Source organism: Triticum aestivum, chromosome 3B (genome assembly GCF_018294505.1).
Source record: "Triticum aestivum cultivar Chinese Spring chromosome 3B, IWGSC CS RefSeq v2.1, whole genome shotgun sequence".
Classification (NCBI taxonomy): Eukaryota; Viridiplantae; Streptophyta; class Magnoliopsida; order Poales; family Poaceae; genus Triticum; species Triticum aestivum.
Genome location: NC_057801.1, coordinates 145,277,055 through 145,853,770, shown reverse-complemented (window position 1 = coordinate 145,853,770; position 576,716 = coordinate 145,277,055). Strand labels below are relative to the sequence as shown.

The following is a 576,716-nucleotide window of genomic DNA, read 5'->3' as shown; positions in this document are numbered from 1 at the left end:
GGGAGGCAACGGAACGCGTGGGAGCCAACCTGCTTGGACGGAACAACCGATGGAAACAAGGCATGGCATACCGCACAATGGAGGAAACGTCCTTGTGTTCGACCAGCCACGTTCGAAATGGTATCATGTTCATCGGGAGGGGTCTGGCGTACCGCAAAACGGAGGAAACGGACTTGTGTTGGACCTCCTACGGTCGAAACGGGGTCCTGTTGATCGGGAGGGGTGTGGCGTAATGCAAAACGGAGGAAACGGACTTGTGTTGGAGCGCTATGGTCGAAACAGGGTTCCTGTTCACCGGGAGGGGTGTGGCGTACCACAAAACAGGACTCCACGGGATACTGTTCATCTCCATCATCGACCTTCTCCAGCCTCCACGGGCTACTGTTCATCCAACGTCGACCTCCTCCAGCCTCCACCTGCGACTATTCATCCACATGCTCATGTTCATCCACCCTCCACCGCGCGCTACTCCACCCGGTACTGTTCAACCAGCCCTCTCCACGGGCTCCTATTCAACCACCCCCCCAGGGGCTACTGTTCATTCACCCCTCCACCGTCAATTGTTCATCCAACCCTCCACGGGGTTGTCCTATTCATCCAGCCCTCCACGGGGTCATGTTCATCCAGCCCCAACCGGCCCGATCGATCGGGGTCCTGTTCATCCAGAGGCAACACCACGGGGTCCTGTTCATCCACCCCCACTAGGAACTGTTCATCCAAACCCACCCTGCAACGCTCATTGTTCATCAAGAGGCAGCATCAATCAGCTTCAGTTAGCAGCAGTAGCGAAGGAATCGCTTGATCGGGTTCAGTTAACTGCCATCAATCAATCGCTCGGGTTCAGTAACACGTAGCCTGCAGTGCAATCGCTTGGGTTCAGTAGGAGAACGCCTCGCTCGGGTTCAGTTAGAGCCCAATGCCTCGCACCCACCCGCGTGTGTGTATGACAGAAATGCACAAACCTTCGTGCATCGCTCGGCCCTGACCACCCACCATAACCGGGAACACCCCGATATTTTCCTCGCCCTCGCTTCTACCACGGTTTTTTTCGTCTTGGATGGCCCAAAGAATGTCATGCGGCTGCATCTCTGGCCCGCCCAGGACGAAAAGCCCATTTTCTGTCATGATTTTTTGTCACAGAAGTAGGAGCCCACCACATCTATGATGATATCGGGTTTTGTTACATTTATCATCATAGAAGTGTCATAAGTATGACAGAAAAAATTTCGTTCGGCCCAAAATGCCACGGATGTGTCTTTTTTTTGTAGTGTTGACGTACCCTCGAAAAAAAATATTACAAAAAATATACCAATATAAACTTCAGGTGTTCTATTTTCAAACGTTATAATTTGTGTGTTATATAGTTTATATTAGTGTGATAAAATTGGCTACCTAGGTATACGCGTAGGACTTGTAAACTGAAACGGAGGGAGTATATGTTTTTTTGACATTCTTGGCGCCATAGCAAAGCGCATGCATGCTAGTGCGTGTACTAGAGTGTAGTGTTGTTGGTGTTGGAGTTGCTGCTGGTACTACTGCACCAAGCCATCAAGTGTGGCGTATCTGATGACTGTTGTGGGCCTATGGGTACCGGCACTCTCAACACTCAGCCAAAAATGCACCCTATGGCATGCCTAGTGGATGACGCTCCTTCCAAGGTCAGTGAGTTCATAGATCATACTCCAGCTACATGGAACCGTGAGAAACTTCTCCAGAGTTTCTTGCCGATGGATGTCGAGACAATCCTAAATATCCCACTATCAACCCCTGTTCAAGAATTCATCCAATTAACCAGTTAACTTGCCGATTAATCCCTACTCATCGGGTTACCGAGTAGCCTATAAACTGATAAATCATCCGATTGATTGATTAAATGGCCGATTAACTTGCCGATTAGCCGATTAATCCCCTACTCACCAGCCAACCGAGCAGCTACCAGTTAACGATTTCCTCAACAATGCTATCAACTAGGATTCAGCATGATGAGTGTGCATGGCATTATGACAACAAAGGTCTGTTCACAGTTTGGTCAGCATACAAAATGTTGGTGCACACAAAAACTGCTAGAGAAGCTTGGCTGGAAGCTTTAACCTCTTCTTCAGACACAAAGAAGGAAGGAAAACAATGGACTTCCTGTGGCGAATCCAAGTTCCCTCGAAAATAAAAACGTTCCACTAGAAGCTACCAAAGAATTCTCTGTCGATGAATGATATGCGCAAGGACTGGCACATGGCGGATGCTGACAAGTGTGCTATATGTGGAGAAACTGACTCATGGAAGCATTCGTTGATCGAGTGTACGATGGCGAAGTGTGTTTGGGCCTTGGCATTGGAAAACTCTGCAGAACAAGTTGCTTTAACGCAGCAGGTAAATGCAAGAGATTGGATTTTTGAGAGAAAAATTTCCCTCACATGAAATGACAGAAATTTTTGTTACCCTATGAGCAATATGGCACGCGCGGCGAAAGGCTATTCATGAAAATTTGTTTCAAAGCCCCTTATCTACTCATTGTTTTTTCACAAACTTCCTTGAAGAACTTGGAGTGGTCCACCATATGAAGAAATATGTGGGAACGACAAGACAAGTCAAGGCTAACGTGAACGAGTGGATTCCATCTCCTGCGGGATGGGTTAAAATCAATGTGGACGGAGCCATGGGTAAACTGGACGACAAATCGTCTGTAGCGATTGTTTCCAAGAGAAGTAATGTTGAGTTCTTGGGAGCATCTTTAGTGTTTTTTTAGGATTGGTGGATTCTGAAATTGTTGAGGCACTAGCGATAAGGGAGGCCATCTCTCTGGCGAACGACCTGCTAACTCAAAAGGTTAAGGTCGCTTCGGACTGCCTGCAGGTGATTAACGCGCTGAATGAGGATTCAAAGCCGAGCTACTACCATATTATACATGAGATCAAGGGAAGGGGTGATCAGTTTGATGGCATTGAGTTTAGCCATGAGAAACGTAGCTCAAACATCAAAGTGTTAAACAATGTCACGACAAGTCTACACCGCAGCCCTGGACCTCAAGTTGTTGGAGTAGTTAGGAAGATCTTCTTATATTTATCTCTTGATGTAATCTTCTCTTATCCCTCCATGTATCTCTCAACCACATATGTATGCCTCTGCGAGATCAGTCCACGCTACTATCAATATATACATTGCGGGCTCCTGTGTATAGGAGTTGAGACACTTCGATACATCATCTCACATGGTATATAGAGCTACCATCTTCCCCTTTGTCTAGCTATCCCTCCCATCCTTCCCTTCCATCTCCAAACTCGACCATGTCGACATCCACCTCGGTAGTCTCCACTAGCCTCAACAACAATGTCTCTGAACCCCTCACGTGATCCAACTATGTTCTCTAGCGTGCTCAAGCTCGTTCCCAGATCATGGGGGCGACCTCTTTGGGTACATCGACAAAACCCTAGAACCACCACCCAAAACAATCACCAGCAAGAATGCCGAGGGAAAAGGTCAGGTGGCTCTGAACCCTGCTCATGCGCCTTGGCTCATCCAAGATCAACAGATAGTTCCCTATCTTATTCGCAATCTCTCCAAAGAAGTCCTAGTTCAAGTAGCATCTCTTGAAACCTCCCATGCCATCTGGTCCGCCCTCGCCAACATGTTCTCTGCCCAATCCCGCTCTCGCTGCAATCACATCCGCATCGCCCTCACCACTGCCCAGAAGGGAACCCAGTGGGCTGCTGCATTCTTCGGCTATATGCGGGGTCTTGCCGATGAGATCGGAGCGGCAGGGAAACCCATAGATGAGGAAGATCTCCTTTCCCACATCACATCCAGGCTCCACATGGAGTACCAGCCCATCATCAGCGCCTTGGACGTGCGTCCTAAGCTGACCACGGCCGACGAGCTCTTCGGCATGCTATCGACCTTCGACCAAAGAGTCGAGATGTTCCAGGGCACATGCGGCCAAGCCTTCAAATCTTCGGCCAATGCCACTTCCCACGGTCGGGGTGGCCCCTCCAAAGGCTACCGTGGCGGTGGCGGTGGCTCTCGTCATGGAGGACATGATGGCAGTGGTGGTGGTGGCCACTACGGCGGTGGTGGTGGCGGCCACTACTCCAAAACTCATGGTGGTGGCGGCAGCCGCCACTACGGTGATGGTGGTGGCAACCATGGTGGTGGCTATGGCGGCCAGTACTCCAACTCCAGCGGCAGAGGAGGACACAACTACAACAACAACGGCGGTCGCCCCTTCTATAACAACAACAGGGGAGCCAGAACAACTACAACAACAATTTTAGAGGGTATGATGAATACGAAGGAAAATGTTAGATTTGCAATAAAACTAATCATATTGCAAAGAATGCAAGTGGCGCTATGCAGATGATAACTCCTAGAAGAAAAAAGTTGCCACAACAGCCAACAAGTCATATGGTGTAGATACCAACTGGTATGTGGACTCTGGTGCAACCGACCACATCACCCATGAGTTGGAAAAAGTCACCATGCATGAAAGATATCACGGACATGATCAAGTCCACAATGAGGATGGTACGGGTATGGAGATACGCAAAAATGGCCATTCAATTATTCATTCCCCACATAGAGTTATTCATCTAAACAATATTCATCACTGTCCTATTTCATCCAAAAATATCCTTTCTGTTCATCACATTGCTCTTGATAATCATGTTTTTCTAGAACTTCACCCATTCTTCTTTTGATCAAGGATCAGGTCACGAGGTGGGTTCTCTACCGAGCTAGATGTGTGGACGAACTTTACCCGTTGATTCCCCAAGTTAGCAGATTCAATAAACAAGTGTGTAGTGCCATTAGACTCTCACTTGAGCGATGGCATGCTCGTTTAGGCCACCCTTCCTTTTCTATTGTTAAGAAAGTACTTAGCAAAAATAAACTCTCATTTGTTGGAGAGCACAATCCTGAAACAGTGTGTGATTCTTGTCAAAGAGCAAAAATTCATCAGTTGCCATACCCTATATCAACTAGTGTTTCTACCAAACCACTACAACTTATATTTTCTGATGTATGGGGTCTTGCCCCTCTTTCTGTTGGTAGACATGATTATTATGTTAGCTTCATTGATGATTTTCGCAAATACACATGAATATATCTCCTTAAGAAACGGTCTGATGTCTTTCAAGTCTTTCTCAATTATAAAGCTCTTGTTGAAAGACAGTTTGATAGTAAAATCCTCGTTGTTCAATCCGACTGGGGTGAATATGAAAAGATAAATTCTTTCTTTCAGAAATTGGGAATATCTCATCATGTTTATTGCCCACATGCACACCAGCAAAACGGTTCTGCCGAGCGTAAATATAGACATATAGTTGAGGTACACCTTGCTCTGCTTGCTGTTGCATCTATGCCACTAAAATTCTTGGACGAAGCATTCCATACCGTTGTGCATCTCATAAACATCTTGCCAAGTCATTTCCTCAAACATGACACTCCCACTGAATGACTTCTGCATACTAAACCGAATATGCTCCACTTCGTGTGTTTGGTTGTACATGTTGTCCTAATCTTCATCCCTACAACAATCGAAAACTTCTGTTTCATTCCAAGCAATGTGTATTTCTTGGCTATAGTGCGCAACACAAAGGAGTTAAGTGTCTAGATATTCCCACTGGACGCGTCTACATCTCTCGTGACGTTGTCTTTGATGAAACACAATTCCCTTTCGCCAAACTCCACCCCTACGCCGGTGCACTCCTCCGAAAAGAAATCCTTCTATTGCCTCTACATCTTTCTGGTATTGATAGTGTAGCGACCAGACCACAAATAGTCTGAACTCTGTGCATCAGTGTCATCCCTGGATCGGTAATGCTGACATGCACAATACTCGAGGATTTATAACAGAGTAGCAATCACACACTTATTACATCGAATGTCTCAAAAGAGAACTTATTACAATAATATGGCTTAAGGCCATCTAAAAACGATAACAGCGGAAGGCTTGGAAGATAAAGTGAGCCCATCAACTCCAACGGCATCACTCAGTGCAAGATAACGACCTTTGGCACCTTACTCGTCGTCTCAGAAGTCTGCAACATGAACGTTGCAGCCTGAAACGAGTCAGCACATGGAACATGCTGGCAATGTAACACATAGAGTAATGAATAGAATAAATGCTATCACTACATGCATAATTGGCTGGTGGAAAGCTCTACGGTTAAAGTTTTGCATAAAGCCATTTTTTTCCTACAACAAAGGAATAAATTTTATTTAACTATCATGGTGGTTGTTAAACATTGAGAAGGTTCCTCCAACTCAATCCCAATTAAGCATCATCATTAAACCCAATCAAATTATACTTAGAGTGATGAGATCAACATGATAATCCAAGAACTAGATACTCAAAACGTCCATAACCGGGGACATGGCTAACCATGATTAGTTTGTACACTCTGCGGAGGTTTGCGCACTTTTCCCCATAAGACTCAAATACATCCATGGTCGGAGAAATGAGATACAGTATTTCTCAAACAATAACTCTTTACTCTGGGTGGACAGTTACACCTACTTTCCCCTACATCTGCTAGCCCACCATTGAAAGAGGTCTTCCAACTTACTCAACTATGCTAGAGCCCATAATAGCTTGTGGCTGCACACGGAAGTTTCTAGCATGAATAATCTTATGATCCCTTTGAGCTTGGGTGGCGGACCGTAGGATGATCACACGGGTACTCTGGGATATCCTTGGACAACACTGGATTCTCCAGGTGCCATGACAACCACTGGGTACTCCAGGGTGCCTCAAGCAATCCACCTAGTTGTGTATTAAAGTAGCCACCTTAAGTTATCCATTAATAATAACTCTCACATCTGTCATGAATCACTCAATCCAAACCACGTCTACGAGCATAGCATAGTAATATAAGCAACGTAGAAGTAACTCCCAAAGCATTGATAATAAACAGGGCAATAGGTTCTACCTCATCATCTACTTCCCAAAACCCACATGTTAAACAGATCCTAATCATGCAATTGTTTGAGGATTGATCCAATGCAATAAAACTGGGTAGTAAAGAGGTATGATCAAAGTGTTACTTGCCTTGCTAATGATCCGTGAAACCTACAGACTCGTAGTAGCACACTTCGCACTCCGGGTACTCTATCGAAAACAAACAAACATACAATAAGCACTCAACTAGAAGCACGGGTAAAACTCAAATAAAAGATATAACCAGAAAGTTCAACTTAAGAACTCCAGTTTACAAAAACAATCAAATCAAACGAAGCAACGAAACTCAAACTGCGAAAGAAACAAGATCAGTTTACTAATCTGCACTTAAGTCAAATTTTACAGTACCAAAATCTTGTTCAAGTTGATTAGACAGAAAGAGGGCTTCGAGACGAAGATCTGGGCGCTTGAATCACCTGATTCTGATAAACGAGCGAAAAGATAAACTAAAACGAAAATCAGGGCAGAAATCGCGATCGAGAATAATCGCGGAAAAACGCTGGAAATGAAAAACTGACGAAAAGGTGAACGAACAAGCGTTCGCTATCTGCGACTAATGGGTGAACACCGTTCATTAAAACGAACGTACGGACGAACGTCCGCTATTTAGCTAAATTGGAAAAAATAATAAAACCAATCTGATAAATACGAAACTAGGGCTTCCTAAAAAACGAACGGTTTTTCTCGCGAAAACCGGCGGCTACCTCGGGACGGGCGGCGGCGGCGGGAACTCCAGCGGGGTCGGCGTACTCCGGCGGCTGGGCGACAGCGTCCGGCGACGGCGGCGGGTTGCGGCGGGGCTAGCGGCGGCGGCGGGTGGCGTGGGGCTGCGGCGGCGACGGCGAGACGGTGCGGCGGCGGCGAGTCCGGTGGCGGCGGCGACGAGTCCGGTGGCGGCGGCGACGAGTCCGGCGGCGGGGTCGGGCGGCTAGGGTTTCGGGGCAGGGCTGGCAGCTCAGGCCTTCGCCTCTTAAAGGGCCGGCCAGGCTGGAGTCCTAGTCGGGCATGGCCCAGCTAGTTCGGTGGGATTTTTTTAAAATAATTCTGCGCAGGAAAATGAAGAAAAGAAATACTAAACGGACTCGAAAAATCCTGAAATAAATTTTCCTCGGCCTCTAAAAATATAGCGGACAAAGTGAACATTTATTTGGGCCTCTAATGCAATTTTGAAAAACGCATTTTTTCCTAATTCAAATAAAATAGCGATAAAAGTCCGAATAAAATTCCTATTTAATTTTAATATTTAACCTCCAATATTTCTTTATTTTGGGGAAGTCATTTTATCCCCTCTATTTTATTTTCATAAGATAAATATTCAAATAGATAAATAATTAAAATCAAACTATCCTCTTTTCAGAATTTGAGAATACTCAAATATGAAAATAACGAAATCCCCAACTCTCTTCGTGGGTCCTTGAGTTGCGTAGAATTTCTAGGATCAAGCCAAAATGCAGTAAAATATGATATGCAATGATGATCTAATGCATAACATTCCAAATTGAAAATTTGGGATGTTACAAACCTACCCCCCCTTAAGATGAATCTCGCCCTCGAGATTCGGGTTAGCTAGAAAATAGGTGAGGGTGGTCCTTCCGTAGGTCTTCCTCTCGTTCCCAGGTGGCTTCATCCTCAGTATGGTGGCTCCATTGAACTTTGCAGAACTTGATAACCTTGTTGCGTGTGAGTCGGCTGGCAAACTCGAGAATCTTCACTGGTTTCTCCTCGTAAGTCAAATCGTTATCCAACTGAATCGCTTCCAGTGGCACTGTACCTCTCAGAGGGATATCGGCCATCTCTGCGTGGCACTTCTTTAACTAGGAAACGTGGAACACATCTGAACTCCTGACAATCCTTCAGGCAATTCCAACTTGTAAGCAACTTCTCCCATACATTCCGAAACTTTGTACGGTCCCACAAAACGTGGTGCTAACTTTCCATTAACTCCAAAATGTTTAACTCCTCGAAGTGGGGACACACGAAGATAAACAATGTCTCCAACTTCGTAAACTGTCTCCTTGCGTTTAGAATCTACATAACTCTTTTGTCTGGACTGAGCTACCTTGAGTCTATCGCGAATCAGCTTAACCTTCTCTTCATACTCTTTAATCAAATCTGGTCCAAACAACTGACGGTCTCCAACTTCATCCCATAACAGCGGTGTCCTGCATCTCCTTCCGTACAAGGCTTCAAAAGGGGGCATCTTCAAACTGGCTTGATAACTGTTGTTGTAAGAGAATTCTGCATATGGAAAATTATCGTCCCAACTAGATCCATAATCTAGCGCACAAGCTCTTAACATGTCCTCCAAAATCTGATTGACTCTCTCGGTCTATCCATCTGTCTGTGGATGAAAGGTTGTACTGAACTCTAGCCTGATACCCAAAGTCTCATGCAACTGATTCCAGAACTTTGAGGTAAACTAGGTTCCTCTATCTGATACAATGGTCCTCGGAACTCCATGCAGACATACGATCCTGGTCATGTATATCTTTGCCAATTTAGCACTGGTGTAAGTGGTCTTCACTGGGATGAAATGAGCTACCTTCATCAAACGATCGACTACAACCCATATCGAGTCATAGCCTGAACGAGTCCTGGGCAATCCCGTGATAAAATACATGCCTAGCTTATCCCACTTCCATTCGGGTATCGGCAATGGCTGTAGCAATCCTGCTGGTTTCTGATGCTCTGCCTTTACTCTCTGACATACATCACAAACTGCTACATACTCCGCAATATCCTTCTTCATTCCGGTCCACCAGAAACTGTCCTTCAAATCTAGATACATCTTGGTATTTCCTGGGTGAATCAAATACAGTGAATCATGGGCCTACTGTAGAATCAACTTCCTGATCTCCGGGACATTAGGCACATATACGCGATCCTCAAACCATAAGGTATCGTGCTCATCCTCATGAAATCCTTTAGCCTTTCCCTTGCTCATCCTTTCCTTTATCTCGGCGATGTCCTTGTCCGTCTTCTGATCTTCTCTAATCTTATCCATCAAAGTAGATTAAATCTCCAATGCTGCTACATAGCCTCTCAGAACTATTTCCAAACATAGCTCGCGAAGATCCTCTGCTAACTCCTTGGGTAATTCTCCAGTCATGAGTGTATTGACATGACTCTTGCGTCTTAACGCATCGGCTACTACATTAGCCTTTCCGGGATGATAATGCAACCTCATATCATAATCCTTGGTGAGTTCCAACCATCTCCTCTACCTAAGGTTCAACTCCTTCTGCATGAAGATATACTTCAAACTCTTGTGATCCGTGTACACCTCACAATGGTTTCCGATGAGAAAATGTCTCCATGTCTTAAATGCATGCACTACGGCTGCTAACTCCAAATCGTGCATAGCATAATTCAACTCATGGGGTTTAAGCTGTCGTGAGGCATAAGAAACAACTCTTCCCTCCTGAATAAGCATTTCTCCAAGTTCTCGACGAGAAGCGTCGCAATACACTTGATAATCCTTGCGTTTATCTAGAAGAATCAACACTGGGGCTGTAACCAAACATTTCTTCAACTCTTAAAAATTGGCCTCACATTCCTCAGTCCATTTGAACTTGGTGTCCTTCTTCAACAACTCCGTCATGGGCTTTGCAATCTTTGAGAAATTCTCAATGAACCTCCTGTAGTATCCTGGGAGTCCAATAAAACTCCGGATTTCTCCAACTGACGTGGGTGCTTCCCAATTTGTCACAGTAACAACCTTGGTGGGGTCTACTGCTATCCCTTCTCCAGATATAACATGTCCGAGGAATCCAACTTCCTTCAACCAAAACTCACACTTGCTGAACTTGGCATATAACTGATGTTCTCTGAGCTTCCCAAGTACCAAACGCAAATGCTCCTTATGCTCTTCTTCATTCTTTGAGTAGACCAATATGTCATCAATGAACACCACGATGAACTTGTCCAAAAACTCCATAAACACCTTGTTCATCATGTTCATGAAATAGGCAGGTGCATTAGTCAGACCAAATGACATAACGGTATACTCATATAGCCCGTACCTGGTGGTAAAAGTTGTCTTGGGTATATCCTGCTCTCGAATCTTCAGCTGGTGGTATCCTGATCGTAGATCGATCTTGGAAAATACTTTAGCTCCTTGCAACTGGTCAAATAAATCATTGATCATCGACAGTGGGTACTTGTTCTTTATCATTACTTCATTCAACCCTCGATAATCAACAACCATCATCAATGATCCATCCTTCTTCTCCACTATAAGCACTGGTGATCCCCAAGGTGACGAACTTGGGCGAATATACCCTTTATCCAGTAACTCCTTAATCTGCTTCTTAATTTCCTCCAAATCCTTTGCGGGCATCCGATACGGTCTCTTAGATATTGGCCCTATGTCTGGCAAAAGCTCAATCAAAAACCCAATGTCTCTATCCGGTGGCATGCCTGGCAACTCTTTTGGAAATACATCAGGGAAATCCTTCACCACTGGTACTTCCACCCGTACAACTCATGATAAGGAATTTACTTGAGTCCTCGTTGGCACATGTAGGGATACATACTTAATCCTCCTTCCTTCTGGGGTGGTGAGCATAATCGACTTACTGGCGCAATCAATGTTCCCTCCATACATCGAGAGCCAATCCATACCCAAAATCACATCCAATCCTTGCGACTCCAGAATTATCAGGTCTGAGGGGAAGACATGCCTACCTATGGTCAATGGCATCTGAAAACATCCTTGGCTTGCCATATATTCTGCTCCTGGCAAGCTTACTAACATAGGTGTTCTAAGAACTTTGGTGGGCAACTTATACTTATCAACAAATCCCCTTGATATGTATGAATGCGATGCACCAGTTTCAAAAAGAACGATTGTAGTAAATGACTTAACCAAAAACATACCTATTACTGCATCTGGTTGTGCTTCAACCTCCTCCACGTTAACGTGGTTCACTTGTCCCCTGTTGAAAGGGTTGGGCTTCTTCCCAAAACTTCCATTGCCATTTCCATTCTTTGCTTCAGAAAACTCCATGGCGTAGTGTCCATTCTTCCCGCACTTGAAACAAGTAATGTGACTTAGATCCTTCTTGGCGGGCGTTGCTGGGTTGGAACGGTTCTGGTCGTTGCTTCCTCCATTCCCATTCCCATTCTTGGGGCCACTATGATTGTGAGAACTCCCTCCATTGGAATTGTGATCTCCATGGTTATGGTGAATGTGTCCTCTCGAGTTCGGGGTGAAATGGGGCCTCTGCTGAGCTCCTGAATTGTACTTCCCTTGTCCATACTTCCTCTTGAGGTTGTCAATCTGCTGCTGCTTCCCTTCAATCATGAGAGCTCTACCTACCAACTCTTGGTAGTTTTTGAAGGTTGCCGCCATCAACTGCATGCTCAGCTCATCATTTAGTCCTTCCAGAAACTTCTCCTACTTAGCTGCATCTGTAGCAACGTCATCCGGGGCATAACATGCTAACTTGCTAAAGTCATCCACATACTGGCCCATTGTGCGTCCTCCTTGGCGCAAGTTGCGAAACTCGCGCTTCTTCATGACCATTGCTCATGCTGAAACATGGGATGTGCGAAAAGCCTGCTGAAACTGGTCCCATGTGACCATGTCGATGGGGTAAGTAGCTGTGAAATTCTCCCACCATGATGTTGCGGGTCCATTAAGCGGATCTGCAGCAAAACGCACTCTCTCTATATCTGTGCATCCTGTAGTGGTCAACTCCCTTCCAATCTAGCAGAGCCAATCATCTTCAACTATCGGCTCGGTATTACTGGAGAACACCGACGGATTTAGCCTTAGATAAAGGACTAAGTGATCAACAGGTGGTGGTGGTGGTGAGTTGTTATTGTTGTTGTTGTTGTTGTTCCCCTGATTCTGATTCTGGACTAGTTGAAAGGATCGATATGGTTGACTAGAGGGGGGTGAATAGGCAACTAACACTTTTTAGACTTTTCTTTAACAATTTAAAACTTGCAATGAAATAGGTTGTCTAGATGTGCAACTACGTGGACAACCTATATGATGCAAAGACAATAAGCACACAAGCAAGCAATGGATATAGCACAAGTAAGCTTGCAAAAGTAAAGGGACAAGATAACCAAGAGTGGAGCCGGTGGAGACGAGGATGTGTTACCGAAGTTCCTTCCTTTTAAGGGGAAGTACGTCTCCGTTAGAGCGTTGTGGAGGCACAATGCTCCCCAAGAAGCCACTAGGGCCACCGTAATCTCCTCACGCCCTCACACAATGCGAGATGCCGTGATTCCACTATTGGAGCCCTTGAAGGCGGCAACCGGACCTTTACAAACAAGATTGGGGCAATCTCCACAACACTTGGAGGCTCCCAACAATACCGCGAAGCTTCACCACAATGGAGTATGGCTTCGAGGTGACCTCAACCGTCTAGGGTGCTCAACACCCAAGAGTAACAAGATCTGCTAGGGATAAGTGGGGGAATCAAATATCCTGTGGTGGAAGTGTAGATCGGGCACTTGTCACCCAATCCCGAGCAAATCAACAAGTTTGATTGGCTAGGGAGAGAGATCGAGTGAAAATGGAGCTTGGAGCAACAATGGAGCTTAGAGGTGGAAGAGGTAGTCAACTAGAGGTAGAAGACACCCCTTATATAGTCGTGGAAAGAATCCAACCGTTATCCACATGTTCAGCCCGCGACACACGATACTACCGCTCCAGGGGCGCGGTACTACCGCGAAGCTGCATGGTACTACTGTGGCTGACCACAGTACTACCGCGACAGCAGCACAGGCCGGAACTAGCCTGACAAGGGGGCAGTACTACCGTTGGCGCAGTACTACCGCACCCACTTGCGGTACTACCGCTAGGCAGCAAAGTCACGGCCTGGGAAGGGCGCCGATGAAATAAATTACATCCGTGCCTACTTCCGCTGAAACAGAGGTGGTACAAAAATCTGACGCGGTACTACCGCTCGCGAGGCGCGGTACTACCATGCGGGAGCGGATGTAAAAAATTACATCCGCGCCTACTACCGCGACACAGCGGTACTAGGTAGGAGGGCCACGGTACTACGACTCCTAGGGAGCGGTACTACCGTGGGCCCCCGCGGTACTACCGCGCTGGACGAGCGGTACTACCGTGGAGGGCGCGGATGTAAAAAATTACATCCGCCCCTACTACCGCACCGGAGCGGCACAAGGCCTGGGAGCCGCGGTACTACTGCTCCAGATGAGCGGTACTACCGTGACACACAGCGGTACTACCGCGTGTACTTGCGGTACTACCGCAAGTACAGCAGTAGTCGTCAGATTTCCGCACAACCAAGATAACAAAGGGAAGCTCCAAAATGCAGGGGAAGGAGGAACAAGTGTACGTGTTGATTCCACCCAAACCTTTCCGACGCGGACCCCCTCTTAATAGTACGGCTCTCCTACGACTCAAATCCACCGAAGAGAAACGTAGAACAACGCCGACTTCAATAGTCTCCGAGGGGCACCGAATCGTCTCATGCCTAGAGATGAAGTATCTGAGAAACTCAAGGCACACGATTAGTCCGCAAATGCATTGTCATCAATCACCAAAACACCTGAGGGATAAATATGCCCTTACAATCTCCCCCTTTTCGGTGGATTGATGACAACACGGGATTTGCATATAGATAAGATAATATAGAGCAGGGGCAAACCCCACCGCTCTAAAATACAGACGGGCTCCCCCTAGATGTGTGCACGTTAGATGAATGCTTTGGACTGCATAGCACACCGACTAGGATCAACACTCCCCCTATATTTTAGAGACCAAGGCATGATAATAAGCATAGCATAGCATAAAGATAACACAATATAACACAAGCTCGCTAGGGTAGATAGAGTGCATATGTCTTACACCATACGAAGTAAAGCTACCGAGGTTCAAACGAGAAAGCAGCAAATAGTTCAAATGAGAAAGCAGCAAACACACGACACACTCGCAAATCCCTACACTCTCTCCCCCTTTGGCATCGAGACACCAAAAAGGCAGAGAGGACACCTATACACAAGAGGTGGCTCAAGCAGAGAACTCGTCCCAAGCCTCTCCGTCGGTCTCCTCGGCAGCAGGGATGGTCTCCTCGACATCCTCCTCAGACTCAGTCCACCTGTAGCCCTGCTTCTCCATCCACTCGGCCTCTGGAGTGATGTGCTCCTCAGACCCGCCAGACACTGCCTCACCATAGAGCTGCAAGATCTTGTTGTCCCGGCGACGACTCTCCTTGGACGCCACATGAGTCCTGTACTGCCCCTTGGCTTGCATGCAGAAAAGAGTCTTCATCTTGTCCTTCAGCTTCTTGGCCCATGATGGCATAGTGGCACTCTGGGAAGGCCTAGCAGCACGGCCCTCAGCAACATCCTCGGCGCCAGCATCCTCCTCATCAACAGCAGCCCTAGAAGCAGTCGCCTCGGCACGAGTAGTGGTGTTGGCCCAGTTGGATTTGATACGCAGGCAGATGGGCTCATGGTGAACCCAGTATGGAGCAAGAAACTCCTCATCAGGGAACATCTTCTCCCAAGTCTTCGAAATCAGTAGAAACAGATAGGGCCCATAGATAGGCACCTTGCGGTTGAACACTGCAAACCGGAGCTCACACCACATGATGTGTGAGACATCAAGTGGCTGAGACTGAGACGAACGAGCCTCCTCGCAGATGAGCATCATGTCCACCATATAGGCATGAACCTTGTCTTTGTCACCGATGCGAGGGAACAAGGAGTTGCGGAAGATGCGATACATGATATCCAGAAAAGGGTTGAGCACCAGAGTTGTCTTGCCATTGGCGAGCGCCTTCTCAACCATGAATGGTGCAAGCCTGTCCTTGTTGGCAAAGTCAGCATTGGCATGGGGGCGAACACCCACTGGAGAGTTGAGCCCATCATCAGGAACCTGGAGAAGATCCATGAACTCCTTCCAGGTAGCAGACAGCTTACGGCCATTGGTCATCCTCCGTTCCTCATCGGAGTGAAAGTAGACTGAGGCAAAGAACTGACAGATAAGCTCAGGGTCATAGTCGAGGTGGAAGGTTAACACATGCTCAATGCCAAACTGCTCCACCAAGTCCAGAGCCTCTCCAAAGTAGTCACGGAACTTGTCCTTCCTCATGTGATGCATATCAATCCACTTCACCTCCACATAGGTATTCTGCTTGTTCTTGATGACATCCAGATAGATGTTGGTCTGTTGCTTGTTCCAGAACAGCTCACAGCCTCTGACAGTGGAACGCGGGTGCACATACGGGTGAAGCTGCCTGAGACGGACATAATCAGCTTGGGCTATCTCATCCATGCCCTTAGCGGGCTCCTTGTGCTTGCTAGCTGAGTGCTTGACATTGCGCTTGGAGGCAGACGAGCCCTCTGGTACATCACCTGGGTTGCACAGACGTTTGGAACCAGTGTCACGACTGGGGTTGGACCGGCGAGAGCCACCACCTAAGACACACACGCAAAACACCAAAGACGCGAAAGGATCAATGCAAAGGCCACAAAGAAGCACAAGAAACACATAGAAGGCATACGAGAAAGTTGGCATGCGATAGATGTGAGCCACGGTAGAACTGCCACTGCCTGCGGTACTAAAATATTAGTACTGCTCCAAACGCGGTAGTACCGTGCGAGGTCACGGTAGTACCGTGGTTGGAGCGGAAGCAAAATTTTAGTACCGCACAGAGCGCGGTAGTACCGCTCCCGAGGGGCGGTAGTACCGTGCAAGCGGTAGTACCATGCAAGCGGTAGTACCGCACCAGACGGGCGGTAGTACCGCGTCGCGTCAGATCCAACCGGCGGTTTGAATCTGAAAAGAACCGCGAAACAATGGCGGTGCTACGGTGATCCGATCTAGCGCGAGACAACAATACAAGTATAAATCCTATGCAATACCACGCTCCTTCATCCTACTCTTGCAGAGATTAAGCCTAAGAATCTCAAGAACACACAAGCCTCCCCCGAAACCTAGAAACACTAAACACAATCAACACGGAGAGGGAATTGGGGAAAAACCTTGGTCCATAGCAAGAGGACGTGGTGGGGAACGATCCCACTGGTCGGAATCACAGGAGGGCAGCCGGTGGAGGAGATCCGGCGACGAACGCCGGCTCCGTTCTTAAGCGAGGGAGAGAAGGAGGCGACGTGGACAGAGAGGACAATGAATGGGTATGGGGAGTTAAAACTCCCCCTGCCCATCCTTATCCCCACACGCTCGAACCGGCGCGGTAGTACCACGTATCATCGCGGTAGTACCGCTCAGGCGGAAGTACCGCGCCGATGTGGTAGTATCGCTCAACCAGGCGGCAGTAAAAAATTACTGCCGCGTGGTGACGGTAGTACCGTGGCTGGCTGCGGTAGAACCATAGCTGGCCGCGGTAGTACCTTGAGCTCAAGTCACCACAAGTTTCAACACGAGAAGAAAAAAAGCCTTTGCACGGAAACTTTTCACACACAAGAAACCACAAGAACACGCACAAACTAGAGGCAAAAAGACAACAAGAAACCACCAAGCGACAAAGCCTCTCGAGGAGAGAGGGCGGTGGCTGAAGCCACCTATGTCTGAGTTGGATGGTATGGCACCGCGAAGAATTATCCTTGGGCCCATGACCGAAACTCGTCTTTGAAGCACAAGTACCACTAAAAATGGCTAATGTGAAAGAGGTGGTGTTTTGGTGATTGATTTATGCATAATGGGGGGAGGGAGAGTTCATTGAGAGAACAGCACTCCCCCTATGTCCATGCCTACACCTAAACTAGACAACACATTGAGCGTGGTGGGGGGTGTACGGGTTCAAGTCACATTGCTCAAATCAATGATATTTAGCTCATGCCTTAACTCGCGAAATCTTGCTTCATCCAAGGGCTTCGTGAAAATATCTGCAAGGTTATCATGAGTGCTGACATACTTGAGCTCGATCTCCCCTCACCTAATGTGATCCCGGATGAAGTGATACCGAATCTCAATGTGCTTCGTCTTGAAGTGTTGTACCGGGTTGAGAGAAATCTTGATGGCACTTTCATTATCACACCAAAGAGGCACTTTGTCACAAATGACACCGTACTCCTTTAAAGTTTGCCTCATCCATAGAAGTTGAGCACAACAACTACCGGCCGCCACATACTCCACTTCGATGGACGAGAGAGACACACAACTTTGCTTCTTGGAAGACCAACTTACCAAAGAGCAACCAAGAAATTGGCACCCTCCGGAAGTGGACTTCCTATCCACTTTGTCCCCCGCCCAATGGGAATCCGTGAAACCTTCAAGCTTGAAATTTGCTCCTCTTGGGTACCATAAGCCAAAGTTTGGGGTATGAGCCAAATATCGAAAGATTCTCTTGACCGCCACATAGTGACTTTCCTTTGGTGCGGCTTGAAATCGTGCGCACATCCCCACACTCAACATGATATCCGATCTAGATGCACAAAGGTAAAGCAAGGAGCCAATCATGGAGCGATATACCTTTTGATCCACCGCTTTACCATTGGGATCGATGTCAAGTTGGCACTTGGTAGGCATTGGTGTAGAAGCCGGCTTGACATCACTTAGCTTGAATCTTTTAAGCATGTCTTGAGTGTATTTGGCTTGATTGATGAAGGTTCCTTCTCTTCTTTGTTTGATGTCAAAGCCAAGGAAGAACTTCAACTCTCCCATCGAAGACATCTTGAACTTGGAGGACATGAGAGCGGCAAATTCCTCATTGAAAGCTTTGTTAGGAGAACCAAAGATAATATCATCAACATATAGTTGGCATACAAACAACTCCCCTTTAACCTTATTAGTAAAAAGAGTGGGATCGATTTGTCCTACTTCAAATCCACGATCTTGTAACAACTCGGTAAGGTGGTCATACCACGCACGTGGGGCTTGTTTAAGGCCATAGAGTGCCTTATCAAGTTGATACACATGATCCGGGAAGTAGGGGTCCTCGAACCCGGGGGGTTGCTTGACATAAACCAACTCATTAATGGGACCATTAAGAAAAGCACTTTTCACATCCATTTGTTGCAACTTAAAGTTGTGATGGGAAGCGTAAGCAATCAACAAACGAATGGATTCAAGATGAGCAACGGGAGCAAAGGTTTCACCGTAGTCGATACCCTCGACTTGGGAGTAGCCTTGTGCTACCAATCTTGCCTTGTTGCGAATGACGTTCCCATGAGCATCTTGCTTGTTCTTGAAGATCCACTTTGTTCCAATGACGTTGTGGTTCCCCGAAGGTCTTGGCACCAATCTCCACACCTTGTTGTATTCGAAGTTGTTGAGTTCTTCATGCATGGCATTGAGCCAATCCGAGTCTTCGAGCGCCTCATAGACCTTTTGGGGTTCAACACAAGAGACAAACGCATGATGTTCACAATAGTTAGCTAATTGTCTACGAGTGCTTACCCCCTTTCTTAGGCTTCCAACCACGTTTTCCATGAGATGGCCTTGTGTGGTGAGTTTGGAAGCAATCTTCACGGCACGACGCTCTAATTCCTCCTCGGGTGTGGAAGGAGGAAGGTTAACTTGATCATCTTGAGCGTTGTCTTGAGCTTGCTCATGATCTTGAACTTGCTCGAGGGGGAGAACTTGACCTTGGGCATCATTTAGAGGTTCACCACCATCTTGAGGTTGATCTTGCCCTTGGTCTTGTTCAAGAGGGTGAGGGCCTTCACTTTGTTCTTCGGAAGCGTGTGGGTCCTGGGGAGGTGATGGCTCCACTTGAGTGGAGCATTGTCCTTCTCCTTCGGCCACAAGGGGTTCCTCACTGGGTAGGATATGACCAATACCCATTCTTCTTATGGCTTGGGGAGGAATTTCATCACCTACATCACAAGTACCACTTTGCTCCACTTGGGAGCCATTATTTTCATCAAACTCTACATTACACGTCTCCTCAATGAGTCCGTTGGACTTGTTGAGAACACGGTAAGCATGAGAGTTTGTAGCATAACCAACAAATATGCCCTCATGAGCTCTAGCTTCGAATTTAGACAAACGAACACCTTTCTTGAGAATGAAACACTTACACCCGAACACCCGGAAGTACCTGAGATTGGGCTTGTTCCCGGTGAGTATCTCATACGGAGTCTTGTTCAAGCCTTTGCGGAGATAGAGCCGATTGGATGCATGACAAGTTGTGTTGATGCTTCAGCCCAGAAGTTGTATGGAGACTTGAACTCCACCATCATGGTCCTTGCCGCATCCATCAACGTCTGGTTCTTCCTCTCCACAACACCATTTTGTTGAGGGGTATATGGTGCAGAATATTGATGCTTGATCCCTTCATCACTAAGAAACTCATCCAAGGTGTAGTTCTTGAACTCGGTGCCGTTGTCACTTCTTATTGTCAAGATCTTTGCATTGTGTTGACGTTGAGCTTCATTTGCAAAGTCGATGATGGTTTGTTGAGTCTCACTCTTCCTCTTGAAGAAGTATACCCAAGTGTATCTTGAATAATCATCCACTATCACCAAGCAATACTTTCTACCCCCAAGACTATCAAAGGATGGGGACCCAAAGAGGTCCATGTGGAGGAGCTCCAAGGGTCTCTTCGAGTAGATGATAGTCGTGGGAGGGTGAGCCGTCTCATGAAGCTTTCCTTCGATACAAGCACTGCAAACACGATCTTTGGCAAAACTAACATTCGTTAGTCCATGAACATGGTCCCCCTTGAGAAGACTTTGCAAAGATCTCATATTGACGTGGGCTAAACGGCGATGCCAAAGCCATCCCACATCAACTTTAGCCATTAGGCATGTCGCGGTCTTAGTGGGTTGCTCCGAGAAGTTAACCACATAGAGACCATTCTCGACATGCCCAACAAAGGCTACTTTAAGAGTGTTGCTCCACAAGAGGGCCACAGTATCAATATCAAAGAAGGTGGCAAAACCCATGAGTGTGAGTTGATGAACGGAGAGTAAATTGAACGCAAGGGACTCAACAAGCATGACTTTCTCGATCGTTAGATCATGAGAAATGACAACCTTGCCAAGACCCAATACCTTAGAATGTGAGGCATCACCCCATTCGACATTGGTGGGCATAGATGGGATATTGTGGACGTCCACCACCAAGTCCTTGCTCCCGGTCATATGATTTGTTGCTCCACTATCGAGCAACCATGATCCTCCACCGGAAGCAAACACCTACAAGAGATCAATGCTTGGTTTTAGGTACCCATTGAGTAATGGGTCCTTTGATGTTAGTAACAAGGGTCTTAGGAACCCAAATAGACCATTCAATGTACTCATAAGGAGAACCAACAAATTTAGCATAAACATGTCCATCACTAGCACGGCACAACACATAAGAGGGGTTAAAGTCGCCGGCTTTGTTGGGAGAGATGGCGTTGCGCTCTTTGGCTTCACCACTCTTCCCATTGTTCTTCTTCTCCTTAGGAGCACCTTCTCCCTCCTTCACAAAGGTTTGCGTGAGCGGAGGAGGTCGATTGGTCTTGCTCTTCTTATCCTTGTTCTTCTTCTTGTTCTTGGACTTGGGTGCGAACCCAACTCCCTCCTTGCCCACAACTTCCTTTTGATTGCTCAAAAGGTCATTTAGGTTCTTCTCGCCTTGTATGCATGACACAAGACCTTTCTCGAGTTGTTCCTTCAACTTGGCATTTTCCTCCACAAGATGCACATGCTCACAACATGGGTTAGTAGCATTTGCATTATCAATTAAGACCATGCGAGGAAATGTGGCCTTTTCCTTGGTTAGCTTAACTTGGAGTTGAGCATGAGACTCCTTGAGGGTGGCATGCGCACCTTTCAAGATCTTGTGGGCCTTGTCAAGTACATCAAACTCCTCCGTGAGTCTAACATGATTAACCCCAAGTTTAGCCTTCTCGGAAGCTAGAACATGAGACACAACAAGAGCATGATCAAGATCTTTCTTTAGTTTAGCATGACCATCGTTGTGTGACTCCTCAAGAGCCAAACGATGCCCACGCTCTTCCTCAAGAGCATTAGAGAGATCCGATATCTCATCGGCATAGTCACGACTATGACTTTCCATCTTAGTGATGGTTTCTTCATGAGCCTCGATCATGTCATTGGCTTCACCAAGTTGTTCCAATAGAGAAACGAAATGCTTCTTGGATTTGCCCTTGAGCTTACTCATGAAGGACTCAAATTCATTGATCTCCTCATTAGACCCCTTACCATTATCAAAGTCATCCGTTGAAGGAGGGTTAGGAATAATGGTGGTTTTGATGTTGGGGGTTACCTTGTTGGTGGCCTTAGCCATGAGGCACTTGGCGGTGATGTTCTCGTTAGGTGCATCGAAGAGAGACACCCCAGGAGTTGAGACAATGGCAACGGATGCCATGGCCATTGTTTCACCATCTTCATCATCATCGTCATCCTCACGGTATTCTTCTTGAACCACCAACCCGGGAGAAGGAGTATTCTTGGTGAAGTTGTTCTTGTTGGGGAAGGACTTGGCTTTGTCTTTTCGAATGAACTTGCCACCATTGTCTTCCCGCTTCTCGTATGGACAATCCGCAACGAAATGGCTAACATTGCCACAGTTGAAACAAGTTCTAACTCGTTGCTTCCCCTTGAGGCCACTTGAGTTGTTCTTGTTGAAGTTGGGTCTTGTAGTCTTCTTACTCCAAAACTGTCTTGAGGCAAGAGCCATGTGCTCATGATAATCATACTTCGTGTCCTCGAGGTTGCTCTCCTCATCTTCCTCTTCTTCTTCTTCTTCCACACTAACCTTGGCCTTCAAGGCAAGATTGGGCTTCTTTGCCCTTTGGGAACGGAGCACCGCATTGTCGGCGGTCTTGTCCAAGATGCTCATTGCAACAAACTCATCCAACACTTCACTAGAGGTCATGGAGTGGAAGTCCAGTCTTTGGCGAATGACGGAGGACATGGCCTTATTGTAGGGCATCATGGCCTTGAGGAACTTGCGCTTGATCCAGTTGTCATCCGTGTCCTTGCTTCCATGATCTCGGAGTGCGACCGCGAGTTTGGTCACTCTTCGAAAGAGCTCACGAGGTTCTTCATCCTCTTTCATTGCAAACTCATCGGCCTCATCTTGCACCACTTCATAGTTGGAGCATTGAATGCTAGCACTTTCTCAATAGAGACGCTCGACACATTTCCATGCTTCTTTGGCCATGGCATGAGGTTGAAGATGAGGGAGATCTTCGGGGAGGATTGCATCTTGGATGATGAAGAGAGCACGTTCATTGAATTGATTGTCCACTTCTTCTCGAGGAGTGAAGTTGCTTGGATCATGAGGATAGAAACCTTCTTCAATAATTCTCCAAAGGTTAGTGTTCACATGTTTTAAATGATGCTTGAAGCGATAGAGCCAAGCATCAAAATCTTCATTTTTCACATATTTAGGAGGAGGACCGGCATGATTCAAATAAGTAGAGGGGATCGGTCCTCTATACACCGGGGGTTCCACATTGGCAAAGATGCCGGTGCCATTTCTACCACTAGTAGATGGACTCTTTTCACTATTAGCTTCCCCCTTGTCAGGGCTAGCATCCGTCACCTTGTTGATGGGATCACCCACTTTCATTGGCGAGGTAGATAGTTTGAGTCCCTCTAGGAATTCAGAAAACATGCTTTTAACCTCGGCCGTCATGGAGGTTTTCAATGTGTCTAAAGCCACATTGAATTCCTCACGAGAGACCGAGGTTCCCCCTTCGGCCGAAGACGAGACGGGATTCACACCGGAGTGCTCCTCCGCACCGTCGTTGTTGTCAACATACTCTTCAGACGGCAAAGTCCTTAATAAAGAGACGAGGCTCTGATACCAATTGAAAGGATCGATATGGTTGACTAGAGGGGGGGGGTGAATAGGCAACTAACACTTTTTAGACTTTTCTTTAACAATTTAAAACTTGCAATGAAATAGGTTGTCTAGATGTGCAACTACATGGACAACCTATATGATGCAAAGACAATAAGCACACAAGCAAGCAATGGATATAGCACAAGTACGCTTGCAAAAGTAAAGAGACAAGATAACCAAGAGTGGAGCCGGTGGAGACGAGGATGTGTTATCGAAGTTCCTTCCTTTTAAGCGGAAGTACGTCTCCGTTAGAGTGGTGTGGAGGCACAATGCTCCCCAAGAAGCCACTAGGGCCACCGTAATCTCCTCACGCCCTCACACAATTCGAGATGCCGTGATTCCACTATTGGAGCCCTTGAAGGCGGCAATCGGACCTTTACAAACAAGATTGGGGCAATCTCCACAACACTTGGAGGCTCCCAACAATACCGTGAAGCTTCACCACAATGGAGTATGGCTTCGAGGTGACCTCAACCGTCTAGGGTGCTCAACACCCAAGAGTAACAAGATCCGCTAGGGATAAGTGGGGGGAATCAAATATCCTGTGGTGGAAGTGTAGATCGGGCACTTGTCACCCAATCCCGAGAAAATCAACAAGTTTGATTGGCTAGGGAGAGAGATCGAGTGAAAATGGAGCTTGGAGCAACAATGGAGCTTAGAGGTGGAAGAGGTAGTCAACTAGAGGTAGAAGACACCCCTTATATAGTCGTGGAAAGAATCCAACCGTTATCCACATGTTCAGCCCGCGACACACGATACTACCGCTCCAGGGGCACGGTACTACCGCGAAGCTGCGCGGTACTACCGTGGCTGACCATAGTACTACCGCGACAGTAGCACAGGCCGGAACTAGCCTGACAAGGGGGCAGTACTACCGCTGGCGCGGTACTACCGCACCCACTTGCGGTACTACCGCTAGGCAGGAAATTCACGGCCTAGGAAGGGCGCGGATGAAATAAATTACATCCGTGCCTACTTCCACTGAAACAGAGGTGGTACAAAAATCCGACGCGGTACTACCGCTCGCGAGGCGCGGTACTACCGTGCGGGCGCGGATGTAAAAAATTACATCCGCGCCTACTACCGTGACACAGCGGTACTAGGTAGGAGGGCCACGGTACTACGACTCCTAGAGAGCGGTACTACCATGGGCCCCCGCGGTACTACCGCGCTGGACGAGCGGTACTACCGTGGAGAGCGCGGATGTAAAATAATACATCCGCCCCTACTACCACACCGGAGTGGCACAAGGCCTGGGAGCCGCGGTACTACCGCTCCAGATGAGCGGTACTGCCGTGACACGCAGTGGTACTACCGCGTGTACTTGCGGTACTACCGCAAGTACAGCAGTAGTCGTCAGATTTCCGCACAACCAAGATAACAAAGGGAAGCTCCAAAATGCAGGGAAAGGAGGAACAAGTGTACGTGTTGATTCCACCCAAACCTTTCCGACGCGGACCCCCTCTTAATAGTACGACTCTCCTACGACTCAAATCCACCAAAGAGAAACGTAGAACAACGCCGACTTCAATAGTCTCCGAGGGGCACCAAATCGTCTCATGCCTAGAGATGAAGTATCTAAGAAACTCAAGGCACACGATTAGTTCGCAAATGCATTGTCATCAATCACCAAAACACCTGAGGGATAAATATGCCCTTACACTAGTATCTGCATCAAAGCATTCTGCTGCTGGATCAACTGAGTGAGCTCTAGCAGGCAAGCAAATCCATTGTTGCGTCCCGGAGGCATCTGATGGGTTTAGAAAAGATGAGAAAATAGAATAGAATGAGATCTAGAGGGAAAACACTACCCATATGCACATGAGACAAACACAAACATATCACTTCAATCAATTCAAACAAGGGCATACAATTGGTCTAACTATCGTTACAAAAGTGCTCGGACTATACTATTTACATGGGGGAATACTACTACTGATATGGTGGTCGACTAGAAAGCTTGACCAATAGAAGACTCCATGATATCTGCTCAGCTTCATCAACATAGTCATCACCGCTATCGTCGGGGTCTGAGTCAGTGTCGTCGATCATGATGTAGTTCTCCGGACAAGTGGAATCGTCGTCTTCTCCTCCTGGCACGGGGTCTCCCATGAATACTCCTAGCTTCCTCGTCAAATCTTCATTCTTCTCAATGAGTATCGTCATTTCCTCCTCATATCCATCGCATGTAGACTTGAGTTCTTCCTCCAGCTCAGTGATCCTGGTCATTGCCTTCTTCAGATCTATCATGCCTGCGCACATCTGGTTCTCCTGGCGACGAATGTGTTGGTTTAACTCCTGGATGAAAGCTGCCATGGACATGTCCTTCCTGGTGCTGATCATCTCCCATCGCTCATCTTGGCACCCACAAATCTGGTAGATAGTATCCTTGAGATCCTTGTGGTAAACTTCTCCAATGCATCCCATGGTGATGTGGGCTGCCATGCACTTTCCTAGACTCCAGGTTGGTGCATCAAAGGAAAACTCTATGGGCTCAGTGACTGGCATGAACGTCCTTCTTGGAACTTGAAATCGAATCATCCAACACCCCTCTTCTGGTAAAGTGGCAATGTAGGTTCCGGTGAAGCTTGGTATTCCGATGTTCAGGTACCTAGTAACTTCCTTCAAGTGTCATCCAAAAGGTGTATCTTCATCCGGTTGAGTGAACTTGTTCCTTGCATCCGCCATCCTATAGAGTAGAAAAGGGAGAGGAGTCAAAATGAGAAGAGAGTAGTGATCTAGGGCTTTTAGCTTAGTGGTTGTATCCTAAATTCAGCGTGTGCTCTGATACCATCTTGTAGCGACCAGACCTCAAATAGTCTGATCTCTGTGCATCAGTGTCATCCCTGGATCGGTAATGCTGACATGCACAGTACTCGAGGATTTATAACAGAGTAGCAATCACACATTTATTACATCGAATGTCTCGAAAGAGAACTTATTACAATAATATGGCTTAAGGCCATCTAAAAACGATAACAACGGAAGGCTTGGAAGATAAAGTGAGTCCATCAACTCCAACGGCATCACTGAGTGCAAGATAACGACCTATGGCACCTTACTCCTCGTCTGAAAAGTCTGCAACATGAACGTTGCAGCCCGAAACGGGTAAGCACATGGAATATGCTGGCAATGTAACACATAGAGTAATGAACAGAATAAATGATATCACTACATGCATAATTGGCTGGTGGAAAGCTCTACGGTTACAGTTTTGCATAAAGTCAATTTTTCCCTACAACAAAGGAATACATTTTCTTTAACTATCATGGTGGTTGTTAAACATTGAGAAGGTTTCTCCAACTCAATCCCAATTAAGCATCATCATTAAACCCAATCAAATTATACTTAGAGTGATGAGATCAACATGATAATCCAAGAACTAGATACTCAAAACGTCCATAACCGGGGACATGGCTAACCATGATTAGTTTGTACACTCTGCGGAGGTTTGCGCACTTTTCCCCATAAGACTCAAATACATCCATGGTCGGAGAAATGAGATACAGTCTTTCTCAAACAATAACTCTTTACTCTGGGTGGACAGTTACACCTACTTTCCCCTACATCTGCTAGCCCACCATTGAAAGAGGTCTTCCAACTTACTCAACTATGCTAGAGCCCATAATAGCTTGTGGCTGCACACGGAAGTTTCTAGCATGAATAATCTTATGATCCCTTTGAGCCTGGGTGGCGGACCGTAGGATGATCACACGGGTACTCCGGGATATCCTTGGACAACACTGGATTCTCCAGGTTCCCTAACAACCATTGGGTACTCCAGGGTGCCTCAAGCAATCCACCCAGATGTGTATTAAAGTAACCACCTTAAGTTATCCATTAATAATAACTCCCACATCTGTCATGAATCACTCAATCCAAACCACGTCTACGAGCATAACATAGTAATATAAGCAACGTAGAAGTAACTCCCAAAGGTTTGATAATAAACAGGGCAATAGGTTCTACCTCATCATCTACTTCCCAAAACCCACATGTTAAACAGATCCTAACCATGCAATTGTTTGAGGATTGATCTAATGCAATAAAACTGGGTAGTAAAGAGGTATGATCAAAGTGTTACTTGCCTTGCTGATGATCCGTGAAACCTAGAGACTCGTCGTAGCACGCTTCGCACTCCGGGTACTCTATTGCAAACAAACAAACATACAATAAGCACTCAACTAGAATCATAGGTAAAACTCAAATAAGAGATCTAACCAGAAATTTCAAATTAAGAACTCCGGTTTGCAAAAAGAATCAAATAAAATGAAGCAACGGAACTCAAACTGCGAAAGAAACAAGATCCGTTTACTAATCTGGACTTAGGTCAAATTTTATAGTGCCAAAATCTTGTTCAAGTTGATTAAATAGAAAGAGGGCTTCAAGATTAAGATCTGGGCGCTTGAATCGCCTGATTCTGATAAACGAGCGAAAAGATAAAATAAAGCGAAAATCAGGGCAGAAATCACGATCGAGAATAATCGCGGAAAAACCCGGGAAAAAGAAAAATTGACGAACAGGCTAATGAACGAACGTTCGCTGTCTGCGGCTGACGGGTGAACACTGTTCGTTAAAATGAACGTACGGACGAACGTTCGCTATTAAGCTAAACTAAAAAAACGATTTATTAAAAATGAAATTAGGGTTTCCTAAAAAAACGAATGGTTTTTCTCGCGAAAACCGGCGGCTACCTCGGGACGGGCAGCGGCGGCGGGAACTCTGGCAGGGTGGCGTACTCCGGCGGCGGGGCGATGGCGTCCGGCAATGGCAGTGGGTGGCGGCGGGGCTAGCGGCGGTGGCGGGCGGCGCGGGGCTGGGGCGGCGACGACAAGACGGCGGCGGCGGCGGCGACGAGTCCGGTAAGGCGGTACGGATCCGGCGGCGGCGACGAGTCCGGTAAGGCGGTATGGATCCGGCGGCGGGGTTGGGCGGCTAGGGTTTTAGGGCGGGGCTGGCGCTCGGTCCTTTGCCTCTTAAAGGGCCGACCGGGATGGAGTCCTAGTCGGGCACGGCCCAGCTAGGTCGGTGGGATTTTTTTTTAAATAATTCTGCGCAGAAAAACGAAGAAAAGAAATACTAAACGGACTCCAAAAATCCTGAAATAAATTTTCCCCCTCCTCTAAAAATATAGAAGACAATGTGAACATTTATTTTGGCCTCTAATGCAATGTTAGAAAATGCATTTTTCCCAATTCAAATAAAATAGCGATAAAAATCCGAATAAAATTCTTAGTTGATTTTAATATTTAACCTCCAATATTTCTTTATTTTGGGGAAGTCATTTTATCCCCGCTCTTTTATTTTCATAAAATAAATATTCGAAGAGAAAAATAATTAAAATCAAACGATCCTCTTTTCAGAAATTGAGAAAACTCAAATATGAAAATTACGAAATCCCCAACTCTCTCCGTGGGTCCTTGAGTTGCGTAGAATTTCTAGGATCAAGCCAAAATGCAGTAAAATATGATATGCAATAATGATCTAACGCATAACATTCCAAATTGAAAATTTGGGATGTTACAGATAGTGGGGAAGAAAATAATTGTTTTGGTCCATTATTGCCTAACACTCCTAATGGTTTGCCTAAGTGTACTATTTCAGAAATACCAGCTGCAGAAAATGGTGCAAACGCTGCTGAAAACAGGTTGGAAAATAATGCTACAGTGCAAGATTTCATGTGCACACAGTTCCCAGCTGCATCCACCTCGGGATCGTCATCGCCAGAACCTCGAGGGGCCTCGGGATACACCCAGATCCGCCCGTCAGAAGCGCTCGCAACTGCAGCGCTCAACGTCGCTAGATCTGTGCCTGTCCCCGGCCCATCCTCGCATGCGTCGCCCCTCGACCAGACGGGTGGGCCCGCATGTCGCTCACCGAACCCCGCGCCCTCCACTCGCGCAGAGATCACCAATCACCACCCCGCCCCAGCCGACCGGGCGGGCCCTTGCGACCACGCCGCTTCCCCGGCCCACGTTGCATCCTCGGGCTCGGAGCCTGTGGCAGAGCCTAATTCGCCAGCCTCATCTGACGCGCCAGTTGACATGCCCTCGGGCTCGGGATCCGCGACGGCTGCTGATTCTTCTGCAGCACCTGGTCAGGCGCCAGGATCTTCTGAGGCTGCGCCTTCACCTCCACGTACACGTCTACAAAGGGGAGTCACAAACCGCATAAACTATAAAAAATATTTCCATGTATGGCCTCACTTGTTTGACAGGAGAAGCTAGTGAACCCAAGACCCTGGCTGATGCACTTGGGGACGCACGCTGGAAACATGCCATGGAAGAAGAAGTCTCTGCATTGCACCATAACAAAACATGGCACCTTGTTCCTCATCGTGCAGGTACAAATTTAATTGGCTGCAAATGGGTTTATAGGGTCAAAAGAAAATCTGATGGTACTATTGATCGTTCCAAAGCACATTTGGTTGCCAAAGGTTTTAAGCAACGCTATGGTATTGACTATGAGGATACTTTCAGCCCTGTTGTCAAGGCCACAACTATTCGTCTTGTGTTATCCATTGTTGTTTCCAGGGGATGGAGTCTTTGACAGCTAGACGTACAGAACACGTTTCTTCATGGTGTTCTGGAAGAGGAGGTGTACATGAAACAACCTCCTGGGTTTGAGGATAAAGATGCACCCTTTCATGTTTGCAAGCTTGACAAGGCCATCTATGGGCTGAAACAGGCTCCCAGAGCATGGTACTCTCGGTTAAATCTGAAACTGCAAGCACTTGGCTTTATTCCCTCAAAGTCTGACACTTCTTTATTCATTTTCAACAAGTTTCACACCACTATCTTTGTTCCCATATATGTTGATGACATTATTGTCACCACTTCATCCAGTTCAGCAGTCACAACATTGTTAAATGATCTTAGGTCAGATTTTTCTCTTAAATATTTGGGTGATTTGCACTATTTCTTCGGCATTAAAGTAATGAAAACTGAATATGGCATTCACTTATCACAAGGCAAGTATGTGACTGACCTATTGCGCAGAATTGGTATGCAAGACTGCAAACCTTGCCCAACTCCTCTGTCTAGTTCTGAACCACTTTGTTTAACAAAAGGAGAACCCCTGAATCAGGAGGATAGTACAAGTTACAGGAGCATTGTTGGCGCACTTCAGTACTTAAATCTGACCAGACCTGACATCTCCATTGCAGTTAACAAAGTATGTCGGTTCTTGCATGCACCCACCACGGCTCACTGGACTGCAGCAAAACGTATTTTGAGGTGTGTCAAAAATACAATGGGTTTTGGTCTAGCAATCAACAAATTCTCTTCCACTCGTGTCAGTGCTTTTTCTAATGCAGACTGGGCTGGTTGCTTGGAGGACAGAAGGTCCACGGGGGGATTTGCCATTTTTTGTGGACCTAATCTGATTTCTTGGTGTGCACAGAAGCAACCTACTGTTTCTAGGTCCAGCACTAAAGTAGAATATAAGGCATTGGCCAATGCCACAGCTGAAGTTATTCGGGTTCAGGCCATATTAAAAGAACTTGGAGTAATGCAAACTCAAACTCCTCTTCTTTGGTGTGATGATCTTGGTGCAACTTACTTGTCTGCTAACCCAGTCTTTCATGCTAGAACCAAACACATTGAAATAGACTTTTATTTTGTTAGAGAAATAGTTGCAACCAAAGAACTAGAAATCAGGTTTATTCCTTCTAAAGATCAGCTTGCAGATGGGTTTACCAAGGAATTACCTACCAGAAGCTTAGAAGTGTTTCGACGTAATCTCAACTTAATCTAGTTGTGATTATGGGGTCATGTTAAACATTGTCACGTTACAAGTCTACACCACAGCCTTGGACCTCAAGTTGTTGGAGTAGTTAGGAAGATCTTCTTATCTTTATATCTTGATGTAATCTTCTCTTATCCCTCCATGTATTTCTCAACCACATATGTATGCCTCCGCGAGATCAGGCCTTATCAATATATACATCGCGGGCTCCTATGTATAGGAGTTGAGATGCTTTGATACATCATCTCACACGAAGCTCACATGCTAGCTCATTCTTCTGTTAGAAGTAATGTTGGCCGTTATGTTTGGCTCTTAGATCCGCCTAAGGGCTTAGGTATCCCCAGAACAATTGTAATCTGATTTGTATCGGGGTACCGCTCCACTAAAAAAACTGTTACGGCGCTACCGTACTGGTGCACATAGGCATGCATGGTGGAATCAAGCACGACGCATGCTCTATCACACTCTACTAGTAGTAAAATGGATGCAGATAAAGTAGCTCACGTGAACAGTCTGGGCTAGGCGGCTTGGGAATCTTGAAATGGCGTCATTGCCAGATTAAGCAGCGTTCGCAGTTCCTGTAGCAGAGCGCGGCTCACATGCACATCTCATGTGGTGTGTATGTTGCTCGGTCTTCGACGAATCTGACTGACAAATGGACCGCGCGCGTAGCACAGCCAAGAACCCAAGTCCAACCTCGTACCTTGCGCGCATTTCCACCGTCGTCCGTCTGTTCGACCGCGCTGGACGTTCCCGAGGGGAGGGGCGTTTGGTTGGAGCGGACGAGACGTGACGGGCGATGATGGGTGGCGTTCTGAGGCAAAATTTCGTGTTTTGACCCTCTTCACATTACATTTCAGGATCTGACCCCGGTTTGAATTTTTTTTGGGATTTGACCCTTTCACTACCGCTAGGGGAGCTGGTGGTAGGGTGCGACAGAGGGGGACGGTGGCCGTCTCTGCATGCTGACATGGATTAGCACCCTACCGCCAAGGGCTCTGGTGGTAGGCTCTCTAACCCTACCGCCAGCCCCCCTGGCGGTAAGGTATGCCAGGGTTTTTGCATCAAAAACCTTCTGTAATGAAATATTCGAGTGCCCTGGCGGTAGGGTCAACCTACCGCCCGAGTGGCTGGCGGTAGGTTGTCTGACCCTACCGCCAGGGTTCTTGGCGGTAGGATCTTGCCTCTATCCAAGTTCACTTTCTTTTTCTTTTCAAAAACAATTTCACATCAATGATATAGAGTCAAAATAACAGATCTCAAACAATTAAACTTGGGCATCACATATACATGTCATACGGAGTTCCACATAAACTTGTGCATAATAAGCAAATGGAGTTCCACATAAACTTGTGCATAATAACCAAATGAAGTTCAACTACTTAGTTCCACATAGCAAACGGAGTTCCACGTAGTTTCACAAATAGCAAACACATAGTTTCACAACCACTAGACTTTTCAACTACAAGAGCCAAGTACCGAAGAACAGAATTTAATTTATCCTTCCCCTCTTGCTCTTGAAGGCACGGTCCTCATTCCTCTTTGAATGAGTCTCTTCAGTGTTCTTCTTGGACCGTCGAGGAACCGGTCTCTGGAAAGGGTCCGCACTCAGCAAATCCTTCTTCTTCGGATTCCTCTTCGAGAGCTGAGATGGTTGAGATGATTGAGTTGGTGGAGGTCCGTAATCTTCATCGTACTCCTCCTTCCCATCACTCTCATTCTCCTCTTCCTCATGATAGGCCTCCTCCTCCTCTTCTTCATTTGTGGCCTCCTCATCATCATCATCCTCCTCCTCCTCCTCAACCAACCTAGACGACGAGGGAACATGGCTCGATGAGGCGATGTGACCCTGTGTGGCTGCAGGATGATAAGCTTCAACCGACCCAGCTCCAGCACACCCAAACAGGCCTACCAGCTTGCGACAATGCTTCACCAAATTCTACACTCACAATGAAACAAGGGCATAATAAGTATCAAATTTATGATTACAAGTGAACAAGATGCATCTATTCCGAGGAGGCTGAAATTGTACCTTCATCGTCCCCCTCAATTTGTTCTCATATTGTATGCTCCCGAGGATATCACCTAGTGCACCAGAGGCTTCGAAGATGCATCTGTTCAGCTCACCGGACTGTAGACGCATAAGTCAGTCACGATGACGAATAAAATAATTTAAATACAACCGTCGGTTCAAACATACCACTCTGTTGATGAAGGGTGCAAACTCCCTATTATGCATGTCTCTGATGCCGGTCTGGTAGGCCTCTTCCTCGGGGTCATCCCTCTCCAGCTCCGCGATGTCTTCCGCCGTCCACCGAGGCCTGAGATGAATATGGTGCTTACGGCCATCATCGTACCACCTCATGTGTTGGTCCTCGTAAGCATTCCAGTCAATCACTCTCCTCTCCACATCTTTACGGGAGTTCCATCGGTTCCACTCCGTCACATGAGTTTTATTCTCCTCTCCCCAGTCTGTGATCGACCGATTCTTCTGCCGGCTCATCCTGCAAGGCATTAGCAACAAGAAACATCATAATAAAGTCGAACGCAATGAAATCATGGGCACAAAGAACAAGCGCAAGCACTCACAAGTGGAGCACGTGGCCGCCGGTATTGGTCGGTGGGCCCGGTGGGGTATGCTGATACATCCCAAACTGCGCGGCCACGCGGTGTGGCAAGTGCGGCTCTACGGCGTACACACATATCATGGGCATGATGCACCGAAGAGCACGGTCCGCATCGCACATCACGTTCAGATCGAAGTCCCACTCTCGATCATGATACGGCCACCAGTTTACCTATTACATATACATTGGTAAGTCCCCACTCTCGATCAAAAGTGGAATCAAAGAGAAAGGTGGTGAGAGAGTTCATATACCTGCGTAATCGTCAAAGCGTCGATCTTGTAGGTGTAGGTCTTGTATGAATTCTTGTTCAGGCACGTGTAGAGTTTGACAACGTCCCACTCATAAGCTACGGTGGGGTGTCGAGTATCGTCGCCATCCTCTCTATAGGCACCCCATGGGTGTCTTGGCAGCTTCTCCGGATATGCCCCATCAGCAGCCGCTCCCACATCCAAATGGAGAGGCCCTAGACAAAGCCACCCATATTGGACTTGTCTCTCGTCCTCTAGGTTGCGTCATCAAGCTGCAAAACATCAAATGAGGATTAGATATAACAAAATGTCATGGACATACTTTCATACGTAGGCAATGAGATACTCTCTTACCGAACGGTATAGGTAGGCGAGAGATGCGGTCCCCCAACTATACCCTGCATCCCAGTCGGCTAGGAAGAATAGATACGACTAGTTGGCAGAGTTCTTGGAGCTATTTGGAAACACGACCTCCGCGAGAAGATACCACAAGTAGGCCCTCGCGTACCACTCCACAGTTGCCTCATCGGCGTCCCTCGGGGCATGTCTTCTGGTGCTCCGAGAGCCAGGGCAATGGTACACCGGATGTACGGTTACCCTTAGCATCAGGGCAGTCGCCGATGAGGGTGGTAACCCTCTGCTGCGAGTTGGTCCTCTCCACTGGCCTGGTGAGTGCTTGACCATTGATCGGCATGGCAGTAATCATCGCCCAATCCTCGAGGGTCACCGTCATCTCCCCGCATGGGAGATGGAAATAATTGGTCTCCGGTCGCCACCGGTCAATCAAAGTTGTCAGAGCTGCGTGGACAAGTGTCGGTGGCTGACTCTTGAACTGCAACACGAAACCCAACAGTCGGGCTCTCTTGAAGTATGGCGTGTAGCGCTCATCATAGTCCATATTCCCGGCAACCCCGTGACCCCTCATGCGCAGTGGCGGGAGCATCTGTCAAAAAGTGGACGGCAAGAGTTACGAACTTATTTTCGTCAATCCGAAAACTTTGATCAATATTTCCTCCATATTGCTTACCACTCCATTCTCTATGAAAAGGGCACGATGACCCTTGTCGAGTGCGTAGTCAAGCATGGAGTACCGTGGGCCGACGTTATCCGCAAGAGGTGTCCGCCTTAATAAAATTTCATAAACAAAAGCATACATAAACAAAAAATAAAATTTCTTGGTTAAATGAACTAGGGTTCATCTTAAGCATATTCCTCCAACAACATCTACTACACATGATGGATCACATCATATCAACATGCATCATATCAAAATAAAATCCTCCAACATGCATCATATCATCAATTTTTTAACAATTTTTTTTGAAATAGAGTTCATCTTCAATGTATTTTCTCCAAACAAAATCTTCATATCATCATATCAACATGCATCATAAAACAAGACAAGTCCTCCCACATGCATTAGATCATACTTTTTTTAACAAAAAAATTATGAACTAGGGTTCATCTTCACACTAACATATGAACTATTGATTAGAGTTCATATTCAATACCACTAGTTACTAAAGAACTAAGAACTAGAACTACAATCAAGCTAAAACAATGCTAGGTGAAAAAAAATTCAATCTAAGTTCAAAATTATGAGGGATTTCAAGCAAATAATGCGCCGAATCGGAAGCAAGATTGCAAAAACTACTTGGAGGGATTGGAGGAGCTTACGTTTCTTTTTTCGGGGCCATCTTGATCCATAAAAATGATGAAGAAACGGTAAAGATCCGAGGGGAAGAGTGGAGGAGATGAGAGAGGGAGAGAGGGGCGATGGGGAGAAGAGGAACTGTCGATGGGGGAGGAGGAGGGGTGGGAAGAATAGGCAGGGGCGGGGGGTCGGGCGAAATAACTGCTCGCACCCTACCGCCAGGGGTGCTGGCGGTAGGGTTATACAGCCTACCGCCAGGGTACCTGGCGGTAAGGTGCGACGGAGGGGGATGGCGGCCGTCTCCACGTGCTGACGTGGATTAGTATCCTACCGCTAGGGACCCTGGCGGTAGGCTGTCTAACCCTACCGCCAGCTCCCTGGCGGTAAACCTGGGAATAGTTTGGATTGGAACCTTGGTTTCAGTTCGGTTTTCCTACAAAACTGCTTTTGGATTGGATTGAATGGGCTGAGCCCCTAACGTAATTTGGTGCGGTCTGGGTTTTGCATATTACTGGATTAGTTTGGTTCGGTCTGGACACAAACAAATTGGTTTCAGACTGTTTCAGCCCATGGTCAAAAACCAAATCCAGGGACCAAACTGTACGAGACCAGCTCTTCCACTCACGGCGGACATCCACACGACCACAGTGCTCGATGGCGCATCGTCACAAGCTCTCTTGAGAAGAAGTCTACACAGGCAAAGAGAGAGTTCTCCATGGTGATCTACACACTCAATACCGTGACAAAATGATGGCAGCCGATCAGCCACAACCCCATCCACGGCAAGAAGCCAAGAATGCGTACAGGTAATCAATTAGGAGAATATTCGCAAAAAAAAAAGGTAATCAATTAAGAGAAGAAAAACAGAGCCGTGACTCTAGACATGCGGCAATGGCATGCTATGGTTGCTCGATCACGGAGAAAAGAGGAGCATAAGAAATCACACTCGGCGAGGAGGTGCTCCGGGAGCGACAGGAACAATCCTCCTTCCCGACCCTGCACGTGTGACCATTAGACAACACCGAAGGTGGAGTGACCGCAGCCGGCGGCGCGGTCACCCAATCACGCGGAGGCACAACACTAGGCACAGTGCGAGGAGGTGGCTGCGACGACGCAGGCGCGCTTGCGCACGACGAAGGCGTAGCGCATGCTGCCAGTTCACTTTCGTCCCAGTGTTCGCATCTGGCAGAGGCGGAGTCTGCCGCGAGCGCGTCCCCGGTGGTCGAAGCCCTCAGTGTCTCGGCGTAGCTCGGAGTGCGACGACAGCTGCGTCTGGATCTCCAGGGAGATGAGGTCCTGATGGCACTGCATGACCCAACATGCATTGCAACGATGGGACGTCGACAGCGCAGATGTGCAACTGCAGCGAGACAAGCAATTGCGCGAGGTCGGCTAGGCGATGCTTGACGTCACTAGCGGAGTGATGGCGCGTGAAATCGACTGGTTCTACTTCTACCTCCCCGGTGTTGCGCTCGCTGACTCTAGTAGAGGATTCTTACTAAAGTACATCTGTTAGATACACATGTGCATATGGATTTGTCTATGGTTTGAATATGTGGATTCAATCCAAAATGGGAGACGGTTTGGATTGGTTTGGGTGAAAAACTCATAGAGTTTGGTTTGGTCGGGACTATAGCCGACAAAGTTTGGTTTGGTTTGGATTGGGTGATGGACGTGCAGGCCTATAGTTTGGGTTGGATTTAGTTTGGATGTCAAACTATTCCCTAGTTTACCTGGCGGTAAGAGAAAGGGTCAAATCTCGAAAAATATTCGAAACGGGTTAGATCCTGATTTTGTATACGGGAAGGGTCAAAACCTGAAATTTTGGCGCGTTCCGAATCTCTGACGCCGTGCGATCCGCAGGATCCCAACTGATGTCGAAGAGGGCAGAGACGGCTCATGTGTGCGTACGCTCGCAGGATCGCAGCTCGCCGACCCACCACAAACGTAGCTCTTGCCTTGCTCTTCTCCGTACCTGCCTGCATCGGAATCGTGCGGATTTTGGTGATCGTTCTCGTGCTCCGTACTGGAAGTCGAAGATCAACATGCGCAAGCGCAATGAACGTGACCGACCTGGCGTTTTGTTCATGCAAATGAGGCGCCGGATCTCACGAGATTTCCCGCGCCGTGTCCGTGCGTTCCGGTCGCGGCAAGGGCTGGAAAAAACAGCGTCGTCCGCCGCGTGTTCCCGCCGTCCACAGACGAGAGTGCCGCCGTGCCCTGACGACGACGTGCGGCCTCCGTTCCCGCTACGAGACACTCCGGCATTGTCTTCTCCTCGTCCTTCGGAGAAAGCCAAGAAGACGACCCCTGTGGATCAGACACGGGCTGTATACCCTACCACAGTAGGCTCCTGTATACCCACAGCTACGGTCGTTTGGTCGTAGTCGTTGGCTGGTTCACCAGGTCGACCGTGTCCAGCGGCGGCTGCACATGGACGGATCCATCGTCCCGGATGACCGTATCCTCTTGGCAGCAAATTATTTGAGGCTGACCGGGCGATCGACCGCTCCGTCGGGTCTGTTCAGCCCGGCGATTGACTCCTCGACCGGACGCCGGTACTGTTACTCATGTCGTTGCCATGGCCGACTCCTATACTGTCGTGCGATAGACAGGCCCGATAAGCTTTCTCGGTCGTACTATAGTGACGTGTACAGTTACAGATACTCTGGTTGGAGCATCTCGGGGTTAATTGCTGCTACCAACGACGTGACTTCGCGGCACCCGAACTCACTTATTGTTCGTTTTTTCTTTTTTTAAGATTCAGATGCCAATTGTCTTTTATTGTTCGGTGTCTAACCGGGAACGGCCGATCAGCCGAGCTGCCGCCACTGACATGACCCGTCCCGTGCTGGGCCGTCCGTATACGCACGACGGCACGGTGTCTAACCTACAAGAGCTAGCTACTAAACCTGACAACTTCTTAAACTAACACGAACGAGCATACCCGTCGCGGAAGAAAAACGGCTTTCATTACATACAGACAGAGCAGTTGCCGGCCACTAGGCTGCAGAGCGGTTGGTCACTGCACTGCACATGCATATGCTGATATGCCCCAGCCGATTAATCTAAACGGGACAGGTCGCATCACGTGGAGTTAGAGTCGTCGGGGTCCTGCCGTCTTTGTATCGTAGATTTGCATGGGATTATTCTCTAGCATAATTTGATGAGAGGGTCAACATTACCAAATTTCTCTCTTCTATGGCACGTCAGTTTTGTAGAAAATTTGAACATGCACTCCATATTTTTTAACTTATCCATGTGAGACTTTTCAAAACAAAAAAAACTTATCCATGTGGGATAATGATGCCCTTCTTTTTAATTTTATTTTGAACCGAGTTAACCCACTTTCCATTATAACAATGGAAATACAACAATTCCAAGATAGGCAGGAGCCGGGAAAGAGAGGGAAGCGAACGCCCTGCCGAGAAAAAACATTGTATCCACCCAAGATCGAAATGGAAACTATAAAGCAAAACCTAGACAACACCAAATTCTAAACTAGCCCTATTACAGACCAAAAGCAGAACAAAGTACCAGCCAATAGCCCGTCCATAACGAAAACAACACAAAAGGTAGCATCCAGTGAAGACACAAAGGCCATGAATTACTACCAGCACTACCGGAAAACGGTCCTACCCCGGCGGCCAAATCAATGCCGACGGCTGCTGTCGGCCTACTTGGCTCTATGCCGACAGCCACGTCCCGGACGTCGGCTTATTCTGGCCGTCCGGCTATGCCGATCTAAGGCGACGGTAGCCATCAGCACAGGAAGGCCGTCGGCATAGCTGCGAACACGCTGACAGCAGCCGTCGGCATACCAGTGGGCCTGGCGACCCCACCCGTGACCAGCGGCTAACGCCGTCAAACCTATGCCGACGGTCGGGACGGGTGGCCGTCGACATATCTTCGCATGACACGTCACTGATCCGCGGCGTAGATATGCCGATGGTGGCCATCGGCATAGGCGCCACGTCACCGATCCGCGGCACGACACTCACCTAAACCCTGACGTCTCTATGCCGACGGCAAGCCGTCGGCATAGTTATTTTTTTCATATGTTTTTTTACATATGTTTTTATGCTTTTTTACATATGTTTTTATGCTTTTTTTACAAATATTTTTATGCTTTTTTACATATGTTTTTATGTTTTTTTATGCATTATATGAATATATATGTAGTTTGTAAAAATTTTCCATAGATTATGAATATATATATGGTAGTTACCACCACTTGCGTTTTGTATGCTGTATGTAGTATCCGTTAAAATAGAGAGTATGTACGTGTAGTATGTAGTATATAACAATGATTAAGTAGTATATATACTAATTTTTAGGTAGTACGTACCATGTTTTGAGTATGCTTTTTTTTACGTACAAATATATACGTATTTCACAAATATAAAAAAAACTATGGGCTCATATGCAATTTTTTCATGTAACTTGCTTTAAAATATCTTAGATATAGTATATGAATATATTTAAAATGATAAAGTAGTATATATAATACCATATGATAGTATATGAGACAAGGGTAACTACCACTGGGTGGTAGGATGGATTTTTCCTATATATATATATATATATATATATATATATATATATATATATATATATATAGTTTTTATTTTTTCTGAGCACGTTAATAATGTGCCGTCATGTTCTTTTGAATTTAGGCCCTTATATTTTATTAAAATGAAAAACAGCTATGCCACAGAAGTTTTGTGGCGGTTGCAAACGCCCGGCACCCGTATCCGGAGTGTGACCCCCTCACGTTCGCGGTGTGGCCCCCTCACGGACGGCGCCGCCGCCGGCATCTGGAGGGCGGAAACAGTCGCGTCGGGTCTATACGGAGGGGACATTGCTCCCAAATATTTATATGGGATGACCTACCACAACCGGGTGGTGTTGTGGCATGTCCGAAGAGGCTACACACATCTCCGGGGCGTGGCCCCCCTAACGGACGGCGCCGCCGCCCAGATGTTGCTCTCAGGTGTCCCTCCGTGTTGACCTGACACAACCGGGTGGAGAGGTCCACTGGTCAAAGCCCGTCCGTGGGAAGTCAAAGGGCTAGATCTCATGGTCAACCGCTCCAGGGTTAGGCGGGACGGGGCCCTGGGGGTAGCAATGCCACCAGAGCGTCGCACCGGCCCCTCATACATGCGGGGTGGTGTTGTGGCATGTCCGAAGAGGCGACACGCATCTCCGGGGTGTGGCCCCCCTCACGGATGGCGGCACCGCCGGCACCTGGAGGGAGGAAACGGACGCGTCGGGTCTACACGGAGGGGATGTAGCTGTGGGTTTGGCCCGGATGTTGCTCCCAGGTGTCCCTCTGTGCTGGCCTAACACAACCAGGTGGAGAGGTCCACTGGTCAAAGCCCGTCTGTGGGAAATCACAGGGCTAGATCTCCTGGTCAACCGCTCCAGGGTTAGGTGGGACGGGGGCCCTGGGGGGGGGGGTTAGCAATGCCACTTGAGCGTCGTATCGGCCCCTCATACATGCGAGTTGGTGTTGTGGCATGTCCGAAGAGGCGACACGCGTCTCCAGGGTGTGGCCCCCCTCACGGACGGTGCCGCCGCCGGCACCTGGAGGAGGGAAACAGACGTGTCGGGTCTACACGGAGGGGATGTAGCTGTGGGTTTGGCCCGGATGTTGCTCTCAGGTGTCCCTCTGTGCTGACCTAACACAACCGGGTGGAGAGGTCCACTGGTCAAAGCCCATCCGTTGGAAGTCAAAGGGCTAGATCTCCTGGTCAACCGCTCCAGGGTTAGGCGGGACGGGGGCCCTGGGGCGGGGGGGAAGCAATGCCACCGGAGTGTCGCACCGTCCCCTCATACATGCGGGGTGGTGTTGTGGCATGTCTGAAGAGGCGGCACGCGTCTCAGGGGCATGGCCCCCTTCACGGACGGCGCCGCCGCCAGCACCTGGAGGAAGGAAACGGACGCGTCGGGTCTACACGGAGGGTATGTAGCTGTGGGTTTGGTCCGGATGTTGCTCCCAGGTGTCCCTCTGTGCTGACCTGACACAACCGGGTGGAGAGGTCCACTAGTCAAAGCCCCTCCGTGGGAAGTCAAAGGGCTAGATCTCCTGGTCAACCGCTCCAAGGTTAGGCGAGACGGGGGCCCTGGGGGGTAGCAATGCCACCGGAGCGTCGCACCGGCCCCTCATACATGCGGGGTGGTGTTGTGGCATGTTCGAAGAGGCAGCACGTGTCTCCGGGGTGTGGCCCCCCTCACGGACGGCGAAGACACAATAGTAGATGTTCTGCGGTAACGATGCGGCATGAATATTATTAAATGCTCGGATCGCGATAAAATCATGAGTTTTTTACACGATGTGGGCACATGTGCTATAGTAACGATGGCAATTTTTCATAATTTTTGGTGATGGAGAAGTATCCGAACACTTCCCTCTATGCGGATTGCCCTTCGCATGTCTACGACTGTGGCCGGCGGCCTCCGTGGGCTAGCATGCCGCCAATCTTACGTACGCGGCTTCTCACAAGTCTGAAAGTGTTGTGGCGATTGCAAACGCCCGGCACGCGTCTCTGGGGCGTGGCCCCCCTCACGAACGGCGCCACCGGCGGCACCTGGAGGGGGGAAACGGACGCGTCGGGTCTACACAGAGGGGATATAGATATGGGTTTGGCCCGGATGTTGCTCCCAGGTGTCCCTTTGTGCTTACCTGACACAACCGGGTGGAGAGGTCCACTGGTCAAAGCCCGTCCGTGGGAAGTAAAGGGCTAGATCTCCTGGTCAACCGCTCTAGGGTTAGGCGGGAAGGGGGCCCTGGGGGGTAGCAATGCCACCGGAGCGTCGCACCAGCCCTTCATACATGCGGGGTGGTGTTGTGGCATGTCTGAATAGGCGGCATGCGTCTCCGGGGTGTGGCCCTCCTCATAGACGGCGCCGCCGCCGGCACCTGGAGGGGGGAAATGGAGGCGTCGAGTCTACACGGAGGGAATGTAGATGTCGGTTTGGCCCGGATGTTGCTCCCAGGTGTCCCCGCACGAACCATCTCCCTCCGACGGACTTGGATCCGCGCCGCCCCACCCCCACCCCCACCGTTGATGACCCCCTCCCCCTTCACTCAGCTGACCTACTAAGCTCCAGATCGAGCACATGAGGCGGCGGCCATGCGCTCCCAAAGCCGCGACCAGGCCACGGCCTCGGCGGACGAAGCTATTCGAGTTCGGCGCCTTCCCTCGCCTACCCTCTGTGTGGTTCCGGGAGAGGAGAGGGCCGAGCGGTTAAAAAAACATTAAAAATCTATATGAAATAATAATAGATAAAAACATAAAAAAGGAAAAATATAACTATGAAAAACATTAAAAATTCTATATGAAATTAAAAAACATAAAGAAGGAAAATATAAACTATTAAAAACATTAAAAATGAAAAATATAACTATGCCGACGGCCAAGCCGTCGGCATAGCTGCGGCCATAGGGGACGTGTCACGCAGATCGGTGACGTGGAAACATAGATTTTTTAGAAAAAGAACAGTGTTGATGCAAGAAAAAAGAAATATACCTATGCATATGGCTTAGCCGTCGGCATATATGCCACGTGGCTTGATTTATATATGCCTACGGCTAAGCCGTCAGCATAGGTCGCCTTATCCACTCGCGGCCACCCCTCCTCCACTCGTTCTCTCCCACACCCGCAGCCTCCTCCATCCCCGCCTCGACCCGCATCGTCCACCGACCGCCGCCCGCTGCCGCTCCACTCCCGCCGCTCCCCACCGCCCGCTCCACCTGCACCGCTCCCCTTCCCTCGCCCCTCCCCGCCTCCAGCCCGCCGCCCGCTCCACCCGCGCCCCTCCCCTTCCCTCGCCCCTCCCCGCCTCCACCCGTGCCCCTCCCCTTCCATCGCCCCTCCCCGCCTCCACCCCGACCCTCCCCGCTCCCTCCTCGCGTCACCGTCGTCCACCCGCCCCGCGCCAACCCCGCCCTGGACTCCCAACCCCACACCGCCGTCGTCCACCCGCCCCGCGCCGACCCCGCCTCGCGCCGCCGCCGGCCGCACGGCTCCCTGCCCCTGGCTCGGCCTCCCGGAGCCCGCAGGCCGGCCCGACGAGCACGTGTGGCTGCGGCTTCGGCCGGCCATGCTCGTCCATCGCCATTCCCACCCGCCATAGTGAGCACCCCCCTCCACCGCGGGACGTCACCGTGCCCCCCAGCCCTAGTGAGCACCCCCTCCCACAAACCCTTGTTGCCGCTGCTAGATAGATGGATGGATGCTAGATGAATAGATAGATGGATGCTAGATAGATGAATAAAATGTATTTTTTTTGTTTTGTGTAGTTTTATTAGGTATTTAGATACATACTAGATAGTTTTTACTAAGTTTATGAATATAGATGAATAGACGTTGGGCAAGTTTGTGATAGATGGATGGATATTGGTCAAGTTAGTGTTTTGGTCATGTTGATTCATATATAAGAAGCAAATCGAGGCACTTGGTTTCTAAAATACTTAATAAAGATTTTTTTGCAATTTAACATGTTGTTTCATGTCGATTCATAATGTTGTGCCAAATGGTTAATGTGAGGTGATGACCTAATTTTTTTTCACTTGGTGGAATTAACAGGATTTGTGGTGTTCCATCTTCTTGGAGTGACCGTCGACGTTGGAGGTGTTGGTCCATGATCGTCCCTCCTTTGATTGACTACATCCTTTCCATCCGAGGGTGAGCAACAATTCCATGACCTTGTCCACTTTTTTTCCATGTCACTAGATTAAATTTTCACATCAAGTCGCGTAACCTAGGTCCCCCATCCGAAAGGGTGGCATCGATAAATATGCATTCAATATGCATTAAATTTTCACATCAAGTCGCGTAAACCGAACGGCCTTATCACTATCCTATTGAAGGAGTTTTGGCCTGGCCTATTCTGCCCGCGGCCAGACAGGGACCCGCAGCTGCGTGTTTTGGCCACGAGCTGGGCCCACTACGAGGCTTGCAGCAATGCAGAGTACGGGACGGGCGCTAAGGCCGTGATCACAAAATTTTGGGTAAGTTCTCTTCTGAATCACTTGTCTTCAGTTTCGTTCATAGTTTATCATTGAATCACTCAACTCATGCCTTGTTTGCTTCTTGTTTATGCATGATTGCAGCAACTCTATAGAGTTCTTGACGAGCACAAGGCCAGAGCCGACGTGGTCTTACTTGCGGCTGCAAAGAAGAAAGCTCGCCAGTTGCAGTACGAGGTGTGCTGGGTTGCCGTCTCGCAGTACTACCACATCTACCTGCAACAAAAGATGACCAAAACTCAAGCGCAGAGGCAACAACTTACCTTGAATAGGGAGCAGTTCATGATGGTAACCATTACTGACTTTTCATTGTTTCAAGCAGTCAACTATATGTTTTGTGCTCACATGTCATGCTTCCAAAATTTGCATAGGTTGTTCATCGTTAGTGCTATGGAAGGCATGAGGGATGGGCGAGTTTGGTGGATAGGTGTCTCGGCGATGATGCAGAGTTTGCTGCCAAGAGCATCAAGGCCCGGGCTAACCGTGGAAAAGATGGGACACACGGCCAGGGAAACATGAACCATTGGGGCTTCAAGGCCATGAAGGTATATCTATATGCATGATGCATTTTGTTCTTCTTTACCGTCATGTTCTTATGTATGGCTAACTTCTGTTTGACGTTGCAGGAGGACAAGTTGAAGAGTCCGCTCTCAGACATGGAGTCATGGAAGATGGCCCACGAGCAGAGTGATCGCAAGGACGGCGAGAGCCAGTACTATGGCAACACCGAGCAGCACCTAGAGTCTTACACTCAGAACTATCAGAAGTTGCATCCGGATATTCCTGTTCCTGAGGTCGCCAATCTCAGATCGATGACACGGCGGTGGTGGCCATCCAGGGGAAGTCCCATGGCCGGTATCCATGTTTCGATGGCTTGATCACTCCATCGATCTCGTACACATAGCTTCAGGCTACCAACCCGAGCCTGTTAGAGAGTACGGGGCGTTCGCAGCCTCCCTTAGTCCGCCAACATGATGTAAGTATTTCCCCTCATCTTCTTTGTCTCTATCTTTCTTAGTTTATTTTCAGCAGTGCCCACTTAGAAACAACCTCAATTTTGTAGGCATATCAGGCCTTTCTCGAGCACAGGCATATTGAGGTGTCGGAGTACATGCAACGAGTGAAGGCAAATGATGATTACAACCGTCAAGTAATGGCGGTTAGTTTTGCCCTCTTAAAACCAAGCTAAAATTTGCACTTTCATTCCTTCTGACCTTCTAGTTTGCTTGTTTAACTAACATCCATGCTATGTTGGCGTCTTGGACTAACCGCACGAAGCCCCACACATTCCCATGTTCGAGGAATGGGTGGCACTAGGCGGTGATAGTCCGGTCAGTACATTTTCCTAACTACTGACAAACTAGTTCTCGTTCATTCAACACTATCGTATCATATTTACCGATAGAATCTTGTCTCAAACATGTAGGGGACCGATGGCTCGACTCCTGCTCCGTCGACCCCAGTCACTCCGATCTGGTAGACTGATGGTGGTCGGGGTGGCGGTTTTGGCGGAGGTGGTCTTGGCGGTGGTGGTTTTGGCGGAGGTGGTATTAGCGATGGTGGCTTTGGCGGAGGTGGTCTTGGCGGTGGTGGATTTGCGAAGGTGGTCTTGGTGGCGGCGGTCTTGCATGATGTCGATGATGATACCCGTGCATGTGGCCATCGTGCCATACCTTTCATGTTCCATGTCTTGCACTATTTATGTTCATGAACTTTCACCGGTGATGATCTTTAGATGATGAACTTGAGTGTGTTTAAATAATAATGATGAACTTGAGTATGTTTAAATTATGAACTGTCATATTTCTGCATAATCCCATATTATTCTGCTTTGAAATGTTGTCAAATGAATTGAAATAAGAGAAAACAGGGGCAAAAAACTATGCCTGCGGCAAAGCTGTCGGCATAGAAGAGCCCAGGGCTACCCAGGGCGCGCCATGTGGCAGGCTATGCCGACGGCTTTGCCGTAGGCATAGCCCTGCCGCCAGGAGACACCAGGGGACGACACGTGGCAGAGATATGCCGACAGCTTTGCCGTCGGTATAGATTTCCATCTATGCCGACGGCAAAGCCGTCGACATACCTCTGCCATGTGTCGTTCCTTGAATCATCAGCGCTTTTGACGGCGCCGTCCGTTGCCGTCAGGCCAAAAACACCGCCGACGGCTAAACTATGCCGACGGCTGGCGCTCGGCCGTCGGCATAGGCACATATGCCGATGTCTATACTATGCCGACGGTCTGACAAAACTACGCTGATGTGATCTATGCCGACGGGGATATGCTGACGGCAGCCGTAGGCATAGATCTATGCCGACGGGAAACGGCCTATGCCGACAGCCCGGGGCCGTCGGCATAGGCCGCGAGTCCGTTAGTGCAGGCATAACAGTGAAACGCGAAAACAACTCCCAGGCAACACTCAGCATCCACCGATCGAGCTCTGGACATCGCGCACATGCCCATCAGCTTCATCTTGTTGGCGCGAAGTAGATCAGCTCCTCTCTCAGTAGCTTCACGTCGCCCTCCTTTTGAAGACCTACCCAACACATGAGAAGAGAACAAGCGGAAAAGACAATTTCAAAACGAGTCTTAGTTAGTATGTGCTCAAAAGTCGCTCGATTACGAGCAAGCCAAGTGGCCCACATGATGGCAGCCAAACCGACAATATAGAATCATTCTCCCCTAGGGAGGAACTTATAGCACCAAGGGAAAGAAAAAATGTCATTAGTTGTTGGGGCAGAGGTTCGTCCCAAGCATTAACCACACTGATGTCCAAATCACACGCACAACAGAGCATGTAAAGAAAAGATATTGAGAGGATTCGATCTCTCTACAAAATGAACAACAAGGATTATCAGGCCACTTTCTTTGTTGCATCACTTGTCTAGTAAGCACAACATTTTGAAATTCTTGCCACAAGAAAATTTGGATTTCAAAGCAAATTTAGCATCCTAGATCCACTTAAAGCTACAACCACTAAGTGATTTTTCCAGCCATCCGTACATACATTTAGCGGAGTACTTGGCATTCTTCTTCAGACCCTAGTACACTATGTCATCAATATCAGAAAGATGCAATCTCTCTTTCTCTTCCTCCCTCCTCTCTCTCTCTCTCTCTCTCTCTCTCTCTTGTGTGTGTGCGCGCGCATGTGTGTGTATGTGTTTACATTCATCGAAGAAGATTGCTCATTTGACGTTAACCAAGTGACTATGCAAAGAATGAAAAGATGGTAAATGAAAGAAAAACAACGAAATTCTGGACATGCACAAAAAACAAAGATGAACGCAACCTAGGCTATAAAATGTGTAGCACACTTGTATGTTTCAAAATTCAAAGGGTGAATTCATCTTTTCGCCCATAATTGTGCATTTGTGATAGCTATTCACCCACTTAGCAAGAATTTACTTAGCTTACCCAACTTAGAAGAAAACTCTCGGCATTTCATCCCATTTAAGTTTTGTGCACATTCTTTTGGCTTGGGACCACATGTGAAGTACACATGGCATACCCATCGCGGAAGAAAATGAATTTCATACAAGGCATGTTGCCTGTCACTAAGCTACACAGTACTTGACCTCTTCATATGCACATGTGCCCTGAACAATTAAACTACACGAAACGATCACATCACATCGTGTCGTACTGGTCTGCCCATCTTTGTATATTTTCATATAATTCGGTTCTTTAGAGTCTAATTTGATCAAACGAGGATTGTTACAGTGATACTGCAATTTCATGCTATATGACACACTGGATTAATTCATAAAAATTGCATTGTCAAGTCGACATTTTCTTAACTTGTCTGATACAATTGATACGTCTTTTTTGGCTGAACAACTATTGTCTAATATTGTCATGGTTTGCAATCTCTTTTATTTCATTTTACATGTCCCTTTGAGGAAATTACATATTTTGTGTTAGCCGAGGCCCAAATAAGATTGGGTATCTGGTGTTAACCTAGGGGATAATGTTAGCTATTTAATGTTGCTTGATGTATGTACAAAGAAGAAAATATAAAACAATGAACTATTGGACTTGTACGCATGATGAATTCCATCACTAGTAGAAAACAGGGCTACCGCTCGGTCCTGGCCAGCCCATTAGTCCTGGTTCTTCAAGAACTGGGACCAATGGGGGGTATTAGACCCGGTTCATGAGCCCAGGGGGCCGGCCGGGGCCTCGTGGGCATTGGTCCCGGTTCGTGTGGAACCATTTGTCCCGGTTCGAGCCACAAACCGGGACCAATGGTCCTCGCTGCTGGCCCACAACCATTGGTACCGGTTCGTGGCTTGAACCGGGACAGAAGGGGTGGCTTTAGTCCCGGTTCATGCCACGAACCGGGACCAATAACTTGCCTATATATACCCCATCGCCGTGGCAGAGCACTCCACAGTGCTCTGTTTTGTCAAGCCGGCGAGGGGAGGGCATTTGGGTGCTCTAGTTCACCTCCTATGCACATGAGGTGTTCGATGAAATGCCCGAGCCACACTAGTTAAGCTTTCTCCTCTCAAAACTCGACTTCCGAGCTCCATTTTCAACGAGATTTGTCTAGATTTAGTGGTCCGTCACGCCCCGTCCCGGCCCCGTCTTCACCGCCGTCGACCGCCCGCGCCGATCTCGTCGCCGACACCACCGTGGTGAGCCTCTTGTTCTTATCTTCTTTCTGAAAGAAAAAAATTCTGACTTCAGATAGATACTTGTCTAATTTTCTTACTTTTATTATTCCTTGTTATTATATTGTGCGATGGTTTTGGTATCCGCCCCCGCCGGCCCTCGTCCTGTCTATGATTTAGATGTGGTATATATTATCTTTTCATAACTATTTGGTTCATTTATTGTTTATGGCAATTATGCCGACCAATGTGACATAGATTTTATTTATCTAGGACGTTGTTGAACCGGAAATTCCAAACGACCCTATTGTCGAGAGGTTAAATTTAGTTGAAGAAGAAAACAATTACTTGAAGGAAAAAATAAGAAAAATTGAGGAGGAGAAGATGATATTGGAGTTGCATGTTGCGGATGTCGTCGATGATCACAAGATCAAGATGGATGCAATGCGGTTGAAGATTAAAAAGATTAGAAAATATGCCATTCATACCGAGGCTTGGTATCATTATGCAGTTGGATCAGTTGTTACCTTGGTTGTGGTTATGATCGCATTTGTTTTTGCATTGAAATGTTTTACATAATTTCAATGTATGGTTTAATTAGATGCTCTGGAGAGCTATATGTTGTTCAATGAGAACTATGCATGTACTTTGGTTTTAATGCTCTGGAGAACTATGTATGTACTTTGGTTTCAGAGTTCATTTCAAATGCTTTTCAACTTCATGGTCTTATAGCTCAAAATAATCAGTAAATGCATGAAAAATAACAAATGAAGTCAGAAAGGGTTGTAAATTGATGATGTGGCTTTGAATGGTGCATTTTAAACACAGAAAAATAAGGGGGTTCAAATAAGTTCAAAAAAATGAAATCCTTTTGTAACAGACGAGTTTCCGTATGAAACCCTGATACTTCGAAGGAGATTGTCTGCTTTGTACACGAAGTGCATCCAGTTTTTGCTGTAAGCCTCTCTACTTTCTTGCACATGCTATGTGGGTGAAATGATGATACCATGCCAACTTGGAATCTTTTCAGAGTTCATTTCAAATGCTTTTCAATTTCATGGTCTTATAGCTCAAAATAATCAGTAAATGCATGAAAAATAACAAATGAAGTCACAAACAAAATAAAATAAAATAAATAAGTAATTTGAAACAAAATGATATAAACTTTAATAACATAGCTAAGTAGAAACAAAAAAAACTTCAATAACATAAATAAAATTTATGAAACTAAAATTATCAAAGTATTTTTTGTTCAAAACATTATAAGCAACTTCTAGTATTATTAAAACTAAAATTATATAAAATTGATGCAACTAAAATTATCAAAGTATTTTCTATTCAAAATCATTAAAAGCAAAAAGAATATTCATAAAGAACTTTTTTGTTAGAAATTTTAATAGCAAAAAGAATTATCATAAAATAAAATAAATAAGTAATTATAAACAAAATAAAATAAAATAAATAAGTAATTTGATATAAGTAAAAAAACTTTAATAACATAAATAAAATTTATGAAACTAAAATTATTAAAGTATTTTCTGTTCAAAAGATTATAAGCAAATTCTAGTATTATTGAAACTAAAATTATATAAAATTGATGCAACTAAAATTATCAAAGTATTTTCTGTTCAAAATCATTAAAAGCAAAACGAATATTCATAAAGAACTTTTTTTGTTAGAAACTTTAATAGCAAAAAGAATTATCATAAAATAAAATAAATAAGTAATTATAAACAAAATAAAATAAAATAAATAAGTATTTTGTTGTAAGTAGAAACGAAACAAAATAAATAAAGCAAAAAAGAAAACAAAAAAAACTGGGAAAAATAAAAAATTTGCCACCAACTAGGCCACCACGGCCTAAATACGACTAGAAACCCATCCATGGGCCAGGATTCAAGCCCGCAGTACGCCCAGAAGGCACATCAGGCAAAGTAGTAGCAAGTAGGCCCGTAAGCCTGCAGTGGAGAGGAGCTCGAGAGGGGTGCGGCAGTGAGGCTTATAAACCACTGCGCGCCCCTCTCAACTAGCGAGGTGGGACTAAACTTTGGCCGCGACGCGGGCAGCACAGGGGCCTTTGGTCCCGGTTGGTGGCACCAACCGGGACTAAAGGGGGTGCATTGGTACCGGTTGCCACGAACCAGTAACAATGCACACCCTTTAGTCCCGATTGGTGCCACCAACCGGGACCAAAGGCCGCCGCTTCCCGCCCTTTGGGCTGCTGAAAAGACGCCTTTGGTCTCGGTTGGTGGCACCAACTGGGACTAAAGGGAGGCATTGGTACCGATTGGTTCCACGAACCGGTACCAATGCCGTGGGTATATAAGAGACACTTAGCAGTTTCTGCAAAAATCACTTCTTCTCTGCCCCGATGCCCCCACGCTGCTCCTCGTCGCTGTCGCCGCCGAGCCCTGCCCCGACGCCGTCGCCCGCGCCCTTGCCCGACGCCATCGCCGCCGAGACCTGCCCCGACGCCGTCGCCCGCGCCCTCGCCCGACACCGTCGCCGCTCGCCGCCCTGCCCCGACACCGTCACCCGCGCCCTCGCCCGACGCCATCGCTGCTCGCTGCCTTGCCCCGACGCCGTCAACGTCGCCGCTCACCGCCCTGCCCCGACGCGCGCCGCCCCGGCCCTCCCCCGACGCCGTCAACATTGCCGCTCGCCGCCCTGCCCCAACGCGCGCCGCCCCGGCCCTCCCCCGACGCCGTCGCCGTCGCCGCTCGCCGCCCTGCCCCGACCCCGCGCCCCTGCCCCGACTCACCTTGGTCAGGCGGCGCCCTCCCCTGTTTTTCTTAATATATGTGATAATTGTTTTTGTTCATATATATGATGATTTTTTTATAGAATATGATGTTTTTTTCAGATTATATGTATATGATTTTTATACAATATGATGTTTTTGCTTTTTTATAAAAATGTATATATGTTTGTATGTTCTTTGTGTATATATGTTCATATATGCAAAAGTTAGATTTAGTACATTTTAGGTTAGTTTAATTTTTAGAAATTTTTTAAATATCTAGCTAGGAATTAGGAAGAAGAAGAAAAAGAATGAGAGGAGAAAAAGGAAAATAAGAAGAGGAAGAAAGGAGAAGAAGAGGAGAGGAAGAAGAGGAGAAATAAATAAGAAGAGGAAAAAAAAGAGGAGAAGAAGAAAGGAATAGAGGAGAAAGAAGAAAAAAAATTCTATTTTCTTCTTCTTTCTTTTTTCTTCTTCTTTCTCCTCTATTCCTTTCTTCTTCTCCTTTTTTTCTTCTTTTTTTTCTTTGATTGCTTCTATTCTATTCCTTTCTTCTTCTCCTCTTTTAATTTCTTCTTTTGTCTTCTTATTTTCTATCGGGTATGTCGTTGTCGATATACCCCCTCCCGAGAACTTCAACACAAGGGGGGGGGGGTACCGATATACCCCCTCCCCGATAACATTATTTTCCCATGTATATGTATGTCGCGTCATTATCGATATAACCCCCTCCCGGATAACTTCGACATGAGGGGCGGTCGATATATATATCCACTCTCGACCGTGATAACTTATACCACGGGAGCACCCCCCTCGGCCCTCTCGCTCGACCAAAACTCTCGAGGACACCCAAACCCTAGAGAAAAAACGATGTTGGTCTCCTACCCCCTCCCTCCGCGCCCCTACCCGACAAACTCTCTCGAGGCCACCCAAATTTACCAAGTTAAAAGAGCGTTGTCGTCGAGGCCACCCCAAACCCTTGAAGCGTTGTCTAGGCCACCCCAAACCCTAGAGAAGCAGCATCGAGGCCACTAACATGATTCCTTATTGTGATTAGCTAGCTAGTTCTACGTTTGCCACTAATATATATCCATCTGTACCATGTTTGAATAATAATTGACATGTTGTCAATATTTGCAGAAACTATGGAGCACTCCCAAGATGAAGCAACAAAAGAGATGTCGGGGGAGATAATCGCACAAGGAAGTGATGTCGTTGCATCGTTTCTCAACGACACCGATGGTCAGGAAGAACCGGGTGAAGAAGAGGGCTATGTTCATGATGGCTCCGGTGACCCATTAATGTCGGTACAAGAAGAGGGCTATGTTCATGATGGCTCGGGTGACCCAATGGAGGTACAAGAAGGAGACCGTGCTGACTACTTCGGTGACCGAACCGAGTCCGGCCAGGTATATATATATATATATATATATATATATATATATATATATATATATATATATATATATATATATATTAGTTAAGCCCGTGCTGACTAGTTAATTGATGCATTCATTGTTTTTATATGTACACATATTAATTAATCGTCTTTCTTCTTTTTCTCTAGCCCTCCGGATCGAGCTCAACTTCGGTAAAGAAATGAGGCCCGAAGAAAAAGTTGCGCTCGATGAAAGGTTTGAGATCACAGCAATCGCGCGCGATGGCAAGCCGATTGAACCCATCCTGACAAGGGATGCATTTCGTGCTCAGTGCGGGGTTCTTGTTAGGGACAAGATCCCGATCAGTATCCAGCAATGGTTAAAGCCAAAGAAGGAAGACCCTGAGGTGCCGACGTCTTATGTCTCCGATATGCAGAAAGAAGATCTTTGGACAACGCTTAAGGAAAATTTCACTCTACCGCTAGAGGAGGATCCAGAGAAGCCAGTTAAAGAGGAATTGATCAAGTCTCATGCTCTTAAGAAGATGGCAGAACTATTCAGGAGGTGGAAGAATGAGCTGAAAACGTTTGTCAACAAAGAAGAGGCACCATAATTCATCGGAAAGTATGAGAAGATTAGAGATCAATGGCCCGCATTTGTGGCCCACAAGACATCGAAAAAGAGTAAGAAGATGTCAGCGACAAACAAGATTAATGCTGCGAAGAAGAAGCATCACCATCGCACGGGGTCAGGTGGTTACCTCAAAGCCCGACCTTTGTGGGACAAGGCTGAGAATGACCTGATTGCTAAAGGGGTCGAACCAGAGACATTGAGATGGCCAGACCGTTGCCGGACTTGGTTCTTCGGGGTTGGCGGAACCTTGGACCCTGTATCAGGGAAGTGCGTTTGGACGGAAGAGCAACTGCGAATACCCGTCAGGAAGCTTCGGCACTATATCGCCGAAGCACAGGAAGGGACGTTCGTTCCAGACAGAGAGAAGGACGAGCTCACAATGGCCCTCGGGAATCCTGAGCACCCTGGACGAAGACGAGGCACGCCAGGCTCCCTTTCGTGGAAGGTTGGGTTTCCGGACGCAGGGGGTTACAAAACCCAGGAGAGGAGGATGAAAGTGGAGCATAGCCAACTGCAGGCGCTGCACGAAAGGGTACAAGGGCTAGAGGAACGAGAAGCAGATCGCAGCAAACGACCTGCCGAAGCTTCCCCTGAAGCTACCCCGCCATCTCAGCGGAGAAGCAGCGTGGCTTCCACCGAGCAGACTCAGCAGCTGGAGCCTGTCTTCACGGGCTACCCCGTGGATGCTATCACAGAGTCTCAACATTGCCACCTTATGACGCGATGGATGACATTGAAAGTCAAGGCGGCTGTTGGCTCTGTTATACCTAATGAACCTGGCTCAACCTACCACGGCCAGCCGATTCCAGAAGGATATGCTAGGGTGATGGTGGATCAAATAACGGACGGATTTGAGGACCTTGAGCTTGACCACCCTACGGGTGAAGGGGAGATTCGGCTGGGTTCTTCTCTGAAGACTCCATGCCTATGGCGGAAGGAGCTCATCAACCTTCCGAACTGGACGCCTCCGCCTCCTCCTCCTCCTCCGGCGAGTCAGGGCACTCCGCCTCCTCCTCCGCCTCCTCCGGGAGTGATCAGGGCACTCAGCCTCCTTCTCTGGCGCGTGGCGGCACTCCGCCTCCTTCTCAGCCTGCATCGCGCGCCCGAGCAGCCAGCTGCCTCCTTCTCCGCCTCGCCAGCAAGGGCAGAAGAGACCCGCCGCCGCCCCGGCTGCTCCGGCGCGTCGTAGTCCTTCTCCTCCGCCTCGTAAGCAAGCACGAAAGAAGACAGCCGCAGCCGCTCCGTCTGCTCCGGCGTCTAGCAGTACAGCCAGAGGCGGGAGGCAATACAGATACGGTCCATCTCTCAAGCCTCTAGAGAAGTTACCGTACGAGAGGACCGAGGAGGAAAACGCGAAGATCGTGCAGACCGAAGTGAAGGACTTCTTTGAAGGGTTGAAAGCAAAGAGACATCCACCTCCGGAGGAGAAGGTAGATCCGGTGAAAGCAAAGCGCACTATCGATGCCCTGAGGAAACCACCAAAGTCTCCGCCGAGAACCAATTATGAGCGCATTACTGAACAGGCATATCTCCAAGCGGAGCGGTCGGGAAGTACTGTCAGTGATCAAAGGTTAAAAGAACGAGCAGCTGGGAAAAAATTGCCCAGCTCGGCGAACAAGCAAAGCAATCGTGCCCCCCGCTCAATGTGTCTAGCGACATCGTCGCTAATGCTCCGGGGACGGTGCCCGGTTATAACAATCTTAGAGATTACCTGCCTGATGATGTACATTTTGATTTCTTGGAGGTGAACGAACACAGATACGAGTACGGGAAGCCTCTCGTCAAAGATGAAAAATCTCTAACAACGATGATGCGAAGATTCCATAATTGGTGCATGAAAACCTGCAGAGAGTCTGGGGGGACGAATACTTTGTATCTGAGAATTAAAGAGGAGCACGACCTCGTTGGAACTGATGTGTTGCTTGTTCCATTTAAGGAGTTCTTCGAGTTATTCAATCAAATGGCCCTCGATAAATTAACGATCTTTTGCTACTGTCTATAAGTACTATTTCTGTCATTAACTCTCTCTATATAGCTCGGCTCTTTCATTGCATATATCTATAATTAATTATCCTCACTATATTATGCAGATTGAAGATCGTCGAGTGCAAAAAACAAGAAATGTATGATATTGGGTTCATTAAAACAAATATCATAGATGAATTTCAGGTTAAAAAAAGGCCGAAGAGGCCGAGCATAACTTGCTACAATCGTTGATAAAAAATAACAACAAAGATTTAATACTCTTTCCTTACAACTTCGAGTGAGTGTTACTGTCGTGTGCATATTCGGTTTCCCTTATTACTCGAGCGAGCTTATAGTAATGTAATTGATGAGTTATGCATGCATGCGCAGCTTTCACTATGTTCTTCTGGAGATTAAGTTTGAGCGGGGACTAGTAACCGTCTTAGACTCGAGACGAAAAGATCCAGAAACCTATACGGACATGACTAAAATGCTCAACAAGTAAGTTCAATCGATCATTATCGCACCATATCGGCAACTTTTTGTTCATTTCCTGTTGTCTCAAGTAATAATAATTATTTTCTTTGTCTTGCAGGGTTTGGAAACAGTTCACCGCAGAAGCTCCGGGACTGCCGAAGGAGCTGCGATATACATACCCGAAAGTAAGTACTACTAGCTAGCTAGTTGCGCGCATCTCCCATTGATTCTATAGCTATACTTTCATCAATGCCATTTATAATGCTTCATTATCAGTTTGATTGACCTCTATTTCTCGTAAAGTGCTTGTGGCAGGAACCGGGAATGATTTCTGTGGATACTACGTGTGCGAGTTCATCTACAACGCGACTTTGAAAAATAAGCGGGGCTACTCTAAAAGACAATATGAAGTGCGTAAGCAATAATATTCACAATTTCATTTTATTACACCATCATTTCTGTTGAGTTTCATTCATATATGTATTAACCCCCTTCTTCAAATTAGACGTGGCAGATGCGGAATGAACTCCTACCACAAGATCGCATGAAAGCAATTCAAGAGGAATTGGCGGGATTCTTTCTTGACCACGTCATCAATAAAGCCGGAGAATACCATGTGGAAGTTGATTTCAAATGCTAGGGGATTGTAAGAGATCTTACATATTGTATATGTATGTAGCCAGTAGCGTCGGATAGATAATACGAAAACTTGTTGTTCGACCAATCTCTCGGAGAAGGAGAGGTCGATCGATCACTTCTCTCGGTATGCATGACGAACTTCTGTACTTAATGGTTTCCTTCATTTTCTTACTAGCTAGCATGTCGAGGGCCTCTCTATGTACAGTACATAGCGTCGATCAAGCACGGACATAAGATAGGACACTTCTCTCTATTAATTAGCTAGCTAACACAATATATGAAACACCTAAATTAACCCCCCAAACCCCACCCCCCCCCTTAAAAAAACAAAAACCCCAGCCCTGAAATGCTGACGCGTGGATGCCTTTTGGTCTCGGTTGGTGCCACCAACCGGGACCAAAGGCCCTCCTGCCTGGGCTCGGCGCACCGGCCACGTGGAGGCCCATCTGTCCCATTTTATGCAAGAACCGGGACTAAAGGTTTAGGGCATTAGTACCGACACTTTAGTCCCGGTTCAAAAACCGGGACAAATGACCCTCACAAACCGGGACTATAGGTCCTTTTTCTACTAGTGCATGTAAGTATAGACTCAAAGTTGAACAAAATTATTGCATTTCTCTAAACCTGAAGTTGCATTGGCTGGACATAGTGTGATTATGTTGAAAACAAAAGGAAATGTTGTAAGGAAATAGGTTTCTACACGCGAACATGCAAGCAATGATTTTAGTAATTCCATTATCAAGCACTTGATTCAAATTTAAGAGATTATCAAGTGAGCTACAACAAAAACTATTTACCGGCACATAGTTTTGATGGTTTCAATATGTGATTTACCCTGTTAAGATAGAATTTAAACAACATATTATTTAAATTCACGGTTAACTAAACACAAAATTGATTTTTGCTAGATTTGTATTCAAAATTACTTCGCGTGGTTATGGCTTTTCTACCACATAGATCCTATATTAGAAAGTGAAAGTTGAACGACATTATCTTGTAACAAAGAAACAAAGTGAGTAAAGCATGCACTTGCACCCATTCTTTGTGCTATGCAAAGAAAACATATGTAATTGAGAACCTATGTTGGGTGGCTACGATAATGGTTGTACACACATCCACCAAGGATCAAACATGTAGTTTGATGCACATGTGTCTCGTTTTTTATTGTGATTTGTAGTTGTATTACTCAACTAAGGCCATTTAAAGCCAAAATTACAAAAATTAAGAGATCATCTAGTCTAGAATCTATCCAACACAATTTCTCTTGGTCTGGTTCGATCATATCTGGCGATGAAATCACTAGCAACATTCAGACTACGTTGGGCATGAGTAATATGAACTACACGAAGACCTAGCATAACTAAGTGATCATATGTAGTTTTGGTATTAGTTCCTTTTGTGTTGTTAATCTAAATATTCATGTTCCAAACAATCAAATATCATCAAAATAAGATGGCAACCAAATCTCGCATCAACATGTGGACTATCATATAGTACAAACTACGCGAGGACCTGGCATTAGAGCTTTGATCTCTTTTACTATAAAAGCATAACGTGGTCACACCGAAAGCTTCAGGGCTATGTGTTTCCAGCAGAATTGGGAGCTAACACCACTCCAAAACAAGAGGAGCAATTCCTCCCATTACCGTGTGTCTCGTTGATGCATATTATAGGTAGGTACTCCCAGCTTGAATCGAAACCACGACACTTATATGAAATGGAGAGAATACCTGACATTTGTGTTTACCCCTAAGAAACCGTGTGGATACACTTTGTATTTGGTGTTTTGCCAGGGCATCTCTAACACCGGCCCGCAAAACGCATGCATACGTCCGGACCGCGGAAGCCATCCAACGAGGGCCTGTATCGGTCTGCAGCGTGGTCCGGATGTATTTTCTTCCGTAAAACGGAGACAAACGTGAGGGAACTTTGCAGAAGTCTGAGCATCTGCATGACCAATAAAAAGCCACCACGTATCGTCTCTATTCCGTGTCTGCCCATGATGGCTAGTATTTAGCCGAATGCATTGTGCTAAATTCAGCGGATAGCTAGCATTTTGACGGAAAACAGTACTGAATAGTATATTTCATTTGGCGAAAGGTGCTAGTTAATATTTTTCTATTAAGCAAATTAGCTAGTCATTTGACGAAAGGTGTTCATATCATTTGACAGAAGGTTCACTTCCGCCATTGCATGGCAATGCTTAGATTTGGAGAAAGGTTGGCTTTCGTCATGGTTGTGTGCTTAGTAGCCTTGTTTAGTGCTTGCTTGGTGACTTTAGTAGGTTCATCTAACCAAATGTTTTGAACATATGCGGCTACGGTCGGATGACCGTCTCCCATATCTGTGTCCGCGGAACGAAAATGTTTTGAACATATGCGGCTAAGGTTGGATGATCGTCTCCCGTATCTGTGTCCGTGGAACGGTGCGAGAGGAAATTTGCGGGTCGTTGTTAGAGATGGCCTTAGGCTAGTCATAGTGGGCAGTAACTTAGACTAGTAACATATGCATATTACTAGTCTATGTTACTACCATCATAGTGGGTAGTAACATAAGTGTAGTGTCATGCAAGCCTTCATTTATTATGTTGTAGACTCATTTTGCATTGCGTTATGTTACGGTAACATATTATGTTAGTACAAACACCTCTCTCCTCATTAACTCCATGCCACATAAACATATATGTCTTGGGGTGCGTTATATTACTACCTACCTGAGTTAGTCCCACTATGGCTAGCCGAGAATGTACATCGTTTGGAGGCGTGTGTAGGTGCCAACTGGCCAGATTCACTCTCGTTTTTTAATCCCGCGAACATTCCAGCGACCAAATCTTCGCCATATACAATAATCAATTCTCGTTCTCCACACGACACGCACGCATCATATCGGTTTGGTCGCCCCGTCCGCCGTCGCGACGCGCCGCGCGTATCCCTGCTTCCCGTCTGCTAGATGCACGCGGCGGGGAGGCCATCTGGACGCTGGCACGCCACCATTTGCCGACGCGACGCCGGCTCCCGTAGACTATCCGGAGGTTTCGTTGCGTGCCGCCTCCGGTCACGAGCCGGGAGATTCGATCGACGGCGACCGGGGTTCCGCGCGGCTAATTTGGTGGACTTTCTGTGGATGCTGCGGGAGTAGAAAACAAAGTGTGACGTTTGCGTCTTTGGCGGATGGGAACGGGACAGAACCGGTACCACGTGACATTGACTCGTGGGGGCATTGTAGTTGTATATGCTCTTTCTAGCATTCTTTGCGCCATAGGAAGATGCATGGCGTGAGTGTAGGCTCTAGTGTGGTTGCTCCCGCGACGTCGTAGGCCAAGTGAAACTTATCTCTTCCTCTTCTCTCTTAAAAAAAAAAAACCTTATCTCTTCTACTCCCTTCGTTCGGAATTACTTGTCTTGAAAATGGATGTATCTAGAACTAAAATACATCTAGATATATCCATTTTTGCGACAACTAATTCCGAACGAAGGGAGTATTTTCGAGGAACCAAGTGATCACTGTTGTGGACTTGTGGTGACTGGCACCCTGAACACTCAACCAACCATGCAGATCGATAGCTCACGTGAACAGTAACAGCTAGCGAATCTTAAAATGGCATCATGGCTTAGATCATGCACCGTTTTGTGCCTACCTATATTGTTTAAAAACTCGATCCTGAGAAAATTCTTACTAGCGTCTTTGTAAAAGAAATTCACATTGTGTGTTTTGTCCGTTAATTTTTTTTGCGGGGACGTTTTGTCCGTTATAAGAACAATCTAGAGTTTGTTTGCTCTTGTACGTACGCATACACAGGAGTCCATGGTCACTTAACATATCAGAAACGCAAAATTCTCTAGTCACACAGCTCGAGTGTAGATTTATTAATCGCGCTATAGCTAGCTGCCCTCCCGGAGCAACATGCGCGGTAGCCAGTGGGATGCATGGAAAGCAACAGTCCTCGTCCATGTGTTGGCTGCTCGGTCATCACGGATCCAAGGTGGTACTACCAGGAATTCACTGCTCGCACCGCCGTTTATTCGGCCGTACGTGTGTGGCCGGCATTGCGCTCGTTCTCGTTCACCCCGCGCTCAAGCGCCTCTCGCTCTCGCCGCTGGCGAGGGGCGTTTGGTTGGAGCGAGCGAACGAGAGGTCACGGGTGATGGGCGCGTTCTGACGCCGTGCGATCCGCGGGATCCTCACTGACGTCGAAAAGGGCAGAGGCGACTGCGGCATGGCATGCGGATGGCGCTGCTGCGTTCACAGGACCGCAGCTCGCCGACCGGCCACACGAAGGAGGGAGAGAAGATAGGGTGGAAGTACGGAGGGAGAAGGGAAAGTCTCCACGTGTATCGTGCGTGTTGTCCATCTCTCGCCTCGCTGTTCTCTGTACCTGCATCGTGCAGATTTTGACGATCATTCTCGTCCCTCCGTACTTGTACTCCAAGATCAACATGCGAAATGATCATTCCTTTTGTGTGTGTGTGCGCGCGCGCGCTTGTGCTGGGCTGAGTAGTTTGTTCATGCGTGACCAGGCATTAATTTGTTCATGAGTGTGGCTGGATCACGAAGGTTCACAACGCACCGTGTCCGTGCGTGCATAGGATATTCGTTGGGAGAAAAAAGAGCCTCACGGTCACGGGGAATGTAGCCACGAGCTAGCGGACGGGTCGGCCAGGCTCAGTCTGGCCTCCCGGTCCCACGGGACAGAAGTGCCGCGACACATTCCGGTCGAACCGGCAACGGCCACTCGGCCAGGATCCGGCACAGTCGGTACGAGCACGGCGCCCACCACGCGGGCGAATCTCGAGGACAACTCCAATGCGCGATCCCAAAGGTAAACGGACAGAATAAGTTGCCCAACGCGCGGGAACAAACGACCCGTTATTCGTTTCTTGTCCGCTTTCGACTCATTCGTAACCCAAAGGTCCGACGTGTTTGCGGCCGAACGGACGGTGTGCGGACAGGTGGGACGCGCGCCCTTGTCCTCCCTTGGCCCGCCTGTTGGGGACACGACCGCCCACACTTTCCCTCCATTTTGCCCAAAACTCTCCTGCGCCCTCTCCCGCCTCTCCCTATTCACCATGGCCGGCGACCCAGCCGCGGTCGCGCGTCCCACGGTGAAGGAGGGTACCAAGAAGCCCCGGTCGGAGCTCACGGCGTTGGAGGTCGCCAAGCTCGACGCCAAATCGGTCAAGAGGAGGAACCGACGGGCAAAGGCTAAGGAGAGGAAGGTCGCTGCGAGCTACGCCGCGGCAGGCAGACGTCGGCGATAAAGAGTCCATCGTTGCCATTTGCCAAGGCGCACACCCACCTCATGTTAGGGTTGTGCCGACCCCCGTCGGCTGCTCGTCCTCCGCAGCACCGTTCCCCGAGCTCGTCCGTCACGGCGAGAGGCATCGTGCGCCGCCCCTGCACGGGCATGGGCAGACACGGTTCTCCACGTCGCCGAACTACAGCATGGTCGCTCCGGCCACTCCCGCAGGCGTCATCGACCTCAACGTCACACCGGGGTACAACAGCGTTGGCCAGCCGTCCGACGGGACGCAAAGGACGCAGCCCCGGTCGTTCCTTTCGGCAAACATGGTCAGCGCCCGCGGGCTGTTAGACGAAATGCCAATGCCGACACCCACAGTCGACGACCCTGAGTACTCGGCGTTCATGGAGAACGTCATCTTTGAGGGCCGTGGTGAGGCCTTCCACGTCGACGGCCATGCCCAAGCTTTTGATCCCGGCGCCACCCAAAGCCAGGATAGCCACGGGCACTATGAAGACACTCAATTCACTGACCATGATGAAGATGAGGACGACTATGGCAACTCTTGGCATGAATATGATGACTTGTTCAGATGAGGAAGAAGAGCTCGACATTTTGGCTGAACCATTGGTGTTTATCGATGAGCTTACCCAAAGGGCCGAGGCACAAAAGAGGAGGCAAAGCATTCGCACGGGATCATACACCCAAGATTAAGACACTTTGATTGGTGAGAGTTGGATGGAGATAGGCCAAGATCCCATGAATGGTGCCGAGCAAAAAGGATTCGTCTTTTGGACAAGAGTTCGCAAGAACTTTCATGAGCGAAGGAAGTTTACCCCCTACCAATTTAAGAGCACAAGCAACATCAACTCAATCGAAAAGAGATGGAGGTTCATCCAACAAGAGTGAAACAAGCATTATGCCGCGCTTGAGAGCTTTCATGCTGATACGTCTCCATCGTATCTATAATTTTTGATTGTTTCATGCCAATATTATACAACTTTCACATATTTTGGCAACTTTTTATATGATTTATTGGACTAACCTATTGATCCAGTGTCAGTTCCTGTTTTTTGCATGTTTTTTGTATCACAGGAAATGCATATCAAACGAAGTCCAAACGCGATAAAAATTTACGGAGAATTATTTTGGAACTTATGTGATTTTTAGGAGGTGGAATCAATGCAAACGGGGGCCCACAGTGCCCACAACCCACCAGGCGCGCCCTGGTGTCTTGTGCCCTCGTTGAATGTTGGTTGGAGCCCTTCTTCTGGCGCAAGAAAGATAATTTATGCAAAAAAATCGTGAAAAATTTCAGCGCAATCGGAGTCACGGATCTCCGGGAATTTAAGAAACTATGAATTCGAAGGGCGAGATCTGGAGAATGCGAAAACAAAAGAGAACAGAGAGGGAGATCCAATCTCGGAGGGGATCCCGCCCCTCCGCTGCCATGGAGGCCATGGACCAGAAGGGGAACTCTCCTCCCATCTAGGGGGGGCAAGGAAGAAGAAGAAGAAGAAGGAGGAGGAGGAGGGGGTCTCTCTCCCCCTCTCTCCCGGTGGCGCCGGAGTGCCGTCGGGGCAAGAATCGGGACGACGATCTACATCAACAACCTTGCTACCGTCAATATCAACTTTATCCCCCTCTATGCAGCGGTGTAACACCCCTTCTCCCTGCTTTAATCTCTACTTAAACATGGTGCTCAACTCCATATATTATTTCCCAATGATATTTGGCTATCCTATGATGTTTGAGTAGATCCATTTTGTCATGTGGGTTAATCGTGATCTTTGTTGGTATGCTTGTATATTTTATTTATGGTGCTGTCCTATGGTGCCCTCCATCTCGCGCAAACGTGAGGGCCCCCCGCTGTAGTGTGTTGCAATACCTTCATGATTCGCTTATGGTGGGTTGCGAGAGTGACAGAAGCTTAAACCCGAGTAGGTGGGTTGTTGCGTATGGGATAAAGAGGACTTGATACTTAATGCTATGGTTGGGTTTCACGACCTTAATGATCTTTAGTAGTTGCGGATGCTTGCTAGAGTTCCAATCAGAAGTGCATATGATCCAAGTAGAGAAAGCATGTTAGCTCATGCCTCTCCCACATATCGAATTACAAGAATGATTACCAGTACTTGTTATCGATTGCCTAGGGACAAATGACTTTCTCGTTGACAAAAGCTATCCACTTTTATTACCTTGCAATTTATTCGTAGTTTTATTCTAGCAAAGTAGTCATAGTTTTATTCTTGCAAAATAGTCTCATACTTGTTTTAGGTAAAGCAAACATCAAGTGTGCGTAGAGTTGTATCGGTGGTCTATAGAACTTGAGGGAATATTTGTTCTAACTTTAGCTCCTCGTTGGGCTCGACACTCTTATTTATCGAAGAAGGCTACAAATAATCCCATATACTTGTGGGTTATCTAGCCCTTTTTGTGGCGCCGTTGCCGGGGAGCAATAGCGTGGGGTGAATATTCTCGTGCGTGCTTGTTTGCTATCTCACTAAGTAGTTTTTATTTTCAGTTTTTAGTCGTTCTCTATATTTAGCTATGGATATGGAACACGAAACACCAAAAAAAATTAGTTGTACCTGCTACTCATGGAGATGGGGAACCTCCTAAAACCCTCGATGATCGTTATGTGAAAGATATTATGCGCTACTTTGATAATCCTGAGAAAACCCCATTCAACTATATAATGGGAGTAACGTTGGGTCAACCTGAATACTTTAGGGATTATCGCTTGACTCAAAAAGGGAAACTTTTATGGGATCAAATTTATATGTTGCATTGGGATGCTCGGGATTTATGCTTGAGATATGATTTTACTTTTTGCTCTAGGATAAATGCTCCACACCTTCCCTTTTCATGCAAATTTAATGATAATGAAACCTTGGCTTCTTATGGCAATGGTAGATATGATTATTATGATGTGGAATGAATAGAAGAATTTGTTGCTTTTAAGGGTGCTTATGAAATTGAATCTTTGTTTTTAAAGTATGAAGCTTTTGATGATGATGTTTATAGACCTGAAAATTTTGCCATCCTTAAATATTGCTATGATAATTATAAATTTAATTACGATATTGAAGTATTTATTGAGAAAGTCTCTGTTGTCCAAGAAGAGACTAATATTTTGCAGGAGTCTATGGAAGAAGAAATTGATGAAACTGTGAGCTCATTGGATGAAAAAGATGATGAGGAGAGCAAAGAACAAAAGGAGGAAGAGAAGATTGATCACTCGTGCCCACATTCTAATGAGATTAACTCTTCAACTCATACATTGTTTAACGTCCCTTCGTTCTTACCAAGGATGAATGCTATGATAATTACTATGACCCCGTTGATTCTTTTGAAATATCCCTTTTTGATGATGCTTGCTATGCTTGTGGCCATGATGCCAATATGAATTATGCTTATGGAGATGAACTTGCTATAGTTCCTTATGTCAAGAATGAAATTATTGCTATTTCACCCACACATGATAGTCCTATTATATTTTTGAATTCTCCAAACTACACTATATCGAAGAAGTTTGCACTTATTAAGGATTATATTGATGGGTTGCCTTTTACCTTTGCACATGATGATTTTGATGAATGTAATATGCATGTGCCTGCTGCCCCTACTTGCAATTATTATGAGAGAGGAACTATATCTCCACCTCTCTATGTTTCCAACACAATAAAATTGCAAGAAACTACTTATGATATGTATTGGCCTTTACTTGATGTGCATGAATTGTTCTTGTATGACATGTTGATGCATATGAAGAGAGTTAGACTTAGTCATTGCATGATATATGTTGCTTTGTGCTCACTACTAAATGCCAAATCGTTGCTAATTAAAGTTGGCTTTGATGTACCTTGGGATCCGGGTGGATTCATTACTTGAGCACTTTATGCCTAGCTTAATGGCTTTAAAGAAAGCGCTGCCAGGGAGACAACCCGAAAGTTTTAGAGAGTCATTTTTATCCTGTTGAGTGCTTTTATAATGTTTAAAAAAATATAGAGGGGAACTTAAAACTTTTCGACAAAAGAGAACCGATTGGAAGTTTTGCATTGGAGAAGTGAGGGTCGACCTTGAACACTTGTGTTCATGCTCATGGAAACAATGTAGAATTTTTCATGAAGATTCTCACAAAAATAATTATCCCCTTGTACAAATCCATTGTATTAAAAAAACAATGTGCCAAGATTTTCCTTTAGGATCATTAGATTGCTTGTTGGTATGTGCGGTGTAGAAACAGAAACTTTGGCTGTAGCGCGTGAATTTTCATTTTTTACTGGAACGTCAAACGTTTCTGAAACTTTTTGCACAGTCTTGATATACAAATTGTTTATTTTGTCCTAATTTTTCAGAATTTTTGGAGTACCGAAGTATGGTAGATGTTCAGATTGCTACAAACTGTCATGTTTAAGACATATTCTGTTTTTGATGCATTGTTTGGATGAAACTATCGATTTTTATCGGTGGTATGAGCCATGGAGAAGTTATATTAGAGTAGCTACAATGCAAAAACAAAATATGAATTGGTTTGCAACAGTACTTAGAGTAGTGATTTGCTTGATTATACTAACGGATCTTACCGAGTTTTTTTGTTGAGTTTTGTGTGAATGAAGTGATCAAAGAGCGAGCAGGTCTCGATATGAGAAGGAGGAGAAGCAAGAGCTCAAGCTTTGGGATGCCCAAGGCACCCCAAGTAAATATTCAAGGATACTCAAGCGTCTAAGCTTGGGGATGCCCCGGAAGGCATCCCATGTTTCTTCAACAAGTGTCGGTATGTTTTCATCTTCATTTCGTTCATGTGATATGTGCAAATCTTGGAGCGTCTTTCATTTTTAGCTTTCATTTTTTTTCTTTTATGCACCATGCTAATATGAGATAGTCCATGATTGATTTATAGAATGCTCATTGCACTTCACTTATATCTTTTGAGTATGGCTTTATAGAATGCTTCATGTGCTTCACTTATTTCATTTGAAGTTTGGATTGTCGGTTTTCTTCACATAGAAAACCGTTATTTGTAGAATACTCTTTTGCTTCACTTATACTTATTAGAGCATGGTCTTTTATAGAAAGAATTGAACTCTCATGCTTCACTTATATCTATTTAGAGAGTCAATAGGAATTGGTCATTTGCATGGTTAGTCATAAAATCCTACATAAAACTTATGGATCACTGAATATGATATGTTTGATTCTTGTAATAGTTTTGTGATGTAGAGATGATAATATGTGGGAGGTACTAGTAACGGTTGTGGTTAGTAAGAATATTGGTGTTAAGGTTTGTGATTCCCTAAGCATGCACGTATAGTCTCTCGTTATGGCGGGAAGTTGAAGCACAATTTATCTTTGATTGTCTATCTTTGTGTGAAGGTCGGGGGTGCGCTATGGTTAACTCCTACCAACCTCCCCCCCTAGGAGCATGCATAGTATTACTTTGCTTCGAGGGCTAATAAACTTTTGCAATAAGTATATGAGTTCTTTATGACTAATGTGAGTCCATGGATTATACGCACTCTTACCTTTCCGCAATTTGCTAGCCTCTACGGTACCGTTGAGGGAGTCCTGGATTAAAGGGTCCTCGGACAGCAAAACTATATGCATATGTCGGACTGTTGGGCCATGAAGATACAAGATAGAAGACTTCGTCCCGTGTCTGGATGGGACTCTCCTTTGCGTGGAAGGCAAGCTTGGCGATTCGGATATGAATATTCCTTTTCTGTAACCGACTCTATGTAACCCTAGCTCCCTCCGGTGTCTATATAAACCGGAGGGTTTAGTCCGTAGGACAACAATAATCATAATCATAGGCTAGCTTCTAGGGTTTAGCCTCTATGATCTCGTGGTAGATCAACTCTTGTAATACTCATATCATCAATATCAATCAAGCAGGAAGTAGGGTATTACCTCCATCGAGAGGGCCCGAACCTGGGTAAACATTGTGTCCCCCGCCTCCTGTTACCATTAGCCTTAGACACACAGTTCGGGACCCCCTAGCCGAGATCCGCCGGTTTTGACACCAACATTGGTGCTTTCATTGAGAGTTCCACTATGTCGTCACCATAAGGCTTGATGGCTCCTTCAATCATCCACCACAACGCAGTCCAGGGTGAGGTTTTTCTCCCAAACAGATTTTCGTATTCAGCGGCTTCTCACTGCGGGCCAACTCGTTTGGCCATCTGGAGCAAATCGACAGCTATGCCCCTGGCCAACAGGTCAGGTTTGGAAGCTTGAACTACACCGCCGATATCCGCGGAGACTTGATCTTTGACGGATTCGAGCCCATGATAGCTGCACCCTGCCGCCATGACGAACATGACCTAGATCTATCATCGGACCGTGCCCAGGGGATAGCACCTGTAACCGCTCTGGCCCTAGACCTGGAGCAGAGCGCGCCATCCAAGGACGAGAAGCTCAACCTCGCCACAGGCGCCACAGACTCAGCGGCGCTAGAGCCGAACGCAGATCTGGCCTCCAACGAGGCCTGCGTCATCGGAGCCTCGGACTCGTCTCCGGCCATAGGCTCCGAACCGCGTGTATCTGCACCCATCAAATCTGGCTGGGCGCCGATCCTGGAGTTCAGCTTCGCGGACATCTTCCAACACTCACCCTTGGGCGATGTGTTAAACTCATTAGAGTCCCTCTCCTTGTTAGGAGATTCTTGGCTGAACTATGTCCGACTTGAGTGGGAAGCGAACGATGAAGAGCTTCGTTGCCCACCCACCACCCACTTGATAGCCACTATCGACGATTTGACTGACATGCTTGATTTTGACTCCGAGGACATCGACGGTATGAACGACGATGCCGGAGAAGAACAGGAACCACCGCCCACAGGGCGCTGGACAGCCACCTCCTCATACGATATATACATGGTGGATACACCCAAGGAAGACATTGGCGATGAAAAAAAGGATCCAGTTGAGGATAAGCCTCCTGAGAAGCAGCCAAAGCACCGACGTCAGCGGTGCCGCTCTAAATCATGCCATGGTAAAAATAGCGATACCGGCACAAGAGAAAACATCACTCTGGACGATGCCGAAGACAACGAAGACCCCGCCAAGCCAAGCTTCGAACAGGCTAAACGGGAAGACTGGTGAGCCAACTCTGATGAACAGGCCATAAACAACGACTCGGAGGACAACAATTACATGCCTCCCTCCGAGGACGAGGTGAGCCTCAGCGACGAAGAATTTATCGTGCCAGAGGATCCTGTCGAGCAGCAGTGTTTCAAGCCCCGGCTAATAGCCACTGCAAAGAGCCTAAAGAAGAAGCAGCAATAGCTTCAAGCTAACCAAGATTTGCTCACTGATAGATGGACTGAGGTCCTGGCAGCCGAGGAATATGGACTCGAACGCCCAGCCAAAAGTTACCCGGAGCGCAAATTGCTACCTCAATTTGATGACGAGGTGCGGGAGCCTATACTAACAGCACAGGATGCGGATGACCGACCTCCGCGTGGCCGAGACAAAGCGGTAACTCAGCCCGAACATCAGCCTGCAATGCCTCGCCGAACAACCAGAAACACAATAGCTCGGGGACACACGCATGACCTGCGGTACCACTTGGAGAACAGAGCAGGACAAACCAGATCGATCTATGGATCGCGGGGGTGCGCCCCAATGCGCAATGACGGCCACCACATCGGATATGACAAATACACACCTTTCCGGGCCGACTACTGCAGGCCGGCTCTATCCGAGCTACGTCCCGATATAGCCCGCCATAGAGGCGCCACACACCCCCTATGCTTCATTGATGAAGTAATGGAACATGAATTCCCAGAAGGGTTTAAACCCGTAAACATTGAATCATATGATGGGACAACAGATCCCGTGGTATGGATCGAGGATTTCTTTCTCCATATACATATGGCCCACGGTGATGATCTCCATGCCATCAAGTATCTCCCGCTAAAACTCAAGGGACCAGCTCGGCACTGGTTGAATAGTCTGCCCAAAAACTCCATTGGCAGTTGGGAGAACCTGGAAGATGCATTCCTTGACAACTTCCAAGGCACTTATGTCCGACCTCCGGATGCCGATGAGCTAAGTCATATAATCCAACAGCCCGGAGAGTCAGTCAGGAAATTCTGGACTCGGTTCTTAACTAAAAAGAAATAGATCGTCGAATGTCCAGATGCCGAAGCCCTAGCGGCCTTTAAGCATAACATCCGTGATGAGTGGCTTGCCCGACACCTAAGAGAAGCTGAAGTCCATGGCAGCCCTCACGACGCTCATGACCCGCTTTTGTGCGGGCGAGGATAGTTGGCTAGCTCGTAGCAACAGCACCTCAACTAAACCTGGCACTTCCGAAGCCAGAGATAGTAACGGCAAGCCCCGATGCAACAGACACAAGCGTCGGAATAATGGCGATAACGCCGAAGACACAACCGTCAATGCCGGATTCAGTGGCTCCAAGTACGGTCAGCAGAAAAAAGCCATTTAAGAGAAACAATCCAGGCCCGTCCAGTCTGGACCGCATACTCGATCGTCTATGTCAAATCCACGGCACCCCTGATAAACCAGCCAATCATACCAACAGAGAATGTTGGGTCTTCAAACAGGCCAGCAAGTTAAATGCCGAAAAAAGGAAAAGGGATCGCAAAGCAATGACAACAAGGAACCTCGGCCACCGAACACAGGGGGACAAAAGAAGTTTCCTCCCCTAGTGAAAATGGTGAACATGATATATGCCACCCATATCCCCAAAAGGGAGCGGAAGTGCGCACTAAGGGCCGTCTATGCGATGGAGCCAGTCGCCCCAAAGTTCAACCCATGGTCCTCCTGTCTGATCACCTTCGATCGCAGGGACCATCCAACCAGTATCCGTCATGGCGGTTCAGCCGCACTAGTCCTTGACCCCATTATCGATGGATTCCACCTCACACGAGTCCTCATGGACGGTGGCAGCAGCCTGAACCTGCCATATCAGGATACAATGTGCAAAATGGGTATCGATCCCTCAAGGATCAAGCCCACCAAAACCACCTTTAAAGGTGTCATACCAGGTGTAGAGGCCTGTTGTACGGGCTGAATCACACTGGAAGTGGTCTTCGGATCCCCGGATAATTTCCGAAGTGAAGAGTTAATCGTCGACATCGTCCCCTTCCGTAGTGGTTATCATGCACTGCTCGGACGAACCGCATTTGCTCGATTCAATGCGGTGCTGCACTACGCCTACCTCAAGCTCAAAATGCCCGAACCTCGCAGTGTTATAACAGTCAATGGAAATACGGAGCGCTCCCTCTGTACTGAGGAGCACACCGCGACCCTAGCAGCAGAAGTACAGAGCAGCCTTCTCAGGCAGAACCTCAATTCGGCACTAAAGCCCCCAGACATCGTCAAGCGAGTCCAAACTACTCTGCAGCAGGACCGTCCCGCTTGTCCAGAGCTCAACTAGCAATTCTGCCTCCATCCTAGTCCCAATCAAGCGTTGAAACTCATGCCGCGCGTACATAATTACGCACTCAAAATACCATGGGCATAGACGGAGACATAGTTAGACCGCGGTCCACAACGCGGCTCAACCACCCTTGGACCCGCATACCTTCACTTTTTCTTTTCCTTTCAGGTTTTTCTTTCTCTCTTCTTGAGGCTTTTCTGATAACCTGATCATCGGACCCATCGCGGAAGGATACACCAAGAAAGGCAAGGGGCTTTGATGTACAAGGGAATTCCCAGGTGGTCTCTGCTAACGATCGTTATTCCCGTTTTACATACCCGCATGCAACCCGCTCTTGGTCACGGCATGTCAAATAGCCTTATTCGCTTATCGCACTACTTGTACACATACGCCTTGACGTATTACAATGGAAAATAATTTGCAGCTTCCGCTTATTACTTAAATTTTTCCGTGTCTTTGTATTTATTGCATTCGTACGTTCTGGTATGCCTAATTCGCCAGGGGCTTTAGTGTACCCCATAACACGGCAAGAAAGTCCGAACACTTTTACAGTACAGTTCGGCACCCAAAACTTATAGCATTATATGCATCGGCTCTGAATCATGTCTTGGGTCAATAGTTGGGTTGCCCGGTGATGAGGTTATGTACCTAGGGTAGGGTCATGGACCTATCTAGGATACCATACCCAAGGACATCATCATACGAAGCTACCTTCCAGTCGACCAAGAGAAGCTCCACTCGACCAAGGGAGACTCCACTCGACTGGCTAGAAGACACTCGACCATGAAGACTGCATCCGAGTGCGATAGCAGTGATCCAGCAGCGGAGGTCCTGATGGTCAACGGCCCCCGTAGTCCTCCCGGTTTCCCCCGCGGCGACGAGATGGACGACGAGGACGACCCTGCTCAAGCCCATGAAGAGTACCAACCCGAGCCGCTCACTTCCCAGCAGAGGGAAGAACTTCGCCGCCGGAACATGGATGCCCTGCATACTCCCATTGCAGGAGAAACTCCTGAGGCTCGTGCCCTGGAAGAGGTGCGTTTAGCCAACCTGGCTGAACGCACACGACTGGAGAACCTTCAGCGAGCACTCGACGAGCGTGCGCGTCAACGAGCGACTAACTCCAATCGACATCAGCTCTTTCCGCAACCAACTCAGGTATATCGAACCCCAATTTAGAATTTGGCAGCTGCAGCCCGCATAGCGGAGTCAATTCGGCCCTCTCAGTCAGAGGCTGGAAGAGGCTTGATGCAGATCAGAGATTTGCTCCGAGCAGCAGGAGATCAGAATTCAGCTGTGTCACAGTCACGTAACAGGATTCATAGTCGATCTGTCGCTGTGAATACTGTTCAGTCGGCTCACAGTCCAAGGTCGCCTCCGAGGCGCATGGGATGTGAAGGCCGGCGGGACCACTATGATGATTGATTTGATCGTGATGACAGGCGTCGAGTGCCCACTCCTCCTCCGAGAAGTGGGTCTAACGCCCATCGGCAGCAAGATGACAGACGCCAGCTCAGTGTTGGGCGGAGAGCTCCAGTCGACCCCAGAGAGCCAGGTTTTGATGCGAGATCCATCATCGTGCAAGGTTTGGTCGACCGAAACAGAGCTCATAGAGGTGGTCATGACAGAGATGTGCCCACAAGCATCTGAGTCCACGTTTCAGGTCTAGAATGTTTTAGCAGAGCGATCAGAGCCGCAGTGATACCCCCCAACTTCAGGTTGGCGACTGGGGTGAGTAAGTTCACCGGAGAGTCTAAGCCTGAAACTTGGCTCGAAGACTACCGAGTGGCTGTTCAGATTGGTGGCGGTAATGATGAGGTGGCCATGAAACATTTGCCACTTATGCTAGAGGGTTCAGCCAGGGCATGGTTGAATCAGTTAGCTCCCAGCAGCATTTACACCTGGGAAGATCTTTCTCGAGTGTTCGTCAGGACATTTGAGGGAACTTGCAAGCGACCTGCTGGATTGACTGAGCTACAAGTTTGTGTACAAAAGTCGAGTGAAACACTGAGAGATTACATCCAGAGGTGGATTACTTTGCATCACACTGTAGAGAACGTGTCGGACCATCAAGCGGTTTGCGCCTTCCAAGATGGCGTCAAGAACAGAGAGTTGAGCCTGAAGTTTGGTCGAACTGGAGACATGACCCTGAGTCGGATGATGGAAATAGCCACTAAGTACGCCAACGACGAAGAAGAGGACCGACTCCGAAGCGGCAAGTACAAGTCGAGTCAGTCGGATAAAGGAAACTCCAGTCGAAAGCAAAAGCGGAAGGCCGAGCCAGCAGCCCCTGGAGAGGCTCTAGCCGTGACACAGGGCAAATTTAAAGGGAAGCCCAAAGGATCTTGGAACCCCAAGAAGGTAAAAGATAAGGAGGGTAATGATGTGATGGACCTGCCGTGTCATATCCACACGAAGAAAGATGAAGAGGGTAACTTCATCTACCCAAAGCATACCACTCGCCAGTGCCGACTCTTAATCCAGCAGTTCCAAGGGAAACAGCCGAAGGACAAAGAAAAGGAGTCGGACAAGGCTGAGGACAAGCAGGACAGTGATGGAGAGTACCCTCATGTCAACTCCACTTTGATGATTTTTGCTGATGTAGAGAGCAAAAGTCGACTGAAAGTGATCAACCGAGAAGTCAATATGGTCGCACCGGCGACACCAAACTATCTGAGATGGTCGCAAACTCCCATTACTTTCGACTAGTCGGACCATCCTACTCATATTGCCACCCCTGGGAGGCAAGCACTGGTGGTCGACCCGGTCGTCGAAGGCACTCGACTGACGAAGGTATTGATGGATGGCGGCAGCGGGTTGAACATACTGTATGCAGAGACGCTCAAGGGAATGGGCATTCCGATGTCCAGGCTCAGTTCCAGCAACATGAGTTTTCACGGAGTCATCCCAGGAAAGAAGGCTGAGTCACTCGGCCAAATAGCTCTGGATGTGGTGTTCGGCGACTCGAAGCATTTCCGCAAAGAGAAGTTGACATTTGAAATCGTGGATTTCCAGAGTGCCTACCACGCTATCTTGGGAAGACCAGCCTATGCCCGCTTCATGGCTCGACCATGTTACGTGTACCTCAAGTTAAAGATGCCTGGCCCCAAAGGCGTGATCACCGTCACTGGTAACCGGAAGAAAGCAGAAGAGTGTTTCCAGAAAGGCTCAAAGATTGCGGATGACCAGATAACAGTGATAGAGCTAGAGGGATACAAGAAGAACGCAGATCCGAGTGATTTACTGCGGGCCAAGAAGCCCGCCACAGAGTCAGCATTTTAGTCGTCCGGTGAGACGAAGCCAGTTCACATCCACCCGACTGACCCCAATGCAGCTCCGACCCATATTTCCACTACACTCGACTCTAAATAGGAAGAAGCGCTCATCCAGTTCCTCCATGAGAACTGGGACATCTTCGCATGGAAGCCAGCTGACATGCCAGGTGTTCCCAGGGGACTGGCTGAGCATCGCCTTAGAGTCGATTCAAAGGCAAAACCTGTTAAAGAACATCTTCGACGGTCCGCCGTTCAGAAGAAAAAGGCCATTGGCGAAGAGGTGGCTCGACTCCTTGCAGCAGAGTTCATCCGAGAGATATACCACTCCGAGTGGCTTGCCAATGTCGTTATGGTTCCCAAAAAGGACAATTCCCTTCGTATGTGCATTGATTTCAAACATATCAATCGGGCCTGCCCGAAAGATCATTTTCCTCTCCCTCGCATCGACCAAATTGTCGACTCGACCGCAGGGTGCGAGAGATTGTCTTTTCTAGACGCTTATTCCGGGTATCATCAGATCCGTCTGTATGGGCCCGACGAAATCAAAACAGCTTTCATCACCCCATTCGGGTGCTTCTGCTATATCACCATGCCATTCGGCCTCAAGAATGCCGGAGCCACGTTCATGAGAATGATTCAAAAGTGTTTACTCACTCAAATCAGTCGGAATGTGGAAGCATACATGGATGATATCGTGGTCAAGTCGCGAAAGGGTTCCGACCTGTTGACTGACTTAGCTGAAACATTTGCCAATCTCAGGAGGTATGATATCAAGCTCAATCCTTCAAAGTGCACATTCGGAGTACCTGGCGGGAAGTTACTCGGTTTTCTCGTTTCCGAACGAGGAATCGATGCTAACCCAGAAAAAGTTGGCACCATACTCCGAATGAAACGCCCTGTGCGTGTGCACGATGTCCAGAAGCTTACTGGATGCTTGGCCGCGTTAAGTCGATTCATCTCTCGCCTCGGTGAAAAGGCGTTGCCCCTTTACCGACTGATGAAGAAGGCAGACAAGTTCGAGTGGACTCCAGAAGCTGATGCAGCGTTTGCCGAGTTAAAAACTCTGCTCTCCACCCAGCCGGTGCTTGCTGCTCCAATCAGCAAAGAGCCTCTGTTGCTTTATATTGCAGCCACAGGACAAGTCGTCAGTACAGTACTTACGGTCGAGCGGGAAGAAGAAGGGAAAACCTTCAAAGTTCAGCGCCCAGTGTATTATCTCTCTGAAGTTTTGACCCCATCGAAGCAAAGATATCCTCATTATCAGAAGCTCGTATATGGGATCTACATGACCATGAAGAAGGTTGCCCATTATTTCTCTGATCATGACATTACAGTCGTCAGCGACGCACCATTGTCAGAGATTCTGCACAACAGAGATGCAACTGGTCGAGTGGCTAAATGGGCGATTGAACTCCTTCCCCTTGATATCAAATTCGAGGCAAAGAAAGCCATTAAGTCCCAGGCTATAGCAGATTTCCTTGCCGAGTGGATTGAACAGCAGCAGCCGACTCAAGTTCACTCGGAGCATTGGACCATGTTCTTTGATGGCTCTAAGATGTTAAATGGTTCTGGTGCTGGGGTAGTTTTGGTTTCTCCCCGAGGAGATAAGCTCAGATATGTGCTCCAGATCCACTTTGATTCCTCCAACAATGAAGCAGAATATGAAGCACTGTTGTATGGGTTGCGCATGGCCATTTCACTCGGCGTCCGTCGCCTTATGGTTTACGGCGACTCAGATTTGGTGGTCAATCAGGTGATGAAGGAGTGGGACGTTAGAAGCCCAGCCATGACTGGATACTGCAATGCAGTGAGGAAGCTTGAAAAGAAATTCGAAGGGTTAGAACTCCATCACGTTCCCCGACTGAAAAATCAAGCAGCCGATGACTTGGCGAAGATAGGTTCCAAGAGGGAAGCCATTCCGAGTGGCGTGTTTTTGGAACATGTCTACACACCATCGGTTCAAGAGGATCCTTTCACTGAAGAAGCCCCGCAGCCTAAAAGCGCCACAGATCCGACTGAAGTCGAGGTCCCAGCGGTGGTCGACTTAATCATGGAAGTTTTGGTCATCACTCCCGATTGGACAGTGCCCTATATCGCCTATATTTTGAGGAAGGAACTCCCCGAGAATGAAGAAGAAGCTCGAGAGATCGTCCGCCGGTCCAAAGCCTTCACCGTCATGAGAGGTCAGTTATACAGAGAAAGTGCGACTGGAGTCAGCCAGAAATGTATAACACCGGAGGAAGGTCGAATGATTCTCAACGACATCCACTCGGGGACCTGTGGCCATCATGCGTCTTCTCGGACCATCGTGGCCAAAGCATACCGAGCTGGTTTTTATTGGCCCAGAGCGAATGAAATGGCGAAGGAGATAGTCGACAAGTGTGAGGGATGTCAATTTTACTCCAATATGTCACACAAGCCCGCCTCAGCCTTAAAGACCATACCACTTGTCTGGCCCTTTGCTGTATGGGGTTTGGATATGGTTGGCCCGTTTAGAACAGGAAGGAGCGGTTTCACACATGTACTGGTAGCAGTCGACAAGTTTACCAAGTGGATTGAGGCCAAACCCATCAAGAACCTCGATGCTGGCACCGCTGTCAGCTTCATCCGAGAACTGATATTCAGATATGGAGTCCCGCACAGCATCATCACTGATAACGGGTCAAACTTCGATTCTGAAGAATTCAGAGCTTTCTGCACATCTCAAGGCACACGAGTCGACTATGCTTCAGTCGCCCATCCACAGTCGAATGGACAGGCAGAACGAGCCAACGGTTTGATTCTCAAAGGGTTGAAGCCCCGTTTGATGCGTGATCTCAAGCATGCGGCGGGTGCATGGGTTGACGAACTTCCCTCGGTGCTTTGGGGGTTAAGGACCACACCCAACCGGTCGACTGGAAGAACTCCATTCTTCTTGGTCTACGGAGCTGAAGCAGTCTTGCCGAGTGATCTTCTCCACAACGCTCCCCGAGTCGAGCTCTACACCGAAGCTGAAGCAGAACAAGCGCGGCAGGACGCAGTCGACCTTTTAGAGGAAGAAAGAGAGATGGCTCTGATCAGATCGACCATTTATCAACAAGACTTGCGTCGCTTCCACGCCAAAAACGTGAAGAGTCGAGCCTTCCAGGAAGGAGATTTAGTTCTCCGAGTGGACCAGCAGAAACCACACAAGCTTGCTCCTTCTTGGGAAGGTCCCTTCATCGTCACCAAGGTTCTCCACAATGGAGCATACCGTCTTTACAATGTCGAGCATCAGATCGACGAGCCCCGAGCTTGGAACGCGGAGCTTCTCCGCCCCTTTTACACTTAAGTATTCACTCGGATGAGTTGTAATAAAAGTACTCCTGTAGTTTATTTATCAAAGACAAGAGCTTTATAGTTTTCCCAGTGATTGTTATTACTTTTTTCCATATAAAACAATCCCCCAGTGGGTGGCTTAGCTGCGAATTCGATTCGCCTAAGTCTGTAAAAAAAATCCTAACCGAGTGGTGAGCCAGTCTCCCACACGAAGGCTTAGCTGCGAAATCCGTTTTGCCTAAGATAAACAAAATCCTACTGAGTGGTAAGCCAGCCTTCCACTCGGGGGCTTAGCTGCAGTCCAAGTACTCGCCTAAGTTTGAAAAATCCCACCGAGTAGAGAGCAAACCTCCCACTCGGGGGCTTAGCTGCAGCCCTGTGCTCGCCTAAGTTTCTGAAAATCCTACCGAGTGGAGAGCGAACCTCCCACCCGGGGGCTTAGCTGCAGCCCAGTACTTGCCTAAGTTTCTAAAAATCCTACCGAGTGGAGAGCAAACCACCCACTCGGAGGCTTAGCTGCAGTCCAAGTACTCGCCTAAGTTGAATAAAATCCTACCGAGTGGAGAGCGAACCTCCCACTCGGGGCTTAGCTGCAGCTCAGTGCTCGCCTAAGTTTCTGAAAATCCCACCGAGTAGAGAGCAAACCTCCCACTCGGGGGCTTAGCTGCAGCCCAGTGCTCGCCTAAGTTTCTAAAAATCCTACTGAGTGGAGAGAAAACGTCCCACTCGGAGGCTTAGCTGCAGTCCAAGTACTCGCCTAAGTTGAATAAAATCCTACCGAGTGGAGAGCGAACCTCCCACTCGGGGGCTTAGCTGCAGCCCAGTGCTCGCCTAAGTTTCTAAAAATCCTACCGAGTGGAGAGCGAACCTCCCACTCGGGGGCTTAGCTGCGGCCCAGTGCTCGCCTAAGTTTCTAAAAATCCTACCGAGTGGAGAGCAAACCTCCCACTCGGGGGCTTAGCTGCAGTCCAAGCACTCGCCTAAGTTGAGTAAAATCCTGCCGAGTGGAGAGCGAACCTCCCACTCGGGAACTTAGCTGCAGCTCAGTGCTCGCCTAAGTTTATAGGAGAACTGCAAAAAACATCCCAAACGAAACCCAAGTTCGAATAATACCTAACAGAACCGAAAGTGCTCAGGCGCTAAGCCTGTTAAGGTTTATCGGTTACAAAACCCACTCGGCATACCGAGGCAAATTTAAAGTATCAAGCTCTGAAGTATTTTACCCCTCCTGTGGAGGGCTGGAAGGTGCCACAAACTCGTTCAGATCAATTCCATCTGTAATCCGAGTGGCAGCAGCAATGAAAGTCTCCATGAAAGATCTGAAATCGTGCTTCTTGGTGTTGGCCACCCTAAGAGCCACCAGCTTGTCCTCTCGTGCATCCTTGCAATGAACGCGGACCAGAGACAGAGCCACATTCGCGCCGCACCTGGCTGAAGACTTCTTCCACTCCTGCACTCGACTTGGGACCTCGTTCAGTCGAGTCATCAGAGACTCGAGGTCGTTCTGGAGTGTCTCTCTTGGCCAGAGTGTTGTGTCGATGTGGGAAGTTGCGACCTTCAGCCTTGCAAGATAATCGATGATGGCAGCAACACGAGATTCAAGTTGGAGCACATTCATGTCGATTTCATCTTTCACAGGAGAGTTGATGGGGTCCAGGTTTACTTCCAGCCGACCAGTCTCCTCTTCAAAGTTCTGACAAAATTCTGCAAGCACAACCACCGAGTCAAGACAAACAGTCGGAGGTCACAAGTAAAATATTTGTTTGATACAAAGGATTACCCTCAAGCATGAGGAACAACTTCTTGGCGAGTCCACCCAGATAAGCCTCTAGATCATTCTTCTTTCTCTTCAACTCACTGGCCTTGTCATTCAGGGTGGTCTTGTCGCTTTTCAGTCGAGTGACCTCCTGGTTGGCAGCATCAAGAGCAGCTTTCAGATTGGTGTTTTCTTCTTCAAGCTTAGTCACTGAAGCCAGCTTCTCATCCGCTAGCCTGGTCTTCTCTAAAGCAGTTTTTTGCATCTCAGCCAAGTCAAGCTCTTGTTTCTTCAGGGCGTCCCTCACTTTGCCTACAAATTTACAGTGAGATTAGATTTGGAAACAAGTGAGAGGCAAAGGCAGTCGTCAAAGGCCTCACCAAGCATACCTTTAGCTTCCTCCTTCGCCTTCGTCAAGTTCTCTTGGGCCAGTTTCAGATCGAGCTCGAGCTGAATGTGTTTGTTCTCCAACTCAGTATAACGAGCCGCAAGGTCACAGGATTTCTACGAAGAATCAATCGACAGACGTCAAAGACAATTCACTTCCGAGTGAGTAAGGAAAAATCATAGCGTTTCTAAGACTACGGCCGAATGCAAACATTCGACCATAGTCTCGGGGACTACACCCAGTGGGTGCACTCAGCGTGCCCCCACTAGTTTCCTCAAGAGTCGACCAGTCGACCAACAAAAAAAAGGAAAAAAAAGAAAAAAAGAGGCAATGTTCTTTAGACTATAGTCGACTGCCAGTAGTCGACCACAGTCTCGGGGACTACACCCAGTGGGTGCACTCAGCGTGCCCCCACCGGTCTATGAATCTATTCGACCTTGTCGAGTAAAGAAAAACTCAAAAGCATAAAGACTATGGTCGACTGCTAGTAGTCCACCATAGCCTTGGGGACTACACCCAGTGGGTGCACTCAGCGTGCCCCCACTAATCCGGAATTTCAATCGACACACACCCACTGGGTGTAGGACAGACTCTAGGAATTTCAGAAAGAAGGATAGGCAGTGACCGACTAACCTGAACATTACTCTGGAGTGCCGAACTGGCGTCATAGGCTGCCTGGCTGGCTTCTCGAATTGCCTTCACTTGCTCCATCATGACCCCCGCCTGGCGTATTGCTTCTTTAGCAGCACTGGCTTGGTCTTCTGGAACGGGGTAGGTGGAGAAAAGTGAGGGTTGAGCAGCACTCGACGACGAAGGGTGAGCACTCGTCAACGGCACCGCGAAGGTTACGGTGGGTCGAGTGACATTGTCTCCCTCCACGACCAACGTCTCGGGTGCCGGCACATCCTGAGTCGCCTTGCCAGCAGACGTTTTCTTGTTTTCCTCGGCCGTGGTGGTTCTTCGTCGTCGTCGTCAGGAAGGTCAATAACAATGTTAGATGAAACTGCAGAAAGAATCAAAATTAGAGACAATGAGTCAGTCGACTGAAAACGGCAACGCAGGAGTCATACCAGGGTTCGAGGTTGCAGCATCCTCCATCTCGTGGTCTTCGGCTCTCGCCAAAGTGTCGGAAGTAGCAGCGCTGCAGTTCCAAAAGTCAGTCGATTGGCCCATGAGTCGACCAAGAACAAGTTCATGAAACAGGGAAAGCTCAAAACTACCATTACCCTGAGATAGTGGGGATCACCATCTTCATCTTCGGCAAGACCTTTGCAGGCTTCGACGGTGCCACTCGAGATTGCTTCGGAGCCTTCTCAGTCGACGCTGGAGAAGTGGTCCGAGGGCGCTTGGTCGACTGGGAAGCGGTTGCGACCCCCTTACCTCGCTCAGTCGCTGGATCATGGGCAAGCTTCGAGCATCTTTCCGAGCGGGGAGGTGCAGCTTCCTCCTCCTCCTCCTCTTCTTCCTCCTCACCCGAGTCATCACCCTCGTCGTCGTCATCAGCATCCGAATCCCACTCCTCCAGGCTTTCGCCCCCGCTTCCTTCCTCCTCCTCAGTCGGCGTCTGTGCCCCATTGGGCATCGAGTACAATTCAGTGGTGGCCTGTCAGACAACAAAGCAAAACAAAGATCAATCGACCAATTCGCGGCAAAGCAGAATGGATAAAACAAAATTACACTCGGAGATAAGCGGCCATACCTTGTCCGGCGTATAGGTACAATCGAGTGGCGGGATCCTCCTCGCTCCTCGAGGGTTGCCCTTGTTCCCTGTGATGGCGGTCACCCACCTCTCCAGCGTGGCGTCGTCGACTGCCTTTGGATGGACCCGAGTGGTGTCTTCGGTACCGCAGTACAGCCACATCGGGTGGCCTCGGTACTGGAGCGGTTGGATGCGCCGCCTAAGGAAGACTTCCAGAAGATCCATGCCTGTCACTCCGTCCCGAACGAGTTGGACCATGCGCTCCACCAACATTTTTACCTCGGCTTTCTCCTCAGGAAGCACCTTTAGAGAAGACGGTTTGTCCACTCGGTCCATGGAGAACGGAGGAAGACCAGTCGACTGCCCCGGCGTCGACTCGTCTTGGCAGTAGAACCAAGTCGACTGCCACCCTCTGACCGACTCAGGAAGGGTCATGGTCGAGAAATTGCTCTTATTCCTCAACTGAATCCCAAGACCCCCGCACATCTGAATAACCTTGGTCCTCTCATCACCCGGACTCGCCTTTTTTACTATCTGCGACCGACAGGTGAATATGTGCTTGAAGAGACCCCAGTGCAGTCGACAACCCAGGAAGTTCTCGCACATGGACACAAAGGCAGCAAGATAGGCGATAGAATTGGGATTTAAATGGTGGAGTTGCGCCCCAAAGAAATTCAGAAACCCACGAAAGAACACACTCGACGGCAGAGAAAAACCACGATCTACGTGAGTGGCTAAGAGAACGCACTCACCCTCCTGCGGCTGCGGTTGACACTCGGACCCCGGGAGCCTCGCTGACCCGTGGGGGATTAGTCCCTCATTGGCCAGGTCGTCGAGGTCCTTCTCAGTGATGGTCGAGCGGATCCAATCCCCTTGGACCCAACCCTTCGGCAGGCGGGACCTCGACGAAGATGCGCCCCGACTGGACAGTCTCCCCTTCGCTTGCCCCGTCGCCGTCGCCTTCTTCGCGCGCTCTAGAGCCGCCGTCTTCTCCTTCACCATTATCGCCGGCAAAGCGCTCGAGAGGTGGATAAGGCGGAGGTAGGAGCAGGCGCCGTGGGCGGAGGCAGAGAGGGAAGAGAGGAGAATGGGGAGGCACTGTTCAAAAAACTCTTCCCCAACGCTTTATATAAGGGCGCTTCCGAGTGGCTGATGAGTGGGTCCGAGCAGATCTGTCACATCCTGAAACAGTCGCACACGTACGATACGTGGTGAAAAAGGCGGCACGGAAATCGAGGCGTCCATGCCTTATCCCACCCGATTGCCGCGGATCGCCCCGCTTCGCGCGCTTCCCAAATTTCAGATCCTGCAAAATCCGCTAACAGCAGATCAATCTGTCAGACGATATCCTTCCCGCGATCCGTCGCTCGGAAGTTCACCAGAGTTCAAAAGTTCACTCGACAAAAGATAAGAATGGATCAAGGCGACTGAAGCAAAAGTCGACGCCAACGCCGAAAGAAGAATCGCTGATCCAAGATACGACATAATCAAAGTACAGTAAATAAGTCGGAGAAAATCGTCAACTCCTTCCTCACTCGAACCTCGATCCATTCGGGGGCTAATGATGAGGTTATGTACCTAGGGTAGGGTCATGGACCTATCTAGGATACCATACCCAAGGACATCATCATACGAAGCTACCTTCCAGTCGACCAAGAGAAGCTCCACTCGACCAAGGGAGACTCCACTCGACCGGCTAGAAGACACTCGACCATGAAGACGCACTCGACCATCAGAAGTTTAGGATTTATGCTGTATCCAAACGGTCTGTAATTAAGTAGTCTTAATGGTCATGATGACACTTTATGTAGGGTGTTACCAGTAACGCCTGGCCTTAATGTACTTTAACCCTCCTCTACGTGGGCTGGCTGGGGTCCTGGCGTCCTCTATATAAGCCACCCCCTCCACTTGTAGAAGGGTTTGCACCCCTGTAACTCATATACACAGAGATTAGTCGACCGCCTCCGGGCTTCGAGACGTAGGGTTGTTACTTCCTCCGAGAAGGGCCTGAACTCGCTAAACACCCGTGTGTACAACTACTCCATAGCTAGGACCTTGCCTTTCCATACTTACCCCCCATTCTACTGTCAGACTTAGAACCACGACACCCAGCTCCTGTGGTTGCTACCTTACGTTCCGCTATATCAGCTAGGGTAGTAAAGGGAGAACTACTACGATTGTGTCCCAGTTCTTCCGGACGAGCACCTCAGTAGAGAAAGCCGAAAATTGACTATCATGATGCGGCGGGAGCTGGTCGCTGTTCGAGAGGTTTCAAATCGCTAGAGATTTTTTCTGCTTTATGCGAGGAATTAGTTTTTGTCCGATTAGGCGTGTATAGCGCCCCAACTTCAGCCTTCCGAATACCAGGGGCTACGCCAAAATTTAAAATTATAGAACTCCTATGGCTAAGTGAGGGTTATAAAGTTGTATAGTCCGATTGCCTTGTTCGTTGCGCTAAACACCTCCTTAAAGGACCAAAAACTTGGATAAAGAGTGTTTAGATTTATACTGAACACCCCTGTACTAGCTACGTGGGGGCAGAAGCCGACAACTGGCCAACTCTCAGATTTTATAAACGGCCGCACAGGAGGTAAATTTTTAAATAAACAAGCATTATATTGCATAACAAACTCGTTTCATCTTACAGGACGGGATAAAATGAATGCATTCATTCAAAGATTACATCCTTTGCACATTGCTCCGGCACAAGGCAGGATCCCTCCAGGACGCCGTCATAGTATAGTTCGGGTCGGCGGTGCTCTTTGCCCTCAGGCGGCCCCTCGGTCATCAGCTTCTTGGCGTCCATCTTCGCCCAATGCATCTTAGCGCGGGCAAAGGCCATCCATGCACCATCAATGCAAACCGACCGGTTTATGACTTCAAGCCACGGGCCAGCGCTAACAAGCCGCTTCACGAGTCTGAAGTAGCTACTGGGCATGGGCTCAGTAGGCCATAGCTGGACTATGAGGTCCTTCATGGACAATTCGGCCGCCTTGTGCAGCTCGACCAGCTGTTTCAGCTGGTCGCTAAAGGGCACCAGATGTTCTGGTCTGAGGTATTGGGACCAGAACAACTTCTCCATAGAGCTCCCTTCTTTGGCTCGGTAGAACTCTGCGGCATCGGATATGCTGCGCGGCAGATCCGCAAATGCTCCTGGAGAACTCCAAATTTGGCTACGTAAAAAGAATGTCTCCTTCACATGATTGCTTTGCATATTAAAAGCCTTACCCGCCGCAATCTTCTTGGCTGCCTGGATCTCTTGGAGGGCCCTTTGGGCTTCGGATCTGGCGTCTTGCATGCTTTGGAGGGCCTTGGCAAGCTCGGACTCTTGAGTCTTAGAGTCACGCTCTAAGGACTCGTACTTCTTGGCGGCGTCCTGGAGCTCTTGCTAGACCTCACTGACCCAAGCCTCCTTCTTCTCGCGCGCGGTGTCGGTGTCAAAACCAGCGGATCTCGGGTAGGGGGTCCCGAACTGTGCGTCTAAGGCTAATTGTAACAGGAGACTGGGGACACGATGTTTACCCAGGTTCGGGCCCTCTTGTTGGAGGTAATACCCTACTTCCTGCTTGATTGATCTTGAAGATATGAGTATCACAAGAGTTGATGTACCACGAGATCAGAGAGGCTAAACCCTAGAAGCTAGCCTATGGTACGATTGTTGTTGTTGTTGTTGTGTCCTACGGACTAAACCATCCAGTTTATATAGACACCGGAGGGGGCTAGGGTTACACGGAGTCGGTTACAGAAAAGGAGATCTACATCTAAATCGCCAAGCTTGCCTTCCACGCCAAGGAGAGTCCCATCCGGACACGGGACGAAGTCTTCAATCTTGTATCTTCATAGTCCAACAGTCCAGCCAAAGTACATAGTCTGGCTGTCCGGATACCCCCTTATCCAGGACTCCCTCAGTAGCCCCCGAACGAGGATTCAATGACAATGAGTCCGACGCGCGGATTGTCCTCGACATTGCAAGGCGGGTTCTTCTACCAATCCGGCGTACCCGTCGTAGCAAACAGTGTCCGGCCTCCCAGTAATGTTGTACTCCTCGGCTTCTGTGTTTCAATAATGGCCATCTCCACGTGTCTAGCAAAGACGAGGGGCCGGGGCATTTTTACATTTGTCACCCTAATCCCGCAGGCGAGCCATCTATTTGAAGAGACGGGGATCTTCAGATCCAAATCACACCACCTTCCCCTGAGCAAGCATTCCATAGAGCATGTCCGAAAGAGGCCATCCCATCATGACCAGTCGCCGCAGCTCTGCATGTCGCTCCCCTAGCTTGAAACCAGGGGATTGGGAAAAGTGTTTCGTCCCTCACAGCCGCCTAATAGAGCTGCAGACCCAAGGGTTCCTTCCGCCTGCATACATGGTCCCCGCCCGATCTGGACTAGCCACCTATAATGGCGGGGAGCAAGCGGAGAGATCCCCTAACCCATCTCGAGGGGAGCGGGTATGCCTTGTCCCATATCTGCTAAGAGGAGTCGGGTTTCCAATCCACCCATTCCTCTGCGGGCTCCTGGAGTTCTATGGTCTCCAGTTGCATAATCTTACCCCTGCCTCCATACTGCATATCGCGGGTTATGGTGCCCTCTGCGAGCTGTTCCTGGGTTGTGAAGCTCATTTCGAGCTATGGAAGAGGCTATTTTGCCTCGTCCCCCGCAACCAGGAGGGATCTATATATCAAGTGGGCGGAGCCAAAATATGGCGCGTCGCCCAGACCAGATACCTGGCTGGTACTCCAAAGAGGCGCCCGAAGACTGGCCCTCGGAGTGGTTTTATGTTGATGACGTTCCCCTGCCGGACCCAGTCCGGACTAGCCTCCCTGAGTTTACCAATACCCCGCTGAAGAAATGCCAAAGCCGACACCCTCGGAGCCCCCAGGAGGAAGACAACAGAGAAGTCCTTTATCTGATGAGCAGGAGAAAAACCCTGGCCAAGTCGGGACTGACTATAATAGAAGTTATGTCAATATGCATAATACGGGGAGTGCAGCCACTTCAATATAGGGGGAAACCCATGTGACACTTCAATGGGGAAGACGATGCCTCCCGCTGCGGTCGCAAAGGTCCGGACTCCGCCACGTCTTTGGTGAGGATACTGTCCGATTTGTACAAAGAAGAGGAAGAGGAGTTCCTCCGCATTAAACCGCGGGGTGGATTTTCCATGTATAACCCCCGAAGCTGGGTAAGCTGTCATCCTTTACTCGACTCTGTCCATTCTTACCTTCTTTGTCACAATTATTTACCTTGCTATTTCAAAGCAGGAACTAAGGAAGGCCGTGAAAGATTCAACAACCCCTCTCCACAGTCGGAGGATCCCGGCCGGGCTCGCGACCCCGGACTTGAAGAAGATCCGAACATATCCATGGAATTTGTCAACGGGACTTTCTATCTGGCAAGGAGCGGCGGCTCTTTAGTGGCCATCATCGCGGATTACCCCGGACTGCTTCCTGTGTCGCATGTAAGTAATGTCGGGGTCCCAACTTTCCGAAAGGATTTCTTTGTTATGCCGTACCTTATGCACATATGTCACTTTTTTACAGAGACGGCCATCAGGACGCCGCGTGGAACCTGTGGGGGCTTCTCAGCAAGAGGCGCCTAGGCAAGGCAGGCTTAAAAGGAAGGCAGTCAGGACCGAGACGCAGGCGCAGATGTATTCATTAAACTTGCCCCGTGGTTATTTGGTATCGTGTCGAGGCGTGACAACTTTAATTATGTCCTGGTAGAAAACGCCGGACTATATCTGGGGACCCTACCGGCCATGCCTCCAGCAGCCGGATTCCAGAACCGGATTCACGGGCGGAGGTTGACGTGGGGACAACGTCGAACTGTCCTCCTGCGGAGGATATAGATAGGCTTTCCACCACAAATTTTGAAGTGGAGAGCGCCATGAATCACCGGCGCTGACGAGCCATACTTCGCGGTGGTATTTTTTTTGAAGAGGCGTTTAATGACTTCAATTCCAGACACGCGTATATCCGCGCTGCTCAAGATGGACTTGCCAGAGCAACGGACCAGTATGTGAAGGATATAGGGGTAAGAAAATATAATAAGTATGCATAGTAGTAGCCCCTGAGACTTGAAATACTTGGCACAGCTGATTTAAGGATCATTGAATGCATAGGTGCTTGTAGAGAAGAATGCCCAGTTGTCTCAAGAGCTAGAGGAATGTAAGGCTCAAATGAAGGCCAATGTTGCCGAACAAGAGGATCCCAAAAAGGCCTCTTCTGGTAATATTTGCCTTCTACCAGTTGTTTGTTCGGCATGGTTTATAAATCTAACGAAAGATTCGGCAAACAATCCCAGAGAAAATCTGAAGACTGCGGAAGATAATGAGCCACATCTGCGAAGTCAGCTGAAGGCGGACGAGCGTGTGCTAACGAAGGCTATTCGAGAGAGAAATGATCTCCAAGACGCCAATGTCTGACCGAGTTTCGAATTAAAAGATGTTCGTGCTCATCTTGCTAACTCCATGAGGGAGAACAGGAGGCTTCGACGCGACATGTATAGTAAGTGCTTGAACAAACTGTAGTATAGTTCGGCGAGGAAGCGTATTAACAGAGTTATGTCTGCAGGTACGCTGACGGGCCGTCCTGAAGAGGAGATGCCCAGATCCGCAGGTGATATGTTGCAAGATCTTTCACAACTGCATGAACGAGCGTAGCAGGTGATGCATGGTATTGCCCAGGCCTTATGGCCATCCGCTTCCCTGCTAGGAGGCATGAACGAGCTTGTGGAAATGCTCAAAGGAGCACGGCGGCGCTTCCGGTTATGGAAGATATCAGCTTGCCGACAAGGTGCGAGGGAAGCGTGGGCCATGGTGAAGACGCGATACGCCAAGGCTGACCCAAACCATATGGCCGAAGTCGGACCGGTGGGGTCAGATGGGCAAGAAATACCCGTTAGTTTGGTGTATGACCAAGTAGCGTTAGCTACAAAGTATTCCCAACAGGATTGTAAGCTAGACAGCCTGTTGGATGGTATAGAGGAAGAGTACAGCCAGTCTAAATGACTATGTAATTTGAATGGACTTATGTACTCCCTAGCCGGATTGAAAATCATTTGTCATGGCGGACCTTTTCGCTTCAGCCCCCGGACCCAACAGTTTGGGGTGTATTCGAATACCCGCGCAGTTATGGAAAACCAGGTTATGCGTGGAAACTAGGCGTAGGGGTCATAAGTTCTTGAACAGAAAAGTACCCAACAAGTTATGTTATATTACATGGATAGTAAGAAACATCTTCCAGAGAGAATAGTTCCGTTAAGGGTTCCTTTCTTTGGGTGCGCATGCATTGATGTGCATGTCCGAACTGTGAACAAAACCGCAGGAAACTAAACATCTGGGTATTTACATTGTTATGAATGAGAACATCTTTTGTTCACCGACCGAATATTCCCTTAAGAACGCTAGCTTTCGGCTTCACCCAGTCTGAGGTACACATCCGGCTCAACCGGCAGTAACAATCGCAGAGGTGCTCCCCTTATGCCCTAGCCGAATTAATGGGAATGTAGGGCATAAATACAAGAGCCAGGCAACCCAGCATGGCCAAAACTTAAGACATATCGATGCATATAATGGTGAAGAAAAGGAACATATGGAAATAAAAATGCATATGTGGCTGGCAAGAAGCCATTAAAGTAGTTATATTTATCTTCCGAATAGGAAGCCCCCAGGTATAGTGTGCACGCATAGTGCGGCCGGAGTGATCAGGGCATCCGTATAGTTTTAAGGATGTATATTTAAAAGGGAAAGAGAGGGCGAGAAAGGAAGAAAGAGAACATAATTGAAGAAGCGGAGGTAAGGAGACGAACACTAAGTTCGGCACTAGGCGTAGAATCTTTGGAGTCTGGCCGCGTTCCATGGGTTCGGCTCGAGTCTGTTATCAGATGCACTGCGTAGACGGTACGCTCCACCGGTGAGAACTTTATCGATGATGAAGGGACCCTCCCACTTGGGTTTGAGATTGTCCTTCTTCTTCTCGGGGAGGCGTAGAACTAGTTTGCCAATGTTGTAAGTTTTGGCCCGTATTTCTCTGCTTTGATACCTTCGAGCATGTTGCTGATATAATGCGGAACGGGCTTTTCTGACGTCATGCTCCTCCTCCAAAGCATCTAAGTTGTCCTGCTGATCTAGCTCGTCTTCCTTCTCTTCATACATGCACACACGAGGTGAGTCATGGATTATGTCGCAGGGTAGCACTGCCTCTGCGCCATACACCATAAAAAATGGTGTGTATCCGGTAGTACGATTCGGCGTGGTCCGCAGCCCCCAGAGTACGGAGTCGAGTTCCTTGACCCAATATGTGTCTAATTCCTTGAAAGATCGCACTAGTCTGGGTTTGATGCCGCTCATGATAAGGCCGTTCGCGCGTTCGACTTGATCGTTTGTTTGGGGGTGATAGCAGAGGCGTAGTCGAGCTTGATGCCCATTTTGCCACACCAAGTTTTCACCTCATCGACCATAAAATTTGAGCCATTGTCTGTGATGATGCTGTGGGGGACACCGTAGCGGTGTACAACCCCTGATATGAAGTCTATCACTGGTCCGGATTCGGCTGTTTTAACTGGTTTGGCTTCTATCCATTTGGTGAATTTGTCCACCATGACCAATAGGTATTTTTTCTTATGGCTTCCCCCTTTAAGGGGTCCCACCATATCCAGCCCCCAGACCGCGAAGGGCCAAGTTATGGGGATTGTTTCGAGAGTGGTAGGGGGCATATGACTCTGATTGGCAAATAGTTGGTGTCGGTGTCAAAACCGGCGGATCTCGGATAGGGGGTCCCGAACTATGCGTCTAGGCGGATGGTAACAGGAGACAAGGGGCACGATGTTTTTACCCAGGTTCGGGCCCTCTCGATGGAGGTAAAACCCTACTCCTGCTTGATTAATATTGATGATATGGGTAGTACAAGAGTAGATCTACCACGAGACCAGAGAGGCTAAACCCTAGAAGCTAGCCTATGGTATGATTGTTGCTTGTCCTACGGACTAAAACCCTCCGGTTTATATAGACACCGGAGAGGGCTAGGGTTACACAGAGTCGGTTACAATGGGAGGAGATCTACACATCCGTATCGCCAAGCTTGCCTTCCACGCCAAGGAAAGTCCCATCCGGACACGGGACAAAGTCTTCAATCTTGTATCTTCATAGTCCAGGAGTCCGGCCAACGGTTATAGTCCAGTCATCCGAACACCCCCTAATCCAGGACTCCCTCAGTAGCCCCTGAACCAGGTTTCAACGACGACGAGTCCGGCGTGCAAATTGTCTTCGGCATTGCAAGGCGGGTTCCTCCAGATTTTGAACACAAGGATAGTGTCCGGCTCTGCAAAATAAGCTCCACATACCATCGTAGAGAGAATAATATTTGTACAAATGTAATCTGCTGACGTATTCCGTAGTATGACATCATGCCACGCTGAAGCCTTTATTCGAATCGTTTTTACTGTCCCACCCCAGCGTGTTTACCGAGGTGGTTTCCTTGGCACGTCTTATCGAAGCAGAGATCGTGTCCCCTTATTCCGGGATTCTCATCAATACGGGCGTGGGTAACCCAACCGTGCCATTAATCATGATGCTTGGGAGATAAGCAAGTTTTACCAGGCTGGTGGGGGTACATAGTTTTGTCCGCCCATATAAGGGGAGAAGGATCCACCTTTTCCATCTACGCCTTCTTCCTCCTTTGCTTATCCATCTCCGTGCACTCCAGCTCCAGTGCCCAAGTCCGCACTTCCCACCTCAACCTTCTCCAGCCATGTCCAGAGCGGCAGGCAGGTGGATGGCCTCCTCCGTCACGGAGGGGCACATCAAAAAGTTGAGGAAAGTCGGATACTTGTCCAACGACATTGCGCACCGGCTCCCAGATGAGGGCAGCTCATTACCACCCCGAGGCCCCATGAGAGGGTGGTGTTCCTCCCCCATTTCCTCCATGGACTGGGCTTCCCACTCCACCCATTTGTCCGGGGGCTCATGTTCTACTATGGCCTGGATTTCCACAATCTGGCCCCAAACTTCATCCTCAACATCTCGGCGTTTATCGTCGTGTGCGAGGTCTTCCTCCGCATCACGCCCCACTTCGGCTTATGGCTGAAGACCTTCAATGTCAAGCCGAAGGTAGTGGGCGGTCGGCAAGCGGAGTGCGGAGGCGCCATGGTGGGCAAGATGCCCAACGTCACATGGCTCGAGGGCTCCTTTGTGGAAACCATCAAAGGGTGGCAATCTGGATGGTTCTACATCACCGAGCCGCGTGACCCTAAATGGGCAGCGACCCCCAAATTCCAATCTGGCATCCCCACACGGCTCACCTCTTGGAAAGAGACGGGCCTGTCGTGGGGTAATTCGGAAGAGGTGACCGGACTCCAAACCTGCGTCCAAAACCTGGTGGACAAGAAGGTTAAACTTGTCAACGTAGTCCAGGTCATGCTCTTCCGCCGGATCCTCCCGTGCCAACGACGGGCTTTTAACTTGTGGGAGTTCGACCCGACCCAGCACCAAACTTTGTCCAGGATCTTTGACACGACGCACGAAGACGCCTGGAAGGTGCTATTCAAGGGCTCCGAGGTTCCCCCTCCCATTACTGAGGATTGCGGATTCTGCACGAAGCGCCAAGCCACAATAGTAAGCTTGTTTTCCCTTTTACAGGATACTTGTTTTTCATAGTTTGACTCTATGCGGGATCTAAGATCTCGCTCCTTTGACAGGACTGGAAGAAGACGTCCGGACAGATTGACTGTCCGGCTCTTTTGCCCGAAGGCCCAGCAGATGCATGCTTGGCGAAGCTGCTGGTCCCGGCACCTCACGTGGTGCCGGAGAAGAAGGCCAAGAAGAAGGCCACGGGAACTCGAAAGAGTTCCCGGCGCCTGGTTGTGTCGGATTCATCGCCCGACGACCCCGAAGCGCACTCCTCCCCCGAAGACGAGGAGGAGGAAGAAGAAGCCTCTCCCCCTCCAACGGGGGGAGGAAAGAAAAGGAAGGCCACCCCAACTGGGGAGGCCGGTGGGTCCAAGAAGGGAAAGACCCTTCTTCCGGACTACTCCACCAGCGTCGATAACGGCGGAGAGGAGTGGCCATCCAGGGCCAAGCCCCTGGCAAAATCGTAAGTATCCGGATACCAGAATAAATCATGGCGTTCCTTTATTGCACAGTATCTTCTAACGCCGAATATAATCATGCAGTTCGCCCAAGGCCCGGCTCGACGCTTCGTCGAGCGGCTCCCTGGATTCGTCAGTTGTGAATAGTCTTTCACTCCCGACTGCTACATCCCCTCGCCCTGCGGATGATGCCGAGGTGGAATCCCGAAAGGGGCTAAGCCAAGAGGAGGTGGTCCTGGAGGCGCCGCAAGGCAACCTCCCGGACTCTAGGCGCAAAGGGGATGAAACCCCAGAGGGATATAAGGCCGGCCCTGAGCCGGACACCGCACCGGAACCTTCAGTGGTTCCGGAATCCGGCAGGCGCCCCCCTAGTAAGAAGGGCAAGCCTACGACGCCGGTGACCTCCGTCCAACCAGAGGCACCGGATAATTTGCTGGAGGTGCTTAACGGCGCCTCCATCAACGAGGAGCACCACACTATTATGAGTGCGGTGATCCGGAAGGTTCAGTCCGCCAAGAGCGGGCTGACGGAAGCCTGTGCCAGCCTTCTGACAGGCTTTGAGGCATGCATTTAAAACATGTAAAAATATTACTGCATAGATAGTAGCCCCTGATGCTCAGTTTGGTGTTTGGAAAGAAAAGCCGGATTGAGGATCTAAAAAGATATACGTAGGAGTCTAACATAAATATGTCAATATGGGAATGCAGGCTGCGCTGCTGACCACTGCCGCACTTACTGCGGAGGTCAATGCATTGAAGAAGAGCCTCGAGCGGTCCGAGAACGAGCTCGGCCTTGCCAAGAAGCAGCTCGAGGACAAGGAAGGTAAGCAATACCTTATGCAAGTATATAAAAATACCTGCTTGCAAATAGTGACAGGACCAACGTGAGTGTTACATGGGCCACAACCGAGGTGGTGACCCTGAAGGAAGTGATGTCCAAGGCCGAAGACAATGCAGCCATGGAGCGCACCGAGCGAGAAAAGTAGGAGGCGCGGGAGGAGGAGGTGCGGCAAGAGCTCCATGCTCTTGTGAATAAACACGAGAGTTTGGAGCTTGACTCAAAGACTCGAGAGTCTGAGCTTGCCTCAGCCCTTGAGAGTGCCAAATCTGCCAAGGCCGAAGCCCAAAAAGCCCTCTAGGAAATTGAGGCGATGAAGAATAGCGGCGGGTAAGGCATTCTTTATACAAAGCAAGCACGTGAAAGTGAATTACTTGTTACTTACCCGAGTCCGGAGCTCTCCAGGAGCATTCGCAGATCTGCCCTGCAGTGTGTCCGACGCTGCCGTATTCTACCGAGCCGAGGAAGGGAGCTCGATGGAGAAGGTGCTCTGGTCCCAATATTGTGAGGCCGGACACCCGGTGCCCTTGAGCGACCAGCTGAAGCAGCTGGTCGAGCTCCATAAGGTAGTCGAACAGGCCATGAAGGGCCTTATAGGCCGACTATGGCCTGGGGGAGGTCCTGCCTGGGAGCTACTTTGGGCTGGTGAGGCGGCTGGTGGATGCCTGTCCATGACTTGAAGTCATCAAGCGCTCCGTATGCATCGAAGGCGCCCGTAGGGCCCTTGCCCGTGTCAAAGTACACTGGGGCAAGATGGATGCTGAGAAGCTGGTGACAGATGGGCCACCGGAGGGGAAGGAGCATCGCAAGCCTGAGTTGTATTGTGAGGGCGTCCTGAAGGGTGCCTGCCTTGTGGCGAATGAGTGTTACAAGGATGTAATTTTTGAGTAAAATCGCTCGTGTTATCCTGTGCGCTAAAAACTTGTTCATATGCGCTAAGCAACGCTTTTTTGAATTTAAAATATTACCTTCTGTATGGCCGTTTATTAAATCTGAGAGATGCGAGTCGTCGGCTTCTACCCCCATGCCACGAGTGCTGGGGTGTTCGGGATAAACCTAAGCGCTCTTGTTCCCATTCTTGGGTCCTTTGGGGGAGGCTCTCAGCACAACAAACAAGGCAATCAGACTATAATACTTTATCACTCTCACTTAGCCATAGAATTCTATAATTTTAAATTTTGGCGAAGCTCCTAGTATTCGGAAGAGCGAGTTCGGGGCGCTATCCACGCCTAGGCCGGACAAAGCCAACTCCTTGCTCTAAGCGGCATAAGTCTTTAGGGACTCGAAAACCTCTCGAACAGCGACCGGCTCTCGCCCTATCATGACAGTTAGTTTTAGCTTTCTCTACCGAGGTGCTTAACCCAGCTCAACTGGGGCACAATCGCAGTAGTTCTCCCAGCACTACCTTAGCCGATACAATGGAACGTAAGGTTCCAAAACATGGGAGCCGGGCAAACCCAACTATTGACCCAAGACATGATTCGGAGCCGATGCATATAATGCTATAAGTTTGGGGTGCCGCACTCGTGAGAGTGTTCGGACTTCTCACACCATATTCTGGGGTACTTAAGCCCCTGGTGTATTGGCCGTACCAAAGTGTACGGTTGCATAATGTCCTAACTGAACATATTTACACAAAAATGAATGCAATAATAGACAAGAGCTATGTATTGTTTATTAAAAGGTTGTTGTGAAAGCAGAACGATACAAATAGTGCGGTAAGCAAGAGATGGGATTATTTGACATGTCCCCCACCAGGGGCAAGCTGTGAGACTTTATGTAAGACAGGTATTTAGCTCGTTATAGAGACCACCTGGACATTCGACGTAGGTTGCTGCCTCCCTGGCTGTTGCATCGTGTGTTTGGTGATTGTACTGCCGGACAGTCCTTCCAGAGAGTGGAGTCCTGAAAGTAAGAAAAAATAAATGACAAAACTTGGAGCCCCTAGTGCGGTTGAGCCGCATGTTGGGCGTGCCGTGATTGTGCCCCTCCCCTTATGCCCATGGTATTTCCAGGGCGTAGTTATGTACGCGTAGTACTGGTTTCGCAATTTCGCGAGGGCTGGGGTTGGGGCCACACTGCTACGCTTGCTCGGAACGTGCCAGGCGGTCTTTTTGTAGGTTACTCCGGGCGCGCTTGACGGTGTCCGGACGTTTAATAGCCGGACTGGAGAATTGCCTTGAGAGGCTACTTTGTACTTCCGCCGCGAGGGCCGCCGTATGCTCCTCCGTTCGGAGAGAGCGTTCGGTGTTTCCATTGACCATAATGACTCCTTGAGGGCCTGGCATCTTGAGCTTGAGGTATGCGTAGTGCGGCACCACATTGAACTTTGCAAATGTGGTTCGTCCGAGCAGAGCGTGATAGCCACTGCGGAACGGGACCATGTCGAAGATTAACTCCTCGCTTCGGAAATTACCCGGGGATCCAAAGACCACTTCAAGTGTAACTGAGCCTGTACAGATGACCTCTACACCCGGTATGACGCCTTTAAAGGTCGTCTTTGTGGGTTTAATCCTTGAGGGATCTATGCCCACTTTTCGCACTGTATCCTGGTAAAGCAGGTTCAGGATGCTACCGCGGTCCATGAGGACTCTAGTGAGGTGAAATCCGTCAATGATTGGGTCTAGAACCAATGCGGCGAATCCGCCATGGCGGATGCTAGTGGGGTGGTCCCTTCGATCAAAAGTGATCGGGTAGGAGGACCACGAGTTGAACTTTGGGGCGACTGGCTCCAACGCATATACATCCCTGAGTGCACGCTTTCGCTCCCTTTTGGGGATGTGGGTTGCGTATATCATGTTCACCGTCCACACTTGTGGGGGAAAGCCCTTCTGTCCCCTATTGTTCGGCGGCCGGGGCTCCTCCTCGTCATCGCTATGCAGCCCCTTGTCTCTGTTTTCGGCACTTAACTTGCCTGCCTGCTTGAACACCCAACAATCCCTGTTGGTGTGATTGGCTGGTGTTTCGAGGGTGCTATGTATCTGGCATGAGCGATCGAGTATTCGGTCCAAACTAGACGGGCCTGGAGTATTTCTTTTGAAAGGCTTTTTCCGTTGACCGGGTTTAGAGCCTCTGAATCCGGCATTAACTGCCGTATCCTCAGTATTGTCACCGTTAATGCGGCGCTTGTGCTTGTTGCGACGCGACCTGCCATTGTTGTCCTTGGTATCCAAATTACCAGGGCTCTTGGTCATGTTATTACTACGAGCTAGCCAGCTGTCTTCTCCCGCGCAAAAGCAGGTCATGAGTGTTGTGAGGGCTGCCATGGATTTCGGCTTTTCCTGTCCTAGGTGCCGGGCAAGCCATTCGTCTCGGATGTTATGTTTGAAGGCTGCAAGGGCCTCTGCATCCGGACAGTCGACTATTTGATTTTTCTTGGTTAGGAACCGTGTCCAGAATTGTCTGGCCGATCCTCTGGCTGCTGAATTATGTGGTTTAGGTCATCGGCGTCTGGTGGTCGCACATAAGTGCCCTGGAAATTGTCAAGGAATGCGGCTTCCAGGTCCTCCCAGTAACCAATTAACTCTGTTGGCAAGCTGTTAAGCCAATGCTGAGCTGGTCCTTTAAGCTTGAGTGGGAGGTATTTTATATCGTGTAGATCATCACCGCGGGCCATGTGGATATGAAGGAGATAATCCTCGATCCATACCGCAGGATCAGTTGTGCCATCGTATGATTCGATGTTTACGTGTTTAAAACCCTCGGGGATTTGATGATCCATTACTTCATCTGTGAAGCATAGTGGGTGTGCGGCGCCTCTGTACTGGGCTATATCACGACCTATCCCAGATGAGCTTTGTCTAATGTGTTCGGCCTGGCCGTATTAGCCATATCCGGCGTGACGGTTATCATCACGTGTCGTGGGGCGCCCACGCGATCCGTAGATCGATGTTGTTTGCCTTGCCTTGTCCTCCAATATGTCTCGCAGGTCTGGCCCATTTCCCTGTGCCTTGGTATTTTTTGAGCGGCGCCGGGGTGCGGCTTGAATTGATGGCCGAGAGGCCTCTCTGTCACGGCCACGAGGTGGCCGGTCGGCCGCATCATGCGCTGGTGATGTAGGTTTAGTTGCTTCCTCCTCTAATCCGGGTAGCAGCCTGCGCTTTGGGTAGCTCTTGGAGGGGCGTTCGAGTTCGTACTCTTCGGCCGCAAGGACTTCAGTCCATCTGTCGGCTAGCAAGTCTTGGTCAGCTCTAAGATGCTACTGTTTTTTCTTGAGGCTGCTCGCCGTGGCCATAAGCCTGCGTTTGAAACGCTCTTGTTCGACGGGATCCTCAGGCACGACAAATTCGTCGTCGTCGAGGCTTGCCTCGTCTTTGGAGGGAGGCATGTAATTATCGTCCTCTACCTCTATGTCTGCCGCTCTCTCATTAGGGCTGGCTTCTCCATCCTCCTATGCTGAATCCTGCTGGAGGGGGTTGCCTTCGGCACTGTCCGGGGTGTTATTATCTCCCGTGCCGGAATCGCCGTTTTTGCTTTGGCGGGATTTAGAGTGGCGCCGCTTACGCCAGCGCTTAGGCTGCTTCTTGGAGGGGTCATCCTCCGTTGTTCCGTCGCCATTCCCTTCTTTTGGGGTGTCCACCATGTATATGTCATATGACGAGGTGGCCTTCCAGTGCCGTATAGGCGCCGGTTCTTGGTCGTCTCCTGCATCGGCTTCCATACCGTTGATGTCTTCGGAGTCGAAATCGAGCATGTCGGTTAAATCATCGACAGTGGCTACGAAGTGGGTGGTGGGTGGGCTTTCAATTTCTTCGTCGTCCGCATCCCAACCTTGCTGACCATACTCCGGCCAGGGCTCTCCTGATAAAGAGAGAGACTTTAGTGAATTCAGAATGTCACCGAAGGGCGAATGCTGAAAGATGTCCGCGGCGGTGAACTCCATGATCGGCGCCCAATCGGGTTTGATCGGCGGGGGCGCGGAAGGTTCGGAGTCCGGAAAGGAGTCCGACACCTTGGAGTCACGAGCTTCGCAAAGAACAAGGCTGGTGTTCGGCTCGATCATCGTAGAGATTGCAGCCCCCGAGTCGGTGTCCAGCATCCTGTCCTTGATTGGCGCAGTCGGCTCCAAGCTAAGGGTCGGAGCGGATACTGGGGCGGCCTCCTGGGCACTGTTAGGCGGCAGAGCTAGATCATGCCCATCGTGACAGTGCGACGCGCTCAGCTGCGGCTCGAATCCATCGAAGATCAAGTCTCCGCGGATGTCAGCCGTGTAGTTCAAACTTCCAAACCTGACCTGATGGCCAGGGGCGTAGCTTTCGATCAGCTCCAGATGGCCAAGCGAATTGGCCCGCAGTGCAAAGCCGCCGAATATGAAGATTTGTCCGGGGAGAAAAGTCTCATCCTGGACCGCATCGTTGTTGATGATCGAAGGAGCCATCAGGCCTAAAGGTGACGACACAGAGGAACTCTCAATGAAAGCACCAATGTCGGTGTCAAAACCGGCGGATCTCGGTTAGGGGGTCCCGAACTGTGCGTCTAGGCGGATGGTAACAGGAGACAAGGGACACGATGTTTTTACCCAGGTTCAGGCCCTGTCGATGGAGGTAAAACCCTACTCCTTCTTGATTAATATTGATGATATGGGTAGTACAAGAGTAGATCTACCACGAGATCAGAGAGGCGAAACCCTAGAAGCTAGCCTATGGTATGATTGTTGTTCGTCCTACGGACTAAAACCCTCCGGTTTATATAGACACCGGAGATGGCTAGGGTTACATAGAGTTGGTTACAATGGGAGGAGATCTACACATCCGTATCGCCAAGCTTGCCTTCCACACCAAGGAAAGTCCCATCCGGACACGGGATGAAGTCTTCAATCTTGTATCTTCATAGTCCAGGAGTCCGGCCAACGGTTATAGTCCAGTCATCCGGACACCCCCTAATCCAGGACTCCCTCAGTTGGCAACCAACGCAATGCTGGACAAGGTCATGTGCGTCTGCCCGGGCCATCGGCTAGTAAAAACCTGTCCGAAAGGCCTTGCTTACGAGCGCTCGGGTTGCCGCGTGGTGCCCGCCTAGTCCAGAACGGATTTTGGCTAAGAGCTGCCGCCCTTCCTCTTCGGAGATGCATTGTTGGAGCACTCCAGTGGTGCTCTTCTTGTAGAGCTCTCCTTCATGGACTTTGTAGGCCTTAGAGCGTCGCACAATGCAATGTGCCTCATTTTGGTCCTCAGGGAGCTCTTGCCTATTTAGGTAGGCCAAGAAGGGCTCGGTCCACGTTGCGATGACAACCATTATTTCGTGGGCCGAAGGTGTTATTTCGGTGGCAGAGCCTTCGATTACGTCATATAGTTCATAATCTGGGGTTGTGTTCGGAACCGGACTAATAGTTCTGGACTCCCCCTTTCATACCACTGGTGGCTTGAACAACCTTTCCAAGAAGATATTAGGTGGGACGGGGTCGCGTTTAGCACCGATGCAGGCGAGGATATCGGCCGCTTGATTATTTTCTCTGACCACATGGTGGAATTCGAGCCCCTCGAACCGAGCTGACATTTTGAGGACGACATTGCGATAAGCCGCCATTTTCGGGTCCTTGGCATCAAAGTCTCCATTTATCTGAGATATTGCGAGGTTTGAGTCCCTGCGCACTTTGAGGCATTGGATGCCCATGGAGACTGCCATCCGAAGACCATGCAACAGAGCCTCGTATTCGGCTATATTGTTGGAGTCTGTGTATAATATTTGGAGTATGTATTGAACCGTGTCTCCGGTCGGGGATGTCAGGATGACACCCACTCCCAATTCGGCAAGCATTTTAGAGCCCTCGAAATGCATGATCCAATTTGAGTACGCGCCGTACTCTTTAGGGAGTTCGGCTTCTGTCCATTCGGCGACGAAGTTAGCCAGTACTTGCGACTTAATGGCCCGTCGTGGTTTGTATGTTATGTCGAACGGAAGGAGCTCAATAGCCCATTTAGCAATTCGGCCTGTTACGTCGTGGTTATTTATTATGTCATTGAGTGGTACTTCGGAGGCCACCGTTATCAAACACTCTTGAAAGTAGTGTCGTAGTTTCCGGGATGCCATGAAGACCGCGTACGCTATCTTTTGATAGTGTGGGTACCTAGATTTGCATGGAGTGAGGATAGTGGATACGTAATATACCGGATTTTGGAGCGGGAACTTGTGTCCGTCTGCTTTTCGTTCGACGACAAGCACTGTGCTCACAACTTGGTTTGTTGCGGCTATGTATAATAGCATGGGTTCGCCGATGTTTGGCGCTGTCAGGATTGGGTTTGTGGCCAAGAGTGCCTTTATTTCTTCTAGCCCAGCCGTGGCCGCATTCGTCCACTCGAAGTGTTCGGTGCATCGAAGAAGGCGATAAAGAGGTAGTGCCTTTTCTCCTAAGCAGGAGATAAAGCGGCTTAAAGCAGCCATGCATCCAGTTAGTTTCTAGATCTGCTTGAGGTCTGTGGGAATAGCCAACTGTAACAGAGCTCGGATTTTTGCCGGATTTGCTTCAATTCCTCTATTGGAAACGATGAAGCCGAGCAATTTCCCAGAGGGTACCCCGAAGACACATTTCTCCGGGTTGAGCCTGATGTCGTATGTTCGGAGATTGTCGAACGTAAGCGTCAAGTCATCTATTAAAGTTTCAATGTGTCTTGTTTTGATGACCACGTCATCTACATAGGCCTCTACTGTCTTGCCGATTTGTTTTTCCAGGCATGTCTGAATCATGCGTTGATAGGTTGCGCCGGCGTTTTTGAGCCCGAAAGGCATGGTGTTAAAACAGAAGGGGTCGTACGGTGTAATGAAGGCCGTTGTGGCCTGGTCGGACTCTGCCATCTTGATCTGATGGTATCCGGAGTATGCGTCGAGGAAACACAATGAGTCGTATCCTGCAGTGGCGTCGATGATTTGATCAATGCGGGGGAGGGGGAAGGGATCCTTAGGGCAAGCTTTATCGAGGTCCTTGAAATCGACACATAAGCACCAGGATTTGTCCTTTTTTGGTACCATTACCAAGTTTGCTAGCCAATCCGGATGTTTGATGTCTCTGATGAATCCGGCCTTGAGTAGCTTGGCTAGCTCTTCTCCCATGGTTTGCCACTTAGGCTCTGAGAAGCGCCTAAGAGTCTGCTTGATTGGCTTGTATCCTTTCAGTATATTGAGGGTGTGTTCGGCCAGCCTGCGTGGGATGCCCGGCATGTCTGAAGGGTGCCAGGCGAAGATATCCCAATTCTCACGCACAAAATCTCGCAGTGCGACGTCTATTGTTGGGTTCAACTATGTCCCAATGGAAGCTGTCTTTGTAGGGTCCGTTGGGTGGACCTGGAATTTGACTATCTCGTCCGCGAGTTTGAAGGAGGTGGATTTAGGTCGCTTGTCGAGTATCACGTCGTCTCTGTCCACTGTTGCTCGCAGCGTTGTCAGTTCTTCAGCCGCGAGGGCTTCTAATAATGCCTCCAGGGCGAGGGCGGCGGTTTTATTTTCGGCGTGGAGTGCAACGTCCGGATCACTAGCTAGAGTGATGATTCCATTGGGCCAGGGCATTTTGAGCTTCATGTACTCGTAATGGGGTATAGCCTGAAAACTCGTGAATGTGTCCCACCCCAAGAGGGTGTGGTATCCGCTGCTGAACGGGGCCACTTGGAATGTAATTTCTTCGGACCTGTAATTCTCCGGCGTGCCGAATACCACATCCAGTGTGATTTTTCCCGCGCCTCCCGACTAGGGATGATTCCCCTGAAGGTCGTGCTGCTTCGCTCAATGCGGCTCTTGTCAATTTACATCTTGTTAAGGGTTTCCTCATAGATGATGATTAGTCCGCTTCCACCGTCCATGAGCACTTTAGTGAGCCTGAAGCCGTCCATGATTGGACTAAGGACCAAAGCGGCTGGTGCTCGGACTGTTTGGAATTGAGGTTCGTCACTGGCATTGTAAGTTATAGCCGTGTCGTTCCATGGATTTATTGTTGCCACGTGGCAAACTTCAGCGAGGCTGCGCTGAGCTGGCTTGCGCCTATTGTTTGAGGCGAAAGTCTTGAAGACTGTAAATATCGTATTGTTGTTTCTGGCGGGATGTTGTTCTGCTGTATTATTTAAGAGGAGATCCTCACCGCTCTTTGCTACCTGCCGGAGTATCCAACATGCTCTAAGGCTATGAGTTGGTGTAGTATCCGGTGTGCTGTGAATTTTGCATGGTCCACTAAGCCATTCTTCCAATACGGTTCCGTGCCTTGTATCAGGCTTTGATTTTTTGGTAATTTGATCGGGCAACTTACGAGAGCTTTCCCTTTTAGATCGGACGAAGGGTTTAGTGAGAGCCGGATTGTCCCAAAAGTTCGTTTGGGTTTTCCAGGTGCTTTCCATCGCACAGTATTTCTGCACTATGGCCGCTAAGTCAGCAAAGTGTACTATGTCACGGCAACTTATAGCGTTGAGGATCCCTATGTCCATGCAATTGTTGCAGAAGAGGGAGATTGCGTCTTCCTCGTGACAGTCCTTAACCTTGTTTAACACAAGGAGGAATCTGGCCCAGTAATGATGTACTATCTCTTGTGGCTCTTGTCTGATATGCAGAATATTGAATAAATGTGGGTGGGTGGGTTGCTTTGATTCTGAATCCTGACCCAATCCAAAACCCAGGGGCCAAGATGCTTCCGAGCTTAACGGCGCGGGCTCCGAGATGTCGCCCAATTTCTTCGGCCCGCCGCCCAACTCTGAATTCAGGGTTTGGGCTATGTCCTCCCGCGAGCGGGTGTCCGGCTCAGGGAGCTCGGAAATCCATACATAGTTCATCCACAAAACAGAGGGAAAATTAGGATGATGCTCTTCCACTACCGCTATCTCATGGGTGACCGGTGGAGAGTAAATCTCCCTTTGGTCGGGTTTAAGCCCGGTCCGGTCATAGTCCGTAGCGACGCCCAGGGCGGCAATGCGATCCAAGAGCTCATTGAGGGAAGAGAGCTCCATTGGGTCCATATGTTTCGCGAATTCCGAATCAACGCGGAGGATGTTTTTGATGACCTCAGAAGTCATTGTCGGAGCGACAGCCGATCGGGTGGTCATGACGAAGCCGCCCAGCCGGAGAGTTTGGCCTAGAGCCAAGGCTCCCCCGGAGGTGATGTTGTCCTTGACAACGAGACGAGACATCAAGCCTTATCGCGACGACACAGTGGAACTCTCAATGAAAGCACCAATGTCAGTGTCAAAACCGGTGGATCTCGGGTAGGGGGTCCCGAACTATGCGTCTAAGGCTAATGGTAACAGGAGACTAGGGACACGATGTTTACCCAGGTTTGGGCACTCTCGATGGAGGTAATACCCTACTTCCTGCTTGATTGATCTTGATGATATGAGTATTACAAGAGTTGACCTACCACGAGATCAGAGAGGCTAAACCCTAGAAGCTAGCCTATGGTATGATTGTTGTTGTTGTTGTGTCCTACGGACTAAACCCTCCGGTTTATATAAACACCGGAGGGGGCTAGGGTTACACAGAGTCGGTTACAGAAAAGGTGATCTACATCTGAATCGCCAAGCTTGCCTTCCACGCCAAGGAGAGTCCCATCCGGACACGGGACGAAGTCTTCAATCTTGTATCTTCATAGTCCAATAGTCTGGCCAAAGTACATAGTCCGGCTGTCCAGATACCCCCTTATCCAGGACTCCCTCATGCGGCGCGTTCCTTGGCCACTTTGTCCTCGGCTTCGGCTAACACCTTCTTGAGGGCCACCACCTCGATCGTGGCCCTAACAACGTTTATGACACTTTAATCACCACGAACCATTCATCCTTCATAAATATACACGCAGGTTACTACATACCTTTACTTTCTTCGAGCTGCTTCTTCACGAGGCCGAGGTCTCCCTCGGCCCGCTCCAGGTCCTGCTTCAGTCCAGAGACCTCCGCAGTGTGGGTGGCAGCAGCGAGCAGCGACGCCTGCTTATTCACATAGACATTTTATGTTGGACTCCTGTGAATATTATTTGATCCTCTGTTTGGCTTTTCTTTCCGAACACCAAACGAAACATCAGGGGCTACTGTCTACACTGTGATATTCTTTCACAATTTTATTACTTACCTCAAAGCCTGTTAGAAGGCTAGTGCAGGCTTCGGCCAGTCCGCTCTTGGCGGACTGGATCTTCTCGATCACCATACTCATAAGAGTACGGTGTTCTTCAACAATGGAAGCGCTTTGAAGCGCTTCCAGCAATCTGTCCGGTGCCTCTGGATGGACAGAGGTCACCGGTGGAGGCAGCTCACCCTCCTCGTTCGGAGAGGCGGCCTGCCTGAATCCGGAGCCACTTGGGTCTCCGGAGCTGTACGGATGGGGGCCAAATTGGATGCGGCACCCATCGTCAGTGTCCATGGGGGGTCTTTCCCCCCATGTGTTCGGCAGCTGGGGTTTTATCCTCTGGCATCACCGGAATGGTCCCTCTTGGCCTGGTGTCCTTCAAGACAACACCACGGTGTTGTCCGCGACCTTGGGGGAGGAGGCCCTTGGAAGGGACCCGCTGTCCATCGCCGACGGGTCTAGCGATCCATCCGAAGAGGAGGATAGCTCGATGTTGGACTTGGCCGGACTGCAGGTGTGTGTCTAGCACATTAAAAAACGATAAAGTGAAAAGTCCGGAAATACTATCATGTCCGGATACTTACGATTTGGCCAGGGGCTTGACCCTGGGCTCCCACTCCTCGCCGCTGTTGGTGGCCGCGGTGGAGTAGTCCGGAAGGGAGGTTTTTCCCTTCTTGGATGCCTCGGCCTCCCTGTATATGGAGGCCTTCCTCTTCTTTCTCCCCCCAGTGGGGGAGGAGTGCGGATTTCCTCCTCCTCCTCCTCGTCTTCGGTAGAGGAGTGTGTCTCGGTGTCTTCGGACGTAAATCCGAAGCACCATGCATCGGAGACCATCTCTGGTCCCCTTGGTCGTATTCTTGGCCTTCTTCTACGGCACCTCATAGGGCGCCAGAAACAACATCTTCGTCAGAAGAGGCGTTTCTGGATCTTCGGGTAGCGGAGCTGGACAGTTAATCTGCTTTGCTATCGTTACCCAGGCCTGAAAGATTGGCATGGAGGCTTAGGTTCCTCCCGCAGATATGCAAGTAAAAGGTATACCTTGGAAACATAAAAACTTACCGGATTAGCCCGGCATTTTGCGCTGAGCCCACGATCTTCGGTCGTGGGCGGTGGTACCTCGCTGGCCTTAAAAAGCACCTTCCAGATGTCTTCGTGCGTCATGCCGAAGAGCTCTAGTAGCGTCTGGTGCTTGGCCGGGTTGAACTCCCACAAATTACAAATCCAGCTCTGGCACGGAAGAATCCGGCGCAGGAGCATAACCTGGACCATGTTGACAAGCTTGATCTTCTTGCTTATCATGTTCTGGACACATGTTTGGAGGCCGGTCAGTTCTTCCTCTGAGCCCCAGGCTAAGCCCTTCTCTTGCCAGGAGGTGAGCCGCATGGTGATGCCGGATTGGAATTCGGGCGTTGCTGCCCAGTTGGAGTCGCGCGGCTCGGTGATATAGAACCACCCCGATCGCCACCCCTTTGCGGTCTCCACAAAGGAGCCTTCGGGCCAGGTGACATTGGGCATATTGCCCACCATGGCGACTCCGCACTCTGCTTGTTGGCCACTCACCACCTTTGGCTTCACATTGAAGGTCTTCAGCCATAGGCCGAAGTGAGGTGTGATGCGAAGAAAGGCCTCGCACATGACAATGAATGCCGAGATGTTGAGGATGGAGTTGGGAGCTAAATCATGGAAGTCTAGCCCATAGTAGAACATCAGTCCGCGGACAAATAGGTGGAGGGGGAATCCCAGCCCGCGCACGAAGTGGGAGAGGAACACTACCCTTTCCCAGGGCTCCGTGGTGGGGATGATCTGCCCCTGGGTCGGAAGCCGATGAGCGATGTCTTTGGCCAGGTACCCGGCCTCCCGGAGCTTCTTGATGTCCTCCTTCTTGACGGAGGAAGCCATCCACTTGCCTCCCGCTCCAGATTCGGACATGTTCGGGATGCTTTTTTGGCGGAGAAGGAAAAAGCTTGGGCGTTGGAGCTCAAGAATGAATGAACAGAGGAAGAAGAAGGCGTGGGTGAAAGAGGGGAATCCTTGTCCCTTTATAAAGGCAGTAAAATCATGTGCCTCCCCACTTGCCCCAAAACTCACTTATTCCCCAAACGTCATGCAGATGGCGCAGTTGGGTTACCCATGCCCGTATTGATGAGCATCCCATGATAAGGGGACACGATCTCTGCTTCGCCAAGACGTGCCAATGAAACCGCACCTCGAAATACAGAGCAACAGGCAAAGAAACGGTTCAAATAATGACCGGGCAGTGGCGTGATGTCACGCTATGAAAGATTGTCAGCAGATTGGACTCATGGGATATTATACTCTCTACGGTGGTATATGGAATTTATTTTGCAGAGTCGAACACGATTCTTATGTTCAAGATCTACTTTGGAGTATTCGGAGAAGGAACCCTCCTTGCAATGCCAAAGACAATATGCGCGCCGGACTCATCGTCATTGAAGCCTGGTTCATGGGCTACGAAGGGAGTCCTGGATTAAGGGGTCCTCAGACAGCCGGACTATATGCATATGCCAAACTGTTGGGCCATGAAGATACAAGATAGAAGACTTCGTCCTGTGTCCGGATGGGACTCTCCTTTGCGTGGAAGGCAAGCTTGGCGATTCGGATATTCCATTCTCTGTAACCGACTCTGTGTAACCCTAGCCCCCTCCAGTGTCTATCTAAACCGGAGGGTTTAATCTGTAGGATAACAATAATCATAATCATAGGCTAGCTTCTAGGTTTAGCCTCTACGATCTCGTGGTAGATCAACTCTTGTAATACTCATATCATCAAGATCAATCAAGCAGGAAGTAGGGTATTACCTCCATCGAGAGGGCCCGAACCTAGGTAAACATTGTGTCCCCCGCCTCCTGTTACCATTAGCCTTAGACGCACAGTTCGGGACCCCCTACTCGATATCCGCCGGTTTTGACACCGACAACCGTGCATTGCCCTTTCTCACCTCGAGGCATGGTGCAAACTTCGCAAGTGCATCCAAACCCCATGATATGATACGCTCTATCACACATAAGGCTTATTATATCTTCCTTAAAACAACCACCATACCTACCTGTTATGGCCTTTTCACAGCCATTTCAAGATATATTGACATGCAACTTCCACCACTTCCATTTTGATGAGTTAAGCATTCACTGTCATATTGCTTTGCATGATCATATAGCTGACATAGTGTTTGTGGCTCAGCCACCATTCATCATTTTTTATACATGTTATGCTAGATCATTGCACATCCTGGTACACTGCCAGAGGCATTCATATAGAGTCATATTTTGTTACGGGTATCAAGTTGTAATTTTTATTTCTTTTGAGTTATAAGTAAATAGAAGTGTGATGATCATCAACTTTCATTATTAGAGCATTGCCCCAGTGAGGAAAGGATGATGGATACTATGGTTCCCCACAAGTTGGGATGAGACTCCGGACAATGAGAGAGTATACACACACACACACACACACACACACACACATACATATATGTATATATATACATATATATATAATAAAAAAATAAAAAGAAAAAGAAAGAAAAGAAAAAAAAGAGAGAGAAGGGGCATGCTAGTTCCACACTTGTGCTTCAAAGTAGCACAATGTTTTTCATATGGAGAGTCTCCTATGTTGTCACTTTCATATACTAGTGGGGATTTTTCATTATAGGGTTAGATGCACACCCACTTAGTTTTCATATGGAGCTTTCATACACTTGTAGCTCTTAGTGCATTCGTTGCATGGCAATCCCTACTCCTTGCATTGATATAAATTGATGGGCATCTCCATATCCAGTTGGTTAGACGCATCGATGTGAGACTTTCTTACTTTTTTGTCTTCTCTATATTTACCCCTATCATCATACTCTATTCCACCCATAGTGCTATATCCATGGCTCGCGCTCATGTATTGTGTGAGGGTTGAAAAGGTTGAAGTGCGTTAAAAAGTATGAACCAATTGCTTAGCTGACACCGGGCTAGTACATGATTTATACTTTGTGTTAAGAAGACAGAGCATGACAAAGCTATATGATTTTGTAGGGATAACGTTCATTAGCATTGATATTTTGAAAGACATGATTACTTATTGGCATGCCTGAGTATTGATGTCTTCATGTCAAATTATAGACTATTGCTTTGAATCACTTATGTCTTAATATTCATGCCATGATTAGATATATGTTCAAGTTTATGCTAGGTAGCATTCCACACCAAAAATTATCTTTTTTTATCATTTACCTACTAGAGGACGGGCAGGAATTAAGCTTGGGGATGCTGATACGTCTCCGTCGTATCTATAATTTTTGATTGTTCCATGCCAATATTATACAACTTTCACGTATTTTTGGCAACTTTTTATATGATTTATTGGACTAACCTATTGATCCAGTGCCTAGTGACAGTTCCTGTTTTTTTGCAAGTTTTTTGTATCACAGAAAATCCATATCAAACAAAGTCCAAACGTGATAAAAATTTACGGAGAACTATTTTGGAATTTATTTGATTTTTACGAGGTGGAATCAACGCAAACGGGGGCCCACAGTGCCCACAACCCACCAGGCTCACCCTGGTGTCTTGTGCCCTCCTCGAACGTCGGTTGGAGACGTTCTTATGGCGAAATAATGATAATTTATGAAAAAAAATCATGTAAAAATTCAGCGCAATCGGAGTTACGGATCTCCGGGAATTTAAGAAATCGTGAAGGGCCAGATCTGGGGAACCCGAAAGAGAAGAGAACAGAGAGGGAGATCCAATCTCGTAGGGGCTCCCGCCCCTCCGCCACCATGGAGGATAAGGACCAGAGGGGGAACTCTCCTCCCATATAGGTGGTGGGCAAGCAAGAAGAAGAAGGAGGGGGCTCTCTCCCCCTCTCTCTCGGTGGCGCTGGAGTGCCGCCAGGGCAAGAATCAGGACGACGATCTACATCAACAACCTAGCTACCGTCAACATCAAATTTCTCCCCCCTCTATGCAGCGGTGTAACACCCCTTCTCCCTGCTGTAATCTCTACTTAAACATGGTTCTCAACTCCATATATTATTTTCCAATGATATTTGGCTATCCTATGATGTTTGAGTAGATCTGTTTTGTCCTATGGGTTAATCATGATCTTGGTTGGTATGATTATATATTTTATTTATGGTGCTGTCCTACGGTGCCCTCTGTCTCACGCAAACATGAGGGCCCCCTGTTGTAGGGTGTTGCAATACGTTCATGATTCGCTTATGGTGGGTTGCGAGAGTGACAAAAGCTTAAACCCGAGTAGGTGGGTTGTTGTGCATGGGATAAAGAGGACTTGATACTTAATGCTATGGTTGGATTTCATGACCTTAATGATCTTTAGTAGTTGCGGATGCTTGCTAGATTTCCAATCATAAGTGCATACGATCCAAGTAGAGAAAGTATGTTAGCTCATGCCTCTCCCACATATATAATTACAAGAATGATTACCGGTACTTGTTATTGATTGCCTAGGGACAAATGACTTTCTTGTTGACAAAAGCTATCCACTTTTATTACCTTCTAACTTATTCGTAGTATTATTCTGGCAAAGTACTAATAGTTTTATTCTTGCGAAATAGTTTCATACTTGTTTTAGGTAAAGCAAACGTCAAGTGTGCGTAGAGTTGTATCGGTGGTCGATAGAACTCGAGGGAATATTGGTTCTACCTTTAGCTCCTCGTTGGGTTAGACACTCTTATTTATCGAAGAAGGCTACAAACGATCCCATATACTTGTAGGTTATCACATGCCCATCCCGTTAGTGGCCTAGGGCTTGGTGACTTGGTATGCCATTTATGTCCTTTCATGTTGGCATGCCATTTATGTTTGATGCATTTTGTGCCGTTTCATGTTACAATTGTAGCTGCATCTTTGATTGTGTAGGCATTCCAATCTTTGGAGGCCTTCAAGGCCTGACACAAAAACAAGCAATTTACTCTCACACATTGTTGGGTGCTCATCAAAGATTTCCCCAAGTTCAAAGACCAATATGCCGCTCGTAAGAAGAAAGGAGGGAAGGAGGCCCTGGCTCATGAGGGAGAATTACTCAACAGGCCGAGGGGCAAGACAAGCTCGAAGGCCGACGAGAAGCGTGATGCTTCTTCTATAGCCTTGGAAAGAACTTTGGAGAATATAATGAGCCAAAAGGAAGTGCGAGAAGAGAGGAGGAGCAAAGGGAAGGAGGAGCAAATGAAGATATACCTAGATCTCAAACGAAGAAGCTTGACATGGAGGAGACCATGAAGAGGAGGAAGCTTGACATTGAGGAGGCTGAGGGAGTCCTGGAATAGGGGGTCCTCGGGCGTCCGTGCTATGTGACATGGGCCGGACTGATGGGCCATGAAGATACAAGATAGAGGAACCTTCCCTGTGTCCGACTGGGACTCTCCTTGGCGTGGAAGGCAAGCTTGGCATTCAGATCACGTACTTTATTTCCTCTGTAACCAACTCTGTACAACCCTAGATCCCTCCGATGTCTATATAAACTGGAGGGTTTAGTCCATAGGGCAAGATCACAATCATACAGGCTAGACATCTAGGGTTTAGCCATTAAGATCTTGAGGTATATCAACTCTTGTGACCCCTATATTTATCATAGTCAATCAAGCAGGAAGTAGGGTATTACCTCCATTAAGAGGGCCTGAACCTGGGTAAACCCCGTGTCCCCTGCCTCCTTGTTACCTTCGATCCTTAGACGCACAGTTTGGGACCCCCTACCAGAGATCTGGCGGTTTTGACTGTTGGGGAACGCAGTAATTTCAAAAACATCCTACTATCATGCAAGATCTATCTAGGTGATGCATAGCAACAAGGGGGAGAGTGTGTCCACGAACCCTCCTAGACCAAAAGCGGAAGCGTTATGTAATGCGGTTGATGTAGTTGAACGTCTTCGCGATTCAACTTATCAAGTACCAAACGCTTGCCACCTTTGTAATTTGCACAAGTTTAGCTCGGTGACATGCCTCGAACTCTAGATCCAGCTGAGGCCGAGGGAGAGTTCCGTCATCACGATGGCGTGGTGACGGTAATGATGAAATTACCGGCGCAGGGCTTCGCCTAAGCACTACGACGATATGACCAAGGTGGAAAACTATGGAGGGGGGCACCGCACACGGCTAAAGATCAACTTGTTCTACTTGTGTGTCTATGGGGTGCCCCCTACCCCGTATATAAAGGAGGAGAGGGGAGGCCGGCCAACCCTCCTTGGTGCGCCCCCAAAGGGGGAATCCTACTAGGACTCCAAGTCCTAGTAGGTTTCCACCAAGAAGGAGAGAGGGAGAAGGAAAGTGGGGGCACCGCCCCCCTTCCCTTGTCCTATTCAGACTCAAGGGGGGCATCCCTCCTGTGGCCCTCCTCTCTCTCCACTAAGGCCCATCGATGCCCACTAGTTCCCCCGGGGGGTTCTGGTAACCCTCCAGCACTATGGTTTTATCCGAAACTTCTCTGGAACACTTCCGGAGTCCGAATATAGTCGTCCAATATATCAATCTTTATGTCTCGACCATTTTGATACTCCTCGTCATGTCCGTGATCACATCCAGGACTCCGAACAACCTTCAGTACATCGAATCACATAAACTCATAATACCAATCGTCATCAAACGTTAAGCATGCGGACCCTACGGGTTCGAGAACTATGTAGACATGACCGAGACACGTCTTCGGTCAATAACCAATAGCGGAACCTGGATGCTCATATTGGTTCCTACATATGCTACGAAGATCTTTATCGGTCAAACCACATAACAACATACGTTGTTCCCTTTGTCATCGGTATGTTACTTGCCCGAGATTCGATCGTCGGTATCATCATACCTAGTTCAATCTCATTACTGGCAAGTCTCTTTAATCGTTCTGTAATACTTCATCCTGCAACTAACTCATTAGTTACAATGCTTGCAAGGCTTATAGTGATGAGCATTACCAAGAGGGCCCAGGGATACCTCTTCGAAACATGGAGTGACAAATCCTAATCTTGATCTATGCCAACCCAACAAACACCTTCGGAGACACCTGTAGAGAACCTTTATAATCACCCTTTTATGTTGTGACATTTGGTAGCACACAAAGTGTTCCTTCGGTATTGGGGAGTTGCATAATCGCATAGTCTGAGGAACATGTATAAGTCATGAAGAAAGCAGTAGCAATGCAACTATAACGATCACGATGCTAAGCTAACGATGGGTCTTGTCCATCACATAATTCTCCTAATGATGTGATCCCGTTCATCAAATGACAACACATGTCTATGGTTAGGAAACATAACCATCTTTGGTTAATGAGCTAGTCAAGTAGAGGCATACTAGGGACACTATGTTTTGTCTATGTATTCACACATGTACTAAGTTTCCGGTTAATACAATTCTAGCATGAATAATAAACATTTATCATGAAATAAGGAAATAAATAATAACTTTATTATTGCCTCTAGGGCATATTTCCTTCACTCTCCCACTTGCACTAGAGTCAATATTCTAGTTCACATCGCCATGTGATTTAACACCAATAGTTCACATCTGTATGTGATTAACACCCATAGTTCACATCGCCATGTGACCAACACCCAAAGGCTTTACTAGAGTCAATAATCCAGTTCACATCGCTATGTGATTAGCACCCAAAGAGTACTAAGGTGTGATCATTGATACGTCTCCAACGTATCTATAATTTTTGATTGTTCCATGCTATTTTATTATCTGCTTTGAATGATTATGGGCTTTATTATACACTTTTATATCACTTTTGGGACTAACCTATTAACCGGAGGCCCAACCCATATCGCTCTTTTATTGCCTGTTTCAGTATTTCGAAGAAAAGGAATATCAAACGGAGTCCAAACGGAATGAAACCTTTGGCAGCGTGATTTTTGGAAAGATTATGATCCAGGAGACTTGGAGTGCAAGCCGGGGGGTCATCGAGGAACTTCTTTTTGGCCGCTCGAGGCTCCCCCGACCAACTTCTTTCACCTATATAAGCCTACGTACCCTAAAAACATCGAATATAAAGATAGATTGGGAGTTCCGCGGCCGCAAGCCTCTATAGCCACCAAAAACCTCTTGGGAGCCCGTTCCAGCACCCTGCCAGAGGGGGTTCCTTCACCGGTGGCCATTTTCATCATCCCGGCGCTCTCCATGACAAGGAGGGAGTAGTTCACCCTCGGGGCCGAGGGCATGTACCAGTAGCTATGTGTTTGATCTCTCTCTCTCTCTCTCTCTCTCTCGTGTTCTCTCTCATGTTCCCTCTATGGCACGATCTTGATGTATCGCGAGCTTTGCTATTATAGTTGGATCTTATGATGTTTCTCCCCCCTCTACTCTCTTGTGATGAATTGAGTTTTCCCTTTGAAGTTATCTTATCGGATTGAGTCTTTAATGATTTGAGAACACTTGATGTATGTCTTGCCGTGCTTATCTGTGGTGACAATGGGATATCATGTGCCACTTGATGTATGTTTTGGTAACCAACTTGCGGGTTCCGCCCATGAACCTATGCATAGGGGTTGGCACACGTTCTTGCCTTGACTCTCCGGTAGAAACTTTGGGGCACTCTTTGAAGTACTTTGTGTTGGTTGAATAGATGAATCTGAGATTGTGTGATGCATATCGTATAATCATGCCCATGGATACTTGAGGTGACAATGGAGTATCTAGGTGACATTAGGGTTTTGGTTGATTTGTGTCTTAAGGTGTTATTCTAGTATGAACTCTATGATAGATTGAGCGGAAAGAATAGCTTCATGTTATTTTACTACGAACTCTTGAATAGATCGATCCGAAAGAATAACTTTGAGGTGGTTTCGTACCCTACCATAATCTCTTGATTTGTTCTCCTCTATTAGTGGCTTTGGAGTGACTCTTTGTTGCATGTTGAGGGCTTGTTATATGATCTATCTATGTTATTATTGTTGAGAGAACTTGCACTAGTGAAAGTATGAACCCTAGGCCTTGTTTCCTGTCATTGCAATACCGTTTACGCTCACTTTTATCATTAGTTACCTTGCTGTTTTTATAATTTCATATTACAAATACCTATATCTACCATCCATATTGCACTTGTATCACCATCTCTTCGTCGAACTAGTGCACCTATACAATCTACCATTGTATTGGGTGTGTTGGGGACACAAGAGACTCTTTGTTATTTGGTTGCAGGGTTGCTTGAGAGAGACCATCTTCATCCTACGCCTCCCACAGATTGATAAACCTTAGGTCATCCACTTGAGGGAAATTTGCTACTGTCCTATAAACCTGTGCACTTGCAGGCCCAACAACGTCTACAAGAAGAAGGTTGTGTAGTAGACATCAAGCTCTTTTTTGGCGCCGTTGCCAGGGAGGTGAGTGCTTGAAGGTATATCTTTAGATCTTGCAATCGAATCTTTTTGTTTCTTATTTTATCACTAGTTTAGTCTATAAAAGAAAACTACAAATAAATGGAATTTAGTTTGTCTCATACGCTTCGTCTTTTTAATATCTTTCGTGAGAATGATGGTAAGGAAAATTGTGCTCAAGTGCTAGAAGAAGAAATCTATAAAAAAATTGCACTAAATCTTTGATTGATGATCATGATTGCAATGTTGTTAGGATGAACTCTTTAAATATCCATAGTACTAATGATGATTGCACTAGTCATGATGAAAATGTCTCTTATGAGCATGTCAACTTTTGTGGAATGCATGTTTGCATGAGCACACCGAATAGAGAAGATATATATTGCAAGAGGCATAAGCATGTAAAAACTAAATTGTTGCAAGAAAAGTTAAATAGGGGTGCTGAAATTTACATTTCCTTTGCCGTACTTGTGAACTATGCAATGAACGTGGTCATCTACATCACCTATGCAGATTATTTCATGATCGAATCTTGTCAACAAATTGTGATGATTTGATTTCCCTTGCACACTATAATAAACTTAGTTTTCTTTAAGGTTATGAAGAATGGAAACGTTTAACTAAGGATCTTCCAGGTTTTGCCCTTAAGAAAGTTCTTGATTTTGATCTAAAGAAGATTTATTTGTATTGTGCGGTGAATTGCATTGAAAATCCTTATATTGCCAATTACATAAAGAAAAGAAAGCAAATAGAAGATGATGATAATACTAATCAAAGCTAAGAGACTTCCCAATCTCCTCCTATTATTTCTTATGATGAATCAGGTAACGAGGAGGAGCTTTCTATTCAACCAATCCCATCAATAAAGAAAGTTGAACCCACACATAATGTGAAGAAGAAAAGGAAGAGAAGGGGCAGCAAAGGTAAAAATGTATCCCTCTCAAGTGATGTTGCTCCTACTACTCATTGTGATGATGATAATTGCTATACTATTGGTGTTATCCATACTATCAATGATGAGAATGATTATGATATGAAAAGGCCCAAGCTTGGGGAAGCTATGTTTGATGAGGATGAAATATTTGAGAATATATTTGCTGGAATTAATGCTCGTACCAAGCTTGGGGATGCTACTTTTAATGAAGATGATATTTTTAGCATCCCATGTTTTGATATCCAAAGTTGTTATGATGATAGCATTCCTCTTTTTTATGATTATATTGACGAAAGTGGGTTTGGAAGAGTGTCAACTTTAGGAAGTAGTGATCCCACTATTTTGGACGATGTTGAATCTTATTGTGATGAATATGAAAGTGGATTTGGAAGAGTGTCAAATTTATTTAGTGATTCCACTATCTTGGGAGAGGTTTCAATCGATTGTGATGAGAACGAACTTGCTACTTATGATGATTATTGTGATGAAACTTATGCTATAAAAAGTAGTGATGATTATATTTATAAAACTGGCCATGATTATGATTACCCTTTTTCTGAACATTACTCTTTTAATGTGGAAACAATTTTTAGTGTTCAACTCTCTTATGATACTCCCACCATTCCGAATGAGAAGAATTTTGCTTATGTGGAGAGTAATAAATGTTCTATGCTTGTAGATCATGAAAAGAATGCTTTAGGTGCTGGTTATATTGTTGAGTTCATTCATGATGCTACTGAAAATTATTATGAGAGAGGTTCATATGCTTCTACATATTGCAATAATATCAAGTTTCCTCTCTATGTGCTTAAAATCTTGAAGTTATGCTTGTTTTGCCTTCCTATGCTAACTGATTATTGTTCCCAAAGGTTGTTTGCTCACAAAATACCTATGCATAGGAAGTGGGTTAGACTTAAATGTGCTAGTCATATTATTCATGATTCTCTCTTTACGTCTCAATTCTTATCTTTTATGTGAGCATCATTGCCATCATCATGCCTAGCTAGAAAGACATTAAAGAAAAGCGCTTGTTGGGAGACAACCCAATATTTACCCTTAATGTTTTTGGGTGTCCACATGATTATTCTACTTTAGTAATCATGTTTTATAGCTTTTGTTTCAATAAAGTGCCAAGTAGAGCCTTTGTGAAGACTTGGGTGAAGTCTTTATGATCTTGCTGTAAAAAACAGAAACTTTGCGCTCACGAGATTAGCTTTCGTTATTTACTGGAGTGTCGTTTTAGGTTGATTCTTTTTGCAGATGATTAATAGAAAAATTCCTCAAGTACACCAATTTATTTCATAATTTTTGGGGTTCCATAAGTATACGTTTGATACAGATTACTATAGACTGTTCTGTTTTTGACAGATTCTGTTTTCTATGTGTTGTTTGCTTATTTTGATGAATATATGGCTAGTATGTAAGGGTATGAACCATAGAGAAGTTGGAATACAGTAGGTTTAACACCAATATGAATTTAGAATGAGTTCATTACAGTACCTAAGTGGTGATTTATTTTCTTATACTAACGAAGCTTACGAGTTTTGTTTTGAGTTTTGTGTGGTTGAAGTTTTCAAGTTTTTAGTAAAGATTCGATGGACTATGGAATAAGGAGTGGCAAGAGCCTAATCTTGGGGATTCCCAAGGAACCCCAAGGTAATATTCAAGGACAACCAAGCAACTAAGCTTGGGGATGCCCCGGAAGGCATCCCCTCTTTCGTCTTCGTTCATCGGTAATTTTACTTGGAGCTATATTTTTATTCGCCACATGATATGTGTTTTGCTTGGAGCATCATTTTGTTTTGTTAGTATTTTCTTTCTGTTATTTATATTAATGTTTTCATCTTTATTTTCAATAAAAATATCAAGGATAGCCGTTACCATGGTTATTTTGCTAGTATACATGTTGCTGTTTGAAAACAGAAAGTTTACCGCTGTTGCAAAAATTCCCTAGAAAAGTCAGAGAGTGATATAATGTTGAATCTTTTTGGACAATGGGATCTGATAAATATTTTACATCTTAGTATTTTTGTTATAATTTTTGGAGTTAGGTAAGTATGATGAATCTTGCATTCTTTACAGACTATACTGTTTTGGCAGATTGCTGTTATGTTTGCATTGTTTGCATATGTTTGCTTGTTTAATGATTCTATTTGATGATAGGAGTGTTAAATATGCAGAGACATTTAGTATTAAATGTTGAATAATAGTCTTAGTAATTTGTTACAGTAGAAAATGATAATGTGTTGCATTGGTTTATACTAACCTATCTCATGAGTTCTTGTTGAGTTTGGTGTGGATGAAGCTTTTGATAAAAAGAGAAACCGTGATATGGAAGGAATTAAGGAGACCCAAAAGCTCAAGATTGGGCATGACCAAGGCACCACAAGATAATATTCCAAGAAGTCTCAAGCATCTAAGCTTGGGGATGCCCTGGTAGGCATCCCACCTTTCTTCTTCAACAACTATCGGTTAGTATCGGTTGAACCTAAGTTTTTTGCTTCTTCACATGAGTTGTGCTATCCTTGCAATGTCATTTTGTTTTGCTTTGCTTGATGTTTGAATAAAATAACCAGATCTGAAATTCTTAAATGAGAGAGAGAGTCTTCGCATAGTTGCATAATTATTTATCTACTCATTGATCTTCACTTATATCTTGTTGGAGTAGTTTGTCGTTTGCTCTAGTGCTTCACTTATATCTTTTTAGAGCACGGCTGTGGTTCTATTTTGTAGAAATTAATGAACTCTCATAATTCACTTATATTATTTTGAGAGTCTTAAATAGCATAGTATTTTGAATGAAAATTATCATAGGAAGTGAATTGGATGCTATGATCAACTTGATACTTGATAATTGTTTTGAGATATGGAGGTAGTGATATTAAAGTCATGCTAGTTGGGTGATTATGAATTTAAAGAATGCTTGTGTTGAAGTTAGCAAGTCCCGTAGAATGCACGTATGGTTAAAGTTGTGTAACAAATTTGAAGCATGAAGTGTACCTGGCTTGTGCATCCTTATGAGTGGCGGTCGGGGACGAGCGATGGTCTTTTCCTACCTATCTATCCCCCTAGGAGCATGCGCGTAGTGCTTGGTTTTTGATGACTTCTAAATTTTTGCAATAAGTATATGAGTTCTTTTGACTAATGTTGAGTCCATGGATTATACGCACTTTTACATTTCCATCATTGCTAGCCTCTTCGGTACCGTGCATTGCCCTTTCTCACCTTGAGAGTTGGTTCAAACTTCGCCAGTGCATCCAAACCCCGTGATATGATACGCTCTATCACACATAAACCTCCTTATATCTTCCTCAAAACAGCCACCATACCTACCTATTTATGGCATTTCCATAACCATTCCGAGATATATTGCCATGCAACTTTCCACCATTCCGTTCATCATTTATCATGACATACATTACTTTAGTCATATTGCCATTGCATGATAGTGTAGTTGACATCGTATTTGTGGCAAAGCCACCATGCATAATTTTTCATACATGTCACTCTTGATTCATTGCACCATCCCGGTACACCGCCGGAGGCATTCATATAGAGTCATATCTTGTTCTAGTTTTGAGTTGTAATTCATGTGTTGTAATCAATAAAAGTGTGATGATCATCATTATTAGAGCATTGCCCAAAAAAAAGGCCTAAAGATAAAAAAGAAAGGCCAAAAAAAATAAGAAAAAAAGAGAGAAAATAAATAAAAAGGGTCAATGTTACTATCTCTTTTTCCACACTTGTGCTTCAAAGTAGCACCTTGTTCTTCATGTAGTGAGTCTCATATATTGTGCTTCAAAGTAGCACCATGTTTTTCATGTAGAGAGTCTCATAGGTTGTCACTTTCATATACTAGTGGGAATTTTTCATTATAGAACTTGGCATGTATATTCCTACGATGGGCTTCCTCAAATGCCCTAGGTCTTCGTGAGCAAGCAATTTGGATGCACACCCACTAGTTTTCCTTTGTTGAGCTTTCATTCATTTATAGCTCTAGTGCATTCGTTGCATGGCAATCCCTACTCCTCATGTTGACATCAATTGATGGGCATCTCCATAGACCGTTGATTATCCTCGTCAATGTGAGACTTTCTCCTTTTTGTCTTCTCCACACAATCCCCAATCATTATTATATTCCACCCATAGTGCTATATCCATCGCTCACGCTCATGTATTGCGTGAAGGTTGAAAAAGTTTGAGATTATTTAAGTACGAAACGATTGCTTGGCTTGCCATTGGGGGTATAGAAGTTGGGAACATCTTTGTGTGACAAAAATGAAGCATAGCCTAACTATATGATTTTATAGAGATGAACTTTCTTTAGGCATGTTATTTTGAGAAGACATGATTGCTTTTATTAGTATGCTTGAAGTATTACTATTTCTTTTATCAATATGAACTTTTATTTTGAATCATTTGGATCTGAACATTCATGCCACAATAAAGAGAAATACATTAAGAATTATGCTAGGTAGCATTCCACATCAAAAATTCTGTTTTTATCATTTACCTACTCGAGGACGGGCAGGAATTAAGCTTGGGGATGCTTGATACGTCTCCAATGTATCTATAATTTTTGATTGTTCCATGCTATTATATTATCTATTTTTAATGATTATGGGCTTTATTATACACTTTTATATCACTTTTGGGACTAACCTATTAACTGGAGGCCCAACCCATATTGTTGTTTTATTGCCTGTTTCAGTATTTCGAAGAAAAGGAATATCAAACGGAGTCCAAACGGAATGAAACCTTCGGCAGCGTGATTTTTGGAAAGATTATGATCCAGGAGACTTGGAGTGCAAGCCGGGGGGTCATCAAGGAAGCCACGAGACAGGGGGGCGCCCACCCCCTGGGTGTGCCCTACCCTCTCGTGGGCCCCTCGAGGCTCCCCCGACCGACTTCTTTCGCCTATATAAGCCTATGTACCCTAAAAACATCGAATATAAAGATAGATCGGGAGTTCCACCGCCGCAAGCCTCTATAGCCACCAAAAACCTCTCGGGAGCCCGTTCCGGCACCCTGCCGGAGGGGGATCCTTCACCGGTGGCCATCTTCATCATCCCGGCGCTCTCCATGACAAGGAGGGAGTAGTTCACCCTCGGGGCTGAGGGCATGTACCAGTAGCTATGTGTTTGATCTCTCTCTCTCTCTCGTGTTCTCTCTCGTGTTCCCTCTATGGCACGATCTTGATGTATCGCGAGCTTTGCTATTATAGTTGGATCTTATGATGTTTCTCCCCCCTCTACTCTCTTGTGATGAATTGAGTTTTCCCTTTGAAGTTATCTTATCGGATTGAGTCTTTAATGATTTGAGAACACTTGATGTATGTCTTGCCATGCTTATCTGTGGTGACAATGGGATATCATGTGCCACTTGATGTATGTTTTGGTGACCAACTTGCGGGTTCCGCCCATGAACCTATGCATAGGGGTTGGCACACGTTCTTGCCTTGACTCTCCGGTAGAAACTTTGGGGCACTCTTTGAAGTACTTTGTGTTGGTTGAATAGATGAATCTGAGATTGTGTGATGCATATCGTATAATCATGCCCACGGATACTTGAGGTGACAATGGAGTATCCAGGTGACATTAGGGTTTTGGTTGATTTGTGTCTTAAGGTGTTATTCTAGTATGAACTCTATGATAGATTGAGCAGAAAGAATAGCTTCATGTTATTTTACTACGAACTCTTGAATAGATCGATCCGAAAGAATAACTTTGAGGTGGTTTCGTACCCTACCATAATCTCTTGATTTGTTCTCCTCTATTAGTGGCTTTGGAGTGACTCTTTGTTGCATGTTGAGGGATTGTTATATGATCTATCTATGTTATTATTGTTGAGAGAACTTGCACTAGTGAAAGTATGAACCCTAGGCCTTGTTTCCTATCATTGCAATACCGTTTACGCTCACTTTTATCATTAGTTACCTTGCTGTTTTTATAATTTCAGATTACAAATACCTATATCTACCATCCATATTGCACTTGTATCACCATCTCTTCGCCGAACTAGTGCACCTATACAATCTACCATTGTATTGGGTGTGTTGGGGACACAAGATACTCTTTGTTATTTGGTTGAAGGGTTGCTTGAGAGAGACCATCTTCATCCTACGCCTCCCATGGATTGATAAACCTTAGGCCATCCACTTGAGGGAAATTTGCTACTGTCCTACAAACCTGTGCACTTGCAGGCCCAACAACGTCTACAAGAAGAAGGTTGTATAGTAGACATCAATCATGTTTTGTTCGTGAGAGAAGTTTAGTTAACGGGTCTGTCACAATTAGAGCCGTATGTATTTTGCAAATATTCTATGTCTACAATGCTCTGCATAGAGCTACTCTAGCTAATTTCTCCCACTTCCAATATGTATCCAGATTGAGACTTAGGGTCATCTGGATCGGTGTAAAAGTTTGTATCAACGGAACTCTTTACGACGAACTCTTTATCACCCCCATCACCGAGAAACATTTCCTTAGTACTCACTAAGGATAATTTTGACCACTATCCAGTGATCTACTCTTAGATCACTATTGTACCCCTTTGCCAAACTCATGGCAAGGTACACAATAGGTCTAGTACACAGTACATCATACTTTATAGAACTTATGACTCTAGCATAGGGAATGACTTTCATTCTATTTCTATCTTCTGCCATGGTCGGGCTTTGAGTCTTTACTCAAATTTACACCTTGTAATACAGACAAGAACTCCTTCTTTGAATGATCCATTCTGAACACTTTCTAAAACTTGTCAAGGTATTTAGTCATTGAAAAATCTTATCAAGCGTCTTGATCTATCTCTATAGATCTTGATGCCCAATATGTAAGCAGCTTCACCAAGGTCTTTCATTGAAAAACTCTTATTTCAAGTATCCCTTTATGCTATCCAGAAATTTTATATCATTTCCAATCAAAAATATGACATCCACATACAATATTAGAAATTCTACAGAGCTCCCACTCACTTTCTTGTAAATACAGGCTTCTCCAAAAGTCTGTATAAAACCATATGCTTTGATCACACTGTCAAAGCGTTTATCCCAACTCCGAGAAGCTTGCACCAGTCCATAAAGGGATCGCTGGAGATTGCACACTTTGTTAGCACCCTTTGGATTGAAAAAACCTTCTGGTTGCATCATATACAACTCTTCTTCAAGAAATCCATTCAGGAATACAATTTTGACATCCATCTGCCAAATCTCATAATCATAAAATGCGGCGATTGCTAACATGATTGAGACAGACTTAAGTATCGCTACGGGTGAGAAAGTCTCATCGTAGTTAACTCCTTGAACTTTTTGAAAACCTTTTGCGACAAGTCGAGCTTTGTAGATAGTAACACAACTATCAGTGTTCATCTTCCACTTGAAGATCCATTTATATTCTATGGCTTGCCGATCATCGGGCAAATCCACCAAAGTCCACACTTTGTTCTCATACATGGATCCCATCTCAGATTTCATGGCCTCAAGCCATTTCGCGGAATCTAGGCTCATCATCGCTTCCTCATAGTTCGTAGGTTCATCATGCTCTAGTAACATGACTTCCAGAATAGGATTACCATACCATTCTGGTGTGGACCATACTCTAGAAGACCTACGATGTTCTGTACTAACTTGATCTGAAGTTTCATGATCATCATCATTAGCTTCCTGACTAATTGTTGTAGGAATCACTAGAACTAATTTCTGCGATGAACTACTTTCCAATTTGGGAGAAGGTACAATTACCTCATCAAGTTCTACTTTCCTCCCACTCACTTCTTTCGAGAGAAACTCCTTCTCTAGAAAGGATCCATTTTTAGCAACGATCTTGCCTTCGGATCTGTGATAGAAGGTGTACCCAACAGTTTCCTTTGGGTATCCTTTGAAGACACATTTCTCTGATTTGGGTTCGAGCTTATCAGGTTGAAGCTTTTTCACATAAGCATCGCAGCCGCAAACTTTAAGAAACGACAACTTTGGTTTCTTGCCAAACTACAGTTCATAAGGCGTCATCTCAACGGATTTTGATGGTGCCCTATTTAAAGTGAATGCAGCTGTCTCTAATGCACAACCCCAAAAATATAGAGGTAACCCGGTAAGAGACATCATAGATCGCACCATATCCAATAAAGTGCGGTTTTGATGTTCGGACACACCATTACGCTGTGGTGTTCTATGTGCCGTGAGCTGTGAAACTATTCCACATTGTTTTAAATGAAGGCCAAACTCGTAACTCAAATATTCTCCTCTGTGATCAGATCATAGAAACTTTATTTTCTTGTTACGAAGATTCTCCACTTCACTCTTAAATTCTTTGAACTTTTCAAATGTTTCAGACTTGTGTTTCATTAAGTAGATATACCCATATTTTCTCAAATCATTTGTGAAGGTCAAAAAATAATGATACCCGCCACAAGCATCAACACTCACTGGATCACATACATCGGTATGTATTATTTCCAATAAGTCACTAGCTCGTTCCATTATTCCGGAGAAAAGAGTTTTAGTCATCTTTCCCATAAGGCACGGTTCGCAAGCATCAAATGATTCATAATCAAGTGATTCCAAAAGTCCATCTTTATGGAGTTTCTTCATGCGCTTTACACAGATATGACCCAAACGGTAGTGCCACAAATATGTTGGACTATCATTATCAACTTTGCATCTTTTGGCATCACTATTATGAATATGTGTATCACTACGATCAAGATTCAATAAACCATAAGCATTGGGTGTATGACCATCGAAGTTTTTATTCATGTAAATAGAATAACAATTTATTCTCTGTCTTAGATGAATAATCATATCGCAATAAACATGATCTAATCATATTTATGCTCAATGCAAACACCAAATAACATTTATTTAGGTTGAACACTAATCTTGAAAGTATAGGGAGTGTGCAATGATGATCATATCAATCTTGGAACCACTTCCAACACACATCGTCACTTCACCCTCAACTAGTCTTGTTTATTCTGTAACTCCTGTTTCGAGTTACTAATCTTAGCAACCGAACAAGTATCAAATACAAAGGGGCTACTATAAACACTAGTAAGGTACACATCAATGACATGTATATCAAATATACCCTTGTTTACTTTGCCATCCTTCTTATCCACCAAGTATTTGGGGTAGTTTCGCTTCCAGTGACCATTTCCTTTGCAGCAAAATCACTTAGTTTCAGGATTAGATCCAGCTTTGGGCTTCTTCACGGGACTGGCAACTTGCTTTCCATTCTTCTTGAAGTTCCCTTTCTTTCCCTTTGCCCTTTTTCTTGAAACTAGTGGTCTTGTCAATCAACACTTGATACTTTTCTTGATTTCTACCTTCGTCGATTTCAGCATCATGAAGAGCTCGGGAATAGTTTTCGTCATCCCTTGCATACTATAGTTCATCATGAAGTTCCAGTAACTTGGTGGTGGCGACTAGAGAACTCTGTCAATCACTATCTTATCTGGAAGATTAACTCCTGTTTGATTCAAGTGATTGTAGTACCCAGACATTCTGAGCACGTGCTCACTAGTTGAGAAATTCTCCTCCATCTTTTAGGCAAAGTACTTGTCAGAGGTCTCATGCCTCTTGACACGAGCATAAGTCTGAAATACCAATTTCAGCTCTTGGAACATCTCATATGCCCCGTGATGTTTCAAAAACGTTTTTGAAGTCCCGGTTCTAAGTTGTAAAGCATGGTGCACTAAACTATCAAGTAGTCATCATATTGAGCTAGCCAAACATTCATAACGTCTGCATCTGCTCCTGCAATAGGTCTGTCACCTAGCGATGCATCAAGGACATAATTTTTCTGTGCAGCAATGAGGATAAACCTCAGATTACGGACCCAGTCCGCATCATTGCTACTATCATCTTTCAACTTAGTTTTCTCTAGGAACATATAAAAACATAGGGAAGCTACAGCGTGAGCTATTGATCTACAACATAATTTGAAAAATACTATCAGGACTAAGTTCATGATTAATTAAAGTTCAATTAATCATATTACTTAAGAACTCCCACTTAGATAGACATCCCTCTAGTCATCTAAATGATCACATGATCCAAATGAACTAAACCATGTCCGATCATCACGTGAGATGGAGTAGTTTTCAATGGTGAACATCACTATGTTGATCATATCTACTATATGATTCACGCTCGACCTTTCGGTCTCCAGTGTTCCAAGGCCATATCTGCATATGCTAGGCTCGTCAAGTTTAACCCGAGTATTCTACGTGTGCAAATCTGGCTTGCACTCGTTGTATGTGAATGTAGATCCTATCACACCTGATCATCACGTGGTGTCGCAGCATGAATAATTGTCGCAATGGTGCATACACAGGGAGAACACTTATACCTTGAAATTTAGTAAGGGATCATCTTATAAAGCTACCGCCGTACTAAGCAAAATAAGATGCATAAAATATAAACATCACATGCAACCAAAATATGTGACATGATATTAACATCATCATCTTGTGATCATGATCTCCATCACCAAAGCATCATCATGATCTCCATGGTCACCGGCGCAACACCTTGATCTCCATCATAGCATCGTTGTCGTCTCGCCAACTATTGTTACTACGACTATCGCTACCGCTTAGTGATAAAGTAAAATAGTTACATGGCGACTGCATTGCATACAATAAAGCGATAACCATATGGCTCCTGCCAGTTGCCGATAACTTTGTTACAAAACATGATCATCTCATACAACAATTTATATCACATCTTGCCTTGACCATACCACATCACAGCAAGCTCTGCAAAAACAAGTTAGACATCCACTACTTTGTTGTTGCAAGTTTTACGTGACTGCTATGGGCTTCTAGCAAGAACCGTTCTTACCTACGCATCAAAACCACAACGATTTTTCGTCAAGTGTGTTGTTTTAACCTTCAACAAAGACCGGGCGTAACCACACTCGATTAAACTAAAGTTGGAGAAAAAGACATCCGCCAGCCACCTATGTGCATAAGCACGTCGATAGAACCAGTCTCATGAACGTGGTCATGTAATGTCGGTCTGGGCCGCTTCATCCAGCAATACCGCCAAATCAAAGTATGATATGCAGGTAAGCAGTATGACTATTATCGCCCACAAATCTTTGTGTTCTACTCGTGCATATAACATCTACGCATAGACCTGGCTCGGATGCCACTGTTGGGGAACGCAGTAATTTCAAAAACTTCCTACGATCATGCAAGATCTAACGAGGTGATGCATAGCAACGAGGGGGAGAGTGTGTCCATGTACCCTCGTAGACCGAAAGCGGAAGCGTTATCTAACACGGTTGATGTAGTCGAACGTCTTCGCGATTCAACCGATCAAGTACCGAATGCTTGCCACCTCCGTGATCTGCACACGTTCAACTCGGTGATGTCCCTCGAACTCTAGATCCATTTGAGGCCGAGGGAGAGTTCCGTCAGCATGACGGCATGGTGACAGTGATGATGAAGTTACTGGCGCAGGGCTTCGCCTAAGCACTACGATGATATGACCAAGGTGGAAAACTATGGAGGGGGGCACCGCACAGGGCTAAAGATCAACTTGTTCTACTTGTGTGTCTATGGGGTGCCCCCTCCCCCGTATATAAAGGAGGAGAGGGGAGGCCGGCCAACCCTCCTTGGTGCACCCCCAAAGGGGGAATCCTACTAGGACTCCATGTCCTAGTAGGTTTCCACCAAGAAGGAGAGAGGGGGAAGGAAGGAGAGGGAGAGAGGGAGAAGGAAAGGGGGGGGGGGTGCCGCATCCTTCCCTTTTCCTATTCGGGCTCAAGGGGGGCGTGCGGCAAGCCCTCCTCTCTCTCCACTAAGGCCAATCGAGGCCTACTAGTTCCCCCCGGGGGTTCCGGTAACCCTCCGGCACTCCTGTTTTATCTGAAACTTTTCTGGAACACTTCTGGAGTCCGAATATAATCGTCCAATATATCAATCTTTATGTCTCGACCATTTCGAGACTCCTCGTCATGTCCGTGATCACATCCAGGACTCCGAATGACCTTTGGTACATCAAATCACATAAACTCATAATACCAATCATCATCAAATGTTAAGCATGCGGACCCTACGGGTTCGAGAACTATGTAGACATGACCGAGCCACGTCTCCGGTCAATAACCAATAGCGGAACCCGGATGCTCGTATTGGTTCCTATATATTCTATGAAGATCATTATCGGTCAAACCGCATAACAACATACGTTGTTCCCATTGTCATCGCTATGTTACTTGCCCGAGATTCGATCGTCGGTATCATCATTCCTAGTTCAATCTCGTTACCGGCAAGTCTCTTTACTTGTTCCGTAATACTTCATCCCGCAACTAACTCATTAATCACATTGCTTGCAAGGCTTATAGTGATGAGTATCGAGAGGGCCCAGAGATACCTCTTCGAAACATGGAGTGACAAATCCTAATCTTGATCTATGCCAACCCAACAAACACCTTCTGAGACACCTGTAGAGCACCTTTATAATCACCTTTCTATGTTGTGACATTTGGTAGCACACAAAGTGTTCCTCCGGTATTCGGGAGTTGCATAATCGCATAGTCCGAGGAACATTTATAAGCCATGAAGAAAGCAGTAGCAATGAAACTGTAACGATCATGATGCTAAGCTATTGGATATGTCTTGTCCATCACATCATTCTCCTAATGATGTGATCCCGTTCATCAAATGAAAACACATGTCTATGGTTAGGAAACATAACCATGTTTGATTAATGAGCTAGTCAAGTAGAGGCATACTAGGGACACTATGTTTTGTCTATGTATTCACACATGTACTAAGTTTCCGGTTAATACAATTAGAGCATGAATAATAAACATTTACAATGAAATAAGGAAATAAATAATAACTTTATTATTGCCTTTAGGGCATATTTCCCTCATTGACACCGACATTGGTGCTTTCATTGAGAGTTCCACTATGCCGTCACCAGAAGGCTCGATGGCTCCATCAACCATCCACATCAACACTACCCTGAGGGAGACTTTTCTCCCCGGCCAAATCTTTGTATTCGGAGGCTTCGCACTGCGTGCCAATTTGATTGGACATCTGGAGCAGATCGATAGCTACGCCCCTGGTCATCAGATAAGTTTCGGAAACCTAAACTACGTCGCTGATGTCCAAGGAGACTTGATCTTCCAAGGGCTCGCAGCCTCAACTGATGTTCCGGCCTCAGATCCCGAACTCCTCACCGAGTCCGAAGACGGGAGTTTAGAACCCGCCGGGCTCTTCACAACCATAGAGCTCAACACTAGAAATATGGAGGGAATCGCCTCATTGACCGGCCCAGAATCACTCCCAGCTCCCTTTATCCTCACCGAGCCGGACTCACCTCCGTGCACCAGCTCCGAACTCTCGAGATCTGTGTTGCATGAGCTCGACCAGGGAAATCTTGTACCGCCCCACTCCACGGATTCTCGCTTCCTTGTCCATACCTCACCCTTACACGAGGCTCTGGACCTAATGCGATCTCTCGCCATTATGGAAGAATCGCTGCTGAACTATGCCCAACCTGCACTAGAGGCTGAGAGAAGGGAATTTTACGTCCCACCCACCACCCACTTCATAGCCACTGTCGAGGACTTAACCGGCATGCTTGATTATGCTTCCGAGGACATCGACGACATGGACGACGATGCCAGAGAAGAATAAGGCCAGAACCCGCCGCTTACCGGACGCTGGACGGCTACCTCCACATATGGCGTGTATATGGTGGATACACCCAAAGAGGATGACGACGAAGGTGGGAAAGACCCAGTCGAGAATAAGTCTCCTAAGGCACCACCAAAGCATCGTCATCAGTGGCGCCGCTCTAAACCGCGCCAAGAAAAAGACAGCAATACCGGCACCGAAGACAACAATACTCCGGATAATGCCAAATACCAAGAAGCCCCAGTCGAACCAACATCCAAACATGATGATTGGGAGGAGGGGCAAGTCAACCCCGACAATCCAAGCGGAAACAAGGGTTCGGAGGATGATGATTACATACCAATCTCCGAAGAAGACGAGAGCCTCGGCAACAAAGAATTCATCGTGCCAGAGGAACCCTTCGAACAAGAGCGCTTTAAGCGACGACTAATAGCCACTGCAAGAAGCTTGAAGAAGAAGCAGTAGCAGCTTCAAGATGATCAGGATCTGCTCAATGACAGATGGATTGATGTCCTGGCAGCCGAGGAATATGGCCTCGGACGCCCAACCAAGAGTTACCCAAAGCGCAAACTGCTACCTCAATTCAACGATGAGGCCCCAGAACCTATACCGCCCAAGCGTAATGCTATTGACGGACTTGACCGACCACCACGTGGCCGAGACAGAGCGGCAACTCAAGCCGAACACCCGCCTGCACCACCCCGCCATAAAGGTAAAGAGACAGCGGCTGCAGGATACACTTATGACCTACGACACTACCTGGATAATAGAGCTAGTTAGACCGGATCAATATACGGATCAAGGGGCCCAGCCCCAACGTGAGAAGACGGCCGTCAATCCTGGCGCGACAAGCGTAACTTCACCCGAGATGAAAACCACATACAGACTCGATTCAAACTACGCCGTGACGTGGCCCGATATAGAGGCGCCGCGCACCCCCTATGCTTCACTGATGAGGTGATGGAACACTAGTTCCTAGAAGGGTTTAAACCCGTGAACATCGAATCATACAATGGTACAACGGATCCTGCAGTTTGGATCAAAGATTTCCTTCTCCACATTCACATGGCTCGCGGTGATGATCTACATGCCATCAAATACCTCTCTATCAAGCTTAAGGGACCAGCTCAGCATTGGTTAAACAACCTCCCAGAAATTCTATTGGGAGTTGGGAATACCTGGAGGGTGCCTTTAGAGACAACTTCCAGGGCACCTATATCCGGCCCCTGGACGCTGATGACCTTAGTCACATAGTCCAGCAGCCCGGAGAGTCAGCCAGAAAATTCTGGACCCAGTTCCTAGTCAAAAAGAACCAAATTGTTGACTGTCCGGACGCCGAGGCTCTAGCAGCCTTCAAACACAGCATCCGTGACGAATGGTTTGCCCGACACCTCGGCCAAGAAAAGCCGAAGTCTATGGCAGCCCTCACATCGCTCATGACCCGATTTTGCATGGGCGAAGATAGCTGGTTGGCGCGCAGCAGCAACAGTACCAGCGATCCTGGCACTTCCGAAGCAAAGAACAGAAACGGCATGCCCCGATGCAACAAAAACAAGCGTCGAAGCAACACCGACAATACCGAAGACACGGTGGTCAACGCCGGATTCAGTGGCTCCAAGCCCGATCAACAGAAGAGGTCATTCAAAAGAAACAAGGACGACTCATCTAGCTTGGACCGAATACTTGATCGACCTTCCCAGATTCACGACACCCCTGACAAGCCTGCTAACTATACCAACAGAAGTTGTTGGGTCTTCAAACAGGCCGGCAAGTTAAACACCGAACACACGGGGAAAGGGTCGCCCAGCAAGGATAACGATGAGGATCCTTGCCCACCGAACATAGGGGGACAAAAGAAATCCCCCCCCAAGTCAAGACGGTGAACATGATATACACTACCCACATCCCCAAAAGGGAGCGCAAACGCGTGCTAAGCGACGTCTATGCGATAGAGCCAGTCGCCCCAAAATTCAACCCGTGGTCAGCATGCCCGATCACCTTCGATCGCAGGGATCATCTGACCAGTATCCGTCATGGAGGTTCAACCGCATTAGTCCTCAATCCAATTATCGATGGATGCCACCTCACGAGAGTCCTCATGGACGGCGGCAGCAGTCTTAATCTGCTCTATCAGGACACAGTCCGGAAAATTGGTATTGACTCGTCAAGAATCAAACCCACTAAAACTACCTTTAAAGGAGTAATACCTAGTGTAGAGGCCCGCTGCATGGGCTCAATCACCTTGGAGGTTGTATTCAGTTCACCGGACAACTTCCGAAGCGAAGACTTGATCTTCGACATCGTCCCTTTCCGTAGTGGCTATCACGCACTGCTCAGACGAACCGCATTTGCCCGCTTCAATGTGGTTCCGCACTATGCTTATCTAAAACTCAAAATGTTGGGCCCACGCGGTGTTATAACAGTTCATGGAAACATGGATCGTTCCCTCTATACCGAGGAACACACCGCGGCCCTCGCAGCGGAAGTATAGGTCAGCCTTATCAAGCCGAATTCCACATTGGCATCCAAGCCACCGGACCCTGTCAAATGAGTCCGAACTACCCACAGAATGATAGTCCAGCCCACCAGGAGCTCGACTAGCAATCCGGCCTATGTCTTCGCCCCAACCAAACAGCGGCGTATGTACCGCGTGCTCACAATTACGCACTCAAAATACCATGGGCGACGATAAAGGCATTTTGAGGATGAGGTCCACAATACGGCTCAACCGCGTCCGGACCCCCATCTATCTTTTTCTTAATTTTGTTTTCCTTTTTAGGATCGTTACAACCTACATCACCCTTTTTATGGTGTCAAAGGGCCCCTTTTTCGGCCCCTTATGAAAACTTATTTCATTACTCCTCTCAAAGGATCACACACCAAGGCGAAAAGAAGCACAGATGTACGGTGGAGTACCTAAAAGATCTTTCAAGATCACCTCCCCCAATGTTCTTAAATAGTTGTACACCTCTTTCTCTTGCACTCGGCATGTAAAATAGCCTCGGTGCTTATAGCATTATCTGTACAAATATGTTTGACGTATTAATAAGAATATAATGGAAACAGTTTTTCGCCCAAATTACTTGGTACTGGCTTATTCCTTCTTCAGTATTCTTTTTTATCATCTAAATGCCATGTTCACTTCGGCCTGACCTAAATCGCCAGGGGCTCCATTCAGCCGCGTACATCTATTAGATTTATTATAAGTCCGAACAATTTCACAAGTGCAATTTGACGTCCTGAATCTAGCATTATATGCATCAGCTCTGAATCATATCTTGGGTCAATAGTTGGGTTGCCCGGCTCCTATGGTTACTACCTTACGTTTCGATTGTTCTGCTAAGGAAGTAAAGGGAGAACTACTGCGTTTGTGTTTCTGGTTGGCCGGACAAAACCTCAGTAGAGAAAGCCGAAAACTAACTGTCATGATGTGGCGAGAGCTGGTCAGTTATTCGGTGACTCATTATAAATATCTTCTGATTTTTTCGTGTCACACGAAGGACTAGTTTAACCTGGTCAGGTGTTTACAGCGCCCGATTTCAGATCGCCAATCAATACCAGGGGTTGCGCCTATAATTCTATTGTCAAACTCCTATGGCTAAGTGAGAGTGGTAAAGACGCATAGTCTGATTGCCTGGTTCGCCGCACTAGCACCTCCTTCATGGACCAAATCGTAGGGTTAAGTGTGTTTCTGTGTTGTACCGAACACCCCCAATAATATCTATGTGAGGGGTTGAAGCCGACGACTGGCCAACTGTCAGATTTAATAAACGTCCGCAATGGAGGATTAATAAATTAAGGTGAAACAAGACTAACTTTATACGAATGTTTGTTTTCATCACATAGCCTGGGCATTGCGGATACAATCATTCAAACATCACGTCCTTTGAGCACAGGCCCTCTATAATGCGGGATCCTTCAAGGACGTCGTTGAAGTACTTCTCCGGTGTACGATGCTCCTTGCCTGCGAGCGGTCCTTCAGTTGCAAGACTAGTGGCATTCATCTTTGCCCATTGTACCTTGACACGGGCGAAGGCCATCCTGGCACCTTTGATGCAGACCGACCGCTTAATAGCATCTAGCCTTGGGAAGGCATCGACTAGCCGCTTCACAAGCCCGAAGTAGCTACTAGGTATTGGTTTGGCTGGCCAAAAACGGATTATGACATCCTTCATGGCCAGCTCGACCATCCTATGCAGCTCGGTCAACTATTTCAGCTGATTGTTGAGGGGTAAGGGCTGCTCCGGCTCATGGTATTGTGACCAGAACAGTTTCTCTGTTGAGCTCTCCTCCTCGGCTCGGAAGAAATCAGTAGCATCTGCAACACTTCAGGGCAAATCCTCAAATGCTCCAGGAGAACTCCAAATGCGTGTCAAGAAGGTATACTTTCTCCTTACATATTTTCTCTGCATATTAAAATTCTTACCAGCCGTGATCTTCTTGGCCTCGCGGATCTCCTGATAGGCACCTTGGGCTTCAACCCAGGCCTCCTTTGCACTTTGGAGCACCGCAGTAAGATCGGATTCTTGATCTGTCACCTTGCATTCCAAAGACTCACATATCTTTATGGTGTCTGAGAGCTCTTGTTGGACTTCATCCAACCTCGCGTGATGCTTTTGGCGAGCGGTGCGTTCCTCGTCCGCCTTGTTCTTGGCTGCGGCTAGTGCACTCTTGAGGGCTTCGACCTCAGACGAGTCAGGTATGAGCATAAATATAAAGCTCAGTTAGATAACAAATTGGAACTCATATCAGTTCAGGTATGCTTCGGTATAACATACCTTGTTTTGCCTCCAGCCTCCGCTTTAGTTCGTAAACTTCAAATGCATGCGAGGCTGCCGCCAACTTCGCAACCTGCTCACCAACATAGACATATATGTTAGCTCTTGTGATATATTATTCGATCCGCTGCTCGTCCCTTCTTTGGGAAACGCCGAATAGAGTCTCAGGGGCTACTATCTATATACAGTTGTTCCTTCTAGACATAACTAAAAATATACTACTTCACCTCAAAGCCTGATAGAAGGCTGTTATAGGCTTGGTTCAATCTGCTTTTAATGGACCGAACCTTTTCAACCGTACCCATAAGGGTACAGTGCTCCTCCACATTGGAAGCACCTTGAAGCACTTCCACCAGAGTGTCTGACACCTATGGATTGACATAGGGTGCCGGTGGAGACGGCATACTCCCTTCCCTTGAAGAAGACTGCTGGCCCGATCACGGAGCCGTATGGGTCTCCGGGATAATATTCGGTCGGGGGCCAATTTGAGCGTTGCCCCCATTGCCGGTCTCCATGGACGTTGATTGTCAGGACCCCGACTCAATGCCACATCGATCTAGCATGTAACACCTCATATCACTTTGCGGCCTCACGCACGGTATCCCCACGGGTGTCACCTTACCTATGCCCGGGACCGTTTGCGCCTTTTGGCAGACGTATATGACAGTGTCGCTAGCATCCATATGATAAGGATCCCGGGCTGACATGGATAGTCGTAAACCCAAAGTGGCACAAACTTACAGGGACAGGCATCCATGACCCAGCATCGAACGTGTCGGTCATCAGCGAGTGAATCCAGGCTGTAGCACTGGGCTTGCAGGACTCCGGTGAACCGGGCTGTAGCGGACTAACAGGACTCCAGTATTCATCGCGTGACATTTCCCCGAAGGGACAGACACAGGAACGAACAAGGACACATGCCGGCCAGCCTAAGTGTTCCGGAGCAGTAGCAAGCTACCATGGCTCAGTGGAAGCACTAGGAGACATTTCCCGGTAAGAGAGGCTACTAAGGATAAACAACTAGATAGCCAGATCCCACACATACCAAGCATTTCAATAACATACACACAATATGCTCGATATGTGGAAATACAACATGGCATCACAACATGACTCTACAACTCAAGTATTTTATTCAATAGGCTCCGAGGAGCGAGATATTACAAACATGGGTCTCATGACCCAACATTCAGAGCATACAAATCAAGCACAAGCGGAAGCTTAACATGTCTGAGTACAGACATCTACAAATGAAAAAGGCTGAGATGCCTGTCTATCTACCAGATCATGCCGAGGGCACAAGATCATAGCTGAGGAAACAAGCTAAACGTCGAAGTCCACGTGGAACTACTAGCGAGACTGAAGTCTCTCTGCAAAAACATAAATTAAGCAACGTGAGTACAAATGTACCCAGCAAGACTTACATCAGAACTATCTACATATGCATCATTATCAACAAAGGGATGGTGGGGTTTAACTGCAGCAAACCAGCTTTGACTCGGTGGCTATCCTGAACTACGACTCCAAGTAACTCTTTTGAGGTGGCGCACACGAGTCCGCATATTCACCATGTCAATACACCACTATGGATCCGCTCCCGTCTCCCTACGAGAACGCCATCCATAGCACTCACGCTTATCTTGCGTATTTTAGAGTATCCACTTTCACTTGTCTATGAACTGTATAGGAAACTCAGAAGTCCTTTACCGCGGACACGGCTATTCGAATAGATCATATTAACCCTGCAGGGGTGTACTTCTTCACACACGCTCCCACCACTTACCGTCGTTTACACGACATGTACTCGGCAACCTTCAAGCGGAAGCCCAGCGAGGGTGTCGGCCACGACCTGACTAACCACACAAGTCTCTTGTCCAGGTTTATCGCCTATTCGGGTTCCATCCGCAAGGAGATCTGGCCGGGGTGTCGCTCACGGCCCCAAACGATGTGAGCAGGGTTCCCAAGCCCACCATCCGGGTGCCACTTGGTACACCGTGCCACCGTGCCTAGTCTGTCCCAAGCCCACCTGTACCGGGTGCCACTTGGTAGACTACTAACACTCCCTACAAACACCAGAAACTAGTTGCAACTCCTGGACAGAGATCAGGTTGATTAATAAGTCGAGAGAGCTTGGAGCGCCCGGAGCCCAATGTGTGGTAGTAACTGTTCATGGATCACAAACACAGAACTCAGTTAATGAGGACGGCTGTAATGAGACAACCCACCATGTACTCCTACATGGCCCCTCACCGCTACCTTTACCAAATCGTGTTCACACATTTAGCTCACACACAGTAGGACATGTTCACACACCTCTGATTCATCCCCGATGAATCAGACCTGACTCAACTCTAAGCAGTAGCAGGCATGACAAAGAAGCATGAATGAGTAGGCACATTAGGGCTCAAACAACTCCTACTCATGCTAGTGGGTTTCATCTATTTACTATGGCAATGACAGGTCATGCAGAGGAAAGGGGTTCAGCTACCGCAGCATGTAACAGATGAATCGTTGTTGTCCTAATGCAGTAAAAGAGAGCAGGAGCAAGAGAGTGGGATTTTATCGGAATGAACAAGGGGGTTTTGCTTGCCTGGCACTTCTGAAGATAATATAGCTCTTCATCGGTGTCATCGATCTCATCGTCGGAACCACGTCTACTGAGAGGGAACAATTACCGGCAACAGAGAAGAAACGCAATCAATGCAATGCACATTATGATGCATCATCATGACATGGCAACATGCTGGTGTTTTGAGCTAATGCAGCTAGCAACAAAGTTAAATGAAGTTGGTTTGAACCCTAAGTTCAAATCCAAACTCCATATGTGAAATTCAAATGCCATTTATATGATTTGTCCTAAACAGCAGCCATAAGTTGTTCTAACATGCATGAAAATGATACAGATGGATAGATTGGATTTTTCTGATCATTTTTCATATATAATTTATTTCATTTGGAGTTACGGTTGATTTTATATGATTTTTAGAAGTTTAGGCCTTTTTCTGGATTTTCTGATTTATTTTAAAACCAGAAAATCAACTACTGCGTCAGCACTGCGTAAGCATGACGTCAGCAAGTCAACCGAGGCTGACCAGGGTCAAACCTGACCAGTGGGGTCCACTGGTTAGTGACCCAGAGTCAGTTAGTGCCACAGACAGGTGGGGTCGGGTCAACGGACACGGTCAAAGTGACGTGTGGGGCCACAATGGTTAATTAAAACTAAACAGGAAATAAACAGTGGTTAGTTAGGCAGTTGGGCCCAGCTGTCAGTGTCACTAGTATTAATTAGCGTGGCTCTTAGCGGCTAATGATGTTCCCACATCAGCACGCCGGAGTTGAACACCGACGAGCACACCAACGCGGCGGCGTCCCTCGGGAACGCGCTACAGGCGGCAGGTTTAGGCGCTGAGGGCACCAGGGCATAGCCCTTGCTCTGCCGCTTCAAGGAGCAGTGGAGTTGGACGCGGGGGTCGCCGGAATCGACGCCGGCGACGAGGTTTGCGGCTGCCGTGGTTCGGTTGGCGGCGGTTTCGTTGCTACAGCGTGCAGATCGACTAGCTAACGGCATACGCATGACGTACGCATGCTCACGAATCCGTTGGACACGATGGTGTGACCAAAAGGTCGCCGAAATAGCACCGGCGAGGAGCTCGGGCGGAGGCGAGCTTCGGCCATGGTTGGGGATGAGGTTAGCGGGCGCAAACGAGAGAGGGAGAAGAGGGGTCCGGAGTAGAATCTCACAGCAGGGTCGAGGAGCAGGTCAGCAGCTCGGGGGAGGCATCGGAGCAAGCGGGGCGACGAGAGCAATCTTCGGCGGCAGAGGATGCAGAAGACGAGGTAGCCGGTGATGCGGGGTGTCCTAGCGCTCGGGGCTTGCTCGAGGCGGCGTAACGGGCGGTGGCGGAGCTTGCAGACTACACGGGGAGGCAAGAGGAGCATGGTGGGCATGGTGGCAGCGAACGATGACGGCGGCTCTTTGTTCGGGCGAAGAACGAAGAGGGAGAGGGGAAAATAGCCAGGGAAGAAGGGGAGGTCGACACGGCCTCGTCCACGTCTCCTGGCGCGGGGTTGGGGAGAAGGAGGCGTCGACACGACGAAGCAGGAGGTGGAAGGGGTGCGCCTGCGTGCGTCGGCCACGCGCGCCTGTCCCTCTGGCAAGAGGAAGACAACAGGAGGAGGTGGGCTGGGCCAGGTGGCTGGGATGGCCGACTGGGCCGGCCAGGTGGGCTGCGGTAAGTCAGGTGAGCTTTCCTTTCTTTTCTAATTTTCTTCTGTTTTCTATTCTGCTAATTTGTTTCTGGATTTAGAAAAATACTAAATCACTTCATAAAATCCTGAAATAAATTTAGAGGCACTGTTTAATTATTTCCAACAGCCCCCAAGTACTTCCAGGATTATTTGGACACTTAAAAATATTTATAGGATTTAAATGTCCAAATTCAAATACTTATGAATTAACTCAAAAATCCATAAATGACCTAAAAATATGTGCATCATTTTTGGCAGAGGTTTTCACCTTTACCAGAAATCATGAACATTTTCAGAGGGCATTTTGGGTTCATTGAGAATATTTGTATTTGAACCTAGTTGATTTGATCTGGTGCTAGGGTTTGAGAAATCCCCATTTCAACTTAAATAAAATTTAAACATGATGCACACATGAAGGGGTAGCCTAGTGCATACGAGAACTAGGGATGTGACAATTCACCCCCACCAAACAAGAATCTTGTCCCGAGATTCAAGCATAGGGTAAGATGAAGGGGGAGCGCAAACTAGTATAATCTTCACGATCCAGGTTGTACTTCATAAGAACGTTGATTCGACCACCATCTTGTATCATCGTCTTGCTCTGAGAACTCCAGCCAACATGACAATGAGAGGGGAAGGAGACCCTAGAAGGATCGATCTTTTCGAAGGTTGAACAACTCAGGATTAACTCACGGAATGAGACATAGCAACATCTCTTGAGCTGAGACACGAAACATACGCCCAAAGGGATGGAGTGAAACAGATGACGAGGGTTCACTAGGTAGACAACAATTCCACACTTAAGAAGGTGGTAAACGATTGTTAACGTATCGAGGAGTTGAGTTGCCATGGTACCATAACAAGACACCTTAGGGATGGTGACTCGTAGATATATCCCCTTAAGTGGCAAAAAGAATTACCTTTGATTTAGAGATCATTGAAACTCTTTATACCAGCTTAAGGCAAATCACAATCGATCATTTGGAGGAGTTCGGTAGAATAACATACTCTGACTAGAATGGATGATGTGGATTACCTTGTTGAAAACAACACAAGGGATGATTTTAGTAACTTGGGAGAAGCTCAACAGTAGATAGTGAGTCCACTTGTTTGAAAAGTTATAGCATAACCGAGGAAACTGAGAGCAAGCCCGGTTAGTGCCGATGATAACACCTAGCGCTTGCGCGTGCTCTCAAGAACTTGAGCATTTCCATATTCATCAAGGTTTTACCAATATCCGGGTCAAGGATCCTGGCAACACAACGTACTACCATGATGAATACCGGTGGAAGAGATGCAGATGCAAAGGAAGATAACACCGTGTCATATTTCACCTTGGCGGGGCCAAGGAAACAAAATCTGGATGATCGACCGAGAGACATTTAGCACTCCGCTTCTAATGTTCTCCTTGATGTGCTAGCATACCCATTTATTGAAATGGTTTGGTATCCGGAACATCAAGTAACAGGTCGGACTTCAGAAGCTCAAGAATCCATAAGAAATAACTACGGAAGTAAATCCTGCAAAATCCTTATGTGAAGGTGGCCAACTTCTTCAATCAATATACTACAATTATAGGTCTTCTGGCTGGGTGTGTTGGCCACGACATCCACTTACCGGGTTACAGAGAGACCAATATTATAGCTCTTGGGAAACGTTCCAACCATCATATCTGCCTGAGATTCAGATCTGGTTGGTGTCAGGATATTCCAGACTCATCCAGTCTAGAAAGAAAAATGAAAGTTTGCAACACAATCGACGAGACGACGTTGCGAGATTCTCGGGAAATGGACTACGATAGCAAGCTCCAAAACATGAGCTGGTTCTGCTACAAACATGTGAACACGTTATCTGAGACAAGCATGACCACATAGTAGTCTTATAATAAAACACTACCAAGTTCTGGTAGGGAACCATCATCGAGGATAACGAAGTCCTAACATAAGTCATGATTCTTAAGAAGGAGCTTCTTCTCCCTGAACAAATCAATCAGTGGCTTGGTGTGCTAGGGATACATAAGGAATGAAGATGATCAATCTATCAGACCATAGAATACTTTGCACATGCATGACTGACTTGGGATGATTCCGGAGGAAGCAAAACTAAATTTCTCGAATTCACGGCGACAACTTGCACCAATTGCACATGAATTAGAGGAATTCACTTCTTTCATCCAAGCATATCCTTCATGAACGGAACACAAAGATAATGCTTACACAAGTTTCCAACACTAGCCTGATGTTCATCATGAATTATGGAGGAGATAAAATGTTGTTGATGGGCTCAACAACAATTCATCTAGGTTTCCATATAAGTGGAATACCACAATTATGTGAACAGGTAATAGCATTGGTTAGACTCAAAGATATAATGGTGTATGCTCGAGGAAACAACCACGAGTAAGACAACATTACGAATATTGTTGGTTCTGATTTGATTTGGGGATAGCCCACACTCAAATCAAAGTTTTGACAAGATAATAGGTCCAACAACGGATCACAGGGACCAATCGATGAAGACATCATCTTTCTTCAACATACATACAAGATATCCCTTAATATGAACTAACTCGGAGAAGCCTTTATCTTCCAACTCTCCAAGTTGTTGTTTAGCTTAACCAACTAGCTCAGGGGTATCCAACACGGATTCTTGGAGAAAGGGTGGTTTACAAGAATAAACCAACTTGATCACGAGCTCAACATAAAGGTCAGGGGACAACCTGGTAATACTTCCGAGAAGATATTCGGAAAATCACGAACCACCGATATGTTACTAAGCTCGAGAACAATCTTGCTTTTCAGGGCAAGACGATATGATCAAAAGAGTGAGGGATTAGCACAATCCTAACTCATTGATCGAAGAGTGCACCTTGGAAGATGGACTAGGTAGCACGATAAACCCTATGATGATGATTCAATAATCAACACGGTAAGGATAATTATTGTCCATTAACTACCAAGCAATGGGGTTGCTAGGAGTATTGAGTTCACACATCATGATTCACTTGTCGGCACTCCGGCTGCAACAACACGGAACCGAGGAATGAAAAAGGATGGCGAGAAGTATCACTACGTCAAGAATTCACAAGAGGTGGTGCAATTCTCATTAAAATCCTGACATAAAGAAGGTAATACTTCAAGGTAGAACAGACCAGAAGCTGGATTGCTTTTGATCTATGGGATACAACTGCTTTGACCCAATCCTGGATATGGATGAGGTACTGGAGTTTGTTTCTCCTAGTCATTTCGGAATAGAATGGTTTGACGGACCACAAGAGTGATAGGCATCGATGAACAAATGCATGCATACTCTTGACTATCAACTGATAGACGAGGGTCAGAATACAACTAAAGAGGGACAACTCAAAGGAACATATGACTTTCTGAGTTGTGGATGCATAGGTTAGTATGTCGAGTCAAATTCAACATATTTCTTCCGGATAAACCATGCAGAAAGGTAGAACTGGCGGAGTCACGATATAGAATGGAGAACTCATCAAGAGCACTCTGGTTATGATCTTTCGGTTCAACGAGGAATTTCTGCCATAAATAGTTCATGGTGTTGGAAGAAGGAAATACCACGGACCTCGAGGACTATCGCAAAGGTTACTAATATCTTAAAGGAACTAGCAAGTACTAACAACACGAGGTAAGTAGGGTGAATATCGGGTTCAAAACCCAGGAGTAGAATACCTACTAACTAAATTGCATCACGGGATGCTTTCGATAATGGTGACCAGAATCATCACACTGGAACACGGAACATGGCTAGATTACTAGGTGATCCCCTAAGACACCTAGGGTCATAATAATAATTCCAACATATATGTCGAGGCAATAGAATACCTCAACTCAACAATTAGTGTGGTTAATCTGACCCAACGGGACATCGGGAACAGGAGGAAGGGATTTGCAAATGCATCAGACTATTTAGAAACCTGGGGTGACTCGGACAGCATAACGGTTGTAGATGCTCGAAAAGATTTGAGACATGCTACAAAAATGGTGGCATAACCACTTGGAAGCACAATATCAAGGTTCCGGGATCGACAATTAACATACGGAAGTAGTAGGAACTGAACCGAGGCTTAAGTCCAACAATTCTATAAGTCTACGGATTAGTAACACGTGATCCTGATAGAAAAAGGAGAGAGCCTAGTTCCTTAACCCCATAGGAAGGATAAGATGACTCAGATCAGAAGGGCATAAGGTATGAGGAGTAAAAAGAGCCTTACGTTCCCAACCACAATCAATTCCCTTATATAACTAAAGAATTTCTAGACTCAACTTCGACCAGTTTGGCTTGGTAATCCTACAGGCAGTCAAGCTCTGATACCAAAGCTGTCAGGACCCCGACTCAATGCCACATCGATCTAGCATGTAACACCTCATATCACTTTGCGGCCTCACGCACGGTATCCCCACGGGTGTCACCTTACCTATGCCCGGGACCGTTTGCGCCTTTTGGCACACGTATATGACAGTGTCGCTAACATCCATATGATAAGGAGCCCGGGCTGACATGGATAGTCGTAAACCCAAAGTGGCACAAACTTACAGGGACATGCATCCATGACCCAGCATCGAACGCGTCGGTCATCAGCGAGTGAATCCAGGCTGTAGCACTGGGCTAGCAGGACTCCGGTGAACCAGGCTGTAGCGGGCTAACAGGACTCCGGTATTCATCGCGTGACATTTCCCCGAAGGGACAGACATAGAAACGAAGAAGGACACATGCCGGCCAGCCTAAGTGTTCCGGAGCAGTAGCAAGCTACCATGGCTCAGTGGAAGCACTAGGAGACATTTCCCGGTAAGAGAGGCTACTAAGGATAAACAACTAGATAGCCAGATCCCACACATACCAAGCATTTCAATAACATACACACAATATGATCGATATGTGCAAATACAACATGGCATCACAACATGACTCTACAACTCAAGTATTTTATTCAATAGGCTCCGAGGAGCGAGATATTACAAACATGGGTCTCATGACCCAACATTCAGAGCATACAAATCAAGCACAAGCGGAAGCTTAACATGTCTGAGTACAGACATCTACAAACGAAAAAGGCTGAGATGCCTGTCTATCTACCAGATCCTGCCGAGGGCACAAGATCGTAGCTGAGGAAACAAGCTAAACATCGAAGTGAAGGAAATATGCCCTAGAGGCAATAATAAAGTTATTATTTATTTCCTTATTTCATGATAAATGTTTATTATTCATGCTAGAATTGTATTAACCGGAAACATAATACATGTGTGAATACATAGACAAACATAGTGTCACTAGTATGCCTCTACTTGACTAGCTCGTTAATCAAAGATGGTTAAGTTTCCTAACCATAGACATGAGTTGTCATTTGATTAATGGGATCACATCATTAGGAGAATGATGTGATTGACTAGACCCATTCCGTTAGCTTAGCACTTGATCGTTTAGTATATTTTTATTGCTTTCTTCATGACTTATACATGTTCCTGTAACTATGAGAAATATGCAACTCCCGTTTACCGGAGGAACACTTTGGGTAATACCAAACATCACAACGTAACTGGGTGATTATAAAGGAGTACTACAGGTGTCTCCGAAGGTACATGTTGAGTTGGCGTATTTCGAGATTAGGTTTTGTCACTCCGATTGTCGGAGAGGTATCTCTGGGCCCTCTCGGTAATGCACATCTTTATAAGCCTTGCAAGCAATGTGACCAAATGAGTTGGTTACGGAATGATGCATTACGGAACGAGTAAAGAGTCTTGCCGGTAACGAGATTGAACTAGGTATTGGATACCGACGATCAAATCTCGGGCAAGTAACATACCGATGACAAAGGGAACAACGTATGTTGTTATGTGGTTTGACCGATAAAGATCTTCATAGAATATGTAGGAACCAATCTGGGCATCCAGGTTCCGCTATTGGCTATTGACCGAGAATAGTTCTAGGTCATGTCTACATAGTTCTCAAACCCGTAGGGTCCGCACGCTTAACATTACGATGATAGTTTTATTATGAGTTTATAAGTTTTGATGTACCGAAGTTTGTTCGGAGTCCCGGATGTGATCACGGACATAACGAGGAGTCTCGAAATGGTCGAGACATAAAGATCGATATATTGGAAGCCTATATTTAGACATCGGAATCGTTCCGAGTGAAATCAGCATTTTACCGGAGTACCGGGAGGTTACCGGAACCCCTCGGGGGGTTATTGGGCCTACATGGGCCTCGAGGGAGAAGAGGGAAGGAGGCAGGAGGGGGCCGTGTGCCCCTCCCCTTCCTAGTCCGAATAGGACAAGGGAAGGGGGGCGGCGCCCCCCCCCCTTTCCTGCCCCTCTTCCTCCTCTTTCCCCCCTTCTCCTATTCCAACTAGGAAAGAAGGGAGTCCTACTCCCGGTGGGAGTAGGACTCCCCCCTTGGCGCGCCCTCCTTGGCCGGCCGCCTCCTCCCCCTTGGCTCCTTTATATACGGGGGCGGGGGGCACCCCATAGTCACACAAGTTGATCTACGGATTGTTCCTTAGACGTGTGCGGTGCCCCCCTCCACCATATTCCACCTCGGTCATATCGTCACGGAGTTTAGGCGAAGCCTTGCGCCGGTAGAGCATCATCATCGTCACCACGCCGTCGTGCTGACGGAACTCATCCCCGACACTTTGCTGGATCGGAGTCCGGGGATCGTCATCGAGCTGAACGTGTGCTGAACTCGGAGGTGCCGTACATTCGGTACTTGGATCGGTCGGATCGTGAAGACGTACGACTACATCAACCACGTTGTCATAACGCTTCCGCTTACGGTCTACGAGGGTACGTGGACTACACTCTCCCCTCTCGTTGCTATGCCATCACCATGATCTTGCATGTACGTAGGAATTTTTTTGAAATTACTACGTTCCCTAACATGAAGTCCACGTGGAACTACTAGCGAGACTGAAGTCTCTCTGCAAAAACATAAATTAAGCAACGTGAGTACAAATGTACCCAGCAAGACTTACATCAGAACTATCTACATATGCATCATTATCAACAAAGGGACGGTGGGGTTTAACTGCAGCAAGCCAGCTATGACTCGGTGGCTATCCTGAACTACGACTGCAAGTAACTCTTTTGAGGTGGCGCACACGAGTCCACATATTCACCATGTCAATACGCCACTATGGATCCGCTCCCGTCTCCCTACGAGAACGCCATCCATAGCACTCATGCTTATCTTGCGTATTTTAGAGTATCCACTTTCACTTGTCTATTGTCAGGACCCCGACTCAATGCCACATCGATCTAGCATGTAACACCTCATATCACTTTGCGGCCTCACGCACGGTATTCCCACGGGTGTCTCCTTACCTTTGCCCGGGACCGTTTGCGCCTTTTGGCACACGTATATGACAGTGTCGCTAGCATCCATATGATAAGGAGCCCGGGCTGACATGGCTAGTCGTAAACCCAAAGTGGCACTAACTTACAGGGACAGGCATCCATGACCCAGCATCGAACGTGTCAGTCATCAGCGAGTGAATCCAGGCTGTAGCACTGGGCTAGAAGGACTCCGGTGAACCGGGCTATAGCGGGCTAACAGGACTCCGGTATTCATCGCGTGACATTTCCCCGAAGGGACAGACACAGGAACGAAGAAGGACACATGCCGGCCAGCCTAAGTGTTCCGGAGCAGTAGCAAGCTACCATGGCTCAGTGGAAACACTAGGAGACATTTCCCGGTAAGAGAGGCTACTAAGGATAAACAACTAGATAGCCAGATCCCACACATACCAAGCATTTCAATAACATACACACAATATGCTCGATATGTGCAAATACAACATGGCATCACAACATGACTCTACGACTCAAGTATTTATTCAATAGGCTCCGAGGAGCGAGATATTACAAACAGGGGTCTCATGACCCAACATTCAGAGCATACAAGTCAAAGCACATGCGGAAGCTTAACATGTCTGAGTACAGACAACTATAAAATGAAAAAGGCTGAGAAGCCTGACTATCTACCAGATCCTGCCGAGGGCAGAAGATCGTAGCTGAGGTAACAAGCTAAATGTCGAAGTCCACGCGGTACTACTAGCGAGACCGAAGTCTCTCTGCAAAAACATAAAATAGGCAAACGTGAGTACAAATGTACCCAGCAAGACTTACATCAGAACTAACTACATATGCATCATTATCAACAAAGGGATGGTGGGGGTTTAACTGCAGCAAGCCAGCTTTGACTCGGTGGCTATCCTGAACTACGACTGCAAGTAACTCTTTTGAGGTGGCGCACACGAGTCCACATATTCACCATATCAATACGCCACTATGGATCCGCTCCCGTCTCCCTACGAGAACGCCATCCATAGCACTCATGCTTATCTTGCGTATTTTAGAGTATCCACTTTCACTTGTCTATTGTCAGGACCCCGACTCAATGCCACATCGATCTAGCATGTAACACCTCATATCACTTTGCGGCCTCACGCACGGTATTCCCACGGGTGTCGCCTTACCTTTGCCCGGGACCGTTTGCGCCTTTTGGCACACGTATATGACAGTGTCGCTAGCATCCATATGATAAGGAGCCCGGGCTGACATGGCTAGTCGTAAACCCAAAGTGGCACTAACTTACAGGGACAGGCATCCATGACCCAGCATCGAACGTGTCGGTCATCAGCGAGTGAATCCAGGCTGTAGCACTGGGCTAGAAGGACTCCGGTGAACCGGGCTGTAGCGAGCTAACAGGACTCCGGTATTCATCGCGTGACATTTCCCCGAAGGGACAGACACAGGAACGGAGAAGGACACATGCCGGCCAGCCTAAGTGTTCCGGAGCAGTAGCAAGCTACCATGGCTCAGTGGAAACACTAGGAGACATTTCCCGGTAAGAGAGGCTACTAAGGATAAACAACTAGATAGCCAGATCCCACACATACCAAGCATTTCAATAACATACACACAATATGCTCGATATGTGCAAATACAACATGGCATCACAACATGACTCTACGACTCAAGTATTTATTCAATAGGCTCCGAGGAGCGAGATATTACAAACAGGGGTCTCATGACCCAACATTCAGAGCATACAAGTCAAAGCACATGCGGAAGCTTAACATGTCTGAGTACAGACAACTATAAATGAAAAAGGCTGAGAAGCCTGACTATCTACCAGATCCTGCCGAGGGCAGAAGATCGTAGCTGAGGTAACAAGCTAAATGTCGAAGTCCACGCGGTACTACTAGCGAGACCGAAGTCTCTCTGCAAAAACATAAAATAGGCAAACGTGAGTACAAATGTACCCAGCAAGACTTACATCAGAACTAACTACATATGCATCATTATCAACAAAGGGATGGTGGGGGTTTAACTGCAGCAAGCCAGCTTTGACTCGGTGGCTATCCTGAACTACGACTGCAAGTAACTCTTTTGAGGTGGCGCACACGAGTCCACATATTCACCATATCAATACACCACTATGGATCCGCTCCCGTCTCCCTACGAGAACGCCATCCATAGCACTCACGCTTATCTTGCGTATTTTAGAGTATCCACTTTCACTTGTCTATGAACTGATATAAGCAACCCAGAAGTCCTTTACCGCGGACACGGCTATTCGAATAGATGATGTTAACCCTGCAGGGGTGTACTTCTTCACACACGCTCTCACCACTTACCGCCGTTTACACGACATGTACTCGGCAACCTTCAAGCGGAAGCCCAACGTGGGTGTCGGCCACGGCCTGCCTAAACACTCAAGTCTCTAGTCCAGGTTTATCGCCTATTCGGGTTCCATCCATGAGGAGATCCGGCCGGAGTTTCGCTCACAGCCCCAAACGATGTGAATAGGGTTCCCGAGACACCAAACGGGCGCCCGGTACACTGTGCCACGTGCCTACCGCATCACAGCCCACCCCTCCGGTCAGCGCTGCCCACGGCCTCCAGCATACTACAAACACCAGAAACTACTTGCAACTCCTGGACAGAGGACAAGGGTGATTAAGAAGCCGAGAGGGTCCATTGGTTTTGGGCCCAATGCGTGGTAGTAGCTGAATCATGGATCACAAACACAGAACTCAGTTCCTGAGGACGGCTTCAATGAGACAACCCACCATGTACTCCTACATGGCCTCTCACCGCTACCTTTACCAAATCGTGTTCACACACTTAGCTCACACACAGTAGGACATGTTCACACACCTCTGATTCATTCCCGATGAATCAGACCTGACACAACTCTAAGAAGTAGCAGGCATGACAAACAAGCAAGAATGAGTAGGCACAACAGGGCTCAAACAACTCCTACTCATGCTAGTGGGTTTCATCTATTTACTGTGGAATGACAGGTCATGCAGAGGATAAAGGGGTTCAGCTACCGCAGCAAGTAACAGATGAATCGTTGTTGTCCTAATGCAGTAAAAGAGAGCAGGAGCGAGAGAGTGGGATTATATCGGAATGAACAAGGGTGTTTTGCTTGCCTGGCACTTCTGAAGATAACATTGAGTCTTCATCAGTGTCAACGATCACATCATCGGTATCACGTCTATCGAGAGGGGACAAATACCGGCAACACAGAAGGAAACACAATCAATACAATGCACAATATGATGCATGATCATGACATGGCAAAATGAATGTGTTTTGGGCTAATGCATCTAGCAACAAGTTAGATGGGGTTGGTTTGAATACAAGATTCAAATTCCAACTCCATATATGGTTATTTAAATGCCCTTTATTTGTTTTGTCCAAAATAGAGGACAAGCATTGTTCAAACATGCATGAAAATGGTACAGATGGATTCCTTGAATTTTTCTGATAATTTTTCATATATAACTTATTTAATTTCGAGTTACGGTTGAATTTCTATGATTTTTAGAAGTTTATACAATTTTCTGGAATTTTCTGAATAAAAATAAATCCAGAAAACATTACTGCGTCAGCATGACGTTGGCATGATGTCAGCAGGTCAACAGGGGCTGGTCCGGGTCAAACCTGACCAGTGGGGTCCACTGGTCAGTGACTGGAGCTGGTTAGTGCCGCTGACGTGTGGGCCCGGTCAACGGCCACGTCAGCTTGGTCAAAACTGACGCGTGGGGCCGCTCTGGTTTAGTTAATCCTAAACAGATATTAAACTGGGGTTAATTAGGGCGTGGGGCCTAGGTGTCAGTGACACGGTGCAGTATTTAGTGGCTAATTAAGCCACCCACCTCAGCAAGTGATGCCGGCGACCACGGCGACGGCGAGACCTCGCCGGAGTTGCTCGGGACGGCGCTACAGCCCGCGGCTGGTCGCGCTGAGGGCACCGAGAGGAAGCCCGTGCTCCCGCGCATCTAGGGGCGCACACAGCTGGGCACAGGGAGGCCGGGGTCGACGGCGGCGACCACTTAGGCGGCGGCCAGAGCTACGGCAACGACGGGTTAGGCGATGCAGGGCGCCAGGGGAGGCGTTGGTGAGTGCTATGTGCTCCTGGGACTGTGGTGAGCACGACGGTGGGCTCGAGAACGAGCTGTGGTGGCTGTGGCCATGGCCACGCCATGGCCGGCGGCGAGAAGCTCTCGGCCGCGGTGGGAGATGGGGCTAGGGGGCGAGAACGGAGGGGGCGAGCACAGGAGAAGCAGCGGAGGCTCACAGCGGATCCATTCGAGGCGGAGACGAGGCCGGGGACGGTCCGGAGCCGACGAATCGGGCGACGGCGACCGGCGGGTCCGAGGAGGGGAAAAACGTCAGGGCGGCGCTTCGGGGGCTTCTGGAGGGGCGTGGCTCGGTGAGGTGGGTCGAGGACGGAGTGGCGGAGCTTGTGGGCTAGTCGGGGAAGCGAGGGAGGCCCGGTGGCCGTGGTGGCAGGAGACGGCGGTGACGAGCTCCGCTCGGTGGCTGCGTGCGAGAAACAGAGGAGGGGGGAGGAGCGAGGAGAGTGAGAGAGGGAGCCAAGGGCTGCGTGGCGATGCTAGAAGGGCCGTGGCGTCGCGGTGGAAGCAGGAGGTGGCCGGGGAAGCAGGAGGTGGCCAGAGCAGGGTGGAGGTGGCGCGCGCGGCGGCGTCGCGGTTTCCCTCCTCTACCTACTAGCACGAGGAGGAAGGCGACAGGGGGAGGCGCCTGGTGGGCTGGGCCGCACCGGTGGGCTGCCAGCACAGGAGCTGGGCCGGTTGCTGGCGCCAGGTGGGGCGCTAGGTGGGCTGCAGGTAGGTGGCCCAGGTACGCTTCTGCTCTTTTTTTATATTTCTGTTCTGTTTTCTTTTATTTAATCTTTTGCCACTGTTTTGAATTTAAAATAATCCAAACAATGCCAAAAACTCCTCTGAATATTTTTATTTTGCTAGATGGACTTTTCCAAAAGCTCATAAAATATTTCAGGGGTATTTGAAATTATATTCTAATTATATGAATATAATTCAAATTCAAATAGCTAATGATTTAAATTCAAAGTCCCAAAAATAAATCCTTAAAAATGTTCAATATTTTGGCTGGGACCAGAACCCTTGCCAAAAATTATCAAACATTTAAGAAGAGCATTTTGGAACAATGAATGAGATTTAGGGTTTTTGCCCTTCTTTTATTTAGGGTTTTGAGGCTTCCAAATTTCCTCAGTTCAAGTTTTCAGAAATTTAAACATGATGCAAACACTAGGCAGCACCAGAAGCTAGGGATGTGACATCTATGAACTGTATAGGCAACCCAGAAGTCCTTTACCGCGGACACGACTATTCGAATAGATCATATTAACCCTGCAGGGGTGTACTTCTTCACACACGCTCTCACCACTTACCGCCATTTACACGACATGTACTCGGCAACCTTCAAGCGGAAGCCCAACGAGGGTGTCGGCCACGACCTGACTAACCACACAAGTCTCTCGTCCAGGTTTATCGCCTATTCGGGTTCCATCCGCAAGGAGATCACTGGAAGCGGAATTGCCCTAAACATTTGGTGGATAAGAAGGATGGCAAAGTGAACAAAGGTATATTTGATATACAGGTTCTTGATATGTGCCTTACTAGTGTTTATAGTAGCCCCTGAGTATTTGATACTTGTTCGGTTGCTAAGATTAGTAACTCAAAACAGGAGTTATAGAATAAACAGAGACTAGTTGAAGGGGAAGTGACGATGAGTGTTGGAAGTAGTTCCAAGATTGATATGATCATCATCACACACTCCCTAAACTTTCGGGATAAGTGTTAAACCTAAATAAATGTTATTTAGCGTTTGCGTTGAGCATGAATATGATTTGATCATGTTTATTGCAATACGGTTATTCATTTAAAGTCAGAGAATAATTGTTGTTCTGTTTACATGAATAAAACCTTCAATGGTCATACACCCAATGAAAATAGTTTATTGGATCTCGATCGTAGTGATACACATATTCATAATATTGATGCCAAAAGATGCGAAGTTAATAATGATAGTGCAACTTATTTGTGGCACTGCCGTTTGGGTCATATCGGTGTAAAACGCATGAAGAAACTTGGTTATGAATTTTCGGAATCACTTGGTTATGAATCATTTGATGCTTGCGAACCGTGCCTTTTGGGCAAGATGACTAAAACTCCGTTCTTCGGAACAATGGAACGAGCAACAAACTTGTTGGAAATAATAAATACTGATGTATGCAGACCAATGAGTATTGATGCTCGTGGCAAGTATCGTTATTTTCTGACCTTCACAAGATGATTTGAGCAGATATGGGTATATCTACTTGATGAAACATAAGTCTGAAATAGTTGAAAGGTTCAAAGAATTTCAGAGTGAAGTGGAAAAATTATCGTAACAACAAAATAAAGTTTCTGCGATCTGATCGCGGAGACGAATATTTGAGTTACGAGTTTGGTCTTCAAATTAAAACAATGTGAGATAGTTTCACAGCTCACGCCACCTGGAACACCACAACGTTATGGTGTGTCCGAACGTCGTAACCGCACTTTATTGGATATGGTGCGATCTATGATGTCTCTTATTGATTTACCATTATTGTTTTGGGGTTATGCATTAGAGACAGCTGCATTCACGTTTAATAGGGCACCATCTAAATCCGTTGAGACGACACCAAATGAACTATGGTTTAGCAAGAAACCCAAGTTGTCGTTTCTTAAAGTTTGGGGCTGCGATGCTTATGTGAAAAGTTTCATCCTGATAAGCTCAAACCCAAATCGGAGAAATGCGTCTTCATAGAATACCCAAAGGAAACTATTGGGTACACCTTCTATCACAGATTCGAAGGCAAGATATTCGTTGCTAAAAATGGATCCTTTCTAGAGAAGGACTTTCTCTCGAAAGAAGTGAGTGGGAGGAAAGTAGAGCTTGATAAGGTAATTTGTACCTTCTCCCGAATTGGAAAGTAGTTCATCACAGAAATCAGTTCCAGTGATTCCTACACCAATTAGTGAGGAAGCTAATGATGATGATCATGAAACTTCAGATCAAGTTACTACAGAACCTCGTAGGTCTTCCAGAGTACGGTCCGCACCAGAGTGGTACGGTAATCCTGTTCTGAAAGTCATGTGACTAGACCATGATAAACCTTCGAACTATGAGGAAGCGATGATGAGCCCAGATTCCGCGAACTGGCTGGAGGCCATGAAATCTGAGATAGGATCCATGTATGGGAACAAAGTGTGGACTTTGGTGGACTTGCCCGATGATCGGCAAGCCATAGAAAATAAATGGATCTTCAAGAGGAAGATGGACGTTGATAGTAGTGTTACTATCTACAAAGCTCGACTTGTCACAAAAAGGTTTTTCGACAAGTTCAAGATGTTGAATAAAATGAGATTTTCTCACTTGTATCGATGCTTAAGTCTGTCCGAATCATGTTAGCAATTGCCACATTTTATGAAATCTGGCAAATGGATGTCAAAACTGCATTCCTTAATGGATTTATTAAAGAAGAGTTGTATATGATGCAACCAGAAGGTTTTGTCAATCCTAAAGATGCTAACAAAGTGTGCAAGCTCCAGCAATCCGTCAATGGACTGGTGCAAGCATCTCGGAGTTGGAATATACGCTTTGATGAGTTGATCAAAGCATATGGTTTTATACAGACTATTGGAAAGGCCTATATTTACAAGAAAGTGAGTGGGAGCACTACAACATTTCTGATAAGTATATGTGAATGACATATTGTTGACCAGAAATAATGTAGAATTATTCTGCAAAGCATAAAGGAGTGTTCGACAGGAGTTTTTCAAAGAAACACCTCGGTGAAGCTGCTTACACATTGAGCATCAAGATCTATATAGATGGATCAAGACGCTTGATAAGATTTTTTCAATAAGTACATACCTTGATAAATTTTTGAAATAGTTCAAAATAGAACAGTCAAAGAAGGAGTTCTTGCATGTGATGCAAAGGTGTGAAGTTGAGTAAGACTCAAGACCCGACCATGGCAGAAAATAGAAAAGAGAATGAAAAGTCATTCCCTATGCCTCAGTCATAGGTTCTATAAAGTATGTTATGCTGTGTACCAGACCTATTGTATACCTTGCTCTGAGTTTGGCAAAGGAATACAATTTTGATCTAATAGTAGATCATTGGACAGCGGTCAAGAATATCCTTAGTGAGGACTAAGGAAATATTTCTCGATTATGGAGGTGATAAAAGAGCCCGTCGTAAAGAGTTACATCGGTGCAAGCTTTCACACCGATCCAGATGACTCTAAGTCTCAATCTGGATACATATTGAAAGTGGAAGCAATTAGCTAGAGTAGCTCTGCGCAGAGCATTGTAGACATAGAATATTTGCAAAGTACATACGGCTCTGAATGTGACAGACCCGTTGACTAAGCTTCTCTCATGAGCAAAACATGATCACACCTTAGTACTCTTTGGGTGTTAATCACATAGCGATGTGAACTAGATTATTGACTCTAGTAAACGCTTTGGGTGTTGGTCACATGATGATGTGAACTATGGGTGTTAATCATATACAGATATGAATATTGGTGTTAAATCACATGGCGATGTGAACTAGATTATTGACTCTAGTGCAAGTGGGAGACTGAAGGAAATATGCCCTAGAGGCAATACTAAAGTTATTATTTATTTCCTTATTTCATGATAAATGTTTATTAGTCATGCTAGAATTGTATTAACCGGAAACATAATACATGTGTGAATACATAGACAAACATAGTGTCACTAGTATGCCTCTACTTGACTAGCTCGTTAATCAAAGATGGTTAAGTTTCCTAACCATAGACATGAGTTGTCATTTGATTAATGGGATCACATCATTAGGAGAATGATGTGATTGACTAGACCCATTCCGTTAGCTTAGCACTTGATCGTTTAGTATATTGCTATTGCTTTCTTCATGACTTATACATGTTCCTGTAACTATGAGAAATATGCAACTCCCGTTTACCGGAGGAACACTTTGGGTACTACCAAACGTCACAACGTAACTGGGTGATTATAAAGGAGTACTACAGGTGTCTCCGAAGGTACATGTTGAGTTGGCGTATTTGGAGATTAGGTTTTGTCACTCCGATTGTCGGAGAGGTATCTCTGGGCCCTCTCGGTTATGCACATCTTTATAAGCCTTGCAAGCAATGTGACCAAATGAGTTGGTTACGGAATGATGCATTACAGAACGAGTAAAGAGACTTGCCAGTAACGAGATTGAACTAGGTATTGGATACCGACGATCAAATCTCGGGCAAGTAACATACCGATGACAAAGGGAACAACGTATGTTGTTATGCGGTTTGACTGATAAAGATCTTCGTAGAATATGTAGGAACCAATATGGGCATCCAGGTTCCGCTATTGGTTATTGACCGAGAATAGTTCTAGGTCATGTCTACATAGTTCTCGAACCCGTAGGGTCCGCATGCTTAACGTTACGATGACAGTTTTATTATGAGTTTATAAGTTTTGATGTACCGAAGTTTGTTCGGAGTCCCGTATGTGATCACGGACATAACGAGGAGTCTCGAAATGGTCGAGACATAAAGATCGATATATTGGAAGCCTATATTTGGACATCGGAATCGTTCCGGGTGAAATTGGCATTTTACCGGAGTACCGGGAGGTTACCGGAACCCCCCGGGGGGTTATTGGGCCTACATGGGCCTTGAGGGAGAAGAGGGAAGGAGGCAGGAGGGGGCCGCGTGCCCCTCCCCTTCCTAGTCCGAATAGGACAAGGGAAGGGGGGCGGCGCCCCCCCCCCTTTCCTTCCCCTCTTCCTCCTCTTTCCCCCTTCTCCTATTCCAACTAGGTAAGAAGGGAGTCCTACTCCCGGTGGGAGTAGGACTCCCCCTTGGCGCGCCCTCCTTGGCCGGCCGCCTCCTCCCCCTTGGCTCCTTTATATACGGGGGCAGGGGGCACCCCATAGACACACAAGTTGATCTACGGATTGTTCCTTAGCCATGTGCGGTGCCCCCCTCCGCCATATTCCACCTCGGTCATATCGTCGCGGAGTTTAGGCGAAGCCCTGCGCCGGTAGAGCATCATCATCGTCACCACGCCGTCGTGCTGACGGAACTCATCCCCGACACTTTGCTGGATCGGAGTCCGGGGATCGTCATCGAGCTGAACGTGTGCTGAACTCGGAGGTGCCGTACGTTCGGTACTTGGATCGGTCGGATCGTGAAGACGTACGACTACATCAACCGCGTTGTCATAACGCTTCCGCTTACGGTCTACGAGGGTACATGGACTACACTCTCCCCTCTCATTGCTATGCCATCACCATGATCTTGCGTGTACGTAGGAAATTTTTTGAAAGTACTGCGTTCCCCAACACGAAGTCCACGTGGAACTACTAGCGAGACTGAAGTCTCTCTGCAAAAACATAAATTAAGCAATGTGACTACAAATGTACCCAGCAAGACTTACATCAGAACTATCTACATATGCATCATTATCAACAAAGGGATGGTGGGGTTTAACTGCAGCAAGCCAGCTTTGACTCGGTGGCTATCCTGAACTACGACTGCAAGTAACTCTTTTGAGGTGGCGCACACGAGTCCACATATTCACCATGTCAATACACCACTATGGATCCGCTCCCGTCTCCCTATGAGAACGCCATCCATAGCACTCACGCTTATCTTGCGTATTTTAGAGTATCCAGTTTCACTTGTCTATGAACTGTATAGGCAACCCAGAAGTCCTTTATGGCGGACACGGCTATTCCAATATATCATATTAACCCTGCAGGGGTGTACTTCTTCACACACGCTCTCACCACTTACCACCATTTACACGACATGTACTCAGCAACCTTCAAGCGGAAGCCCAGCGAGGGTGTCGGCCACGACCTGACTAACCACACAAGTCTCTTGTCCAGGTTTATCGCCTATTCGGGTTCCATCCGCAAGGAGATCCGGCCGGGGTGTTGCTCACGGCCCCAAACGATGTGAGCAGGGTTCCCAAGCCCACCATCCGGGTGCCACTTGGTACACCGTGCCACTGTGCCTAGTCTGTCCCAAGCCCACCTGTACCGGGTGCCATTTGGTAGACTACTAACACTACCTACAAACACCAGAAACTAGTTGCAACTCCTGGACAGAGATCAGGTTGATTAATAAGTCGAGAGAGCTTGGAGCGCCCGGAGCCCAATGTGTGGTAGTAACTGTTCATGGATCGCAAACACATAACTTAGTTCCTGAGGACGGCTGCAATGAGACAACCCACCATGTACTCCTACATGGCCTCTCACCGCTACCTTTACCAAATCGTGTTCACACATTTAGCTCACACACAGTAGGACATGTTCACACACCTCTGATTCATCCCCGATGAATCAGACCTGACTCAACTCTAAGCAGTAGCAGGCATGACAAACAAGCATGAATGAGTAGGCACATCAGGGCTCAAACAACTCCTACTCATGCTAGTGGGTTGCATCTATTTACTGTGGCAATGACAGGTCATGCAGAGGAAAGGGGTTCAGCTACCGCAGCAAGTAATAGATGAATCGTTGTTGTCCTAATGCAGTAAAAGAGAGCAGGAGTGAGAGAGTGGGAGTTTATCGGAATGAACAAGGGGTTTTTGCTTGCCTGGCACTTCTGAACATCATATAGCTCTTCGTCGGTGTCATTGATCTCATCGTCGGAACCACGCCTACTGAGAGGGAACAATTACCGGCAACAGAGAAGAAACACAATCAATGCAATGCACATTATGATGCATGATCATGACATGGCAACATGCTGGTGTTTTGAGCTAATGCAGCTAGCAACAAAGTTAAATGAAGTTGGTTTGAACCCTAAGTTCAAATCCAAACTCCATATGTGAAATTCAAATGCCATTTATATGATTTGTCCTAAACAGCAGCCATAAGTTGTTTTAACATGCATCAAAATGATACAGATGGATAGATTGGATTTTTCTGATCATTTTTAATATATAATTTATTTCATTTGGAGTTACAGTTGATTTTATATGATTTTAGAAGTTTAGGCCTTTTTCTGGATTTTTTGATTTATTTTAAAACCAGAAAATCAACTACTGCGTAAGCATGACGTCAGCAAGTCAACCAAGGCTGACCAGGGTCAAACCTGACCAGTGGGGTCCACTGGTCAGTGACCCAGAGTCAGTTAGTGCCACAGACAGGTGGGGTCGGGTCAACGGACACGGTCAAAGTGACGTGTGGGGCCACAATGGTTAACTAAAACTAAACAGGAAATAAACAGTGGTTAGTTAGGCAGTTGGGCCCAGCTGTCAGTGTCACTAGTATTAATTAGCGGGGCTCTTAGCGGCTAATGACGTTCCCACGTCAGCACGCCGGAGTTGAACGCCGGCAAGCACACCAACGCGGCGGCGTCCCTCGGGAACACGCTACAGGCGGCAGGTTTAGGCGCTGAGGGCACCAGGGCATAGCCCTTGCTCCGCCACTTCAAGGAGCAGTGGAGTTGGACGCGGGGGTCGCCGGAATCAACACCGACGACGAGGTTTGCGGCTGCCGTGGTTCGGTTGGCGGCGGTTTCGTTGCTACAGTGTGCAGATCGACTAGCTAACGGCATACGCATGACGTACGCGTGCTCACGAATCCGTTGGACACGATGGTGTGACCAAAAGGTCGTCGGAATAGCGCCGGCGACGAGCTCGGGTGAAGGCGAGCTTCGGCCATGGTTGGGGATGAGGCTAGCGGGCGCAAACGAGAGAGGGAGAAGAGGGGTCCGGAGCAGAATCTCACAGCGGGGTTGAGGAGCAGGTCAGCAGCTCGGGGGAGGCATCGGAGCGAGCGGGGCGACGAGAGCAATCTCCGGCGGCAAAGGATGCAGAAGACGAAGTAGCCGGTGATGCGGGGCGTCCGAGCACTCGGGGCTTGCTCGAGGCGGCGTAATGGGCGGTGGCGGAGCTTGCAGACTACACGGGGAGGCGAGAGGAGCATGGTGGGCGTGGTGGCAGCGAACGACGGCGGCGGCTCTCTGTTCGGGCGAAGAACGAAGAGGGAGAGGGGAAAATAGCCAGGGAAGAAGGGGAGGTCGGCACGGCCTTGTCCACGTCGCCTGGCGCGGGGTCGGGGAGAAGGAGGCGTCGACACGATGAAGCAGGAGGTGGCAGGGGCGCGCCTGCGTTCGTCGGCCATGCGCGCCCGTCCCTCTGGCAAGAGGAAGACGACAGGAGGAGGTGGGCTGGGCCAGGTGGCTGGGCTGGCCGACTGGGCCGGCCAGGTGGGCTGCGGTAAGTCAGGTGAGGTTTCCTTTCTTTTCTAATTTTCTTCTGTTTTCTATTCTGCTAATTTGTTTCTGGATTTAGAAAAATACTAAATCACTTCATAAAATCCTGAAATAAATTTATAGGCATTGTTTAATTATTTCCAACAGCCCCCAAGTACTTCCAGGATTATTTGGACACTTAAAATATTTATAGGATTTAAATGTCCAAATTCAAATACTTATGAATTAACTCAAAAATCCATAAATGACCTAAAAATATGTGCATCATTTTTGGCAGAGGTTTTCACCTTTACCAGAAATCATGAACATTTTTAGAGGGCATTTTGGGTTCATTGAGAATATTTTTATTTGAACCTAGTTGATTTGATCTGGTGCTAGGGTTTGAGCAATCCCCATTTCAACTTAAATAAAATTTAAACATGATGCACACATGAAGGGCTAGCCTAGCGCATACCAGAACTAGGGATGTGACATTGATTTCCCCCTCTCTTCGGCAACAGAGGTATTACCCTCCGCCGCCACCTTCACGGCCTCCCGAGACAACACTTCGGTGTTATCGTGGGCAGTGGGTAGAGAGATCTGCGGAGGCGACTCACTCTCCATCGCATTTGTCCCTAGCGAGTTCCTAGATGATGATGATCGTTGGGGGAGATCGCGGGCCGGGATGTAAATGCGCACTTCAGTATGGTAAAATAATAAGGCATGAAAATAGGATACGATGTCTTCATATACTTATGATTTAGTAGAGGGTTTTGACCTGGGGCGCCGCTTTGGGGTGGCATCGGCGTCCGCTTCGGAATCGTCCAAAAATTAGGGTTTTCCCTTCTTGGCCGCCTCCGCCTCCAGATCGTTGGGAGCCCCCCTTTTCTTCCCCCCCCCCCCTTGGGGGGAGAGTTACTCTTTTCCTCCTCTACAGCTTCGTCATGGGAGGAGGAGTCTTCGGAGTCTTCGGACATAGCGTCCAAAGAACCCTTACGACGGAGACCACCTCTGGTCTCCTTACCCTTCTTCTTGGCCTTCTTCTCCGGCGCCTGATAGGGCACCGGAACCAGCATCTTGGCCAGCAAGGGAGTGGCCTGGTCCTCGGGCAGCGGAGCCGGACAGTTGATCTGCTCCGCCTTCTTTGTCCAGCCCTGTGGAAGTAAGATACCTGAATCACGCTGGGGAGGCTGGTTTTCTTGTTTTTCATGCCCTTAATGCGGCTCTTCAGTTCGTCAGGCGACTCCCAATCTAGGCCCTTATTAAGCCAGGAGGTAAGTCGCATTGGAGGCCCAGATTTGAACTCAGGTGCGGCGGCCCATGTGGTGTTGCGTGGTTCCGTGGTGTAGAATCACCCCTGCTACCATCCTTTGATGCTCTCCACAAAGGTCCATGTTGGCTAGTTGACGTTGGGGAGCTTGCTCACCATGGCACCTCCGCACTCCGCGTGTTGGCCCTCGACCATCAGTAGTTTTATTTCTCTATTGCTAAGTTCAACTTGACCACTAGACTCAGGATGATAAGGTGATGCAATTCTATGGTTAACATCATACTTAGCAAGCATTTTACCGAAAGCACCATGAATAAAGTGTGAACCACCATGAGTCATTAAATATCTAGGGACTCCAAACCTTGGGAAAATAACTTCCTTAAGCATTTTAATAGAGGTGTTGTGATCATCACTACTGGTTGGAATAGCTTCTACCCACTTAGTAACATAATCAACAGCAACCAAAATATGTGTATACCCATTAGAGGAAGGAAAAGGTCCCATGAAATCAAATCTTAAAACATCAAATGGTTCAACAGCAAGTGAATAATTCATAGGCATTTCTTGACACTTACTGATATTACCTATTCTTTGACATTCATCACAAGACGAGACAAACTTACGGGCATCCTTGAAGAGAGTAGGCCAATAAAAACCATATTGCAATACCTTATGACGGTTCTGTCTCTCGCGTGATGTCCTCCATAAGCTTCAGAGTGACATTTCCATAGGATTTGTTCTTGTTCATGGTCAGGTACACAACGTCTAATAATACCATCTACTCCTTCTTTATAAAGATGTGGGTCATCCCAAAAGTAATGTCTTAAATCATAGAAGAATTTTTTCTTTTGATTTTTAAATTATATTAGCTAAACCTAGACTCATTAGATGGGTTCTGTTGCTACAAGAATTTTATTTGTATATTACTAATTGGAAAGGAGCAGAGAAACCCGTAGCCGATAACTTGTCTAGGCTTGAAAATATTCTTGATGACCCACAACCTATTAATGATAGCTTTCCTGATGAACAATTAGCTACAATAAATGTTTCTAATAGTACACCTTGGTATGCTGACTATGCTAATTATATTGTTGCTAAATACATACCACCTAGTTTTACATATCAACAAAAGAAAAAAGTTCTTCTATGATTTAAGACATTACTTTTGGGATGACCCACATGTTTATAAAGAACGAGTAGATGGTATTATTAGACATTGTGTACCTGACCATGAATAGGAACAAATCCTATGGAAATGTCACTCTGAAGCTTATGGAGGACATCATGCGGGAGACAGAACCGCTCATAAGGTATTGCAATATGGTTTTTATTGGCCTACTCTCTTCAAGGATGCCCATAGGTTTGTCTCGTCTTGTGATGAATGTCAAAGAATAGGTAATATCAGTAAGTGTCAAGAAATGCCTATGAATTATTCACTTGTTGTTGAACCATTTGATGTTTGGGGATTTGATTTCATGGGACCTTTTCCTTCCTCTAATGGGTATACACATATTTTGGTTGTTGTTGATTATGTTACTAAGTGGGTAGAAGCTATTCCAACCAGTAGTGCTGATCACAACACCTCTATTAAACTGCTTAAGGAAGTTATTTTCCCAAGGTTTGGAGTCCCTAGATATTTAATGACTGATGGTTGTTCACACTTTATTCATGGTGCTTTCCGTAAAATGCTTGCTAATTATGATGTTAATCATAGAATTGCATCACCTTATCATCCTCAGTCTAGTGGTCAAGTTGAACTTAGCAATAGAGAAATAAGACCTTGAGCCATAGAATGAAGTGGGGAGGGATGCGGAGGAATGCCACACACATAATGATAAACGCCGAGAGATTGAGGAAGGAATTTGGGGCTAGATCATTAAAATCCAGCCCATAGTAGAACATGAGACCGCAGACAAAAGGATGAAGGGTAAACCCTAGTCTGCAAAGAAAATGGGGGATGAACACTACCCTTTTGTTGGGCTCCGGAGTGGGAACAATCTGCTTTTTGGCAGGAAGCCGATGGACTATGTCCGCAGCTAGGTATCCAGGTTCTACCTTTGTGATAGAAGAGGCCATCCACTTGCCATGCGCTCCAGATCCGGACATGGCTAGGATTGCTTGGCGGAGAAGGGAAGGATTTAGACTTGGGTGTTGGAGCTCGAGACGACGGATGGGCAGAGGAGGAAGAAGGCGTGGGATAAAAAGACGGATCCTTATCCTCTTATAAAGGCAGCGAATGTCAAGCGCCCCCTTAGCCTTAAATCTTGCCTATTCCGAAGGGAACGTGTGAACGGCATGGTTGGATAACCCAAACCCTTGTTATGAAAATCCCGTGATAAGGGGACACAATCTCTGCTTTGACAAGACGTGTCAACGGCCGTGCCTCAAAATACGAAGCGAGGTTGTGAAACGGTTCAGAATTCTAACCCGACCAGGACATAACGCCTTGCAGGAAAAATTTCCCATGAACGTGATTTATTTTCAATTATTGTTACTTTTTACAGCTTAGGGTTGTACATGTTAAGCGAGGCCGGACAGAGCTCTTGTATGTGGAAAACTGCGTTGTAGTATTCTCAAAAGAGAACCCGCCTTGCAATGCCGAAGACAATCTGCGCGCCGGATACATCATCATTGAAGCTTGGTTCAGAGGCTACTGAGGGAGTCCTGAACTAGGGGGTCCTCGGGCATCTGTGCTATGTGACATGGGTCGGACTGATGGGCCATAAAGATATAAGATAGAGGAATCTTCCCCGTGTCTGGGTGGGACTCTCCTTGGTGTGGATGGCAATCTTGGCGTTCGGATCACGTACTTTGTTTCCTCTGTAACCGACTCTGTAGAACCCTAGATCCCTCCGATGTCTATATAAACCTGAGGGTTTAGTCCGTAGGGCAAAGATCACAATCATACAGGCTAGACATCTAGGGTTTAGCCATTACGATCTCGAGGTAGATCAACTCTTGTAACCCCTATATTTATCATAGTCAATGAAGCAGGAAGTAGGGTATTACCTCCATTAAGAGGGCCTGAACCTGGGTAAACCCCGTGTCCCCTGCCTCCTTATTACCTTTGATCCTTAGACGCACAGTTCGGGACCCCCTACCTGAGATCTGCCAGTTTTGACACCGACAGAGGCCTCTCAACTCAAGAAGCTCGAGATCAAGGCCACCAATGTTGAGACCAAAGCCAAAGAGGTGACACTCACGTTCATGAGGGTGGACAAGAACAACATGTCACCGGAGAGGAAGGCGTGGTTCATGAACCAACAGAAGATGTTCGCTCGCGATAGTGATACGTCTCCAATGTATCTATAATTTATGAAGTAGTCATGCCATGTTTATAATATTTTACATGATTTTGGTATGAGTTTGATTAGAATTAACCTGGACTGATGATGTTTTCAGCAGATCTACCGTGGTGTTGTTTTTGTGCAGAAATAAGAGTTCTCGGAATGTGTTGAAAATCAACAGAGAATATTTTTGGAAAATATAAAAAACACTGGGAACGAAAAGCTACCGGAGGGGAGTGTCCAGGCCACCACGAGGGTGGAGGGCGCCCCCTAGGGCGCGCCCCTACCTCGTGGACTCCTTGTGGGCCCCCTTGATGTGAAACTGACGCCAACCCCTCGTATAAATCCTAAAAAACAGAACAGAGCAGAGATCGGAAGTTCCGCCGCCGCAAGCCTCTAGAACCACGAGAAATCAATCTAGGCCATCTCCGGCACCCTGTCGGAGGGGGCCATCATCATTGGAAGCCATGGGGGAGGATCTCGGAGGGGCCATCATCACCATGAAGGCCAGGGACCAGAGGGAGAACCTCTCCCCATCCAGGGGGAGGCCATGGAGGAGGAAGAACAAGGGGGAGAACCTCTCCTCATATCTCTCGGTGGCGTCGACGTGCCATCGGGAGGGAAATCATCGCCGCGGTGATCATCTTCATCAACATCACCATCATCATCACCATCCTCATCTCTTTTACGCAGTCCACTCTCTTGCACCCCGCTGTAGTCACCTACCTTAACATGGTGCTTTATGCCACATATTATGATCCAATGATGTGTTGCCATCCTATGATGTTTTGAGTAGATTTCCTTTGTATCTGGGTTGATTGATGATCTAGATTAGTTTGAGTTGCATGTTTTATTATTGGTGCTGTCCTATGGTGCCCTCCGGGTCTCGCAAGCGTGAGGGATCCCCGCTGTAGGGTTTGCAATATGTTCATGGTTTGCCTATAATCTATGTTGCGTGAGTGACTGAAACACAAACACGGATAAGTGGGTCATGGCGTATGGGAATAAAGGGGACTTGATACTTTAATGCTATGGTTGGGTTTTACCTTAATGATCTTTAGTAGTTGCAGATGCTTGCTAGAGTTCCAATCATAAGTGCATATGATCCAAGAAGACAAAGTATGTTAGCTTATGCCTCTCCCTCATATGAAATTGCAATATTGATTTTCGATCTTGTTAACAATTGCTTAGGACAATTCCGCACACCGACCCATCATTATTCCACACTCGCTATTTATAATACTTTTATGATAACTATGTCTACTTTTATATTTTAGCTCTCCGATATCAAGCAAAGTTATCCTCTTCATACCCACCACATAGTTTTATTTCTCGTTTCTAGTTGGAAGCAAATGTTCGGTGTACGTAGAGTCGTATCAGTGGCAGATAGGACTTCAGAGAATACTGATCTTACCTTTAGGTCCTTGTGGGTTCGACACTCCATGCTTATCACTTCCACCTCTGGAAATTGCTATGATGATTCCCTGCATTTGGGGATTATCAAGCTCTTTTCTAGCGCCGTCGCCGGGGAGCAATAGCATGGGGTTGATATTCTTGTGTGTGCTTGTTTGCTTTCTTCACTAAGTAGTTTTTGTTTTTCTTAGTGTGGGTGAAACATACAAAAAAATTAAAAAATTAAAATACAAAAAAAATTACTTGCCTCTTATGCCTAAAAAGTTTTTTCGAAAAGAGAAGTGATTGGAAAGTTATGCATTGGAGAAGTGAGGGTCAACCTTGAACACTTGTGTTCATGCTCATGGAAACAATGTAGAATTTTTCATGGAAATTTCTCACAAATAATTATCCCCTTGTATATATATCCATTGGGTTATAAAAATAATGTGCCAAGCTTTGGTTGTAGGATCATTAGATTGCTTGTTTACTTCTTGCACAGTACTCCTATACAATTTGTTTATATTGTCCTAATTTTTTAGAATTTTTGGAGTTACAAAAGTATACGAAGTTTCCAGATTACTACAGACTGTCCTATTTTTGACAGATTCTATTTTCTATGTGTTGTTCGCTTATTTTGATGAATCTATGGGTAGTATTGGGGGGTATGAACCATCGTGAAGTTGGAATACAGTAGATATAATGCTAATATGAAATTGGAATGAGTTTACAACAGTACCTAAAGGTAGTGATTTGCTTTATTATAGTAACGGATCTCACAAAGTTTTTGTTAAGTTTTGTGTGGACGAAGTGATCAAAGAACAAGGAGTTGCCGATGTGAGAAGAATTAAGAGAGGCAAAAGTTCAAGCTTGGGGATGCCCAAGGCACCCCAAGTAAAGATTTCAAGGATACTGAAGCATCTAAGCTTGGGGATGCCCCGGTTGGCATCCCATCTTTCTTCTTCATCAATTATCGGTATATCTCGATTTTTGTTTTGTTCACATCATTTCTGTCTTTTGTGTTTTTCTTTTTCTTTATGAACCATGCTAGTGTGAGATAGACCTTCATTGATTTATAGAATTCTCTTTGTGCTTCACTTAAATCTTTTGAGTATGGTTTTAAAGAATGCTTCGTGTGCTTCACTTATATATTTTGAGCTTGGATATTGGTTAATCTATATTAATTGTAGAATGCTCCATGAACTTCACTTATATCTTTTGGAGTATGAATAAGACTATCATTGAAAGTGGGTTTGGAAGAGTGTCAACTTTAGGAAGTAATGATCCCACTATTTTGGAGGGTGTTGAATCTTAGTGTGATATTTATGAAAGTGGATTTAGAGAGGTCTTGACTTTATTTAGTAATGATTCGACTATTTCGGAAGAGGTTCGAATTGATTATGAGAACAAAGTTGCTATCTATGATGATTATTGTGATGACATGTATGATATAAAGAATATTGTTAACCATGAAACTTGCCATCATGATTTCAATTTTCAATTGGATTATGCCTCACATGATAGTTATTTTGTTGAGTTTGCTCCCAAAATTCCGAATGAGAAGAATTCCGGAGAGTATTAAAATTTCTATGCTTGTAGATCATGAAAAGAATGCTTGATATGTCTCCAACGTATCTACTTTTCCAAACACTTTTGCCCTTGTTTTGGACTCTAACTTGCATTATTTGAATGAAACTAACCCGGACTGACGCTGTTTTCACCAGAACTACCATGATGTTGTTTTATGTGTAGAAGACAAAAGTTCTTGGAATGACCTGAAAATCCTTGGAGATAAGTTTCAGAAAATATAAAAAATGCTCGCAAAAGATGAAGACCAGGGGGCCCACACCCTATCCACGAGGGTGGGGGCATGCCCTCTGTCTGGTGGGCCCCCTGCAGCTCCGCCAAACTCAACTCCAACTCCATATATTCCGTCTCGCGGAGAAAAAACTCAGAGAGGAAGTTTCATCGCGTTTTACGATACGGAGCCGCCGCCAAGCCCTAAAACCTCTTGGGAGGGCTGATCTGGAGTCCGTTCGGGGCTCCGGAGAGGGGGATTCATCGCCACCGTCATCATCAACCATCCTCCATCACCAATTTCATGCTGCTCACCGCCGTGCGTGAGTAATTCCATTGTAGGCTTGCTGGATGGTGATGGGTTGGATGAGATATATCATGTAATCAAGTTAGTTTTGTTAGGGTTTGATCCCTAGTATCCACTATGTTCTGAGATTGATGTTGCGATGACTTTGCTATGCTTAATGCTTGTCACTAGGGCCCGAGTGCCATGATTTCAGATCTGAACCTATTATGTTTTCATCAATATATGTGTGTTCTTGATCCTATCTTGCAAGTCTATAGTCACCTATTATATGTTATGATCCAACAACCCCGAAGTGACAATAATCGGGATACTTCTCGGTGATAACCATAGTTTGAGGAGTTCATGTATTCACTATGTGTTAATGTTTTGGTCCGGTTATCTATTAAAAGGAGGCCTTAATATCCCTTAGTTTCCGCTAGGACCCCGCTGCCACGGGAGGGTAGGACAAAAGATGTCATGCAAGTTCTTTTCCGTAAGCACGTATGACTATATTCGGAATACATGCCTACATTACATTGATGAATTGGATCTAGTTCTGTGTCACCCTATGTTATAGCTATTACATGAGGAATCACATCCAACATAATTATCCATCACTGATCCATTGCCTACGAGCTTTTCAATCTTGTGCTTCGCTTATTTACTTTACCGTTGCTACTATTACAATCACTACAAAACCCAAAAATGTTACTTTTGCTATCATTACTATGTTTACCTTTTACCACTGTACTATCATACTACTTTTATACTAAATACTTTGTTGCAGATACTAAGTTATCCAGGTGTGGTTGAATTGACAACTCAACTTCTAATACTTAAGAATATTCTTTGGCTCCCCTTGTGTCGAATCAATAAATTTGGGTTGAATACTCTACCCTCGAAAGCTGTTGTGATCCCCTACACTTGTGGGTTATCAAGACTAATTTCTGGTGCCGTTGCCAGGGAGCATAGCTCTATTCTCTGAGTCACTTGGGATTTATATCTACTGATCACTATGAAGAACTTGAAAGATCAAAGAACTAAAATTTATCCCTCAACTACGAGGGGAGGTAAGGAACTGTCATCTAGCTCTGCACTAGATTCTCCTTCTATTATGAATAAGCTTGCGACACCTAAACTTGTTACTGCTATGAATTCTGATATGTCGCATGTTATTGATGATGCCACTTCTGCTATGCATGATACTTGTGATGAAACTACTTCTATGCTTGATACTATTGTGCCATTAGGTGAATTTCCTGATGAACAACTTACTAGGGCTAGGGAGAATGAAATTATTGAAAATGAAATTATTGATAAAAGTGATGATGAACGTTCTCCCCCTAATTATGAATTGCCTGTTGTTCCTGAGGGCTATGTTATGGATGAAGAAGCTGCTAGAGCTATTTTTGCTTGCAAAGATAGATATGATCTTAAAAAGTTATTAACTAAATGGAAGAAACAATCCCTTAATGCTAGAATGAAACCTGACCCTGCTTTTGCTACTTCACCTATCTGTGTTACTGATAAGGATTATGAATTCTCTGTTGATCCTGAGATTATTACTTTAATTGAATCCGATCCTTTCTATGGCACTGAATCTGAAACTGTTGTGGCACATCTCACCAAGTTAAATGATATAGCTACCCTATTTACTAACGATGAGACATCTCGCTATTATTACATCCTTGATATATTTCCGTTCTCATTAAAGGGTGATGCTAAGACTTGGTTTAATTCTCTTGATCCTGGTTGTGTGCGTAGTCCCCAGGATATGATTTATTACTTCTCTGCTAAATATTTCCCTCCTTATAAGAAACAAGCTGCCTTGCGGAAATATATAATTTTGTGCAAATCAAAGAAGAGAGTCTCCCACAAGCTTGGGGGAGGCTTCTCCGATTACTTAATGCTTTTCCTGATCATCCTCTTAAGAAAAATGTAATACTTGATATCTTTTATAATGGACTAACTGATGCTTCCAAGGACCACTTGGATAGTTGTGATGCTTGTGTTTTCAGGGAAAGAACAGTCGACCAAGCTGAATTATTATTGAACAATATGTTGAAAAATGAAAATAATTGGACTCTTCCTGAGCCAATTCCTGAGGCAACTCCTGAACCAATTGAGCCAACTCTTCAGACTATTTCTAAACCCACTCTGAAGAAGAGAGGTGTTCTATTTCTCAGTCCTAATGATATGCAAGAGGCAAAGAAATCAATGAAAGAAAAAGGTATTAAAGCTGAAGACGTTAAGAATTTACCTCCTATTGAGTAAATACATGGTCTTAATATACCGCCTGTTGAAGAAACACATTGTCTTGATAACCCGACATAGGTAGTAAAGGTAAATTCTCTCTATAGATATGATAAAGTTGAAATTCCCTCTACTAAATTTCATAGCCCATGCTTAGATGAATTTGATGACTTTATGGATAAACAAGCAAATTTCAATGATTATGTTAGTAGACAATTGAAAAATAATGCTTATATGATGGGACGCTTGAGTGATTATATGTCTAGAGTTAAAGGTGAACTTAAGCTTACTAGTAAACATGTTTCTATGGTCACCACTCAAGCTGAACAAGTACTTAAGGCTCAGAACGAATTGCTAGAGGAACTAAATAATAAACATAACTTTGTTGTTAGAGTGGCTACTAGAACTAGTAGAGTGACTCAGGAACCTTTGTATCCTGAAGGCCACCCTAAGAGAATTGAACAAGATTCTCAGAATAATAATTTAGATGCTCCTAGTTCTTATAAGAAGAAGAAAAAGAAAAATGATAGGACTTTGCATGCTTCTAGTGAACCTAATGTAGAAACACCTGAGAATCCTAATAATACTTCTACCTCTGATGCTGAAACACAATCCGGAGATGAGCATGAACCTGATGATAATGCTAATAATGATGTTCATGTAGATGCTCAACCTAGTAATAACAATGATATAGAAATTGAACCTACTGTTAGTCTTGATAACCCACAATCAAGAAACCAACGTTATGATAAGAGAGATTTTGTTGCTAGGAAGCATGGTAGAGAAAGAGAACCATGGGTTCAGAAACCCATGCCCTTTCCTCCTAAACCATCCAAGACAAAGGATGATGAGGACTTTGAGCGTTTTGCTGAAATGATTAGACCTATTTTCTTATGCATGCGCTTAACTGATATGCTTAAAACAAACCCTTATTCTAAATATATGAAAGATATCATCACTAATAAGAGGAAAATACCTGCAGCTGAGATTTACACCATGCTTGCCAACTATACCTTTAAGGGTGGAATACCTAAGAAACTTGGTGATCCCGGAGTACCCACTATACCTTGATCCATAAAAAGAAATTATGTTAAAACTGCTTTATGTGATTTAGGAGCCGGTGTTAGTGTTATGCCACTTTCCTTGTACCGTAGACTTGAATTAAGTAAGCTAACACCCACTGAGATATCCTTGCAAATGGCTGATAAATCAACTGTTATACATGTCGGCATTTGTGAGGACGTGCCTGTTGTTATTGCGAATGTTACTATCTTAACAGACTTTTTCATTCTTGATATTCCTAAGGACGACAGTATGTCGATTATCCTCGGTAGACCCTTTTTAAATAATGCAGGTGCTGTCATTGATTGCAACAAAGGCAATGTCACCTTTCATGTTAATGGAAATGAGCACACGGTACATTTTCCGAGGAAACAGCCTCAAGTTCATAGCATAAACTCTATTGAGAAAATTCCATCAATCACTATTGGAGGTTTTGAATTTCCTCTCCCTACTGTCAAGAAAAGGTATGATATTCTTATTATTGGGGATGTTCATATCCCAGTTGAGGTAACCTAGTGTCACTTTGAAATTTGTCTGGTTCCGTGTTATTTGGAATGAATTTGTTAACAAGGCTTGATCAACCTTGTTAGTGGATCCATTTTGATGATCATGAGATGGATGAAACTAGAAGGCACAACCTTCTGTACCCTCTTTTTACTTTCTGTTATTTAAAATAAATAAATCAAAAATAGTATTATCTATCTGTTTTCTGAATTATCCGTGCAATAAAAAATATCCCGAAAAGAAAAGTGCTCCAAATGCCCTGCAAATTTAGTATGATTTTTTATGGAATATTTGAAGATTTTAGGCACTGAAAACACTACAGGGGGTTTGCCACCTGGCCACGAGAGTGGAGGGCGCGCCCCCTGTCTCGTGGGCCCCTAGTGGACCCCCTCCACTTATGCCAGCACCCACACACTCCATCTTCTTCCCAAAAAAATCCCCATCCAGCTCAAGCACGAGTTCTAGCTCATTTTGCTATGATTTTCGATCTCCTTGCTCAAAGCTCCATTCACAAAACTGCTTTGGGAGATTGTTGCTTGGTATGTGACTCTTCCATTGATCCAATTAGTTTTTGTTCTAGTGCTTTATTCATTGCAAATCCTTGCTGCCTTGGTGACCCTGTTCTTGAGCTTGCATGTTAAATTTATGAGGTCCCAAGTAATTCTAATGCATGATATAGGCTCTAGGAACTTGTAGGAGTAGTTGCTATCAATCTTGTTTAGTTTTATTCACTTTTATTTTGAAGTCACTAAAATTTTCAGAAATATTGCAGAAAAAGAAATATGCTCAGGAAAATGTACCAAGGTGGTTCTTCAAGGAAGAAAGGACCCCGGCTCGCAATACGTGAGCTCGATGACAAACTACCAAGGGAAGCTTATGTACAGCCTTGTGAATGGCCATCGGATCCATTTATGGTTGCAGCGAGTATCGAGGATGAATTTGATGCATATATGTGTAATGCCGACCTTGAGGCGTTCATGCAAGATAAGTGCCCGCAGTACCAGTACTTAACTGATTCATTTGTGAGAAGGTTTACATTTACATCTTCACGCAACTCTCATAGTGTCCTATTTGATATTTATGACAAATCATATACCATGGACCTAGAAGATTTTACTACTGCTTGCAAACTCCCGCAATGGGGAAGTGTTAATGATCCCCACAAATCTGAATTTAGAGATTTCCTTGCTAGTATTACTGTGGGAGAATCTAGGGATATTGCACAAGCTACCATAGGGAGCAATCATTTTCCTGCTATACATTATTTTGCTCTCTTCATTGGTAGATGCATTAACGGTAAAGATGAAGCATGTCATATGTGTGTGTCTGATCTTTGTGTCCACAAGAGTGCTGTGTTAGGTTATAAAGATTATAGCTTGGGGGCAATAGTTGCACGTAGGTTGTATAATAATAGTAGAGATGGAAATTTATTTGGAAGAATTTATGAAACCCATGTGGAAAATTATCTTGGCATAGCCCCACGAGAGGGGGATATAATGTTACCTCCTGCTTATTTAGATTATGATGCTATGGTCCAACATCATTTTCTTAGGGGGAATGAACAATTCCTTTAGTATCGACTAATCCTTGACAGACATAGCGTTGTCCATGTTACTGTTCCTACTCCTTCCCTTTTTGATTACCAGGCAAAAGGAAGATATGTTGTTACCAGGGAGGAAGCAGCTGAACACGAGGGAGAGCAAAGGCGGCTCGTCAACATGCCGCAGCCCAGGAGGCATTTGCTGCTGCATCTCAGTACGACCCCAGTTACAACTACGGATATCAGCTAGGCTATCCTTGGCCATAGACCAACTTAGGCCAAAAGCCTAAGCTTGGGGGAGCATGTATTTCTCACCGACTTTACATTCATGTTCACACACTATTCTAGTCGTTGGTGCTCATACTCTTTCATTGTATTATCTATGCTAGTTAATTTTCTTTTTCTAGTTTTCTTCTTGTGAGTTTGACAAACCTTAAAGAAAAACCAAAAAAATTAGTTAGTTTAATTTCCATGCTTGTAGTAGAATTAAAATGAAAACCCAAAAAGATTTCTCGTTCTTCTTATTACTTGTTGGGAGCTTTCCCGTGTAAATAGCTTTATTTTCTTTTCTTTCCTTTGGGGGTTGAGAGTAGAAGACCATATTGAAAATGTTTAGTGGCTCACATATGCATGATTGTTTATTTAACTTAGAGCCTATATTATTTTGTCTTCTCTCTTGAGTTGAATGCTTGCAGATTCCAGCTTAGTCCAATGCATGTACACTCTTATTATTATTCACATTGTTCGGTCGTGCAAGTGAAAGGCAATAATGACGATATATGATGGACTGATTGAGATGAGAGAAGCTGGTATGAACTCGACCTCTCTTGTTTTTGTAAATATGACGAGTTCATCATTCCTGATTCAGCTTATTATGAAGTAAACATATTTGCAATGACATGTAGAGATTATAGTTGCTTGTGCCATGCTTGATTAGCTATGAGTTACAATGGTTTACCTTGCGTGCCAACATGCTATTAGAATGATTATGATGTGGTATGATGGGATGGTATCCTCCTTTGAATGAATTGAGTGACTCGACTTGGCACATGTTCACGCATGTAGTTGAAACAAATCGACATAGCTTTCATGATATTTATGTTCATGGTGGATTATATCCTACTCATGCTTGTACTTGGTGTGAATTAATTTTAATGCATGTTCATGACTGTTGTCGCTCTCTCAATTGGCCGCTTCCCAGTCTTTTGCTAGCCTTCACCTGTACTAAGCAGGAATACTACTTGTGCATCCAAACTCCTTAAACCCCAAAGTTGTTCCATATGAGTCCACCATACCTTCCTATATGTGGTATCTACCTGTCGTTCCAAGTAATTTGTATGTGCCAAACTCCAAACCTTCGAATGAAATTTTGTTTTGTATGCTCGAGGGCTCATGTTTCAGCTTACCTATATCTTCCATGCTAGGTGGGTTATTCTCAAGAGGAGTGGACTCCGCTCCTCATTCACGAGAAAGGGCCGGTAACCGGGATGCCCAGTCCCATGATCCAAAAAGATCAAAGCACATCAATATAATTAAACAAAACTCCCCCAGGGCTGTTGTTAGTTGGAGGCACTAGTTGTTTCGATCAAGCCATGGATTGATGCTTGTTGGTGGTGGGGAGTATAAAATTTTACTATTCTGCGCGGGAACTACCTATAATGCATGTAGTATGGAAGATATCGCCATCTCATAGTTGTTGCATTGACAGTGAAAGTATGCTGCTCAAAATGTTATTCAATCTCTATTTTAAAATCGAGCTCTGGCACCTCTACAAATCCCTGCTTCCCTCTGCGAAGGGCCTATCTATTTACTTTTATGTTGAGTCATCACCTTCTTATTAAAAAGCACCCGCTGGAGAGCACACTGTTATTTGAATGTATTACTATTTGTTTATATTAGGTATGAGTTGACTGGATCTCTTTTACCATGAATTACAATGTTTAGTCAGTCCTTGATCTCTAAAGGTGCTCTACATTTATGTTTTGCGGTCTCAGAAAGGGCTAGCGAGATAACATTTTGTTATATCATGTTATGATTGTTTTGAGAAAGTGTTGTCATCTGAGTTTTATTATTATGGCTCGCTAGCTGATTATGCCATTGATATGAGTAATTGTGAGACCGAGGTGTTATTGTGAGTAGGATCAGTTTATAATATTTGCTGAAACCTGAATGCTGGCTTTACATGTTTACAACAACAAGAGCAAACAGAGTTTGTAAAAGTTTTTCTTTATCACTTTCAGTTTATCAACTGAATTGCTTGAGGACAAGCAAAGGTTTAAGCTTGGGGGAGTTGATACGTCTCCAACATATCTACTTTTCCAAACACTTTTGCCCTTGTTTTGGACTCTAAATTGCATGATTTGAATGAAACTAACCCGGACTGACGCTGTTTTCAGCAGAACTACCATGATGTTGTTTTATGTGTAGAAAACAAAAGTTCTCGGAATGACCTGAAAATCCTTGGAGACAAGTTTCAGAAAATATAAAAAATGCTCGCAAAAGATGAAGAACAGGTGGCCCACACCCTGTCCACGAGGGTGGGGGGCACGCCCCCTGTCTCGTGGGCCCCCTGCAGCTCCGCCAACCACAACTCCAACTCCATATATTCCGTCTCGTGGAGAAAAAAATCAGAGAGGAAGTTTCATCGCGTTTTATGATACGGAGCCCCCGCCAAGCCCTAAAACCTCTCGGGAGGGCTGATCTGGAGTCCGTTCGGGGCTCTGGAGAGGGGGATTCGTCGCCATCGTCATCATCAACCATCCTCCATCACCAATTTCATGATGCTCACCGCCGTGCGTGAGTAATTCCATCGTAGGCTTGCTGGACGGTGATGGGTTCGATCATATTTATCATGTAATCAAGTTAGTTTTGTTAGGGTTTGATCCCTAGTATCCACTATGTTCTGAGATTGATGTTGCTATGACTTTGCTATGCTTAATGCTTGTCCCTAGGGCCCGAGTGCCATGATTTCAGATCTGAACCTATTATGTTTTCATCAGTATATGTGTGTTCTTGATCCTATCTTGCAAGTCTATAGTCACCTATTATGTGTTATGATCCGACAACCCCGAAGTGACAATAATCGGGATACTTCTCGGTGATGACCGTAGTTTGAGGAGTTCATGTATTCACTATGTGTTAATGCTTTGGTCTGGTTCTCTATTAAAAGAAGGCCTTAATATCCCTTAATTTCTGCTAGGACCCCGCTGCCACGGGAGGGTAGGACAAAAGATGTCATGCAAGTTCTTTTCCATAAGCATGTATGACTATATTCGGAATACATGCCTACATTACATTGATGAATTGGAGCTAGTTCTGTGTCACCCTATGTTATAGCTATTACATGAGGAATCGCATCCGACATAATTATCCATCACTGATCCATTGCCTACGAGCTTTTCACATCTTGTGCTTCGCTTATTTACTTTACCGTTGCTACTGTTACAATCACTACAAAACCCAAAAATATTACTTTTGCTATCATTACTATCTTTACCTTTACCACTGTTACCATTACTATCATACTACTTTGCTACTAAATACTTTGCTGCAGATACTAAGTTATCCAGGTGTGGTTGAATTGACAACTCAACTGCTAATACTTAAGAATATTCTTTGGCTCCCCTTGTGTCGAATCAATAAATTTGTGTTGAATACTCTACCCTCGAAAGCTGTTGCGATCCCCTACTCTTGTGGGTTATCAATGCTATATGTGACAGTTATATCGTTGATTTCATTAATGATGCTACTAAAAATTATTATGAGGGAGGAATATATGCTTGTTGGAATTGCAATAATATCAAGTTCCCTCTCTATGTGCTTAAAGTTATGAAATTATGCTTGTTTTGCCTTCCTATGCTAGTTGATCCTTTTTCCCATAAATTGTTTGCTCATAAAATCCCCATGCATAGGAAGTGAGTTAGACTTAAATTTGCTAGTCATATGCATCATGATGCTCCCGTTATGTTTTCATTCTTATCTTTCATGTGAGCATCATTGACATCATCATGCTTAGCTAGAAAAGCATTACAGAAAAGCTCTTGTTGGGAGGCAAACCAATATTTACCCTTACTGTTTTTGTGCATTCACATGATTAAGCTACTGTCGTAATAATGTTTTATAGCTTTTGTTTCAATAAAGTGCCAAGTAAGACCTTTGGGGTGGCTTACGGTGATAGTTGATTTGATCTTGCTGAAAAACAGAAACTTTTACACTCATTGCCAAAATTTTAAAAAATCACAGAAGTGTGCTTTTGATCTGAAATTTTTACACAATATGGAAAACTGCCTAGGTTGTCCAATTTTTTTAGAATTTTTGGAGTAGCAGAAGTGTGGTTTCTGTTCAGATCATTACAGATTATTCTATTTCTAGCAGATTATGTTTTCAATGCATAGTTTTCTTGTTTTCTAGTTTCTATGGCTTATATTGCTCAATATAAATTGTAGAAATGTTATGGTACAGTAGGAATTGTGTGAGAACAATTATGAATCTTGTCTTTGACAGTACCAAAGTGAATGATTTACACTTTATCATACTGACCCATCTGACGAAGTTCCGTTAAGTTTTGTGTGATTGAAGTTTTCAAGTTTTGGGTGAGATATCGATATGAGGAGAATAAGGAGAGGAAATACCCTAAGCTTGGAGATGCCCAAGGCACCCCAAGGTAATAATCAAGGAAGACTTAAGCGCTTAAGCTTGGGGATGCCCCAGAAGGCATCCCCTCTTTAGTCTTCAAAACTATCGGTATACCTTACTCGGAGCTATATTTTTATTCGTCACATGATATGTATTTTGCTTGGAGCGTATTTTCAATTTTACTTGCTGTTTGAATAAAGCCATTGGATATGAAATCTTGACTGAGAGAGAATCTTCCCATGGCTAATTAATTATTTGACTACTCATTGTCCTTTACTTATATCTTTTTGGAGTAGTTTGACATTTACTCACGTGTGTCACATATATCCTATGATTAAATGGTTGAATGAATTGAACATCATAAATCTGAATTTATATATGTTTCATATGCTTATACCATGGGGAGTAATGACTTCACACATAATAAGTATAGGTGGTAAATTTATTGAAAGTTAGCAAACGCAGTATTGGTCACTTGAACAATTCATGAAAGAATGTTGAAGGAAGAGAGATTTTACATATAAATATACTATCTTGGACATGTTTTGTAATTGTGAGCACTCATTAAAATATGACATGCTAAAAAGTTGATGTTGGACAAGGAATACAACTTAATGGGTTATGTTTTCTTATATCCGAATAGAATTTATATTGTCTTGGATCATCCAACATGTTGAGCTTGCCCTTCCCTCTCATGCTAGCCAAATTCTTTGCACCAAGTAGAAATACTACTTGTGATTCCAAACATCCCTTAAACCAGTTTTACCATGAGAGTCCACCATACCTACCTATGGATTGAGTAAGATCCTTCAAGTTGTCATCTATGAAAGCAATAAAAATTGCTCTCTAAATATGTATGATCTATTAGTGTGAAGAAAATAAGCTTTATACGAACTTGTGATATGGAAGAAATAAAAGCGACAGACTGCATAATAAATGCCTTTATCACAAGCGGCAATATAAAGTGACGTTCTTTTGCATTAAGATTTTGTGCATCCAACCATAAAAGCGCATGACAACCACTGCTTCCCTCTACGAAGGGCCTATCTTTTACTTTTGTCTTCTAACCTTATACAAGAGTCTTGGTGATCATCACCTTTCCTTTTTACACTTTTTTCCTTTGGCAAGCACTTTGTGTTGGAGCGATCCGGATATATATATCCACTTGGATGTAGGTTTTTGTAAAGTATTATTGTTGACATTACCCTTGAGGTAAAAGGTTGGGAGGTGAAACTATAAGCCCCTATCCTTCTCTGTGTCCGATTAAAACATTGAACCCATAAATATCACGTGAGTGTTAGCAATTGCAAAAGATTAAATGATAGTTGAGTATGTGGAATTTGCTAAATCAAAGCTCTTACATAGACCCTTCCTAAAAATAAGATGAATTGCAATTGTTTGATGACTAAGAACATAGTTTGTTAGCTTTCAAGAAAGTTTATGATCTATACTTTAACATGTGAATAGCTTGTTACTTGATCATGAAAAGTTTTATAAGTTGAGCTACCGTTATGATATATAATGAAGCTAGAAAAGGTGACTGAAATTATCATTGATCAAACATGTGCACTTGCTAGCATTCACACTTCATAAATTATTTCTTTTATCATTTACCTACTCGAGGACAAGCAGGAATTAAGCTTGGGGATGCTGATACGTCTCCAACTTGTCTATAATTTATGAAGTATTCATGCCATGTTTATAATATTTTTACATGATTTTGGTATGATTTGATTAGAACTAACCTGGACTGGTGCTATTTTCAGCATAACTACCGTGGTGTTGTTTTTGTGCAGAAATAAAAGTTCTCGGAATGCGCTCAAAATCAACAGAGAATATTTTTGGAAAATATAAAAATACTAGAACGAAAAGCTACCGGTGGGGAGTCCCGAGGCCACCATGAGGGTGGAGGGCGCGCCCCCTCCTAGGGTGCGCCCCCTACCTCATGGACTCCCCATGGGCCCCCTTGACGTGAAACCGACGCCAGCCCCTCCTATAAATCCTAAAAACCCTAGAACAGAGGAGAGATCGGAAGTTCCACCACCGCAAGCCTCCAGAACCACGAGAAATCAATCTAGGCCCTCTTCGGCACGCTGCCGGAGGGGGCCATATCACCGGAGGCCATGGGGGAGGATCTCGGAGGGACCATCATCGCCATGAAGGCCAGGGACCAGAGGGAGAAACTCTCCCCATCGGGAGGAGGGCATATAGGAGGAAGCACAAGTGGGAGAACCACTCCTTCTCTCTCTCAGTGGCACCGGAGTGCCATCGGGAGGGGAATCATCGCCGCGGTGATCGTCTTCATGAACATCACCATCATCATCACCATCCTCATCTCTTTTACGCGGTCCACTCTCCCGCACCCTGCTGTAATCACCTACTTGAACATGGTGCTTTATGCCACATATTATGATCCAATGATGTGTTGCCATCCTATGATGTTTTGAGTAGATTTCCTTTGTCTTTGGGTTGATTGATGATCTAGATTAGTTTGAGTTACATGTTTTATTATTGGTGATGTCCTATGGTGTCCTCCGTGTCGCGCAAGCGTGACGGATCCCCGATGTAGGGTTTGCAATATGTTCATTGTTTGCTTATTGTCTGTGTTGCGTGAGCGAATAAAACACAAACACGGATAAGTGGGTCATGGCGTATGGGAATAAAGGGGACTTGATACTTTAATGCTATGGGTGGGTTTTACCTTAATGATCTTTAGTAGTTGCTGATGCTTGCTAGAGTTTCAATCATAAGTGCATATGATCTAAGAAGAGAAAGTATGTTAGCTTATGCCTCTCCCTCATATGAAATCGCAATAATGATTACCGATCTTGTTAACAATTGCTTAGGACAATTCCGCACACCGACCCATCGTTATTCCACACTCGCTATTTATAATACTTAAGTAATATATTCTAACTTTATGATAACAGCACCTACTTTTATATTTTAGCTCTTCGATATCAAGCAAAGGTATCCTCTTCATACCCACAACATAGATTTATTTCTCGTTTCTAGTTGGAAGCAAACATTCAGTGTACGTAGAGTCAGATCAGTGGCAGATAGCACTTGAGAGAATATTGATCTTACAGTTAGCTCCTTGTGGGTTCGACACTCCATGTTTATCACTTCCACCTTTCGAAATTGCTATGATGATTCCTTGCACTTGGGGATTATCAGATAGCATGAACTAGGCGAGACCACGACCATGATGGTTGTCCATTTCGAAGGTTGGCTGCTGTGTCGGCCGCTGGCTTTGGTTCCAGCACCAAAAACTTGTCATTTTGAAGGCTGGCTTGTGTGCCGGCCGTTGGGTTTGTTGCCAGCCACAAAAACTTGTCCATTCTGAAGGTTGGCTCATGTGCCGGCCGTTGGCTTTGTTGCCGGCGTGAATCTTGGGTGACCATTCTATAGGTTGCTGGTTTTGTTGCCAGCCGGCATGAACTGGGAGAACGCGGCCACGGCGTGAACTATGGCAATTTAGCTACACCATTTGTTCTTTTCATATTTCGCATGCACAACGGACGAGATGCGGTCGAGATGCGTCTACATGTTGGGTGCACGACCCGCGCATCCACAAATCAGGACGAACACGGCCCCATTGCCACCCCAAACGGATGAAAGGCAGACGAAATGGACGTCCGTTAGGGGTCATGTGTTGGAGTTGGCCTGACTGGTCCCCACCAACCCGGCGTTAGTCTCACCTCTCCCGTACCCACTTGCCAGGGAGACAAGGGGCAAGAAGAAGAAAAAGAGAACACACCCCCGAACATGAGTGAAGACTGATACGTCTCCAACGTATATATAATTTTTGATTGTTCCATGCTATTATATTATCTACTCCCCCCATCCCAAAATTCTTGTCTTAGATTTGTCTAAATACGGATGTATCTAGTTACATTTTAGTGTTAGATACATCCATATCTAGACAAATCTAAGACAAGAATTTTGAGACGGAGGGAGTATTTTGGATGTTTTATATGCATATATGCTATTTTATATTATTTTTGCGACTAACCTATTAACCTAGAGCCCAGTGCCAGTTTCTAAATTTTTTCCTTGTTTTTGAGTATCGCAGAAAAGGAATATCAAACGGACTCCAATTGACCTGAAAATTTATGGAGATTATTTTTGGACCAGAAGAAGCCCACGGAGCATCAGAGATGGACCAGAAGAGTCCCGATGCCTCCACGAGCATGGAGGGCGCTCCCTACCCCCCTGGGCGCGCCCCCCTACCTCGTGGCTGACTCGGAGACCCCTCTTGACTTGTTCCCGACGCCAACACCTCTTATATATCCCCAAACTTCCAGAACAGAACCTAGATCGGGAGTTCCGCCGCCGCAAGCCTCTATAGCCACCAAAAACCAATCGGGGCCCTATTCCGGCACCCCGCCGGAGGGGGAAACCATCACCTGTGGCCATCTCCATCATTTCGGTGCTCTCCATGACGAGGAGGGAGTAATTCACCCTCAGGGCTGAGGGTATGTACCAGTAGCTATGTGTTTGATCTCTCTCTCTCTCTCTCTCTCTCTCTCTCGTCTTCTTGATTTGGCATGATCTTGATGTACCGCGAGCTTTGCTATTATAGTTGGATCTAATGGTGTTTCTTCCCCTCTACCTTCTTGTAATGGATTGAGTTTTCCCTTTGAAGTTATTTTATCGGATTGAGTTCTTAAGGGTTTGAGAACACTTGATGTATGTCTTGCATGTGCTTGTCTGTGGTGAAAATGGGATATTCACGTGGTCCACTTGATGTATGTTTTGGTGATCAACTTGCGGGTTTTGTGACCTTGTGACCTTATGCATAGGGGTTGGCACACGTTTTCGTCTTGACTCTCCGGTAGAAACTTTGGGGCACTCTTTGAAGTTCTTTGTGTTGGTTTGAATAGATGAATCCGAGATTGTATGATACATATCTTATAATCAATCCCGCGAATACTTGTGATGACATTGGAGTATCTAGGTGACATTAGGGTTTTGGTTGATGTGTGTCTTAAGGTGTTATTTTAGTACGAACTCTAGGGCTGTTTGTGACACTTACAGGAATCACCCAATAGATTGATCGGAAAGAATAACTTTGAGGTGGTTTTGTACCCTACAATAATCTCTTCATTTGTTTTCCGCTATTAGTGACTCTGGAGTGACTCTTTGTTGCATGTTGAGGGATTTTTATATGATCCAATTATGTTATCATTGTTGAGAGAACTTGCACTAGTGAAAGTATGAACACTAGGCCTTGTTTTGAAGCATTGCAATACCTTTTTTTTCTCACTTTTGTTACTAGTTACCTTGCTATTTTTATATTTTCAGATTACAAAAACCTATATCTACCATCCATATTGCACTTGTATCACCATCTCTTCGCCAAACTAGTGCACCTATAAATCTACCATTGTATTGGGTGTGCTGGGGACACAAGAGACTCTTTGTTATTTGGTTGCAGGGTTGTTTGACAGAGACCATCTTCATCCTATGCCTCCCACGGATTGATAAATCTTAGGTCATCCACTTGAGGGAAATTTGCTACTGTCCTACAAACCTCTGCACTTGGAGGCCCAACAACGTCTACAAGAAGAAGGTTGCGTAGTAGACATCAAGCTCTTTTCTGGCGACATTGCTAGGGAGATTAGTGTTTGAAGGTATATCTTTAGATCTTGCAATTAAATCTTTAGGTTTCTTGTTTTATCACTAGTTTAGTCTATAAAAGAAAACTACAAAAAATGGAATTGAGGTTGCCTCATATGCTTCGTCTTAATCATGTCTTTCGTGAAAATGATGGAAAGGAAAAATTGTGCTCAATTATTAGAAGAAGAAGTCTATAAAATGTTTGGCACTAAATATTTGAATGATGAGCGTGATTGCAATGTTGTTAATGTGAATTCTTTGAATATCCATGATGCTAACGATATGCAAAGCTACAAGCTTGGGGATGCTATGTTTGATGAATATGATATTTTTAATCCCCCAAGTTTTGATGTGAATATTTATTATGATGAAAGCATGCCTCCTATTTATGATGATTATATTGATGTATGTGGGTTTCGTAGAGTGTCAACTTTCGGAAGTAGTGATCCCACTATTTTGAAGGATGTTGAATCTTATTGTGATAATTATGAAAGTGGATTTGGAGAGGTCATGACTTTATTTAGTGATGAATCCACTATTTCGGAAGAGGTTCCAATTGATTATGTCGGTGTTCTGGGAACGGGGGTCCCCAGACTTGCTTGCCTGCGGCCTGCGGCGTGGCTCAAGGGGCGGCCCAGCACGGCCCATCTTCGTCAGCACGAGCTCAAGACCCTCGCGAGGGGCCAAGCCTCGCGGGGTGGGCGACAGGGCACGGCCTCGTCAGGCTGGCTCGCGAGGAGGCGGAGAGATCAAGGCGGGGCACCTCGCGAGGTGCCCATGATGCAAGCCATGACGACCAAAGCCAGGCGGGCGCCAGGCGGGCGCCGGCCTGCGCAGAGTCCTTGTTTCCTCTTTGGTGCAAAGGGAGCAAGCGCAGGCAAGAGCATCAAGCAAAGGCATCCATTTCAGTGCAACAAGACCAAGACCGTCGCAACGGCAGGGAGGAAGTCATCGTGGAGCCCAGGAAGGCGTCACCGCCAGAGTCTTTGGCAGGCGAGGACCAACTTTAGTCAGGATAAGTGTACTAGATGTTCCCTTTCAAAATGGCCAATTGTTGGCGCCCTTCCCGCTCAATATTTGGGAAGAGGCCCAAGGCCTTTGCCTATAAATAGGACTAGCCACCCCCAGGGTAGAGGCATCTGGGAGAGCGACTGAACTCCCCCTAGCCGTTCATCGCTCCAGCCAAGAACAGACCCTCGCGAGGCTGTTCTTCCTTGTATTGTTCATCACCAGCCCAAGAGGCAATCCACCACACCACACACTGGAGTAGGGTATTACACCACAATGGTGGCCTGAACCAGTATAAACTCCATGTCTCTTGTGTGGTTCCTTTCGTAGCTTAGATCATAGCAAGGCGGTGAGGTGCAGGTAGGTAGTGGGCAAAATCTCCGCGCGCACCCCAGTGTTCGAATCTAGAAGGTCTGCCGGAACCCAAAATCCGACATTTGGCGCGCCAGGTAGGGGTGCGCCGGAGCTTTTCCTTCCGCCGACCCGCTCTCCGCCGACACCGCGACTCACCCTGCGATGAGTGGCGCGCCGCCTGCTCCGATCGTTAGCACTAGCGCAGGGGCCAGGGGGCTCCGAGCCTTGGCCCCAGCCTTGCGACAGGTGCGGTGGTCGGACAAGTTACCGGTGGCTTTCGTGGCCCCTTGGGAAGAGCTGCGCAACCTCTTCCTCGCCCAACATGCTGCACCGGCGCTCCCGGTCATCGCGGCCCTCCTGGGCGGCTCGCAGGCGCCACCTTTGGGCCGCCACGTCAAGCCATTCGTCCGCCAGGTCGGCGCTGCCTCCACGCGGCAGGGGGCTCCCTCAGGTCGGTCGGCGCCCAAGGCTGATCTGGCCTTCAGCTCGGAGGACCACCCCTCAAACTCAGCCTGCTCGGGCGCGCTCCCGATGCTGTGCACCCCCACCATCTGCCAGGTGGCCGTCACCAGGACTCTCATCGACGGTGGCTCGGGCCTCAGCGTGCTCTCGATCGAAGCCTTCGGCCTCCTCCACATATCACCGGAGCGGCTTCGGCCCAGCCGGCCATTCTTGGGCATCGGGGGCGGGTCCTCTAGCTCCCTGGGGCAGATCCGTCTCCCGGTAACCTTCGGCACCTACGACAACTTCCGCACGGAGCTAATCGACTTCGACATCGCCCCCATCAGCCTCCCATACAACGCCATCCTCGGCTACCCAGCGCTGGCCCGATTCATGGCCGCGACTCACCCGGCGTACAACCTCATGAAAATGCCCGAGAGCAGCAGCGTCCTCACCGTGTGCGGAGACACCGGGCATGCGTTGCAAGTGCTCAAGCTCGCCTTCAAGGCGGCGGCGGCGGCACAGCCTGCCGACTCGGACGCCCCTGAGCCCAAGGGGGCTGCGCCGGCCAAGAAGAAGAAGTTGTTCACCAAAGACAAGGCAGAAACCAAGTAGATGCTGGTTGACGAGGACGGATCCACTGACGCCACCTTCACCATAGGCGCCAACCTCGAGCCCGAGCAGGAGGAGGCCCTGGTCAAGTTCCTGCGCACGAACAAGAAGGTATTCGCATGGGAGCCCGATCAGCTGGCGGGGATCCCTAGAGGCGTAATCGAGCACCACCTCAACGTGTGCCCAAATGTCCGTCCCGTGAAGCAGAAAGCAAGGCGATAGTCCATGGAAAAGCAGGCTTTCATCGTCCAAGAGAACCGAAAGTTGGAATTTGTAGGGGTCATTCGCAAGGTCCGATACCCAGATTGGTTGGCCAACCCAGTCGTCGTGCCAAAGAAAGGGGGGAAGGAACATATGTGTGTCGACTTCACCAGCCTCAACAAAGCCTGCCCGCAAGATCCGTTTCTGCTTCCCTGCATCGACCAGATCGTCGACTCCACCGCAGAGTGCGACCTTTTATGTTTCTTGGATGCCTTCTCTAGGTATCACCAGATCAAAATGGCGGTAGAAGATGTGGAAAAACGGCTTTTCTAACCCCGTGTGAGGTGTACTGCTACACATGCATGCCATTCGGGCTCTGCAATGCAGGGGTGACCTTTCAGCGGCTGATGCACATCACCTTGGGCCCGCAGGTCGGGAAGAATGTTGAGGCTTACATCAATGATATTGTGGTGAAGTCTCGCGAGGCCAAGACCCTGATACAAGACCTGGAGGAAACCTTCGCAAGCCTCAACGCTGTGAGCCTGCGGCTCAACCCGGAGAAGTGTGTGTTTGGGGTCCCCTCAGGCAAGCTCTTGGGCTTCCTGGTGTCCCACCGAGGCATCGAAGCTAACCCAGAAAAGGTCAAGGCGGTTGAGGACATGAGCCCGCCAAAGACCCTCAGAGAAATGCAGAAGCTCACTGGGCATGTGACAGCACTAGGAAGCTTCATCTCCAAGTTGGCGGAGCGAGCACTGCCTTTCTTCCAGCTGATGAAGAAAAAGGGACCCTTTGAATGGACTGAAGAGGCCGACAAGGCGTTCCAAGATCTCAAGAGGTACCTAACCAGCCCTCCGGTAATGGTGGCCCCGCGCCCTCAGGAACCCCTGGTGCTCTACCTTGCAGCCACTCCCTACTCCGCCAGCGCAACCCTGGTGGCGGTTAGGGAGGAGCGTCGGACCAAAGCCACGACATCTGCCCGGGTCGAGGTGAAGCGTGAACAAGGAAGACCCACAGAGACCACTACCACAGCCAAGAAGGATCAATCGCCGCAGGGGAGCGCACTCGGGACAGCGGAGACCCCTCCCCCTAGCGACCAGCCGCTGGAGGCTCCCCTATCTCAGGAGGCGCCACGGTCTCCGGAGGGCGCCATTGACACCAGCATTCCCAACCTCGTTGAACATCCTGTGTACTTCGTCAGCACAGTGTTGCGGGACGCAAGGGCGCGGTATCCCATGCCTCAAAATCTCCTCCTCGCGCTATTGGTGGCCTCGCGCAAGCTGCAGCTTTATTTTCAGGGCCACCCGATCAAGGTTGTCTCAGCATACCCTTTGGAAAGGGTGCTCAGGAGCCCTAACTCAGCTGGAAGAGTCGCTGAGTGGAACATTGAACTGCAAGTGTTTCAGCTCGAATTCAGCACAACCAGAGTCATCAAGGGGGCCGCCCTGGCAGATTTCGTGGCAGAGTGGACGGAGGCGCCGGGCCTCAAGGCTGATGAGGATAGATCCCTCTCCCCGGGAAGTGAAGCGCCGGATGGTTGGGTCATGTACTTCGATGGGGCGTTCTCCAGGCACGGCGCGGGGGCTGGAGCGGTGCTTATGTCTCCTACTCAAGACAAGCTCTACTACGTCATGCAGCTCTATTTCCAGCATGGAGAAAAGGTCTCCAATAACATAGCAGAATATGAAGGCCTAATAGCAGGCCAGAAGGCCGCGGCCGCCCTAGGAGTGAAGCGCCTTACCATCAAGGGCGATTCACAACTCCTCGTCAACTTCTCCAACAAAGTATACGAGCCGAGGGATGAGCACATGGAAGCCTACCTTGCGGAGGTCCGCAGGATGGAGAAGCAGTTCTGGGGGCTAGAGTTGCAGCATGTGCCCCGTGGCACCAATCAGGAGGCCGACGACATCGCCAAACGAGCATCCAGGCGGCTACCTCAGGAGCCTGGCGTCTTCGAGGAGCGGCTCTTCAAGCCCTCGGCCACGCCATCGCTGTCAAGCGCGGTGCAGCCTCGGGAGGAGCTCCCCCAGCCGCCAGCCTCGGGAGCCCCGGTCTGCGGCCCGGCCTCAGGGGCGCGTCTGCTCCTGACGATGGAGCCTCAGGAGGGGTGCTGGATCACGGAGCTCCGGAGCTATTTGACGCAAGGGACCTTGCCAGAGAAGGAGGAGGAAGCAGAGCGCATGGCGCGGCAGGCCACAGCATACTGCATCAGGGATGGAGAGCTCTACCGGAGGCGACCGAATGATGTGTCCCTGCGCTGCATCTCCAGGGAGCAAGGGAAGGAACTGCTGGCGGATATACACGGTGGAGACTGTGGGCATCATTCATCGTCGCGGACCCTCGTTGGCAAGGCGTTCCGTAGCAGATTCTATAGGCCCACTGCGCTCAATGATGCCGTCAAACTGGTGAAGGCTTGTGAGGCCTGCCAATTCCATGCCAAGCAGATCCATCAGCCGGCGGGAGGTCTGCAAACTATACCCCTCTCATGGCCATTCGCGGTCTGGGGGCTGGCTATCCTGGGCCCATTTCCTCGGGCGCCAAGGGGCTATCGCTACCTCTACGTCACCGTGGAAAAGTTCACTAAGTGGGCTGAAGTGGAAGCCGTCCGCACCATCCCCGCGGGTTCTGCGGTCAAGTTCATCAAGGGCATCGTGAGCCGGTTCGGGGTGTCGAACCGCATCATCACCGACAATGGTTCGCAGTTCACCAGTAACCTCTTCAAAACATATTGTGCTAACCTTGGAACGGATATATGATACACTTCAGTGGCGCACCCCCAGAGCAACTGTCAGGCCGAGCGGGCCGACGCGGAGGTCCTGAGAGGCCTCAAGACCAGGACATTCAAGAAGAAGTTGGAGGCCTGCAGCCGAGGTTGGTACGACGAGCTTCAGTCCGTGTTGTGGTCCATCCGCATGACCGTGACCAAGCCAACTGGCGAGACCCCATTCTTCCTGGTCTATGGAGCTGAAGCGGTCCTCCCTCACGAGGTCAGACGTCGTTCCGCACGGGTCCTGGCATTCGACGAGGCGCAGCAGGACGCCATGCGGGGGACGGACCTCGCTCTGGGGGAGGACGTCGTCGGGAAGCTGCGCTCCGAGCGGCAAGATACCAACAAGCGCTGCGGCGATACCACTGCACAACATCCGCCCCAGGACTCTCGAGGTAGGAGACCTCGTGCTCAGGCGGGTTCTCTCCAGGGAGGGACTGCATAAGCTCTCTCCCATGTGGGAGGGCCCGTTCAAGGTTGTTCATGTTTCCAGGCCGAGCTCCGCGCGCTTGGAGACTCAGGAGGGGGTACCCGTCTAGAACGCGTGGAACATCCAACACCTCCGGAGGTTTTACCCTTGAAAAGGCCCAGAGCCTATGAAGAGGGTGAACGTCTGTGAAGCTGTTGCGTTTTGGAAAAGGCCCAGAGCCTGTGAAGAGGGTGAACACCTGTGAAGCTGTTGCGTTTTGGAAAAGGCCCAGAGCCTGTGAAGAGGGCGAACGCCTGTGAAGCTGTTGCGTTTTGGAAAAGGCCCAGAGCCTGTGAAGAGGGAGAACGCCTGTGAAGCTGTTGCGTTTGGGAAAAGGCCCAGAGCCTGTGAAGAAGGCGAACGCTTGTGAAGCTGTTGCGTTTTGGAAAAGGCCCAGAGCCTGTGAAGAGGGCGAACGCCTGTGAAGTTGTTGCGTTTTGGAAAAGGTCCGGTGCCTATGAAGAAGGCAAACGCCTATGAAGTTTATCTTCCTGAGAAAGGCCCGGAGCCTGCAAAGAAGGCCAATGCCTGTGAAGCTCGCCGCCCGTGACACTCTCATGTAATAATGAGTTGGGGCTGTACACGCCCCAGAGTCTCAGGAGCGCCGGCCTCAGGCCCTGGGGCTCCCTCCCATACCCAGTGGCAGCACTTAGCTCTGCGCTGGTGAGAAGACGTCGAAGACTAGATTAGGTGCCGGGCGCGGCTTTTCTCATTTGCTTTCTGCAGTTGGCTTGTTCATCCCCATTCGAGGTTTTATTGAAGTTGTTGTCGTCTTTGGCTTGTGACTCTTCGCCTTTTTCACTCTCCTGCCCCGATTTCTCTCGCGCAAGTCTTGCGAGGGAGCAACGCGGGCACCCTCGCGAGTGTTTTCCGCCCTTATCATTCGAGGCTTCCCTACCCGGGTCCACTACAGGAGCACCCCTCCAGTCCGTGCCCCACGGGCACCGCGACAAAAACACAGGACCTGGGTCGGTCGCCTCCACAACTGAGGCCGGGAGCTACCTCTTCAGACTAACCCTCGCAGGACTCGAAGCGTTCGACGGGGCCTCGACCTCGGGAAGCAAAGGTCACGACAGGCCCCCCCGAGCTAAGTAATTTTACGTGCAGGCGTGCGGCACGAAAGCGCAATACCGAAATAGCGGAAGTAGTACGATAATTAACAGCAATAGTCCAAGCACGCCTCGCGGGGCCCTACACTACTGTCTCTTTGCGCAGGAAAAGGGAAAAAGAACGAAACAGGCGCGGCTCGCCCGACACCAACTCGCGGGGAAGACTCGAACTGCCTCCGGAGTTCATGAGGACTCCATGTCGCGCTTCACCGAGGAGCGACGGCGGGCAGACCCGCTACCTCCCTCCAGGCGGGCGCGGCAGCGTGGAGGCTGATCGTGGCCACCGCTGGAGGAGCCGCTGCCCGAAGAAGAGTCGTCGAAGCTCGTTGAACCCCGAGCACCGCCGGCCACGCGCGCGCTGTTGTCTTCATCGTCGTTGGGACTGGACCCTCGGCCGCGGTCGTCATTCTCAGGGCAGCACCCAGCGCAGCGGCCATCTTCCCCGAACACCCTCACGTAGAAAGTGGCATCGCCGTCGAACTTGAAGTGCAGGGTGCACCGCCGGCTCAAACCATGCGCGCGGGCAAACGTTTGCCAGCCGCGGGTCAGGGCCAGGCTCCCGGCTGCAGAGACCTCCAGCGAAGCCCAGGAGGCTCGGCTGCAGCAACCGTCCGCCTGAAGCCAGAGGCCGCTCGGGGCGCCAGCCGGAAGCTCGCCTAGGAGGGAGCAAGGAAGTTGGAGCCGGGTGCTGGCCGGTTCCGCCGACCACACAACAAACTCCGGCAGAACCTCTGCCGAGTGGGAGCGTGGCCTAGGGGGTCGCGCAGCCATAGCGCGCCCCCCAACGGCGGCTTGCCGTCCGTCACCACACGGGAGATCACCTCCATGGCCGCGGGGAGCCACCGTGGGAGTCGAGGGTGTTTGCGGGGACGGCCTCGACCGCGCTTGGGCAGGGGAGGGTCAGGCCCCACCTGGCGGGCCTTTCCTTTCTCCGCGGCCGAGAACCTCTTTGGCGGAGCCATGAAGAAGAAGGATAAGCAAGAGGGGATGGACCGGAAGGGCAGGCGCCCCCCCGTACTTATAGCCAGAGGAGCACAACCGCCGGCCTCCATGATCACAGGTAATCATGACCCGCTTTGCATGCAGGGACTTGTCAGTTCGTGCAGTCACCGAGGCGTCGTGGGGGAGCGGAGCCGCCCACATCCAATCAACCACCACGCGGTGCCCGAGGCCGCAGGCTGTTAGGGCCCGTGGCGCTTCGCACTTGCCCCTTCGCTTCTCTGCTCAGCCAAGACCGGGCATGCCTTGTGCCCGGGGGCTACTGTTGGCGTTCTGGGAATGGGGGTCCCCACACTTGCCTGCATGCGGCCTGTGGCGTGGCTCAAGGGGTGGCCTAGCACGGCCCATCTTCTTCAGCACTAGCTCAAGACCCTCGCGAGTTGCCAAGCCTCACGGGGTGGGCGACAGGGAGCTTCCTCAGGTACGGCCTCGTTAGGCTAGCTCACGAGGAGGCAAAGAGATCAAGGCGGGGCACCTCACGAGGTGCCCTTGACACAAGCCATGACGACCAAAGCCAGGTGGGCGCCAGGCGGGCGCCGGCCTGTGTAGAGTCCTTGTTTCCTCTTTGGTGCAAAGGGAGCAAGCGCAGGCGAGAGCATCAAGCAAAGGCATCCATTTCGGTGCAACAAGACCAAGACCATCACAACGGCAGGGAGGAAGTCATCGTGGAGCCCAGGAAGGCGTCACCGCCAGAGTCTTTGGCAGGCGAGGACCAACTTTAGTCAGGATAAGTGTACTAGATGTTCCCCTTCAAAATGGCCAATTGTTGGCGCCCTTCCCGCTCAATATTTGGGAAGAGGCCCAGGGCCTTTGCCTATAAATAGGACTAGCCACCCCCAGGGTAGAGGCATCTGGGAGAGCAACTGAACTCCCCCTAGCAGTTCATCGCTCCAGCCAAGAACAGACCCTAGCGAGGCTGTTCTTCCTTGTACTGTTCATCACCAGCCCAAGAGGCAATCCACCACACCACACACTTGAGTAGGGTATTACACCACAATGGTCGCCTGAACCAGTATAAACTCCGTGTCTCTTGTGTGGTTCCTTTCGTAGATTAGATCATAGCGAGGCGGTGAGGTGCAGGTAGGTAGTGGGCGAAATCTCCGCGCGCACCCCAGTGTTCGAATCTAGAGGGTCTGCCGGAACCCGAAATCCGACAGATTATGAGAACAAAGTTGCTATCTATGATGATTATTGTGATCACATGTATGTTATAAAGAATAATTGTAACCATGAACCTTGTCATCTTGATTTTAATTTTCAATTGGATTATGCCTCACATGATAGTTATTTTGTTGAGTTTGCTCCCACTACTATTCATGAGAAGAAATTTTCTTATGTGGAGAGTAATACAATTTATATGCATGTGCATCATGAAAATAATGCTTTATGTGATGGTTATATTGTTGAATTCATTCATGATGCTACTAAAAGTTATTATGAGGGAGGAATATATGCTTGTAGGAATTGCAATAATATCAAGTTTCCTCTCTATGTCTTGAAAGTTTGGAAGTTATGTTTGTTTTGTCTTCCTATGCTAGTTGATTCTTGCTCCCATAAATTTTTTGCATACAAAATCCGTGTGCATGGGAAGTGGGTTAGACTTAAATGTGCTAGTCATACTCTTCATGATGTTCTCTTTGTGTTTCAATACCTATCTTTTATGTGAGCATCATTGAAATCATCATGCCTAGCTAAAAAAGCATTAAAGAAAAGCGCTTGTTGGGAGACAACCCAATATTTACCCCTACTATTTTTGTGTTTTCACAAGATCATTCTACTATAGTAATCATGTTTTATAGCTTTTGTTTCAATAAAGTGCCAAGTAAAGCCTTTGGGATAGTGTGGATGATAGTTGGCTTGATTTTGTGCAAAAACAGAAACTTGCGCTCAGTCCAGGAATTTTCAAAATTCACTGGAACATGCTTTTGATCTGAAGTTTTTACACCAGATTGATATACAAATTTCCTATATTTTCCTAATTTGAATTTTTGGAGTTACAGAAGTATGGAAAGTTTCCGTATTACTACAAACTGTTTTGTATTTGACAGATTCTGTTTTCTATGTGATGAATCTATGAGTAGTATCGGAGGGTATGAACCATGGAGAAGTTGGAATACAGTATATATAACACCAATATGAATTTAGAATGAGTTCACAACAGTACCTAAGTGGTGATTTTATTTTCTTATACTAGCGGAGCTTATGAGTTTCTGTTAAGTTTTGTGTTGTGAAGTTTTCAAGTTTTGGGTAAAGATTCGATGGACTATGGAATAAGGAGTGGAATGAGCCTAATCTTGGGGATTTCCAAGGCACCCCAAGGTAATATTCAAGGACAACCAAGAGCCTAAGCTTGGGGATGCCCCGGATGGCATCCCCTCTTTTGTCTTCGTTCATCGTTAACTTTACTTGGAGCTATATTTTTATTCACCACATGATATGTGTTTTGCTTGGAGCGTCATTTTCTTTTGTTTTTATTTGCTTGATTATATTTAGATACATGTTGTATATCTTTTAGTTCAATAAAATATTCAAATATAGCCTTTACCATGCTTATTTTACAAGTCTATATGTTGTTGTTTTGAATCAGAAAGTTTTCTATTATGTTTTGAATATTGGTGAATAGTAAGAACATGATAAAATCTTTAAATTTTGAGACAATGAGTAACAACAAATTTTCTACAGTGTGGTACTTTTTCAGAATTTTTGGAGTTAGGGAGGTATGGTTCCTCTTGCATTCTTTACAGAGTGTCCTGTTTAGACAGATTGTTGTTATGTTTGCATTGTTTGTTGGAAATATGCCCTAGAGGCAATAATAAAGGATTATTATTATATTTCCTTATTCGTGATAATTGTCTTTTATACATACTATAATTGTATTATCCAGAAATCATAATACACGTGTGAATACATAGAACACAATACGTCCCTAGTAAGCCCCTAGTTGACTAGCTCGTTGGTCAACAGATAGTCATGGTTTCCTGACTATGGACATTAGATGTTGTTGACAACGGGATCACATCATTAGGAGAATGATGTGATGGACAAGACCCATTCCTAAGCATAGCACAAGATCGTGTAGTTCGTTTTGCTAGAGCTTTTCCAATGTCAAGTATCTCTTCCTTAGACCATGAGATCGTGTAACTCCCGAATACCGTAGGAGTGCTTTGGGTGTACCAAACGTCACAACGTAACTGGGTGACTATAAAGGTGCACTACAGGTATCTCCAAAAGTGTCTGTTGGGTTGACACAGATCGAGACTGGGATTTGTCACTCCGTGTTACGGAGAGGTATCACTGGGCCCACTCGGTAGTGCATCATCATAATGAGCTCAAAGTGACCAAGTGTCTGGTCATGGGATCATGCATTACGGTACGAGTAAAGTGACTTCCCAGTAACGAGACTGAACGAGGTATTGGGATACCGACGATCGAGTCTCGGGCAAGTAACATACCGTCTGACAAAGGGAATAGTATACGGGGTTGCTTGAACCCTCGACATCATGGTTCATCCGATGAGATCATCGAGGAGTATGTGGGAGCCAACATGGGTATCCAGATCCCGCTGTTGGTTATTGACCGGAGAGCCGTCTCGGTCATGTCTGCATGTCTCCCGAACCCGTAGGGTCTACACACTTAAGGTTCGGTGACGCTAGGGTTGTATGAATATGAGTATCCAGCAAACCGAATGTTGTTCGGAGTCCCGGATGAGATCCCGGACGTCACGAGGAGTTCCGGAATGGTCCAGAGGTAAATAAAACTATATAGGAAGTGTTGTTTCGGCCATCGGGAAAGTTTCGGGGTCACCCGGTATTGTACCGGGACCACCGGAAGGGTCCCGGGGGTCCACCGGGTGGGGCCACCTATCCCGGAGGGCCCCGTGGGCTGAAGTGGGAGGGGAACCAGCCCCTAGTGGGCTGGTGCGCCCCCCTTGGCCCCCCCTGCACCTAGGGTTGGAAACCCTAGGTGGGGGGCGCACCACTTGCCTTGGGGGGCACTCCACCCCCCTGGCCGCCGCCCCCTTGGGAGATTGCATCTCCCAGGGCCGGCGCCCCCCCCCCTGGGGGCCTATATAAAGGAGGGCAGGGGGGAGGGCAGCCGCACCTAAGTCTTGGCGCCTCCCTCCCCCTGCTACACCTCGTCCTCCTCCCGCAGCAGCTTGGCGAAGCCCTGCCGGAGTTCTGCTGCATCCACCACCACGCCGTCGTGCTGCTGGATCATCATCAACCTCTCCTTCCCCCTTGCTAGATCAAGACGGAGGAGACGTCACGCTGACCATACGTGTGTTGAACGCGGAGGTGCCGTCCGTTCGGTGCTAGGATCTCCGGTGATAGGATCACGACGAGAACGACTACCTCAACCCCGTTTTTTTGAACGCTTCCGCTTGCGATCTACAAAGTGGTATGTAGATGCATCTCTCCTTTCACTCGTTGCTTAGATGAACTCATAGATGGATCTTGGTGAAACCATAGGAAAAATTTTATTTTCTGCAACGTTCCACAACAGTGGCATCATGAGTTAGGTCTATGCGTAGTTCTCTATTGCACGAGTAGAACACAATTTTGTTGTGGGCGTAGATCTTGTCAACTTGCTTGCCGCTACTAGTCTTTTCTTGCTTCAGCGGTATTGTGGGATGAAGCGGCCCGGACCGACCTTACACGTACGCTTATGTGAGACAGGTTCCACCGACTGACATGCACTAGTTGCATAAGGTGGCTAGCGGGTGTCTGTCTCTCCTACTTTAGTCAGAGCGGATTAGATGAAAAGGGTCCTTATGAAGGGTAAATAGAAGTTGACAAAATCACGTTGTGGTTATTCGTAGGTAAGAAAACGTTCTTGCTAGAACCCAATTGCAGCCACGTAAAAGATGCAACAACAATTAGAGGACGTCTAACTTGTTTTTGCAGCAATTGTCATGTGATGTGATATGGCCAGAAGTTGTGATGAATGATGAATGATATATTGTGATGTATGAGATCATGTTCTTGTAATAGGAATCACGACTTGCATGTCGATGAGTATGACAACCGGCAGGAGCCATAGGAGTTGTCTTTATTTTTTGTATGACCTGCGTGTCATTGAAGAACGCCATGTAAATTACTTTACTTTATTGCTAAACGCGTTAGCCATAGAAGTAGAAGTAGTTGTTGGCGTGACAACTTCATGAAGACACGATGATGGAGATCATGGTGTCATGCCGGTGACGAAGATGATCATGGAGCCCCGAAGATGGAGATCGAAGGAGCTATATGATATTGGCCATATCATGTCACTACTATATAATTGCATGTGATGTTTATTATGTTTTATGCATCTTGTTTACTTAGAACGGCGGTAGTAAATAAGATGATCCCTTATAATAATTTCAAGAAAGTGTTCCCCCTAACTGTGCACCGTTGCTAAAGTTCGTCGTTTCGAAGCACCACGTGATGATCGGGTGTGATAGATCCTTACGTTCACATACAATGGGTGTAAGACAGATTTACACATGCAGAACACTTAGGGTTAACTTGACGAGCCTAGCATGTACAGACATGGCCTCGGAACACAGAGACCGAAAGGTCGAACATGAGTCGTATGGAAGATATGATCAACATGGAGATGTTCACCGATGATGAGTAGTCCGTCTCACGTGATGATCGGACATGGCCTAGTCGACTCGGATCGTGTAACACTTAGATGACTAGAGGGATGTCTAATCTGAATGGGAGTTCATTAAATAATTTGATTAGATGAACTTAATTATCATGAACTTAGTCTAAAACTTTTGCAAAATATGTCTTGTAGATCAAATGGCCAACGCTCATGTCAACATGAACTTCAACGCGTTCCTAGAGAAAACCAAGCTGAAAGATGATGGCAGCAACTATTCGGACTGGGTCCAGAACCTGAGGATCATCCTCATAGCAGCCAAGAAAGATTATGTCCTAGATGCACCACTAGGTGAAGCACCCATCCCAGAGAACCAAGACGTTATGAACACTTGGCAATCACATGCTGATGATTACTCCCTCGTTCAGTGAGGCATGCTTTATAGCTTAGAACCGGGGCTCCAAAAGCGTTTTGAGAAACACGAAGCCTATGAGATGTTCGAGGAGCTGAAAATGGTTTTCCAAGCCCATTCCTGGGTTGAGAGATATGAAGTCTCCGACAAGTTCTATAGTTGTAAGATGGAGGAAAACAGTTCTGTCAGTGAGCACATACTCAAAATATCTAGGTTGCACAACCGCCTGTCCCAGCTGGAGATCAACCTCCCGGACGAGGCGGTCATTGACAGAATCCTTCAGTCACTCCCACCGAGCTACAAGAGCTTTGTGTTGAACTACAATATACAGGGGATGGTGAAGACCATTCCTGAAGTATTTTCAATGTTGAAGTCAGCAGAGGTTGAAATCAAGAAAGAACATCAAGTGTTGATGGTCAATAAGACCACTAAGTTCAAGAAGGGCAAGGGTATGAAGAACTTCAAGAAGGACGGCAAAGATGTTGCCGCGCCCGGTAAGCCAGTTGCCGGGAAGAAGTCAAAGAATGAACCCAAGCCTGAGACTGAGTGCTTTTATTGCAAAGGGAAGGGTCACTGAAAGCGGAACTGCCCCAAATACTTAGCGGACAAGAAGGCCGGCAACACTAAAGGTATATTTGATATACATGTAATTGATGTGTACCTTACTAGTACTCGTAGTAACTCCTGGGTATTTGATACCGGTGCCGTTGCTCACATTTGTAACTCACAGCAGGAGCTGTGGAATAAGCGGAGACTGGCGAAGGACGAGGTGACGATGCGCGTCGGGAATCGTTCCAAGGTCGATGTGATCACCGTCGGCACGCTACCTCTACATTTACCTACGGGATTAGTTTTAAACCTCAATAATTGTTATTTAGTGCCAAGTTTGAGCATGAACATTGTATCTGGATCTCGTTTGATACGAGATGGCTACTCATTTAAATCCGAGAATAATGGTTGTTCTATTTATATGAGAGATATGTTTTATGGTCATGCCCCGATGGTCAATGGTTTATTCTTAATGAATCTCGAACGTAATGTTACACATATTCATAGTGTGAATACCAAAAGATGTAAAGTTGATAATGATAGTCCCACATACTTGTGGCACTGCCGCCTTGGTCACGTTGGTGTCAAGCGCATGAAGAAGCTCCATGCTGATGGACTTTTAGAGTCTCTAGATTATGAATCATTTGACACATGCGAACCATGCCTCATGGGCAAAATGACCAAGACCCCGTTCTCCGGAACAATGGAGCGAGCAACCAACTTATTGGAAATCATACATACTGATGTGTGTGGTCCAATGAGCGTTGAGGCTCGCGGAGGATATCGTTATGTTCTCACTCTCACTGATGACTTGAGTAGATATGGGTATGTCTACTTGATGAAACACAAGTCTGAGACGTTTGAAAAGTTCAAGGAATTTCAGAATGAAGTAGAGAATCAACGTGACCGAAAGATAACATTCTTACGATCGGATTGTGGAGGAGAATATTTAAGTCACGAATTTGGTACGCACTTAAGGAAATGTGGAATCGTTTCACAACTCACGCCGCCTGGAACACCTCAGCGTAACGGTGTGTCCGAACGTCGTAATCGCACTCTATTGGATATGGTGCGATCTATGATGTCTCTTACCGATTTACCGCTATCATTTTGGGGATACGCTCTAGAGACAGCTACATTCACTTTAAATAGGGCACCGTCTAAATCCGTTGAGACGACACCGTATGAATTATGGTTTGGGAAGAAACCTAAGCTGTCGTTTCTAAAAGTTTGGGGATGTGATGCTTATGTCAAGAAACTTCAACCTGAAAAGCTCGAACCCAAGTCGGAAAAATGCATCTTCATAGGATACCCTAAGGAAACCATTGGGTATACCTTCTACTTAAGATCCGAGGGCAAGATCTTTGTTGCCAAGAACAGATCTTTTCTGTAAAAAGAGTTTCTCTCGAAAGGAGTAAGTGGGAGGAAAGTAGAACTCGATGAAGTACTACCTCTTGAACCGGAAAGTAGTGCAGCTCAGGAAAACGTTCCTGTGGTGCCTACACCGACTGGAGAGGAAATTAATGATGATGATCAAGGTAATTCTGATCAAGTTGCTACTGAACTTCGTAGGTCCACAAGGACACGTTCCACACCAGAGTGGTATGGCAACCCTGTCCTGGAAATCACGTTGTTAGACAACGGTGAACCTTTGAACTATGAAGAAGCGATGGCGGGCCCAGATTCCAACAAATGGCTAGAAGCCATGCAATCTGAGATAGAATCCATGTATGAAAACAAAGTATGGACTTTGACTGACTTGCCCGATGATCGGCGAGCAATAGAAAACAAATGGATCTTTAAGAAGAAGACGGACGCGGATGGTAATGTCACCATCTATAAAGCTCGACTTGTTGCTAAGGGTTATCGGCAAGTTCAAGGGATTGACTACGATGAGACTTTCTCTCCCGTAGCGAAGCTTAAGTCCGTCCGAATCATGTTAGCAATTGCTGCATACTATGATTATGAGATATGGCAGATGGACGTCAAAATGGCATTCCTTAACGGTTATCTTAAGGAAGAGCTGTATATGATGCAGCCGGAAGGTTTTGTCGATCCTAAGAATGCTAACAAAGTGTGCAAGCTCCAGCGATCCATTTATGGGCTGGTGCAAGCATCTCGGAGTTGGAACATTCGCTTTGATGAGATGATCAAAGCGTTTGGGTTTATGCAGACTTATGGAGAAGCCTACGTTTACAAGAAAGTGAGTGGGAGCTCTGTAGAATTTCTCATATTATATGTAGATGACATACTTTTGATGGGAAATGATATAGAATTCTTGGACAGCATTAAGGCCTACTTGAATAAGTGTTTTTCAATGAAGGACCTTGGAGAAGCTGCTTACATATTAGGCATCAATATCTATAGGGATAGATCGAGATGCCTCATAGGTCTTTCACAAAGCACATACCTTGATAAGATTTTGAAGAAGTTCAAAATGGATCAGTCCAAGAAAGGGTTCTTGCCTGTACTGCAAGGTGTGAGATTGAGCTCGGCTCAATGCCCGACCATGGCAAAAGATAAAGAAGAGATGAGTGTCATCCCCTATGCCTCGACCATAGGATCTATTATGTATGCCATGTTGTGTACCAGACCTGATGTAAACCGGTAAGTTTGGTAGGAAGGTACCAAAGTAATCCCGGCAAGGAACACTGGACAGCGGTCAAGAATATCCTGAAGTACCTGAAAAGGACAAAGGACATGTTTCTCGTTTATGGAGGTGACGAAGAGCTCGTCATAAAGGGTTACGTCGACGCCAGCTTCGACATAGATCTGGATGACTCTAAGTCACAAACCGGATACGTGTATATGTTGAATGGTGGAGCAGTAAGCTGGTGCAGCTGCAAGCAGAGCGTCGTGGCGGGATCTACATGTGAAGCGGAGTACATGGCAGCCTCGGAGGCAGCGCATGAAGCAATTTGGGTGAAGGAGTTCATCACCGACCTAGGAGTCATACCCAATGCATCGGGGCCGATCAAACTCTTCTGTGACAACACTGGAGCTATTGCCCTTGCCAAGGAGCCCAGGTTTCACAAGAAGACGAGGCACATCAAGCGTCGCTTCAACTCCATCCGTGAAAATGTTCAAGATGGAGACATAGATATTTGCAAAGTACATATGGATCTGAATGTCGCAGATCCGTTGACTAAACCTCTCTCGCGAGCAAAACATGATCAACACCAGAACTCTATGGGTGTTCGATTCATCACAATGTAACTAGATTATTGACTCTAGTGCAAGTGGGAGACTGTTGGAAATATGCCCTAGAGGCAATAATAAAAGGATTATTATTATATTTCCTTGTTCATGATAATTGTCTTTTATTCATGCTATAATTGTATTATCCGGAAATCGTAATACACGTGTGAATACATAGACCACAACACGTCCCTAGTAAGCCTCTAGTTGACTAGCTCGTTGGTCAACAGATAGTCATGGTTTCCTGACTATGGACATTAGATGTCGTTGACAACGGGATCACATCATTAGGAGAATGATGTGATGGACAAGACCCATTCCTAAGCATAGCACAAGATTGTGTAGTTCGTTTTGCTAGAGCTTTTCCAATGTCAAGTATCTCTTCCTTAGACCATGAGATCGTGTAACTCCCGGATACCGTAGGAGTGCTTTGGGTGTACCAAACGTCACAACGTAACTGGGTGACTATAAAGGTGCACTACAGGTATCTCCGAAAGTGTCTGTTGGGTTGACACGGATCGAGACTGGGATTTGTCACTCCGTGTTATGGAGAGGTATCACTGGGACCACTCGGTAGTGCATCATCATAATGAGCTCAAAGTGACCAAGTGTCTGGTCATGGGATCATACATTACGGTACGAGTAAAGTGACTTGCCGGTAACGAGACTGAATGAGGTATTGGGATACCGACGATCGAGTCTCGGGCAAGTAACATACCCTCTGACAAAGGGAATAGTATACGGGGTTGCTTGAACCCTCGACATCGTGGTTCATCCGATGAGATCATCGAGGAGTATGTGGGAGCCAACATGGGTATCCAGATCCCGCTGTTGGTTATTGACCGGAGAGCCGTCTCGGTCATGTCTGCATGTCCCCCGAACCCGTAGGGTCTAGACACTTAAGGTTCGGTGACGCTAGGGTTGTATGAATATGAGTATGCAGCAAACCGAATGTTGTTCGGAGTCCCGGATGAGATCCCGGATGTCACTAGGAGTTCCGGAATGGTCCGGAGGTAAAGAAAACTATATAGGAAGTGTTGTTTCGGCCATCGGGAAAGTTTCGGTGTCACCCGGTATTGTACCGGGACCACCGGAAGGGTCCCGGGGGTCCACCGGGTGGGGTCACCTATCTCGGAGGGCCCTGTGAGCTGAAGTGGGAGGGGAACCAGCCCCTAGTGGGCTGGTGCGCCCCCCCTTGCCCCCCTGCGCCTAGGGTTGGAAACCCTAGGTGGGGGGGCGCACCACTTGCCTTGGGGGGCACTCCACCCCCCCTGGCCGCCGCCCCCTTGGGAGATTGCATCTCCCAGGGCCGCCCCCCTGGGGGCCTATATAAAGGAGGGCAGGGGGAGGGCAGCAGCACCTAAGTCTTGGCGCCTCCCTCCCCCTGCTACACCTCGTCCTCCTCCCGCAGCAGCTTGGCGAAGCCCTGCCGGAGTTCTGCTGCATCCACCACCACGCCGTCGTGCTGCTGGATCATCATCAACCTCTCCTTCCCCCTTGCTGGATCAAGATGGAGGAGACGTCATGCTGACCATACGTATGTTGAACGCGGAGGTGCCGTCCGTTTGGCGCTAGGATCTCCGGTGATAGGATCACGACGAGAACGACTACCTCAACCCCGTTTTTTGAACACTTCCACTTGTGATCTACAAAGTGGTATGTAGATGCATCTCTCCTTTCACTCGTTGCTTAGATGAACTCATAGATGGATCTTGGTGAAACCGTAGGAAATTTTTTATTTTCTGCAACGTTCCACAAGATTGTTTGCATATGTTTGCTTTTTTAAGGATTCTATTTGAGGATAGGAGTGTTAAATATGTAGAGGCATTTAGTAGGCAATATCAAATAATAATTTTAGTGATTTTCTATAGTAGAGAATGATAAGGTTATTGCATTGATTTATACTAACTTATCTCATGAGTTCTTGTTGAGTTTTGTGTGGATGAAGTTTTTAAGGTTTAGGGAAACCGTGATATAAAAGGAATTAAGGAGACACAAAAGCTCAAGCTTGGGGATGCCGAAGGCATCCCTAACTAGTATTTCAAGAATTATCAAGCATCTAAGCTTGGGGATGCCCCGGTTGGCATCCCACCTTTCTTATTCAACAACTATCGGTCAGTTTTGGTTGAGCCTAAGTTTTTGCTTTCTCACATGATATGTGTGAAGGAAATATGCCCTAGAGGCAATAATAAAGTTTTTATTTATATTTCCTTATATCATGATAAATGTTTATTATTCATGCTAGAATTGTACTAACCGGAAACTTAGTACATGTGTGAATACATAGACAAAACATAGTGTCCCTAGTATGCCTCTACTTGACTAGCTCGTTAATCAAAGATGGTTATGTTTCCTACCATAGAAATGTGTTGTCATTTGATGAATGGGATCACATCATTAGGATAATGATGTGATGGAGAAGACCGATCCGTTAGCTTAGCATTATGATCGTTACAGTTTCATTGCTACTGCTTTCTTCTTGACTTATACATGTTCCTCAGACTATAAGATTATGCAACTCCCGAATACCGGAGGAACACCTTGCGTGCTATCAAACGTCACAACATAACTGAGTGATTATAAATATGATCTACAGGTGTCACCGAACGTGTTTGTTGGGTTGGCATAGATCGAGATTAGGATTTGTCACTCCGTGTATCGGCGAGGTATCTTTGGGCCCTCTCGGTAATGCTCATCACTATAAGCCTTGCAAGCAATGTGATTAATGAGTTAGTTGCGGGAAGAAGCATTATGGAACGAGTAAAGAGACTTGCCGATAACGAGATTGAACTAGGTATGATGATACCGATGATCGAATCTCGGGCAAGTAACATACCAATGACAAAGGGAACAATGTATGTTATTTTGCGGTTTGACAGATTAAGATCTTCGTAGAATATGTAGGAGCCAATATGATCGTCCAAGTTCCGCTATTGGTTATTGATCGAGTATGTGTCTTCGTCATGTCTACATAGTTCTCGAACCTGTAGGGTCCGCACGCTTAACGTTCGATGACGATTTATATTATGAGTTATGTTTTTTGATGACCGAAGTTTGTTCGGAGTCCCGGATGAGATCACGGACGTGACGAGGAGTCTCGAAATGGTCGAGACATAAATATTAATATATTGGAAGGCTATATTCGGACATCGGAATGGTGGAGAAGTTCGGGTATTTTCCAGAATATCGGGAGGTTACCGGAACCCCGCGGGGAGTTATTGGGCCTTAATGGATTTAGGCGAAAGGAGAGAAGGGCCTCAAGGGTGGCCGCACCCCCATGGGCTGGTCCGAATTGGACTAGGAGGGGCGCGTCCCTCTCCTTCCTTCTCCCCTCTTCCCCCTTCCATCCTTCTCCTAGTTGGAATAGGAAAGGGGGCCGAATCCTACTTGGGCCAGGAGTCCAAGTAGGACTCTCCCTGGGTGCGCCCCCTCTAGGGCCGGCCTCCTCCTCCTCCCTCCTTTATATACAGGGGCAGGGGGCACCCTAGGACACACCAAGTTTTGCCTTAGCAATGTGCGGTGCCCCCTCCACAGTTACACACCTTGATCATATCGCCATAGTGCTTAGGCGAAGCCCTACGCCGATAACATCATCATCACCGTCGCCACGCCGTCGTGCTGACGGAACTCACCCTCGTCCTCAACTAGATCAAGAGCACGAGGGACGTCATCGAGCTGAACGTGTGCTGAACACGGAGGTGTCGTACGTTCGGTACTTTAATCGGTTGGATCACGAAGACGTTCGACTACATCAACTGCGTTACTAAACGCTTCCGCTTTCGGTCTATGAGGGTACATGGACACACTCTCCCCTCTCGTTGCTATGCATGTCCTAGATAGATCTTGCGTGATCGTAGGAAAAATTTGAAATTACTACGTTCCCCATCAATGTGTTATCCTTGCAATGTCATTTTATTTTATTTTGTTTTGCTTGTTGTTTGAATAATATCCCAAGATCTGAAATTCTTAAATGTTAGAGTGTCTTCACATATTTACATAATTATCGACTACTCATTGATCTTCACTTATATCTTTTGGTGTAGTTTGTCATTTTCTCTAGTGCTTCACTAATATCTTTTTAGAGCACGGCAGTGGTTTTATTTTGAAGAAATAGATGAAATCTCATGCTTCACTTATATTATTTTGAGAGTCTTAAACAGTATGGTAATTTGCTTAGGTTATGAGTTCAGTCCTAATATGATTGGCATCCAAGAGGGATATAATAAAAACTTTCATATAAAGTGCATTAAATACTATGAGACGTTTGATTCCTTATGATTGTTTTGAGATACGAGGATGGTGATATTAGAGTCATGCTAATGAGTAATTGGGGATTGTAGAAATACTTGTGTTGAGGTTTGTGATTCCCGTAGTATGCACGTATGGTGAACCTTTATGTGATGAAGTCGGAGCATGATTTATTTATTGATGGTCTTCCTTATGAGTGGCGGTCGGGGACGAGCGATGGTCTTTTCCTACCAATCTATCCCCCTAGGAGCAAGCACGTAGTACTTTGTTTCGATGACTAATAGATTTTTGCAATAATAATATGAGTTCTTTACGACTAATGTTGAGTCCATGGATTATACGCACTCTGACCCTTCCACCATTGCTAGCCTCTCTAGTACCGCGCAACTTTCACCGGTACCATACACCCACCATATACCTTCCTCAAAACAGCCACCATACCTACCTATTATGGCATTTCCATAGCCATTCCAAGATATATTGCCATGCAACTTTCCACTATTCCGTTTATTATGACATGCTTCATCATTGTCATATTGCTTTGCATGATCATGTAGTTGACATCATATTTGTGGCAAAGCCACCATTCATAATTCTTCCATCCATGTCACTCTTGATTCATTGCACATCCCGGTACATCGCCGGAGGCATTCGTACAGAGTCATATTTTGTTCTAAGTATCGAGTTGTAAATAAATAAAAGTGTGACGATCTTCATTATTAGAGCATTGTCCCAGTGAGGGAAGGATGATGGAGACTATGATTCCCCCACAAGTTGGGATGAGATTCCGGACGAAAAATAAAAAAATAAAAAAAGTGGCCAAAAAAAAGAGAAAGCCCAAAAAACAAATAAACAAAAAAAAACAAAAACAAAATGAGAGAAAAAGAGAGAAGGGGCAATGTTACTATCCTTTTACCACATTTGTGCTTCAAAGTAGCACCATGATCTTCATGATAGAGAATCTCCTATGTTGTCACTTCCATATACTAGTGGGAATTTTTCATTATAGAACTTGGCTTGTATATTCCAGTGATGGGCTTCCTCAAATTGCCCTAGGTCTTTGTGAGCAAGCGAGTTGGATGCACACCCACTTAGTTTGTTTTTGAGCTTTCATACACTTATAGCTCTAGTGCATCTATTGCATGGCAATCCCTACTCACTCACATTGATATCTATTGATGGGCATCTCCATAGCCCGTTGATACACCTAGTTTATGTGAGACTATCTCCTTCTTTTTGTCTTCTCCACAACCACCATATTCTATTCCACCTATAGTGCTATGTCCATGGCTCACGCTCCTGTATTGCGTGAATGTTGAAAAAGTTTGAGAACATCAAAAGTATGAAACAATTGCTTGGCTTATCATCAGGGTTGTGCATGATTTGAATATTTTGTGTGATGAAGATGGAGCATAGCCAGACTATATAATTCTGTAGGGATAAGCTTTCTTTGGCCATGTTATTTTGAAAAGACATAATTGCCTTGGTAGTATGCTTGAAGCATTATCGTTTTTATGTCAATATTAAACTTTTGTTTTCAATCTTATGGATCTGAATGTTAATGCCACAATAGAGAACCTTACATGGATAAATATGTTAGGTAGCATCCCACATCAAAAATTCTGTTTTTATCATTTACCTACTCGAGGACAAGCAGGAATAAAGCTTGGGGATGCTTGATACGTCTCCAACGTATCTATAATTTTTGATTGTTCCATGCTATTATATTATCTACTTTATATGTTTTATATGCATTTATATGCTATTTTATATGATTTTTGGGACTAACCTATTAACCTAGAACCAAGTGTCAGTTTCTATTTTTTACTTGTTTTTGAGTACCGCAGAAAAGGAATATCAAACGGAGTCCAATTCACCTGAAAAATTACGGAGATTATTTTTGGACCAGAAGAAGCCCATGGAGCATCAGAGATGGACCAAAAGAGTCCCGAGGCCACCACGAGGGTGGAGGGCGCACCCTACCCCCTAGGTGCGCCCCCTGCCTCGTGGCTGACTCGGAGACCCCCCCTAACTTGTTCCCAATGCCAACACCTCTTATACATCCCCAAACTTCCAGAACAGAACCTAGATTAGGAGTTCCGCCACCGCAAGCCTCTATAGCCACCAAAAACCAATCAGGACCCTGTTCCAGCACCCTGCCGAAGGGGAAAACCATCATCGGGGGACATCTCTATTATCCCGGCGCTCTCCATGACGAGGAGGGAGTAGTTCACCCTCGGGGGCTGAGGGTATGCACCAATAGCTATGTGTTTGATCTCTATCTTTCTCTCTCTCTCTCTCTCTCTCTCTCTCTCTCTCTTGTGTTCTTGATTTGGCACGATCTTGATGTACAACAAGGTTTGCTATTATAGTTGGATCTTATGATGTTTCTCCCCCTCTACCATCTTGTAATGGATTGAGTTTTCCCTTTGAAGTTATCTTATCGGATTGAGTTTTTAAGGATTTGATAACACTTGATGTATGTCTTGCATGTGCTTATCTGTGGTGATAATGAGAACACTTGAGTTTTTAAGGATTTGAGATCCACTTGATGTATGTTTTGGTGATCAACTTGCGGGTTTTGTGACCTTGTGAACTTATGCATAGGGGTTGGCACATGTTTTCGTCTTGACTCTCTGGTAGAAACTTTGGGGCACTCTTTGAAGTTCTTTGTGTTGGTTTGAATAGATGAATCTGAGATTGTGTGATGCATATCGTATAATCAAACCCGCAGATACTTGTGGTGACATTGGAGTATCTAGGTGACATTAGGGTTTTGGTTGATGTGTGTCTTAAGGTGTTATTTTAGTACAAACTCTAGGGCCATTTGTGACACTTACAGAAATAGCCCAATAGATCGATCAAAAAGAATAACTTTGAGGTGGTTTCGTACCCTACAATGATCTCTTCGTTTGTTCTCCGCTATTAGTCACCTTGGAGTGACTCTTTTTTGCACATTGAGGGATTGTTATATGATCCAACTATGTTATCATTGTTGAGAGAACTTGCACTAGTGAAAGTATGAACCCTACTCCTTGTTTTGAAGCATTGCAATACCGTTTTTGCTCACTTTTGTTACTAGTTACCTTGCTGTTTTTATATTTTCAGATTACAAAAACCTATATCTACCATCCATATCGCACTTGTATCACCATCTCTTCGCCGAACTAGTGCACCTATACAATTTACCATTGTATTGGGTGTATTGGGGACACAAGAGACTCTTTGTTATTTGGTTGCAGGGTTGTTTAAGAGAGACCATCTTCATCCTACGCCTCCCACGGATTGATAAACCTTAGGTCATCCACTTGAGGGAAATTTGCTACCGTTCTACAAACATCTGCACTTGGAGGCCTAACAACGTCTACAAGAAGAAGGTTGCATAGTAGAAATCAAAGACGGAGAAAAATCGATCAATCAAAACACTCTTCGTGGATGCTACCTCTTGAGCTTGCGTTGGTTTTTCCCTTGAAGAGAAAAGGGTGATGCAGCAAATTAGATATAAGTATTTCCCTCAGTGTGAGAACAAAGGTATCAATCCAGTAGGAGAAGAACGCACGAATCACCAGTACCTGCACAAACAATCAAATAACTTGCACCCAACACGATAAAGGGGTTGTCAATACCTTCACGGTTACTTGCAAAAGTGAGATCTGATACAGATAGATAAACAAAAGATAAAATATTTTCGGGGTTTTGGTTTATAGATCTGAAAGTAAAAGATTGCAAAATAGTAGATCAAAAACTAATATGATGGAAAATAGTAGATCGGAAACTAATATAATGGAAAATAGACCCGGGAGCCATATGTTTCACTAGAGGCTTCTCTCATGAAGGCAAATAATATGGTGGGCGAACAAATTACTATCGAGCAATTGATAAAAAAGCGCAAAGTTATGACGATGTCCAAGGCAATGATTATGTGTAGGACCTTGAAGTATGTCTAGAGGGGGGGTGATTAGACTACTTGACCAATTAAAAACTTAACCTTTTCCCAATTTTAGTCTTTGGCAGATTTTAGCAAACTTAGCACAAGTCAAGCAATCTTCACACAATTCAAGCAAGCATGCAAAGAGTATATGAGCAGCGGAAATTAAAGCATGCAACTTGCAAGAATGTAAAGGGAAGGGTTTGGAGATTTCAAACGAAATTTGGAGACACAGTGATTTTTGAGCCGTGGTTCCGATAGGTGGTGCTATCGTACATCCACGTTGATGGATACTTCAACCCACGAAGGGTAACGGTTGCGCGAGTCCACCGAGGGCTCCACCCAAGAAGGGTCCACGAAGAAGCAACCTTGTCTATCCCACCATGGCCGTCGCCCATGAAGGACTTGCCTCACTAGCGGTAGATCTTCACGAAGTAGGCGATCTCCTTGCCCTTACAAACTCCTTGGTTCAACTCCACAATCTTGTCGGAGGCTCCCAAGTGACACCTAGCCAATCAAGGAGACACCACTCTCCAAGAAGTAACAAATGGTGTGTTGATGATGAACTCCTTGCTCTTGTGCTTCAAATGATTGTCTACCCAACACTCAACTCTCTCTCTTAGGATTTGGATCTGGTGGAAAGAAGATTTGAGTGGAAAGCAACTTGGGGAAGGCTAGAGATCAAGATTCATATGGTAGGAATGGAATATCTTGGCCTCAACACATGAGCAGGTAGTTCTCTCTTAGAAATGGTAAGTTGGAAGTGTAGGTTTGTTCTGATAGCTATCTCCACGAATGAAGAGGAGGTGGAGGGGTATATATAGCCTCCACACAAAATCTAACCGTTACACACAATTTACCAATCTCGGTGGGACCGAATCAACAAACTCGGTCGGACCGATTCAGTAAACCTAGTGACTGTTAGTGATTTCGGTGGGACCGACATGCAACTCGGTGGGATCGATATGGTTAGGGTTAGGGCATAACGTAATCTTGGTGAGACCGATTACACAAACTCGGTGAGACCGATTTTGGTAATTAGCTAACCAGAGAGTTGGTCAGGTAAACTCGGTGGGACCGATTCGCTCTTTTCGATGAGACCAAAATGTTACGAAAGGGAAACAGAGAGTTTACATTGCAATCTCGGTGGTACCTATCGCTCACTTCGGTTAGACCGAAAGGTTATGAAGGGAAACAGAGAGATTACAATCCCATCTCGGTGAGACCGAGATCCCTATCGGTGAGACCGATTTGCCTAGGGTTTGTGGCAGTGGCTATGACATCTGAACTCGGTGGCGCCGGATAGAAAGAATCGGTGGGGCCGAGTTTGACTTTAGGTTTAGGTCATATGTGGATATGAGGAAGTAGTTGAGGGTTTTTGGAGCATATCACTAAGCACTTGAAGCAAGAAACTCGTTAAGCAACACCTCATCCCTCCTTGATAGTATTGGCTTTTCCTATAGACTCAATGTGATCTTGGATCACTAAAATATAAAATGTAGAGTCTTGAGCTTTTGAGCTTGATCCAATCCTTTTATCCTTAATATTTTGAGGGATCCACTTTCATCATCCATGCCATGCCATTCATTTAGATTTCCTGAAATATTTGTCTTGGAATAGTATTAGCTCAATGAGCTATATGTTGTTATGAATTACCAAAACCACCTAGGGATAGTTGCACTTTCAATATCCCCCTTTTTGGTAATTGATGACAACATATAGATCAAAGCTTCGACAAATGATAATAAGATTAAAAAAACATCGTTAATTTGAGAAGTATGTGATAAGCAAGAGCTCCCCCTAAGTTTGTGCATAGTTTAAGTTTCGCTTTGGACTGCAAATGCACAAGGAATTAGGCTCATGGGTTACTCTTCCATGTCACATACATCTTGGTGGAGCGCTCAAAATAATAAAGATTGAATACATGCACTCATACCAAGCAAAGTGAATGATCATATAGAGATAAATAAGATAATATCATCTAACAAGCTTAAGTTTAGCTTATGATCAAACACATGATCATCAATGTTTCACAGATAATAGCATAGTATCTCAAGCAAGCAAAAGCAAATAAAGTTCAATCACGAAGACAAGAAAGAACAAAAACAAACTCTCTCTCTCTCTCTCTCTCTCTCAAAGCCTATGATCTATACATTTTTCTCCCCCTTTGGCAACAAGTTACCAAAAAGTTCATAGAAAATGCATAGTACTATATCGTCTCTCAGGCTTGGTCTTGATGTGGTGGTGTAGATATGACTCCAAGAACGAAGGCTTCAGTTGATGTGGATGGAGCTGAAGGAGTTGGTGCTGGAGCTGGTGCAGATGAAGTGGCTCTGGTGTCTGTCACTGGCTCTGCAGCTGATCTCTGAGCTCGAGGCACTCTAGCAAATGCATCAGTAGTTGTTCTGGCCTTCCTCTCATGCATGTCATCTTGTAGCTGCTCCACAACTGACTGAATCTCAGTTACTTTCACATCAAGGTCATAGAATTTGTGTTCCATGATTCTTTCCAGGCTCTCCTGGTTTTGAGTTAGGGTGGCCAACCCCTTCTCAATCCTTAGAGTTGATGCTATCAAGTAACCAAGCTGGTCCTGCTTGCTCTTTAGGAAGTACTCAGATGCCTCCTCTAGTGTTGGCATCTTGGCAGCCTTCTCCTTCTTTGCTTTCTCCTTCTTCTCTTGAGCTTGCACTAAGGATGGTTCATTCTCATTCATGACAACTTGATTGTCCTCAAAGTCTGGATAGAGAACAAAGTGTTCCTTATCCAACAGATATTTGCATGTGCCCATCTTTGAGTTGATCAGCTCCTGGATTTGTGGGGCATACCCACAACTTCTCTTTGGTCTACTACTGTCCTCTTGATAGTCTCAACTATGAGGCTCATGACCTTGAATCTCTGTGGCACATTAAAAATGTGAAGCAAATTAATTGCATGCCCTCTGATCATGTTGTGGTCACCTGACTTGGGCAAAAGAGTGTGCCTAAGGATCCAGTTGATTGTTGGCAGCCCTGATAGAAGAAAGTGGACAGATCCAAACTTGAAAGTCTCAAGTGCCCTGTCTGGGATCTCCTTGTACATATGGGACATGGAATTGTGATCCTTCTTCTTCTTGGAGTAGACATCCAAGTCATCTTATTTCTCCTTTGGGGTATTGATCAAATTTGCCCATTCCTCAATAGTTGATTGGTACCTTGTACCTTCAGACATCCAGACAATTTGGCCATCAGGATAAAAATGAGCTGTGGAGTAGAATTGCATAACTAGCTCATCATTCCAGTTTGTGAACTTTTGTCCAACAAACTCATTAACTCCACAAGCCTTAAAGCTGTCATATACTCCTGGGTAGTGATCCTCATTTTCCTTCATGTATTTCCAGTCAACCCACCTCATGTCACAAACTATGGGCTTCTTATCCAACAGCACAGTCTCATAGAAGTCCTGTTGTTCCTTAGTGTGAAACCTATAATCAACAACAGTTCTTCTCCTGATTGCATATGGATCTGACAATCTCCACTGCCTGAGCCCTGCATCTTTCCTCAGCTTCATATTCACATCCACTGGATGAGCATCGTTGTGCTCTGGAATCTTGGGTTTGAGCTTCCTCAGGACTTGTGCTTCATCATCTTCCTCAGCAGCAACTTCAGTCTCTGGGGCCTTGTTCTTCTCAGCAGCTGGTATGCTCCTGGTATTCCTCTTAGGTGCAGACTTGGCCTTAGAGGCAGCTTTGGGTGCTTCTTTGGGCTTTGATGATGCAGCCCCTGACCTTATAGCATCACCCATCAGCTTTTGTGCCTTGGGTGCTGGTGCAGCAACCTCTTCTTCCTCCTCCTCTTCCATCATGGAAGGTTGTCCAACAACTCTGGCCATGGTCTTTCTGACCCTTTCCTTTCTCTTCTTTCCTTCTGCAGCTGGCTCTTTGGGATCAGGTTTCTCTAGTTCTTGTGTTGATCCTCTGACCTTCAGCATAGGTGTCCTCTTGGCAGGGACCTTCCTATTTAGTCCAGGATTTCTGGTCTTAGCTGAGCCATACTCCTTTTTGAGCACTACCTTCTTGGAAGTAGACTCATCTTCAGCTGCCACATAGTCCTCATCCTCAGAGTCTGAGGTTCTCTTCCTTCTGGCTCTTGTGGCTGCTTTGGGCAAATTGCTAGGAGTGCTTCTGCTGTCTTCATCTGAGGAACTGGAGGGACTAGTGCCCTCACTCATATGAATCTGCTCTTCTTCCCTGTTCTGGCTGTCACTTTGGTCTGACATGCTGAAAACACTGACTGCTGACCCTGTGAATAGTTATAGATGAGATAGAATGGATGAGCATCACAAAATGCAGAGATTTTTCCAAAAAAGAATGATTCAAAAACTTAGTTTTAGTTTTCCACAGAAATCATTTCGGATCAACCGATTTTCAAACTCGGTGATACCGAAGCAGCTTTGGAACCTAAACTAGTGATCTCGGTCAGACCGAGTCACAGTTCGGTGGCACCGAGACTGCAAGGGTTTCACTGAGTTCTAAAATCGGTCACACCGATTAGCAATTCTCGGTCAGACCGAGAGTCACTTGTGCAATGGCGTTAGCCGAATCGGTGGAACCGAGTTTTTCAACTCGGTGGGTCCGAGATGGTTTCGGCGGAAACCTAACCCTAAATTTTCAAATCGCATCTATTCTAAGGATTGTTTTGACTGGATAGGTGCGTTTCAATCGTGGCAAGATTCATAATGAACACAATGTGCTGGGAATCAGACGAGGATAGCACTGTGATCGAGTTCATAACCTGATTTGGTGATGAACTCGCTACGGCTGCAACGGCGGGGATGAATTCCGTTGACGGCGGCGGAGACCAGCGACTGGAGGCGGCTGGCAACGAAGTCGACGATCCGAAGACCTAGGAGGAAGAGAGAGCTATGCGCGGGCGAGAGGTCTGGAGAAAGTTTTCCAAAGTTTTGCCCGTGTGTATATATAGCCCGACCCTGTCGGTGTGACCGAGTGGAACAACTCGGTGGCACCGAGATGCATAACTATTAACAGTTATAGCAACTCGGTGAGACCGAAAAGTTCAAATTGGTTGCACCGAGATTGAAAACCTAGATCCACTTAGTGATCTCGGTATGACCGAAATGGAAGAATCGGTCAGACCGAAACACACAAAGAAGTTTTGGAAGTTTAAGTCCATGACGAATCAGTGACTCCGAGTGCTCCTCACACAGAGTGGTTCGAATCTGACTTGATCAAATTTTGTGATGTAGCATGAATAGAGTTTGAGACAAGAAAAGCATAGATAGCTAGAGAAGGTTCTTAGGCATTCTTGTTCATCCACTTGGCAAAAGGAAAAAGAAACCAATCAATCAAAGCAACAAGTGGATGTCCTCGAATGAGTTAAATATTCAACCAACATGCTCACACAATAAAATCACAAATGAAATATGTGGCAAAGCATGCGCAATCAATTCTAGCATCTATCAAACAATTGGGGATGACTAGGTCATCTATATATGAGTATATTGACTTAGGAGTCAAATGAGAACATTTGATCATAGGTCATACTCATCATTTAAGCTCAAGTGGGGTTACCACTTTTACATAATGCATTGATGTGTTCACATTATTAGAGTTGCTTTGACTCAATTCTTAGAGTTAAGCTCCCCCTAGATGTGAGATCCCCCCTTAGAGGGATGAACTAACCTTGGGTTTTGTCGATGATGACTTCATGTAGGTGTTGAAGATGTGGATGCTCAATGTTGATGTAGATCATTTGGAGCAATCCTTTGGAGTGAGTTGCACTTTCAATACCTACACGGGTTAGTCCCACAAGGAACAACCAAGTATATCCATAGACATAGAGTGATGCACACACAAGATGATTTCCATGAAAGCATTAGGTTACCTTGTCCCTTGTCTTACCAACATGAGGGTTTGTGACTCCTTGAACTAGTGCAAGATGTGGAAGTTGATTGCACTTGTCCTTGCCAAAATGATATGAGTGAAGAATGTTGGCAGATTCACCCTCAAGAACTCTCTAGTTCTTCTTCTTCGGGATCCACATCATCTTGATGGGAATCCTTGGAGTTGTAGTTGTGCTTGATGAAGTAGAACTTGACGTAGTCTTGGGAACCCACTTAACCAAGGCCTTAGGAGCTTCTTCAAATGCATCAATCTCCTCTTGAAGCTTGTCCTTGACTTTGTGCTTGTGGTCTTGTGGTGGAAGATCATCCTGAGCTTGTGTTCCCTTGAAGGAAGTGGGATCATACTTCTCTTGTTGAGGAACAAACTTCGTCTTGGGGTATTGATCTTCTTCCCACTCAACTCCATTGGCATTGAACTTTCGTTCAAAACCAACACCTTGATTCTTCCGGTGCCTTCCTTGCTTGCATACAATTTCCTCGAATTTCTTACTCCCAGCAAGGCTCTTGTATACACCTTTCTCTATAATTCCCTTCAATAAGCTATTTTCTTGCTCAAGTGTAACTTGGCTAAGAGAATCATTAGTGGAATCAAGAGAACTACTAGAAGCAACAATATTGGATTTAGCATGATTATTGTTACTACTAGAGAAAGAATCCTTCTTGTTCTTGTTACTAGACTTGACTTGAGGCATATAAGTAGATAAGAGTAAATGCTTGGCAATGTAAGAAGAACTTTTCTTGCGAAGATTATCATTGATTGCCTTTAAGAACTCATGCTCTTGCTCAAGATTGAGCTTTTCAAAGCGTAACTTCTCATGAGTCCTCAAAAGTTCTCGATGATCTCCTAAGATAGTTTCATGAGCTAACTTAAGAGTGTTTAGTTCTTTAGTTAGAAGCTCAATCTTCTCCTTATCATTGTCATTCGTTTTATCTTGTTTAGCACGATTAATTGACGTTTCATCATAGTATTCATCACTAGAGTTGTCAATAAGTAAATCATCATCTCCTAAAAAGTCATCTTCATCACTATTGAAATCAACATGCTTGGGGTGAGTAACCTTGGGGCCTTTAGCCATGAAGAAACTTCCAATTCCTTCATTTGGTGAATCAAATATGTCGTAGGAGTTGGTTGTCACAAGTGCTAGTCCGGCAACTCCTTCATCTTGAGTATGTTCGGAGTCGGAGTGATAGCTTCTCTCAGAGTGATGTTCAGAGTCGGAACCGGATACCCATTCACCAACATGAGCTTGATGTCTTTGTTTTGTGTAGCTCTTTGATGATTTGTCCTTCCTTTCTGAATCCTTGCTTCTCCGGGATGTTCTTCGTTCATAACGATCATCTCTACTCCTTCTCTCTCTTGGCGGTGATTCTTCTCTTCTTTTGTAGGGTGTCGTACACTCATTGGAATAGTGTCCAGGTCTCCCACAATTGTAGCAATTGCGCTCTCGACTGGAAGATCTTTTGTCATTGTAAGACCTTGACTTGGAGCTTCTTTCTTTGCTTCTACTCTTGTAGAATTTGTTGAAATTCTTCACCATTAAGCTCAATTCTTCATTGAAGATTTGTTTATCACTTGATGATGTAGGGGCTTCACATGAGGCTTTGTAAGCACCACTTGACTTGTTGTGAAGTTCCTCTTTATCCTTGAGTGACATCTCATGAGAAATGATTCTACCAATGACTCCTGTTGGCTTGAGATTCTTGTAATTTGGCATCATTTGGATCAATGTGCACACGGTATCATATTTTCCATCCAATGCTCTTAGGATCTTCTTGATGATGAATCTGTCGGTCACCTCTTCACTTCCTAAGCCCGCAATCTCATTTGTGATAAGAGCAAGTACATTTCAGCGACACCTTCACCATCCTTCATTTTGAACCTGTCAAGCTGACTTTGGAGCACATCCAACTTGGATTCCTTGACGGAGTCGGTACCTTCATGCATATCAATCAAAGTATCCCAAATTTCCTTTGCATTCTCAAGACGGCTGATTTTGTTGAATTCTTCAGGGCGCAATCCGTTGAAGAGGATATCACAAGCTTGAGCGTTGTATTGCAACTTCTTCAATTCATCCACACTAGCTTCACGGTTTGGTTCCCTCCCATCAAAGAATTCACCTTGCAAGCCAATACACACAATAGCCCAAACGGTGGGGTTATGTCCGAGAATATGCATTTTCATCTTATGCTTCCAACTAGCAAAATTAGTACCATCAAAGTAAGGACCTCTATGCTGATAATTTCCCTCGCTAGACGCCATACTCTCCTAGGTTGTGAAACCAAGGTTATGACCACCAAAAGCTATGGAAATCAAAGCAAATGGAGACCAGAGCTCTGATACCACTTGTAGGACCTTGAAGTATGTCTAGAGGGGGAGTGATTAGACTACTTGACCAATTAAAAACTTAACCTTTTCCCAATTTTAGTCTTTGGCAGATTTTAGCAAACTTAGCACAAGTCAAGCAATCTTCACACAATTCAAGCAAGCATGCAAAGAGTATATGAGCAGCGGAAATTAAAGCATGCAACTTGCAAGAATGTAAAGGGAAGGGTTTGGATATTTCAAATGCAATATGGAGACACGATGATTTTTGAGCCGTGGTTCCGATAGGTGGTGCTATCGTACATCCACGTTGATGGAGACTTCAACCCACGAAGGGTAACGGTTGCGCGAGTCCACGGAGGGCTCCACCAAAGAAGGGTCCACGAAGAAGCAACCTTGTCTATCCCACCATGGCCTTCACCCACGAAGGACTTGCCTCACTAGCGGTAGATCTTCACGAAGTAGGTGATCTCCTTGCCCTTACAAACTCCTTGGTTCAACTCCACAATCTTGTCGGAGGCTCCCAGGTGACACCTAGCCAATCTAGGAGACACCACTCTCCAAGAAGTAACAAATGGTGTGTTGATGATGAACTCCTTGATCTTGTGCTTCAAATGATAGTCTCCCCAACACCAAAACCACCTAGGGATAGTTGCACTTTCATTATGCAATATAGGCATCATGTCCATATCAAGTAGACCGACTCCTGCTTGCATCTACTACTATTACTTCACACATCGACCGACTCCTACCTGCATCTAGAGTATTAAGTTCATAAAGAACAGATAACACATTAAGTAAGATGACATGATGTAGAGGAATAAACTCAGCAATATGATGTAAACCCCATCTTTTTATCCTCGATGGCAACAATACAATACGTGCCTTGCTACCCCCTACTTTGTCACTGGGTGAGGACAACGCAAGATTGAACCCAAAGCTAAGCACCTCTCCCATTGCAAGAAAAATCAATCTAGTTGGCCAAACAAAACCGATAATTTGAAGAGAAATACAAAGATACCAGATCATGCATATAGGAATTCAAAGAAGATTTAAATAATATTCATAGATAAGCTGATCATAAATCTACAATTCATCGAATCTCGACGAACACACCGCAAAAAAGTATTACATCGGATAGATCTCCAAGAACATCGAGGAGAACATGGTATTGAGAATCAAAGAGAGAGAAGAAGCCATCTAGCTACTAGCTATGGACCCGTAGGTCTGTGGTGGACTACTCCATGATCGAATCCCCCTCGGATAGGATGCCGCAAAAGGCCCCTAGATGGGATCTCATGGGAACAGAAGGTTGTGGTGGTGGAAAAGTGTTTTCTTGTATGCTTCTGGTGGTTTGGGAATATTTGAAAATATCTATGAGGAAGATCTAGGTCAAGGGGTCACCGAGGGGCCCACAAGGTAGGGGGCACCCAAACCCCCCCCCCCCCCCGGGCGCGCCCTCCACCCTTGTCGCCGCCTCGTGGCTCTTCTGACTTGCACTACAAGTCTCCTGGGTGTCTTCTGGTCCAAGAAAAATCATCGTGAAGTTTTATTCCGTTTGGACTCCGATAAGTATTCCTTTTCTGCGAAGCTCAAAAACAAGGAAAAAACGGAAACTGGCACTAGGCTCTAGGTTAATAGGTTAGTCCAAAAAACAATATAAAATAACATATTAATGCATATAAAAAATCCAAAATAGATAATATAATAGCATGGAACAATAAAAAATTATACTCCCTCCGTTTCTTTTTAGTTTGCATATATGATTTGGTCAAAGTCAAACTTTGTTAAGTTTGACTAGGTTTGTAGGAAAATATATCAACATTCACACTATGGAATCAATACTATTAGATGTATGATGAAATTAATTTTCATAACATATAACTTTAGTATTGTAGATGTTAACATTTTTTTTGTACAAAGGTAGTCAAACTTTACAAAGCTTGAATTTGACCAAATCTTATATGCAGCCTAAAAATAAACGGAGGGAGTAGATACATTGGAGACGTATCAGTGGGCCCCTTTAGGGATAGGATAGCGCCTCTCCTTTTCACCTCGTCGTTGTGTGTCCTCCTCAATGGTGTTGTCGCCCCACCCCGCAACCCCTTTTCTTCAATGCATGCTGATGATGCGGGGATCTTTATCTCTCCGACATGGGCAGATATCCGCAACCTTGCTGCCATTCTTAAATCATTTGCAGAGGTACGAGACTTTGCACCGAATTCCAGGAGAACTATGACGTACCAATCCATTGCGGGCATATTGATCCTGACCACATCCGTCGGTGTCAAAACCGGCGGATCTCAGGTAGGGGGTCCCGAACTGTGCGTCTAGGCGAATGGTAACAGGAGACAAGGGACACGATGTTTTTACCCAGGTTCGGGCCCTCTCGATGGAGGTAAAACCCTACTCCTGCTTGATTAATATTGATGATATGGGTAGTACAAGAGTTGATCTACCACGAGATCAGAGAGGCTAAACCCTAGAAGCTAGCCTATGGTATGATTGTTGTTCGTCCTACGGACTAAAACTCTCCGGTTTATATAGACACCGGAGAGGGCTAGGGTTACACAGAATTGGTTACAATGGGAGGAGATCTTCATATCGAATCGCCAAGCTTGCCTTCCATGCCAAGGAAAGTCCTATCCGGACACGGGACGAAGTCTTCAATCTTGTATCTTCATAGTCCGGGAGTCCGGCCAAAGGTCATAGTCCGGCCATCCGGACACCCCCTAATCCAGGACTCCCTCAGTATCCCCTGAACCAGGCTTCAACGACGATGAGTCCGGCGCGCAAATTGTCTTCGGCATTGCAAGGCAGGCTCCTCCTCCGAATATTTCATAGAAGATGTTGAACACAAGGATAGTGTCCGGCTCTGCAAAATAAGTTCCACATACCATCGTAGAGAGAATAATATCTGAACAAATCTAATCTGCTGACGTATTCCGCAATGTGACATCACACCACAGCCAAGCCTTTATTCGAATCATTTTACTGTTCACCTCAGCGCGTTTAGCGAGGCGGTTTCCTTGGCACGTCTTGTCAAAGCAGAGATCGTGTCCCCTTATTCCGGGATTCTCATCAATACGGGCGTGGGTAACCCAACCGCTCCATTAACCGCGGCGCTTGGGAGATAAGCGAGTTTTATTAGGCTGGTGGGGGCTTATAGTTTCGGCCGCCCATATAAGGGGATAAGGATCCACCCTTTCCATTTACGCCTTCTTCCTCCTTTGCTTATCCATTCGTGCGCACTCGAGCTCCAGCGCCCAAGTCGACACTTCCCACCTCAACCTTTCTCCAATCATGTCCGGAGCGGGAGGTAGATGGATGGCCTCCTCCGTCATGGAGGGGCAAATCAAAAAGGTGAGGAAGGCCGGATACTTGTCTGATGACATCGCGCACCGGCTTCCAGATGAGGGGCAACTCATCCCCACCCCTGGGCCCCATGAGAGGGTCGTGTTTCTCCCCCATTTCCTCCGCGGACTGGGCTTTCCTCTTCACCCGTTCGTCCGGGGGCTCATGTTCTACTACGCCTGGACTTCCATGATCTGGCCCCGAATTTCATCCTCAACATCTTGGCGTTTATCGTCGTGTGTGAGGCCTTCCTCCGCATCCAGCCTCACTTTGGCCTATGGCTGAAGATCTTCAGCGTCAAGCCGAAGGTCGTGGGCGGCCGTCAAGTGGAGTGCGGAGGTGCCATGGTGGGCAAGATAGCCAACGTTACATGGCTTGAGGGCGCCTTCGTAGAGACCATCAAAGGGTGGCAGTCGGGGTGGTTCTATATCACCGAGCCGCGTGACCCTGAATGGGCAGCAGCCCGCGAATTCCGATCTGGCATCCCCACTCGGCTCACATCTTGGAAGGAGACGGGCCTGTTGTGGGGTAGTCCAGAAGAGCTGACCGGACTCCAAACCTGCGTCCGAGACCTGGTGAACAAGAAGGTTAAGCTTGTATACTTAGTCTAGGTCATGCTCTTCCGCCGGATCCTTCCGTGTCAACGACAGGCCTTCAACTTGTGGGAGTTCGACCCGGCCCAGCACCAGTCTCTGTCCCGGCTCTTCAACACAAAGCACGAGGACGCCTGGAAGGTGCTATTCAAGAGCTCCGAGGTCTCCCCTCCCGTCACCGAGGATCACGGATTCTGCGCCAAGCGCCAAGCCACCGAAGTAAGCTTGCTTTTAGTTCTCCATGGGACACTTGATTTTCATAGTTTGACTCCATGTAGGATCTAAACTCCTGCCCCTTTGACAGGACTGGAAGAGGACATCCGGACAGTTTGACTGTCCGGCTCCTTTGCCCGAAGGCCCAGCAGACGCATGCTTGACGAAGCTACTGGTTCCGGCACCTCACGTGGTGCCGGAGAAGAAGGCCAAGAAGAAGGCCACGGGGACCCGAAAGAGTTCCCGGCGCTTGGTGGTGTCGGATTCATCACCTGACAACCCCGAAGCACCCTCCTCCTCTGAGGACGAGGAGGAGGAAGAAGAAGAAGCCTCTCCCCCTTGAGCGGGGGGAGGAAAGAAAAGGAAGGCCACCCCAACTGGGGAGGCCAGAGGGTCCAAGAAGGGGAGGACCCTTCTACCGGACTACGCCTCCGATGCCGAAGACGGCGGGGAGGAATGGCCATCCAGGATCAAGCCCCTGGCAAAATCGTAAGTATCTGGATACCAGAATAACTTATGGCGCTCCTCTAATGTATGGTACCTTCTGACGCCGAATTCAATCATGCAGTCCGCCCAAGGCTCAGCTCGGCAATTTTTCGAGCGTCTCCCTGGATTCGTCGAATGTGAATAGTGCTTCACTTCTGACGGCCTCCTCCCCTCTCCCTACGGACGACGCCGATGTGGAGTCCCAAAAGGGACTAAACCAGGAGGAGGTGGTCCTGGAGGCGCCGCAAGGCGACCTCCCGGACTCCAGGCCCAAAGGGGGTAAAGCCCCAGAGGGATCTATGTCCGGCCCTGGGCCGGACACCGCTCCGGAACCAACAACGGTTCTAGAGTCCGGTAAGCGGTGCCTTCGCAAGAAAGGCACGCCTACGACGCCAGCGGCCTCCGTCCAACCGGAGACGCCGGACAATTTGCTGGAGGTGCTTAACGGCGCCTCCATCGATGAGGAGCACCGCACTATTATGAGTGCGGTGATTCAGAAGGTTCAGTCCGCCAAGAGTGGGCTGGCAGAAGCCTGTACCAGCCTGCTAACAGGCTTCGAGGTATGTATTCAAAACATATAAAAATGTTTCCGCATAGACAGTAGCCCCTGATGCTCAGTTCGGTGTTCGAAAGAAAAGCTGGACTGAGGATCTAAAAAGATATACGCAGGAGTCTAACATAAATATGTCGATATGGGAATGCAGGCTGCGCTGCTGACCTCTGCCGCACTGACTGCAGAGGTCGACACATTGAAGCAGAACCTCGAGCGGTCCGAGAACGAGCTCGGCCGTGCCGAGAAGTAGCTCGAGGACAAGGAGGGTTTGTAATACCGTATGTAAATGTATATAGAAATACCTGGTTGCAAATAATGACAGGACCAACGTGAATGTTGCAGGGGCCACAACTTAGGTGGCAACCCTGAAGGAAGCGCTGTCCAAGGCTGCAGATAATGCGGCCATGGAGTGCTCAGAGCGAGAGAAGCAAGAGGCGCAGGTGGCGGAGGTGCGGCAAGAGCTCGATGCTCTTGTGAAAAAACATGAGAGGTTAGAGCTTGACTCAAAGACTCGAGAGTCCGAGCTTGCCTCGGCACTTGAAAGAGCCAAATCTACCAAGGCCGAAGCCCAAAAAGCCCTCCACGAGATTGAGGCGATGCAAAAGATTGCGGCAGGTAAGGCATTTTTTATGCAAAGCAAGCATGTGAAAGTAAATTACCTGTTACTTACCCGAATCCGGAGCTCTCCAGGAGCATTCGCAGATCTGCCCCACAGTGTATCCGATGCAGTCGCATTCTACCGGGCCGAGGAAGGAAGCTCGACGGAGAAAGTGTTCTGGTCCCAGTATGCTGAGGCCGGAAACCCGGTGCCCTTGAGCGACCAGCTGAAGCAGCTGGTCGAGCTTCATAAGGCAGTCGAACAAGCCATGAAGGGCCTGATAGGCCGGCTATGGCCTGGTGAGGTCTTGCCTTTCAGCTACTTTGGGCTGGTGCGACGGCTGGTGGATGCCTGTCCACGACTTGAAGTCATCAAGCGTTTCGTGTGTATCGAGGGCGCCCGTAGGGCTTTTGCCCGTGCTAAAGTGCACTGGGGCAAGCTAGATGCTGAGAAGCTGGTGAAGGATGGGCCACCGGAGGGGAAGGAGCATCGCAAGCCCGAGATGTATTATGAGGGCGTCTTGAAGGGTGCCCGTCTTGTAGCGAATGAATGTACCAAGGATGTAATTTTTTAGTAAACTCGCTCGTGTTTGTCCTGTGCGCTGAAAACTTGTTCATATGCGCTAAGCAACGCTTTTTGAACTTAAAATATTACCTTCTGTGCGGCCGTTTATGAAACTGAGAGATGCAAGTCGTCGGCTTCTACCCCCATGCCCCGTGTGCTGGGGTGTTCGGGATAAACCTGAGCGCTCTTGTTCCCATTCTTGGGTCCATCTAGGGAGGCGCTCAGCAGAACGAACCAGGCCATCGGACTTATAATGCTTTATCACTCTCACTTAGCCATAGAATTCTATAATTTTAAATTTCGGCGAAGCCCCTAGTATTCGGAAGACCGAGTTCGGGGCGCTATCCACGCCTAGGCCGGATAAATCCGGATCCTCGCTCTAAGCGGCATAAGTCTTTAGGGACTTGAAAAAACCTCTCGAACAGCGACCGGTCTCTCGCACTATCATGACGGTCAGTTTTAGCTTTCTCTACTGAGGTGTTAACCCAGCTCAACTGGGGCACAATCACAGTAGTTTTCCCAGTGCTACCTTAGCCGACATTGCGGAATGTAAGGTACCAAAACATGAGAGCCGGGCAAACCCAACTATTGACCCAAGACATGATTCGGAGCCGATGCATATAATGCTATAAGTTCAGGGTGTCGCACTCATGAGAGTGTTCGGTCTTCTCACACCGTGTTATGGGGTACTTAAGCCCCTGGTGTACTAGCCGTACCAAAGTGTACGGTTGCAGAATGTCATGACTGAACATATTTGTATAAAATAAATGAATACAATAATAGATAAGAGCTATGTATTGTTTATTAAAAAGGGCTGATGTGAAAGCAGAACGGTACAAATAGTGCAAAAAGCAAGAGATGGGATTATTTGACATGTCCCCCTCTAGGGGCAAGCTGCGAGACTTTAAGTAAAACAGGTATTTAGCTTGTTATAGAGACCACCTGGACATTTGATGTGGCTTGTTGTCTCCCTGGCTGTTGCATCGTGCGTCGGCGAGTGTATTGCCGGACATGCCTTCCGAATAGCTGGGTCCTGAAAGTATATATATAAAAAAGGAAACGGCATAATAGGAAGCCCCTAGTGCGGTTGAGCCGCATTCTGGGCGCGCCGTGGTTGTGCCCCTCCCCTTATGCCCATGGTTTTTCCAGAGCGTAATTATGTACGCGTGGTACCACTATCGCCATTTGGCGAGGGTTGGGGTTGGGGCCGCACTGCTATGCTTGCTCGGAACGTGCCAGCCGGTTTTGTTGTAGGTTACTTCGAGCGCGCTTGACGTTGTCCGGACGTTTAACACCCGGATTGGAGAATTGCCTTGAGAGGCTACTTTGTACTTCCGCCGCCAGGGCCGCCGTGCGCTCCTCCATTCGGAAAGAGCGTTCGGTGTTTCCATTGACCGTAATGACTCCGCGAGGGCCTGGCATCTTGAGCTTGAGATATGCGTAGTGCGGCACCGCATTGAATTTTGCGAATGCGGTTCGTCCGAGCAGGGCGTGATAGCCGCTGCGGAATGGGACTATGTCGAAGATTAACTCTTCGCTTCGGAAATTATCTAGGGATCCAAAGATCACTTCGAGTGTAACCGAGCCTGTACAGCTGGCCTCTACACCTGGTATGACGCCTTTAAAGGTTGTCTTTGTGGTTTTAATCCTTGAGGGATCTATACCCATTTTTCGCACTGTATCCCGATAAAGCAGGTTCAGGCTGCTGCCACCGTCCATGAGGACTCTAGTGAGGTGAAATCCGTCAATGATTGGGTCTAGGACCAATGCGGCGAATCCGCCGTGACGAATGCTAGTGGGGTCGTCCCTTCGATCAAAAGTGATCGGGCAGGAGGACCATGGGTTGAACTTTGGGGCGACTGGCTCCAACGCATAGACGTCCTTGAGAGCACGCTTCCTCTCCCTTTTGGGGATATGGGTTGCGTATATCATGTTCACCGTTCGCACTTGCGGGGGGAAGCCCTTCTGTCCTCTGTTGTTCGGCGGTCGGGGCTCCTCCTCGTCATCGCTATGCAGCCCCTTGTTTCTGGTTTCGGCACTTAACTTGCCTGCCTGCTTGAACACCCAACAATCCATGTTGGTGTGGTTGGCTGGTTGTTCGAGGGTGCCGTGTATCTGGCACGAGCGATCGAGTATCCGGTCTAAACTGGATGGGCCCGGAGGGTTTCTTTTGAATGGCTTCTTCCGCTGACCGGGTTTAGAGCCTCTGAATCCGGCATTAACTGCCGTATCCTCATTATTGTCACCGTTAATGCGGCATTGTGCTTGTTGCGACGTGACCTGCCATTATTGTCCTTGGTATCCGAATTGCCAGGGCTCTTGGTTATGTTATTGCTACGAGCTAGCCAACTGTCTTCTCCCATGCAAAAGCGGGTCATGAGTGTCGTGAGGGCTGTCATAGATTTCGACTTTTCCTATCCTAGGTGCCGGGCAAGCCATTCGTCTCGGATGTTGTGCCTGAAGGCTGCAAGGGGCTCTGCATCCGGACAGTCGACTATTTGATTTTTCTTGGTTAGGAACCGTGTCCAGAATTGTCTGGACGATTCCTCTGGCTGCTAGATTATGTGGCTTAGGTCATCGTCGTCTGGTGGTCGCACATAAGTGCCCTGGAAGTTGTCAAGGAATGCGGATTCCAGGTCCTCCCAGCAACTAATTGACTCTGCTGGCAGGCTGTTAAGCCAATGCCGGGCTGGTCCTTTAAGCTTGAGCGGAGGTATTTGATGGCGTGTAGATCATCACCACGGGCCATGTGGATATGAAGGAGATAATCCTCGATCCATACCACGGGATCTGTTGTGTCATCGTATGATTCGATGTTTACGGGTTTAAAACCCTTGGGGATTTGATGATCCATTACTTCGTCTGTGAAGCATAGTGGGTGTGCGGTGCCCCTGTACTGGGCTATATCGCGACGTAGCTCGGATGAGCTTTGTCTGTTGTGTTCGGCCTGGCCGTATTTATTGTATGCGGCGTGACGGTTATCGTCACGTGACGTGGGGCGCCCACGCGATCCGTAGATCGATCTTGTTTGCCTTGCCTTATCCTCCAATATGTCTCGCAGATCTGTTGCGTTTCCCCGTGCTCTGGTATTTTTGGAGCGGCGCCGGGGTGTGGCTTGAGTTGAGGGCCGAAAGGCCTCTCTGTCGCGGCCACGGGGTGGCCGATCGGGCGCATCATACGCTGGTGATGTAGGTTTAGTTGCTTCCTCCTCTAGTTGGGGTAGCAGCCTGCGCTTTGGGTAGCTCTTGGAGGGGCGTTCGAGTTTATAATCTTCGGCCGCCAGGACTTCAGTCCATCTGTCGGCTAGCAAGTCTTGGTCAGCTCTAAGCTGCTGTTGTTTTTTCTTGAGGCTGCTTGCCGTGGCCATGAGCCTGCGTTTGAAATGCTCTTGTTCGATGGGATCCTCTGGCACGACAAATTCGTCGTCGTCGAGGCTTGCCTCGTCTTCGGAGGGAGGCATATAATTGTCGTCCTCGACCTCCCTGTCTGCCTCTCTCTCATGAGGGCTGGCTTCTCCGTCCTCCTATGCTGGATCCTGCTGGAGGGGGTTGTCTTCGGCACTATCCGGGGTGTTGTTGTCTCCAGTGCTAGACTTGCCGTTTTTGCTTTGGCGGGATTTAGAGCGGCACCGCTGACGTTGGCGCTTGGGTTGCTTCTTGGAGGGGTCATCCTCTGTTTTTTCATCGCCATCCCCCGATTTAGGCGTGTCCACCATGTGTATGTCATATGACGAGGTGGCTTTCCAGTGCCCTATAGGTGCTGGTTCTTGGTTGTCTCCTTCATCGGCGTCCATACCGTCGATGTCTTTGGAGTCGAAGTCGAGCATGTTGGTTAGATCGTCGACAGTGGCTACAAAGTGGGTGGTGGGTGGGTTTCGAATTTCTTCATCGTCCGCATCCCAACCTTGCTGACCATAGTCCGGCCAGGGCTCTTCTGACAAAGAGAGAGACTTTAGTGAATTCAGGATGTCGCCAAAGGGCGAGTACTGAAAGACGTCCGCGGCAGTGAACTCCATGATCGGAGCCCAATTGGTTTCGATCGGAAGGGGTGCGGAAGATTCGGAGTCCGGCACCTTGGAGTCACAGGCCTCACAAAGGACTAGGCCGGTATCCGGCTCGATCACCGTAGAAATTGCGGCTCCTGGGGCGGCGTCCAACCGTCCGTCCCCGACTGGCGTGGTCGGCTCCGAGCTAGGGGTCGGAGCGGACACCTGAGCGGCGCTCTGGGCGCTGTCCGGCGGCAGAGCTAGATCGTGCCCATCGTGATAGTGCGGCGCGCTCGACCGTGGCTCGAATCCGTCGAAGATCAAGTCCCCGCGGATGTCGGTCGTGTAGTTTAAGCTTCCAAATCTGACCTGATGGCCAGGGGCGTAGCTTTCGATCTGCTCCAGATGGCCAAGCGAATTGGCCCGCAGTGCGAAGCCGCCGAATACGAAGATCTGTCCGGGGAAAAAAGTCTCACCCTGGACCGCGTCGTGGTTGATGATCGAAGAAGCCATCGTGCCTAAAGGTGACGACACAGAGGAACTCTCAATGAAAGCACCAATGTCGGTGTCAAAATCGGCGGATCTTGGGTAGGGGGTCCCAAACTGTGTGTCTAGGTGGATGGTAACAGGAGACAAGGGACACAATGTTTTTACCCAGGTTCGGGCCCTCTCGATGGAGGTAAAACCCTACTCCTGCTTGATTAATATTGATGATATGGGTAGTACAAGAGTTGATCTACCACGAGATCAGAGAGGCTAAACCCTAGAAGCTAGCCTATGGTATGATTGTTGTTCGTCCTACGGACTAAACTCTCCGGTTTATATAGACACCGGAGAGGGCTAGGGTTACACAGAGTCGGTTACAATGGGAGGAGATCTTCATATCGAATCGCCAAGCTTGCCTTCCACGCCAAGGAAAGTCCTATCCGGACACGGGACGAAGTCTTCAATCTTGTATCTTCATAGTCCGGGAGTCCGGCCAAAGGTCATAGTCCGGTCATCCGGACACCCCCTAATCCAGGACCCCCTCAACATCCTTCACAATCTCCCTTCCATGCAGATGACCATCTCGTTGAAGTACCTTGGTCTTCCTCTCTCCATCTGGTAGTTGAAGAGGGTATAATTTCATCATCTCGAGGACAATGTTGTAGCAAAGCTGCCACCCTGGGAAGGTAGGAACATTACCACGGTCAGTCGGTCTACCTCGGAGAAGTCGGTCCTTACTTCTCAGGTCGTGTAACACATCACCCCCATCGTGGAACCCCCTCGTGTGTTACAAAACGTCAATAAGATTTAGCGTGCTTTCCGTTGGTCGGCTAAGGAGAAAACAACCAAGTCAAAGTGAAAAGTCAACTAGGAGACTGTCTGCCGCTCCTACCAACTTGGAGAGCTTAGGATTCTTCACTCGGAAAGTTTGCGAGAGCTCTCAGGCTGAGATAGCCCAAGGTTGAGTGAAAGGACCCAAATAAGTTGTAGGTGGGGTTGAGAATCCAGTGCACCAGCGCAGATATGGACGTTTTCTATGCTTCTACTTTCATAACTCTGGGTAATGGTGGGAACACACCGTTCTAGGGAGCGCCATGATTGCAAGAAAAAAAGCCAAAGGACATCACTCCCACCCCCACCCCTCATCTTCGCGATCTCCAAACACAAGAATTGGACGGTGCAAGAGACATCGCGGGAGCACAAGATCAACAATTCCATCAACATCATTGTTGACCACATCATTGAGTTTGTGAACCTTTGGCTTTGCCTCGAGCAGATCCAACTACTTGTGGACGTTGATGATGACATCTCTTGCAAATTTGAGGCGAATGGGCAGTACTCGACGACTTCAGCTTACAAGGTTCAATTATTGGGTTCCACTTCAACCAACATGAACAGACCATCTGGAAAGTTTGGGCACCCCCAAGGTCAAGTTCTTCTCCTGCGATAGGTTGGAGAAGAGGGATTGTGATAGTTGTGACCTTTGCACCCTTTGCAAAACGGGCTAACAAGACATCATGTCCCTCTTCTTTAAATGCTGGTTCACACTATGTGTTTCGTGAATGGTCAAGAAACGGTTGCGTTTGGGCCTGATGTCTACTACACAACCTTCTTCTTGTATACGTTGTTGGGCCTGCAAGTGCATAGGTTTGTAGGACAGTAGCAAATTTCCCTTAAGTGGATGACCTAAGGTTTATCAATCCGTAGAGGCATAGGATGAAGATGGTTCTCTCAAACAACCCTGCAACCAAATAACAAAGAGTCTCTTGTGTCCCCAACACACCCAATACAATGGTAATTTGTATAGGTGCACTAGTTCGGCGAAGAGATGGTGATACAAGTGCAATATGGATGGTAGATAAAGGTATTTGTAATCTGAAATTGTAAAAACAGCAAGGTAACTAATGATAAAAGTGAGCGTAAACGGTATTGCAATGATAGGAAACAAGGCCTAAGGTTCATACTTTCACTAGTGCAAGTTCTCTCAACAATACTAACATAGATAGATCATATAACAATCCCTCAACATGCAACAAAGAGTCACTCCAAAGACACTAATAGCGGAGAACAAACGAAGAGATTATGGTAGGGTACGAAACCACCTCAAAGTTATTCTTTCGGATCAATCTATTCAAGAGTTCGTACTAGAATAACACCTTAAGACACAAATCAACCAAAACCCTAATGTCACCTAGATACTCCATTGTCACCTCAAGTATCCGTGGGCATGATTATATGATATGCATCACACAATCTTAGATTCATCTATTCAACCAACACAAAGTACTTCAAAAAGTGCCCCAAAGTTTCTACCGGAGAGTCAAGAACGTTTGCCAACCCCTATGCATAGGTTCATGGGCAGAACCCGCAAGTTGGTCACCAAAACATACATCAAGTGGCACATGATATCCCATTGTCACCACAGATAAGCATGGCAAGACATACATCAAGTGTTCTCATAAAAGACTCAATCCGATAAGATAACTTCAAAGGGAAAACTCAATTCATCACAAGAGAGTAGAGGGGGAGAAACATCATAAGATCCAACTACAATAGCAAAGCTCGGGATACATCAAGATCGTGCCATAGAGGGAACACGAGAGAGAGAGAGAGAGAGAGATCAAACACATAGGTACTGGTACATACCCTCAGCCTCGAGGGTGAACTACTCCCTCCTCGTCATGGAGAGCATCGGGATGATGAAGATGGCCATCGGTGAAGGATCCCCCCTCTAGCAGGGTGCCGGGAAGGGCTCCCGAGAGGTTTCTGGTGGTTACAGAGGCTTGCGACGGCGGAACTCCCAATCTATCTTTTTTATTCAATGGTTTTAGGGTACGTAGGCTTATATAGGCGAAAGAAGTCGATCGGGAGGTGCTTGAGGGGTCCACAAGACAGGGGGCGCGCCCAGTAGGGGGGGCGCCCCCTATCTCCTGGGCTCCTCGAGTATCTTCTGACGTGAACTCCAAGTCTCCAGGATGATATTCTTCCAAAAAATCACGTTGCCGAAGGTTTCATTCCGTTTGGACTTCGTTTGATATTCCTTTTCTTCTAAATACTGAAACAGGCAATAAAACAGCAATATGGGTTGGGCCTCCGGTTAATAGGTTAGTCCCAAAAGTAATATAAAAGTGTATAATAAAGCCCGTAATCATTCAAAATAGATAATAAAATAGCATGAATGCTTCATAAATTATAGATACGTTGGAGACGTATCAGGGCCCATGGAGATTCAGCAATGGACCACAGAGCGCAACGTCATGAGTTGATGGACTAAGGGCATCTCCAACGGTAACCCGCAAATTTCCTCCCACATCCATCCGCGGACAGGGGGGGGACCAGTCCACGGACATGGATGCGGGAGGACACCATACAACGGTAGCCTCATGCATCTGGACTTCCTCATTTTTCTCCAAGTTCGCACGCTCAAATAGCCTCATGGAAAGGGTACAAACGTTCAAATAGTCGGATGCAACACTAGTTTGATTTATTTTTAAAAAATAACATATTACATCCAAGCATTGTTGTCCCCTTTTACCGCCCGCTGATGCTTAATCAGATCTTCCTTCAGCTGCTCATGAGTTGGTCGATGCCGAATTTGTTGATGCATTTGAAAAAAACACTTCAAATGTGGCCAGATTCTGGTTCGGAAATTGGATAGGACCACGCATGTTCTCAAATTCCGGAGTTGTCACAGCATCGTCACCCTCATCCTCGACGATCATGTTGCGCATGGTCACACCACATGTCATCAACTCCCACAAGGTCTATGGATCCCATTGTTTTGCATGTCCACGAACAACTACAAAACGGGCCTGCAGAAAGCGTGCCAAATCCAAAGATCATGTGATGCAACTAGTTCAAGAATGATGGTGGGCTTCTTAACATGACCCTGATATTCCCCTCATAAAGCTTTCACACAGTTCTTCCATTTTCAATGCATGCAGTCAAGAGATCCAAGCAAACCTAGCCACCCTCTTGCTTCTAGGATTGCCAAGAGCCTCTCAGTGTCTGCCACAGTTGGTTCTCTCAGGTACTGAGGTCCGAACTCCTCGACCACGGCAGTTGCAAATCTTACCATGGCATCTCCGCATGTGGTCTCAGACATCCGTAGGTACGAATCAGCGGTCGTGCCATATGCAAGCATCCGGAGTGTGGGCGTGCACTTATGGTAACCAGAGAAGCCAATCATTCCCACGGCGTCCTTCTTCAGGATGAAGTAGCCATCGTAGGACCGGACGCTATGGTACAAATGATCAAAGACAGTCTTGCGCATCCGGAAACGTAGGCAAAAAATGTTAGTGAATAGTGCATTGAGGGTAAAGTAGTCGACCATCAGTGTCAAATGCCCGCGCCCCCTGTTGCGGTTGAGCACTCGATGATCCTTGATCGAGCCCTTGAAATTGAGAACACGCTCCTCCGCACACTCCACGTCTTTGAGGACCACCTGCATCATCGCCGTCTTATTGGAGTACTCCTCCTCATCCGATGAGCCATCAGACGACTCAACATACTGCTCATATATGTACTCCAAATCGGAATCCATTGCTAGAAAGAAGAAGGGACAATTGTTTTCAGCTCCGGTGATTAGTCAAACAGTTGCTGGGCATGGTGGAGGTTGATACATGGCAGGGCGGTCGGAGGACATGGGTTGAACGGAGACGGAGGAGAAGCAGCGGGGAGCCCCGCTGGAGCGCCGGAGGTGACGGAGACGCAGAGTTTTGGCAGGGTGGTGAAGCGGCAGCGAAGGCAAGAGAGAAAGAAGGAAGGAGAGAAAATGAGGAGGATGGAGTCGCGGGGTCGGGAAGGGTTTTGGGTGGGCCGGGGGTGTCAGATTCGTACGTTTCGCGTGTCCGGACTCCCGCAAGCATCCTTCACTTTTGTCTCTGATTTGCGGGAAAGATCGCGTCCGGACTACCCCGCGGACCGATACAGGCCCGCGCTGGTTGGCTCTCGTGGTCCAGACAACAAGGTCCAAACGAGATGCGGGAGGTTTGCAGGTTCGCCTTGGACATGCCCTAACATGTTTAATTCCAATACTGCAAACCAAGAGGTCATGACTTCACTCACCATACGAGTCTGTTGGGTCATTTGAAACGAGAAAAATGCTAGAGTTTTACGAAGAAATCGATGTTGATGTTCTACCTTGTCGAGCTTATTCAGGATGAGGCCAAACTATGGATCACCACGGGGTTAGGCACTTGAGCATCACCATGGCGCGAGAGTAATCCACTTTGTTGTTTGTTTGTTTTCTCCACTAATGAGCTATGTTGTGGAGCCATTGTTATGTAGCATAACATAATATTTTCCTCTCTTAATTATTGAACGAGACAAGTATATTGCCTGGTTAAAAAAAAGCATCTACAACAGTTCTCGTATTTGTAAAATCCTACTCAAACGTCCGTGGACTTGCTCGGTCATTCATTATTATCGGCACTTTAGATCAATTCAAGAGTTCAATGACTACTTCCGTGGCTCCAGGGCGCTGGTACTTAGGGGCACGTACATGAAGACTTTTCGGTTGTAAGCGACAAGGTTAGGTCGGCTCCGGTATGGAAGCGGCGACAGTGTCGCGTCGGTGGGTCGTTCCGGTGGCGGTAGTAGTCGTTCGGTGGTCTAGGATTCTCGATGTAATTTTTATTATGTTTGGGATACTTTATAGTTTCATTGATTTTTTTTATACGAATCTATGCCTTTTGGCAAAGAAAATGGTAGAACAATTGTTCTAGTTTCATCCAGCGTTTTCGTAAGGGAACATGAAGGTTTGGACTTTGGAGGCGTGCGTTACGTGCCAATGGACCTGATTCATTTTGTTAATCCCCCGAACTTCCCAGTAGCCAAATCTTGGCCTTACAATAATCAATTCTTCTTCACGCGACCAGCACGCATCCTATCCGTTTGTTCCGTCCGCCGTCGCGACGCGCCGGGCGTATCCCTGCTTCCGTCTGCTAGATGCGCCGCGGCCGGGGAGGCCACCTGAGCGCCGGCGGACGCCACCATTTTGTCGACGCGACGCCGGTGTCCATAGATTATTGGGAGGTTTCGTCCCGTGGCGCACGCCTCGGGTCAGGAATCGAGAGATTTGGTGGACTTTGCGCAGACACTGCGGGAGTAGAAACAAAGTGTGACGTTTTTTTGGTGGATGGGAACGGGACAGAACAGGTACTACCTCCGTCCGGATTTATTGGTCCCCATTATACTTCGTGCCAAATTTTAACTATAGATTGAACTAAGAAAATATTTACGCATGTCATCAAATATTATATTTTTTTAAACTATGTTTAAATACGAGTCTAATGAGATAATTTTTCTTGACATGCATCAACATTTTATTAGTTAAATTTTTAATCAAATTGTGGCACAAACTATAAAGGGGACGTATAAACCAGGACGGAGGTAGTACTCGACATTGACTCGTGGGAATTGTATAAGCTTTTTCCGGCATCCTTTCCGGCGTTGCGCCACAGGAAGATGCATGGCGTGCGTTTAGGCCCCGTTTGACAATAAAGGTATTGCAAAAACTGCAGTATTGAAAAACTACAGTATTTCAAACCATAGGTACTACAGTTTTCACATATCAACGAATTTTAAAGTATTGAGAATACTGTGACGTGTTTGGTTGGTGCTCGTTTACAACGACGTAAATTAGCTGCATAGAGCCGTTTCATAGCAGTTGCAACATGCACGTTATTAGCTGGCCTTGCAAAATGAATGGCCATGATCGCACAAACAGAGCAGGTGGCATGCCTGGGCATCAGCGACGGCGGGAGAGCAACAACGTGACACAGAATATTGGCAGACGCTATGGCTTGGCTGCCGCTTGGCCAACAGAGGCGCATAGTGGCGAGCCGGCTAGGGTAGTGAGCAGACGCACTGGCGCGGTCGGGAGCAGTGCATGCGTGGCCAACAGCGGCGAGCAAGGGCGCAACATGACAGCGCGGCACATCTACGACGTGGTATTGACCGCACGCAGCTAGGCATGCACATGCTCGGCCAGCAGTGCCTTGTGGACTCACGTTGCAGCCATCAAGACGACCATGGCTGGCCAGCGTACTGACCAGATGCACGGGGCGTAGGAGGATAGAAGGAGGAGCGCAAGCGGAAGTACGAAGGTCATTATTTTTTTTCATTGCTTTCTCTTGGCTTGTGAATGGCCGACGATGTAAAACAGACGGCGGCAGCGGAATCGGCGGCTTGCAGCGAGGAAGGTGATAACGAAGAAATTCGTTTCTTCGCCACCTCTGTTTTTTCAAACGAGGTTGGTTTTTTTTAATACAGAGGAAAAACTGCGTTTTTGGTAATACTGCAGTTATAAATATCATAGAATTTGGGGTTGCCAAACAGGTCACAGTACTTAAAACCATAGTAATTTAGAAAACTGTAGTATTTTCGTAATACTTAGGAAAAACTGAGCTACCAAATGGGGCCTTAGAGTGTGTAGTGTTGCTGCTGCTCTGGTACGTCGTAGGCCAAGAGAAACCAACCTTTTTTCTTTTCTTCTCGTTCTTCTCGGGCAACCAAGTGAGACTTATCTCATGACTGTGGTGGATTTGTGGTTACCTGTACTGTGAACATCCAACCAAACACATGCTTTACCGGTGCACATAGCCATGCATGCCGGAGCTAAGCGCGGCGATCGATTTATAACCGGATGCAGATCGACCAGATCACGCGAATGATAACGAACATGTGCGCTTGCTAGCTTAGGTAGGTAGCCAGTGGATGTATGTATGGAGAGCAACATGATCGTCCATGTGTAGTACAGTACAGTACTACTCCATACGTTGCTGGGTCTCAACGACGGGCCAGACTGACAAATGGACGGCGTGCGCAGGCCATGGAGTAGACTCGCGTAGTAGTCCAAGTCCAACCTCGTACTACACCCGTTCATTAACAAGCCGTATGTACTAGGAGCATGTTACCTTGCGCGCATACGCACCGCCGTCCGATCCGTGTGCCAGTACGTGCGTGGCCGGCATGAGCGGGCTGGCTCTATCTCTCTCTCTCTTTCGCGCCGCTCCGAGGGTAGTTTGGTTGGAGCCGGCGAGACGTGACGCCGTGACGGGCGACGGAGGCATTCCGAACCTCTACCTCTGACGCCGGTGCGATCCGCGGGATCCTGACTGACGTCGAAAAGGGCAGAGGCGACTGCGGCATGCGGATGGCGCTGCGGTCATGACCGACCACACGAAGGAGGGAGAGAAGATAGGGTGGCAGTACGGAGGGAGGAGAAGCCAAAGTCTCTACTCCTCGACGGCATGGACGGCCGGACTGGGGCACGTGCTGTCCAGCTCTCGCCTCGCTGTTCTCTGTACTCGCATCGTGCGGATTTTTTTTTTTGAAACAAGGCATCGTGCGGATTTTGACGATCGTTCTCCTTCCTCCGTACCAGTACTTCCAAGATCAATATGCGACGAAATGATCATTCCTTTTGTGTGTATGTGTGGGTGTGTGCTGGGTTGGGTAGTTTGTTCACGCGTGACCAGGCATTTATTTGTTCATTCATGTGAGCACGAGACGAGAGGTTCACAACGCGCCGTGTCCGTGCGTTCGGATCGCGGCGGAGGCAGCCATAGGATGCTTGGCTGTTGGCTGTTGTTGCGAGAGAAAGGAAAGAGCCTCACGGTCACGGGAAACGTAGCAACGAGCGAGCTAGCGGACGGGCCAGTCAGCCTCAGGCTCAGGCTCGTCACCCGGTCGCACGGGGCAGAGGAGTACACAGACCCAGCGCCTGCACGCGGGCCCGTCGGATCTCAACTCGGCCCCACCCGCCCTTCCTTCCCACTCGTCAGAGAGATACGAGGAGCAGGAAGAAGACCAGTGCCCGCACACAGGAGACGAGATCGATCGAAACGCTCTTCCTTATGCCCACCGCCGGTGGCCCCACCTCCCCTTTCTTACTGCTCTCCCCTCCCCTCCACCCGGCCTCCATTTGTTTCGCCCCGCCCGCCCGCTATAAAACTAGCCGCCTATCGCGGCGCTCCCTCCAGAAGCCAAAACCGCGCCGCGTAACCCCGCAGTCCCCACCGGCGCCGCCCACGCCGCCGCCTCCGGGGCCCGTCCCCGCCCCCCGCGCCGACGAGGGTCCGGCATTGCCGATCGGACCCGCGCGCCGCGTCCTCCTACCCCTCGCGCCCGCCGCCGACGCCGCCTGCTCACCGGTACGGCTCCCGACTCTCCGATCCCTCCCCTCTACCCGCATCTCGGTTTACTTCCTAGCAGATCCGTGAGCGCGCGAGATGCATGCTTCTCCCGTGCCGTTCGGCCGCCATCAGACGCTCGATGTAGAGTTCACGCGGCGGGTTTTTCAGTGGTTTTTTGGGGTGGTTCCCCGTTCCATTTGACCTTTTATTGTCGGCGAGTTCGTTGGTATCGTGGAGGACTAATTTCGGTAAAAAAAAAAAACAACTATCGTATCAGCCGTCGCGCGCCTGCGGCGTGTGGCCGATTCTCGACGAGTGGATTTTTTCCTGGGTTTTAGTTGCCGATTTTGATCCGTTCAGAGTTAGAATCTTCGAGTTGTTCTTAGCTATGCGGACAAACGAATGTTTCAGGCTCCGGTCCATGTGCATGTGGACGCGGAGAGGGTTCAATTTGGATCTGCATGTCGATTTTTTCCAACTGCAGTTTCCCTCCCGGAAATACTCCTATATAGTATTTTATTGCCTGCGTCAGTTGTAGTGTAGCACAGTGCTCCTGTTTCCATATCCCTGACGCGGCCGATTTGCCGTGCGTGTGTTTTTATGGCAAAGTTTGGTCCATATGCTAACATAGCAGCTTGAGTTGACGTGTTTTCTGACTTGTAAGGTGAGCTGCTGAGCTGTTTGTTCTTCGCCAAGTCGTGTATGCAATAATTTACCCCGTCCCGTCCTTTCTCTTGTGCAGTATCCGTGCAATCAGTATAGTATACTAGTAGTAGTAGCGCCAACTCCGGGTCAAAGTAAATGCAATCTTTTGGACAGATTTTCCTTACGACTGTTCACGGTTTGATTCATCTCATCTCTATTTTCCATGGAAATTCTTCGGCACGCTTACTGATTCTCTCAAGGTTCTGTGATCAGCTAGCTGATGGATCTACTAGGGAACCCTTTCAAGGGGGTCGTCGCCGATGTCCAAGGGAGAGCGTCTTGGTACAAGGACGACTGGGTTGCAGGGCTCCGAACTGGCTTCAGGTTAGTTTGTTTCAACAGACCGAACCAGATCATCTGCAGCCCAGTCGTTGGTTTTTTTGCATCGCTCGATTTGCTTATGTTCTTTCCAATGTTTGCCAGGATATTGGCACCTACCATGTATATATTCTTTGCCTCTGCCCTCCCTGTCATCTCCTTCGGAGAGCAGCTGAGCAACGAAACAGGTTAATGCTTGCCCTCTTAATTACCACAGTACAATACAGTACATAAGTTGGAATGCCACGCAATCTCTAACAAGAACAAGGTGATCTATTTCAGATGGTATCCTGAGCACAGTTGAAACTTTGGCATCTACGGCGATATGTGGGATAATACACTCTATTCTTGGAGGGCAGCCACTGTTGATCGTTGGAGTTGCCGAACCTACTATTATTATGTATACCTATCTCTACAAGTTTGCCAGGAAGCAGCCAGATCTGGGAGAACAGCTATATTTGGCTTGGGCTGGATGGTAGGTCCTAGCATAGAGTACACCCAATCCTGTGATAGCTTCGGTACCGTATACATAAATGCCCTCTGTGTTTGGTTGCTGTTGACAGGGTCTGCATTTGGACTTCCATCATGCTCTTTCTGTTGGCCATGTTCAATGCTTCCAATGTTATAAGCAGATTCACGAGGGTTGCAGGAGAGCTTTTCGGTATGCTTATCACCGTCCTCTTCCTGCAACAAGCTATTAAGGTATGCCACGTGCGAAAAGTGCAAGCAGCACCCAAGCTCTTTATTTTTCTTTCAATGAAAATACTTTTTCAGATCTCAAAAAAATCTGAAAAAAAGTATACACATAGACATATGTTTGTAGTATACTTGTACAAAATTTTATAAACATATGTGTTCATACGTGGTGTACACAAAAAAGACAAATACATGGAGTAAAATAGGCCATTTCCTTTTTGTTTTTGGGACTGGTATTTGTCTTTTTTGTGTAGAATGAAAATAATCAAATTAGTTGATGAAACTTTATACATAGTTGAAGAACATGCATGCGTATTTGCAAAATTTGTTTTGACATTTTTTGAAACTTTTAAGTATATTTTGATTTTTTTTTTGAAAAACGGGCTCCATGGAGCCCGTCCTTTGCAACGCTGCTCTCATGCCACGTGCAGCAAATCGTAGCTCTTTATTTCTGCCCTGCTGAAAATGCCAATACGGGACCCTATCTATTGCAGGGAATTGTAAGCGAGTTCAGTATGCCCAAAGATGATGAGATTTCTGACCCCAGCTCACCCATATACCAGTTCCAGTGGATTTATGTCAATGGCCTACTTGGTGTTATATTTTCCATTGGCTTGCTGTACACTGCACTGAAGACTAGGCGTGCAAGGTCATGGCTGTATGGCATAGGTTGGTCACACGTTTCCTGTTGCTTCCCTTACCTTGTTTTATCTTTAGTGCAAACCGAACTCCCGTGTTACACCACACATCTTCAAATCAACGACATCCTTTCAACTAGCGATGTGATAGAGAGGGAACATTTTTTTTTATCCTGGACAGCACTTAGGATTGGGCCTGGTTCAGGCCCACTCTTGACCTTAGACTAGGCCAACCATGGGCTCATTTGGGGTTGGATTAGGTAGGATCAACAGTGGGCAATATTAATCTGGGCTTCGGTTGACCTATTTTCTTTGGAACACTTGGTAGTAGTCCAAATAGGGGCAGTTTTAAATAAAGTTGCAAATCAATAAAGTTGGTGAGATTTCTCAAATATAAAACAAAAATAGGGGCAGTTTTAAAATTCTGTTCCTTCAGCGGTTGAATATCTTTCTCTGTAGTCTGAATCAGCTTATAGCTGTTTCCAGAATATAATATATCACCAGGGGAAATCATATATAATGCTCTAGTTCTATATTATTATCCATGCATTCACCCACTGATCACCGCGCCTTTGAGTTGCCATTTGCAGGATGGCTTAGAAGCTTCATTGCCGATTATGGTGTACCACTGATGGTGATTGTGTGGACAGCATTTTCATTTGCACTACCAAGCAAAGTCCCTTCAGGAGTGCCTAGGAGGCTCTTCAGTCCACTTCCCTGGGAGTCAATCTCACTGCGACATTGGACCGTAGCAAAGGTATAAGTCAAATTACTTATGATTCTAGATGTGTAAATATTAATTATGGTCTCCAAGCTTATATAGCATGCCATAATTCTGATATTTTCCTGGTGTTCACTTTCAGGATTTGTTTTCTGTCCCTCCTACATATATATTCGCAGCCATCGTGCCTGCTTTGATGGTCGCAGGACTTTATTTCTTTGATCACAGTGTAGCTTCACAGTTGGCTCAGCAAAAGGAGTTTAATTTGAAGAAGCCTTCGGCCTACCATTATGACATTTTGGTACTTGGATTTATGGTACGTGCATCTAAGTCATTCTGTCAGATAATGCGTTGGGGGGGGTTCCTTTTCTCATGGGATGTTAACGGTGCAGGTCCTACTATGTGGTTTGCTTGGCATTCCTCCATCAAATGGAGTACTTCCTCAGTCCCCAATGCATACAAGAAGCCTTGCTGTCCTCAAGGGGCAGGTTAGTGAAATGCAGACTGATCTGCGTCATATGCTACGGCCTATGGTAGTCAGATTTGCTTACCCATCTTCTCTTTTTTTGCCACTTTAGTTGCTACGCAAAAAGATGCTTCAAACTGCCAAAGAGGGTATGTCAAACCGTGCGAGCAGTTTGGAAATCTATGGCAAGATGCAGGAAGTGTTCATCCAAATGGACAGCAACATGAATGTGAGTCTTTCATTCTGTTATCGTACTATCTGATTTCCCCTTCTTGTTGTCCACAGCACCTTAGTTTTTTGTAGCGAATGTTACTGCACCAGGGGGGGCACCGCCTCTCTTGTTTTGCAATTTTGTGAACAATATTTTTTTTTTGGAGAGAGCATAAACTAGAGGAAAAACCAAAATGACTTCTAGGCTAAAGTATGTAGTTGCTTCTGCATCCTTGATGTTTCCATGCATTAGTTTCTTTTGAGTAAATATTTGAATGTTAATATTTTCTATTAACTTTGTAAGGAAATATCTTAAAGTGCATATTCGTGTCGCTGAAAAAAATGGCTTGCAGGCTAATTCTGTTGACAAGGACTTGAAGAGCTTGAAGGATGCTGTGCTGCGGGAAGGTGATGAAGAAGGGAAGTTGGCTGGAGAATTTGATCCTAGCAAATATATCGAAGCACATTTGCCTGTTCGCGTGAACGAACAGAGACTAAGCAACCTGCTGCAATCCTTACTTGTTGGTGGTTGTGTTGGAGCTATGCCGGTTCTCAAGATGATACCAACTTCGGTCCTCTGGGGTTACTTTGCCTACATGGCCATTGATAGCCTACCTGGGAACCAGTTTTGGGAAAGGTTGCAGCTTCTGTGCATTGGAGCAAGCCGACGCTACAAGTAATGTCTATTCTGCATCTGTTCATCTCATCTGAACAAATGAACTTGCTGTGTGCTTCCTTTTGGATTACACCATTTTCGTTAAGATACAGGGACTATGATTGCACTAACACGCAGTGTTGTAACCTTTGCAGGGTCTTGGAAGGCCCCCATGCATCTTTCGTGGAGTCAGTGCCTTCAAGAACAATATCTGCCTTTACGGTCTTCCAGTTTGTGTATCTCTTGATATGCTTCGGCATAACATGGATACCAGTAGCAGGGATCCTCTTCCCGCTGCCTTTCTTCATTATGATTCTCATCAGGCAACACCTGCTCCCGAAGTTCTTTGAGCCCAATGACTTGCGGGAACTGGATGCAGCTGAGTACGAAGAACTTGAAGGTGTCCCACATGAACAAATACTGGTACGAGTTCAGCTTGAGTTCTTGGATAAACTTTCTGTATGTCCAGATTTTGTTTCATTCTCTGCAACGCCTCAAGGTGTATTGTCATCTTTTGTTACTCTGAAACTCTTGTATCGTTATGCAGGAGGAAGATGGCTCAGATTCAGGAAGCTGTGACAGCAGAGACGACTCTGAAATATTGGATGAGCTCACAACAAACCGTGGAGAGCTGAAGCACAGAACCGTAAACCATCCTGAAGAAAGGCACCTTCAGGTAAACAATGGCATGCATATATAGCATTGCAGTACCAACAAGTGCACGCCGAACCGTAGGTGCTATTATAGTGTGATGGCTCACAGTCTGACCTCTCTGCTGGCTTCACATAGGTCCAGCCAACCGATTGAACTTTTGAGCTGTTTTTTCTTTTTTTACGGAAGAACAAGTACTGCGCATATCAGTAGATGGTTCTTTTGTGCCTGTCATGGGCAGATTTCACGGCGCAAATTCATAAATGTTCCCGTCGTGAGTTCATCCTATTCTACACCTTCTTTTTTCTTCTGGGAAAGAGAGGGGTTTTGCATTTTGATGCCATCTATCTGAACTTGACAGTTCCAACTACTCCGTGCAGGTTCATTCAAATGCAGTTCAGCCGAGCGTGTGAAGATGGAAAAAACGTCCCGAGGTCCAAGGCTTTGATGGTGATTCTGTCAGAAGTGTAGATTATGGTGAAGGCATTGTTCATTTCCGAATACGCCATTGTCCAGTAATGTGCATGGTACTGTAGCTAGCGCTTATCCGGTAAGCTGTGATCGTGTACGCTAGGAAGTAAAGCTCAGGTGATTAGCAGTGAGAGCAGACTGAAGAAAGTGTATTGGATATGGAAGGGGGAACTTGCCAGAATAGTACTACTAGTAATGGTTACAAGTAGGCAGATTAGCCCTTTAGGTATTGCCAAGACTGTTTGTTGCTCCGTGACCTGTTGCCTGTGTAAAAATCGCTTGCTCTGTCTGAGTGTAAAGGGTTAAAACTTTGCTTGAGAAGCAGTAAATCTTGCGCGTGTCCTGGCTGCATTATGGCCCCTTTGTTCTTTTGCGTACTCACAATTTGCTTCTACTCGAACGAAAATTGGGTCGGGTAATTCTTGAAACCAGAGCACACAATCGAACAGGGTAGTGATCAGCAGCACCTAAGGTTCGGCGCGGCAGCCTAGTGTAGCGCTAGATCTGGTCCCTTCATTCAGCACCCAAGGGCTGCGATATGCTCGAGGAGCTCAGGGGAGCAGCGGCTACGGTTCGGCGCGGCAGCCTTTTGGCGCACACGCGTCGCCTGCCGATTGGCCCTCTACATCCACCTGAGCATGGAGGCCTGGGTGCACCTGGTCTTCGTACGCCGACGGCGGGTGCACCAGCCAGGCAGCCACCTACACTATAGCGCGGCAGCAACACCAAGCCCATCCACTTCGCCACTTTCTCGACCAAAGCAAGCGAGGAAGAGGCAGCAGGCTGACACAGAGAGAGAAGACGGGCCCCAACCCCCCACGCCGCACCGCAGGGTTCTCCGTCGTCGCCGCCGGCAAGCTTCCGACCGACCGGCGGGCGAGATCGTCGGCCATGGACTCTCCACCTCCGTTCATCTACTGCCCCCCAGCCGGCGACGCCGACGACGCCGGTACGCACGGTTTTCCGCGCGCCCCTTGGCGCCTGATTGCTCGCTCCCGCCCTCCGTTGTTTGCCCCCTCTCCCTCTGGCCTCTGGCTGCGTTTCTAACGGTGGCCGTGCGCGTGTGTCTGCAGGCGAGAAGGCCCTCATCAAGGCGGCCATCGACGGCAACCTCGGCCGCCTCAAAGGTAGCCCCTTCCTCTTCTCCTGTGCCTTTTCCACTCCTGCTTAGTTGCGTGCGTGCGTGCGCTGTGTTCGCGGGGTCCGAGATTGTTCTTCAGACATGCTGCATTGCTCTGTTTTGATGCGTCGCTCAGTTATCTTGCGTAGTAGTACTAGTTACAGTGTCCACCGCCTTCCAGAACAGTTTTCTTCATATAACCTGTTATAGTTCTGTACTGCCGTCGGATGTTTTACTCGCAACACTTTGCTATCCTTCTAGCTCTGTAGAATGTAAAGTTTCGCTAGCATCGACTGATCTCAACAGGCAGATATGCAGATTCAGTTAAAAAGTGACGGTATAAATGTGAAAACTTTGGATGAAACCATCTGATTGTCCATTACATCGAAATTTACCGTCTAGTCAATTGCTCCCTCTGTAAACTAATATAAGACCGTTTAGATCACTACTTTAATCTACAGAGGCTCTAAAAGGACGTGTTTTCAAGTATTTTCACTGAGTGACTGTCCAGAATTAATGTGTCAGATTGGGTCCCTTCAACCTCATGATGTTCTTGCCCATTTCACTGTTCGCTTCTTCTTTTGGTTTTCAATCTTGTTAATTTGTCTACTGGCTTCTATAATGCGATCATGTGTACTTTTGGGGAAGGTATTGTAGAGCGGCTCACCAAAGGAAATGGCGACCGGTCGGCGATTTTTTCTTTCAACAACGATGGACTCTCTGTGTTGCATATCGCGGCAAGCTTTGGCCATCTGGATATTTGCAAGTATTTGGTGGAGGAGCTCAAGGGAGATGTAAATGCTCCTGGACATGGAGTAGCTCTAGGTCTTTTTCTATCCTTTTCTCCATTTTTTAAATTGGTGTTTGCCAATTGCTATGTCAATGGTAGTAAGTATGAGATCAACGGTTGTGTTGAGGATGTGCTTTTTGTTACAGGTGCGACTCCATTTATGGTGTCTGCTCAGTCTGGTGATGTTGCTGCCGTCAAGTATTTTCTTGATCGTGGCGGTGATGTAATGAAAGCAGATGACAAAGGACAAACAGTTCTCCACCATGCTGTGGCTGCAGGTTCTCCCCCCTGACTCACACACACACACACATGATTTCTCCAAGCTGGTACTTCCTATGTTCCTAAATATAAGTCTTTCTAGATATTTCAAATGGACTACAACATACGGATGTATGTAGACATATTTTAGAGTGTAGATTCACTCATTTTGCTCCGTATATAGTCCCTTGTTGAAATCTCTAAAAAGACTTATATTTGGGAACGGAGGGAGTAGTTCTACTACTACTAGTTAATAAACGTTATGGTTAAACATGACTGATGGAATCATTTCGTTTACCACAGGATGCTGCAAGGTAACAGAGTTCCTCCTTTCAAAAGGAGTGCCGGTCGACATAGACTACGGCCGTGGAACACCAGCCTTTCTGGCTGCTGTAAATGAGCAGGATAAGACATTGAAGATTTTGTTGGACCACCATGCAAACGTACATGGCCTCCACTTTTCTTATTTTTCTTGATTCAGCGATCAGCATTAATTTGCACAAATAGTTTTTAGGTCAGGATTAGGATTTGGATGGTCCACTTACTATCTGATCCCCTGAAACACCAAATACATCAGTATATATGACTGCAACCTTTTAAATTAGGATACCCTTTTCATCTCAAAATAAAATCTTGAATTATCATGCCACCTGTGTTTCTTAATACACTATACCTTCTTTCAGCCTAATGTCATTGTCAACGGTATGGGAAATCCTCTGTGTATGGCTCTTGTTTACCGTTCATTGAAGTGCATGAAGCTACTCATTAAGGTGAGAACTCTTTGGATTGTTTTTTCATTGCTATGTTGTAATTTTGCTCACGCCATGTTCCCTGTCATGCTTATAAGTTGATGTACATGGACATTTTATTGCACAATCCTTTCCACAGGCTGGTGCGGATGTTAATTGCAAGGGTTGTGCTATGACTCCTTTGGTGTTTGCTACGGGACGAGGAGGTTATACGAACTACATTCAGTTCCTATTGAAGGCTGGAGCAGATCCTAATATTCCAGATGATGTATGTCTTTTATTTTAATTTTTTTTTCTGAGAGCTATGCAGTATATCACCATTTTCTATTAAATCTTCTGCTGATAATATTATACAGCTCTTCTTATTATGTCGGAGAGCTATTTGGGCATGAGTTTAGGTTGCTTTATGTTGTTGGCACTTGTGCCTAAGTTGTCTCGACCTTCCATCCAAATAGTCCATATCATTTAATAAGTAGACCTATCAGGGCTCCTCCCATAATGAAATATTAATTAGCCTCAGGGCACATCCATCATTAGGAAACAGCCAAATTTGCAATGGTCTATATCTTTATACTTGTCATTTTCTGTTGATTATCAATTATTGAGTTCCTATTGAAGAACTATGCCTATTCTGTTCCAGCATATATACATATACCCTTCTACAAATGTTGCTATTTGCTTGTACCGAACAAGTTCGCAACATATATCGATGCATACCTAACAGTTTTTCAGATGCTGAGATCTCACCATTCTGGGTAGCAGCATTTCTCAAATGTACTCATGAATAGACAATAAATGAATTTACTTTTTGTTTAGTTTATTTTATGTTCTTCATCCCAGCTGTTGGTATTCTGTTTTCATTCTTTTACTCCAAGTACCTGTTTATATTGATGCCACTATCAGTTGAAGAACCTGCTAAAACACCACATGTAAAGCTACTTCTCCTCGTGTTTTATCTATTTATTTAATGGAGACTCAAGTGGGACACCACAAAATAATTTTGCCTCAAATTCCTGTCCTTGAAACCTTGTGTTGGCAGTCTGAATTGCTGGGTAAATTCCCTGTTGATACATTTGATTAAAAATATTACTTAGATCCTGCTTCTTTCTAAAAAGTACTATTACATTACATAATGTTCATGTTCTTTTTCTATATTCCAAATGTTTCCCTTCTTGAATGATGTTGTTAAATTTTAAAATAAATGACAGTTACTTTTTCTTATGTTTCCCAGTTAGGTAGGTTGCCAATAGAGTTTGCTGCGGTGCGTGATTGCAAGGAAGAGGTTGAAATGTTGTTTCCTTTGACTAACCCAATTCCAAATGTCCGAAACTGGAGTATTGAGGGAGTAATTTCTTATGCAAAAATTCAAGATAAAAAGCCGATGGTATGCTATTTTCTGTTCTTATGCTGTTTTCGTACTGAATATTGTTTGAAACCTTTAATTAGTTCTTCAGCCCTAAATTTGTTCATTAAATGTTATTATTAATTGTGGTTACTATATCCATGGCACCATATGTACATTGAGAGAATGATTACTTATTTATGGGGGTAATCTCAGGTGTCCCAACTTGGGATAATCATAAAAAATAGTTTTTTAACTGCTGACTAGCGAGAACAAACTAAAAACTGTCATTTAGAAGGGCAATATGATCGTGTTGAGACATCTGGCCCTGGTCTAACAGTAGACATCACGAATCTATGTGTGGAATGCACTATCAATTTGGTAACAGAACACAATAATATAAACAAACCCTCTACTGTAATGAATAGAACATGCTAACCAAACTCAGGTTTTCGGGCTGAATAATTGGTAAAGATCATTGAGTAGAAGAGTCCTCTATTAATGAGCATTAGGAGTCTATTGACTTAATTACTTCGCATGGCTATGCAATCAAGTATGTCACCCCTGTGGATGGGATGTATTGCTTCACACCAATTAACTGGAACATGATAAAGATCCCACATCAATATTTTGACTGTATATCAATTGTCAGACTGTTACCCCTTTTTTTTCCAGAGAAAATTGTGACTATTTGTTATGGAAGGACTTGCATCTATTAGATGCCAAAATACGCCACCGGTTGCTTATTAGCATTATTTCTGCGAGGCCAAAACTAATCTCTATCAATAAACGACTCATATTTAAACCTTACCTTACTTCTGGTGAGGTAAGGTGGAGCATCTTAAAGAGTTCATTCTAGTAACTGCCATAAGCTTATGTTGTATAGAGAATAGTGAGATGCTTGAGTATGGTTCATAGTTATGGTATCATTGATACTATACCATGGTTGGAAAATACACCAGCATCATGTAAAGGGTGTGCTTCGTTAGCATCTAGTCTAGTAATATGTCACATGAACAATATACTTCTAGTTCAGCACAAAATTATCTTGCACTCTTTTCTTGTGACTATTTTGATGCCTGGGCAAATGCTATCTGTCATGTATATTTCTGAGTCCTTTTTTTTATCGCATTATGTACCTAACAGGCGAGCACATATGTGATGTATTCTCCTTGGTTGTTTCCGTGAAAGAAGCAACACCTTGTTCTGTGGCCCCACCTGGTGTTTTGTAGATTCTAACATTGTTCTAACTTTGCTGACAACATTCAATGGTAAAGAGAAGGACGGTTGTACAGCAGCATACTTGTTTGAAGTAGAGAGCCTACTGTTCCTCATTTTTGGGATACTTTATATACCTATAACTGCAAAGGAGTCCCTTTAAGACCTTGACGTTTTGGTTTGATTCAAATAAAACCTGGCACAGCTAATCTCTGAACCAGTGAAATATTTGCCCCTTATGCCGGTTTGGAAGCTTAAATTTGGACTGCAGCTGAACTTTGAGCTTCAGAACCAGTAAAGGATTTCTTCACTCCAAGGAGCATGTGCAGTACGCATTGCAGCATAATCAGTCAAAGAGATAGCCTCCTAGACACCAAACTATTAAGAATGTTGAACAAAATGTTATTGCATTTCTCTGGATACAAATTATCATAGTAACTGATGATTATTTCCAAATTCTACTCATTCAATTCATGTTTCATTATGTGTTATCTAGGAGCAAAAGCACGTTGAAAAAAGAAAGGCTTTCTTAAAGTTACAGGCTAATACGGCATTCAAGCAGAAGGAGTATAAGTTGGCATCACAGTTGTATGGTTTGGTAAACCTCTTTCACTTAACCTGTGATGGTTTAGATAGTAAGTTTTCTCTATTAATGGGAACCAATTTAAGAGCATTTTGTTTTTTTACTACTAACTAGGTTTTCTTACTATACTCTATTTACACTGTTAACCATTTAGGATATTTAACTATTTTTAATGTAAATATGAGCTTTGAATGGCCCCAAAGCTGAAAAGATACAAGGTAATGGATAAATGAACAGTGATTTGTCACTGATTTGAATTCGATCTTAACTGACATAGATCATGCATAGTAAGCAAATTTGACATCAGTTGAGAAGCCAATTTGACATTATTTGCACATGTCAAACTTCGCTGATGTCTTACATCTCCAGAATCCCTGAAGTTATTTTTTCTTCTTGGCTAATATGAATATTTGATGTGACTTCAACATGGTATCAGAGCTAAGGTCTTGAGTTCAAGTCCTGGCTTTCGCAATTTATTAAAAAAAATACTGGTAGCCCCCCTTTGTGTCCACGTAGAGGCCTCTTGAGTCATACGTGAGTTTCGCGCGCCGTCGCTCTCTTCCGGTTGCACGCGTTGACTTGTCTGGGTGTTACACTATATGTGGATTGCACTAGCCCTTTCCATCAGTTCGGACTTTTGGTTGCGTTGGCTTGTGCATGAAGCTTAACAGTTGTCTACTGTTTCTGTTAATGTGTCCGATGTAATATCTACTTAGGATTGTTGACTACATTCTGCAGTAAATTGAACCAGCCAATCAGTCTAGTAAGAGAACGTGTTCAGTTACTCCATTCTGCAGTATTACTGAGTAGTAAATTACTAAAGTTTTTAGATAGTTTTCTACCATTCCATGAATAAGCGTTAGAATAAAAGAAACTGTATGCCATCATTTTAAGTTGAGAATAATGTTTGCATGACCAACTTTTGAGTGTAGGCAATAGATCATGCAGAGAGTGCAGCACTGTATGCAAACAGGAGTGTTTGTAAACTGCTCATGGGTGATGGTGAAGGTGCTTTGTCGGATGCTCTCAGGTGCAGAATGCTGCGACCTGATTGGGCCAAAGCTTGCTACCGTCAAGCTACAGCTCACATGCTACTCAAGGTGCCTCTAGCTTGCCAGTGTCTTCACTTGTGACTTATTTCATATTGATCTTCCAGTCTGGTCACATTCTTTGATCTCCTCTGCACCAGGAGTATAAACAAGCCTGTAATGCTCTCTTGGATGCACAAAAGCTGGATCCTGGGAATGCTGAAATTGAGCGTGAACTACGGTAACCTACTCTCCTACGCTTATCTCTTCTGAATATCTTCCCGATACCAGTATGGTCTTAGGTTGGCTCGGTACGGGTGTGTTGTCACACTAACTGGTGCTGCATGCGCTGATGGTTGTTGCTTCCGTGCCCTCATGCTGTACACTTGTACTCCTAATTTGCACTTGTCTAGGTATGGCTAGGTCCTTACCGGTTTGGCGTTCCTTCGGTCGTGTGTTCTTTGAGCATTGTATGGATCATGCCATCTTTGGTGTGTAATCTTCTATATTAATCAATACATGCAGCTGTTTTGTATGGTTAAAAATTGATTTTAGGTTGGCAAAGTGCTTTTATAGTGATGGGACTAGGCTATCACGGCAAAAGCCACTAGTGCAAATCCTTAGACGCCTCTGAAGAGCTTCTTTTGTTTGTTATGTGCCACTTCTGTCTCAGTCGCGTATAGTGCAATTCCTTATTGAGCTGCATATTGAAGGACTTTTGCAGTTCATTCCTTATGGTTTCGAATTCATGCAGGAAGGCTAGGGAACTCATGAAGAATCCTCCTGCTGAAGGCGAGCAGTGAGGGGCGTGCACGTTGAACTGCAGGCAGCAACATGTGCCAGTTCTTACTAAAAGTGGAGTTAGCATCAACTTCTAATCCTTGTGTTTTATTAGAACCGAAAGGCTGAAATGTGTGGCGAATCTTGCGTCTTCAGATTTCTAAGATGATTTTTTATGAGATTTTCTTGTCTGTCCCTTGGATCATAGTAGCCATTTCCTTTACTTTTGGATGAGTATGCTTGCAATTCCAATTATTCAGTATCTGTGCAAGGCTTTCATGATCACTCGGTCTCTCGGGTATACAAGTAGGGTGGATTATTGTATCTGGTTCTTGTACATTTCCCACAAATAAGAGCATATTTTTGTGGTACAATTGTGTCGACTCATAGTACCACAACCTGTACCACCCGCTTGCTAGTGTCAGGCTGGCAATTGTACCACCCGCTTGTTGGAGTCGCACCACCCGTTGCGGTCATTGTTGCATCATGATGTCGTTGCAGAGCCGGCGATGCTCCATCGCAGCATCGGCAACCGCACACTATGCTCTATCACAATGCCGACGGCCACGAGTAGAAGCTCCACCCGTGGCACTTGATGATGCTTCCATTAGATGCTCCATCACGATGTCGGTGATGCTCCATCAGTGTAGGGATTGGCAGATGCGCATGCGTGGTCGGTGTCAGAACCCTCTCTTGATTTGTGGTAGTAGGGATGGTGGTCGACGTAGGGAGCTCGTCCCCATAGTCGGCATGACGAGGCCCACATGACGAAAGAGAAATGGGAAGAAGAGAACATGCGGAGGAGAAAGACCGTAGATAGAATAAGGTTGGGAGGGGGGCAGGCCCCACAAGGAGCATGTGTCGAGCGGAGGAGGTGGTTGAAGGGAGGAAGGAATTAGTCGGTGGAATTAAGTAGTTTTCGATAAATCAAAGAGAGGTTACTCTTAGTTTTTTTTATGGGAGACAAAGGTCACTCTTAGTCTAAGCGGCCAAGTCTGCAGAAAGGGTAGTCACAGAAGGACTCAGACTGCAGCGAAGCAGAAGCAGTACCAGCAGAGTTCTATGAGGGTGCCCTGCTCCCCCCTAAGGTATGCGTGCTTGCATGGAGTGTTGTCACAAGTTCACTTGCTACTTGGGCCAACAAAGCTTCACGACACCTCGAGGTTACTGACATCTGCCCCCTATGTGGTGTTGAACGCGGGGACGGATTCCACGCGCTTTGTAGGTGCCCACTAGCAAGGGAGCTCTGGAGAGTCATGGCAAAGGAGTGGAATATACCCAAGGTGGAGACCATCCAGGACACGGGGCCAGAGTGGCTATTCTCCCTGTTGGAATCCTTGGATGAGATGGCGAGGCTGGTGGTCCTCATGATCATGTGGAGAGTATGACATGTTCGCAATGAGATTACCCATGACAAACCGCACCTCCTACTGAGGCCTCTCGTCGTTTCTTACATGGCTACGTTACTTCACTATTATGCATCTAGCAACATCCACAGGCCAATATGGAGAAGCGGAAGATGGTGGTTTGCGATGCCCCGCCGCGCGTGCAACCCAGCAGGATAGCAACGACGCGGCCGAGATGCCCCCCCTCCCCCAGCATGGGCTGGGACAAACTTAACACGGACGGCGGCTTTGTTGCAGCCACAAGAGCAGCGGGCGAAGGCATGATCCTTAGAGATGATAGAGGGAATATCATCTATAGCGCATGCAGAGAAATCCACACATGTGAGAGTGCGCTAGAGTCAGAGCTCTAAGCTTATAGAGAAGGCATAGACCTTGCCTTACACAGGATTACGATGCCTATCATTGTTGAGATGGATAGTGCAGAGGCAGTGGCGATGCTCAAAGCACCCAGACAGATAGATCACAACACCGGTCTCTCGTTGAAGAGATAAGCAGCCTAGCAGCCCTTCAGGCTAGAGAGCTTGTATTCGCGCAGTGTAGCCGTTGGCAGAACAACGCTAGTCACATGATGGCCGCATATGGCTGTAGTACCCCCCCCCCCTACGACAGTCTGGTTCGCAGGAGGACCGGACTTTCTCGTAAACTTGCTTAAGGCTGAGAGGCCTCCTTGAGTAATGACCCCCCCCCCCCCCCCCGCGCGCGCAAAAGAAAAAGAGTTCTATTCAAAGTTTGCTGCAGCACTGGATCTGGTTGGCCTCCAGCTCCTTCTGTCCCTCAATCCAATGTGTGATATTTTTAATGGGCTTCAGTCTCAACGCTATCGTCAGGGTCACCAGCCTATTGTACCCATTATTCTGACTTAGCCTTGCTTAAACAGAAGAGGCTTGGTTAGCATCCTTTCTATCAGGTGTTGTTCTTTGCTACCAACAATTCTTTAAGCACGCGGTGAAGTAAATAATAGTGCAATTGCTGACAGTAGAACCCCCAAGAAATCTCACAGTATAGGCCGATATCTTTGTGCAGTGTCATTTACAAGCTATGCTCCAAAGTCTTGGCAAATAGGCTGAGAGAAGTACTGGATGAGATCATTTCCGAGGACTTATTAAATAGGGGTGCTTTTTCTACGAATATAATCAATTCCATAATGCTATCCGCTTTGACGAAGCAAATCAGATGACGAGCGATCTACGCCTCAAAAAGGAGAAGAAGTGGTTCTCGAGCAAAAAGTCACTTTCGATGTAGAAAGTAGGAAACCAAGGAAGCAGGCATTGACAAAGAGTGAATCTTTATCCGATCCTATAATGGCTCAATCCGATCCAACAACGGTACTTCCAAAGGCTCCTCGGCTAAGAAAGATAATAGTTGTATTGGCAAGGCATGAAAGGGATTTTCTAATGCTATCCGAAGACGAATCGGAATACGGAACCGGAAGCCGTAGCCCAGAACCTTTAGCTTGAGCGAAAGGGGAGGAAACCGGCTATTCAAACTGGCGGGTGGGTGGATACCCTAGTGCTTATTGCTTTGTTGGAGCAGGGGCGGAGAGGCATTCATTAGTTTGACAACACAAGGGTGTCATGTGGAGAAAGAGAATTGAACTATTCTCCGGGTACTGATACCGCTTAAGCCCAAGCAAGTGAAGAAATCCTGCAAGATGGACTTGATTTACTTTCCTTTCCAAGACCTGTAACATATAGTTTGGGTATACCACTATCACCTATCGAAATGAAACACTAACCTGCCCACGACCCCCTATACCGGATACCTTTGCTTTGAAACCAATGACTAGTAGAGGATTTCGAGGAACAACAGCAAAGGGAAGTAGGGATTGGCTTTCCTGGGATTAGTATTCGGATTTCGCTGGTCTTGCCAATGGTTGTTATTCAAAAGAAGGGTTCGCACCGGCAAAGAAGAATATATTTTCTAGTTGTAGCTTTCGAGGAGAAAAAGGATTGAATCAAAGGGACAAGCAAAGACAAAGCAATGGCATGTTTGGAATTCCATAGAGGAATCCCCAAGCAAAGGCCCGGACGCTAACGCTATTGATATTCCTAGCGCTTGTTTTCGTAGGATGCCGAGGACTCTTACTTGAATACAACTAGAGAATTATCAAAAGAATACGACTAGCTCTTTACCGCGGGATGCGTTGAGAGGAATCAATTGTTTAACCTGGTGAGCCCTCCGTTCAAAATCCAAGGGGTATGATTTGCCCGAGGAGTCGTGGATACACCTGGTCTTCGTAACCGTTGGCGGGCGCACGAGCCACATGCGGAGTAGGGATTCGTGTCCACCAACACCGGGCCCAGGCGATGTGCCGCGTCCCCGCCTTCCTTGCCCGCCAATATAAAGTGCGTGGACTCAACACCCGAGTAGAGGGAAACCCCAACTCCGAACCACAGCGCAGCGCAGGGTTCTCCTCCCGTTCCGCGTCGCCGCCGTCGACGAAGCCGCCGATCGACCGTGATCGCAAGCCTTGGCCATGTCTCAGTTCAACTACTGCCCATCTGCCGACGACATCCACGAGGCCGGTAACAAGGCTCCCATGAACGATTCCCTCGAAGATAGCATCCACGAGGACGCCGGCAACAACGCTCCCATGAACGATTCCCTCGACGGTAGCCCCTGATTGCTTGCTTGCTTGCTCCCGCGTTCGTTCCCCTCCTTCTTTCTGAGCCCTGATTACGTTTCTAATGCTGACTGTGCGCGCGCGTGTGCAGACACGAAGGCTCTCATGAAGGCGGCCGTCGCCGGAGACCTCGATTCCCTCAAAGGTATCAGACTGCTCCCTCAACTTCATGAAATTGCTGTATAGTAATTTCACATATGCTCGCTTCTTTTCTTTTGGTCTTCTGTCTTTGCTAATTGGTCTATTATTTGTGATGGTTTTTTACTTTGGGAAAGATATTGTACAGAGCCTTACCAAAGGAAGTGGTGACCCATCGGCGATTTTTTCTTTCAACATCGACGGAGTTTCTGTGTTGCACGCCGCGGCAATGTTTGCCCAACTGGAGGTTAGCAAGTATTTGGTGGAGGAGCTGAAGGGAGATGTGAATGCTCCGGGATATGGAGCTGGTGCTGATGGTCTTTATCTATCGCTTTCTTCATGCTTAAAACCGGTGGCTTCCATGTCAATGTTTGCCAGCATATAATATCTTGGATTGTGTTGACCATGTGCTTGTTATGTTATCACAGGTATGACTCCATTTATAGTGTCTGCTCGGTCCGGTGATGTTGCTACTGTTAAGTATTTTCTTGATCGTGGTGGCGATTTAATGAAAGCAGATGACAAAGGACGCACCGTTCTTCACCATGCTGCCGCTAAAGGTTCTTCTCCCTAACACGCACATGCACACACACACGCGCGCGTGCGCAGACACACACATGATTTCTTGAAGTTGGTCGTTTTACTAGCTATGCTTTGCTAGTACACTCCCTTCGTTTAAATGTTTTGTTAGGACGTGACTTATGGGATCATTTTTGTTTATCACAGGACACTGCATGGTAACAAAGTTTCTCCTCTCAGAAGGAGTTCCAGTCGACATCAACTATGGTCGTGGAACACCACTCTTTGTGGCTGCTGAAAGTGGGGAGGATAAGACATTGGAGATTTTGTTGGACCACGGCGCAGATGTATATGTCCTTCACTTTTCTTATTTTCGTATCTCAAAAATAAAATCTTGGGTCACCTGCATTTATTAATACAAAATATCCGTCTTTCAGCCTAATACCAATGCCCATTGTTTGGGAAGTCCCTTCTTTATGGCTCTTACTAAGCATTCATTCAAATGCATGGAGACACTCGTTAAGGTTAGAATTATCTGGATTATTCCTCCATATATATGTTGTAATTTTGCTTACACTACCATCTCTATACTCTGATGTACATGGAGATATCATTGCTAATACTCATTTGCACAATCCTTTTCACAGGCTGGTGCCGATGTTAATTGGAAGACTTTCGGTCTCACTCCTTTGGGGTTTGCTACGGCGCGAGGAGGTTATACCAACTTCATTCGGTTCCTCTTGGATGTTGGAGCAGATGCTAATATTTCTGATGATGTATGTTTTGTATTTTTCTCTATATTTTGCTGGTCTCTATGCAACATATCGCCGCATTCTCATAAAGCTTTCAGTGGTACTTTTATACAACTTTTCTCATTATGATGGGGAGTTATTTGGGAATGCTTTTAGGTTGCTTTGCGCCGTTGATTATACTAACAGGAAATTGTACCTTGTGCCTAGTTAAGTTGCCTTACCTTGCATCAAAACAATCCATATCATTTAGCAAATAGTTTCTATGAGGGCTCCTCCCATAATGTGGTATTAATTTGCCACAGGCAATTGAACCCCGGTGAGCGCGGCGACACGATTGCAAGTCTAGCACTGGGATGCATCCCAATTCTCAATTGTTTATATCTATTTGTCATTTTCCGTTGATTGTCAGTTATTGAGTTCCTATTGAAGTACCAAAGCTATTTTATTCTACAAATGTTGCTATTTACTTGTACTTAGATACTGTTGACTTTGCGATAATATTACATTTATTGCATTGATTAAACAGCGTAATGTTCATTTTCTTTTCTATATCCCAACTGGTTCCCTTTTGAATGACAATTTTAAATTTGAAAATGAATGACAGTTATTTTTCCTTCTATTGGCCAGTTGGGTTGGTTGCCAGTACAGCTTGCTGCGGCACGTGATTGCAATGAAGAGGTTGAAATGTTGTTTCCTTTGACTTCCCCAATTCCAAATGTCCCAAACTGGACTATTGAGGGTGTAATTTCTCATGCAAAGATTGAAGCCAAAAAGCCACTGGTATGTTTCTGTTCGTGTGTTGTTTTGTACTACTGAATATTGCCTAAAAGCTTAAGTTTAATTTTGGTATTCTATTCTGAATTTGTCCATTAAGTGCTATTATAAGCTATAAGGTTACTATATGCATGACACCGTATGTACATTGAGATAACCATGACTTATTTATTGGGGTAATCTTAGGTGTCCCAACCTGTGATAATCATAAAGATATTTTTTAACTCCTGACTAGCCTATAACAAATTAACTGTAATTTAGAAGGGTAATGTGATCATGCTGAGGTAGCATCTAGTCCTGGTCTAACAAGAGGGCTGCCTAACAATAGACATAATGAACCCATGTGTGGTATGCACTATCAATCCGTTAATGCAACACAAAATAAACAAACCCCGGTTTGTAATGAATTAAAAATACTAACCAAACTCGGTAAAAATCGTTGAGTAAAAGAGTTCTTCTACTTCCAAGCTTGGAAAGTACAAACACCATAAGATCGGCTCTAGACAATGAGTACAAACCCAGTCCCGGATTGGCGAGATCCACACAAACCATCACGTCCAAAGGTTACAAGAAAAATAACTCCGCCTAGCTAGGGTGGTGTTGGACAACCAATCCATAGACTAAGTTGACACCCATGCGAAGCGGCATGAGTAGTAGCATAAGTAAGCATGTCAAAGAGCTAGCCACCTAGACACCAAACTAGAGTGTTGAACACAATCTTGTTGAATTTCTTCATGATACAAATTATTATAGTAAATGATCATTATTAGCAAAATTTGAACATCTAGTTCATTGTTTCCTTATGTATTTTTCAGGACCAAAAGGCTTGCCAAAGAAGAAAAAGTTTCTTAAAGTTAGAAGCTGATATAGCATTCAAGCAGAAGGACTATAAGCTGGCATCAGAGTTGTATGACATGGTAAACCTCTTTTACATAACCTCTTATAGTTTAGGTGGTAAGATTTTGCTTGTTAATCAGGAACCAATTAACCAATCTATGTGCATTTTCTATTTTTACTAACTAGGTTTCTTACTGTATACTCTAATTAGATCAACTAAAGTTATGACTGGATCTGAGCAATGCCCATCTAAAATGAATATAATTTGAAGAAAGTATACATTAAGAATGAATTTAAAGTCATGCATCTTACTATTTGAGTAGAGTGAAAGAAGATGTTCTCATGGAGCCCGTTTAGGGGGCGACAAGGAATGAGTAAAAGCTATGTTTGCCTGGTTCTTGATGCATACTATTAGGGATGTGGAACAACAAATAGGTCAGATGTAGATGGAGTTAGTTCTCATACTTCTCTAGATATATCAATTGTTAATTTGCCATGTATGTAGTTGACATGATTTCATGTAATTTGTCACTGATTTAGACTAGTCTTAATTAATTCACGTAGGTCACGCATAGTAAGTAAATTTTGAATTCAGTTGAGAAACATATATAAATTATTTGTACATGTCAAACTTTCGTTGACTTCTTACATCTCCCGAATCCATATGAAATTGAAGTTATTTTTTCTTCTCGGCTAATATAAATATTTATATGGCTGTCCACTTTTTCTGTTTACATGTATGATTTGATGTCTACTTAGGTTTTTTGACAACATATCCAAATTGACTGTACATGTAAATTGAACAAGCCAACCGTTCTAGTAAGAGAATATGCTCCATATCCCCATTCTGCAGTATATTAATCCCTCCATAAAGAAATATTACTTACCTAGTAGTAAAGCTTTTAGACAGTTTTCTACGTGTCCATGAATAAGCGTTAGAAAAAACTTTTGTACGCCACCATTTTAAGTTTAGAATAATATTTCCATGTCCTCTTTCTATTGAGTGTAGGCAATAAGTCATGGAGAAAGTGCAGCACTGTACGCGAACAGGAGTCTTACTAAACTGCTAATGGGTGATGGTGAAGGTGCTTTGTCAGATGCTCTCTGGTGTAGAGTGTTGCGACCTCATTGGGCAAAAGCTTTCTATCGTGAAGGTGCAGCTCTCATGCTACTCGAGGTGAGTCTTGCTTGACATTGCCAGTGTCGTCCTAATTTGTTTCATATTGATCTTACAGTCTGGCCACTTTCTTTGTTTTTCTCTACACCCAGGAGTATGAACAAGCCTATGATGCTCTGTTGGATGCACAAAACTTGGATCCTGAGAGTGCTGAGATTGAACGTGAACTACGGTAACTACTCTCTTATGCTCGTCTCTTTTGAGTGTCCTCCAAATGCTGCTATGATTGTAGGCTGGCAAAGTACTTTATGGTGTCCTTTCTTATCTGCCACTTGTATACCTAACGATATCAACCCAAGAATGAATACTAGGTATTGAGTTGCATATCGACGGATTTCGGTAAAGCTGACGTTTCTATTCCATTTTCTCACAGGAAAGCTAGGGAACTCATGAAGAATATTCCTGGAGAACGTGAGCATGTGTGAGCATTGAGGCGTGCGCATCGGACGTAGGCCACAACATGTGCCCGTTTTTACCAAATTGGAGTTAGCAGGAACTTATGTTTTATTAGAAAAGAAACTTTTAAATGTATCGTGAATCATGCATCTTCGGACTGCTAAGTTGATTTTGTATGAGATTTTCTTGTTTGACCCATGGATATTAGTGGCCACGGCCATATCCAGTCCTTACCTTTTGAATGAGTACTTGTGAAATTCTCAATATGTAGTTTCCTTGTGCAAGACTTATTTTAACTTCAATGCACCGTAAAATGTACATAAAACGCATTTTTTCTAGTCTTATGATCTATATTTTTTACTTATGCCAAATTTTACGCAGTGAATCAATATGAATGTAACTATTTGTATTTCCAATGTAATTTATTTATGAAATTATCGTAAGATTACCTCAGGTGAAAAATAACTTATTATGCATTCTGAGTGATGAATAGACTTGAAAAGTTTGAATTTTGAAGTTTCCAAATTAAGGCCTCCATGGAGCTCAGTCTCCGTTTGACATTTTCGCCTTCTGGCTAACTTTAGCATGAATTACCCTAATTGGGAAGCCACCCACAGTGGCATATATAGTTTACATGGAAAACACAATGGCCAATGGCATTTCCCTTGGCCCACCTGCTCGCCCCTTTCCCCAACAAAATAGCCATGGAGTAAACCCTCCGAAGAGGTGTTTCTCCCCGAAGAGGTGTAGTTAACTTCTCAACATGCAGCGATGGTGAGTCTAAGCGCCACAAGTATCGAAGGGGTATGACAAAGCAAGGGCGGAAAGGGGGTATGACAAAGCAAGGATGACGATGAGACATGGTTCCTGGGGTTGAGCGTTGACAATGCTTCAGGTGGAGGAGAGTGTGAATGAAGCGAAAGCGGGCACTAAATTTAACACCTTGTTATTGGCCGGGTGCAACTATATATGCAAGTACAACTGAATTCAACATCGCGCGGTAAAAAAAATTAGTCTCTTGCCCCCTCACATGCTCACATGTTATCCCCCAACCCTTGCGATCTACTCCCTCCGTCCCATAATATAAGAGCGTCTTTTTATACTAATGTAGTGTGAAAATGCTCTTATATTATGAGATAGAGAAAATACCTCCTACACTAGTATGCTAGAAGGGGATATATGCATGCTTTGCTGCGCCGTATTTGTCCTTATCATCTTTTAGCTCATACCTTCGATACTGGGCACCTCCGCCTTGTATGCTTGTGACTCCAGCATGGTGTATGAAATGTTTACACATACATCTATTACGTTTTGACTTCTCCACCAGTTCAGCAAGCGATGTATTATTACCTTCGCGAGGAACACCCACCACAAAAAAGAGGAGCCGCCATTGAGCTTAGGATGTAGCGATAGGGATCATTAGAAGCTAGATGATGCAGAGAATAAAAATATGTCAAATTAAAGCTTTTTTTCCTAAAAATTAGAAGAGAGCTGCTAAATTTCCATTGATAGAAGAGGAAGTCAATGGCTGATATAAAAACCCAAAGAAAAGGAAACAAACAAAACCAACAAGGAGAGAGAGGTTGCCAGGGTAGATCAGCCTCAAACTGAGTCGTGAGCTTTGTCACCATCTCAAATTATCAACGAGGCTGCCTTAGCATGTCAAAATTCTTGGTATCGAAGATTCCCGGTTCCTCTCACACCAGATCTCCCATCACACAAGCGCGAGAAGGCACTTGATCCCTTTACCTGTTTTTTTTAGAAAAGGAGTATGACCCCCGGCCTCTGCATCTGGGCGATGCATGCGGCCACTTTATTAATTATTCTCATAAGACCTTACAAAGTCATACAACAACAAGACTAAAGCCACCGTCTAATCAACAACTGTCGCTACACCTATCCAATTGATGAAGGGGCGCTGATAGCCTGGGCCTAATACCAACCAGACATCGCAGCCAAACCTAAACATCTAAGACCTGAGGTCCCAACCAGGACGCCTGCCTGGTATGGGGCACCTACCAGTCCGGCGCACTCCTCAACCAGGATGCCTGCCGGGTGTGAGGCCGTGATGACCCACAAGTATAGGGGATCTATCGTAGTTCTTTCGATAAGTAAGAGTGTCGAACCCAACAAGGAGCAGAAGAAAATGATAAGCGGTTTTCAGTAAGATTTTCTCTGCAAGCACTGAAATAATAGGTGATAGATAATTTTGTGATAAGATAAATAGTAACGAGCAAAAGTAAATAAAGTAAATAAGGTGCAGCAAGGTGGCCCAATCCTTTATGTAGCAAAGGATAAGTCTAGACAAATTCTAATAATAATAAAGGAGCTCCCGAGGACACATTGGGAATTATCGTCAAGCTAGTTTCATCACGCTCATAAGATTCGCGTTCGGTACTTTGATAATTTGATATGTGGGTGGACCGACACTTGGGTACTGCCCTATCTTGGACAAGCATCCCACTTATGATTAACCCCTGTTGCAAGCATCCGCAACTACAAAAAGAAGTATTAAGGTAAACCTAACCACAGCATTAAACATAGGGGTCCATATCAGCCCCTAACGAAGCAATGCATAAACTAGGGTTTAAGCTTCTGTCACTCTAGCAACCCATCATTTACTTATTACTTCTCTATGCCTTCCTCTAGGCCCAAATAATAGTGAAGTGTCATGTAGTCGACGTTCAGATAACACCACTAGAGGAGAGACAACATACATCTCATCAAAATATCGAACGAATACCAAATTCACATGACTAATAATAGCAAGACTTCACCCATGTCCTCAGGAACTAAAGTAACTACTCACAAAGCATAATCATGTTCATAATCAGAGGTGTAATAATATGCATTAAGGATCTGAACATATAATCTTCCACCAAGTAAACCAATAAGTATCAACTACAAGGAGTAATCAACACTACTAGCAACCCACAGGTACCAATTTGTGGTTTTGGATACAAGATTGGATACAAGAGATGAACTAGGCTTTGAGAGGAGATGGTGCTGGTGAAGATGTTGATGGAGATTGACCCCCTCCCGATGAGAGGATCGTTAGTGATGATTTCCCCCTCCCGGAGGGAAGTGTCATCGGCAGAATAGCTCCGCCGGAGCCCTAGATTGATTCCACCAAGGTTCCGCCTCGTGGCGACGGATTTTCGTCCCGTAAACTTGCCCACGAATTTTTCCAGGACAAAACCCTTCATATAGCAGAAGATGGTCGCCGGAAGCCCACCGGGGGGCCTAGGAGATAGGGGGCGCGCCCTATAGGGGGGGCGCGCCCCCCTGTCTCCTAGACAGGGTGTGGCCCCCCTGGTCTATTTCTTTTGCTCATAATTCTTTAATAAATCCAAAAAGTGGTTTCGTGGAGTTTCAGGACTTTTGGAGTTGTGCAGGATAGGTTTCCAACGCTTGCTCCTTTTCCAGCCAGAATTCCGGCTGCCGGCATTTCCCCTCTTCATGGTAAACCTTGTAAAATAAGAGAGAATATCCATAAGTATTGAGATATAATGTGTAATAATAGTCCATAATGCCATAAATATTGATATAAAAGCATGATACAAAATGGACGTATCAACTCCCCCAAGCTTAGACCTCGCTTTTCCTCAAGCGAAAACCGAGATCGATAAATATGTCCACATGTTTAGAGATAGAGGTGTCGATAAAAATAAAATACGGACATGAGGGCATCATGATCATTCTAATAACAGCAACATATATATAGATTTTGTCATATGATTTCCTACGTTCAAGTAATAAGCAATTCACAATGTCAAGTATGGTTCATAAACTTCATTGGGAACTAACAAACTATAATCTCAGTCATTGAAGCAATTGCAATTTATCATAACATCAGAAAGAGTCAATAATAGAGCTCTTCAGCAAGATCACATACTCAACTATCTCGTAGTCTCCCATAATTTTTAACACTCACGCAATACTTGTGGTTATAGAGTTTCAGCCGGACACTGAGAAAGATATGGGCTTATTGTATTGCCTCCCAACGCACTCACCCTTAGGTGATGTCAACAATAATAGCCTATGCCAACTTACATTCAATTTGATATATGTATCATGACCTTTCAAACACGAGGAGCTTGCCAAAGGATAAAATAAAAAAGTGGAAAGGTGAGGATCACCTTGACTCAAGCATAAAGTAAAAACATAAAGTAAAAGATAGGCTCTTCGCAGAGGGAAGCAGAGGTTGTCATGCGCTTTTTAGGGTTGGATACACAAAATCTTAATGCAAAAGAATGTCACTTTTTATTGCCCCTTGTATGTGGAACTTTATTATGCACTCCGTCGCTTTTATTACTTCCACAACAAGTCCGTACAAAGCTTATTTTCTCTGCACTAATAAGTCATGCATATTTAGAGAGCAATTTTTATTGCTTGCACCGATGACAACTTACTTGAAGGATCTTACTCAATCCATAGGTAGATATGGTGGACTCTCATGGCAAAACTAGGTTTAAGGAAGTTTGGAAGCACAAGTAGTATCTCTACTTGGTGCAAGGAGTTTTGGCTAGCATGAGGGGGAAAGGCAAGCTCAACATGTTCAGAAGGTCACTGACAATATACTTTAACTGAGATGTCGGAAAACATAAACCATTACGTTGTCTTCCTTGTCCAACATCAACTCTTTTAGCATGTCGTACTTAATGAGTGCTTCACAATCATAAAAGATGTCCAAGATAATATATCTATATGTGAACCCCTCTTTCCTTATCACTTCCTATTAATTGCAACGATGACCAAGGCTACGTTCATCAACTCTCAACAATTTTTATGCCTCATGCTTTCTATATGTTAAGTTATCACTATCCATAAGATCAATATGAACTCTTTTGTTCTTTCTACTTTCTCAAGATCATAGCAACAAAGCAAAGCCCTTGACTCAACACTAATCTTTATTATAGATAGCACACGGACTCGCTTACAAAAAGAGATCACAATGAAAACTCAAAACTACTTGAAATCAAAACTTCGAACTAATAGATCAAGATACTACTAAAAAGATCGAACTAAATAAAGCGGTAAAGATAGGAGTGTGATGGTGATACGATACCGGGGCACCTCCCCCAAGCTTGGCGGTTGCCGAGGAGAGTGCCCATACCCATGTGATTATTTCTCCTTCTTCGCGGTTGGTGTTGTGATCTTCTTGGCGATGATGCCCTTCAGGATACGGTTCTCCTCCTCGAGCTTATTGTTTTGTCGTTTGAGGTCCAAAATTTCTTTACGGAGCTTGCCCGTAACCGCCAAGGCTCCTTTTACCCAAGGATGCTGCATAGCTTCTGGAGAACACATGAAACTCTTTTTCATATTTTCATAAGAAAAAAATCTAGAGTTGGAAGGGATGATCGAAGCAGGGACAGCCAGGCTAGGGAGTTCCCCCATAGTGAAATCAGCTTGGAAACGAGAGGTAACTTCTTGATCTTCCTCCATGGCATCTATCCTTTTCAAAGCAGCCTCCATCTCATCCTCCATTGATGGTCCAAAGTGATAGGCATCTCCGTTTGCTCCTGGACCTGGCATTGGGTGAGACACCCAGCTCTTCCCAACTGATTCTTGAGAAGACATCTTGCTTAATTCTGCAACAGGAACAGCTCGAAACAAAAACAGAGGATATTTGCGTGATACGGTGGCCAAAACCTTCGGGAGTATATATATAATGATTTTTTGCCAACCAAAATACGTGACATACAAGAAAACGGAGTCCGGGGGGCACACGAGGTGCCCACGAGACAGGGGGGCGCGCCCTACAGGGGGGCGGCGCCCTCCTCTCTCGTGGGAGCCTTGTGTCCCTTTCGAACTACTTCTTTCTTCCTAAATTTTTTAAATAATCCAAAACCGATGAAAATTGCCATTAGAGTTGTTTTGGAGTCGGTATACTTACCGTACCAGGTACCTATGCCTTTTCGAAGTCTGGAACGTTCTGGAAAGTGTCTCTTATGTATTCCTCTAGGGTTATGGTTTCAATAATATTAGTTTCAACATTGATAGGATTACCTGAAATATAATGCTTGATTCTTTGACCATTAACCACCCTAGGATTTGTGCCTTTAAAGTTGTTAATTTTTATAGCACCGGAATGGTAGACCTCCTCGATAACGTAGGGACCTTCCCATTTTGAGAGAAGTTTTCCTGCAAAAAATCTTAAACGAGAGTTGAATAATAACACATAATCTCCTACGTTAAACTCACGCTTTTGTATCCTTTTATCATGCCAGCGTTTGACTTTTTCTTTGAAGAGCTTGGCATTATCATAAGCTTGGGCTCTCCATTCATCAAGTGAGCTAATATCAAACAACCTCTTCTCACCGGCAAGTTTGAAGTCATAATTGAGCTCTTTAATAGCCCAATATGCTTTATGTTCAAGTTCAAGAGGTAAATGACATGCTTTTCCATAAACCATCTTATACGGAGACATACCCATAGGATTTTTGTATGCAGTTCTATAGGCTCATAATGCATCATCAAGTTTTTTGGACGAATTCTTTCTAGATCTATTCACAGTCTTTTGCAAAATTAATTTGAGCTCTCTATTGCTCAACTCTACTTGACCACTAGACTGCGGGTGATAAGGAGATGCAATTCTATGATTGACATCGTATTTAGCAAGCATCTTACGGAAAGCACCATGAATAAAGTGTGAACCACCATCAGTCATAAGATATCTAGGGACTCCAAACCTCGGAAAAATAACTTCTTTAAGCATTTTAATAGAAGTGTTATGATCAGCACTACTAGTTGGAATAGCTTCTACCCACTTAGTAACGTAATCAACAGCAACTAAGATATGTGTATAACCATTGGAGGCAGGAAAAGGTCCCATATAATCAAAGCCCCAAACATCAAACGGTTCAATAACAAGAGAATAATTCATAGGCATTTCTTGACGTCTACTAATGTTACCTATTCTTTGGCATTCATCACAGGATACGACAAACTTACGAGCATCTTTGAAAAGAGTAGGCCAATAAAAACCGGATTGTAGTACCTTGTGTGCAGTTCTATCTCCAGCGTGGTGTCCTCCATAGGATTCAGAGTGACATTTGTGTAGGATTTGTTCCTGTTCATGCTCAGGCACACAACGTCTAATAATACCATCTACTCCTTCTTTATAAAGGTGTGGATCATCCCAGAAGTAATGTCTTAAATCATAGAAGAACTTTTTCTTTTGCTGGTATGTGAAACTAGGCGGTATATATTTAGCAACAATGTAATTAGCATAGTCAGCATACCAAGGTGCAGTACGAGAAGCATTGACAACCGCTAATTGTTCATCAAGAAAGCTATCATTAATAGGCAGTGGGGTCATCAAGAAAATTCTCTAACCTAGACAAGTTGTCTGCAACGGGGTTCTCAGCTCCCTTTCTATCAATAATATGCAAGTCAAATTCTTGGAGCAAGAGAACCCACCTAATGAGTCTAGGCTTAGCATCTTTCTTTTCCATAAGATATTTAATAGCAGCATGATCAGTGTGAATAGTAACTTTGGAATCAACAATATAAGGTCTAAACTTATCACATGCAAACACAACTGCTAAGAATTATTTTTCAGTGGTAGCATAATTTCTCTGGGAAGTATCAAGAGTCTTACTAGCATAATGGATAACATTCAATTTCTTATCGACTCTTTGCCCTAAAACAGCACCTACAGCATAATCACTAGCATCACACATAATTTCAAAAGGTAAATTCCAATCAGGTGGCTGAACAATAAGTGTTGTGATCAAAGCTTTCTTAAGTGTTTCAAATGTGTCTACACAATCATCATCAAAGAAAAAAGGAACATCTTTTTGCAATAAATTAGTCAGAGGCCTAGAGATTTTAGAAAAGTCCTTAATGAACCTCCTATAAAAACCGACATGACCAAGGAAACTTCTTATACCTTTTTATGTCCTTGGGACATGGCATCTTTTCAATAGCATCAACTTTGGCTTTATCAACTTCAATACCTCTCTCGGAGATCTTGTGCCCCAATACAATGCCTTCATTAACCATAAAGTGACACTTTTCCCAATTTAGGACGAGACTAGTGTCTTCGCATCTCTGCAAAACTCGATCAAGGTTGCTCAAACAATCATCAAAAGAGGATCCATAGACAGAGAAGTCATCCATGAATACCTCACAAATCTTTTCATAAAAATCGAAAAATATAGCCATCATGCATCTTTGAAAGGTAGCAGGTGCATTACATAAACCAAAAGGCATACGTCTATAAGCAAAAGTACCAAAAGGGCAAGTAAAAGTAGTTTTAGATTGATCCCCCGCTGACACAGGTATTTGAGAGAAACCAGAATAACCATCTAGAAAGCAAAAATGTGTGTCTTTGGATAGCCTTTCTAGCATTTGATCAATAAAAGTTAAAGGGTAATGATCTTTCTTAGTGGCTTTGTTTAACTTACGGAAATCAATTACCATCCTATAGCCTGTAATAATTATTTGCGGGATCAATTCATCTTTATCATTAGGAACAACGGTAATACCTCCCTTTTTAGGGACACAATGGACAGGGCTTCTCCATTCACTGTCAGCAATGGGATAAATAATACCTGCCTCAAGGAGTTTTAGAATCTCCTTTCTTACCACTTCCTTCATTTTGAGGTTTAATCGTCTTTGAGGATCTCTAACAGGTTTGGCATCTTTCTCCACTGAAATTTTGTGTTGACATAATGTGGGACTAATGCCCTTGAGATCATCTAGGGTATATCCAATAGAAGCTCGGTGCTTCTTCAGAGTTTTCAATAATCTTTCTTCTTCTTTCTCTGAAAGGTTAGCACTAATAATAACAGGATATATTTCTTTTTCATCAAGATAAGCATACTTGGGATTATCAGGTAAGGTTTGAGTTCAAACACAGGATCACCCTTGGGTGGAGGGGGATCCCCAAGAATTTCAACGGGAAGATTATGTTTTAGCATAGGTTTTTGTTTGAGGAACAATTCATCTATTTCTTCCCTTTCCTTCATAAACATATCGTTTTCATGGTCTAGCAAATATTGTTCTAACAGATCAGTTGGAGGAACAGCAATAGAAGCAAGACCAATAATCTCATCCTTACTAGATGATTCCTTTTCACGAGGTTGTCTACTAAACTTAGCGAAATTAAACTCATGAGACATACCATCTATACCAACAGTGACAATATTCTTTTCACAATCAATCTTAGCACTAGCAGTATGCAAGAAAGGTCTACCAAAAATAATGGGACAAAAATTATCTTGTGGGGAAGCAAGAACAAGAAAATCAACAGGGTATTTAATCTTTCCACACAAGACTTCAACATCTCTAACAATCCCAATAGTTTTAATGGTGTCCCTATTAGCAAGCTTAATAGTAACATCAATGTCTTCTAATTCAACAAGTGCAATGTCGTGCATAATTTCTTTATAAAGATTGTAAGGTATAGCATTAGCACTAGCACCCATATCACATAAGCCATGATAACAATGATCTTAACAGAAATAACAGGCGTGCCTACAATAGGTCTACGTGTCTTAGTATCGGGTCTAGCAATATTAGCAGTTTCACCCACGAAAGAAATAACATGCCCATCTAAGTCTTCATCCAGGAGATCTTTAATCATAGCAATACTAGGTTCAACATTAATTTGCTCAGGAGGTGTATAAGTCCTAGTATTACTCTTGTGAACAACAGTCGAAGCTTTAACATGATCTTTTATCCTAACAGGAAAAGGAGGTTTTTCAACATAAGTAGTAGGAATAATAGGATCACTATATGTAATAGTCTTTTCTTCGACTGTAATAGGTGCAACTACTTTCACTTCAACATGAGGATTATATTTAAACCACTTCTCTTTAGGGAGATCAATGTGAACAGCAAAAGTTTCACAAAAAGTAGCTACTATCTCAGAGTCAAGTCCATACTTAGAGCTAAATCCACGGAAAGCGTCGGTATCCATAAAAGATTTAACACAATCAAACTTAGGTGTCATACCTGACTCCTTACCATCGTCAGAACCCCAATCTTCAGAGTTGCGTTTAATTCTTTCCAATAAGTCCCATTTGAAATCAATAGTCTTCAGCATATAGGAACCAGCACAGGAAGTATCGAGCAAGTTGTGATTATCAAGAGAAAGCCAAACATAAAAATTCTGAATAATCATTTCCCGAGAGAGCTCATGATTGGGGCATGAATATAACATTGACTTAAGCCTCCCCCAAGCTTGAGCGATGCTTTCTTCTTCGCGAGGCCAGAAATTATATATGTAATGATGATCACGATGAACAAGATGCATAGGATAGAACTTATGGTGAAATTCCAATTTCAATCACTTATAATTCTAAGATCTTGTGTCATCACATAGCCTATACCATGTCATTGCATCTCCCTTCAAAGATAAAGGAAAGACCTTCCTTTTGACAACATCATCGGGAATACCTGCAAGCTTAAATAATCCACAAACTTCATCCACAAAGATAAGGTGTAAATCGGGATGCAAAGTTCCGTCTCCTGCAAAAGGATTAGCTAGCAGTTTTTCTATCATACCCGAAGGAATCTCAAACTAAATATTTTCATAAAGTTCAGTAGGTTGAGGAGCATCTCTTTGCTCCTCTAGTTGGGGTGAAGATACCCCAAACAAGCAACTCAAAGGATTAGTTTCCATAGTGACAAGTAACAGAAAATTTCAGCACACTATATAATTGTTTCCTTACCAAGTTCCGCTCACCAAGAGCGCTACGCTCCCCGGCAACGGCGCCAGAAAAGAGTCTTGATGACCCACAAGTATAGGGGATCTACTGTAGTCCTTTCGATAAGTAAGAGTGTCGAACCCAACGAGGAGCAGAAGGAAATGATAAGCGGTTTTCAGTAAGGTTTTCTCTGCAAGCACTGAAATAATAGGTGATAGATAATTTTGTGATAAGATAAATAGTAACGAGCAAAAGTAAATAAAGTAAATAAGGTGCAGCAAGGTGGCCCAATCCTTTATGTAGCAAAGGATAAGCCTGGACAAATTCTAATAATAATGAAGGAGCTCCCGAGGACACATTGGGAATTATCGTCAAGCTAGTTTCATCACGCTCATAAGTTTCGCGTTCGGTACTTTGATAATTTGATATGTGGGTGGACCGACACTTGGGTACTGTCCTTTCTTGGACAAGCATCCCACTTATGATTAACCCCTATTGCAAGCATCCGCAACTACAAAAAGGAGTATTAAGGTAAACCTAACCACAGCATGAAACATAGGGGTCCATATCAGCCCCTAAGAAGCAACGCATAAACTAGGGTTTAAGCTTCTGTCACTCTAGCAACCCATCATCTACTTATTACTTCCCTATGCCTTCCTCTAGGCCCAAATAATGGTGAAGTGTCATGTAGTCGACGCTCACATAACACCACTAGAGAAGAGACAGCATACATCTCATCAAAATATCGAACGAATACTAAATTCACATGACTACTAATAGCAAGATTTCACCCATGTCCTCAGGAACTAAAGTAACTACTCACAAAGCATAATCATGTTCATAATCAGATGTGTAATAATATGCATTAAGGATCTGAACATATAATCTTCCACCAAGTAAACCAATAAGTATCAACTACAAGGAGTAATCAACACTACTAGCAACCCACAGGTACCAATTTGTGGTTTTGGATACAAGATTGGATACAAGAGATGAACTAGGGTTTGAGAGGAGATGGTGCTGGTGAAGATGTTGATGGAGATTGACCCCCTCCCGATGAGAGGATCGTTGGTGATGACGTTGGTGATGATTTCCCCCTCCGGGAGGGAAGTGTCCTCAGCAGAACAGCTCCGCCGGAGCCCTAGATTGATTCCGCTAAGGTTCCGCCTCGTGGCGGCGGAGTTTCGTCCCGTAAGCTTGCCCACGAATTTTTCCAAGACAAAATCCTTCATATAGCAGAAGATGGTCACCGGAATCCCACCAGGGGGCCCAAGAGATAGGGGGGCGCGCCCTATGGGGGGCATCCCCCTGTCTCCTGGACAGGGTGTGGGCCCCCTGGTCTATTTCTTTTGCTCATAATTCCTTAATAAATCCAAAAGGTGGTTTCGTGGAGTTTCAGGACTTTTGGAGTTGTGCAGAATATGTTTCCAACGTTTGCTCCTTTTCCAGACAGAATTCTAGCTGCTGGCATTCCCCCTCTTCATGGTAAACCTTGTAAAATAAGAGAGAATAGACATAAGTATTGAGATATAATGTGTAATAACAGTCCATAATGCCATAAATATTGATATAAAAGCATGATGCAAAATGGACGTATCAGGCCGCCGCATCCACCTGCCATGAGTCCATCTTCAGAGCTATACTATTGCATACCGTGTCAGGTCTCTCTGCCATCGACGCCACCACGACGCTAGACATCGTCGTCCTCCTGCGCGAGTCCATCCTCCCACATCAAACTCCGAATCTGCACTGCACCACGCCGTCAAGATCCGTCGCCATCAATGTATGGATGAAGCACCACTCCACCAAAGAAGCCGTCCGCTGGTCCCGCGAAGCCGAGTGCACCTCCAAGAATGCCGCCCCAAGGGGGTTACGACACATGATTGCCGCCAACATCTGATCAGCTGATCTAGGGTTTCCCCCGGAGGTATTGGGTGGAGTTGGGAGCTTCACCTCGGTGATGCCTTCATGAAGGAAACGATGATAAGATCATCGTCATCACCGGCTCCGTCCATCGACCGAAGACCAGGTTTTCACCCGGATCCGTCCCAAGAAATCCACCCAACAACCTATGCACTGTCTCGACCGCCTTCAAAGCCCCAGATCCAGCCGCCTAGATCTGGCGACCAAGCGCAGCAACAGTGCCATCGTGGGATCCCTGGCGCACCGGCCCTGCCTGAGTGTGCCACCACTGGAGCTTAGGAGGAGGGCTCCCACCCCGCCTCGCCAAACCGTGAAAGCCGCCGAGATAGATCCCGCGTGCTCGTCACCGCCTCTGATCCGAACCAATCCGCAAACAGATCGCCATCACAGATCCGCCTTGGACAGGGACTGCACCACGCCATGCTGTCGCGGGAAGCCCGAGCTTCACCCGCCACCACGTCCAGGGCCGCCGCCCCGGGATCCAGACAGAACATCGCCGCTGCCACCGGCCTTGTTCCGTCGCCGCCGACCGGCCACTGCGACCTCCGCCGCCATGCCGCCGACGGATCTGGGCGAGGATAGCCATCATCCCCGAGGACACACGCCGCAGCCTCTTCTCCGCGTACTCGCACGGGAAGCCACCATGGCCGCGTCCCCACCCCTCGCCGGATGCCGTGCATGTGCCGCCCCGCCGCCGGCGAAGGCCGACGCCACGAGGAGACCCGCACACAGCCTCCACACAGCTAGGCGTCGACCCATCTGCAGCCGCGCCATGGGCCCGCCGGCGTCAAGATCTTCGCTGCCGCGCCGCCAGGATCCGCCAAGATCCATGTACTGTTGATGGAGGGGCTCTCTCGTGCATGAAGGAAAACATTGCAGGGGATCCAAGTTGGCCAGCCAGGATACATGATGGAATTGCATCATCTTGGTAATATCAGCGATGGTTGCCCATACCTTGTGGGTCCACGTGCACTTCGAAAGGATGTGTGATGACATCTCGAGGTTGCGCGTGCAGAGGGGCCAAAAGTAAATTCTCCCATCCCCAGTTCATGAGAACATCAATGGTCAAAATCTTGCGTTGAACCGTCATCCAGAGGAACAAAAGTTAATACCTTTCATGGCCATAACACATCGACAATGAGTTGAGGTGCATGCACATATATAGCAGGAAAAAAGAGGCAACAACATTAGCATATTGAAAAATATCTACAATAGATAATCTTCTATGAACATGCATGGTTGCTTTAGAAGTAGGATAGAACTCGTTATTAAAAATATTACATGATACAAGTTGGCATAATCAACCTCACAAAGAACTGCATTTGAGTGGATAACAATTAACATTAGAGTAAATAATTATGGAACATATCACGTCGTATAAGGCTATAATTATTAAACATGGAGAGAAGATCTGCAGCACACCAGTATCTATTGTTTGTCCTTTCAGAATGAGTCCACTCATATCCCTAATGCTCGAAATGAGAGTCTGAATCTTTAAACAAAATCACAATGCTAGTATATGAATGCCGCTGAAATAAACAGGTGTTCTTTTTTCTACACCCTATCTTCTATTTCTGCATTTCTCTTGGTCCATGTGTGTGGGGAAGACTGGGTAGCTCTGAAACAAACCCTACCATTTTGCACCAACAAATAGAGAAAAAATAATATATTATGGGGATGGTATCTTAAACACTTAGGCATAACAAAAGAGACTGATAACTGAATTATAAAAGCTCCAGGATAAAACCTTGCTTCTGCATACCCAGTAAAGTTGTGTTAATTATTTGTAGAAACTGGTTACGCTTTGAATGTCCATACAAAACAGAACTACGCTTGCATAGTAATCTTGAATCCCCTCATATGTGTTCCGGTCCTACATACTATTGTCCCTATTCTTCTTCTCTACATTCACTATACTTTAATTTCATGTATGCTATGGATCATAATAATGTTGTATATATGTGCAACTGCCATGAAACATCAGTGGAAGTTATATTTAATATATGACCATTCAATTACGCCCACATAAGTGTAAATCAGTCGGGTGTGTGCTCATTTTGATTCTATTCGCTTGATGCTTCATTTGACTTTTTGAGTAATAAAATCCACCCTTTGTCCAAAAAAGTGTAAATCCCCCTTTGTTTACCTCATGATATTTCCGAGAAACTTGCTGAGCAGGCAAAAGTGCTTCACATTTCAACATAACACTACAGTCTATATAAATGGTCTGATCCTATTCACCATACCTCCAGAAGAAAAGGGATTGATTTCCATAGGACAAACACCGGCCCAATCATGAAGATATTAATTTATCAAGAAACAATAATGTCAGCAAAGTAGCACCATTCCTTTTCCTAAACCATGAATTCATCAAAAGAACCTAGAACACAGGAAGCAGAGCATGAGGAGAAACTGAAGAAAAAAAGGGGGATCACAATTCATTCACAGTCTGGGTGATGATGCTGGGTATATCAAAGAGATGATATACCTGACGGGGTGGATGCGGCGAGGTCTCCGGCGTCGAAACCTTGCTCGACAGTGTCATCCTCCTCGCTCCGTTCGGCGCCAGGCGCCGCGTGTGCCGTGGAAGCGGAGCGGCTCTACTGCCGGTCGGGCGACGGCTACCTCTGCGTAGGCCACAACGCGTGCGTGTCTGACTCTACGAGGTCTGCAAGCACGCGCCCGACGCGGTCACCTGCCGCGCCGACGCGTGAAGCCATGAGCGGCTCGCCGATGCTCTCCAGCTCGTCCCCTCCCCGTCCTCCACCGTCGACGCCAACGTCGCTGACAACGACCTCGTGGCTTCCATGGACGGAATAGGTCCTTCCCGAGCCCTAGGACAACACCGACTCGGACGCATACCAGTCCATGGACGGAATCAAGGCCATCGGGTGCCCGCAACACCAAGCTCGATCTCGCCGGCGGCACACTCTACCCCGCACGCTTTACCTTTACGTTGACAGTAGCACTATTTCGATTGAGTACAGCAATTCAGTTGAGGCCAGTATTTATGCATGAGGTTATATGGGATGCCCACTAAGTGCATCTCTACAGTCCTCCTCCTCCGTCCGCGGTTAGAGGATCAGTCCATGGACACGGATGTGAGATCTAGTCATTCAACGCTGTCCGCATACATTTGGTCTCACTAAATTCTTTTTAAAGTGTGCAAGTTCAAATGGCCGTATACATAGATTTATATTAGAGTATGTAATGGGTCTAAAGGGCCCGTTAGTTTTAGGGTTAATTAGAGATAAGGATCGCTTGCTTAGAGGTCAAGTAAGCCTTGCTTGGAAGTCAAGTAAACTTCTTTATTATATAAAGAGAGTAGATGTATCAATCTAATTAAGTAAGAATTAAAAAGGAAATCCCTTCCCTCTTGCCCGGCCGTGGGTAAAAAGGCCCCCGACCGGCCCTCTCGCGCCCTCCTTCTAGCAGCGTCATAACAATTTGGTATCAACTGGCTTCGGTTCGATCATGTCTTCACCGCCGCCAGGCCCGTCTCTTCCGCTGGCGGTCACCTCGTCGCCTCCGGCGACCACCACGACCGTCGCCCCGCTCCTGCCCGTGCCAGGATCCTCCGTCACGCCCGCTCCCGCCGTCCTCACCTTGGAGGAGGTGCTCGGGGTGCTGCGGGACCTAACCCAGGCGGTCCAGGAGATCCACATGTTATTGGTTGGGTCCTACAGGCCGCACCCGGCTGCGCCACCCATCGCCGCCCCCGCGCCACCGTGGCTGCCATGCCAGCCGCCGCACCAGGCGGCGTTTGCCGCGCTCGCCGGGTCACTGCAGCTGCCATCCATCGCCACCATCGCCCAGCCCTGACTGCAGTGGCAGCCGCCGCTCCTGGCGGCCTCCGCCGTGCCTGGCGCTCCGTCGCAGCAGCCGCTATTGCTGCCCGGCACGACACCGCAGCAGCCGCTACAGCTGCAATAGCCACTGCCAGTCAACTCCGCCACCCAGTATGGGATGCCCTATGACGGGACTGCGACGACCTCGTTCCCATCAGCGTCGCCGCCATCCCAGGGCGTCCACATCCAGCAGATCAAGTCCCCGCCGTCGCCGTCACAGCTTCTGTCTTGGAACGCTGGCCGCCCCGTGTCGGCGGTGGTGAGGGTGCAGGCTGCTGCGCGCGGCCTCCTAGCGCGTCGGCGTGTGCGGGAGATGCGTGGTCTGCAGTTGCCGCTCCTCCAAGTTACCCTTCGCTGCGCAAAGGACCTCACTCTCGTCCGCTGCATCGGGGATCACTCCTTTTGTCCAGGTGGTGTCCATGGAATCCAGGTGGCTGTACACGTGCATGTCCGACGTGCGGATGTTGTCCACTTTTTATTAAGTGGTCCAAAATAAAGCGCCCTAGTCCATTTCAGATTGAGAATAATAAAACAAGCCGAGATATAAAAGGCTTGTTTTTAGGTGTTAGGTTTGTGTTGCGTCGAGTCATGGTTATAAGTTGGTTAGGCTACAGCCCGAGGACAAGTTGCATGTCCAGGTGGGGTGTAGTGTTAGAGTACGTAATGGGCCTAATGGGCACGTTATCTTAGGGTTAATTAGAGATAAGGGTCGCTTGCTTAGGGATTAAGTAAGCCTTGCTTGGAAGTCAAGTAAACCTCTCTATATAAAGAGAGTAGATGTATCAATCTAATTAAGTAGGAATTAAAAAGGAAATCCCTTCCCTCTTGCTACACGTTCAAATAGTCGCATGCAACAGTATTTCAAATTTAAAAAAGTTAAAATATTACAATCTAACATTGTTGTCCCCTTTAACCGCTCACAGATGCTCAATCAGATATTCCTTCATCTGCTTGTGAGTTTCTTGATGTCGAATTTGTTGATGCATATGAATAAACTCTTCAAATGTGGCCGGATTCTGGTCTAGAATTTTGATAGGATCACCCATGTTCTTAAATTCTAAAAATGCGGCAGCATCCTCACCCTCATCATCCACGAACATGTTATGCATGATCACACAACATGTCATCACCTCCCACAAGGTCTTCGGATCCCATTGTTTAGCAGGTTCGTAACCGACTGCAAAACGGGCTTGCAGAACTCCAAATGCCCTCTCGACATCCTTTCTAGTTGCTTCTTGTTTTTGGGCAAGGTGAGACTTCTTCTGTCCAACTGAGTTAGAGATAGTGTTGACAAAGGTAGCCCATAGAGAATAGATACCATCAGTCAGGTAGTAGTTCATGTTGTACTCATATCCAATGATGGTATAGTGGCAAGGAGGATTTTTTCTTCAATCAGTCCTCGCAAACAATGGTAATCGCTGCAGCACATTGATGTCATTGTGAGACCCGGACATGCCAAAGAAAACGTGCCAAATCCAAAGATCATGTAATGCAACTGCTTCAAGAATGATGGTGGTCTTCTTAACATGATCCTGATATCGCCCTTGTAAAGCTTTTGGGCAACTAATTCTTGCATTTCTAATGCATGCAGTCAAGAGATCCAAGCAAACATGGCCGCCCTCTTACTTCTGAGATTGCCAAGAGCCTCTTGGTGTCTGCCACAGTCGGTTCTCTCAGGTACTAAGGCCCAAACACCTCGACCACGGCAGCTGCAAACCTGACCATGGTACTCCGCATGTGCTCCCAGACATCCGTAGGTACTCTTCCCACGAATCAGCGGTCGTGCCATATGCAAGTATCCGCAGTACAACCGTGCACTTTTGGTAACCAGAGAACCCAATCCTTCCCACGGAGTCCTTCAAGATGAAGTAGTCATCATATGACCGGACGCCATGGTACAAACGATCGAAGATAGTCTTGCGCATCCGAAAACACCGGCAAAAATGGTCAGGGAAGAGTGCAACGGGGCAAGAGTAGTCGTCCATCAGTATCAAATGGTCTCGCGCCCTGTTGCGGTTGAGCACTCGATGACCCTTGGTGGAACCCTTGAAACTGAGAACATGCTCCTCTGCACGCTCCACGTCTTCAAGGGCCGCTTGCATCATTGTTGTCTCCTCCGTGTAATCCTCGTCGTCGGACGGGCCATCGAACAACTCAACATAGTGCTCATATATGTACTCTAAATCCGAATTCATTGCTCAAAAGAAGAAGGTTTTTTAGCTCCGGCAATTCACCGAACAATTGCCGTATGGTACCTGGCGGGGTGGTTCAAAAAGAGCGGTGAAACGATGACGGAGGAGAAACAGGGTGGAGCCCGGGTGGAACGCTTGAGGTGACGAAGACGTAGAGTTCTGGCAGGGGGTGGTGTGGCGGCCGGGCCGGTTGAGCGGCGGCGAAGGCAAGAGAGTACAAAGAAAGGAGAGAAAATGGGGAGGATGGACGCGCGGGGTCCGAGAAGGGTTTTCGATGGACCGGGTGTGTCGGAGGCCTATGTGGTTGTTGTCCGGAGTCCCGCAAAGCCCCTCGTTTGTCTAGGGTTTGCCCAAAAAATACGCCAGACCGACGAACAGATACAGACCCGCATTGGATAGTAAATCGCGTCTGGACCGCATGGTCCCGACGTGGCAGAAGTGGATTGGGTGTGGGCCTCTCACGTAACGTCCCACTTACAGCCTGAGCGGATGGGGCGTAGTCGATTTGATCTTCTCGGCACGGTGATATGCTTCGCGCAATTCTGTTGTTCGATCCCGTGCATGAACCTTGGACCGTACGATTAATGTACCAAGGGTTACGCTCTATCCATAAATTCAGGTCGACGTTCATTGCCGTGGGAGAAAATATCCGATGCTTGCAGCATGCGAGTGCTCCAACGGTTCAACGTCTAAAAGGTCGACTACAGGCACTAAAAAAACTTAGTATATATTGAGGGTGCTGGATATTCCCTCATGGTTGCCTATCATTGGCGCATCTTCCTACAAGATAAGATAGAGTCGCACAAGGTCAGAAACGGTGCTTTCGAAATAATACACAGAGGCTCCACTAAATCTATTGGAAATCAAAGAAAGGCATGAAAAATGCAGCTATGAAAGTATTATATTCTTTCATACTCCCTCCGTCCGAAAATACTTGTACATCTCTTTTTATCTAATGACAATTATTTTCGAACGGATGGAGTAGATACTAGATGCCTCGTTGCGCCAAATGACGCATGGTCCCATCTCACACCAAGAGTTATTTGAAATGGTTTTGCTTTCTGCCTTTTCCTGGTAAAATAACATAGCCGATAGATTGCAATTAAGATATCTCATAATAAGACATGATTAAAGGTTTGGTTCTTAGGGGTTTGGTAAACTTCAATACACAAAAACATAAACTAAACAAAATAGTTCTTCGGCGGGAATTGAAAACCGTGGTGGTCTTCTTTAGTGGTTTTGCAAGATTTTCTTTGCAAACGTAGTTGCCGATTCACAACTTATCTCGCCATTGTCATGGTTGTTGTCGTGTGATGTGCTAAGCAATGCCCTCCTTGTAGCTCTTTGTACTAGATACTATAAATGATGTTCCAACAGTTAAATGAAGAAGCAAGTAATGGCGTGGAAGTAGAGGTTTTATCCTATAAGCTTTTTACCTAGTAATGTCCTTTTGGATAAGCTCATTTGTAAATGGCGCAAGTGTAAGCGCATCGAGTGCCCCTTAGTAATTTTGGTGTATTGAAGACTTATAGGTTAAGAGACTAATATGATTGTGAGTGTACACAGGTTCTATAAGTCGATGAGGAGTTTAATATTTACAGTGAAAGTCAACCCCTAAAAATGAATGTCTTCAGCTGGAGACTTTGGTTTTCCTGAAGACTTTGAAAGTGAAAAAATTGATATGACCATGAAGACTTGGATATTCATGCGAGGACTATGAAGCGTGAAGACTTTTGTTTTCGTAGTTTCATTTTCTTCTTCTTGAGTCATAGGAAACACGGTACTGTTAAAGAGGGTCGAGGTAATACTAAGGAAACTAATTTTCAAGTGATGCTCATCTCAAAATCCTACATCTACCCAATCCTTTCGAGTGAAGTCATTGGAAATCTCATATCAGTTCAGTCAATTTCTTCAGTGAGAGACGAAGATCTTCTGGTCTCTGAGAAATTCGTTCCGACTGAGGAGTTAGGAATTCGCCAGTGTGGATTGCCTACACAGTGAGGAACATGATAGCCCTGAAGAATTCGAACCTCAAATCCGACCGTTGTTGCGCCACACGCCAGCTGTCCAAAATATCCTACCACCTAACGGTCATTATCATTGAAGGGCATTTATGCCTTATCATGTCGGGCTTCTCCCTAGGCTATAAATAGCCGCCCCCTACAACCACTAGCTGGTTGGCTGCTCCGAGAGAAACTGACACTTGTCATTTGAGAGCATCCCATCCTTCGAGGACTTTGAGCGAAAATCATGAAGTGAGGAAAACCCAAATCCCAAACCCAAACCTACAAACCCAAAGTGATTGAGCATCACTGAAGAGATTGTTCCTGTGTGGAAACGACGCTTGTTACCTTTGAGGACTGTGTATCCTCCGGGCGGTTAGGCATCATGGTCTGAGCATCCAAGAGGAATTGTGGATCGCCGAGTGACCTAGTCTATGAAGGTTTGGAAGTCACCTGTGAAGACTCACTTACCACTACTGTTGGGCGAGGTCTATGTGATCTTAATTAGCTCAAGGAGAATATGGTAAGGACTGTGTGTCCTCGAGTTTAAATACTCAGCCGCTCCAATCAAACGTACAACTGTCACAGTAGTTGGAACTGGTCTACCAAATCACTGTGTTCACCACGCCTACTGGTTCTATTTCCTCAACCCTTTCATTTTCTCAGTTATGTATTGATGAACCTGATCATTATTGTTTGAAGACTTTGACTGGAGACTTTCTTTAATTCCTCAATCTTATTTCTTCAGTCGGTTTGTCTTCGTCCTGCTTATCCTATGTTTACACTTTCTGCACTCTGTGTTTTGTCTTTAATTTCATCATGATGACTATGTTGTTGCTCTGTTATGCTTACACCTGAGTACTTATTTCGGTGCAAGTAGTTCTTCGCTTAGGAATTTCCTCACCCTGAAATTCCTCACTGAAGAATTCATAAAATTTTCCTATTCACCCCCCTCTAGTCGACCACTTTGAGCAAGGTCCCAAACTGAGTATTTAACCAAAAACTACCACATTTCATGAAAACGTGTCCAGAAACTACCACTTTACGAATTTGTGCCGAAAACTACCACTTTTTTGCTAATCTGTGACTAAAAACTACCATGTCGGGAAAGTGCCCGATTCGCCTCTTCTAAACGCCTTTCTAACAAGATGGGCCCACAAGTCAGGTTGACTGTTAACTTTGACCGTTATTACAAATGAGACCCACACGTTAACCCTCTTCTTCCTCCTCTTTCCTTTTCTTTGGCATTTCCACAAACACCCCGTGTGTGTGGCGGCCCTCAACGCCGGCCGCGGTCGTCCTCGACCTCTCAGTCCCGGTCGTCACGTCGCCGTGCAGCGCCGACCACGGCCAGACCACGCGCGTGACGCTGTCTGCCCGCTGTTCCCAGTCTCCTTCTCTGTCGCTGCCTCCTGCGGCGCTGTCGGCGTCGCAGGGCTCGCACGCTCCGCCCGCTCGTTCCTGGCGCAGGTCGCGAGCGCGCAGAGGGTCGCCAGCTCGTTCGCGTTGTGCCTCCCAGGCGATGGCGACCGCGCGGGCGCGGCAATCTTCAGTGGCGGCCCTTTCTTCCTCGCTCCCCGGGCTGACCGGCCGGCAGTCACGACGCTCCTGTCCGAGGGGGTCCCGCTGCGCCGCCCGTTCGCCGGAGACCCCGGCTACTACGTCTCGGCCAGCAATGGCATCGCCATGGACGGAGCGTGTGTGGCATTCGCGAGCGCCGGTGCGCCCATCGTCGGCTTCTCCACGGTCCACTACACGGAGCTTCGCCACGACGTGTACCGCCCCTTGATCGCGGCCTTCGACCGCGCCATGGGCAGGAGCGCGAGGAGGGTCACGCCGGCGGTGGCACCGTTCGAGCTCTGCTACGACTCCACGAAGCTGCTATCGGCTATCGTCGCAGACGGGGCACTCAGTGCCAGAGGTGGACGTGATGCTGGAGGGCGGGCAGAACTGGACGGCTTTTAGCGGCAACTCCATGGCGCACGCTAGCTTCGACCGAGGCCGAGGACGTCGTCTGGGCCGACGCCGAGGACGACCTTGGCCCTCCCCCGCCAGCGCCCTGGTCGGAGACCTGCTCGAGGAGTAGGCCGGGGACGGCAGCAGCATCCAGAGCCACGCGCTCGGCTCGCTCGAGAAGGGCGCGTCGGTCAGGATCTCGGGCAAACTGCAGGTGCACACAAGGTGTTTGTAGAAATGCCAAAGAGAGGGAGAGAGGAGGAAGAAGAGGGTTAACGTGTGGGTCCCATTTGTAATAACGGTCAAAGTTAACGGTCAACCCGACTTGTGGGCTCATCCTGTCAGAAAGGCGTTTAGAAGAGGCGAATCGGGCACTTCCCCGACATGGTAGTTTTTAGTCATAGATTAACAAAAAAGTGGTAGTTTTCGGCACAAATTCGTAAAGTGGTAGTTTCTGGACACGTTTCCATGAAATGTGGTAGTTTTTGGTTAAATACTCTCCCAAACTAGACCTGTGGTTATTTGAAAATGGGGCATAGCATTGTAGAGAATACTTTTAAAATAATTGTGGATGATTAATGCTAGGCACATAGATTATATTTTGAAACACTAGATTTGAACAACTGTAAACACGTATAATGAATTGGACTTAAGATAGCATGTGATAAGATAGGTTGAAGGTTCGTTCTACCTTAGGGGTGCGGTAAACTTTAGTACATAGAGACATGGGCTGAACAAAAGAGTTACCAAGTCAGAAGAAAAGATGGCAGCAAAACTTCTTTGATGATTCTCTAAGATGTTTTTTCATTGTAGCTTCACTGGTCAATCGTGTGGCTGTTATCGCATGGCTTTTCAAGCAATGATCTCGTTGTACCACTTTGTCAAGAGATCCTATACATACATGTGTTGTTAGTTAGACTAAGAACAAAAGATTAGTGTGGAAGTAAATTTGACCTATGTCTTTGGTTGTGCATATATTATGTGAGGTGTGTACCTGCATTGTCTTTTTGGATCAGCTTTGACTTAACTATTCGTGATATTTGGCTCTAACCCGTTGCGCCAAGTAGCACGAGTTCCCCTTTTTAACCAAGTGTTGTTTGCATAGCAGCCCTTTTCTTCATAGTTATAAGTCAATGATCTAAGGTAGGTACATGGCTATCCCATAATTTCCAGACGGCTGCTAGGCGTAATCCGGTTGATGCAAACCAAAGATAAATCGCCTCTCCACCGTTGGATGAGATGGGTCAGACCGTCCGCTTGTCTCCAAATCCCTCGCAGCACACACCGCAACTCAATCGCAGCCCCCGCAACCGACGCTTAGTAGCCCCCACAGCCAGTGCTTCGTAGTAGACGCTCCCCTTAGCATCACCATACATACCATCGCCATGCAGCTCCGGCGAGCAACACCAGTGACACACTGACACCTCACAGTATGCGCTTGCAAAACTAACACGGATGGTGCCCTGCATCCACCAGCGTGTTGCAAAAGCTACCATCGTCGCGTGTTGCAACGACCACCGTCTCACGCTGCCGTTGAAGCAAATACCATGATGCAACGCGTTGTCGCCATTGTTGCAACGCTATCGTCGACGTCATTTCCTCTGCTCCAAGCTGCATCTCCCGTCGTTTGAAGCATAGCCCTTATTGCAGCGCGTCCCAACGAGCCACTGCCTTTGCATCATCTCTGTGCACCTCGAAATCATGACTCTACAACATCGACCCTGCCCTCTATTAGCAACAGTGTTCCCCTCGTGTAGCTCACCTCTAACCTGCGGCTGCTGCAATGGGATGGTTGCAGCAATGTTGTTGTTGTTGTTGTTGTTGTTATTGTCGGCTCGCTTTCGTTTGCAGCATGGTGACCATGGTGACAGGTGCAAAACCCACCGACGGCGGAACCTTGTGGCAGCAGTGGTTGGCGTCACCGGCTCGCCGCAATGTGGCTGTTGCAATGAGGGGATGCAACAGTGGGGACGACTTTGCCCCTCCCGGCTAGCAAGAACGAAGGCTTCTATGATGAGGGATGACATAGTGACAGGGACGATGCCCTCGCCTTGCAACAAGACGCCTACTGCAGTGAGGGATTGCAGCAACACAACTATTGCGCTAGGAATGATGCATCCGCACAGTGATCGTCGACATAGCCCTCCCGTATGGCATCATGGTTGTTTGCGGCAACCTACCTAGTCGCGAGCGCGGCCTGCATCTAGTACTGCAACGAGAGAGAGAGAGAGAGAGAGAGATAGGGCGTGTTTGGTTGCCCGTATAGAGGCCAACCAGGCCCGCGTGGGAAGTAAGAGGCCTATTTGGTAGCCCGCATACACTATTGGGCCTGCAGCGCACGCTTCTTAAAGCACCTCTGGGCCTAGCTGGTTGAAAACGCAAGAATCGGCAGTTTCTTTGGAGCCAGGCCGAGCGGAAGGGCAACGAGCGGGCCCCTGCACGAGGAGAAACGAGAGGGATGCGAGGTGTTATCTCCTCTCTTCCATGCCCCTCTAATCTACACAGCCATGCTTCAATTCGTGGTAAGCTCTACACGAAAAAGATGCACATCGATGCTACGGTTCCATTCAGGCGATCAGTTCGTAGTTTAGTCGGCCGTAAGTTCTTAATCTCGTGTTCCCGTTTGGAGCTATTCTAGACGAACTTTGTTAGATTCATCGTGCACGATGGATCATTTGAAATTTCCTTTGACCAACAACCTAATCTCGCAGTTCCTCACAACATTCGTGTGTTAAGTTTTTGGTTTCGACGATCATAGCTTCATCTCTTTTTGAGCAGCAGTCTACTGCACTGGCGCCGCCATGTCAAGCTCCTCTATCCTCTGCTCAGAGCCCTCCTATTCGTCTCTCTCGACGCCGAAGACCTTCCCCTTGATCTCCTTGCCCGCGTGCTACTACACTAGAGTCGTTTCTGGCGTCGCTCATCTCGGCCTACTCTCTGTCGTCCTCCTACTACACTGACGCTTCAATGACGCGCACACTGCTTTCTTGTGTCCTCTGCCTCCGTGCACACTGCAGTTCGCCGCGCCACTGACAGGGTCAATCATCTTAGCCTCCTCTCTCGTTCATTGCACTGACGATAGTATGGCGCGAGCACTGCATTCTCCTCCTTTGCCCACTGTCTTTGCGCGAGCACCGCAACTAGTTCGCCAACGGTGTCGCTCACCGTGCCGCCGACGGGGTCGCTCGTCCACGGTTCCATGCTTGCCTTGTCGGACACGGCGCCACAGCCACTATCCACCGTAGTCGCCATTGTCCGACGCACACTGCACTTCTTCTCCCCTTCCCTTTGCTAACTCTTAATCATACCTCATGCGTGCAACCAAACACTGAGTTCATGTGCCGCTTGGGCCAATGCAGGCAACTAAACAAAGCGCATTTGCGTACTACCTAATGCAGGAACCCTAGATGCAGGCAACCAAACAACTCACAGATGTCGCATATGAGGCTCTTTTTTCAAAACCAGACTGGGTTGAGATGTGTATGCAATGCAATTACTATTCACTACGGCAACCAAATACACCCATAGAGAAGAAAGGAGGACGTGAAAAGATAAAGCAATGGTTGAATATTCGCAAGGGTGGGAAGCGGCGTACCAGGCCGACGAAGGACATGTGCTCTCAACGCTGTTTAACGCTACGGTATGATTTCTCGGGTGGTCTAGAACGTTAAAATTGTAAATACATATGGCTGAAACATAATTTTATAACATAGCACCAGTCAGTATCAAAGTAACTTTGGTGACATGGAGTCTTAGCACAAAGAAAAAATATCACATATAGATTTTCACTTTGATTATACCAACACTGTAGAAAATCCTGTTATGTAAACCTTCCATTTCAAAATACAAGTCTTTCTACAGATTTTAATACAAACTACATACAAATGTACATGGACATATTTTATAGTGTAGATTCACTCATTTTGCTCCGTATGTAGTCCCTTATTGAAATCTCTGAAAAGACTTATATTTAGGAACAGAGGGAGTAGAACATAGGCGTTAACTTGGATCAACCTCTTGGTAATCAAGCAGGAGAACCCCCATATGAATATGCAAAAAGATGATATAACCCTCAGCAATTTTCACTTTAAGTAATTTCAGGTATATAAATAAGGCCCTGAAATGGGCCGGCTCAAAGGTTCACACGTCGTCAGAACGGAAAAACACAAAGCCACCAGTGCTTTCTTGTACTTTCTACAGCGACTACTGTTCAGGTTTAAGCCTCATTTGGCAGAAACTCGTGTCAAATGACTAATTTACACGTACAACCCAACTCTCTTACTATTGTTATGGATCCGTCATGTCAATCAACCAATGAAAGCCACCAAATCCATATATAAACATGATAGGCAATAAACTGTCCACGAGAAATAGACAAATAGCAGCTTGCATGTTGAATTGCAATGGCCCCCAGTAACTAGTTACAAAAGCCCAGTAACTAGTTACAAGTTGCTTCAAGCTGTAATAGGAAAGAATGGGCAAGTGAAACCACTGTCATTATCTCACCATCATCGCTCATCAGGCAAACTTCCATCTAGTTCAGTCCAGACCAGTTGCTGTAGCAACCAAACAGCAGTATAGCTGGTTGTCAAATTCATTCAAGTACCCACCTGTTACAGCTAGGTTATCAGTTCCTCCCTAGTTCTATTTCTATATCAAAGATACCAAAACATTATGACAACCAGGACAGCATGCAATATTCTTTCTACAGATAACCAAGTACAGACCTAAGGTGAAAGCCGTAAAGTAAAAATATAGGTTGAATTATCTGAACTCAACAAAGAATACTAACTTAACCAATATTAGCACAAAACAACACCCAGACTATATAGTCATAAAAAAAAATCCTCTTTTCAGAAAGCCCTAGGTGATATTTTTGCTCCAGGTGTCCTCATCATGTTCAAATCCTCCATCTGTCATCGAGTCAGTTATCTTAAAATGTATGCTTTGGGATGAACGAAAAGAAACTTGAGTTAAGATCATGATTTAAAGTTTTGATTATGTTATGTCTGGCTATTGTAGAGTCACCGGACTCAGGTAGCTGACTTGGCCATGGCACCCGCAAGTCATACTGGTGTCGGCTACACAGGACTAGTCAATGTCTCCTATATCAGGTTAATCTCTACTCCGTAGGCCAATCGGGAGCAACGCTTTCTCCTTTAAAACAAAAGGTTGCGGCCAGGTAGGGCTCATGTTCAAAGCTTTGGGGCGACAAGAAGAAACTAGAGTTGAGGCTGCTGTGAAGTCACCGGACTCTGGCAACTGACTCAGGTGGCAACTGACTCAGGTAGCCTACTCAGGCCTGGTGCTACCCGCAAGTCATTCTGGATTCGGCTATCCACATGACTAGTCAATGTCCTATATCCGGTTAGTACTACTCCGAAGGCCAAGGGGGAATAACACTTTCTCCTTTGAAACAAAAAGCTGTGGCCAGGTTAGGGGTTTATCTTTCTTTTAAACACCAACAATAGCACTTGGTTAGCTGATAAAACTGAGCTGGATACTGGCCAGACTTTGCAGGGTCTGTCTCTTCGTTGTAAGATCAGCTAATGGGCCTGCTCACATCTGTGCTAAACATGCTTGCACGATTGAGAGGACCGATAGTTGGCTCGATAACACTCCCGGATTCCTGGTCAGTGCCCTGTCGGCGGACTGCCCAGCGAATACCTTTAATTAATAAAGCTCTCTATTAGCCTGCAAAAAAAAAGGGTCAGTGCCAATCTTCTTAGGTCAACAAGCTTCATCATCCTGAGCAACTTCCTGAAAGAGAATCCAAAGCACTGGAATTAGCTTATGGAACAACACTTATATTTATTGAGAGCTACTTACATGCAAGAACAATGACCGATGCTTTGCCATATACACAGCACAGGTCAGTAATGCATAGAGCTATAGAGTTTTGGATATTAAAGCTAATGTTGTGTCATAAGGATGAATAGACCACTTTAAGGCCATCACACTGATAACACTGCCAATGGCGTATGATGTAGTCAAGAAATCACTTCAACAGGAAAAAAAAATATGAAGGCGTGAGATACCATGTCAAACAAAGTACAAATTTGAACAAAATGGACATAAACAACCTACCACAAGATGGCTGGGTTTGACATTGGAGGAATAACATTCTGATGAAGTGTAGCAAGGACCTGCAGATTACAAACTGTCACTCGAGATACGCAACTAACATCGGTAATTAAAGCTTTTTTATAATAACTGGAAAATAAAACCAATTCTTCTTAATAACAACAGTAAACAAAAAATTATTTCATCATAAGTGGCTACACAGTTCTTGTAGTATAATAAATTCCCCTTGCATAGTTTCTTTAAGGAAATCGGGAGGGGAGACCCCTTACCAACAGATTTTTATAAAGAACCCATAAGCAAAATGCTTACTGGGGCAATAGTTCTTACAAAACCAGGGTACAAAACAGGAGCGAAGGGAGGGAGGGGAGGAAACAAATAGAGAGGTAGAGAATAGAAGAACAGAAGGAAAAAAAGGAAAAGGTGACTAGCTTGGCCAGCCTGCAATCCATTTATCAATGGACCGAAGTCCCCTTGCATAGTAGACAGTGCATGTAAACATGATCATAGTTTTATAAGAAAAAAAGGAGTCAGGAAATCACCAACAGCAATTTCTAAATTAAGGTGCAACGCATATAACCATTCATAGACAGTTCAAGAAGAAGCAATTGAGAAATTATTACTTACCGGATGCTGAAAATAACGAAAGATAGCTTTACCTCCTTGTAGACATCAAGTGGAAGTGGTAGCTTGAGAAAGGCCAGCTTGGTGAACTTCCATTTTAGCTTTTTTTGCTTATACACGTAGCAGAGGAGCCCTGCAAATCGAAAGCTTAATCACTAGAAACTTGCCAGTATATTTTACTTCATGAAGCGTATGGAAGTACCTCAGAGGTGTCCTTCTCTCCTTTTGAAGAAAGGCCTTCACAAACACAAAAAGTCAGAACAAAAACACACACCAACAAAAATGAATGTAAATACATAAGGGCAACTCCAAGGCCCTTATGTAGGCGCTTAAGAAGGAAAAAATAAATATCCTAAAAAGAAAGTCAACGAAGCGCCTTGTAACACAATGCTGAGCACTAATGATAGACACTATCTAATCGTGAAAACGGCCAGAAATTGATCGTTGGACCCACCGTTCCTACTCATGCGGCAAAGGACAAACAGCTAAGCAGCCCGCCTCCACCTTTTGCGTTCATCCCCAGTTAGATGCCAGTGTTTGTTAGCCTAACTACTGATCGGAAAGGATATTAATCCTAGAGTCTACACCTAGCGCCCCGCGTTGTAGGTGCCCTAAGTGGCAAGTGAACTAACAAACTCTTTAAGGAAAAAGGAAAATCTACAATGGGGGAGGGGGGGGGGGTACAAAAAGTTGAAAAAAATAACACAAATGCTATTGAAGACTAGAGGAAGATCATTCCTACAGGATTAGCCAGAAAATACATACCAACAGTATTCCACATATCGAACTTTGATTCCATCTTAAAATTCAATGCGGGAATATTATGCACCAAAATATCGTATACATTATGTACACAGATAGCACTCCTCTTAAAGCAAGAAAAACAAGAACATAAGAAACAGAACAATCGCTTGAAAGCCTTGTATGGATGAGCCTACAAACTATTATGACCTAAATAATTCACACCATATATAATCCAACTGCAACTCTGCAAATGACTTTGCAGGGATAAAGGTAGAACATGGTACACACGCAACATTACATGCTAAATCATATGATCAAGGTGTTGGAACTGGAGTATGGAACATCGTAAGGTACAACTATAAAGCTTGACTTTCCAGGTTATATCCTTGTTCTTTACAAGAAAACATGGTCGGTATTGGGTGAGCACGCAACTTCAACATGTCGGCAGATATGGTGCAGAATAGCATGTGTTTAGAACTTAAGGTAGAAAAAAAAGTGTGCCTACGGAAAGGTCCAACAATATAATCGTAGTTGGTTCACGAGTTGCATTAACACGCTTATATCGATGTTCAGGACTTAAAATATGCATGCATAAAAACCTGAAGTATACCTGTCTTCAGCCCTGTCATCCCCATTCTGCAAGCCATTTTTTCCAGAGCCTGGTTAAAAAAAGGCCAACTTAACCACATTGTAGGAAGTTACATGTGGCAAATCAAACTAAGCATAGCAAGAAGTATTACCAGTGGTTTGACTGCCCAGACTGTTGGCGATCTTATCTAAGCTAGTATAAGTAAAATAACTGCAGGAGCAATTGGAGAAAAATAAATGCATTGCAAGATCATATTTATAAAAATATCGTGCGTATTCCACCAAGTTGGCAATATAATAATCATCTATTGAATAAATGAAATTACGCAACAAGGACAACTATGAAAACAATGATAAGACAAGGTAATAAGAAACACAACTCTTTTTTGTGTGTGGAAACAAGAGAACGATCAGACAATCAAACCAATAGGGAAATAATCTCAATCATCAGCTCATCTCTAGGCCATTTAAACCCAAAACCAAATATTTTTTAAAAGAGAAGTACCAAGAGAACGCAAATAAGACATAAGTGAGGGTGATGCATCAGATCTCCAAGGTGAAAGAGTGACATCACAGAAATGTCTCAGACACAAATTTCACATAAACTTGTGTCTCCTCATTAGCATCGACGACAATCCTTTTGAACCATAAACTACTTGCAGTGATATACTGAACCATAAGCTACTTGTAATGACATACTGGACGATAAACAACATACAGACCTGAAGCTCTGCTTCTACGCCAATAAATTTAAAATTGTCATTAGCATAAACCATTGATGAAAAGGAAGATAGAATGACCAAGGATGGATTCCAATTTAATAAGAATGAATTGCACATAGCTTTGACTGTACGAAAGAGATAAAACTTCCCACAGACTAACGACCGTGCACAATAGCTGCAAGTTGCATCTACTATTAAAGTAACTTTAGCATATCTCAAATAAATAGTCATGAGGTAACCGGTTCTAGATCGCTAGAAGAGTAGGAAGATGTATCTTATACTCTAGAGTTCAGATATATCAAAAGATTCATGGCATCTGATTTTGTGGGTATGCGAACCTGAAGCATTTATAAGGTATATTTTTTCTTTCCTTGTGATGCACAGCCGATACAAAGCATTCTTGCTCATGGCTTTTGATATACTGATTGAGAAGTGTGAATATCACTATATTAATTCATAGTTTGGATAGGCTTGCTATGAACACCTGAAGTATCTTGCTGGGCAATGAATATGACAATGCAGTATACTGTATAACCACAGTGGAACACCTGTCAGCAATTAGCTCCTTTGCCACTCCGAAGGTTTTACCTGGAGCATTAATAGTTTGTACGTGGAGACGATTGGGTAATCAAAATGTATACAGGGAAATATGACAAACCAGTTCCATAGAGCGATGACCTTGCACTTCTGCTCCTTAATGTAGTATAGAGCAGTCCCATTGAAAAGATGACTCCAAGTAGACTGTTAATACATGCCCATTGGAATTGTATATATCAGTAAGCTCTGGTCTTTACCTTCAGGCACGATGAATTCACTCAACATTCCCTGCGAAACACAGGCCATGTCATCAGTAAACATCTACCAAATTACTCCTTTCGTTCCAGAATATATGGCGCTTTGAACAAGGCACAATCTCTGGTAGAAAAACTTCAACAATCTATTTTCATGATTAGATGGCTAAGCAGATGATTGAGCATAAAGAAAGACGCATCTCCAAGCCAGATCAGCTGGTGAATAAATACACTAAAAAAGACTTTAACCTTTAAATCTTACACCAATCAGGAGGCCTCTCATCAATATCCTGATTAAAGTGTGTCAGGCAGATGAAGGCAGATTAGTGGATCTTGGTTCTACATCTGTGGAGGTTACGCTATCACATCATACTTTCACTCTTCAGTTAAAGCTCATTAAAAGCAGCCATATCTTTATATTTCATAAAAGAACCTGGTATTTATTTTCAACTCTCTGTTCTCTAAAGGATACTCCCTCTTAACAAAATAAATGCAACAAAATGTGCACACAAGAAACACCTTGTAACTATAGAATCAGTTTGAGCCCAGCTCTCAGATTTTCTTACCACACTGCAGCAAACCTTAGCATAAGTGAAAATTGAACCTACGGCTCTCTGTTATCCCATTTCAATTAAACTATAACTCTGTACCTAGCAGCGAAGAGGTTATCAGTAGAAAGAGTTTAGCCTACTGGCCATAAAGGCACAGGCACAGACCGGAGAAACTAACTGAAAATATTTCTTGCAGGCATGGCACAACACACAATTGTTCGTTACTTCATAAGAAAAATAAGCTGACATTTGTTTACTTGTGATACTCCCTCTCAAAGGATACAGAGGAAAAGGTGCACATAAGTAATATAACAGGGAGGAGAAAAGATTCGACCTGCATAGACTCTGAAGGAGAAACAGCTAAGAGAAGAGAATGGACCATAAATTCTTATGCAGCAGATCGGGTGACCCCGATCACGAAATCCAGAAAATAAAGTCAATCTGTTCCACCCCAACAGTGGCAGATACAACTCCCACCTGCAACACACACGCATTGGAACCACGAAGCTTAGAAACCGAGGGGTAAGAATAAGAAAGATGACATGATCGATAAGGATATCTCAACTTCAGCCTACATCCGCAAAATAGCACACATCCACCAGGCCCTCTCTCCCAAAGAAATCTGAAACAGAGTAGGGGATTATATCAGACCAGCAAAATAAATCATATTCATGAAGTAATTAACCATTTCAGTGATCCAAATAATCATGGAACAACTACCGTATTTCATCGACTAAACAAAAATGACATGGAAAGAGAATATACAACAATTTGGTCCTAAGATTTTTCTAGGAACGGCGTAGCTAACAAATAAGCAGAATTAAATCACCACCTCCTGCTCCCATTGCCATCATTACACAAACAATAGTTCTTGCCGTGCCACCAGAACAGCAACCAAACAATCCCGCCGCCGAACACAAGAGGGGCACCACCAAAACGGACCCCAAATCGTCGACCAAGCATTCGTCCCTCCGCCCCTCCCCCCACACAAAACCCCAATCGCAATCCCCCACAGCCATACCCCATAACAGAATCAACCAAAACAATTAGGAGATTAGGACGTAAAAACAAAGAGACACGAAATCAACCTTTACGGAGCGCAGAAAGGTGAGCAGCCTGACGGAGTCCAGCAACCAGCCCCGAACCCCTCCACCAACCGAGCAGACGGGCCGGAGGACGGAGACCACGGCGGCGCAGCTCTCCCTCCAGGAGAAAACTGCGGCGGCAAACCTAGCGCCGAGAACACCGCCGCTACCTTAGGGTTAGGGCCAAGGAAGATGACAACTGGACGGAAGAGGAAAGAGGCGGGGCGAGAGCTGGGTCCCACTCGCGTGCCCCCACCCCCAAGGCCCCAAACGCCCCGGAGGCCCATCGCTCTTCAGCCCATTTCAGATTTTAGTCCACAGAAAAACAGATCTCGTTTCACTCACTCCACGACGCCTCCCTTCCCATTTACTCTCCTCTCTCTCTTCACACCGCAGACCGCAGGTCGTAGTCGGAGCCCTAGGCCACCGTAGCCATGTCAGGGCCGTGGGAGAAAATCCTCCGCAATATTATTGCGCACATTGAGAAACACTACGCTGGCGACATCGCGCAGCAGATCGAGAGAATCCTGAGGGAGCAGTACGGGGAAGAGTATGATCGCTACCTCCGTGACGCGCTGAGGCTGGTCACTCCCGAGCCGGCAGCGGGAGGGGAGTCGGCAGCCGCGGGCGTCGGGTCGGCAGCCGCCGGGGCCGCCTTCATGGCAGGCCGGCGAGGCGGGCCGGCTCTGCGCGCCCTGCACAAGGGGAGCACGAGCGGGGGGGCGAAGAAGGTGGTGGACATCGGGGCGGCAGGGCAGGGCGCCTCCATCGTCGCCGATCAGCTCGGCCTGCCGCGCCCGTCCGTCGTGGTGGACGTCGGGCGGAGGGACAACCTGGCGCTGCGCCTGCGCGCCCTCGAAGCAGGCAAGGCGAGCACCACCGACACCGCCCGGGCGCCAGGCATCGGGGCCTCCTTGGCCGCCGACTTCTACGGCCTGCCGCGCTCCTCTCTCGAGTTCGACTTCCTGCAGCGAGCGGGTCGGCTGCGCTCCCTCGACCGCGCCACTACGACCCCCTCCTCCTCCTCCGGCCAAGTGGCGGAGTCCTCCGACGCGATGGTTGCGCTCGTGGGCGACGCGAAGGCCACTCCAGCGGACGTCAGCGACTCCTCCTCCTCCTACGGCCAAGTGGCGGAGTCCTCCGACGCGATGGTTGCGCTCGTGGGCGACGCGAAGGCCACTCCAGCGGACGTGAACGACTCCTCCTCCTCCTCCGGCCAAGTGGCGGAGTGTCAGGTATATGAAGTGCAAGACTCTTTCAGTTATCGGACGGCTAGGAGCGGAGACAAGTGGATTCAACGGCTCGCGTGCTCGCCGTAGTTTTAGGGGTACTGTAGTAATTCATTGACTGTAACCAGGGCTATATAACAGCCACTCCCAGCTCCTGCGTGGGCATGTCATTTTTGTCTGGTGATCTAAATCACTTTACTCCTATACTTTACAGCTACCACACTCTGTAATATATACAATTCCTCTTGGCTTGGCCAAATTCGATCCCCAATCAGACCTCAAAACCTAGTTCGTCAAGCTTACTAGGTCCAGGTCCTATCAGGGCATGACAAATGGTATCATGAGCCAGGCGATCTCTCGGCGTCGGGAGCGCGCGATGGTGCGCTAGTTCGTTCCCACCCTCTTTTTCCCACCCTTTTTTTCCGGCGGCGTTGGAGGCGGGGTGCCGGCGGCGCGTGGCGGCGGTGCGAAATTCGGCGGCAACTTGCAGGGCGGGATTGGTTGCTGAGACTTCCTGTCTCGGTGGTAAAATTCCAGATCCACGCGCGAGTGGTGCTGCTTGGTGGCGTTCGTCGCAGGCGGCGGCAGGATCTGTCTGTGGTTCGGGTTGCCGACGCATCGGTGGTAAAATTCCTCTCCACAGCGCAGTATCATGGGGCGATCGAAGCCGGTCATGGAAGAGTTGGATCCGGCGGAATTAATCCATCTCAAGGAGGAGGTGCTGGCAAATCGTGAGGAGACCACGGGCTTGCGTGAGGAAGTGGATCTGTTACGGAAAGAGGTTCAATCCACCAACTCCAAACAGGATTCGATGTGCAAGGTAATTACTGACGTCCAAACTGCAATATCAGCATTAAGTGGTCAGTTATCTGCAATTACGGATGTGCTCAAATCTCTGAACACGAATGGAGCTTCCACATCTGCTAATCAGCGTCCTCTTCCAAATACCCAAGAGCAGCAACGGGAGAAATCCCCTGAGGTTGAAATTGCCAAGGAATCTGCAGAGGAAAATAGACCTTTTACAGAAGAATTACGCAAGCGCTTTGCTCTTGAACAGGAGAAAACCCGGCAGTATGCAGAGTTACTAAATTCTGATATTCCTCCTATTAACACTGGTCGTCGTCCAACTCCACCAGGATTAACGACTGTTGGTAATCATGGGTTACAGTCAGGTCAGGTCTCTCCCGGCCAAGTGGCTCGAACTGCTCGAACTCCTGCTTTCACTCAGATGCAGCAGCAATCTAATCGCCTCCAGTGGGATGATTACCCAAAAGCATATGAGAAAGATATGAGAGCTCAATTTCTTAAATCCATGACCAAGGGACCAAAGATGGAATTCCCACGGTTTGATGGTACAAATCCTGGGGGTTGGATTCGGCAAGCGGAGAAGTATTTTCAAATGGCTGGGGCACCATCAGAATACAAGGTTTCTTTGGCTCAGATGTATTTTGTGGGCAGGGCAGATGTGTGGCTCAGAAGGGCAGGAATTCTCAAGAAACAGTATAATTGGGCACAGTTCTGTGAAGAGATTTTGCACAGATTCTCTGCCTCCAGCACATATGATTTAGTGGACAGATTTAATGCTTTCAAGCAAAATAATTTGTCCATTGCCGAGTATACTGACCAGTTTGAGGAATTAATGGCGGAAGTTCAAGAAGACAACCCAAATCTGACTGAGATGTGGTTTGTAAAGTGTTATGTTAACGGGATGAGGGCTACTATTAAGTTCCAGCTCCGGCCACTTAGGCCACAAACACTGACAGATGCTTATTGGCTTGCAGTGGATATTGAGCAAGCAACCCCTGCAAGAAAGCCTTATCCTGCTCTCACTGCAGACAAAAGCAAGTTCTCATTTCAGAATTACAAGTCTCCGGGCATGACTGTCGACAAGAACACTGATGGTAAGGGTCCTCCTGTGAATCAGAGAGCAAGAGAACCAGGAAAGTGTTGGAGGTGTGGGGATGTCTGGTTCCATGGGCACAAGTGCAAACAAGCACCCGTTATTAATTTGCTTACGGGTGAGGAACCAACTGACTCTTCTACCGAACAAGAGGAAATAACCGAAACTGAACAAGCAGAGCAGCAGCCTGTAGATGAGAATTGCATGCACATTTCTTTGCAAGCCATGAGTACTAGTAGAGTAAGTACATTATCGGTGCTGGTGAACATTGGGGGTAAGCAGGCAGTGGCTTTAGTGGATTCAGGCAGTAATTCCACTTTCATGAACCTCAAGTTTGCTTTAACAACAAGCTGTTCTATAGTCAGGGATACGTCCAGAGCAGTAGCTGTTGCGGGTGGTGGTGTACTGTGGTCAGGGGCTTACATTCCTGCAACCAAATTTCAAATGGGCAAGGAACAATTTGAGCATCCTTTTAGAGTGTTGGATCTTCCTGGATATGATATAGTAATTGGCTGTGATCTTCTAGCTCAGCATAGCCCAGTATCTTTTGACTATGAGAACAAGCAGGTCATATTGACAAAGGACAAGCTTCAGCAAGTCACTATCCCAGCCTGCAATTCATTCGCTGCAGCAACTGAAATTCCCAGTACAGAGTTAGCTTCTATGTTGGGAGCTGGTACTAGTGGTTATGCACTTTTTCTAATCAGAGATGTTTCAATGAAAAAGCCTCCTCAGCATGTAACACCTCCTGAAGTGGAGCAGGTTTTGCAGCAATATCTTGAAGTCTTTGCAGAACCACAGGGACTACCACCTGAAAGGAGTTGTGATCATAAAATCCCACTGAAACCTGGGTCTGCCCCACCTAATATTAGGCAATATAGAATTCCTCATAAGCACAGGGATGAAGTGGAAAAGCAAGTACAACAATTGTTGAAATCTAAGGTTATTAGACCTAGTCAGAGTCCCTATGCTTCTCCAGTGATAGTAGTTCCTAAGAAAGATGCCACATGGAGGTTATGCACTGATTTCAGGGACTTAAATTCTATCACTGTCAAGGACAAGTTTCCTATTCCTGTAATTGAAGACCTGCTTGATGAGCTGCATGGAGCAAAGTTTTTCACTAAATTTGATTTGCGGTCAGGATATCATCAGATCAGGATGAATAAGGAGGATATACCAAAGACTGCATTCAGAACTCATTTTGGTCATTTTGAATATCTAGTGATGCCCTTTGGTCTCTCTAATGCTCCCAGCACCTTTCAAGCTTTAATGAATGCAATATTTGGCAAGTACTTGAGAAAATTCATATTGGTGTTCTTTGATGATATATTGATCTTTAGTCATACTCTGGAGGAACACTTGGAACATTTGAAAGTGGTGCTTGATCTTCTTAAAGAACATCAATTGAGAGTAAATTTGTCCAAGTGCTTATTTGCTGTTCAGCAAGTGGATTATCTGGGGCACATCATTAATGAACATGGGGTGTCTACAGATCCGGAAAAAGTTAGTGCGGTTAAGGATTGGCCCACTCCTACCACAGCAACTCAACTAAGAGGATTTCTAGGTTTATGCGGGTACTACAGAAGATTTGTTCAACACTTTGGATTAATTGCAAGGCCTCTGCATGATATGTTGAAGCAAGCTAATTTCCATTGGACTACATCACAAGATGTAGCTTTCCAACAATTAAAGCAAGCCATGACTTCGGCTCCTGTTCTGGCTTTGCCCAATTTCAATGCTCCTTTTGTGTTAGAAACAGATGCTTCAGGGCAAGGGATTGGAGCTGTGTTAATGCAGCAGGGAAAACCTATAGCTTATTACAGCTCAGTGCTTTGTCCCAAGAATTGCTTGTTATCCACTTATGAGAAGGAAGCATTGGCTATGATTGAAGCTTTAAAAAAATGGAGGCATTATTTAGTGGGGCATCAGCTGATCATTAAAACTGATCACCAAAGTCTGAAATTCATGACAGATCAAAAAGTAACTGGGAAAATACAACAGAAGCTGATGTTAAAATTATTGGAGTTTGATTTCCAAATTCAGTATAAAAAAGGGAAGGAGAATGTGGCAGCAGATGCATTATCTCGGAAATGTCAGCTTATGGCTATATCTCTTGTCACTCCTAAATGGACAGATGATATAGAACATTCCTATGAAAACGATCCTGCTTGCAAGAAAATATTGGAAGAATTGCTGGTTTTGCCCGGTCATGAGCTTAATAATAATTCTCTGCAAGGGGGCATCATCAGACACAAAGGCAGAATTTATGTGGGCAATGATAAGGCATTAAAACAGAGATTATTAACTGCCTTGCACTCTTCTGCTTTAGGGGGTCACAGTGGAATGAAAGCAACATATCAGAGGGTTAAAAACATATTTTATTGGCCTGGAATGAAAAAAGAAATAGAAGATTTCGTGGCAATTTGCCCTGTGTGTCAGAAAAACAAAGGGGAACACTGTCACTACCCTGGGTTGTTGGATCCCTTGCACATACCTGACATGGCATGGACACATTTGAGTATGGATTTTGTGGAGGGACTCCCTAAATCCAATGGCAAAGAAATTATTTTTGTCATAGTTGATAGGCTGACTAAATTTGCTCATTTCATTGCCATGTCTCACCCTTACACAGTCCAGTCGGTGGCTACTGCATTTATAGATAATGTGATCAGATTGCATGGACCTCCTATAGCCATTGTGTCAGACAGAGATAAAATTTTTACAAGTCACTTGTGGAAGGAAATCTTTGCTGCAATGAAAATAGAACTCAGATACAGTTCTGCTTATCATCCTCAGTCTGATGGACAGACAGAACGTGTAAATCAATGCATTGAAAATTATTTAAGATGCATGGCATCGGCAGAGCCAAAAAAGTGGGTATATCATCTTCCAATGGCTGAGTACTGGTACAATACTTCCTTCCATTCTTCTCTGCAGAAAACTCCTTTTCAAGCATTATATGGGTATGATCCTCCCAATATCAGTGAGTTCTCTTTACCTGGATCTCTAGAAGTTGGCCCTGCTGGCCCTACAGTGGATAGGCAAGCTCTCATGGGACAGCTCAGACAGAATTTGCAAGCAGCTCAGGCTCGAATGGTCAAGTTTGCAGATAAGAAGAGAACTGAACGAGTACTAGCTCCTGGAGATATGGTTTATCTGAAACTGCAACCCTACAGGCTCAATGCTTTCGGTATCCGACACCATATCAAGCTGCAAAGCAAGTATTATGGACCCTTTCGAGTGTTGAGCAAAGTTGGTAATGTGGCTTATAAGCTGTTCTTGCCAGCAGATTCCCAAATCCATCCGGTATTCCACATTAGTCAACTTAAAAAGCATATTGGCCCAACAGCAGTTCCTTGCACGGATCTACCCTTAATTGGACCAAATGGACAGATAAGGACTGAACCAGTACTTGTCTTGGAAATTCGTCAAATACCACGGAACAATGTTGCTGTGGTGCAGTGGCTCGTTCAGTGGGAGAACTTACCACCTGAAGATGCTTCCTGGGAAGATGCTGATTTTATCAAACACACATTTCCGGGATTCTTCAAGCAAACGGTGGAGAGCTGGCGGAAGCACGGCCCACCTTGAGGACAAGGTGGTTTTCAACGAGGAGGCAGTGTCAGGTATCTGAAGTGCAAGACTCTTTCAGTTATCGGACGGCTAGGAGCGGAGACAAGTGGATTCAACGGCTCGCGTGCTCGCCGTAGTTTTAGGGGTACTGTAGTAATTCATTGACTGTAACCAGGGCTATATAACAGCCACTCCCAGCTCCTGCGTGGGCATGTCATTTTTGTCTGGTGATCTAAATCACTTTACTCCTATACTTTACAGCTACCACACTCTGTAATATATACAATTCCTCTTGGCTTGGCCAAATTCGATCCCCAATCAGACCTCAAAACCTAGTTCGTCAAGCTTACTAGGTCCAGATCCTATCAGGGCATGACACGGAGTCCTCCAACGCGATGGTTGCGCTCGTGGGCGACGCGGAGGCCACTCCAGCCGACGTGAACGAGTCCTCCTCCAGGTCTGCGATCGCGAGCGTCAACAAGCCCACCGACGGGGTTCCGGCCTCCGCCGGGGTTGAGATCCTGGGCGCCAAGGGAAGTGCGGCGGACGTGAACAACTCCTGCGGCGGGGCTGCGAAGTGAGTTACTCTCATGGTTCTTGTATATTGCGGGCTCCCAATCCTTACTTAGAAATTTGGGTACGGTGAAGGCCAAATTATGGCGCTTGGCGAACTGATTTCATGGCAAGAACTTAATGCTCGCATTTGATCTCTGTGCAACTTCTGATCAGGGTAGAATCGATCATAGTAAGCATGCGGCGTCTAGTTATTTTTCATTCCCAGTTCGTTATGGACGGCGTTACCTGGTTAGCATTTTGTTGGAATATTGAACTTGGCACTTGGGGAATTTTTCTTCAGGTCATTTTGGAATTTTGATGAACCTTTGTTGGATTTTGTTTGAGCGGAATTCGCGGATTGCTTGTTCAGAGCAGGCAGAGGTTATTCTAGTGCAGCTAGCGGTGTTGGATTTTGGAAATTTGATGAATGTTTGTTGGATTTTGATTTGAGGCGGTATACGCATGTCTGTCTTGTTCTGAGTTGGCAGTCCAATCATAGTCGGTGTTTGCGCGTTGTTAACATTTGAGAAAGCATAGACTTTGGTACACCATCTTATCTAGTCATCCATTTTTGCATTGCGGTTCGTGCAAGCACTTTTATATTTTTTGTTTCTTTCAACATATCAACTTCAAATTTTAAAAGACAACAAAACATTTTAACTTACGAAAAAAATCTGAAAGTTTTGTTTTGTTGTAAAAATGTTTTGTTGTCCTAGAAAGTTTAAAGTTTATATTTGTTTTGTTTTGAAGAAACAAAAAAGAGAAAATTTCATGTAGTAAGTTAGTTGTGTATCACAGATCTCAAAGCAACATTGAACGGTAAGGATAAGAGGTGTTCGAAAACCTGAGCTTTATAAATCCACATCCGTTGGCGCGTAACATAAGGGCATCTCTAACGCGTATCCTTGCTCTCATTTAAAGTGCTTAAAGCATCCGACATGGGCCACCAACACGGACCCATGTCAAAATATCTGAAATGCCTTAGCGCGGCGCCGAATCAAGGAGCAAAGTAGGGGGGTCCAGGTCCATCACATTGGCCCATACCGTCTTTTAACAAGTTATTTATCCAAAACAACCATGATTAAGGTTAAGATAACGACTTGATACCACATTTGTGTTAGGGCACAAACAACCATCAACTTTGTGCCTAAGGACTAATTAGAGCATTGATTGGCCTATTTGCTCGCGAAAACAATGGATCTGACCGACTGGGCCCACTTGTCAGGCCGATGTGGCGTGCCTACTTGGATAATTTGCTATGTGGCCGAAGGCCCTACCTGTCGGCCTCTATCTTATTCCCCCCTCTCTCTCTCTCCCACCAAGCCACCTTCTACCCCACCAACCCTGACCACACGCAGCCATATCCCGCACCACCATCGAAGCATTACCTCGGTGAGCCACCTCACCACCGGAGAGCCCCCCCCCCCCCGCCCGAGCCACCTACCATTTGTCGCCACAATCCACTGCCCCGCGTGCATGGGATCCAATCTCAACCGCACCTCCAACCCTTGTCCCGCTCGGATCCAGCGAGAGGATATATATGCCCCGGCGCGTAGCGTGTCGGACTCCCAACGCAAGCGGACGACCACGACGGCTCGGCTAGAATGCTTCGGCGCCCTTCCGCCAGCGTGGGATGGCAGGCTTGTCCGGCTCGTCGAACGTGATGGTGTGCATGACCAGAGCCGGCGGCGACGCTGCAAACGACGGATGTGATGGCTTGCAAGTGCACATGGTTTAGTTGTAACTTTTTCAAAGTAAGAGTACCGATCCCACAGGGAGCACAGGAATCCAACTTTTGTCTCTTGTGGTGAATTACTTATTTTTGTGCCTGCAGATAATTGTAGATTTAAAGCAAAGTGAGGGTGGTAATAATTTGTGATGGAGTAGTGAACAAACTTTGAAGAAAATAACCATAAAGTAAATAAAGAGAAATGAGTAAAGTGATTGATGAAACAATGGAGGAGTAAAGCGTTCTCAGGGAGTCCGGAATCCTCATTGGTATCTTTCTAGCGCACCTATGCACAGACATAGCATAGGATGGATACTTGAGGCAATGTTGACGATTATGTTGGGCGGAGCCGGGTATAGTACACGTTTACTCAAAGTAGACTTCGTGCCACGCACGCCCATCATAGTCTCCCCCATAGGGTTACAACTCATGATAATTAAGGGTTTACCCTGTGGATGCAACCTCTCTAAGGGTTCTCCGTAATTCCCCTATCAATTGCATAGGTTAGGAGCAATAGGCTTTTACTGTCGCCTCGAATTACCTTCACATCCTAGCCCTTCACAACGACAGTGATATACTTCGTGTCCATAAGGCACAAATGCTGAGTGGGGCCCCTTCACAACATTCACGAAGTTATTAAACTAAGCATTCAACAGGGAATCTTGTATCCAAAAAAATGTTTTAGATTCTACACATACCAACGTTCATCCATATCCCCGAGAAGTAGGGTTCTACCCACACATGGAGACAACAAACATCATGGCAAGAGCAACGACATACATGGATGAATGCTTCATATAACACACAAGATGATCCCTTAGGTTTCTTGATGTTACGAATGATAAGGATGTGGATGATGATGATGATGATGATAGTGTGGATGACGATGATGATGACAGTGGTGATGATGTTGTAGCTTCCCACTACTAGGGAAAACCCTAGCAGTAGCGCGGGTTTTGTGCTCACTAGTAGCGCGGGAGGGCGCGCTACTAATAAGGCGCTACAGCTATTGCTTAGCAGCAGCGCGTGCCTGCCCGCGCTACTGCTAGGACAAATAGCTGCAGCGTTTGTTCGGTACCACGTTGCTGCTAAGGTAACTACTTGCAGCGTGTTTTCTGTCCATCGTTACTAATACTTTTTTTTTCTTTTTTATTTTTAGTGTATTTATGCGCCATTGTACAAATATTGATACAATACCAGTTATGAGGTTTACATCATTATGTCCATAACAGTGTGTCAAATGAAGGTGGATTAGGTTCAAGTGGAGGCAATATGTGGTGCATGTCAAAAGTATACTACTAATCCAAACTTGATCTAGTTTGGACTAGTAGTACTTTCGATGTGCACCACATGTTGCCTCCACTTGAATCTAATCCGCCAGCACAAACTATTTAATCATCCTCATAGTCATTACCACCAACAGTATTTATTTCTGTCTAAAAAAAGTATTTATTTAATCACCACTAACACTCGCTAATAATAATCATCATAGTCATTACCACCAACACTAGCTATTTTATCATCATAGTAATATAGTGTAGCACATCATCATCCTGAAACTCATTTCTAGCTAGCTAATCACTCATGCTGCTCTCTCTTAGGTAAAATAACATAAAACATGTATAGCTCTCCTCCTTGATCAAGCTGGAGCATGCAGATGAACATGTCTCCTAATCGTAGGTAGCACATCTGTTTGCTGCCCCCTAGTACTTCTCTGCGCTCCCCCATCACATATTTGGCCCAGTCTTGCACTATTAAGCATCCGTCGCTAATCTTGAATGCACTAAAGTAATCTGTAGGATATCTTGGCCGTAAGCTAATAATACTCATGGTACCTTTAGTCTCGATCCCATAAGGCACAACATTCATCGGGAGTCCCTGTTGAAGAACATCGTATGTTAACATACTTAGCAATGAAGTTTAGTTTCAAAAATAATGTATGGAAAAGATGCACTGATGACAAATAGTAAAAATCTTACCATCCTTCCTAAATAGATGTGACCGTAGTTCATTACGAACACTATTGGTCGCACATTTTCAGTACTAACATTTCTAAATGCAGGAAGAAAATTTGTCTTGACAGTATCAAGATCCTCAAGCCATGAAACATAATGACTGAGCTCCTCGCAGTTGAGTTCAGCCCCAGGACAGTATACGGTCCTGCTACCAAGCGCTGAACATGTTTGCTTGCACCGAAATAAGCTGACAATACAAATTAGTTGTCAACTATTTTTGAATAAACAATATCGATCAAAGACATAAATATGGTTAAGAAACTTACATAATGGTATAACTGGAGGCGTCTGCACATCGACCCAGATGTCAGTATTACCTTCAATATCATCTTCCGGACGAATATCAAAGGTGATAACCATATCAGGCTCAAATGCATAAGTCTTGCATAGTGCTCGCCATGTTTTGCATCCAAAATAGGTGTAGTTGTCTGAATTGTACAATTTTGCAGGGAAAATATAACCATGCTCGGTCTTCAAGTAAACTTTCTTTTCCTCCATACTATGACTGAAATCTATCTTATCCAATACAAAAACTCTTGCATGGCAGGGGATACGCTAGTAGAATAGTAATAAAAAATATAAGTGGAAGCAAATGAAGCAGATGTCATGGTTAATTACGAAAAAAGACTTGTCGCTGTGACTTACTTTATCTACTTCGAAGTTCTCGTCCAGCTTGATGCTGAAGCGCCTATCATCATCTAGGAAGATTCCGTCGCACAGGCCGCGCTCGTCTTCGCAGTATTTGCAAATATCGAAATCCTTTTCGTCGTGAGACATTTCCTATGTTCATAGTTAAAACATTAATTGAAAATCGATCGAAGACAACTACCAAGATACTCAACACACAAATCCGGGGCACTCGATATTTCCTACATATTCTGGCACAAGTCATGCCAAAATTCATGGAAAAATCCGGCATGACCTTTGCTAAAATAGGACATATCGAGCGCCTGAAATTTGCCGGAACAGAAATGAATCAACACTTCGTCAAAACATAGGCCACTCGGAGGTGTAACCTGCAAACATGACGGGCCACTTGGATATTGAGCAACACAAGATATACATTTCAAAATATCTTATAGGACTCAAATTAGCATGCATTCAATAAGCAAAAGTAAATCATCTCATACGTCTGTACATCGTCGAATATTATCACTAATACATCACGAATAGTGTCATACATATAACATCACTAATACAACTAAAACCCTAGCACACGATGGGTATCGGCGCGGGCGGTGGACACCCACAGAGAAGGAACCATCACGGGATCATAGCTCCAGTGAGATCCCCGGAGAACCTGCCAGGTATTGGAGAACGACATGTGCTCCAACGCAAACAAGTAGCGACGAACGTGCGTGTCCTCCTCACTGACACGGTGACGCACCACCTCCGCGGAGTCCTCGAGCCTCTCGATTGTCACTGGCCCACGCGACCGCCACCAAAGAAGGTTCGGGTCAATGACAGGCTGGCTCCTCACCAACCTGCGCCCCCCGGTAGGTAGCGCCTCCCAGTACCACCCCGGCGGAGCCCAGTCCCGGACATGGCCGATCTGGTCAAGCAGGTGTCGTCCTCCGCCGACTCGACGACGAGGATGCGGGATAGGCATCGTCCACGTCGAGGCGGGAAAAATTGCTTTAACTAAAAAATAGAAACAAGTTCTTACTAACTAGTTCTTACTAAAAATAAACTTAATAAAAATAAAAACATTCTACTACCTAATTAGTACCTAGTTCTTAATATGCAACTAAAATAAACTTACTATAAATAAAAATAAACTTAATATGCAACTAAAATATAAAGAAACCCTAGGCAAAGGTAGGGGAGAGGGAGGAGCGGGCGTGCTCACCTCGGGTGACTGCGATGAGGGAGGGGCAGGGCGGCGTCCGGGGCAGCGTTGAGGTCGGGGGCGGGGGCTGCGTTGAGGTCGGGGGTCGGGGCGGCGTAGAGGGCGCGGAGAGCGCGCGGCGGCCGACGGGCGACGGCGGCGGCGAGAGTGGAGAGAGTTGGATTTGGGGGAAAGTGGCGTGGGGAAGGACGAACCCCGTGGTTAAGTCAGAAGTAGCAGTAGCGCGTTCAGGGAAAAGCGTTGCTGCTATCTTAGCTACAGCGCGTTCTCTGATACACGCTACTGCTACTCCTTTCTCTTTTTTCCCTTTTCCATTTAGTTTTCTTCACATTTTATTTGTTTCCTTTCACCTTATTCTATTTCTTTCATTTTCAATTACCTTTCCATTCTCTTTCCATTTAATTTTATAACCTTTAGCAGCAACGAGTTTATATTAAAACGCGCTGCTACAAACAACGTAGCGGTAGCGCGGTTCGTCATAGATCGCTACTACTATGTGTAGCCTATGGGCTAAGTCGTGGGAATTTTAGTAGTAACGTGTGTACAGCAAGACGCGCTGCTGCTAGATCTTTATCTGCAGCGCGGTTACCACAGGCGCGCTACTGCTAATTAGCACCAGCATGCTTTTCTGACCCACGATACTGCTAAAGTTCTGTGTATAGGGTTTTTCCTAGTAGTGTCCTTGTGCGTGGTGAGGAAGATATCCCTCTTCTCCTTGCCATTCCCTCCTCCAAATGAACTCCGGAGGCAAGGGTGTTGACGTCTAGACGAGTTTCTGGTCTCTCTGGGCATCTGATCCATGATTCGATTTCACGGGGTGGAAATAGTTGATCTGGTGGCGGTGGCACTCCATACGACCACCAATACGAGCAGGCGTGGTCGTATGGAATGTTGTCTTTTACACTAGAGGTGCAAGGACGATTTCTTATGTGGCCTTGATGTCTACTATGCAACTTTATTCTTCTAGACTCGTGTTGGGCCTCCAGGCGTAGAGTTTTGTAGGACAGTAGCAATTTTTCCTCAAGTGGATGACCTAAGGTTTATCAATCCGTGGGAGGTGTAGGATGAAGATGGTCTCTCTCGAACAACCCTTCAACCAAATACAAGAAATCCCTTGTGTCCCCAACACACCCAATACAATGGCAAATTGTATAGGTGCACTAGTTCGGCGAAGAGATGGTGATAAAAGTGTAATATTGAAGGTAGAAATAAAATAGCAAGGTGGCAAATATTAAACGGGCACAAAAACGGTATTGCAATGCTTGAAAATGAGGCTTAGGGTCCGTAATTTCGCTAGTGCACTCTCTCAACGATGCTAATATAAGGATCATATAACCACCCCTCAAAGTGCAACGAAGAATTACTCCAAAGTTCCTATCTAGCGGAGAACATAAGAATACACTACTAGGGAAAAGCTTATAGGCAGACGCTTACTAGTAGCGTGGGTTTATACCCCTCGCTACTGCTACTTACTAGTAGCGCGGGTTTTTAACCCTCGCTACTACTAAGTTGATAGTAGTAGCACGGGTTTTTACCCCTCGCTACTACTAAGTGATGTCCACCGTGCCTCCCGGGACCAGCCGTAGTAGTAGCGCGGGTTATCAACACACGCTACTACTAAGTTGATAGTAGTAGCGCGGGTTATAAACCCCACTCTACTACTAAGTGGTCTCCACCGTGCACCCTGGGACATGCCATAGTAGTAGCGTGGGTATAAACCCAACACTACTACTATCAACCCACCGACACATGTATAAACATAGCGCACGGAGGCCCAATCCTAGACCCACACCCTCTCTCGATTTCACTTCTCCCTCCCACCCGCGACGCCCTTCCTCGCGCACCACAATTGCCGGCCTCGCACCTCGACGTCTCCCTCAAATCCGGCGACCTCCTCTTCCACCGGAGCCCCTCCTTCCTCCTCCTCCTCCTCCTCCTCCTCCTCCTCCTCCTCCTCCTCTGCTGCCCCTCCTTCCTCCTCCTCCTCTTCTTCCTCCTCCTCTGCTGCCCCTCCTTCCTCCTCCTACTCCTCCGTTGCTGGAAGGAGAGGAAGATCCAACAGAGCGTCGCACAAGACGATGGCTAGATCTCTGATGAACGCAACCCATGGCATCATCTAGGGTTTCGGCATCTACTCCTCTATATCTCTTTCTTCCTCTTCTAATCCTTATCTCTTTTTTTGTAGCAGCAACAAAGGAGAGGTGTGGAGAAGAGTTGGATGGGGAAGCACCATCACCATGGACGACTTCATCCCCTCCAGGATCAGCATCGACCATGGATGAAGAGGACGATGACGCCTAGCTAGCAGCAGCAGCCATGGCTGGAATTTATTTTTTTAATTCATAATTAGTTAGCAGCAGCGCAGGTGGTATCCACGCTACTACTAACTGACGTAGTAGTAGTGCGGGTGGCACCCGCGCTACTACTACCAGTTAGCTGTAGCGTCATATCAGTAGCGCGGGCACCCGCGCTACTGATATACCTAAAACCCGTGCTACTACTAGGCTTTTCCCTAGTAGTTATAAATAGTTTGTAGGGTACGAAACCACCTCAAAGCTATTCTTTCCGTTCGATCTATTCAAGAGTTCATACTAAAATAACAGAAAGCTATTCTTTCCGTTCGATATATCCTCGAGTTCGTACTAAAATAAAACCAAAGCAAATTCATGTTCATAATACTCAATCCAACACAAAGAACTTCAAAGAGTGCTCCAAGATTTCTACCGGAGAAACAAAGACAAGAACGTGCATCAACCCCTATGCATAGATTACCCCAATGTCACCTCGGGAAACTGCGAGTTGAGTTCCAAAACATATATCAAGTGAATCAATATGATACCTCGCTATCACCATGAGTATTCAATTGCAAGACATATATCAAGTGTTCTCAAATCCATAAAAGTATTCAATCCGATAACAACGAAATATCAAAGGGAAAAACTCAATTCATCACAACAAGATAGAGAGGGGAAAACTAAAGGAAATATGCCCTAGAGGCAAAAATAAAGTTGTTATTTATATTTCCTTATATCATAATAAATGTTTATTCATGCTAGAATTGTATTAACCGGAAACTTAGTACTTGTGTGAATACATAGACAAACAGAGTGTCCCTAGTATGCCTCTACTTGACTAGCTCGTTAATCAAAGATGGTTAAGTTTCCTAGCCATAGACATATGTTGTCATTTGATGAACGGGATCACATCATTAGAGAATGATGTGATGGACAAGACCCATCTGTTAGCTTAGCACTATGATCGTTTAGTTTATTGCTATTGCTTTCTTCATGACTTATACATGTTCCTATGACTATGAGATTATGCAACTCCCGAATAACGGAGGAACACTTACGGTGCTATCAAACGTCACAACATAACTGGGTGATTATAAAGATGCTCTACAGGTGTCTCAGATGGTGTTTGTTGGGTTGGTATAGATAGAGATTAGGATTTTTCACTCCGTGTTTCGGAGAGGCATCTCTGGGCCCTCTCGGTAATGTGCTACCTCTTGAGCATGCGTTGGTTTTTCCCTTGAAGAGGAAAGGGTGATGCAGCAAAGTAGCGTATATTTCCCTTGGTTTTGAGAACCAAGGTATCAATCCAGTAGGAGGCTCCTCAAAAGTCCCACACACCTACACAAACAAACAAGAACCTCGCAACCAACGCGATAAAGGGGTTGTCAATCCCTTCACGGTAACTTGCAAAAGTGAGATCTGATAGAGATAATATGATAAGATAAATATTTTTGGTATTTTTATGATATAGATTGGAAAGTAAAAGATGCAAATAAAAGATAGATGAAAACTTATATGATAAAAGATAGACCAGGGGGCCATAGGTTTCACTAGTGGCTTCTCTCAAGATAGCATAAGTATTACGGTGGGTGAACAAATTACTATCGAGCAATTGATAGAAAAGTGCACAGTTATGAGAATATCTAGGCATGATCATGTATATAGGCATCACGTCCATGACAAGTAGATCAAAACGATTCTGCATCTACTACTATTACTCTACACATCGACCGACTCCTGCCTGCATCTAGAGTATTAAGTTCATGAAGAACAGAGTAACACATTAAGAAAGATGACATGATGTAGAGGGATAAACTCATGCAATATGATATAAACCCCATCTTTTTATCTTCGATGGCAACAATACAATACGTGTCTTGCTGCCCCTGCTGTCACTGGGAAAGGACACCGCAAGATTGAACCCAAAGCTAAGCACTTCTCCCATGGCAAGAAAGATAAATCTAGTAGGCCAAACCAAATTGATAATTCGAAGAGACTTGCAAAGATAACCAATCATACATAAAAGAATTCAGAGGAGATTCAAATATTTCTCATAGATAAACTTGATCATAAACCCACAATTCATCGGATCTCGACAAACACACCGCAAAAAGAGTTACATCGAATAGATCTCCAAGAAGAGGAAGGAGAACTTTGTATTGAGATTCAAAGAGAGAGAGAAGAAGACATCTAGCTAATAATTATGGACCCGAAGGTCTGTGGTAAACTACTCACAACTCATCAGAGAGGCCTTGGTGGTAATGGAGAGGCCCTCCATGGTCGATTCCCCCTCTGGTGGAGCACCGGCGAAGGCTCCAAGATGGGATCTCGCGGATACAGAAGGTTGCGGCGGTGGAAATAATTTCTCGTGGTTCTCCTGTATGTTTTCGGGGTACGTAGATATATATAGGCGAAGGAAGTCGGTCAAGGGAGCCACGAGGGGCCCACGAGGCAGGGGCGCGCCCACCCTCGTGGCCGCCTCGGCTGCTTCTTGACGTCCACTCCAAGTCTCCTGGATTGCGTTTGTTCCAGAAAGATCGCTCCCGAAGGTTTCATTCCGATTGGACTTTGTTTGATATTCCTTTCCTTCGATATACTGAAATAGGCAAAAAAATAGCAATTCGGGCTGGGCCTCCGGTTAGTAGGTTAGTCCGAAAAATGATATAAAAGTGTAAAGTAAAGCCCATAAACATCTCAAACAAGTAATATAATAGCATGGGACAATCAAAAATTATAGATACGTTGGAGACGTATCAAGCATCTCCAAGCTTAATTCCTATTCGTCCTCGAGTAGGTAAATGATAAAAACAAAATTTTTGATGTGGAATGCTGCCTAGCATAATTCTCAATGTAATTCTCTTTATTGTGGCATGATTGTTCATATCCAAATGATTCAAGATAAAAGCTTATAAAACATAAAAATAGTAATACTTTGAAGCATACTAGCTAATAATCATGTCCTATCAAAATAGCATAGCCAAAGAAAGCTCATCCCTACAAAATCATATAGTTAGGCCATGCTTCATCTCTATCACACAAAATACTCCCCTTATGCATAACCTTGATGATGAGCCGAGCAATTGGTTCATACTTTTTAACGCGCTTCAGCCTTTTCAATTCTTACGCAATACATGAGCGCAAGCCATGGACATAGCAATATGTGTGGTATATGGTGGTGGTTATGAAGACAAGGAGGGAGAAGATAGTCTCACATCAACTAGGCATATCAACGGGCTATGGAGATGCCCATTAATACATATCTATGTGAGTGAGTAGGGATTGCCATGCAACGGATGCACTAGAGCTATAAATATATGAAAGCTCAACAAAACAAACTAAGTGGGTGTGCATCCAACTTGCTTGCTCACGAAGACCTAGGGCGTTTTGAGGAAGCCCGTCATTGGAATATACAAGCCAAGTTCTATAATGAAAATTTCCCACTATTATATGAAAGTGACAACATAGGAGACTCTCTATCATGAAGATCATGGTGCTACTTTGAAGCATAAGTGTGGTAAAAGGATAGTAGCATTGTCCCTTCTCTCTTTTTCTCTCATTTTTTTGGTGGGCTTCTTTGGCCTCTTTTATTTTTATAAAGTCCGAAGTCTCATCCCGACTTGTGGGGGAATCATAGTCTTCATCATCCTTTCCTCACTTGGAACAACGCTCTAATAATGAAGATCATCACACTTTTATTGATTTACAACTCAAGAATTACAACTCAATACTTAGAACAAAATATGACTCTATGTGAATGCCTCCGGCGGTGTACCGGGATATGCAATGAATCAAGAGTGACATGTATGAAATTATGAAGGTGGCCTTGCCACAAATACGATGTCAGCTACATGATCATGCAAAGAGCAATATGACAATGATGATGCGTGTCATAATAAACGGAACGGTGGAAAGTTGCATGGCAATATATCTCGGAATGGCTATGGAGATGCCATAATAGGTAGGTACGGTGGCTGTTTTGAGGAAGGTAAATAATGGGTTCCTAATACCAGCGAAAGTTGCATGGCATAATAGAGGCTAGCAAAGTGGAAGGGTAAGTGTGCGTATATCCATGGACTCACATTAGTCATAAAGAACTCACATACTTATTGCAAAAAATTACTAGCCCTCGAAGCAAAGTACTACTACACATGCCCCTAGAGGGATAGATTGGTAGGAAAAGACCATCGCTCATCCCCGACTGCCACTCATAAGGAAAGCACTCAAAGAGCACCCCATGCAACAAATTTGTCACACAACTTTTACCATACATGCATGCTTCGGGACTTGCCAACTTCAACACAGGTATTTCTCAATTTCATAATTACCCAACTAGCATGACTCTAACATTATTACCTTTATATCTCAAAACAATTATCAAGCATCAAATTGATCATAGTTTTTAATGCACTTTCTATGATAGTTTTTATTATACCCAACTTGGGTGCTCATCATTCTAGGACTAAATTTATAACCATAGCAAATACCATGTTGTTCTGAAAGACTCTCAAAATAATATAAGTGAAACATGAGAGATCAACAATTTCTTCAAAATAAAGCCACCACCATGCTCTAGAAAATATAAGTGAAGCACATAGAGCAAAACTATCTAGCTCAAAAGATATAAGTGAAGCACATAGAGTATTCTAATAATTTTTAAATCATGTGGGTCTCTCCCAAAAGGTGTGTACAGGAAGGATGATTGTGCTAAACTAAAAATCAAAGACTCATATCATACAAGACGCTCCAAGCAAAACACATATCATGTGGTAAATAAAAATATAGCTCCAAGTAAAGTTACTGATAGACGAAGATGAAAGAGGGGATGCCTTCCGGGGCATCCCCAAGGTTAGGCTTTTGGTTGTCCTTGAATATCTTGGGGTGCCATGGGCATCCCCAAGCTTAGGCTTTTGCCACTCCTTATTCCATAGTCCATCAAATCTTTACCCAAAACTTGAAAACTTCACAACACAAAACTCAATAGGAAATCTCATAAGCTCTGTTAGTGCAAGAAAGAAAAACCACCACACAAGGTACTATGATGAACTCATTATTTATTTCTAATGGTGTTAACCCTACTGTATTCCAACTTCTCTATGGTTCATACCCCTGATAGTAGCCATAGATCCATCAAAATAAGCAAACAACACACGAAAAACAGAATCTGTCAAAAACAGAGTCTGTAGCAATCTGTAACTTTCGAATACTTATGAAACTCCAGAAATCCTACAAAAATAGGACGTCCTAGGTAATTTGTCTATTTATCTACAAAAAAAATCAACGCAAAATCATGTTTCTGTGATTTATTGATTTTTTTCTCGTGCACGCAAAGTTTCTGTTTTTCAACAGAATCAAATTAACTTTCACCCAAGGTTATCCTATAGGTTCTACTTGGCACAAACACTAATTAAAACATGAAAAAACATCTAACCAGAGACTAAATAAATTATTTATTACTAAACAGGAACAAAAAGCAAGGAACGAAAATAAAATTGGGTTGCCTCCCAACAAGCGCTATCATTTAACGCCCCTAGCTAGGCATAAAAGCAAGTCTAAGTATTGCCATCTTTGGCATTCAATTTTTTAGTGGAGTTATTCTCGGATCTGGGAGACTCCTTGTGTTTCCCTTCATGCTCAGAGATCTTTTGATCTAAAGCATCCAACCGCTTATTTCAAAGAGTAATCAAATTATTCATGCGGTTGATATTCCCACCGATATTTTTAAGGGGTTCAAATTTTTTTGCAATTCACATAATTTTTCTAGAATTTGGGTTCCTTCTTGAGTGAAGGGTGGTCTTTTTTGTAGGGGAAGTACTCCCACTATCCCCTCTATAATTTCATAAGCAAAACTAGGATCAATTTCAACAAAACTCCCTTTGGCGGCAAAATCAAGAAGTTGTCTATGGGATAAGGTTAATCCGACATAAAAATTACGAAGTAAAATCTTGAAATCTCCTTCTATATTGCAACTACGATAAGATTCTAGCATCCTAAACCAAGCATCTTTCAAGTTTTCTCCTTGTCTTTGCTTGAAGTGAAGGACTTCAAAGTCGGGAGACAAAGGGGTAAAGACCGAACTAGCCATGATAACGAGATAAATACTTAACATGCGAGCACACAAAAGGCAATCGAAAGAGAGAGGAGAACGGGAAAGAGAGGGCGAATAAAACGGCAAGGGTGAAGTGCCGGAGAAGAAAACGAGAGGCAAATGGCAAATAATGTAATGCGAGGGAGATGAGTTTGTGATGGGTACTTGGTATGTCTTGACTTGAGCGAAGACCTCCCCGGCAATGGTGCCAGAAATCCTTCTTGCTTCCTCTTGAGCATGCGTTAGTTATTCCCTTGAAGAGGAAAGGGTGATGCAGCAAAGTAGCGTAAGTATTTCCCTCAGTTTTGAGAACCAAGGTATCAATCCAGTAGGAGGCTGTAACGCCCCGAGACTGACGCTCCGAAAGACTTCCAGATATTTCGAGTTTCGCCGTGCGATGTATTTGTTTGTTGCATTCTTCTTAGCTTCTTTTGCATTGCATCATGTCATCATGCCATCATATCATTAATTTTAAAACTCATCTAAATAAATTTTATGGATCTTCGATCCATTTAAATCGAGGGAATGGTGACTTCTCTTTATAACATATCCTTCCAATATTAGGGAGCTAATATAAAATATTCGATTGATGTGGAATTACGTTTGACACACTTGCAAAATAATTCCCCATGCCTTTGTTATCTCACTTCTTGACCTCAAACTTTGTCCAATAAATTATTTCGTCATTGTCCGGAGCCCCACCGAAATCCTCAACATTTTTGGACACTTCTAAAACCTTGTTCTAGTTCAAACCATTTGAATTAAATTCAAATAAGTTTGAATTTAAATCTTGCATTCGTGCCTCTTTTCTATTTTTCTTGGATCAAGCTCAATTTTGTGAGTTCGGGAAAATTACCCCCATGCGTAAATGCTATCCCAAACTCTTCCTTTCCTCTTCTTTTCCTCTTTGGTATTTTCTGTTTTGGAAAATAAAAGAGTAGAGGCAGAGAAGAAGCCCAGCAGCCTTGCAGCCCAGCAACCAGGCCGGCCCATTTGCATCTTGGCCCAGCCGTGCCTTTTCTAACCCTAGCGAGCATCTCTCGATCCTCATCTGCTCGTTCCTCATCTCCCCTCGTTCCCCCTCCGCCGCCACACACACGCACGCCCGCTGCCAGTGCCAGGAAAACCAGCGCCCGATCCCCTCGCCTCCCTCCTCCTCGATCTAGGCCCGAAACCATGCCCCGTCGCCCCTCCGGTCGGCGAGTCCAGGCCGCGCCGCCTTGCCTGACTTGCTTCGGCCATGGCCATGTCGCACCGCGCCTCCGCCTCCGCTTTTGCGCCAGCGCCTCGTCGCCGGGAGCTCGTCCCCAGCCTCCTCGCCGGTGACCTGCAGTTCCAGCAGAACCCGCGCGCCCTCTCCTTCCCTTCCTGCCTCGTCCTCGGTGCTTCGTCCCCGAGCCCTACGCGCCGCGACCACGACCCCATCTCCTGCATGAGACCTGCATCGCTGCTCCTCTGCTCCAGGCGCCCGTCCTGGAGCTCGTCCGCCTCCCCAAGTCACCTCCCTGGCCTCGGATCTGGCCGGATCGAGCCGGCCCGCATCCACCACCACCACCACCTTGCCCCGTGCCCGCCATGGCCCTCCTCGCGCCCCTGCTTCCTCTCCAACGGCCTTTCGTGGCTACAACCACCTTTGCGCCCAAGGCCGCTGAAATCTCACCTTCGGCCATGCCTTTGCCTTCCTGTACCGTTGTTCGCTGCACGCCAAGACCACCCTGTGGATTTTGCCAAGTACCACTATGACCCGTGTGCGACTATGCGGATTCGCCAAGTACCCCCCTCTAGCAAGACCGACGCCTGAACAAGCACACCGGCTCTGTGGATTTCGGCAAGTCCCTCGACGACCGGCGCTTAGTACCACTATGTTTGCCATGTACATCTACACCAAGACCGGACCGACAAGTACCCCAACAACGTGTGTACCTCTACCGACGACCCCGGACGACTACGAGTCGTGTACGACTACCGTCGCCAAGACCGCGAGTACCACTACTTCCCACGATGACCCGTGAATGACTACTTCCACTACGACCGTCCCGAGAACGTCTACTTCCATCTACACCGCATCGAACTTGTTCTGCCCGAGAACGCACGCTTCAAAGGTATAACCCGAGACGACCGCGATGAGATGCCCTTGCATGTATGAGATGTACCATATGTTTGCACTGTGTCCGAGTTGTTTTTGCACATTCCTCGTTTGTCATGCCGCCGTCTTGTGGGAATCCGGAATCCGGGAGCACCCCACCATCCTTACATGACATGCTCACACCCACTTCCTTTTGCACCGTATCTCCGTGAGCTACCGGAACCGATATGTTGCCGTGGCATCATTTTCGGATTCGTTGCCGTGGCAACCTTTTGTTCCGCCATGGTGACCAAATGCTTCATAACATGCTCATGTCAACATTTTCATAAAAATTGCATAAACTTGTATATGTCATCCGCATCATGTTAACAACATTTAAATGTTTGAAATTGTGTTTGCATTAAATTGCTAAATGACATATGGGGATTTTCCGGAATTGTTGTTTATTGTTTCCGGCCTCATTTAAACTTGCCTAAATAGTTAGTTTATTTATGTTTCACCTCTTGCCATGTTTAATAATATTTAATATTGTTGTGTTCCTATATGAGAGAGAACTAAATAATTGATGTGGTGTTTCGTCAATATGCAACTCGTTGCATATTGAGTTCCACTTAATTTGTAGTTGTTTGTTGCACTTTGCCATGCCATGCCTCATTAAACCGGACATGCATCATACTTGATTGTGCATCATGTCATGTTTATGCTTGTGTGTTTACCATATTGTTTGCTTCTTTCTGGTTTGCTTCTCTCGTTAGCTTCGGTTTCATTCCGGAGTTGTAAGGATTCGTTCGACTACGTCTGTTTGTCTTCTTCATGGACTCGTTCTTCTTCCTTGCGGGATCTCAGGCAAGATGACCATTACCCTCGATATCACTTCTATCTTTGCTTGCTAGTTGCTTCGTTCTATTGCTATGCTGCGCTACCTATCACTTGTTTACCATGCCTCCCACATTGCCATGCTAGACTTTAACCTTTTCATCCTTCCTAGCAAACCGTTGTTTGGCTATGTTACCCGCTTTTGCTCAGCCCCTCTTATAACATTGTTAGTTGCAGGTGAAGTTGAAGATTGCTCCATGATGGACATGATTATGTTGGGATATCACAATATCTCTTATTTAATTAATGCATCTATATATTTGGTAAAGGGTGGAAGACTCGGCCTTATGCCTGGTGTTTTGTTCCACTCTTGCCGCCCTAGTTTTCGTCATACCGGTGTTATGTTCCTTGATTTTGCGTTCCTTACACGGTTGGGTGATTTATGGGACCCCCTTGACACTTCGCTTTGAATAAAACTCCTCCAGCAAGGCCCAACCTTGGTTTTAACATTTGCCACCTAAGCCTTTTTCCCTTGGGTTCTACAGACTCAAGGGTCATCTTTATTTTAACCCCCCCGGGCCAGTGCTCCTTTGAGTGTTGGTCCGAAACGGGCAGACTGCGGGGCCACCACGGGGCAACTCGAGGGCTGGTTTTACTCGTAGGCTGACCTATCCGTTGTGCCCTGAGAACGAGATATGTGCAGCTCCTATCGGGATTTGTCGGCACATCGGGCGGTTTTGCTGGTCTTCTTTTACCATTGTCGAAATGTCTTGTAAACCGGGATTCCGAGTCTGATCGGGTCTTCCTGGGAGAAGAAATATCCTTCGTTGACCGTGAGAGCTTGTGATGGGCTAAGTGGGGACACCCCTGCAGGGTATAAACTTTCGAAAGTCGTGCCCGCGGTTATGTGGCAGATGGGAATTTGTTAATGTCCGGTTGTAGAGAACTTGACACCAGATCCGAATTAAAACGCATCAACCGCGTGTGTAGCCGTGATGGTCTCTTTTCGGCGGAGTTCGGGAAGTGAACACGGTTTTGGGTTATGTTTGACGTAAGTAGGAGTTCAGGATCACTTCTTGATCATTGCTAGCTTCATGACCGTTCCGTTGCTTCTCTTCTCGCTCTTATTTGCGTATGTTAGCCACCATATTTGCTTAGTGCTTTGCTGCAACTCCACCTCATTACCATTTCCTATCCATAAGCTTAAATAGTCTTGATCTCGCGGGTTTTGAGATTGCTGAGTCCTCGTGACTCACCAGATACTATCACAACAGTTGCAGGTTCCGATGATACCAGTGCAGATGATGCAACCGAGCTCAGATGGGAGCTCAACAAAGACCTTGGTTGTTGCTATGTATCGTTTCATGTTGATTAGTAGTGGAGCCCAGTTGGGACGATCGGGGATCTAGCAGTTGGGTTATCTTCTTTTCTTTTGGCTTCGTCCGTAGTCGGACTTATGTGTGTACTCTGAATGATGTATGATTTATTTATGTTCATTGTGTGAAGTGGCGATTGTAAGCCAACTCTTTATCCCAGTCTTGTTCATTACATGGGATTGTGTGAAGATGACCCTTCTTGCGACAAAACCACAATACGGTTATGCCTCTAAGTCGTGCTTCGACACGTGGGAGATATAGCCGCATCGTGGGTGTTACAAGTTGGTAATCAGAGCCATCCCCGACTTAGGAGCCCCCTGCTTGATTGTTTGCTGGCGTTGTTGAGTCTTGAAAAAAAATGTTTTGAGTTTTAGGATTATATATATCGGAGAGTAGGATTCTTTTTACTCCTCAGTCCCTTCGTCGCTCTGGTGAGGTCTCCTGACGTAGATGTTTTGACTTTCCTCTCCTCAAATTTCACTAATTTATTTTTAGGATCACGCGGGTATCTTGGAATCGTTCCGATGGTTTTGTGATGAGAACATTGTTCTTGGTGCCTCCTATCTTTTATGTGGCAGTGACCTGGGGAGTTGAGCTCCGAGGTGTTGTCGTCACAATTTTATCGTTGCAGTTCTGGAATACCTGAATTTTGCCGACATCGAAAATCTCTTTTATGCAGTTGTTGGTGAGATAACCTCGACGCCACCCAGTACTGGGGCAGGAGTTCGGGAGTATTGCCATAGCTTGTATAACGGATGCTTTTCGAAGGTTGAGGTACATGATTTCCGAAGTTTTCTTGGTTATGTGTTGACGGATGGATACAGCTTGGATGTAGGGATTGTTAGTTTTGGGTGAGATATATATTGCTTCCCCTGTATCCCCAACACCAGATTGCATAACCAGAAAGTTTCGGGAGTTTTATAGGTGGGAATTCAAGTAGCTCCTAGAATATCTTTTCGACAGATGCATGATATGAGATTGGGGTTTGACGTCTAGTGGTCCGCCTTTCCACGTCGTTTTTACAGTGGTCTCGTTGTGTCTTAAAGAACCCTTGGCTATGCTGGTTCGGGGACACTTCGTATGTCATGTGCACTGCCTTGTACATGATGGTGCTGTACAATCGAGCCCGTGTGGGCCCCACCACGAAAACTTCGGATGAAATCTCTATCATATGTTTGTTCCGGCTTATTCTGCAAGTCAAATCCTTTCTTTTGTTTTCTTTGTGTTATTCAAGTTGCTTCGAAGTCAAATGTTGAATCCATACCTTTCCTAAACGGTGTTCTCATATTGCTATGTGAATACTAATCCTTTCGATCATTGAGGTTGTCATGTTAATTTTGTTTCCAACCAGTGTGCTTCTCTTCAAGTGGATCCAATCATTTCAACATTCGCAAGATCAATTCTAAGTTTTCTCAACGCTGTTTGTTTCATCCGTCCCAAGTTGTCTTTGTTTTCCCGCCCTCCCACCCTTTTTCTTCAAGGACTCAGATATCTTAATCAAGTATCCATCTTATGGATATGAAGTCTCTCCATTCTTTTCCGTCAATGTTCTTATCCGGAGTGATTCTCAAATTCTTTCAAAGTTTGTCGTAACAATGAATCTCATCAGTCAGATGTTTTCCAAGATCGGTTTCAAATTATTTTTCCTTGTTGGCTCAACCTTTTTGTTTCTCATTCTCCCGGAGTATCTCAACAATTCATGGTGGTTCTCATCATCATTCTCAACATTTGAAGACCGAAGAAGGATTTCTCTTAAATCTTGCTCCATTCTCTTCAACATTCATGGTTCTAGCTTGATGCCATCCTTTCATAATTGTTTTGATTGTGAAAATTCTTTTCACCCATCCGGAGCATTTCATGAGTTGTTTCCATTTCTTTCCTCCGAAGGCCATGATGTCATAATTCTTCATTCTCAGCGTGTAGCTCTTGTTCTCCAAATCTTACCGGTGAATCATTCAAATACCCTCTAATCAGTTCATGATCTCTTTGTTCTCTTGTATCTAAATCCCCTCAAGTATCTTCATTCGTTTTCCAATTCTTCCCGGTGATTTGTGCTTTTGCTACTTCCATTTTCAATTCTTACGGTGGTTCGTTCAAGATTTCACTTCCTTCGTTATCATATCAAATATTCGTTGTTTCCAAATCCCACAGGTGGTTCCATCAATACCTTCTGAAGTTTATGCTATATCTCTCTTAATCCTTTCTACGGGAATAAGTAGTATGCCAAATCCATTGCTTGTCATCAATTTAATTTGATGAAGGATAAGCATACAATAAATCTTATTCTTATTTCCTCTAGGTGATTCAATTCTTTTCTTCTGGAGATTGTTCATGATGAAGTAATTCTTGGCTCTAGTGTTTCATCTTTTCATTTTCTGGAGTTCCAAGTTTTCTCGGTTATATCGTCGCGAAGCTTCATCTAAATCACCGCAAGGCTTCACCTTGTGTTTTCAACTTCCCTTTCTTTTTATCATCCTTTTATTACCGGAGTTCTCCATGGAGGCTCTACATGATGGTTCATCAAGGATTTAATTCCTTCTCGAAGTGTTCATCGAGATTCTTTTCAGAGGAGTTCAAGCATTCTTCATCTTGCATTCCGAAGTGCAATTCTCTCTATCTTATCTTTTGAGGTGGTGTTATATCATTCTTGACAATTTCTATTCATGTTTCGTGATTCACATGTGGTCAAGAATGAGGTATTTTAAACCCATCACTTTCTTCCTTGGAGTTATCTTGGGTTATATTTCACCTAAAGCCTTCCCTAAGGATTGTTGCTAGTGTGGTGCTTATCAATGATATAAGTTATCTCTCTATCATCTTGGTGGAAGGAGTTTTTCATCTCGTTGGTGTTATCAATGATATTATTTGTTCCCATAGTGGCAGAATTTCGCCTCAATTTCGAGAAGTTTTCCATAAGCCCACAACAAGCTTATCCTTTTGTTGTTGATAATCCAACAACTCCGTCCTAGCAATTCCTGTTAGCGTGCTCTTTCAAGATCAAGTTTTCCTCCGTTCATTCCATTCCATTTTTTTCATTTCTTCCGGAGGCATTGTGATGTTGTGCTCTTCACCCATCACGTCATTTTGTCAAGTTCATGTTATTTTCTTGCTTATCCATTTAACTGGAGTGTTATGTTATCTGCTAAGTTCTTTTCATCTTATCAAGTCTTGCATCTCTTTTCAACCAGAGTGCTGTCCGAATTTGTTCTTCCTTGTTCCTTGTTTATCTCGTTTCAACCCGAGTGGTTCCAATTCCTCCTTGTCAATTGTACTCGTCATTCATAGCTTTGCAACCTCCAAGGTTAACATGGTGTTCCTTGTTTCTATTTTCTGCAACACTGATCTCAATTGAGTTCAACTCCATTGTGTTCTTTCTTTCAACTTTTCAACCTCTCAAGGTTCTTTGGTTTCACTCTTTTGTCGAAGAAGCAACTTAGCTTTAGCTCTTCTCTTCCTCTTCTGTTTTCTCTCCGGTGCCATTCTAGATCTCGGGACGAGATCCTCTTGTAGTGGTGGAGTGTTGTAACGCCCCGAGACTGACGCTCCAGAAGACTTCCAGATATTCCGAGTTTCGCCGTGCGATGTATTTGTTTGTTGCATTCTTCTTAGCTTCATTTGCATTGCATCATGTCATCATGCCATCATATCATTAATTTTAAAACTCATCTAAATAAATTGTATGGATCTTCGATCCATTTAAATCGAGGGAATGGTGACTTCTCTTTATAACATATCCTTCCAATATTAGGGAGCTAATATAAAATATTCCATTGATGTGGAATTATGTTTGACACACTTGCAAAATAATTCCCAATGCCTTTGTTATCTCACTTCTTGACCTCATACTTTGTCCAATAAATTATTTCGTCATTTTCTGGAGCCCCACCGAAATCCTCAACATTTTTGGACACTTCTAAAACCTTGTTCTAGTTCAAACCATTTGAATTAAATTCAAATAAGTTTGAATTTAAATCTTGCATTCGTGCCTCTTTTCTATTTTTCTTGGATCAAGCTCAATTTTGTGAGTCCGGGAAAATTACCCCCATGCGTAAATGCTATCCCAAACTCTTCCTTTCCTCTTCTTTTCCTCTTTGGTATTTTCTGTTTTGGAAAATAAAAGGGTAGAGGGAGAGAAGAAGCCCAGCAGCATTGCAGCCCAGCAACCAGGCCGACCCATTTGCATCTTGGCCCAGCCGTGCCTTTTCTAACCCTAGCGAGCATCTCTCGATCCTCATCTGCTCGTTCCTCATCTCCCCTCGTTCCCCCTCCCCCGCCACACACACGCACGGCCGCTGCCAGTGCCAGGAAAACCTGCGCCCGATCCCCTCGCCTCCCTCCTCCTCGATCTAGCACCTGAAACCATGCCCCGTCACCCCTCCGGTCGGCGAGTCCAGGCCGCGCCGCCCTGCCTGACTTGCTTCGGCCATGGCCATGTCGCACCGCGCCTCCGCCTCCGCTTTTGCACCAGCGTCTCGTCGCCGGGAGCTCGTCCCCAGCCTCCTCGTCGATGACCTGCAGTTCCAACAGAACCCGCGCGCCCTCTCCTTCCGTTCCTGCCTCGTCCTCGGTGCTTCGTCCCCGAGCCCTATGCGCTGCGACCACGACCCCATCTCCTGCATGAGACCTGCATCGCTGCTCCTCTGCTCCACGCACGTGTCCTGGAGCTCGTCCGCCTCCCCAAGTCACCTCCCTGGCCTCGGATCTGGCCGGATCGAGCCGGCCCGCATCCACCACCACCACCACCTTGCCCCGTGCCCGCCATGGCCCTCCTCGCGCCCCTGCTTCCTCTCCAACGGCCTTTCGTGGCTACAACCACCTTTGCGCCCAAGGCCGCTGCAATCTCATCTTCGGCCATGCCTTTGCCTTCCTGTACCGTTGTTCGCTGCACGCCAAGACCACCCTGTGGATTTTGCCAAGTACCACTATGACCCGTGTGCGACTATGCAGATTCGCCAAGTACCCCCCTCTAGCAAGACCGACGCCTGAACAAGCACACCGGCTCTGTGGATTTTGGCAAGTCCCTCGACGACCGGCGCTTAGTACCACTACGTTTGCCATGTACATCTACACCAAGACCGGACCGACAAGTACCCCGACAACGTGTGTACCTCTACCGACGACCCCGGACGACTACGAGTCGTGTACGACTACCGTCGCCAAGACCGCGAGTACCACTACTTCCCACGATGACCCGTGAATGACTACTTCCACTACGACCGTCCCGAGAACGTCTACTTCCATCTACACCGCATCGAACTTGTTCTGCCCGAGAACGCACGCTTCAAAGGTATAACCCGAGACGACCGCGATGAGATGCCCTTGCATGTATGAGATGTACCATATGTTTGCACTGTGTCCGAGTTGTTTTTGCACATTCCTCGTTTGCCATGCCGCCGTCCTGTGGGAATCCGGAATCCGGGAGCACCCCACCATCCTTACATGACATGCTCACACCCACTTCCTTTTGCACCGTATCTCCGTGAGCTACCGGAACCGATATGTTGCCGTGGCATCATTTTCGGATTCGTTGCCGTGGCACCCTTTTGTTCCGCCATGGTGACCAAATGCTTCATAACATGCTCATGTCAACATTTTCATAAAAATTGCATAAACTTGTATATGTCATCCGCATCATGTTAACAACATTTAAATGTTTGAAATTGTGTTTGCATTAAATTGCTAAATGACATATGGGGATTTTCCGGAATTGTTGTTTATTGTTTCCGGCCTCATTTAAACTTGCCTAAATAGTTAGTTTATTTATGTTTCACCTCTTTCCATGTTTAATAATATTTAATATTGTTGTGTTCCTATACGAGAGAGAACTAAATAATTGATGTGGTGTTTCGTCAATATGCAACTCGTTGCATATTGAGTTCCACTTAATTTGTAGTTGTTTGTTGCACTTTGCCATGCCATGCCTCATTAAACCGGACATGCATCATACTTGATTGTGCATCATGTCATGTTTATGCTTGTGTGTTTACCATATTGTTTGCTTCTTTCTGGTTTGCTTCTCTCGTTAGCTTCGGTTTCATTCCGGAGTTGTAAGGATTCGTTCGACTACGTCTGTTTGTCTTCTTCATGGACTCGTTCTTCTTCCTTGCGGGATCTCAGGCAAGATGACCATTACCCTCGATATCACTTCTATCTTTGCTTGCTAGTTGCTTCGTTCTATTGCTATGCTGCGCTACCTATCACTTGTTTACCATGCCTCCCACATTGCCATGCTAGACTCTAACCTTTTCATCCTTCCTAGCAAACCGTTGTTTGGCTATGTTACCCGCTTTTGCTCAGCCCCTCTTATAGCATTGTTAGTTGCAGGTGAAGTTGAAGATTGCTCCATGATGGACATGATTATGTTGGGATATCACAATATCTCTTATTTAATTAATGCATCTATATATTTGGTAAAGGGTGGAAGACTCGGCCTTATGCCTGGTGTTTTGTTCCACTCTTGCCGCCCTAGTTTTCGTCATACCGGTGTTACGTTCCTTGATTTTGCGTTCCTTACACGGTTGGGTGATTTATGGGACCCCCTTGACAGTTCGCTTTGAATAAAACTCCTCCAGCAAGGCCCAACCTTGGTTTTAACATTTGCCACCTAAGCCTTTTTCCCTTGGGTTCTGCAGACTCAAGGGTCATCTTTATTTTAACCCCCCCGGGCCAGTGCTCCTTCGAGTGTTGGTCCGAAACGGGCAGACTGCGGGGCCACCACGGGGCAACTCGAGGGCTGGTTTTACTCGTAGGCTGACCTATCCGTTGTGCCCTGAGAACGAGATATGTGCAGCTCCTATCGGGATTTGTCGGCACATCGGGCGGTTTTGCTGGTCTTCTTTTACCATTTTCGAAATGTCTTGTAAACCGGGATTCCGAGTCTGATCGGGTCTTCCTGGGAGAAGGAATATCCTTCGTTGACTGTGAGAGCTTGTGATGGGCTAAGTTGGGACACCCCTGCAGGGTATAAACTTTCGAAAGCCGTGCCCGCGGTTATGTGGCAGATGGGAATTTGTTAATGTCCGGTTGTAGAGAACTTGACACCAGATCCGAATTAAAACGCATCAACCGCGTGTGTAGCCGTGATGGTCTCTTTTCGGCGGAGTCCGGGAAGTGAACACGTTTTTGGGTTATGTTTGACGTAAGTAGGAGTTCAGGATCACTTCTTGATCATTGCTAGCTTCACGACCGTTCCGTTGCTTCTCTTCTCGCTCTTATTTGCGTATGTTAGCCACCATATTTGCTTAGTGCTTGCTGCAACTCCACCTCATTACCATTTCCTATCCATAAGCTTAAGTAGTCTTGATCTTGCGGGTTTTGAGATTGCTGAGTCCTCGTGACTCACCAGATACTATCACAACAGTTGCAGGTTCCGATGATACCAGTGCAGATGATGCAACCGAGCTCAGATGGGAGCTCAACGAAGACCTTGGTTGATGCTATGTATCGTTTCATGTTGATTAGTAGTGGAGCCCAGTTGGGACGATCGGGGATCTAGCAGTTGGGTTATCTTCTTTTCTTTTGGCTTCGTCCGTAGTCGGACTTATGTGTGTACTCTGAATGATGTATGATTTATTTATGTTCATTGTGTGAAGTGGCGATTGTAAGCCAACTCTTTATCCCAGTCTTGTTCATTACATGGGATTGTGTGAAGATGACCCTTCTTGCGACAAAACCACAATACGGTTATGCCTCTAAGTCGTGCTTCAACACGTGGGAGATATAGCCACATCGTGGGTGTTACAAAGGCTCCTCAAAAGTCCCATGCACCTACACAAACAAACAAGAACCTCGCAACCAACGTGATAAAGGGGTTGTCAATCCTTTCACGGTAACTTGCAAAAGTGAGATCTGATAGAGATAATACGATAAGATAAATATTTTTGGTATTTTTATGATATAGATTGGAAAGTAAAAGATGCAAATAAAAGTAGATGAAAAACTTATATGATAAAAGATAGACCCGGGGGCCATAGGTTTCACTAGTGGCTTCTCTCAAGATAGCATAAGTATTACGGTGGTTGAACAAATTACTGTCGAGCAATTGATAGAAAAGTGCATAGTTATGAGAATATCCAGGCATGATCATGTATATAGGAATCACGTCCACAACAAGTAGACCGACTCCTGCCTGCATCTACTACTATTACTCCACACATCAACCGACTCCTGCCTTCATCTAGAGTTTTAAGTTCATAAGAACAGAGTAACGTATTAAGCAAGATGACATGATGTAGAGGGATACATTCAAGCAATATGATATAAACCCCATCTTTTTATCCTCAATGGCAATAATATAATATGTGCCTTGTTGCCCCTATTGTCACTGGGAAAGGACACCGCAAGATTGAACCCAAAGCTAAGCACTTCTCCCATGGAAAGAAAGATCAATCTAGTAGGCCAAACCAAACTGATAATTCAAAGAGACTTGCAAAAATAACCAATCATACATAAAAGAATTCAGAGGAGATTCAAATATTTCTCATAGATAAACTTGATCATAAACCCATAATTCATCGGATCTCGACAAACACACCGCAAAAAGAGTTACATCGAATAGATCTCCAAGAAGAGGAAGGAGAACTTTCTATTGAGATTCAAAGAGAGAGAAGAAGACATCTAGCTAATAACTATGGACCCGAAGGTCTATGGTAAACTACTCACAACTCATCGGAGAGGCCTTGGTGGTGATGGAGAGGCCCTCCATGGTCAATTCCCCCTCCGGTGGAGTACCGACGAAGGCTCCAAGATGGGATCTCGCGGATACAGAAGGTTGCGGCGGTGGAAATAATTTCTCGTGGTGCTCCTGGATGTTTTCAGGGTATGTAGATATATATAGGCGAAGGAAGTCGGTCAAGGGAGACACGAGGGGCCCACGAGGCAGGGGGCGCGCCCACCTGATATGTCTCCAACGTATCTATAATTTTTTATTGTTCCATGCTATTATATTACCTGTTTGGATGTTTATGGGCTTTATTTTACACATTATTATCATTTTTGGGACTAACCTACTAACCGGAGGCCCAGCCCGTGTTGCTGTTTTTTGCCTATATCAGTATTTCGAAGAAAAGCAATATCAAACAGAGTCCAAACGGAATAAAACCTTCGGAAGCGTGATTTTTGGAACGAACGTGATCCGGAGGACTCGGAGTGCAAGTCAAGAAGCAGCCGAGGCAGCCACGAGAGGGTAGGGTGCCCCCCCTATAGGGCGTGCCCCCTGTCTCGTGGGCCCCTCGGGCAGCCACTGACGTACTTCTTCCTCCTATATAAGCCTGCATACCCCGAAAACATCCAGGGAGCCACCAAAGAAATATTTCCGCCACCGTAACCTTCTGTATCCGCGAGATCCCATCTTGGAGCCGTCGCTGGCGTTCTGCCGGAGGGTGATTCCACCATGGAGGGCTTCTACATCAACACCATATCCCTTTCCGATGAGTTGTGAGTAGTTTACCACAGACCTTCGGGTCCATAGTTATAAGCTAGATGGCTTCTTCTCTCTTTTTGGATCTCAATACAATGTTCTCCCCCTCTCTTGTGGAGATCTATTTGATGTAATCTCTTTTTGCAGTGTGTTTGTCGAGATCCGATGAATTGTGGGTTTATGATCAAGTTTATCTATGGATAATAATCGAATCTTCTCTGAATTCTTTTATATGATTGAGTTATCTTTGCAAGTCTCTTCGAATTATTGGTTTGGTTTGGCCTACTAGATTGATCTTTCTTGCAATGGGAGAAGTGCTTAGCTTTGGGTTCAATCTTGCGGTGTTCTTACCCAGTGACAGAAAGGGTTGCAAGACACGTATTGTATTGTTGCCATCGAGGATAAAAAGATGGGGTTTATATCATATTGCTTGAGTTTATCCCTCTACATCATGTCATCTTGCTTAATGCGTTACTCTGTTCTTATGAACTTAATACTCTAGATGCATGCTGGATAGCGGTCGATGTTTGGAGTAATAGTAGTAGATGCAGGCAGGAGTCGGTCTACTTGTTGCAGACGTGATGCCTATATACATGATCATGCCTAGATGACGTCATAATTATTCGCTTTTCTATCAATTGCTCGACAGTAATTTGTTCACCCACCGTAATACTTATGCTATCTTGAGAGAAGCCACTAGTGAAACCTATGGCCCCAGGGTCTATCTCTTATCATATTTGCTTCCAATTTACTTTTATTTGCATCTTTATTTTCTGCATCTATATTATAAAATACCAAAAATATATTTATCTTATCTTATTATCTCTATTAGATATCACTTTCGCAAAGTGGCCGTGAAGGGATTGACAACCCCTTTATTGCGTTGGTTGCGAGTTCTTTGTTTGTTTGTGTAGGTTCGTGGGACTTGTTGAGGAGCCTCCTACTGGATTGATACCTTGGTTCTCAAAAACTGAGGGAAATACTTACGCTACTATTGCTGCATCACCCTTTCCTCTTCAAGGAAAACCAACGCAAGCTCAAGACATAACAAGAATGATTTCTGGCGCCATTGCCGGGGAGGTCTTCACTCAAGTCAAGACATACCAAGTACCCATCACAAACTCATCTCCCTCGCATTTACATTATTTGTCATTTGCCTCTCGTTTTCCTCTCCCCCACTTCACCCTTGCCGTTTTATTCGCCCTCTCTTTCCCAATCTCCTCTCTCTTTTGTTGCCTTTTTCTGTTTGCTTGTGTGTTGGATTACTTGTTGCCATGGTGCAAGATAATACCAAATTGTGTGATTTCTCGAATACCAATAATAATGATTTCCTTAGTACTCCGATTGCTCCTCTTAATGATGTTGAGTCTTGTGAAATCAATACCGCTTTGCTGAATCTTGTTATGAAAGATCAATTCGCCGGCCTTCCTAGTGAAGATGCCGCTACTCATCTAAACAACTTTGTTGATTTGTGTGATATGAAAAAGAAAAAAGATACGGATAATGATATTGTTAAATTGAAGTTATTTCCGTTTTTGCTTAGAGATCATGCTAAAGTTTGGTTTTCGTCTTTGCCTAAAAATAGTATTGATTCTTGGAACAAGTGCAAAGATGCTTTTATCTCTAAGTATTTTCCTCCAGCTAAGATCATCACTCTTAGGAACAATATTATGAATTTTAAACAACTTGATCATGAGCATGTTGCCCAATCTTGGGAAAGAATGAAATTGATGATTCGCAATTGCCCTACTCATGGTTTGAATTTATGGATGATCATACAAAAATTTTATGCCGGTTTGAACTTTGCTTCTAGGAATCTCTTAGATTCGGCCGCGGGAGGCACGTTTATGGAAATCACGTTAGGAGATGCTACAAAACTTCTTGATAATATTATGGCAAATTATTCTCAATGGCACACCGAACGATCTACTAGTAAAAAAGTGCATGCTATAGAAGAAATCAATGTTTTGAGTGGAAAGATGGATGAACTTATGAAAATGTTTGCTACTAAAAATACTCCTCTTGATCCCAATGATATGCCTTTGTCTACTTTGATTGAGAATAATAATGAATCTATGGATGTGAATTTTGTTGGTAGGAATAGTTTTGGAAACAATGCTTATAGAGGAAACTTTAATTCTAGACCGTTCCCTAGTAATTCCTCTAATAATTATGGAAATTCCTACTATAATTCTTATGGTAATTTTAATAAGATGCCCTCTGATTTTGAGAATAGTGTGAAAGAATTTATGATTTCTCAAAAGAATTTTAATGCTTTGCTTGAAGAAAAATTGCTCAAAGTTGATGATTTGGCTAGGAACGTTGATAGACTTTCGCTTGATGTTGATTCTCTTAAACTTAGATCTTCTCCCCCTAAGCATGATATCAATGAGTCTCTCAAAGTAATGAGAATTTCCATTGACGAGTGCAAGGAAAGAACCGCTAGATTGCGTGCTAAGAAAGATAGCTTTATAAAAGCGTGTTCTTCTAGTTTCCATGAAAATAATGATGAAGATCTTAAAGTTATTGATGTGTCCCCTATTAGATCTTTGTTTTGCAATATGAATCTTGAAAATTATGGGACTGAAGATGAGTCAACTTTACCTAAAAGGCGTCCCAAAAATTCGGAGTTTTTAGATCTTGATGCTAAATTTGGTAAAAGTGGGATTGGAGAGGTCATGACTTTAAATAGCATTGAACCCACTATCTCGGATTTCAAGGAATTTGATTATGATAATTGTTCTTTAGAAAGTTGTATTTCCTTGTTGCAATCCGTTGTTAATTCTCCACATGCTTATAGTCAAAATAAAGCTTTTACCAAACATATCGTTGATGCCTTGATGCAATCTTTTGATGAAAAACTTAATTTGGAAGTTTCTATACCTAGAAAACTTAATGATGAGTGGGAACCTACTATAAATATTAGAATTAAAGATTATGAGTGTTTTGCTTTGTGTGATTTGGGTGCTAGTGTTTCCACGATTCCAAAAACTTTATGTGATATTCTAGGTTTCCATGATCTTGATGATTGCTCTTTAAATTTGCACCTTGCGGATTCCACCATTAAAAAGCCAATAGGAAGGATCAATGATGTCCTTATTGTTGCAAATAGAAATTTGGTGCCCGTTGATTTTATCGTTCTTGATATAGATTGCAATCTTTCTTGCCCTATTATTCTTGGTAGACCTTTCCTTAGAACGATTGGTGCGATTATTGATATGAAGGAAGGGAATATTAGATTCCAATTTCCATTAAAGAAAGGCATGGAGCACTTTCCAAGAAATAAAGTCAAATTACCTTATGAATCTATCATGCGAGCTACCTATGAGCCAAGTGCCAAAGATGGCACTACTTAGATCTATCTTCGCTTTTATGCCTAGCTAGGGGCGTTAAACGATAGCGCTAGTTGGGAGGCAACCCAATTTTCTTTATGTTCTTTGTTTTTGTTCCTGTTTAGTGTTAAATTTTGCTTCTACTTTCTGTTTAGATGTGTTTTTATCTTTTAATTAGTGTTTGTGCCAAGTAGAACCTATAGGATAACCTATGATGATAGTTGATTTGATTCTGCTGAAAAACAGAAACTTTTCGCTCACGAGAAAAAATTCAATAAATCACAGGAACGATATTTTGCATTGATTCTTTTTTCTGATGATCAATAAACAAATTTTTTAGGACTTCCTATTTTGGTAGGATTTTTAAGGTTCCAGAAGTTTATGTTAGTTACAGATTGCTACAGACTGTTCTGTTTTTGACAGATTCTGTTTTTCGTGTGTTGTTTGCTTATTTCGATGCATCTATGGCTAGTATGTAAGGGTATGAACCATAGAGAACTTGGAATACATTAGGTTTAACACAAAAATAAATAAAGAATGAGTTGATTACAGTACCTTATGTGGTGGTTTTGTTTTCTTTCACTAACAGAGCTTATAAGATTTCCTGTTGAGTTTTGTGTTGTGAAGTTTTCAAGTTTTGGGTAAAGCTTTTATGGACTATGGAATAAAGGGTGGCAAAAGCCTAATCTTGGGGATGCCCAAGGCACCCCAAGATATTCAAGGATGCCAAAAGCCTAAGCTTGGGGATGCCCCGGGAAGGCATCCCCTCTTTCGTCTTCGTTCATTGGTAACTTTACTTGGAGCTATATTTTTATTCGCCACATGATATGTGTTTTGCTTGGAGCGTCGTGTATTATATTAGTCTTTGCTTTTTAGTTTACCACAATCGTCCTTACTGTACACACCTTTTGGGAGAAGCCTATTTGATTAGAATTTGCTAGAATACTCTATGTGCTTCACTTATATCTTTTGAGCTTGATAGTTTTTGCTCTAGTACTTCACTTATATCTTTTAGAGCATGGCGGTGGATTAATTTTGAAGAAATTGCTAGTCTCTCATGCTTCACTTATATTATTTTGAGAGTCTCTTAGAACAGCATGGTATTTGCTTTGGTTATGAATTTGGTCCTAGAATGATGAGCATCCAAGTTGGGTATAATAAAAACTATCATAGAAAGTGAATTGGATGCTAGGATCAATTTGATGCTTGATAATTGTTTTGAGATATAAAGGTAGTAATGTTAGGGTCATGCTAGTGGATAATTATGAAATTGAGAAATACTTTTGTTGAAGTTGGCAAGTCCCGTAGCATGCACGTATGGTAAAAGTTGTGTGACAAATTTGTTGCATGAGGTGCTCTTTTGAGTGTCTTCCTTATGAGTGGCAGTCGGGGACGAGCGATGGATTTTTCCTACCAATCTATCCCTCTTGGGGCATGCGTAGTAGTACTTTGCTTCGAGGGCTAAGTAGATTTTTGCAATAAGTATATGAGTTCTTTATGACTAATGTGAGTCCATGGATATACGCACACTCATCCTTCCACTTAGCTAGCCTCTATTATACCGCGCAATTTTTGCCGGTATCATAAACCCATTATTTACCTTCCTCAAAACAGCCACCATACCTACGTATTATGGCATTTCCATAGCCATTCCGAGATATATTGCCATGCAACTTTCCACCGTTCCGTTTATTATGACATGTTTCATCATTGTCATATTGCTCTTTGCATGATCATGTAGTTGACATCGTATTTGTGGCAAGGCCACCTTCATAATTTTCATACATGTCACTCTTGATTCATTGCATATCCCGGTACACCGCTGGAGGCATTCATATAAAGTCATATTTTGTTCTAGCTTTGAGTTGTAACTCTTGAGTTGTAAATCCATAAAAGTGTGATGATCTTCATTATTAGAGCATTGTCCCAGTGAGGAAAGGATGATGAAGACTATCCCCCACAAGTCGTGATGGGACTTTGGACTTTATAAAAATAAAAAAGGCCAAAGAATCCCACCAAAAAGAAAAAAAAGAGAAAGAAAAAAAGGAAAGAAAAAAAAGGGAAAAAAGGGGGGGGGGATGAGAGAAAAAGAGAGAAGGGACAATTGCTACTATCTCTTTTTCCACACTTGTGCTTCAAAAATAGCACCATGATCTTCATGATGAAGAGTCTCATATGTTGTCACTTTCATATACTAGTGGAAATTTTTCATTATAGAACTTGGCTTGTATATTCCAATTATGGGCTTCCTCAAAATGCCCTAGGTCTTCGTGAGCAAGCAAGTTGGATGCACACCCACTTAGTTTCTTTTGTTGAGCTTTCATATATTTATAGCTCTAGTGCATCCGTTGCATGGCAATCCCTACTCACTCACATTGATATCTATTGATGGGCATCTCCATAGCCCGTTGATACGCCTAGTTGATGTGAGACTATCTTCTCCCACTTTTTGTCCTCACAACCACCACATTAGACCACCATAGTGCTATGTCCATGGCTTGCGCTCATGTATTGCGTAAGAGTTGAAAAGCTGAAGCGCGTTAAAAAGTATGAACCAATTGCTCGGCTCGTCATCGGGGTTGTGCATGATGGGAGTATTTTGTGTAATGAAAATGAAGCATGGCCTAACTATATGATTTTGTAGGGATAAGCTTTCTTTGGCTATGTTATTTTGATAGGACATGATTATTTCTTAGTATGCTTTGAAGCATTATTATTTTTATGTTTTATAAGCTTTTATCTTGAGAAATTTGGATCTGAACATTCATGCTACATTAAAGAAAATTACATTGAGAATTATGCTAGGTAGCATTCCACATCAAAAATTCTGTTTTTATCATTTACCTACTCAAGGACGAGCAGGAATTAAGCTTGGGGATGCTTGATACGTCTCCAACGTATCTATAATTTTTTATTGTTCCATGCTATCATATTACTTGTTTTGGATGTATGTGGGCTTTATTTTACACATTATTATCATTTTTGGGACTAACCTACTAACCGGAGGCCCAACCCGTATTGCTGTTTTTTTGCCTATATCAGTATTTAGAAGAAAAGGAATATCAAACCGAGTCCAAACGGAATAAAACCTTTGGAAGCGTGATTTTTGGAACAAATATGATCCAGAGGACTTGGAGTGCAAGTCAAGAAGCAGCTGAGGCGGCCACGAGAGGGTAGGGCGCCCCCCTATAGGGCGCGCCACCTGTCTCGTGGTCCCCTCGGGCGGCCACCAATGTACTTCTTCCTCCTATATAAGGCTACATACCCCGAAAACATCCAGGGAGCCACCAAAGAAATATTTCCGCTATCGTAACCTTCTGTATCCGTGAGATCCCGTCTTGGAGCCGTCGCCGGCGTTCTACCGAAGGGGGATTCCACCATGGAGGGCTTCTACATCAACACCATAGCCCTTCTGATGAGTTGTGAGTAGTTTACCACAGACCTTCGGGTCCATAGTTATTAGCTAGATGGCTTCTTCTCTCTTTTTTGATCTCAATACAATGTTCTCCCCCTCTCTTGTGGAGATCTATTCGATGTAATCTCTTTTTGCGATGTGTTTGTCGAGATCCGATGAATCGTGGGTTTATGATCAAGTTTATCTATGGACAATAATTGAATCTTCTCTGAATTCTTTTATATGATTGAGTTATCTTTGCAAGTCTCTTCGAATTATCGGTTTGGTTTGGCCTACTAGATTGATCTTTCTTGCCATGGGAGAAGTGCTTAGCTTTGGGTTCAATCTTGCGGTGTTCTTACCCAGTGGCAGAAAGGGTTGCAAGACACGTATTGTATTGTTGCCATCGAGGTTAAAAAGATGGGGTTTATATCATATTGCTTGAGTTTATCCCTCTACATCATGTCATCTTGCTTAATGCGTTACTCTGTTCTTATGAACTTAATACTCTAGATGCATGCTGGATAGCGGTCGATGTGTGGAGTAATAGTAGTATATGCAGGCAGGAGTCGTTCTACTTATTGCGGACGTGATGCCTATATACATGATCATGCCTAGATGATGTCATAATTATTCGCTTTTCTATCAATTGCTCGACAGTAATTTGTTCACCCACCGTAATACTTATGCTATCTTGAGAGAAGCCACTAGTGAAACCTATGGCCCCCGGGTCTATCTCTTATCATATTTGCTTCCAATTTACTTTTATTTGCATCTTTTATTTTCTGCATCTATATTATAAAATACCAAAAATATATTTATCGTATCTTATTATATCTATTAGATCTCACTTTTGCAAGTGGCCGTGAAGGGATTGACAACCCCTTTATTGCGTTGGTTGTGAGTTCTTTGTTTGTTTGTGTAGGTTCGTGGGACTTGTTGAGGAGCCTCCTACTGGATTGATACCTTGGTTCTCAAAAACTGAGGGAAATACTTACGCTACTATTGCTGCATCACCCTTTCCTCTTCAAGGAAAACCAACGCAAGCTCAAGACGTAGCACCACCCTTACTGGGCGCGCCGGCCACCCTCGTGGCCACCTCAGCTGCTTCTTGACGTCCACTCCAAGTCTCCTGGATTGCGTTTGTTCCAAAAAGATCGCTCCTGAAGGTTTCATTCTGTTTGGACTCCATTTGATATTCCTTTCCTTTGATATATACTAAAATAGGCCAAAAAAACAGCAATTCGGGCTGGGCCTCCGGTTAGTAGGTTAGTCCCAAAAAATGATATAAAGTGTAAAGTAAAGCCCATAAACATCCAAAACAGGTAATATAATAGCATGGAACAATCAAAAATTATAGATACGTTGGAGACGTATCATAATGCTCATCACAATAAGCCTTGCAAGCAATGTGATTAATGAGTTAGTCACGGGATGATGCATCACGAAACGAGTAAAGAGACTTGCACGTAAAGAGATTGAACTAGGTATGATGATACCGACGATCGAATCTCGGACAAGTAACATATCGATGACAAAGGGAACAACATATGTTGTTATGCGGTTTGACCGATAAAGATCTTCGTAGAATATGTAGGAACCAATATGAGCATCATGCTATTGTTTATTGACCGAAGAAGTGTCTTGGTCATGTCTACATAGTTCTCGAACCTGTAGGATCCGCACGCCTAACGTTTGATGACAATTGGTATTATGAGTTTCTGTGATTTGATGTACCGAAGGTTGTTCGGAGTCTCGGATGAGATCACGGACATGACGAGGCGTCTCAAAATGGTCGAGGCAAAAAGATTGATATATTGGAAGGCTATATTCGGACACAGGAATGGTTCCGAAGATGTTCAGGTATTTTCCGGAGTACGAGGAGGTTATCGGAACCCCCCGGGGGATTAATGGGCCTTAGTGGGCTTTAGTGGAGAAGAGAGAGGGCCGAACAGAGGTGGCGCCCCCCCCCTTGCCCAGTCCGAGTTGGACGAGGGGAAGAGGGACGCCCCCTCCTTCCTTCTCTTCTCTCCTCTTTCCCTTCTTCTCCTTCTTGGACTAGGAAAGGGGGGAACCTACTCCTACTAGGAGTAGGATTCCTCCCCCTTGGCGCGCCCCGATACGTCCATTTTGCATCATGCTTTTATATTGATATTTATTGCATTATGGGCTGTTATTACACGTTATGTCACAATACTTATGGCTATTCTCTCTTATTTTACAAGGTTTATCATGAAGAGGGAGGATGCCGACAGCTGGGATTCTTGCTGGAAAAGGAGCAAATATTGGTAACCTATTCTGCACAGCTCCAAAAGACCTGCAACTCCACGAAAGTCATTTTTGGATTTAATAAGAACTATTCAGCAAAGAAAGTAATGGAGGGGGCCCACATCCTGGCCACGAGGGTGGGGGGCGCCCCCTGTCTCCTGGGCCCACTGGTGGCCCTCCGGTGCCCATCTTCTATTATATGAGGTCTTTTACCCTGGAAAAAATCATAAGCACGCTCACGAGACGAAACTCCGCCGCCACGAGGCGGAACCTTGGCGGAACCAATCTAGGGCTCCGGCGGAGCTGTTCTGCCGGGGAAACTTCCCTCCGGGAGGGGGAAATCATCACCATCGTCATCACCAACGATCCTCTCATCGGGAGGGGGTAAATCTACATCAACATCTTCACCAGCACCATCTCCTCTCAAACCCTAGTTCATCTCTTGTATCCAATCTTGTATCCAAAACCGCAAATTGGTACCCGTGGGTTGCTAGTAGTGTTGATTACTCCTTCTAGTTGATGTAATTGGTTAACTTGGTGGAAGATCATATGTTTAGATCCTTTATGCATATTAATACTCCTCTGATTATGAACATGAATATGCTTTGTGAGTAGTTCCATTTGTTCATGAGGACATGGGTGAAGTCTTGCTATTAGTAGTCATGTGAATTTGGTATTCGTTCGATATTTTGATGAGATGTATGTTGTCTATCCTCTAGTGGTGTTATGTGAACATCGACTACATGACACTTCACCATTATTTGGGCCTAGAGGGAGGCATTGGGAAGTAATAAGTAGATGATGGGTTTCTAGAGTGACAGAAGCTTAACCCTAGTTTATGCGTTGCTTCGTAAGGGGTTGATTTGGACCACTAGTTTCATGCTATGGTTAGGTTTACCTTAATACTTCTTTTTAGTTGCGGATGCTTGCAATAGGGGTTAATAATAAGTGGGATGCTTGTCCAAGAAAGGGCAGTACCCAAGCACCGGTCCACCCACATATCAAATTATCAAAGTAACGAATGCGAATCATATGAGCGTGATGAAACTAGCTTGACGATAATTCCCATGTGTCCTCGGGAGCGCTTTTCTCATTATAAGAAATTGTCCAGGCTTGTCCTTTGCTACAAAAAGGATTGGGCCACCTTGCTGCACCTTATTTACTATCATTGCTTGTTACTCTTTACAATTTATCTTATTACAAAACTATCTATCTCCTACAATTTCAGTGCTTGCAGAGAAAACCTTACTGAATACCGATTATCATTTCCTTCTGCTCCTCGTTGGGTTTGACACTCTTACTTATCGAAAGGACTATGATAGATCCCCTACAATTGTGGGTCATCAAGACTCTTTTCTGGCGCCATTGTCGGGGAGTGTAGTGCTTTTGGTGAGTGGAACTTGGTAAGGAAACATTTATATAGTGTGCTGAAATTTTCTGTTACTTGTCACTATGGAAACTAATCCTTTGAGGGGCTTGTTCGGGGCATCTTCGCCCCGACCAGTAGAGCAAAGTGTTGCTCCTCAACCTACTGAACCTACTGAAAATGTTCACTTTGAAATTCCTTCGGGTATGATAGAGAAACTGCTAGCTAATTCATTTGCAGGAGATGGAACATTGCATCCCGATTTACACCTTATCTTTGTGGATGAAGTTTGTGGATTATTTAAGCTTGCAGGTATTCCCGATGATGTTATTAATAGGAAGGTCTTCCCTTTATCTTTGAAGGGAGACGCATTGACATGGTATAGGCTATGTGATGATACGGGATCTTGGAATTATAAACGATTGAAGTTGGAATTTCACCAGAAGTTCTATCCTATGCATCTTGTTCATCATGATCGTAATTACATATATAATTTCTGGCCTCGCGAAAGAGAAAGCATCGCTCAAGCTTGGGGGAGGCTTAAGTCAATGTTATATTCATGCCCCAATCATGAGCTCTCAAGAGAAATGATTATTCAAAAAATTTATGCTCGGCTTTCTCTCAATGACCGCACCATGCTCGATACTTCCTGTGCTGGTTCTTATATGTTGAAGACTACTGAATTCAAGTGGGATTTATTGGAAAGAATTAAACGCAACTCAGAAGATTGGGGTTCCGACGATGGTAAGGAGTCAGGTATGTCACCTAAGTCTGATTGTGTTAAATCTTTTATGGATACCGATGCTTTTCGTGGATTTAGCGCTAAATATGGACTTGACTCTGAGATAGTAGCTTCTTTCTGTGAATCTTTTGCTACTCATATTGATCTCCCTAAGGAGAAGTGGTTTAAATATAATCCTCCCATTGAAGTAAAAGTAGCTACACCTGTTACAGTTGAGGAAAAGACTATCACTTATAATGATCCTATTGTTCCTACCACTTATGTTGAGAAACCACCTTTTCCTGTTAGAATAAAGGATCATGCTAAAGCTTCAACTGTTGTTCGTAAGAGTAATACTAGAACTTATACACCTCATGAGCAAATTAAAGTTGAACCTAGTATTACTATGGTTAAAGATCTCTTGAATGATAATATAGATGGGCATGTTATTTACTTCTGTGATGAAGCTGCTAATATTGCTAGACCTGATGCTAAGATACATAGACCAGTTGTAGGCATGCCTGTTATTTCTGTTAAAATAGGAGATCATTGTTATCATGGCTTATGCGATATGGGTGCTAGTGCTAGTGGAATACCTATTTCCTTATACCAAGAAATTATGCATGATATTGCACTCGCTGAGTTAGAAGGTATTGATGTTACAATTAAGCTCGCCAATAGAGATACTATTTCACCAGTTGGGATTGTTAGAGATGTTGAAGTCTTGTGTGGGAAAGTTAAATACCCTGCTGATTTTCTCGTTCTTGGTTCCCCACAAGATGACTTTTGTCCCATTATATTTGGTAGACCCTTCTTGAATACTATTAATTCCAAGATCGATTGCGAAAAGGATGTTGTCACGATTGGCTTGGATGATATGACTCTTGAGTTTAATTTTGCTAAATTTCGTAGACAACCCCGTGATAAAGATTTGTCTAGTAAGGATGAAATTATTGGTCTTGCTTCTATTGCCGTGCCTCCTACTGATCTGTTAGAACAATACTTGCTAGACCATGAAAATGATATGTTTATGAATGAAAGAAGGGAAATAGATAAAGTGTTCCTTCAACAGGGTCCTATTTTGAAACACAACTTACCTCTTGAAATCCTAGGGGATCCCCCTCCACCCAAGGGTGATCCCGTGTTTGAGCTAAAACCTTTACCTAGTAATCTTAAATATGCTTATCTTGATGAAAAGAAGATATATCATGTTATTATTAGTGCTAACCTTTCAGAGCAGGAAGAGGAAAGATTATTGAAAACTCTGAAGAAGCACTATGCTATTATTGGATATACTCTGGATGATCTTAAGGGCATTAGTCCCACTCTATGCCAACATAAAATTAAATTGGACGATGGTTCCAAACCAGTTAGAGATCATCAACGACGATTAAATCCTATGATGAAAGAAGTGGTAAGAAAGGAGATACTAAAGCTCCTTGAGACAGGTATAATTTATCCCGTTGCTGACAGTGAATGGGTAAGTCCTGTCCATTGCGTTCCTAAGAAGGGAGGTATTACTGTTGTTCCTAATGATAAAGATGAATTGATTCCGCAAAGAATTATTACAGGTTATAAGATGGTAATTGATTTCCGTAAATTAAATAAAGCTACTAAGAGAGATCATTATCCTTTACCTTTTATTGATCAAATGCTATAAAGACTATCCAAACATACACATTTCTGCTTTCTAGATGGTTATTCTAGTTTCTCTCAAATACCTGTGTTAGCGGAAGATCAATCAAAAACTATTTTTACTTGCCCTTTCGGTACCTTTGCTTATAGACATATGCCTTTTGGTTTATGTAATGCACCTGCTATCTTTCAAAGATGCATGATGGTTATTTTCTCTGACTCTTGTGAAAAGACTTGTGAGGTATTCATGGATGAGTTCTCCATTTATGGATCCTCTTTTGATGATTACTTGAGCAACCTTGATCGAGTTTTGCAGAGATGTGAAGACACTAGCCTCGTCTTGAATTGGGAAAAGTGCCACTTTATGGTTAATGAAGGCATTGTCTTGGGGCATAAAATTTCTGAAAAAGGTATTGAAGTTGATAAAGCTAAAGTTGATGCTATTGAAAAGATGGCATGCCCCAAGGACATTAAAGGTATAAGAAGTTTCCTTGGTCATGCCGGTTTTTATAGGAGGTTCATTAAGGACTTCTCTAAAATCTCTAGGCCTCTGACTAATTTATTGCAAAAAGATATCCCTTTCGTCTTTGATGATGATAGTGTAGAAGCATTTGAAATACTTAAGAAAGCTTTGATCACTGCACCTATCGTTCAATCACCTGATTGGAATTTACCCTTTGAAATTATGTGTAATGCTAGTGATTATGCTGTAGGTGCTGTTCTAGGGCAAAGAGTTGATAAGAAATTAAATGTTATCCAGTATGCTTGTAAAACTCTTGATACCGCCCAGAGAAATTATGCTACTACTGAAAAAGAATTCTTAACAGTTGTATTTGCATGTGATAAGTTCAGACCTTATATTGTTGATTCTAAAGTAACTATTCACACTAATCATGCTGCTATTAAATATCTTATGGAAAAGAAAGATGCTAAACCTAGACTTATTAGATGGGTCCTCTTGCTCCAAGAATTTGATTTGCATATTATTGATAGAAAGGGAGCTGAGAACCCCGTTGCAGACAACTTGTCTAGGTTAGAGAATGTTCTTGATGACCCACTACCTATTGATGATAGCTTCCCTGATGAACAATTAGCGGTCATTAATGCTTCTCGTACTGCTCCATGGTATGCTGATTATGCTAATTACATTGTTGCTAAATTTATACCACCTAGTTTCACATAGCAGCAAAAGAAAAAAGTTCTTTTATGATTTAAGACATTACTCTTGGGATGACCCACACCTTTATAAAGAAGGAGTAGGTGGTGTTATCAGACGTTGTGTACCTGAGCATGAACAGGAACAGATCCTACTCAAGTGTCACTCCGAACCGTATGGAGGACACCACGCTGGAGATAGAACTGCACATAAGGTATTGCAATCCACTTTTTATTGGCCTACTCTCTTCAAAGATGCCCGTAAGTTTGTCTTGTCTTGTGATGAATGTGAAAGAATTGGTAATATTAGTAGACGTCAAGAAATGCCTATGAATTATTCTCTTGTTATTGAACTATTTGATGTTTGGGGCTTTGATTATATGGGACCTTTTCCTGCCTCTAATGGATACACACATATTTTAGTTGCTGTTGATTACGTTACTAAGTGGGTAGAAGCTATTCCAACTAGTAGTGCTGATCATAACACCTCTATTAAGATGCTTAAAGAAGTTATTTTTCCGAGGTTTGGAGTCCCTAGATATCTCATGACTGATGGTGGTTCACATTTTATTCATGGTGCTTTCCGTCAGATGCTTGCTAAGTATGATGTTAATCATAGAGTTGCATCTCCTTATCACCCACAGTCTAGTGGTCAAGTAGAATTGAGCAATAAAGAGCTCAAATTAATTTTGCAAAAGACTGTTAATAGATCTAGAAAGAATTGGTCCAAGAAACTTGATGATGCATTATGGGCCTATAGAACTGCATATAAAAATCCTATGGGTATGTCTCCATATAAGATGGTTTATGGAAAAGCATGTCACTTACCTCTTGAACTTGATCATAAGGCATATTAGGCCATTAAAGAGCTCAACTATGATTTCAAACTTGCCGGTAAGAAGAGGTTATTTGACATTATCTCACTTGATGAATGGAGAACCCAAGCCTATGAGAATGCCAACCCGTTTAAAGAAAAAGTTAAAAGATGTCATGACAAAAGGATACAAAAGCGTGAGTTGAACGTAGGTGATTATGTGTTGCTATTCAACTCTCGTTTAAGATTTTTTGCAGGAAAACTTCTCTCTAAATGGGAAGGTCCTTACATTGTCAAAGAGGTACATCGTTCCAGTGCCATAAAAATCAACAACTTTGAAGGCACAAGTCCGAGGGTGGTGAACGGTCAAAGAATGAAACATTATATCTCAGGTAATCCTATAAATGTTGAAACTAATATTATTGAAACCGTAACCCTGGAGGAATACATAAGGGACACTTTCCAGAACGTTTCAGACTCCGAGAAGGAATAGGTATGTGGTACGGTAAGTAAACCGACTCCAAAAGAGTTCTAATGGCAATTTCCCTCCGTTTTGGAATATTTAAAAATTTATGGAAGCAAGAAGTAATCCGGGAAGGACACGAGGCCTCCACGAGGGTGGAGGGCACGCCCACCCTTACTGGGCGCGCCCCCTGCCTCGTGGGCACCTTGTGTGCCTCCTGGACTCCATTTTCTTGTACATTACTTCTTTTAGTCGGTAAAAATTCATTATATAATCTCCCAAAAGTTTTGACCACTGTATCACGCAAAAATCTTCTGTTTTCGTTTCGAGCTGTTTCTGTCACAGATTTGAGCAACATGTCATCCCAGGATTCGGAGGGAGAAAGCTTTGTGGCTGATTACCTTGCAGACCCTAAAGTCTACAGGGATTTGGATCATTGTGGCTGGACCACTGAGGAAGAAGAAGACTATGAGCCTAAGGGAAAGGAGGAGACAAGCTCAGACGAAGACGAAGTCCCGTTACCTAAACCGGGGGATATGCACGTGGAGTTCAAAAAGTCAAGCCTTCCTGATAGAGCAAAGAAGCCCAAGATCGAATTTATCCCTTTTTGTCTCTTGCAGGAAAACAAACAGGAATTGTGCAAAAGAATATTAAACCTTGAGTGGGAGATCGATGATCTAAAGGAGCAGAATTCCATTCTCAAGCGCAAGCTGAGAAGCAAGCCTACATCATCAATAACTCCTTCTTCACTACCTCCGAGGACATAATCACATGAGTATGGCACTCCCCTTGGCAACTGCCAAGCTTGGGGGAGGTGCCCCGATATCGTATCACCATCACACTCCTATCTTTATAGTTTTTCTTAGTTCGATCCTTTTGGTAATATCTAGATCTAGTAGAATGAAGTCTTGGTTTGAATTAGTTTTGAGTTTTGCTTTGCGATCCTTCTCTGTAATCGAGTCCATGAGTTATATAATAAAGATTAGTGTTGATTCAAGGGCTTTGCTATCTTGCCATGATCTTAAGAAATAAAAAGAAATAAAAGAGTTCATATTGATCTTATGGATAGTAATGACTTCACATATAGGAAGTATGAGGCTTAAAAGTTGTTGAGAGTTGGCAAACATAGTTTTGGTCATCGTCGCAATTAATAGGAAGTAATAAAGAAAGAGAGGTTTTCACATATAAATATACTATCTTGGACATCTTCTATGATTGTGATCACTCATTAAGTTATGACATGCTAAAGAGTTGATGTTGGACAAGGAAGACAACATAATGGTTTATGTTTTCTCACATCTCAGTTAAAGTATATTGTCATGAATCGTCCAACATGTTGAGCTTGACTTTCCCCCTCATGCTAGCCAAAAATTCTGAGCACCAAGTATAGATACTACTTGTGCTTCCAAATATCCTTAAACCCAGTTTTGCCATGAGAGTCCACCATATCTACCTATGGATTGAGTAAGATCCTTCAAGTAAGTTGTCATTGGTGCAAGCAATAAAAATTTCTCTCTAAATATGCATGACTTATTAGTGCGGAGAAAATAAGCTTTATACGATCTTGTTATGGAAGCAATAAAAGCGACGAACCACATAATAAAGGTCCATATACAAGTGGCAATATAAAGTGACATTCTTTTTCATTAAGATTTTGTGCATCCAACCATAAAAGCGCATGACAACCTCTGCTTCCCTCTGTGAAGGGCCTATCTTTTACTTTATGTCTTTTACTTTATGCAAGAGTCGAGGTGATCTCCACCTTTCCCTTTTTCATTTTATCCTTTGGCAATCACCTCGTGTTGGAAAGATCCTGATACATATATCCAATTGGATGTTCTTTAGCATGAACTACTATTGTTGACATCACCCAAAGGTGAATACGTTGGGAGGCAACATTATAAGCCCCTATCTTTCTCAGTGTCCTATTAAAACTCCATAACCATAAATATTGCATGAGTGTTAGCAATTGTGAAAGCCTATATGATAGTTGAGTATGTGGACTTGCTGAAAAGCTCTATTCTTGACTCTTTCTGATGTTATGATAAATTGTAATTGCTTCAATGACTGAGATTATAGGTTGTTAGTTTTCAATGAAGTTTCTGAACCATACTTGATATTGTGAACAGATTGTTACTTGAGAATAAGAAATCATATGATAAAATGTATATATGTTGTTGTTATAAGAATGATCATGATGCCCTCATGTCCGTATTTTATTTTTATTGACACCTCTATCTCTAAACATGTGTACATATTTCTCGATATCGGCTTCCGCTTGAGGACAAGCGAGGTCTAAGCTTGGGGGAGTTGATACGTCCATTTTGCATCATGCTTTTATATCGATATTTATTGCATTATGGGCTGTTATTACACGTTATATCACAATACTTATGGCTATTCTATCTTATTTTACAAGGTTTATCATGAAGAGGGAGGATGCCGGCAGCTGGGATTCTGGCTGGAAAATGAGCAAATATTGGAAACCTATTCTGCACAGCTCCAAAAGACCTGCAACTCTGCGCAAGTCATTTTTGGATTTAATAAGAATTATTCAGCAAAGAAAGTACCGGAGGGGGCCCACACCCTGGCCACGAGGATGGGGGCGCCCTCCCCCCTACTGGGCGCGCCCCCTATCTCCTGGCCCCCTGGTGGCCCTCCGGTGTCCATCTTTTGCTATATGAGGTCTTTTACCCTGGAAAACATTACAAGCACACTCACGAGACGAAACTCCGCCTCCACGAGGCGGAACGTTGGCGGAACCAATCTAGGGCTCCGACGGAGCTGTTCTGCCGGGGAAACTTCCCTCTGGGAGGGGGAAATCATCACCATCATCATCATCAACTATCCTCTCATCGGGAGGGGGTCAATCTCCATCAACATCTTCACCAGCACCATCTCCTCTCAAACTCTAGTTCATCTCTTGTATCTAATCTTGTATCCAAAACCACAAATTGGTACATGTGGGTTGCTAGTAGTGTTGATTACTCCTTGTAGTTGATGCTAATTGGTTTACTTGGTGGAAGATCAGCATGCGTTTTGTGTGGCGCATCCAGGAGTCTAAGGTGAAGGAGGCTGTAAAAAGGATGAAAGGAGGCAAGGCGATGGGCCCTGATTGTATCCCCATTGAGGTGTGGAAAGGTCTTGGGGACATAGCGATAGTATGGCTAACCAAGCTTTTCAACCTCATTTTTTGGGCAAACAAGATGCCAGAAGAATGGAGACTGAGTATATTAGTACCAATCTTCAAGAACAAGGGGGATGTTCAGAGTTGTACTAATTACCGTGGAATTAAGCTGATGAGCCATACAATGAAGCTATGGGAGAGAGTCATTGAGCACCGCTTAAGAAGAATGAAAAGCGTGACCAAAAATCAGTTTGGTTTCATGCCTGGGAGGTCGACCATGGAAGCCATTTTCTTGGTACGACAACTTATGGAGAGATATAGGGAGCAAAAGAAGGACTTGCATATGGTGTTCATTGACTTGGAGAAGGCCTATTATAAGATACCGCGGAATGTCATGTGGTGGGCCTTGGAGAAACACAAAGTCCCAGCAAAGTACATTACCCACATCAAGGACATGTACAATAATGTTGTGACAAGTCTTCGAACAAGTGATGTCGGCACCGATGACTTCCCGATTAAGATAGGACTGCATCAGGGGTCAGCTTTGAGCCCTTATCTTTTTGCATTGGTGATGGATGAGGTCACAAGGGGTATACAAGGAGATATCCCATGGTGTATGCTCTTTGCGGATGATGTGGTGCTAGTTGACGATAGTCAGACGGGGGTAAATAGGAAGTTAGAGTTATGGAGACAAACCTTGGAATCGAAAGGGTTTAGGCTTAGTAGAACTAAAACCGAGTACATGATGTGCGATTTCATTACTACTAGGTGTGAGGAGGAGGAGGTTAGCCTTGATGGCCAGGTGGTACCTCAGAAGGACACCTTTCGGTATTTGGGGTCAATGTTGCAGGAGGATGGGGGTATTGATGAAGATGTGAACCATCAAATCAAAGCCGGATGGATGAAGTGGCGCCAAGCTTCTGGCATTCTCTATGACAAGAGAGTGCCATAAAAGCTAAAAGGCAAGTTCTACAGGACGGCGGTTCGACCCGCAATGTTGTATGGCACGGAGTGTTGGCCGACTAAAAGGCGACATGTTCAACAGTTAGGTGTGGCGGAGATGCATATGTTGAGATGGATGTGTGGCCACACGAGGAAGGATCGAGTCTAGAATGATGATATACAAGATAGAGCTGGGGTAGCACCAATTGAGGAGAAGCTTGTCCAACATCGTTTGAGATGGTTTGGGCATATTCAGCGCATGCCTCCAGAAGCTCCAGTGCATAGCGGACGGCTAAAGCGTGCGCAAAATGTCAAGAGAGGGCGGGGTCGACCGAATTTGACATGGGAGGAGTCCGTTAAGAGAGACCTGAAGGATTGGAGTATCGACAAAGAGCTAGCTATGGACAGGGGTGCGTGGAAGCTTGCTATCCATGTGCCAGAGCCATGAGTTGGTTGCGAGATCTTATGGGTTTCACCTCTAGCCTACCCCAACTTGTTTGGGACTAAAGGCTTTGTTGTTGTTATTGGTGGCGGTGGTGGTGGTGGAAGATCATATGTTCATATCCTTTATGCATATTAATACTCCTCTGATTATGAGCATGAATATGCTTTATGAGTAGTTCCGTTTGTTCCTGAGGACATGGGTGAAGTCTTGCTATTAGTAGTCATGTGAATTTGGTATTCATTCGATATTTTGATGAGATGTATGTTGTCTCTCCTCTAGTGGTGTTATGTGAACGTTGACTACATGACACTTCACCATTATTTGTGCCTAGAGGGAGGCATTGGGAAGTAATAAGTAGATGATGGGTTGCTAGAGTGACAGAAGCTTAAACCCTAGTTTATGCGTTGCTTCGTAAGGGGCTGATTTGGATCCACTAGTTTCATGGTATGGTTAGGTTTACCTTAATACTTCTTTTGTAGTTGTGGATGCTTGCAATAGGGGTTAATCATAAGTGGGATGCTTGTCCAAGAAAGGGCAGTACCCAAGCACCGGTCCACCCACATATCAAATTATCAAAGTAACGAACGCGAAGCATATGAGCGTGATGAACAGGGGCGGAGGCAGAGGGTGGACAGGGTGGGCCGCGACCCACCCTGGAATTTCGGACTGGGCTATATACCTAGGCATGTTCAGATGGCCTGAAAAAAAAATAAGCCCAACAACATATTTGACCTAGTACGGTGCACATACCACATAGTTATTCCTAGTTGGTTCGCATCCCCGTCTTCCCGACACCTAGCCGCTCAGCCGCCCCATCCCCGCTGCCTCGTCGTTCGTCGTCGGTCACCGGTCGCCACCGGGAGCCCAGCCACCCAGGAGGCTCCCCGCTCCCGCCTCTCCTTCCCGCCCGCCCGGACATCTGTGCCCCCTACGAGCTGCGGCGACCCTGCCCTGAACGGCTGCGCCCGTACCCCTGGCCACCTGGCGCCCCTACAAAGCCGGTGGCAGCTGCCCAGTCACTAGTCCGGCGGCAGCAAATCAGTAACCTGAGGTCCTGCCCCAGTTAACCTGATTTAAGTTACCGGAATACCCAATTTTCCATTCCCAATTTTTGATTTAGGGTTTTTTTTGCTATGCTATGTGCTATCCGGTATATGAACCAAACACATACATAATTTTGCACGTCATGTGTGCTCCAATTAGCCTTATTGATTGAAATAAATTCATATTGCAGAATAGCTGCAAAACTAAGAATTTTAGTAAGATTGTAAGACCATATTGATCTATTTATATGTGGTATTGGTAATTATTTCGAACATCCACATAACATGTTTGTTGTCAAATTTTTTTGGAGGACCACCCTGGTTTCAAATCCTAGATCCGCCACTGGTGATGAAACTAGCTTGACGATAATTCCCCTGTGTCCTCGGGAGCGCTTTTCTCATTATAAGAAATTGTCCAGGCTTGTCCTTTGCTACAAAAAGGATTGGGCCGCCTTGCTGCACCTTATTTACTTTCATTGCTTGTTACCTGTTACAAATTATCTTATCACAAAACTATCTATTACCTACAATTTCAGTGCTTGCAGAGAATACCTTACTGAAAACCGCTTGTCATTTCCTTCTGCTCCTCGTTGGGTTCGACACTCTTACTTATCGAAAGGACTACGATAGATCCCCTATACTTGTGGGTCATCACGCCCCTTGTGGCCGGCCGGACTCCTCCTCCCCTCCTTTATATATGGGGGAGGGGGCACCCCATAGACACACAAGTTGATCTTTAGCCGTGTTCGGTGCCCCCTCTACAGTTTGCCACCTCGGTCATATTGTCGCAGTGCTTGGGCGAAGCCCTATCTGGGTAACTTCATCATTACCGTCACCACGCCGTCGTGCTGATGAAACTCTCCCTTGGCCTCAACTGGATCAAGAGTTCGAGGGACGTCACCAAGCTGAACGTGTGCAGATCGCGGAGGTGCCGTGTGTTTGGTACTTGATCGGTTGGATCGCGAAGACGTTCGACTACATCAACCGCTTTACTAAACACTTCCACTTTCGGTCTATGAGGGTACGTGGACACACTCTCCCCGCTTGTTGCTATGCTTCTCCTAGATAGATCTTGCATGATCGTAGGAATTTTTTTGAAATACTCTGTTCCCCAACAATCGTACCCGAGCCAGGTCTATGAGTAGATGTTATATGCACGAATAGAACACAAAGAGTTGTGGGTGATAATAGTCATACTGCTTACCCGCATGTCATAATTTGATTTGGCGGTATTGTTGGATGAAGCGGCCCAGACCGACATTACATGACCGCGTTCATGAGACTGGTTCTACCGCTGTGCTTTGCACACAGGTGGCTAGTGAGTGTCTGTTTCTCCGGCTTTAGTTGAATCGAGTGTGACTATGCCCAGTCCTTGTTGAAGGTTAAAACAACACACTTGACGAAAAATCATTGTGGTTTTGATGCGTAGGTAAGAACAGTTCTTGCAAAGCCAGTAGAAGCCACGTAAAATTTGCAACAACAAAGTAGAGGACGTCTAGCTTGTTTTTGCAGGGCTTGCTGTGCTTTGATATGGTCAAAACGTGATGATATATAAATTGTTGTATGGGATGATCATGTTTTGTAACAGTTATCCGCAACTGGCAGGAGCCATATGGTTGTTGCTTTATTGTACGAAATGCAATCGCGATGTAATTTCTTTACTTTATCACTAAGCGGTAGCGATAGTCGTAGAAGCAATAGTTGGCGAGAAGACAATGATGCTATGATGGAGATCAAGTTGTCAAGCTGGTAATGATGGTGATCATGACGGTGCTTTGGAGATGGAGATCAAAGGCACAAGATGATGATGGCCATATCATATCACTTATATTGATTGCATGTGATGTTTATCCTTTATGCATCTTATTTTGCTTAGTACGGCGGTAGCATTATACGATGATCTCTCACTAAATTTAAAGGTATAAGTGTTCTCCCTGAGTATGCATCATTGCTATATTTCGTCGTGTCGAGCCACCACGTGATGATCGGGTGTGATAAGCTCTACATTCACATACAATGGGTGCAAGCCAGCTTTGCACACGCAGAATACTCGGGTTAAACTTGACGAGCCTAGCATATGCAGATATGGTCTAGGAACACTGAGACCGAAAGGTCGAGCGTGAACCATATAGTAGATATGATCAACATAGTGATGTTCACCATTGAAAACTACTCCATCTCACGTGATGATCGAACATGGTTTAGTTGATATGGATCACGTGATCACTTAGATGATTAGAGAGATGTCTATCTAAGTGGGAGTTCTTAAGTAATATGATTAATTGAACTTTAATTTATCATGAACTTAGTACATGATAGTACTTTGCATGTCTATGTTGTTGTAGATAAATGGCCCGTGCTACTGTTCCGTTGATTTTTAATGCCTTCCTAGAGAAAGCTAAGTTGAAAGATGATGGTAGCAACTACACGGACTGGGTGCGTAACTTGAGGATTATCCTCATTGTTGCACAGAAGAATTACGTCCTGGAAGCACCGCTAGGTGCTAGGCCTGCTGCATATGCTAATGATGACGTTAAGAACATGTGGCAGAGCAAAGCTGATGACTACTCGATAGTTCAGTGTGCCATGCTTTACGGCTTAGAACCGGGACTTCAATGATGTTTTGAACGTCATGGAGCATATGAGATGTTCCAGGAGTTGAAGTTAATATTTCAAGCAAATGCCCGGATTGAGAGATATGAAGTCTCCGATAAGTTCTATAGCTGCAACATGGAGGAGAATAGTTTTGTTAGTGAACATATACTCAGAATGTATGGGTACCACAACCACTTGACTCAACTGGGAGTTAATCTTCCTGATGATAGTGTCATTGACAGAGTTCTTCAATCACTGCCACCAAGCTATAAAGGCTTCGTGATGTATACCTTACTATAATATGCAAGGGATGGATAAGAAAATTCCCGAGCTCTTCGCGATGCTAAAAGCTGCGGAGGTAGAAACCAAGAAGGAGCATCAAGTTTTGATGGTTAACAAGACCACTAGTTTCAAGAAAAAGGGTAAAGGGAAGAAGGGGAACTTCAAGAAGAACAGCAAGCAAGTTGCTGCTCAAGTGAAGAAGCCCAAGTCTAGACCTAAGCCTGAGAGTGAGTGCTTGTACTGCAAAGGGACTAGTCACTGGAAGCGGAACTGCCCCAAGTATTTGGCGGATAAGAAGGATGGCAAAGTGAAAGGTATATTTGATATACATGTTATTGATGTGTACCTTACTAATGCTCGCAGTAGCGCATGGGTATTTGATACTGGTTTTGTTGCTCATATTTGCGACTCGAAACAAGGGCTACAGATTAAGAGAAAATTGGCTAAGGACGAGGTGACGATGCGTGTGGGAAATGGTTCCAAAGTCGATGTGATCGTGGTCGGCACGCTACCTCTACATCTACCTTCGGGATTAATTTTAGACCTGAATAATTGTTATTTGGTGCCAGAGTTAAGCATGAATATTATATCTGGATCTTGTTTGATGCGAGATGGTTATTCATTTAAATCATAGAATAATGGTTGTTCTATTTATATGAGTAATACCTTTTATGGTCATGCACCCTTGATGAGTGGTCTATTTTTGTTGAATCTCGATAGTAGTGATACACAATATTCATAGTATTGAAGCCAAAAGATATAAGTTTAATAATGATAGTGCAACTTATTTGTGGCACTGCTGTTTAGGTCAGATTGGTGTAAAGCGCATGAAGAAACTCCATGTTGGTGGACTTTTGGAATCACTTGATACTTGTGAACCATGCCTCATGGGAAAGATGACTAAGACTCCGTTCTTCGGAACAATGGAGCGAGCAACAGACTTATTGGAAATAATACATACTGATGTATGTGTTCCAATGAGTGTTGATGCTCGCGGCGGGTATCGTTATTTCCTAACCTTCACAGATGATTTGAGCAGATATGAGTATATCTACTTGATGAAACATAAGTCTGAAACATTTGAAAAGTTCAAAGAATTTCAGAATGAAGTGGAAAATCATCGTAACAAGAAAATAAAGTTTCTACGATCTGATCGTGGAGTAGAATATTTGAGTGACGAGTTTCGTCTTCATTTGAAACAATATGGAATAATTTCGCAACTCACGCCAAGTGTAACACCACAGCGTAATGGTGTGTCCGAACGTCGTAACTGTACTTTATTAGATATGGTGCGATCTATGATGTCTCTTACTGATTTACCGCTATCATTTTGGGGTTATGCTTTAGAGATGGTTACATTCACGTTAAATAGGGCACCATCTAAACCCGTTGAGATGACACCTTATGAATTGTGGTTTGGCAAGAAACCCAAGTTGTCGTTTCTTAAAGTTTGGGGCTTCAATGCTTATGCGAAAAAGCTTCAACCTGATAAGCTCGAACCCAAATCGGAGAAATGTGTCTTCATAGGATACCCAAAGGAGACTGTTGGGTACACCTTCTATCACAGATCTGAAGGCAAAATATTCGTTGCTAAGAATGGATCCTTTCTAGAGAAGGAGTTTCTCTCGAAAGAAGTGAGTGGGAGGAAAGTAGAACTTGATGAGGTAATTGTACCTGCTCCCTTATTGGAAAGTAGTTCATCACAAAAATCAGTTCCAGTGATTCCTACACCAATTAGTGAGGAAGCTAATGATGATGATCATGAAACTTCTGATGAAGTTACTACTGAACCTCATAGGTCAATCAGAGTAAGATCGGCACTAGAGTGGCACGGTAATCCTGTTTTGGACGTCATATTACTAGACCATAACGAACCTATGAACTATGAGGAAGCGATGATGAGCCCAGATTCCGCAAAATGGCTTGAGGCCATGAAATCTGAGATGGGATCCATGTATGAGAACAAAGTGTGGACTTTGGTTGACTTGCCCGAGGATCGTGATACGGTCATGGTTCGAGCTAAAGATGTCAAAGAAGCGGACGCCAATTTAATTTCCAAGTCAGGTTATTTTGTTGCAAAACGTGTCATGGGCGCGATGCAGATGAAGGCGGGCATCAGTAACATTATTGCCGAGAAGACTGGTGTTCAGTTGCCTAATTTGCGACGATGTAGAGATGGAAAAATGCGCATGGTATGTGGACCTGGTTTTGTGAGCGTGGCAAATCAAGGAGACAACTTGAAACATAATCATATATACCCAAGTGTGATGCGTGTACATGAATTATGTGACCGTAGAGCTGGAGGTGAACTACATAAAATCTCACCAGAAATATCTGCCACTTATCATGGAAATAACCGAACAATCTGGCAGAATCCAGCGCCCATCAAGGTGGTTCCTACCTTCCGTACACCTCCAGAATATATCAAAATCGGCAGCTTCCATTTAAAACTGCATGCGTACAAGAGAGGATCTGTCAAGGGATAAATTCTTTTTTTATATATTTAATAGATTATCTTTATCTTTTTAGGTAGTTGAACGTGAGCTTTTAAATTACTTTCCTAGTTCTTTGTACTAATCGTACTAGTAGTACGTACATAGGAGTCCAGGTCGTTTGACCATTAGGTCATGTACGTGCACGTGAGGATCGGCCATATAAAAGGCCTTGCGTTCATGTAACTAGGGCAGTTTTTGTTTATCGGTGAGTTATGAAAAAAGTCAGAAAACGTCCATGTTTCGGACGACCCAATTGTGAGTATTTTCTGTGATTTGTTTCATCGAGAAAATCCACTAGCGACGGAGGGTTGATCATCATATCGGCGCCTACGTGCTGATCCGAGGGGATCGTTATTTTTGTTCGTGTATTTTCGTACACGGGTGAATCTTATTATTGGAGGTTGAGGGACCAGGTGGAAGAACAGTTGAACAAGCATCGCCGTGAAAGATCGGGCCATCTACACGCGCGAATTAGCATCTCGCTAGTTTGTGCTTCATCAAGTGGTATTCAGAGCAAAGGTTAGTCACGGCGATTCAGTTTGTAATATCATCTGCGGAGTCAAGCATCAACATGTTGAGCAGGAACATATTGATGGAGGAGGAAGGCATTGGCGAGGTCACTCTTTTTCACACTCGTTGCGTCGTGAACGAACGACGTGTCAATCTGACAATCGATGAGAGTACCGCAGTCAATATGGTGAGCATCGAGGTGGTGGAAAAATTGGGGCTGAAGATGGCGCCTCTTGAAAGACCGTACATGCTGAAGTGGTTCAAAGGTGAAATCAAAATTACGCATCAGATTTTGCTAATTTTTGATCTGGGAAAATATTGTTGTGCGGAATTTTTTCATGTTTGTCCTGTGTCCATGGTGTCGTGCCATCTACTACTTGGGCACCCATGGTGCAAGCGTGTTGGGGCTGTTCGGGATGTCAAGAAAAATAGTTATTCTTTATCACGGAAGGGCAAACAATTTTGTTTTATTCCCATGCCAACAGATGTGTTCGCTGCTGATTGGAAAGATCGTTTGCGAGAAAGAAGAGAAGAGGTAGAAGAAATAAAAGAAGTTGATGCACCGATGAAGGGGCTAAATCTTTTGGTGGAGAAGGTGAAAGATGATTGTGGTGCAAAGGGACAGCGGTGGAGTGTTTTTAAAACACAGTGCAAGATCAAGGACCGTGCATGCAAGATGGTAATTGACGGTGGCAGTTTTACCAACGCCATTAGCAAAGATCTTGTGCAAGAATTGGGTTTGTCTATGTGGCGGCATCCTCAGCCGCACCATGTGAAGTGGCTATACAACTCTGGAAAACTAAAGATTACACATAAAGTACGTGTGACATTTGCTGTTGGAAATTACATTGACAAGGTGGATTGTGACGTTGTGCCTATGGATGCGTGTCATTTGCTATTAGGAAGACCTTGGCAATTCGATCATGATGCAGTACATGCTGGAAGATCGAACACATACACATTTATGCATGATGGGAGGAAATACGTGCTAAAGCCGATGCCGAATAGTGCAATCGCCAGAGATAAGCCAGTTTTGGAAAGAACGCTTGGACAGAAATTGGATTCGAAACCGAGGACGGTTTCTCTTCAAGGGAGAGAGGATGATACGGTCATGGTTCGAGCTAAAGATGTCAAAGAAGCGGACGCCAATTTAATTTCCAAGTCAGGTTATTTTGTTGCAAAACGTGTCATGGGCGCGATGCAGATGAAGGCGGGCATCAGTAACATTATTGCCGAGAAGACTGGTGTTCAGTTGCCTAATTTGCGACGATGTAGAGATGGAAAAATGCGCATGGTATGTGGACCTGGTTTTGTGAGCGTGGCAAATCAAGGAGACAACTTGAAACATAATCATATATACCCAAGTGTGATGCGTGTACATGAATTATGTGACCGTAGAGCTGGAGGTGAACTACATAAAATCTCACCAGAAATATCTGCCACTTATCATGGAAATAACCGAACAATCTGGCAGAATCCAGCGCCCATCAAGGTGGTTCCTACCTTCCGTACACCTCCAGAATATATCAAAATCGGCAGCTTCCATTTAAAACTGCATGCGTACAAGAGAGGATCTGTCAAGGGATAAATTCTTTTTTTTATATATTTAATAGATTATCTTTATCTTTTTAGGTAGTTGAACGTGAGCTTTTAAATTACTTTCCTAGTTCTTTGTACTAATCGTACTAGTAGTACGTACATAGGAGTCCAGGTCGTTTGACCATTAGGTCATGTACGTGCACGTGAGGATCGGCCATATAAAAGGCCTTGCGTTCATGTAACTAGGGCAGTTTTTGTTTATCGGTGAGTTATGAAAAAAGTCAGAAAACGTCCATGTTTCGGACGACCCAATTGTGAGTATTTTCTGTGATTTGTTTCATCGAGAAAATCCACTAGCGACGGAGGGTTGATCATCATATCGGCGCCTACGTGCTGATCCGAGGGGATCGTTATTTTTGTTCGTGTATTTTCGTACACGGGTGAATCTTATTATTGGAGGTTGAGGGACCAGGTGGAAGAACAGTTGAACAAGCATCGCCGTGAAAGATCGGGCCATCTACACGCGCGAATTAGCATCTCGCTAGTTTGTGCTTCATCAGATCGGCAGGCCATCGAGAATAAATGTATCTTCAAGAAGAAGACTGACGCTGACGGTAATGTTACTGTCTACAAAGCTCAACTTGTTGCGAAATGTTTTTGACAAGTTCAAGGAGTTGACTATGATGAGACTTTCTCACCCGTAGCGATGCTTAAGTTTGTCCGAATTATGTTAGCAATTGCTGCATTTTATGATTATGAAATTTGGCCGGGAGTATAAACCGGCCGGACTGGATGATTCACCGACCGGGAGTATAAACCGGCCGGACTGGATGATTCACCGGCTACCTGCCCAGTCTTGGCGGTTCATTAGTAACCCGGCGGGCGGGTCAGATGGATGACGAGGCCCATGGCCCAGAAGGCCGGTTCATACTATGGTGGGCCGGTTTAAGAGGAAAGGCATGAGGAATATTTTACAAGGAGTTAAGACCAGGACTTGTATCCGGTTTGTATTAGAGATAGACTAGTCCTAATCCTAATAGGACTCCACATGTAAACCGCCCCTTCGACATATATAAGGAGGGGCAGGGCTCCCCAAAGAGGGACATACAACAATCAATAATCTCTAGGTCTAGACACAACTAGAGGAGAGCCGGCTTACAGCGACTCCCTCGTGATGATAATGAGACCTAGCCTCAAATAGCATGTAGGGTTTTTACCGGATGATGTTTCCCGGGGCCCGAAGCTGTCTAAATCCCTGTCTTGTGTTGCGTCTCTCGATTCCGCTCAACCCCTCTCAAGCTACCACATAGATGCGTTGGCCTCGCGACTAAGTCCTCACACTAAGGACATCTGCCGTGTTAATTCCACGACAGTTGGCGCCCACCGTGGATCCTGCGCACGGTGGTGATGAGTTCTTGGAGGGATCTCTTCAGGGATTGAGAAGTTCATGATTGGTCAGATGAGGAAAGATGGTTTGATGATGAGAACCATGACTAACTTTGAAGTTTACAGCGCGAAATTTGAGATCAAGGAGTTAGGGTTCTGTCGTCCGCGCCGCCGGATGTGACGAAGCAATCCGTCAAAACCGTTTCTATACCCAGTCCGAGGTCGACAAGGAGTTGATCCGCCGCGTGTATGCGTTCAGATTGTTCCAAAGTTACGGCCAGATCTGCCAGGGCCCGAGAAAGTTAGACGTGATGAGGTGATCAGCAATAGTCCAAATTTACCCGTGTATAACTGGGCTAACCACCGGATCTCCGCAGTCAACTTCGATCAGTTTTCGTCTTAGGTTAAAAAAAAATAAGGCCATGACACGGAACGGAGATACCTATGATTAACAACCCGGATTCGCCGGCAGCAGGTTTGACCAGAGTCGCCAGCATCTACTCGCCCCCGCGGCATCAGATCGGCCTTATTTTCAGCTGAGAACCGCTGGGCCTCTTCCTGAATGCCTCCGTATTGGCTTATTCTCCGGCCCCGCTCCGCCGTTTGGTGTTTGCTGACTGACTTCTCCGCCGGTCTCCGTGTTGAGCCGCCGCCATAGAAAGCTGCCCAGCGCTGCCGGCCTGCATGCAGGAACAAAGACCAAAACCAAAAGAGACGGGATCAAACAGAAAAGACATCAACAGACGAAAGCATAAAAACCAGCTGCACGCTGAGTGTAAACCAAGGCCAGTACATATTGGGATATTTCCCTTTTGGATTACTATAGCCACGCTTGGGATGGAAAACGAGGAAGTCAAAACCAACAGCGACATCGAGGAGGACCCGGGGGTGGTTTGGATTCCTCCATGGCCTCGCTACGTGAGCTGCAGTCCAGCCGACCTCACCGCCATGGTCACGCGCCAGGCCGACCTTCCCTTTGTTGTAATCCACCGTCTGCGAGCTGACTTCCACACCCTGCTAAGCCGGCCTCATGCCGCTGACCAGCTCCATGGCCGAATCGCCGCCTAAATTCTGCAGCACCGCGACCCATCGCGGCCTCACGCCATCGCTAAAGTCGCCTCACTGACTGCCTTGGGCCGTTCTGGTTGAGCCGCTGCCCGGTCTCCCCGCGCCACCTACAGCCTGTGAACCGTCACCCAGGTCTCGCTTCGGACGTCTCCTCTGTCTCGCCCTCATCAGGGAGCCGCCGCACTGCCGGGCGATTAAATCGCCGCCCTGTTACCTGCCACTACTCCGAACCAGCACCTCCAAACCGCCGTGGCCGGTTCGTCTGCGTATCTCCAACTCGACGCCGGTTTGGACCTGCCCCTCCTCTTGGCTGGAGTCACGAACGCTCACCACCATGCCCGGTTCGTCCTGTGCCTCTCCAGACTGCCGTTGTGGCGGACGCACTTCAAACGACTCGCCGGATCATCCATACCTTGCTCCGGTTTACTGAAGCCTCCCCCTGCCTGTATTGCCTCCGCTACCGGTCGCTTCTTGCCTTTTGGGTCGCAGTGGCAGGGTCACCGATCAAGAAGTCACTGGCCGCAGTGGTCAAACCGCCAAATGAGCGAATCGCAGCTCTGTTGACGCGCCGGGCTGCACGGCGGGTTGTTGATTGTCGTTCGCCCCGCACCCTTGAACCGGCCTCCGTCACCTCAAGCCGCCTTTGCTGGCCTCACCTTCACCGTCGCGCCGTTGAGCATCTGCTCTGAGTTGCCGCGTTCGCCTCAGGTCGTCGGGCCCCACTGATTCGACCCCAAGCCGCCCACGGCCGTGGTTCGACGCCGCCTTTTCTTCTGCTGCACGCGCAGCCATTGGAGCCGCCCTCGTGCTGCCATTGACCCGGCCTGTTGCAGCCACGAGCTGCCCCTACCTTTGCTGTGGTCGCAGGTGTTTTTATGGAATCCCAGAGAGAAGCTGCGGTTGGTAGAACACAAGAGCAAAACCTACATCCTTGAGTATTGTGGCATTAAATCTGTGCTTCTGTCCTCGCCAGCAACAACAAAAGAGATCAGTATTATCATTGTTATTCTGGCTTCATTGCTGTTTGGAGAACCAAGCAAAAAACAATACTGGTCAAATACAGGTCTTTTTCCATTAGAGCATTCCCGTGGAAAGGAAGTGCATGCATGAAGGCCACTCTGCCAATTCAACCAGAGCACGAGTCCCAGCAATCTGTGTTGGCTGTCATAAGATGATGCAAAAAGCATTGTGGAGCACTACCAGTACTCTGTGAAAGAATTCTATGTACAGATCATTAGTCATTCAAAGACATCAGGATAATGATTTATTATAAAGGTGGAGTCATGCCGTGCCCATGGAATGTGCATTAGCGTCATCACGCACCGGCGTCTGCGCCCGCTTACTGTTGAACGGGCATGCGGAAGCCGCCGCTCCTGCGGGCCACTCTACACCAACACGACACGGCTGACTCGCCCGTCCGTGCGGTGTCATGCGCCTGCAATTGATTCGCCCGTCCGCACCGGCTTACAATGCCACGGTCGATTTATCGGTTGTCCGGGCAAATCAGGTGCTATCCCTCCTATCCGCATGTACTTTGTTTAAGAACAATTACTCTGGCCTATATCTTTTTATACAGGACAAGTGCTCACTATAAAAGTGATGCCCTACTGCGGACGGCGCCTGCTAGCTGTTTTACACCGGCATCTGTGCATCACACTGATGAACCGGAACACAAACCACCGCCCCTGCAGTCCAGACTACATCAACAATGCCGCGGCCGACTCTCTTGTCTGTGCTGGCTTATAACCCCGCGATGGATATTAACTGGCCTAACATATCAGGTGAAATCCATCCATTATATTTTTTATATTATGTATTGCTTTCTTTAGAAAGAGCAATCACTCTGGCTTGCAAGGTTATCTAAATGCAGGACCTTAAACCGCCATATGGGTGCAAATTTAAGGGCCGTCAAAAAATTTCTGGCTTAAAAAGAAGGATTCTGGTTTAATATCCGGTTTAAGGGAAAGTTATCTCCCACCAAGCTTTGAAGTTCTCGATAGCCGGGTCAAAATACCAGCTCAAGAAGAATTTATCTCTTGCAAAAAGTTAAAAATTGTCGAAGAGGACCTGCTGCCATGATGCGCGGTTCAAACATGGGTATCCTGCCTTATTGGCCTGACATATTATTGATCACATGGGGGCTTCTGCTTCATAAAGCGGGGTCTCTGTTCTTTTTACATCATGCGTGGTTACACGGAGGTTCTGTCTTAAAGCGGCCTCCGGTTTACCCATCGAGTTAGCTTTTCAAAAGCTTTATATCATATCACTTGGGGGCTTGGTCGTGTCCGAACCAATGCAACACCTTTTGATAGGCAAAAGCCACCAGATCATTTGGGGACATGGTCAAGTCTGAACCAGTCACGCCTCTTGGTCGGCCTAAGGCCACAGAATCACTTGGGGGCTTTGGTCGAACCCGAACCATCGTCACCCCTCTTGATCGGCGTAATGCCAATGCATCACTTGGGGACTTGTGGTCACGTCTGAACCATAGTCACGCCTCTTGATCGGCCTAAGGCCACAGAGTCACTTGGGGGCTTGGTCGAACCCGAACCATTGCCACGCCACTTGATCGGCATAATGCCACGGTTTCAGTTGGGGACCTGGCTGACTTGAACCATTGTCACTCCTATTGGGGGTTTGGTCCTGTCCGACCATGGTAACACCATCTGATCAGCTCAGTAAAGCATGTTTTTTGCAAATGGTCTTATCATTGCCTTTGCTTTCATATTTTTTCATAACTGTTATTTGATTTTTGTTGCATTTTTTAAACCGATAACATTGTTAATCCGGGTCAACTATCAATTACAAATTGTGGAGTACGGTTAAATCTTAATCCGGAGACTATCTGCCCGGTCTGATTTCCTGTTACCATCCTATTATTGAGTAAACCGGTGTTCATCAACCCGGCTTGACTTTCAATTACAAGTTGTCAATACAGGATCAAGTTATAATCCGGAGACTATCAGCCCGGTCTGGTTTGACTATGAGTCGCCAGTATTATATATGGTTAAATCGGTGTTTATCACAACCCGGTATGGTTTATCATCAACCGACACAGTATGAAAGGAGTTATCATTACTCAAGATTGGGGTTATCACTCTTACTACAAAAAGTTGGTAAAACCAGCAATGTGATTCAATGTCACAGGTATGATATATTTCATATTTAATTATTCTTAAGTGCAGCCTTGGTTATAAACCCGGGTTATATGTTGGGCATTATGACCCGTCCGGCGGTAAACCGCCAGGACACTATAAACTTGTTGTATGCAGAAACAGGTTGAATAAAACATGATTATAAATCACCGGCGTTTATTAAACCGACCTGGCTTTGGACTGTAAGTTGCCAGTATATATTTGGATTGCATCCTTGGAATCATGCGCTTATAAGTCATTGGGTTATGTTATTCAAATAGCCAAACTTGGCTGGATTTTTGTTATGGTTATCAATAACCAGTATTATGATTAAGGTTTTCAAAGTCACTTTAGCGCAATGGCTATCATATTATCAATGGATATAATTTATTCTACAATTGAAGGAATAGTCCCGAGTTGCTGCAGGCTTACAACCCGACACTTGGGGGCTACATTATTTAAGTTGAGATTACATCAAATATGCAAGTCTCATGTCGCTGCAAGCATGCACCATGACACTTGGGGGCTAATGCAAAGTCATTTTTTGCTCATATTATTGAAGACCCGACTCATCACATTATAATGAGCCGGCCCTTGGGGGCTACCAATTGCTCCTGTCAACAACTCAAGGTACACAAGTTAAATCCATTATATTGAAGGGTCCGATGCTCAGTTGGTAAAGTACAAGGCTCTTAACCTTATGGACGTGGATTCAAGCCCATGATGGGGGTTACATCATATGATGTTATTTTCATCGAAGTATATATCAAGTCCCAGCTCAATGTTATCTTACTGAGCCGGCCCTTGGGGGCTACACATCATTGCTCAAATCTGCATGATTATATTTACAAAGTCCCTGCTCATTATTGCATAAATGACCCGGCCCTTGGGGGCTACACTGGTTGAAGTTTTATGAGTATAAGACAATTGCAAGTCCCAGGTTGCTGCAAGCATGATAACGCGGCACTTGGGGGCTACATAGTATGGAGTATTCAGTTTTACTAGTCACTGGGATGAACAACCATGGATTTCTTTCTTAAGTGGCAGTATTTATATTGAAGCAAGTCTTAAGCATCACTTTGTTCTGCTCAAGACTTGGGGGCTACAGGTATTATATATTATCGAAGAAACTATTTTCAAATTCTCTGTTTTGAGAAACTGGATTAACCCGGCGTCATCAATCATTATGACCCTATGTCTGTAACCCGGCGTCATCCAATAATCATGAACCGGCATTCACCAAATCATGAACCGGCGTTGGGAAAATCATGACCCGGATTATCAGTTTTTATAACCAGACAATGGTGGTAATCATAAACCAGCAAGTTCTACACTTCAAAGCCGGCCGAATATCAGATGAGTATTTCAAGACCAAAATTTCTTAAATCGGCGCTCTGGAAGCCGACTCAAGTGGATTATTCTTCACAATATTTTTTATAAGAGCCAACACCAACAATTTGAGTATGAAGCTGGTTATTGATCCCGGATTTTCTAGAAGAAGGAAATGACAAGGACTTCAGAATGATCAGATGCCAGTTTACAAGAATTCTTAACCCGGAGCATAGTCTGTCAAATTTGTTCTTGTATTTGTTTTACAGGATCAGTTTAACATGGATAAATCCAAATTAAACTGGGGGCTAATGTCGGGGATATACCCCGTGGCGTAAACCGACCGGGAGTATAAACCGGCCGGACTGGATGATTCACCGGCTACCCGCCCGGTCTTGGCGGTTCATTAGTAACCCGGCGGGCGGGTCAGATGGATGACGAGGCCCATGGCCCAGAAGGCCGGTTCATACTATGGTGAGCCAGTTTAAGAGGAAAGGCATGAGGAATATTTTACAAGGAGTTAAGACCAGGACTTGTATCCGGTTTGTATTAGAGATAGACTAGTCCTAATCCTAATAGGACTCCACATGTAAACCGCCCCTTTGACATATATAAGGAGGGGCAGGGCTCCCCAAAGAGGGACAGACAACAATCAATAATCTCTAGGTCTAGACACAACTAGAGGAGAGCTGGTTTATGGCGACTCCCTCGTGATGATAATGAGACCTAGCCTCAAACATCATGTAGGGTTTTTACCGGATGATGTTTCCCGGGGCCCGAAGCTGTCTAAATCCCTATCTTGTGTTGCGTCTCTCGATTCCGCTCAACCCCTCTCAAGCTACCACATAGATGCGTTGGCCTCGCGACTAAGTCCTCACACTAAGGACATCTGCCGTGTTAATTCCACGATAGGTAGTGTGATCAAAGCATATGGTTTTATACAGAATTTTGGAGAAGCCTGTATTTACAAGAAAGTGAGTGGGTGCTTTGTAGCATTTATAATATTATATGTGGATGATATATTGTTGATTGGAAATGGTATAGTATTTCTGGATAACATAAAAGGATACTTGAATAAGAATTTTTCAATGAAAGACCTCGGTGAAGCTGCTTGTATATTGGGCATCAAGATCTATAGAGATAGATCAAGACGCTTAATTGGACTTTCACAAAGCACATACCTTGATAAGATTTTGAAGAAGTTCAAAATGGACCAGTCAAAGAAAGGGTTCTTGCCTGTGTTACAAGGTGTGAAGTTGAGTGAGACTCAATGGCCGATCACTTCAGAAGATAGAGAGAAAATGAAATTCATTCCCTATGCTTCAGCCATAGGTTCTATCATGTATGCAATGTTGTGTACCAGACCTGATGTGTGCCTTGCTAGAAGTATAGTAGGGAGGTACCAAAGTAATCCAGGAGTGGATCATTGGACAGCGGTCAAGAACATCCTGAAATACCTGAAAAGGACTAAGGATATGTTTCCCATTTACGGAGTTGACAAAGAGCTCATCGTAAATGGTTACGTCGATGCAAGCTTTGACACTAATCCGGATGACTCTAAGTCACAAACCGGATACGTGTTTATATTGAACGGTGGAGCTGTCAGTTGGTGCAGTTCTAAGCAAAGCATCATGGCGAGATCTATGTGTGAAGCGGAATACATAGCTGCTTCAGAAGCAACAAATGAAGGAGTCTGGATGAAGGAGTTAATATCCAATTTAGGTGTAATACCTAGTGCACCGGGTCCAATGAAAATCTTTTGTGACAATACTGGAGAAATTGCCTTGGCGAAGGAATCCAGATTTCACAAGAGAACCAAGCACATCAAGAGACGCTTCAATTCCATCCATCATGAAGTGTTGGAAGTGGACATAGAGATTTGCAAGATACATATGGATCTGAATGTTGCAGACCCATTGACTAATCCTCTCTCACGAGCAAAACATGATCAACACCAAGACTCCATGGGTGTTAGAATCATTACAATGTAATCTAGATTACGGACTCTAGCGCAAATGGGAGACTAAAGGAAATATGCCCTAGAGGCAATAATAAAGTTGCTATTTATATTTCCTTATATCATGATAAATGTTTATTATTCATGCTAGAATTTTATTAACCAGAAACTTAGTACATGTGTGAATACATAGACAAACAGAGTGTCCCTAGTGTGCCTCTACTTGACTAGCTCATTAATCAAAGATGGTTAAGTTTCCTAGCCATAGACATATGTTGTCATTTGATGAACGTGATCACATCATTAGAGAATGATGTGATGGACAAGACCCATCCGTTATCTTAGCAGTATGATCGTTTAGTTTATTGCTATTGATTTCTTCATGACTTATACATGTTCCTATGACTATGAGATTATGCAACTCCCGAATAACAGAGGAACACTTACTGTGATATCAAACGTCACAACGTAACTGGGTGATTATAAAGATACTCTATAGGTGTCTCTGATGGTGTTTGTTGGGTTGGCATATCAAGATTAGGATTTTTCACTCCGTGTTTCAGAGAGGTATCTCTGGGCCCTCTTGGTAATGCTCATCACTATAAGACTTACAAGCAATGTGACTAATGAGTTAGTCACGGGATGATGCATTACAGAACGAGTAAAGAGACTTGCCAGTAACGAGATTGAACTAGGTATGATGATACCGACGATCAAATTTCGGACAAGTAACATACCGATGACATAGGGAACAACGCATGTTGTTGTGCGGTTTGAACAATAAAGATCTTCATAGAATATGTAGGAACCAATATGAGCATCCAGGTTCCGCTATTGGTTATTGACCGGAGAAGTGTCTCTGTCATGTCTACATAGTTCTCGAACCCGTAGGGTCCGCACACTTAACGTTCGATGATGATTGGTTTTATGAGTTTATGTGATTTGATGTACCGAAGGTTGTTCGGAGTCCCGGATGAGATCACGGACATGACGAGGAGTCTTGAAATGGCCGAGACATAAAGATTGATATATTGGAAGGTTATATTCGGACACCGGAATGGTTCCGGAGACGTTTGGGTATTTACCGGAACCCCCCGGGGATTAATGGGCCTTAGTGGAGAAGAGAGAGGGCCGACCAGAGGTGGCGCCCCCCTTGCCCAGTCCAAATTGGATGAGGGGAAGGGGGGTGCCCCCCTCCTTCCCTCTTTCCACTCCTCTTTCCCTTCTTCTCCTTCTTGGACTAGGAAATGGGGAAACCTACTCCTACTAGGAGTAGGATTCCTCCCCCTTGGCGCGCCCCTTGTGGCCGGCCGGCTTCCTCCTCCCCTCCTTTATATACGGGGGAGGGGGGCACCCCATAGACACACAAGTTGATCTTTAGCCGTGTGCGGTGCCCCCTCCATAGTTTTCCACGTCAGTCATATTGTCGTAGTGCTTAGGCGAAGCCCTGCGTCGGTAACTTCATCATCACCGTCACCACGCCGTCGTGCTGACGAAACTCTCCCTCGGCCTCAACTGGATCAAGAGTTCGAGGGACGTCACCAAGCTGAACATGTGCAGATCATGGAGGTGCCGTGCGTTTGGTACTTGCTCGGTTCAATCGTGAAGACGTTCGACTACATCAACCGCATTACTAAACGCTTCCGCTTTCGGTCTACAAGGGTACATGGACACACTCTCCCCGCTCGTTGCTATGCTTCTCCTAGATAGATCTTGCGTGATCGTAGGATTTTTTTTGAAATACTACGTTCCCCAACAAAAACACCATATGATCCGACTATATTAACAAAACCCATGATACATCAAGATCGTGACATCTCAAGAACATGAGAGAGAGAGAGAGAGAGAGATTAAACACATAGCTACTGGTACAAACCCTCAGCCCCGAGGGTGGACTACTCCCTCCTCATTGTGGTGGCCACCGGGATGACAAAGATGGCCACCAGAGATGATTCCCCCCTCTGACAGGTTGCCGGAACACGGTCTAGATTAGTTTTCTGTGGCTACAGAGCCTTGCGGCGGTGGAACTTCTAATCTAGGGCTACCCCGAAGGGTTTTGGAATATTTGGGGTTTTATAGGGCAAAGAGGGGGTGCAGGAGGCCACCGAGGTGGGCACAACCCACCTGCGTGCCTGGAGTCCAGGCGCGCCCTGGTGGGTTGTGCCCCCTCGGGGCACCCCTCGGGTGCTGTTCTGGCCCATCCTGGGTGTTGTGGTCCATAAAAATTCTCCAAAAAGTTTTGCTGCATTTGGACTCCGTTTGATATTGATTTTCTGCAATGTAAAAAACCAGAAAACAACAACTGGCACTTGGCACTATGTCAATAGGTTAGTCCCAAAAAATGATATAAAATGATTGTAAAATTCTTGTAAAACATCCAAGAATGAGAATATAACAACATGGAACAATCAAAAATTATAGATACGTTGGAGACGTATCAACATCCCCAAGCTTAATTCCTGCTCGTCCTCGAGTAGGTAAATGATAAAAACAGAATTTCTGATGTGGAATGTTGCCTAACATGTCATCTCATATTATTTTCTTTATAGCATGGACATTTGGACTTTTATATGGTTAAAAGCAATCATCTGGTTTTGACATGAGACTTAAATACTCAAGCGTGTCAACAAGCAATCATGTCTTCCAAAATATCAAAGATAAAATAAGTTATCCCTAACCCATCATGCTCAATCATTGATCCATTCATGAAACACACTCGCATATTAACTACACCCAATGCTCAAGTACGATCATAGTGCCCCCTAGTTGGTGCTTTATAAGAAAAGATGGAGACTCAAAATAAAAATTACGTAAAGTAAAAGAAAGGCCCTTCGCAGAGGGAAGTAGGGATTTGTAGAGGTGCCAAAGCTCAAAGCGAAAATTGAGAAATAAAAACATTTTGAGAGACATACTTTTCCCACCAACGAAAACGACTTAGAGCTCCCAACACTTTCCATGCTAGATATATCATAGGCGGTTCCCAAATAGAAAATAAAGTTTATTCCTTTTTCCACCATACTTTCACTTTCCATGGCTAGCCGAATCCACGGTTGCCCTCCATACCCAAGGAATTTATTATTTGACAACATAAAGTAAAATTCATTTTTCATTTCAGGACTGGGCATTGAGGGAGTCTTGGATTAGGGGGTATCTAGACTGCCGAACTATATACATCGTCCGGACTATTGAAGCGTGAAGATACAAGACTCAAGACTCTAGCCCGTGTCCGGATGGGATTCTCCTTTGCGTGGAAGACAAGCTTGGCGATTCGGATATTATATTTCCTTCCTTGTATCCGACTCCATGTAAACCCTAGCCCTCTCCGGTGTCTATATAAACCGAAGAGGTTGGTCCTTAGAAGGCCGATCACAATTATAATCATACCATCATAGGCTAGCTCTTAGGGCTTAGCCTCTATGATCTCGTGGTAGATCTACTCTTGTACTACTCATATCTTCAATATTAATCAAGCAGGAAGTAGGGTTTTACCTCCATCTAGAGGGCCCGAACCTGGGTAAACATTGTTTCCCATGCTTCCTGTTACCATCAACCTAGATGCACAGATCGGGACCCCCTACCCGAGATCCGCCGGTTTTGACACCGACATTGGTGCTTTCATTGAGAGTTCCTCTTTGTCATTGCTGCAGGGTCTGATGGCGCCTTCAATCGTCAACAACACGGTCCAGGGGAGACTTTTCTCCTTGGACAGATCCTCGTGTTTGGCGGCTTCGCACTGCAGGCCAATTCGCTTGGCCATCTTGAGCAGATCGATACCTACGCCCCTGGCCACCAAGTCAGGTTCGGAAACTTGAACTACACAACGGATATTCGCAGAGACTTGATCTTTGATGGATTTGGGCCTGCGCCAGGAGCACCGAACAATCACGATGAGCACGGCTTAGACCCGCTGTCAGACGAAGCTCGGGATATCACCCCCGTAATAGCCTGGATCTATATCCGGGGTAGGTTGCGTTGCCTAAGGACGGAGGGGTGGACCCCGCCCCGCAGGCCGCACACTCATCGGCGATGGAGCCGAATGCAGGTTTCACCTCTCTGGAGGCCTGTAACCCCAGGCCCCCAGACTCGTATCCGGTTGTTGGTTCCGGTCCGCACACCATCGAGCCAGTCGGGCCAGGTTGGGCTCCGGTAGTGGAGTTTACCGCTGCGGATGTCTTCCAGCACTCGCCATTTGGCGACATGCTGAACTCATTAAAGTCTCTCTCTTTGTCAGGAGGCTCTGGGCCGAACTATGTCCGGCTTGAGTGGGAAGCAGGCGACGAAGGAATTCGCTGCCCACCCACCACCCACTTCATTGCTACCCGGTCGATGATTTAACCGACGTGCTTGACTTCGACTCCGAAGACATCGACGGTATGGACGATGATGCAGGAGAAGTAAAGGAGCCACCGCTCGTAGGGCGGTGGACGGCCACCTCGTCACACGATATATACATGGTGGATACGCCCAAGGAGGACGACAGCGACAATTCGGAAGATAAAACCCCTAGGCAAAAGCTAAAACGGCGGCGTAGACGCCGCTCAAAGTCCAGCAACAGTAAAAATAGCGACAAGAGTGCAAGAAGGATCGACATACCAGCAAACTCCGAAGGCAATAACGACCACATGGACCCAGCGATGGAGCAGGATGTCACGCCCAAGATGCGACCCTATCCTAAAGGAACTCGAAGGTCCCACCAAGGATAGAAGCGCATCTTGAAGACGCTTTTGCAAGGTGGATATCATTACATCAACATTACATAATAGTGGGGATACATCCAATACATCCAATGACACATGAGTACCACAATATATCATACATGAGAACAACATCCGACTACAGATGAACCACAAACAGAAGCTCAAACGACATCCACCCTGCTAGCCCAGGCTGCCGACCTGGAACCTATCCCCTGATCAAAGAAGAAGCAGAAGAAGAATTCCAAAAACAACCAAACATCGCTCTCGTGTCATGATCATCGCAAAACCTGTACCTGCAACTGTTGTTGTAGTAATCTGTGAGCCACGAGGACTCAGCAATTCCATTGTTGGAAATATGCCCTAGAGGCAATAATAAATTAGTTATTATTATATTTCCTTGTTCATGATAATCATTTATATCCATGCTATAATTGTATAGATAGGAAACTCAGATACATGTGTGGGTACTTAGACAACACCATGTCCCTGGTAAGCCACTAGTTGACTAGCCCGTTGATCAATAGATGGTTACGGTTTCCTGACCATGGACATTGGATGTCGTTGATAACGGGATCACATCATTAGGAGAATGATGTGATGGATAATACCCAATCCTAAGCCTAGCACAAAGATCGTATAGTTCGTATGCTAAAGCTTTTATAATGTCAAGTATCATTTCCTTAGACCATGAGATTGTGCAACTCCCGGATACCGTAGGAATGCTTTGGGTGTACCAAATGTCACAACGTAACTGGGCGGCTATAAAGGTGCACTACGGGTATCTCCGAAAGTGTTTGTTGGGTTGGCATGAATCGAGACTGGGATTTGTCACTCCGTGTGACGGAGAGGTATCTCTGGGCCCACTCGGTAGGACATCATCATAATGTGCACAATGTGACCAAGGGGTTGATCACGGGATGATGTGTTACGGAACGAGTAAAGAGACTTACCGGTAACGAGATTGAACAAGGTATCGGCATACCGACGATCGAATATCGGGCAAGTACAATACCGCTAGACAAAGGGAATTGTATACGGGATTGATCGAATCCTCGACATCGTGGTTCATCCGATGAGATCATCATGGAACATGTGGGAGACAACATGGGTATCCAGATCCCGCTGTTGGTTATTGACCGGAGAACGTCTCGGTCATGTCTGCATGGTTCCCGAACCCGTAGGGTTTACACACTTAAGGTTCGATGACGCTAGGGTTATAGGGAATAGATACATGTGGTTACCGAATGTTGTTCGGAGTCCCGGATGAGATCCCAGATGTCACGAGGAGTTCCGGAATGGTCCGGAGGTAAAGATTTATATATGGGAAGTCCTGTTTTGGTCACCGGAAAAGTTTCGGGTGCTATCGGTAACGTACCGGGACCACCGGGAGGGTCCTGGGGGTCCACCAAGTGGGGCCACCGGCCCCAGAGGCTTGCATGGGCCTAGAGTGGAAAGGGACCAGCCCCAGAGTGGGCTGGTGCGCCTCCCACCCTTGCCCAAGGCGCAGCTAGGAGGGGAGAGGGGAAACCCTAGGCGCAGATGGGCCTATAGGCCCACCCTAGGGCGCGCCCCCTCTCTGCCCCTCTTGGCCGCCCCCTCCAAGTCCCATCTAGGGCTGGCCACCGCCCCTAGGGGTGGAAACCTAGGTGGGGGCGCAGCCCCCTCTCCCCCTATATATAGTGGAGGCATTGGAGCAGCCCAACACATGAGCTTCTTCTCCTGTTGGCGCAGCCCTACCTCTCTTTCTCCTCATATCTCGCGGTGCTTGGCGAAGCCCTGCTGGACTACCACGCTCCTCCATCACCACCACGCCGTTGTGCTGCTGCTGGATGGAGTCTTCCTCAACCTCTCCCTCTCTCCTTGCTGGATCAAGGCATGGGAGACGTCACCGGGCTGTACGTGTGTTGAACGCGGAGGTGTCGTCCGTTCGGCACTAGGATCTCCGGTGATTTGGATCACGACGAGTATGATTCCTTCAACCCCGTTCTCTTGAACGCTTCCGCTTAGCAATCTACAAGGGTATGTAGATGCACTCTCCTTCACCGGGCTGCATGGGCCAAGTGTGGGAGGGGACCAGCCCCAGGTAGGCTGGTGCACCCCCCACCAGGGCCCAAGGCGCCTAGGGCTTGGGGGAACCCTAAAAGGGGGCGCCCCCTTGCCTTGGGGGGCAAGGCAACCCCCCTGGCCGCCGCCCCCTCCTTAGATTGGATCTGAGGGGCCCGGCCCCCTCTACCTTGCCCCTATATATATGTGGGGGGTGGGAGGGCAGCCGCACCCAAGTTCTGGCGCAGCCCTCCCCCTCTCCCAAGTCGTCCTCCTCTCCCGCGGTGCTTGGTGAAGCCCTGCAGGATAGCCACGCTCCTCCACCACCACCACACCGTCGTGCTGCTGCTGGACGGAGTCTTCCCCAACCTCTCCCTCTCTCCTTGCTGGATGAAGGCGTGGGAGACGTCACCGGGCTGCACATGTGTTGAACGCGGAGGTGTCGTCCGTTCGGCACTAGGATCTCCTGTGATTTGGATCACGATGAGTACGACTCCCTCAACCTCGTTCTCTTGAATGCTTCCTCTTAGCGATCTACAAGGGTATGTAGATGCACTCCCCTCTCTCTCGTTGCTAGTCTCTCCATAGATAGATCTTGGTGACTCGTAGGAAAATTTTGAATTTCTGCTACGTTCCCCAACAGTGGCATCATGAGCTATGTCTATGCGTAGATTCTTTGCACGAGTAGAACACAAAGTAGTTGGGGGCGTTGATTTTGTTCAATATGCTTACTGTTACTAGTCCAATCTTGTTTCGACGGTATTGTGGGATGAAGCGGCCCGGACCGACCTTACACGTACACTTACGTGAGACAGGTTCCACCAATTGACATGCACTTGTTGCATAAGGTGGCTAGCGGGTGCCAGTCTCTCCCACTTTAGTCGGATCGGATTCGATGAAAAGGGTCCTTATGAAGGGTAAATAGCAATTGGCATATCATGTTGTGGCTTTTGCGTAGGTAAGAAACGTTCTTGCTAGAAACCCATAGCAGCCACGTAAAACATGCAAACAACAATTAGAGGACGTCTAACTTGTTTTTGCAGGGTATGCTATGTGATGTGATATGGCAAAAAGAATGTGATGAATGATATGTGATGTATGAGATTGATCATGTTCTTGTAATAGGAATCACGACTTGCATGTCGATGAGTATGACAACCGGTAGGAGCCATAGGAGTTGTCTTAATTTATTGTATGACCTGCGTGTCATTGAACAACGCCGTGTAATTACTTTACTTTATTGCTAACTGGTAGCCATAGTAGTAGAAGTAATAGTTGGCGAGAAAACTTCATGAAGACACGATGATGGAGATCATGATGATGGAGATCATGGTGTCATGCCGGTGACGATGATGACCGTGGAGCCCCGAAGATGGAGATCAAAAGGAGAAAAATGATATTGGCCATATCATGTCACTATTTTGATTGCATGTGATGTTTATCATGTTTATGCATCTTATTTGCTTAGATCGATGGTAGTAAATAAGATGATCCCTCATAATAATTTCAAGAAAGTGTTCCCCTAATTGTGCACCGTTGCGAAAGTTCGTCGCTTCGAAGCACCACGTGATGATCAGGTGTGATAGATTCTAACATTCACATACAACAGGTGTAAGCCAGATTTACACACGCGAAACACTTAGGTTGACTTGACGAGCCTAGCATGTACAGACATGGCCTCGGAACACAAGAGACCGAAAGGTCGAGCATGAGTCGTATAGTAGATACGATCAACATGAAGATGTTCACCGATGATGACTAGTCCGTCTCACGTGATGATCGGACACGGCCTAGTTGACTCGGATCATGTAATCACTTAGATGACTAGAGGGATGTCTATCTGAGTGGGAGTTCATTAGATGAACTTATTTATCCTGAACATAGTCAAAAGCCCTTTGCAAATTATGTCATAGCTCGTGCCTTAGTTCTACTATTTTAGATATGTTCCTAGAGAAAATTTAGTTGAAAGTTGACAGTAGCAATTATGCGAACAGTAGAAGGCTTATGTCCTTAATGCACCGCTCGGTGTGCTGAACCGCGAACGTCGTTTGTGGATGTTGCGAACATCTGACATACACGTTTTGATGACTACATGATAGTTCAGTGGGGAATGTTAAATGGTTTAGAATTGAGGCACCAAAGACGTTTTTTGAAACGTCACGGAACATATGAGATGTTCTGAGGGCTGAAATTGGGATTTCAGGCTCGTGTCTATGTCAAAGAGGTATAAGACTTCCGATGAGTTTTCTAGCCTACAAACTAAGGGAGAAGATCTCAATCTTTGAGCTTGTACTCAGATTGTCTGGGTACAACAATCACTTGAATCGAGTGGGAGTTAATCTTCCAGATGAGATAGTAATGTTTCTCCAAAGACATTGCCACCAAGCTACTAGAGCTTTGTGATGAACTATAACATAACATGGATAGATATGATGATCCTTGAGCTATTCGCAATGTTCGACACCGCGAATGTAGAAATCAAGAAGGAGCATCAATTGTTGATGGTTAGTGAAACCACTAGTTTCAAGAAGGGCAAGGGCAAGAAGGGATACTTCATGAAACAGCAAATCAGTTGCTGCTCTAGTGAAGAAACCCAAGGTTGAACCCAAAGCCGAGACTAAGTGCTTCTGTAATGAGAGGAATGGACACTGAAGCAGAACCACCCTAGATACTTGGTAGATAAGAAGGCAGGCAAGGTCGATAGAAGTATATTGGATATACATTATGTTAATGTGTACTTTACTAGTACTCCTAGTTGCACCAGGGTATTAGATACCGGTTCGGTTGCTAAGTGTTAGTAACTCGAAATAAAAGCTACGGAATAAACAGAGACTAGCTAAAGGTGAGCTGACGATATGTGTTGGAAGTGTTTCCAAGGTTGATGTGATCAAGCATCGCATGCTCCCTCTACCATCGAGATTGGTGTTAAACCTAAATAATTGTTATTTGGTGTTTGCGTTGAGCATAGAGATGATTGGATTATGTCTATCGCAATACGGTTATTCATTTAAGGAGAATAATGGTTACTCTGTTTATTTGAATAATACCTTCAATGGTCTTGCACGGTTTATTGAATCTCGATCGTAGTGATACACATGTTCATGCCAAAAAGATATAAGATAGTACCACCTACTTGTGGCACTGCCATGTAAGTCATATTGGTATAAAACGCATGAAGAAGCTCCATGTTGATTGATCTTTGGACTCACTCGTTTTTGAAAAGTTTGAGACATGCGAACCATGTCTATTGGTGTATACGCATGAAGAAACTCCATGTAGATGGATCGTTTGGACTCACTTGATTTTGAATCACTTGAGATATGCAAATCATACCACATGGGCAAGATGACTGAAAAGCCTCATTTTCAGTAAGATGGAACAAGATAGCAACTTGTTGGAAGTAACACATTTTGATGTGTGCAGTCCAATGAGTGCTGAGGCATGCAGTGAATATCGTTATGTTGTTACTTCATAGATGATTCAAGTAGATGTTGAGTATATTTATTTGATGAAACACAAGTCTGAATTATTGAATGGTTCTTTCAGAGTGAAGTTGAAGATCATCGTGACAAGAGGATAAAATGTCTATGATGTGATCATAGAGATGAGTATCTGAGTTACAAGCTTTGGCACGCAATTAAGACATTGTGGAAGTTGTTTCACAATTAATACCGCCTGGAACACCATTGTGTGATGGTGTGTCCGAACATCATAGTTGCACCCTATTGGATATGGTGCGTACCATGATGACTCTTATCAAATTACCACAATCGTTCATGGGTTAGGCATTAGAGACAACCGCACTCACGTTAATAGGGCACCATGTAATTCCGTTGAGACGACACCGTTTGAACTATGGTTTGGAGAAACCTAAGTTGTCGTTTCTTTAAAAGTTTGGGGCTGCGACGCTTATGTGAAAAAGTTTCAGGTTGATAAGCTCGAACCTAAAGCGGATAAAATGCATCTTCATAGGACACCCAAAACAGTTGGGTACACCTCCTAATTCAGATCTGAAAGCAATAGGGATTGTTTCTTAAATTGGGTCCTTTCTCGAGGAAAAGTTTCTCTTGAAATAATTGAGTGGGAGGATGGTGGAGACTAGATGAGGTTGTTGAACCATCACTTCAACTAGTGTATAGCAGGTCACAGGAAGTTGTTCCTGTGGTGCCTACACCAATTGAAGTAGATGCTTATGATAGATCATGAAACTTCGGATCAAGTCACTGCTAAACCTCATAGGTCGACAAGGATGCGTACTACTTCAGAGTGGTATGGTAATCCTGTCTTGGAGGTCATGTTGCTAGACAACAATGAACCTACGAGCTATGGAGAAGCGATGGTGGGCCTGGATTCCGACAAATGGCTTGAGGCCATTAAATCCGAGAGAGGATCCATGTATGAAAACAAAGTGTAGACTTTGGAAGAACTACTTGATGGTCGTAAGGCTGTTGGGTACAGATGGATTTTAAAAAGAAGACAGACAATGATGGTAAGTATTACCATTAAGAAAGCTCGACTTAAGATGTTTTCTGACAAGTTCAAGGAGTTGACTACGATGAGACTTTCTCACTTGTAGCGATGCTAAGAGTCTGTTGGAATTATATTAGCAATTACTGCATGATTTATGAAATCTTGCAGATAGAATGTCAAAACATTGTTTCCTCGACGATGTCATTGAGGAAAGGTTGTATGTGATACAACCAGAAGGTTTTGTCAATCCTGAAAGATGCTAACAAGTATGCAAAGCTCCAGCAATCCTTCTAAGGACTGGAGTAAGCATCTCAGAGTTGGAATGTACGCTTTGATGAGATGATCAAAGATTTTGGGTTTATACAAAGTTTATGAGAAACTTGTATTTCCAAAGAAGTGAGTGGGAGCACTATAGAATTTCTGATGAGTATATGTTGTTGACATATTGTTGATCAGAAATAATGTAGAATTTCTGGAAAGCATATAGGGTTATTTGAAAAGTGTTTTTCAATAGAAAACCTGGATTAAGCTGCTTGAACATTGAGCATCAAGATCTATGAGGATAGATCAAAAACGCTCAATGGTACTTTCAAATGAGCACATACCTTGACATGATCTTGAAGGTGTTCAAGATGGATCAGTCAAAGAAGGAGTTCTTGCCTGAGTAATAAAGTATGAAGTTAAGAGTTAAAGCTCGACCAAGGCAGAAGAGAGAGAGAGAAAGGACGAAGGTCGTCCCCTATGCTTTAGACATAGGCTCTGTAGTATGCTATGCTGTGTACCGCACCGGAAGGGTGCCTTGCCATGAGTCTGGCAAGGGGGTACAAGAGTGATCCAGGAATGGATCATTGGACAGCGGTCAAAATTGTCCTTGGAGAAAATAAGGACATGTTTCTCGATTATGGAGGTGATAAAGAGTTCGGCATAAAGGGTTACGTCGATGCAAGCTTTAACACCTATCCGAGTGACTCTGAGTAGCAAACCGGATACATATAGTGGAGCAATCATTTGTAATAGCCCCAAGTGGAGCATGGAAGCAACATTTACAATATGACATAGAGATTTGCGAAGTACATACGGATCTGAATATTGCAAACCCGTTGACTAAAACCTCTCTCACAAGCAAAACATGATCAAACCCCAAAACTCATTGAATCTTAATCACATGATGATGTGAACTACTTTAGTGACACTAGTAAACTCTTTGGATGTTGGTCACATGGCGATGTGACCTGTCAATGCTAATCACATGGCGATGTGAACTAGATTATTGACTCTAGTGCAAGTGGGAGACTGTTGGAAATATGCCCTAGAGGCAATAATAAATTAGGTATTATTATATTTCCTTGTTCATGATAATCGTTTATTATCCATGCTATAATTGTATTGATAGGAAAATCATATACATGTGTGGGTACATAGACAACACCATGTCCCTGGTAAGCCTCTAGTTGACTAGCCCGTTGATCAATAGATGGTTACGGTTTCCTGACCATGGACATTGGATGTCATTGATAACGGGATCACATCATCAGGAGAATGATGTGATGGACAAGACCCAATCCTAAGCCTAGCACAAAGATCGTGTAGTTCGTATGCTAAAGCTTTTATAATGTCAAGTATCATTTCCTTAGACCATGAGATTGTGCAACTCCTGGACATGGTAGGAATGCTTTGGGTGTACCAAACGTCACAACGTAACTGGGTGGCTATAAAGGTGCACTATGGGTATCTCCGAAAGTGTTTGTTGGGTTGGCACGAATCGAGACTGGGATTTGTCACTCCGTGTGACGGAGAGGTATCTCTGGGCCCACTCGATAGGACATCATCATAATGTGCACAATGTGACCAAGGGGTTGATCACGGGATGATGTGTTACGGAACGAGTAAAGAGACTTACCGGTAACGAGATTGAACAAGGTATCGGCATGCCGACGATCGAATCTCGGGCAAGTACAATACCGCTAGACAAAGGGAATTGTATACGGGATTGATCGAATCCTCGACATCGTGGTTCATCCGATGAGAACATCGTGGAACATGTGGGAGCCAACATGGGTATCCAGATCCCGCTGTTGGTTATTGACCGGAGAACGTCTCGGTCATGTCTGCATGGTTCCCGAACCCGTAGGGTCTACACACTTAAGGTTCGATGACACTAGGGTTATAGGGAATAGATATATATGGTTACCAAATGTTGTTAGGAGTCCCGAATAAGATCCCGGACGTCACGAGGAGTTCCGGAATGGTCCGAAGGTAAAGATTTATATATGGGGAGTCCTGTTTTGGTCACCGGAAAAGTTTCGGGTGCTATCGGTAACGTACCGGGACCACCGGGAAGGTCCCGGGGGTCTACCAAGTGGGGCCACCGGCCCGAGAGGGTTGCATGGGCTAAGTGTGGGAGGGGACCAGCCCCAAGTGGGCTGGTGCGCCCCCCCACTAGGGCCCAAGGCGCCTAGGGCTTGGGGGGAACCCTAAAAGGGGGCACCCCCTTGCCTTGGGGGGCAAGGCAACCCCCCTGGCCGCCCCCCTCCTCAGATTGGATTTGAGGGGGCCGATCCCCCTCTCCCTTGCCCCTATATATATGTGGGGGGTGGGAGGGCAGCCGCACCCAAGTTCTGGCGGAGCCCTCCCCCTCTCCCAAGTCCTCCTCCTCTCCCGTGGTGCTTGGTGAAGCCCTGCAGGATAGCCACGCTCCTCCACCACCACCACGCCATCGTGCTGCTGCTGGACGGAGTCTTCCCCAACCTGTCCCTCTCTCCTTGCTGGATCAAGGCGTGGGAAATGTCACCGGGCTACACGTGTGTTGAACGTGGAGGTGCCGTCCGTTCGGCATTAGGATCTCCGGTGATTTGGATCATGATGAGTACGACACCCTCAACCCCGCTCTCTTGAATGCTTCCGCTTACCGATCTACAAGGGTATGTAGATGCACTCCTGTCTCTCTCATTGCTAGTCTCTCCATAGATAGATCTTGGTGACTCGTAGGAAAATTTTGAATTTCTGCTACATTCCCCAACACCCTTACCATGGGTATCAAGACTAGCAAAGCTTAAAGGGAAAGGAAGGGGTAAAGTGGTGAGGCTGCAGCAGCGACTAAGCATATATGGTGGCTAACATACACAAATAAGAGCGAGAAGAGAGCAAGCGGAACGGTCGTGAAGCTAGCAATGATCAAGAAGTGATCCCAAACTCCTCCTTACGTCAAACATAACCCAGAAACCGTGTTCACTTCCCGGACTCCACCGAAAAGAGACCATCACGGCTACACACGCGGTTGATGCATTTTAATTCGGATATGGTGTCAAGTTATCTACAACCGGACATTAACAAATTCCGATCTGCCGCATAATCGCGGGCACAACTTTCGAAAGTTTATACCTTGTAGGGGTGTCCCAACTTAGCCCATGATAAGCTCTCACAGTCAATGAAGGATATACCTTCTCCCAGGAAGACCCGATCAGACTCGGAATCCCGGTTTACAAGACATTTCGACAATGGTAAAACAAGACCAGCAAGACCGCCTGATGCGCCGACAATCCCGATAGGAGCTGCACATATCTCATTCTCAGGGCAACACCGGATGAGAGAGGCTACGAGTAAAACCAGACTTCGAGTTTCCCCGAGGTGGCCCCGTAGGCGGCTCGGTTCGGACCAACACTTGGACAAGCATTGGCCCCCGGGGGGGGGGGGGGGCTAAAATAAAGATGACCCTCGAGAGAGCGACTCCCAAGGGAAAAGTAGGTGGTGGTGAGGCAAATGGTAAAACGAAGGTTGGGCCTTGCTGGAGGAGTTTTATTCAAAGCGAACTGTCAAGGGGGTCCCATAAATCACCCAACCGTGTAAGGAACGCAAAATCCGGGAACATAATACCGATATGACAAAAACTAGGGCGACAAGAGCGGAACAAAACACCAGGAATAAGGCCGAGTCTTCCACCCTTTACCAAGTATATAGATGCATTAATTAAATAAGAGATATTGTGATATCCCAACATAATCCTGTCCACCATGGAGCAATCTTCAACTTCACCTGCAACTAGCAACGCTATAAGAGGGCTGAGAAAAGCGGTAACATAGCCAAGCAATGGTTTGCTAGGAAGGGTGAAAAGGTTAGAGGCTGGCATGGCAATTGGGAGGCTTGATAAACAGGTGATAGGTAGCGCAACAAAGCGATAGAACGAAGCAACTAGCATAGCAATGATAGTAGTGAGATCCAGGGTGAAGTTCATCTTGCCTGAAATCCCGCTAGGAAGAAGAATGGGTCCATGAAGAAGATGAAGCCACGAAGACGAACCAAGCGTAGACAAACGAATCCTCACGATCGCAACAAAACAAGAACTATCGAGAAGAAGCACACAACATGGTAAACACACCACACATATACAAGACATGATGCTCAACCAAGTATGATGCATGACAAGGCTACATGAAGCTACTCATGGCAAGAGATAATGCAAACAAGAGCAACACATCAAGGCAAGTTCAAATGAGGCCGGAAGCAACATATAACAATTCCGGTAAGTCCTCATATGCAAATTTCGAAATTGGTCCAGATCTGAATAAACCTTATGTTCAAGTTGTTAAACATCAAGTTAAGATGCACCAAGATGATCTACACGAGATTCTAGTCAAATTACATATAAAGTTCATTTAATTCAGAGCTACGGTCTAGAAGATATGAGCAAAACAAGTTAAACATGGCATTGATGCAAAATGCATACAAACATCAAGGGAACACCTCAAAACATGGATGCAACATGATAATATGAAACTACATGCAATTCTAAGCAAGTTTCATATAGAGCACACTCAAAATGGAGCAACAGTTCAACACAGACACACTATACAAGATATGACACCAATATGTCCAAAACAGCAAGTAGGCATATTGCAAGCACCAAAACGACATGCTACAACATCTGAACATAAAAACAAAAGGCATGTACATGATGTATATGTAAAGCATAACAAAACATGAACACTGAGCTATCTCCAGAAATCACTAGAACATGCTCCAAAACACATGGCAAGATTGCAAATAATATCAGTTTCAGACTTAGCAGAAATAACATCAGGTTGCAATGTTTAGAGCTATCAAACAACATGCTACATGAACTTATCATGGCAAACAAAGGCATGGCGTGATACTACTAAATGCATAGAACAAAAGTCCTTTACTGACCATGAGCCAAAAGGGCACAGAAAATATGATGGCACCCATGTAAACATGGCAAGTTATATGACAGATTGAAACATGGCAGGAACAATAATAAGTAGGCATGTTGGTGAGTTTGTACCACTCACCACAGAGCAACACATGGCATGACAAGGCAACCAACAGTAAGATGGCATATTTATGAATCTAAGCATGGCAATAGCAAGTTCATAGGGTGCATGGATCACTAGCAAAGCTCATGGCAAAACTGAACTTAATGTTAACAGGCTGACAACAACATTATTTATCAACTTTGGAGCAAGATTACAACAAGCTACAACAGGCTATAAATGCAACCAGGGGCATGGATGGATAGAGCATGACATGTGTAACAAAACATCCTTAGTGAACATCTCCAGATTATGCATAGAATGACTTTCAGCAGCAGGTTTACATAGCATCACAAAATAACGGATTCAGCCTAGCAAAACATCAACAGCAAGTACCCTACTTAACAAGCTTGATGCACTCACTACAGTACTCACAAAAATACATGGATGGCACCCCTGTAAAGATGGCATGATGTAGTTCAAAACACATGTAGAGCTCATGCTCATAGGATCCACACATCAAACATGGCAAAAAAGACAAATGAGCATGTTCTGTTAACAGACAACAGGAAACATTATATAACACTCTTGCAACGATGATTCGGGCATCAAAATTATATCAAACAAGCATGGCACAATGGAATGAAATGTGGAGCATCTCCTGATGAACATTTTGATATATTACACGCACAAAACGGAGCAGTATGTAGAGAGTTATGGCATAATGAACAGGGCATGAAAATGTCTAAATATTTGGGGACTTAGCAGAAAATCACCTCGCGGGCTAGGGATCACCGCGGCACGGATTTCGAGGCGGCGGCGGATCTCGCCGGATCTTTGCCGGAGATGGAGAGGAAGGGCCCGGGGTGACCTCCTCCGGCCGGATCTCGCCGGATCCGGCGCGGGGCGGCGCGGGGGCGGCGGTGGAGGGGCTCGGGTGGCACGGCGGAGGGGAGTCGGACGGTGGGGCGGCGCAGTGGAGGCGGACGGAGGCGGCGGCCGGCGTGGCGAGGCGAAGACGGGCGGCGCGGCCGGGACGCCGAGGGGGCGCCGGCGCTGAAGGCGCGGAGGCGCGTGGCGAAGGTTGGCGGCAGCGACAAGGAGGCGCGGGGCGCTCCGGTGACGCTGCGGCGGGAGGAGGCGGAACCGGACGGCGGCGGGGTCGGAGGAGCTCGGCGAGGGACGCGACGGCGGGAGCCGGACGGGCCGTGAGACGGCGGGATCTGGGCCCGCGCGAGCTACGCCTGGGCCCGGTGGGCCGCGGCGGCGGGGAGCGGCTGCGGGACACGTGCCGCACTGCTGTTGGCTGCGGGTGGCGGCGGGATTCGTCCGGCGGCGCGCGGACATGTCCGACGACGTGAGAGGGAGTTTTCTAGGGTTTGGACCCGGAATTTTGGAGGGGGAGGCATTTTTATAGGTAGAGGGAGCTAGGAGACTCCAAATGGAGTGCGGTTTTCACCCACACGATTGTGATCGAACGACGGAAAGCATGGAGGGTGGTTTGGATGGGTTTTGGGCCACTTTGGAGGGGTGTTGGGCTGCACACAAAAGAGGCCTTTTACGGTTCTCTGGTTAACCATTGGAGTATCAAACGGACTCCAAATGACACGAAACTTGACAGGCGGTCTACCGGTGGTGTACCAAGGCCGCTTGGCAAGACTCGGTCCATTCCAAGAACGTTTAACACCCGCTCACAACGAGAGACAAAAGGGGGACGCCGGAGGACATAGGAGTGCCGGATTGCAAAACGGACAATGGGGAAAATGCTCGGATGCATGAAACGAACACGTATGCAAAATGAGATGCACATGATGACATGGCAAAGTGCAACACGCAAGAAAATGACATGGCAACAACGGCGAATAACTGGCAGACACTTGGCGCATCGAATCCGGGGCTTTACAACACTCCTCCACTAACAGGAGATCTCGTCCCGAGATCTTAGGACCGAGACGGAAGGGAAAAGGGATGAGGTGAAACAAGAACTCAAGAGAAGAAGCAAAGAATCGAGAGCACTCGAGAAGAAGAGAGGAACAACGAGAATGACGAGAATCGAAAGCCCATGGAATCAGATAGACTACGAAACCACTCTGGTTAGAACGAGATAAGAAACGAATAAGACTGAAAGGATTTTGGCAGCACTCCGGCTGAAACATGGAGGAATAGAACACGAGCTTGAGAGGGTGGAATGATAATTGATGAAGACATGACACAAAACCTCCGGAAAGAATTGAAAGAGTTGAATGAAAAGAATGGAGAAGAAAATGGCAACTTGTGCCACGAATGAAATTGAAAGCATCTTTAGAAGGAAGGTTTGCACGGAGTTGTTGAGAAAAACAACACGAAAGAATAAGCTTGTTGTGGATTTAAGGAAAACATCTCAAAATTGTGAGGTGACAACTGACCACAAACGGAAAAGATTAAATAGCTGAGAAGAACGAAGAAATGCAAAACTCCATTTCAATAGAATATGGAGAATTAATTGCACTTTGAGATGCAAGAAGGGAGATACTAGAACTCCTTGAACAAGAATGTTGATGAACACTTGAAGAATGAATTAAATCATGACGAACCACCATGGAGAACTCCGGTAATAAAAGGATGATGAGATAGAATGAAGGATGAAAGAATGAGATTAAAACTTGCGGTGACTTAGATGGAGGTTCCGATGAAATGGCCGAGGAAATTTGAACTCCGGAAAAGAAAAGATGAAAACACATGGAACTAGAATTTATTCATCAAGAACAAACTCTGAAGGAAGGGATTACTCACTTGGATGAAATAAGAATAATAATTATGTTATGCTTATCCTCATCAAATTAAATTGATGACAAACAATGGATTTTACATATTACTTATTCTTGTTGAAAAAGAATTGAGAAGTGACATATCACAAACTAGAGAAGGTCTTCATGAACCACCGGTAGGATTGGAAAGAAAGAATGAATTAATATGGAAATCAAAGAAAAAGAATCTCGAACGAACCACCGTTAAAATTCGGAAATGACTGACGAAAGAGAAATAATCACCGGAAGAATTAGAAGAACCAATATGCTTGAGGGGGATTTAGATGCAAAAGAACAAATAGATCATGAGCTGATTAAAGAGCACTTGAATGAAGCACCGGGGTAATTGGATAACGGTAGCTGAAATGTGAGGGCGAAGAATTCTTCTGGAACGATGGCCTTTGGTGAAAAGAAATGGGAAAAACAACTTCTGACATACTCCGGATGGTTGAGAAAAAGGAATTTCTGACAAACGAAATAATTCGAGAGGGTAACACGAAGCTAAAACCACGAATCTTCGGGAGAACGGACAAGATTGAGAGGAAAAACTCTTCTTCGATCTTCAAATGATGATGAGAAACACCACCAAAATTACCGAGGTACTCTAGGAGAATGAGAAGAGAATAGGTTGAGCCAACAATGAAAAGAATTTGAAAGCGATCTTGAGAAGGCATGTGACTGATGAAATCCATTCTTACGCCACACTTTGAAAAGAATTGAGAATAAGTCCGGGGGAATTAGAAGAGTCAGGTAAGATCCTGGGAAAAGACCTGTGGGTTAGGGCCCACTAAAGAGCTAACACTGTTGAAAATGATTGTTGAAAAGATAGATGATGCACCGGAACAATTGAAATATTTGAATGAGGTGACAACCTCGAATTAATTCGAACATAGACGAATCTCCTAAGATGTCTTGAACTCCGGAATGATTGAATGGCGAGAGGCAAACGAGCAAGGAGAACACTTGATCCAAGGAAAAGAATGTAATCACTATCAAAAATTAGAATTGAAACCACCGGAGAAGAAAAAGAGATGAAGAATGACGAACGAGACGAGAATTCACCGGTTGAAATAATTGAGCAAAGACTGAAGAGGCTCCGCATGAATGAAATTGATGGTTGAAACAGACTCAGACTCCGGGAAGAAGAGGTTGGGAGTGCGGGAAAACAAAGGCAACTTGGAAGGGGAAAAACCGATGAATAACTTCAAGAGGAAACAACGGTTGAAAGAAAGCAAAGGCTTCACACGAGTAGGATGGATACTCGATTACAGACTCCGGTTCCGAGAAGAAGAAGGGTGGGCGGGTGGGAAAAGAAAACAACTGAGGATTAATCTTGCAAAACACCAAGAGGGTCGAGTCAACTTCACGAGAAAATGCACCAGATGAAAAGAGCTGAGGACCAACGACCGAAAAACCAACTGCGGGAACCTAAAGAAAAAATTTGAATGGGAAGAGGAGTAATTCAAAACACCTACGTCAAGATTCCTTACCAGAGCGACGAAGGGGCTGAGGAGTAAAAAGAATTCCTACTCTCCGATATAACTAGACTCCGAAAATAGTTTTCTTCTAGACTCAACATCGGCCAAACTACACGATCAATTAAGGGGGCTCCTAGGGTCGGTCGAGGCTCTGATACCAACTTGTCACGCCCAAGATGCGACCCTATCCTAAAGGAACTCGAAGGTCCCACCAAGGATAGAAGGGCATCTTGAAGACGCTTTTGCAAGGTGGATATCATTACATCAACATTACATAATAGTGGGGATACATCCAATACATCCAATGCCACATGAATACAACAATATATCATACATGAGAACAACATCCGACTACGGATGAACCACAAACAGAAGCTCAAACGACATCCACCCTGCTAGCCCAGGCTGCCGACCTGGAACCTATCCCCTGATCGAAGAAGAAGCAGAAGAAGAACTCCAAAAACAACCAAACATCGCTCTCGCATCATGATCATCGCAAAAACTGTACCTGCAACTGTTGTTGTAGTAATCTGTGAGCCACGAGGACTCAGCAATCCCATTACCATGGGTATCAAGACTAGCAAAGCTTAAAGGGAAAGGAAGGGGTAAAGTGGTGAGGCAGCAGCAGCGACTAAGCATATATGGTGGCTAACATACGCAAATAAGAGCGAGAAGAGAGCAAGCGGAACGGTCGTGAAGCTAGCAATGATCAAGAAGTGATCCTGAACTCCTAGTTACGTCAAACATAACCCAGAAACCGTGTTCACTTCTCGGACTCCACCGAAAAGAGACCATCACGACTACACATGCGGTTGATGCGTTTTAATTCGGATCTGGTGTCAAGTTATCTACAATCGAACATTAACAAATTCCCATCTGCCGCATAACCGCGGGCACGGCTTTCGAAAGTTTATACCCTGCAGGGGTGTCCCAACTTAGCCCATGACAAGCTCTCACGGTCAACGAAGGATATACCTTCTCCCAGGAAGACCCGATCAGACTCAGAATCCCGGTTTACAAGACATTTCAACAATGGTAAAACAAGACCAGCAAGACCGCCCGATGCACCAACAATCCCGATAGGAGCTGCACATATCTCGTTCTCAGGGCAACACCGGATGAGACAGGCTACGAGTAAAACCAGACTTCGAGTTTCCTCGAGGTGGCCCCGCAGGCGGCTCGGTTCGGACCAACACTTGGACAAGCATTGGCCCAAGGGGGGGGGGCTAAAATAAAGATGACCCTCGAGAGAGCGACTCCCAAGGGAAAAGTAGGTGGTTGCGAGGCAAATGGTAAAACCAAGGTTGGGCCTTGCTGGAGGAGTTTTATTCAAAGCGAACTGTCAAGGGGGTCCCATAAATCACCCAATCGTGTAAGGAACGCAAAATCCGGGAACATAATACTGATATGACAGAAACTAGGGCGGCAAGAGTGGAATAAAACACCAGGCATAAGGCCGAGTCTTCCACCCTTTACCAAGTATATAGATGCATTAATTAAGTAAGAGATATTGTGATATCCCAACATAATCCTGTCCACCATGGAGCAATCTTCAACTTCACCTGCAACTAGCAACACTATAAGAGGGCTGAGCAAAGCGGTAACATAGCCAAGCAATGGTTTGCTAGGAAGGGTGAAAAGGTTAGAGGCTGGCATGGCAATTGGGAGGCTTGATAAACAGGTGATAGGTAGCGCAGCAAAGCGATAGAATGAAGCAACTAGCATAGCAATGATAGTAGTGAGATCCAGGGTGACGGTCATATTGCCTGAAATCCTGCTAGGAAGAAGAATGAGTCCATGAAGAAGATGAAGCCACGAAGACGAACCAAGCGTAGACGAACGAATCCTCACGATCGCAACAAAACAGGAACTATCGAGAAGAAGCACACAACATGGTAAACACACCACACGTATACAAGACATGATGCTCAACCAAGTATGATGCATGACAAGGCTACATGAATCTACTCATGGCAAGCGATGATGCAAATAAGAGCAACACATCAAGGCAAGTTTAAATGAGGCCTGAAGCAACATATAACAATTCCGGTAAGTCCTCATATGCAAATTTCGAAATTGGTCCAGATCTGAATAAACCTTATGTTCAAGTTGTTAAACAGCAAGTTAAGATGCACCAAGATGATCTACACGAGATTCTAGTCAAATTACATATAGAGTTCATTTAATTCGGAGCTACGGTCTAGAAGATATGAGCAAAACAAGTTAAACATGACATTGATGCAAAATGCATACAAACATCAAGGAAACACCTCAAAACATGGATGAAACATGATAATATGAAACTAAATGCAATTCTAAGCAAGTTTCATATAGAGCACACTCAAAACGGAGCAACGGTTCAACACACACACACTATACAAGATATGACAACAATCGGTCCAAAACATCAACTAGGCATATTGCAAGCACCAAAACGACATGCTACAACATCTCAACATAAAAACAAAAGGCATGGACATGATATACAGGTAAGGCATAACAAAACATGAACACTGAGCTATCCCCAGAAATCACTAGAACATGCTCCAAAACACATGGCAAGATTGCAAATAATATCAGTTTCAGACTTAGCAGAAATAACATCAGGTTGCAATGTTTAGAGCTATCAAACAACATGCTACAGGATCTTATCATGGCAAACAAAGGCATGGAATGATACTACTAAATGCATAGAACAAAAGTCCTTTATTGACCATGAGCCAAAAGGGCACAGAAAATATGATGGCACCCATGTAAACATGGCAACTTATATGACAGATTCAAACATGGCAGGAACAACAATAAGTAGGCATGTTGGTGAGCTTGTACCACTCACCACAGAGCAATAAATGGCATGACAAGGCAACCAACAGTAAGATGGAATATTTATGAAGCTAAGCATGGCAATAGCAAGTTCATAGGGTGCATGGATCACTAGCAAAGCTCATGGCAAAACTGAAAATGTTAACAGGCTGACAACAACATTATTTAGCAACTTTGGAGCAAGATTACAACAAGCTACAACAGGATATAAATGCAACCAGGGGCATGGATGGATAGAGCATGACATGTATAACAAAACATCCTTAGTGAACATCTCCAGATTATGCACAGAATGACTTGTAGCAGCAGGTTTATATAGCATCACAAAATAACAGATTCTCCCTAGCAAAACAGCAACAACAAGTACCCTACTTAACAAGCTTGATGCACTCACTACAAGACTCACAAAAATACATGGACGGCACCCCTGTAAATATGGCATGATGTAGTTCAAAACACATGTAGAGCTCATGCTCATAGGATGCACACATCAAACAAGGCAAAAAAGACAAATGAGCATGTTCTGTTAACAGACAACAGACAACATTATATAGCAGTATTGCAACGATGATTCGGGCATCAAGATGATATCAAACAAGCATGGACAATGGAATGAAATGTAGAGCATCTCCTGATGAACATTTTGATATATTACACGCACAAAACGGAGCAGTATGCAAAGAGTTATGGCATGATGAACATGGCAAGAAAATGTCTAAATATTCAGGAACTTAGCAGAATATCACCTCGCGGGCTAGGGTTGACCGCGGCACGAATTTTGAGGCAGCAGCAGATCTCGCCGGATCTTCGCCGGAGATGGATAGGAAGGGCCCGGGGCGACCTCCTCCGGCCGGATCTCGCCGGATCCGACGCGGGGCGGCGCGGGGACGGCGGTGGAGGGGCTCGGGTGGCGCGGCGGAGGGGCGTCGGATGGCGGGGCGGCGTGGTGGAGGCGGACGGAGGCGGCGGCCGGCGTCGCGAGGCGGAGACGGGCGGCGCGGCCGGGACGCCGAGGGGGCGCCGGCGCTGAAGGCGCGAAGGCGCGTGGCGAAGGTTGGCAGAGGCGACGAGGAGGCGCGGGGCGCTCCGGTGACGCTGCGACGGGAGGAGGCGGTGCCGGCGGGCGTCGGCACTGCGCTGGACGGCGGTGGGGTCGGAGGAGCTCAGCGAGGGACGCGACGGCGGGAGCCGGACGGGCCGGGAGGCGGCGGGATCTGGGCCCGCGCGGGCTGCACCTGGGCCTAGCGGGCCGCGGCGGCAGGGAGCGGCTACAGGACACGTGGCGCACTGCTGTTGGCTGTGGGTGGCGGCGGGATTCGTCCGGCGGCGCGTGGACATGTCCTGTGACGCGAGAGGGAGGTTTCTAGGGTTTGGACCCGGAATTTCGGAGGGGGAGGCATTTTTATAGGTAGAGGGAGCTAGGAGACTCCAAATGGAGTGCGGTTTTCGCCCACATGATCGTGATCGAACGACGGAGAGCATGGAGGGGAGTTTGGATGGGTTTTGGGCCACTTTGGAGGGGTGTTGGGCTGCACACAAAAGAGGCCTTTTACGGTTCTCCGGTTAACCGTTGGAGTATCAAACGGACTCCAAATGACACGAAACTTGACAGGCGGTCTACCGGTGGTGTACCAAGGCTGCTTGGCAAGACTCGGTCAATTCCGAGAACGTTTAACACCTGCTCACAACAAGAGACAAAAGGGGGACGCCGGAGGACATAGGAGTGCCGGATTGCAAAACGGACAACGGGGAAAATGCTCGGATGCATGAAACGAACACGTATGCAAAATGAGATGCACATGATGACATGGCAAAGTGCAACACGCAAGCAAATGACATGGCAATGATGGTGAATAACTGGCAGACACCTGGCGCATCGAATCCGTGGCGTTACAACACTCCTCCACAAACAAGAGATCTCGTCCCGAGATCTTAGGACCGAGACGGAAGGGAAAAGGGATGATGTGAAACAAGAACTCAAGAGAAGAAGCAAAGAATCAAGAGCACTCGAGAAGAAGAGAGGAACAACGAGAATGACGAGAATCGAAAGTTCACGGAATCAGATAGACTATGAAACCACTCCGGTTAGAACGAGATAAGAAACGAATAAGACTGAAAGGATTTAGGTAGCACTCTGGCTGAAACATGGAGGAATAGAACACGAGCTTGACAGGGTGGAATGATAATTGATGAAGACATGACACAAAACCTCCGGAAAGAATTGAAAGATTTGAATGAAAAGAATGGAGAAGAAAATGGCAACTTGTGCCACGAATGAAATTGAAAGCATCTTCAAAAGGAAGGTTTGCACGGAGTTGTTGAGAAATACAACACGAAAGAATAAGCTTGTTGTGGATTTAAGGAAAACATCTCAAAATTGTGAGGTGACAACTAACCACAAACAGAAAAGATTAAATAGCTGAGAAGAACGAAGAAATGCAAAACTCCATTTCAATAGAATATGGAGAATTAATTGCACTTTGAGATGCAAGAAGGGAGATACTAGAACTCCTTGAACAAGAATGTTGATGAACACTTGAAGAATGAATTAAATCATGACGAACCACCATGGAGAACTCCGGTAACAAAAGGATGATGAGATAGAGTGAAGGATGAAAGAATAAGATTAAAACTTGCGGTGACTTAGATGGAGGTTCCTACGAAATGGCCGAGGAAATTTGAACTCCAGAAAAGAAAAGATGAAAACACTTGGAACTCGAATTTATTCATCAAGAACAAACTCTGAAGGAAGGGATTACTCACTTGGATGAAATAAGAATAAGAATTACGTTAAGCTTATCCTCGTCAAATTAAATTGATGACAAACAATGGATTTTGCATATTACTTATTCTTGTTGAAAAAGAATTGAGAAGTGACATATCACAAACTAGAGAAGGTCTTCATGAACCACCGGTAGGATTGGAAAGAACGAATGAATTAATATGGAAATCAAAGAAAAAGAATCTTGAACGAACCACTGTTAGAATTCGGAAATGACTGACGAAAGAGAAATAATCACAGGAATAATTAGAAGAACCAATATGCTTGAGGGGGATTTAGATGCAAAAGAACAAACAGATCATGAGCTGATTAAAGAACACTTGAATGAAGCACCGGGATAATTGGATAACGGTAGCTGAAATGTGAGGGCGAAGAATTCTTCTAGAATGATGGCCTTCGGTGAAAAGAAACGGGAAAAACAACTTCTGGCATACTCCGGATGGTTTAGAAAAAGGAATTTCTGACAAACGAAATAATTCGAGAGGGTAACACGAAGCTAGAACCATGAATCTTCGGGAGAACGGACAAGATTGAGAGGAAAAACTCTTCTTCGATCTTCAAATGACGACGAGAAACACCACCAAAATTACTGAGGTACTCCGGGAGAATGAAAAGCGAAGAGGTTGAGCCAACAATGAAAAGAATTTGAAAGCGATCTTGGAGAAGGCATGTGACTGATGAAATCCATTCTTACGCCACACTTTGAAAAGAATTGAGAATAAGTCCGGGGGAATTAGAAGAGTCAGGTAAGATCCTGGGAAAAGACCTGTGGGTTAGGGCCCACTGAAGAGCTAACACCGTTGAAAATGATTGTTGAAAAGATAGATGATGCACCGAAACAATTGAAATATTTGAATGAGGTGACAACCTCGAATTAATTCGAACACAGACGAATCTCCTGAGATGTCTTCAACTCCGGAATGATTGAATGGCGAGAGGCAAACGAGCAAGGAGAACACTTGAACCAAGGAAAAGAATGTAATCACTATCAAAAATTAGAATTGAAACCATCGGAGAAGAAAAAGAGATGAAGAATGACGAACAAGACGAGAATTCACTGGTTGAAATAATTGAGGAAAGACTGAAGAGGCTCCGCATGAATGAAATTGATGGTCGAAACAGACTCAGACTCCGGGAAGAAGAGGGTGGGAGGGCGGGAAAACAAAGGCAACTTGGAAGGGGGAAAACCGATGAATGACTTCAAGAGGAAACCCCGGTTGAAAGAAAGCAAAGGCTTCGCATGAGTAGGATGGATACTCGATTACAGACTCCGGTTCCGAGAAGAAGAAGGGTGGGCGAGTGGGAAAAGAAAACAACTGAGGATTAATCCTGCAAAACACCAAGAGGGTCGAGTCCACTTCACGAGAAAATGCACCGGATGAAAACAACTGAGGACCAACAACCGAAAAACCAACTGCGTGAACCTAAAGAAAAAATTTGAATGGGAAGAGGAGTAATTCAAAACACCTATGTCAAGATTCCTTACCAGAGCGACGAAGGGGCTGAGGAGTAAAAAGAATTCCTACTCTCCGATATAACTAGACTCCGAAAACAGTTTTCTTCTAGACTCAACATTGGCCAAACTACACGATCAATCAAGGGGGATCCTAGCGTCGGTCGAGGCTCTGATACCAACTTGTCACGCCCAAGATGCAACCCTATCCTAAAGGAACTCGAAGGTCCCACCAAGGATAGAAGCGCATCTTGAAGACGCTTTTGCAAGGTGGATATCATGACATCAACATTAGATAATAGTGGGGATACATCCAATGACACATGAATACAAAAATATATCATACATGAGAACAACATCTGACTACGGATGAACCACAAACAGAAGCTCAAACGACACCCACCCTGCTAGCCCAGGCTACCGACCTGGAACCTATCCCTTGATCGAAGAAGAAGCAGAAGAAGAACTCCAAAAACAACCAAACATCACTCTTGCATCATGATCATCGCAAAACCTGTACCTGCAACTGTTGTTGTAGTAATCTGTGAGCCACGAGGACTCAGCAATCCCATTACCATGGGTATCAAGACTAGCAAGGCTTAAAGGGAAAGGAAGGGGTAAAGTGGTGAGGCTGCAGCAATGACTAAGCATATATGGTGGCTAACATACGCAAATAAGAGCGAGAAGAGAGCAAGCGGAACGGTCGTGAAGCTAGCAATGATCAAGAAGTGATCCTGAACTCCTACTTACGTCAAACATAACCCAGAAACCATGTTCACTTCCTGGACTCCACCGAAAAGAGATCATCACGGCTACACACGCGGTTGATGCATTTTAATTTGGATCTGGTGTCAAGTTATCTACAACCGGACATTAACAAATTCCCATCTGCCGCATAACCACGGGCACGGCTTTCGAAAGTTTATACCCTGCAGGGGTGTCCCAACTTAGCCCATGATAAGCTCTCACGGTCAACGAAGGATATACCTTCTCCTAGGAAGACCCGATCAGACTCAGAATCCCAGTTTACAAGACATTTTGACAATGGTAAAACAAGACCAGCAAGACCGCCCGATGCGCCGACAATCCCGATAGGAGCTGCACATATCTCGTTCTCAGGGCAACACCGGATGAGACAGGCTACGAGTAAAACCAGACTTCGAGTTTCCTCGAGGTGGCCGCGTAGGCGGCTCGGTTCGGACCAACACATGGACAAGCATTGGCCCGGGGGGGGGGCTAAAATAAAGATGACCCTCGAGAGAGCGACTCCCAAGGGAAAAGTAGGTGGTGGTGAGGCAAATGGTAAAACCAAGGTTGGGCCTTGTTGGAGGAGTTTTATTCAAAGCGAACTGTCAAGGGGGTTCCATAAATCACCCAACCGTGTAAGGAACGCAAAATCCGGGAACATAATACCGATATGACAGAAACTAGGGCGGCAAGAGTGGAACAAAACACCAGGCATAAGGCCGAGTCTTCCACCCTTTACCAAGAATATAGATGCATTAATTAAATAAGATATATTGTGATATCCCAACATAATCCTGTCCACCATGGAGCAATCCTCAACTTCACCTGCAACTAGCAACGCTATAAGAGGGCTGAGCAAAGCGGTAACATATCCAAGCAATGGTTTTCTAGGAAGGGTGAAAAGGTTAGAGGCTGGCATGGCAATTGGTAGGCTTGATAAACAGGTGATAGGTAGCGTAGCAAAGCGATAGAACGAAGCAACTAGCATAGCAATGATAGTAGTGAGATCCAGGGTGACAGTCATCTTGCCTGAAATCCCGCTAGGAAGAAGAACGAGTCCATGAAGAAGATGAAGCCACAAAGACGAACCAAGCATAGACGAACGAATCCTCACGATCACAACGAAACAGGAACTATCGAGAAGAAGCACACAACATGGTAAACACACCACACATATACAAGACATGATGCTCAACCAAGTAGGATGCATGACAAGGCTACATGAAGCTACTCATGGCAAGAGATGATGCAAACAAGAGCAACACATCAAGGCAAGTTCAAATGAGGCCGGAAGCAACATATAACAATTCCGGTAAGTCCTCATATGCAAATTTCGAAATTGGTCCAGATCTGAATAAACCTTATGTTCAAGTTGTTAAACATCAAGTTAAGATGGACCAAGATGATCTACACGAGAGTCTAGTTAAATTACATATAAAGTTCATTTAATTCGGAGCTACGGTCTAGAAGATATGAGCAAAACAAGTTAAACATGGCATTGATGCAAAATGCATACAAACATCAAGCAAACACCTCAAAACATGGATGCAACATGATAATATGAAACTACATGCAATTCTAAGCAAGTTTCATATAGAGCACACTCAAAATGGAGCAACGGTTCAACACACACACACTATACAAGATATGACAACAATCTGTCCAAAACAGCAACTAGGCATATTGCAAGCACGAAAACGACATGCTACAACATATCAACATAAAAACAAAAGGCATGGACATGATATACGGGTAAAGCATAACAAAACATGAACACTGAGCTATCTCGAGAAATCAATAGAACATGCTCCAAAACACATGGCAAGATTGCAAATAATATCAGTTTCAGACATAGCAGAAATAACATCAGGTTGCAATGTTTAGAGCTATCAAACAACATGCTACAGGAACTTATCATGGCAAACAAAGGCATGGCATGATACTACTAAATGCATAGAACAAAAGTCCTTTACTGACCATGAGCCAAAAGGGCACATAAAATATGATGGCACCCATGTAAACATGGTAAATTATATGACAGATTCAAACATGGCAGGAACAACAATAAGCAGGCATGTTGGTGAGCTTGTACCACTCACCAAAGAGCAATACATGGCATGACAAGGCAACCAACAGTAATATGCCATATTTGTGAAGCTAAGCATGGCAATAGCAAGTTCATAGGGTGCATGGATCACTAGCAAAGCTCATGGCAAAACTGAACTTAATGCTAACAGGCTGACAACAACATTATTTAGCAACTTTGGAGCAAGATTACAACAAGCTACAGCAGGCTATAAATGCAACCAGGGGCACGGATGGATAGAGAATGACATGTATAACAAAACATTCTTAGTTAACATCTCCAGATTATGCATAGAATGACTTATAGCAGCAGGTTTACAGAGCATCACAAAATAACGGATTCAGCCTAGCAAAACAGCAACAGCAAGTACCCTACTTAACAAGCTTGATGAACTCATTACAAGACTCACAAAAATACATGGATGGCACTCCTGTAAAGATGGCATGATGTAATTCACAATACATGTAGAGCTCATGCTCATAGGATGCACACATCAAACATGACAAAAAAGTCAAATGAGCATGTTCTGTTAACAGACAGTAGACAACATTATATAGCACTCTTGTAACGATTATTCAGGCATCAATGTGATCTCAAACAAGAATGTCACAATGGAATTAAATGTAGAGCATCTCCTGATGAACATTTTGATATATTACAGGCACAAAACGGAGCAGTATGCAGAGAGTTATGGCATGATGAACATGGCATGAAAATGTCTAAATATTCGGGGACTTAGCAGAAAATCACGTCGCGGGCTAGGGTTGACCGCGGCACGGATTTTGAGGCGGCGGCGGATCTCGCCGGATCTTCGCCAGAGATGGAGAGGAAGGGCCCGGGGCGACCTCCTCCGGCTAGATCTCGCCGGATCCGGCGCGGGGACGGCGGTGGAGGGGCTCGGGTGGCGCGGCGGAGGGGCGTCGGACGACTGGTGGCGCGGTGGAGGCGGACGGAGGCGGCGGCCGGCGTGGCAAGGCGGAGACGGGCGGCGCGGCCGGGACGCCGAGGGGGCGCCGGCGCTGAAGGCGCGGAGGCGCGTGGCGAAGGTTGGCGGCGGCAATGAGGAGGCGCGGGGCGCTCCGGTGACGCTGCGGCGGGAGGAGGCAGCCCCGGAGGGCGTCGGCGCGGCGCCGGACGGCGGCGGGGTCGGAGGATCTCGGTGAGGGACGCGACGGCGGGAGCCGGACGGGCCGGGAGGCGGCGAGATCTGGGCCCGCGCGGGCTGCGCCTGGGCCTGGCGGGCCGCGGCGGCGGGGAGCGGCTGCGGGACACGTGGCGCACTACTGTTGGCTGCGGGTGGCGGCGGGATTCGTCCGGCGGCACGCGGACATGTCCGGGGATGCGAGAGGGAGGTTTCTAGGGTTTGGACCCGGAATTTCAGAGGGGGAGGCATTTTTATAGGTAGAGTGAGCTAGGAGACTCCAAATGGAGTGCGGTTTTCACCCACACGATCGTGATCGAACGACAGAGAGCATGGAGGGGGGTTTGGATGGATTTTGGGTCACTTTGGAGGGGTGTTGGGCTGCACACAAAAGAGGCCTTTTACGGTTCTCCGGTTAACCGTTGGAGTATCAAACAGACTCCAAATGACACGAAACTTGATAGGTGGTCTACCGGTGGTGTACCAAGGCCGCTTGGCAAGACTCGGTCCATTCTGAGAACATTTAACACCCGCTCACAATGAGAGACAAAAGGGGGACGCCGGAGGACATAGGAGTGCCGGATTGCAAAACGGACAACGGGGAAAATGCTCGGATGCATGAAACGAACACGTATGCAAAATGAGATGCACATGATGACATGGCAAAGTGCAACATGCAAGCAAATGACATGGCAACGATTGCGAATAACTGGAAGACACCTGGTGCATCGAATCCGGGGCGTTACACAGGATGAGCCATGTCACGCCAAACCGAGTTCGGAGCAGACGCCCGATCCCATTGATCCAGAGGGACGAGTCCATCAAACCGCCCCAGGACAAGAACACAGTCCGGACGATGATGCGTTCATCATTCCGGAAGAACGTGTGGAACGAGATAACCTCCACAGAAAGCTTATGGCCACAGCGAGAAGTCTAAAGAAGCAGAAGCAACGGCTCAAAGCCGCATAGGAAATGCTCAATCGCAGATGGAATAAAGTGCTAGACACCGAAGAAAGATATGGCGATGATCGCCATACAAAGAGCTATCCCAAACGCAAGCTACTGCCAGAATTCAACGACGAGGCCGTTCCACCAAAGAATAATACGACTAGGAGACCAGACGTACCGCTTCACAACCGCAATAGAATGGCTACTGACGCCGCGCACGATCTACGTGAGCATCTGGATAAGCAAGCCGGTGCGGCCAGGTCCATCTACGGATCTAAAGGACACACCCCAGCGAGGGGCTATGGTCACCAGAACGATCATACAAACCAAATACCAGTTCGGAATAAGCTCCGGACACAGCAACAGCCAACTACATGCCACAACACGTCCAGATACAGAGGGGCTGCTCACCCTCTGTGCTTCACCAAAGAAGTACTGGACCATGAATTCCCACAAGGTTTCAAACCTGTGAACATAGAGGCATATGATGGAACGACAGACCCAGGGGTCTGGATCGAGGATTTTATCCTGCATATTCACATGGCTCGTGGGGATGACCTCCACGCCATCAAATACCTTCCCCTCAAGTTGAAGGGACCAACTCGACACTGGTTGAAAAGCCTCCCCAAAAATTCAATTGGGAGTTGAGTGGAACTCGAGAACGCTTTCAGGGCCAATTTTCAAGGGACTTATGTTCGGCCTCCAGATGCGGACGATCTAAGTCACATAATCCAACATCCCGGAGAGTCCGCCCGCAAGCTTTGGAATAGATTCCTCACTAAGAAGAATCAAATTATCGATTTTCCGAACGCCAAAGCCTTAGCGGCATTCAAACACAACATCCGTGACGAATGGCTCGCCAGACACCTCGGCCAGGAAAAGCCAAGGACAATGGCAGCCTTAACAAGCCTTATGACCCGCTTTTGCGCGGGTGAAGACAGCTGGCTAGCCTGTAAAGGCACCAGCGACCCCAGCACATCCGAAATAAGGGATGGCAATGGGAAGCCACGACGTAATAAACACAGACGCCAGAACAAGGAAGAGAGCCCGGACAACACAACGGTTAATGCCGGATTCAGGGGATCTCGACCTGATCAGCAAAAGAAGCCATTTAAAGGCAGTAAAGAGGGACCGTCCGGTCTGAACAGAGTCCTGGACAAACTGTGCCAAATTCATGGCACCCTGGAGAAACCTGCAAACCACACGCATAGAGAATGCTGGGTCTTCAAGCAGGCCGACAAATTAAAAGCCAAACACAAGGGGAGGGAAACTCCAAGTGAAGACGAGGATGAACCTCGCCAGCCGAACACTGGGGGACAGAAAAAATTCCTGCCAGAGGTTAAAACAGTAAACATGATCCACGTGACTCACACATCCCCGATAGGGCACGAACGCGCGCTCAGAGACGCGCACGATATAGAGCCCATCGTACCCACATCTAACTACTGGACATCTTATCCGATCACCTTCGATCACACGGACGACCGAACTAGTATTCAACGCGGCGGATCAAAGGCCTTGGTGCTTGACCCAATAATCAACGGATACCGTCTCACCCGTGTCCTCATGGACGGCGGCAGTAGTCTCAATATAATATACGAGGACACTGTCCGCAGGATGAGGATAAACCCATCCAGAATTAGCCAAAGCAACACCACCTTTGAAGGGGTGATACCAGGCATTGAAGCCTGCGGCAGGGGCTCCGTCGTACTGGAGGTAACATTTGGCTCCCCAGGCAACTCCAGAAGCGAAGAACTACTCTTCACCATTGCACCCTTCCGAAGCGGCTATCATGCACTGCTTGGAAGAACGGCCTTCGCCCGCTTCATTGCATTGCCGCACTATGGCTACCTTACACTCAAGATGCCCGGTCCACGTGGCGTCATCACCGTTAGTGGAATCATAGAGCGCTCTTCACGCGCAGAGGAACACGCGACGGCCCTGGCGGCCGGACTATAAGCGCCCTCCAATATCAGAAAACATGACTGGTCATTAAGACCACAAACACGGTTAGACGAGTCCGGTAGCCCGGATACAATTAAACCAAGGCACCGTATATGTAATCCCATGGCGGACACCAGGGGCTATAAATATTTAATACAGCCCCACACTTGGCTCAACCTTATTGGCAGGCCAACGTCTTACACTTTTAATATCCATCGCATACTTACATTGTACTCTCTTATGAGTTTTCCTTTTTTCACAGACAACGTTCGCGCGATACCCTTCCAGGATACGGCACAACGGAGACAAAGGCACAGACGTGCAGCAGGGCCCCGTTCAACATGTTTCTTTTTAGATTCAGCCCCTGTGTAAACCTTTTCTATTGCCTCTTGTTGTTTAACCATCCCATGGGTTCCATACCTATAGAGGATACTGTCGTTATTGGCATTTCACCACGACAGATTACCGCACGTACCTGGAAACACAGGGTTTATAATGAATGGGCATTCTTGAGCCCATCTTTTGTTATAAAGCTCGAATACCTTCGGGAGTGTTCGGCGTCACGAGTTTGGCCTTATATGCATCAACTCCGAATCATGTCTTTGGTCAAATGTTGGGTTTGCCTGGCTCCTGGGTTTGCCGCCTTTGTTCCGTTATTATCGGCTAAGGCGGCCAAAGGAGAACTACTGTGATTGTGCCTGGTTATTCCGGATGAGCACCTCAGTAGAGAAAGCCGAAAACTGACTGTCATGATGCAGCAAGAGACTGTTCAACCACTCGAAGACTCACCGGAATCTTTAGGATTCCTCTGCATTAACAAAGGGCCGTTCCCCGACCATGTACATACGCGCCCGTATTCGGATGCACGCGAGGGTACCAGGGGCTACATAGTAGACCCACCTTTAGACTCCCACAGCTAAGCGAAAGTGTTACAGCTATATAGTCCGGTTGTCTAGTTCGACGTGCGATCACCTCCTTAATGGACCAAGACGTTGGAGCAAGTGTGATTAAGCATATTTTTCACGAACACCCCCGCATTGTATGCGTGGGTGCTGAAGCCAACGACTGCTAACTTTCAGATTACTTATATACATATATAAAACCGGCCACACAGGGGACACAATCATCTTTTCAGGCAAAAAGTATAAATATAGCCTCATAATCAAAATAAACATTGTTTTACAATGATCCGATTTATCACTCGAACAAGACATTTTTCGAGCACTGCGCCTCTATTAGCCAGGCACCTTCTGTGACCTGCGCCAAGTAGTGCTCGGCCGGATATTGGCCTCCCACCGGATCCTAGGTCGCTGGTGGCCTCCATATCCATCCAATAGGCTTTAACGCGGGCAAGAGCCATTCGTGCACCCTTTATGCATGCCGACCTCCTCATGGCATCGATTCGAGGCATGGCCCCAAGGAATTGTTGCACCAAACCAAACTAGCTATCCGGCTTAGGCCCCTTCGGCCAAAGATGGTCTATTACAGACCGCATTGCAAGCCCGGACAGCATGTGAAGCTCCGCCACAGCAGCCATCTTCTCATTTAACGGCAGCGGGCGAGTGGGAGCATTGAATTGCGACCAGAAAAGCTTCTCCACTTCCTTATCACCTTGATCCTCGAAGAACTTGGCAGCGTTAGCCGTACTATTCGCCAAGTCCGCATATGCGTCGGCCGGACTCCAGCTTCCATCCAGGGGAGCATACTTTGGATCCAAAAACTTCGTCCGCAGTAAGTAGGAGCCCCCAGCCATGATTTTGTTGGCCTGTTGGAGCTCCTCCCGCATACCCCAGATCTCGGTCCGCATCTCCTTGGTGGCATTAAGCGCCTTGTCCAGCTCGGCCGATCTAGCCTTATTCTCCTTTTCAAGGAGCACATACCGGTCGGCGGCATTTTTTTAACTCCACAGCCATTTCAGCTATCTTTTCCTCGCTTCGGCGATGAGCAGCCTGTTCGGCTCTCAATTCTTCGGCCGCCTTTAGGGCAGCCGCATTGCTAGCCCGAGCTTGTTCCTTGGCCTAAGCAAGTTCCGCCCTCAGGGCCTCCATAGCAGCAACACCATCTGCAGTACAAACACATTGCATTAATATTATGCCCCTCTCAATTTTTCCTATACAACATAACAAGGGAAGCAGAGCACATACCCTGTGACTCGTCCAGCCGTTTGTTCACCAGCGTGATATCGGCATCGACATATCCGATCTGCCTCCTTAGTTCGGCAACTTCAACAGATTGGTCGGCTACCGGATCTTTAGATACCTGCGCACATGTACAACACAACCATTACTATATGATCCCCCATTTGCCGCCTATGGCGGGCAACCAGAGTCTCAGGGGCTACTATCCATATGGAGCACACCTAGCGCGTGCCTCACAGCCAAAAAATAGTGCATTTTTTACTACATACCTCAAAGCCTCTGAGCAGGCTCGTAAATGCCTCATTCAAACCGCTTGTAGCGGACGAAATATTCTTAAGCACCGCGCTCATTAATGAGCGGTGCTCCACCGAGAGCGCAACTCGCTCCAGAAGACCTGTCAGTACTTCCAGCCGAGCATCAAACTGTGCCGGACCCTTCTCATCGCCCCCCGTGGGAGCCAAACGCTCCGGGCTTAGGGCGATGGACGTATTGGCCTCCGGCTTCGACAGATCCGGACTCCTCCGTGACGACACCTTAGTGTTGCCTGCTTCATAAGGCAGAGAGGTGGGTGGGGTCTCGCTCTCCATCATCTCCGGAGGAAGATCCCCCGAAGACAAACTCTGTTGAGGAGAGCTGCTAGCCAGACTGCAAAAGATGAATCTTGGTTATTAATCTCGGAGAAACGCAGTACCCTCGAAATAGTGATTAACTTACAGCTCGGTCGAGGGATGGCCCGTTGGCGGGCGTGACATGGTGAGAACGCCTGTCAAGACAGAGCCCCCCGGGGACACTTTCTTCCCCTGTTAGGGCATCTCCATCTCCAAGTCTTTGGAGGCGGCCCTTTTCTTGCCGCACGGGGAGGTGGCCTCAGATCCCCCTCCCCGACTATCCTCCTTTGGGGAGAAATCGATTCCCCTGATCCGGATGCGTAGTGTGTGAAGTCCGGCTTCGCTGCCCTTTCCTTCGCCTTTCCCTGAGGGAATTTTGCTAAGCACTTGGTCAAGCATCTTGGCAATGGTTGGACCCAGCGAGCCTTCAGGAAGTGGCGCCAGACACCTGATTCTCTCTGCCTTGTTGAGCCATTCCTGGCCACGGAGGGTTTTTCAGAAAAATGGTTATGGAAAATATAAACAGAGTGTCCGGCTTTAAGGTTACTTACTTGGGTATCTAGGTGATTGCAGCTTAGGCCTGCATCCTCGGTGGTGTCCGGACACTTTACTTGTGGTCCAAAGAATATTTTACACATTCCTTCGAGCTTCAGGCCGAAGAAGTGCTTAATAGTCCGCGGACCCTCCGGATTGAACTCCCACATCCGGAGAGGCTGACGTTTGCATGGCAACATCCGTTGGATTAGCATTACTTGAATCATGATGACAAGATTTATGTCCCTCTCGATAAGCTCCCGGATACGGCTCTACAGTATTGGAACATCACTAGCGAGCCCCCAATTCCATCATGCGTCGGTCCATGACGCCAACTGTGACGGAGGGCCCGAACGGAACTCGGGGGCGGCTACCCACTTTGTGCCTCTGGGAGCTGTAACATAAAACCACCTCCGTTGCCACACATCGGATACTTCCGGGAAAGAACCCTCTGGCCATGGGGCATCAGCGTTCCTGCTTATTATGGCACCTCCGCACTCCGCATGTCACCCCTCGATCATCTTCAGCTTCACATTGAAGGTCTTGAGCCATAAGCCGAAGTGTGGGGCGACGTGGAGAAAAGCCTCACACACAATAATGAACGACGAGATATGGAGGATAGCGTCCGGAGCCAGATCATGAAAATCCAACCTATAGTAGAACATGAGCCCCCTCACAAAGGGGTCGAGGGTGAGGCCCAGGCCGCGGAGGAAGTGAGGGACAAGCACAACGCTCTCATTGGGCTCCGGTGTAGGGATAACCTGCCCTGGAGCAGGAAGTCTGTGCCGGATATCGGTGGTCAGGTATCCGACCTCCCTAAGTCACGTAATGTCCTCCTCTTGGATCGAGGAGGCCACCCACTGGCCTTTAGGGTTGGATCCGGATATATTGGAGGATCTGGGGTGTTGGAGCTTAGGTCTTGGGTGTTGGAGCTCGAGGTGCGAGAAGGTGCAGGGGAGGTGGAAAAGAGGCATAGGCCTCGATCCCTTTATAAAGGGGGTGAATATCAAGATTCCTCAGCGTGACCGCTTGAGACTTATCCAAAAATACACGGAGTCATACCGACGGTCGTCGTGGGGTCACGCACGCCCATATTGATGGAAAATCCCGTAATAAGAGGAACACGATCTCTGCTTTGGTAGGACGTACCAGTAAGACCGCCTCGTAGCGCGAGTCGAGGTGGGGAGAGAAATGCCGGTTCGTGTTGGACCAGGCCATGATGCAAGGGCACGGCGTACGAGGATTGCCAGCAGATCAGGTTTACGCTATGTTCCCTACAATGAAATGTTTAAATCATCTTGTGGATCTGGACACGGTCTGCATGTTCGATAATTACTTTGGAGTATTCGGAGAAGGAACCCGCCTTGCAATACCGAAGACAAGACTGCGTGCTGGACTCATCGTCATTGAAGCCTGGTTCAGGGACTACTAAGGGAGTCCTGGATTAGGGGTATCCAGACTGCCAGACTGTATACATCGTCTGGACTATTGAAGCATGAAGATACAAGACTCAAGACTCCGGCCCGTGTCCGTATGGGACTCTCCTTTGCGTGGAAGACAAGCTTGGCGATTCGGATATTATATTTCCTTCCTTGTAACCGACTCCAAGTAAACCCTAGCCCTCTCCGGTGTCTATATAAACCGGAGAGGTTGGTTCTTAGAAGGCCGATCACAATTACAATCATACCATCATAGGCTAGCTCTTAGGGCTTAGCATCTACGATCTCGTGGTAGATCTACTCTTGTACTACTCATATCTTCAATATTAATCAAGCAGGAAGTAGGGTTTTACCTCCATCGAGAGGGCCCGAACCTGGGTAAACATTGTGTCCCTTGCTTCCTGTTACCATCAGCCCAAACGCACAGATCTGGACCCCCTACCCGAGATCCGCCGGTTTTGACACCGACAGGCATCCCTAATACCTTTGCCTTACTCTTGTGCAATGACAAGTGAATAAACACTCATCATGAGAATAACACATCTAGCATGGAAAATATTGGCCACCCCTCACCACCTCGCGAGCGGTATGAGCACACAAAAGAGAAATTGATTTTGAAAATTAGAGATGGCACATACAAATTTGCTTAGAACGACAAAAGAATACCGCATATAGGTAGGTATAGTGGACTCATGTGGCAAAACTGGTTTAAAGGATTTTGGATGCACAAGTAGTGATCATACTTAGTGCAAAATGAAGGCTAGCAAAAGATTGATAAGCGACCAACCAAGAAACAAATAATATCATAAGCGAGCATTAAGCATAATTAACACTGAATACTGCACCACAAGTAGGATGTAATTTCATTGCATGACTATTGACTTTCATGCTTGCATAGGGAATCACAAACCTGAACACCAATATTCTTACTAAAGCATAATTACTCATCAACATGACTCACATATCACATCATCATATCTCAAAACTATTACAATGAATCAAGTTTATTTTTCCCAATGATCTTCATGAAAGTTTTTATTATATCCTTCTTGGATATCTATCACTTTGGAACTAATTTTCATATGTTGCTTTTGATAAGCTCAAACAAATATAAGTGAAGATCATGAGCATAATATTTCTTCCTCTCAAATTAATTTAAGTGAAGTAAGACATAATTTCTTCAAAAATACTAAAGCATGCCGTGCTCAAAAAGATATAAGTGAAGTACTAGAGCAAATGACAAGCTACTCCCAAAAAATATATAAGTGAAGATCAAGCGAGTAGTTAAGTACATAGGTAGCTATTTAAGGACTCTCTCTTATTAAAAAACTTTCAGATCTAAGTATTTTATTAAAATAGCAAGCAAAAAGATGGCATTCCAAGAATAGCACACATCATGTGAAGAAGCAAAAACTTAGGCTCAAATGATACTAACTGATAATTGTTGAAGAAGAAAGGTGGGATGCCTAATGGGGCATCCCAAGCTTAGATGCTTGAGACCTCTTGAAATATTATCTTGGGATGCCTTGGGCATCCCCAAGCTTGAGCTTTTGTGTCTCCTTAATTCTTCTCATATCACGATTTTCCTAAATCTCAAAAGCTTCATCCACACAAAACTCAACAACAAGTCGTGAGATAAGTTAGTATAAACCAATGCGAAAACCTTATCATTCTCTACTGTAGCAAATCACTAAAATTATTATTCAACATTTCATACTAAATGCCTTTGCATATTTAATACTCCTATCCTCAAATAGGATCATTAAACAAGCAAACATATACAAACAATTGAAACATAACAACAATATGCCAAAACAGTACAGTTTGTAAAGAATGCAAGAGTATCAATACTTCTTAAACTCCAAATGTTATGAAAATTTACCACACTGTAGAAAATTTATCAGAGATTATTTTGCAAAAAGTTTTATCATTTTATCACATTTTGACTTTTCTAGGGAATGTTTGCAACATCTGTTTTGAAACAGCAACACATAGTCTTGCAAAATAAGCATGGTAAAGGCTATCCTTGACATTTTTATTGAAAATAAAGATGCAAAACATTATTCTAAATAACATAAAGCAAATCCTAACAAAATAAATTGATGCTCCAAGTAAAACACATAGCATGTGACGAATGAAAACATAGCTCCAAGTGAGGTTACTGATAATGTTGGAGACAAAAGAGGGGATGCGTTCCGGGGCATCCCCAAGCTTAGTTGCTTGGATCTTCCTTGAATATTACCTTGGGGTGCCTTGGGAATACCCAAGATTAGGGTCTTGTCACTCCTTATTCTCATCATATTGATATCTCACCAAAAACTTGAAACTTCAATCACACAAAACTTGGCGGAACTTCGTGAGATAGGTTAGTATGATAAAGAGCAAACCATTTCACTTTGGTACTGTCAAAGACAAGATTCATAATTGTTTCCACACAATTCCTACTGTAGCATATCATTTCCACAATTTATATTGAGCAATATAAGCCATAGAAACTAGAAAACAAGCAAACTATGCATTGAAAACAGAATCTGTCAAAAACAGAACAGTTTGAAGTAATCTGTACTCCAACCATACTTCTGCTACTCCAAAAATTCTGAAAAATTAGGAAAACATTGTAAATTTGTATATGAATATTATGCAGAAAGAAACAGATCAAAATCACGTTTCTATGATTTATGAAAATTATTTTCATGAGTGCAAAAGTTTCTATTTTTCAGCAAGATTCAAGTCAACTATCATCCACACTATCCCAAAGGCTTTACTTGACACTTTATTGAAACAAAAGCAATAAAACATGATTACTACAGTAGCGTAATCATGTGAACACACAAAAATAGTAGGTAAAAGTGTTGGGTTGTCTCCCAACAAGCGCTTTTCTTTAATACCTTTTAGCTAGGCATGACGAGTTCAATGATGCTCGCATAAAAGATAAGGATTGAAACATAACAAGAGCATCATGAATCACATGGCAAGAACATTTAAGTCTAACCCACTTCCTATGCATAGGGATTTTGTGAGCAAATAACTTTTGGGAGCAAGAATCAACTAGCATAGGAAGGCAAAACAAACATAACTTCAAGATTTTCAACACATAGAGAGGAAACTTGATATTATTGCAACATGTAAAAGCATATGTTCCTCTCTCATAGTAATTTTCAGTAGCATCATGAATGAAATCAACAATATAACTATCACATAAAGCATTCTTTTCATGATACATAAGCATAGAAATTTTGTTACTCTCCACATAAGCAAATTTATTCTCATGAATTGTAGTGGGAGTAAACTCAACAAAATAACTATCATGTGATTGAAAATTAAAATCATGATCACAAGTTTCATGATTTTCATTCTTTATAGCATACATGTCATCACCATAATCATCACAGATAGGAACTTTGTTCTCATAATCAATTGTAACCTCCTCCAAAATAGTGGAATCATCATTAAATAAAGTCATGACCTCTCCAAATCCACTTTCATCAATATAATCATCATAAATAGGTGGCATGCTATCATCATAATAATTTTTCTCACCAAAACTTGGGGGACAAAAAATATCATAATCATCAAACATAGCATCCCCAAGCTTATGGCTTTGCATATCATTAGCATCATGGATATTCGCAATCATGCTCATCATTTATACCAAACATTCTATTGAATTCTTCGTCTATCAACTGAGCACAATTTTCCTTTCCATCATTTTCACGAAAGATATTATAAAGATGATCAATAATATGATGCACCCTCAATTCCATTTTTTGTAATTTCCTTTTTATAAACCAAACTAGTGATAAAACAAGAAACTAAAAGATTCAATTGCAAGATCTAAAGATATACCTTCATGCACTCACCTCCCCGACAACGGCGCCAGAAAAGAGCTTGATGCCTACTATGCAACTTTATTCTTGTTGACTCGTGTTGGTCCTCCAAGTGCAGAGTTCTGTAGGACATTAGCAATTTTCCCTCAAGTGAATGACCTAAGGTTTATCAATCTGTGGGAGGTGTAGGATGAAGATGGTCTCTCTCGAACAACCTGCAACCAAATACAAGAAATCCCTTGTGTCCCCAACACACCCAATACAATGGCAAATTGTATAGGTGCACTAGTTCGGCGAAGAGATGGTGATAAAAGTGTAATATTTAAGGTAGAAATATATTTTTATAATCTGAATAAATAAAAACAGCAAGGTAGAAAATAGTAAATGGGCACAAAAAAGGTATTGCAATGCTTGAAAATGAGGCCTAGGGTCTGTACTTTCGCTAGTGCAATCTCTCAACAATGCTAATATAATTGGATCATATAACCACCGCTCAAAGTGCAACGAAGAATCACTCCAAAGTTCCTATCTAGCGGAGAACATAAGAATAAATTGTTTGTAGGGTATGAAACCACCTCAAAGCTATTCATTTTGTTCGATCTATTCAAGAGTTCGTACTGAAATAACACAAAGCTATTCTTTCCATTCGATCTATCCTAGAGTTCGTACTAAAATAACATCAAAGCAAATTCATATTCATAATACTCAATCCAACATTAAGAACTTCAAAGAGTGCCCCAAGATTTCTACCGGGGAAACAAAGACAAGAACGTGCATCAACCCCTATGCATAGATTACCCCAATGTCACCTCGAGAATCCGCGAGTTGAGTGCCAAAACATATATCAAGTGAATCGATATGATACCCCATTGTCACCACGGGTATTCAATTGCAAGACATATATAAAGTGTTCTCATATCCATAAAAGTATTCAATCCGATAACAACGAAATCTCAAAGGGAAAAACTCAATTCATCACAACAAGATAGAGAGGGGAAAACACCATATGATCCGACTATGTTAACAAAGCCCGCGATACATCAAGATCATGACATCTCAAGAACACGAGAGAGAGAGAGATTAAACACATAGCTACTAGTACAAACCCTCAGACCCGAGGGTGGACTACTCCTTCCTCATCGTGGTGGCTGTCGGGATGATGAAGATGGCCACCGGAGATGATTCCGCCCTCCGACAGGGTGTCAGAACAGGGTCTAGATTGGTTTTCGGTGGCTACAGAGCCTTGCGGCGGCGGAACTTCTGATCTAGGGCTACCCCAAAGGGTTTTGGAATATTTGGGATTTTATAGGGCAAAGAGGGGGTGCGGCAGGCCACCGAGGTGGGCACAACCCACCTGGGCGTGCCTGTGGGCCCAGGCGTGCCCTGGTGGGTTGTGCCCCCCTCGGGGCACCCCCAGGTGCTACTCTGGCCCATCCTGGGTGTTCTGGTCCATAAAAATTCTCCAAAAAGTTTCACTGCATTTGGACTCCGTTTGATATTGATTTTCTGCGATGTAAAAAACATGCAGAAAACAGCAACCGACACTTGGCACTATGTCAATAGGTTAGTCCCAAAAAATGATATAAAATGCTTGTAAAACATCTAAGAATGATAATATAACAGCATGGAACAATCAAAAATTACAGATACGTTGGAGATGTATCAGGCCTCATTGTTTGATTCTTTTATGGTAGGTGTTTGTCACTTTAAATACGTGATTCCACTACCATTTTTGGGCATTTCTTTCATAGCATGCCAAACGGTCCAAAAAGCGTTACCTGAGGAATTATCAACAAAAAGAGGTGCGCAGACCCGCCAAAATTTCACAAAACCTATTATGTAGGCACAAAATACTTAGTAAAATTATCACATCAATTGGACTCATTAGGATGCGCGCAGAGGAGCTCGCGCGTGGTTTAACTCTGCCATGGTGAGTGGGTCAAGGTGATCTGGTCGCGCCCACCTCATGGAGATGCTCGAGGAGCGCACGGAGGGGCCGCGCGGCACCGCACCTCCTCCTATGAACAACGACGACGGGCACGTCCGAGGTGCGTGCAGGAGAGCTCTACATCGCGCATGTCGACGCTCCAAGTAGTGAAGGCGTGGCTTCAGGGGATCCTCGGGCATGCCTTGTGCGATGTCGAGGGAGGCGGCCACTTCCATGATGTGGCCTTGGGACGCAACCTGGTCTCGTGGCATGACACCCAGGGAGGTAGCCACTTCCACTTCAACTACACAACCGACGAGGATGGCATCGAACGCCGACCATCTCATGTATGTGCTGCCCGGTGGCACACAGAAGCTCGGCGATGGAGAAGAATCAGCAATGGCGGAGCTCGACTAGAGACAAGGAAGATGTAAAGGGTGCTCACAACATGTTCTTTGAAATGCCCATGTAGGAAAAAAGGAAGAAATAGAAAAGAAAAAAGAAATTATAAACAGTTGAGTCATAAAAAGGTGGGGCACTCGTCTAACTCAACATATTATCCACGTAAGCATGCCACATCAGCCTGACAGGTGGGCCCAACTTGTAGTTTCATTGTTTTCACGAGCTTATCAAATGTCGGTGCTTCATGTTATAGGTTAGGCACAGAGTTGGTGGTTGAAAGATCGAGGATGTCGCCTAGAGGAGGGGTGAATAGGCGCTTTAAAATAATTATGGTTTAGGCTTGAACAAATGTGGAATAAACCTAGCGGTTAATTTGTCAAGCACAAAACCTACAACAACTAGGCTCACCTATGTGCACCAACAACTTATGCTAAGCAAGATAAACAACTAAGTGATAGCAAGATATATGACAAGAAACAATATGGCTATCACAAAGTAAAGTGCACAAGGGCTCGGGTAAGAGATAACTGAGGCACGCGGAGACGATGATGTATCCCGAAGTTCACACCCTTGCGGATGCTAATCTCCATTTGGAGCGGTGTGGATGCACAGTGCTCCCCAAGAAGCCGCTAGGGCCACCGTAATCTCCTCACGCCCTTGCACAATGCAAGATGCCGTGATTCCACTAAGGGACCCTTCAGGGCGGTCACCGAAACCATATAAATGGCAACCCTTGGGTGCGGTCACCGAACCCGTACACTTTGGAAACCCTTGGGGGTGGTCACCGGAACCTGTCAAATTGCTCGGGACCTAATTGGAGACCCCGACGCCTGCCCGGAGCTTTACACCACAATTATTGAGCTCCGAACACCACCAACCGTCTAGGGCACCCAAGCACCCAAGAGGAACAAGCTCAAGGGTACCAAGCACCCAAGAGTAATAAGCTTCTCAACTTGTAACTTCCACGTACCACCGTGGAGAACTCAAACATATGCACCAAATGCAATGGCAAGGGCACACGGAGTGCCCAAGTCCTTCTCTCCCAAATCCCACCAAAACAACTAATGCTAGGCAGGGAAATGAGAGGAAGAACAAGATGGAGAACACCAAGAACTCCAAGATCTAGATCCAAGGGTTCCCCTCACATAGAGGAGAAAGTGATTGGTGGAAATGTGGATCTAGATCTCCTCTCTCTTTCCCACCAAAACTAGCAAGAATCCATGGAGGGATTGAGATATAGCAAGCTCGAATAAGGTCAACAATGGGGTAAGAACACGAGCTCAAAGGATAAGGCTCATTGGGGAAGAAGACCCCCTCTTATAGGTGGGGAAAAATCCAACCGTTATGCTCACAGCTCGCATAGAGCGGTACTACCGCTCGTCCTCACGGTATTACCGCTAGGGATGGCAGTACTACTTCTTGTGAGCGGTACTAAAAATACACCTGTGCCTACCACCGTTGGACTTGAGATGAGTTTTTGGTACCGAGCGAAAGTAACCACGGAAGTAGCCGCAGTAGTACCGCTCCATGCGGTAGTACCGCTCCCAAGAGCGATAGTAAAAAAGTACATCCCCTCCAAGCGGTAGTTGATGACCCACAAGTATAGGGGATCTATCGTAGTCCTTTCGATAAGTAAGAGTGTCGAACCCAACGAGGAGCAGAAGGAAATGACAAGCGGTTTCTAGTAAGGTATTTTCTGCAAGCACTGAAATTGTAGGTGACAGATAGTTTTGTGATAAGATAATTTGTAATGGGTAACAAACAATGAAAGTAAATAAGGTGCATCAAGGTGGCCCAATCCTTTTTGTAGCAAAGGACAAGCCTAGACAATTTCTTATAATGAGAAAAGCGCTCCCGACGACACATGAGAATTATCATCAAGCTAGTTTCATCACGCTCATATGATTCGCGTTCGGTACTTTGATAGTTTGATATGTGGGTGGACAGGTGCTTGGGTATTGCCCTTACTTGGACAAGCATCCCACTTATGATTACCACCTATTGCAAGCATCCGCAACTACAAAAGAAGTATTAAGGTAAACCTAACCATAGCATGAAACATATGGATCCAAATCAGCCCCTTACGAAGCAACGCATAAACTAGGGTTTAAGCTTCTGTCACTCTAGCAACCCATCATCTACTTATTACTTCCCAATGCCTTCCTCTAGGCCCAAATAATGGTGAAGTGTCATGTAGTCAATGTTTACATAACACCACTAGAGGAGAGTCAACATACTTCTCATCAAAATATTGAATGAATACCAAATTCACATGACTACTAATAGCAAGACTTCACCCATGTCCTCAGGAACAAACGGAACTACTCACAAAGCATATTCATGTTCATAATCATAGGAGTATTAATATGCATAAAGGATCTGAACATATGATCTTCCACCAAGTAAACCAATTAGCATCAACTACAAGGAGTAATCAACACTACTAGCAACCCACAAGTACCAATTTGTGGTTTTGGATACAAGATTGGATACAAGAGATGAACTAGGGTTTGAGAGGAGATGGTGCTGGTGAAGATGTTGATGGATATTGACCCCCTCCCGATGAGAGGATCGTTGGTGATGATGATGGTGATGATTTCCCCCTCCCGGAGGGAAGTTTGCCCGGTAGAACAGCTCCGCCGGAGCCCTAGATTGGTTCTGCCAAGGTTCCGCCTCGTGGCGGCGGAGTTTTGTCCTGTGAGCTTCCTTATGATTTTTTCCAGGGTAAGAGACCTCATATAGCATAAGATGGGCACCGGAGGGCCACCAAGGGGCCCAGGAGATAGGGGGTGCTCCCAATAGGGGGGGGGGCGCCCCCCACCCTCCTCACCAGGGTGTGGGCCCCCTCAGGTACTTTCTTTGCTCATAATTTCTTATTAAATCCAAAATTAACTTTCATGGAGTTACGGGACTTTTGGAGTTGTGCAGAATAGGTTTCCAATATTTGCTCCTTTTCCAGCCAGAATCCCAGCTGCCGGCATTCCCCCTCTTCATGGTAAACCTTGTAAAATAAGAGAGAATAGCCATAAGTATTGTGACATAACGTTAAATAACATCCCATAATGCAATAAATATTGATATAAAAGCATGATGCAAAATGGACGTATCAACTCCCCCAAGCTTAGACCTCGCTTGTCCTCAAGCGGAAGCCGAAATCGAAAAATATGTCCACATGCTCAGAGATAGAGGTGTCGATAAAAATAAAATACGGACATGAGGGCATCATGATCATTCTTATAACAGCAACATACAGAGATTTTGTCATATGATTCCTTATGCTCAAGTAACAATCTATTCACAATGTCAAGTATGGAACATAAACTTCATTGGGAACTAACAAACTATAATCTCAGTCATTGAAGCAATTGCAATTTATCATAACGTCAGAAAGTGTCAAGAATAGAGCTTTTCAGCAAGTCCACATACACAACTATCATGTAGTCTTCTACAATTGCTAATACTCACGCAATACTTATGGTTATGGAGTTTTAATCGGACACTGAGAAAGATAGGGGCTTATAATGTTGCCTCCCAACGTATTCACCTTTAGGTGATGTCAACAATAATAGTTCATGTTAATGAACATCCAATTGGATATATATATCTGGATCTTTCCAACACGAGGTGCTTGCCAAAGGATAAAATACAAAAAGGGAAAGGTGGAGATCACCTTGACTCTAGTATAAGGTATAAGACATAAAGTAAAAGATAGGCCCTTCGCAGAGGGAAGCAGAGGTTGTCATGCACTTTTAAGGTTGGATACACAAAATCTTACTGCGAAAGAACGTCACTTTATATTGCCACTTGTATATGGACCTTTATTATGCAGTCCGTCACTTTTATTGCTTCCATAACAAGATCGTATTAAGCTTATTTGCTCCGCACTAATAAGTCATGCATATGTAGAGAGCAATTTTTATTGCTTGCATCGATGACAACTTACTTGAAGGATCTTACTCAATCCATAGGTAGATATGGTGGACTCTCATGGAAAAACTGGGTTGAAGGATATTTGGAAGGACAAGTAGTATATCTACTTAGTGCAAGGACTTTGGCTAGCATGAGGGGGAAAGGCAAGCTGAACATGTTGGACGATCCATGACAATGTACTTTAACTAAGATGTGAGAAAACATAAACCATTATGTTGTCTTCCTTGTCCAACATCAACTCTTTAGCATGTCATACTTTAATGAGTGCTCACAGTCATAAAAGATGTCCAAGATAGTATATTTATATGTGAAAACCTCTCTTTCCTTATTACTTCTTATTAATTGCAACGATGACCAAAACTACATTTATCAACTCTCAACAACTTTTAAGCCTCATACTTTCTATGTGTGAAGTCATTACTACCCACAAGATCGATATGAACTCTTTTATTATTTTTATTCTTTCTATTTTTTCTCAAGATCATAGCAAGATGGCAAAGCCCTTTGACTCAACACTAATCTTTATTATAGATAATTCGCGGACTCGATTACATAGAGATCACAAAGCAAAACTCAAAACTAATTCATACCAAGACTTCAATCTACTATATCAAGATATTACTAAAAGGTTCGAACTAAGTAAAATGGTAAAGATAGGAGTGTGATGGTGATACAATACCGGGGCACCTCCCCCAAGCTTGGCAGTTGCCAAGGGGAGTGCCCATACCCATGTGATTATGTCTCCTTCTTCAAAGTTGGTGTCGTGATCTTCTTGGCAATAATTCCCCTCAGGATACGATTCTCCTCCTCGAGCTTATTGACTTGTTGCTTGAGGTTCATATTTTCCTTGCGAAGCTTTCCTGTTATGGCTAAAGCTCCTTTTACCCAAGGGTGCTGCATAGCTTCTAGAGAACAAGTGACACTGTTTTTCATATTTTCATAAGAAAGGAATTTAACGTTGGCAGGTGATGACCCACAAGTATAGGGGATCTATCGTAGTCCTTTCGATAAGTAAGAGTGTCGAACCCAACGAGGAGCAGAAGGAAATGATAAGCGGTTTTCAGCAAGGTGTTCTCTGCAAGTAATGAAATAAGTAGTAACAGATAGTTTTGTGATAAGACAAATTGTAACGAGCAACAAGAAACAAAAGTAAATAAAGTGCAGCAAGGTGGCCCAATCCTTTTTGTAGCAAAGGACAAGCCTGGACAAACTCTTATAATAGGAAAAGCGCTCCCGAGGACACATGGGAATATCGTCAAGCTAGTTTTCATCACGTTCATATGATTCGCATTCGGTACTTTGATAATTTGACATGTGGGTGGACCGGTGCTTGGGTACTGCCCTTACATGGACAAGCATCCCACTTATGATTAACCTCTATTGCAAGCATCCGCAACTACAACAAAAGTATTAAGGTAAACCTACATAGCATGAAACATATGGATCCAAATCAGCCCCTTATGAAGCAACACATAAACTAGGTTTAAGCTTCTGTCACTCTAGCAACCCATCATCTACTTATTACTTCCCAATGCCTTCCTCTAGGCCCAAATAATGGTGAAGTGTTATGTAGTCGACGTTCACATAACACCACTAGAGGCTAGACAACATACATCTCATCAAAATATCGAATGAATACCAAATTCACATGACTACTAATAGCAAGACTTCTCCCTTGTCCTCAGGAACAAACGTAATTACTCACAAAGCATATTCAAGTTCATAATCAGAGGGGTAATAAAGTACATAAAGGATCTAAACATATGATCTTCCACCAAATAAACCAACTAGCATCAACTACAAGGAGTAATTAACACTACTAGCAAACTACTAGCACCAATCCCGGATTGGAGACAAGAATTGGATACAAGAGATGAACTAGGGTTTTGAGATGAGATGGTGCTGGTGAAGATGTTGATGGAGATTGCCCTCTCCTGATGAGAGGAGCGTTGGTGATGACGATGATGATGATTTCCCCCTCCCAGAGGGAATTGTCCCCGACAGAACAGCTCCGCCAGAGCCCTAGATTAGTTCTGCCTCGTGGCGGCGGAGTCTCGTCCCGAAAGGTTTTCTTCTATTTTTTTCTCATCGAAAGACTTCATATAGGAGAAGATGGGTGTCGGAGAGCCACTAGGGGGCCCATGAGGTAGGGGGCGCGCCCAGGGGGGTGTTGGAAATATGCGCTAGAGGCAATAATAAATTAGTTATTATTATATTTCCTTGTTCATGATAATTGTTTATTATCCATGCTATAATTGTATTGATAGGAAACTCAGATACATGTGTGGGTACATAGACAACACCATGTCCCTAGTAAGCCTCTAGTTGACTAGCTCGTTGATCAATAGATGGTTACGGTTTCCTGACCATGGACATTGGATGTCGTTGATAACGGGATCACATCATTAGGAGAATGATGTGATGGACAAGACCCAATCCTAAGCCTAGCACAAAGATCGTGTAGTTCGTATGCTAAAGCTTTTATAATGTCAAGTATCATTTCCTTAGACCATGAGATTGTGCAACTCCCGGATACCGTAGGAATGCTTTGGGTGTACCAAACATCACAACGTAACTGAGTGGCTATAAAGGTGCACTACTGGTATCTCCAAAAGTGTCTGTTGGGTTGGCACAAATCGAGACTGGGATTTGTCACTCCGTGTGATGGAGAGGTATCTCTGGGCCCATTCGGTAGGACATCATCATAATGTGCACAATGTGACCAAGGGGTTGATCACGGGATGATGTGTTACGGAACCAGTAAAGAGACTTACTGGTAACGAGATTGAACAAGGTATCGACATACTGACGATCGAATCTCGGGCAAGTACAATACCGCTGGACAAAGGGAATTGAATACGGGATTGATTGAATCCTTGACATCGTGGTTCATCCGATGAGATCGTCATGGAATTTGTGGGAGCCAACATGGGTATCCAGATCCCTCTGTTGGTTATTTACCGGAGAACGTCTCGGTCATGTCTGCATGGTTCCCGAACCCGTAGGGTCTACACACTTAAGGTTCGGTGATGCTAGGGTTATAGGGAATAGATATACGTGGTTACCGAATGTTGTTCGGAGTCTTGGATGAGATCCCGAACGTCACGAGGAGTTCCGGAATGGTCCGGAGGCAAAGATTTATATATGGGAAGTCCTGTTTTGGGCACCGGAAAAGTTTCGGGTGTTATCGGTAACGTACCGGGACCACTAGGAGGGTCCCGGGGGTCCACCAAGTGGGGCCACCGGCCCCAGAGGGCTGCATGGTCCAAGTGTGGGAGGGGACCAGCCCCAGGTGGGCTGGTGCGCCCCCCACAAGGGCCCAAGGCGCCTAGGGATTTTGGAGGGGGCGCACCCACCTTACTTGGGGGGCAAGTTTCCCCCTCTCCCCCCTTTGGCCGCACCCTAGATGGGATCTAGGGGCTGCCGCACCCCTTGGGGTGGGAACCCTAGAGGGGGAGCAGCCCCTCCCTCTCACCTATATATAGTTGAGTTCTTTGGGGCTGCCAACGCATGAGTTTTGACCTCTCCCTGGCGCAGCCCTACCTCTCTCCCTCCTCCTCTCCTGCGGTGCATGACGAAGCCCCGCAGGATTTCCACGCTCCTTCATCACCACCATGCCATTGTGCTGCTGCTGGACGGAGTCTTCCCCAACCTCTCCCTCTCTCCTTGCTGGATCAAGGCATGGGAGACGTCACCGGGCTGCACGTGTGTTGAACGCGGAGGTGTCGTCCGTTCGGCACTAGGATCTCCGGTGATTTGGATTGCGACGAGTACGACTCCTTCAACCTCGTTCTCTTGAACGCTTCTGCTTAGCGATCTACAAGGGTATGTAGATGCACTCCCCTCTCTCTCGTTGCTAGTCTCTCCATAGATAGATCTTGGTGACACGTAGGAAAATTTTGAATTTCTGCTACATTCCCCAACAGTGGCTCAGATCTAGGTCTATTGCGTAGATTCTTTGCACGAGTAGAACACAAAGTAGTTGTGGGTGTTGATTTTGTTCAATATGCTTACCGTTACTTGTCCAATCTTGTTTCGGCGGTATTGTGGGATGAAGCGGCCCGGACCAACCTTACACGTACTCTTACGTGAGACAGGTTCCACCGACTGACATGCACTTGTTGCATAAGGTGGCTAGCGGGTTCCAGTCTCTTCCACTTTAGTCGGATCGGATTCAATGAAAAGGGTCCTTATGAAGGGTAAATAGCAATTGGCATATCACGTTGTGGCTTTTGCGTAGGTAAGAAACGTTCTTGCTAGAAACCCATAGCAGCCACGTAAAACATGCAAACAACAATTAGAGGACATCTAACTTGTTTTTGCAGGGTATGCTATGTGATGTGATATGGCCAAGAAGGATGTGATGAATGAAATATATGTGATGTATGAGATTGATCATGTTCTTGTAATAGGAATCACGACTTGCATGTCGATGAGTATGACAACCGGCAGGAACCATAGGAGTTGTCTTAATTTATTGTATGACCTGCGTGTCATTGAACAACGCCATGTAATTACTTTACTTTATTGCTAAACCGTTAGCCATAGTAGTATAATTAATAGTTGGCGAGACAACTTCATGGAGACACGATGATGGAGATCATGATGATGGAGATCATGGTGTCATGCCGGTGACGATGATGATCATGGAACCCCGAAGATGGAGATCAAAAGGAGCAAAATGATATTGGCCATATCATGTCACTATTTGATTGCATGTGATGTTTATCATGTTTATGCATCTTATTTGCTTAGAATGACGGTAGTAAATAAGATGATCCCTCATTAAAATTTCAAGAAAGTGTTCCCCCTAACTGTGCACCGTTGCGAAAGTTCGTCGTTTCGAAGCACCACGTGATGATTGGATGTGATAGATTCTAACGTTCACATACAACGGGTGTAAGCCAGATTTACACACGCAAGACACTTAGGTTGACTGGACGAGCCTAGCATGTACAGACATGGCCTCGGAACACAAGAGACCGAAAGGTCGAGCATGAGTCGTATAGTAGATACGATCAACATGAAGATGTTCACCGATGATGACTAGTCCGTCTCACGTGATGATCGGACACGGCCTAGTTGACTCGGATCATGTAATCACTTAGATGACTAGAGGGATGTCTATCTGAGTGGGAGTTCATTAGATGAACTTAATTATCCTGAACATAGTCAAAAGCCCTTTGCAAATTATGTCATAGCTCGCGCTTTAGTTCTACTGTTTTAGATATGTTCCTAGAGAAAATATAGTTGAAAGTTGACAGTAGCAATTATGCAAACAGTAGAAGGCTTATGTTCTTAATGCACCGCTCAGTGTGCTGGACCTCAAACGTGGTCTGTGGATGTTGCGGACATCTGACATACACGTTTTGATGACTACATGATAGTTCGGTAATGTTAAATGGTTTAGAATTGAGGCACCAAAAGACTTTTTTGAAATGTCGCAAAACATATGAGATGTTCCAAGAACTGAAATTGGGATTTCAGGCTCGTGCCCACGTCAAGAGGTATGAGACCTCCGACGAGTTTTTCTAGCCTACAAACTAAGGGAGAAGATCTCAATCGTTGAGCTTATACTCAGATTGTCTGGGTACAACAATCACTTGAATCGAGTGGGAGTTTATCTTCCAGATGAGATAGTGATGTTTCTCCAAAGACATTGCCACCAAGCTACTAGAGCTTCGTGATGAACTATAACATAACAGGGATAGATATGATGATCCTTGAGCTATTCGCAATGTTCGACATCGTGAATGTAGAAATCAAGAAGGAGCAGCAATTGTTGATGGTTAATGAAACCACTAGTTTCAAGAAAGGCAAGGGCAAGAAGGGGTACTTCATGAAACGCAAATCAGTTGCTGCTCTAGTGAAGAAACCCAGGGTTGAACCCAAACCCGAGACTAAGTGCTTCTGTAATGAGGGAACGGACACTGAAGCAGAACTACCCAAGATGCTTGGTAGATGAGAAGGCTGGCAAGGTCGATAGAAGTATATTGGATATACATTATGTTAATGTGTACTTTACTAGTACTCCTAGTAGCACCAGGGTATTAGATACCGGTTCGGTTGCTAAGTGTTAGTAACTCGAAATAAAAGCTACGGAATAAATGGAGACTAGCTAAAGGTGAGCTGATGATATGTGTTGGAAGTGTTTCCAAGGTTGATGTGATCAAGCATCGCACGCTCCCTCTACCATCGAGATTGGCGTTAAACCTAAATAATTGTTATTTGGTGTTTGCGTTGAGCATAGACATGATTGGATTGTGTCTATCATAATATGGTTATTCATTTAAGGAGAATAATGTTACTCTGTTTATTTGAATAATACCTTCAATGGTCTTGCACCTAAAAGGAATGGTTTATTGAATCTCGATCGTAGTGATACACATTTTCATGCCAAAAGATATAAGATAGTAATGATAGTACCACTTACTTTTGGCACTGCCATGTTAGTCATATTGGTGTAAAACGCATGAAGAAGCTCCATGTTGATGGATCTTTGGAATCACTCATTTTTTGAAAAGTTTGAGACATGCGAACCATGTCTATTGGTGTATACGCATGAAGAAACTCCATGCAGATGGATCGTTTGGACTCACTTGATTTTGAATCACTTGAGATATGCAAATCATACCACATGGTCAAGATGACTGAAAAGCCTCGTTTTCAGTAAGATGGAACAAGAAAGCAACTTGTTGGAAGTTATACATTTTGATGTGTGCAGTCCAATGAGTGTTGAGGCACGCAGTGGATATCGTTATGTTCTTACTTCACGGATGATTTGAGTAGATACTGTATATTTGCTTGATGAAACACAAGTCTGAATTATTAAATGGTTTAAGTAATTTCATAGTGAAGTTGGAGATCATCATGACAAGAGGATAAAATGTCTATGATATGATCATATATATGAGTATCTGAGTTACGAGCTTTGGCATGCAATTAAGACATTCTGGAAATTGTTTCACAATTAACACCGCCTGGAACACCATAGTCTGATGGTGTGTCCGAACATCATAGTTGCACCCTATTGGATATGGTGCATACCATGATGTCTCTTGTCGAATTACCACTATCGTTCATGGGTTAGGCATTAGAGACAACCGCACTCACATTAATAGGGCACCACGTAATTCCATTGAGACGACACCATTTGAACTATGGTTTGGAGAAACCTAAGTTACTGTTTCTTAAAAGTTTGGGGCTACGACGCTTATGTGAAAAAGTTTCAGGTTGATAAGCTCGAACCCAAAGCGGATAAAATGCATCTTCATAGGACACCCAAAAACAGTTGGGTATACCTCCTATTTCAGATCTGTAAGCAAAAGGATTGTTTCTAGAAACGGGTCCTTTGTCAAGGAAAAGTTTCTCTCGAAAGAATTGAGTGGGAGGATGTTGGAGACTTGATAAGGTTATTGAACCATCACTTCAACTAGTGTGTAGCAGGGAACAGGAAGTTGTTCCTGTGGCGCCTACACCAATTGAAGTAGAAGCTTATGATAGTGATCATGAAACTTCGGATCAAGTCACTGCTAAACCTCGTAGGTTGACAAGGATGCGTACTACTTCAGAGTGGTACGGTAATCCTGTCTTGGAGGTCATGTTGCTAGACAACAATGAACCTATGAGCTATGAAGAAGCGATGGTTGGCCTGGGTTCCGACGAATGGCTCGAGGCCATAAAATCTGAGAAAGGATCCATGTATGAAAACAAATATAGACTTTGGAAGAACTACTTGATGGTCGTAAGGCTGTTGAGTACAGATGGATTTTAAAAGGAAGACAGACAATGATGGTAAGTATTACCATTAAGAAGGCTCGACTTGTCGTTAAGATGTTTTCCAACAAGTTCAAGGAGTTGACTACGATGAGACTTTCTCACTCGTAGCGATGCTAAGAGTCTGTTGGAATTATATTAGCAATTATTGCATGATTTATGAAATCTTGCAGATAGAATGTCAAAACATTGTTTCCTCGACGATATCCTTGAGGAAAGGTTGTATGTGATACAACCAGAAGCTTTTGTCAATCCTGAATGATGCTAACAAGTATGCAAAGCTCCAGCAAATCCTTCTAAGGACTGGAGTAAGCATCTCGGAGTTGGAATGTACGCTTTGATGAGATGATCAAAGATTTTGGGTTTATACAAAGTTTATGAGAAACTTGTATTTCCAAAAAGGTGAGTGGGAGCACTATAGAATTTCTGATGAGTATATGTTGTTGACGTATTGTTGATCAGAAATGATGTAGAATTTCTGGAAAGCATATAGGGTTATTTTAAAAGTGTTTTTCAATAGAAAACCTGGATTAAGCTGCTTGAACATTGAGCATTAAGATCTGTGAGGATAGATCAAAACGCTAAATGGTACTTTTAGATGAGCACATACCCTAACATGATCTTGAAGGTGTTCAAGATGGATTAGTCAAAGAAGGTGTTCTTGCCTGAGTTGTAAGGTATGAAGTTAAGACTTAAAGCTTGACCACGGCAGAAGAGAGAGAAAGGACGAAGGTCGTCCCCTATGCTTCAGACATAGGCTCTGTAGTATGCTATACTGTGTACCGCACCGAAAGTGTGTCTTGCCATGAGTCTAGCAAGGGGGTACAAGAGTGATCCAGGAATGGATCATTGGACAGCGGTCAAAATTGTCCTTGGAGTAAATAAGGACATGTTTCTCGATTATGGAGGTGATAAAGAGTTCGGTGTAAAGGGTTACGTTGATGCAAGCTTTAACACCTATCCGAGTGACTCTGAGTAGCAAACCGGATACATATAGTGGAGTGACCATTTGGAATAGCTCTAAGTGGAGCGCGGGAGCAGCATTTACAATATGACCTAGAGATTTGCGAAGTACATACGGATCTGAATGTTGCAGACCCGTTGACTAAAACCTCTCTCACAAGCAAAACATGATCAAACCCCAGAACTCATTGAGTCTTAATCACATGATGATGTGAACTAGTTTAGTGACACTAGTAAACTCTTTGGATGTTGGTCACATGGCGATGTGACCTGTGAGTGTTAATCACATGGCGATGTGAACTAGATTATGACTCTAATTCAAGTGGGAGACTGTTGGAAATATGCCCTAGAGGAAATAATAAATTAGTTATTATTATATTTCCTTGTTCATGATCATCGTTTATTATCCATGCTATAATTGTATTGATAGGAAACTCAGATACATGTGTGGGTACATAGACAACACCATGTCCCTAGTAAGCCTCTAGTTGACTAGCTCGTTGATCAATAGATGGTTACGGTTTCCTGACCATGGACATTGGATGTCGTTGATAACGGGATCACATCATTAGGAGAATGATGTGATGGACAAGACCCAATCCTAAGCCTAGCACAAAGATCGTGTAGTTCGTATGCTAAAGCTTTTATAATGTCAAGTATCATTTCCTTAGACCATGAGATTGTGCAACTCCCGGATACCGTAGGAATGCTTTGGGTGTACCAAACGTCACAACGTAACTGGGTGGCTATAAAGGTGCACTACGGGTATCTCTGAAAGTGTCTGTTGGGTTGGCACGAATCGAGACTAGGATTTGTCACTCCGTGTGATGGAGAGGTATCTCTGGGCCCACTCGGTAGGACATCATCATAATGTGCACAATGTGACCAAGGGGTTGATCACGGGATGATGTGTTACGGAACGAGTAAAGAGACTTACCGGTAACGAGATTGAACAAGGTATCGGCAGACCAACGATCGAATCTCGGGCAAGTACAATACCGCTGGACAAAGGGAATTGAATACGGGATTGATTGAATCCTCGACATCGTGGCTCATCCGATGAGATCATCGTGGAACATGTGGGAGCCAACATGGGTATCTAGATCCCGCTGTTGGTTATTGACCGGAGAACATCTCGGTCATGTCTGCATGGTTCCCGAACCCGTAGGGTCTACACACTTAAGGTTCGGTGATGCTAGGGTTATAGGGAATAGATATACGTGGTTACCGAATGTTGTTCGGAGTCCCGGATGAGATCCCGGACGTCACGGGGAGTTCTAGAATGGTCCGAAGGTAAAGATTTATATATGGGAAGTCCCGTTTTGGGCACCGGAAAAGTTTCGGGTGTTATCGGTAATGTACCGGGACCACCGGGAGGGTCCCGGGGGTCCACCAAGTGGGGCCACCGGCCCCAGAAGGCTGCATGGGCCAAGTGTGGGAGGGGACCAGCCCCAGGTGGGCTGGTGCACCCCCCACAAGGGCCCATGGAGCCTAGGGATTGGGGAGGGGGCGCACCCACCTTACTTGGGGGGCAAGTTTCCCCCTCTCCCCCCTTTGGCCGCACCCTAGATGGGATCTAGGGGCTGCCGCACCCCTTGGGGTGGGAACCCTAGAGGGGGCGCAGCCCCCTCCCTCTCCCCTATATATAGTTGAGGTCTTTGGGGCTGCCAACACATGAGTTTTGACCTCTCCCTGGCGCAGCCCTACCTCTCTCCCTCCTCCTCTCCCGCGGTGCTTGGCGAAACGCTGTAGGATTGCCACACTCCTCCATCACCACCACACCGTTGTGCTGCTGCTGGACGGAGTCTTCCCCAACCTCTCCCTCTCTCCTTGCTGGATCAAGGCATGGGAGACGTCACCGGGCTGCATGTGTGTTGAACGCGGAGGTGCCGTCCATTCGGCACTAGGATCTCCGGTGATTTGGATCACGACGAGTACAACTCCTTCAACCTCGTTCTCTTGAATGCTTCCGCTTAGCGATCTACAAGGGTATGTAGATGCACTCCCCTCTCTCTCGTTGCTAGTCTCTCCATAGATAGATCTTGGTGACACGTAGGAAAATTTTGAATTTCTGCTACGTTTCCCAACAGGTGGGGGGCGCCCCCCCCCACCCTCGTGAGCAGGGTGTGGGCCCCCTGGCCTTCATCTTTGGCGATGATGTTTCTTTATTTATTTTAAGGTATTCCGTGGAGTTTCAGGACTTTTGGAGTTGTGTAGAATAGGCCTCCAATATTTGCTCCTTTTCCAGCCCAGAATTCCAGTTGCCGGCCTTCTCCCTCTTCATATAGACCTTGTAAAATAAGAGAGAATAGCCGTAAGTATTGTGACATAACGTGAAATAACAGCCCATAATGCAATAAATATTATCATAAAAGCATGATGCAAAATGGATGTATCAACTCCCCCAAGCTTAGACCTCGCTTGTCCTCAAGCAAAAAGCCGATAACAATAAATATGTCCTCATGTTTAGAGGTAGAGGCGTCGATAAAAATAAAATACGGACATGAAGGCATCATGATTATTTCATAATAGCAACATAAAAAGATTTTGTCATATGATTACTCATGTTCAAGTGATGATATTTTCACAAAGCCAAAGCATGAATCAGAAACCTTATTGAGCACCAACAAGTTATACCCTTGGTCATTGAAGCAATTGCAATTTATCATAACATTGGAAACAGTCTATGTCAGAGCTTAAAAGCAAGTCCACATACTCAACTATCACTTAGTCCTTCATAATTGCTAGCACTCACGCGGTACTTGTGGTTACGGAGTTTTAGTCGGACACAGAGAAAGATAGGGGCTTATAGTTTTGCCCCACAACCTCTTACCTCAAGGGTAATGTCAACAATAATAATTCATGCTCCCCTACATCGAATTAGATATATATATATATCATACTCTTTCCAACATGCTGAGCTTGCCAAAGGATAAAATGTAAAAGAAAGGTGAAGATCACCGTGACTCTTGCATAAGGTAGAGAAAAGAAAAGATAGGCCCTTCGCAGAGGGAAGCAGAGGTTGTCATGCGCGTGTAGGGTTGATGCACAAAATCTTAATGCAAAAGAACATCACTTTATATTGCCCCTTGTATGTGAACCTTTATTATGCAGTCCGTCGCTTTTATTGCGTCCACAACAAGTTCGTACAAAGATTATTTCTCTGCACTAATAAGTCATGCATTTTTAGAGAGCAATTTTTATTACTTGCACCGATGACAACTTACTTGAAGGATCTTACTCAATCCATAGGTAGGTATGGTGGACTCTCACGGCAAAACTGGTTTAAGGGTATTTGGAAGCACAAGTAGTATTTCTACTTGGTGCTGAGAATTTGGCTAGCAAGAGGGGGAAAGGCAAGCTCAACACGGTAGAGGATCCATGACAGCATACTTTATCTCGGATGTAAGAAAACATAACTCATTATGTTGTCTTCCTTGTCCAACCTCAACTCTTTAGCATGTCATATTTTAATGAGTGCTCCCAATCATAAAAGATATCAATGATAATATATCTATATGTGAAACCTCTCTTTCCTTATTACTTCCTATTAATTGCAACGATGACCAAAGCTATAATTGCTAACTCCCAACAACTTTTGATCATCATACTCTTTCTATGTGAAGTCATTACTTTCACTAATATCAATATGAACTCTTTGATTCTTTTTGTTCTATTCTTCTATTCACCCAAGATCATGGAATAATAATCAAGCCCTTGACTCAACACTAATCTTTATTATATAGCTCACGGACTCGATTACAAAGAAGGATTGTAAAGCAAAACTCAAAACTAGATCATGCCATGACTTTATTCTACTAAATCAAGATACTACCAATAGGATCGAACTAAGAAAAACGGTAAAGATAGGAGTTGGGATGGTGATACAATACTAGGGCACCTCCCCCAAGCTTGGCAGTTGCCAAGGGGAGTGCCCATACCCATGTGATTATGTCTCCTTCTTTGTTGTGGGAGTAATGTTCTTGGCGATGATTCCCCTTAGCATACGGTTCTCCTCTTCGAGCTTATTGACTTGCTGCTTGAGGTCTATTATCTCCTTGCGAAGCTTTCCTGTAACGGCTAAAGCTCCTTACACCCAAGGGTGTTGCATAGCTGCGGGAGAACAAGAGACACTCCTCCTCATATTCTCATAGGAAAGAAATTTAACATTGGCAGGAATAACTAAGTTTGGAATAGATGAGCTCTGTAGTTCCCCCATCGTAAACCCAGCTCGGAGGCGAGAGGTGACTTCTTGATCTTCCATGGCATCTACTCTCATCAGATCAGCCTCCATCTCTTCCTCCGTTGCCGGCCCAAAGTGGTCAGCGTCGCTATTTGCCCTTGGTTCATGTGTCGGGTTAGATACCCGGCTCTCCCCGACGGACTATTGAGAAGACATCTTGCTTTAATCTGCAGCAGTAACAACTCAAAACGAAAACAAAGGATAATTGCGTCATACGGTGGTCAAAACCTTCGAGAGTATAAATAATGATTTTTTACCGACCAAAATACGTATCGTGCAAGGAAACGGAGTCCGGAGGGCACACGAGGTGCTCACGAGGTAGGGGGGCGCGCCCAGGGGGGTAGGGCGCGCCCTCCACCCTCGTGGAGGCGTCGTGTCCTCCTCGGACTGCTACTCATTTTTCTATTTTTCTAAATATTCCAAAATGGAGAAATATTGCCTTAAAAATTGTTTTGGAGTCGGTTTACTTACCGTACCACATACCTATTCCTTTTCGGAGTCTGAAGCGGGTTGGAAAGTGTCCCTTATGTATTCCTCCGGGGTTACGGTTTCAATAGTATTAGTTTCAACATTTATAGGATTACCTGAGATATAGTGTTTGATCCTTTGACCGTTTACCACCTTAGGATTTGTGCCTGCGAAGTTGTTGACTTTTATGGCACTGGAACGATAGACCTCTTCGATAACGTAGGGATCTTCCCATTTGGAGAGAAGTTTTCCTGCAAAAAATCTTAAACGAGAGTTGTATAGCAATACATAATCACCTACATTAAACTCACGCTTTTGTATCCTTTTGTCATGCCATCTTTTAACTTTTTCTTTAAACAACTTGGCATTTTCATAAGCTTGGGTTCTCCATTCATCAAGTGAGCTAATATCAAATAACCTCTTCTCACCGGCAAGTTTGAAATCATAGTTGAGCTCTTTAATAGCCCAGTATGCCTTATGTTATAGTTCGAGAGGTAAGTGGCAAGCTTTTCCATAGACCATTTTGTACGGAGACATACCCATAGGATTTTTATATGCAGTTCTGTAGGCCCATAATGCATCATCAAGTTTCTTAGACCAATTCTTTCTAGACCTATTAACAGTCTTTTGCAAAATTAATTTGAGCTCTCTATTGCTCAACTCTACTTGACCACTGGACTGCGGGTGATAAGGAGATGCAATCCTATGATTAACATCGTATTTAGCAAGCATCTTACGGAAAGCACCATGAATAAAGTGTGAACCACCATCAGTCATTAAATATCTAGGGACTCCAAACCTCGAAAAAATAACTTCCTTAAGCATTTTAATAGAAGTGTTATGATCAGCACTACTGGTTGGAATATCTTCTACCCACTTAGTAACATAATCAACAGCAACTAAAATATGTGTGTATCCATTAGAGGCAGGAAAAGGTCCCATATAATCAAAGCCCCAAACATCAAATGGCTCAATAACAAGTGAATAATTCATAGGCATTTCTTGACGTCTACTAATATTACCAATTCTTTGACATTCATCGCAAGAAAAAACAAACTTACAGGCATCCTTGAAGAGAGTAGGCCAATAAAAACCAGATTGCAATACCTTATGTGCAGTTCTATCTCCAGCATGGTGTCCTCCATAAGCTTCGGAGTGACACTTGCGTAGGATCTGTTCCTGTTCATGCTCAGGTACACAACATCTAATGACACCATCTACTCCTTTATAAAGATGTGGGTCATCCCAAAAGTAATGTCGCAAGTCATAGAAAAACTTTTTCTTTTGTTGGTATGTGAAGCTAGGTAGTATAAATTTAGCAACAATGTAATTAGCATAATCAGCATACCATGGAGTGATACGAGAAGTGCTTATGACATTTAGTTGCTCATCAGGGAAGCTATCATGAATAGGTAGTGGGTCATCAAGAACATTCTCTAACCTAGATAAGTTATCTGCAACGGGGTTCTCAGCTCCTTTTCTATCAACAATATGCAAATCATATTCTTGCAGCAAGAGAATCCATCTAATGAGTCTAGGTTTTGCATCCTTCTTTTCCATAAGATATTTAATAGCAGCATGATCAGTGTGAATAGTTACTTTAGAATCAACAATATAGGTGAAAGTGCAACTATCCCTATGTGGTTTTGGTAATTCATAACAACATAGAGGTCATTGAGCTAATGCTATTCCAAGACAAATATTTCAGGAAAGCTCAATGAATGGCATGGCATGGATGATGAAAGTGGATCCCTCAAAATATCAAGTACAAAGGATTGGCTCAAGCTCAAAAGCTCAAGACTCTACATTTTATATTTTAGTGATCCAAGATCACATTGAGTCTATAGGAAAAGCCAATAATATCAAGGAGGGATGAGGTGTTGCTTCATGAGCCTCTTGCTTCATGTGCTTAGTGATATGCTCCAAATACCCTCAACTACTTTCTCACATCCTCATATGACCTAAACCTAAAGTCAAAATCGGTCATACCGATTCTTTCTATCTGGCGCCACCGAGTTAAAATGTCATAGCCACTGCCACAAACCCTTGGCCAATCGGTCTCACCGATAGGGATCTCGGTCTCACCGAGATGGGATTGTAATCTCTCTGTTTCCCTTCGTAATGTTTCGGTCTAACCGAAGTGAGCGATCGGTCCCACCGAGATTGCAATGTAAACTCTCTGTTTCCCTTTCGTAACATTTCGGTCTCACCAAAAAGAGCGAACCGGTCCCACCGAGTTTACTTGACCAACTCTCTGGTTAGCTAATTACCAAAATCGGTCTCACCGAGTTTGTGTAATCGGTCTCACCAAGATTACGTTATGCCCTAACCCTAACCATATCGGTCCTACCGAGTTGCATTTCGGTCCCACCGAAAGTCCTAACGGTCACTAGGTTTACTAAATCGGTCCGACCGAGTTTGATGATTCGGTCCCACGGAGATTGGTAAATTGTGTGTAATGGTTAGATTTTGTGTGGAGGCTATATATACCCCTCTACCTCCTCTTCATTCGTGGAGAGAGCCATCAGAACAAACCTAAACTTCCAACTTACCAGTTCTGAGAGAGAACCACCTACTCATGTGTTGAGACCAAGATATTCCATTCCTACCATATGAATCTTGATCTCTAGCCTTCCCGAAGTTGCTTTCCACTCAAATCTTCTTTCCACCAAATCCAAATCCAATGAGAGAGAGTTGAGTGTTGGGGAGACTATCATTTGAAGCACAAGAGCAAGGAGTTCATCATCAATGCACCATTTGTTACTTCTTGGAGAGTGGTGTCTCCTAGATTGGCTAGGTGTCACTTGGGAGCCTCTGACAAGATTGTGGAGTTGAACCAAGGAGTTTGTAAGGGCAAGGAGATTGCCTACTTCATGAAGATCTACCGCTAGTGAGGCAAGTCCTTCGTGGGTGACGGCCATGGTGGGATAGAGAAGGTTGCTTCTTCGTGGACCCTTCGTGGGTGGAGCCCTCCGTGGACTCGCGCAACCGTTGCCCTTCGTGGGTTGAAGTCTCCATCAACGTGGATGTACGATAGCACCACCTATCGGAACCACGCCAAAAACATCCGTGTCTCCAATTGCATTTGAATTCTCCAAACCCTTCCCTTTACATTCTTGCAAGTTGCATGCTTTAATTTCCGCTGCTTATACACTCTTTGCATGCTTGCTTGAATTGTGTGATGATTGCTTGACTTTTCCAAAGATTGCTAAAATCTGCCAAACTCTAAAATTGGGAAAAGGCTAAGTTTTTAATTGGTTAAGTAGTCTAATCACCCCCCTCTAGACATACTTCAAGGTCCTACAAGTGGTATCAGATCTTTGGTCCCCATTTGCTTTGATTTCCATAGCTTTTGGTGGTCATAGCCTTGGTTTCATAGCCTAGGAGAGTATGGCGTCTAGCGAGGGAAATTATCACTGTAGAGGTCCTTACTTTGATGGAACTAATTTTGCTAGTTGAAAGCATAAGATGAAAATGCATATTCTCGGACAAAACCCCGCCGTTTGGGCTATTGTTTGTATTGGCTTGCAAGGTGAATTCTATGATGGGAATGAGCCGAACCGTGAAGCTAGCGCGGAAGAATTGAAGATGTTGCAATACAACACTCAAGCTTGTGATATCCTCTTCAATGGCTTGTGCCCCGAAGAATTCAACAAAATTAGCCGCCTTGAGAATGCAAAGGACATTTGGGATACTTTGATTGATATGCATGAAGGTACCGACTCCGTCAAGGAATCCAAGTTGGATGTGCTCCAAAGTCAGCTTGACAAGTTCAAAATGAAGGATGGTGAAGGTGTTGCTGAAATGTACTCTAGGCTTGCTCTTATCACAAATGAGATTGCCGGCTTAGGGAGTGAAGAGATGACCGATAGATTCATCATCAAGAAAATCCTGAGACCATTGGATGGAAAGTATGATACCGTGTGCACATTGCTTCAAATGATGCCCAATTACAAGAATCTCAAGCCAACAGAAGTCATTGGTAGAATTGTTGCTCATGAGATGTCACTCAAGGATAAAGAGGAACTTCACAACAAGTCAAGTGGTGCTTACAAAGCCTCATGTGAAGCTCCTACATCATCAAGTGATAAACAAACCTTCAATGAAGAATTGAGCTTAATGGTGAAGAATTTTAACAAATTCTACAAGAGTAGAAGCAAAGAAAGAAGCTCTAAGTCAAGGTCCTACAATGACAAAAGATCTTCCAGTCGAGAGCGCAACTGCTACAATTGTGGGAGACCCGGACACTATTACAATGAGTGTACGGAACCCTACAAAAAAAGAGAAGATTCTCCCAAAAGAAGAAGTAGAAGAGAAGAATCACCGCCAAGAGATAGGAGGAGTAGAGATGATCGTTATGAACGAAGAACCTCACGGAGAAGCAAGGATTCAGAAAGAAAGGACAAGTCATCAAAGAGCTACACAAAATGAAGACATCAAGCTCATGTTGGTGAATGGATATCCGGTTCCGACTCTGAACATCACTCCGAGAGAAGCTATCACTCCGACTCTGAACATACTCAAGATGAAGGTGTTGCCGGTCTAGCACTTGTGTCAACCAACTCCTACGACATATTTGAATCACCAAATGAAGGAATTGGAAGATGCTTCATGGCCAAAGGTCCTAAGGTAACTCATCCCAAGTATGTTGATTTTAATAGTGATGAAGATGACTTGTTAGGTGATGATGATTTACTTATTGACAACTCTAGTGATGAATACTATGATGAAACGTCAATTAATCATGCTAATCAAGAGAAAACGAATGACAATGATAAGGAGAAGATTGAGCATCTAACTAAAGAACTAAACACTCTTAAGTTAGCTCATGAAACTATCTTCGAAGATCATCGAGAACTTTTAAGGGCTCATGAGAAGTTACATTTTGAAAAGCTCAATCTTGAGAATGAGCATGAGTTCTTAAAAGCAATCAATGATGATCTTTGTAAGAAAAGTTCTTCTTATATTGCCAAGTGTTTACTCTTATCTACTTACATGCCTCAAGTCAAGTCTAGTAAAAAGAACAAGAAAGATTCTTCCTCTAGTAGTAACAATAACAATGCTAAACCCAACATTGTTGCTTCTAGTAGATCTCTTGATTCCACTAACGATTCTCTTAGCCAAGTTACACTTGAGCAAGAAAATAGCTTATTGAAGGGAATTATAGAGAAAGGTCTATACAAGAGCCTTGCCAGGAGTAAGCAATTCGAGGAAATTGTACGCAAGCAAGGAAGGCAGCGGAAGAATCAAGGTGTTGGTTTTGAACGAAAGTTCAATGCCAATGGAGTTGAGTGGGAAGAAGATCAATACCCCAAGACTAAGTTTGTTCCTCAAAAAGAGAAGTATGATCCTACTTCCTTCAATGGAACACAAGCACAACATGATGTTCCACCACAAGACCACGAGAACAAAGGCAAGGACAAGCTTAAAGAGGAGATTGATGCATTTGAAAAAGCACCTAAGGCCTTGGTCAAGTGGGTTCCCAACACTACGTCAAGTTCTACTTCATCAAGCACAACTACTACACCAAGGATTCCCATCAAGATGATGTGGATCCCGAAGAAGAAGAACTAGAGAGTTCTTGAGGGTGACTCCGCCAACATTCTTCACTCATATCTTTATGGCAAGGACAAGTGCAATCAACTTACACATCTTGCACTAGTTCAAGGAGTCACAAACCCTCATGTTGGTAAGGCAAGGGACAAGGTAACCTAATGTTTTCATGGACATCATTTTGTGTGTGCATCACTCTATGTCTATGGATATTCTTGTTTGTTCCTTGCGGGACTAACCCGTGTAGGTATTGAAAGTGCAACTCACTCCAAAGGATTGCTCCAAATGATCTAGATCAACATGGAGCATCCACATCTTCAACACCTACATGAAGTCATCATCGACAAAACCCAAGGTTAGTTTATCCCTCCAAGGGGGGATCTCACATCTAGGGGGAGCTTAACTCTAAGAATTGAGTCAAAGCAACTCTAATGGTGTGAACACATCAATGCATTATGTAAAAGTGGTAACCCCACTTGAGCTTAAACAATGAGTATGACCTATGATCAAATGTTCTCATTTGATTCCTAAGTCAATATACTCATATATAGATGACCTAGTCATCGCCAATTGTTTGATAGATGCTAGAATTGGTTGTGCATGCTTTGTCACATATTTCATTTGTCATTTTATTGTGTGAGCATGTTGAATGCATATTTTTCTCATTCGAGGACATCCACTTGTTGTTTTGATTGATTGGCTTCTTTTTCTTTGGCCAAGTGGATGGACAAGAATGCCTAAGAACCTTCTCTAGCTATCTATGCTTTTCTAGTCTCCAATTCTATTCATGCTGCATCACAAAATTTGTTCAAGTCAGATTCGAACCACTGTGTGAGGAGCACTTGGAGTCCCCGATTCTTCATAGACCTAAACTTCCAAAACTTCTTTGTGATTCTCGGTCTGACCGATTCCTCCATTTTGGTCCTACCGAGATCACTAAGTCGATCTAGGTTTTCAATCTCGGTGCAACCGATTCGAACTTTTCGGTCCCACCGAGTTGCTGTAACTGTCAACAGTTATGCATCTCGGTGCCACCGAGTTGTTCAACTCGGTCACACCGACATTGTCGGGCTATATATACTCACGAGCAAATTTTGGAAAACTTTCTCCGAAACTCCTTGCCCGCGCATAGCTCGCTCTGCCTATTAGGTCTATGGATCGTCGACTTCGTCGCCAGCCGCCTCCAGTCGCTGGTCTCCGCCGCCGTCAACAGAATTCACCTCCACCGTTGCCGCCGTAGCGAGTTCACCACCGAACTAGGGTATGAACTCGATCACAGTGCTTTCCTCGTCTGATTCTCATCAAATTGTGTTCGTAATGCATCTTGCCACGATTGAAACACTCCTATCCAGTCAATATGATCCTTAGAATAGATGTGATTCGAAAATTTAAGGTTAGGTTTCCGCTGAAACCATCTCGGACCCACCGAGTTGAAAAACTCGGTCCCACCGATTTGGCTAACGCCATTGCACTAGTAAGTCTCGGTCTGACCGAGAATTACAAATCGGTGTGACCGATTTTAGAACTTTGTGAAACCCTAGCAGTATCGGCGCCATCGAACTGTGACTCGGTCTGACCAAGTTCGCTAGTTTAGGTTCCAAAACTACTTCGGTATCACCGAGTTTGAAAATCGGTAGATCCGAAATGCTTTCTGTGGAAACTAAAACTAAGTTTTTTGAATCATGCTTTTGCAAAAACTCTGCACTTTGTGATGCTCATCCACTCTATCTCATGTATAACTATTTACAGGTTCAACAGTCAGTGATTTGCATCATGTCAGACCAAAGTGATAGTCAGAACAGGGAAGAAGAGCAGATTCACATGAGTGAGGGCACTAGTCCCTTAAGTACTTCAGATGAAGGCAGCAGAAGTACTCCCAGCAATTTGCCCAAAGCAGCCACAAGAGCAAGAAGGAAGAGAACCTCAGATTCTGAGGATGAGGATTATGTGGCTGTTGAAGATGAGGCTACTTCCAAGAAGGTAGTGCTCAAGAAGGTGATCAGCTCAACTACAGTAAAGCCAGGCATGAAGATCAAAAGGCTGGCAGGAAGACAACCAATGTCCAAAGCCAGAGGATCAACTCAATTACCTGAAAAGCCTGATCCCAAAGAGCTAGCTGCAAAAGGAAAGAAAAGGAAGGGAAGGGTCAAGAAGACCATGGCCAGAGTTGTTGGTCAACCTTCCATGATGGAAGAGGGAGAAGAGGTTGCTGAACCAGCACCCAAGGCACAAAAGCTTATGGGTGATGCTATAAGGTCAAGGGCTGCAACATCTAAGCCCAAGGAAGCACCCAAAGCCGCCCCCAAGCCCAAGATTGCACAAAAGAGGAATACCAGGAGTATACCAGCAGCTGAGAAGAACAAGGCCCCAATGCCTGATATTGCTGCCGAGGAAGATGAAGAAGGGCAGATCCTAAGGAAGCTCAAACCCAAGATTCCAGACCACAACGATGCTCATCCAGTGACTGAGAATATGAAGCTAAGGAAGGATGCAGGGTTTAGGCTATGGAGATTGTCAGATCCATATGCCACCAGGAGAAGAACTGCTGTTGATTACAGGTTCCACACCAAGGAGCAGCAGGACTTCTATGAGACAATCTTGTTGGATAAGAAGCCCATAGTGTGTGATATGAGGTGGGTCGACTGGACCTACATGAAGGAAAATGAGGAACACTATCCTGGAGTGCAAGACAGTTTTGTTGCTTGTGGAGTTGCAGATTTTGTTGGGCAGAAGCACACAAACTAGAATGATGAACTCATTATGCAATTCTACTCCACAGCACATTTCTATCTAGATGGCAGGATAGTTTGGATGTCTGAAGGTACGAGATACCAGTCAACCATTGAGGAGGGGGCAAGTCTGATCAATGCCCCAGAGGAGAGTGAAGATGACTTGGAGATTTATGCCAAGAAGAAAATGGATCATAACTCAATGTCACATATGTACAAGGAGATCCCTGATGAAGCACTTGAGACTTTCAAGTTTGGATCAGTTCATTTTCTTCTGTCGGGGCTGCCTACGATCAACTGGATCCTAAGGCACACTCTTTTGCCCAAATCAGGTGATCACAACATGATTAGAGGGCATGCAATTAACTTGCTACATATTTTTGATGTGCCTAAAAAATTCAAGGTCATGAGCCTTATGGTTGAAACTATCAAGAGGACTGCAGCAGACCAGAAGAGGAGTTGTGGATATGCCCCACAGATTCAGGAGTTGATTAACTCAAAGATGGGCACAGGAAAATATCAGTTGGATAAAGAACATTTTGCTCTATATCTAGACTTTGAGGACAATCAAGTTGTCATGAATGAGAATGAACCATCATCAGTACAAGCTCAGGAGAAGAAGGAGAAGGCAAGGAAAGAGAAGGCTACCAAAATGCCAACTCAAGAGGAGGCATCTGAGTACTTTTTGAAGAACAAGCAGGAGCAACTTGGTTACTTGATAGCATCATCACTAAGGATTGAGAAGGGGTTGGCCACCCTAACTCAAAACCAGGAGAGCCTGGAAAGAATCATGGAACAAAAATTCTATGATCTTGATGTCAAAGTAACTAAGATTCAGTCAGTTGTAGAGCAGCTACATGATGACATGCAGGAGAGGAAGGGCAAGACAACAACTGATGCATTTGCCAGAGTTCCTAGAGCTCAGAGATTAGTTGCAGTGCCTATGACAGATACCAGAGCCACATCATCTGCACCAGCTACAGCTCCTATAGCTCCAGGGCAACCAGCTCCAGCACCAACTCCTCCAGCTCCATCTACATATACTGAAGTCTTCGTCCAAGGAGCCATCTCTACACCACCTGAAGACCAAGCCTGAGAGACGATATAGTCCTATGCATTTTCTATGAACTTTTTGGTAACTTGTTGCCAAAGGGGGAGAAAAATGTATAGATCATAGGCTTTGAGAGAGAGATTTGCTGTTTTTTATTCTCTCTTGTCTTCTTGGTTGAACTTCTTTTTCTTTTGATTGCTTGAGATACTATGCATTACCTGTGAGACATTGATGATCATGTGTTTGATCATAAGCTACACTTATGCTTGATTATATGCTATTATCTTACCTATCCTTATATGATCATTCACTTTGCTTGGTGATGAGTGCATGTATTCAATTTTTATTATTTTGAGCGCTCCACCAAGATGTATGTGACATGGAAGAGTAACCCATGAGCCTAATTCCTTGTGCATTTGCAGTCCAAAGCAAATCTTAAACTATGCACAAACTTAGGGGGAGCTCTTGCTTATCACATACTTCTCAAAGTGACGATGTTTTTCAATCTTATTATCATTTGTCGAAGCTTTGATCTATATGTTGTCGTCAATTACTAAAAAGGGGGAGATTGAAAGTGCAACTATCCCTAGGTGGTTTTGGTAATTCATAACAACATATAGCTCATTGAGCTAATGCTATTCCAAGACAAATATTTCAGGAAAGCTCAATGAATGGCATGGCATGGATGATGAAAGTGGATCCCACAAAATATCAAGTACAAAGGATTGGCTCAAGCTCAAAAGCTCAAGACTCTACATTTTATATTTTAGTGATCCAAGATCGCATTAATTCTATAGGAAAAGCCAATACTATCAAGGAGGGATGAGGTGTTGCTTAATGAGCCTCTTGCTTCATGTGCTTAGTGATATGCTCCAAATACCCTCAACTACTTTCTCACATCCTCATATGACCTAAACCTAAAGTCAAAATCGGTCATACCGATTCTTTCTATCCGGCGCCACCGAGTTCAAATGTCATAGCCACTGCCACAAACCCTAGGAAAATCGGTCTCACCGATAGGGATCTCGGTCTCACCGAGATGGGATTGTAATCTCTCTGTTTCCCTTCGTAACGTTTCGGTCTAACCGAAGTGAGCGATCGGTCCCACCGAGATTGCAATGTAAACTCTCTGTTTCCCTTCCGTAACATTTCAGTCTCACCGAAAAGAGCGAATCGGTCCCACCGAGTTTACCTGACCAACTCTCTGGTTAGCTAATTACCAAAATCGGTCTCACTGAGTTTGTGTAATCGGTCTCACCGAGATTACATTATGCCCTAACCCTAACCATATCGGTCCTACCGAGTTGCATTTCGGTCCCACCAAAAGTCCTAACGGTCACTAGGTTTACTAAATCGGTCCAACCGAGTTTGATGATTCGGTCCCACCGAGATTGGTAAATTGTGTGTAACGGTTAGATTTTGTGTGGAGGCTATATATACCCCTCCACCTCCTCTTCATTCATGGAGAGAGCCATAAGAACAAACCTACACTTCCAACTAACCAGTTCTGAGAGAGAACCACCTACTCATGTGTTGAGACCAAGATATTCCATTCCTACCATATGAATCTTGATCTCTAGCCTTCCCCAAGTTGCTTTCCACTCAAATCTTCTTTCCACCAGATCCAAATCCTATGAGAGAGAGTTGAGTGTTGGGTAGACTATCATTTGAAGCACAAGAGAAAGGAGTTCATCATCAACGCACCATTTGTTACTTCTTGGAGAGTGGTGTCTCCTAGATTGGCTAGGTGTCACTTGGGAGCCTCCGACAAGATTGTGGAGTTGAACCAAGGAGTTTTTAAGGGCAAGGAGATCGCCTACTTCGTGAAGATCTACCGCTAGTGAGGCAAGTCCTTCGTGGGTGACGGCCATGGTGGGATAGACAAGGTTGCTTCTTCGTGGACCCTTCGTGGGTGGAGCACTTCGTGGACTCGCGCAACCATTACCCTTCATGGGTTGAAGTCTCCATCAACGTGGATGTACGATAGCACCACCTATCGGAACCATGCCAAAAACATCCGTGTCTCCAATTGCGTTTGAATTCTCCAAACCCTTCCCTTTACATTCTTGCAAGTTGCATGCTTTAATTTCCGCTGCTTATACACTCTTTGCATGCTTGCTTGAATTGTGTGATGATTGCTTGACTTGTCCAAAGATTGCTAAAATCTGCCAAACTCTAAAATTGGGAAAAGGCTAAGTTTTTAATTGGTCAAGTAGTCTAATCACCCCACCTCTAGACATACTTCAAGGTCCTACAATAGGGTCTGAATTTATCACAAGCAAATACAACTGCTAAAAGTTCCTTTTCGGTAGTAGCATAGTTTCTTTGAGCATTGTCTAGAGTCTTACTGAAAGTGCAACTATCCCTAGGTGGTTTTGGTAATTCATAACAACATATAGCTCATTGAGCTAATGCTATTCCAATATAATTATTTCAGGAAATCTCATTGAATGGCATGGCATGGATGATGAAAGTGGATCCCTCAAAATATCAAGGACAAAGGATTGGCTCAAGCTCAAAAGCTCAAGACTCTACATTTTACAATTTAGTGATCCAAGATCACATTGAGTCTATAGGAACAGCCAATACTATCAAGGAGGGATGAGGTGTTGCTTAATGAGCCTCTTGCTTCATGTGCTTAGTGATATGCTCCAAAACCTCCACTACTTTCTCACATCCACATATGACCTAAACCCAAAGTCAAAATCGGTCATACCGATTCCTTCGGTCCGGCGTCACCGAGTTCAAATGTCATAGCCACTGCCACAAACCCTAGGAAAATCGGTCTCACCGATAGGGATCTCAGTCTCACCGAGATGGGATTGTAATCTCTCTGTTTCCCTTCGTAACGTTTTGGTCTAACCGAAGTGAGCGATCGGTCCCACCGAGATTGCAATTTAAACTCTCTGTTTCCCCTTCATAACATTTCGGTGTCACCGAAAAGAGCGAATCGGTCCCACCGAGTTTACCTGACCAAGTCTCTGGTTAGCTAATTACCAAATTCGGTCTCACCGAGTTTGTGTAATCGGTCTCACCGAGATTACGTTATGCCCTAACCCTAATCATATCGGTCCAACCGAGTTGCATGTCAGTCCCACCGAAAATCCTAATGGTCACTAGGTTTACTAAATCGGTCCGACCGAGTCTGTAGAATCGGTCCCAACGAGTTTGGTAAATTGTGTGTAACTGTTAGATTTTGTGTGGAGGCTATATATACCCCTCCACCTACTCTTCATTCCTGGAGAGAGCCATCAGAACAAACCTACACTTCCAACTTACCAGTTCTGAGAGAGAACCACCTACTCATGTGGTGAGGCCAAGATATCCCATTCCTACCATATGAATCTTGATCTCTAGCCTTCCCCAAGTTGCTTTCCACTCAAATCTTCTTTGCACCAGATCCAAATCCTATGAGAGAGAGTTGAGTGTTGGGGAGACTATCATTTGAAGCACAAGATCAAGGAGTTCATCATCAATGCACCATTTGTTACTTCTTGGACAGTGGTGTCTCCTAGATTGGCTAGGTGTCACTTGGGAGCCTCCGACAAGATTGTGGAGTTGAACCAAGGAGTTTGTAAGGGCAAGGAGATCGCCTACTTCATGAAGATCTATCGCTAGTGAGGCAAGTCCTTCGTGGGCGACAACCATGGTGGGATAAACAAGGTTGCTTCTTCGTGGACCCTTCGTGGGTGGAGCCCTCCGTGGACTCGCACAACCGTTACCCTTCGTGGGTTGCAGTCTCCATCAACGTGGATGTACGATAGCACCAACTATCGGAACCACGCCAAAAACATCCGTGTCTCAAATTGCGTTTGAATTCTCCAAACCCTTCCCTTTACATTCTTGCAAGTTGCATGCTTTAATTTCCGCTGCTCATATACTCTTTGCATGCTTGCTTGAATTGCGTGATGATTGCTTGACTTGTCCAAAGATTGCTAAAATCTGCCAAACTCTAAAATTGGGAACATGTTAAGTTTTTAATTGGTCAAGTAGTCTAATCACCCCCCCTCTAGACATACTTCAAGGTCCTACAAGTGGTATTAGAGCTTTGGTATCCATTTGCTTTGCTTTCCGTAGCTTTTGGTGGTCATAGCCTTGGTTTCACAACCTAGGAGAGTATGACGTCTAGCGAGGGAAATTATCACTGTAGAGGTCCTTACTTTGATGGCACTAATTTTGCTTGTTGGAAGCATAAGATGAAAATGCATATTCTCGGACATAACCCCGCCGTTTGGGCTATTGTTTGTATTGGCTTGCAAGGTGAATTATTTGATGGGAGAGAACCGAACCGTGAAGCTAGTGCGGAAAAATTGAAGGTGCTGCAATACAACGCTCAAGCTTGTGATATCCTTTTCAACGGTTTATGCCCTGAAGAATTCAACAAAATCAGCCGTCTTGAGAATGCAAAGTAAATTTGGGACACTTTGATTGATATGCATGAAGGTACAAACTCTGTCAAGGAATCCAAGTCGGATGTGCTCCAAAGTTCGCTTGACAAGTTCAAAATGAAGGATGGTGAAGGTGTCGCTGAAATGTACTCTAGGCTTGCTCTTATCACAAATGAGATTGCCGGCTTAGGAAGTGAAGATATGACCGACGGATTCATCATCAAGAAAATCCTAAGAGCATTGGATGGAAAGTATGATACCGTGTGCACATCAATCCAAATGATGCCCAACTACAAGAATCTCAAGCCAACGGAAGTCATTGGTAGAATTGTTGCTCATGAGATGTCACTCAAGGATAAAGAGGAACTTCACAACAAGTCAAGTGGTGCTTACAAAGCCTCATGTGAAGCTCCTACATCATCAAGTGATAAACAAACCTTCAATGAAGAATTGAGCTTAATGGTGAAGAATTTCAACAAATTCTACAAGAGTAGAAGCAAAGAAAGAAGCTCTAAGTCAAGGTCCTACAATGACAAAAGATCTTCCAGTCGAGAGCGCAACTGCTACAATTGTGGGAGACCCGGACACTATTCCAATGAGTGTATGGCACCCTACAAAAGAAGAGAAGATTCTCCTAAAAGAAGAAGTAGACGAGAAGAATCACCATCAAGAGAGAGAAGGAGTAGAGATGATCGTTATGAACGAAGAACATCCCGGAGAAGCAAGGATTCGGAAAGGAAGGACAAGTCATCAAAGAGCTACACAAAACGAAGACATCAAGCTCATGTTGGTGAATGGGTATCCGGTTCCGACTCTGAACATCACTCCGAGAGAAGCTATCACTCCGACTCTGAACATACTCAAGATGAAGGTGTTGCCGGTCTAGCACTTGTGTCAACCAACTCCTACGAGATATTTGAATCACCAAATGAAGGAATTGGAAGATGCTTCATGGCCAAAGGTCCTAAGGTAACTCATCCCGAGTATGTAGATTTCAATAGTGATGAAGATGACTTGTTAGGTGAGGATGATTTACTTATTGACAACTCTAGTGATGAATACTATGATGAAACGTAAATTAATCATGCTAAACAAGATAAAACGAATGACAATGATAAGGAGAAGATTGAGTTTCTAACTAAAGAATTAAACACTCTTAAGTTAGCTCATGAAACTATCTTCGAAGATCATCGAGAACTTTTAAGGGCTCATGAGAAGTTACGCTTTGAAAAGCTCAATCTTGAGCAAGAGCATGAGTTCCTAAAAGCAATCAATGATGATCTCCGTAAGAAAAGTTCTTCTTATATTGCCAAGCGTCTACTCTTATCTACTTACATGCCTCAAGTCAAGTCTAGTAACAAGAACAAGAAAGATTCTTCCTCTAGTAGTAACAATAACAATGTTAAATCCAACATTGTTTCTTCTAGTAGTTCTCTTGATTCCACTAATGATTCTCTTAGCCAAGTTACACTTGAGCAAGAAAACAACTTATTGAAGGGAATTATAGAGAAATGTGTATACAAAAGCCTTGCCGGGAGTAAGCAATTCGAGGAAATTATACGCAATCAAGGAAGGCACCGGAAGAATCAAGGTGTTGGTTTTGAATGTAAGTTCAATGCCAATGGAGTTGAGTGGGAAGAAGATCAATACCCCAAGACGAAGTTTGTTCCTCAACTGGAGAAGTATGATCCTACTTCCTTCAAGGGAACACAAGCACAAAATGATCTTCCACCACAAGACCACAAGAACAAAGACAAGGACAAGCTTCAAGAGGAGATTGATGCATTTGAAAAAGCACCTAAAGCCTTGGTCAAGTGGGTTCCCAAGACTACGTCATGTTCTACTTCATCAAGCACAACTACTACACCAAGGATTCCCATCAAGATGATGTGGATCCCGAAGAAGAAGAACTAGAGAGTTCTTGAGGGTGACTCCGCCAACATTCTTCACTCATATCATTATGGCAAGGACAAGTGCAATCAACTTGCACATCTTGCACTAGTTCAAGGAGTCACAAATCCTCATGTTGGTAAGGCAAGGGACAAGGTAACTTAATGTGTTCATGGACATCATTTTGTGTGTGCATCACTCTATGTCTATGGATATTCTTGTTTGTTCCTTGTGGGACTAACCCGTGTAGGTATTGAAAGTGAAACTCACTCTAAAGGATTGCTCCAAAATATCTACATCAACATTGAGCATCCACATCTTCAACACCTACATGAAGTCATCATCGACAAAACCCAAGGTTAGTTTATCCCTCAGGGGGGATCTCACATCAAGGGGGAGCTTAACTCTAAGAATTGAGTCAAAGCAACTCTAATGGTGTGAACATATCAATGCATTATGTAAAAGTGGTAACCCCACTTGAGCTTAAACGATGAGTATGACCTATGATCAAATGTTCTCATTTGACTCCTAAGTCAATATACTCATATATAGATGACCTAGTCATCGCCAATTGTTTGATAGATGCTAGAATTGGTTGTGCATGCTTTGTCACATATTTCATTTGTCATTCTATTGTGTGAGCATGTTGAATGCATATTTTTCTCATTCGAGGACATCCACTTGTTGTTTTGATTGATTGGCTTCCTTTTCTTTGGCCAAGTGGATGGACAAGAATGCCTAAGAACCTTCTCTAGCTATCTATGCTTTTCTCGCCTCAAACTCTATTCATGCTACATCACAAAATTGATCAAGTCAGATTCGAACCACTCTGTGTGAGGAGCACTCGGAGTCCCCGATTCGTCATAGACTTAAACTTCCAAAACTTCTTTCTGATTCTCGGTCTGACCGATTCCTCCATTTTGGTCCTACCGAGATCACTAAGTCGATCTAGCTTTTCTATCTCAGTGCAACCGATTCGAACTTTTCGGTCTCACCAAGTTGATGTAACTGTCAACAGTTATGTATCTCGGTGCCACCGAGTTGTTCAATTCGGTCACACCGACAGTGTCGGGCTATATATACTCACGGGGAAATTTTGGAAAACTTTCTCTGAAACTCCTCGCCCGCGCATAGCTCGCTCTGCCTACTAGGTCTATGGATCGTCGACTTCGTCGCCAGCCACCTCCTGTCGCTGGTCTCCGCCGCCGTCAATGGAATTCTCCTTCGCCATTGCCGCCGTAGCGAGTTCACCGCCGAACTAGGGTATGAACTCGATCACAGTGCTTTTCTCGTCTGATTCTCAGCACATTGTGTTCGTAATACATCTTGCCATGATTGAAACACTCCTATCCAGTCAATATGATCCTTAGAATAGATGCGATTCGAAAATTTAGGGTTAGGTTTCCGCCGAAACCATCTCAGACCCACCGGGTTGAAAAACTCGGTCCCACCGATTTGGTAACGCCATTGCACTAGTAAGTCTCGGTCTGACCGAGAATTACAAATCGGTGTGACCAATTTTAGAACTTTGTGAAACCCTAGCAGTCTCGGTGCCACCGAACTGTGACTCAGTCTAACCGAGTTCACTAGTTTAGGTTCCAAAACTGCTTCGGTATCACCGAGTTTGAAAATCGGTAGATCCGAAATGCTTTCTGTGGAAACTAAAACTAAGTTTTTTGAATCATTCTTTTGCAAAAATCTCTGCATTTTGTGATGCTCATCCATTCTATCTCATTTATAACTATTCACAGGGTCAGCAGTCAGTGATTTGCAGCATGTCAGACCAAAGTGACAGTCAGAACAGGGAAGAAGAGCAGATTCACATGAGTGAGGGCACTAGTCCCTCCAGTTCCTCAGATGAAGGCAGCAGAAGTACTCCCAGCAATTTGCCCAAAGCTGCCACAAGAGCAAGAAGGAAGAGAACCTCAGACTCAGAGGATGAGGATTATGTGGCAGCAGAAGATGAGGCTACTTCCAAGAAGGTAGTGCACAAAAAGGAGTATGGCTCAGCAAAGAACATAAATCCAGGCATGAAGATCAAAAGGCCAGCAGGTAGACAACCAATGTCCAAAGCCAAAGGATCTACTCGAGTACCTGAAAAGCCTGATCCCAAAGAGCCAACTGCAGAAGGAAAGAAATGGAAGGAAAGGGTCAAGAACACCATGGCCAGAGTTGTTGGTCAACCTTCTATGATGGAGGAAGAGGAAGAAGAAGAGGTTGCTGCACCAGCACCTAAGGCACAAAAGCTGATGGGTGATGCCATAAAGTCAGGGGCTGCAACATCAAAGCCCAAAAAAGCACCCAAAGCTGCCCTCAAGCCCAAGATTGCACCAAAGAGGAATACCAGGAGTATACCAGCAGCTGAGAAGAACAAGGCCCCAATGCCTGATATTGCTGCTGAGGAAGATGAAGAAGGGCAGATCTTAAGGAAGCTCAAACCCAAGATTCCAGACCACAATGATGCTCATCCAGTGGCTGAGAATATGAAGCTCAGGAAGGATGCAGGGCTAAGGCAGTGGAGATTGTCTGATCCATATGCAATCAGAAGAAGAACTGCTGTTGATTACAGGTTCCACACCAAGGAGCAGCAGGACTTCTATGAGACCATCTTATTGGATAAGAAGCCCATAGTGTGTGATATGAGGTGAGTTGACTGGACCTACATGAAGGAAAATGAAGAACACGATCCTGGAGTGCAAGACAGTTTCATTGCTTGTGAAGTTGCAGATTTTGTTGGGCAGAAGCTCACCAACTGGAATGATGAACTCATTATGCAATTCTACTCCACAACACATTTCTATCCAGATGGCAGGATAGTTTGGATGTCTGAAGGTACAAGGTACCAGTCAACCATTGAGGAATGGGCCAATCTGATCAATGCCCCAAAGGAGAGTGAAGATGACTTGGATATTTATGCCAAGAAGAAAATGGATCATAACTCAATGTCACATATGTACAAGGAGATCCCAGATGAAGCTCTTGAGATCTTCAAGTTTGGATCAGTTCATTTTCTTCTGTCAGGGCTGCCTACGATCAACTGGATCCTAAGGCACACTCTTTTACCCAAATCAGGTGACCACAACATGATCAGAGGGCATGCAATTAACTTGCTTCACATTTTTGATGTGCCCCAGAAATTCAAGGTCATGAGCCTTACGGTTGAAACTATCAAGAGGACTGCAGCAGACTAGAAAAGGAGTTGTGGATATGCTCCATAGATTCAGGAGTTGATTAACTCAAAGATGGGCATAGGAAAGTATCAGATGGATAAGGAACACTTTGCTCTCTATCCAGACTTTGAGGACAATCAAGTTTTCATGAATGAGAATGAACCATCATCAGTACAAGCTCAAGAGAAGAAGGAGAAGGCAAGGAAAGAGAAGGCTGCCAAGATGCCAACTCAAGAGGAGGCATCTGAGTACTTTCTGAAGAACAAGCAGGAGCAGCTTGGTTACTTGTTAGCATCATCACTGAGGATTGAGAAGGGGTTGGCCACCCTGACTCAAAATCAGGAGAGCCTGGAAAGAATCATGGAACAAAAATTCTATGATCTTGATGTCAAAGTAACTGAAATTTAGTCAGTTGTGGAGCAGCTACAGGATGACATGCAGGAGAGGAAGGGCAGGACAACTATAGATGCATTTGCCAGAGTGCCTAGAGCTTAGAGATCAGCTGTAGAGCCAGTGATAGACACTAGAGCCACATCATCTGCACCAGCTACAGCTCCTATAGCTACAGGGCAACCAGCTCCAGCACCAACTCCTTCAGCTCCAACCACATCAATTGAAGTCTTCGTCCAAGGAGCCATCTCTACGCCACCAACAGAAGACCAAGCCTGAGAGACAACATAGTCCTATGCATTTTCTAGGTACTTTTTGGTAACTTGTTGCCAAAGGGGGAAAATGTATAGATCATAGGCTTCGAGAGAGAGATTTGTTGTTTTTTGTTCTCTCTTGTCTTCTTGGTTGAACTTCGTTTACTTTTGATTGCTTGAGATACTATGCAATTACCTATGAGACATTGATGATCATGTGTTTGATCATAAGCTACACTTATGGTTGTTATATGCTATTATCTTACCTATCCTTATATGATCATTCACTTTTGCTTGGTGATAAGTGCATGTATTCAATCTTTATTATTTTGAGCGCTCCACCAAGATGTATGTGACATGGAAGAGTAACCCATGAGCCTAATTCCTTGTGCATTTGCAGTCCAAAGCAAACCTTAAACTATGCACAAACTTAGGGGGAGCTCTTGCTTATCACATACTTCTCAAAGCGACGATGTTTTTCAATGTTATTATCATTTGTCGAAGCTTTGATCTATATGTTGTCATCAATTACCAAAAAGGGGGAGATTGAAAGTGCAACTATCCCTAGGTGGTTTTGGTAATGCATAACACCATATAGCTCATTGAGCTAATGCTATTCCAAGACAATTATTTCAGGAAAGCTCAATGAATGGCATGGCATGGATGATGAAAGTGGATCCCTCAAAATATCAAGGACAAAGGATTGGCTCAAGCTCAAAAGCTCAAGACTCTACATTTTACATTTTAGTGATCCAAGATCACACTGAGTCTATAGGAAAAGCCAATACTATCAAGGAGGGATGAGGTGTTGCTTAATGAGCCTCTTGCTTCATGTGCTTAGTAATATGCTCCAAAACCTCCACTACTTTCTCACATCCACATATGACCTAAACCCAAAGTCAAAATCGGTCATACCGATTCCTTCGGTCCGGCGTCACCGAGTTCAAATGTAATAGCCATTGCCACAAACCGTAGGCAAATCGGTCTCACCGATAGGGATCTCGGTCTCACCGAGATGGGATTGTAATCTCTCTGTTTCCCTTCGTAACGTTTCGGTCTAACCAAAGTGAGCGATCGGTCCCACCAAGATTGCAATGTAAACTCTCTGTTTCCCCTTCGTAACATTTTGGTCTCACCGAAAAGAGTGAATCGGTCCCACCGAGTTTACCTGGCCAACTCTCTGGTTAGCTAATTACCAAATTCGGTCTCACCGAGAATGTGTAATCGGTCTCACTGAGATTACATTATGCCCTAACCCTAATCATATCGGTCCTACCGAGTTGCATGTCAGTCCCACCGAAAATCCTAATGGTCACTAGGTTTACTAAATCGGTCCGACCGAGTCTGTTGAATCGGTCCCACCGAGTTTGGTAAATTGTGTGTAACAGTTAGATTTTGTGTGGAGGCTATATATACCCCTCCACCTCCTCTTCATTCGTGGAGAGAGCCATCAGAACAAACCTACACTTCCAACTTACCAGTTCTGAGAGAGAACCACCTACTCATGTGTTGAGGCCAAGATATTCCGTTCCTACCATATGAATCTTGATCTCTAGCCTTCCCCAAGTTGCTTTCCACTCAAATCTTCTTTCCACCAGATCCAAATCCTATGAGAGAGAGTTGAGTGTTGGGGAGACTATCATTTGAAGCAAAAGAGCAAGGAGTTCATAATCAACGCACCATTTGTTACTTCTTGGAGAGTGGTGTCTCCTAGATTGGCTAGGTGTCACTTGGGAGCCTCCGACAAGATTGTGGAGTTGAACCAAGGAGTTTGTAAGGGCAAGGAGATCGCCTACTTCGTGAAGATCTACCACTAGTGAGGCAAGTCCTTCGTGGGCAACGGCCATGGTGGGATAGACAAGGTTTCTTCTTCGTGGACCCTTCGTGGGTGGAGCCCTCCATCGACTCGCGCAACCGTTACCCTTCGTGGGTTGAAGTCTCCATCAACGTGGATGTACGATAGCACCACCTATCGGAACCACGCCAAAAACATCCGTGTCTCCAATTGCGTTTGAATTCTCCAAACCCTTCCCTTTACATTCTTGCAAGTTGCATGCTTTAATTTCCGCTGCTCATATACTCTTTGCATGCTTGCTTTAATTGCGTGATGATTTCTTGACTTGTCCAAAGATTGCTAAAATCTGCCTAACTCTAAAATTGGGAAAAGGTTAAGTTTTTAATTGGTCAAGTAGTCTAATCACCCCCTCTAGACATACTTCTACACAATCATCAACTCGTTGCCCTAGAACAACACCTACAACATAATTTCTGGCATCACACATAATTTCAAAGGGTAAATTCCAATCAGATGGCTGAACAACAGGTGCAGAGACTAACACTTTCTTAAGTATTTCAAATGCTTCTACACAGTCATCATCAAAGACAAATGGTACATCTTTTTGTAATAAATTAGTCAGAGGCCGAGAAATTTTTGAGAAGTCCTTAATGAACCTCCTATAAAATCTGGTGTGACCAAGGAAACTTCTTATACCTTTGATGTCCTTGGGACATGGCATCTTTTCAGTAGCATCAACCTTGGCTTTATCAACTTCAATACCTCTTTCAGAAACTTTGTGCCCCAAGAAAATACCTTCATTAACCATAAAGTGGCACTTTTCCCAATTCAAGACAAGATTAGTTTCTTCACATCTCTACAAAACTCGAGCAAGATTGCTCAAGAAATCATCAAAAGAGGAACCATAGACGGAAAAGTCGTCCATGAAAACCTCACAAATCTTTTCGCAAAAGTCAGAGAATATAGCCATCATGCATCTTTGAAAGGTAGCAGGTGCATTACATAAACCGAAAGGCATATGTCTATAAGCAAAAGTACCAAAAGGGCATGTAAAAGTAGTCTTTGATTGATCTTTAGCCGACACAGGTATTTGAGAGAAACCGGAATAACCATCTAGAAAGCAATAATGTGTATGTTTGCATAATCTTTCTATAATTTGATCAATAAAAGGTAAGGGGTAATGATCTTTCTTAGTAGCCTTATTTAACTTACAGAAATCAATTACCATCCTATAGCCTGTGATAATTCTTTGCGGAATCAATTCATCTTTATCATTAGGGACAACAGTAATACCTCCCTTCTTAGGGACACAATGGACAGGACTTACCCACTGACTATCAACAACAGGATAAATTATACCTGCCTCCAGAAGCTTGAGTATTTCTTTCTTACCACTTATTTCATTTTAGGATTCAAACGTCGTTGAGGATCACAAAATGGTTTGGCATCCGCTGCCAAATTTATTTTATGTTGACATAGAGTGGGACTAATGCCCTTAAGATCATCAAGTGTATATCCAATAGCGGCATGGTGCTTCTTCAGAGTTTTCAAAAATCTTTCTTCTTCATGCTCTGAAAGGTTAGTGCTAATAATGACAGGATATATTTTCTTTCATCAAGATAAGCATATCTAAGATTATCGGGCAACGATTTAAGCTCAAACACTGGATCACCCTTGGGTGGAGGAGGATCTCCTAGGATTTCAACAGGCAAATTGTGTTGCAGAATAGGTTCCTGTTTAAAGAATACATCATCTATTTCCCTTCTTTCATTCATGAACATATCATTTTCATGGTCTAGAAAATAATGCTCTAAAGGATCACTAGGAGGTACAACAATAGAAGCAAGACCAATAATTTCATCCTTACTAGGCAATTCTTCCTCACGATGTTGTTTACTAAATTTAGAGAAATTAAACTCATGAACCATATCATCCAAGCCAATAGTAACAACATTCTTTTTGCAGTCTATCTTAGCATTCACAATATTCAAGAAGGGTCTACCAAATATAATGGGACAAAAGCTATCTTGCGGAGAACCAAGAACAAGAAAATCAGCAGGGTATTTGGTTTTCCCACACAAGACTTCAACATCTCTAACAATTCCCACTGGAGAAATAGTATCTCTATTGGCAAGTTTAATTGTAACATCAATAGCTTCTATCTCAGCAGGTGCAATATCATGGGCAATTTGTTTGTATAAGGCAATGGGTATAACACTAGCACTAGCACCCATATCACACAAGCCATGATAACAATGATGTCCTATTTTAACAGAAATAACAGGCATGCCTACCACAGGTCTATGTTTATCTTTATCACAAGGTTTAGCAATTCTAGAAGTTTCACCCTGGAATTGAATAACATGCCCATCGATATTATCAGACAAGTGATCTTTAATAATAGCAATATTAGGTTCTACTTTGACTTGCTCAGGAGGTGTATAAGTTCTAATATTGCTTTTATGAACAACAGTTGAAGCTTTAGCATGATCCTTCATTCTAACAGGGAAAGGTGGTTTCTCAACATAAGAAGTGGGAACAATAGGATCATTATAAGTGACAATCTTTTCTTCAACTTTAATAGGTGCAGCTACTTTTACTTCTATGGGAGGATGATATTTAAACCACTTCTCCTTGGGGAGATCAACATAAGTAGCAAAAGATTCACAGAAAGAAGCTACTATCTCAGAGTCAAGTCCATATTTAGTGCTAAACTTACGGAAAATATCGGTATCCATAAAAGATTTAACACAATCAAACTTAAGTTCCATACCTGACTCCTTACCTTCGTCGAGGTCCCAATATTCAAAGTTGCGTTTAATTCTATCCAATAAATTCCATCTGAATTCAATAGTCTTCATCATAAAAGAGCCAACACAAGAAGTATCGAGCATGGTGCGATTGTTATCAGAAAGCCGAGCATAAATTTTTTGCATAATTACTTCTCTTGCGAGCTCATGATTGGGGCTTGAATATAACATTGATTTAAGCCTCCCCAAGCTTGAGTGCTTCTTTCTCCTTCGCGAGGCCAAAAATTATATATATAATTTCGATCACGATGAACAAGATGCATAGGGTAATAATTTTGATGAAATTCCAATTTCAATCTTCTATAGTTCCATGATCTCGTATCATCACATAGCCTATACCATGTCAATGTGTCTCCCTTCAAAGATAAAGGGAAAGCCTTCTTCTTAACAACATCATCGGGTATACCTGCAAGCTTAAATAGTCCACAAACATCATCCACATAGCGTACATGTTCATCAGGATGCTTTGTTCCATCTCCTGTAAAAGTGTTAGCTAGCAGTTTTTCCATCAAACCCAAAGGAATCTCAAAAGGAGTTTCATTTTCAATAGGTTCAGTAGGTTGAGTAGGTTGAGGAGCAACTCTTTGCTCTGCTGGATGGGGTGAAGATACCACGAACAAGCCCCTCGGACAATTACTTTCCATAGTAACAAGTGACAGAAAATTTCAGCACACTAAATAAAATTTTCCTTACCAAATTCCACCTACCAAAGGCGCTTCACTCCCCGGCAACGGCGCTAGAAAAGAGTCTTGATGACCCACAAGTATAGGGGATCTATCGTAGTCCTTTCGATAAGTAAGAGTGTCGAATCCAACGAGGAGCAGAAGGAAATGATAAGCGGTTTTCAGCAAGGTGTTCTCTGCAAGTACTGAAATAAGTGGTAATAGATAGTTTTGTGATAAGATAAATTGTAACAAGTAACAAGAAACAAAAGTAAATAAAGTGCAGCAAGGTGGCCCAATCCTTTTTGTAGCAATGGACAAGCCTGGACAAACTCTTATAATAGGAAAAGCGCTCCCAAGGACACATGGGAGTATCGTCAAGCTAGTTTTCATCACGTTCATATGATTCGCGTTCGGTACTTTGATAATTTGACATGTGGGTGGGCCGGTGCTTGGGTACTGCCCTTACTTGGACAAGCATCCCACTTGTGATTAACCTCTATTGCAAGCATACGCAACTACAACAAAAGTATTAAGGTAAACCTAACCATAGCATGAAACATATGGATCCAAATCAGCCCCTTACGAGGCAACGCATAAACTAGGGTTTAAGCTTCTGTCACTCTAGCAACCCATCATCTACTTACTACTTCCAAATGCCTTCCTCTAGGCCCAAATATTGGTGAAGTGTTATGTAGTCGACGTTCACATAACACCACTAGAGGCTAGACAACATACATCTCATCAAAATATCGAACAAGTACCAAATTCACATGACTACTAATAGCAAGACTTTTCCCTTGTCCTCAGGAACAAACGTAATTACTCACAAAGCATATTCATGTTCATAATCAGAGAGGTAATAAAGTGCATAAAGGATCTGAACATATGATCTTCCACCAAATAAACCAACTAGCATCAACTACAAGGAGTAATTAACACTACTAGCAAACTACTAGCACCAATCCCGGACTTGCAGACAAGAATTGGATACAAGAGATGAACTAGGGTTTGGAGATGAGATGGTGCTGGTGAAGATGTTGATGGAGATTGCCCTCTCCCGATGAGAGGAGCATTGGTGATGATGATGATGATGATTTCCCCCTCCTGGAGGGAATTGTCCCCGGCAGAACAGCTCCGCCAGAGCCCTAGATTGGTTCTGCCAAGGTTCCGCCTCATGGCGGTGGAGTCTCGTCCCGAAAGGTTTTCTTCTATTTTTTTTCTCATTGAAAGACTTCATATAGGAGAAGATGGGCGTCGGAGAGCCACCAGGGGGCCCACGAGGTAGGGGGGCGCGCCCAGGGGGGCGCCCCCCACCCTCGTGAGCAGCGTGTGGGCCCCCTGGCCTTCATCTTTGGCGATGATTTTTCTTTATTTATTTTAGGGTATTCCATGGAGTTTCAGGACTTTTGGAGTTGTGTAGAATAGGCCTCCAATATTTGCTCCTTTTCCAGCCCAGAATTCCAGCTGCCGGCCTTCTCCCTCTTCATATAAACCTTGTAAAATAAGATAGAATAGCCATAAGTATTGTGACATAACGTGAAATAATAGCCCATAATGCAATAAATATTATCATAAAAGCATGATGCAAAATGAACGTATCAGCAAGGATGACCGAATTTGGAACAGCCGAGCTCCGAAGTTCCCCCATTATGAATCTTGCTTGGAAGCGGGAGGTAACTTCTTGATCTTCCTCCATGGCATCTATCCTTTTCAAGTCAGCCTCCATCTCATCCTTCGTTGATGATCCAAAGTGATAAGCATCGCTTTTTTGCTCCTGGACCTGGTGTCGGGTGAGACACCTGACTCTCCCCGACTCTCCCCGACTAACTCTTGAGAAGACATCTTGCTCTAAGTCTGCAATAGGAGCAACTCGAAACAAAGACAGAGGATTTTTGCGTGATACGGTGGTCAAAACTTTCGAGAGATTATATAATGAATTTTTACCAACCAAAATACGTAATATGCAAGAAAACAGAGTCCGAGAGGCACACGAGGTGTCCACGAGACAGGGGGCACCCTCCACCCTCGTGGAGGCCTCGTGTCCTTCCCGGATTACTTCTTTCTTCCCAAAATTCTTAAATATTCCAAAACGGAGAAAAATTGCCATTAGAACTGTTTTGGAGTTGATTTACTTACCGTACCACATACCCATTCCTTTTCGGAGTCTAAAACATTTTGGAAAGTGTCCCATATGTATTCCTCCGGGGTTACGGTTTCAATAATATTAGTTTCAACATTAATAGGGTTACCTGAGATATAATGTTTGATTCTTTGACCGTTCACCACCCTCGGACTTGTGCCTTCGAAGTTGTTGATTTTTATGGCACCGGAACAATAGACCTCCTCAATAACGTAAGGGCCTTCCCATTTACAAAGAAGTTTTCCTGCAAAAAATCTTAAACGAGAGTTGAATAGTAACGCATAATCACCTATGTTAAATTCTCGCTTTTGTATCCTTTTGTCATGACATCTTTTAACTTTTTCTTTAAACAATTTAGCATTCTCGTAGGCCTGGGTTCTCCATTCATCAAGTGAGCTAATGTCGAATTACCTCTTCTCACCAGCAAGTTTGAAATCATAGTTGAGCTCTTTAATGGCCCAATATTCCTTATTTCAAGTTCAAGAGGTAAGTGACACGCTTTTCCATAAACCATCTTATACGGAGACATACCCATAGGATTTTTATATGCAGTTCTATAAGCCCATAATGCGTCATCAAGTTTCTCGGACCAATTCTTTCTAGATCTATTAACAGTCTTTTGCAAAATTAATTTGAGCTCTCTATTGCTCAACTCTACCTGACCACTAGACTCTGGGTGATAAGGAGATGCAATTCTGTGATTAACATCATACTTAGCAAGCATTTTACAGAAAGCACCATGAATAAAATGTGAACCACCATCAGTCATAAGATATTTAGGGACTCCAAACCTCGGAAAAATAACTTCTTTAAGCATCTTAATAGAGGTGTTATGATCAGCACTACTAATTGGAATAGCTTCTACCCACTTAGTAACGTAATCAACAGCAACTAAAATATGTGTATATCGATTAGAGGCAGGAAAAGGTCCCATATAATCAAAGCCCCAAACATCAAATGGTTCAATAACAAGAGAATAATTCATAGGCATTTCTTGACGTCTACTAATATTACCAATTCTTTGACATTCATCACAAGACAAGACAAACTTACGGGCATCTTTGAAGAGAGTAGGCCAATAAAAACTGGATTGCAATACCTTATGTGCAGTTCTATCTCCAGCGTGGTGTCCTCCATACGGTTCGGAGTGACACTTGTGTAGGATCTGTTCCTATTCATGCTCAGGTACACAACGTCTAATAACACCTTCTACTCCTTCTTTATAAAGGTGTGGGTCATCCCAGAAGTAATGTCTTAAATCATAAAAGAACTTTTTGTTTTGCTGGTATGTGAAACTAGGTGGTATAAATTTAGCAACAATGTAATTAGCATAATCAGCATACCATGGAGCAGTACGAGAAGCATTAATGACCGCTAATTGTTCATCAGGAAAGTTATCATCAATAGGTAGTGGGTCATCAAGAACATTCTCTAGCCTAGACAAGTTGTCTGCAACGGGGTTCTTAGCTCCCTTTCTATCAATAATATGTAAATCAAATTCTTGAAGCAAGAGGACCCATCTAATAAGTCTAGGTTTAGCATCTTTCTTTTCCATAAGATTTTTAATAGCAGCATGATCAGTGTGAATAGTAACGTTAGAATCAACAATGTAAGGTCTGAACTTATCACATGCAAATACAACTGCTAAGAATTCTTTTTCAGTAGTAGCATAATTTCTCTGGGCAGTATCAAGAGTCTTGCTAGCATATTGAATAACATTTAATTTCTTATCGACTCTCTGCCCTAGAACAGCACCTATAGCATAATCACTAGCATCACACATAATTTCAAAGGGTCAATTCCAATCGGGTGGCTGAACAATGGGTGTAGTGATCAAAGCTTTCTTAAGTATTTCAAATGCTTCTACACAATCATCATCAAAGACAAAAGGAATATCTTTTTGCAATAAATTAGTCAGAGACCTAGAGATTTTAGAAAAATCCTTAATGAACCTCCTATAAAAACCGGCATGACCAAGAAAACTTATTATACCTTTAATGTCCTTGGGACATGGCATCTTTTCAATAGCATCAACTTTAGCTTTATCAACTTCAATACCTCTTTCAGAAATTTTATGCCCCAAGACAATGCCTTCATTAACCATAAAGTGACACTTTTCCCAATTCAGGACAAGACTAGTGTCTTCACATCTCTACAAAACTCGATCAAGGTTGCTCAAGCAATCATTAAAAGAAGATCCATAGACTGGGAAGTCATCCATGAATACCTCACAAATCTTTTCACAAAAGTCAGAGAATATAGCCATCATGCATCTTTGAAAGGTAGCAGGTGCATTACATAAACCAAAAGGCATACGTCTATAAGCAAAAGTACCGAAAGGGCAAGTAAAAGTAGTTTTTGATTGATCTTCCGCTGACATAGGTATTTGAGAGAAACCATAATAACCATCTAGAAAGAAGAAATGTGTACGTTTTGGATAGTCTTTCTAGCATTTGATCAATAAAAGGTAAAGGGTAATGATCTTTCTTGGTAGGTTTATTTAATTTACGGAAATCAATTACCATCCTATAACCTGTAATAATTCTTTGCGGAATCAATTCATATTTATCATTAGGAACAACAGTAGTACCTCCCTTTTTTGGGACACAATGGACAGGGCTTACCCATTCACTATCTGCAACGGGATAAATTATACCTGCCTTAAGGAGCTTTAGTATCTCCTTTCTTACCACTTATTTCATCTTAGGGTTTAATCGTCGTCGAGGATCTCTAAATGGTTTGGCATCTTTCTCCACTTTAATTTTGTGTTGGCATAGAGTGGAACTGATGCACTTAAGATCATCCAGAGTATATCCAATAGCCGCACGGTGCTTCTTCAGAGTTTTCAATAATCTTTCCTCTTCCTGCTCTGAAAGGTTAGCACTAATAATAACAGGATATATCTTCTTTTCATCAAGATAAGCATATTTAAAATTATCAGGTAACAGTTTAAGCTCAAACACGGGATCACCCTTGGGTGGAGGAGAATCCCCTAGGATTTCAACAGGTAAGTTGTGTTTCAAGATAGGAACCTGCTGAAGGAATACTTCATCTATTTCCCTTCTTTCATTCATAAACATATCATTTTCATGGTCTAGCAAATATTGTTCTAACGTATCAGTAGGAGGCACGGCAATAGAAGCAAGACCAATTATTTCATCTTTACAAGGTAATTCTTTATCACGGTGTTGTCTACGAAATTTAGCAAAATTAAACTCACGAGTCATATCATCCAAGCCAATCTTAACAACATCCTTTTTGCAATCAATCTTAGCATTAACAGTGTTCAAGAAGGGTCTACCAAATATAATGGGACAAAAGTCATCTTGTGGGGAAACCAGAACAAGGAAATCAGCAGGGTATTTAACTTTCCCACACAAGACTTCAACATCTCTAACAATCCCAACTGGAGAAATAGTATCTCTATTGGCAAGCTTAATAGTAACATCAATACCTTCTATTTCAGCGGGTGCAATATCATGCATAATTTCTTGGTATAAGGAAATAGGTATTGCACTAGAACTAGCCCCCATATCACATAAGCCATGATAACAATGATCTCCTATTTTAACAGAAATAATAGGCATGCCTACAACAGGTCTATGTATCTTAGCATCTGGTCTAGCAATATTAGCAGCTTCATCACAGAAATAAATAACATGCCCATCTATATTATCATCCAAGAGATCTTTAACCATAGCAATACTATGTTCAACTTTAATTTGCTCAGGAGGTGTATAAGTTCTAGTATTACTCTTATGAACAACAGTTGAAGCTTTAGCATGATCCTTCATTCTAACAGGAAAAGGTGGTTTCTCAACATAAGTAGTAGGAACAGTAGGATCATTATAAGTGATAGTATTTTCTTCAGCTCTAATAGGTGCAACTACTTTTACTTCAATGGGAGGATTATATTTAAACCACTTCTCCTTAGGTAGATCAATGTCAGAAGCAAAAGATTCACAAAAAGAAGCTACTATCTCAGAGTCAAGTCCATATTTAGCGCTAAATCCACGAAAAGCATCAGTATCCATAAAAGATTTAACACAATCAAACTTAGGTGTTATACATGAATCCTTACCATCGTCGAAACCCCAGTCTTCAGAGTTGTGTTTAATTCTTTCCAACAAGTCCCACTTGAATCCAGTAGTCTTCAGCATATAAGAACCAGCACAGGAAGTATCGAGCATGGTGCGATCATTGAGAGAAAGCCGAGCATAATTTTTTTGAATAATCATTTCTCTGGAGAGCTCATGATTGGGGCATGAATATAACATTGACTTAAGCCTCCCCCAAGCTTGAGAGATGCTTTCTCCTTCACAAGGCCAGAAATTATATATGTAGATCACGGTGAACAAGATGCATAGGATATAACTTCTGGTGAAATTCCAACTTCAATCGTTTATAATTCCAAGATCCCGTATCACATAGCCTATACCATGTCAATGCATCTCCCTTCAAAGATAAAGGGAAAATCTTCCTCTTGACAACATCATCGGGAATACATGCAAGCTTAAATAATCCACAAACTTCATCCACAAAGATAACGTGTAAATCGGGATGCAATGTTCCATCTCCTGCAAAGGGATTAGCTAGCAGTTTTTCTATCATACCCGAAGGAATTTCAAAGTAAACATTTTCAGTAGGTTCAGTAGGTTGAGGAGCAAATCTTTGCTCTACTGGTTGGGGTGAATATACCTCGAACAAGCCCCTCAAAGGATTAGTTTCCATAGTAACAAGTGACAGAAAATTTCAGCACACCATATAAATGTTTCCTTACCAAGTTCCACTCACCAAAGGCGCTTCGCTCCCCAGCAACGGCGCCAGAAAAGAGTCTTGATGACCCACAAGTATAGGGGATCTATCGTAGTCCTTTTGATAAGTAAGAGTGTCGAACCCAACAAGGAGCAGAAGGAAATGACAAGCGGTTTCCAGTAAGGTATTTTTCGCAAGCACTGAAATTGTAGGTGACAGATAGTTTTGTGATAAGATAATTTGTAATGGGTAACAAGCAATGAAAGTACATAAGGTCCAGCAAGGTGGCCCAATCCTTTTTGTATCGAAGGACAAGCCTGGACAATTTCTTATAATGAGAAAAGCTCTCCCGAGGACACATGGGAATTATCATCAACCTAGTTTCATCACGCTCATATGATTCGCGTTCGGTACTTTGATAGTTTGATATGTGGGTGGACCGGTGCTTGGGTACTGCCCTTACTTGGACAAGCATCCCACTTATGATTAACCCATATTGCAAGCATCCTCAACTACAAAAGAAGTATTAAGGTAAACCTAACCATAGCATGAAACATATGGATCCAAATCAGCCCCTTACGAAGCAACGCATAAACTAGGGTTTAAGCTTCTATCACTCTAGCAACCCATCATCTACTTATTACTTCCCAATGCCTTCCTCTAGGCCCAAATAATGGTGAAGTGTCATGTAGTCAACGTTCACATAACACCACTAGAGTAGAGTCAACATACATCTCATCAAAATATCGAACGAATACCAAATTCACATGACTACTAATAGCAAGACTTCACCCATGTCCTCAGGAACAAACAGAACTACTCACAAAGCATATTCATGTTCATAATCAGAGGAGTATTAATATGCATAAAGGATCTGAACACATGATCTTCCACCAAGTAAACCAATTAGCATCAACTACAAGGAGTAATCAACACTACTAGCAACCCACATGTACCAATTTGTGGTTTTGGATACAAGATTGGATTCAAGAGATGAACTAGGGTTTGAGAGGAGATTGTGCTGGTGAAGATGTTGATGGAGATTGACCTCCTCCCGATGAGAGGATTGTTGGTGATGATTTCCCCCTCCTGGAGGGAAGTTTCCCCGGCAGAACAGCTCCGCCGGAGCCCTAGATTGGTTCTGCCAAGGTTCTGCCTCGTGGCGGCGAAGTTTCGTCCCATGAGCTTCCTTATGATTTTTTCCAGGGTAAGAGACCTCATATAGCAGAAGATGGGAAACGGAGGGCCACCAGGGGGCCCAGGAGACAGGGGGCGCGCCCCCTACTAGCCAGGGTGTGGGCCCCCTCAGGTACTTTCTTTGCTCATAATTTCTTATTAAATCCAAAACTAACTTTCATGGAGTTACGGGACTTTTGGAGCTGTGCAGAATAGGTTTCCAATATTTGCTCCTTTTCCAGCTAGAATCCCAGCTGCCGGCATTCCCCCTCTTCATGGTAAACCTTGTAAAATAAGAGAGAATAGCCATAAGTATTGTGACATAACGTGAAATAATAGCTCATAATGCAATAAATATTGATATAAAAGCATGATGCAAAATGGACGTATCAGTAGTACCACTCCCACGAGCGGTAGTACCGCTGCAGCTTTTTTAAGGACACCATAAATGACACAACTTCTGCAAACGAACTCCGAAATCAATGAAACCAAGTTTGTTGGAAAGCTAGCGACAAGGGATAACACAATCTTGATAGAAATAAAAATAAGAAGCAAATTAGAAGAGGCCCATAAGAAAATGGTGAGAACCCTTCCTTGAATAAGACCGGTAAAACCTCCAACATCGAAAGCGCAGTAGAAGAAGCATGTGAACTCCGTTTTCGATAAACTCGAGCTTGTCAAGAAGATGACCATAAGCTCCAAATCTCACTAGGAGAAAACCAAACAAGAACCAAGAAAGATGATGCAAGCATGCAATGGTTTGAGCTCTCTACGAACTATTTGATCAAGCTACTCACTTGAGAGCCCTCCTTGATAGTACGACAGTCGACCTATAACCCGGTATCCAAACTACCACCATGAGACCGGTAAAATAGAGAACCTATCAGGGCCAAACCTTTCCTTTGCACATAGTCCACTTGAGCTAGATGATGACGATCTTGACTCCGTCAAGTTGGACCATCTTTCTTGATTGCGTTGGCTCGATGAAGACCAGATGTTTGCTCCCCCATACTCTACTATGGGTGAGCCACTCTTTGGGCACATATTCTCAAGTCCATTGACACCACAATGGACTGCAAGCTTCAAGGATGATCTCTTCATGATGCTCCACTTGAACTTGCACACTGCAACCTAACCCCACAAAGTACTCGCATGAATACCATGGGTTAGTACACAAAGCATAATGGACAATGCTTACCATACCATGGGATCACTTGATCCCTCGGTACATCTTATACTCTTTGTGTGTTGATCAACTTGATTCACTCTTGACTTAGTCTTGATCAACCTTGAATCTTTCCAACTCTCTTCATTTGATGATGTCTTGGAGGTAGACATGAATGATCACACACTCTTCTTCTTCAAGACATGCTTGTAATAAGCTCAATACTTGCATGACCAATCTTTATATAATTCCTTAATAGCACCTTGGTCAACTCATAAACTCCTTGAAACCAACACATGGACTTCAAGAAAAGCCTATGGACAAATCCTTCTAATATAACTCAATGCAACCACTAGTCCATGGAGAATGTCATCAATTACCAAAACCACACATGGGGGCACCACATGTCCTTTCAATCTCCCCCATTTTGGTAATTGATGACAATCACTTTCAAGAGTTTATATAAGGAAATATGCATCACCATGCAATGCAACAACCAATGATGTGTGAGAATGAGATGCAAATGCTTAGGAACAAAATCAAAGCAAGGAGAAACTCTGAAAACTTCTCCATAAAACTCTCTGAAACTTCTCCCCCATTGGCATTGATTGCCAAAATGGGTGAAAAGCTTAGAAGGCCAATATAAATTGTGGTCCTCCATAAATTGTGTATTTCTCAACAAGAGAGTGGAAATCAATACACAAAACCGAAGGTAAATACTTGGAGGAAGACAAACTATATTGAGGCCCAAAGATTGCAAAAGAATGATATGCCACAAAGACATAACAAAGAGAGAAACAAGCAATCAAGCAATCAAAAGATACCAATTGAAGCAAGCTATCAAAAGATACCTGTCGGGGGTTGGATACGACATATGCCAAAGGATGGCTTATCATGGTGGGAGCGAGTAGAACGTCGCAGGTGCCTGGAAGCGGGATGAGGCGAAGACATGCACGCCGGCGGAACTTACCCAGCTTCAGGGCTCTCCTAGGAGATAACACCCCTACTGCTGCTCTGCGGGGTCTCCGCATGATCACTAAGGCAAAGTGACTACAATGGTGCTCCTGGAGCTGTTTCGGGAGGCAGGAGAGGGCAAGGCTAGCTCTCTCCTCCCTGTGCTATCTGGTCTATCTCTATCTAGGTCCGAACCCTTTGCCTGGGTGCCCCGGGGGGTTTATATAGGCCTACCCCCCGGGGGTACAATAGTAATCCGGCTGGATGCGGGTCCCAGCCGTCTGTCTCTCAGGCCGCCGTCCTCCTTGCCGGCTTCTGGGCCCGCCGACTGGCGGGTCCCGCGGATAGGCTTGATACTGTTGCGGCACTCCTGATGATGCAGGCTCGGTCATTGGGTCGTGGCAACAGTGCCGTCCTCTATCGGGCGATCACTGTCGCCATTCCCCATCCTATCTGGTTAATGGCTCGTGGGGCCCTGGGGAGGAGTCGGCCGACTCCTGGGAGGCCGACTCCCACAGGTTCGTCTTCGGGGCGCTCAGGCTGCCTTCGGCCCACCCACTGACAGGCGGCCCCATCGCCTTCGGGTCGTACATGCCGGCGTCGTGGGCACAGTGTGTTGCGCACTGTGGCTGAGGTCAGGGCAGACATGGCAACAGTGCCGCGCCTCGCCGGAGATCTTCCAGCGATACGGCTCACTGTAGCCATGCCGGCCCTTCGTAAGCAGGGGGGAACGGCCACGCCGTGACCGTACCCCGCATCTACTTCGAGATGAGGGAGGAGTCATGGGCCGACTCTCCATAGTCGGCCTCTCTGGAGGTCGCCAGCTCGGAGTCGGCTTATCTCGGAGTCGCCGTCTGGGACTCGGCTTGTCTTGGAGTCGCTCCTGGGACTCGGCTTGAGGGGCGCGGCCTGCCCCGATGTCTTGAAAGGTCCTGGGACTCGGGTTAGCCTACCCGTGGCCCATTACTCCGACAGTAGTCCCCGAAGCTGGTGAAGCCCTGCGGATGCTGCATTGTGGGGCTTCAACAGTTTCAACCTTCCAGGAGCGGACTCTGGAACTCGGCTGCCGTCTTCCCTTGGGCCGACTGTCGAGAGTCGGATGTTTTTAGTGAAGAGCCGCAGCTCGAAAGTCGCGGCGGGAAACCAGGCGGCGTGCCTGATACGCTTCCCCGTAGCCATCAGGGCGGTCCTATCGCGTGGCGCCACGTGGAGAGGACAGTCTGCCTGCCCACGCGCGCGACGGGACGGGCCGTCAGGCGGGGCCCGCCACTACCGTGCCTAGGCATACGAACGGATCCGTTGCGGTCGTGGACGGTTGGTTTTCCCACGTCGTTACTGCATGCAGTAACTTCGTGGGGTAAATCGTGGGGCAGCGTGGGGCATCGTGCGCAGTTAATCCCATGCCCGCCCCCTCGGCTTCTCAGCCCACAGGGCTATAAGTAGGCAGGGGGAGCGGAGCGGCACAGCACGTGCGCCCTTCTTCCCCGCTCCCCCGCCTCATCTTGCCTTCTCTCCCTCCTGCCTCCGCCGTTGAGCAAGAGCACTCCACACCACGGCGATGAGCTCTTCCTCCGCCGTGGCCCCCGCCGTGTGCTCCGGCGTGTTGGACGGCTCGGAGGTAGAACAGGAACACATCGAGTTCCTCCGCCGGACACGCCGTCTCCCCAGCACGGACCTCATGCGTGCTCGCGCCGCGCCGGAGGGGGAGATCCGGCCGGCGCCGGAGGAGGGCGAGTGGGTCATCTTCCGCTCGCACCTCATGCGCGGCCTGGGGCTGCCGGCGAGCGGCTTCTTCCGCTCGTTCTTGGAGTTCCACAGCCTTCAACCGCACCACCTCACTCCGAATACGGTGGTGTTGCTCTCCGCCTTCGCCACTCTGTGCGAAGGTTTCCTCGGCGTTCTCCCCACCATCAAGCAGTGGGGAGAATTCTTCTCTTCTAAGCTCGGCACGCACGTTGCCGGCGTGCCAGCTCAGTGCGGTGCCTACATCGCGGTGCGGTGCTCGACGGCCGACAACCCCTTTCCTCCCATCACGCTGATCAAGTCGGTGAAGATGTGGCAGCGCTCATACTTCTACATGAAGAACCTCGCCTCCGACGGCGACTGAGTCAACCTGCCGCCTTACAATGCCGCCCCCCTAACTGGGAGGCTCCCCAGCTGGTCTCACCGAGTCAAGACGCTGACTCCCGCCGGAGCCGCCGCCGTAGCGCAACTCCGAGTCTTGACGCAGTCGGAGGGTCTCGTCGGGGCCGACTTGCTGGCCGCCTTCGTGGCGCGCCGAGTTCTCCCGCTCCAAGGCTGGCCTCACCTGATCTGTCAGATGAGCGGCCTCCGAGACCCAAGTCAGATGAGCACCAAGGAGATGCCCCGCAGGGAGGTGGTGAACTTGGTGAACCATATCGCGCACTGCGAGTTCGAGGAGGACTGGCAGTTCGGCAAGGAGCCGTACTCGCGCGACAACCCCCCACCAGTTGTAAGTCGCGTCCCCCTATTGTTTTGTCTTCTTTGCGGCCGACTCCGGCTTCTGACTCTTGTCGGTTTCTTCTTAGCTAGAATCCCCTTATGCAGCCTGCAGCCGGCGCCACGAGACAGCCCCGCGAGTATGTTCTCGATCGTGCGGAGAGCGACGTCGACGACCCCGACTTGGGGGCGGCAGCGATGGAAGCCGATGCCGAAGGCGGGGGAGAAGGAGCAGAACGCGACTTCAGGCCCTCGGCCACCTTCGCCGACTGGCCTAATGACGATGCCGAAGGGAAGGTCGCCCCGCGCCACCAGTCGAAGGTCGGTTCCTCCGCCGGCCAAGGCGGTTTGAAGAGGCGTCACGCCGGGCTGAGTGCGCTCGGCGGCAAGTTGAAGAAGATAAAGGGGGCGGCAGCCGCGACCAAACGGGAGGAGGCGGCCGCGAAGGCCAACCGCTTCCGAAGGGGAAGTGAGAAGGCTGCCGCTAGTCTTTACACTTCTTTATTTTCCTTCGTTGAATCTTGTCCGAGTCTTCTTTTATACTCCCTCCATTCTTCTTCAGGGCCCCTCTTTCCCTTGAGAGAGTCGCCGTCCCCTCCGTCATGGTGTCGGCAGAGACGTCCGCCAATACTCGGCGGGCCGACCCCGCCGCCGACCTCCGGGAGGCGACGGAGCGAAATGCGCGGGAGAAGCGTGAGGAGGAGGAGGCCGAACGTCTGGAGAAGGCGGAGGCCAACAGGGCGGCCGCCTCCGCCCAGAAGAAGCTGGAGGATGCCGAAGCCGCCCTTGCGGCGAGACGGCGTGCCGAGGAGGCCGCGCGTCGCCGATCGGCGATGCTCGTCCCCCCACTATCGTCTGCACCGCCGCCTCCGGAGTTCACGGGGCAGACCGGAGAGGCCGGCACCGAGAACCCCGTCGTGGAGAAGGAGAGCGTCGAGGCTTCTATGTCGGACACTCTCGTGCCGCCACCGCCGCCTCCACCGCGGTCTGGGAGACCGCACGGCAAACAGCCGGTGGGTCCGTCGGAGCCGCTGGTCACGGACGAGGCCGAGGCGCGGCTGCTTCTCCAAGTCGCCTCGCCGATGCGCCGCCATCTTGAGAGGGCGACCTCGGCGCTGCGACCTCGGGAGACCGGCGCTGCCAGCTCGGCAACCCTAGACGCCGAGGCCACAAGCGCCGCGCCCACCGGGTGGTTGCACGGAGGCGGCACGGGGCCGCTGAATCAAGCACTTCTGGACGTTCAGGCGAAGCTGCGCGCTGAAGGCGACGCTCTTCAAACTTGCACCAGGGCGCATTTGGCAGCGCGGACGGCCGTCCGAGTACATTTCCTTCTTCTTTTTGATTCTTGTTTTTCTCTGTGGGGGCGCGCCAGCGCACCCACTGGGTGTAGTCCCCAAGTTCCGGGCCGGCTGCTGAGCAGGCGGTTTGGAACTCCCTCTGGCGAGTTCCAAATACTAACTTTGTCTTCAATGACTTATTGGAGGAGTATCACAACCTCCACGCCACTGCCTTCAACCGCAATGTTGAGGAGTTGAGCAAGTGGGCTGCCGACTTGTCGGAAAGCCGGAGTAAGTTCTTCTTCTTTGCGGGGCGCGCTGGCGCACCCGCGGGCTGTAGTCCCCGAGATTCGGGCCGACTGCTAAGCAGTCGGGCCGGATCTTCCCGGCGATCTTCTTTGCTGACGACTTATTTGTCTCTTCTTTCGTTCTTCAGGAGCCAACGCCGCTCTCCAGGAGCAGCTGGGCGAGGCCAATACTGCCCGGCGTGCCAAGGAGGAGGAGTGTGGCAAGCTTGCCGTGGAGCGTGACCTGCTGGCGGTGCAGGTGGCCGAGCAGAAGGAGCTGCTCAAGAAGGCGCAGGACGAGGCCAAGAAGAAGGAGGCCGCTCTCCTGGCCGAGTTCGAGAGCGAGCGCTCCTCCTGGACTGACAGGGAGGCGATGCTGACCTCCGGCTTCCACGAGATCGAGGATATCGTTGATGGTAAGTTTCTTTTGTTTCTTCGGGCTTCCGACTATGTGTCAGGCCGACTTCTGATTTTTCGACTTGCTTCTTTTTTGTCTTGGCAGACTTCTTCCCTGGTCACTCGCAGGCAGTCCCTCTGGCCATCGAGGCTGCTCGTGAGGCGCGAAGGGCAAACGGTGAGGAGATCGCCGCTAATGCCCTCCGAACCATCGATGAGCAGCTTCTGAGCATTGAAGCCCGTCTTCGTCTGGCTCACCGGCTAATGCGCCGGCTTCAGCGTGCCGGCGCCCAGGCGGTTGCCGCCCTGTGGCCAGGCATGCCGGCTCTGCGCACCGCCAGCCGAACTGCCGACTGGCTGGAGGTCGCTACTAGCCGTCTTGAGGCCTGGAAGGGCTCCTCGGCCCGGGCCGGAGCATGCCGGGCCTTGGAGTTCGTCAAGGCGTGGTATCCAGGGCTGGACCGGGACCGTCTGGCCGCATTTCGGTCAGAAGCCCAGGCCGAGCTGGAGGCCATGGAGGGCGCCCTTATCGAGCGGGCGGCGGCCATCGCCGAGTACATGGACACCAGTGTCTTCGTCCCCGAGCGGGCTGAAGGCGGCGAGGAAGTGCCGCCAGAGTGGTTCGGGATGAACCCGGAGTATGGCGAGGACTCGGCGGAGGTGATCGACTCTAGCACCGAGGAGGAGGACAAGGCAGAGGACGAAGGCGAGGCAGAGGTGCCAGAAGACGAAGCAGGCGGCCAGCCTCAGCTCGACCGTGCCTCCAGCAATGAGCCGCGTCGAGAGAAGGCGACTGCCACCAGAGGCGATCAAACTGAGGCCGCCCAGCCGACTGCCCCGGCGCCTGACACCGCCATCTCCTCCGATCCTCCGATCCCAGATGCCGCCTCCTAGGCTGCCTTTTTCGCCTCTGTTGGTCTGTCTTAGTAATCTTTTGAAAACTTTGTTAGATTCGAACAATTCCACCCGCGGGGTGTATCTTGAACTTCTATTCGAAGATTCGGCCAAGGGCCTATGTAAATATTTATCCGATTTCCGTCTTTCCTTGCTTACTGCTCTGTAGGCTTTTCCCTTTACCGCCTTCCTTTAGTCGCTGCCTTGCCAGTCGGACAGCCTCTCTGGGGACTGTCGCCGGGTCAAGTGCTTGGCTACTTCGGGAAGGCAAGTACTTGGCCGTTTAGAGTTTCTTTAGCAAGTCGGATAGAAAGCGATAGGCCGACTACCCAAGAGTCGGCCGTCCTTGATAGGGGCTAATAAAGACGGCGAGCCGGCTACTCATGAGTCGGCTTTCTACTTTAGAAATGCTGGAGGCCGTCTTACGCTATGTTCGTGCTTTAGGTCCTTAGCCATTTTTCGTGTGGGCGCCCGTTCTTCCTCACTCCTGCCTGCCTCACAGTCGCTCTGCGAGCTGCGGCTTTGCTAGGAGGCGGATTGGGCACCGCACACTACTTGTCCGACTGCAGGAAGCTCCTCATAGCGCAAGGCGGCGAGTCCCCAGGCCGACTAGTCTGGCCCGGTGCCAAGCGGCTTGTAATGAAAGTAATGTACTCGGAGGCATAATTCTCATCATACAGATAACAAAAAAGGGCAGTCCCCGAGCTCGTCTCGGGGGGCCCAAAGTCTTAGTACTTTAATACAAAGGGGTAGTGTGATACATACTGCATCAACTGTAAAATCTTCGAAGAAGATTTGCATTCCATGGGCGCTCTATCTCTTTGCCGGAGTCGTCCCTCTTGCGCGCTCGGGGCTTCTGAGCGTCGATCAGATAGTAGGCGTCGTTCCCTAGCACCTTGCTGATGATAAAGGGGCCTTCCCAAGGTGCCGACAGCTTGTGCTGGCCGGCTGTTCGCTGGATCAGCCGGAGCACAAGGTCGCCTTCTTGGAAAGATCTTGGCCTGACCTTCCTGTTGTAGTATCGACGCAGACTCTGCTGGTAGATGCTGGACCGGCTGAGTGCCAACAGCTGGCCCTCTTCCAGCAGATCGACGCCGTCTTGACGTGCTTCTTCTGCTTCTTCCTCAGTGTACATGGTGACTCGCGGGGAGTCGAACTCTATGTCCGTTGGGATGACGGCTTTGGCACCATAGACGAGGAAGAAGGGTGTGAAGCCGGTTGACTTGTTTGGAGTCGTGCGCAGACTCCAGAGGACGGCTGGCAGCTCCTCAAGCCAACAGCCGGCAGATCGCTCCAGCGGTACGACGAGTCGAGGCTTGATGCTGGATAAGATGAGGCCGTTCGCTCGCTCCACCTGGCCGTTTGACTGCGGATGGGCAACGGACGCTAAGTCCAGTCGGATGCCCTTGTTCGCGCAGAAACGGGCCAAGGCGCCTTTGGCAAAATTTGTGCCATTGTCGTTGATGATGCTGTGTGGGATGCCGTACCGAGTTGTGATGTCAGCGATGAAGGTCACTGTAGTCGGACCATTCAACTTCTTGATGGGTTTCACCTCCACCCACTTGGTGAACTTGTCCACTGCGACAAGTAGGTGAGTCAAGCCACCTCGTGCCGTCTTGAATGGTCCCACCATGTCCAGGCCCCAGACTGCAAAGGGCCAGGCGATGGGGATAGTCTTGAGTGCGGAAGCTGGCTGAAGTGGCTTGGAACGGAAAATCTGGCACCCCTTGCACTTTTGGACTAACTCTTTGGCCTCTTCCAGGGCGGTTGGCCAGAAGAAACCGTGCCGGAAGGCTTTGGCGACGAGTGCTCTGGAGGCTGCATGGTGACCGCACTCGCCTTCATGGATGTCTCTGAGGATTGATTGGCCTTGTTCTGCCTCGACGCAGCATTGGAAGACGCCGGTAACGCTGTGCCTGACCAGCTCTCTGTTGACTATGGTGTAGGCTGCTGCTCGGCGTTGCACTTGCCGAGCCAAGATTTCATCAGTTGGCAGCTCTCTGTTTACTAAGAACCTGAGGATGGGCTGGGCCCATGAAGGTGCTGCTATTTCTTCAACTGCCACTAGTGCGACTTGGACAAGGGCGGCCGGGTTGGGAGGCGGCGGGTTGGAGTCCGCATCCGCTTGCTAAGTTGACAAAGTCCCGGGGCCGACTCGAGCAGTCCCCGGGCCGAGCTCTGGAGTCTTCAATCTTGCCACTGCAGTCCCCGGGCCGGGTTGTGAAGTCCCCGGGCTGGCTTCGACTGTGTGTTTCTTGGAGTCGGATCCGTCTTCCTCAGGCGGAGCCGGCACAAAGATTGAATCTGATTCTGGTGACGGCTTGATAGAAGGCTTGAGGAGGCGCCGGAGGGCGACACCAGATGGTATTGCCTGGCGGGTGGAGCCGATTCGTGCCAAGGTGTCTGCTTGGTCGTTGTCGTTCCTTGGCACGTGGAGGAACTCGCACCCCTCGAAGTATCCGCTGAGTTGCTGGACGAGGAAACGGTAGCTCGCCATATTTGCGTCCTTGGCGTCCCAATCGCCAGATGATCGCTCGACCACCAAGTCAGAGTCGCCATAACACAGGATCCGGCGAATGCCGAGTTCTTTGGCAAGCCGGAGCCCGTGGATGAGCGCCTCGTACTCGGCCACGTTGTTGGAGGCAGCGAAGTGGATCTGCAGCGCATATCTGAGCTTGTCGCCCTTGGGGGAAGTGAGGACGATGCCGACTCCCAAGCCGGTGCGCATCTTGGAGCCGTCGAAGTGCATCCGCCAATGGGTGGAGCCGGGCGCTGGCGGCAGATACTGGGTCTCGGCCCAGTCGACGAGGAAGTCGGCCAGTGCTTGCGACTTGATGGCGGTGCGGGGCTCGTAGTAGATGGTGTAGGGGGCCAGGTCGATGGCCCATTTGGCCACTCGGCCAGAAGCATCTCGGCTTCCGATGATCTCGGCCAGTGGAGCTGTGCAGACCACAGTGATTGGATGCTCCTGGAAGTAAGGCTTCAATTTCTTGGCGGCAAAATGCACGCCGTAGCACATCTTCTGGTAATGGGGGTAGTTCTGCTTGGAGGCCGACAGTACCTCGCTCAAGTAATATACCGGTCTCTGGACAGGTAGCGCCTTGCCTTCCTCCTTGCGCTCGACTACAATGACTGTGCTGACTACTCGGCTGGTGGCGGCAATGTATAGGAGCATGGGCTCTTTGGGAGTCGGAGCCGCCAGCACAGGGGGAGTAGTCAACATCTTCTTTAGTTGGAGAAAAGCCTCGTCCGCCTTGGGAGTCCACTCAAAGAAGGTCGTCTTCTTCATGAGCTGATACAAGGGGAGAGCCTTCTCGCCCAGCCGACTGATGAATCGGCTGATGGATGCCAAACAGCCGGTGAACTTCTGCACATCTAACAGTCGTCTGGGTGCTTCCATCCTCTTGATGGCCTTGATCTTCACAGGATTGCACTCTATGCCGCGTTCGGAGACCAGGAAACCGAGGAGCTGGCTGACTGGTACTCCAAAAACGCACTTCTCTGGGTTGAGCTTGATCTGGAATCGGCGCAGATTCTCAAAGGTTTCCTTGAGGTCCTCCAGCAAGGTTCCACGCTTCTCCGTCTTCACCACTACATCATCCACATAGACGTGGGCATTTCTGCCGAGTTGCTTCAGGAGGCACTTCTGCATGCAACACTGAAAGGTGGCGCCGGTGTTTCTTAAGCCGAACATCATGGTCAGGTAGCAGAAGGCTCCAAACGGTGTGATGAAGGCGGTCTTCAGTCTGTCAGCCGGGTTCAGCTTGATCTAGTGATATCCTGAATATGCGTCTAGGAAACTCAACAGCTCGCATCCGGCTGTGGAGTCTATCACCTGATCGATTCTCGGCAGAGCAAATGGGTCCTTGGGGCAAGCTTTGTTGAGGCTCGTGTAATCAATGCACATCTGTCACTGCTTGTTCTTCTTCAGCACCAGTACTGGGTTTGCCAGCCACTCTGGAAAAAACACTTCCATGATGAAGCCGGCTGCCAGGAGCCGGGCTATTTCTTCTCCAACAACTCTTCTTTTTTCTTCTGACAGGCGGCGCAAGGGCTGCCTGACGGGCTTCATATCAGCTCGGACGTGTAATTTGTGCTCGGCGAATTCCGTCGGGACACCAGGCATGTCCTTGGGGGACCATGCGAAGATGTCGCGATTCTCACGGAGGAAATCGACGAGCTCGCCCTCCTATTTGCTGTCAAGGCCTGTGCCCATGACAGCGTACCTCTCCGGGTGCTCCGGGTCCAACGGTATCTTCTTTGTTTCTTTGGCTGGCTTGAATGATCCTTCTGCTTCCGACTCCTTGGGGTCGGGCGATAACTCGGGCTGCTTGGCGGCCATCGCCACGACCCGATCAAGAAGCCGTTTCTCAGCCGCGATCACCAAGGACTCGGCCAGCTGACTGCTTTCGGCCGTGCAAGCGGACGACTTCCTGTAGTCGCCAGACACGGTTAGGATTCCCTTGGAACTCGGCATCTTCATCTTGAGGTAGGCGTAGTGGGGGACCGCCATGAACTTGGCCAAGGTGGGTCGGCCAAGAAATGCATGATATGGGCTTTCAAGGTCCACCACCTCAAACAAAATTGGCTCTCGGCGGAAATGATCCTTGTCTCCGAAGAGGACATCCATCAGGATCTTGCCGATTGGTGAGCAGGAAAGGCCAGGGACGATTCCGTGGAACACAGTCCGGCTGCTCTGAAGCTGTCTTCGCTTGATTCCTAATTTCTCCATTGTATCCTTGTACAGGATGTTGATACTGCTGCCTCCATCTATCAGTACTCGCGAGAAGCGAGCGGCCCGCCTATCTGTGGCGAGTGTGGCGCCTAAGACCAAGGCATAAGACCCTGGACTCGGCATCACCTCTGGGTGATCAGCTCTGCTCCAACTGATAGGCTTTTTGGACCAATGCATGAACTCTGGAGTACTTGATGCAACCGCATTCACTTCTTGCTGCTGTTGGCGCCTGCTGCGTCGGTCATCCGCTACACTGGTGAACACCACATAGGCTCCATGCTCATCCAGGAACTCGTCTTGTATCGCGCCGACTGGCCTGACGGCCGGCTACTGGGGCGGCAGTGGAGGAGGCGGCCCAGCAGGAGGGGGAGGGAGCAGGCCGTCCCCCTTGGCGATTCTGGTCAGCCAGTGGCATTTCCTGGTGGTGTGGTTTGACGGCTTTGCGCCGCTGTGGAACTTGCAGGGACCATCTAGAGTCTGCTCATAGGAGAAAGCCGGCAGCCAGTTGGGCTTGTCGCCCTTCTGTCGCTTCACCGGAGGCGGTCCCTCCAACTGTTGGTCCTCTGCTGTTGCCACTTGCCGACTGCTGGAAGTCGGCAGCGGGGCTTTGCGCTTCTGGTCATTCTGCTGTTGCCGCCGACTGGTGTCTCCGGTCGGAGTTCTTGGAGCCTGAGGGGCGACTTTGCCAGTTGTGCTGACCCGAATCTCCGCCTTCATGGAGGAGTCGGCCGTGGCGTACTTGTCCGCCGTGATCAGCAGCTCATCGAGGGTCTCCGGCTCGTCGCAGAGGAGCTTGTGCTTGAGGAGGGTGCCTTCTCTGCACCCGGCAGTAAAGTACTCGATGGCCTGCACCTCGTGCACGCCCTCGCAGGAGTTTCGGAGTTCACCCCAGCGCGTGAGGTAGTCGCGAGTAGACTCGTTAGGGCCTTGCACGCACAAGGAGAGTTGGCGTGGCTTGGGAGGTCACTTGTACGTGCTCGTGAAGTTGCGGACGAAAGCCTCAGTGAAGTCGACCCAGCTGTTGATGCTGCGAGGCTTCAGACTGTTCAACCACGTCCGGGCCGAGCCCTGGAGCATGAGCAGGACGTATCTCACGGCAACACGCTTGTTGCCGTTCGCTATGTTGACGGCTGTGGAGTAGTCGATCAGCCAATCTTCCGGCTTCACGGTGCCGGTATATTTGGGCGTGTCTCGGGGGAGCGTGAACCCTTTGGGGAAGGGCTCATCTCAGATGCGGGGTCCAAAGCAGGGGGGACCCAACTCGTCTTCTTCTTCCAGTGCCAGGGATTGGTGGAGTCGGTCGATCCGGTGGCGGGCGTCGTTCTCTCCGACTCCCTCTCGGCGGCCAAGGCGGTCGCCGAGAGTCGGATGTTCCACGGGCGGCGGGGAGACTCGCCTTTCTCTGCGAGGAGGGGGAGGCAGGTAGTCGTCTCGCCGTTCCACCGCTTTGGGGCGGCCGTCTTGGTCACGCTCGATGGTGATGTGAGTCCGACTGTGGCTGACAGCCGGCTCCTTGTCCTTCTTCCCACGGGCCCCGCCAGTCGGCGTCCGAGACATCGCACCTTGGTCTCGGCGAGGCGGTGGGTCGTCGTTTTTGCGCTGCGGTGCGTTGGTGCGGCAGCCGGCATCATTCTGCACGGCAGCTGCGTCGAGGAGCTGCTGAACTCGCTCCGTCATTATGCGGCGCTCTTCGCCTTCGAAGTTGTCGAGCTCGTCTGCCGCCGCCTGGGCGGCACGGATATTCTCTGCGGGCGTGGCATACACAGGGCGATCAGCCCCGAAGAGGTTGGCGATTGCCACGCCGCGCTATCGGATCGCGCCTAGGCGGCTAGGCCCGGTTGGAGCCGGCGAGCCGCCTATGGCGCGATGCATCTCGCGTTGGTAAGCTTCTGACAAGCGCCTCATGCTTGCCAGCTTCTTCGCGCCCTCGACAAGCTGAAGGCGGAGCGCCTCCAGCGTCTCGGCGTCGGCGTCTTCCGGAATCGGCGTTGCAAGGTCTCGTAGGGCCGCGTCAAGCGGGTCGTGCGCTCCTTCGCCGGAGCGCTCGCCGTGGTCGAGGACGAGGACCTCAGTGACGGTGCTTCCACCGCTCCTCACGTAAGAGAGCGGCTCGTCGTAGACCACCACGTTGGTGGGGAACGCGTTGAGCGACGCGGTGTCGGAGACGACCAGCATCGGGTCGGTGGATCCTATGGACTCCAGGTCCGCGGCAGGCTCGCCAGCGACGTGGAGTTGGTCGAGGAGGCCCGCGAGGAGGCTCTCGGGGCCACTCGTGCTTGCGTCGGACGCAGGCTCATCGGAGAGGCGAACCTTGCTGATAAGATCGGCGAGGCAGCTGGCCGCACAGGTGATCTCAGCGCCGTGCAGCGCGTCGGCACAGACGCCATCCGGCGTGCCGGGCTGGCTGTGCTCGTCGGGGAGGAATAGGGTTCCCGTCCATTGCATATCTCCGGACGACAGTGCACCTCGCCCCACAGTGGGCGCCAAATGTCGGGGGTTGGATACGACATATGCCAAAGGATGGCTTATCATGGTGGGAGCGAGTAGAACGTCACCGGTGCCTGGAAGCGGGATGAGGTGAAGACATGCACGCGGACGGAACTTACCCAGCTTCAGGGCTCTCCTAGGAGATAACACCCCTACTGCTGCTCTGCGGGGTCTCCGCATGATCACTAAGGCAAAGTGACTACAATGGTGCTCCTGGAGCTGTTTCGGGAGGCAGGAGAGGGCAAGGCTAGCTCTCTCCTCCCTGTGCTATCTGGTCTATCTCTATCTAGGTCCGAACCCTTTGGCTGGGTGCCCCGGGGGTTTATATAGGCCGACCCCCGGGGGTACAATAGTAATCCGGCTGGACGTGGGTCCCAGTCGTCTGTCTCTCAAGCCGCTGTCCTCCCTGCCGGCTTCTGGGGCCCGCCGACTGGCGGGTCCCGCGGACAAGCTTGATACTGTTGCGGCACTCCTGATGACGTAGGCTCGGTCATTGGGTCATGGCAACAGTGCCGCCCTCTATCGGGCGATCACTGTCGCCATTCCCCATCCTATCTGGTTAATGGCTCGTGGGGCCCTGGGGAGGAGTCGGCCGACTCCCACAGGTCCATCTTCGGGGCGCTCAGGCTGCCTTCGGCCCACCCACTGACAGGCGGCCCCGTCGCCTTGGGGTTGTACAGGCCGGCGTCGTGGGCACAGTGTGTTGCGCACTGTGGCTGAGGTCAGGGCAGGCATGACAACAGTGTCGCGCCTCGCCGGAGATCTTCCAGCGATACGGCTCATTGTAGCCATGCCGGCCCTTCGTAAGCAGGGGGGAACGGCCACGCCGTGACCATACCCTGCATCGTACTTCGAGATGAGGGAGGAGTTATGGGCCGACTCTCCATAGTCGGCCTCTCTGGAGGTTGCCAGCTCGGAGTCGGCTTATCTCGGAGTCGCCGTCTGGGACTCGTCTTGTCTTGGAGTCGCTCCTGGGACTCGGCTTGAGGGGCGCGGCCTGCCCCGATGTCTTGAAAGGTCCTGGGACTTGGGTTAGCCTACCCATGGCCCATTACTCCGACAATACCAATTGAACCAACTAGACCAATGATCCTACGTGCCACATGAATAAAAGATATTATGATAGATCAAAGGAGTGTTCGAGAGAAACTAGAGAAGCTCCCCATGATTTGTGCACTCCCTAGAATATTTGCGTTTGGATACCAAGTGCACAAAATAGGATCATCACTCCCCCAAAATCAGTAGAAACTGACAACAAGTGCAAGTGGGCTAAAAACGAGACAAGGCATAGCTCTTGCAACAAGCACATGGTTGAGCAACATAGAAAAGAGGCAACTTACGATTGAGCTCAAACAAAAAGATGTGTGTGAGACATTGCAAAGTACTTGATAAGACTCATATATGGATGAGTATTAAGCATCAACATAGTCTTGGATAAATGAGATACAATGTGCAAGACATGACCTTCCCACACACACACAACAAGCAAATGGATACACAAGCTTACAAAAAAAAACGAAATAACAACCAAGCTTGTGACAACCCATGGTGAAGATAGAAAGTGAAAGCCTCATCAAGACGAGGGATACCAATTAAGATGGCAAAAAGCCTCATCAAGACAAGCATGAGCAAAAAAGATCTTCACCACACAAGAGTGCATCAAGATGCAACGAGATATGACCTGCACTCATGGCACACACTTTCACGGATCCACCAAAGAAATAACATGAGAAAGAAACGGTGGATGTGAAAGAAAGGGATATCAACTAGATATGCAACTTCTTTCAAGTGTATAAGATTCTAGGTAGATGACGATCATGATGATATCAATCCACAAAGAGGGATGTACACACGAAATAGTTACAAAAAGGAAAGAACAAGATATCCATAAGGAAGTCATAAATATACCAATAAGATATTTGCTTGAAAGCATATCACTTGGCTAGATATGGTCTTATGGTATATAAATGAAGTCCAACCACACATCCATCAAAGACATCACAACTAGCAACAAGAGATCATCGTTGGGATGCTTTGAGAAAGGAAACAAGTATCACAAGATATGAAATGAATATCATGCCAAGATGCAACCTACACAAGGTTGAATGCAAGAGAGGAAAGCATGAATAGATACTTGTTACCGAGATAGCATTGGAAGGATGGAGAAGATACCTATTGAAGGTATTAGATAGTAGTTCATTGAACATCCTAGCTTGAATCCAATAAGCACACGGTGACACCACCTTCCTTGTGAGTGAGCCGAGCATCCAATGTATCTCCAATTGTTCCTAGAACAACAACACAAACAAAATGGTATCCAACCTCATTGGGACCAAAGGGTTAGAGAACCAACAATACATAGGACAAACTCCACATAAATATGTGCATATAGGTATGAAAATGAATTTCATGCACATCTCATCCAATTTGAGAGTTGGTGGAGTTTCCCCTATATATTGGGTCAAAGAAAGAAAGCATGCCAAATATACTACATGAAGTTAATATGCATGCTCAATACTTTCAAGAACCGATACCAATTGACAAAGAAATACCAAGTGAAGAAAAGATGCCAAATGAATAAATCAACAGTTGGAGGATATCAACTGAAAGATACATCAAGGAATGAGATATCCATTGATACACGCAAAAAGAAAGATGTCAAACTCCCAAAAGAGAAAATGGTTCCAAACAAACCAAGTGCTCTACAAAGTTTCATGATGACACAAAGTACCAAAAAGAAACGGTTTGCATTCCGCCAACACACACTTGATAAGGATCACAAGGTGAGCATTCTAAGAAAAATAGGATAGCTCCCCCAAGCATTGTGCATTATAGAGAATTTGCATTTGAATACAAAAAGCACAAGATGGGATCACCAGTTTCACTATATTTATACAAACACTAGACAAGATCAAGGAAATAACAAGATCCACAAGTGGTATGGAATACAATGGGAGTTAACACAATCCTAGGGCAAGAGATAAGGCAAAAAAAAGCAAAGGCCAATGTAAAGATGATCAATAATTTGTACCACACATAAGTGAGTACAAATTGTCAAAATACAAGAAGTATTTGGAAATAATTCCCGTTGGTAGATAGCAAGGATATCCAACATCATCTTCACAATAGACACAAGCAAATTGCAACTTGTAGAGCTGACGTGCCACCTAGGAACAAGATAATTTACAATATCAATTCCAGGTGACAATATCTCAAATGTACACATATTCTAGGCTTGTAATATGCACATAGCATATTACTCTCCCATAACGTGATACCAATAAAAACTTAATAAGAGGCAATAAGAGGATCCAACAAGAGATAATTAATGGACTATTTAGAATTTGAATTTCTCATGAGAAGACATACCACATAGCGACTAGATAATGTTGTAATATCAATACTAGACGGTATTCCTCATGTACACACATTTATAGGATTGTGAGGTGCACAAAGCACATCACTCCCCCACAATGGAATATTCCATTAATCTCTCAAAGAGCCAACTAAGATACAAACAAGATGCACAAAGGCTCAACGTACGACACACGTGTACATGATGTGCAAACCAACATACACATACTTGATTACTCAAGATAAGAAATTTGGAGAGACAACATATGCAAACACATTCAAGGAACAAAACCAAAACATGCAAAGGGGCAAGTAACTTTCAATGTAAACATTTTAAGTACAAGTTACCGGAAGGAGGCACATTGGATATAGTATATAAACTTGATAACCCAATTGACTTGGCTTGAGACAATAAGAATGATGAAGTCCCCTTAATTATTAATAATATAGCCAAGTCTCCAATTCCCTCCAACAACACCTATTGATCAAGTTTGAGCTTGTTGGTCCCCAACCAAGTTGGGTCCTAAGAGGTTAGTAACAATAGGATTGGCAACCCAAATGGTTATTTTCTTCACACCACTTTGAGTACCAACAAACTTGGCAAACTCATTGCCAACCTTATCCTTCCGAAGAGAATAGATATTATCAATAATAGTTGAGTTGGATAAGTTACCACTAGTGCATGAAAAAGCGACGTGACCTTTCTTACGACATACGTAGCAATGTCTACTCTTCATTTTCTTCTCACTTGATTTTTCAACAGAAGCATTAACTTGAGTCTTCTTGGGAAGTGGCCTTTCTTCAACTTGAGGTTGAGCATGAGATTGAACTTGTGGCCTCTTCCCTTGTTGCTTGTCACAAATTGCCTTCTTCTTCAATGGGCAAGATATAACATGATGCCCTTCAATTTTGCACTTGAAGCAAACAATCTTGGCCAAATTCTTGAGTTGTTCTTGGCCCTTCTTCTTGTTTCTCTTGGACTTTTTCTTCCTATTGGAGTTGAATACAAGTCCACCTTTTTCATTGGGCGATTTTTGCACACTCAAGATTTTGTTGAGTGTGGACTTCCCTTCATGACACATTTCCAACTCTTTCTTCAAAGAGGTGACTTGGTCCTTGAGCTCTTTGATTTCCTCTACATGGTTAGTATCAACAAAAGTGCTAGAGGAAGTATAAGATTCATTGTTAGATCAACAAGGCAAGGAAAGCAATTTATCATAAGATGTACCAATGTTATGCATAGATGAATTACGAGGACTAGCACATGGCAAGATAGCATTTTGACTTGAATTAGTGCTAGTATCCACATGAGACTCATTAGATGTTACCTTGATAATCATAGCCTCGTGAGCTATCTTTAGCACATTATGGGATACTAGAAGATCATCATGAGAGCTTGTGAGCTTTACATGACTTTCTTCCTATTTCTCATAATTGCTAGACAGCAACTCAAGTTGAGCCCTTAGCTCAACATTCTCCTTCAAAATGGATGCTTCACTAGAAATAGAGCTAGTAGCACGAGCATCATCAATAGTAGCAAGAGGAGAAGGCAACTTGGAAAGCTCTTTAGAATATGAAGCTTTAAGTTGAGCATGAGACTCGGTGAGTTTGATGAGCTCACTCTTAATGACCCTTGAGCCATTTTCGAGGTGCCCAAAGTCCTCAAGGAGTTTAGCATGCGCAACTTCAAGCTTCTCATTTTTAGTTCCAAAAATATTGGCCACCTCAAGAGCTCTATCATGAGATTCCTTCACTCTAAATAATTCTAGAGAAAAAGTCTCCTCAAGAGATTCCTTGGTGGTTTGTTCAAGTTTGAGAGCTCGGGAGAGGTCTGCATTCTCATTAGCGTAATCACGCTCATGACCTTCCATTTTATCAATGGTGACCTCATGCTCCTCAAGACGAGATTCCAACTCATAAATATATTTCTTGCCCTCAATAGCAATAGACATGATTTCCTTGAAGTTGGAATGAGCAATTTTATTCTTAAGAAGAGCTTTAAAAATCATTTCCCCCTTAATTTTTAAGGAGGCAACATTATCGTTCTCTTCATCATCATCAACATCATCATCATTCTTGCCATAATCAATATCATCACAAGATATATTGGGATTCAAAGTGGGAGATACCTTTGAAGCCCTAGCCATAAGGCAAACTGCAATAGATGATGATGTAGGATCCCTTGAAGCACCATTCAAGACCACATCTTGTTCCATGGGGTGTTTGGTTTCCTCTACATTCTTAGCACAACAATTCGAGGAAATAGATGCATTTTTATCATGGAAACAAGACATAGTAAGCATATCATCATGAGATTTAGTCAAGCAATTTCTACATGATATGCAAGGACTATCAACACAAGCATGTGAAACATTTGGAGTGCTCGAAGTGCTAAAGTCCAAAGATGAAGCATTGCAATAAGAAAGTGATGAAGGATTATCAGCAATAAGCCCACTATCATCATTGCAATGAACACCACTACTCACCATGTCATTACCTTGTGGCAAACCACATGTAGGTTAAGTAGAAGAAGTTGAGAACACAACACGACCGGAGGTGGAGGGAGAACAATCATCCCCACAAAACTTGGACACGCCTTATTCATCTTGAAGCTTTGTCCACAACTCATGAGCATCCTGGAACGGCATGAGTTGAAATATAACTACATTGCTCAAAGCATCGAAAAGCACATTATAAGCTTGAGCATTGAGATAAGAGTTTTTCTCCTCCTCTAAAGATAATCTTTGGGGATCCTTTGGAGGAGAAAAACCCATATCTACAATTCGCTCTAAATTTGGGTCCATGACCCTAAAGAGATTAAGCATGCGAATTACCCAAACATCAAAATTTGTGCCATCGAAACTAAGAGTGTCAGAGAATCCTAAACCCCTAGTAGAATAAACTCAAGGAAAAAGTAGATCTCAAGGCAAATATATGAGAAAGAAGACCTGGGGGCCATAGGTTTCACTAGTGGCTTCTCTCGATAAAGATAGCAAACGGTGGGTAAACAAATTACTGTTGGGCAATTGATAGAACTTCAAATAATTATGACGATATGCAGGCAATGATCATTACATAGGCATCACATCCGAGATTAGTAGACCGACTCCTGCCTGCATCTACTACTATTACTCCACATATCGACCGCTATCCAGCATGCATCTAGTGTATTAAGTTCATGGAAAATGGAGTAATGCAATAAGAACGATGACATGATGTAGACAAGATCCGTTTATCTATTGAGTAGATATAGATCCCATCTTTTTATCCTTAGTAGCAATGATACATATGTGCCGGCTCCCTTTCTATCACTGGGATCAAGCACCATAAGATCGAACCCACTACCAGGTACCTCTTCCCATTGCAAGATAAATAGATCAAGTTGTCCAAACAAAAACGAAATATTGGAGAAGAAATATGAGGCAATAAGAGATAAAAGAAACTCAAATAACTTTCATGGATATAAAAATGTATAATTGATCATAAACTCGAAGTTCATCGGATCCCAACAAACACACCACAAAAAGAGTTACATCATATGGATCTCCAAGAGACCATTGTATTGAGAATTCAGCGAGAGAGAGAGAAAGCCATCTAGCTACTAACTACGGACCCGAAGGTATACAAAGAACTACTCACGCATCATCGGAGAGGCACCAATGGAAGTGGTGAACCCCTCCGTGATGGTGTCTAGATTGGATCTGGTGGTTCTGGACTCTGCGGCAGCTGGATGAATATTTTGTCAACTCCCCTAGGTTTTTTGGAATATTGGGGTATTTATAGAGCAAAGAAGCGGTCCGGGAGGCACCCGAGGTGGGCACAACCCACCAAGGCGCGCCTGGGCCTCCTGGCGCGCCCTGGTGGGTTGTCCCCTCCTCGAGAGTCCCCCCATGTGCAACCAGGGCCCAACTTATTCCTTTTGGTCCATAAAAAATAATATTAAAGTTTCGTGGCATTTGGACTCCGTCTGATATTGATTTCCTGTGATGTAAAAAACATGTAGAAAACAGCAACTGGCACTTGGCATTATGTCAATAGGTTAGTACCAAAAAATGATATAAAATGATTATAAAACATCCAAGATTGATAATATAACAGCGTGGAACAATCAAAAATTATAGATACATTGGAGACGTGTCAGCATCCCCAAGCTTAACTCTTGTTCGTCCTCGAGTAGGTAAGTGATAAAAACAAATTTTTTGATGTGGAGTGCTGTTTATCATGTCATATCATATCCTTTTCTTTATAGCATGGACATTTGGACTTTTATGTGATTCAAATCAATAGTCTAGTTTTGACATAATAATTTAGATACTCAAGTATATCAACAAGCAACCATGTCTTTCCAAATATCAACGCTAAAATAAGTTATCCCTAGCCCATCATGCTCAAACATTGATCCATTCATGAAACACACTCGAATATTAGCTACACCCAATACTTAAGTACGATCATATTGCCTCCTCGTTGGTGCTTTTATAAGAGAAGATGGAGATTCAATTTCAAAAATAAAAATTGCATAAAGTAAAAGAAAGGCCTGACAACCCACAAGTATAGGGGATCGCAACAGTTTTCGAGGATAGAGTATTCAACCCAAATTTATTGATTCGACACAAGGGGAGCCAAAGAATATTCTCAAGTATTAGAAGTTGAGTTCTCAATTCAACCACACCTGGATAACTTAGTATCTGCAGCAAAGTATTTATTAGCAAAGTAGTATGATAGTAATGGTAGCAGTGGCAAAAGTAACAATAGCAGTTTTGTATTAATTGTAACAGTAGCAATAGAAAAGTAAATAAGCAAAGCACAATATGTGAAAAGCTCGTAGGCAATGGATCAGTGATGGATAATTATGTCGGATGGAATTCATCATGTAATAGTTATAACATAGGGTGACACAGAACTAGCTCCAGTTCATCAATGTAATGTAGGCATGTATTCCGAATATAGTCATATGTGCTTATGGAAAAGAACTTGCATGACATCTTTTGTCCTACCCTCCCGTGGCAGCGGGGTCCTAATGGAAACTAAGGGATATTAAGACCTCCTTTTAATAGAGTACCGGACCAAAGCATTAACACATAGTGAATACATGAACTCCTCAAACTACGGTCATCACCGAGAAGTATCCCGATTATTATCACTTCGGTGTTGTCGGATCATAACACATAATAGGTGACTATAGACTTGCAAGATAGGATCAAGAACTCGCATATATTCATGAAAACATAATAGGTTCAGATCTGAAATCATGGCACTCGGGCCCTAGTGACAAGCATTAAGCGTAGCAAAGTCATAGCAACATCAATCTCAGAACATAGTGGATACTAGGGATCAAACCCTAACCAAACTAACTTGATTACATGGTAAATCTCATCCAACCCATCACCGTCCAGCAAGCCTATGATGGAATTACTCACGCATGGCGGTGAGCATCATGAAATTGGTGATGGAGGATGGTTGATGATGACGACGGCGATGAATCCCCCTCTTCGGAGCCTCGAACGGACTCTAGATCAGCCCTCCTGAGAAGTTTTAGGGCTTAGCGGCGGCTCCGTATCATAAAACGCGATGAAACTTCCTCTCTGATTTTTTTCTCCACGAAATGGAATATATGGAGTTGGAGTTGAGGTCGGTGGAGCATTAGGGGGCCCATGAGACAGGGGGCGCACCCAGGGGGAGGGGGCGCAACCCCCACCCTCGTGGACAGGGTGTGGGCCCCTGGCCTTGATTCTTTCGCCAATATTTTTAATATTTTCCAAGAGTTATCTCCGTGGATTTGCAGGTCATTCCGAGAACTTTTATTTCTGCACAAAAATAACTCCATGGCAGTTCTGCTGAAAACAGCGTCAGTCCGGGTTAGTTCCATTCAAATCATGCAAATTAGAGTCCAAAACAAGGGCAAAAGTGTTTGGAAAAGTAGATACATTGGAGACGTATCAACTCCCCCAAGCTTAAACCTTTGCTTGTCCTCAAGCAATTCAGTTGACAAACTGAAAGTGATAAAGAAAAACTTTTACAAACTCTATTTGCTCTTGTTGTTGTAAATATGTAAAGCCAGCATTCAAGTTTTCATCAAAGATCATAACTAACCACATTCACAATAACACTTAGGTCTCATGTTTACTGATATTAATGGCATAATCAGCTAGCGAGCAATAATAATAAAACTCGGATGACAACACTTTCTCAAAACAATCATAATATGATATAACAAGATGGTATCTCGCTAGCCCTTTCTGAGACCGCAAAACATAAATGCAAAGCACCTTTAAAGATCAAGGACTGACTAAGCATTGTAATTCATGGTAAAAGAGATCAAGTGAAGTCATACCCGATATAAACTAATAGTAATGCACGCAAATGACAGTGTGCTCTCCAGCAGATGCTTTTTAATAAGAAGATGATGACTCAACATAAAAGTAAATAGATAGGCCCTTCGCAGAGGGAAGCAGGGATTTGTAGAGGTGCTAGAGCTCAAGTTTGAAATAGAGAGATAAATAACATTTTGAGAGGTATACTTTCACTATCAACATAACAACTATGAGATCTCGATATCTTCCATGCTACATACATTATAGGCGGTTCCCAAACAGAATGGTAAAGTTTGTAATCCCCCACCACCAACAAACATCAATCCATGACTTGCTCGAAACAACGAGTGCCTCCAACTAACAACAATCCTGGGGGAGTTTTGTTTGATAATTTTGATTTGCTTTGATCTTTTTGATCATTGGACTAGGCATCCCGGTTACCAGCCATTTTCTCGTGAATGAGGAGCGGAGTCCACCCCCCTTGAGAATAATCCACCTAGCATGGAAGATACAGACATCCCTAGTTGATACATGAGCTACTCGAGCATACAAAATGGAATTTCATTTGAAGGTTTGGAGTTTGGCACATACAAATTTACTTGGAACTGCAGGTAAATACCGCATATAGGAAGGTATGGTGGACTCATATGGAATAACTTTGGGGTTTATGGAGTTTGGATGCACAAGAAGTATTCCCGCTTAGTACAAGTGAAGGCTAGCAAAAGACTAGGAAGCGACCAACTGAGAGAGCGACAACAGTCATGAACATGCATTAAAATTAATCAACACCGAGTGCAAGCATGAGTAGGATATAATCCACCATGAACATAAATATCGTGAAGGCTATGTTGATTTTTGTTTCAACTACATGCGTGAACATGTGCCAAGTCAATTCACTCAATTCATTTAAAGGAATATACCACCCTATCGTACCACATCACAACCATTTTAATAGCATGTTGGCACGCAAGGTAAACCATTATAAGCTCCCAGCTAATTAAGCATGGCATAAGCAACTATAATCTCTAATTGTCATTGCAAACATGTTTATTCATAATAGGCTGAATCAGGAACGATGAACTCATCATATTTACAAAAACAAGAGAGGTTGAGTTCATACCAACTTCTCTCATCTGAAACAGTCCATCATATATCGTCATTATTGCCTTTCACTTGCACGACCGAACGGTGTGTATAATAATAATAGTGCACGTGCATTGGACTAAGCTAGAATCTGCAAGCATTCAATTCAAGGGAGAAGACAAGGTAATATGGGCTCTTGGTTAAATCAATAATCATGCATATAAGAGCCACTAGACATTTTCATTATGGCCTTCTACTCTTGACCCCCAAAGAAAAAAGAAAAGAAATAGAACTATTTACACGGGAAAGCTCCCAACAAGCAAAAGAAGAATGAGAAATCTTTTTGAGTTTTCTTCATTAAATTATTACTACAAGCATGGAAATTAAACTAACTATTTTTTTGGTTTTCTTAAGGTTTATCAAACACACAAGAAGAAAACTAGAAAAGAAATTAAACTAACATGGATAGTACAATGAAAGAGTATGAGCACCGACACTAGAATGAGTGTGTGAACATGAATGTAAAGTCGGTGGGTAATATGTACTCCCCCAAGCTTAGGCTTTTGGCCTAAGTTGGTCTATGCCCATGGGTAGCCTAGCTGATATCCGTAGTTGTAACTGGGGTCGTACTGAGATGCAGCAGCCATTGCCTCCTGAGCTGCAGCCTGGCGGCGGGCTGCCTCCGCTCTTCTCTCGTACTCGTTTGCCTCCTCCCTGGTGACAATATATCTCCGTTTTTCCTGATAATCAAAAAGGGTAGGAGCAGGGAGAGTAATATGGACAGCACGACGTCTGCCAAAGATTAGTCGTTATTGGAGGAATTGGTCATTCCTCTCAAGAAAATGATGACCAACCATGGCACTATAATCTAAATAAGCGGGAAGCAACTCCGTATCATTTTCATGTATAGATATATCCAGATAATTAGCCACATGGGTTGCATAAATTCCTCCAAAAAAGTCTCCAGCTAAACCATTATGATGCAACCTACGTGCAACAATTGCCCCCAAGTTGTATTGTTTATCACCTAATAAAGCACTCTTGAGAACACAAAGATCAGGAACACACATGTGACATGCTTCATCTTTGCCATTAATGCATCTACCTATGAAGAGAGCAAAATAATGCACGGAAGGAAAATGAATGCTCCCTATGGTAGCTTGTGCTATTTCCCTAGATTCTCCCATGGTGATACTAGCAAGAAAGTCTTTATATTCAGATTTACTAGGCTCATTAACACTTCCCCACTGCGGGAGGTTGCAAGCAGTAGTAAAATATTCTAGGTCCATGGTATATGATATATCATAAATATCAAACAGGACACTTTGAGAATTGCGCGAGGATGTAAATTTAAACCTTCTCACAAATGAATCAGTTAAGTACTGGTATTGCGGGCACTTATCTTGCATGAATTCCTCAAGGTCAGCATTACGCACATATGCATCGAATTCATCCTTGATACCCACTGCAACCATAAACGGCTCTGACGGCCATTCACAAGGCCACACATCAGCTTCCCTTGGTGGTTTGTCGTCAAGCTCACGTATCGCGAGCCGGGGTCCTTTCTTCCTTGAAGAACAACCCTAGTACATTTTCCTGAACATATCTCCTTTTCTGCAATATTTCTAAAAAAATTAGTAACTTGAAAATAAAAGTGAAACAAACTCAATATAATTGATAGCAACCACTCCCATAAGTGCCTAGAGCCTATACCATGTATTAGAATTACTTGATACCTCATAAATTTAACATCCAAGCTCAAGAACAGGTTCACCAAGGCAGCAAGAATTTGCAATGAATAAAGCACTAGAACAAAAACTAATTGGATCATTGGAGGAGTCACATACCAAACAACGATCTCCCAAAGCAGTTTTGTGAATGGAGCTTTGAGCAAGGAGATCGAAAATCGCAGCAAAACGAGCTAGAACTCGTGCTTGAGCTAGATGGGGATTTTTTTGGGAGGAATATGGAGTGTGTGGGTGCAGGGATAAGTGGAGGGGAGCCACCGTGGGCCCACGAGGCAGGGGGCACGCCCTAGACCCTCGTGGCCAGGTGCTTGCTCCCCCTACTGTGTTCTCAGTGCCAAATATTCTCAAATATTCCAGAAAAAATCATATTAAATTGGCATGGCATTTGGAGAACTTCTATTTTCAGGATATTTTTTATTGCATGGATAATTCAGAAAACAGACAAAATATACTATTTCCACTTTATTTATTCTAAGTAACAGAAAGTAAAGAAAGGGTACAGAAGGTGGTGCCTTCTAGTTTCATCCATCTCATGATCATCAAAAGGAATCCACTAACAAGGTTGATCAAGTCTTGTTAACAAACTCATTTCGAATAACATGGAACCGGAGAAACTTCAAAGTAGCACTAGGTTACCTCAACGGGGATATGAACATCCCCAATAATAAGAATATCATACTTCTTCTTTGCAGTTGGAAGAGGAAATTCAAAACCTCCAAATATAATTGATGGAATTTTCCCAATAGAGTTTACGATGTGAACTTGAGGTTGTTTCCTCGGAAAGTGTACCGTATGCTCATTTCCATTAACATGAAAGGTGACATTGCCTTTGTTGCAATCAATAACAGCACCTGCAGTATTTAAAAAGGGTCTACCAAGGATAATCGACATACTGTCATCCTCAGGGATATCAAGAATGACAAAGTATGTTAAGATAGTAACATTCGCAACAACAACAGGCACGTCCTCAGAAATGCCGACAGGTATAGCAGTTGATTTATCAGCCATTTGCAAGGATATCTCAGTAGGTATCAACTTACATAATTCAAGTCTACTGTACAAGGAAAGAGGCATAACACTAACACCGGCTCCTAAATCACATAAAGCAGTTTTAACATAATTTCTTTTGATGGAGCATGGTATAGTGGGTACTCTGGGATCACCAAGTTTCTTAGGTATTCCACCCTTAAAAGTATAGTTGGCAAGCATGGTGGAAATTTCAGCTTCAGGTATTTTCCTTTTATTTGTAATGATATCTTTCATGTATTTAGCATAAGTGTTTGTTTTGAAAAATATCAGTTAAGCGCATACGTAAGAAAATAGGTCTAATCATTTCAGCAAAGCGCTCAAAGTCCTCATCATCCTTTTTCTTGGATGGTTTAGGAGGAAAATGCATGGGTTTCTGAACCCATGGTTCTCTTTCCCTACCATGATCCCTAGCAACAAAGTCTCTCTTATCATAACACTGATTTCTTGATTGTGGGTTATCAAGATCAACAGCAGGTTCAATTTCTATATCATTGTTATTACTAGGTTGAGCATCTACATGAACATCATTATTATCATTATCATTAGGTTCAGGCTCGTCTCCAGATTGTGTTTCAGCATCAGAAATAGAAGTATCATTAGGATTCTTAGGTGTTTCTACATTGGATTCACTAGAAGCATGCAAAGTCTTGTCATTTTTCTTTTTCTTCTTTTTAGAAGAACTAGGAGCATCTAGGTTATTATTCTGAGAATCTTGTTCAATTCTCTTAGGGAGGCCTTCAGGATACAAAGGTTCCTGAGTCATTTTACCAGTTCTAGTAGCCACTCTAACAGCAAAGTCATGTTTATTATTTAATTCATCTAGCAATTCATTCTGAGCCTTAAGTACTTGTTCAGCTTGAGTGGTGACCATAGCGACATGTTTACTAGTAAGTTTAAGTTCACCCTTAACTCTAGACATATAATCACTCAAGTGTCCAATCATATAAGAATTATTCTTCAATTTTCTACTAACATAATCATTAAAATTTGCTTGTTTAACCATAAAATCATCAAATTCATCTAAGCACTGGCTAGCAAATTTAGTAGACAGGATTTCAACTTTATCATATCTACAGAGAGAATTTACCTTCACTACCTGTGTCGGGTTGTCAAGACAATGTGTTTCTTCAACAGGCAGTATATTAAGACCATGTATTTCTTCAATAGAAGGTAAATTCTTGACGTCTTCAGCTTTAATACCTTTTTATTTCATTAACTTCTTTGCCTCTTGCATATCTTCAGGACTGAGAAATAGAACACCCCTCTTCTTCGGAGTTGGTTTAGGAATAGGCTCAGGAGTTGGCTCAATTGGCTCAGGAATTGGCTCAGGAAGAGTCCAATTATTTTCATTAGTCAACATATTATTCAATAACAATTCAGCTTGGTCGACTGTTCTTTCCCTGAAAACACAACCAGCACAACTATCCAAGTGGTCCTTGGAAGCATCAGTTAGTCCATTATAAAATATATCAATTATTTCATTTTTCTTAAGAGGATGATCAGGCAAAGCATTAAGTAATCAGAGAAGCCTCCCCCAAGCTTGTGGGAGACTCTCTTCTTAGATTTGCACAAAATTATATATTTCCCGCAAGGCAGCTTGTTTCTTATGAGCAGGGAAATATTTAACAGAGAAGTAATAGATCATATCTTGGGGACTACGCACACAACGAGGATCAAGAGAATTAAACCATGTCTTAGCATCACCCTTTAATGAGAAAGGCAATATTTTAAGGATATAATAGTAGCGGGATTTCTCATCATTAGTAAACAGGGTGGCTATATCATTTAACTTGGTAAGATGTGCCACAACAATTTCAGATTCAGGGCCATAGAAAGGATCAGATTCAACTAAAGTAATAATCTCAGGATCAATAGAGAATTTATAGTCCTTATCAGTAACAAAGATAGGTGAAGTAGCAAAAGTAGGGTCATATTTCATTCTAGCATTTAGAGTTCTCTGTTTCAGCTTAGCTAATAATTTCTTATGATCTGATCTATCATTGCAAGAAAGAAAATCTCTAGCAGTTTCTTCATCCATAACATAACCCTCGGGAACAACAGGCAATTCATATTTAGGGGGAGAACCTTCATCATCACTATCATCAATATTATCAGTTTCAATAATTTCATTCTCCCTAGCTCTAGCAAGTTGTTCATCGAGAAATTCACCTAATGGCACAGTAGTATCAAGCATAGAAGTAGTTTCATCATAAGTATCATGCATAGCAGAAGTGGCATCATCAATAACATGCGACATATCAGAGTTCATAGCAGTAGCAGGTTTAGGTGTCGCAAGCTTACTCATAACAGAAGGAGAATCAAGTGCAGAGCTAGATGTCAGTTCCTTACCTCCCCTCGTAATTGACGGATAAATTTTAGTTCTTTGATCTTTCAAGTTCTTCATAGTGATCAGCAGATATAAATCCCAAGTGATTCAAAGAATATAGCTATGCTCCCCGGCAACGGCGCCAGAAAATAGTCTTGATAACCCACAAGTATAAGGGATCACAACATTTTCGAGGGTAGAGTATTCAACCCAAATTTATTGATTCGACACAAGGGGAGCCAAAGAATATTCTCAAGTGTTAGCACTTGAGTTGTGATGACCCACAAGTGTAGGGGATCTATCGTAGTCCTTTTGATAAGTAAGAGTGTCGAACAACAAGGAGCAGAAGGAAATGATAAGCGGTTTTCAGTAAGGTTTTCTCTGCAAGCACTGAAATTGTAGGTGATAGATAGTTTTGTAATAAGATAAATTGTAAAGAGTAACAAGCAATGATAGTAAATAAGGTGCAGCAGGGTGGCCCAATCCTTTTTGTAGCAAAGGACAAGCCTAGACAATTTCTTATAATGAGAAAAGCGCTCCCGATGACACATGGGAATTATCGTCAAGCTAGTTTCATCACACTCATATGATTCGCGTTTGGTACTTTGATAATTTGATATGTGGATGGACCGGTGCTTGGGTACTGCCCTTACTTGTACAAGCATACCACTTATGATTAACCCCTACTGCAAGCATTCACAACTACAACAAAAGTATTAAGGTAAACCTAACCATAGCATGAAACATATGGATCCAAATCAGCCCCTAATGAAGCAACGCATAAACTAGGGTTTAAGCTTCTGTCACTCTATGTCGGGGAAACTAATCCACGAACACCTATGGGACCGGCGGACCGAGCCCCTTTCGGTTCGGGCGGGGGCGGAGGTCGCACGAAGAGCAGATCGAGGCGAAGCACACGAGTAGTTTACCCAGCTTCGGAGCTCCCCGGAGAGATAATACTCCTACTGCTGCTTGTCTGATTGTATTGTGTTTTTGCTCGAGAGAGAGCTAAGTGTTTTTCTGGCTTCCGAATGAACCGAACCCCCCCCCCCCGCTACGTTGTGCATGGGCCTCCTTTTATATGCTCAAGGGGTCACCGACAGGTGGCAATGCAGAGAAGGGTAAAAGTGTAAAAAGTGTTGCGGTTGGTACACCTACTTGCATAGTGTATCCTACCTAACCCTGACGGCAGGGGACAAAGGCATTAAATGCCCATCTATGTCGCCCAAACAGTGCAGAAAGGGACTATCAGGGACGCCACCGTTCGCCACGATGGCGATCTTGTCAGCGTCGCATGCCACCGCGCACCGCTGGCTGCACAGCCTCACGCCACGCGCGCCTGGAAAGGCCCCCAGAACGACACGTTGGTGGTTGTGCTGGAGCGTGGGTACAGAGTGGTTACTTGCCGCAGCAAGCGCCTTGCCGCGGTCGTCGTCTTGTCGCGCCCGGAAGCTTGTCGCTCACCAGGCCTCGAGATGCCTTGGTTGGTCTTCCCGGCGAGCTCCTCTTGTCGGGGGCCTTGTTGCCTTGCCGGGACGCGTGGCGCGTCGCGGCAAGTTCCTTGGGATGCCTTGGTTGGCCTTCCCGGCAAGCCCCTCTTGCCGGGGCCTTGTCTCCTTGGCTCGAATACTTTGTTCTTGAATGGCTCCAAAGGAACCACGGAGGACCTTGGCGGTCACCCGGCAAGCCTTGCCGCGGGGCGCTGCAACTGCCCATGCACAAGTTCGGGATACTAGGGTACCCCTACTCTAGTACACCGACAGGAGCCCCCGGGCCTGGGCCACACACGGTGTCGAGCGCTGTTGGGCCAGGCCCAAAACAGGGCACGGGCACACGCGGCCTGGGTTACGCCGAATCTTGCTCCATATCCACCGTGCCCTCCCCGAACGGCACGCGTTGAATGCGGCATCGTGGGAGAGATCGTGGGTGGTTTCTTTATTCGGAAGGGCGAAACGTCTGCCCCCTCCCTCTTTATAAGCAGGGAAAACAGGGGCAGTTTGCCCACTTCGCCGGTTGCTACTCCATTTTCACAAATCTCCGCCGCTCCCCCCTTCTTCTCAAAGCCGAAAGAGAGCAGCGCTCCGCCCCCCATTGCCACCGGCGCCACCAACGCCGTCGATCTCCCCCACCACCTCCGCCATGGCTCCAAAAGCCGACAAGGGGAAGGGCGTGAAGTCGGCCGAGGCGCAGCGGCTCGCGGCGCTGCGGAAGGAGCGGGCCCTCTTCTCCCCTCAGATCGGCGCGAAGGAGCTGAGGGAGTACTTCTACCTCTTTTGGTCGACGGAGACGCGAGCGCATCCGCGCACGAGGGTACTCCCGGCCACCGCTTCAAGACTGGCTCCGAACGGGTATCCCTTTTTCGCGTTGTTCTTCTACTGCGGGCTCTGCCCGCCTTTCTCTGAATTCTTTTGCGACATCATGAACACCTATGGGTTCCGCCTCCTTGACTTCACCCCCAACGTCGTTCTGACCATGGCAGTTTTCGCACATCTGTGCGAAAACTTTGTCGGAGTCCACCCAAACGTAGCCCTTTTTCGCCACTTCTTCATGCCTCGGGTTGAGAGAGGAGAGCCTCTTGCCGGCGGGATCGCTTGGATCTCGAGAGTCGGCAAGAAGGAAGCATATCTGGAGGGTGAGCTCCGCAGCAAGTGGGAGGAGTGGAGAGCAGAGTGGTGCTGGATCGTCGAGGAGAACCCGCAGCCATTCACTGTCGTGCGCCAAGCCCCAATAGTACGCGGCAATGATTGGAGCAACATGGCCCCGGAAGATGACAGGCTGAAGATTGCCGTCAGCCGCATCCTTCTCCTCAGGCTTGCCGGCTCACTGTAGGCGCTGTAGGCACAGATTTCCTTCGCCGCCGCATCGCTCCCCTGCAGGAGAGGGGGAGACCCGCCTGGGAGTTCAAGAACTCGGCGGATATCATGAGGCTGCGCCCGGGCCTCAACTTTAACTTCATCGTCCTGGAGCTGGATGCGATGCTCTTGGAGCTGTTCAAGCGCGATCCTCAGCATCCATTCATGTTGCCGAGGACTGTTGTTTCGTTGTGCAACAACTCTTCGCTCGACCGGATCCGTGCAATGATGCCGTTGTGCGATTCGCACGGAATCGCCCCAACTTGGCAAGAACCTGCGGATGACGTTGTGCGGGCGTTCTTTGACGACTTGGTAGAAGTACCGGTCCATACTGATGAGCAGAAGAGCCTCACCCGCGACACCACTGATAACGAGATGCAGCGCATCGCCACCAGGCTGGAAGAGGTGGCGCCAGCAGTTGCCGCGGGCAAGTTCGGGTTCACCGTGGCGGAGGCAGAGTCAGCAGAGGCGGCAAGCCTTGCCAAGCGCGAGGAGTTTGCCGGCGAGGAAGATCTTGCCGGCCCTGAAGCTGAGCCGAGCGAGCCCGACGAGGAAGAGCCCGAACCTTCAGACAGCTTGCCGCAGGCGGAGCCCCCGGCCCCGCCAAGAAGGCGTCTCCGCAAGGCCGCAGACATAGCGGGGTGGCAGACGGGTCAATAGCCGCCGAGCCGCGCGACACGCTCTACCGCGGCAAGCACCGTTTCCGCGGGAGCGCCTCACGCCGCTGCGGCAACTGGAGCGGGGTCTTCCTGGTCCACCACCACTGCTCCCGCCAAGCGGGCGAGGGAGCCTACTCCTCCGCCTCGCCGCACCGGAGGCGAGCCGGACTCTGATCTCTAAGCGCTCAGCTCCGACGACGAAGAAGAAGAGTAAGATCCCCCTGCCGTCCTTGTAGTTCTTCAATTCTTGCTATCTTGTTGCTTTCGTCTTGTATCTGACTTGCTTCGATCTGAATCCATTCCTTTTCAGGACGCTGGCCCTGAGAGCGGCGAAGAGAGCCAAGGCCCCGGTGATTGTCATCGAAGATGATCCCACCGTGTCAGTAGGGGGCGTGTCTGAGACCACCTTGACGGACCCGGCAACTACTCCCCAAAGCAGCCCCCAGCGCAGCCCCCAGCGTAAGTTTATAGTTTACTTCCTGCCGTCAGGCGTGCATGGGTGCTCTTTTCTCTACTGATATCTTGACTGTTGGATTTGTGTAGGAGCAGAACAGCCTCATCAGGAATGCCCGGAAGCCGCTCCCGAGGTGCCATCTGCTTCGACTACGCCGCCAAGGGAGGAGTCTCCGGCAAAGGAGCGCTCTCCGACAAGGGAGAACTCTCCGGCAAGGGACAGTTCTCCGGTAAGAGACGGCACCAGTGATCCTCCGGCGGTTGAGACCGCGACCGCAGATCCTAGCACAGGTAATTTTCTTGCCTGAAAACTTCCCTTGGGATCTTCTTCTTCTGATTTTCTTTTCTGAGTGTTTGCTTGACCTTCCTCCCTTCTTCGGTCGTCAAATCCACCTGCCACGGAGCCGATGGAAACAGAGGCCGCCGGCGAGGAGAACGCGCGCGGCAACAACGACGACGCCGCCGCCACCGAAGAAGAGGCCGGTGCTGATGACCCCGCTGGCGAAGAGGCCGCCAAGGCTGCCGCCGCAGAAGCGGGCAAGGAATCCGGCGATCGCACTGACGGCCCCGAGGCCGCAGGAGCGCCAGGCGCTGCACCGACCGCCGATCCCCCCGCCGCTGCTGCAGAGCCAGGCTCCGAAGAGCCGCAGCCCGGTGCCTACCTGAAGGCCGGCGATGGCATCTTCATCAAGCTCCCCTGGGCGTCGAGCTCCAAGGCGCCGGTCGAAGGGGAAACTTTTGATGAATAGGTGCTCGCCTCCGCTGGGCTGGCGCTGGTCGATGCGCCAAGCAGCAGCAACGGCGAGTCTGAGGAGGAGCGGCTGCTGCTATCGCTCTACCGCGCCCGACAAGCCAAGCTGGCGTCCCGAGAGGCACTTGTCGCGAAGGCGGGAGTTGACATTGAGAAGCGCATGGAGGAGCTCCGGGGCCTCAGGCAGGAAGCTCTCCGGTCCTTGGCGGAGGAGCGGGAGCAACTTCTCGAGGAGCGGAAAGCCTTCCTCCTCGAGAAGGCTGAAGCTGAAGAGAAGCAACAACGACAACTTATTTGCGCAGGAAGGAGAGTTGGCGCAGCGCAAGGTCAATCTTGAAAGCCACGAGGAGGAGCTTGCCGTGCGCGAGCAAGCGATTGGCGGGGCTCTCAAGGAGGAAAGGGATGCCGCCGCAACTACTGAGGCCGCCAAGAAGGAGCTGGAGGCGAAGGTAGCGCAGCTGGAGGCTGATCTCCGGGCGAGCGGTGAGGAGCTCGCCGCGCTCAAGCGTGAGCGCGAGAAGGATGCTGCCGCTCATGGTGAACTGCAAGGCCTTCTCGCAGAAAGGAGCAAGGAGCTCAGCACCGCCAAGGATTCCAATGCGGATCTCGAGTTGAAGCTGGCCACCTCGACTCAGACGCTGGACGGCGCCAGGGAGCGGGAGGTGGCCTTGTCAGAGAAGATCCAGGCCGACGAGGCGCTGCTGGCTAATGCTGCTGCCGCCCACGACGCCTTCAGGGAGAATGTGGAGCACTGGACTGAGGGTCTGGTGAATACTGCCGCCGCCATCGACGGGGAGTTGGCGCAGCTGGGGGTGGAGGATCTCGGGTACTCCTCTGACGAGCACCTCCAACCCAGCGCCAAGCTCAGCTTGTTCTTCAAGGGCGTGGCGACGGCACTCCAGCGACTCCGGGAGAAGATCCCAAAGCAGCTGGCCGACGAGTCGCGCAAGATCTGCGCAGGAGCTCTCCAGAAGGTGCTGATGAAGGTGGCCTTGCGCAATCCAGGCCTCAACCTCACCAATGTCCTCAAATCCTTGCCGCTGGATGCTGATCGGGATGCGCTCAAGGCCCTTGTCGCACCCATTGTGGACAAGGTGAGTGAGATCAAGAGGGTTGAGGGCGATCGCGTAGATTAGGCCGCCCGTTTCTTTTTTTTCTTGTCGCTGCTAGCCATGTCATGAGAACAATCTGTTAGAGCTGCGACAAGCTATCTTGTAATATAACTCTATTTTGGGTAGAGATTTGCTATGTTATTCCCTTTACTTGATTCCTTCCTTTGTATGTTTTTGCCCTACGCTTTTAGGGAACTTGCCGGCGCAGGCACCTTAGCCGCGAGCGCTAAGTGCGGGACGTCAGCAGCCTGCTGGCGGTGCTGCTACCGACAAGAAACCTTGTCGCAACTAGTCGCGGCTCGCTTAAGTTGTTGAGCGGACTCGAAACAAAGTAAGGGCGCAACTAGCTACGAGTTGGTTCCTCCGCACACAGGTTTTCCATACAAAGTACGGTCGTTCAAGGAATATAACTTAAAAATTTAAAAACTGATTGCTCAAACTTTGGCAACTTAGCTTTTCTGTCGTTTGCTTCCCGATAAGGCGAAACTTCCTTGAATGATGCCTAGTCCACACCATTATCTTCTTCATCCCCCCCGGTAAACTTGTGTGCGAGGGGACCTTCCCTTCCTTTTTGAGAAAAAGAAAGAAGAGAATATAAAGGCATGGAGCCTTATGGCTCGTTATTGCTTACCGGGGGTAGGTGCTGCACAAAGTGTCAGATAACGCATGCAAGTATAAAGTAAAAAGCATGAAATTGACAAGATGTGCGGTGCACATGAGCTTTACTTATGCACGGGATCTGGGCCCGGCTTTGTACAAAGGATTACATGCAACATCGGCAAGACTTGTACAAAAGAAGGTTGCCGGAACGGGTTCCGGCAACCGCGCCCTACGGATAAAACTTACGAAGGTGCTCAATGTTCCAGGAGTTGCTCACTGGAGTGCCATCTTCGGTCTCTAGGCGGACTGGACCAGGCCTAGTGACTCGTTTCACCCGGTAAGGGCCTTCCCACTTCGGCATCAACTTGTTGGAATTCTTGGCGGACTGAACGCGCCGAAGAACAAGGTCGCCTTCCTCGAAGCTTCTGGCATTAACTTTGCGGCTATGGTAGAGGCGCAAAGCTTGCTGGTATCGAGCAGCTCGTACAGCAACCTGAAGACGGTCCTCCTCAAGGAGCAGTGTGTCATCTTGTCGCAGCTGCTCTTGCTCAAGCTCATCATAAGCGAGCACTCGAGGTGACCCGTATACGAGTTCCGTGGGGAGAACTGCCTCTGCTCCATAGACTAGAGTGAAAGGTGTCTGGCCAGTGGCTCGATTTGGCATCGTCCTGATCGGCCAAAGAACCACTGGCAGCTCCTCGATCCAGTTTCTTCTGCACTTGTGCAGCCTGTCGAAAGTCCTGGTCTTGAGCCCGCGCAGCACTTCAGCATTTGCCCTCTCCGCTTGACCGTTGCTTCTCGGATGAGCAACAGAAGCGAAGCAAACCTTGGCGCCAAGATCTTGGACGTACTACATGAAGGTGCAGCTTGTGAATTGCGTGCCGTTGTCGGTGATGATCCTGTTAGGGATCCCGAAACGGCAAACAATCGACCTGAAGAACTTGACTGCTGACTGTGCTGTCACCTTCCTCACTGGTTCCACTTCCGGCCACTTTGTGAACTTGTCGATTGCAACGTACAAGTACTCAAAGCCCCCGACAGCTCGGGGAAAGGGGCCGAGGATGTCGAGCCCCCAGACCGAAAATGGCCAGGATAAAGGGATCGTCTGGAGAGCTTGAGTTGGCTAGTGTGTCTGCTTGGAATGGAACTGGCACGCTTCACACTTGGTTACTTGTGCAGTTGCATCCTGGAGGGCTGTTGGCCAAAAGAAACCTTGCCGGAATGCTTTGCCGGCAAGTGCTCTTGTGCCAATGTGGTGACCACATATGCCTCCATGTATCTCTGCCAACAGCTTTTGTTCGTCTTCCCGGTGAATACACTTCAATTTCACACCGTTGAGTCTTCTTCTGTATAGTGTGTTGTCAACAAACCGGTACATACTTGACTGCCAGGCTACTCTTTCCGCTTCTTCTTGCTCTTCGAGAAGTTCTCCTGTCTGAAGGAAATGGACAATCTGCTGTGCCCATGTTGGAGCTTGCGGCTCGACAACAAGGACTAAAGGCACATCTGCTGCTGCGGGAACATCCGCTTCTACGGCAAGAACCTGCGGCCCAGCCGGAGCTTGACGTTCCCCGGCAAGCTTGCCGGAGCAAAACTTGTCGGGAGAGTCTGCTTCAACGAAACAAACCCTAAGGCTTGCCGGAGCAGACTGCTCCTCAGCATCCTTGGTGTTGATCTTGGGGACCTTGTTGGCGGCGGCTTCGGGGAGCTCTGCCGGAAAGTAGTCACCAGAAATCAACTTCCTCTTCTTGCTCTGCCCAGTTGATGGCGTTATAGACGGTTGAGTCAGCTTGAGCACAAAGATTCCTGGTTCCACAGGTAACTTTAGTGCGGCGCACTTTGACAGGCCATCGGCAATGTCGTTCTGAGCTCTTGGAACATGTTCCATCTGCAGGCCGTCAAAGTGCTCTTCTAGCTTTCTCACTTCATCGACATAAGCTTCCATCAATGGACTCTGGTAATTCTTGTTCACTTGGCGGACGACAAGCTGTGAGTCACCCCTGACAATGAGCTTATTGATCCCATGGTCTGCTGCGATCCTGAGACTGGCAAGCAATCTTTCATACTCTGCAGTATTGTTATTGCTTGCTCCTTGGGAAAGTGCATCTGGACTACGTACTTGAGGTGCTCTCCGGTGGGTGCAATAAGTAGCACGCCCGCACCGGCGCCTTGTAGCGAGAAGGCACCATCAAAGTACATTAGCCACTCTTTGCTTGCTTCCTTGACGGGGATGCTCGTCTCTGGAATTTCTTCATCTTGCGTTGGCGTCCACTCTGCTATGAACTCTACCAATGCTCTGCTTTGGATAGTTGAAGTGCTTTCAAACTTGAGGCCAAAGCTTGACAGTTCCAGTGCCCACTCGACAATCCTGCCTGTTGCTTCTGGATTTTGCAGTATCCTCTTCAGCGGAAAGCGAGTGACAACTGTGATCTCATGTGCTTGGAAGTAATGGCGCAGCTTTCTCGAGGCCATGAGAAGGCCGAAAAGCAATTTCTGCACACCAGAGTACCTTGACCTAGCCCCCTGCAGAAGGGAACTGACAAAGTAAACTGGTCGCTGCACCATTCTCTTCTGCATCTTCTCATGCTCCTGCGCAGATCCATCCTTGTCGGGACCAGAGCTTGCCGGTGAAGTCCCCTGCTTGTCGCTGGATGTGTCTGCCGTGGTTGCTGGATCATCATCCGCCTCCCTCTCCACCACTGACGCAGCACTAACCACTTGATTGGTTGCTGCTATATATAACAGCAACTTCTCTTGTGGCTTAGGTGCGACAAGTGTTGGAGTGGAGGACAGGTATCTCTTTAAGTCCTGCAGCGCAGCCTCCGCTTCCGGAGTCCATTTCATTGGACCTGCCTTTTTCAATATTTTGAAAAATGGCAGGGCGTGCTCAACAGACCTAGACATAAACCTGCTGAGAGCAGCCACGCAACCGGCAAGTCTTCGTACATCCTTGACGCGCTTTGGTGCTTCTATCTGCTCAATGGCCTTGATCTTGTTGGGATTGGCTTCAATTCCCCGCTGAGACACGAAGAACCCGAGAAGCTTGCCGGAGGGGACTCCAAACACACACTTCTCGGGGTTAAGCTTGAGGTTGATCTTGCGCAGATTCGCAAAGGTTTCGTCTAAATCTTGGATCAGAGTTTCCTTGTCCTTGCTCTTGACCACTATGTCATCCATGTAGGCTTCCACATTTCTATGCATTTGCATCTCAAAAGCGTGATGGACAACCCTTGCAAACGTTGAACCAGCATTTTTCAAACCGAAAGGCATCCGTACAAAACAGTATGTGCCACATGGAGTGATGAATGCGATCTTCTCCTCATCCTCTTCTGCCATGAAGATCTGATGGTATCCTGAGTATGCATCAAGAAATGAAAGCAAGTCACATCCGGCCGTGGAGTCAACAATCTGGTCGATGCGCGGCAAGGGAAATGGGTCTTTGGGACAAGTTTTGTTAACATCGGTAAAGTCGATACAAAGCCTCCATTTCCCGTTTGCCTTTCGCACGACTACAGGATTGGCCAACCACGTAGGATGGAGCACTCCTCTGACAAGGCTTGCTGCTTCCAACTTCTTGATTTCTTCTGCGATGAATTCTTGGCGCTCCACTGCTTGTTTCCTGACTTTCTGCTTGACGGGCCGCGCATGAGGACAGACGGCAAGATGGTGCTCGATTACTTTCCTGGGGACACCTGGGATGTCAGACGGTTGCCATGCAAACACGTCGATGTTCGCCCGCAGGAAAGCAACGAGCGCGCTTTCCTATTTAGGGTCGAGAGTGGCACTGATGGTGAAGGTACCACCAGTGCCGTCCTCCTTGGCGGACACCTTCTTGGTCTCTGGTGGAGCTACCATTGTCTTCTTACACTTGCCGGTGGAGCTCGATGGTGCGTCCTCGACGGTAGCGCAGCACTCCGAAGAGGTGCGCTTGCCGGAGTGGGCATCACAGCTCTTGCCGGACTTGGTCTTCTTCTTCCCCCCGGGAGCTTCAACGGCAAGTGATCTGCGATCTGTTGCGGCTGTTGCTTCCCGGTAGATCTTGTCGGTGCAGATAAGAGCATCCTTCTTGTCGCCGGGGACAGAGATGACACTTATCGGGCCTGGCATCTTCAGTACGTTATATGCATAGTGAGAGGCCGCCATGAACTTGGCGAGTGCTGGACGGCCAAGTATCCCATTGTAGGGCAATGGAAAGTCAGCAACGTCAAAAGTAACCCTCTCAGTCCTGAAGTTCAACTCGCTGCCAAATGTTACCGGCAATGTGATCTTTCCCTTCGGCTTGCTCCTTCCCGGATTGATTCCTTGAAATGTGCCGGTCTCTTCGAGCTCGCCATCAGGGATCTGAAGCTTCTAGAGTACCGCGGAGGAGATCAGGTTCAAGTCGGCCCCGCCATCAACTAGCATCTTAGTGACCTTGAGGTTGCGGATAGTTGGTGAAACCAACATCGGCAAGCACCCGACCGCAGTTATGCGATCAGGGTGATCCTCAATATCAAAGATGATAGGCGTGCTGGACCATTTCAGAGGCTTGCGTGACTCGATGGGTGGTTCTGCCGCATTGACTTCCCGCACCCACTGCTTGAGCTGGCGGTGTGAAGTATGCAGAGAAGCACCGCCGTCAACGCACAGGACCTCTGTGGCTTTCTGGAACTCCTGCTCGTCGGTCTCGTCATCATCCATATCTTCATCATTGTCGTCATCTTCATCCTTGTCGCGGCCGCGGGGAGGTCTGTCTCCTTGCCGCTGCTTGGCCTTGCCGCGGCGTCCTCCTCGGCCGGGACATTTCTTGCTAGCTCCTCCAGCACCTTCCTGGGCTTTCTCCTTGTCATGCCGCTCGTATTCAGCCTTTTGCTGCTCGACAAGCTGCTCGACCTTCTTGCAGCTCTGGAGGTCATGGCCCTTGGTGCGGTGGATCTTGCAGTATTGCTTGTTGGTGCCGTCCTGCTTGTCGGCAACCTCCACATCTGCGGCAACCTCCTTGCCGGAGCTACCAGCTTTGGGCTTCTTGCCGGACTGCTCAACGACCAGCACCTCTTTGCCTTTCTTCTTCCTGTTGTTCCGCCGCCGGTTCTTCCTTGCCGGGGCAGTCTCCTCACTATCAGATCCTCCTGCTCCTGTACTTTCTCCGGGGAGTTTCCTCCCTTCTTCAGCACGTGCACACTTGTCGGCCAGGGCATATAGCTCACTGACATCTCTAATCTTGCACATCGCCATCTCCTCCCGCATCCTGCGGTTCCGCACGTTCTGATGGAACGCGCTGATTACCGCGGCGGGGTGGACATCTGGGATGTTGTGCTGTACGCGGCTGAATCTCTGGATGTACTTGCGCAGGGGCTCTCCTTCCTTCTGGGCAAGCAGATGAAGGTCACTCTCTTGGCCATGAGGCTTGTGGCCGCTTGTAAAGGCACCGACAAACTGATGGCATAAATCTGCCCAGGAGGATATGGAGTTGTCCGGCAAGTGCATGAGCCAAGATCTCACATTGGGCTTGAGCACCAGCGGGAAGTAGTTGGCAAGGATCTTGTCGTCCCGCCCCCCAGCAGCTTGCACCGCGATGGTGTAGATGCTGAGGAACTCCGACGGATGCGACTTGCCGTCGTACTTCTCTGGTACATCTGGCTTGAAATTCTTCGTACTAGGCCACTGGACTTGCCGCAGCTCACGAGTGAATGCAGGGCAACCTACCGCGTACGGCAAGTCGCCTGGTTCCCCTGGCGCATGCACGTCAACAGGGGGCCCAGCGCATTTGTCGGATTGACGTCGCGCTTCTCTCCGGTGCTCGATGCGAGTACGAGCGTCTTCTTGTTGTCGTTCGTGAAGAACTTGGCGCTGATCGCGGCGAGCTTGTGGATTGGACAATGCGGTGGAGTCGCTGTCGAGGTGGATCCGACAAGTCGGCGATCTTGGCCTTCGGGATGGAGAGTGCATGGTGGTCGCACCCCCACCGGTTTCGTCGCCACCGGCTCGTGCCTGGCAGTCCTGCCGCGGCCGCGATGCACTTGGCTGCCGCGGAGTGTCGCCGTTGGCAAAGCCGATGAGACTCTGAATGGTGGCCCTCCATTGGTCGATCTTGTCTTCCGCTGGAGGGTAATCCAGGAGCAGTTGAGCTTGTGCCAAAGCTTCTGCTGGAGTGGTGGGCGGTAGTGGCGAACGGTGCGAGGAGCGGGATATGCTCGGACTTCTAACGATGTTAGAAGGAGCAGCATCCCATCCAGGCGACCGCGTCTCGCTCGTGCCAGCATGCTGGCGTGCATGCTGGTCTTGAGCACCCCGAGATCCACTAGCTCGATCTTGGCCCAACAAACGTATGGTACTACGAGTACCATGACGCTGTCGGTCCTGCGCCTCCTGAGATGGGTGCGGTACATGTACGGACGCCGAGGTTTGTGCAGCCTTGTCCTTGGACCTGGCAGCATCGTAAGCTTCCTCGTCGACATCCGTTCTTCCGCCGGCGTCCACTCCACCACCCGTTTGCTCCAGTGGTGGTGGAAGTGACGTGGACGGAGCAGCTGCCACCGAAGTTTTCTTCTTTGGTGGCATGTCAATGAAGAAAATGAAGATCTAGCTCGTGTGAACGTCGGATCAGGTTCACGCAATCTCGACGCCCCCTACCTGGCGCGCCAAAGATGTCGGGGAAACTGATCCACGAACACCTATGGGACCGGCGGACCGAGCCCCTTTCGGTTCGGCAGGGGGCGGAGGTCGCACGAAGAGCAGATCGAGGCGAAGCACACGAGCAGTTTACCCAGCTTCGGAGCTCTCCGGAGAGATAATACTCCTACTGCTGCTTGTTTGATTGTATTGTGTTTTTGCTCGAGAGAGAGCTAAGTGTTTTTCTGGCTTCCGAATGAACCGAACCCCCCACTACGTTGCGCATGGGCCTCCTTTTATATGCTCAAGGGGTCTCGACAGGTGGCAACGCAGAGAAGGGTAAAAGTGTAAAAAGTGTTGCGGTTGGTACACCTACTTGCACAGTGTATCCTACCTAACCCTGACGGCAGGGGACAAAGGCATTAAATGCCCGTCTATGTCGCCCAAACAGTGCAGAAAGGGACCGTCAGGGACGCCACCGTTCGCCATGATGGCGATCTTGTCAGCGTCGCATGCCACCATGCACCGCTGGCTGCACAGCCTCACGCCACGCGCGCCTGGAAAGGCCCCCAGAGCGACACGTTGGTGGATGTGCTGGAGCGTGGGTACAGAGTGGTTACTTGCCGCGGCAAGCGCCTTGCCGCGGTCGTCGTCTTGTCGCGCCCGGAAGCTTGTCGCTCACCAGGCCTCGAGATGCCTTGGTTGGTCTTCCCGGCAAGCTCCTCTTGCCGGGGCCTTGTTGCCTTGCCGGGACGCGTGGCGCATCGCGGAAAGTTCCTTGGGATGCCTTGGTTGGCCTTCCCGGCAAGCCCCTCTTGCCGGGGCCTTGTCTCCTTGGCTCGAATACTTTGTTCTTGAATGGCTCCAAAGGAACCACGGAGGACCTTGGCGGTCACCCGGCAAGCCTTGCCGCGGGGCGCTGCAACTGCCCGTGCACAAGTTCGGGATACTAGGGTACCCCTACTCTAGTACACCGACACTCTAGAAACCCATCATCTACTTATTACTTCCCAATGCCTTCCTCTAGGCCCAAATAATGGTGAAGTGTCATGTAGTCGACGTTCACATAACACCACTAGAGGAAAGATGATACGTCTCCAACGTATCTATAATTTTTGATTGTTCCATGTTATTATATTACCTGTTTTGGATGTATATGGGCTTTATTTTACACATTTATATCATTTTTGGGACTAACCTACTAACCGGAGGCCCAACCCGTATTGTTGTTTTTTTGCCTATTTCAGTATTTCGAAGAAAAGGAATATCAAACGGAGTCCAAACGGAATGAAACCTTCGGGAGCGTGATTTTTGGAACGAATGTGATCCAGAGGACTTGGAGTGCAAGTCAAGAAGCAGCCGAGGCCTCCATAAGATAGGAGGGCGTGCCCACCCCTACAGGGTGCACCCCCTGTCTCATGGGCCCCTCGGGCGGCCACCGACGTACTTCTTCTTCCTATATAAGCCTACATACCCCAAAAACATCCAGGGAGCCACCAAAGAAATATTTCCACCACCGTAACCTTCTGTATCCATGAGAACCCATCTTGGAGCCGTCGCCGGCGTTCTGCCGGAGGGAGAATCCACCACGGAGGGCTTCTACATCAATGCCATAGCCCCTCCAATGAGTTGTGAGTAGTTTACCACAGACCTTCGGGTCCATAGTTATTAGCTAGTTGGCTTCTTCTCTCTTTTTGGATCTCAATACAATGATCTCCCCCTCTCTTGTGGAGATCTATTCGATGTAATCTCTTTTTGCGGTGTGTTTGTCAAGATCCGATGAATTGTGGGTTTATGATCAAGTTTATCTATGAATAATATTTGAATCTTCTCTGAATTCTTTTATGTATGATTGAGTTATCTTTGCAAGTCTCTTCGAATTATCGGTTTGGTTTGGCCTACTAGATTGATCTTTCTTGCCATGGGAGAAGTGCTTAGCTTTGGGTTCAATCTTGCGGTGTTCTTACCCAGTGACAGAAAGGGTTGCAAGACACATGTTGTATTGTTGCCATCGAGGATAAAAAGATGGGGTTTATATCATATTGCTTGAGTTTATCCCTCTACATCATGTCATCTTTCTTAATGTGTTACTCTGTTCTTATGAACTTAATACTCTAGATGCACGCTGGATAGCGGTCGATGTGTGGAGTAATAGTAGTAGATGCAGGCAGGAGTCGGTCTACTTGTCACAAACGTGATGCCTATATACATGATCATGCCTAGATAATCTCATAATTATTCGCTTTTCTATCAATTGCTCGATAGTAATTTGTTCACCCACCGTAATATTTATGCTATCTCGAGAGAAGCCTCTAGTGAAACCTATGGCCCCCGGGTCTATTTTTTATCATATAAGATTTTAATCTACTTTTATTTGCATCTTTATTTTCTGCATCTATATTATAAAATACCAAAATATATTTATCTTATCATATTATGTCTATCAGATATCAGTTTCGGAAGTGGCCGTGAAGGGATTGACAACCCCTTTATCGCGTTGGTTGCGAGTTCTTTGTTTGTTTGTGTAGGTTCATGGGACTAGTGAGGAGCCTCCTAATGGATTGATACCTTGGTTCTCAAAAACTGAGGGAAATACTTACACTACTGTGCTGCATCACCCTTTCCTCTTCAAGGAAAACTAACGCAAGCTCGAGACGTAGCAAGAAGGATTTCTGGCACCGTTGCCGGGGAGGTCTTCGCTCAAGTCAAGACATACCAAGTACCCATCACAAACTCATCTCCCTCGCATTTACATTATTTGACATTTGCCTCTCGTTTTCCTCTCCCCCACTTCACCCTTGCTGTTTTATTCGCCCTCTTTTTCCGAATCTCTCCTTTCTTTTCCGCTTGCCTTTTTCTTCCCTTCTCTTTCGCTTGCCTTTTTCCATTTGCTCGTGTGTTAGATCGATTACCTTGTCATTATGGCTAGTCCTCCTATCCTTGTTATTACTCCCGAACATGAAATTCTCAATTTTAAGCAAAGGGAGGGAGAGAATTTAAAAGATGCTTGGCATAGAATTTGCAATGCTCAAAATAAATCCACTAGGAAGCTTTCTACTTCCGTTCTTCTTCGCAATTTTTATGTAGGCATTACTCCTTGGAATAGATGCGTTCTTGATACTGTCGCCGGAGGGGATTTCTTGAATAGCCACACGTTTGAAGCTTTTAATTCTATGTTAGATTTGTTTGGCCCACCACCTCTTTTGGTTAATGCAACAGTTTTAACTTTGGAACATGTTATGCAACGGCTTTAGATCATTGAAAATAAAATTGCCACTGTTGAGTTAATTGAAAATTTGGATAAAAAGATCCATAATCAATTTACCCAATACGGATCTAGGGTTGGTGTTACTTTGAAAAATCTTAAAGAGAAAGAACCTATAGTTAATGAAAAAATAGATCTAGATTCTGCAAGAATTGGTAAACTGGGGATATCATTACTAACTTCGGTTCCGCGTTTTCCTCCATGAAAAACACTCCAAAACCCTCTACCAAAACTTCCAAGTTTATTTATGTTCCTAAAAATAAGGGTGAATCTTCTAATAAGGGAGACACGGATCTCAATTCCATAAGTGATCATCCCAACTGTCTCTCTATCGTTAAGGAACCTTCTACTACAAACGAATTTCTTGAATTTTTGCCTAAAGGTTTTATCATTATTAAAAAGGGAGAAACCCCTAAAGATTATAAGCGCTCTTTTGATGAATCAAGTGCCAAATATGGCACTACTTAGATCTATTTTTGCTTTTATGCCTAGCTAGGGGCATTAAACGATAGCGCTAGTTGGGAGGCAACCCAGTTTTCTTTATGTTTCTTGTTTTTGCTCCTGTTTAGTAATAAATTTTGCATCTACTTTCTGTTTAGATGTGTTTTCATGTTTTATTTAGTGTTCGTGCCAAGTAGAACCTATAGGATAACCTATGATATGAGTTGATTTGATTCTGTTGAAAAACAGAAACTTTGCGCTCACAAGAAAAAATTCAATAAATCACAGGACGTGCTTTAGCATTGATTCTTTTGGCTTCTGTTCAATTAACAAATTGTTTAGGACTTCCTATTTTGGTAGGATTTTGAGGTTCCAGAAGTTTGCGTTAGCTACAGATTGCTACAGACTGTTCTATTTTTGACACATTCTGTTTTTCGTGTGTTGTTTGCTTATTTTGATGCATCTATGGCTAGTATGTAAGGGTATGAACCATAGATAACTTGTAATACAGTAGTTTTAACACCAATATAAATAAAGAATTAGTTCATTACAGTACCTTATGTGGTGGTTTTGTTTTCTTTCACTAACAGAGCTTATGAGATTTCCTGTTCAGTTTTGTGTTGTGAAGTTTTCAAGTTTTGGGTAAATATTTGATGGACTATGGAATAAAGGGTGGCAAAAGCCTAAGCTTGGGGATGCCCAAGGCACCCCAAGATATTCAAGAATAGCCAAAAGCCTAAGCTTGGGGATGCCCCCGGAAGGCATCCCCTCTTTCGTCTTCGTTCATTGGTAACTTTACTTGGAGCTATATTTTTATTCGCTACATGATATGTGTTTTGCTTGGAGCGTCATGTATTATATTAGTCTTTGCTTTTTAGTTTACCACAATCATCCTTACTGTAACAATCCTTTTTGGATAAGCCTACTTGATTGAAATTTATTAGAATACTCTATGTGCTTCACTTATATCTTTTGAGCTAGATAGTTTTTGCTCTAGTGCTTCACTTATATCTTTTAGAGCACGGCGGTGGATTAATTTTGAAGAAATTGTTGATCTCTCATGCTTCACTTATATTATTTTGAGAGTCTTTTAGAACAGCATGGTATTTGCTATGGTTATAAATTGGTCCTAGAATGATGAGCATCCAAGTTGGGTATAATAAAAACTATCATAGGAAGTGAATTGGATGCTATGATCAACTTGATACTTGATAATTGTTTTGAGATAGGGAGGTACTGATATTAAAGTCATGCTAGTTGGGTGATTATGAATTTAAAGAATGCTTGTGTTGAAGTTAGCAAGTCCAGTAGCATGCACGTATGGTTAAAGTTGTGTAACAAATTTGAAGCATGAAGTGTACCTGGCTTGTGCATCCTTATAAGTGGCGGTCGGGGATGAGCGATGGTCTTTTCCTACCAATCTATACCCCTAGGAGCATGCGCGTAGTGCTTGGTTTTTGATGACTTCTAAATTTTTGCAATAAGTATATGAGTTCTTTTGACTAATGTCGAGTCCATAGATTATATGCACTTTTACCTTTCCATCATTGCTAGCCTCTTCGGTACTGTGCATTGCCCTTTCTCACCTTGAGAGTTGGTGCAAACTTCGCCGGTGCATCCAAACCCCGTGATATGATATGCTCTATCACACATAAACCTCCTTATATATTCCTCAAAACAGCCACCATACCTACCTATTTATGGCATTTCCATAGCCATTCCGAGATATATTGCCATGCAACTTTCCACCGTTCCGTTCATCATCATCATGACATACATTACTTTTGTCATACTGCCATTGCATGATCATGTAGTTGACATCGTATTTGTGGCAAAGCCACCATGCATAAGTTTTATACATGTCACTCTTGATTCATTGCACCATCCCGGTACACCGCCGGAGGCATTCATATAGAGTCATATCTTGTTCTAGTTTCGAGTTGTAATTCATGTGTTGTAATCGATAAAAGTGTGATGATCATCATTATTAGTGCATTGCCCAAAAACAAAAAAAGGAAAGGCCAAAAGAAAAAGAAAAAAAAGAAGGCCAAAGAAAAAAAAAGAAAAAAAAAGAAAAAGAAGAAGAAAATAAATAAATAAAGGGGCAATGCTACTATCTCTTTTTCCACACTTGTGCTTCAAAGTAGCACCTTGTTCTTCATGTAGTGAGTCTCATATATTGTGATTCAAAGTAGCACCATGTTTTCATGTAGAGAGTCTCATAGGTTGTCACTTTCATATACTAGTGGGAATTTTTCATTATAGAACTTGCCTTGTATATTCCTACGATGGGCTTCCTCAAATGCCCTAGGTCTTCGTGAGCAAGCAAGTTGGATGCACACCCACTAGTTTTCTTTTGTTGAGCTTTCATTCATTTATAGCTCTAGTGCATCCGTCGCATGGCAATCCCTACTCCTCATGTTGACATCAATTGATGGGCATTCCCATAGCCCGTTGATTATCCTTGTCAATGTGAGACTTTCTCCTTTTTTGTCTTCTCCACACAATCCCCAATCATTATTCTATTCCACCCATAGTGCTATATCCATGGCTCATGCTCATGTATTGCGTGAAGGTTGAAAAAGTTTGAGATTATTTAAGTACAAAACAATTTCTTGGCTTGTCATCGGGGGTATAGAAGTTGGGAACATCTTTGTGTGACGAAAATGAAGCATAGCCTAACTATATGATTTTGTAGGGATGAACTTTCTTTAGCCATGTTATTTTGAGAAGACATGATTGATTTTATTAGTATGCTTGAAGTATTGCTATTTCTTTTGTCAATATGAACTTTTATTTTGAATCACTTGGATCTGAACATTCATGCCACAATAAAGAGAAACTACATTGAGAATTATGCTAGGTAGCACTCCACATCAAAAATTCTGTTTTTATCATTTACCTACTCGAGGACGAGCAGGAATTAAGCTTGGGGATGGTTGATACGTCTCCAATGTATCTATAATTTTTGATTGTTCCATGCTATTATATTACATGTTTTGGATGTCTATGGGCTTTATTTTACACATTTATATTATTTTTGGGACTAACCTACTAACCGGAGGCCCAGCCCGTATTGCTGTTTTTTTGCCTATTTCAGTATTTCGAAGAAAAGGAATATAAAACGGAGTCCAAACAGAATGAAACCTTCAGGAGCGTGATTTTTGGAACGAACGTGATCCAGAGGACTTGGAGTGCAAGTCAAGAAGCAGCCGAGGCCTCCACGAGATAGGAGGGCACGCCCACCCCTACAGGTCGCGCCCCCTGTCTCGTGGGCCCCTCGGGCGGCCACCGACGTACTTCTTCCTCCTATATAAGCCTACATACCCCGAAAACATCCAGGGAGCCACCGAAGAAATATTTTCACCACCGTAACCTTCTGTATCCGCGAGATCCCATCTTGGAGCCATCACCGCCGTTCTGCCGGAGGGGGAATCCACCATGGAGGGCTTCTACATCAACACCATAGCCCCTCCAATGAGTTGTGAGTAGTTTACCATAGACCTTCGGGTCCATAGTTATTAGCTAGTTGGCTTCTTCTCTTTTTTTGGATCTCAATACAATGATCTCCCCCTCTCTTGTGGAGATCTATTCGATGTAATCTCTTTTTGCGGTGTGTTTGTCGAGATCCGATGAATTGTGGGTTTATAATCAAGTTTATCTATGAATAATATTTGAATCTTCTCTGAATTCTTTTATGTATGATTGAGTTATCTTTGCAAGTCTCTTCGAATTATCGGTTTGGTTTGGCCTACTAGATTGATCTTTCTTCCCATGGGAGAAGTGCTTAGCTTTGGGTTCAATCTTGCGGTGTTACCCAGTGACAGAAAGGGTTGCAAGACACGTATTGTATTATTGCCATCGAGGATAAAAAGATGGGGTTTATATCATATTGCTTGAGTTTATCCCTCTACATCATGTCATCTTTCTTAATGCGTTACTCTGTTCTTATGAACTTAATACTCTAGATGCATGTTGGATAGCGGTCGATGTGTGGAGTAATAGTAGTAGATGCAGGCAGGAGTCTGTCTACTTGTCACAGACGTGATGCCTATATACATGATCATGCCTAGATAATCTCATAATTATTCGCTTTTCTATCAATTGCTCGACAGCAATTTGTTCACCCACCGTAATACTTATGCTATCACGAGAGAAGCCTCTAGTGAAACCTATGGCCCCCGGGTCTATTCTTTATCATGTAAGCTTTTAATCTACTTTTATTTGCATCTTTATTTTCTGCATCTATATTATAAAATACCAAAAATATATTTATCTTATCATATTATCTCTATCAGATCTCACTTTCGCAAGTGGCCGTGAAGGGATTGACAACCCCTTTATCCTGTTGGTTGCGAGTTCTTTGTTTGTTTGTGTAGGTTCGTGGGACTTGTGAGGAGCCTCCTACTGGATTGATACCTTGTTTCTCAAAAACTAAGGGAAATACTTACACTACTGTGCTGCATCACCCTTTCCTCTTCAAGGAAAACCAATGCAAGCTCGAGACGTAGCAAAAGACAACATACATCTTATCAAAATATCGAACGAATACCAAATTCACATGACTATTAATAGCAAGACTTCATCCATGTCCTCAGGAACAAACCTAAATACTCACAAAGCATATTCATGTTAATAATCAGAGGTGTAATAATATGCATTAAGGATCTGAACATATGATCTTCCACCAAGTAAACTAATAAGTATCAACTACAAGGAGTAATCAACACTACTAGCAACCCACAGGTACCAATTTGTGGTTTTGGATACAAGATTGGATACAAGAGATGAACTAGGGTTTGAGAGGAGATGGTGCTGGTGAAGATGTTGATGGAGATTGACCCTCTCCGAGTGGGAGGACCATTGGTGATGACGATGGTGATGATTTCCCCCTCCCGGAGAGAAGTGTCCCCGGCAGAACAGCTCTGCCGGAGCTCTAGGTTGGTTCCGCCAAGGTTCCGCCTCGTGGCGGCGGAGTTACGTCCCGTATGATTGCCCACGATTTTTTCCAGGATAAAACCCTTCATATAGCAGAAGATGGACATCAGGGGGCCACCAGAGGGCCCAGGAGACAAGGGGCGCGCCCCCACCCTCCTGTCCAGGGTGGGGGCCCCCTGAGGTGTTTCTTTCGCTCAATAATTCTTATTAAATCCAAAAATAAGTTTTGTGGAGTCTCAGGTCTTTTGGAGCAGTGAAGAATAGGTTTCCAATGTTTGCTCCCTTTTCAGCCAGAATTCCAGCTGCCGGCATTCCCCCTCTTCATGGTAAACCTTACAAAATAAGAGAGAATATCCATAAGTTTTGATATATAATGTGTAATAGCAGCCCATAATGCAATAAATATTGATATAAAAGCATGATTCAAAATGGACGTATCAACTCCCCCAAGCTTAGACCTCGCTTGTCCTGAAGCGGAAACCAAAATCGAAAAATATGTCCACATGTTTAGAGATAGAGGTGTCGATAAAAATAAAATACGAACATGAGGGCATCATGATCATTCTTATAACAGCAACATAAATAGATTTTGTCATATGATTTCTTATGCTCAAGTAACAATCAATTCACAATGTCAAGTATGGTTCAGAAATTTCATTGAAAGCCAACAAACTATAATCTCAGTCATTGAAGCAATTGCAATTTATCGTAACATCACAAAGAGTCAAGAATAGAGCTTTTCAGCAAGTCCACATACTCAACTATCATATAATCTTCTACAATTGCTAACACTCACGCAATACTTGTGGTTATGGAGTTTCAGCCGGACACTGAGAAAGATAGGGGCTTATTGTGTTGCCTCCCAACGTATTCACCTTTAGGTGATTGAAACAATAACAGTCCATGATAATGAACATCCAACTGGATATATACATCATGCTCTTTCAAACACGAGGAGCTTGCCAAAGGATAAAATGAAAAAGGGAAATGTGAAGGTCACCTTGACTTAAGCATAAAGTAAAGCATAAAGTAGGAACATAAAGTAAAAGATAGGCCCTTCGCAGAGGGAAGCAGAGGTTGTCATGCTCTTTTAGGGTTGGATACACAAAATCTTAGTACAAAAGAACGTCACTTTATATTGCCACTTGTGTATGGACCTTTATTATGCAGTCCGTCGCTTTTATTGCTTCCATAACAAGATCGTATAAATCTTATTTTCTCCGCACTAATAAGTCATGCATATTTAGAGAGCAATTTTTATTGCTTGCACCGATGACAACTTACTTGAAGGATCTTACTCAATCCATAGGTAGATATGCTGGACTCTCATGGCAAAACTGGGTTTAAGGATATTTGGAAGCACAAGTAGTATCTCTACTTGGTGCTAGGAATTTGGCTAGCATGAGGGGGAAAGGCAAGCTCAACATGTTCGGAACGTCAATGACAATATACTTTAACTGAGATGTGATAAAACATAAACCATTACGTTGTCTTCCTTGTCCAACATCGACTCTTTTAGCATGTCATACTTAATGAGTGCTCACAATTATAAAAGACGTCCAATATAGTGTATTTATATGTGAAACCTCTCTTTCCTTATTACTTCCTATTAATTGCAACGATGAACAAAACTATGTTTATCAACTCCCAACAACTTTTATGCCTCATACTTTCTATGTGTGAAGTCATCACTATCCATTAGATCAATAGGAACTCTTTTATTCTTTTTATTCTTTTTATTTTTCTCAAGATCATAACGAGATAGCAAAGCCCTTGACTCAACACTAATCTTTATTATAGATAACTCACGGACTTGATTACATAAAGAGATCACAAAGCAAAACTCAAAACTACTTGATATCAAAACTTCAATCTACTAGATCAAGATACTACTAAAAGGATCGGACTAGATAAAAGGGTAAAGATAGGAGTGTGATGGTGATACGATACTGGGGCACCTCCTCCAAGCTTGGCAGTTGCCAAGGGGAGTGCCCATACCCATGCAATTATGTCTCCTTCTTCATGGTGGGTGTTATGATCTTCTTGGCAATAATGCCCCTCAGGATACGATTCTCCTCCCCGAGCTTATTGACTTGTTGCTTGAGGCCCATAATTTCTTTGCGGAGCTTGCCGGTAATGGCTAAGGCTCCCTTTACCCAAGGATGCTGCATAGCTTCTGGAGAACAAGTGACGCTCTTTTTCATATTTTCATAAGAAAGGAATCTAAAGTTGGAAGGGATGACCGAATTTGGAATAGCCGAGCTATATAGTTCCCCCATCATGAATTCTGCTTGGAGACGAGAGGTGACTCCTTGATCTTCCTCCATGGCATCTATCCTTTTCAAGTCAGCCTCCATCTTATCCTCCATTGATGGTCCAAAGTGATAAGCATCGCTTTTTTCTCCTGGACATAGTGTCGGGTGAGATACCCGACTCTCCTCGACCGACTCTTGAGAAGACATCTTGCTCTAAATCTGCAATAGGGACAGCTTGAAACGAAAACAGAGGATATTTGTGTGATATAGTGGTCAAAACCTTCGGGAGTTTACATAATGAATTTTTACCGACCAAAATACGTAGTGTGCAAGAAAATGGAGTCCGGGAGGCACACGAGGTGTCCACGAGACAGGGGGCATGCCCAGTAAGGGTGGGCGCACCCTCCACTCTCATGGAGGCCTCGTGTCCTTCCTGGACTACTTCTTTCTTCCTAAAATTCTTAAATATTCCAAAACTGAAAAATTGCCTTTAGAATTGTTTTGGAGTCGGTTTACTTACCGTACCACATACCTATTCCTTTTCGGAGTCTGGAACATTCTGGAAAGTATCCCTTATGTATTCCTCCGGGGTTACGGTTTCAATAATATTAGTTTCAACATTGATAGGATTACCTGAAATATAATGTTTAATTCTTTGACTGTTCACCACCCTCGGACTTGTGCCTTCGAAGTTGTTGATTTTTATGGCACCAGAACGATAGACCTCCTCGATAACGTAAGGACCTTCCCATTTAGAGAGAAGCTTTCCTGCAAAAAATCTTAAATGAGAGTTGAATAATAACACATAATCACCTACGCTAAACTCACGCTTTTGTATACTTTTGTCATGCCAGCGTTTGACTTTTTCTTTGAATAGCTTGGCATTCTCATAGGCTTGGGTTCTCCATTCATCAAGTGAGCTAATATCAAATAACCTCTTCTCACCGGCGAGTTTGAAGTCATAGTTGAGCTCTTTGATAGCCCAATATGTTTTATGTTCAAGTTCTAGAGGTAAATGACAAGCTTTTCCATAAACCATCTTATATGGAGACATACCCATAGGATCTTTATATGCAGTTCTATAGGCCCACAATGCATCATCAAGTTTCTTGGACCAATTCTTTCTAGATCTATTCACAGTCTTTTGTAAAATTAATTTGAGCTCTCTATTGCTCAACTCTACTTGACCACTACACTGCGGGTGATAAGGAGATGCGATTCTATGATTAACATCGTACTTAGCAAGCATCTTACGGAAAGCACCATGAATAAAATGTGAACCACCATCAGTCATAAGATATCTAGGGACTCCAAAACTCGGAAAATAACTTCTTTAAGCATTTTAATAGAAGTGTTATGATGATCACTATTAGTTGGAATAGCTTCTACCCACTTAGTAATGTAATCAACAGCAACTAAAATATGTGTGTAACCATTAGAGGCAGGAAAAGGTCCCATATAATCAAAGCCCCAAACATCAAACGGTTCAATAACAAGAGAATAATTCATAGGCATTTCTTGACGTCTACTAATATTACCAATCCTTTGACATTCATCACAAGACAAGACAAACTTACGGGCATCTTTGAAGAGAGTAGGCCAATAAAAACTGGATTGCAATACCTTATGTGCAGTTCTGTCTCCCGCGTGGTGTCCTCCATATGATTCAGAGTGACACTTGCGTAGGATCTATTCCTGTTCATGCTTAGGTACACAACGTCTAATAACACCATCTACTCCTTCTTTATAAAGGTGTGGGTCATCCCAAAAGTAATGTCTTAAATCATAAAAGAACTTTTTCTTTTGCTGGTATGTGAAACTAGGTGGTATAAATTTAGCAAAAATGTAATTAGCATAATCAGCATACCAAGGAGCAGCACGAGAAGCATTAACAGCCGCTAATTGTTCATCAGGAAAGCTATCATCAATAGGTAGTGGGTCATCAAGAACATTCTCTAACCTAGACAAGTTGTCTGCAACGGGGTTCTCATCTCCCTTTCTATCAATAATATGCAAGTCAAATTCTTGGAGCAAGAGAACCCATCTAATGAGTCTAGGCTTAGCATCTTTATTTTCCATAAGATATTTAATAGCAGCATGATCAGTGTGAATAGTAACTTTGGAATCAACAATATAAGGTCTAAACTTATCACATGCAAACACAACTGCTAAGAATTCTTTTTAAGAAGTAGCATAACTTCTCTGGGCAGTATCAAGAGTCTTACTAGCATACTTGATAACATTTAATTTCTTATCAACTCTTTGCCCTAGAACAACACCGACAGCATAATCACTAGCATCACACATAATTTCAAAAGGTAAATTCCAATCAGGTGGCTGAACAATAGGTGCAGTGATCAAAGCTTTCTTGAGTATTTCAAATGCTTCTACACAATCATCATCAAAGACAAAAGGAATATATTTTTGCAATAAACTAGTCAGAGGCCTAGAGATTTTAGAAAAGTCCTTAATGAACCTCCTATAAAAACCGACATGACCAAGGAAACTTCTTATACCTTTTATGTCCTTGGGACATGGCATCTTTTCAATAGCATCAACTTTAGCCTTATCAACTTCAATACCTCTCTTGGAGATCTTGTGCCCCAAGACAATGCCTTCATTAACCATAAAGTGGCACTTTTCCCAATTCAAGACGAGACTAGTGTCTTCACATCTCTGTAAAACTCGATCAAGGTTGCTCAAGCAATCATCAAAAGAGGATCCATAAATGGACAAATCATCCATGAATACCTCACAAATATTTTCACAAAAGTCAGAGAATATAGCCATCATGCATCTTTGAAAGGTAGCAGGTGCATTACATAAACCAAAAGGCATACGTCTATAAGCAAAAGTACCGAAAGGGCAAGTAAAAGTAGTTTTTGATTGATCTTCCGCTGATACAGGTATTTGAGAGAAACCAGAATAACCATCTAGAAAGAAGAAATGTGTATGTTTGGATAGTATTTCTAGCATTTGATCAATAAAAGGTAAAGGGTAATGATCTTTCTTAGTAGCTTTATTTAGTTTACGAAAATCAATTACCATCCTATAACCTGTAATAATTCTTTGCGGAATCAATTCATCTTTATCATTAGGAACAACAGTAATACCTCCCTTTTTAGGGACACAATGGACAGGGCTTACCCATTCACTATCAGCGATGGGATAAATTATATCTGCCTCGAGGAGCTTCAGTATCTCATATCTTGCAACTTCTTTCATCTTAGGATTTAATCTTCGTTGAGGATCTCTGACTGGTTTGGCATCTTTTTCCACTTTAATTTCATATTTATCATTAGGAACAACAGTAGTACCTCCCTTTTTTGGGACACAATGGACAGGGCTTACCCATTCACTATCTGCAACGGGATAAATTATACCTGCCTTAAGGAGCTTTAGTATCTCCTTTCTTACCACTTATTTCATCTTAGGGTTTAATCGTCGTTGAGGATCTCTAAATGGTTTGGCATCTTTCTCCACTTTAATTTTGTGTTGGCATAGAGTGGAACTGATGCACTTAAGATCATCCAGAGTATATCCAATAGCAGCACGGTGCTTCTTCAGAGTTTTCAATAATCTTTCCTCTTCCTGCTCTGAAAGGTTAGCACTAATAATAACAAGATATATCTTCTTTTCATCAAGACAAGCATATTTAAGATTATCAGGTAATGGCTTTAGCTCAAACACGGGATCACCCTTGGGTGGAGGAGGATCCCCTAGGATTTCAACAAGTAAGTTATGTTTCAGAATAGGTTCCTGTTTAAGGAACACTTCATCTATTTCCCTTCTTTCTTTCATAAACATATCATTTTCATGGTCTAACAAATATTGTTCTAACAGATCAGTAGGAGGCATGGCAATAGAAGCAAGACCAATTATTTCATCTTTACTAGGTAATTCTTTGTCACGGGGTTGTCTATGAAATTTAGCAAAATTAAACTCATGAGTCATATCATCCAAGCCAATCGTAACTACATCCTTTTCACTATCAATCTTAGCTTTAACAGTGTTCAAGAAGGGTCTACCAAATATGATGGGACAAAAATCATCTTGTGGAGAACCAAGAACAAGAAAATCAGCAGGGTATTTGACCTTCCCACACAATACTTCAAAATCTCTTACAATCCCAAAAGGCCTAATAGTATCTCTATTGGCAAGCTTAATTGTGACATCAATATATTTTAACTCAGCAGGTGCAATATCGTGCATAATCTCTTGGTATAAGGAATAGGGTATTGCACTAGCACTAGCACCCATATCACATAAACCATGATAACAATGATCTCCTATTTTAATAGAAATAACAGGCATGCCAATGACAGTTCTATGTGTTTTGACATTTGGTTTAACAATATTAGTAGTTTCACCACAAAAGTAAATAACATGCCCATCTAAATTATCATCCAAGAGATCTTTGACCATAGAAATACTAGGTTCAACTTTGATTTGCTCAGGAGGTGTATAAGTTCTAGTATTACTCTTACGAACAACAATTGAAGTTTTAGAATGATCCTTTATCCTAACAGGAAAAGGTGGTTTCTCAACATAAGTAGTTGGAATAATAGGATCACTATAAGTGATAGTCTTCTCTTCAACTGTAATAGGTGCAACTACTTTTACTTCAATGGGAGGATTATATTTAAACCACTTCTCCTTAGGGAGATCAACGTGAGTAGCAAAAGATTCACAGAAAGAAGCTACTATCTCAGAGTCAAGTCAATATTTAGCGCTAAATCCACGAAAAACATCGGTATCCATAAAAGATTTAACACAATCAAACTTAGGTGTCATACCTGACTCCTTACCATCGTCGGAACCCCAATCTTCAGAGTTGCATTTAATTTGTTTCCAATAAGTCCCATTAGAATTCAATAGTCTTCAACATATAAGAACCAGCACAGGAAGTATCGAGCATGGTGCGAGCATTGAGAGAAAGCCGATCATAAATTTTTTGAATAATCATTTCTCTGGAGAGCTCATGATTGGGGAATGAATATAACATTGACTTAAGCCTCCCCCAAGCTTGAGCGATGCTTTCTCCTTTGCGAGGCCAGAAATTATATATGTAATTACGATCACGATGAACAAGATGCATAGGATAGAAGTTCTGGTGAAATTCCAACTTCAATCATTTATAATTCCAAGATCCCGTATCATCACATAGCCTAAACCATGTCAATGCATCTCCCTTCAAAGATAAAGGGAAGACCTTCCTTTTGACAACATCATCGGGAATACCTGCAAGCTTAAATAGTCCACAAACTTCATCCACAAAGATAAGGTGTAAATCGGGATGCAATGTTCCATCTCCTGCAAATGGATTAGCTAGCAGTTTCTCTATCATACCCGAAGGAATTTCAAAGTGAACATTTTTAGTAGGTTCAGTAGGTTGAGGAGCAACACTTTGCTCTACTGGTCGGGGCGAAGATGCCCCGAACAAGCCCCTCAAAGGATTAGTTTCCATAGTGACAAGTAACAGAAAATTTTAGCACACTATATAAATGTTTCCTTACCAAGTTCCACTCACCAAAAGCGCTACACTCCCCGGAAACGGTGCCAAAAAAGAGTCTTGATGACCCACAAGTGCAGGGGATCTATCGTATTCTTTCGATAAGTAAGAGTGTCGAACCCAACGAGGTGCAGAAGGAATTGATAATCGGTTTTCAGTAAGGTTTTCTCTGCAAGCACTGAAATTGTAGGTGATAGATAGTTTTGTAATAAGATAAATTGTAGAGAGTAACAAGCAATGATAATAAATAAGGTGCAGCAAGGTGGCCCAATCCTTTTTGTAGCAAAGGACAAGCCTGGACAATTTCTTATAATGAGAAAAGTGCTCCCGAGGACACATGGGAATTATCGTCAAGCTAGTTTGATCACACTCATATGATTCGCGTTCGGTACTTTGATAATTTGATATGTGGGTGGACCGGTGCTTGGGTACTGCCCTTACTTGGAAAAGCATACCACTTATGATTAACCCCTATTGCAAGCATCCGCAACTACAACAAAAGTATTAAGGTAAACCTAACCATAGCATGAAACATATGGATCCAAATCATCCCCTAACGAAGCAACGCATAAACTAGGGTTTAAGCTTCTGTCACTCTAGAAACCCATCATCTACTTATTACTTCCCAATGCCTTCCTCTAAGACCAAATAATGGTGAAGTGTCATGTGATCAACGTTCACATAACACCACTAGAGGAAAGACAACATACATCTTATCAAAATATCGAAGGAATACCAAATTCACATGACTACTAATAGCAAGACTTCATCCATGTCCTCAGGAACAAACGTAACTACTCACAAAGCATATTCATGTTAATAATGAGAGGTGTAATAATATGCATTAAGGATCTGAACATATGATCTTCCACCAAGTAAACCAATAAGTATCAACTACAAGGAGTAATCAACACTACTAGATACCCACAAGTACCGATTTGTGGTTTTGGGTACAAGATTGGATACAAGAGGTGAACTAGGGTTTGAGAGGAGATGGTACTGGTGAAGATGTTGATGGAGATTGACCCTCTCCCGATGGGAGGATCGTTGGTGATGAAGATGGTGATGATTTCCCCCTCCCGGAGGGAAGTGTCCCCGGCAGAACAGCTTTGCCGGAGCTCTAGACTGGTTCCGCCAAGGTTCCGCCTCGTGGCAGCGGAGTTTCGTCCTGTAAGCTTGCCCACGATTTTTTCCAGGATAAAACCCTTCATATAGCAGAAGATGGACACCGGGGGGCCAACAGAGGGCCCAGGAGACAGGGGCGTGCCCAGTAGGGGTGGGCGCGCCCCCACCCTCCTGGCCAGGGTGTGGGCCCCCTGAGGTGGTTCTTTCGCTCAATAATTCTTATTAAATCCAAAAATAAGTTTCGTGGAGTCTCAGGTCTTTTGGAGCAGTGAAGAATAGGTTTCCAATGTTTGCTCCCTTTTCAGCCAGAATTCCAGCTGCCGACATTCCCCCTCTTCATGGTAAACCTTACAAAATAAGAGAGAATAGCCATAAGTATTGATATATAATGTGTAATAACAGCCCATAATGCAATAAATATTGATATAAAAGCATGATGCAAAATGGACGTATCAAGTTGTCAATTCAACCTCACTTGGATAACTTAGTATCTGCAACAAAGTATTTACTAGCAAAGTAGTATGATAGTAATGGTAACAGTGCAAAAGTAACAATAGCAGTTTTGTATTAATTGTAACAGTAGCAACGGAAAAGTAAATAAGCAAAGCACAATATGTGAAAAGCTCGTAGGCAATGGATCAGTGATGGATAATTATGTCGTATGCAATTCATTATGTAATAGTTATAACATAGGGTGACACAGAATTAGCTCCAGTTCATCAATGTAATGTAGGCATGTATTCCGAATATAGTCATACGTGCTTATGGAAAAGAACTTGCATGACATCTTTTGTCCTACCCTCCCGTGGCAGCGGGGTCCTAATGGAAACTATGGGATATTAAGGCCTCCTTTTAATAGAGTACCGGACCAAAGCATTAACACATAGTGAATACATGAACTTCTGAAACTACGGTCATCACCGAGAAGTATCCCGATTATTGTCACTTCGGGGTTGTCAGATCATAACACATAATAGGTGACTATAGACTTGCAAGATAGGATCAAGAACTCACATATATTCATGAAAACATAATAGGTTCAGATCTAAAATCATGGCACTCGGGACCTAGTGACAAGCATTAAGCATAGCAAAGTCATAGCAACATCAATCTCAAAACATAGTGTATACTAGGGATCAAACCCTAACAAAACTAACTTGATTACATGGTAAATCTCATCCAACCCATCACCGTCCAGCAAGCCTATGATGGAATTACTCACGCACGGCGGTGAGCATCATGATATTGGTGATGGAGGATGGTTGATAATGACGGCGGCGATGAATCCCCCTCTCCGGAGCCCCGAACGGACTCCAGATCAGCCCTCCCAAGAGATTTTAGGGCTTGGTGGCGGTATCCGTATCGTAAAACATGCTGAAACTTCCTCTCTATTTTTTCTCTCCGTGAAACGGAATATATGGAGTTGGAGTTGAGGTCGGTGGAGCATCAGGGGGGCCACGAGACAGGGGGCGCGCCCAGGGGGAGGGGGCGCGCCCCCCACCCTCGTGGACAAGGTGTGGTCCCCCTGGCCTTGATTCTTTCGCCAATATTTTTTATATTTTCCAAAAGTTATATCTGTGGATTTGCAGGTCATTCCGAGAACTTTTATTTCTGCAAAAAAAACACCATGGCAGTTCTGCTGAAAACAACGTCAGTCCGGGTTAGTTCCATTCAAATCATGCAAATTAGAGTCAAAACAAGGGCAAAAGTGTTTGGAAAAGTAGATACGTTGGAGACGTATCAAGGCCCTTCGTAGAGGGAAGTAGGGGTTTGTAGAGGTGCCTTAGCTCAAAGCGGAAAATTAGAGATAAAAATATTTTGGGACGTGTGATACGTCTCCCTCGTATCTATAATTTTTGATTGTTCCATGCCAATATTCTTCAACTTTCATATACTTTTGGCAACTTTTTATACTATTTTTAGGACTAACATATTGATCCAGTGCCCAGTGACAGTTCCTGTTTGTTGCATGTTTTATGTTTCGCAGAAAACCAATATCAAACGGAGTCCAAACGGGATAAAAACAGACGGAGAATTATTTTGGAATATTTGGGATTTTCAGGAGGAAGAATCAACGCGAAACGGTGTCCGAGGTGGCCACGAGACAGGGGGCGCGCCCACACCCCCTGGGCGCGCCTGGCACTCTCATGGGCCACCCGTAAGGCGGTTGATGCCCTTCTATTACCGCAAGAAAGGTAATTTTATGAGAAAAATCTGGGCGAAAGATTCACCCCAATCGGAGTTACGGATCTCCGGATATTAAAGAAATGGTGAAGGGGTAGAATCTGAGAACGCGGAAACAGAGAGAAACAGAGAGATAGATCCAATCTCGGAGGGGCTCTCGCCCCTCCCACGCCATGGGAGCCAAGGACCAGAGAATAAACCCTTCTCCCATCTAGGGAGGAGTTCAAGGAAGAAGAAGAAGAAGGGGGGCTCTCTCCCCCTTGCTTCCGGTGGCGCCGGAACGCTGCCGGGGGCCATCATCATCACCGCGATCTTCACCAACAACTTCACCGCCTTCATCACCAACTCTTCCCCCCTCTATGCAGCGGTGTAACCTCTCTCTTACCCGCTGTAATCTCTACTTAAACATGGTGCTCAACGCTATATATTATTTCCCAATGATGTATGGTTATCCTATGATGTTTGAGTATATCTGTTTTGTCCTATGGGTTAATTGATGATCGTGATTGGTTTGAGTTGCATGTTTTATTATTGGTGCTGTCCTATGGTGCTCTCCGTGTCGCGCAAGCGTGAGGGATTCCCGTTGTAGGGTTTTCAATATGTTTATGATTTGCTTATGGTGGGTGGCGTGAGTGACAGAAGCACAGACCCGAGTAAGTAGGTTGTTTGCGTATGGGATAAAAGGGGACTTGATACTTTAATGCTATGGTTGGGTTTTACCTTAATGAATCTTTAGTAGTTGCGGATGCTTGCTAGAGTTCCAATCATAAGTGCATATGATCCAAGTAGAGAAAGTATGTTAGCTTGTGCCTCTCCCTCAAATAGTATTGCAATAGTGATTACCGTTCTAGTTATCGATTGCCTAGGGACAAATAACTTTCTCGTAACAAAAAGCTCTCTACTAATACTTACTTTATTGCATCCTTATCTAAACAGCCCCTAGTTTATATTTGTGTACTCTTTATTATCTTGCAAACCTATCCAACAACACCTACAAAGTACTTCTAGTTTCATACTTGTTCTAGGTAAAGCGAACATCAAGCGTGCATAGAGTTGTATCGGTGGTCGATAGAACTTGAGGGAATATTTATTCTACCTTTAGCTCCTCGTTGGGTTCGGCACTCTTACTTATCGAAAACTGTTGCGATCCCCTACACTTGTGGGTTATCAAGACCTTTTTCTGGCACCATTGCCGGGGAGTCATAGCGTGGGGTGAATATTCTCGTGTGTGCTTGTTTGCTTTATCACTAAGTAATTTTTATTTGCTGTTCTTAGTTGTTCTTTATCTTTAGTTATGGATATGGAACACAAAATACCAAAAAATTAGATGTACTTGCTACTCATGTAGACGGGGTAACTCCTAAAACCCCTGATTCTCATTATGTGAAAGATATTATGTACTATTTTGATAATCCTGAGAAAACCCCATCCAACTTTATAATGGGAGACACGTTGGATCAATGTGAATACTTTAGGGATTATCGCTCGACACAAAAAGGGAAACTATTTTGGGATCAATTTATTATGTTGCGTTGGTATGCTCGTCAACTATGCTTGAGATATGATTATACTTGTTGCTCTAGGATGAAGGCTCCATACCTTCCCTTTTCATGCAAATTCAATGATAATGAAGCATTAGCTTCTTATGCTAATGGTAGATATGATTACTATGATGTGGAACAAATAGAAGAATTTGTTGCTTTTATGGGTGCTTATGAGATTGAATCTATGTTTATAGCATTTGATGATTTTGATGATCCAGTTTATAGACCAGAAAATCTTGCTATACTTAGATATTGCTATGAAAATTATGAATACAATTACTATATTAATGAATTTGTTGAGAAAGTCTCCGCTGTCCAAGAAGAGACTAATATTTTGCAGGAAGCTATGGAAGAAGAAATTGATGAAATTGTGAGCTCATTGGATGAAAAAGATGATGAGGATAGCGAAGAACAAAAGGAGGAAGAGCGGATTAGCTACCCGTACCCACCTTTTAATGAGAGTAACTCTTCAACTCATACATTCTTTAATTCCCCTTCGTGCTTACCGAAGGATGATTGCTATGATCCCTTGAATTTGTTTGAAATATCCCTTTTTGATGATGCTTGCTATGCTTGTGACCAAGATGCCAATATGAATTCTGCTTATGGAGATGAACTTGCTATAATTCTTTATGTTAAACATGAAATTTTTGCTATTGCACCCACGCATGATAGTTCTATTATCTTTTTGAATTCTCCCTACTACACTATATCGGAGAAGTTTGTGCTTACTAAGGATTATATTGATGGGTTGCCTTTTACCGTTGCACATAATGATTTTGATAGATATAATATGCATGTGATTGCTGCTCCTACTTGCAATTATTATGAGAGAGGAACTACATCTCCGCCTCTTTATGTTTCCAACACGATGGAATTGCAAGAAACTGCTTATACTATGCATTGGCCTTTACTTGGTGTGCATGAATTGTTCTTTTATGACATGCCAATGCATAGGAAGAGAGTTAGACTTCGTTGTTGCATGATATATGTTACTTTGTTCTCACTACTAAATTACAAATCATTGTTAATTAAAATTGGCTTTGATATACCTTGGGATCCGGGTGGATCCATTACTTGAGCACTATATGCCTAGCTTAATGGCTTTAAAGAAAGCGCTGCCAGGGAGACAACCCAGAAGTTTTAGAGAGTCATTTATTTCTGTTGAGTGCTTTCATATAGTTTAAAAACAAAAAAAATAAAGAGGGGAACCTAAAAACTTTTCAAAAAGGAAAGTGAAAGTGAGAGGGACAAGCATTGTTGAAGTGGGAGAGCTCCTTGAACTTTGTTCATGCTCACGGAAACTTTGTGAATCTTGATTACAGAAACTTTTCATCAAAAATAATTATCCCCTTGTATAATTCCATTGTATTATAAAAATAATGTGCCAAGGTTTGCCTTTAGGATGTTTACAATGCTTGTTGGTTTGTACGGTGCAGGACAGAAACTTTGGCTGTAGTGCTCGATTTTACATTTTTAACTGGAAAGTCAAACGGTTCTGATTCTTTTTGCACTGTATTGCTGTACAACTTTTTTATTTTTCCTAATTTTGGTAGAACTGTTGGGGTACCAGAAGTATGGTTAATGTTCAGATTGCTACAGACTGTTCTGTTTTTGACAGATTCTGTTTTTGATGCATAGTTTGCTTGTTTTGATGAAACTATCAATTTATATCAGTGGATTAAGCCATGAAAAAGTTATATTACAGTAAACACAATGCAAAAACAAAATATGAATTTGTTTGCTACAGTACTTAGAGTAGTGATTTGCTTTACTATACTAACACGGATCTTACCGAGTTTTCTGTTGAAGTTTTGTGTGGATGAAGTGTCTAATCGAGGAAGTTTTGATATGAGGAAAAGGAAGAGAGGCAAGAGCTCAAGCTTGGGGATGCCCAAGGCACCCCAAGTAAATATTCAAGGAGACTCAAGGTCTAAGCTTGGGGATGCCCCGGAAGGCATCCCCTCTTTCTTCAACAAGTATCGGTATGTTTTCAGATTCGTTTTGTTCGTGCATTATGTGCAAGTCTTGGAGCGTCTTTTGCATTTAGTTTTCACTTTTATTTTATGCACCATGCTGGTATGAGATAGTCCTTGGTTGATTTATATAATGCTCATTGTACTTCACTTAAATCTTTTGAGTATGGCTTTATAGAATGCTTCATGTGCTTCACTTATATCATTTGAAGTTTGGATTGCCTGTTTCTCTTCACATAGACAACCGCTATATGTAGAATGCTCCTTTGCTTCATTTGTAGAGGCATATCTTCTGCAAAAAGAATTAAACTCTCTTGCTTCACTTATATCTATTTAGAGAGATGACAGGAATTGGTCATTCACATGGTTAGTCATAAAATCCTACATAAAACTTGTAGATCACTGAATATGATATGTTTGATTCCTTAAAATAGTTTTGCGATATAAAGGTGGTGATATTAGAGTCGTGCTAGTTGAGTAATTGTGAAATTGAGAAATACTTGTGTTGAGGTTTGCAAGTCCCATAGCATGCACGTATGGTGAACCGTTATGTAACGAAGTTGGAGCATGAGGTTTTTTTTCATTGTCTTCCTTATTATTGGCAGTCAGGGACGAGCGATGGACTTTTCCTACCAATCTATCTGTCGGGGGTTGGATACGACATATGCCAAAGGATGGCTTATCATGGTGGGAGCGAGTAGAACGTCGCCGGTGCCTGGAAGCGGGATGAGGCGAAGACATGCACGCTGGCGGAACTTACCCAGCTTCAGGGCTCTCCTAGGAGATAACACCCCTACTGCTGCTCTGCGGGGTCTCCGCATGATCACTAAAGCAAGGTAACTACAATGGTGCTCCTGGAGCTGTTTTGGGAGGTGGGAGAGAGCAAGGCTAGCTCTCTTCTCCCTGGGCTATCTGGTCTATCTTCCTCTCTAGGTCCGAACCCTTTGCATGGGTGCCCCGAGGGGTTTATATAGGCCTACCCCCCGAGGGTACAATAGTAATCCGGCTGGGCGCGGGTCCCAGCCGTCTGTCTCTCAGGCCGCCGTCCTTCCCGCCAGCTTCTGGGGCCCGCTGACTGGCGGGTCCCGCGGATAGGCTTGATACTGTAGCGACGCTCCTGATGACGCAGGCTCGGTCATCGGGTCGTGGCAACAGTGCCGCCGTCTATCAGGCAATCACTATCGCCATTCCCCATCTTATCTGATTAATGGCTCGTGGGGCCCGGGAGGAGGCAGCCGACTCCAGGGAGGCCGACTCCCACGGGCCCGTCTTCGGGTTGCCCAGGCCGGCTTCGGCCCTCTCCTGACAGGCGGTCCTGCCGCCTTCGGGTCATACAGGCCGGCGTCGTGGGCGCAGTGCACTGCGTACTGTGGCTGAGATCAGGGCAGGCATGGCAACAGTGTCGTATCTCACCGGAGATCCTCCAGTGGTACGGCCTACTGTAGCCATGCCGGCCCTTCGTAGGCAGGGGGAAACGGCCATGCCGCAACCGTACCCCGCATCGTACTTCTGGATAAGGGAGGAATCTTGGGCCTACTCTCCACAGTCGGCTTCCCTGGGAGTCGCCAGCTTGGAGTCGGCTTATCTGGGAGTCGCCGCCTGGGACTCGGCATATCCTGGAGTCGCTCCTGGGACTCGGCCTGAGGGGTGCGGCCTGCCCCGATGTCTTGAAATGTCCTGGGGCTCGGGTTAGCCTACCCGTGGCCCATTACTCCGACAGTAGTCCCCGAAGCTAGTGAAACCCTCGGTCGCTGCATTGTGGGGCTTCAACAGCTTCAATCTTTTAAAAGTGCAGACTCTGGGACTCGGCTGCCGTCTTCCCTTGGGCCGACTGTCGAAAGTCGGAGCTTCAGTGAAGAGCCTCAGTTCGAAAGTCGCGGCGGGAAGTCAGGCGGCGTGCCTGATACGCTTCCCCGCGGCCATCAGGGCGGTCCTATCGCGCGGTGCCATGTGGGGAGGACAGTCTGCCTCCCCACGCGCGCGACGAGACGGGCCGTCAGGCGGGGCCTGCCACTACCGTGCCTCGGCGTACGAACGGATCCGTTGCGGCCGAGGACGGTCGGTGTTCCCATGTTGTTACTGCGTGCAGTAACTTCATGGGGTAAATCGTGGGGCGGCGTGGGCATCGTGCGCAGTTAATCCCACGCCCGCCCCCTCGGCTTCTCAGTCCGCAGGGGTATAAGTAGGCGGGGGGGAACGGAGCGGCACAGCTCGCGCGCCCTTCTTCCCCGCTCCCCCGCCTCATCTTGCTCTCTCTTCCTCCTTCCTCCGCTGTTGAGCAGGAGCACATCCTACCGCGGCGATGAGCTCTTCCTCCGCCGTGGCCTCTGCCGTGCGCTCCGACGTATGGGACGGCTCGGAGGTAGAGGAAGAACACATCGAGTTCCTCCGCCAGACCCGCCGTCTCCCTAGCGCAGACCTCGTGCGCGCCTGCGCCACGCCGGAGGGGGAAATCCGGCCGGCGCCGGAAGAGGGCGAGCGGGTAATCTTCCGCTCGCACCTTATGCGCGGCCTGGGGCTGCCAGCGAGCGGCTTCTTCTGCTCGTTCCTGGAGTTCCATAGCCTTCAGCCGCACCACCTCACACCAAACAAGGTGGTGCTGCTCTCTGCCTTCGCCACCCTGTGTGAAGGTTTCCTCGGTGTTCTCCCCACCATCGAGCTGTGGGGAGAATTCTTCTCTTCTAAGCTCGGCACGCACATCGCCGGCGTGCCGGCCCAGTGTGGCGCCTTCATCGCGATGCGGCGCTCGACGGCCGACAACCCCTTTCCTCCCATCACGCTGATCAAGTCGGTGAAGATGTGGCAGCGCTCGTACTTCTACGTGAAGAACCTCGCCTCCGATGGCGATTGGGTCAACTTGCCGCCTTACAACGCTGCTCCCCTGACTGGGCGGCTCCCCAGCTGGTCCCATCGAGTCAAGTCGCTGACTCCTGCCGGAGCCACCGCCGTGGCACGACTCCGAGTCTTGACGCAGTCGGAGGGACTCATCGGGGCCGACTTGCTGGCCGCCTTCGTGGCGCGCCAAGTTCTCCCGCTCCAAGGCCGGCCTCACATGATCTGTCAGATGAGCGGCCTCCGAGACCCAAGTCGGATGAGCACGAAGGAGATGCCCCGCAAGGAGGTGGCGAACATGGTAAATTACATCGCGCACTGCGAGTACGAGGAGGACTGGCAGTTCGACAAGGAGCCGTACTCACGCGCCAACCCTCCACCAGTGGTAAGTCGCGTCTCCCCGCTGTTTTATCTTTTTTCCGCAGCCGACTCCGGCTTCTGACTCTTGTTAGCTTCTTCTGAACTAGAATCCTCTTATGCAGCCTGCCGTCGGCGCCACGAGGCAGCCCCGCGAGTATGTTCCCGACCGCGCGGAGAGCGATGTCGACGACCCCGACTTGGGGGCGGCGGCAATGGAAGCCGACGCCGAAGGCGGGGGAGGGGGGCAGAAGGCGACTTCAGGCCCTCGGCCACCTTCGCCGACTGGCCTGATGACAATGCCGAAGGCGAAGTCGCTCCGCGCCACCAGCTAAGGATCGGCCCATCGGGCGCCGGCTCCTCCGCCGGCCAAGGGGGCGCGAAGAGATGTCACGCCGGGCCGAGTGCGCCCGGCGGCAAATTGAAGAAGTTCAAGGGGGCGGCCGCCGCGACCAGACGAGAGGAGGTGGCCGCGAAGGCCAACCGCTTCCGAAGGGAAGTGAGAAAGCCGCCGCTAGTATCCGCGTAAGTCTTTACGCTCTTTATTTTCTTCGTTGAATCTTGTCCGAGTCTTCGTTTATATACTCCCTCCATTCTTCTTCAGGGCCCCTCTTTCCCTTGAGAGAGTCGCCGTCCCCTCCGTCATGGGGTCGGCAGAGACATCCGCCAATACTCGGCGGCCCGACCCTGCCGCCGACCTCCGGGAGGCGACGGAGCGGAATGCGCGGGAGAAGCGCGAGGAGGAGGAGGCCGCGTGTTTGGAGAAGGCGGAGGCCGACAGGGCGGCCGCCTCTGCCCAGAAAAAGTTGGATGATGCCGAAGCCACCCTTGCGGCGAGATGGCGCGCCGAGGAGGCCGCGCGTTGCCGATCGGCGATGCTCGTCCCCCCACTATCGTCTGCATCGCCGCCTCCGGAGTTCACGGGGCAGACCGGAGGAGCCGGCACCGAGAACCCCATCGCGGAGAAGGAGAGCGGCGAGGCCTCCATGTCGGATGCTCTCGTGCTGCCGCCGCCGCCTCCACCGCCGTCTGGGAGGCCGCACGGCAAACAGCCGGTGGATCCGTCAGAGCCGCCAGCCATGGACGAGGCCGATGCGTGGCTGCTTCTCCAAGTCGCCTCGCCGGTGCGTCGCCGTCTTGAGAGGGCGACCTCGGCGCCGCGACCTCGGGAGATCGACGCTGCCAGCTCGGCAGCTCTAGACGCCGAGGCCACAAGCGCCACGCCCATCGGGTGGGTGCGCGGAGGCGGCACCGGGCCGCTAAATCGATTGCTCCTGGAAGTCCAGGCAAAGTTGCCGGCCGAAGGCGACGCCCTTCAGGCCTGCACCAGAGCGCACCTGGCCGCGCGAACGGTCGTCCGAGTAAGTTTCTCCTCCTTCTTGATTCTTGTTTTTCTCTGTGGGGGCGCGCCAGCGCACCCACTGGGTGTAGTCCCCGAGTTCCGGGCCGGCTGCTGAGCAGGAGGTTCGGAACTCCCTTTGGCGAGTTCCAAATACTAACTTTGTCTTCAATGACTTATTGCAGGAGTATCACAACCTCCACGCCACTGCCTTCAACCGCAATGTTGAGGAGTTGAGCAAGCGGGCTGCCGACTTGTCGGAAAGCCGGAGTAAGTTCTTCTTCTTCGCGGGGGCGCGCTGGCGCACCCGCGGGCTGTAGTCCCTGAGATTCGGGCCGACTGCTGAGCAGTCGGGCCGGATCTTCCCGGCGATCTTCTTTGCTGACGACTTATTTGTCTCTTCTTTCATTCTTCAGGAGCCAACGCCGCTCTCCAGGAGCAGCTGGGCGAGGCCAATACCGCCCCGCGTGCCAAGGAGGAGGAGTGTGGCAAGCTTGCCGCGGAGCGCGACCTGCTGGCGGTGCAGGTGGCCGAGCAGAAGGAGCTGCTCAAGAAGGCGCAGGACGAGGCCGAGAAGAAGGAGGCCGCTCTCCTGGCCGAGTTCAAGAGCGAGCGCTCCTCCTGGACTGACAGGGAGGCGATGCTGACCTCCGGCTTCCACGAGATCGAGGATATCGTTGATGGTAAGTTTCTTTTGTTTCTTCGGGCTTCCGACTATGTGTCAGGCCGACTTCTGATTTTTCGACTTGCTTCTTTTTTGTCTTGGCAGACTTCTTCCCTGGTCACTCGCAGGCAGTCCCTCTGGCCATCGAGGCTGCTCGTGAGGCGTGAAGGGCAAACGGTGAGGAGATCGCCGCTAATGCCCTCCGAACCATCGATGAGCAGCTTCTGAGCCTTGAAGCCCGTCTTCGTCCGGCTCACCGGCTGATGCGCCGGCTTCAGCGTGCCGGCGCCCAGGCGGTTGCCGCCCTGTGGCCAGGCACGCCGGCTCTGCGCACCGCCAGCCGAACTGCCGACTGGCTGGAGGTCGCTACTGGCCGTCTTGAGGCCTGGAAGGGCTCCTCGGCCCGGGCCGGAGCATGCCGGGCCTTGGAGTTCGTCAAGGCGTGGTATCCAGGGCTGGACCTGGACCGTCTGGCCGCGTTTCGGTCAGAAGCCCAGGTCGAGCTGGAGGCCATGGAGGGCGCCCTTATCGAGTGTGCGGCGGCCATCACCGAGTACATGGACACCAGTGTCTTCGTCCCCGAGCGGGCTGAAGGCGGCGAGGAAGTGCCGCCAGAGTGGTTCGGGATGAACCCGGAGTATGGCGAGGACTCGGCGGAGGTGATCGACTCCAGCACCGAGGAGGAGGACGAGGCAGAGGATGAAGGCGAGGCAGAGGTGCCAGAAGACGAAGCAGGCGGCCAGCCTCAGCTCGACCGTGCCTCCAGCAACGAACCGCGTCGAGAGAAGGCGACTGCCGCCGGAGGCGATCAAACCGAGGCCGCCCAGCCGACTGCCCCGGCGCCTGACACCGCCGTCTCCTCTGATCCTCTGATCCCAGATGCCGCCTCCTAGGCTGCCTTTTTCGCCTCTGTTGGTCTGTCTTAGTAATCTTTTGAAAACTTTGTTAGATTTGAACAATTCCACCCGCGGGGTGTATCTTGAACTTCTATTCGAAGATTCGGCCAAGGGCCTATGTAAATATTTATCCGATTTCCGTCTTTCCTTGCTTACTACTCTTTAGGCTTTTCCCTTTGCCGCCTTCCTTTAGTCGCTGCCTTGCCAGTCGGACAGCCGCTCTGGGGACTGTCGCTGGGTCAAGTGCTTGGCTACTTCGGGAAGGCAAGTACTTGGTCGTTTAGAGTTTCTTTAGCAAGTCGGATAGAAAGCGACAGGCCGACTACCCAAGAGTCGGCCGTCCTTGATAGGGGCTAATAAAGACGGCGAGCCGGCTACTCATGAGTCGGCTTTCTGCTTCAGAAATGCTGGAGGCCCTCTTACGCTATGTTCGTGCTTTAGGTCCTTAGCCATTTTTCGTGTGGGCGCCCGTTCTTCCTCACTCCTGCCTGCCTCACAGTCGCTCTGCGAGCTGCGGCTTTGCCAGGAGGCAGATTGGGCACCGTGCACTACTTGTCTGACTGCAGGAAGCTCCTCATAGCGCAAGGCGGCGAGTCCCCGGGCCGACTAGTCTGGCCCGGTGCCAAGCGGCTTGTAATGAAAGTAATGTACTCGGAGGCATAATTCTTATCATACAGATAACAAAAAAGGGCAGTCCCCGAGCTCGTCTCGGGGGGCCCAAAGTCTTAGTACTTTAATACAAAGGGGTAGTGTGATACATACTGCATCAACTGTAAAATCTTCAAAGAAGATTTGCATTCCACGGGCGCTCTGTCTTTTTGCCGGAGTCGTCCCTCTTGCGCTCTCGGGGCTTCTGAGCGTCGATCAGATAATAGGCGTCGTTCCCTAGCACCTTGCTGATGATAAAGGGGCCTTCCCAGGGTGCCGACAGCTTGTGCTGGCTGGCTGTTCGCTGGATCAGCCGGAGCACAAGGTCGCCTTCTTGGAAAGATCTTGGCCTGACCTTCCTGTTGTAGTATCGACGCAGACTCTGCTGGTAGATGCTGGACCGACTGAGTGCCAACAGCTGGCCCTCTTCCAGCAGATCGACGTCGTCTTGACGTGCTTCTTCTGCTTCTTCCTCAGTGTACATGGTGACTCGCGGGGAGTCGAACTCTCTGTCCGTTGGGATGACGGCTTCGGCACCATAGACGAGGAAGAAGGGTGTGAAACCGGTTGACTTGTTTGGAGTCGTGCGCAGACTCCAGAGGACGGCTGGCAGCTCCTCAAGCCAACAGCCGGCAGATCGCTCCAGCGGTACGACGAGTCGAGGCTTGATGCTGGATAAGATGAGGCTGTTCGCTCGCTCCACCTGGCCGTTTGACTGCGGATGGGCAACGGACGCTAAGTCCAGTCGGATGCCCTGTGTTGCGCAGAAACGGGCCAAGGCGCCTTTGGCAAAATTTGTGCCATTGTCGGTGATGATGCTGTGTGGGATGCCGTACCGAGTTGTGATGTCAGCGATGAAGGTCACTGCAGTCGGACCATTCAACTTCTTGATGGGTTTCAGCTCCACCCACTTGGTGAACTTGTCCACTGCGACAAGTAGGTGAGTCAAGCCACCTCGTGCCGTCTTGAATGGTCCCACCATGTCCAGGCCCCAGACTGCAAAGGGCCAGGCGATGGGGATAGTCTTGAGTGCGGAAGCTGGCTGAAGTGGCTTGGAACGGAAAATCTGGCACCCCTTGCACTTTTGGACTAACTCTTTGGCCTCTTCCAGGGCGGTTGGCCAGAAGAAACCATGCCGGAAGGCTTTGGCGACGAGTGCCCTGGAGGCCGCGTGGTGACCGCACTCGCCTTCATGGATGTCTCTGAGGATTGCTTGGCCTTGATCTGCCTCGACGCAGCATTGGAAGACGCTGGTAACGCTGCGCCTGACCAGCTCTCTGTTGACTATGGTGTAGGCTGCTGCTCGGCGTTGCACTTGCCGAGCCAAGATTTCATCAGTTGGCAGCTCTCTGTTTACTAAGAACCTGAGGATGGGCTGGGCCCATGAAGGTGCTGCTATTTCTTCAACTGCCACTAGTGCGACTTGGACAAGGGCGGCCGGGTTGGGAGGCGGCGAGTTGGAGTCCGCATCCTCTTGCTAATTTGACAAAGTCCCGGGGCCGACTGGAGCAGTCCCCAGGCCGAGCTCTGGAGTCTTCAATCTTGCCACTGCAGTCCCCGGGCCGGGTTGTGAAGTCCCCGGGCCGGCTTCGACTGTGTGTTTCTTGGAGTCGGATCCGTCTTCCTCAGGCGGAGCGGAGAGGGCGACCTCGGCGCCGCGACCTCGGGAGATCGACGCTGCCATCTCGGCAGCTCTAGACGCCGAGGCCACAAGCGACGCGCCCATCGGGTGGGTGCGCGGAGGCGGCACCGGGCCGCTAAATCGATTGCTCCTGGAAGTCCAGGCGAAGTTGCGGGCCGAAGGCAACGCCCTTCAGGCCTGCACCAGAGCGCACCTGGCCGCGCGAACGGTCGTCCGAGTAAGTTTCTTCTCCTTCTTGATTCTTGTTTTTCTCTGTGGGGGCGCGCCAGCGCACCCACTGGGTGTAGTCCCCGAGTTCCGGGCCGGCTGCTGAGCAGGCGGTTCGGAACTCCTTCTGGCGAGTTCCAAACACTAACTTCGTCTTCAATGACTTATTGCAGGAGTATCACAATCTCCGTGCCACTGCCTTCAACCGCAATGTTGAGGAGTTGAGAAAGCGGGCTGCCGACTTGTCGGAAAGCCGGAGTGAGTTCTTCTTCTTCGCGGGTGCGCGCTGGCGCACCCGCGGGCTGTAGTCCCCGAGATTCGGGCCGACTGCTGAGCAGTCGGGTCAGATCTTCTCGGCGATCTTCTTTGCTGACGACTGATTTGTTTTCTCTTTCGATTTTCAGGAGCCAACACCGCTCTTCAGGAGCAGCTGGGCGAGGTCAATACCGCCCGTCGCGCCAAGGAGGAGGAGTGTGACAGGCTCGCCACGGAGCGCGACCTGCTGGCGGCGCAGCTGGCCGAGCAGAAGGAGATGCTCAAGAAGGCGCAGGACGTGGCCGAGAAGAAGGAAACCGCTCTCCTGGCTGAGTTCGAGAGCGAGCGCTCCTCCTGGACTGACAGGGAGGCGATGCTGACCTCCGGCTTCCACGAGATCGAGGATATTGTGGATGGTACGTTTCTTTCGCTTCTTGGTGCTTCCGACTATGTGTCGGGCCGACTTCTGATTGTTCAACTTTCTTCTTTTTTGTCTTGGCAGACTTCTTCCCTGGCAATTCGCAGGCGGTCCCCCTGGCCATCGAGGCTGCTCGTGAGGCGCGAAGGGCGAATGGTGAGGAGATCACCGCCAATGCTCCCCGAACCGTTGATGAACAGCTCCTGAGCATTGAAACCCGTCTTCATCCAGTCCACCGGCAGATGCGCCGGCTTTAGCGTGCCGGCGCCCAGGCGGTTGCCGCTTTGTGGCTGGATATGCCGGCTCTGCGCACCACCAGTCGGACCGCCGACTGGCTGGAAGTCGTTGTCGGCCGTCTTGAGGCCTGGAAGGGCTCCTCGGCCCGGGCCGGAGCGCGCCGGGTCTTGGAGTTTGTCAAGGCGTGGTATCCAGGGCTGGACCTGGACCGCCTGGCCGCGTTCTGGTCAGAAGCCCAGGCCGAACTGGAGGCCGTGGAGGGCGCCCTTATCGAGCATGCGGCGGCCATCGCCGAGTACACGGACACCAGCGTCTTCGTGCCCGAGCGGGCTGAAGGCGGCGAGGAAGTGCCGGCAGACTGGTTCGGGATGAACCCAGAGTACAGCGAGGACTCGGCGGAGGTGATCGACTCCAGCACTGAGGGGGAGGACGAGGCGGAGGCCGAAGGCGAGGCGGAGGTGCCAGAAGACGGAGCAGGCGGCCAGCCTCAGCTCGACCGCGCCTCCAGCAACGTGCCGCGTCAGGAGAAAGCGACTGCCGCTGGAGGCGATCAAACTGAGACCGCCCAACCGACTGCCCTAGCACCTGACACCGCCATCTCCTCCGATCCTCCAATCCCAGATGCCGCCTCCTAGGCTGCTTTTTCGCCTCTGTTTGTCTGTCTTAGTAATCTTTTAAAACTTTGTTAGATTCGAACAATTCCACCCGCGGGGTGTATCTTAAACTTCTATTCGAAGATTCGGCCAAGGGCCTATGTAAATATTAGTCTGCTCTCCATCTTTCCTTGCTTATTGCTCTTTAGGCTTTTTCCCTTTGCCGCCTTCCTTTAGTTGCTGCCTTGTCAGTCGAACAGCCGCTCTGCGGACTGTCGCTGGGTCAAGTGCTTGGCTACTTTGGGAAGGCAAGGAATTGGCCGTTTTAGAGTTTCTTTAGCAAGTCGGATAAAAAGCTACATGCCGACTACCCAAGAGTCGGCCGTCCTTAATAGAGGCTAATAAAGATGGCGAGCCGGCCACTCATGAGTCGGCCTTCCGGTTCAGAAATGCTGGAGGCCGTCTTATGCTATGTTCGTGCTTTAGGTCCTTAGCCATTTTTCGTGTGGGTACCCGTTCTTCCTCACTCCTGCCTGCCTCACAGTCGCTCTGCGAGCTGCGGCTTTGCCAGGAGGCGGATTGGGCACCGCACACTACTTGTTTGACTGCGGGAAGCTTCTCATAGCGCAAGGCGGCGAGTCCCTGGGCCGACTAGTCAAGCCCGGTGCCAAGCGGCTTGTAATGAAAGTAATGTACTTGGAGGCATAATTCTTATCGTACAGATAACAAAAAAGGCAGTCCCCGAGCTCGTCTCGGGGGGGCCGAAGTCTTAGTACTTTAATACAAGGGGGTAGTGTGATACATACTGCATCAACTGTAAAATCTTCAAAGAAGATTTGCATTCCACGGGCGCTTTGTCTCTTTGCCGGAATCGTCCCTCTTGCGTGCTCGGGGCTTCTAGGCGTCGATCAAATAGTAGGCATCATTCCCTAGCACCTTGCTGATGATGAAGGGGCCTTCCCAAGGTGCCGACAGCTTGTGCTGGCCGGCCGTTTGTTGGATCAGCCGGAGCACAAGGTCGCCTTCTTGAAAGGATCTTGGCCTGACCTTCCTGTTGTAGTATCAACGCAGACTCTGCTGGTAGATACTGGACCGGCTGAGTGCCAACAGCCGGCCCTCTTCCAGCAGATTGACGCCGTCTTGACGTGCTTCTTCTGCTTCTTCCTCGGTGTACATGGTGACTCGCGGGGAGTCGAACTTTATGTCCGTTGGGATGACGGCTTCGGCGCCATAGACGAGGAAGAATGGTGTGAATCCGGTTGACTTGTTTGAGGTCGTGCGTAGACTCCAGAGGACGGCTGGCAGCTCCTCGAGCCAACAGCCGGCAGATCGCTCCAGCGGTGTGACGAGTCGAGGCCTGATGCTGGATAAGATGAGGCCGTTTGCTCGCTCCACCTGGCCGTTTGACTGCGGGTGGGCAACGGACGCTAAGTCCAGTCGGATGCCCTGTGTCGCGTAGAAACAGGCCAAGGCGCCTTTGGCAAAATTCGTGCCATTGTCGGTGATGATGCCATGTGGGATGCCGTACCGAGTTGTGATGTCAGCGATGAAGGTCACTATAGTCGGACCATTCAATTTCTTGATGGGTTTCACCTCCACCCACTTGGTGAACTTGTCCACTGCGACAAGTAGGTGAGTCAAGCCATCCCGTGCCGTCTTGAATGGTCCCACCATGTCCAGGCCCCAAACTGCAAAGGGCCAGGCGATGGGGATAGTCTTGAGTGCGGAAGCCGGCTGAAGTGGCTTGGAACAAAAAATCTGGCACCCCTTGCACTTTTGGACTAACTCTTTGGCCTCTTCCAGAGCGGTTGGCCAGAAAAAACCGTGCCGGAAGGCTTTGGCGACGAGTGCCCTTGAGGCCGCATGGTGACCGCACTCGCCTTCGTGGATGTCTCTGAGGATTGCCTGACCTTGTTCTGCTTCGACGCAGCGTTGGAGGACGCCGGTAACACTGCTCCTGACCAGCTCTCTGTTGACTATGGTGTAGGCTGCTGCTCGGCGTTGCACTTGCCGAGCCAAGATTTCGTCAGTTGGCAACTCTCTATTTACTAAGAATCTGAGGATGGGTTGGGCCCATGAAGGTGCGGCTATTTCTTCAACTGCCACTAGCGCGACTTGTATAAGGGCGGCCGGGCTGGAAGGCGGTGGGTTGGAGTCTGCAGCCGCTTGCTCATTTGACAAAGTCCCGGGGCCGACTGGAGCAGTCCCCGGGTCGAGCTCTGGAGTCTTTGATCTTGCTACTGCAGTCCCCGGGCCGGGTTCTGAAGTCCCCGGGCCGGCTTTGACTGTAAGTTTCTTGGAGTTGGATCCGTCCTCCTCAGGCGGAGCCGGCACATAGATTGAATCCAATTCTGGTGACGGCTTGATAGAAGGCTTGAGGAGGCGCCGGAGGGCGACACCAGATGGTATTGCCTGGCGGGTGGAGCCGATTCGTGCCAAGGCGTCTGCTTGGTCGTTGTCGTTCCTTGGCACGTGGAGGAACTCGCACCCCTCGAAGTATCCGCTGAGTTGCTGGACGAGGAAATGGTAGCTTGCATATTTGCGTCCTTGGCGTCCCAATCGCCAGATGATTGCTGGACCACCAAGTCAGAGTCGCCATAACACAGGATCCGGCGAATGCCGAATTCTTTGGCAAGCCGGAGCCCGTGGATGAGCGCCTCGTACTCGGCCACGTTGTTGGAGGCGGCGAAGTGGATCTGTAGCGCATATCTGAGCCTGTCGCCCTTGGGGGAAGTGAGGACGATGCCGGCTCCCAGGCCTGTGCGCATCTTGGAGCCGTCGAAGTGCATCCGCCAATGGGTGGAGTCGGGCGCTGGCGGCAGATACTGGGTCTCGGCCCAGTCGACGAGGAAGTCGGCCAGTGCTTGTGACTTGATGGTGGTGCGAGGCTCGTAGTAGATGGTGTAGGGAGCCAGGTCGATGGCCCATTTGGCCACCTGGCCAGAAGCATTTCGGCTTCCGATGATCTCAGCCAGTGGAGCTGTACAGACCACGGTGATTGGATGCTCCTGGAAGTAAGGCTTCAATTTCTTGGCGGCAAAATGCACGCCGTAGCACATCTTCTGGTAATGGGGGTAGTTCTGCTTGGAGGTCGACAGCACCTCGCTCAAGTAATATACCTGTCTCTGGACCGGTAGCGCCTAGCCTTCCTCCTTGCGCTCGACTACAATGACCGTGCTGACTACTCGGCTGGTGGCAGCAATGTATAGGAGCATGGGCTCTTTGGGAGTCGGAGCTGCCAGCACAGGGGGAGTAGTCAACATCTTCTTTAGTTGGAGAAAAGCCTCGTCCGCCTTGGGAGTCCACTCAAAGAAGGTCGTCTTCTTCATGAGCTGATACAAGGGGAGAGCCTTCTCGCCCAGTCGACTGATGAATCGGCTGATGGATGCCAAACAGTCGGTGAACTTCTGCACATCTAACAGTCGTCTGGGTGCCTCCATCCTCTCGATGGCCTTGATCTTTACTAGATTGCACTCTATGCCGCGTTCGGAGACCAGGAAACCGAGGAGCTGGCCGGCTGGTACTCCGAAAATGCACTTCTCCGGGTTGAGCTTGATCTGGAATCGGCGCAGATTCTCAAATGTTTCCTTGAGGTCCTCCAGCAAGGTTCCACGCTTTTCTCTCTTCACCACCACGTCATCCACATAGACATGGGCATTCCTGCCGAGTTGCTTCAGGAGGCATTTCTGCATCCAACGCTGAAAGGTGGTGCCGGCGTTTCTCAAGCCGAACGTCATGGTCAGGTAGCAGAAGGCTCCAAACGGTGCGATGAAGGCGGTCTTCAGTCTGTCAGCCGGGTTCAGCTTGATCTGATGATATCCTGAATATGCATCTAGGAAACTCAACAGCTCGCATCCGGCCGTGGAGTCTATCACCTGATCAATTCTTGGCAGAGCAAATGGGTCCTTGGGGCAGGCCTTGTTGAGGCTTGTGTAATCGATGCACATCCGCCACTGCTTGTTCTTCTTCAGCACCAGTACCGGGTTTGCCAGCCACTCTGGAAAAAATACTTCCATGATGAAGCTGGCTGCAAGGAGCCGGACTATTTCTTCTCCAACAACTCTTCTTTTTTCTTCTGACAGGCGGCGCAAGGGCTGCCTGACGGGCTTCACATCAGATCGGACGTGCAATTTGTGCTCAGCGAATTCCGTCGGGACACCAGGCATGTCCTTGGGGGACCACGCGAAGATGTCGCGATTCTCACGGAGGAAATCGACGAGCTCGCCTTCCTATTTGTTGTCAAGGCCTGTGCCCATGACAGCGTACCTCTCCGGGTGCTCCGGGTCCAACGGTATCTTCTTTGTTTCTCTGGCCGGCTTGAATGATCCTTCCGCTTCCGACTCCTTGGGGTCGGGCGATAACTCGGGCTGCTTGCCCGCCATCGCCACGACCCGCTCAAGGAGCCGTTTCTCAGCTATGATCACCAAGGACTCGGCCAGCCGACTGCTTTCAGTCGCGCAAGCGGACGACTTCCTGTAGTCGCCGGACACGGTTAGGATTCCCTTGGAACTCGGCATCTTCATCTTGAGGTAGGCATAGTGGGGGACCGCCATGAACTTGGCCAAGGCGGGTCGGCCAAGCAGTGCATGATATGGGCTCTCAAGGTCCACCACCTCAAACCAAATTGGCTCTCGGCGGAAATGATCTTTGTCTCCAAAGAGGACATCTATCAGGATCTTGCCGATTGGCAAGCAGGAAAGGCCAGGGACGATTCCGTGGAACACAGTCTGGCTGCTCTGAAGCTGCCTTCGCTTGATTCCTAATTTCTCCATTGTATCCTTGTACAGGATGTTGATATTGCTGCCTCCGTCTATCAGTACTCGCGAGAAGCGAGTGGCCCACCTATCTGTGGTGAGCGTGGCGCCTAAGACCAAGGCGTAGGAGCCTGGACTCGGCATCACCTCTGGGTGATCAGCTCTGCTCCAACTGATAGGCCTCTCGGACCAATGCATCAACTCTGGAGTGCTTGATGCAACCGCATTCACTTCTTGCTGCTGTTGGCGCCTGCTGCGCCGGTCATCCGCTACACTGGTGAACACCACATAGGCTACATGCTCATCTGGGAACTCATCTTGTATCGCGCCGACTGGCCTGACAGCCGGCTGCTGGGGCGGGGGTGGACGAGGTGGCCCAGCAGGAGCGGGAGGGAGCAGGCCGTCCCCCTTGGCGATTCTGGTCAGCCAGTGGCATTTCCTGGTGGTGTGGTTTGATGGCTTCGCGCCACTGTGAAACTTGCAGGGACCATCTAGAGTCTGCTCATAGGAGAAAGCTGGCAGCCAGTTGGACTTGCCGCCCTTCTGCCGCTTCGCCGGAGGCGGTCCCTCCAGCTGCTGGTCCTCTGCCGTTGCCACTTGCCGACTGTTGGAAGTCGGCTATGGGGCTTTGCGCTTCTGGTCGTTCTGTTGTTGCCGCCGACTGGTGTCTCCAGCCGGAGTTCTTGGAGCCTGAGGGGCGACTTTGCCAGTTGTGCTGACCCGAATCCGCCTTCATGGAGGAGTCGGCCGTGGCGTACTTGTCCGCTGTGATCAGCAGCTCATCGAGGGTCTCCGGCTCGTCGCAGAGGAGCTTGTGCTTGAGGAGGGTGCCTTCTCTGCACCCGGCAGTAAAGTACTCGATAGCCTGCACCTCGTGCATGCCCTCGCAGGAGTTCCGAAGTTCGCCCCATCGCGTGAGGTAGTCGAGTAGACTCGTCAGGGCCTTGCACGCAAAAGGAGAGCTGGTGTGGCTTGGGAGGTTGCTTGTACGTGCTCGTGAAGTTGCGGACGAAAGCCTCGGTGAAGTCGACCCAGCTATTGATGCTGCGAGGCTTCAGACTGTTTAACCACGTCCGGGCCGAGCCCTGGAGCATGAGCGGGATGTATCTTATGGCAACACGCTTGTTGCCGTTCGCTATGTTGACGGCCGTGGAGTAGTCGATCAGCCAATCTTCCGGCTTCACGGTGCCGGTATACTTGGGCGTGTCTCAGGGGAGCGTGAACCCTTTGGGAAAGGGCTCGTCCCGAATGCGGGGTCCAAAGCAGGGGGGACCCAACTCGTCTTTTTCTTCCAGCGCCAGGGATCGGTGGAGTCGGTCGATCCGGTGGCGGGCGTCGTTCTCTCCGACTCCCTCTCGGCGGCCAAGGCGGTCGCCGAGAGTCGGATGTTCCACGGGCGGCGGGGAGACTTGTCTTTCTCTGCGAGGAGGGGGAGGTAAGTAGTCGTCCCGCCGTTCCACCGCTCTAGGGAGGCCGTCTTGGTTGCGCTCGATGGTGATGTGAGTCCGACTGCGGCTGGCAGCCGGCTCCTTGTCCTTCTTCCCACGGGCCCCGCCAGTCGGCGTTCGAGACGTCGCACCCTGGTCTCGGCGAGGCGGTGGGTCGTCATTTTGGCGCTGCGGCGCCTCGGTGCGGCAGCCGGCTTTATTCTGCACGGCAGCCGCGTCGAGGAGCTGCTGAACTCGCTCCATCATTATGCGGCGCTCTTCGCCTTCGAAGTTGTCGAGCTCGTCTGCTGCCGCCTGGGCGGCACGGATATTTTCTGCGGGCGTGGAATACACGGGGCGATCAGCCCCAAAGAGGTTGGCGATTGCCGCGCCGCGCTGTCGGACCGCGCCTAGGCGGCTAGGCCCGCTTGGAGCCGGCGAGCCGCCTACGGCGCGATCCATCTCTCATTGGTAAGCTTCTGACAAACGCCTCATGCTTGCCAGCTTCTTCGCGCCCTCGATGAGCTGAAGGCGGAGCGCCTCCAGCGTCCCGGCGTCAGCGTCTTCCGGAATCGGTGCTGCGAGGTCTCGCAGGGCCGCGTCCAACGGGTCATGCGCTCCTTCACCGGAGCGCTCGCCGTGCTCGAGGACGAGGACCTCAGTGACGGTGCTTCCGCCACTCCCCGCGTACGAGAGCGGCTCGTCGTAGACCACCACATTGGTGGGGAATGCGTCGAGCGACACGGTGTCGGAGTCGACCAGCATCGGGTCGGTGGATCCTATGGACTCCAGGTCCACGGCAGGCTTGCCGGCGACGTGGAGTTGGTGGAGGAGGCCCGCGAGGGGGCTCTCGGGGCCACTCGTGCCTGCGTCGGGCGCAGGCTCGTCGGAGAGGCAAACCTCGCCGATAAGATTGGCGAGGCAGCTGGCTGCACAGGTGATCTCAGCGCCGCACAGCGCGTCGGCACAGACGCCGTCCGGCGTGCCGGGCTGGCTGTGCTCGCCGGGGAGGAACAGGGTTCCCGTCCAGAGCAGATCTCCGGACGACGGTGCACCTGGCCCCACGGTGGGCGCCAAATGTCGGGGGTTGTATACGACATATGCCAAAGGATGGCTTATCATGGTGGGAGCGAGTAGAATGTCGCCGGTGCCTGGAAGCGGGATGAGGTGAAGACATGCATGCCGGCGGAACTTACCCAGCTTTAGGGCTCTCCTAGGAGATAACACCCCTACTGCTGCTCTGCGGGGTCTCCGCATGATCACTAAAGCAAGGTAACTACAATGGTGCTCCTGGAGCTGTTTTGGGAGGTGGGAGAGGGCAAGGCTAGCTCTCTTCTCCCTGGGCTATCTGGTCTATCTTCCTCTCTAGGTCTGAACCCTTTGCATGGGTGCCCCGGGGGGTTTATATAGGCCTACCCCCCGGGGGTACAATAGTAATCCGGCTGGGCGCGGGTCCCAGCCGTTTGTCTCTCAGGCCGCCGTCCTTCCAGCCGGCTTTTGGGGCCCGCTGACTGGTGGGTCCCGCGGACAGGCTTGATACTGTAGCGGCGCTCCTGATGACGCAGGCTTGGTCATCGAGTCGTGGCAACAGTGCCGCCGTCTATCGGGCAATCACTGTCGCCATTCCCCATCTTATCTGATTAATGGCTCGTGGGGCCCGGGAGGAGTCAGCCGACTCCAGGGAGGCCGACTCCCACGGGCCCGTCTTCGGGTTGCCCAGGCCGGCTTCGGCCCTCTCACTGACAGGTGGTCCTGCCGCCTTCGGGTCGTACAGGCCAGCGTCGTGGGCGCAGTGCACTGCGTACTGTGGCTGAGATCAGGGCAGGCATGGCAACAGTGTCGTATCTCACCGGAGATCCTCCAGTGGTACGACCTACTGTAGCCATGCCGGCCCTTCGTAGGCAGGGGGGAAACGGCCATGCCGCAACCGTACCCCGCATCGTACTTCTGGATAAGGGAGGAGTCTTGGGCCTACTCTCCACGGTCGGCTTCCCTGGGAGTCGCCAGCTTGGAGTCGGCTTATCTGGGAGTCGCCGCCTAGGACTCGGCATATCCTGGAGTCGCTCCTGGGACTCGGCCTGAGGGGTGCGGCCTGCCCCGATGTCTTGAAATGTCCTGGGGCTCGGGTTAGCCTACCCGTGGACCATTACTCCGACACTATCCCTCTTGGGGCATGTGTAGTAGTACTTTGCTTTGAGGGCTAAGTAGACTTTTGCAATAAGTATATGAGTTCTTTATGACTAATGTGAGTCCATGGATATATGCACACTCATCCTTCCACTTTGCTAGTCTCTATTTTACCGCGCAACTTTCGGCGGTAGCATAAACCCATTATTTGCCTTCCTCAAAACAGCCACCATACCTACCTATATGGCATTTCCATAGTCATTCCGAGATATATTGCCATGCAACTTTCCACCGTTCCATTTATTATGACCCATTTCATCATTGTCATATTGCTCTTTGCATGATTATGTAGTTGACATCGTATTTGTGGCAAGGCCACCTTCATAATTTTAATACATGTCACTCTTGATTCATTGCATATCCCGGTACACCGCCGGAGGCATTCATATAGAGTCATATCTTGTTCTAGCTTTGAGTTGTAATTATTGAGTTGTAAATCAATAAAAGTGTGATGATCATCATTATTAGAGCATTGTCCCAGTGAGGAAAGGATGATGGAGACTATGATTCCCCCACAAGTCGGGATGAGACTCCGGACTTTATGAAAAATAAAAGAGGCCAAAGAAGCCCAAATAAAAAAGAGGCCAAAGAAGCCCACCAAAAAATAAAAGAAAAAAGAAAAAAAGGAAAAAAGAAAATAAAAATAAAAAATGAGAGAAAAAGAGAGAAGGGGCAATGTTACTATCCTTTTACCACACTTGTGCTTCAGAGTAGTATCATGCTCTTCATAGAGAGAGTCTCCTATGCTTTCACTTTCATATACTAGCGGGAATTTTTCATTATAGAACTTGGCTTGTATATTCCAATGATGGGCTTCCTCAAAATGCCCTAGGTCTTCGTGAGCAAGCAAGTTGGATGCACACCCACTTAGTTTCTTTTGTTGAGCTTTCATATATTTATAGCTCTAGTGCATCTGTTGCATGGCAATCCCTACTAACTCACATTGATATCTATTGATGGGCATCTCCATCGCCCGTTGATACACCTAGTTGATGTGAGACTATCTTCTCCCTTTTTGTCCTCACAAACACCACCATATACCACCATAGTGCTATGTGCATGGCTTGCGCTCATGTATTGCGTAAGAGTTGAAAAAGCTGAAGCGCGTTAAAAAGTATGAACCAATTGCTCGGCTCGTCATCGGGGTTGTGCATGATTTGAATGCTTTGTGTGATGAAGGTGGAGCATAGCCAGACTATATGATTTTGTAGGGATGAGCTTTCTTTGGCTATGTTATTTGATAAGACATAATTTCTTGGTTGGTATGCTTGAAGTATTATCGTTTTTATGTCAAATGATAGACTATTGCTTTGAATCACTCGTGTCTTAATATTCATGCCATGATTAGACTTATGATCAAGATTATGCTAGGTAGCATTCCACATCAAAAATTATCTTTTTATCATTTACCTACTCGAGGACGAGCAGGAATTAAGCTTGGGGATGCTGATATGTCTCCGTCGTATCTATAATTTTTGATTGTTCCATGCCAATATTCTTCAACTTTCATATACTTTTGGCAACTTTTTATACTATTTTTGGGATTAACATATTGATCCAGTGCCCTGTGCCAGTTCCTGTTTGTTGCATGTTTTATGTTTCGTAGAAAACCAATATCAAACGGAGTCCAAATGGGATAAAAACGGATGGAGAATTATTTTGGAATATTTGGGATTTTCCAGAGGAAGAATCAACGCGAAACGGTGTCCGAGGTGGCCACGAGACAGGGGCGTGCCTGGCACTCTCGTGGGCCATCCGTAAGCTAGTTGATGCCCTTCTTTTGCCGCAAGAAAGCTAATTTTATGAGAAAAATCCGGGCGAAAGATTCACCCCAATCGGAGTTACGGATCTCCGGATATTAAAGAAACGGTGAAGGGGTAGAATCTGAGAACGCAGAAACAGAGAGAAACAAAGAGATAGATCCAATCTCGGAGGGGCTCTCGCCCCTCCCATGCCATGGGAGCCAAGGACCAGAGGGGAAACCCTTCTCCCATCTAGGGAGGAGGTCAAGGAAGAAGAAGAAGAAGAAGGGGGGCTCTCTCCCCCTTGCTTCCGGTGGCGCTGGAACGCTGCCGGGGGCCATCATCATCACCGCGATCTTCACCAACAACTTCACCGCCTTCATCACCAACTCTTCCCCCCTCTATGCAGCGGTGTAACCTCTCTCTTACCTGCTGTAATCTCTACTTAAACATGGTACTCAACGCTATATATTATTTCCCAATGATGTATGGCTATCCTATGATGTTTGAGTATATCTGTTTTGTCCTATGGGTTAATTAATGATTGTGATTGGTTTGAGTTGCATGTTTTATTATTGGTGCTGTCCTATGGTGCTCTCCGTGTCGCGCAAGCATGAGGGATTCCCGCTGTAGGGTTTGCAATATGTTTATGATTTGCTTATGGTGGGTGGCGTGAGTGACAGAAGCACAGACCCGAGTAAGTAGGTTGTTTGCGTATGGGATAAAAGGGGACTTGATACTTTAATGCTATAGTTTGGTTTTACCTTAATGAATCTTTAGTAGTTGCGGATTCTTGCTAGAGTTCCAATCATAAGTGCATATGATCCAAGTAGAGAAAGTATGTTAGTTATGCCTCTCCCTCAAATAGTATTGCAATAGTGATTACCGGTCTAGTTATCGATTGCCTGGGGACAAATAACTTTCTCGTAACAAAAAGCTCTCTACTAATATTTACTTTATTGCATCCTTATCTAAACAGCCCCTAGTTTATATTTGTGTACTCTTTATTATCTTGCAAACCTATCCAACAACACCTACAATGTACTTCTAGTTTTATAATTGTTCTAGGTAAAGCGAACGTCAAGCGTGCGTAGAGTTGTATCAGTGGTCGATAGAACTTGAGGGAATATTTATTCTACCTTTAGCTCCTTGTTGGGTTCGACACTCTTACTTATCGAAAACTGTTGCGATCCCCTACACTTGTGGGTTATCAATGTGTATCCATCCCACCAACAAAAACGACTCAGAGTTCCGAATATTTTCCATGCTAGATATGCCATAGGCGGTTCCCAAACAGAAAATAAAGTTTATTCCTTTTTCAACCATACTTTCACTTTCCATGGCTAGCCGTATCCATGGTGCCCTCCATACCAACACTTTCCAAGGAATTTATTATTTGACAACATAAAGTAAATTCATTTTTGCATTTCGGGACTGGGCATCCCTAAAACCTTTGCCTTACTCTTGTGCAATGACAAGTGAATAAACACGCATCATGAGAATAACACATCTAGCATGGAAAATATTAGCCACTCGTTACCGTTTCGCGAGCGAAAAAACACACAAAAGAGAAGTTTATTTTGAAAATTAGAGATGGCACATGCAAATTTGCTTAGAATGGCAAAAGAATACAGCATATAGGTAGATATAGTGGACTCATGTGGCAAAACTGGTTTAAAGGATCTTGGATGCACAAGTAGAAATCATACTTGGTGCAAAATGGAGGCTAGCAAAAAGATTGAGAAGCGGCCAACCAAGAAATGAATAATCTCATAAGAGCATTAAGCATAATTAACACCGAATAATGCACCACAAGTAGGATATAATTTTCATTGCATGATTATTGACTTTCGTGCATGCATAGGGAATCACAAACCTTAACACCAATATTCTTACTAGAGCACGATTACTCATCAACATAACTCACATATCACATCATCATATCTCAAAACTATTACTAAGAATCAAGTTTATTTTGTCCAATGATCTTCATGACATTTTTTTCTTTATCCTTCTTGGATATCTATCACTTTGGGACTAATTTTCATGTGTTGCTTTTCATAAGCTCAAACAAATATAAGTGAAGACCATGAGCATAACATATTTTATTTCTCTCAAAATAATTTAAGTGAAGCAAGAGAGAAGTTCTCCAAAATTTTACTCTCAAATAAATCTAAGTGAAGCAAGAGAGAATTTCTTCAAAAATACTAAGCACACTGTGCTCAAAAAAATATATGTGAAGCACTAGTGCAAGTCCTAGCTCATAAAAGATTTAAGTGAAGCATAGAGAGAAATTCTAACAAGTCATGACATAATTTTGGCTCTCTCAAATAGGTGTGTCCAGAAAGGATTGATGACTTAAAACACAAAATAAAATAAGCAAAGACACATATCATTCAAGACGCTCCAAGCAAAACACATATCATGTGACGAATAAAAATATAGCCTCGAGTAAAATACCGATGGTCGTTAGAAGAAAGAGGGGATGCCACTCGGGGGCATCCCCAAGCTTAGTTGGTTCCTCATTCTTCGATAATAGCTTGGGATGCCGGGGCATCCCCAAGCTTAGGCTCTTCTATCCTTCTTTCATCCATCGTAAGATAACCCAAAACTTGAAAACTTCAATCACCCAAAACTCAACAAAACCTTTGTGAGATCCGTTAGTAAAAGAAAGCAAACCTCTACTCTAAGTGTTGTATCAAACCAATTAATATTTTGTTTTTGTATTATATCTACTGTATTCCAACTTCTTTATGGCAAAAACTCATCAAAGAAAACCATAGAGCCATCAAAATAAGCACACAACACAAAGAAAACAGAATCTGTCAAAACAGAACAGTCTGTAGCAATCTGGAACTTTCGAATACTTCTCGAACTCCTAAAATTCTACCAAATTAGGACGAATAGGGTAATTTGTATATTAATCTTATGCAAAACGAATCAGGACAAAAGCTCTTTTCTATGATTTATGAAAATTATTTTTGTGAGCGCAAAGTTTCTGTCTTTTTCAGCAAGATTAAACAACTATCACACAAGAAGATCCTAAAGGCTTTACTTGGCACAAACACTAATTAAAACCTAAAAAACAAAATTATAACAGTATATGGATCTCCAAGAGACCATTGTATTGAGAATTAGCGAGAGATAGAAAGCCATCTAGCTACTAACTATGGACCCAAAGGTCTACAAAGAACTACTCACGCATCATCGGAGAGGCACCAATGGAAGTGGTGAACCCCTCCATGATGGTGTCTAGATTGGATCTGGTGGTTCTGGACTCTGCGACGGCTGGATGAATATTTCATCGACCCCCCTAGGTTTTCTGGAATATTGGGGTATTTATAGAGCAAAGAGGCGGTCCGGGGGCACCCGAGGTGGGCACAACCCACCAGGGCGTGCCTGGGCCTCCTGGCGTGCCCTGGTGGGTTGTCCCCTCCTCGGCACTCCCACCAGGTGGAACCAGGGGGTAACTTATTCCTTTTGGTCCATAAAAAATCATTTGGAAGTTTCATGGCATTTGGACTCCGTCTGATATTGATTTCCTGTGGTCTAAAAAACATGTAGAAAACAACAACTGGCACTTGGCACTATGTCAATAGGTTAGTACCAAAAAATGATATAAAATGATTATAAAACATCCAAGATTGATAATATAACAGCATGGAACAATCACAAATTATAGATACATTTGAGACGTATCATGCCTCTACTAGACTAGCTCGTTAATCAAAGATGGTTAAAGTTTCCTAACCATAGACATGTGTTGTCATTTGATGAACGTGATCACATCATTAGGAGAATGATGTGATGGACAAGACCCATCTGTTAGCTTAGTATAATGATCGTAAAGTTTCACTGCTATTGCTTTCTTCATGGCTTATACATATTCCTTTGACTATGAGATTATGCAACTCCCGAATAACGGAGGAATACCTTATGTGCTATCAAATGTCACAAAGTAACTGGGTGATTATAAAGATGCTCTACAGGTATCTCCAAAGGTGTTTGTTGGGTTGGCATAGATCAAGATTAGGATTTGTCACTCCGAGTATCGGAGAAGTATCTCTGGGCCCTCTCGGTAGTGCACATCATGATAAGCCTTGCAAGCAATGTGACTAATGAATTAGTTGTGGGATGATGCATTATGGAAAGAGTAAAGAGACTTGCTGGTAATGAGATTGAACTAGGTATGAAGATACCAACGATCGAATCTCGAGCAAGTAACATACCTATGACAAAGGGAATGATGTATGTTGTCATCACGCTTTGACCGATAAAGATCTTTGTAGAATATGTGGGAACCAATATGAGCATCCAGGTTCCGCTATTGGTTATTGACCGAAGAGGTGTCTCGATCATGTCAACATAGTTCTTGAACCCTTAGGGTCCGCACGCTTCACGTTCGATGACAATTTGTATTATGAGTTATGTGTTTTGGTGACCAAAGATTGTTCGGAGTCCCGGATGAGATCACAGCCATGATGAGGAGTCTCGAAATGGTCGAGAGGTAAAGATTGATATATTAGACGATAGTATTCGGACATCAGAAGTGTTTCGGAATGTATCGAGTACATATCAGAGTACCGGGGGGGTTACCGGAACTCCCTGGGGGAAGATATGGGCCATATGGGCCATAGGAGGGAGGCAAGCCAGCCCACAAGGGGTTCCCCCCTACGGATGGAGTCCGAATTGGACTAGGGGAGGGGCGGCACCACCCTTTCCTTCTCCTCCTCCCTCTCCTCCCCCCTTTTCCCTTCCGGTAAAAGGAAAAGGGGGGGCGAATTGGACTAGGAGTCCAAGTGGGACTCCTCCCACTTGGCGTGCCCCTAGGCCGGCCTCCTCCCCTCTCCCTCCTTTATATACGAGGGCAGAGGGGGCACCTCTAAGACACATCAATTGTTCTTAGCCGTGTGCAGTGCCCCCTCCACCGTTTACTCCTCCGGTCATATTGTCGTAGTGGTTAGGCGAAACCCTGCGCAGATCACTTCACCATCACTGTTACCATGCTGTCATGCTGACGAAACTCTCCCTTGACACTTTGCTAGATCAAGAGTTTGAGGGACGTCATTGATATGAACGTGTGTAGAACTCGGAGGTGTCGTACATTCGGCACTTGATCGGTTGAATCGAGAAGACACTCGACTACATCAACTGCGTTAAACTAATGCTTCCGCTTTCGTTCTACAATGGTACATGGACACACTCTCCCCCTCTCATTGTTATGCATATCCTAGATAGATCCTGCATGATCGTAGGAATTTTTTTGAAATGGCATGCTACGTTCCCCAACAGTGGCATCCGAGCCAGGTCTATGCGTAGATGATATGCACAAGTAGAACACAAGGAGTTATGGGCGATGATAGTCATACTGCTTACCACCAACATCTTATTTTAATTCGGTGGTATTGTTGGATTAAGTGGCCCAGACCAACCTTACATGACCACATTCATGAGACCGGTTCCACCGACAGACATGCAACTTGTTTTGCATAAAGGTGGCTGGCGGTTGTCTGTTTGTCCAACTTTAGTTGAATCGAATTTCACTGCGTCGGGTCCTTGTTGAAGGTTAAAACATCAAACTTGACAAAGCATCGTTGTGGTTTTGATCCGTAGGTAAGAACAGTTCTTACTAGAAGCCCGTAGCAGCCACGTAAAACTTGCAACAACAAAGCAGAGGACGTCTAACTTGTTTTTGCAGGGCATGTTGTGATCTGATATGGTCAAGACATGATGTGATACACATTGTTGTATGAGATGATCATGTTTCGTAAAAGTTATCGGCAACTGGCAGGAGCCTTATGGTTGTCGCTTTATTGTATGAAATGCAAACGCCATGTAATTGCTTTACTTTATCACTATGCGTTAGCGATAGTTGTAGAAGCAATAGTTGGCGAGACGACAACGACACTACGATGGAGATAAGGGTGTCAAGCCGGTGACGATGGAAATCATGACGGTGGTTTGGAGATGGAGATCAAAGGCACAAGATGATGATGGCCATATCATGTCACATATTTTGATTGCATGTGTTGTTTATCTTTTATGCATCTTATTTTGCTTAGTACGATGGTAGCATTATAAGATGATCCCTCACTAAATTTCAAGGTATAAGTGTTCTCTCTGAGTATGCACCATTGCGATAGTTCGTCGTGCCAAGACACCACGTGATGATCGGGTGTGATAAGCTCTATGTTCACATACAATAGGTGCAAGACATTTTTGCGCGTGCGGAATACTCAGGTTAAACTTGACGAGCCTAGCATGTACAGACATGGCCTCGAAACACTGGAGTCCGAAAGGTTGAACGTGAATCCTAAAGTAGATATGATCAACATAGAGATGTTCATCATTGAATATTACTCCATCTCACATGATGATCGGACATGGTATAGTTGATATGGATCACGTGATCATTTAGATGACTCGAGGGATGTCTATCTAAGTGGGAGTTCTTAAGTAATATGATTAATTGAACTTAATTTATCATGAAATTAGTCCTGATAGTTTTTGCATATCTATTTTGTAGATCAATGGCCCGTGCTACCGTTCCCTTGAATTTAATGCATTCCTAGAGAAATCTAAGTTGAAAGATGATGGTAGCAACTACACGGACTGGGTCCGTAACTTGAGTATTATCCTCATTGCTGCACAGAAGAATTATGTCTTTGATGCACTGCTAGGTGACAAGCCCCCTCCCGCTAATGTAGACGCTTTGAACGTCGTGTAGACATAGTCTAATGACTACTCTATAGTTCAGTGTGCCATGCTTTACGGCTTAGAATCGGGACTTCAACGATGTTTTGAACGTCATGGACCATATGAGATGTCCAGGAGTTGAAGTTAATATTTCAAGCAAATGCCCAAGTTGGGATATATGAAGTCTCCAACAAGTTATATAGCTGCAAGATGGAGGAGAATAGTTCTGTCAGTGAACACATACTCAAAATGTCTCGGTACCATAACCACTTGACTCAGCTGGGAGTTAATCTTCCGGATGATAGTGTTATTGACAGAGTTCTTCAATCACTGCCACCAAGCTACAAAGGCTTCGTGATGAACTATAGTATGCAAGGGATGGATAAGACAATTCCCGAGCTCTTGGCTATGCCCAAAGCTGCGGAGGTAGAAATCAAGAAAGAGCATCAAGTGTTGATGGTTAACAAGACCACTAGTTTCAGGAAAAAAGGAAAGGGAAAGAAGGGGAACTTCAAGAAGAATGGCAAGCAAGTTTTCACTCTCGGGAAGAAGCCCAAGTCTCGATCCAAGCCTGAAACTAAGTGCTTCTACTGCAAAGGGACTGGTCACTAGAAGCAGAACTGCCCCAAGTATTTGGCGGATAAGAAGGATGGCAAAGTGAACAAAGGTATATTTGATATACATGTTATTGATGTGTACCTTACTAATGCTCGTAGTAGCGCCTGGGTATTTGATACTGGTTCCATTGCTCATATTTGCAACTCGAAACAGGGTCTATGGATTAAACGAAGATTGGCTAATATAAGGACGAGATGATGATGCGCGTCGGAAATGGTTCCAAAGTTGATAATGCTCAACGCTACCTCTACATCTACCTTCGGGATTAGTTTTAGACCTGAAAAAATGTTATTTGGTGCCAGCGTTGAGCATGAACATTATATCTGGATCTTGTTTGATGCGAGACGGTTATTTATTTAAAACAGAGAATAATGGTTGTTCCATTTATATGAGTAATATATTTTATGGTCATGCACCCTTCAAGAGTGGTCTATTTTTGTTGAATCTCGATCGTAGTGATACACATATTCATAATATTGATGCCAAAAGATGGAAAGTTGATAATGATAATGTAACATATTTGTGGCACTGCCGTTAAGGTCATATTGGTGTAAAGTGCATGAAAAAACTCCATGCGGATGGACTTTTGGAATCACTTGATTATGAATCATTTGATGCTTGCGAACCATGCCTCATGGGCAAGATGACTAAGACTCCGTTCTCCGGAACAATGGAGCGAGCCACTGACTTATTGGAAATAATACATACTGATGTATGCGGTCCAATGAGTGTTGAGGCTCGCGGCGGGTATCATTATTTTTTGACATCCACAGATGATTTGAGAAGATATGAGTATATCTACTTAATGAAACACAAGTCTGAAACATTTGAAAAGTTCAAACAATTTCAGAGTGAAGTGGAAAATCATCATAACAAGAAGAAAAAAATTCTACGATCTAATCACGGAGGCAAATATTTGAGTTACGAGTTTGGTCTTTATTTAAAAAAATGTGGAATAGTTTCACAACTCACGCCACCTAGAACACCACATCGTAATGGTGTGTCTGAACGTCGTAACCGTACTTTATTAGATATGGTGCGATCTATGATGTCCCTTATCGATTTACCACTATCATTTTGGGGTTATGCATTAGAGACGATTGCATTCACGTTAAATAGGGCACCATCTAAATCCGTTGAGATGACACCGTGTGAACTGTGGTTTGGCAAGAAACCTAAGTTGTCATTTCTTAAAGTTTGGGGTTGCAATGCTTATGTGAAAAAGCTTCAGCCTGATAAGCTCAAACCCAAATCAGAAAAATGCTCTTCATAGGATACCCAAAACAAACTGTTGGGTACACCTTCTATCACATATCCGAATGGAAGATTTTTGTTGCTAAGAATGGATCCTTTCTAGAGAAGGAGTTTCTCTCGAAAGAAGTGAGTGGGAGGAAAGTAGAACTTGATGAGGTAATTGTACCTTTTCTCGAATTGGAAAGTAGCTCATCACAGAAAACCGTTTCTGTGATTCCTACACCAACTAGTGAGGAAGTTAATAATGATGATCATGAAACTTCAGATCGAGTTACTACTGAACCTCATAGGTCAACCAGAGTACGTTCCACACCAGAGTGGTTGATAATCCTCAAGTGCAAGGAATCATCGTAATAATTTCCAAAGGTGGAAGTGATAAGCATGGAGTGTCGAACCCACAAGGAGCTAAAGGTAAGATCAATATTATCTCAAGTCCTATCTGCCACTGATACGACTCTATGTATACCAAACATTTGCTTCCAACGAGAAACAAGAAATAAAATTACTTGTGGGTATGAAGAGGATAACTTTGCATGATATCGGAGAACTGAAATATAAAAGTAGGTGTTGTTAATATAAAGTTAGAATATATTACTATATATTATAAATAGCAAGTGTGGAATAATGATGGATCGGTGTGCGGAATTGTCCTAGGCAATTGCTAACAAGATCGGTAGTCGTCATTGCAATTTTATATGAGGGAGAGGCATAAGCTAACATACTTTTTCTTCTTGGATCATATGAACTTATGATTGGAACTCTAGCAAGCATCCGCAACTACTAAAGATCATTAAGGTAAAACCCAACCATAGCATTAACATATAAAGCCCCCTTTATCCCATACGCAACAATCCCCTTACTTGGGTTTAAGCTTCTGTCACTCTAGCAACCCACTATAAGCAAATCATGACCGTATTGCAACACCCTACATCAGGCATCCCTCTCATGTGCGCGGCACGGAAGGCACCATAGGACAGCACCAAAATAAAACATACAACTCGTACCAATCTAGATCATCAATCAACCCAAAGACAAAAGAAATCTACTCAAAACATCATAGGATGGCAACACATCATTGGATCATAATATGTGGCATAAAGCACCATGTTCAAGTAGGGGATTACAGCGGGGTTCGGGGGAGTGGACCGCGTAAAAGAGATGAGGATGGTGATGATGATGGTGATGTTGATGAACACGATCACCGCGGTGATGGTTCCCCTGATGGCACTCCGGCGCCACCAAGAAAGGGGGAAGAGGATCTCCCCCTTGTTCTTCCTCCTCCATGGCCTCCCCCTGGATGGGGAGAGGTTCTCCCTCTGGTCCTTGGGCTGCATGATGATGGTGACCCCTCTAGGATCCTCCTCCATGCCCTCCGGTGATGATGGCCCCCTCCGGTAAGGTGCCAGAGAGGGCTTAGATTGGTTTTTCGTGGCTACAGAGGCTTGCGACGGCGGAACTTCCGTTCTCTCCTCTGTTCTAGGGTTTTCTGGATTTATAGAAGGGTTTGGCATCAGTTTCACGTCAGGGGACCCCACGAGGCAGTCACAAGGTTGAGGGGCGCATGCCCTAGGGGGGCCTCCCCCACCCTTGTGGTGGCCCCGGGACTCCTTTTCCGAATCTTTTTCTTCTCGTATTTTTCATATTTTCTAGAAAAAAATCTCCCTTAATTTTCAGCTCATTTCGAGGACTATTATTTATGCACAAAAACAACACCATGGCAGTTCTACTGAAAACAACGTCAGTCCGGGTTAGTTCTAATCAAATCATACCAAAATCATATGGAATTGTTATAAACATGGCATGAATACTTCATAAATTATGGAAACGTCGGAGACGTATCAGCATCCCAAGCTTAATTCCTGCTCGTCCTCGAGTAGGTAAATGATAAAAGAAATAATTTAAGAAGTGTGAATGCTATCAAATGCACAAGTTTGATCAATGAAAGTTCAACTTTTTCTAGCATTATTCTTTATCATAAACAGTAGCTCATCTTCATAAAATTTCTAATGATCAAGTAACAAGCTATCCACAAATTAAAGTATAGACAATAAACTTTCTTGAAAACTAACAAACTATATTCTCAGTAATCACATAATTGCAATTCATCTTATTTTCACGAAGGGTCTATGTAAGAGCTTTGATTTAGCAAATCCCACATACTCAACTATCATATAGTCTTCCACAATTGCTAACATTCACGCGATATTTATGGGTACAAAGTTTCAATCGGACACAGAGAAAGATAGGGGCTTATAGTTTCGCCTCCCAACCTTTTACCTCAAGGGTTGATGACCCACAAGTATAGGGGATCAATTGTATCTCTTTTTGATAAGTAAGAGTGTCGAACCCAACGAGGAGCAGAAGGAAATGACAAGTAGTTTTCAGTAACATAATGTCTATAAGTGCTAAAATTGTAAGTAGCGAGTAGTTTGATAGAAAGATAATTTTTAACGAGCAAATAACAATAATAGTAACAAGTATGCAGCAAGGTAGCCCAATCCTTTTGAGTCAAAGGATAGGGCAAAATAGTCTCTTATAATAAGCAAAGCGTTCTTGGGGGTACGCGGGAATTTCATCTAGTCACTTTCATCATGTTGGTTTGATTTGTGTTCGCTACTTTGATAATTTGATATGTGGGTGGACCGGTGCTCAGGTGTTGTTCTTACTTGAAAAAACCTCCTACTTATGATTAACCCTCCCGCAAGCATCCGCAACTATGAGAAAAGTATTAAGAATAAATTCTAACCATAGCATTAAACTTTAGGATCCAATCGGCCCCTTACGGAATAGCGCATAAACTAGGGTATAAGTTTCTGTCACTCTCGCAACCCACCATCTAATTGATACTCCACAATGCATTCCATTAGGCCCAAATATGGTGAAGTGTCATGTAGTCAACATTCACATGACACCACTAAGGGAATCACAACATACATACTATCAAAATATCAAACACATATCAAGTTCACATGATTACTTGCAACATGATTTCTCCCGTGACCTCAAGAACAAAAGTAACTACTCACAAATATTAAACATGCTCATGATCAGAGGGGTATTAAATAGCATAATGGATCTGAACATATAATCTTCCACCAAATAAACCATATAGTAATCAACTACAAGATGTAATCAACACTACTAGTCACCCACAAGCACCAATCTATAGTTCCGGTAACAAGATTGAATACAAGAGATGAACTAGGGTTTGAGATGAGATGGTGTTGTTGAAGATGTTGATGGAGATTGCCCTCCCCAAGATGGGAGAGTTGTTGGTGATGATGATGACGATGATTTCCCCCTCCGGGAGGGAAGTTCCCCCGGTGCAATCGCTTCGCCGGAGGGCAAAAGTGCTCCTGCCCAAGTTCCACCTTGAGACAGTGGTGTTCTGTCCCGAAAGCCTTCTCCTTATTTTTTCTAGGTCAAAATCACTTATATACTATAAGATGGGCACCGGAGGTGGGCCGAGGAGACCACAAACCACCAGGGCGCGCTTGGGGGGCCTGGCACGCCCAGGTGGGTTGTGCCCACCTGGTGGCCCCCTCTAGTGTTTATTGGCTTCAGTATTTCTTAAATAATCCATAAAAATTCTCCGTGAAGTTTCATCTTGTTTGGAGTTGTGCAGAATAGGTGGCCTGACGTAGCTTTTACAGGTCCAGATTTCCAGCTACTGGAATTGTCCCTCTTGGTGTGTTCCTTGCAAATTATGAGAGAAAAGGCATTAGAATTACTCCAAAAAGCATTATTATGGATAAAAACACTATAAATAACATTAAGAAAACATGATGCAAAATGGACGCATCAACTCCCCCAGGCTTAGACCTCGCTTGTCCTCAAGCAAAAACCGAAATCAAAAAACATGTCCACATGCTTTGAGAGAGAGAGAGAGAGAGAGAGGTGTTGATAAAAACAAAATACGGACATAGAAGCATCATGTTGATTATTATAACAGCAAGAAAATTAAATATAGGACTTTTATCATAAAACTTGCATCATTTACTTCCTATGAATAAGTAACAGTTCATCACATAATCAAAGTATAAAGCAAAAATTCTATTAAAAACCAACAAACTATGTTCTCAGTCAAAGTTGCAACTACAATTCATCATCTTTTCAGGAAGAGTCATGTGTCAGAGCCTTTTAAGCAAGTCCACATACTCAACCATCATATATTCTTCTATGATTGCTAATACTCACCTCGTACCCATGAGCAAAACGTTTCAACCGGACATAGAAAGATATGGGCTTATAGTTTCGCCCCCCAACATACTCACCTCAAGGGTGATGTCAACAATAATAACTCATGCTATCTATATTCAACTGGACATATGTGCCTAGATCTTTCCTCACCACATGATGCTTGCCAAAAGAGAAAATAAAAAGGAATAGAAGGAAAACTTTGACTCTTTGCATAAAAGTAAATACATAAAAGTAAAAGATAGGCCCTTCATAGAGGGAAGCAGAGATTGCCATGCGCTTATTTGTTTGCATGCTCAATCCCTTAGTGCAAGAGAACGTCACGTTGTATTGCCCCTTAAGATGACAACCTTTATTATGCAGTCTGTCGCTTTTACTCTTTTTCATCCAAGTTCGTACAATGCTCAATTTTCTCTTACACTAAATGATCTCACATATTTAGAAGCAATTTTTATTGCCTTTTTGCACCGATGACAACTTACTTGAGGGATTTTGCTCAATCCCTAGGTAGGTATGGTGGACACTTGAAAGAGATTTGGGTTTAAGGGTTTTGGATGCACAAGTAGTATCTCTACTTAGTGCAGAATTTTTGGCTAGCAAAGATAGGGGCAAGCATCACATGTTAAAGGATTTATGACAATATGACTTCCATGTGAATATAAATATACATAAATCATTAAGTTGTCTTCCTTGTCCAACGTCAACAATTTTGGCATATAATATTTTGATGAGGGCTCAAATTCACAAAAGATTTCTAGGATAGTATATTTATATGTGAATCTTCTCTTCCCTTATTAATTCTTTCATGAGTTGCATCATTGACTAACGTTATGTTCGTCAATCTCTAATAAAATTTCCTACTTATACTTTTCCTTATGTGGTGCTATCACCTACCATAGGATTAGTATATGATCTTATTGATTTATTTCCTTGCTTTTTTTATTTCTTTTCTTTTCTTTATTGCGACATGAAAGTAAAGAAAGCAAAAAATCAAACTAAACTTTATTATATAACTCGCACACGATTACAAGGACAGATCACTAAGCATACTCTCAAATAAGAAAGGATCAAACTAAACTTTATTTCATCTAAAGCAAAAAAGATCGAACTAAGATAAGTAAAAGCAAAAAGATAGTGGGATAATATGATACCGGGGCACCTCCCCCAAGCTTGGTGGAAGCCAAGGGGAGTGCCCATACCCGATACTCAGTTCTCCATTGGTGGTGAAGAAGATGGTGGTGGTGGTGGTGATGACAATTGTGCCTTCAACTTTGTCATATTGTAGTTGAGAAGAGCAATTTCCTACTTTAAATCATTGACCTCCAACTCCAGCTTCAAGATCTTGTCACATAAATCTCCTTTGCTTTTCTGCCAAAAATGAGAAGGAATAGATCGGTTATTAGGCCGGTTAACTCTCTTAGGGAGACTGGACTTCTTGAATTCCACGTGCATATCCCTAGGTTGAGGTAGAGGAACATCCTCCTCCTCCGAACTTGAATCATCGATCCTCATCAAAATAAGCATCCTCCTCATCGTCCGTAGTTCGACCATAAGGAGATAGGTCCCCATAGATCTTTGGATAGGCAATGAGATGTGAGACATAGCTCTCTCCATCAGAGTCTTGGGACGACATATTTTCAGATCTATGCAGAAAGCAGCACGAAAAGAGAACACAGGATTTTCTCCGTGATACGTGGTTAACAGGTTCGGGAAGTATAAATAGATATTTCATCTTGGAGGACAAGTACATGGAAGAAAAACGGAGTCCGGGAGGTGTCCCAGGTGGGCACAACCCACCTGGGCCTGGCGCGCACTGGTGTCTTGTGCCCACTAGGGGACGCTTCCTCGTAGTTTCCTTATTTCCAAAATTTTAAAGTATTCCAAAACAAATAAAAAATATTTTTGCGGATTTTTCGGAGTTCGTTTACTTACCGTAGCATGTACCTCCTTATTTTCACGATTCTGAAGTGTTCCGGAAGGACTCTTTTATGTGTTCTTTCGGTGTCAAAGTTTGAATAATATTAGTTTCAACATTAATAGGCGTACCTGAGATATAATGCTTTATTCGTTGTCCATTGACAACCTTCAGAATTATTTATTTTGATGGCACCAGACCAGTAAACCTCCTCGATGACATATGGGCCTTCCCCATTTCGAGAGGAGCTTCCCTGCAAAAAATCTAAAACGAGAGTTGTACAAAATAATATATTCTCCGACTTTAAACTCACGCTTCTAGATCCTTTTGTCATGCCATCATTTAATTTTTTTTCTTTGAATAACTTTGCATTTTCGTAATCTTGGGTTCCCCATTCATCTAATGAGCTAATATAAAATAACCTCTTTTCACCAACAATTTTGAAATCATAGTTGAGTTCTTTAACTGCCCAATATGCTTTATGTTCTAACTCAAGAGGCAAATGACAAGCTTTTCCAAAAACCATTTTATAAGGAGACATGCCCATAGGATTTTTATATGTTGTTTTATAAGCCCAAAGTGCGTCATCTAATTTCTTAGACCAATTCTTCCTAGACCTATTAATAGTATTTTGCAAAATTAATTTTATTTCTCTATTGCTAAGTTCAACTTGACCACTAGACAGAGGATGATAAGGTGATGCAATTCTATGGTTAACATCATATTTGGCAAGCATTTTACGAAAAGCACCATGAATAAAGTGTGAACCACCATCAGTCATTAAATATCTAGGGACTCCAAACCTTGGGAAAATAACTTCCTGAAGCATTTTAATAGAGGTGTTGTGATCAGCACTACTAGTTGGAATAGCTTCTACCCATTTAGTAACATAATCAACAGCAACCAAAATATGTGTATACCCATTAGAGGAAGGAAAATGTCCCATGTAATCAAATCCCCAAACATCAAATGGTACAATATCAAGCGAATAATTCATAGGCATTTCTTGACTCTTACCGATATTACCTATTCTTTGGCAGTCATCACAAGATGAGACAAACTTGCGGGCATCCTTGAAGAGAGTAGGCCAATAAAATCCATATTGCGATACCTTGTGAGCAGTTCTATCTCCAGCATGATGCCCTCCATAAGCCTCGGAGTGACATTTCCGTAGGATTTGTCCCTGTTCATGCTCAGGTACACAACGTCTAATAATACCATCTACTCCTTCTTTATAAAGATGTGGGTCATCCCAAAAGTAATGTCTTAAATCATAGAAGAATTTTTTTATTTTGTTGGTATGTAAAGCTAGGTGGTAAATATTTAGCAACAATGTAATTAGCATAGTCATCATACCAAGGAGTACTATGAGAAACATTTATTGCAGCTAACTGCTCATCAGGAAAACTATCATCAGTAGGTAATGGGTCATCAAGCACATTTTCAAGCCTAGACAAGTTATCAGCTACGGGGTTCTAAATCAAATTCTTGTAACAAGAGAACCCAATGAATAAGTCTAGGTTTAGCATCTTTCTTTTCCATAAGATATTTAATAGCAGCATGGTCTGTGTGAACAGTTACTTTGCAATCAACAATATAAGGTCTAAATTTATCACAAGCAAACACCACTCCTAAAAATTCTTTTTCAGTAGTAGCATAATTTCTTTGAGCACTATCTAGAGTTTTACTAGCATAATGAATAACATTCAATTTCTTATCAACTCTTTGTCCTAGAACAGCACCAACAGCATAATCACTAGCATCACACATAATTTCAAAAGGCAAGTTCCAATCAGGTTGTTGAACAATAAGTGCAGAAATTAAAGCTTTCTTGAGTGTTTCAAAGGCTTCAAGACAATCATCATCAAAATCAAAAGGAATATCCTTTTGCAAGAGACTAGTGAGAGGCCTAGAAATTTTAGAAAAGTCTTTGATAAATCTCCTATAGAAACCAGCATGGCCTAGGAAACTATGAATACCTTTGATGTCCTTAGGACATGGCATTTTCTCAATTGCATCAACCTTAGCTTGCTCCACTTCAATACCTCCTTCAGAAATTTTATGACCCAGGACAATGCCTTCATTAACCATAAAGTGGCACTTCTCCCAATTCAAGACAAGATTTGTTTGTTCACATCTCTGCAAAACTCGCTCAAGATTGCTTAAACAATCATTAAAAGACTTCCCATAAATAGAAAAGTCATCCATGAAAACCTCAACAATCTTTTCACAAAAGTCAAAGAATATAGCCATCATGCATCTTTGAAAGGTAGAAGGTGCATTACATAAACCAAAAGGCATACATCTATAAGCATAGGTTCCAAAAGGACAAGTAAAAGTAGTATTTTCTTGATCAGGCTGAGATACATGTATTTGTGAAAAGACAAAATATCCATCAAGGAAGCAAAAGTGTGTGTGCTTAGATAATCTTTCAAGCATTTGATCAATAAAAGGCAGAGGGTGATGATCTTTTCTAGTTGCTTTGTTTAATTTTCTAAAATCAGTTACCATTCTATAGTCTGTAACAATTCTTTGTGGAATAAGCTCATTTTTATCATTAGGAACAACAGTTATACCTCCTTTCTTAGGGACACAATGAACAGGACTTACCCATCTACTATGCGCTATAGGATACATTATACATGTTTCCAGAAGTTTTAGTATTTCCATTCTTACCACTTCTTTCATCTTCAGTTTAACCAACATTGGTGATCAACAACGGGTTTAGCATCAGGTTCCATATTAATTTGTGCTGACATAGAGTGGGACTAATGCCCTTTAAATCATCAAGAGTATATCCAATAGCAGCTCGGTGCTTCCTTAAAACTTTCAATAATCTCTCTTCTTCATGTTCTGAAAGGTTAGCACTGATAATAACAGGATATATTTTCTTTTCATCAAGATAAGAAAATTTCAAAGTGTCTGGCAATTGTTTTAATTCAAACACAGGATCACCCTTAGGTGGAGGTGGACCTCCAAGAGTTTCAATAGGGAAATTGTGTTTAAGTAGAGGACGTTGTTCAAAGAAATTTTTATCTATTTTGTTTCTTTCATACATATGTAAATCATTATCATGGTCTAGCAAATATTGTTCTAAAGGATCAGTAGGTGGCACAACAATAGAAGCAAGACCGATTAATTCATCCTTACTAGGCAATTATTTTTCATGAAGATTTCTACTAAACTTGGAAAAATTAAACTCATGAGACTCATCACCAAAGCTAACACCGACAATTTGCTTCTTACAATCTATTTTAGCATTAACTATGTTCAAGAAAGGTCTACCAAAGATAATGGGACAAAAGTCATCTTGTGGGGAACCAAGAACAAGAAAATTAGTAGGGTATTTTATTTTCCCACACAAGACTTCAACATCTCTAACAATCCTAAATGGTCATATAGTGTCTCTATTAGCAAGTTTAATACTAACATCTATTTCTTCTAACTGAGTAGGTGCTATGTCTTTCATAATTTCTTGATATAAAGTTGTCGGTTTACAAAAGTAGGGGCTCTGCTTTTGACCCCTTTACTTGTGCACGGGCAGTCGAAGCCACCCGTCACGGCCACGCATAGTAGGGCAAGCGAGGGAAGCCGGAGAGAAGCCGAAAGCCCAAGACAAACAAAGCAGCGACAAGGACCAAGGCCACAGAGATCGGATGGACGAAGCAGGCCCCCGGCAAGACGCTTGCCAGGGCAGCTCGCCCACACCAACGGAGCGAGCCACCTTCGAGCCCACCAACGCTAGCAAACGCGTTGGGGCAGGGCTCGGGAGGCACCTCCGTGGTGGCATGCAGATCTTTGTGAAGACAAAGAATACTCAAGATTAGATGAGGATTGAAAGGCAACAATACTCGACAGGGTTCCTGTCGAGGAAGCCTAGCAAGACCCTTGTCGGGCCACCCGGCAAGGCCCTCGCCAAGGGCGCCAGCGGGGCCACTGCCAGGCCCACACCAGCCAAGTCTCTGCCGCCGACCACATGCAGCTGCCCACCCAACCAGCTGGGCAGGCACCTGCGTGGCAGCATGCAGCCCTTCGTGGAGGCTCCACCACCATGCCGCCTCAGCTGCTTGCCTGCCTACATGGCACTACACGCGTCGCTGGCCAGGGTGCGTGTCAAAGCGAGGAGGAGCGGCGACGGACGGGACGGGCCTCGCCCCCATCCCCGATAAAGTGAAGGGACACCTAAGCCTCGCATTAAATGCGCCTTGTCCTGTAATACCAGCGATAAGCTCGCAGCACTATAGAATTTTCCACCTCATGTGTGCCACTGTGGCAGCCCCTTTCGCCTATAAAAGGTGGCCTATGGCGCACTGGAAAAGGATTCGGCTCTTTGGAACCAGGCAGCACCCTTAGCTAGTTCGAGAGCTCAAGAACACTAAATACAACCACCAAAGCAGGACTGTAGGGTTTTATGCATCCTTGTGGCCCGAACCTGGGTAAATCATCCTTGTGCTGGTTACTAGTCCCGCTCTTATCACGATCCCGCGCCCTACAACCGTAGTAGGGATTCTTGTGATCCCATAGGTGTCGTTTCCCACCGACAAAAGTGTAAGGAATAGCACTCACACTAGCACCCATGTCACATAAACCATGATAATAGTGATCTCCTATTTTAACTGAAATAACAGGCATGCCAACAATAGGACTATGTTTATCTTTTCTATCAGGCTTAGCAATTCAAGCAACTTCTTCACAGAAGTAAATAACATGCCCATCAATATCTTCTTTCAAGAGATCTTTAACCATAGCAATACTAGGTTCTAATTTAATTTGTTCATCGGGTTTAGGTGTTCTAATATAGCTTTTGTTAACCACAGTTGAAGCTTTAGCATGCTCCTTTATCCTAACAAGGAAAGGTGGTTTCTCTATATAAGCAGAAGGAACAACTGGATCAACATTATAAAGTATAGTTTCTTCTTTAACTGGTACCGGTTCTTTAATTTCTTATTTAATAGGTGGGTGATATTTAAACCACTTCTCTTTAGGGAGTTCAACATGAGTAGCAAACAATTCACTAAAGGAGGCTACTATCTCAGATTCAAGTCCATATTTAGTGCTAAACTTTTGAAAAACATTGGTATCCATAAAAGATTTAACACAATCATACTTAAGCTTAATACCTGACTCTTTACCTTTGTCGAGTTCCCAATCTTCAGACTTGCGTTTAATTATTTCCAAAAGATCCTACCAAAATTCAATAGTCTTTTTCATAAAATAACCAGCACAACAAGTATCAAGCATGGTTTGACCATTACGAGAAACCGAGCATAAAAAATCTAGATAAAAATTTCTCTTGAGAGCTCATGATTGGGGTATGAATATAACATTGACTTAAGCCTCCCCCAAGCTAGAGCGACACTTTCTCCTTCACGAGGCCAAAAATTACATATATAATTCCGATCACGATGAACTAGATGCAAAGGATATTTTTTTGGTGGAACTCCAATTTCAAATGATTCCAATTCCATGATCCAATATCATCGCATAGCCTATACCATGCCAATGCTTTTACCTTTAAAGATAAGGGGAAAACCTTTTTCATCACTTCATCCCTGGGTAAACCTGCAAGCTTAAACAATCCACAAATTTGTTCCACATGTATCAAGTGTATATCAGGATGTTCAGTTCCATCTCGTGCATAAGGATTAGCTAGCAGTTGTTCTATCATACCCGAAGGGATTTCATATTCAATATTTTGAGTAGGTGCAGTAGGTTGAGGGGTAAATAATTGTGGTTCTGGACGAGGTGAAGATACCTTGAACAAACCCCTCAAAGGATTGTTTTCCATAGTAACAAGTGGCAATAAATTATAGCACACTATATAAATGTTTCCTTACCGAATTCCACTTACCAAAGGTGCTTCACTATCCGGCAATGGTGCTAGAAAATAGCCTTGACGACCCACAAGTATAGGGGATCAATTGTAGCTCTTTTCGATAAGTGAGAGTGTCGAACCCAATGAGGAGCAGAAGGAAATGACAAGTAGTTTTCAATAAGGTAATGTCTACAAGTGCTGAAATTGTAAGTAGCGAGTAGTTTGATAGCAAAATAATTTGTAACGAGCAAATAAAAATAATAGTAACAAGTATGCAGCAAGGTAGCTCAATCCTTTTGAGGCAAAGGACAGGCCAAAATGGTCTCTTATAATAAGCAAATCATTCTTGAGGGTACACGGGAATTTCATCTAGTCACTTTCATCATGTTGGTTTGATTTGTGTTCGCTACTTTGATAATTCGATATGTGGCTGGACCGGCACTTAGGTGTTGTTCTTACTTGAACAAACCTCCTACTTATGATTAACCCTCCCGCAAGCATCCTCAACTACAATAAAAGTATTAAGAATAAATTCTAACCATAGCATTAAACTTTATGATCCAATCGGTCCCTAACGGAATAGCGCATAAACTGGGGTTTAAGTTTCTGTCACTCTCGCAACCCACCATCTAATTGCTATTCCACAATGAATTTCCTTAGGCCCAAATATGGTGAAGTGTCATGTAGTCGACGTTCACATGACACCACTAAGGGAATCACAACATGCATACTATCAAAATATCGAACACATATCAAGTTCACATGATTACTTGCAACATGATTTCTCCCGTGACCTCAAGAACAAAAGTAACTACTCACAAATAATAAACATGCTCATGATCATAGGGGTATTAAATAGCATAATGGATCTGAACATATAATACTCCACCAAATAAACCATATAGTAATCAACTACAAGATGTAATCAACACGACTAGTCACCCACAAGCACCAATCTGTAGTTCCGGCAACAAGATTGAATATAAGAGATGAACTATGGTTTGAGATGAGATGGTGCTGTTGAAGATGGTGATGGAGATTGCCCTCCCCAAGATGGGAGAGTTGTTGGTGATGATGATGACGATGATTTCCCCCTCCGGGAGGGAAGTTCCCTCGGCGGAATCGCTCCACCGGAGGGCAAAAGTACTCTTGCCCAAGTCCCGCCTCGAGACGGCGGCGTTCCGTCCCGAAATCCTTCTTCTTATTTTTCTAGGTCAAAATCACTTATATACTAGAAGATTGGCACCAGAGGTGGGCCGAGGAGGCCACAACCCACCAGGGCGCGCCTGGGGGGCCTGGCGTGCCTAGGTGGGTTGTGCCCACCTGGTGGCCCCCCTCTGTTGTTTATTGGCTCCAGTATTTCTTAAATAATCCATAAAAATTCTCCATGAAGTTTCAGCTTGTTTGGAATTGTGCAGAATAGGTGGCCTGACGTAGCTTTTCCAGGTCCAGATTTCCAACTGCCGGAATTCTCCCTCTTGGTGTGTTCCTTGAAAATTATGAGAGAAGGCATTAGAATTACTCCAAAAAGCATTATTATGGATAAAAACACTATAAATTACAGTAAGAAAACATGATGCAAAATGGATGTATCAAGGGTAATGTCAACAATAATAATTTATGATAACCTACATCCGAGTGGATATATATATCCGGATCGCTCCAACACATAGTGCTTCCCAAAGGAAAAAGTGCAAAAAGGAAAGGTGATGATTACCATGACTCTTGTATAAGGGTAGAAGATAAAAGTAAAAGATAGGCCCTTCGTAGAGGGAAGTAGAGGTTGTCATGCGCTTTTATGGTTGCATGCACAAAATCTTAATGCAAAAAAACGTCACTTTATATTGCCGCTTGTGATAAAAACCTTTATTATGCAGTCCCTCACTTTTATTTCTTCCATATCACAAGTTCGTACAAAGCTTATTTTCTTCACACTAATAGATCATACATATTTAGAGAGCAATTTTTATTGCTTGCACCGATGACAACTTACTTGAAGGATCTTACTCAATCCATAGGTAGGTTTGGTGGACTCTCATGGCAAAACTGGTTTAAGGGATGTTCGGAAGCACAAGTAGTATCTCTACTTGGTGCAAAGAATTTGGCTAGCATGAGAGGGAAAGGCAAGCTCAACATGTTGGATGATCCATTACAATATGACTTCTATTCGGATATAAGAAAACATACACTAGTACGCGTCGGTCCTAAACAAACGGTTTTTAACCCCTTTCTGCGGCGACATTTGGAACCGTCACCAAGTGAGTGTCGGCGATAGGGGGTCCTTCCCACACGACTCAGAAACCATCGGGGATATGGAGCAGTGACCCAGAGGCCTTCCAAAATGTAATCGTGTGCGATGCAGCACACACTAAATTCTTTCGCATGTGTGGTATCGGTGATTAAGTTTCTAATGACGTAGTCGAACCATATGGTCTATCGTAACGAACCATTTGGGAAACAGTATGTAAGGCACACAGGCCAACATATGAACTGTGTGCGATTTGTGCACCATCGCACATGAGTTTTCTGCGTAACCCGTGTGCCATGCTAGACTCCATCGCACACCTTTGCCAACAATTACCGTCTGCGATAATGTTCTATCACAAACAGTTCAGGAGCCCCTTCACACACATACAAGTGTTGCAGAGTGACGTGTGCTTTTCGTTTGGGATCCCACACGTTTCCTGAAAAAATTACGACGGGGATTGTATTTTGCAGTGGGCACGGTTTACTCCCAGTTCTCGTGTGCCATAATGCGATATCACAAATGGTTCCGGAGATCATACGCACACGTAGTAGCGCTGCAAATCGTTTGCGATCTGCTGTGTGTCATCGACGGTTCCGCTATGATTGACGTATGCTTTCTGATGTGGATCGCGCACACTCATCTAGTTGAATCGTGTGCGGAGCAATTGCCAGGTTAAAACAAAAATATCCCATTTTGAATTGGCATGCAAAAAGAAAATTTGCCACAATATTCAATTGAACAAATAAACAAAAATATCCCATTTTGAATCGGCACGCAAAAATAAAATTTGCCACAATATTCGATTGAACAAATAGTATCCACAGGAAGAACATTCATCAGATTTCGCAACAATTGCAATTGAACATATGGTAGCTGAATTCCAATGATTTGTCCACACATACATGCATTACATAATTAATCATAGTGTACAAAATATGAAGATCTCATCAGATGGAAAACAATGGATCCGTGTGGTATATGTTTAGCGGCTAACTCTTACTCAATGTTTCAGGAGAACGCATGCTAACTTCATTATCACCAGTGGGATTGATGTAGTGATCCAGGAAGATGTCGCTGATAAATCTCCGAACCATCAGCAATTCACCAGCCGAGAGCGGTTCAGGGGTCCTCAGTTTTAAGATGAGCTGCAGTATTTTTAAGATCGGAATGTGCAATATGAGTGGAGTAGAAGATATTAATTAAGATAGACTTGCTGGTACTAATTCGTGAGGATCGTCACAACTATCAGCAGATTTGCAGATGGAGATCATGTGTCTACAAACATAGTATCCACAAAGGTTGGTCCCTGCTTCTTGCTAAGGACACTGAAATTTTTTGTACAAAAATAGTCATGTGCTTGTCCTGTTAGGAACAACCTAACCGGTGTTAGATGTATTTTTTTTCTTTGTACAAAATAGAAAGAGGTTTATTTAGAAGCTTGAACATTTGACTAGCATAAGGAAAGGTATTTGCATATTGTTGGATAAATTTTCCGAAAATAATGGATTTTTGTGTGTTACTGGAGAAACGATCTCGTGCTGCAGAGGTAGTTCCCTCTTGAACAGGTTCCCTGGTTTAGTTTGACACAATGTGAGCACACTGCAAATGATGATGAATTTTGACAACATGAATTATTGAACGAGATATGAATGCAAATTAATTTCAACATCATAGAATTCAATATCTATCAAAGAATTGCTAAACATGCATCAGATCCTGAGCGTTTGTTGACTCTCTGAGAGAATCAATGTAGTAAATTGTGTTCTTGTGTGGAACAATGAATACTAATATCCAGAGATTGCTACATATTAAGAAAGCCATGAACTTACGAATGATGTCGAAATCTGAAAGACAATCAGTGTATGCGTGGTTGTTTACTTGACTTACCGTTCATGATATGGCCAGAGAAATGATTCCGCATGGGACGTGTTTTCAAAGATACGGACGACCGTGTTAACGGCCCAGTCCCGTCGGTCCTTACCATCTAATGTTGTGCCATTTTCTAATGCAGGATCTATGAAATACACACTCTCCATTTTTTTCTTCTATGCACGTTCAATCCCCTGAGAGGAATAAAATGCAGTTAGTTGTTTATCATTTATAGCTTTGTATGGAGAAGTTGATCAGAGTTTGTTAAGTACTTACAAAATCAGGCATCTAACAAGAGTGGCATCGAGAACTTTGAATTTGAAGAAGAGATGTAAGTCCTCGAAACTCACATTGATGGAACCAACATCATGTCAGAAATGATCTCTATTGTAGTGGACTAGCAAAGCATGATGACCTTCTAACATTTGATCCATGCAATATTCATTTAACTTGCGGCAACTGGAGCTGCACTCATCAAAGTATTCGCCAACAAGAAATGGCTAGCCATGGGTGTAATTGCGTGCTTCAAGTACGTCTGATGTACTTTTAGCAAGCAACAATTCTACTTCTTCATCATCCATGGTGTCAGAAATAATATTACTCCCTGATTCAAACAAGCTGATGTTAATTTGGTTCTGGCGATGAGTGCTTTAAGTAAGAGGCAACCGTTCTCTTTCCTCTTCACTCTCCCGCTGCGCTTCCTTGTGGTCGTGGGTGTAGCCTTTTTGGCCACTTCCTTCTTGGTACTTGAAGCCTTTCTGGCAGAACATCTGGTTGGCTGCAAGGTAGACTGCCGAGCAGACGATGAAGCTTGGACGGACTGCTTAGCAGACGATTTATCTATGCCGGACAGCTGAGTTGGCGGTGCTGCTGTGGCGGACTGCTGGGCTGTAGGAGCAGAGGCATCGGACTGCTGACCATGCGTTGAAGCTATGTCGGGTTTCTGCACAGGTGGTGCCAACTTGTCGGTGTGCTGAGGAGGCCATGCCAACGTGTTGGTTTGCTGAGCAGGAAGTGCTGACGCATTGGTATGCTGATCACGCGCCTGCGGACCGACGGACTGATGACCAGTCGGTTTTGGACCTACAGACTGCTTAGCAGATGGTTCCGAAGCATCAGACTACTTAGTAGTCTGTTCCACCAGGTTGGTCTGCTGAGCATGTGCTGCAGGTGGGTCTCCCGCCGCTGCTTCAGCGGCCGACATCTGAACTGGTGGTGCGTCATCAGCGTTTGTAGGCCTTGCCACTGGCTACTTTGGGGCGGAGGATGACATGGCATGTATGCCACAAAGTCGGGCTGGCTAACCATAGGTTGATGCATCAGCCCGCGAGAGTTGCTGTGGCAAGGATAGCGTCATCGATTGAGGGGCGATAGTGGTTGCTCTTGGCGGGGCTTCAGGAACCTCATCGATGAACTCTATTTCCTTTCGTGGCCACTGGATGTGATGTAACGGTGTTTCTCCCAAGGTCCTTTGCTCATCGAAGTCTCCTAGGACATTCTTCAGGGCAAATTCATTGGATCCAGGCTTTACTTCAGTCACGTAGCACTTCACACAACCCAACTTCAATGGCACATTGTCCAAGAAGAGGCCATCTTCCAAGAAGGGTGGGCAAACCTAGGTTGTTGCACATTTTAATGTACCTTAATAATGTGTAAGCACGCCCTTCAGTCTGTCTTTCATTCCAGATAGATCAGATATAGCATCACCACGAGCAGCTGCAGTCTCAGTGTCGCTAGGGTGAGCTGATGCACGGCTACTCTTGTGCAGTGTTGTCGCGCAATAAGCAGCATCCTCCATTCCCGCCTCCCCTCCCATCTGTTGGCTATCTGTCAGTGTTAGAGTCTTCTGCATCATTATTAACTTCTCAACATCCTTTTGAACAGCCAGATAAATCTCCTTCTTCAACTTTTAATACAATGCATTCTGCTTCATTTCACTGCTCGCTTTTTTCATGATGAGCCTCTCTTCTTTGCTGGGTGTGAAAGCCCTCTTGTGCGGGACATTAACACCTATACCCCTTGCACGACCAGGGGGCTCTTTTGTGTCCAGAGCAACGTACAGAATGTCACATGGCACTGAGTTCCTGTAGAACCTTCCAGGGATCTTGGAAGCCTCTACCATCACTTCATACAGTTTGGCATCACATGTGTTTTCAAAGTAATAAGTTCCGTCATCACGCCTCTTTGCACGTGCCCTCAAGTAGTCTCTGGCGCATTCGCCCCTGATTTCACTAAAGGCCGGATTCCCACCCGCCGCTACTGCTTCTTTGTCCTCCTGTTCCCATATCAATTTCATGTTGTAGTATCCTACCACACCCTACGGTGGGGGTGTATGTTCTTCTTCTGAAGTTCCTATTGCTTGAAACTCTTCTCAGCAAACTCTAGAGTTGCCCTGACCCTTTTGAATTCTGCCCGGTCTGCCTTTGTAATTTGGGGGTATGCGGGGATTGGGTCCTTGCCTTCACTCAAGTACTTCTTGTACAGAACGTGCTTCCAGTTTCTCCAAGCATCCCTAGCCTTCTCCAGTGTAGCGTGTTCCACCTACATTCTTCACTCTAGAACATTGAAGTGATCCATGATCTCCCGGACTATCCTTCGCCGTATTTCTATGTCAACCTTCCGAAACCCCGGCAGATTAATGTTGAGCCTTGCCCTGCCAACAAATCCACACACACTCCTGAACCTCATGCATGCTTTATCTGGTTTAGTTGGATCCCAGGACTTTAAATCAATCTCGGTTACTTCATATACACCTTTAGGTTGGTGTGTGGGCTTCCTTGGAGCGTTCCTCTGTGTCCTGACTGGAAGGGTAATTGCTGCAGCTCTATCCCGTTCAATACTACTTGATCCCTCACAATCTGCTGAAGACCTAGGGTTGTCTGAATCAGATGAAGATACATGGCTTGAATGAGTGTTGTCGCTGCTACTCGGCATCTACAGAGGACACATGCGAAACTCAGGAAAGAAGGACAAGCATAAAACTAACAACTTGGTATCAAGCTTTCTAAACATGCCTGATAAGTGCATTTCATATATATAATTTGGCACTCAAATTTAGCATCTATCATGATATATCCATCCATTCTTGCTATGAGTTGTGATATATTTGAATGAAAATCATATAAAAGATCATTTACTTGTCATTTGTTTATTTTGCAGAAAAGTGCGATAAGGCACTATAATCTTGAAGATCTTGTCTACAAAGAAAGAGGATACAAGACCGAGGGCCAATAGAAGAGAAGGGGGGACTCGAGTATGAAGAATTAAAGAAATGGAGGGCCAAAACTAAAGAAGAAAGGGATCTACTTGAGGCTAAAGAAGAGAAGAAGGAGGGCAAAAGTGCAAAAATGCAGATCTGGGAGGGGATCAAAATCCCTAGCCGCATCTCCATTGCAATCGGGCCTGGCACACAAATCTCTCCCTCACCCCTCCTTCTCCTACTCCGGCCGCCGCCACGGCTAGGCCGGCGTGGTGGCGCGTCATCAGCTCCTCCCCACGCCTCCACCAGCTCCACCGCGCCATCTCCACCACCCACCACACCACCAAATCCATCCACCATCGCCACCATCTCCAGCCACCGTCGCACCTTGCGCGCCCGACCAGACAAGAGGGTCACGGGCGTCTGGTCCTCCGTGTGAGCGCCCCCGTGCTGTTGATCTTCTTCTTCTCTTCCTACTGCTGCTTCTCCCTTCTCCAACCTCCTGTTGCTGCCTCTTTCTTCTCTTGCCCTGCTGTTCATCTTCCTCTTTTCCTCACCTTGTTGCTACTCTGAACCTTAACTTGTTGCTGCCACTTCTTCTTCTCTGAACCCAACGCTGCTAGCTGCTGCTCCTAATCTTCTCTGAACCCCAGCCTGCTGCTCTTTCTCTTCTCCCTCAACGCCTGCTGCTGCTTCCTCTCTGCGTCCCCTGCTGCTCCTAACCTTGCTGTTGCTTCTCTCTTCTTCCCTTATCTCTGCTGCTGCTCGTCTCCAACTGAACCTGCTGTTCTCTTTCTCCCTCTCTA

The 576,716-nt window shown here is 45.8% G+C and overlaps 3 protein-coding genes, 1 long non-coding RNA gene, 1 other non-coding gene and 1 pseudogene across 19 annotated transcripts; 4 read left to right on the top strand and 2 right to left on the bottom strand.

Annotated features, from left to right (window-relative positions):
* Positions 1-237,505: 237,505 nt before the first annotated feature.
* On the top strand, positions 237,506-243,596 carry LOC123069077 (boron transporter 4). Of its 3 annotated transcripts, XM_044491822.1 has the most exons (15): positions 237,564-237,754; positions 238,479-238,577; positions 238,655-238,765; positions 238,865-238,947; positions 239,042-239,234; positions 239,323-239,461; positions 239,950-240,124; positions 240,684-240,850; positions 240,957-241,130; positions 241,207-241,302; positions 241,393-241,509; positions 241,844-242,166; positions 242,301-242,568; positions 242,693-242,821; positions 243,177-243,596. In XM_044491822.1, the coding sequence occupies exons 3-15, from the start codon at positions 238,662-238,664 to the stop codon at positions 243,207-243,209; spliced, it is 2,001 nt and encodes a 666-aa protein (XP_044347757.1). In that variant the 5' UTR covers positions 237,564-237,754; positions 238,479-238,577; positions 238,655-238,661; the 3' UTR covers positions 243,210-243,596. The 3 variants fall into 3 exon arrangements, 2 of the variants coding, with proteins under 2 accessions (XP_044347756.1, XP_044347757.1); XM_044491821.1 differs by lacking the exon at positions 238,479-238,577 and having other exon boundaries at positions 237,506-237,754; XR_006432265.1 differs by lacking the exons at positions 237,564-237,754; positions 238,479-238,577; positions 238,655-238,765; positions 238,865-238,947 and adding an exon at positions 242,935-243,070 and having other exon boundaries at positions 239,022-239,234.
* A 311-nt stretch (positions 243,597-243,907) lies between these two features.
* Positions 243,908-251,420, top strand: LOC123069078 (ankyrin repeat and SOCS box protein 3). 2 transcript variants are annotated; one of them, XM_044491824.1, is made up of 12 exons: positions 243,908-244,216; positions 244,341-244,394; positions 245,036-245,212; positions 245,324-245,455; positions 245,739-245,878; positions 246,119-246,205; positions 246,324-246,452; positions 247,416-247,568; positions 249,241-249,342; positions 250,260-250,427; positions 250,517-250,596; positions 251,110-251,420. In XM_044491824.1, the coding sequence occupies exons 1-12, from the start codon at positions 244,159-244,161 to the stop codon at positions 251,156-251,158; spliced, it is 1,329 nt and encodes a 442-aa protein (XP_044347759.1). In that variant the 5' UTR covers positions 243,908-244,158; the 3' UTR covers positions 251,159-251,420. The 2 variants fall into 2 exon arrangements, with proteins under 2 accessions (XP_044347759.1, XP_044347758.1); XM_044491823.1 differs by having other exon boundaries at positions 243,987-244,216; positions 245,045-245,212.
* Positions 251,421-254,901: 3,481 nt separating this feature from the next.
* LOC123065056 (ankyrin-1) lies at positions 254,902-260,023 on the top strand. 2 transcript variants are annotated; one of them, XM_044488423.1, is made up of 12 exons: positions 254,902-255,153; positions 255,256-255,309; positions 255,440-255,610; positions 255,731-255,862; positions 256,029-256,168; positions 256,259-256,345; positions 256,469-256,597; positions 257,201-257,353; positions 258,163-258,264; positions 259,194-259,361; positions 259,454-259,533; positions 259,735-260,023. In XM_044488423.1, exons 1-12 carry the CDS (start codon positions 255,018-255,020, stop codon positions 259,784-259,786), a joined length of 1,404 nt encoding a protein of 467 aa, XP_044344358.1. In that variant the 5' UTR covers positions 254,902-255,017; the 3' UTR covers positions 259,787-260,023. The 2 variants fall into 2 exon arrangements, with proteins under 2 accessions (XP_044344358.1, XP_044344357.1); XM_044488422.1 differs by having other exon boundaries at positions 255,440-255,619.
* A 21,640-nt stretch (positions 260,024-281,663) lies between these two features.
* LOC123067405 (chitinase CLP-like) lies at positions 281,664-282,467 on the top strand (annotated as a pseudogene).
* A 3,556-nt stretch (positions 282,468-286,023) lies between these two features.
* LOC123069076 (uncharacterized) lies at positions 286,024-293,812 on the bottom strand. 11 transcript variants are annotated; one of them, XR_006432258.1, is made up of 9 exons: positions 293,527-293,812; positions 292,773-293,060; positions 291,581-291,921; positions 290,527-290,585; positions 290,397-290,445; positions 289,245-289,279; positions 289,078-289,175; positions 288,425-288,483; positions 286,024-288,097 (listed from the first exon to the last, which is right to left on the bottom strand). It is a non-coding gene; the product is annotated as an uncharacterized lncRNA (long non-coding RNA). The 11 variants fall into 11 exon arrangements; XR_006432260.1 differs by having other exon boundaries at positions 286,024-288,338; positions 290,527-291,921; XR_006432257.1 differs by having other exon boundaries at positions 290,527-291,921.
* On the bottom strand, positions 290,910-291,003 carry LOC123073152 (small nucleolar RNA Z101). The gene has a single exon (XR_006435606.1). It is a non-coding gene; the product is annotated as a small nucleolar RNA Z101 (small nucleolar RNA).
* Positions 293,813-576,716: the final 282,904 nt, after the last annotated feature.

Coding starts and splice junctions, on each gene's coding strand:
- LOC123069078 (XM_044491824.1), top strand. CDS start 244,159: ATGGACTCTCCACCTCCGTTCATCTACTGCCCCCCAGCCGGCGACGCC. Junction 245,879..246,118: donor TGTTGGACCACCATGCAAAC/GTACATGGCCTC, acceptor ACCTTCTTTCAG/CCTAATGTCATTGTCAACGG. Junction 249,343..250,259: donor CATCACAGTTGTATGGTTTG/GTAAACCTCTTT, acceptor TTTTGAGTGTAG/GCAATAGATCATGCAGAGAG.
- LOC123069077 (XM_044491821.1), top strand. CDS start 238,662: ATGGATCTACTAGGGAACCCTTTCAAGGGGGTCGTCGCCGATGTCCAA. Junction 239,462..239,949: donor TCCTGCAACAAGCTATTAAG/GTATGCCACGTG, acceptor TATCTATTGCAG/GGAATTGTAAGCGAGTTCAG. Junction 240,125..240,683: donor GTCATGGCTGTATGGCATAG/GTTGGTCACACG, acceptor TGCCATTTGCAG/GATGGCTTAGAAGCTTCATT.
- LOC123065056 (XM_044488422.1), top strand. CDS start 255,018: ATGTCTCAGTTCAACTACTGCCCATCTGCCGACGACATCCACGAGGCC. Junction 255,620..255,730: donor ATATGGAGCTGGTGCTGATG/GTCTTTATCTAT, acceptor ATGTTATCACAG/GTATGACTCCATTTATAGTG. Junction 258,265..259,193: donor CATCAGAGTTGTATGACATG/GTAAACCTCTTT, acceptor TATTGAGTGTAG/GCAATAAGTCATGGAGAAAG.